General features: G+C 34.9%; 1 protein-coding gene, 2 long non-coding RNA genes, 1 other non-coding gene and 3 pseudogenes across 5 annotated transcripts; 3 read left to right on the top strand and 4 right to left on the bottom strand.

The window, feature by feature from the left end:
* Nucleotides 1-109357: 109357 nt before the first annotated feature.
* Nucleotides 109358-147443, bottom strand: LOC141570617 (uncharacterized). 2 transcript variants are annotated; one of them, XR_012494824.1, is made up of 6 exons: nt 145576-147443; nt 145018-145091; nt 123180-127848; nt 122298-122380; nt 121430-121554; nt 109358-111011 (listed from the first exon to the last, which is right to left on the bottom strand). It is a non-coding gene; the product is annotated as an uncharacterized LOC141570617 (long non-coding RNA). The 2 variants fall into 2 exon arrangements; XR_012494825.1 differs by lacking the exon at nt 121430-121554.
* Nucleotides 147444-148826: 1383 nt separating this feature from the next.
* On the bottom strand, nt 148827-151824 carry FOXG1 (forkhead box G1). The gene has a single exon (XM_019746877.2). The coding sequence runs from the start codon at nt 151198-151200 to the stop codon at nt 149743-149745; it is 1458 nt and encodes a 485-aa protein (XP_019602436.2). The 5' UTR covers nt 151201-151824; the 3' UTR covers nt 148827-149742.
* A 1911-nt stretch (nt 151825-153735) lies between these two features.
* LOC141570618 (uncharacterized) lies at nt 153736-573183 on the top strand. The gene is made up of 9 exons (XR_012494826.1): nt 153736-154035; nt 155882-156025; nt 164068-164140; nt 186404-186484; nt 340923-341013; nt 344448-344499; nt 456794-456872; nt 571097-571177; nt 572743-573183. It is a non-coding gene; the product is annotated as an uncharacterized LOC141570618 (long non-coding RNA).
* On the bottom strand, nt 197178-197649 carry LOC109455344 (large ribosomal subunit protein uL23; annotated as a pseudogene).
* On the top strand, nt 248718-248876 carry LOC141570921 (U1 spliceosomal RNA). Its single transcript, XR_012495363.1, has one exon. It is a non-coding gene; the product is annotated as a U1 spliceosomal RNA (small nuclear RNA).
* Nucleotides 374899-375080, top strand: LOC141570373 (UDP-N-acetylglucosamine transferase subunit ALG13 pseudogene; annotated as a pseudogene).
* On the bottom strand, nt 458960-459791 carry LOC109455345 (non-selective voltage-gated ion channel VDAC2; annotated as a pseudogene).
* Nucleotides 573184-576716: the final 3533 nt, after the last annotated feature.

Raw genomic sequence — 576716 nt, 5'->3', positions numbered from 1 at the left:
CATTTCTATCCCCTTATATAGTTACCATTTGTGTGTGTGTGTGTGTGTGTGTGTGTGTGTGTATAATGAGAGCACCTGAGATCTACTCTCTTAGCAAATTTCCAGTATACAATAGAGTTTTAACTGTATGCTAGATCTCTAGAACTTACCTCCTACATAATTGCAACTTTGTACCCTTTGACCTAAATCTTTTCCTTTTCTCCCACCTCCCTGCACCTGTTAACCACTGTTCTGCTCTCCGTGTCTATGAATTCGGCTTTTTTGATTTCACATATAAGTGAGATGATGCAGTATTTGTATTCCTATGCCTGGCTTATACCTTGTTTTCTCCATAGTGCTGTGGCTGTCTGAAATTATCTTATTTAGTTATTTACTTTTGTTTTGCCTGGTTATCCTACCAGAATGGAAGTTCCTTTGGAAAACAAACCTGTTTGACACTCTCAGTACCTTGCTCTATGCCTGGCACGTGGAGCTCAAAATATACCTGCTGGTTGAATGAATCAATACCTAACTAAAAGAATGGCAAGGCTTGAAAATACATGTGTATAGGAGAGAAATACAAAGTGTGTTGTTCGTAGGGTAATCTTGACACACGAGTTTGAGCGGTATAGGTTTCCAAACCTGGTAGTCAGGTATGGAAAAAATATTCCCTCTTTGTTGTCAGTCATGTATGTGCATGATTATTCTAAAGCATTAGTTAAATTCAACTTATCTGATTTGAGTTAATAGAGAATCAAAAGGATTAAAGAATATTTGTAAAATGATACTGACTTTAATTTACATAATTTCTACCCACTAAATTTACATTCATGTATTTTTGGTAACATTTCCTGCTGTCCAGCTGAGTTGGATGGATCATCCACCAATTACAAATTCGTGAGCACGATGCAGCACGATTACATATTCATAAGTAGGCTGACGAATGCAAACACCACTGAGTAATGTTCTCTATATTATCCATCAACCAATGGTGTGACACTTTCCTGTGCACCCCTAAAAATATATTCTAATTTACCCGAACTATGCCACCAAAAAGATAAGAGGATTATTTACTATTACGGTATATACTAGAACTTAATGTTTTTTTAATAGGAGGGAAGGATATGTTCAGTGAAATTCATGTTCCGTGTACTGTTTCTTAATTTAATTTTTAACGTTTCATCAATGTGGACTTTGAGAGAGAAAAAAACTCTAACGGGTCCAAATCAGAGCAAGTAGTCAAAATTATTGAAATCACTCTCTACACATTTTCTTTGCATGCATTTAATTTAACATGAATCTCAGCAATAGCTTCAAAAAGTGAGTACCTCTGAAGAGATTTTAGTTACTTTTAGAACCACTCTCTGGGTTCTTGTAGCTACTGTAAAATTAAGGTGGCTTAGGGAAGAAACCCTACCATTCCTGAAAAGAAGCTTTTTAAGTAAAAATCTTTTTTTCTTTCTTTTCTTAATTTTATTCTTCCAGCTATTTCCTTTAATGTAGTTACTGATATAATGCAGGATAATGTTGCTCATAAGTTCTGAACATGTAGTTATGGACTGATAATTTCATAGGTTAGAACATTCGGTCAGAACACTCATTAGATTACCATGTACTCTATCCTATTCTATAATTTTTCATATATCCATATGTCTATCCATACACAAAAGACAATGGCTGCTCTCTACTGAGAGACGAAACGGAAATCTCCATTACAATACATTGTCTCCTGCACGAATGCTATACTTTTTCAGCTGTCTTCAATGTATTAACCGATGTCATCTTGTGGATTTTTAGCCTTGTCCAAAGTGCTCTTGCAATGACACTAATAATGAAAAAATACACCACGAGGAGCAGTGATTAATATATAGCACTAATTACATAAAACATTGTTTTGTCTAGTACTAATATATTACATGAAAAACTGTCCTATCATGTTCATTTAATGTCAACATAGTCTATGCATGGAGAATATATTTTGAAAAGTAAGTCGGTTAACTCTTTTTAAAATCTTATGAAAAGTGGTTTGAAATTATTATATGTCTCCAACCAAGCCATTACCTAAATTTGCTTTTGTGAATGAAGATCAATCTGAGAAGAAAAAAATTAATAATACAAAACGAATGTGAATTATTCAAAAAGGGGCAGGCATTTAATGTTTTCCTTTAGTGAAATGTTAATAATAAAAGTGGAAATGTCTTACCAATTTGGAGCTTTTTGCAATCTTGTACTTCCCACTCACATGACTGTAACAAAATGCTCTGTAATATAGAAAGAGCATGGAAATCACCATATTGAAATGTACTAAATCAATACATGCCATCTGCAAACTCTTTGCAGTCAAGAAATAGATTAGAAAGGGAGATAGCAGAACCAAATTTTATTAATCAATAAATAAATAGTAGAACGTGAAGTGTTTAAAGGTGTGTGAGGGACCCCAGTAAAATGTGCAAAATAACCATAGCCATAAGAAACCAGTGTTTTAGTAAGCCCAGTCCACTCTAGTGAGGTCACAGAGGGACTGTGAAAGAAGGCACTCCAGCTTGGGGGCACCGGAATTCCTTTACACTGTCTCCCACTCCTCTGTCCCACTATTTCTCACTGTTGGTTTTCCTGGTTTCTCCACCCTGCAGTTCTTTCAAGGTTAGATCTCAGTCCCTGCCTACCCTCCTGATTTGGGAATGCGGTTTCAATTAGTTATCCTAACGGATATCAGTACCCTGAAAGGCGTAATTTCCAGTCTCTGCCTGGTGACTGTATGAATCTACTCATAGGCAAGAGGAAAGGTTGTATCCCTCCTCATCCTTTTACTTCCTCCTCATCGGCTCTCACCACACTAGCTCAGTGGTTCCACAAGTTGGTCCTACCTTGGTCCTTCCTGGTATGATAGAGAGGAACAAACCAGTGCGTGTAGCTCTCAGAGTGGTAGAGTCCTCTGTAGAGGGTTGTGATTAAAGCACAGGGCTGTCTCAGGCGCCTGTCAGAGTATGTGTTGGGTACTTGATTAGAACCTGAGGAACTTTTAGTGATTCAAACACATACTTTACTGATAGAGAGGAAATGCGTCATCACCATCTGCAAATGTCAGATGACGCAAGTGGGCAAAAGTTCTGCAGAAAAAAAGGGGCAACCAACAGGACTTCCATTTCCGTAAAAATGCTATTTATGATATGTTTTAGATTAAATGTATCTTTAAGTCTAGAGCAAAGGATAAACATCTATCTCAGGTTGTATCTGAATAGAAAGAAGAATCGAATAAACACTGAGGAACTTTGAGTATAGACAACTTTATACGTCTAGTTCTTAGCACTGACCTGGGATAGGAAGAGAACCTAAAAAGTCAACAAATGCTACATGAAAAATAAATGAATGAAAACAAGGTGACAATCTAAGAAGAAAACTGTAATTTCAACAAATAGAATCTTTGAAGAAAATGTTTTTCATATAAAAAATAAAGACATCGCATAAGAAATAATTCAGATAATAAGAAAATAACCTGTGTAGGTATCAATAAAGGCAAGCATAGTTTTAAAATCAAGGAGGCAAAATATATAACTGGTTATGAAAATGAATGTGGCATAATGATTTTTTCAATCCTGTGAGTAGATTAATGAAAACTTCATTTTATTCTGTGTACTCTTAAAGACTGAGAATTGAGGAGGTAGAGTCAGTTAGAACAACAACAACAAAAAACATCCAAAATGTGAGATGGATCTTGACTGGCCTAAGAATGTGTGTCTCAGAAATACACTACAAAGCATAAGCCCTTCAAAAGAAATAACAATTACACTGCCCACCTGCCTCAAAGGCGATATAGCCTGCAATAAATTTTTAAAATTCAAAGAATATCTTCAAGGAACTAAAGAAAATTATAACTGTATCAGTCTGATAAATTCTCTGTGAGGACTGATTCATTTACTATTTATTGTATTAGTTCATTTGCTATTCATTGCTATTTGTACTTTTATCATCATAACTTAGCATTAATTACCACAGCATTAAAATAAAATGCCATTTTAATTCTATATTCAAGGCATAAATGTCTCAAAGTGATGCCCATGCTTAGCAATTTATCTACCAACAGAAGTTCATTTATAGTTTGAAGACCTTTCCTATAAATCAGTATATTGATTAGTTATCTAATTTAAAAAGATATTAAAGGATCTGTGCACTTTTAAATATTGATAAAGATTCACCATTCTATCATTGAACAAGAACCAAAATTTCATCACTAATTGAATCTTCATCTCATAAGTGAGGAGGGAGAGAATAATTTGCTTTTGGGACCAAGCATTATGTTTTTCTCACTGTAATACATTTAGTTCATTCTATTCCCTATCTAAACAAGAATAAATTATCTCCTCCGGGGATTTTCAACATGATTTAGAGGTGTTCTTAAAATTAAGTCCTATGAAATTCATCTGCATGTCATGATGACCTATTAAATATGTTACTGGATTCTAATTTCTACCATTTACTATAAGCACTCTTCTTCCTAATCCATTCTGTATGTTGGCCTCTATTTTCTTTGCATTTTAACATATTGTTTACCTTTTGTCTGACTCTAATCTTAATTCAACAATATAGCCCAATTATCAGATATAGGGGTCTGTGTCACAATAAGACTCCCTCATTGAAGCTCCTAAGTGTTAGTGATCCCTGTTACTCCATGACCCCGGACAGGCCCAACCAAAGAGCACTGTGCCATTAATGAGCATTAGTGAGGCCAAGGGCCCAGAGCCAAGAGAGTTTGACTAGCAAACTCTGCAACTTCAAGTTGATCTCCACTCACTATCTAAAAACACTCTTTTGTGTAAATATTAACCACCTCTCATTTTTCTGTTAGCAATTATCAAATGCGGAGTATGAAAGACTCATCAAGTTCCACTGCCAGAAGTTCTGAAGCATAAGTCTGTGGGTAAAATCCAGGAGCTGTGTTGTTACCAATGACTCATGTAATGCCAATGCAGATGATTAATGCTCAGCACATCGAGAACTGTCCTAAAACTCAGAAAGCTAAAGGGTTTTTACCAGAATGTATCCATTTCATGAAGATGTGCAAATGAATCATAATTTGTTCATCTCCTTGTGAGACTAAGCTGTAGTTTGATCACATTGTGCAAGGATCAGAACAGGCTCATAGTAAGAGCTGCAGAAAAGCATGTGACCACAAGGTGAGAACCAGAACCTCTGTACCTGAAGGGAAGCATAGATGTCAGAAAAGTTCTCCTAAGAGACCTGTCCCTCCTCCATCTACTAAGTTATTTGGGCCTGTCTGAAAGTAGTTTTAAAACCCAAGGATGGGCCAAGACTCTTAAGACGTGACTGTTGTCTGTGACTCTAAACTCTTTCAAGTAATTTTGAAGAAATGAAATATGTTTAAAGCTTTAAGTATAAGTGATATTAATTGACAAATATTACAGCTCTCTATAGAACGTAGTGTGAAGACTTACACCAAATGTGTGTGAATGCATGCATCAGTCCTGTCACCTCAGTTTTAAGATGTGTTACCTGCTACGATTTATACGTACAAGGATCTAAAAAAGAAAAAAATCCATCACCACTTAACATTACGAGATGGTCCAATTATACCCTGTTACCTGTATTGGTAATTGACAATTGCAGAGATATAATGGTATGGCTCTACAGTTCTATGTTGTTAATTGATTTATGTGTGAATATGCTAATACAATCCTGATCTTGTTTTAGGATTTCTAATGAAATCGAACTTGAATACTTGTTTATGATCTAAAGTATTTTAAAATAAGTTTAAAAATCTACAGCTACTATTCTACTTTTCCTAAAACATAAACAGTGTTTAGTTGTAGGCTAAATGTGTTTCTTGGCAGAAGTTAAAAATAAATTTTCTTACAATCCAGAGAAGTTAAATTAATAAATACGACTGAGAAGTAAGAAAAATCTGTTTATTAAGCACATAATTATTTATTTAACTTCTGAAAGAAGAGAGTTACTGGCAATTTCTCCTGTTAAGAAGTGTATAAATGTGGGTAGCACTTAAGGAATTGACTACTGTATTCTAAAGCATTTTCCCCAAATGAACTACACATATTAATTCATATGTATGAGTGGCTACATAAATGTATAAATATAATATATCTGTATATATGTGTATAGCTATATAGGTATGCAGATATAAAATATATGTTATATATAGCATATCAATCATATTCTGGATTATACAGACCACTAACAGTTTATTTCTTTTTTTCTTTTTTTAATTAAATTTATTGAGGTGACAATTATTAGTAAAATTACATAGATTTCAGGTGTACAATTCTGTATTACATCATCTATAAATCCCATTGTGTGTTCATCACCCAGAGTCAGTTCTCCTTCCATCACCATATATTCGATCCCCCTTACCCTCATCTCCCACCCCCCACCCCCCACCCCCCTTACCCTCTGGCAACCACCAAACCATTGTCTGTGTCTATGAGTTTCTGTTTCTCGTTTGTTTGTCTTGTTCTTTTGTCGCTTTTGGTTTATATACCACATATCAGTGAAATCACATGGTTCTCTGCTTTTTCTGTCTGACTGATTTCACTCAGCATTACACTCTCAAGATCCATCCATGTTGTCACAAATGTTCCTATATCATCTTTTCTTACCGCCGAATAGTATTCCATTGTGTATATATACCACAACTTCTTTATCCATTCATCTATCGAAGGACATTTTGGTTGTTTCCATGTCTTGGCCACCGTAAACAAAGCTGCAATGAACATTGGAGCACACGTGTCTTTATCTCTAAATGTTTTCAGATTTTTTGCGTAGATACCCAGGAGAGGGATTGCTGGGTCATATGGCAATTCTATTCGTAATTTTTTGAGAAACCTCCATACCGCCTTCCATAACGGCTGCACCAGTCTGCATTCCCACCAACAGTGTATGAGGGTTCCTTTTTCTCCACAGCCTCTCCAACATTTGTTACTATTTGTCTTGTTGATGATCGCCATTCTGACTGGGGTGAGGTGATATCTCATTGTGGTTTTGATTTGCATTTCTCTGATGATTAGTGATGTTGAGCATTTTTTCATATGTCTATTTGCCATTTGTATGTCCTCTTTGGAGAAATGTCTCTTCAAGTCCTCTGCCCATTTTTCAATTGGGTTGTTTGTTTTTTTGTTGTTGAGTTGCATGAGTTCCTTGTATATTCTGGATACTAGCCCCTTATCGGAGGCACTGTTTGCAAAAATCTTCTCCCATTCAGTTGGTGGCCTCTTTATTTTGTCAATGGTTTCTTTTGCTGTGAAGAAGCTTTTAAGTTTCATATAGTCCCATTCGTTTATTTCTTAAAATCTTGAAGCAATTTCCCCAAACACCAACCAAGACATAAAGAAAACACTTGTATGCAAAAAAAAAAATTTCATTCAATTATTTGGGAATAGATATTACGAGGTATTTTAAAAGCAGCGTTAGGAAAGATGTAATATTATGATGTTTTTCTGTTCCTTTTATGAAGGGATTTGACTTCTTGAAGCCTGGTAAGCAGGAAGGAGAAATAAAAGAATCAATTACTGACTATATGCTCTTTAAAAAAAAAAAATCCTTAAAACACTACTTGTTCCTTTATGGGATAATCCTTGAATTCAAAAGACCTGAACAATGAAATTGTACACATAAAGTATAATAATGTTGTTAGTAGCTGATATTTTAAAAATACCTACCTATTTAGTATTTATTTCCGTTTACAAAGTTGAATGCTATGATGGCAAAGTAAAAAATATTTGAACTTTATTTCTTTAAATTTAGGTCTCAACCTTCAGTGTGATATAGAACTGTAAATATGTGACTTAGAGTTATGTAAAAAAAGAGGGGGAGTTATATACACATACTTATATGAAGGAGATGAGATTAATATAAATGAAATATTCAACAGTAAAATTCTCAAGAATATTAATAATATATACTAATTAGAACTAAATATATATATTGAAAATTTAAGTAAAAATAATTAGAAATGCAGAGTGTTGTCCATTAGGATAGGTAGCCAAACTCTCAGAGAGTAGCCATGTGAACACTTAATTTGGGTTGTTATTAAAGAGAGAAAGCATAGTTTTTAGCAGAGAGCAATTTGGATATGCAAGAGGCTGTGGGCGTAAAATAACATAGGTGACCTGTTGCAGATGTAATAATGATGTGGAAGTCTTGGTTATCAAATGGAGAAATTCAAATCTGACAGAGAGGTTAGTCTGGCAACAGCAATATTAAGACCTAGAGCAAAGCAAGAAATAAAGGCAGTTGAATAATTGGGGAACAAATTGAGGGAAAAGAAGGATTTTATGCCATTTTGAAGAATAGCAAGCAGTAAAACAATTAATCATTTTTGGCTTGTAGAAGTGGACAACTCATGACCTGAATTAAAATGAATGTTGCAATGGTAAAATGAGATGGTGTGGTAGATAAGATGGATTGACATTCAATGCCCGTTCCTCCTGCCTTCTAATGTGTGATATTTCCCAAACTCCCTTTCATCTAGGGTCTAGATACAATCTGGGTTCCAACAGTCAGAGGCACTCACATGAGATCTGTAGGCAGAAGCAAGATGGAACTATGCTTCCATTGTTTCTGCTGTTTCTGCTGGCAAACACAGCCATGATGACATTGGACTTTCCTGTGATAGCATTAGCAGAGGTCCCAGTCTTGAGTTGTCAGATTCATAGGTCTAGAGAGGTAAGATGTAGGGCATTCATTTTGTTGCATTTTCTTCTATAATGAGAATATATAATCTGAAGTTGGAAGGCGAGTTTCCTTGCAAAAATTCCCTTACTCCTCTCACAATTTTGAGCTCTGCTCGTTTATAGGCTGTAGTATCCAAGAAAGCAATACTTCCACTAGATGATACATTGGTTCCTAGAACTGGAAGTTGACAAGCCATTTGGGAGCTCCTTATGACCTTAAAGTAGCAAAGAATAAAAGGGATTTCTCTATTGGATAGGAAGATTAATGTTGATTTTTTAGGGGACATAGGGCTGTTATTAAAATGTGTGTTGTGGAGGAGTATGTATCTGGAAGAGATATTTTGGGGTGTGTCCTCATATTACGATGTCCCAAGGTTAAAGTTCGTATACAAGTTCCAGTAATCCAAGACAGGCATGACCATGAATGGCTTAGGCCCACAGGAGTGAAATTTTGTTCAACCCACCCACCATTTAACCTTAAACAGCTGAGGTCCATGGGAGCATGAATTTCAGAGTAGAAGAAGGATGCTATATAAACCACATATGATCTTATGACCATTTGGAGAAACGAAGGCAAGAGTAGCCTCTTGTTCTTTATATGTAGTATCTCTATATAAACATACTTCCTTTTTTCTACTCCATTTCCCCATTTTATATTACATATTTTTCTTTGATCACTTTGTAGGAAATGTAAATGGGAAGGTTAGTGAATTAGAAGGGGAAGGAGTATCACCTAGAGAAGGATTCTATGACTGACAGAGGTTTGGGTTTCTTCTCTTGGGGACAGTGTCTGTTTTTATTTGTATGGAGTAATAATTTCATTGTATTCGGTAGAAATCAGTTGCTGCTACTGTCGTTTGGAAATTTATGGGAAGAGAAGTGTGAATGGTCAGGGAACACACAGGTGCACAGTGGGAGTTAACGTGCATTGTTGCTCAATATCTACTCACCCTCTTTCTGGTGTGCTTCTCTACACTTCTGAGGCTGAGAAGCTAAAATCTACATTTCAAAGTCTCTTTTTCATACAGAGCTCAGAATGTGGTTTCAGTTGGGACACTTCATCACATTCATGTGGTATTTGGAAGGGGGAGTAATGTGGAGACCATTGGTCTACCGTTTCCGTTGTTCATCATAGTCAGAGAGGTGCTGGATTTTTCTGCGACAACATTTGTGGAGATCACAGTGCCCCATAATTAGTTTGTGAATATTGAGAGCGCTCATGGCATCCATTGTGCCAATATGTAGGTGTAATGTAGCTCTGGAGTCAACAGTACAGTTTTCTAATCTATGGATTTCAACAGCTAAAATAATGGTTGCAATAACAGTGCCCTAGATCCTTAATTATAACAGAGCCAGAGAGTCTCCTGGTGGGTTATTTCTATTGTACTAGAGCTGCCCTCCAGCCTTTCTAATAAGTTTTGTACAAACTTAATTTTTTGTATTATATCCTTTTCTGCTTAAAATAGCCAGAGTACTTTCAGTTATATTCAACTTAACCCTGACTCAAACAGGTGGTATATTGAGAAAGAAACACAATTAACCAAATTAAACTATTCTATGTGATGAAAATGCATTCTTCCTGAGTGTAACATGAACTAGGAACAATCATGGGTTGGAAACAGAGATAATTTCAGTATGAAGGATGTTGACTGATTTATCAAGAAACCAAAAGTAGTTTATAATTTTCAATAGGTTTTTGCTTTTTTTTCTTATTGTCTTTATTCATAGCTAGCCAAAATGACTTTACAAATCGAACCAATACATTGCTAATTTGAACCTGGCTATCAGCTTTATTTATTAGACAACACATGTATTTTTATTTGAATTTCATATTAGTTTAATAGTCACAGTTGGTTATTTGCCACTTACATGCTTCTTATAAACTATATATTTATCAACAAATTTTGACACCTGGAAAGCAATGATGTATATCCATATGGATGTTTTCATAGTATAGAGATGAAAAAATGTATGTCATACAGATGATAAAATCTAACAGTTTAAGGGAAACGTCCTTATCTGTAAACAGAAAGAAAACTCATAATTAGGTTGAGCTAAGATCAAGCATTGAATATTTATATACTGATTGAATTTTTGTTGTAATCTCTAATTCTTTATCAAATCAGACTGAGATATTTAAAGAAACAGAGAGACACAGAGACACAGTCATGGGTCATACACATTTCTGAAATAGTGGCTGATTACAGAGGTCCTATCTGAAGATGGCTGGGGTAAGTCACTCACAGTTTACTCAAGAGATGTAATGTCTGATCAATCCAGGACTAATTATGTAGTATAGATTTTGTATGGATCTCCTGCTTCTGCTGCTTTCCTTCTCACGGATGCCAAAAAGTTGGAATTTTACAATTTTCATACACTGCGAAGGTGTATTTTGAGCAATTTAGTTGGGGTGAGCATATATTAACTTTATTGAGCTTTCAAACCTGACCTGTATCAAAATTGGCTTTCAGAACTAAATAGGAATAAAAGTAAACATGAGGCTTCAGTTGCAATTCAGAATCTATTTTCCACAGATTCTGAAGACATATATTCCTGGTAATGTTAGAATAGAAACAATCTGGTCAGCATAAATTATGCATTTTAAGACAGTTCACCAACATCATAACTGCAGGATATTTTCCATCTTTCCCATATAATATATAATACCCATGCTGTGTCCTCTATGCTTATTTGGCTTACTTCCTTTTTCTGTCTTTGGGAAGGATAGACATACATAGATTTGTGAGACAGCAGTTTCTTTTATATTTAATTATAGGTACAAACCTGTCCTCTTTGAGCCAGGCAAAACATTTGTGAAAGATGAAAGTTTTGATACATTATTTATCAAGTTGATTTCCTATATTTTATATATTGCTAAAAGCATAACATAAGAAAAATGCTATAATTTAAAAAAAAGGTGAAAAGCCATCAGAATATTTCTTGGAAATAAAAAAAATATATATTTTTGTACGAACAGAAGTCAAAAATTTCCCCCCAAAAAGCCAGCCCCAGACATGAAATAATTAGAGGTTCAATAAATAACGACTACATCATTAGAAGAGGATTTAGACATGATAGATCCAGGGACTATTCCTCTGCCCAAACCTTTGTTTTCTTTTAGAAATTTCTGGCAGCTTACAGGATAGAAATAAATTTTATGATTAAAATTACTTGTAAATATTTTGAAGCAAATAGTACTTACCGTGACTTCATGTTTCCTCATCCCTCTGTGTCCACAGACAGCAGAGAACCCTCTTGTTGACTAAGACAGTGTTTGATAATAACCTTTCTCTCCTTGTTATATTGCGTGGAGTGCTCATCATTTGAGACATGTAATGTGTTGGGAATCTCCTACAGTCCACTTCAATTGCCAGGCACCATATCTTCCATATTCTCTCTGCACACCGTTTTTTAAAATCCAGCTTTCCAGCCAAGTAGATTGAGGCATACACTATTTTCTGAGTGTCCCATGAATTTCTTGCCCACGTATGCAATTGGCAAGAAAATGTGTGCTGACCTTTCCACCCTCTCTCCCTACCCCGTATATAGCCAAACAGGAAAAACTTTTTACAGTTAATATTTTCCCTCTTTATCCATAGTACCTCCAAACACTTCAGAAAGTCAAATAATATATTTGAAAGAGAAAACAAAATTGAAGCTAAAAGACAAATTAAATCACATAACTCCCAGAAAGACCAATATATTTTAATATGAGATTTTAAATAACGTTAGGAATAAATAAATAGCAAAATGCCTTGGAGTTGTGGGCATTTAAATTTTGGCACTAAATGCAGTGTAATGATCTGAAGAGTTATGTGCAATTAGTTTCTGATTAGCTGGTCAAAAGTGTAAAGCTGTTGGAAGAGATCTATCTAGGCTGTTTTGTAATAGGGTAACAAAGTATAATTTTGAATTAGATCCTGAAACCAAGATACAGCTACTAGATGGCATCTCTAAATTAACACACAACTGTTTGTTCATAAATCTTGTGGGGAAAAAAGCAAGATTTCATCCTGAATTTTTACTCCGTTGCACAGAACATACATAAAAATACATACACATATGCACATATTAACACACAGAAACACATATGCATACATTTGACCATACTCAAACATGTACACATGTACACACACACACACACACACACACACACACACACACACTTTCCCTCTCTCAGAAGAATATATAGCAGTGTATTGGCCTACCCCTAGGTTTATGTCTTTCTATGAAACATTTATTTTTCCCCTCCACCCTTTCTAGATTTTCCACAGCACTAAGATCAGGGGGAGCAAACCAGCCGATGGGCCGAATCTCGTCTACCACCTGTTTTTATATGACCTGAGAGCTCAGAATAGTGTTTACATTTTTAAATGGTTTGGAATAAAAAAAAATTTTTAAAGAATAATATTTTATGATATGTGAAAATTATATGAAATTCATATTTCAGTGTCACAAATAGAGTTTTTTTGGAATATAACCATACTCATTTATCTCTTATTATCTAAAGTTGTTTGGGCTTCAACAGCAGAGTTGAGTGGTTGCTACAAAGACTATAGGTGGCTCTCTCATTGCCTCACTCTGCTGCTCTAGACACTACCAATGACAGTGATGCAGTTATAAATTTTCAATGTTTCAAGTGCCACACACATCTCCATCCCATGACCTTTTACTATTATTTTTATTACCAGTGCAAACACATTATGTTGAAACAGAAAAAGAAAATTAGACTTCTTATGTTGTATTTTTAAGACACAATAGAGTGTGGATTATTTTGTCATTGAATTAGATCAATAAATGAGAAATTAAAAAAACAAGGTATCAACATCATGCTGGAAGTCCTAACAAGAATACAATGCAAGAAAAAGAAATAAAAGACATACAGATTGGAAAGGAAGGGAAAAAAATGGTCCTTATTTGCAGATGATATGATTGCGTAGAAAATCTTATGGAAGCTGCAAAAATCTTCTGAAATTAATAAGTAAATTTAGGAAGTTCACAGACTACAGATCAACATGAAATGTCAGTTTTATTCTTATATGTTAGCAGGGAACTATTAGAATCTCAAACATAAAATCCAATAACCATTTAAAATAGTAAGCAGCTCCATAACTGAAATACTTAAGTATAAATCTGCTATACAGAAAATTACAAAACACTGTTAAAAGAAACCACAGAATATCTAAATAAATAGATATTCCATGTGCAGATTAGAAGACTCAATATTGTTAAGATGTTAACTTTCCCCATTCTTCTGTAAAAATTCAATGCAATCCCAATCAAAATCCCAGCAAGCTTTTTTTGTTGGTATCAGCAAACTGATTCTAAAACTCATATGAAAAGACAAAACCAAAATAGCCAATACAAATCTGAAAAAGAACAAAATTGTAACACATTACCTGACTTCAACACTTATAAAGCTACATTAATATAAAGTGTGGTATTGGCAAAAGAATAAACACATAGATTAATGCAACAGAATAAAGAGTCCACACATATAAAGTCAACTGATTTTTGGCAAAGGGTAAAAGTTAATTCAATGGAGAAAGGATTACTTTTCAACAAATGTTGCTGGAAAAATTAGATGTGAATATACAAAAATACATAGACACATACTTAAAACCATAAATAAAAATTAACTCAAAATAAATCATAGAACTAAGTTAAAATGTAAAATTATGAAATTTCTAGAAGATATTGGGAAAATTCTGCATGACCTTGAGTTAGATGAGGGGTTTTTAGATAAAACACCAAAAGGACAATCCATGAAAGGAAAATAATTGATTGAATTTAAAAAAGAATCTCACTTTTTCTTGGACTTTATCAAGCTTAAATATTTTTGCTCTGTGAAAGACTGATAAGAGAATGAAAAAACAAATCACAAACTGAGAGAACATGTTTGCAAATGAAATATCTGATAAATGACTTGCATCCAGAATATACAAAGAGCTCTTAAAATTCAATAATAAAAAATTAATTTAAAAATGACAAAATATCTGAACAGACACTTCACTGAAAATAGCATATGAATGGCAAATAAACACATAACAAAATGCTCAACCTCATCTGCCATTATAAAAATGCTAATTAAAACCTCCACGAGATACCACTACCACATATAAGAATGGCTAAAATCCAAAGAAAATTGACAACAAATGCTGACCAGGATGTGGAGCAATAGGAACTCGCATTCTTACCTGGTGAGAAAGAAAAGTAGCACAGTCACTTTAGAAGGCCATTTGGCAATTTCTTATAAATTAAACATAGATTTCCCACACCGCCCACAAATTGCACTCTGAGGTATTTACCCAAGTGTTTTGTAAACTTAGGTCCACAAATTACTTTTATGTGCATGTTTATAGCAGTTCCATGGCTTAGCAGTGGTAAAGTTTTATCGTGACTTTTTTTTTTTTAAGCTCAGGGTCAAGACTGAATTTTTTCAAAGTGAGAAGAACCTCAACTAATGTTATTGAATACTAAATGACTTTGGAAATTAGCTTTTGATGCAGATTTGGTAATGTTTATAAATGAATTCAACCTAAAGTTACAAAGTAAACAGTGCTTTTACATGAGAAACATATAATATAGTAAGGTTCATTTGAGGACAAGTGCGGGGACAGAGAGCCAGAGAGCAGTTTCCAGGCTCCCGGCCTCACGTGGAAAGGTGCTGGCTCTGTTATTAGATAGCCATCAGCTGTCATCAGATGGCCATCTGCTGTGCCTGGGTGGCCATCAGCTGTTACTGGTTAGCCATTAGCCACTAATATAATTGCTGTGGCTACGCTAGGGAGTTGGCTGGCTGGTTGGCAGAGAAGCCAATGGCGGATTGCGGCTAGCAAGTGAAGTTAGCAAGTGTGGATGGCAGATTGAGGATCGTGTGGATCCTACTTCCTGTGTCTTGCCCGGCCGCCAGCGAGACTAGCGTGAAGGAAGACCCCCTGTTGGGGTACTGGTGGATGTTTGCTTTTGTCTCTCGACCAGCTGCCATGGAGAATATAGTGATATGACTCCCCTATCTATGGTTCCGTTGTTGTTCCTTTTTGGCCTCACCATATCCTGTGTTCTTGTGCGGGAGCGGGAGCTGAGACCCTGCATGACACATGGCACAGCGAGCAGGGTGTGGTGCCGACCAAAGGCCCCCAAGGGTGGTGGAGCAGTTTGTGCCTATGAACACTCAGTCTCAGGAAGCCCGTGAGGAGTGGTGCAGGGAGCAGGAAACGTGATCTGCCTGGGAGAAACATGACCCCTCAGTGAATTGGTGGTCGTCTCGAGGCTCTAGATGGCACACCCATAGGACGCATCACCTGACTTTTGGTAGTATGCTGCTGTCCTAGGCTCCTGGAGTTGTGGACGTCTTGCATTGGGGCCACCACCCACTCGGACACCTGGCTTGGCAAGCGGGATTCTAGCCAGGTAGGAATGGTGTCTGACTCTGGGCAGGAGGATATGTGGCGCCCACACAGTGTGTGGCACCTGGTGGCCACTATTCTCAGGAGTTGGACCCCCGTAGAGGGGTGGAAAGATATGGACGGTTCTCTAATCAGCATAGGCCAGAGAAAGTGAAGGTCGTTGAGCTGGACCCCCATGGAGGAGTGGGAGAATGCAGACGGTTCTCCGACCAGTGTAGCAAGAGCAGTGCAGCTGCCAGAGAGCTGGAGCCCCATGGAGGGGTGGGAAGACATGGATGGTTCTCCAACCACAGTAGGCCAGAGAAAGCGAAGGTCGTTGCGGCCCTGTGGGCTGGGATGTGCTTGCTGAGGCGGCCCAGGTGTGTGATTTATAGTCCCAGGAAGAAACACTTGGTGAATCCCCGGTGGAGGATGCAGGTGAGGACAAGGTCATCCCTCACCTCCAAGTTGGGGAGGACTTGGAGCCCTCGCCCTGCGGGCACACATAGTGAGGCCAATGCACAACCCTGGCAAATGACTGTAGACTATGGGGAATTGCCTTCCATTCCTCATTTGATGGACTACTTGACTGTTTTCTTGGGAATGTACCACCATGTAGTGGAACGGGCAGATGTTTGCTTCCTGTGCCTCGCCTGACCGCCTGTGAGACTGTGGTGCAGGAAGACCCCTTGTTGGGGTGCAGGTGGATGTTTGCTTCCTGTGTCTCGCCTGGCCGCCTGAGAGACTGTGGGGCAGAAAGACCCCTTGTTGGGTTCAAGCGGATGTTTACTTCCTGTGTCTTTACCAGCCGCCATCGAGAATATGTAAGCACCTTGGCTGTGAGCCACTATTGTTCCAGCATGGTGCCCTGAGGGACCCTGACTGTGCCCAGAAAGACTGGCGGTGCCCTGAGAAACCCTAGCTGTGCCCAGAAAGTAGGTGGACATCAAGGGACACCCCTGGGAAATTACTTGAACTGGACTGAGACTTTTTCTCGTGAGCTGGGTTACTGGCACAGGGCCCCTTGTGGAAGACACTTGTTGCGTAGATTGTGAAGAGAGACCCTGGAGTGGTGGAGTGGGGGGCCAGGGCCCAGAGAGCAGTTTCCAGGCTCTCCGTCTCACATGGAAAGGTGCTGGCATGGTTATTAGATGGCCATCAGCTGTAATCAGATGGCCATCTGCTGTGGCTGGGTGGCCATCAGCTATTACTGGTTAGCCATCAGCCACTAATATAACTGCTGTAGCTATGCTAGGGAATTGGTTGGTTGGTTGGTTGGCAGAGAAGCCAATGGCGGATTGCAGCTAGCAAGTGAGGTTCGCAAGCGTGGATGGCAGATTGCGGATCGTGTGAATCCTACTTCCTGTGTCTTGCCCGGCCGCCAGCAAGACTAGGGTGCAGGAAGACCCCCTGTTGGGGTACTGGTGGATGTTTGCTTTTGTCTCTCGACCAGCCGCCATGGAGAATATAGTGACATGACTCCCCTACCTATGGCTCCGTTGTTGTTCCTTTTTGGCCTCACCATATCCTGTGTTCTTGTGCGGGGAGCGGGAGAGTCCCTGAATGACAACAAGTAACATTATTTGGATTATAATAAAGCTGCTTTATACATTTCCCACAATATCAAGTTAAAACAAGATGTGAGATATACCTTTTCACAAAATATTTTAGTGGTTGTATTTATGAACTCAAACTACAGTTTCAGTAGCATTTTCAGACCTCAATGCAAGTGCCAAAGGAATTTCTATATTTCAAAATCCATTTAACTGTGCAATTGAGGAGCTTCCATCTAACTTTCTATTGGAAATGACTAGTTTGCATGGTAATGGCATGGTAAATGGCAAATGTCAAAAGAATAATATAATAGGATTCTATTAATGCCTTCCAAGTGAAAATATGTTTAACTTGAGATCATAACTCATGGATTGCTATCAATATCTAGAAATACGTATCTGTGAAAAGATATTTTTAAAGATGAAATGTGTAAGATCTCCTTATAGATTACTTTTAACAGATGAATATTTGCAATTGATTTTGGTGATAGAACATACTAGCTGAATCTAAATTAAGCAAAATATATTCTAAAACAGAATTCTGTTCTCATTAGTAAACCTGAATTACAAAAAAGTGCTCAATTATTATTATATTTTTAATTTGTCAATAAAGAATGTGGAAGTTTGTTTCCTCTCTTATTTATAAGTACCTACGTAACAGCCTCAATTTTGCCTCTTGGCCCACAGAGCCAAGATATTTACTATCTTGCCTTTTACATAAAAAAGCTTGCCAGCCTGTGCCCTAGAATATTTAAAACCTTTGCCCTCCGAACCACAACTGTTACTACTCTCCAGGGACAAGAAGAGAATCTAATTGTACTTTCTGGATGAGAGTTCAGGGTATATGGAATGGGTTATCTTTTCTCAATGCCATATATTTTTAACATCAAAGTTGAAATTTGGAATATGCTTTCCCATAAAATTACTGGGATTAGTTTCTTTGAAATAGGTGTGTTACTACCTATGGTTCCAAGTCCATTAAACAGCAAATGTGCTTTGGTGGACCTGAGTACCTAAACAGCATTTTAAGTAAATTTCCCAAGAAAATGAATACTGGGTTCCTAAAAAATGACTAGTAATCACACTTTTAGAAGAGAACTCTATTGCAATTCAAAAACTACCTATGTATAACTTTTTATGGTTCCTTTAAAGCATCATGGACAGTTTACACTAGTCCTCATCCAGTTTCTAATTCCAGTGCAGTCTTCTAATTTTCCTAACTTTTATGGTCAAAAAGCACCGTTTTCAAAATCATATTAACTGGATACCCAGATCAGCCAATAACATCGTTATATAGAAATCAATTAATGTTGATAAAATACACTGAGACTTATGAGCATGATGTTATGTTTTCTATATTATTATTATCTCCAGGTAGAATTGAACTGCTGGGGTGAAATAATGCTACTCTAAATTCTGGTACCCAGATTGACTCCTAGGCAGGAAACCACCTCATTCCCTTAGGGTGGATAAGGGCACACTGAACCCCACACGAGTCTCATTAATGAGCTGGTCAAGGTAATAAACAGGACCCACAACATTCTTACTAGCCTAATACACTGCACTTGGGGTAAAAGTAGTTCCACATTGAGTAAACCTGATAATCAAGAGTCTTAAGTTAGGCAAAGCGTTAGGATGGGTATAAGGAAGAAAAATGTAAAACTAAAGATAGAAAACTAAGCATACATGCCATAGAAATTACTCATTTATTCATCTACTCATTCACATATCTAATTATTTTATAGAAGTTTCTCTTATTTCTTGTCAATATAAGTCAACATCCATTTTGTACATTCATTTTCCATTTTATAATCATTTGTTCATTCATTTGACAAATATTTATTAATTTTACTAGGTTCTAGGCAAATTGTTAAGAAATATAACTATATCCTCAATATCCAATAGGGGAAACAGGTAACACTGTATTTTGCCCTGTATGATGTGCTCCTGAGTATCATGCACACCCATGTTTTTGGCCCAAGCTTTCAGGGGAAAAAATCTTTTGTTTTAATTTTTTAATTCAAATTTTTATTTGTTTATATTTAGGTACTTGTTTTTTGTATTATAAAGGAATTTTAGCATTTATTTATTACACTTTTAATTCATAAGCATAAATAAAATAATGAAAAACGTTTATATAGATGTGGAATTAATACGTCTCATGTATAATGCCCATCCTTATTTTTCCCTCACAAATTTGGGCAAAAAAGTATACATTATACACAGCAAAATGATAAATGACTTATTATGAAAATATACAAATGGATGATAATTCATTTCTTACAATTACAGTTAATTTCTTACTTTTACAATGAAAAGTTATTTTTCCTACACTGTATCTTTTGTGATCCATAACAACCCTTTTGTATAAGGAAGAATTATTATCTCCATGTTACACTTGAGAAAATTGATAAGTTAAATGACTTGCGAAAGGTTCTATAGTAACCGCAAATCTTTTGATCCAAGATCTAGACCGTTTTACACTATATCAAATCTATCTTATTCTTTATGATAATACTGATTTTGAATAGCCTGCTGTCTCTTCAACCTCAACATTTGAATAAAAACAACTTTATTAAATTTTCCTCACTATTTGAAGTACCATAGTTTCCTTGTTTTGGCACTTTCACAGCATCTTTGAAATCAACTCTAGCAACTGCTGTTACTTTTGTTATTATCTTATGTTGAAATCATTCTTCTCATCCTTCAAAGAATTGCTCTCCTCCACATTTTTACTTCCTGACTTTACTACCATTTGGTAACACTCTTTCTCAAAACTCAGCCTGAAACACTTGTGGACTAAACACATTTTCCCTTGCAAAACATCTTTTTTTATGGTAGAAAAAACACTGGTCTTGGAATAAAATACTTGATCTTCAACAATTATGAATTTCTCCTTTCAATGGGTCTCCAAATTTTTAAGATGTAAAGAAATGGCAGTGATTGTAGACTGCTGTGGAGCCGTCACATTAATTTTTGCTAATGACATTTGTGGGAAAGAGTGCTAATAAAACAACAATGTCTAATATTCGATAAGTGTGTACTATGTGCCAGGCATCGCGTTAATCAGTTTATGTGTATTATCACTTGTAATCCTCAATAAACCCCTTTAAGGCAAATATTCTCACTCTCAAGTTATAGAGGTGGCCCCAAAATACTGTGGTTAATAGCATGAACTCTATAGCCAGACTATCAGGGTGTGAATTTTACTTCCATCCCCTTCTAGCTTTCACCTATGAAAATCCAGACTTTAATTCTTTTGGACTTTTGCCAGGTATTCTTCTGAAAGAGGACAGGGGTATGTGTGTGTATTTTTATTTATACATGTGCAAGCATATATGTGTGTGTATGTGTGTATAAATATGTTTGTGTGTGTTTACATGTGTGTACTGGTGTGTATATGTTTTATGTACATGCATGAGTGTTTATGTGTGATTGGCTGAGCATGCAGGAACAAGTGTCACCTTTCTCCCACAAAGCCACAAAGTGTATGTACAGATGGTGAGTTGTGTGCTAATAATTTGGAGATGCCTGTCCATTAGCTATATCTTGGCTTCAGGTTCTAGTTGAAAAGTACATCATATAAATCTACCATAAATTTGAAATGAGTGGGGGAAAAAATAGAGTTACCATCTTCCAGTATCTCTACCTTCAGACTCTGTTTGTTTTCATGTAAACCATAATATTTAACTGTTTTTAGAGGTTTTTGTTATTTTAGCATTTTATTGCCTTGGATAATTTTTGGCTGATTTTCTTGTGTTTGGGTATGTAATAACTTTATTTACAGAAATATATATATATATATATATATATATATATTTTTTTTTTTTTTTTTTTTTTTTTTCTCTCCTACATGTGTATCCTAATTATTTTCCTATTAGAATAGCTATGGCTCAGTATGTTGTGGTCTATTATTAAATAATAACAGTTAGTACAGAGTACATTCTTATCTTATTCCTGTTTTTAAAAAGAATAACCATAATGTTTCTCCATTAAGTATGATGTTAGCCCCAAGTCTTAAATATGCACACTTTATCATGCTAAAAAGAAATACTCCAAACATAATGTTTAGCATTTTAATCAAGCATAGATGTAGAATTTCTACATTCCTTCTCATCACTATTGAGATAATTTTGTTTGTTTGTTTTACTATCTTTCCTAATAATATGAATTATATTAATAATCTCTCTGGTACTATACCAGAATTTCTGGCTGTGCTAAATCTTGGTCAGTCATGGTGGAAATACATGTTTTAATTTAAATGTTTTATTTTAACATTGAGCTAAAATGTTACTTACAATTTCACTATCTCTACTTACAAGTGAAGTTACCTGTCACTTTCTTTGATTTGTTTGGTCTTCTTATGTGATTTAATATTTTTATTCCAAATGTAACATTCTCCTCCATAAGAATATATTAAAAGTTATTTTTCACATGTGTTAGGATAAAGACAAGTATATTAATATTATATATTTAAAATTTTTTCTTTGACCTAAAAGTTTATATATTTTTATAAATTTTTTTTAAATTAAAATAATGTTCATAGACCCCTAAAAGTACGTGGGCCCTGGGTCCCGTCCCTACTGTGGCTGATAGGTACATTGGCCCAACATAATGAATCAGACTGTTCAGGTGTAGGAGCTAGAAATGTGCATTTGAACAAACAGCTTCTGTGGTTCATGTGCCCAGTGGTCTAGTGGCTGAGAGAACTGGGTCCACTGAAGACCGATTCAACCTTTGCCACTGGCTGATAACTAATAGCAGCATGGGGCTAGTCTCTTGACCTCTTTAGGCTTGAATGGTTTCGTGGGTAATATCTCCAAATTCCTCTGGCTACAAACTTTCATGAGTAGATACTTTATTGAGAACTGATGAATTTCTTCTCTTCTTATGTATTCTTTCATTCAACAGCTGGACAAATGGATACATCAGATACTGTGCCATGTAGAGTATGAGGCACTCCCTACATAGCAGTCCCTGAATATTTGGTCCACAACACCTTTGGGCTTACCCTATAATGGGAAAATAGACAATAAGTAAATAGAATTGTGAGGATATTAAAATATGGGATCAGTGTATATGGGATAAGAAAGTGTGGGATTATAAGGAGTTTTAACGTAGTCTGGAAAGCCAAACAGTATCTACTTGTGGATGAATGGGATTTAGCAGATCAGGAATGGTGTTGAGTATTATAGATGGAGAAAAATTATTTGTGAATGCATTAAGACAAGGCAGTATGGTGAATTTGAAGATTTAAAAGAGCAGGATGGCTGGAACAGAAAGGTAAAGGATTATAATTGCACTTGATGTGGATGAAATTCATTTTCCAGTGTTTGTTTTATTTCATTCCAAAAAGAATCAAAGATGACCTGTTTATCTATTTATATTATGCCCAAAGCTGTTTATTTAGGCAGTATTTATTCAGAGCTTATCATGTTGCACACACTGCCACAATAAATATCCTAATGGGCCTTACAATCTATGGTAAGACAAGACTTTACACAAATAATTAGGCAAATAATTATGTAATTAAGCTTGTACTAAGTGCTGTAGAAGAAAAACAGTGTGTGTTATAAGAACATGTAAAAAAGAAAAACTGAGTCCGCTTGAATGCTAAAACCTGAAAGGTGAGTCCGGAGACAGGGTAGTAAAGAAACACAAAAAGGGCTTTCTAGGAGAGTGAAGACATGGTAAAAATCCGAAGTAGAGAGAGCTTAGCAAGTTCCGGTTGTATTTTGCAAATTTTCGACAATTTTGTCTTTCTTTTCAGATTAATAAATAGCTGAGACATATTATATTGTGGAAATAAAATCTGATCAATAGTCACAGAACTACTCTTGAGAATGCAAACAATTAGTAAATTAATTAATATCTCTTCACCTATAAACTGTGTATATTGGATTAGCTATTTCAAAGCCTATTATAAATTTAGCATCTTCTTTGTGCCACTTTTTATACTAATTTCATTTATTCCTTCAGCAACCTACTGAAATAGGCATTACTGGGGGGAGGTTGTGGCAAAATATATATTACATGAAACTTACCATTTTAACTAATATTAAGTGTACAGATAGATCCGTTGCAATAAATACATTCACATGGTTGTACAATTGTACAACCATTACCACTATCCATCTCCAAAACTTCTTTTATCTTCCCAAACTGAAACTTTGTAACTCAAAAGCAGTAACTCCCTATACCCCCTCCCAGCCCTTGGCAACCACCATTCTACTTTCTGTCCCTATGAATGGACTACTCTAGGTAAGTTGTATAAATAATATCATATCATAAAGTATTCACCCTTTTGTTGCCGGCTTATTGAGCATGTGTCAAAATTTCCTTCCTTTTGTAAGGCTGAATGGTAAATATTTCATTGCATATATAAGCCACATTTTGTTTATCCATTCATCTACTGATGGACACGTGGATTACTCCACCTTTTGGCTATTGTGAATAATGCCACTATGAACATAGGTGTATAAATATAAGTTCAAGTGTCTACTTTAAATCTTTAATATATATTTCCTGAAGTGAAATTGCTGGATCATATGATAATTCTATTTTTAATTTTTTGTGGAGCCATTATACTGTTTTTCATAGAAGCTACACTTTTTACATTTCTGCCAGCCTTGCATAAGGGTTCCATTTTCTCCACATCCTTGTTAACACAAGTCATTTTTTTGGTTTTGATAACAGCTATTCTCATGGGTGTGAAGTAGTATCTCATTGTGCTTTTGATTTGCATTTCCCTAGTGGTTAGTGATGTTGAGCATCTTTTCATGTAGTTTTAGGCCATTTGTACATCTTCTTTGAAGAAATGTCTATTTAAATCCTTTCTTTGCCCATTTTTAATGAGTTCTTTTTGTTGTTGTTGTTGAGTTTTAGGAGTTGCTACATATTAATCCCTTATCAAATATGATTTGAAAATAGTATTTTCTCTGATTTTGTAAATTGCCTTTTCATTTTGTTCATAGTGTTCTTTAATGCACAAAGTTTTTAATTTTGATGTAGTCCAATTCATCTGTTTTTTCTTTTGCTCTTGTGCTTATGATGTCAAATCCAAGAAATTATTCTCAAATCCAATGTCATGAAGATTTTCTCCTCTTTTCTTCTAAGAGATTATATGTTAGTCTTACGTTTAGATCTTTGATCCACCTGAGTTAATATTTATCTATGGTATAAAGTAAGGATCCAACTTCATTTTCTTGCCATTTGTTGGAAAGACTATCTTTTTGCCCTTGAATGATTTTGACACCCTTGCAGAAAATCATTTGACCATATATGTAAAGTTTATGTGGGAGCTCTCTAATCTATTCCGTGGGTCTATATGCCTGTCTTTACGCCAGTACAACACTATTTTGATTATTAGAGCTCTGTAGCATGTGTTGAAATCAAAAAGTGGATGTATTACACAACTGTACACCTGAAATCTGTGTAACTTTATTAACAATTGTCACCCCAATAAACTTTAATTTAAAAAAAAGTGTGAGACCTTTGACTTTGTTATTCTGTTTCATGATTGTTTTGCTCTGCGAGATCCCTTGAGATTGTATATACATTTTAGAATGGAATTTTCTATTTCTGAAAAACAAAACAATAACAACAACAAAAACGCATTGTTGGTATTTTGATAGGGATAGGTATTTAGTATCACACACTTTTTTAATTAAAATTTTTTGGGTGACAATGGTTAGTAAAATTACATAGGTTTCAAGTGTACAATTCTGTAATACGTCATTTATATATCACGTTGTAGGCTCAGCACCCAGAGTCAGTTCTCCTTCCATCACCATATATTTGATCCCCCTTTTTCCTCTTCTGCCATCCCCTTCCCCTCTTACCCTCTGGTAACCATTAAACTGTTGTCTGTGTCTATGAGTTTTTGTTTCTTTATTTGTCTGTCTTATTCCTTTGTTGCTTTCAGTTTTATGTCCCACACATCAGTATCCTTCGATAGATGATTGGATAAAGAAGATGTGGTATATATACACAATGGAATACTATTCTGCCATAAGAAAAGATGAAATACTGCCATTTGTGACAACATGATAGATCTTTTAATTATTATGCTAAGTAAAATAAGTCAGACAGAAAAAGTCGAGAACCATAGGACTTCATTGATATGTGGGATATTATCATACATTTTTTTTCAGTGATCAAAAAACTTAAGCATGGAGAGGATAAGTAAATTGCCCAACCTCAACCAACTCAACCATTTCATTCTATTTTGCATTTATTGTCACTAAATAAACCAGTTTGTCATTTTTGTCATCCAAAGGAGAACATATTGGTGTTAAGATGTTTCTCTCTTCCTCCTCCTCCTCTTTATTTCTCCTCCTCTTCTTCCTTCTTCCTACCAACACTTCTTGTTTCATGTCTTAATTATTGCTATTTCTATTTTCCTCTTTGGTGGTAACATTAAAACCTTAAAATATATATTATTATTCTCACTGAATAGTCCTTTAGCAATGTAGTCCTTCCTTGCAAATGCTCTGGTTTCTTCCCATGTTTTGGCTTATTTTCCATTATTTGCTTTTATTTTTCTTGCTTGCTGTCCTCTATAATTTTTTCTTTTTACTGATGTTTACATCTATATAAACTGTCATTCTGATTTTGGATTAAAGATCTCAAAAATTATATTTCTGTTTCCTCCTAATATTTTTTTTCCTTCTTCCTTTTACATTTTTTGTCAGTGTTATCTGGAACATATGGTTCAGTATTGCTATGTTTTCATTATTTGGTGCTGTATTATATGGTCAACTTGTTGACTTCTTTTAATGTTCAAAATAATGAAATTTACCATACCATGTATCATTATAGTAACCTCTATTTTTATGGGGGAAATACATTAGATGATTATAAAATATTTTGCCCATTTATTTTTAGTAATATCCCTTAAAGGTCAAAAATTTGTTAGAATCTGTTTGCACGTCAATCTCTTTTCCGAGAGAACTGTTTGTTTATATTTAGTGGGATAATTGACACATTTATGTCACTTCTCTCAGCTTTTTTGTTGTGTTATCCTTTTACTTTGCTTTTTATTTATATAGTTTCTGTGGTTTGTGTGGTGAAATTTGCTTCTATATTTTGTTTTTAAATCTATCATTTTTCTTTTTTTTAATTAAAGTTTATTGGGGTGACAATGTTTAGTATAGTTACATAGATTTCAGGTGTACAGTTCTGTAATACATCATCTGTATATTACCTGGTGTGCTCACCACCCAGCGTCAGTTCTCTTTGCATCACTATATATTTGATCCCCTTTACCCTCATCTACCACCCTTCTTCCCCCTTACCCTTTGGTAACCACTAATTGTCTGTCTCTATGAGTTTTTGTTTCTTCATTTGTTTGTCTTGTTCTTTTGTTGTTTTCCATTTTATATACCACATATCAGTGAAATCATATGGTTCTCAACTTTTTCTATCTGACTTATTTCACTTAGCATAATAATCTCAAGATCCACCCATGTTGTCACAAATGGTACTATTTCATCTTCTCTTATGGCAGAATAGTATTCCATTGAGTATATATACCACATCTTCTTTATCCAGTCATCTATCAAAGGACACTTTGGTTGTTTTCATGTCTTGGCCACCATAAATAAAGCTACAATGAACATTGGAGCACATATATCTTTACTGATAAATGTTTTCAGATTTTTTGGGTAGATACCCAAAAGGGTATCTGAGAGAGATACCCTTGGGAGAGGGATTGCTGGGACATATGGTAATTCTATTCTTAATTTTTTGAGGAACCTCCACACTGCCTTCCATAGCAGCTGTACCAGTCTGCATTCCCACCAGCAGTGTATAAGGGTTTCTTTTTCTCCATAGACTTTCCAACACTTGTTATTATTTGTCTTGTTGATAAAGAATGAAACTAGACTGCTACCTTTCACCATGTACCAAAATTAACTCAAAATAGATCAAAGACCTAAACATATGTTAGACCTGAAACTGGTCTAAAGGTCTTTCATCTCAAGAAAATTTTCATTATTATTATTATTATTATATTATTATTATTAAATTGCTAGCCTTTATATTTTTTAAGAAAGTTGTCATTATTTTTCTAGTTCTGTCATTTTCTCTAAAATTACTGTCATCTGTTATTTTACTGTAATATAGGATCCTGAAATTATAGCACAGTTTTTTTGCTCTACACAATTAGAGGTTGTTTTTACTTTTTTTTTTTTACCATGTGGCGTATACAAGATATTTAACAAAATTCTTCGGAATGCCACTTTTATTTAGGGGTAGTAATTATTTTTTTAATTTTTTTATGAAAATGGTTATTACCATAGCTAGGATCATTTATTTTCCTGTTCAGATGATTTGTAGCAGCCATCTTTGCAAATGACTTCTTCAGCGTATTAGAAACTTCATTTTCCCCTTTATGATGCAGTAATTGTAGTTGGACCTGAGTTGTTTTTCAGACTTTCTGATTGTTAAGGTAATTTTCTGGGGTTGGGTTATAATTTTCTTTGTTTTAGACATTTTAAGAATTTGTCGTATGGGAGAGTGAGTCTTAGAGGAAGAAAATTGCATTGTCAAACACTGCCATTTTTCTGGAAAATTATTTCTTGCTTATTGCTTTTAGAGTATGTAAAGTAATATTTTATATTCACATCAGTAGTAGTAAACAAATGGCTGATGATATTGATGTCTTATTCCTAAATACTCTTGCATATTCAATTTAATTTGTCAGAGCTAAAGAGAACTGAAATTATTCATTGAAGCTTTTTAATGTATAACTTTCCATTGCTTTTACCCAAATTGAAGAAATGAATACAATGAATTCCACTTACTTAGCACTTGCTAAAAAAAGTTATAGCTGAAAGACTAGTTTCACCATCCCACAAAAATCTCCTAAAAATTAAACAGAGAAACTAAGTCAAATGTATTTTTCCAATATTAAAATTAATGTAAAGTTTCCTGTTTAAATTTCATTGACTCTCACAGGTTCTTGTTATTCATAACTAATCTTTCAATCCCTGCAATAATTTCTAACTACCTCTGTCTTCAAATTATGATTGAGAAGTTGTTACCACCACAAATTTTTCTTAGATATCATGTTGTTATAAATTGTTGACTAAATCTTCATTTTGTTTTATTTTTAAAATTTGTTTACAAATACCATAAAAATATGCTATTTTTATTGTAAGTTATCTCATGAAACATAGTCTTTTCTTCTAAAGCCATTTCTAAAGACAAAATAATCAGGAGGTTTGTCACTTGTAAAAATAAGGAAGTTAATGCAGATAGAGCAAGTGTCTTTAGCTAGTAAAACTAGTAAAATTTTAACTGCAGTCCAAGGATTTCAACTTCCAATACACTGTTGATTTTTTTTTTATTGGAGTAATCTGCCTCCCATCTTAACAAAGTATGATCACTGGTCTCATTCCAACAAGACTTTGCTAGGTCAGGTCAACCATATATTCAGAGTTATGTATGCACCATGTAAATTTGTTGTACATTCTCATTGTAAATTCCAAGAGTACAAGTGGAAAAAAAAACAAAAAAAAACAGAAAATCAGTAAGTCAAGTAAGTGATGGGTGGATCTCTTGAATGTGTTGGGCAGTGAGTTTTCTTCTTCAACTTAAATATATCTTAGGTTCTATTTTTGGCCCAAAATAATGTAGCTATAAAAATTCAGAACTAAGTTACTTAGAATCTCAAAGCTTTAAATTTTGTAAAATGTCATGACATCTATCTCCTAAATCTTTTGAGAGAATTCTTCTCAGGAAATTTAAATACATTTTTTAAATCATGTGTATTGAAATAAATTTGAAGTTAAAATTAAGTTAAAACAACTGAGCTGTACGTCCAATAACCAGTGGGATCTTCAACAAAATCTGGCCACTGTTTTCTTCAGCAAAATTTGGGATCATTTTTCATAATCACAAACCAGAAACAAAAATTATATATACTCGTGTGTGTGTGTGTGTGTGTGTGTATCTCACATTTTCTTATTTATTTATTTAATGTATTAAATTTATTGGCGTGGCATTGTTTAGTAAGATTATATAGGTTTCAAGTATACATTTCTATAATACATCATCTATATATTGCATTGTGTGTTCACCACCCAGAATCAGTTCTCCTTCTATCACTATGTATTTGACCCCTTTTTCCCTCTTCTACCTCCCCTCATTCCCCTTTACCCTCTGGTAACCACTGAACTATTGTCTGTGACTATGAGTTTTTGTTTCTTTACTTGTGTGTTTTGTCCCTTTGTTGCTTTCAGTTTTATATCCCATATATGAGTGAAGTCATATGGTTCTTGACTTTTTCTGTGTGATTTATTTCACTGAGAATGATAATGCATCCATATTGTCGCAAACGGCAGTATTTTATCTTTTCTTATGGCCAAGTAATATATCATTGTGTATATGTACCACATCTTTTTTATCCAATCAACTATTGAAGGACACTGTTTTTTTCCATGTCTTGGCCAACGTAAGTAATGCTGCAATGAACATAAAGGTACATATATCTTTACAGATAAGTGTTTTCAGAATTTTTGTGTAGATACCCCAAAGAGGGATTGCTGGGTTGTATGGTAATTCTATTCTTAATTTTTTGAGGAACCTCCTCACTGTTTTCCATAGTGGCTGTACCAATATGCATTTCCAACACTTGTTATTACTTGTTGATGATAGACATTCTAACAGGTATGAGTGGTATCTCATTGTAGTTTTGATTTGCATTTCCCTAATAGCTAGTGAAGTTGACCACTTTTTCATGTATCCATTGGCCATTTGTATGTCTTGTTGGGAGAAGCGTCTGCCCATTTTTTAATCGTGTTTTTTAATGAATTCTCATTAGTAATGAGGCACTAAACATGCTACTTAATACAATATAGAGGAGAAGATTAATAGGCTTTTTTGTGTGTTTTTTTTTAGTTCCTGGTGTACAAAACAATATAACAGAAGCTGAATAATATTGGATTATTTTGTTGTTGTTGTTGAGTTATATGAGTTCTTTATATATTTTAGATATTAGCCCCTTATCGGAGGTGTTGTTTGCAAATGTCTTCTATCTTCTCCCATTTGGTGGGTTGCCTCTTTGTTTTGTTGGTTTCTTTTGCTGTGCAGAAGCTTTTTAGTTTGATATAGTCCCATTCATTTATTTTTACTTTTACTTCCCTTGTCTTTGAAGTCAAATTCATAAAATCCTCTGTGAACCCAAGGTCCATAAGATTAGTACCCATGCTTTCTTCTATGCAGTTTATTGTTTCAGGTCTTATGTTTAGGTCTTTGATTCATTTTGAGTTAATTTTGGTACATGGTAAACGATAGCAATCTAGTTTCATTGTTTTGCACATGGCTTTCCAATTATCCCAGCACCATTTATTGAAAAATCTTTCTTTTCTCCATTGTATGTGTTTTACTCCTCTGTTGAAAATTATCTGCCCATGTATGTGTGGGTTTATTTATGGATTTTTTATTCTATTCCATTCGTCTGTGTGTCTGTTTTTCTGCCAATACCATGCTGTTTTGATTATTGTCACTTTGTATTATAGTATCAGTTCAAGTCAGGGAGTGTGATACCTTGGGTCTTAGGATTGCTTTGGCTATTTGGGGTCTTTTGTGATTCCATAGAAATCTGAAGATTTTCTTGTTCTATTTCTTGAAAAAATGCTATTGTGATTTTGATGGGGATTGCATTAAACCTATATATTGCTTTGGATAGTATGGTCATTTTAACTGTTGATTCTTCCAATCCATGAATACGGAATATCTTTCCTTTTCTTTGTATCTTCTTCAATTTCTTTTAATAATGTCTTATAGTTTTCAGTGTGTAGTTTTAACTACATGTTTATATCCAGGATTTTTTAATGGAAAGGATAATGGGTGTTGATGTATTTTTGACAGCATTCCCATTGATAAGAGGGAAAGAATGAATAAAGTTATGAATAAAGTTAGAACAGCAAATTAGGAGAAAAATACATGTTTGTATACCCTACATAATTACATTAAATTTTTCTATAAGAGATTAAAAAGTACTATGTCAGATGCTTTGTGGGATGCAAACTTGGGTAAGTAAGCTCCTTTTCTAGATTCTAGGTATCACAAGTCCAGAAGGTGAATTTTGAACACAAATAGCCAAAATACCAGTAAAATTCAACAAGTGAAGCTGATAACTTCTCTTCACTTAAATCTTGAGATTTAACCATTGTGCATAGGTCACAAACAAAAATATGGTAAGAAAACATTGAGAGTTCAAAGACCGGGAGTATCCCATCCTGCTCAGGAAGAATTAAAGGTAGGAGGTACATGAGTTCACCCATAAAAAGCCATACACTAACGTGTATTACGGAAAGCAGAAGACGCAGGAGCAAATACAAGGTAAAGAAAAAATCTTGTTTAGGGGAAAGCAAATTTTAAATTTAAGTGTTAAATTTAACTAATAGTGTCAAATCTGTGAAAGGACTACTTACTGTGAAATTCAAGTTATAGGCAGATAATGGAAGGCCTTACTGCTTTAGTAAATTGAAGGTTTTTAAACAAATATGTAATACATTCAGCAAAGAGCTGCAGAGTGCCATCTGGCATTTAGACCTGGAGATAGTGATCTGGAGATGATACACATAGGAATAATAGATATCCATAAAAGTAATACATAGAGAAGCAAGAAAACTTTGAAAGAAAAGAGAGGAGGGCCGAGAACAAATTCACGGCAAATGCCTATTTTAAAGGACAAGAACAGAAGAAGACAGAAGAGTAATTATCAGAGAGGTTGAAGGAGACGGTTTTGGAGACCCAAAGAAAGATTCAGCATGGAAAAGCACTGGTTGGCAGAGGATCAGATACTCCAGAGAGGTCATTAGTCACTTTTAAGAAAGTAGATTCTGAAGAGCGATGGGAAAAGAAAGGCCATTCTGTGCGAAAAAGACAAAGCTCCAAATGGAAAGTAGTCTCCCTGATACTTTGGTAGTGAAACCAATAGATGGAAATAGAAAAAACAGGAGTATTTTTAGGCTGGAAGACTCCTTAGTCTGTTTGCAGACAAAGGGAGATGATCTGATGGAGATTGATTTATGCAGGGAAATGTAATAATTCACAAGGAATATAAGAAGGTATGTAATAAAAGCTCAGGGAGGTGGTCAAGCTCATAAAGGCGAAGGAAGTCCTTTACTGCGGAGGAAGAATGTGAAATAGAAATCAGTTAAATACACAGATGTATTTAATAAATGGATGGTAGAATAGAGCAGAATATACTTCAGATGTTTTTTATTTTAAAAATAGGTAGTAAGATACTTTGTTATTTATGTATGATGAGAACTTAGGTAAGTTTGGCTTTTTAAGGTTATGCAAATTTCTGAACTCGCTGTGGTGGAAAATTGAGTGGGAATACAAAGCTTTATGAGAAATAAAACTATAATTATTCTAATGTGTATCAAAATGAAGTTAGCTAATATGCATGTAGAGTGGACTGTATACATATGGTTAATGCTCTTAAATACAGATATCCAGCTTGGGCATGGCGTGTAACACATGGAAGGTGAAGATAATTTGAGGTAATGTTGGTGATAATAATAGGTCTGGAGATATTAAATAGGTCAAAGAGATAATAGATTCTATAATGCTAAGAGTTTTCATTGAATGCTTGATTATGATAAAGATACCAGTTAAGCAAATGAGAGCAACAGATTGTGCGAGTAGAAAGGCTGAAGTTCATAATGAGTATGAGAGGCAGGTTGGACAACAGTGAAAGAAATGGAAGATTGAGATATCAAGTAATAAGTTAGAAAAAGTTAATCCTCTTGTCCTTCTGTGCACTGCATACGAGAGCTAGTTTAAAAGTAAGCAAAGGGACAATAATGTGGGATAAAAATTAATCACATTAAAACACAAGATAGAAAAATGACTTATGATGTCCCAGGAGATAGAACTGGCTGGGGTGTTGTGACATAGAGGATGTATAAAATCTGGAATGTCTCATATCCTTCCTGCTAGGTTCTACATGTCCTTAGAATACGGTTAAGTTATGGTGGATGTATTGATTCATTTCTTGGGTGAATGATTTTGTGGAGATTTGACTGCCAAATAGACATTCCCAGGTATCAAAACGGAGACTAGGTAAACATAAGGAGATTGTTCAACTTAAAATTTATTTCCAAATCAAAGCTCATTTGAAGGAGTATAAAATTGCTTTCAGTTAGCCTGCTAACTGTGAATCCCAGCTTAGATCTTAGTATAGCTGGTGGAAGGGAGGAAGCAAAGCCGTCCTGCAAAAAAAAATTAGAAAAAGTTGTTGCTCTCTGTCTGTTTGAAATAATAGATAGAGCTTGATGAATGTGAAATATTGCATTGCATGGAAACATTTTGTTTTGGAGTAGTTTGATACAAATTACATGGGAAAACAGTATGTATTTTGGAAAATGTGTCAAAGCAATAAAATCCTAATAACAGAAACTGGAAATTGCCTGACAAAGTGAAACATTTTGGTGATGTGAACTTTTCTGAAGCAGAACCTAGTCATTGTTAAAATCGAGACAATTTATCTTTTAATTCAGTAATAGTTCTAGTCCATTTTAAGCTTAACATTCTTTCATAATTCTAACAACAAAAGGTAGTTTGCGGAATTAATATTACTTTAAAAGAATATTTCTTTATCTTTTTTCTATGGCATTTTTACAGCAAAGAACATTTAACACAGTTATCTTTGGTGAATTATACAAAATTAGTATTTTACCATTCCAGAAGTCACACACATTTTGGTCTCCATTCAAGATACTTGAGAGCAGCATGAAATTAAATTCTTAGTAATAGAAGACTACTTCAAAATGGTGGGGAATCCAGGGGAAAAAAATAGGCTTGAGCAAAGTGCATGAAATAACAACTTAGAACAAATTAAATAAAATAATTTAATAAACAACCAGCATGATATTTTGATGATGTAATCTTGGAAAAAGTAATTTCAGTAGGGAGAAAGAAGACACACACAGCAAAGCTTAGTTAGGTCTAATAAACTCACTGAGGACTTAGATTCAGAAGTTCATTTATGAAAATTGGATTCCACCCCCAACATTGAGCAAGTGAATCTATAGATATGCAAACATGAAATTAAGCAGAAGAACTAAAATGTTGATAGAAATTCACTCTCAAATTCAAGCATCTATATTCATTTAATCATATAACAAGTATTTGTCTAGTGTCTGCATACCATGGTGTCTGGAAGCTACAGAAGTTGGCAATCCATGAATTCTACCTTCAGTTGCTCAAAGTTTAGTGATGGAGAGAGACAAATAATAATAATAATAAGTGTAATTTATTCTGTTTAGATTTCTGTTTATTTTTATTATACTTATGTGTATATGTAAAATATAGTACACCATGAAAATAAAATACTAGATATGTATGGCACAACACAGTCTAGAAATTTACATTAAAAAAAATTATCACTACCAATTACTAAGGTCTAGCAAGATCTGTCTCCTGCCTAGTTTCTAAACTTATTTGTCCCTTACTAAGCTTCAGGCACACGGGCTGTCTGAGTTTTGTGAAACAGGCAAGAGCTTTCCCTGCCCAGAGATCCTCTGCCTGGAATTTTTTGTGTACAACCTTCTCCACAGTAGCTGTTTCTCTGTCTACATGAGTCTATTGAAAACATACCTATTCAGAGTAAACTTCTGGAACCATTTTATTTTAAGTATATCTACCACTTCCTAGTTATTCTCTCTCAGAATACCCTGTTCTTTTGATTCACAGTAAGCTCTGTACTTAAGACCATATCTGCCTTTTTTAAACCACTAAGATTCTATGCCACCCAATTAATAACACATTAATTCTTTCATTGTACAAATATTTAATGAACAGCTTCCATATGCTCAGCACAAAGTTACATGATGTGATCTGTATTTCAGGGGGATTGTTAGAGCAAATATGTAGAGATGAATTGCGAAAGGGCAAGAGTGGAAGCAGGAGGACTTGCTAGTACATAACGCCAGGGAAGAAGTGATGGTCCCTTTGACTGGGCTGATTGCAATGGTGCTGTAGAGAAATGGATGGGTTTAATGAACTATTTACTAGGGTAGAATAAAGGGGAGTTGCTGGCAGAATGCATGTGGAAATAAGAGAAAGTAAAGAATGAAGAAGAATTACTCCAAGGTTTTTTACTTGAGCAAGCCAATTGATAGTAGTGTCTGTCAAGCAGGGAGTGAAATTGGTTTGACAGAAAGATATCTAAATTTCCATTTTATACATGTACAATTTGACATGCCATTAGACGTACAAGAGGAAATATCAAATTGGAAGTTAAAAATATTTGTTGTAAATCCATGTGCAATGTTTATAATAAATATAAATTCAGTTGTTGTCAACATGGGGATAGTGTAAAATCCATGGCATTAGAGAAAATATTCTGAGAAGAAAGTGTGATGATAAGCATTACCAACACTCACAAAGCACTTAGCAAGTGCCAGGTACTGTTCTAAGCATTTTGTTTATATTCTTTCATTTAATACAATGATTCTAGGCAGTAGATACTATTATTTACCCCCATTTTACAGAGGATAAAACTGAAACACAAAAATGATAAGAGACTTGCCCTAAGTCACACAGCTAGTAAGTAGTAAGTCTGGGATTTGAACACATGATGTCTGTCTCCAAAGTCCATGAAGGAATAAGAGGAGTCCCAGGACGGAGCTGTCAGGTGGCTGAGGAGTCGACGTCACCAAAAGATGAAAAAGAGGTGGAGGAGCAGATAAAAGAGAATGAGAAGAGTGGACAAAAGGAAAATCTGGACAAAGTGCTGTCACAATAGGGATGGATTGTTTTTCAAAGGAGGGCGAAGTCATCCACACTGAATTCTGCTGAGAGATAAAATAAGATACAGACTGAAAAGTGTCCCCCTGAATTTGGCAATAAGGAGACTGTGGCACTGCAGTTTCAGTAGAGCGGTGGGCATAGAGAGTGCCTAGAAGGTGAGTATTTGAAGAAAAGATTACTGCATAGGCACTTCCTTTGTAATAGTAAGGCATGTGACAATGCAGGAAGAATAAAAGAATAAATAAATATAAGAATGGAGTTTAATAATATCGGAGCACACAGAGACAGCATGAAAAATGAAGTTAGAGAGGTATTAAGTACCACATCACCAAGGTCCTTACATTTCTGGATCTCTCCATGAAAATAATTGCAGTAATTACTATTTTACAAGCAAATGTCTCAATTTATTATTTCAGGATGACATATGCTACAAGGAAATCAGACCATCATTTGTAAAGAGTTTGATGGGAATATGCAATAAATGATAATATTTGGAAATTTTAACTCCTCATTTTTGCATATAGAATTTTAGCTAAGAGTAGAGAATTGTTAAATCTTCATGGGTGATTTCTTTTAAGTTGAAGTTAAATTTACATATAGTGAAATGCATGAATGTTAACTGTTTCATCTTTAGCTTCTCATTTATTATGTATCTTATTGTGTCAGAAATGCTAAGTAATACAGACTGTGGTCAATCTAATGCCTATTCAAAATTATTTCTCAACTATGAATCTCACTCTCAGACCCCTCCACAAAAATAAAAAGAAAATCATCAAAGTTGGAAATAGGTTGATTAACACTTTCAAACCTGCAAATGTTACACAAATATAAGATATTAAAATAAGATAATATATGTTCCAGAATAACTTTCATAGTAAACCTTCCTCCTATGAAATAATGCAAAAAATGGTGTTAAAGTGGATACATGCGTGTAAAAGTTTTATGAAAGTGTCTAAAAGTGGTAAGTATCACAATAGGAAAAAATAGCTAAACATCCCGAGGACAAAAGAAAACTGTTATTCACTGATGCTTTCTAAAGAAAGTTTAGGAGCTTCTTACTATTGAATCATTTTTAAAGGTCTTCTTGCTAGATCATTACTCTGCTAATACTCCTCTCTTTGAACATAAATAGTGGACTATGAAAGTGACATGTTTCCAGTGACCTCACCCCTGTTCTGCAATGATTAATCATCATGAACACAAGTTAAGATCAAGCCATGGGAAACTTGTCTTCTCCCATCTAATTTGATTAATGAGTTTTATGGATGAGATGCATTGTGAAGAAAAAGTTAAAAGTACCTGAGAAGTACAATTGTGATACATCTCACATTTTTAGGGAAATAGAAACAATCCTGAACATAAAAATTCCAGTTACAAAGTGACAAGATCATCTAACCAAGGTGACTATATGTGATCACAGAAGATTTAAATGTTCTCTATACTCTAAAAATAAATAATAAATCCTCCACTATGTATTTTCTTGCTGATAGCTATTCACCAATGAGAGACCGATGCTTCTTTAAATTGGTTTCTTTACAAGCCCAATAGCATCAATCTTTTAGAAGTAATTAGGGTCATTCAAATATTGACATTGTCATTCAGAAAACAGTATAGTTCTTTACTTAAGTAAGAACAGAATTACATTTATGACATTTAATTAAAGAATGGCCCATGGCAGCTTTTCTGGACTTTAATGATTCAGTGAAAAATAGAATAATCTCTTTAAAAAGTAAATTGAAAGTAAAGAGCAGCTTCAGTAATTTTTAAAATGTCAATACAGAGCTACAAATAAGGTAAATTATTTTTGTGACATTATGGACAAAATATTAGCATGAGGACTTACTTTACCCACTTTCCTGACCTAAATTTACAGATTTTTTCCTAAAGTTTTCTTTAATGTTTGAATATTAAAGCTCTTTTGACATTTACTCTTGAAACAAATTTTCTTCTTCAAACATCCTTACTTCCCAATTTCCTGTCTAATTGACTTGTGTGTGTATGAAAATTCAACATTTTAATCTCATTATTCTAAACACAGATCTTTTATGATCTCACTTAAATAGAAACAAAATGGAGAACATAAAATATGATTACTCGCTGATACGTTATCTCTTAGGCTTTGGACTGTAATATAGTTCTACCTAGAAATAATGATCATTGTATTAGTTTCCTATGTCTGCCATAACAAATTACCACAAACTTAGATGGCTCAAAGCAACAGATATTGTCTCACAATTCTAGAGGCTAGAAGTCCAAAATCAAGGTGTTGACAGGGTCATGCCCTCTCCGAAGGCTTAGAAGAGAATCCTTCCTTGCCTCTTCCTAGCTTCTGGTGGTTGCAATCCTTGGCATTCCTTGGCTTGTGGGTGTATCACTTCTGTTTCTACCTCTGAAGTCACATGGTTATGTCCAAATTTCCTGTGTCTGTGTCCATATTTCTCTCGCCTTATAAGGATTCCAGTCATGAAGTTAGGGCCCACTGCAATCTATTATAATCCCACCCTAAGTTGATTACATCTGTAATTACCCTATTTCCTAATAAGGTCAAATTCACAAGTACTGGGATGCAGGGGTGACCCAATTCAATCTACAACAACCACCTATAATCACTAGTCCTAAAACCTAATTATTTTCAATCACTGCCAATCATTACTTTAAAAAGTATTAATAAGTTGATTTTCATATTTTCCTCATAAAATATTACTTTTTATTTAAAAATAAATAAAATACACATTTATTTCTGATAACAAGATTTGAGAAATAGTTCTTCTGTTGGTGGTGATAAACTTGAAAGAGAATGATCCAATGAAAAACAACCATAATTTTTCTTTAGGTGTTAATTATAACATTAAAGTAATACCTTTTATGGGAAACTTTTTAAATAATTGCCTCCAATTCAGGTCACAGTGGCCAAAAGACTGCAATCCAATAGAAATCTTTCTTAAGGACTGATATAATCCAAAGATAAAATTTAAAGTATCTAGAAGTGATAGAAAGTGTTAAATATTTAACACTAAATTTTCAAACATTTCATCACAAAACTAAGCTTTAAATAAGTTTTGAAATGCAGGTAATTAAATTCTACCTTACAAATTAAAGGCAGTCTATATGGCTTCACATTACACCATTTTTATCAAAGTTGAAAAGACATAATCAAATTATGAAGATATACAATTGAATAACAGGCCACTGTACAAATGGACAGGAGAAAGATAATCAGTACAGAAACTGTGCAAGTGATATAAACAGGAAATTCACAGGTGTAAACATGAATGTTGAATAAACATTTGAAAGATGATCAAACTAACAGTAAACAGAGAAATACAAGTGAAAACCATAAAGAGAAGGTATATTAACCCATCATCAGGTTAGCAAGAATTTAAAAGTGATGTAACTTTATTAATAATTGTCACCCCAATAAACTTTAATAAAAAAAAGAAAGAAAAAGTTGGTACTATCCAGTAAGTCTAATACATGGGGGGAAATGAGTACTTTGTAGAGTATAAATTGGTAGGTCAATTTGGTAAAATCTGTATAAATTAGTAAACTTTTTTAAATCACCCTACATAAAAAGCCACACATACACAGAAGAGGACAAATATGAGGATGCTCATTGCACTATTGTCTGTAGCACAATATTCCACATAACCTAAATGTCTATCAATGGAGATATGACAAATTATCACCTATCCATTCTATGAAACTCTGTGCAGCAGTTAAAATGAAGAAGAACTATGTGCACTAATAAAAGATTTTAAAGATATATTTTTTGAGTAAAAATAGCAGGTTGGTGGCACTAAAGGTATTTTTTTCTGGAAATAAATGCAGAGTGGGAGCAGTTTGTACATCAGAGCTCTGCAAATCTGTATATACAGCATATAGATGAATGTGTATCTTTCTGTCTTTCCTAGTAGAGAGTCATTTATCCAACTCATACAAAATTAAGTCATATGATTTAAACTAAAGTCAAGGAATGACAGAACACAAAACTGGTTCACCCCACTAGAACGTCTGCCTTTAAGCTGCTTGCCAGCACTTACTCACGTATGAGTAAAAAGTTTTATATACTTGTGAGCATTCATAGCTAAAGGTTCATGTCGCAATCTTATAGGTTATCCCAAAGGCACTTCCAGTTCATAGACTCAAAAGGTAAACAAAGGTGTGAACAAACTGATATTGTACCAATGGATTTATCCACAGATGACAGAATATAAAAAGTATCAATAATAGGATAACTGTGCCAAAAGCCTACCGATGGCTGGTTATAACATATAAATGCCTGAGGAACCCAGGCTATAAATGACAGACTTTTTTTTTTAATGAAAATTGATTGGGATGACAATTGTTAATGACAGACTTTTGAGATGAAAAATCTAAAAAGCTACTGTGAGAGGAATGTAATCTTTCTCTTTCGAATGAATTTGCTAAACAGAGAGGAAGATTGTCAGCAGAAAAGCACGTTAGTCTTCAGTGGATCCATACTAATGAGAGAAAAAGGAGAATGAGGCCCTATCTCTAGGACCATAATCAGGGATGTCATACTGCTTTACTATTTCCTGAGGAGCTTTGGTAATGAAATTTATGTTACCACCCCCCTCCTGCCATCTTATATGAAGTTAGTTAGGAAAATGCTCTTGTGTCATTTTTACCAACAGAGGGTTTGGGGAGAACTATCACAGTGAACACATATGATATCATAACACCAAGCGGCACAGCTGTGACTAAAACAGTATGTAGAAACACAGACTTCCCCACCAGAGTTAAAGACATACAAAGTAAAATAAGAAATTGCAGGAATAAAATAAAAGACAAGTTTTTATTATTATTAAATTTATTGGGGTGACATTGGTTAATATAAGTTTCAAGGGTACAACTCTGTAATACATCATCTGTATATTGCAGTGCGTGCTCAGCACCCAAAATTTAGGCTCCTTTTGTCCCATATATTTGACCCCCTTTGCCCTATTCAACTTCCCCCCACACACCTTTCCCCTCTGGTAACCACCATATTATTGAAACACAAAGTTTTTAAATGTGAAATATGATAGCTATTTAATAAATTACATGTTTCATAAAATTTATGAAATTAGAACTCTTCAAAATTTGCCTTTAAGATTTTCAACCAAAGGACCAATATTTGTTTCCATTCTTATCACAGGAGTCTTTCCAATTAAGGAGTCCCATCAGAGGTCCCCTCAAGTGGAAATAACTCAGATGTAAACATCTGTGGTCTAAAAGCATTCCTCTGGCATATCTTTGTGACAACATCTTCCAGATCAGTAATGAGTGCACCTTTTGAGAAGGTAGAGAATTTCACTGCTACAGGCCTATTAATCAATTAATTCATGCTGCATAACATCTACTGACCAAATGGATCCAAAGATATCCAGATGCCCTGATATCTAATCTTTAAGGAAAAATATCAAACAAGGGGCACATTTTAAAGTACAAGTTGAAGGTTTCACCTTACTGTCATCCAAAATATAGGCATATCTGGGAGATATTGCGGGTTCAATTCCAGAGCACCACAGTGAAGAGAATATCACAATAAGTGAGTTGTAATTATTCTGCTAGTAGAGGGTCTCACCTTCAATTTGTAAAAAATGTAACATCTGTGAAGTGCAATAAAACATGGCACAATAAAACAGGTACGTATGCCTCTACTACCCACATCAGTAGGTTTTATTCATTTTTACATTTCCTTTGACCATGTTGAATGAAATAGGTATCAAAGAGGAAAAATAATTGCTTCAGTAAAATAAAAGTAAAACCATGTTAAAGTTTGAGAGTATGGTTTCCTTTCTAATTGTGCACAACTCCCATTAATGAGTGGAGTTAATATAAGTGATTTTCACAGAAACTGTCCAAATCAAGGAGAAAACTGAGGACATTTTGAAGAACTGAGATAATTCTGTATTGGTAGAGCAAACAGAAAAATGTGGATAATGATGGAGGTGCGACAGTAATAGCATACACAGAAGCTATAATTTATCCAGGTCTTCGTGCCTGACACTGTGCAAAGGTACTTTCTATAGATTTACTCTTCATAACAACCCTGAGAAGTAGATTTTACTTTCTTCATTTTGTATAGTAGGAAACTGAAGCTTAGCAATATTAAAAGGCTGGCCGAAGTTCACAAAGCTAAAACTCTTGGTATCAAGACTCACACCCAACTCACTTGACCCTAAAGCTCATGTTCTTTAACAAACATAGAGTTGTTAAGAGTGGTTTTGAATCAAGAGCCTCTGAAGGACAATTCATTTCAAACTGTTCTTGTAAACGCTTTCAGAAATTCATAATACAAATGTGTATTGCTTACATACTCTCTGCCAGCCCATTCTAGGTAATCAGTATACAACACTAGCCATATGTGTGTGTGTGTGTGTGTGTGTGTGTGTGTGTGTGTGTGTGTTTAAACATCCAATTCGGGTCACAAAACAAGTCCCATATGAACACTGTTCCTACAGTTAAAGATATTGCTGACTTTTATTTTAAAAAACCTGAAAAATGTTAGCCATATGAAGCAGGTATACGGAACACTATGATCGCTCTGTAACCTGCACCACAATTAATGTTTCGTGGTTTAAGGAAAATATATCCGCTTAAAATGATACAGCATTCCAATCAAGAAGCAGAATTAAGTTAAAACAGAAAAAGCATAATAAATATTGTCATTTCCTGAAGTTTAGAAGAACTTTGCTATTTTTTTCAGTTTCACTTTTTAATCCTGAAGGCATTACTTCAGTGTGTATACATTTATGCTAATCATATACCACAGCCATGGGTTCTTTTATCAATATGAAATGTTTTGTACTTGCTGTTTTTGTGCATCTTGTATTGTTATGTGCAATATACAAAATAATGTGTCTAACTATGCCATTTATGCTTTTGAAAGAAAAAGCAAATTACTTACTGAAGAGAATGGCATTTGCATGCATGTGTGTCAGCTTTCAAGCCATTTCCTTCTACAAAATATTGCTTTCTACACTTAGAAAATGCATCCATCCATCAGTTACAAACCATTTCAAAGCACTTTATGAATCTACAGAGCAAAATGTACTTATCTTACATTGGCAGTGTCCCAGCTGTTACAAAATTGCTATTGTCCTAATACTTACAAGGCAATTTTAGCATCAGTTAATAATTTTACAGGATAGATAACTTCTAAAGCATTATAAAATGACAGACATTAAACAATAGCAACTTAGCATTTTTTGAAACAGTTCATGACAGCTTAAAAACTAAAGTGATTTTAATGTATAGTCTATGCAGTTTTAGTTTCTCATTGACAATTCCTTTAGAAGATAAAAATGTGAAAATCCTTTTAAATAGTGGGTAAAGGAATAAAACATATTTATCTCTTAAAAGATATTCAGTAAAAATCTCAATTAGAAATAATGTCTCAAATCTTCCCATACAGATAGTAGGTGACAAGAATTTGAATTTATTTAGGCAGAGAAAAAAAAAAACAAAAAAAACGAAGGTATCATTTAATGGTAGGGTTCCACAAAATAAAAAAGGCATATCTATTCATTAAAGCTAATACAAAAAGAAAAATACAACGAATAGCATTTTATATAAATCAGTATGCATTATTTCTTTCTAAACACTGTTTTCTATCAATCTTAGTTTAAAAGCTTAAAGGAAAAATCTGGGTAAATGTAACACATGTGTTCTCCCTTACACTCTTTGTTTAAGTTGTTAGGATAACCATACAATCCATTTTGGGCTGGATATTTTACCATTCACCTTTGATAGCTAAGGCCTTGATGGTACAGAAAGAAAAATAGCTCTAAACAAATTACATTAATTGGTAGTTTGATGCTATACACATGCAATCTCTTCAAGGAAAAAATGCCTTTGATAACCACCAATATCCAACATTGGCTATTTTCAAAAATGGACTTAAGTAAAACCAATTATTCCATGAATGTTTACAAAGGCCAAGTAATTGATCACATTATCAAAATACAACTTAAATCCCTTTTGTACACAATTACCATCTTTTTCTCTATCACTGAGCATATTGATATTACATGGGCACATTGTTCACCAGCTACTTCACAAAATCAAGTACAAGTTGAATTTTCAAATGATGAAAATTATGTTCACACATTTAGTTTTCTATAGAATGTTACATGTATTAATTAAATGCTGCTATTGTCTCAAAAACATAAAAGGGGAAGTTTGCATAATTTCAACCCTTTTCACATTATCAAAGTACATAAAGAAAAGTGTAATTAAAAGAGTCTCAAACACTTTTTCAATATGCCATACATGCTATTTATTAAATAGTTGTGTATTATAAGACATACAAATCCTTATTTTATTCCTAAGGAAGGAATGCATGTGGTAAAGTAGATCAAATAGCCAGCAATCTATATTGCCAGTTCCACAGAGGTAGGGGCCCTATCTCTCACAAATTACTCCATTCCTATTCATCATACACAGTGCCTGGAACATAGTATGTGCACTACAGGTGTTTGTTGATTGACTGATTGATTGACTTGGTCTTATTCAATTGAGATTAACTATTTCAATCTTACATTAGCTATTTTATTTACATTTTAAATTTAAAACTTTTCTGAGTGTTCATATAGAGAATAGTTCTCGAAAATAATCCACTGGACTCTGATTTAGAAAATCAAATAGCCACTTCTTGCCAAAAATTAATTGAGAAATATAAATATTTCTATTTAAAAACATTCTACCATATACTTACATGTCACATACAAACCTTATGATATTTGTAATAAATTATTCAGGATAATATGAAACTGATTCATATCTACAATTAAAATACAGAAAATAAAGGTAATACTAGGTATTTCTTTCCTTTTGTCATCAAATATCATCAAGCTAATAATCTATTTAAATTATCAAATATTTATTTACTGTTGCCTTTGCTAACATGTTTATTATTAATTAGTATTGACTATAGCAGGTTTCATACAACATAACTAAGTAAAAAATATAAATCTTGGTAATGAGACACTAACATGTCAATTAAAGTTGTAATGTTAAAATGTAATTAAATTCAATCATTTTTGAATCTCAGTCTGAAAATATAAGTCCATCTCTTCAGTTTTTGGCAAGAATGTATTTAAAGACAATGGTAATAAATTTCTACTTATAAGAACAAACAAAATGTATTTATTTTGGGGGAGTGCCACAGAAGTGGGTGGAATTTGGCAAGCCCCAGGTTTACCAAACAAGGCAGTAACTGCTTAAAACTTCCCATCATCTTTTATTACTGCACTTTAAGATATTTAACAATTGTCACCCCAATAAATTTAATAAAAAAAAGATATTTAGACAATCTAGCATGCAGTCTTTAAAGTATGTTTGTAATATCTCTTTTTTTAATTTTTTTTATTTTTCAATTACAGTTGACATACAATATTATATTAGTTTCAGGTGTACACATAGTGATCAGACATTTATATAACTAACGAGGTGATCACCCTGATAAATCTAGTACTTATCTGACATTGTACACAGTTATTACAATATTATTGACTATATTCTTTATGCTATAATTTACATCCCCATAACTCTTTTGAAACTACCAATTTGTACTTCTTAAACCCTTCCACTTTTTCACCAATCCCCACAATCCCTCTCCCACGTGTTCTCTATATTTATGATTTTCTTCCTGTATTGTTTGTTTGTTTATTGTTCTTTAGATTTCACATATAAGTGAAATCATGTGGCATCTGTTTCTCTCTGTCTGACTTACTCCACTCAGCACAGTACCCTCCAGGTCCATCCATGTTGCTGCAGAGGGCACAATTTCATTGTTTTTTATGGCTGAGTAATATTCCGTTATACATATGTACCATCTCATCTTTATCCATTCATCCATTGATAGATACCCAAGTTGCCTCCATATCTTGTAAGTAATGCTACAATGAACATATGGATGCACATGTCCCTTCAAAGTAGTGTTTTGGGTTTCTTCAGATGAGTACCTATGAGTGTGATTACTGGGTCCTTTTTGTTTCTTGTTATAGCCCTTGTACTAAAGTTTATTTTGTCCAGTATAAATATTGAGACCCCAACTTTTTTTTGTTTGTTTTTTCCTATTTTCATGAATCACCTTTTTCCATCTCTTTACTTTTGGTTGGTGTGTGTCTTTCTTTTTTTTTTTAATTAAAGTTTATTGGGGTGACAATTGTTAGTAAAGTTACATAGGTTTCAGGTGTGTGTCTTTCAATCTGAAGTGAGTCTCTACTAGATAGCATATGTAAGGGTCTTATTTTCTTATCCATTCAGTCACCTCATGTCTTTTGATTGGAGCATTTAATCCATTTACATTGAAAGTAATTATTGATAGATATGTAGTTATTGTCATTTTTTATTCATATTTTTATCTTTTTTTCTTTTTCTTCTCTTAATGCAGTCCCTCTAACATTTCTTGTAATACTGGTTTGGTGGTGATGAACTCCTTTAGCTTTTTCTTGTCTGGGAAACTCTTTATCTGTCCTTTGATTCTAAATAATAGCTTTGCTGGGTAGAGTAATCTTGGTTATAGGTCCTTGCTTTTCAACACTTTGAGAATGTCATATCAATTCCTTCTGGCCTGTAAAGTTTTTGTTGAAAAATCATCTGACAGTCTTATGGGATCTCCTTTGTAAGTAACTAACTGCATTTCTCTTGCTACTTTTAAGATTCTCACTTTGTCTGTAACCTTTGGCATTTTAATTATGATGTGTCTTGGTGTGGGCCTCTTTGGGTCTATCTTGTTTTGGACTCTCCGCACTTTCTGGGCTTGTATGTCTATTTCCTTTGCGAAGTTAGGGAAGTTTTCTATCATTATTTCTTCAAATAGGTTCTCAATCACTTGTTTCTCTCTCTTCTTCTGGTACCCCTATGATGTCAATGTTGTTACCCTTGATTTTGTCCCAAAAACTACCCTCATTTTGGGGGGGATTCTTTTTTCTTTTTACTTCTCTGATTCAGTGTTTTCTGCTACCTTATCTTCCAAATCACTGATTCGATTCTCTGTTTCAGCTAATATATTGATTTCCTCTAATGTATTCTTTATTTCAGTACTGTATTCTTCATTTCTGACTGGTTCTTCTTTATGTTTTCTATCTCCATTTTTATGTTTTCTATCTCTTTCTTGAAATTTTCACTGAGAAACCTTATAACCAGAGTTTTGATAGAAACCTGGTAGATTGCTTGTTTCCATTTCATTTAGTTCTTCTGGAGTTTAGTTCTATTCTTTCATTTGGGATATGTTTCTTTGTCTCCCCATTTGGGCTGTCTACCTGTGTGTGTGTGTCTATGAGGTAGAGCTGCTATGGCTCCCGGTCTTAGTAGAGTGGCCTTATGTAGTAGGTACACTACGGGGTCCAGTGGCAGTTTCCTTGGTCACCTGAGCTAGAGGTGGAAAGGGCCAACAGAGAAACAGGCTTCTGCTAGCAATTCTGTCTGGGAGAAAGCTGTCCCTCCAGCTTTTCTCCTGAAGTCAGACAATTAATTTCTTCTCTGTATGTCCCTGTTGCCTTTAGATCTGTTGCCCCAGTGCTTCAATTCAGAGTGAGGGAGTCTATCAGTGAGTAAATCTGTGTGTGGGCCCTTTAAGTGGAAACCATGGGACTCCACCCTCCCTCTGTCTCAAACCACAATCTCTGCTGGTTTTCATAGCCAGAAGTTGTGAGGACTTCTCTTCCTGGCACTGGAACCCTGACCTAAGGAGTCTGTTCTGGGGCTGGAACACCCTACTCCTTAGGGGGGATCTCTGTAGCCAAAATATCCCTCCTGATTTTTAACTGCCACACATGGGTATGGGGGCCAGCTCATTCTACATCTCTGCTCCTCCTACCAGTCTTGAGGTGGCTTCTTTGGTATATCCTTAATTGTAGGACTTGTGTTGAGCTAGACTTCAGGCGATTCTTAATGATGGTTGGTCTGTAGTTTAGTTATAATTTTGATGTGGTTGTGAGAGGATGCAAGCACAGCATTTACTTACTCTGCCCTCTTGACGAGAAATACCTGTAATATCTCTTTCCTGAATAGGTTTACACTTTCTTGCTCACATTACGTGGCCATGCTCCATTACTACCATCTATGTTTCCTCAAATGTGAAGACTACTTCTAATCCTACTCTCAAAAGAAATCAGACACTTGGCCTGCAGGAAAATAACCCTGAATTTGTATCCTAAATTAAACCTGGATCCAGTATTTGTAGATTAGACTACCTTACTGGAGGATTCTACCGTAGATTTTTAAGCATATAACTGAGAACTTTCAATGGATATTTATCATATTGTTGAATCCCAGAATCTAAAAATTTGTTGCTAACTTAGTTTTTGCTAATTTATCATAAACAGGTGCATTGCATAAATTATTAATGTAAACAAATTACATTTTGAAGATGTTTGTATCATTTAGATACACATCAACTAGTTTCAGGCAAGAAACCCAGAGAGTAAAATATGACAATTTAAACAGGGAAATTACTTAAAGGAGGCACTAGCATGATGTTATATATTTTGACTACAACTCTAGATACCATACTATTTCTATGAAATTGGTCCATGAGTAGCATATCTGAATTATCCAACTAAGATTTCCCATTGCTTTGTTTGGTCTAGTCTAAAGCAGGCAGACCCAAATATAAGGAAGAATGCAAACTATTCTGACTTCTGGGATATACTATACACTAAAGTCAACATGATTCTGCACGTCTGGGGCTTGCCAGTTGTCACTCTGCCCAGGGTATCCCAGACCCATTTCACTGAAACTGCCATTTTGAACACATGCCCTAAAGCTGTTGTCTACTGATGGGAAAAGTATCTCTATTTGGTTTGAATGCAATTTTTAGAAATAAATGATCAACCCTGTTAGAATCTACCCACAGCTTTAAGTTACCCTTCACACCACAGCAATACAAACTGAGACTTTCTGTAGATAATCTCATCTGAGCCGTAGAATGACTTTAATCTTGCATACATTTAATAAGGTCTTAATATTTCAGTATGCAATCTACAGTTAGAATGTTTGGATTTAAATCCTGCTTTAGCATTTTTTACTATGTGCAACCTTGGGAAAATCAGTAGAAAGTTTATATAAAAATCATCATTGAAGGAAGTATACAAATTCTTAAAATTTGAGACAGGATGAGTAAATCTTTTTGAAAATAAAGGTTTCAGAAATGTAAAGCACCAAACTTTGTTCTATTATTGAAAATGAGGTTATTGATGCTATTATTTCTGGTTTAGCCATTAAACTTTGATTCAGTGTTTTCATAAGCTGGGTAGAGACTTATTTACTTTGAACGTGTGATTTCATGTACTTTTTTCCCTCAAAATTTTGATCTAATAGTAAATCCAGCATATTGTTTTATTTATGTTTGAATGATAAAAATAGATATTCCAATCATAAATGCTTATGCTGATATTATTTTAGAGAAATTAGTTTTTAGACTACAAAGATTAATTCAATCTTGAACAGGTTCATTAAAGATCAAAACCTAATTCTCAAATACAGAGTAGATAACTAAAAAAATAAATAAATAAAAGAAATACACTGAAAAAAATGTACTTATGACTGCTTATGTTAATGGTGAAAAAATCATGAAACAAATGAGTTTATTTCAAAGAAATCATTGAAAGTAGCTTTTATTTTATATCTGTACTATATAAAATATTAGATAAGAAAATGTATGAAATGGACTTAACATAATGTCTAGCCCTTAGTGTATGTTAGCTATCATTCATCATCATCATTATCACGTTATGTAAACAATGTTATCTTTTCATTATCTGTTTCCATTTTGAGTGTCTACTCCTTGATCAACTGACACATGAGTACACTTTTCTGTGTGCTAGGAATATGTGAATAATTTATTATTTTTCAGACTGTGCTTCCACCCAAACATGATTCCTTGTTGTTTAATCTTAACTGTACTATATATCGGTACTTCAGCATGGTGAGTAACAATCCATCTCTTCCTAAAGTTTAAGTCTATAAGCATAGTAATGCACAAATTTTTCTTCATTACAAGTAATGATGTTTATAATGTTAAATGTTGCTATTGTAAATTTAACAAGAAAAAAAACATTTAATGAATATTTGCCTAGTTACCACAGATAAAACAACAGAGGAACTGTGTCTCTCAGTTGAAGGAGCACCCAATAATGGTTCTGGGATTGACGTTGCTGATCTCATACATAGACTATACTGATTAGTGCCAAAATATGTTGTTGTTAGTTTTCAAATTAACACTCATAATTGGGCAAAAGAATTTCACAATAAATTAACAATTATTTTATCTTTTAAGATATAATAAATATCCAAAGTGAAATTATTCACCCTAAATTAAATTGTCTAAGGCTGTATTTTTACAGTAACCTGCAACATTTTTTTAAAACCACTATTGCCCAACTATGATGTCATCTTGAAAAAAGGACAGAAAAATTTTTCTAAAAACAGCAATAATTCAAGAGTGCTTGTAAAAGCAACAGATACCTTCAAGATGAGATGTCCTATTTTTTTCCAATGAATTAAATCAGTTTGTCACTTTTTTCCAGTATGGATATAAAACTTTCAATAAGATTGAAAAATATAATCCTGTAATAAAAAATACAAGTCCATTCTTAGTGTCTCAGCACAAACACACAAAAACACAGAGTTTAAAAGTTATGATTAAATGCACATAAGAATCAGAAAATTAAATCATGATATTTTCAAAGTAAACAACATTTTCAGAATTTTCTCTTTTCTATACCTGCCAAAATGCTTATACATTTAACTCTTTCATTCTTGGTAAAATCTAATATGAGTTATGCTCTGCTATTAAATCTTCACATGTATTTATTATTCTATTTGTCTATGCTCATCTTTTGATCCCATCTTAAATTTAAATATATTTTTTAATTGCTCACATTTGTGAGGATAGAACTAAGATTCTTATGATAGGAATAGTATTTTCTTCAAGAATTTTTTGAAGCATCAAAGTTCAGGTTATGAATGGCGTTTCAAAACATATGCCCTCAAATTACAACATATTTCGTTTGTCATATTCCCGTAGAAGATCCTGAAATTATTTATAATATATTTGATCTTTAAATAGAGAGAATGTCTGATGATTTTCCATAGCTGAAAGCATTTATGGTACAGAAAAGCATTGTGGCAAACGTTAAGACAGATTATGAGCAAACTTTTGTGAAGGATTGACAAACCTTTCAAAAATAAGCAGTAAGGAGAATCATGGACAGCTCTTCATAGATCTCTCCTCCACATTTCTTTTAATACTGTACTCAAAGTGATTTGTGATTAATCTACTTCAAACAATAAACAACATATGCACTGATAAGTTGACATTTGTTACATTCTGTGGAGATAATAAATGTGTAAGATCAACTTGGCCCTCAAAGATATTACAGTGTAACCCAGAAGATGAAGTTAAACTTTGGGAAACTAACTTGGGGGATAATAAGGTATTAAAATGTATAGAGCTGTCTATAATTATGCCAGAGGTAATATTTTTAAGTACCTGTCAGTGCATCTTGAGAGGTACTCATATATGAGTTTCTTTCCCTGCAACAGTTTTGCCACTTTGTCCCAGTAATGAATAAAGTGAATGCCACCTAAGGAAGGAGGATCCAGGCAGTTTCTGTCAGATGGGAAATTAAAAGGCCTTCAATCCCTAGGGGAGGAAGTCAAGAAAAAACAGAATGAAGGAATAGGCATGAAGTCAATCATGAACTTCCTTTTTTGCCATTCCCCATTCCCCAGAGAGAGGAGCCAGGAGTGGTACATTATGGGTGTGTGTGTGTGTGTGCGTGTGTGTGTGTGTGTGTGTGTGTGTGTGTGTGTGTGTGTTGAGTCACATAGAGTATTTATTTGGCCAGAACACTAGTTTAAATTGTGATGGTCTGAAATCATTGTTGACTTCAGTTGACATATTGTTTTTCAGACCATTGGAACTGACTAACCTTGATGCACATTGAAAGTACTCTCTCAAAATATTTGGATTATCTTAGCTGAGGCAAATTCACCAGGGTTTGACTTTTGCCAAGATTTTTTAAACATTTTTTTAAAAAATAAATGTAGACTTATAGAAAAGTTACACAAGTAGTACAAAGAATTCTTGTATACTCTTCACCCAGCTTCCCATAATGCTAACATCTTATATAACCATAGTTCAATTATTAAAACCAAGAAATTAACAATGACACAATATCATTAATTAATATACAGATATTAAAAATTGGCCAGGTGTTCCACCAATATCCTTTTTTCTGGGTAAAGACCCAATCCAAGGTCCCATATTTCATTTAGTTGTCATGTTTCTTTAGGGTTCTTCAATCTGTGGCAGTTCCTCAGCATTTCAAGTTCTTTACACTTTTGAAGTATGCATGCTAGTTATTTTTTATAATATCACTCAATTTATGTTTTTCTGATGCTTTCTCATCATTAGATTGAAGTTACACTTTTTTGGCAAAAATAAAACAGAGTGATGTTATGTCCTTCTCAGTACATCATATAATGGGGTATATGATGGTATTATATCTTATTAGGGGTATTGTTAACTCTGATCTCATGGCTAAATGTTGTCTGCAAAGTGTCTCCTTGGCAATGTGTATATTTTCCTTTTGTAGTTAGTATTTTGTGAGCAAATACCTTAAAACTATATAAATATCCTATTTCTCATTAGTTACTAATTTTAGCATCCACTGATGGTTTGAATAATATATATACAGATAAATAGATACAACAAATATTCCAGTGGTGTTTGTTTAATGGTGAATTTCTATTTCCCTTACTCCTTGTAGATTTATATATTTACATTCTACTATAAAGGAGAGTACTCTTATATTTACTTTTCCATTTATATCTGTATGGAGTCATTGATAATTATTATAATCTAAAGGTAATAATTCATCTAGTATTATTTGGATTGTTTTCTAATTGGCCCAACTTTGGCCATTGGAAGATCCTTAAACTTGATTTTTGTGTTTTGTTTTGTTTTGTTTTGTCATGTTTTGTTTTGGATGCCTCCATTTTGTGAATACTTCTATACTGTTACCTTAACATGTTCCAGTCTCATCTTATACTTTCCTTGCCCTAGTCCTTCCAAGGAGCCCTGAGCTGGTTCCTTTAGGAAAATGATATTTAGATGCCAAGATCTAAGTGCTAAAATGTGTTCGTGACTACTGGGTGTCATTGTTTCTAGGCCGTCTCAGAGAACAGAGTTAGGACATATACATATGTATAATAACACATAAATATGCATTCTTACTTATTTCTGTATATATCCATCTGGGGGTGTGTATATATATATATATATATATATATATATATATATATATATATATATATATATTAAAAACTATAAGTTCATACTAATACCTTTGATTCCAATTTAACATGACAGGGTTCATTTGTATCTTTACTATTTTCATGTGTAAGTTCTTTCTCTGATAGTGAGAAACATGCTCTCTTTATTAATAATATATTTACTTATTCTTTCAAACCTTGTATGAACATAAAGTAGTTCAGGATTGCTAACTTATACCCATGTTAGAATCAAATTTACTAAACAGAGTATAACATTGGTGAAAATATTGTGGGGTTTTTTCCGTTTTTCTTTGTACTTACTATATTAACTCAAAATACTACTTTCTAAAGTTACTTACTACATTAGTTATTTTATCCTCACCCTCATTAATGTGGTTATCAGGTTACTACTATTGGTTTCCATTTGGGGTGCTCCTCACATCCTTGTTTATTTAATCATTTATTTATTTATTTGGGAGGTATGTGAAACAATATCGTGATTCTAAGAGCTACAGAAAATGTGTATTCACTAAAGTATTGCTTCTCCATCCATCAACCTTATATTATGTTCCTATTGCATCCATATTTCCACCCCTTTCCCACTCGTCCCTGTATATAATCAATCTCTCTAGTTTATGTTTTATCCTTCCTAATTTCTTTCCTACAGATGAGCTGATACATTTATATTCTTCTATGCTTCCTTCTGGCTTAAATGGTCAGATACTATAGAAAATTTTTGCACGTTGCTTTTTTTCACAGAACAATATATCCTAAAATGACCTTTCTCATTCTTATTTACAGATGCGTAATACTCCATTGTGTAATATGCCATAGTTATTCAACTACTTGCCTATGTATGGGCATTTAGGCTATTTCCAATTTTTCACAAGTATAATAAAGAAAAATTTAAGAGCTATCCCTTGAAAGAATATGTTCCTATATCATCAGGATATAGCCTAGAAAAACTTCAAAAATCTTAGACAAACTCCACAACAGGGCACTGAATGTACAGAGCATCAAGAGCTGCAGGTTAGGAACAATCTGTGATGGTAAAGCATCTGGTTCTTCAGGGCCCATACCTGATATGTGGGCATTCAAAGTTTCCACATGCTCAGTTGCTGAAAGTACAAGTACATCAAAGGAGGTCTTGGGGGTCAGTGGAAAGACTGTAAGGCACAAGTATTTTATGCCGAGAAGTGATGACCAAGTTCACAATCAGAAGGGATAGATTCCAGAATATTCCAGTAGGACCAGTCCCTCCATGAACTCCATTAGGGAAAACAAAAACAAAAAAGAGTATCCAGGTAGAATGAGGGTCTTCTCAGCAGATGGAACAGGGCCTACAGTGGTAAGCTTTCCTCTAGAAACCTTCCATCTTGGAAGGGAAGTGGGGGAAAGATCCTTTGAGGAATTTGGAAAAAGGTAATCCTATCAGAGAGTTTGAATGTAAAATTGACTGAATGTTATCTTACAGAAACTAAATTATGTATTGCTGTGTAACAAATCACACCAAAACTTAGTGACTCAAAACAACAAAAATTATTATCTAAAAATATCTATAGCTCAGTAACTCAAGAATGCTTACATTCTCACATAAGATTGCAAACAAAATGTCAGCCAGGGCTTCCGTCATTCGAAGCCTTGATTGGAACTTCAGGGTCTGCTTCCAAGCTCATTCACATAGTCGTTGGCAGATGGCCTCACTTCCTCACTGGCTATTGGCTAGAGGCCTCAGTTCCTTGTCACATGGTTCTCTACATGGGCTTTTTTTATGTCCTCATGACGTGGCACTTGGCTTCCCCTAGAGTGAGTGACACCAAAGAAAGAGCAAAGAGGAAACTACAATGCCTTTGTGTCCTAATATCAGAAATGACACATTGTCAAGTCCACCATATTCTTTTCTTCAGAAGAAAGTCACTAGGTCCATGTTCAAGGGGAGGGGAATTAGGCTCCACCTTTTGAAGGGAGAAGTCTCAAAGAATATGTGGACATATTTTATAACCACGAAAACTATTTATAAAATATGGAAGACATGAGCTACCTATAAGTTATGAACAAACATTTCTTTCTTTTATCAATAGGGCCTAAGCTCCAGAAAAAGCTCAGTACATAATAAAGGAAAGGTTTATATATTATGCGTAGATTGTGACCCCTGCTACAGGGTAAAGATAGATCATTGTGAGCTGAAGTGCTAAAAAAGACCATATACATTCTCAAATAACTTTTTAAAAGACTAAATCTATACTACCTCTGTGAAGTCACTAATAGCATAACCTCTTAAAGAAGAGGTTATCTTTATCACCAATAAGATTGGAAAAGGTTTAAATTCCCATTTTCATAATCCTTGAGTTCTACAATATAAAACACTTTAGGTTTAGTAATAATAAACCTTGGGAGAATGAAGTAGGCTGAGATATACCTTGGTTGGGAGCTCATTTCTAGTTACTAGTTTTGTGTGAAAGTTTCTTTATGCCTCAGTCCTCTTATGTGCAAAATAGGGTAGTATTACCTTCTGCATAGTATTGGTGTAGCACTAATGCACCTGGCACAATAGCAAGAACATAGTAGGTACTCAAAAAATGGCACTATCCATACTACATAAGGATAATTACATTGATACAGTTTTAGGATTGAATTTCCTAACCCTCATTCTGTTTACAACTCTGCAAAATGTTATATGTCAATATAAGCATCAGGATATACAATCCATCGATGTCAGTAGATAAGCTTTGCCATCTTCATCAAATGTAATGTGCATAGTAAATAGAACTAACAAAATGTATTCATTAGTACCTAGGATTAAAATACAGCTTTTGAAATATCAAAGGAAGATTTCTGAGACTTAAGAGTTCTGATACTGGAATCAAATAGCCTGGGTTAAAATATTAGTTCCACACTCACTAGAAGTGTGACATTGGGCAAATCAGTAACTACTCTGGGCCTCAGTTTCATTATCTATACAATGCATCTATATAATAGAGATAAAAATACCTTCAGCTTAGGGTTGTTGGGAGGATTGAATGAGTTAATACATTAAAGTAATTAAATGAAAACCCGGAATATAGTAAGTACAAAATAAATATTAGCTCTTGTAATTAATATAATTGTGATTATTACTATTATTATTATTACATTCATTTTGCTTTTGTTCTTTAGGGGAAGGAAGAGTTTTGAAAGTTAAAAACAGAAGAAAATACCATTATTAATACCAGGTGGTATTTTAAAATAATTTCCTGTCAGGTTTTTTTTTGGTGAATTATTTTAGGAATAATAAGGAAAGGTTTTCTTTTTAACCCCTAGCCACTTGAAAGGGAGAAGAATCTCAGAAAGAGGCCAAATGTTGAATGTGGATAAATTTCAGAGCTAGAAATGTCAAACACTGCTTTAATATTTCTGAATCTAGACAAAGATGTATTAACTGTTTATCATTTTTGAAGTCAATCTGAACAGAATGTCATGAGGGGAAAAGCTCACAGCTACTTCTGTGGTCATGTCCCTGAGTGATCATGCTCCCTGCCTGTCCAGCCCTCTGCCCTCCACGTTCCCCCGCCCCCTACAGTCTCTTCCAGTCTCACTCCAAAAGTGCCAATCACTGACCTGAAAGCTAAGAACATTCTTTACCCAATCACTTAGATCCAGTGAAATATTTCATACCCTTCCACAAAATTTGAAGTTCCTGTGTTTGAGAGAACTCGCCAAGGACATAAGTGGCACTGTGTAGCCAAGAAAGCTACTGTAAACTCTAGGAAAATAACACTTAACTTTTCTCCATATGATATATTTTAGAAAGCATGGTTCATCTGAGATCTGTACACAACAACAACAAAATCAGCTTTAAATAATGCACTCATTTTTTGGTGGAATAATATAGAACTGAGTCAGGGAAACGTTAAAAGTCATAACTTTTATACAACGTAGTGGTAGCCTCTCCTGGTCAATAGATGTCTAGTAATCTAAGTGACTATCACCCACTCCAACTTTACCTACTGGGAAAAATTAAGACAAAATCTATACGTCACTTTACCTGCCAGCAACTATGAGAATGGCCACATTTACAAAAACACTCAAATTGTTGCTAGGTCTTAATGCATACATTTTATTATTCACTTCATCTTTTCCTCAAGATTCCCCTTCTGACATTCTCAAGGAAGAGTTTCACTTGTGTCCAGAAACAAGTTTCAGCTCTCTAATCTCTACTGGCTTCACAGAAGTAAGGAAATCAGAAGACATTTGAGGGAGGTGGCGCACCACCATTATGGTGGCCTTTCTCCGCCATCCCCGCCCCACACACACACACCGCCAACATGCTGGCTGTTGTCCCTTAGAATGTGAATTTTGCACACAAGTCTGTAGCTGACTGGGGCGTCAGAGATAGCCCTCCTCCAGACTCCATGTGGAATTTTGGTAGTATTATACTTTAAACTAATTTGTACTAAATGCTAATGACTTCCATATAATGTTTTCATTGTAAATGAAGTAATTTAGTACCTTAGTTTAATAGAAGAATAATGAGATTGTTTTCACTGAAAAAATGCTCTAAGAGATTGTAGGGATGGTATAGCCTTATGGTGCCTTTCCAAATGGAGAATTGACCTTATTGTTATAGAAGTGATGAAGTCTTAGTATAATTCTTGGCAGAGAAAAAGGGAGTGAAAAAGGAAAATTAAAAATAGGAGAAGTGAAGATTCATGTTTGTCTCTTTTAGTATTAGATATTCTTTTGAGTGAGTCCATAAGCTCAAGATTTTGTTTTATTCTAAACATTAAAATGAGCTTATCAGTCTTTACCTATATTTGATAATAGATAATAATAACTCCAAATAATGGGTATAAAGTACACTTTATTTTTCACAAAGCAAGTTTGACTTCTTGCTGAAATTTACTTTAGCAATTGAGTAAATACCATGTATTTATTTGCCTTTAGTTCCTACACAAGAAAGAAAATACACCTTGAACTATAATTTCCTATTCCTCTGGAAAGTTGTCATTGAACTAATATAAAGCTCCTTGACTCTCACCTCTGCTCTGTGGTAACCAAAGGAATTACTTTGCTTTCAGGAATAATTCTTTAAACTCCGAAGTAAGTACTGTCTATCGTGCTCTAAGTTTGAATCTATTGAATAAAAAAGAGTTTCGATGAATTCAAAAGCAAAATCTATCAAATCTGAATCCTTAATATTCAAAAGAAAAAGAAGAGTCACAATTTTCATTCCATTGAAAATATGGATTTTCCTTGATTTCAAATGATGTTAACTTAGCATGTGATTCAAGTTAGTTCCTTGTTGGATAGGGAACAAATGATATTATTCAGGGAAATAAATGAAACAGAGGTCTCTTAGTGCAACACTAGCTGACAACAGGAAAGTGACAGTCACACAGGTGACTAATAATAGAGGCTAATTTCAAAAATAAGATAGAATTAGAGATAAAGACATTAGCCTAGTGAATATAAGTTATTTTTGTGAAAATGATTGATTTTCATAAAATAAAGCTTTAATGTAATTCCTAGCTTATTAATTTTAATACACTGTAGCTGCAAAAATATTTTTTGCAGCATAGTCTAGAGAGGGTTCTTTATGAAGAGAGCAAAATGTTCCCAATTCATTTCTTGCCCTTCTTGTGTGCACCACTCATCACAGAAGAAGATGTTCTCACTCTGAGATCTTTCTGTTTAAGAAAAAGAATAGTTTCTCAAAAGACCCCCTCTAGGAATTGTGCCATCTAGACATAAGTCATTGTATGTGACTTTGTAGGTTTTTTAAAAGGCAATTTGGATTATCTTTGAACTGAAATGAAGAGGAGGGAGGAACCTGGTGACGTTGTTGTCTGAAACCAAAAACATCAGTTTGGAGTATTTCAAAATTTAAATAAGAAAATAGAAAAATAGCAGACCTCTGTGGTTGGTGAGATGTGGCCAAGATGTGTGTGCTGAAATCTTCTTACTATCAACTTATCCTTTTAACAAACCTCAGCTAGTTCAGAGTCTACTGAAAATATCAAAACAATCTATGTCACAATGTTCTATAAAATAGTGAGGTTGTCTTGCTAAATAGTTCATTTTATGTAATATGTCTGTCTATAAAGTGAAAACTTAGATTTCATTTATGATAATTCATATCATTGGAAATATTCTTTTTTTAAAATTAAAGTTTGTTGGGGTGACAATTGTTAGCAAAGTTACATAGATTTCAGGTGTACAATTCTGTATTACATCATCTATAAATCACATTGTGTGTTTACCACCCAGAGTCAGCTCTCTTTCCATTACCATATATTTGATCCCCTTTACCCTCATCTACCCCCTTATCCTCTGGTAACCACTAAACTATTATCTGTGTCTATGGGAAATATTCATTCTAAGGATTTTCATTTTTCAAAAGATACATCCCTTTCAGAAAAAAATTAAGATTTGGTATCAAATGATTTTGAAAATACAATGCCTTTGACTGTTTAAAGAGACTGAAATTTTATTAGTAGGCTTTTAATCATTTAAAATAATAGAGTATCTTCTATTCATTTTCAGTAGAACAAGGCAGTATTAAAACAAGACCATTCCATCAGAGAAGGTTGATTATTTCCTCAGTGTTTTAAATTATGCATGTGATTGGTGACACAAATACATGTTTAAGTGGTTGCAAATTTAAAAAATCAATATTCTCAAAGAACTAAAATTATGCCCAATCATAAATAACAAATTAATTCACCTGCATATTTTGATCTACAACTTACTCTATGAACATGAACATTTTATAAAAGAGAAATATCTTTTCACATCAACTTGTGTTCATTATATTTCATACAAATATAGTTCAAATCAAACACAAGCCTTGTCAAAGAGAAAAAAAAGTAGAACTGTTCACTGTTCTTTTTCCCCCAGATGATCTAGTGTAAGATGTGGGCTGCCATGTTGTACCAAACCTACAGCAGCCAGGACCCATTGTTCTCAAGGGAAACATAGGCTATGTGGAAATGCAATGGTGTGCTCTGCAAGGAACATGGAAAATAGCATATGTCACTACTGTACAGTACACAACAGACAATTATGATTCAACTGTCCAAATTATAATCAGTTTGACAAATGTCCACAAGCGTCTTCATTCTATTTGATATTTTCCCTAAGACAAGGCAATCACACAACCAGACAATTCCATCAGGGAAGCTTGTTAGCTGCTTAGTCTGTTAAACCCTGGTTGCCATAGCATCTAGAGTTGAAAAAGCTGCAGATTGGCATGAAAAAGCATGTCGACAATTGCCCTGTCACAGCATGCAAGCCAGGTCTGCTCAAAGGCAGCACACTACAAGTTTTCTTTCCCAGTTTGCACTACCCCATGCTGTTTAATAATATCCATTTACTGGTATTGGGATTGATCTAGCCCAGTGTAAAATTCACATCTAGTGAGACTTTGCTTTTTACATGGAGTGAAATTCTTTAACAAATGGGAGTATGGCAATTAATTTAGAAATGTAATATTGTATATACTATGAGAAGTATATTTAGATTTAATAGAGAAACTGTCCAAAATTTTAACACACAGTTCTTTAACGAGTCAAACAGTTTTACTTGGCAATTTTTCAGTTAACTTTCTAGTCATTTCTGAACCTAACTAGTCATACTTTGGAGATGACAGACAGCACTCAAAATTCAGTACTACATTTTTAAACATGTTTTAATCATGCCATAGTCATTTCTCTTTTATATGCATGCTATAATTTAATTAAGGACATACATTTTTAAATAGCTATAATTTAATTGAAGATTAATATCATGAAAGCTGAAATTATAGAGAGCAGTGTGCATCATTTTTTTTTGAGAGGGATCATATTACTAATGGTGATAAATTACCATGTGTTAATAAGAAAAAGTGGGTTTCTAATAAAGAGTATTCAAATATCAGATAACTCTCAGATTTATATAGTGTATAGATTTTAAATAAAGTAAAGCATGTTTACAAACAACCATTGTTAACTTGTTGAAACTACAAAAATATGAAATATCTACATAAAATGTGAGATTTATAAAATAATTTTTGTTCAGAAATTTATATCTGAGTTATTTAGTCTTTCCTTCTTCCATTCTAATCCATCACTTCAATTAAGTTTTCTTTCAATGCCACAGAGAAAGAAAAATCTTAAAACACATACTCAAGAGCACAATTAACCTATCAAACCAATAAGTATTTCAAATATAGGTATTTTTCTACATTTTCTTGACTACTTGTTCTTTCCATTGGTATCCACTGCTGTGCTCTCCTAATAGCACAAAACTATATTTAATTAAGTAGAAATTATCTCATTCTTTGATGTTACATGTGGAAACAGTTAATAAATAGTTTATCAGAATACAAGGAAGGGAAGTTTATAGTTATTCTAAAATAGAGATATTGAAGTAATGATTATTTTTCATATTCCTGAACTATGGAAGACCTCTTTTTCCTAAACAAAATTGTCAAAGTTTTTGTTAAATAGAATAATCAAAGCATAACAGTTATATATATATATGAAATCAGTATGAAAATAATGTCACTGAGTAAGCCTCTTCAGACTATAAATTTAAATCTCTCATTTTCTAGGAATTCTCAAAAATCTCGAAATCTTGGGATGAAACTTGGTTCACATATGGTGTCCATGAATGTGTTTTCTTATACCACATCTTCCAGTTAAAAAAGAGAGAGAGAGAAAAAAGCTGTTTACTTGTTAAAGGTCTCCTTATAAGCTTTGATGACTCAAAAACACCTTCATTTTAACACATGGAATTTGGCAAAGAAGTTAACCATGTTACCATTTGAAAGATTTTGATATTTTGAAAAGAGAATTAAAAACAACAGAGATTGAAAATTAAGTTGGCTTTGTGTATAGAACATAATTTTCTCAAGTATATTTTTTAGCATAAGGACTTACTACTGAAATTTATCTGCCATATATAATACTGTGACATATCAAACCTACAGTTATCCTGAATGAACAATGGTTAGTAGAGTCACAAACTTTATCCTGGCATATCAGGTTAAAAAAATATCTTGGTATAGCATTACAGTAATCTAAATAAATAGATATATATATGTCAAATAAAAAGTTTAACAAAAGGTTGAAACAAAATTTCTGTATATTTTTCCAGAAAGATTGTATTTAAGCTTTTGTTTGTTTGTTTCTCATCTCCTTAATTCACATGCAATACAATGAGTGCAATTCTTCAACTTGGATTAAAGGAGGTACCACCTTTTAACCAGGCTTTAGGATATGCGTATTTTCCTACAGTCTTCGAAGTATTCAGTTTGCAAAGCCCAAGAACTGGGTAACATGGAAATGACAGTTATGCTTTTACTCAGAGTACCTTTGCTTTTAGTCAGGTTACTTCAGATCTTCCTTGTAACTCAAATGCTGTCTTTGTCTGCAATTTACAAACAAATGTTGCTCTTTACCAACTGTACTGTGTTAATATTATCTATTCCCACTACATTTAAAAAACAATTAGTTATGTATGAACTGCATTTCCATTTTATACCTGATTTATTTCATGTTCCTTCTTCTACTCTGAAATTGGAAATTAAATTATTCTTTCTGAATTACTTAGAATTTTTTTTGTATATCATTATTACTTTTGGACATCATCTACAAATCATCTACCTTTGAGTCATTTTAACTATTGTCAAATTGAAATTATACAAGAAAATGCTGGTAAACCTAATCTTCCAAAAAAGAACTTGACTTGTGGTAGCGAATAGGTGGTATCTTCCAATGCCATTAGTTCTTTTTTTCATAATACAAAGTATAAACATCATAAGAAAGATACTGTACTGCTTTACTTTGTAAAATAAACACATCCTATTTATTTCCCAAGTGAAATACTACCTTACACAAAATGTAGCTTTCTTATAAACACATACGTTCTTGTGTAAAGTAGTTCTCATTTTTCTGGGTGATTTTGCCTTATTCTGAAATTTTCTTCACCTGACTGAAAGCACATTAACTGCTAGATAGGCATCACACTGATGTCTCCATGCTGTAGCATACAGCCGTGAATTTGCTACGATCTGTTTAATCAGCAGTGTATTGATTTTCCGCAGCTTTCCTTCATTTTAGCCCCATAGCAGGCTTCTGTAATTTCCTTTGGACAAAGTGTAACCAAACTGTGCTAAGTGATGTTGATTTGCAGGCAAAAGTAAAGGGGTAAATATAAATTAACAAGCTATAAACATTTTACAAGTGGGGAGTCAATAAAAACAGTGTCTGCAGTTTCTTTTAAAAAAATGATTTGAAGCAGATTGTTAACAAACGTGTCCAAAGAAACTGACATGAGTCTGAGAATAATTTTTGCGCTTTGTGATTAAGAATTGATCAGTCTAAAAGCCTCGGATGCAACTGAATCACCCATAAGCTGCTGGCCTGAAAAGGCTCAGCAGGGGCTGGTATTTGTTTGTTAAACTCCCATGATTCCAAGTAGATAATTGGTCTGTGAAGTTCATGGCAGAATCTGAATTTGCTTTCTTGCTTCCCAGCTGGCTGAGCACTGGTTTATAGACTTCTGTGTACAAATTTAGCCAGCAGCAAACCTCACATCTTTAATATAAAAGGTGTTTTGTTGTGTTTTTCAGGTGCTGAGTGGAAAGCCCACACTCCAGAAGCTCATTAAAAGGGCCAAGTTACAGTACAGGTTTATTTCTGTCACAGCGTTTCTGAAAACAGTGACAAGGATTAATATGTTTCTTTAGTACTGGAAAAAGCCTGACACAGTCCCTTGTGAATTTGATCATCTGTTTCATTGCCTGTATAAGACTCAATCTCCTATTATATCCTGAAGTTACAGCTGTAAATTAATGCCGGTAAAAATTTACAACCTATTGCAGAAGCCTGGGGCAAAACTAATTGTTTTATTCAACATTCATTTATTTATTATTTATTTCATACCTCTCTCCTATCATCTTTTTCCACAGTTCCTCCTCAAAGACAAGATCATCTTGGCTCTTTGTCTGAATGCACAGAGCAAATAGAGAGACATGGTGAGTTCACATTTCCAGAAGCTTTCAAAAAGTTTCTACAGGTCAGTGTATTGTAGAAATGTGGTCTGTCCTAAATTTTTTATAAAACCTTTCTTACTTTCTTTTCCTTGACATGGAAATTCCTTGTTAAAAAGCAGTATCTGCACGAGCATTATAACCTTTGTGTTCCGTATAATCATGTGACAATAGGCTTTATCTGCTAGTGGTTGCTATGTTTCTGGGACATGATTTGACATGTGGTACATGCAAATCCTAGTACATTACAAACTATATCATAAATGATTCTGTTTTATATCAAATTAGATGGGCAAAGCACTATTTACTATTTTCAAAACTAAATGTTATAACATGCTACATGGATACCATTAAATGGATAATCTTTTAAATTGAGAAATCTCTCTCTCTTTCTCTCTCTCTCTCTCTCTCTCTCTCTCTCTCTCTCTCTCTCTCTCTCTCTCTCTCTCTCTCTCTCTCTCTCTCTCCCTCTCTCCTTCTCTCCCATTACCTACAGAGGAATACATATTCCTTACCTACCTTAGTTATTATGGTAAATTATATGCTACATTTGAATTGTAGATTCAAAAATATATATTCAAAATTTCAAACTTTATGCAAGTACAAAATACAACACAAACAGAAGGAGTTCTAATAATCCATTTGTGAGTGCTTTTTAAGAGTTGATGGAAATTATTGCAAGATTGGACTGAAGAAGTTCATTCACGCAATGTTTGAAATTAGACAGTAAGCTTCCATTATTCTTAACAGAAGTTGTGTACCTAATTCCCTATGCACCACAGACATTTTAACCCATAATAACTGATTGTAAATACAGTATGAAACTAGCTGGAGCCTTATTTACACCTGCCAATTTGATGCCCTCCAGCACTAAAAACAAAAACAAAATGGTAGCAAAAGAACTGCCAAGCAAAACACACTTTGCCCCTCATGTACCCGCCTTTCTATTGCCACAAACAGAACCTTTTGCTTCTTGTTTTTCATCAACAAATTCAACTTTGGAATTTAGAATAAAGTTAAGAAAAAAGACATTTGCGTGACATGACAGTAACAAAATAATTATTAAAAAGGTCATCTCCTTCAAATGTGTCCCCTTAAAACATCGTTTAAGTACTGTAAGTGCTTCATTGCACTTTTAATTGAGAAGTAACACATGTGCCATACAATGCATATTTTGCAATGACAGCCACTTATTTTTACTGAATAGCTACAGAATTTGCACTCAATTTTGTTTATACAATAAAAGCCCATGTGATTCATTAAAAAGAAATACATCATTGATACATATTTTGGTTGATGAAGTTGCATTCTCTCTTGTTTTTTTACCCCCTGTGCTTTTTTTTTAATCACATCCCATTTACATAAATATAGCAGCCCAATTATTTCTGCTTTTATTTTTTTAGAAGCTTAAAGCATTTGTCAACATTTTAGTTAGGTTTTCCTTACTACCTTGATTCAGTGAAAATAACTACTAAATGTTAGACCATGTTTTACCCTTCTATTATGGATAGCAATAATTTGCATTGTTGTTGCATGTATTACTTGCATATATTAAAATAGTAACATAAGGTATATAATAATGACTTGCATAATAATGATATGAATAATTTGTATATCAATAGCATTTTTTAATGAGCTCAATATGTTATTTGATATTGAACTCTATCCTTTTTTATTTTTCAGTTACAATTGACAAACAATATTACATTATTTTCAGGAGTGCACCATAGTGATTAGACATTTATATAACTTACAGAGTGATCCCCCCAATAGTCTAGTACCCATCTGACACCATACATAGTTATTAAAATGTTATTGACAATATTTGCTAGGCTGGACTTACATCCCAGTGACTATTTTTATAACTGGCAATTTGTACTTTGTAACCATTCACCTTTTTCACTCATCCCCTCAACCCTCCCTAATGGCAGCCATCAGTTTGTTCTCTGTATCTATGAGTTTCTGTTTTGTTGGTGTATCTATGTTATTTTTTAGATTCCACATATAAGTGAAATCATATGGTATTTGTCTTTATCTGTCTGACTTCTTTCACTTAACATAATACCCTTTAGGTCCATCCATGTTGTAGCAGATGGTAAGATTTCATTCTTTTTATGGCTCAGTAATATTCCGTTTTATATATGTACCACTTTTTCTTTACTCATCTATCGATGGACACCTAGGGTGCTTCCATATCTTGACTATTGTAAATAATGATGCAATGAACATAGGGCTGAATATATCTTTTCAAGTTAGTGTTTTGGATTTCTTTAGAAAAATACCCAGAAGTGGAATTGCTGGGGCATAAGATAGTTCTATTTTCAATTTTTTAAGGAACCTCCATACCATTTTACATGGTGGGTGCTCCAATTTGCAATCCCACCAATAATTAACGAGGGATCCCTTTTCTCCATATCCCCACCATCACTTGTTGTTTGCTGATTTATTGATGATGTCCATTCTGACAGGTGTGAGGTAATATGTCATTGTGGTCTTAATTTGCATTTCACTGATGATTAGTGATGTTAATCATCTTTTCATATGTCTATCGGCCATCTGTATGTCCTGTTAGGAGAAATGTCTATTTAGGTCCTCTGCCCATTTTTGAATCAGATTGTTTGGTTTTGGGGTGTTCAGTTGTATGTGTTCCTTATATATTTTGGAAATTAACCACTTATGGGATGTACCCTTGGCCAATATCTTCTCCCACTCAGTGGGCTGTCTTTTCATTTTGTTGATAGTTTCCTTTGCTATTCAAAAATTTTTAGTTTGATATATTATAGTCCCATTTGTTTATTTTTGCTTTTGTTTCCCTTGCCCAAGGAGACATCCATAAAAAATATCACTAAGAGAAGTGTCTGAGAGTTTACTGCCTATGTTTTCTTCCAGGAGTTTCATGTTTTCTGGTTTTACATGTAAGTCTTTAATCCATTTTGAGCTTATTTTTATATATGATATATTCATATATATGGTATGTATATGGTGTTCTTATATATGGTATATATTCTTATATATATGTAGTTTCATTTTTTTCATTATCTGTCCAGTTTTCCCGACACCATTTATTGAAGAGACTGTCTTTACCCCATTGTATATTCTTGCCTCCTTTATCATAGGTCAATTGGCCATATAGTCATGGATTTATTTCTGGGCTCTTCATTCTATTCCATTGATCTATGTGTCTGTTTTTATACCAGTATCATGATGTTTTGATTACTATAGCCTTGCAGTATAATATGATATCAGGTAGTGTGATACCTCCAACTTTGTTCTTCTTTCTCAAGTTTGCTTTGGCTATTGGGGGTCTTTTGTGGTTCCATGTAAATTTTAGGACTTTTTAACTCTATCCTTAAACGTTCAACACATTGAGAACCAAAAAAACTCATATATTTTTATTAATTTTTAAAGTTGTTGAGAACACATATTGTTTTTTATCACATAGAAGAAAATTAAGGATTACTCCATGGACAAAAAAATTGATGGCTAAGCCAAAATTAGAACTCAATACCCTTTAGCCCTTATATAACATCATAATTTTTATGCCAAAGATTTATGATTTTCAGGGCTGGTAAACACAGATGTGGAGATCTACGTTTTATTGGCTAGACAGTAGGATCCTGAAGACAGGATGTCTCATTGACGTTTTAATCAACACTAAACATGTATTTCGTATTCGGTAAATACTCATTAAATTGAATAAACTGAGGCTTTCAAGACATAAATTGACCAAATATGGTATCTTAACAGATCATACCAATTCTTGTCACTTGTGGCAATGATGTTGATCAGTTTTTCAGGTCAATATATCACAGCTAGAAATTTTTGCACAAACTGTATTTTGTGTGCCTTCTAGTAGGAAATGAGATGAATAGGAATAAAAATCAAAACAGAAAACAATGTCTGTCAGGCTATATTTGAATGTTGCATTACTTTTATAAGTAAAAGGAAATTAGGTATTTTGGGAGAGAAAAGGGTGAAATTTCAAGAATTGCCTTTTTCTTTTTTGGTAAGCCTGTAAAGTATAGAATCCTATGAAACATAAGTAAACATGAAAATAAGTACAAGAATGTTATAAAAGGCATGATTACTGTATATTTATGAGAAAATACTAATCAACCCATATCATTCATTAGAAATTTCATGTAAAAAATACAAGGTTTCACTTTTGTGACTGTTTGATTTGAGCAAGTAAGCAGGATAGCCTTATATTTACCATGGATTCTAAGATACATTATGTTAAAACAAACTTTGAAACCAATTATATGAAACAACTCTATGTACCTTTAATCAGTTAAAAATATCCAAATATTTCAGATTGCTAGGAACCTTTTAATTGACAAAAGAACAAAAATGTTTCGTATTCAAACTAGAAGAATGTCCACAAAACATTCCCTTGGCTACTTTGGTCTCTTCTTAAATTTAGAAATTTTTGTCTACAATATCTGTTCTCAGACATTAAATCTTAGAGTGGTCAGACATTAAATTAACTTATGTAGGTGTATGATACAAATCCGAGGCATATTTCTAAGAACAAAATTTATGCCAACAGTGTCAATCACACACTTTAAAAGTACTGTTTATTTAGGATGATTAATGACTATCTAATGTCTTTGTTGACTTCTCTTTGCAGTTAAGTGGTGGTCTCAAGTTTATTTTGGTAATAAAGCACTGTTCTGGGAAATGAATTCAAATCTTCAGTTGTCATCTATTTAACCTTTAGGTTTTTGTTAAGTGGAAAGTATGCTTTGTTCCTTCAGTTTTCTTTATTCTGCATTATAGTACAGCTTTTCATTCAAAAATGTTCAAACCAGTGAATTAGATACATACTGGAATGTACTGAAATCTGTAGCTACCCTTAGTTCAAGTAACTTCATAAAGTTAGAATAAGTTAATAATTAATTGTCTGTGAATAAAGAGTATTGCAATTTATACTGTATTTGTGCCCACACTAAACAAAATGAATGATTTGTACTTTTTTAGCTTGTTCTTATTCATCCAGTAATATTTTGTTAATTCGTTTATTCCTGAATATTAAGCACATGACTCTATTCAGTTATTTTAGTTTCCATGCAAAGAATATACATTCCAATTAACATAGGTGACCCCAGTATAGGTGATGTATTCCTAGGGAATTCTATAATTAAAATTACAAAATAATAATAAATATTTACATAGAGCATACATATACGTTGATCTCATTGTAACCAACAATAATACCATAGATATGGCACTTGGAATGAAACTACTTTATTCCCACATCATAGACTGTCATTTTTTTGTTGACCTATTTGTTTAGAAATTTGAAATATGCTTATCTCATTAATTCTTCTTACAGGAAGTTAGTCCTTTGGGGGGCGATTATAATATCAGGTAGAAGATCAGCTCAAGTGAATTTCCAAGTTTCATCAACAATTTTTATTAGGTTCTTCCTTTTTAACAGAATACAATATGACATTTTGTACGGGAAGAGTCTAAAGAGGAGGGTACGGTTTGGTATTCCTGCCCACAGAGCATTTTAGCATAAATTGGAAAACTAGGACATACATCACGAAGGCTCAGATGGACACATTTATTAATGAGAGTTACATAAGTACCAAGAGAATGCCAAGTGGAGGCATAATCACAGGCAGGTGGGATTAATCATGGAAAACTTTCCGGAGGAAGTTAGTTTTAAGCCAGGTTTTGAAGTAATTAAGAACTGTTTAATAGAAAGGAGAGGGACCAAACAAGCTCACAAGAGGGGAATTAAATATCATTCAACAAATATTGAAGGCCTTCTGTGTGCAAGGTACTATGCTCAGAACTTGGTTGATACGCAAAAGACTCAACCACTCTGTCTGCCCTCATGATCTCTCCATCTAGTGATAGAGACGTAGAGGCAAAAAATAATGGCAATTGCCAAGGCTCAGGGGCAGACACATACAGAAAATGTTCAGAAATTAGAAAGACTTTTGTTTGCCTGCACCAAAGATTTCATAGAGAAGAATAAAAATTAATTAGTTATGAAAAGAGCAGAAGTGGGTCATCAGTTGGCAGATGATCTTGAAAGCATATGCATCAGCTAGAAACAGTTTTAGTGCTGAGAACTGTGAATCAGCAACTCCAAAATGTCATCAGTGTCCCAGGTTCCCTCTTTCTTTCTGATCCATGAGTTATAGTGTGAAACTCTAGAAGTCACAATCACAATATATCTTCAGCCAACAGATGTTAGGACTGTATTCCAGGCCAAAAGAAAGAAGAAGAGAAAGAAGTGACTGACCGTGCCATTTCTGCTTTTCCTTTTGGGGATTTTATGAAAAATTTATCCTGTGACTTGCAGTTATATCTTTTTGGACAATACTGTGCCCCTAACTATAAGGGAGGCTACTCTTGTAGTTTTTCACTAGTCTTATGACCACTCCCAACAAATCAGAGTTATGTTGTGAAGAAAATGAGAATGAATGTGGGATGGGCAACCAGTAGTCTTTACCAGAATAGGGTTGAGAAGTTCTTGTTTAGAAAGCACTAAACATGAACAGGAAAGTGCTGAAGAAACATTATGAAAACAATCAACAGAGATTATGTTAATGATTGCATGTAAAATAAGTTTGTTTTTTTTTAAAGATTGGATACAAGATTATTTTTAGACTGTTGAATTAAAGAGCTGAGATATCTTCAATTCAAATAGTTGCATATAAACTCTAGAAATGGTAAACCTAAGAGAGAACGTGAGGAAATAATCCTCAACATTTAATAATGAAAAATGTAAAAGTGTCAAAGGATGGTGTGTGTGTGTGTGTGTGTGTGTGTGTGTGTGTATAGAGAGAGAGAGAGAATGAATCTAGATTTGAATTTAGTTAATCATTCAGTTGTTTAAATCACAAAGACTATAATAGAATTGCAAAAAATGGGGAAATCACAAATCTTTGGAACAGGAAGAAGACAAAGATGCTTAAGAGGGTAAGACACATGGATAGTACTTTCTTTTTTATATATATAAACACACGAGGTGTGATCAAAACATATGGTGAATGCTGCTGCCGAATGCCATCCAATGGAAAGGCAGGGATCTTCAATATGGGAAGAGGCACCTTGAACCTTAGTAACAGTGTGTGATGAGTTTCAATTTCTTCGGTGCAGTCAGGTGTGAGCTACAGTTGAGAGAAGGTGTGTTTTAAAGTGTGTGGCAAATCATCTTCCATCATGCAATGCTCCATGTCACACATCGCTTCCGGTACGGCAATTTCTGTCAAATAAAAACATTATGGTGTGTCTTCATCCACCTTATTCACCGGATCTGGCACCGTATGTCTTCTGGCTCTTTCCCAAATCAGAATGATTCAGGACATCAAGGCAGCCATGACAGCGCAACTAAAGACACTCATGAAAGAGCAATTCCAGAACTGCTTCAGAAAGCGGCAAAAACGATGGGATAGTCGAAGCAGGGGACGGGGGTATTTTGAGGGGAATAAAAATTTTTTATTTAAACATTCACCGTATTTTGTGATCACATCTCATATATATGTATAGTAAGTTTTGTAACAGAGTAGAATGGGTACAACTCCTCTAATACTACAGACATGGGTGCAAAAGTGAAAATGTAATGGGCCTGGACTTCCCTCTAGCATGTACACGTGTACACACACACACACACACACACACACACACACACACACTTTCCCCATCTTGGTTAACTGGCACCCCATTCACCCAAACTAAATATGTAGAACTTGTCTTTTCTTCCTTTCCTCACCACTTGTATCTAATTGGTAGCAATTCTTGCAAGCATTATACGTGTATTTGAAATAACTTGTTGAATTTTGCCATTTGTTGCCATCTCCACTACTACCACACTAATTCAGACTTCCAACATCTCCTACTGGGGTTACTACAATAGTATTTCACGTGTTCTCCCTGAACTCTTATTTCTCACAGTGTCATCTCTTCCTGACAACCAGAGTGATCTTTTAAAGAATACAAATCATATATATTGATATATGGTGATGGATGGAGAACTGACTCTGGGTGGTGAACACACAATGCAATACATAGATGGTGTATTAGAGAATTGTACACTTAAAACCTATCTAATTTTACTATCCAATGTCACCCCAATAAATTTAATAAAAGTTAAAAATAAACAAATACAATAAAACAAGGGGGGAAAGAATACAAATCACATTATGTCACTCACATGTTTAAAACTGTTGAATAGCTTTCTACTGCAATTGGAATTAAAACCTCAGATTCTGTATCAAGGCCTGCCATAAATGATCTGACCACTCAGCACTCTTCCACTCATTCTGTCCACATTGACACACTTCTTATTTCTGTAGTACATTAATTAAGACCATTCTTACTAGTGTGCATTTACACTGTGTCTCCTTCCTGCTCCCTCTAGATGAGTACATCCAGATATCTGGCCCCTTATCTTTCCAGTCTCAGACCCTTTAGAGTCCAAGCCTATCTAAAGTGGTCTCCTTTTACCCAGGTACCATCCTTGTTTTATTTTCTTCATTGTAAACTTTTGCTATCTAAAATATGTATCTTATTGTTTATTGTCTATTGTGTCTGTCCAGTAGAATATAAGTTCTATAAGACAGGCACATTATCATGTGAACTATTGTTTCCCTGCACTTAGAACAGCTCTTGCTTCAAAATAAGCAATCAGTAAAGACTCGTGGAATGAATAAAGGATTAGAATGGCTATTGGAAGCTGTCCACAGCATTATCATTGAAAAGAGGCAAGTTTTGGACTAGCTGATGAGCACCAAAGAGAAATATCAATACTCTGTTGCCGTAGCAGAAGTGATGCTGTAGCAGGAAAACAAAAAACTAGTTATAGACTTTTCTGGGACTTTCTTCTACAGTATACAGCAGACAGAGGAATAGGGCTATTCAGGTTTGGAACTTAACAAACCTGGATGACAGGATCGGGACTGTAGAGTGTCGTAGAGTGACTATACAACCAAATTTACTCAGGACAGTCCCATTTTACATCTGTTGTCCCAACTTAACTACGCCCCCTTTCACTCTCAAAAGTGTTCCTTGGATGAAAAATTATATGATCAATGATGCTATCCATGGAGTTCCTACAAGCCAGTGAAGAATAAATGGAGATTCCCAGGTAGTTTTGTACCATGTTACTTGCTCCTTTAAAATGCAAAACAACACAGAATGTTTTCCAAAGGCACAGGTCTCAAAAGGATCGACGTGGACTTTTCTACCAGCTGCTTCAATGACTCTGCAATAAGCAACCATCCAGGGAACTCAGTCTGAGCTCCTGTGAAAGTATTTGGCATAAAGGAATTAACACTGATACTTCTGATACAAGAACAGCATGTACTTCACTGAATCATCAAGTCAAACCAAAGATGGAAGGAGTCCCAGAATCCCAGCTGGGCTAAGTTCCTGCTTTCGGAAGATAAATACAAAAACTTAATCTGGGATCTAAGGGCATTTTTTTAACATATAGGTAAAATAGGCCACGTGAAGACATTACATGAACAAACCACCTACTGTCTGACATCTTTTCTATTGGATTTGTAGAGATGGGCCTAATAATTTTTTACTCAGTTTTATGTAGATTTCTTCCAGCTCTGAGTTTAGAGAGAAATTTTTTAAAATAGATTTCACAGGTTTTCTCTGATAAACTCTATTATGCTTTTTGTCATTAGCAGGGTTTGTATGGTAATTAACAAGCACAGGAACTTGCTTGGTGCTTTACATATATCAATTAATCCCTATAAATAGTCGAGGAAGTGGATTCTATTATTATTCCTATTTTATATATGAGGAACATGGATCCTAGTGAGGTTAAGCAACTACCTAAAATTACCTAAATAGTGGAATTGAAGTGGAATTCAAACCTAGTCCTGCAAACTACAAAGTTGGTACTGAATCATTGTGCTCTACTCTTAAGAACTATGATAACAGAAATACATAGACAAAGAAAATTTTTCGCCTATGAAATCTAAAATAAAATTTTGAATTCCAAAGCATGTTTGAAAACTATTTTCAAGTTTTAAAGTAGTTTTGAAACCATGACTTTAAGAGGAAGAGGTTTTTCTTTTTTTCTTTTTCTATGTAACCTCTTGACTTTTCAATTGACAGGTCTGGCAGTTTGGCCACAGAGTTTAAGGGACAAGGAGACTATGAATAAATCTGTCCTTTCTGTCAAAAGCAAAAAGACAAAGCAAGACAGAGGAGGTAGTCAGACGTGTGTCTTCCTCTTTCCTATTTGGGCAAGAGTTCCAGTATTAGATGAACTGAGAAAAGCATGTTAAATTTTTAAAAAATGTTATACCTTCTGTAATGTCATCATATAAAATACTGAAATATAGGTTCTATGGATGTTATTAGCCATCCAACCTCTCTGGAGTTTGTACCCAACATTGCATTTGGGAAGAAGTGGAATTAAAGTCTGTCCTCATACCAATATGGTGATACCCATATTGGGTATGAAGGAAAAAAAAAAAAAAAACTTGGTAGACTGCATGGAAATAGAGAATAACCCTCAGCTGCTGCATAACATGAAAAGTATGCAGGACTGCCCATAACTTTTTGATGGGGAAAAGTAATTTTTAGTTTAGATACCTACAAGTGGGCCTACATGGTGAGATTCAAAATAACCCCACAACCTTGGCTATGATATGGCCATCATAGACCAGGAGCTGAATGGAGGATGTGACACAAAATTGTAGTGGTCTATAAGATTAAAAAAGCTGACCTGAGACTTGGTTCAGCCAGGAAAAAATAGTATGTCCTGATCAAACCAAGAGACCAGATCACGAGTTATGCCAGTGGCAGAATTTAGTGATACAAGCTGAAGAAATGCCCAGAAATGGCACCACATAAGTCTCAGCAGATCCTAGTCCAGAGACAGGCTTAGACTAACAATTCCCAGCCAATCCATAGAAGATTCAGAGAATTCCAAGTCAAAAGAGCCTGGCTACACCAGTTCTAATAACCCTAAACTCCATCATAAGGAGAAAAGTCTGTCTGCAGGATCTCAGTAAAAAATTAGCATCAACTTGAATAACAAATCAGAAATAAAGCATATATGTAATGAAACTAATTAAATTATTGGAATAGAGTAAGCTCATAGAATTGAATAGAATAAAAGATTTTTTTTTATTCAATACCCAGCAAAGATTGGACAACACGGAAAAATAAAATCAGCTTTAAAAAGGAAAAAAATGTTCAAAGACTCTACATTTCTCAGCATATATGAGTGCAGTAAAATTAAATTTAAATTTTAATTGAAAATACTGCTTAGGGGTTTCTAGTCAACGTGGTGGAGAGTAGGTAAATGCTATGCTTGCCTCCTCTCATAACCACATCAAAATTTATATTAAACTACAGAACAACCATCATTGACAATAGTCTGAAGTCTAGCTGAACAGAAATCCTACAGCTAAGACATATAGAATATGAAGCCACACCTAGATGGGTAGGAGGGACAGAAATGCTGAATGGGCTGGTCCCACACCCACGTGTGGTGATTAAAAATCAGGAGGAATAACTTGGCTGCAGAGGTCCCCCCTGAGTAGCAAGGGGTACCAGTCCCACTCAGGCTCCCCAGTTCATGGTTCCAGTGCCAGGAAGAGAAGTCCCCACAACTCCTCACTGTGAAAACCAATGGAGATTGTGACTGAGTGAGACAGAAGGAGACTGATGACCCAAGCATCCCTTGTAAATGGTCCACATATGGACTTATTCGCTGACAGACTCACTCGTACTGAAATCCAGCACTGACTAAGCTGCTGGAAAGGTGCCAGGGACATATGGGAAGAAACTGAATTGTTTGGCTTCAGAGCAAAGGCTGGAGGGGCAGATTTCCTCCAGACAGAAATGCTGACAGAAGGCACTGTTCCTTTGTTGAGCCCTCCCCTCTCCCAGCATGCAGACTTAGGCAAGTGCCATATCTATATCTCCATCAATCTGCTGACACCATTCGCCCCAGCCTAGTGATTCTCTGAGAACCACCCCACCCAAATTGCAGGCCCACCCAAGCCATTTCTAGTGTCTTTTCCATACAAACACCCTGCCGGCTCCTGCTACAGGTTTTTAAAAAATTTCTCAAAGGCTCATAAGCCCCAAACAAGCAGCATCTAGCCACAGCATGCCCCATAACTCTTGCTTAGCAGTCCCAAGCTTGGCACCAGTGGCAGCCAGCATTGGTTCACAGCTTAGCCTCTCCCAGGCACCTCCAAGCCAATTGCAGTTGGAAGAACATCTGTGGATTGCTTTGTGGCTCATTCCAGGTGACCCTGGGTGGCACAGGTGGAAGTTGAATTTGGCCTGTGGCAGGGCCCCTTTCAGGAAGCCCTGGGCCAGTATGCCTACTGGCCCACTTCTGACCAAGCCACAGCACCACCCACCTGCCTCGATGGACAGACTCGGCAAGCATGAGAGCCCTGCTACAGTAAATCCTGCCCTATAGGCTCAGCTCCTGCACAACAACTCCTCCACTGTAGTCATGGCCAGTCCTTACAACCAATGAGCCTGAGGGTCAGTCCCACCCATTTAGATGCAAAGAGCAACCAGCCCGAACTACAACAAGTTAGCTCACACAACCCACACAAGGGACACACCTGGAGCATCCAGCTCAGGTAACCAGGAAGACTATACCACTGGGCCCCACAGGACACCTACTATGTAGGGCAACTCTACTAAGACCAAAAGATATAGTAACTCTATGTAATACATCGACACAGACACAGGGAGACAAATTTAGAAGAGAAAGAAAAATGTCCCAAATGAAAGAACAGAACAAAACTCTAGAAAAAGAACTAAACAAAATGGAGACAAGCTATCTACTGGATGCAGAGTTCAAAACCCTAGTTAGAAAGATGCTCAGTGATCTCAGAGCGAACTTCAACAAAGAGATAGGTAATATAAAAATGGAGATAGAAAACGTTAAACAGAACCAGTCAGAAGTAAAGAATATGATAACTGAAATAAAGAATACATTAGAGGGCATCAACAGTAGATTAGATGAAGCAGAGGATTGAATCGGCAATTTGGAAGATAAGGTAGCAGAAAACACCCAATCAAAACAGCAAAAAGAATTCCAAAAAATGAGAACAGTTTAAGGGGCCTCTGGGACATTAAGCATACCAACATTTGTATATAGGGATACCAAAAGGAGAAGAGAGAAAGCAAGAAAGTGAAAACCTATTTGAAGAAATAATGATAGAAAACTTTCGTAACCTGGTGAAAGAAATGGATATTCAAGCCCAGACAGCTCAGAGAGTCCCAAACAAGGTGAACTCAAAGAGGCCCACACCAAGCAGCATAGTTTAAAGACTAAGAGAGAATCTTAAAAGCAGCAAGAGAAAAGCACTTAGTTATCTACAAAGGAGCTCCCATAAAACCTCCAATGACTTTTCAACAGAAATTTTACAGGCCAGAAGGGATTGGCATGATATAGTCAAAGTGATGAAAAGCAAGGATCTACAACCAAGATTACTCTACCCAGCAAAGCTATCATTTAGAATCAAAGGACAGGTAAAGAGCTTCCCAGACAGAGTAAAGCTAAAGGAATTCATTATCACCTAATGAGTATTACAAGAAATGTAGAGGGACAGACTACTTTAAGAAGAAAAAAAAGAAAAAAGATAAAAAATATGAATAATAAAAATGGCAATAGCTACATATATATCAACGATTACTTTCAATGTGAATGGATTAAGTGCTCCAATTGAAAGACATAGGGTCGCTGAATGGATAAGAAAATAAGACCCTTACATATGCTGTCTATAAAAGATTCATTGCAGATCAAAAGGCATACACAGAATTGAAAGTAAAGGGATGAAAAAAAGATATTTCATGAAAATGGAAACCAAAAAATAATGGACAGAATAAACTTTGAAACAAAGGCTATAACAAGAGACAGTAAAGGACCCAGTAATCACATGTCTAGTATTTATCCAAAGAAACCCAAAACACTACTTTGAAGGGACATGTGTATCCATATGTGCATTATTTACAATAGCCAAGATTGGGAGGCAACTTGGGTGTCCATCAATGGATGAATGGGTAAAGAAGAGGTGGAATGGAATATTAACCATAAAACAGAATGAAATTTTGCCATTTGCAACAACGTGGGTGGACCTAGAGGTTATTATGCTGAATTGAGTAAGTCAGACAGAGAAAGACAAATGCCAAATGCTTTCACTTATATGTGGATTCTAAAGAATGAAACAAACAAACTCATAGATATAGAGAATATTTTGAGAGTTGCCAGATGGGAGGTGGGTTCGGAGGATAGGTGAAAATGGGAAGGAATTAAGAAATAAAAATTGATAGTTACAAGATAGTCATGGTAATGTAAAATAAAGCATAAGGAATATAATCAATAATATTGTAATAACTCCATATGGTGTTAGATGTATATTGGATTTATCAAAGTGATCATCTCATAAGTTATATAAATGTCTTATCACTATGTTGTATACCTGAAACTAATATTATATGTCAACGGTAATTGAAAAAAAATTTAATTATTGAAAAAAAAAGAAAATACATCTTGGCAAAATTTATGGAATGCAGCCAAAGCAGAGCTTAGAGGAAAATTTATAGTGCTGAGTGCATGCTTTAGAAGTTAATAAAATCAATTATCTAAGCTTCCATCTAAGGAAACTAGAAAAAAAAGAGCAAAAAAATCCAAAGCAAGTAGAATAAAATATTGAAAATTAGAGCATAAATCAGTGAAACTGAAAACAGGAAATTAATGCAGAAAATCAATAGAATAAAAGACCGGTACTTCGAAAAGTCTGAATATCGTGTAACTTCCTCAGCTTGATAAACACTACAAATAACATGATACTTAATGGTAAGAAACTAGCTGCTTTCTTCCAAAGATAGGGAACATGAAAAGGATGTCCTTTCTCGTGATTCATACCCAATATCGTACTGGAAGTTCAAAGTAATGCAATAAAATACGAAAAGGAAATGAGAGGTATACATGTTGGAAAGGAAGAAATAAAACTGTCTTTGTTTACAGGTAACATGATTGTCTATGTAAAATATTTCAAAATCAACAACAAAAAACACTATTGCTACTGATAAGAAATGATAGCAAAGTTGCAGGATACAAAGTTAATATATGAAAGTCAGTTGCTTTTCCATATACTATCAATGACCAATTGGATCTTAAAATTTAAAATACACATCATTTTTATTAACACACACACACACAAAAACACACAGGTATGAAACTTTTAAAAAGCTGTAAGATCTATATGAAGAATACTACAAAGTGCTGTTGAAAGAAGTTTTAAAAAGATCTAAATAAATTGAGATATATTTCATCTTCATGCATAGGAAGACTCAATACTGTCAGTTCTTCCAAACTTGACCTATAAATTGAACATAAGCCCAATGAAAAATCCAGCAAATTATTTTGTGGATATCAGCAACTATTTCTAAAGTTTATATAGAAAGGCAAAAGACCTAGAATAGCCAGTTCAATACTGAAGAACAAAGTCAAAGGATAGGCACTGTCTGACTTCAAGATTTACTATAAAGCTACAGTGATCAACACAACATAGTTTTGGTCAAAGAACAAACAAATAGATCAGTGCAATATAGTAGAGAGCACGGAAATAGATCCACACAAATATAATCAATAAATGTTTGACAAAGGAGCAAAGGCAATTCAATCAAAACAGGATGCGCTGGGTGATCTCTTCATAAGTTATATATAAATGTTAATCACTATGTTAATGTTGCACATTGAAACTAATGTCATATTGAATGTCAACTATCATTGAAAAAAATTTTAATTAAAAAAAGGATGCTGTTTTCCATAAATGATGCTGGAACAACTAGATATTCATATTTTCTTTTAAAAAATGAATCTAGACTCAGACCTCACAACTTTTACAAAAATTAACTCAAAATGGATCATAAATGCAAGTGTAAAATGTAAAATTATAAAACTCCTAAAAGAAAACACAGGAGAACATATAGGTGACTTTAGATTCAGTGATAACTTGTTAGATACAACACCAGAAGCATGACCATGAAGAAAAAATGATAAGCAAGTTCATTAAAATTAAAAAGTCCTGCTCTGCAAAAGATACTGCTGAGCAAATGAAAAGCCAAGCCACAGACTGAGAGAAAAATTCTTTGCAAAAGATAAATATAACTGACAACTTGTATCTAAAGTATAGAAAGAATGCTTAAACCTGAACAGGAAGAAAATAAACAACTAAATAAAATAGGCAAAAGATCTGAGCAGACACCTCACCAGTAAAGACATGCAGAGACCAAATAAGCATATAAAAGATGTTTAACATCATATGTCATTAGGGAATTGTAAATTAAAACAATGAGATACCACTACACACCTATTGGAATGACCGAAATCCAAAACACTGAGAAAACCAAATGCTGGTGAGGATGTGGAACTATCAGAACTCTCATTCAATGCTGGTACTAGTGCAGATGCAGAATGATACAGCCACTTTGGAGACAGTTTGGTAGTTTCTTAGAAAATTAAACATATGCTTACCAACCATATGATCCAAATCATGCTTCTAAGTCTTTACACAAATGATTTGAAAACTTGTATCTATATAAAAGTCTGCCATATATATATAATTTATGCATAATTTCCAAAAACTGGAAGCAACAAATATGTCCTTCAATAGGTGAATGGATAATTATGACTTATCCAGACAATGGAAAGAAATGAGCTATCAAGCCACAAAAAGGCAAGGAGGAATCTTAAATGAACATTACTAAGTGAAAGAAGCCATTCTGAAAAACCTACATACGTGACTCCTACTATATGACATTTTGGAAAAGATACAACTATGGAGACAATAAAAAGATCAATGGTTGCCAGGAGATCAAAGAAAAGTAGGGAGGGATGAGTAAGTGAAGCACAGAGCATTTTTTTAGAGCAACGAAACTATTTAATATAAGACTGTAATGGTGGATACATGATGTAATTCATTTTTAAAACCCATAGAACTGTGCAACACAAAGAGTAAACCCTAATGCAAACTATGGATATTAGTCAATAATAATGTAGTGTTACTGGTTCATCAGTTTTAACAAGCGTGCCTCACTAATGCAAGATGTTAAGAGGAAACTGGGAGTGAGGGTTGGGCAGGGATGATGGGGTATATGGGACTCTCTATGCTTTCTGTGCAACTTTACTATAAGCTTAAAAAATGCTCTTTAAAGTAGATATGCGCCTGCCTATGTATGTTTATAAGAATTTCTATGGTGGCTGAGAGTGAATATAAAAGTAATCCTATTTCAGAATTTGTCGGGAATATAACGAAGATCTCAGGTGCTTTGAACTTGTACAACTCACTATATACAAATAGAGATAGAGATATTGATATATATAGAGAGAAAGACAGAGACAGACAGAGGAAAAGGATTATAAAATCCTCCCCAAGAAAATGAAAGCCCAATAAACTTTAATTAAAAAAATAAATAATGAAATCATGACATATGAAATGTTAAACATCGGCCAAGCACACGACTACCTCTACAAGAACTTTTGTGTATGACCTTGGAATCTTTTTGTGTATAATGAGTCACCAAGTCCTGTCAATTCTAACTTGGTTTGCCTCTCCTCTTGATTCTCACTGCCACTTTCCTCATCAAATCTCACATAGACTAAAGCCTTTTCAGCTCAGTGGTTCACAACCTTTGTAGCACAATAGAATCATTTATTCAGGGGTGTTCCCACACATCACATCAGTATTCTTTTAAGGTCCCAAGGTAATTATAACATGAAGCCAGAGTTGAGAAACATTGTTCTAATTGACCTCACTGCCTCTGGTCTCTATCTTCCTTAAACCTTCTTCCACAGTATTTATTAATTTTTCTAGCACACAGATTTTTAAATATAATTATTCTGTTTAAAACACTTCCATCGCTTTTCATAGCCAGAAAAATTCCAAACTCTTTATGAATTGCACTTAAAATCCTTCCAGCCTCTGAATCGAATCAACATTTTCATGTGTTTTCTTACACAATCTGGAACACTCACCATTGCTAGAACGTGCCATGCTTTCTCGTGTCTAGTCTATTCCACCGATTCTCATGCTTTGTTGTGCATGAGTATGGGATCGGGCGTATTAAACATGCACATTCCAAGTCCACATGCTGCAGTATGAGCCAAAGGACCTTCCTGCTACAAAACAATCACATACTTGTGAGAACTTCATTTTCTATGCGTTGCTGAGGTCACAGGAAATGTGGGATTACTAAGGGTACCCCCTATGGGGGCAAATACCTGTTTGCTGAACCTGGAGTGGAGTCAGCAAGCAGCATGCAAATGAGAACGAAAAAGCTTCCCTGAAGGTGAATGCCAGTATTAGCACTGCCATCAGGAAGGTCTCGAGCAAGCCTCAAGGAAGAAGAGTTGGATCCTAAGCTCTTGTATTAGCCAGTGGCTCTTGAAAGATGCTTAAGTAGTTTCAGGTTGATAGTCTCCTTGCCATCAGAAGCTAACTTCAAGGAAGGGGACCTGAAACCTAGACTCTCATATTAGAAAGGGACTCTAGGAAAAACCTGAAGTGATTTCAGGTTGGTAATCCCCTCCTCGAAAATTAAATGATTATGTAGTGAGGGAGAGAAGACAGAATTGGTACTATGAAGAAACTTAGCCTTCAAGAGTACAAAGAAATACAATCTGCTCTAATAGAAGCTGAATGCTCACAACATGTTATAGTTGCACAGAGGTATCCAAGATTCACACAAATTAAGATCAAACAAACATGAGCACTTAATCAAAGATCCCCAAGCATGCAAGAAAACAAGCCATCATGTGTGAATGAGTAGAAACAATAAACAACAGATTTATTCCTGAGGATTTCTGATATTGACATTCTCAGGATCAAAATACAGAATTGCTACAAATGAAATATTTAATAAAATGCAGTCACAGTGTTATCAACTGCTTTTTCATTTAACCTTTTTTTCATGATCATTTTCCTATGCCATTAAGCACGCTTTTAAAATATTATTTTAATGGCTTTATATGTCGGTATCAGAAATTATATAACCATTTCTCTATTGTTCAATATATAAGTTAATTTCATTTTTCAGTATTCTAAACAGCATTGTATTAAGTTTTGTTTTTATACATGAATTTCTGAATTTCTTTCTATTTATTTAGAAAACTTAGAATTGGAATTAGTTATAGCATTTTATTAGTTTGCTAAGGGTGCCATTACAAAACACCACAGACTAGATGGCTTAAAAACAGAAGTATTGTCTCACAGTTGAGGAGGCTAGAAGTCTGAGATCAAAGTGTTGGCAGGGTTGGTTCCTTCTGAGGGCTGAGAAGGAAGGATGTGTTCTAGAATTCTCTCCTTGGTTTGTAGATAGATGGCCATCTTCTCCCTGTGTCTTCACAGCGTCTTCCCTATGTAGGTTTCTGTGTCCAAATTTCCTTTTCTTCTAAGGACATAAGGCAAATTGGATCAGCGCCCATCCTAATGTTCTCAGTTATTGCCATATACGGTCACATTCGGAGATACTGGAAGTTAGGATTTCAACATATGCATCTTCAAGGGTACACAAGTCATCCATAACAAATGACTATGAACATTTTTAAAGCTGTGAATACATTCAGTCAAATAGCCCTCTATAGATTGTATTCTATCCAGACTCAGAACAGTCATTTCCAAAAATGTGGGGAGGACTCAAATAAAGAAAAGTTATTCCTATAGTATTTCCTTTTAAATGAATACATGCAAAGTAATTCCAAGAAATTTCACTGCTTTGAAAATGGAAAAGAGATCTATATCAGACACCTGCTCACTGTCTTGAGCATATTTGAGGACAGAATTTATTTATTGTACATGTAATTTTGTAAGAACTCTTGCAGAAACACTGCCTGGATTATTTCTCTCTTCTGAGGGACATGGGTTATAATCGCATTACCCAAATGTTTATTATTAATTTGTCTTAAAATAAAATATATGTACAATATACTTTACCAGAATGTTATGGCTTTTTACAGATGAGACATTCTCAAATGTTCCTTATGCCATCTTTTGAAATGCTACTTGCAATCAGGCAATAAACTGAAAGGCAACTAAAGAAGTCCAACACAGCTGCTAGAATAATCTTCCATAAACGTTGTTTGGATAACATCATTCCCTCTCTTAGAAAGCTACAGTGACTTTCAACTCCCTTTTGTTCCAACATGAACTTCTAAATATTTGCTACAAAGTTTGAAAAAATTTAAACCCACCTACCAAGACTATTTTTTTTTTTCTTTATCTGATGATTCACAGTCAGATTTTCCATTCTATCAAGTAACTGCTAAATAACTTACAGGGCATGTGTGTCTCATTCTTTTGGTTGACTTTTGGCTCAGCTATTGCTACCAACCAGAACCTCTTTTCCATAAGCTGAAATCCCTTCTTTCCACTAAATTTTTTGTATAAAACTTGCCTACATCACAATGTCGTTTTTCTAAACAACAAAAAAAACAAATATGTTTCATCAAAACACTCCAACAAATCCCAGCATTACCGTGTTTCCCTGAAAATAAGACCTAGCCAGACCAACAGCTCTAATGCGTCTTTTGGAGCAAAAATTAATATGCAACCCGGTCTTATTTTACTATAATCTAAGACCAGGTTTTATAGTATAATGTAACATAACATAATATAAAATACCAGGTCTTACATTAATTTTTGTTCCAAAAGACGCATTAGAGCTGATGGTCCGGCTAGGTTTTATTTTCAGAGAAACACTGTAGGTACATTTTAAGACGTGCTAGTAGAAACATTTGCCCAGGTCTCATCGGCCTTTTCAAAAATGTAATCCTTATGGTTCAAGTTGCTAGCTAGCTTGCTTTTGTTAGCAAATTTCTGAAACATTTTCTAGTGTTCAAAATATTTTCTATTAACTAAAATTATTGTGGTGTACCCACCATATGTAGTTCAATATTTTTATTTTTTAAAATGATAAAATATTGCATATTTTCACTTTTGCTAGAGTATAAATTTGTGCAACATTTTTGAGAGAAATTCTGCTATACTTATCAAAAAAATTTTATAGCACTTATACTTCAGTGCAGCAAGTGAATTCCACTGAATACAGTAAATATGTGTACATGCATACAAAGGTATATGTTTAAGGGTGTTGGTAGCAGTGATGCTTAATGAAAAAAAGTTATATGATAGAAAATTGATGGAACTTTTTGCAACTATTTTTTTTAAATTAGCTATTTAGAGCCATAGTGACCTGATGCAGTGTACTAGATATAGTGAAACAAGTAAAGCTCATTGCAGAAAACTGTATATAGAGAATAAGGCATTTATTCAAAATAAGGTTAGGAGTCCTTGCTTCTGGGAAATAAGGAACTTTGAATTCCCCCTTTTCAAATAGATTTGAGCATCTGTTATGCTTATAGTATGAAATATAGAAAATGGTTTGGCCTGCTGCTCTGAGGTAAGGCTGAATGGGTGTAGAGGGAGTATTGGGCAGAAGAGAAGATGGAGGAGGAAAACGAGCAGGAGGAGGAAGAGAAAGCAGAAGAGGTAGGGGAAGAGGAGAACAACAACAACAACCAAAAAGCAAAAACAGTAAGACTCACGAAAAAGAAGAAAGAACAGAAGAGGAGTCGAGGAGTTCAAGACACAAGCAGAGGAAGCTGCATTTGGCAGAATGAGCCCTGCTCAAATCCAGCAGCTTCTGTCCAAATTGTGCCATTTGTTCTATTAAGACTCTCTTGGATAATGTGGAATTGCATAGAAAATTATGAGGCTTATCAGTCTCTATAAAGCTAAAAGACAAGAATATTTAGATTCAAAAATGTCACAAGAAAACCTTTGGAGGTGATAGATATGTTGATTACCTTGATTGTGGCGATGGTGTCATGAGTGCCTACCCATGTTAAAACTTACTAAATCAACCACATTAAATACATTCAATGTATTGTATATCAGTTATAATTCAATAAAGCTGTTGCTAAAATCATTTTTAAAGAAATGAATCTCCTTACCTGCATGGGTAGGTGTTGCATGGACTTTTGGCACAGGATGGAATAAACAATGTGCATCAAGTTATGCTTCATACAGTATGTAACAGAAATTGCAGTTGTTATTAGAACATATGCAACAGACAAAGAGGCAAAAATATCCATTCCGCAGGTAAGTATTTATCCGTTTGAGAATTACTCTGTCAAGATACTTCCTACTATCCTGAGTAAAACACCGAGTTCCTTTATGCTCCATCAACACACCCAGTGTGAAGACTGCTGGTGTGTTGATGGGGCATAAAGGAAGGGAGCAAAGCTTCTGCTTGTTCCAAAGAGATTGCTTTTTCTCTGAAGATCCCAGGACTCAGAGTGTTTTTTTTCAATCATTAGGAAGCAGGGCTGCTCAGGATAAGTAAATTCTTGCTATTTGAGTAAGAATAATACCAAACAACAACAACAACAAACTTGCATGGGCATCCATTGAAAGGGGAATTCTAGGATTCAGGAAAGTCTATTACCGTCCATGGTGATGGTGAAACCATCACACCAGATGGAGCCTCTGAAGCATGCCTTACAATTTTTGAAATCATGTAGAAAGAAGCTAATGAGACTGAACTAGCTGAAAAAATTTCTCTGAAAATGTTAGCCTACAGTTTCTTGGGTAGAAGACATAGAGGAAGAAAGTTAAAGAAAATAAAACATGGTCTGGGGACTAAGATAACCTCACTGCTTCAGGATTTGGACATTATAATGCTGAAAAATATAACTTTGAAGAGCATAGTTGAGGTCTACAGCAATGATAAGACAGAGATTATTAAGGAGCTGCATAAAACCTTTGGAAATTATATGCTGTCTGTAATCAGCAAGCCAATCTGACCTCAATGTTGAACCTCGTGCACTTGGTATCTTTTCAAGGAGATGTCCGTGCTGCCTTCAAATCTGTGCCTGGAGGATCCTCACCCACACCCCCAACCTCTACTTTGCCATCTGCTCCCAAAACGTCTCCATTCCATACCTCTCATCAGGTCAGCCCATTTCTTCATGATCATTATTGTCCAGAGCAAGATCTATGAATCTCTTGACCTCACCTGGACTGTTGGAGACATGATGGAGAAAATGGATCAAACACGTAAAATTTTATGAGGTTTGCTGGGCCTTCCATCAAGATTGTTCCAACAGAAAGTCTGGATGTCAGAGAGAAGATGGTCATCATCACCAGTCCACCTGTTCAAAGGCCAAGGACATATCTTTAAGAAATTCAAAGAAGAAAATGTATTTAACCCAAGAAAAGGTGAATTTCAAAGCCCGCATCAGAGTGGCCTTGTAAGCCAGCAAGGACAGCAAAACCATGATTGAACTGTAAAGTTTAAACAGTGCAGAAGTCATCAGGCCCTGGGATCCATCTCGGATGAGAAGTAAGGAATGGTGGTCCTAATTAGTGAGCATTTCTTTACCAGCCAAACTGCACAACACAAGATCAGGAAAACTGTAGTACTGCTAAAGCAGAAGCAGAACTATTCTCAGGAAGTCGTCTCACATCGCAGCAATTGAGGCTCCCAGAAGCACCAGGAAAACAACAGATGAATGTTGTGTTTCTAATACTGGTAGAGTCGAGTCAAACACAGCCAAAGAGAACAGAGAACCAACGAAAGACCTTCCTGAGCAATAAAAAGTTGGCCAGCAGCACATAGGAGCTTTAACAGAGGCCCTAAGGATATTAGGCACTGAGAAGGGAGGAAGAGAGTCAGACCAGCTTCAGCAGACCAACACAGCACCAGGCAACCAGGCAGAGGTCTCCCCAGCCACATGCCTCCCACTAGATTCCAAAAGCTTCCAGCCAGGTAGTGTCTACTCTACAGTACCCACATAACTCCCATGACACCATCTTATTTAGTTGGACTATGTAGTTGACTATATTCAAAAGCAAAATTCACACCCTTTTTTGATGGAAGACAGTCTCTGTACATGTGTGTAAGTACTAAAGGGAGAAATATGTTTAGATGTGCCGCCTGAATTATACACAGAGTATCTAAAGCATTAATATGTTTTAAGAATAATGTGGCCTATAATTTGAGTAACTTCAATTTTTAATCTTTTTTTGTTTTTGTTTTTTTTGTTTAATTAAAGTTTATTGGGGTGTCTGTGGTATATATACACAATGGAATACTATTCGGTGGTAAGAAAAGATGAAATCTTTTTTTTCTTTTAACACTTTAAACGGTAAGCACTTAAAAGATCAAGTTATTTTGGGGCAGCCTAATGGTATACAAAGAAACTTTAAAGAATTTACATATCATATAATTTGACTAAATTAAATTTTTAATTATTTGTATTTATTTCTTTTAGCACTTTAAAGGATAAATACTTTAATGGATAAAGGCATCTGGGGCAGCCAGATAGTTTAGAAAGAAACTTCAAAGTCATCCACAAAAAGTCATGGTAGGGGAAGGGAGGGGATCTGGGATGGGACTTGTATTCAAGTGGATACTCACAGCCATTTTGGATAACCTGTATATGTGTATCTTGAGAAAGATAAATTGTCTCTCTTCATCTCTAACTCACATACCCACTATTCTTTGCTTCACAAATTTTAAACTAGTTTTTGCAAGTTGCATATAATTATCACTGCTTGTTGTGTTGAAAGATAACATTGCCCTGACTTATGTGAACCTACCATTATCCCAACAGACTATAGTATCCGTTTTCTCTATTGCAAGCAAAAATCTTATGATTTGAAGTTATTGCTTCCATTTTAAAGAAGTTGTGAACCATAGAAGGCAAAGTGGTTAATCTTGTGAATACTTATAAAATAATTAAGGTTTATAAGATAAATAAGTATCGGGGGTGTAATGTACAATGTGATGACTATAGTTATCACTTAGGTTGCTGTATGGTATATTTGAAAGTTGCTGAAAGAGTTCTCATCACAAGAAAAAAAAATTTGTAACTATATGAGGTGATGGATGTTAAGTAAACGTATTGTGGTAATCATTTCACAATGTATGTATGTCAAATCATTATACTGTACACCTTAAGCTTATAGTGTAAGTCATACAGCAGTGTTAACTATAGTCATCATGTCATGTGTTACATCCTTAATACTTATTTATCTTATAACTGGAACTTTATGGCTTCTCACCACCTTCCTCCAATTCCCCTTCCCCCACACCACACTCCTGGTACACGAATCTGGCCTCTTTCTCTACTAGTTGGTGTTTTGTTTTTGTTTTTGTTTTAGACTCCACATGTAAGTGAGATCATACAGTATTTGTCTTTCTATGTCTGACTTATTTCACTTGGCATAATGCCTTCAAGGTCTTTCCATGTTGTCACAAATAGGATTTCCTCATTTTTTAATGGCTGAAATATATATATATATATATATATATATATATATATATATATATATTTCAAGAAACATATATGCAAGAAAATGTATACACATTCTAAGAAAGGAAAACTGTATTAAAATTATACTCAATATATATTGATAACAAAAGATGAATACAAGTCACTTTTGACTTCTGCAATTACAGGAGGTGCTCAAAGTGGTTACCATCAGTATCTAGACCCTTCTGATTACCTCAAACTACTGCTTGAGTGACATTGACCAAAGTATCCACTTGTATACATTTTTTTGGCACCCCCGGTATATTACGTCTTCTTCATTCATTCATCCATCAATGGATATTTAGGTTGCTTCCATGTCTTAGCTATTGTAAACAATATAGCTAAGAATATAGAGTGCAAATATATTTTTGAGTTAATGTTTTTATTTCCTTTGGAAAAGTTTTAAAATTGTATTACATATATATGTATAATCTTATAGACATGAGAATGATTATAAGAATTCAAAACTTTGTATATGTAACATTATATTGGAACACATATATTATTCAGTATACCATTTAGTTCAATTATATCTATGAAAATGTATTTAGGTTGCCAAAGCTCTGCTGATAAAATTAGAGTATTCCAAACACAAGGGTCAATTATTTTTTCCCCTACGCTTTAAATTGCTCAAAATCATAATATATTTTAGTTTGTATCTTTAGCTGCATCTTTAGAAAATTGCTTCTTGCTGAACATATTTCTTTCCAGAGCTTCCTGAAGGCTCCAATTCATTTTCTCTTTTTCCTTCTTAATTGGCAAAAGAAACATATGTCTTTTCATTATTACTAAAATCATCCAGACCTTTGCATTCATATTATTTGGTGTAGTGCGTTTTTTTGAAGATACTGTTTTCCTACCCCAGTTTATCCCAGTTTGGACTGATTGTTTTATTGGCTTAATGGATAGTTGTCAAACAATGATTTCTTTTCATTACGTTTCTGGAATAGGCCAACTATTTCTTGCATCTTTTCTTTTTCTTTTTTCTTGCATTGGTTTGTTTTCCTCAGTAAGCCCTCTGGCTTTCGGTCCTATATAGGACCTAAAGCCTGTATAGCACTGAGCTTTCTAAGTTATCACCTGTTAGAAAATACCTATTGTGACATGTGATTAGTAGTTTAGTTTTACTTCTTCGCCATAGTCCTCAGCAAAAAAGAAAAACATGGAAGTTCTGGAAATCACTGAACAGGTTGTAAGATTTGCATTATCTTCGAGGTGAACCTGTAAGCAACTAAACCCAGGTGACAGGCCCCTGGAAGATGTCAGTGCCCTGATTCCTACAACCTGTGAATATGTTAGATTATATGCAAAAGGCTTTTTCAGGTGTAATTAAGGTTACTGATCTTGAAATAGGGAAACTATCCTAGATTATTCGAGTGGGCCCAATCTGGTCCCTTGAGTTCTTAAAAGCAGAGAACTTTCCATAGACACAGACAATGGTTTGGTGGTTGCCAGAGGGTAAGGGGGTGGGGGGCAGGGGGTGGGAGATGAGGGTAAGGGGGATCAAATATATGGTGATGGAAGGAGAACTGACTCTGGGTGATAAACACACAGTGGGATTTATAGATGATGTAATACAGAATTGTACACCTGAAATCTATGTAATTTTACTAACAATTGTCACCCCAATAAATTTAATAAAATAAAATTAAAAAAATAAAAATAAAAAGCAGAGAACTTTCTCAGACTGAAGTCTGAAAAGATGCAGCAGAAGTCAAAAATACAAGAAGGACTAAATGTGCTCTTGTTGGTTTAAAACAGAGAAGCAATGTGATGAATAACGTGAGTGGACTTAAGGAGTTGACAGCCATCAAGGAAGCAAAACCTGAGCCCTACAACCACAAAGAACTGAATTCTGCCAACAACCTGAATGAGCTTGGAAGTGGATACTTCCCTAGAGCCTCCAAATGAAAGCCCAGGCCTGCTGACACCTTTGATTTTGGCCTTGTGAGACCTGAAGCAAAGAAAGTGGTTGAGCCCCATCAGACTTCTCACATATAGAACTATGAGATAATAAAGGTACATTGTTTTAACCCACTAAGTGTATGGCAATTAGGATGCCAGCAGTCTAAAACTAATACATGAAGCCTTCATCAAAAGATTGTTTGGAAACTTCTAGAATCCAGAGCAGCAGCAGAGAATTTACAAAAACCAAAAAGAAGATATAACATCCAGGGAAATGGAAAACAGTTCACGGGGATATATGCTATGCTAACTCTGTCAGTTAACACTTTTCTCTCTAAAGGCGTGTTACAAGTTGTTACTCTGCAAAGAAATGAAGATGAGTGTTCAGGAAGTTTCTTGAGAGTGCTCGTGGCATCCACACTGCAGAAGGGAAGAGAAGGAAGAAGGATTGGGCCATGGGAGAAACTGAGCTCTAATGACGTCTGAGTGAAGGCCTTAGCTAATCCTGCAGGGAGTTCTAAAGGTGGAGGGCCCTTCAGAATTATTCCAAGACAGAGTGAATGGTTCGGGTCTTTACACCCATACTTCAAATAGTCTCTGGGTAAGGTAGCACCAGTAAAATTATGACCTTAAGCAAGGATAGTCTCTGTAGCTAAAGCAAGCCCTCCATTAAGGTAGCTAACAGTTGAGCGCTTGGTGCTAGCCGCATTTATAGCAGCAGAGAGAGTATGGCCTTCTCCCTCTCGAGAAGGGGGATCTTAGCAGCAGCAGAGAATTTACAAAAACCAAAAAGAAGATATAACATCACAGCATCCACTACATGGCCACTATTACCAATTCACCCACAGTTTATACTGAAACACAACACACTGTGTCTTGTGGCCAGGAGGTTCTTTAACATAACCTAGATCCATCATCTATCCCTGCACAAATTAACTCCATCAACAGATTCTTGTTACATACCAGAATGTCCTAGATAGTATGCTTACTTACATAGTTACTTATTTATATACTTTGTAAGATTTTGATCCCTTTCAGTTTATTTAGATTTCTTTTTTATATCCAAGCATTTGATCTATCTTGATGAACATATTCTGTGCAGTTGTAAAATGTGTATTTCACCTTTGTTGGATATCAATTAGGTCAAGGCAATTGATAATGTTGTTCAAATCTCCTAGATCTTTACTGATTTTTTTCTAGTTGTTCTGTCAGTTGCTGAGAGACAGTTGTTAAAATCTCTATGATTATGGAATGGAATTGTCTCTTTCTCTTTTTAATTCTGTCAACTTTTGCTTGGAATCTGTCCTGTGTATGGATCAGCCAAAGATTTAGATAAATTTTACATCCAGAATTTGTGGATACCCTCTCTGGTTGTCTGCTTTCCAGGGTATTATCTCTTTATTTTCCAGTGGCTGTGGTTGCCCTGAACTCTGTCCTCTAGTTATTTAAACACGTAAACTTGTGAGTTTTCTAAAGGAATGCTTTTTGCTGGTCCCATCGGAAAAGGCTTAAAGGAAGATTTACAGTGTATATTTACAGCAATGGTGACAGAGCCTTGCTCAAGGTCACCTGGCTTCCATTTCAATCAAGGGCCTTGGGCCTGTGAACAACCTTATATCTTGAAATTGCATGAGAGACTGATTATTCATGTCAGGTTTTTGGATACCAGACTTAGAGTTTTTCCCATTGTATAGATGAAGAAATAATCTATTAGGCTGCCTATCTATCTCATTTCTAAAGACTCTGTGATCAATTAGCCACTTCCAAAGATCTCTATGAGAAAATACGTTCTTATTTATGGTAAGTCTTTGCTGGCCTTGACTAGTTGACATGATCACCTTGTCTTTGACAATTAAGAGTGGCCACTTAGCCTCTGCTATTCTGGCGTCACATCATCCCCATTGAAATTACAGAACCCATCTCAGTGTTGGCATTCCCAATAGTCATCTATGGACTACAAAAGAGACCAACCATAGAGTTTCCCAAGGATGCAGGTACTCTTCTCATTAATATTAATGTCTTAGTGAAGTAAGTGTCCTCTAGGATTTCTCATGAAATATATTAGAAGGTGGATATATGGATTGCACATGATAAATCCAGTCCAACTTTCCTGCCTCAGAAACCTTTGGAATCCCTCCTACATACCGTGTCAGAGAGGCCCTGGCATCTTAATCTCATTAAATGTAGGCCACTACTGAGTCCAAGTTTCAGTCAACCCAGATAAGCTGCTAGAGCCACCTCCAGCTGCTTGAGCTAGCACATTAAAATTTGAATCTCTTGTAAATACTATCAATAAATTTGGTGTTAGATTCTGTCTTCCTTGGTCTAACTCCTTAGAATCCATTCTCGTACACGTTCCCAAGGCTTTTACTGATTTATAAACATGTTTTGCAATTGCTTTGATAGGTAAGCGATTTCCTCCTAGCTCATAGTGTGTTACTGTTTGCCCTAGAGTGGTGATTCTCAACTGGTGGTGATTTCCCCCTCTCCCCCACCAGGGACATTTGGAATTGCTGGAGACATTTTTGAGTGTACAGTTGGGGGAGGAAAGATCTCCTGATATCTAGTGGGTAGAGACCAGGGATGTTACTAAATATCCTGCAATGCACAGGACAGCCCCCACAAAAAAAACACCTATCCAGTTCAAAATGTCAGTAGTGCTGAGGATGAGAAAACCCACCTTAAAGAATGCTGAGATTTGATGTTTTGGAATTTTCTCACTACGAGGTGGTTGGGGTAGATTTTAAGGAGAATAAGCACTGCTTCCAGGGCATCTGTCCAAGTGTGATTGTCATAAGGTTTTTCAAGCAGAAAAGGCTAGCCTCTTTGGACATTGGAGCACAAGCTACTTACACTGATAAGAGAGGCTCAGAATAGCATGTGGGTTCAAGACTGTCAGTTTCTTTTAGGTCCAACCAGTTGCAAGTTTCAGAATTGCATTCTTTTCTACTTTCACATGAGAAACTTAGCAAGAGTTTGGATGTGCCTGTCATTGTAGTTCAGCAACTCACACAATTACATTTTGCATTTGATTTTCACCACTATCAGTCCTGTGGTTACAAGAAATAAGGCATTTTTAGGAATGTTGTAGAAACTCTGGTTATGAAATTGTAAGTTACGTTTAGAAATAATGGAGTTAAGATTGTTATATTCTCTCTATAGGTGCTCAAGTGTATACAATATTTCATCCCACATTCCATTCACTATAGAATTCTTTATTTTCATCTGGTCAAGTGTAACAGCCATTTGAGTTCCCCCCCTAAAATGTGTTCAGTTGGCACTTTATCACAATCAACCACAGTTGGTAGCTTAATTAATTATGATGCTACTACAAGCCATGCGTTACTAGCACCCATTTCCTGTTAACGAGGAGCTCAGTACTGTGCTCAAGCTGAAGGGCATGGTCAAACAACCTTAAAATCCCATCTTTAAGGGTCTATCTCCTGTGACCCACCCCACATCTGGTAGCAATTTTGAATCAATCTGGGTGGGTCCACTCAGGAGAGAGAAACAACATCGTGATTTAAACGGGAGAAGTTTAATGTAAAGAATTACTAAACTAAAATTAAAGACTAACTATAAGCTGTAAGAGAATTCCATAAGTCTCCGAAGAGCTATGGGGGAGTACCTAAAGAAGGAAAAACTCTGAATTCATTGGAAAAGACACAGATGCAGAGCTGGTATTTAAGGGTGAACTTGGAGCTGGAAGGCAGTAACATTGATATCAGGTACATCTGTTATTTTTTACTGTAGCCTTTTTCCAATCCATTTATTCATTCTTTTATTGGACCCAAATTATTGAGTACTGACCAGGTACTCTTTTCAGTTCTGGAGATAATACACTGGGCAAAACACAGCCTCTGCCTTTATGTCATTCTATTAGAGAAGATAATAAACAAGCAAATAAATCCAATAATATTTCTCAGATTGTGATATAAATATCTCTTCAGAGTTATAAATATGAGTACATGAACAAATTAAAAGAGTTCCCTGAAGAGTGAGCAAAGGGATAGTCCATGTATAATATATTCTACTTCTAGATTCCACAGTCCTATTTAAAATAATGTTCCATGAAATCTCAAATTTTAATTTGATTGGAAGACTTAGATTCACACCATTCTGTGGAAACAACTGGCAACTAATCAGAAACAACATGTACTCATTAATAAAAGTCCAGTCCTTCCATCTACAATAAACATAAGTGCATGTACAAAGTCGTAGGGCTATGTATGCTGAGCAATAGCTGTGATTCTAATTGTATCCTATTCTTAGCTGCTAGACTTTAGGTTTACAGCCTATGAGTAGCACCTTAACAAATTTCAATGAACAAAAATATGAGTGGGTAGGGAGATATTTTTCCCAAATTCCCAGGTTCAGGTGAATTTCAGATGAAGAACATACTTTGTCTTATGCTAAATTTATTACTGTGGAAATACCGTGAATGCAAAGCCATGTTTTAAAGAGAAATTTTCTTTTAATGCTATTTACAAAAAATGACCTGGAGCTGTATAAAAGCAATTCCACTGGACTTGCTTTTTTAAGAAATCTACATTCTACCCAAAGCATCTGTAGGCTACGGAATATTATCAGACAACTAATACATCCCAATCAGACTGAATTTATTTATAGACAACGTTCTTTTTGCAATGTTAGATGCCTCATTAACTTGATTCAGCTTGTGCATAGCAAAAATATTCCCTCCCTCTTCAGATTTTTGATAGAGTGAATTATAATTTCTTCTCTCACTCATTATAAACCTTTAGTTTGGAGGACATTTCAGAAATGTGTAGTGCCACTTATGTGAGTCCTAGATTACTTGTCCTGGATTAATTATGTGCTTGTTTATTTTTCTTTGGGAGGAATATGAAGTGGTATAGTGACCATTCTTACTTTTTATGAAAAATAAGTTTAAATTTAATTTTGCTATGAACCTCCTCCTAGGCAAAAATGAAATGTCAATCTGTATTTGAATAAATTCCACTATACACATTATTTTCAAGTTAGTAGGATGTGGGTGAGATAGGTTTTAAAACTCCTTAAGCCTTAATAATTCAACTTACTCTTTAGATATGTTCATCTCAGATCAAAACTAAGGCGAATACTATGATGAAAATCCAGCACATAGAATTCCCATATTATATTACACATCTTCAAATTTTGAAATTTCATTTTGAGTATCACTATGCAACTTTTGGTTGTATGCTCTTTTAATTTGGCTTGCATTTCTATAAGCGTGGGGGGAAAAGGATTTTTCTTTCCAAATCTTCCGGTACAACTATTTCAGATTCATTGTTTTCTAAACCAGATTTAACAGGTTAAATTGAGCTCAGAAAAAAGATGATAATTTAAAAGCTGACTTCTATTTCTCTTAAATTCAACATTACATACTTTCAACAAATGTTTACAGAAATAAAAATATTTAGTGTTTGTTGTAAAATGGCCACTAATTATACTGGGAAATTTTTCACATTTTGTTTTAAATAAAATGGTGATTTTATGAAAAAGAAGCAATTTTTCTTAAATTACAGCCTGCAATGTTTTATATCTACCTTATATGATCTTGTTAACCTGTTCTATACACTGGACTATAACAAATATAAAATATCCAACATGTATTTTTTCATTGTCTGCCAGATGATAGAGAACAACTTATTATCTTACATATCTGGTACTATCACAATTATTGTAATCAAAGTGATCATGTAACAACAACAAAAAAGGTGGTTTCATTGCTGTGTCTTAGCCCTTGAAAATGTGTAGCAGAAATGTGAACACCTTAAGCAAGTTTCAGAACTTGTTTTTAGTCAAGCATAAATGCAGGCATTCTGTCCACTCTGCAAAACAAACTTTTTAAAGTCTTTTATTATGTATATACTAAGAAAGCTTCTGTTCAGAAGAAAGGATGAAAAGGAAATCTCTAAATATGAAATCTCTATGGGATTGGGGGAAAAAAATACAATATGTTTTTTCTTTTTTAAATTATTTTTACTGGGGAATATTGAGGAACAGTGTGTTTTTCCTGGACCCATCAGCTCCATGTCAAGTCGTTGTTGTTTTTTTCAATCTAGTTGTGGGGGGCGCAGCCCACTGGGCCATATGGGACTACAACCAGCGATCTTGGTGTTATGAGCGCCACGCTCTGACCTCTGAGCCAACCGGCCCAGCCACCCACTGGTGCCTGAGCTCCAAGTTCAAGCCATTGTTTACAATCTAGTTTTGGAGTGCGCAGTTCACTGGCTCATGTGGGAATCAAACCGGCAACCTTGTTGTTAAGAGCTCATGCTCTAACCAACTGAACCATCCAGCCGGCTCCACAATAAAACGTTTTTAAAATGTGAGTTAACTTGAATTCACAGGACCCATTTTCTCATCTGTCAGATTGTGGGTGTGTCCTAGTCTGATCTGTCTGCTCTAACAGAATACTATAGACTGGGTGGTATATAAACAAACATGTATTGCTCATAGTTCTGGAAGCTAAAAGTTCAAGAGCAGGGTGCCAGTATGGTCTGGTTCTGGTGAGGGCGCTGTTTCTGGTTCATAGCTGGCTGTCTTCTCACTGTCTCTTCACATGGCAGAAGGGACAATGTGTTTTTTAAAGCACCACTTACCCAGTGTTTTGTCATCAAAGACCATGAAATTAACTAAAAACATTTTCCCCTGTTTAGACCACAAACAGTTCTGGATACTGAACTGTTCATAAAAATTATAAACAGTTTGATAAACTGATAAAAATTTTGATTCTCACAAGTGAACGGGAATTTATGCAGAACACTGACCTACGTTCATCAGTGGAGTACTCTTCTTTGTAATGGGAATAGTAATGGAAATTTGAAAGGTTTTTGTTTTTTTTAAAGATTGTTATTAAAAATATAGCTAACATAGAATATTATGCCAGTTTCAGGAGTACAACATAGTTATTCAACAATTATATACCTAAAGAAGTGATCACCATGATAAGTCCAACAACTATCTGACACTGTACCACGCTATCACAATACTATTACCTATATTCCCTATGCTGTACGTTACATCCCCATGACTTAATTGTTTCATACCTGGAAACTTGGACCTCTTATTCCCCTTCACCTTTCCCCTTTTTAAAATTTTTCAATTACATTTGAAATTCAATATTATTTTATATCAATTTCAGGTGTGCAACATAGTGGTTAGACATTTGTATAATTTAAGAAGTGATCCCCCTGACTACTCTAGTATCCACATTACACTATACATAGTTATTACTATATCACTGACTGTATTCCCTATGCTTTACTTTACATCCCCATGACTATTTTGTAACTACCAGTTTGCACTTCTTAATCCCTTTAATTTTTTCACCCTGCCCCCAACACCCCTCCTAAGTGTCACCCCAACAAGTCTAATACCCATCTAATACCATACATAGTTACTATAATATTATTGACAATATTCCTAATGCTATACCCTACATCCCCATAACTACTTTGTAACGACAAATTTGTACTTAATCCCTTCTCCTTTTTTCACCCACACTCCCAATACCCATGCCATCTGGCAACCATCAAAATATTCTCTGTATCAATGAGTTTGTTTCTGTTTTGTTCTTAGATTCCACATATAAGTGAAATCATACTATGTCTGGTTTTCGCTGTCTGACGTACCCCACTCAGCACAATACCTTCCAGGTCCATCTTGCTGCTGCAGATGGGAAGAATCCATTCCCTTCCATAGCTAAGCAATATTCCATTTTATATATGTGCCACCTCCTCTTTATCCATTATTCCATTGACAGACACCCAGGCTGCCTCCACATCTTGGCCATTGTAAATAATGCTGAAATGAACATATGGATGGATGCATACATCCTCTTGAAGTAGCATTGTAGTTTCTTCAGATAAATACCCTGAAGTGGGATTACTGGGTCATTCATTGTCTCTTCTTATAGCCTTTGTTTAAAAGTCTATTTTGTAAATGGTGCTGGGAGAATTGGATAGCCATGTGCAAAAGAATGAAACTGGACTGCTATCTGTCACCATGTACCAAAATTAATTCAAAATGGATCAAAGACTTAAGCATAAGACCTGACACAATAAACTGCATAGAAGAAAACATAGGTACTAAATTTATGGACCTTGGGTTCAAAGAGCATTTTATGAATTTGACTCCAAAGGCAATGGAAGTAAAAGCTAAGATAAACAAATGGGACTATGTGAAATTTAAAAGCTTCTGCACAGCAAAAGAAACCATCAACAAAATAAAGAGGCAACCAACTGAATGGGAGAAGATTTTTGCAAACAGTGCCTCCGATAAGGGGCTAATATCCAAAATATACAAGGAACTCATGAAACTCAACAACAAAAAAACAAACAACCCAATTGAAAAATGGGCAGAGGACCTGAAGAGACATTTCTCCAAAGGACATACAAATGGCAAATAGACATATGAAAAAATGCTCGACATCACTAATCATCAGAGAAATGGAAATAAAAACCACAATGAGATATCACCTCACCCCAGTCAGAATGGCTATCATCAACAAGACAAATAGTAACAAGTGTTGGAGAGGCTGTGGAGAAAAAGGAACACTCATACACTGTTGGTGGGAATGCAGACTGGTGCAGCCGTTATGGAAGGCAGTGTGGAGGTTCCTCAAAAAATTACGAATAGAATTGCCATATGACCCAGCAATCCCTCTCCTGGGTATCTACCCAAAAAATCTGAAAACATTTATACATAAAGACACGTGTGCTCCAATGTTCACGGCAGTTTTGTTTATGGTGGCCAAGACATGGAAACAACCAAAATGTCCTTCGATAAATGAATGGATAGAGAAGTTGTGGTACATATACACAATGGAATACTATTCGGCGGTAAGAAAAGATGATATAGGAACATTTGTGACAACATGGATGGATCTTGAGATTATAATGCTGAGCGAAATAAGTCAGACAGAAAAAGCAGAGAACCATATGATTTCACTGATATGTGGTATATAAACCAAAAACAACAAAAGAACAAGACAAATGAGAAACAAAAACTCATAGACACAGACAATAGTTTAGTGATTACCAGAGAGTAAGGTAGACGGGGGGTGGGAGATGAGGGTAAGGGGGATCAAATACGTGGTGATGGAAGAAGAACTGACTCTGGGTGGTGAACACACATGGGATTCATAGATGATGTAACACAGAATTGTACACCTGAAATCTATGTAATTTTACTAACAATTGTCACCCCAATAAATTTAAAAAATAAATAAATAAAGTCTATTTTGTCTGATACAAGTATTGCTACCCCAGATTTTTTGTTTTTTTCATTCCATTTTCATGAAATGTCTTTTTTAATCCTTTTACTTTGTCTGTGTGTGTCTTTCAATCTGAAGTAAGTCTCTTATAGGCAGCATATGTAATGGTTTTGTTTTCTTATCCATTCAGCCACCTTATGTTTTTGATTGGAGCATTTAATCCATTTACATTGAAAGTAATTGTTGATAGATGATAGATATGTAACTATTGCCATTTTATTATTCATAATTTTGATTTTTATTTTTTTTTTGGTCTAAAAGAAGTCCCTCTAGCATTCCTTTTTTTTTTTTTTTTTGCTGTTCCAATTGGCTGTTTTTTGCTGCCTTGTCTTCCAAGTTACTGATTTGATCCTCTGCTTCATCTAGTCTGCTGATAATTCCTTTTAGTGCAGTCTTCATTTCAGTTATTGTATTCTTCACTTCTGAGTGGTTCTTTTTTATAGTTTCTGTGTCCTTTTTTGTGCTTGCAATCTCTTTGTTGAAATTCTCACTAAGTTCCTTGAGTATCCTTATAACTATTGTTTTGACTCTGTCTCTGGCAAGTTGCTTACCTCCATTTCGTTTATTTCTTTTTTTCCTTCTGTTCTTTTATATCAGACACATTTCTTTGTTACTTCATTTTGGCTGCCTCTTTGTGTTTGCTGCTATGTAGATCTGCTATGTCTCCCAGTCTTGGCCAAGTAACCTTATTTAGTAGGTGTCCTGTGGGACCCAGTGGCATAGTCTCCCTGATCACATGAGCTGGGTGCTCCAGGAGTATCTCTTGTGTATGCCCTCCTGTTATAATTGAGCCTGGATTGCTGCTGGCGTGTCAGTGGGTGGGATTGACCCTCAGGCTGACTGGCTATGGAGTTTGATCACGTTCACAGCTTATAAACTGCTGTGCAGGAGGTTTACCTCCACTGAGTGGGATTTGCCCCAGTGGGCTCTGGTGCCTGTTGAGACCACCCTTTGGGTGTGCTGCTTGTGGGACTAATTGGGCGGTGCTCTGCTGTGGTGTGAAGCCAACTTCCAAGTATGTTGGTTCTGGGGCCTCTTGGGATGGGCTTTGGTGCAGGCCTCGGTCAGCCACGGCTTGTGACTGGCTGGGGACTACCTGGTAGGAGCTACAAAGCAATTCACTGTTGTTCGTTGCCTGTGCTAAACCTGGAGGCGCATGGGAGAGGCCACACTGTGAACCAAGGACAGCTGCCACCAGTACCAGGCCTGGGCTAACTCCACAAAAAGCCAGAACATCCGGAGGACTGCTGCCACCTGCCGGGTGCCTTAAAGTTCAGCCACTGATAAAGTCTTATACCGTATTGAGTTGGGTGAGGCAGGGAGTCACTAAAGTGAGAAGAGTTTTGGTCAGTAGGTTAATGTGGATTCTGGTTTGATGCCAGTGCTGAGCCCGGGGCAACTCAGCAAAAGTCTCAGTTACTGCCTGCCTGAGGCCAGTTACTGCCTACCTGAGGCTTGTGGACTCCGACATTTTTCCAAGAAAAAGTTCAATGCAGGAGGGGCTGGCTGCTCAAGGAGAAAGTGCCTCAGGTGGTGGGAGAGTGGGGTGAGGTGTGGTCCCAGCTGAGTTAGCAGGGCGGAGCAGCAGAGCTCACTTGGCCAATCAGATTCAGATTTGGCCTGTGGAGGTGGGATCAACATAGGAAAGATGGCACTCACCTGCTGGCTGCCCCGAAGGAAGACCTTTCACTGGGAAAATGTCAACAGTGCTCTAGTCCTCCCCCTGTAGCCACACACCTCAGTCTGTGCCCGGTATGTCTCTGAGGCCTCCCGAGTCACCATCCCAACGCTGGAGCCCAAGGTGAGTACCTGCGAGTTAGTGCGTCTGTGCATGGGCCGTAAAAGAGGATGTTGTATTTATTTACCACAGTCTTCCATCCCATTCCACCCAAATGGTTAGATCCCCACTGTTTAATACAGCCAGATGTTGTGGTGGCTCCTCCTCCCGGCACCAGTGCTGTGGGCTGTGGAGCCTGATGTGGAGGGTTGGGGTGCCTCATTCCAGAGGGAACTTCTGCAGCTGAAATACCCCTCCTACTTCTCAACCGCTCCATGGAGGTTTGGGGCCCGTTCCGCATCTCCACCTCTCCTACCAGTCATGATGTGTCATCTTCTTTATAGTTTTAGTTATAAGACTTCTGTTCAGCTAGACTTCAGATGATTCTCCAGGTTGACTGTTCTATAATTTAGTTGTAATTTTAATGTGTTCACAGAAGGACGCAGGCACAGCATTAATCCACTCCACCATCTTAGATCTCTCTGAAAGGATTTTAAATTAAGATGGAATTCCTAAACTTGTAAAGTCAGTCTGTTTTGCCAAATGGTATGGAACATGGTTTAAGCATCTATGAGTGTCCTGTTGATACATAAATGAAAAGTTATTTGTAAGCCAATTTTTTTGGTCCTAAAGAAATTCTTAATTTACCTGATGACCAGGCGTTGAGGCTTCAGGGTACATATGGTAAGCCCAAACTAGCGACCATCCTTTATTCTAATCACAGTTAAAGTCAACTGTGGGAGGCTGCCACCCTTGAGTGGTTTATAATCAGCTTGAGACATGAAACTGACTCATTTCTGGAATTGTGGGGGCTGTTCTTTCACTCTTTTCAGTACATGAATGCCACTGTAAAATAAGATTAAATGCTGTGGGGTTTCCCTACTGCTTCCCTTCCCTATTTGTTAACTTTTCATGGTATGTGGGCTCTGAATGTATTTATGTTTTCTCAGCTTCAAATATCTCACAATTTTGCAATGGACAGCCTGCTTTGCTATACTTCTAAAATAGGTCATTGTTTCTATTATGCTACATTTTATTACATTATTTAACAGAGATGAATACTCTAAATATAAATAGATAAAATATTTAAACTCATTAAAGTTATAATATCTTTCTTGGTATCCCACTCCAGTCAGTGTCACCTCTTGGGAGATTACTTGTGAGCCTCTTTCACATTGTCTAAAGCAGGGGTATCCAAACTTTTTTCAACATTTTTCACCAAGGGCCATATGTGGTAAAATACACCAACAGCCGGGCCACTCACTCAAGGTGAAGTACATATTGCCTCACCTGGTTTATTTAAGTAAACTAAATATATTTTTGGACTTTGCTGCGGGCCAATTAAAAATGGATCGTGGGCCGCAGTTGGCCCACGGGCTGCAGTTTGGACACCCCTGGTCTAAAGGTACCTGTAAACTTGTCCTCTAAAATACTATTACTAGGGAATCACACTGCAGTCATAGACTTTCCTCCTGAATCTTCTAAACTTCAATCTACACTGTTTTCTTTCCTTCTTTTAAAAGCTTTGATCTCCTAAATTATAGACACATACCTCTCAGGATCTGATAGACATTTCCCTTACTTAAGTTATTGTTCTCTTGAATTTTGAAAAACTCTTATCAAGTTTTAAAGGAGAAAAGAGCTTAATATACTCAATCAACTCTCAAATAAGTTAGAAAAATAAGTTATATATATACATATATAATTATATATACATAGTATATATGCATATATATATATATATATACATATATATATACAGAGAGAGAGATGAAAGACGTGACAGAGCAAATGTTAAATATAAAAATCAGTAAATCTAAGGAAAAATAGAAATTTTCTGTACGATTTTTGCAACATTTCTGTAAATTTGAAGTTATTTCAAAATGAAAACATTTTTAAATGTTGGTTTAAGTATGTTATTTACAAGTATATAGCAAATAATCTAATAGTTAATGTAGCAAATAATACTATGATGATAATATAATAAAGCGAAAAAAAATAACATGAAGTGAGACAATAATTGTTAGTTGCCTTCACCAAAAAATCTTTAATATTTTTTAGATTCTAGTTTGTTATAAAAGTAGCCATAGATTACTGGGAATTAGCTCATTTGTAATAAACGTTTATCTTATTCTGAGCATGCATGTAGTTCATGCTTTTGTGGAAAATGTTTTACCTTTTACTTTGTCAATTTTTAATGAAAAGAGTTCCTTTCACCCTTTGTCTGAAACACAGTCAATATGTTCTAAAAGATGAAACAAAATCCTAAGGGTTTTTACAACAGCTTTATAAAATACAGGATCTGAAAGACTATTGTAGTTGCTTCTTTACATATTTATAACCTCATGAGAGCCTACCTATCTTACCATGGATACCCATGCCCAGCACATATATAGCGCATAACAGGAACCCAGTGACCACTTCTGAAAAAGATATCAATCCCAGTTATCTTAATTAAAATAACCTATGCACAGTTTTTATTCTGAACATTTTCTGATTTTCAAGTTTTTAATTAGAAAAATATGGGAAGGTAACTAAAACCTTGAGATTCAACACAATATCTGTTGTATACGCATATTTATGATATAATGTATTCACCTACTAACTAGCTCTATAGAGCCATATACACAAAGGGGGTTTTGCATACACATGATGAATATTTCATTTGCCTATACATTGAAAATGTAAACAATTTTTGTAATAGCTTAGATTTCCTCTTTTAAATTGCTACAGGAAATTTTGAATAAGGGATTATACATTTTTATGTCTAAAAGAAAAAATCTTCACAAATTTTATTTTCTACAATTTGGAATATGTTGTTCCTAAAGGCAAACAAGGTCAAGCTTATAATTTTCATAAATGTAATTTTGCAAATTTCATAAAAGCTAAACTTCTTTTACTTAATGTAATGAACAGGTGATGGTGCTATGCATAATGCAATTTTCACAAAATGAAGGTAAATGTTAGTTCATATTTCTATATTCAAGAAAAATATGAACTAACTCAATAGAGATGAGCAATATTAACCTTAAGGAGTTAATCATCAGAGTGAATGAGGGAAAATAGTATAATTAGCAATATATGAAGGTAGTCATTAAGGTGAACTAAGGCACATAATATAGTTTGCAATATAATGTAAACAAAAGCCAAAGTTCCCATAGCAACACAAACTTTTCTTCAATATACACATACTGTATTTTGGATTACCAGTTCCAAACTTCTAGTTTCTTATGTGTGTAATAATGATATGTCAACATGGTTCTGAGAACAATAGATTTATATATTCAAATTCAAATGTGTTTAAATTTGCAAGCTATGCACTTAATTTCCTGCATAGTTAGTGTCCCCTAAAATTATGCTGACATTTCAGGACAAATAAATTACATTTACCTCATTTGTGGTAATGTTTCCAAGTAAGTACCTTTACTGTGTAATCTTGTATGTATATGATGTTCATATTATATGGGTTGTGAAGTTCAATTTTTAAAACTTTGATGATTAAATCTAGTAGTGTTAAAAATACATGGTTAAATAAATATTAGGAAGTCTAATAGCCAGCCCTACATTATTTCACATAAGCAATAAAATAATAGACAACATTAAATGATATTCTTAGCTTAGATGAACAATTGCATTGAATCACTCTTTTCAAAGGGAAAATTTTTTTTCCTGTAATTGTTAACTCAAATAATCCACCCCATTTTATAGCTATATCTTTACTTTGTTTTTCTTCTTCAAAATAAAACAGGGCTATTTAAACATTTACAAAGTGCTTTACAATCATCTGTATACTAATCCTCACAAAATTTTTGTGAATGAGCCAGGTGGGTGATAACTGCAACTACTTGTATTTTACATATGGAAAAAGAGGCAAACACCCAAGGTCACACAACAAAAACAAGTTGGCAATACAATAGTTATCATACCAACTTTAAGTCCTACATTATTTATATTGGTGGAAAAAAGCTAAGAAAAATCTATTTTATTTCACATTCACGTATTATTTATCGAGATATAAATCCTTATTCATTTTTATTAAGAATCAATAATCAAATGTTTACAATAGTCTGGAGAATCCTGGAATATTCTAGAGAAGTTTACCTTTTCAAGGTTTAAATTAACAGATTTTGCTCATTGTAAAATGGAATTTAAAAGAGGTTGTAGTTTTACTAATCTATGTATCCCCAATTCAAATGCCCTCAAATATTTGTCTTTTGAATTATATTATGATAGGTAAAGAAGGACCAGTATTTAAGTGAAGATTAAAGTCTCAAAAATAAACCATTTTGGAAATGAAACTCTCAACGGCACATAACTGAACATCTGACATATGGGAGATAATATTTTCTTATAATTTGAATAAACAGCATAAAAATATAAAAATCTCACCAACCTTTCCAGAAAATATAGATTTGCATTAGTTAAAATATATTTATTTGATAAATACATACATAAGAAGTCAGAGAAGATGAAAATAAGGATAAAGATTAAAAATTCCTCTTCAATTAAAAATGAAATGAAATAAATAGTGTGAAGGAGCATAGATGACATTAATATTTTAACATTTTCTAGCACCTAGAGATGTTCTCATTGTGGTATGAATAAAAATGATTTCATTCATGTTGTCAGGATATAAATTTTAAAACAATGATGTCCGATTTCAGGGGGAAAAATTATCCCTTTTGAAGATAATGATAAATATTCAAGTTTTCCTCCATGAAGGTAATATTTTTTGTCTAACTCAACATACTTTACCATTTTTAAACTTTTCTCATCATATCTTTGACAGCAGGTTTTCCAATTTTGACAGCTCTTTAAAAGTAATTTTAACAGCCGAGTGATTTCTCTTCTAAGCAAAGTCAGATTATGTGAAATGTCAATGTAAAAACTATACACAATGACACACAATCATTTTTAGTTAAATTTACTTATTAATTTTGCTTGCTATTACTAATAAAACATAAGTGCTTAGCTAATTGTATTGCTTTTTGAAATGTTTTAAAGGTATTAAAACTGTATCCTTTTTACTACAAAATGTCTCACTTTATCACAATTAGTTATCCTTCCCAAAATGTAGAGGAGGGAGGAGTAGCAGTGCTAGGTAGATAAAAGGCAATTGAGAGACTGAATAAAGTGGCTACTGTGAAGTGAAAATACAAGCCTGCATTGGTTAATCCACTATGGAGGTATATCTGAATCCCCTGGGAACCTCTTGCAAATATATGCATGTCCCTCTCCCCTAACCCACACAGTCCTATCCCCCCAACTCACATTGCTGAGATTCTGATACACTCCCAGGGCAGGAGGGTAGTAATTATCTTTTCACCTGCCATCCTCCCACCTGATTGAAAACCCCTGAAAACAATTTAAATAAAAACTGACAATTTGCTTGACTGAATTAATCCAGTTAATTTCCTTAATCCTTTATTTCATAATCAAATTGTTATAGGAGGTGAAGTAATTATCTGGTAAACATAAACAAATGGGTTGTCAGTTCAAAAATTATCTTCTCTCTATAGTATTTGCTCTTGGCTCCTATTTCCTGATCTCTTTACTTTGACAGTTGAAAGTTTGTTTCCCCATGGAATGAATCTCTCATAATTGTAAAAAACTAAAAGTTTTACAGGAGAGGATTTCATTGTAGTCAGTGATCCACCACTACGTATTAACTACCACCTGACCACTATTCTAAGTGGAATTAAAATGTCATTAGAAGAATAGTTTTATTAGATAAATTCATTGAGGAATATATATTGTCTAGATTGTTAAACTGGATTCCAAACTAGCCTGCATTCCCCATCATTGTAGTAATGTTCCACTTTACATTGAATGAATAGACTGGCCTTTGAAAAATTAGGAGCATTAATTACATTTAATGTATAAACAAGTAAACGAAAAGTAAAGATTACAAAGAAGATTAAAAAATTCAATAGCATTACTCAATAGAAAGTGGAAAACATTGGAGGAATGACTTAAAATTCTGAGGGAAAATTATTTCCGACCAATTCATATTCAATTATATTCTCAAGTGTGAGAATAGAATATAGTCTTTTTAGGTATCATAAAATAATTTACCTTCTAGGTAGCCTTTCTCAGTAAGCTATTAAAGGATATACTCCACCAACTCAAAGAAGTAAATCAATGAAATGAAATCCAGAAATTCAGCAAACAGAGAATCAAACTCAGGAAAGAGAAAAGTGATTTCCAAGATGATAAAAAAATTTTAAGGAAAATAGCTAGGTAGTAGGCCTGAACCGCTGATAGTGCAGTCTCATTAGAAGAATAGACATATCCAAGAAATAAAAGGAAAAGAAAAGAGTATGTTGCCTAATGTGTTTGAATATACAAAAACAAGTTTTATAATTCTGGTATAAAATTGGCTCTGAAATAATAATGGTCACATAAAAAAATAATAAACAAATATAAAGTAATGTAACTATGAACCAAACTGTAGGAAAAAGAAAAAGTTTTATAAGAAAGTTAATGTAATTAAAGGAAAGAAACACCTACGCTATGAACAATATTTACAATGCAATGTTTTTAAAAAGAGCTTTATTGAGATATTCACAAACCATAAAATTCATCCTACCCAAGTATACAATTCAGTGTTTTTATATATTCACAGAATTGTGCAGTTATCACTACTATCTAAATTTAGATGGAAACCAATTAGCAGTCACACCTTATTCCCTTCTCCACCAACCCCTGACAGCCAATAACCTACTTAGTATCGCTATAGATTTACCTATTCTGGATGGTTCTTATAAATGGAATCATACAATATGTGGCTTTTGAGACCGGCTTTTTTAACTTATTGTAATGCTTTCAATATTCATTCATGTTGTAGCATGTATCAGGACTTCATTTATTTTTATTGCCAAATATTATATTTTGTATGAATATCAAACATTTTGTTTACCATCCACCTGTAGATGGAAATTGGAGTTGTTTCTACCTTTTGGCTACTATAGGTAATGCTGCTATGAATATTTGTATACAAAGTTTTGAGTGAACATATGATTTTATTTCTTAGGGGTTTATCTGAGGAGTAGAATTGCTGGGTCATCTGGTAACTCTGTGTTTAACATTGTGAGGAATTGCCAAACTGATTTACAAAGTGGCTGGACCATTTTACAATCCCACCAGCAGTGTATGAGAGCTCCAATTTCTCCACATCCTTGTGAACACTGGTTATTGTCCATATTTTTATTTTAGCCATCCTTGTGGGTGTGAAGTGGTATCTTGTAGTTTTGATTTGCATTTGTCTAATGACTGATACTGTTGGACATCTTTTTGTGTGATTATTGGTCATTTGAATATCTCTTTTAGAGAAACATCTACTCAAATCTTTTGTTCATTTTTAAATTTGATTATTTTTTATTATTCTGTTCTAAGAGTTCTTTATATATTCTAGATACATGTCCTTTATTATATATGTGATTTACAGATATTGCCTCCCAATCTGTGGGTCACAATATTCTTTTAACCTAAAAAATTTAACTACATTTTTAGAATAGAGCTATGAAAAGTGCTTGTGTGTATGTGTGTGTCTGTGTGTGTGTATATGTGTGTGTTTGTATAGTTTTGGAAGTTAATTCACCTGGAAATTATCTTGCACTTGAGCATAGAACAATAGCACATTCAATTAATGCAATTGAGTAATATGCTTTTTTCATGTTATGCAAATAATACAAAGTTGGTTAAAAGAAGTTTTGAGTGCCCCTCAGTTTCTCCGCATTCTCTACTCTGTCTCTTCCACTTTCCTCCCCTTAGTGTGCATATTCAAATAAAAGCTGAGATAGAGAGAAATTGGACATTGATTTAAATGCTATTATAAATGACAAAATAAAAGTGCCTACTAACACTGGAAAGGTAAAAGAAACAAACTTGATAAATCATCCTTTTGCAAATTGGCTTTTGGGAAAAGAGTCTTCCTCAAAATGTCCTAGAGGACTACAACTTTGTCATGAAAGATGTTCTCAGGATTTTAGAAGAAAAGTAGAATCTGAAAAAGAAACAAAGATTTTTATAAACATAGGCGTGCATATATCTTTTTGAATTCGTGTTTTGGATTTGCTGGGAGTGGGACTGCTGAGTTACAAGGTAGTTTTATTTTATTTATTTATTTTTTTGAGGAACTTTCATACTGTTTTCCACGGTGGCTGCACCAATTTTCAATCCCACCAACAGTGAACAATGATTTCCTTTTCTCCACATCCTTGCCAAAACTTGTTGTTTGTTGATTTATTGATGATGGCCATTCTGATAAGTGTGAGGTGGTATCTCATTGTCGTTTTTACTTGCATTTTTCTGATGATTAGTGATGGTGAGCATCTTTTCATATGTCTGTTGGCCATCTGTATGTCCTCTTTGGAGAAATACCCAGGTCCTCTGCCCATTTTTTGAATTTATATTGGGGTGACAATGTAAAATTACATAGGTTTCAAGTGTACAATTCTGTACATCATCATCTATATATCACATTGTGCATTCAACACCCAGAGTCAGTTCTCCTTCCATCATCATGTATTTAACCCCATTTACCTTTCTACTACCCCTCTCTCCTCTTACCCTCTGTGTGCCCCTTTGTTAATTGGATTGTTTGGGTTTTATTTTTTGTTTTGGGTTTGTTTTTTTTATGTTGAGTTATATGAATTTTTATAAATTTTGGATATTAAGTCCTTACCAGATGTATCATTGGAAAATATCTTCTCCCATTCAATGGGTGTCTTTTCATTTTGTTGATGGTTTCCTTTGCTGTGCAAAAATATTTTAGTTTGATATAGTCCTGTTTGTTTCTTTTTTCTTTTGTTTCTCTTGTCCGAGAAGATATATCACTAAAAATACTATTAAGGGTAATGTCGGAGAGTTTACTTCCTATGTTTTCTTCTAGGAGTTTTATGGTTTCAGGTCTTACATTTAAGTGTGTAATCCATTTTGAGTTTATTCTTGCATGTCTCATAAGAAGGTAATCCAGTTTCATTTTTTGTATGTATCTGTCCAGTTTTCCCAGCACCATTTGTTAAATAGACTCTCTTTATCTCAATGTATATTCTTGCTCCCTATCTCATAGATTAGATGACCTTATAGTTGTGGGTTTATTTCTGGGCTGTTTATTCTGTTCCATTGATCTATGTGTCTGTCTGTTTTTATGCCAATACCATGCCGTTTTGATTACTATGGTCTTGTATAGTTTGATATCAGATGGCGTGATACCTCCAGCTTTGTTCTTTCTCAGGACTGCCATGACTATTTGGGGTATTTTGTGGTTTCGTATAAATTTTAGGATTATTTGTTCTAGTTCTGTGAAAAATGCTCTTGGTATTTTGATAGGGATTGTATTGAATTCATAGATTGCTTTGGGTAGTATGGACATTTTAACTATATTAATTCTTCCTATCCATGAGCATGGTATATATTTCCATTTATTTGTATCTAATTTCTCTCTTCAATGTCTTAAAATTTTCTGAGAACAGGTCTTCACTTCCTTGGTTAAATTTATTCCTATGTTGTTGTTTTTTACAATTGTAAATGGGATTGTTTTCTTAATCTCTCTTTCTGCTAGTTTGTTATTAGTGCATAAAAATGTAACTGATTTCTGAATACTAATTTGGTATCCTGCTACTTTACTAAATTAATTTATCAGTTCTAACAGGTGTTTGGTGGGATCTTTGGGGTTCTCTATATATAGTATTATGTCATCTGCAAATAATGACAGTTTTACCTCTTCCTTTCCAATTTGGATACCTTTTATTTCTTTTTCTTGTCTGATTGCTGTGACTAGGATTTCCAGTACTATGCTGAATAAAAGTGGTGAAAGTGGACATCCTTGCATTGTTCCTGATCTTCAGGCGAATGCTTTTAGCTTTTCCCCATTTAGTATGATGTTAGCTGTGAGTTTGTCATATGTGGCCTTTATTATGTTGAGGTATGTTTCCTCTAATCCCACTTTGCTGAGAGATTTTATCATAAGTGGATTTTGCCAAACACTTTTTCTGCATCTATTGATATGACTGCATGAATTTTACTTTTCATTTTGTGTATGTGGTATATACGTTTACTGATTTGTGGATATTGAACCAACCTCGCATAGCAGGAATTAATCTCACTTGATCATCTGTATGATCTTTTTAATATACTGCTGAATTTGGTTTGCTAATGTTTCATGCTATTTACAGTAGCCAAGACATGAAAACAACTGAAATGCCCATCAACAGACAATTGGATAAAGAAAGTGTGGTACATATATACAATGGAATATTACTCTGCCGTTAAAAAGAATGAAATCTTACCATTTGCACCAACATGGGTGGATATAGAGGGTATTATGCTAAGTGAAATAAGTCAGAGTGAGAAAAACAAATACCATCTGATCTCACCTATATGTCATATCTAAAGAACAGAATAAACAAACAAGCAAAACAAACAGACTCAGAGATACAGAGAAAAAAATGATAGTAACTAGACGGGAGGGTGTTCGGAAGATAGGTGAGAATGGAGAGAGACTAGGAAGTACAAATTGGTAGTTGCAAAACAGTCATGGGGATGTGAAATACAGTATGGAGAATATAGTCAATAATATTGCAAAAACTAGTGTCAGATGGGTACTAGATTTATTGGACGATCACTTTATACATTATATAAATGTCTAACCACTATGCTGTACACCTGAAACTAATATAAAATAATATTGAATGTCAATTATAATTTTTAAAAAAATATGAGGTTTGATGAATAAGTTCTCAAACTCGTTGCAGCGATGTTGCTAACCTTTTTTGATATGAAAGAGATTATTCATTATGAATTTGTACCAACTGGACAAATAGTTAACCAAGTTTACTATTTGGAAGTGCTGATGAGGCTACTTGAAAAAGTTAGGCAACCTGAACTTTTCACCAACAATTCATGGTTCTTTCATCATGACAATGCAACAGCTCACACAGCACTGTCTGTGAGGGAATTTTTAGCCTGTAAACAAATAACTGTATTGCAACACCCTCCCTACTCACCTGATCTGGCCCCCAATGACTTCTTTCTTTACCAAAAGTTAAAGAACATATTGAAAGGAAGACATTTTGATGACATTCAGAACATCAAGGGTAATACGACAACAGTTCTGATGGCCATTCCAGAAAAAGGGTTCCAAAATTGCTTTGAAGGTTGGACTAGATGCTGGCATCAGTGCATAGTTTCCCAAGGGGAGTACTTTGAAGGTGATCATAGTGATATTCAGCAATGAAGTATGTAGCACTTTTTCTAGGATGAGTTCACGAACTCAATAGCCAGACCTTCATATATAGTCATGGATGTAAAGTACAGCACATACTCAATGGTATTGTAATTGCTATATATGGTGTCAGGGTTATTACTATGCTGTTTTGTTACACCTGAAAGTAATAATAAAAAAGTATGCTTAAAGTAATCTAAAATTAGTGAGAAGATTATGCTAGAATAAAAGGGACATAATCAAATATATACATGAATTATTTTGAGAAATATAAGAGAAAAGTTATTTGGGGGACATTAAAGAAAATTTGAATATGAACTGGATATGAACTGGATTAATCATTTATATTCTGTTGTATTAATGATATTGTGACTATGTGGGAGAATGTTCTTATTTATAGGAAATGGATATCGAAATATGTAGGGTTGAGATGCCTTGATGAATGCAATTTACTTTAAAATATTTCTGCAAAAACACATGTACATATATATATATATATATATACACACACACACACACATGAAAATATACACATATACACATATGTACGTAGATAGACAAGGCAAATATGGCAAAGTATTTATGATTATCAACTCTAGGTGGAAGATATATAGGTATTTATTGTATTTATCTTTCAACTTTTGCATGTGTTTGAAAATTTTTATAACCAAGAAATGCATTACGTAGCATTGTCTACAAAAACAAAAAATATGTCATAATGCTTCTGTGATTATATTGAGATGGTAGATTTATGGATAATTGTTATTTTCTTCTTCATACGTGGATGTATTTTATATAATGGACACATTTTATTTTTATTATCAATGATTAAAGCTACATTGTATTGAGGGGATAAAAGATTTTTGTTAAGGAAACTACCAATAACATAGGTTATTGTGATATGGTTGTTCTATGTTAACCGAATGCACTTATCAGGTGATAGTTCTCAAACTCCTCTTGAGTCTTACCATTACAAACAGTGAGAAGCAATGATAAATGTGTATGTGCCTATATTTGTTCTTAATTTTACAGTGAAAAATTGCATTTACTTAACACCCATGTATTAAATACCTATTATTCACAGACACTAAATGTAACAATGAACAAAGTAGACACAGCCCCTGTTTTATTCTCTCAAGAGTCTCAATTTAACTGATTAAGTCTCATCTCTGCAGGGTAGAAGTATCTAGCATAATAGACCCTTACCAAATGTTTGTTCATGTCTTGGTCACTGAACTATATGATAGTATACAAAACAAAGTAACACAAAAGTTTTGCCTTCAATAAGTTTAAAGTCTATTATCAGAGACTGAAAAATAAACAGATATTTTCATCAATGTGTGGTGTCATGATAGAGGTAAGTATGGCACTTAACCCACTCTGCAGAGATGGAAATGAATAAAAGAAGGCTTTATCAAGGAACTGACATCTAAGCTCAGACTTCAGGGACAGAGGCTGAGGAGTTGAAAATGGAGTAAACGTATACTGGACCAAGGTAAAAGTAGATACAAGGTCCAGAGGGCAAAGAGATCATCACATACTCCTTCAGATTTTAATTTAAAACATTCCAGAATAGGTAATTTTAAATTACTCTCATTCATCCATAATGAATTTTGTAAATAGGCACTGAATAGCATCTTCTTCAATTGGGAAATCTAGGCTATATAAGAAGATTAAATTATTACAAGCCTGATATCAGAACTTTTTTGATTAGTACATGGCAGAGTTGATAGAACAAATCAGAGAAATCAAAGAAGAAAAATACATTATTGATGACTATATTCTCAATTCATCAAACACCATACAATTTGTAAATTTTTTAAAAAATTAAAATTTTATAAAATACTTTCTTTACACAGTGTTCCCAAATTTTTATTCACTCATTCATCCATCTATTCATTAAACAGATATGTAATTTATCACAAGCCATGTTATAAGCCCTGGAGATTTAACATGGACAAAATCAGATGAAAAACATAAAATTCCTGACATGGAGCTTGCGTTCTAGTGGGAAAGACAAACAATAAACAAGATAAATAATTAAAATGTATAGTACATTAGTTAAATGCTAAGGAGAAAAATAAAGCAGGGAAGAGTCAATAGGAAGCATGGAGGAAGGGTTGAAAGTTTTGATAGTATAGTCTGGGAAGGACTCATCAAATCTGTGTAAAGGAAGTGAGGAGTGGGCCATTTGTTATAAAAAGTGTGATACAAAAAATACAGTGAATGTTTAAATTTTTAAAAATGTATTACAGTAAAATACACATTGCTATTAATCCCCTTCAAAATACTCCCCCTTGCTTCGAACACACTTATTCCATTATTCTTGCCAATTTCTGCAGCAGTTCTGGACGTCCTCTTTCGTGAGTGTCTTTAGTTGCGCTGTCATGGCTGTCTTGATGTCCTGAATCACTTCAAAATGTTTACCTTTCATGATCATTTTGACTTTGGGGAAGAACCAGAAGTCACATGGTGCCAGATCCAGTGAATAAGGAGGATGAGAATAGACCGTCATGTTTTTATTTGACAGAAATTGCCATATACCAGAAGTGATATCTGACATGGAGTGTTGTCATGATGGAGGATGAAGTAAAGACACTCACAAAAGAGGACTTCCAGAACTACTTCATAAGGTGGCAAGAACGATGGGATAAGTGTGTTTGAAGCAACGGGGAGTATTTTGAGGGAGATTAATGACAATGTGTCTTTTAGTTTAATAGTTTTTTTGTTTAAACATTCACTGTATTGTTTGATCACACCTCATATATGTGTGGCTGGGGGAGAAGAAGCAAAGATCCTGTGACAGGAGCAGTTTGGGTGTCTTTGAGAAACACGAGGCTGGAGTGGCCAGAGAGAGTGATGGAGGAAGAGAGTAAATTGATATGTCAGAAGATAAGGAAGAGTACAGGTCATATAGGGCCTTGTATACCTTTTTAAGGATATTACTTTTTAGCCTTACTAAAATAAGAAAACAGAAACAGTGGAACAGAAAAATAAGATTACCTGAGTTATTAGGTTGGTACAAAAGTAACTGTGGTTTTGCAGTTTTTAACTTTTTAAACCACAATTACTTTTGCACCAACCTAATAGATTTGAGCATTTCCTTGCTACTGATTGCATAAAAACTAAAGAGAGACAAGGGCAGAAGCAAAGGCTAGTGTAATAACCCAGGTGAGATGTGATGAATGGCTTGGAACTGAATTGTGGCAGTGAGGGTGACGAGTAGATGAATTTTGGATACATTTTGAAAATAGCACCAACATAAATTACTAACAAATTGGATGTTGTATGGAAAGAAAGGTAAATGCCAAAAACAGTTCTAAAGAATTTTCGTTTGTGTAATTGGGAGAATAGAGTTGCCTTTCCCTGAAAATAAAAAGACTGGATGAAGAGCAAGTTGTGGGAGAATACCAGAAGGTTACTTTTGGACATGTTGAACTTAAGATGTCTATTTGCTATCTAAGTGGAGATATCCTGTGGGTAGCTATAAATAATGGAAAGAAATCTAAACTGACCATTTATATCTATCTATATATGTTTATAGGCTTATATAGTAATGTGTTTTACATGTAAATATATTTTATATTAAATATATACTTACATACATATTATGTCAATATATCAATGGCAATTAGAGCCTTGAGAGTAGATGAGTTCAACAAAGTAATTATTAAGGATAGAAAATAGAATTGATGTGGGTACTGAGCCTAGAGGCACTGCAATATTTAGAAGTCAGGGAAATTGGGAAGAAATAACAAAAATTTTGAGATGAAACATCCAGGGAGAGGAAAATAAAGCAAACATAAAACACAACAATAAAGTGTTTTTAGGAGATAGTGAATAATTTTGTCAAATGTTAATGAGATGAAGGCTGAGAATTGATCACTAGATTTAGCAGCAAGGAGTTCATGGATGACCTTGACAAAGACAGTTCAGTGGAATTCTAGTGCTAAAAATCTGCTTGGAATGGATTAAAGAATAGGAGGAAGAAATTGGAAACTGCGTGTAGAAACACCTTTTTCAAGGAGTTTTGTTTCAAGAGGAAAGGTTTTAAAGGGAATGAGCCAGAAGGGGAAGCGGAGTCAAAAGTGAGTTTTTTAGAAATGCAAGAAATAGCGTGTGTGTGTGTGTGTGTGTGTGTGCTGATGTGAAGCATCCAGTATTGAGGAAACACACAAATGTGTGATGCAGGAAAGAGAAGAGACAATCTCTAGACCCACATCATAGAGTAGGTGAGAGAAAGATAGAATCTACTGCACCAACAGAGGGCTAGCCTTCTCTAAGAGTAAGGTAATCAAAGTTCAAGTCAATTTTGCACAAATATAGTTAGGTCAGTGGATGTAGAGATAGGAGCTCATGGAAAGTCTCTTCTTTTTCTGTCCATTTTCTCAGTGGAGGAGAAATCATGGTTAACAGCTTAAGGTGAGGATGAAAAAAGTAGTGTTGGAGATTTGATGAGAGAAGATGTAAAATAATCATTGAAGGCTTCTGAATAAACTAGGAAAATGTAGTAGGATTGCTAGACAGTATTAAGGATCCGCTTGAGAAAAGTGATCCCAAATTTAAAGTGAGATCAGTCAGCATTGTTTTGTTGTTTTTTTCTACAGCCACATTCCATTGCAAGTGAGCAAATGTTGAGTAGATTAAGGGTTTGATTTAACAAAGGTGGTGCTTTATCCAACTAAGCATAATAAAAGAAGACTGGGGCAAAGGAGTGGATGATGTTTGCAGGTGAGTGATTATCACTGATACAAGGTCTTTAGAAAGTTATACTAGATTAAAGCCAAGACATATTTTAAGCATTTTTGGATTTCATCTATTGCTAAGTATCATGGTATTCCTTGACAGCACAAAAAGAACATTAAGTTTTATGTGAATATTTTCATTTTCGTGGTTCTAAAAAAGTTGCTTTTGTTCTCTGCTAGTCTTTAAACTGTATCATTTGAAAAGCAGAGTCCTCCATTATCAGTATAAATTTTAGGATGTGGGCTGCTCTGGAACAGCAAAAAGTCGGGGGGGGGGGACAAAAAACCCTTAAAATAAAATAAAAAAACAGTAATGTTAAATTATCCCTGAGTGCACATTATTTAGTTCCTTGTTAACTTAATTGTTTTCCAGTAAAAAGTGAAATGTGCAATATGCAAATTAAATAATATTACGTGTCAGAGTTTGAAAGAAATATTCATTTAACATTGGAAGAGGTTTTTTTTCCCCCAGGAAATCTTGTTCATTTATTTTATGAGAATTTTTGTTTGTCGCTATTTGTTCAAAACATAATACAATTGTGAGACCCAGTGCCTGCTGGCAAAGTTGGAATAGCTGTCAGCAGGATATGGCAAACTAATAATAAGTGCTGGTAAAATATTTATATTATAGTTTACTGGGAGGCTGAATGTAGTTTTGTATTTCATTATTGCTTGAGGCAGTACATAGTAACATAGTTGTGCTCCTAAATAAGTGGATAGAATTCTAAATACTATAGTAACTTATCTTTCAACTATCTGCTGGAAAAACAGAATTAATAATAATAAAGCCTTTTACAAATTGAAATTTAAGAAATTTTAAACGAGGTCCATAGGGCAGTAATTAGTAGCATCTCACGTTCAGTGTTATTGGACACTCAGCTATTGGATCAACCACTTCTGTATGAGGCCTAGTAATTTAGCTCTGCTTCATAATTTTCAATAACAGAGCTATTCAAGAGGGAGGGGTGGTCCTAAACCACCAGAGGACTCAGAAGTATGGTGATGTTCAAGTACAACACTGTGTTTATGTACTCCCCAAAGTGTATCAAAGCTCAGATCCAGAGAAATAAAAGAAAAGTCAAACAAAACAAGCATTAGACTGCGTAAAATAAGGTATGGACAAGGCAAACAGGTGAGGCATTGTTTAGGTGGCTAAGGTAGATCAATATCTATTCTTGCAAGCCAGGAATCCTGCCTGCTTTCCTCTGGTGCTCTGCAGATCATCTTACGGCTTGCAGACAGACTGTCGCCTGAACCCAACTGACAGACAACCTATTTCACCCCTGTAAAAATCATACCCATCTTCTTTCTTTGTGGTTCACTGAGAGGAGAAAAAAATATAACTGCAAAAATAAAATAAGACCGGATTTGGTTTTATCACAGTTTAACATCCCTTTTCATGAACTTAATTATAAAAGTCTAGTTCCTAATTTCTCTTTCATATATAATTTTAATCTATTCAATAAATGTTAAGTATATTGTGAGCATAATAATGTGGGTGTGTGTGTGTATGTGTGTATGGAGAGGTGACCAAATTTATCCAAATAGGAAACATATGTAAAGTATCTTGTACATAATAATCACTCAATAAATACTAGCTAATATCAATCTTCCTGCCGTAACAATTATTAAAAACTAACAGAAGGATGTACAAAGAATCAATTAGAAACTGAGGAAATAGATGTTTATATTTACCTGTAATTCACAGAATAAAGAGGCAATATTTCAGTTTTTTTAAAAATATTTAACAAGCTCACTATAAACAAACTTTGAGTAAATAACAGAAAATCAGATTGTTTATGTTTTATGACATACTACTATTAATTTGCTTTGTTCTGATAAAGTTCATGCATAACAATTAGTAATTTTTTAGTTTTTTCATGTTGTCATTTTGATGGGAAAATCAAAACCAGAAATGTTTTCTCAAAAATAAGTATTATACTTTAGTTATATCAAAAATAACCAAAATATAAAACCTGTCTTCTAGTTCCATAGAACTTTAGAAAATTATACAGACTTCCTTGCAAATTGAGAATTACATAAATTTTGTACTTTATGTATATAATTTTATTGAGTTTTTTTTTTTACTTCATAAGTTTAACTAAAAAGTTAGGAGAATACATTTTACTACAGTAAATTCAGTGGTAATTGCTGTACAAGACAAGCTCTGTATATAGGAAAAACTACAAAGGCTACTTAAAATATGAACAATAAAAATGTCCACAATCCTAATTCTGCTTTGGCAAATGGGAGACATTTTCAATGTTTTGAGATAGTATTTACCGAGACATAATTTTTCATGTGTACAATGACCTATAGATTTTGTTTTATCCAGATTTTCATATCTAAATCCATCATGGTATTTTTTACCCTCTGAGTTGACTAATAAAAGGAATGATAATTTTAATTAATATAATATTTAAAATATTAAAAGTCAAGACAAATCCTTACTTTAGTGGTTGTAGAGACTCTTAATCTTGAAAGTGAAAAGGTCATATTTTGTCGACTGATGCATATCATACCTCTGAATAATAAGAATATGTCTTTTCATCACTGCTACAGTTTTCTGCTTACCTCTTTATGGTAGAAGAAACGTAATTTACTTGTCACATTGAAATGTTTGATATATATCCTTATCCTATCTTTTGAACTAGCATTTCTGAAACACTAGATTGTAAACAAATGGCATGTTTAATTAAACAACTACTTTACTACTAACTGAACAAGAGAGTATGATTATATTAATTTAATAGTAAGCCATGTGACTAGAATTTCAAGAAGACATTTTTGATTCAGCAAGAAAGTATGATTATACTAATTTAAAATCAAGACATGATTGGAATGTAAACAAAATATTTTAAATTCCTGCTTTCAGTATATAGTTTAAGTTCCCATCTTTAGGATATCAAAATAGTTTTCTTAAGAGTTAAAAGTAATGTAATTTATAAAATATTAATTTACATTAAAATTTCTTCTTTAATTTACTAATCGTCATACAAAGCTAAATTTATAAGTCAATTAACAGTTTACTATGATGCTGAAAATTTATTTTAAATATAAACAATTACGATTTTCCAAGGGATTCATTTTACTTTGGTGTGTGACTGCTTTTTCTCAGCTACAAGTTAGCAATTCTGAAATACATTAGCTCTATTCTAATAAGAATGAAAATATAGTGAGGTAAATTTAGCTGCATAATTAGGCATACAGTAATGTACATGATTATATATGTGTGCGTGTGTGTGTTTATGTATATATGTATTTAAATGTATATTTAAGAGTATTATATATATGATCAAAAGCCAAGGATTAAGTTTACCTTCAAATTTCAAAATATGAAATAATAGATTTGCTGTAATCACTCAAAAGCATTTGATGTTGAAGGTCAATCCATTTTTACTCCTTTGTGGGAACAAAGAAAAACAAAAAAAACATTAGGTTCTGACCTAACCAAAGTCATAAGTTGTTTCTTAAAACATGCATTGTTAGGATCTTAATTAGCTTATTTATGTTTGTTTAGATAGATACACAGATAAAACATTTCTGATCCAGATGTGACGATCTCAGCACTGTCATTTACCTTTCAAGGATCATAGAATTTTTGCTTTTAACACATTCCCTCGAGTACCTACATGTTTTCATTATAAACCAGTAGTTGAAAAAACATGTCAGATGCTAAATTCAAATCCACCATGCAGGTAACATGGGAAAATATAACAACTGTTTTGGAAGAAAATGTCTTGAAGTCAGTCAACTTATATAAAATCTTAAATGATTTGCCAATGAATGATAATTAGCATTTATGTTACAAGTACAAATGTTAAACAATTTCTGTTTAACTACTATAGGACTGAAATTATTTTTGTCAAATATGCATAAAAATCTTAAGCTAAAATGTCTGTTTTATAACTAAACTAAAAGTGTAGTGATATAAACGTAGAATTTGTAATTTCTACAGTTTAAATTATGAAACAAAAAGAACAAAATAGTTTAAACTCTAGAGCACTTAAACCCTTTTAATACTTAATACATTATATGAAATCTCAAAGAATTTTCAGCACTCAAGGTAATAATTTCTTATATGAATATTCCATAACTTATATGTCCAAGTAGACTGACAACAGAAATATTTCTAGAGGTTCACATTCACTAGAGTAAATGAAAATGTAAGTATGCTTGTGTAAAAGTTAAAATAACTCACATTATTTTCCTAGTAAATGCTTCCTAGTCTTCATCAATCATTATTCTAAAATATAAAGAATTATTTATATAATGCAAACAATATAATCAATGAAAGAATATATGCAGATAATGCAAGATAACTGAGCTTATAATACATAACACCTAAAATACTTAATCGTTTTTATGACTACATACTTAATAATTTATTTCTACTTCATAAAATAGTAAAAATGCCATTTTCTACTTTTTAAAATGCACAGTTACAAACATTTTTCTCTCACATAATTGTTCATTAAATAATATGCATTTGCAATTAAAAAACTAATGTATTTATACATATTCATTTTTCTACATTTATTTATTGAATAAAGTTTAGAGTTGGTTAGGCCAGCATGGAAACAAAGTTCATGATGTTATTTTGAACTCTATAAACTCTTTTAATTTGCAAACAGGTAATTAGATGAAAAAACTGGAATGCACTAAAAAAGTATCTGGAAAACAATAAATACTTTATGCAAGAAATATTAGTGTTATAATCACTAAAAGCAGAAGTATGCACATATATAATCATCTAAAGAATGTCGGTCTCTAACTTCAGTTAATTACTAAATGGTCATTTTAAAATGTTTCTTAATGAGATTACAAATATATCTTTTGGTTAAACATGAATAATAAGGAATAGTTTGATTTTTAATAAAAATATCAAAATATAAGACTAACTTCATATATGCATATTAATTATGAGAAAATAATTAAAACATGCATACCTTCCAAAACAGTATCAATATAATTAAAAATACTCTTAGTGGAAATGAAACCATTAATATACATAGCCAGTCTGCAACAGATTATTGGTATTATGAAAATGTGAGTGTTGAGTGCTAGTAGCTGTTATTTGCCATTTGTTGGGTAAAGTGTAAAATAAGCAGGACGTTTGAATCTATTTCCTTAACCATGGTGAATAAACACCATCATGAAAACATTAAAAGTTTGCCTTTTGGAGAGTGCCTTGGAATTCATGTACTAAATGGGTTTTAATATAAAGAACCATCTCATCAGTAAAATGGAACTTCAGAAAGTCATATTTTGGAGTATCATAGCAAAGTGTGCACTGTATGTAAAGTTTACCATCACAGCAATTCTTCATAGAAAAGAAATTCTTAAATCTGAGGTTATCAATCTGATGTGTTTGAGTATTGTACTCATTTAGAAATAGCAGTTAACAATGAAAGAAAACTCTTAAAAAGCATTGACTTTTATACTTCATTCTAACAAAACAATTCGCTATTTACGTATTTCACAGTTAATCTCCATGCTAAATCTGAAAGTATGTTCTCAATAACAACTATAATAAAAAAGTGTTGGGATAATGACACAAGATGATAAAAGCACGGGAAATGCTTATTTGAGGATATAATCTCTTTCACATATATGAGCTTTAAGTAGAAATGAAGTAGGATAAATGTTCCACGAAAAGTTACCAAGAGGATTTCTGTAGAATATAAACATATCAAAACGTGATAGAAAATCTTCCTAGCCTCCAATCCCTGTTGACAATGTCTTTGTGATGTGAGATATATAGATCTATAAAATTATGTGCAAATAAATTTTATAAGAGTTCCTCACCATCTTTAGCTAATTAATTTACTTAGTTTTGTTGGTGGAAGTTTGTTGGTAAGGCAGAGATAATGCTCTGTGTTCAGCAATACGTTATTTTTCCGAAACACACAGCTAAATTACATTCCCAAACCTCTTCTGCAGTTAGGTTGGTCCATATGACTTCTGGCCAATGGAATAAGGTATTTTTTCAGAATCCTCAGCAAGTTTTCTTTCCTCCCTACCCAATGCAGAGTATCCAGTGGAGGACTCTAGGGTGCTAAAAGATGGCAGAGCCACTTCTGGGTCCTGAAGAACTGAACAGAACTAAATGGAACAAAGACTCACTCCCACTTTCTACCTGATATGACATAAATAGTAGTAAATCTTGATAATATTAAGCCACTGAGACTTGGGAAAGACTAGAAGATTATTTATTCATTAATTTATTCCTCAAATATTATGAATAATAAAGAATTATAGTGGACAAAAATAAAATTTTGCACTTCAGAGGAAGGCAAAGTGGTAATTGTACTGGTTCTAATTATTAGAGTAGGAATAGTTTTTAGAAACTATATGATCTCAAGTATTCTGCAGTTGGTCCCTGTTAAAGTCTTACTTCCCTAATCCTACACTGAATTTATGTCATCTTTATTAATATTATATTATTATTACTCTTAGTGATAAATGCTTAAAGCATTAGTTACCATTCATTTCTTGCCATACCTTGGATAGAGCTAAGCACTTCACGTGATTTATTTAATTTCAAAGAGACCATATGAATTGTTTTTGGCAATATAGTCATTTTACAGGAAAACTGATGTCTATAAGAGTTAAGATGATCTCATACCATGTTTCCCCGAAAATGAGACCTAGCCGGACAATCAGCTCTAATGTGTGTTTTGGAGCAAAAATTAATATAAGACCCGGTCTTATTTTACTATAATATTAAGACCCAGTATAATATTATATCATACCATATAATACCGGGTCTTATATTAATTTTTGCTCCAAACGACGCATTAAAGCTGATTATCCGGCTAGGTCTTACTTTTGGGGAAACACGGTAGTAAATGGTGAATCCAGAACTTAAGAGGTCTTGTTTGAGCAATGGTAATTTAACTAATCTCCTACCCACAAACAGAAACATACAGGTGTATGTTCATTTTGTAGATCACAGAAAAGGCTGACAGGAAGGGTTTACCTTTGCAAATATCGGGCATGCCAAAAATATGTATACCAGTGGGTACTTTGGTCATGGTAGCTCAAGCAGTAGTTTGCCGTAATCAGAAGTATCTGGACACTTTGAGCACCTCTTGTAATTGCAGAAGTCAAACGTGACCTTATATTCATATTTTGTTATTGGTATATATTATTACAATTTTAATACAGTTTTACTTTCTTAAATGTGTATACATTTTCTTGCACCCTCTGTATATTATAATCCTTGATCTGCCTCTCATAGTGGAAAGCTTACACCCTTATTTTATCAACATGCCAAAAATTGATCCGTCTATCAAAGGTAGATGCACAGTAATCACTAATCTTTTTACCCAGAAATCAAATTAATTACTTATAATGAATAATTTAAATGAAAAAAACTTCACTGTAGGCCTGGAATATAATACTTATTCAACTAAAGGTAACTACCATTATAGACAATATATTTGATATTCATAATAGATAAGTATATATTCTAGAAGCAGAGATGTTAGGTTGGTGCAAAAGTAATTGCAGTTATTTTTTTGCAGTTCTTGCAGTTATTTTCAACCCTTTGCTTAATAGCATCAGGTTGAAATAGCCTGATATTCATTTACAGTAGGAATGGCCTTGTCACTGGGATAAAGTCCACTCCCTCATCTCTGAACCATTTGGATAGGCTCTGCAGTACTTTTAACTTTCTTTTATCTGCTCTCATGGCTAAAATACTTTCTGTGGTTATGTCAATACCTTCAACCCTGCTGCTCAGGAATTTATCTGTTCTTTTAACATAACTTTGCACATCCTTGTGCCGATCTTATCTGTGTCGATCGATCGTAAAGTTTAACAATCAAAAGACAAGTTCATCTTGCATTCTTTATTTCAAATTTCTTGCCAACACCTGTCTCATTATAATCTATAAAAACAAACCAAAAACATGACAAAAATGGAAAAAATTAATTCCAGAATAAGATAATGCTTACTGAAAATCCTCGATATTGCTGAGAAATGAGTGAGGTAAATAATAACAGCTGTCCTCTTTTTCTTTCACTTGGGCTAGAAGCAGTGTATGGACAAGATTCAGTGAATCAACTTAATACACATCTTGATTGTTAGGGTAAAGCTCTCCAAACTCCTCCTACAAGAGGCACCATCTTTCTCTTTATAATGATACTGAATCCCATACTCAGCTAGAACTGTTGCTCTGGAAGGAGGTATGGCCCAGAATAAATCAAAGCTGACATACAATGTCAGGGAATGATGGTGCTATGCCAGGTGCACCCCATCAATGAAAAAAACTAAGCTTGTTCAAGCTTTATGCTGCCATAGCACCGTGCGCTTCAAGAGCAAAGTGTAATGCTGCAGTCCTAGTGTTCCTTTTTCCAACTAGGCAAAAGCCAAGAGGAACATTTTCCCACAAACAAGTGTGTGGGAGATAGTAAATGCAATAATAAGGCTAATTAACCCATCAGGGTGCTTCAAGACTGGAATGATTCAGTCAGACAGAAACAAACGATTTTTATTCCTTTATTATTATTTCTTCTTTATCTGTGGAGCCAGAGGGTGAGAAGAGGACCAAGAATTCAGACATGGGAAAGATGAATGAACTTAGGAACCTATTTAGTAGTTTCCAGTCCGCAGGATACTATAGAGAAAAGTATCCCCTCTCCCCCAAAAAAACAATGCTGAAGCAACTTTCTCTGGAGACATATCATTCATACTTAGGGAGTTCCCAGACACCTTTCTGCCTGGATCCAGATACTTTTCATTGAGTTGGAGAACATATATTTGGAAACCTCTGATTGTTAACAGCACACCGATGAACAGTTATCCTTTGGTGCGAGGTGGACCATCATGCCATCAACCTTCATTGTACTGCCAATGAAAAACCTCTGAAAATAATATGAAAAGGACAAGAAAATAGATGATCAGTACAGAAAAGGCAAAACATCTTAGTAACAGAGAAACAAAGATAAAAATTAAGTTATAAAAACAAAAAACTGTTTTAAACTTTATTGATGTATTTGTAATGTTTTAAATTGTTGCGGTGTTATAGTATGTGGTTAAGCTTACCAAATTTTATTTTTATTAGTAGAATTAATTTAGTTGATAATAAAAGGATGGAAATTTCATTATCTATGGTGTAGAAATTTGGTAAGATCTAAATACTCGAGCTATTTCAGTAAAGCAAAAAAGAACACGTGAAAACTTGTGTGTAATTGAGTATAGGCAAAGTCATTCTCCCAAAAAATGAGTAAAGAAAGTGAGAGAATTTAAAAGAAAAAATGCCGAGAGTTAATTTTGAAAAAAAATTTGTTGCAGATCCTAAAACCCTAATTAACTTATTCTATTCAATTCTTAGCAACAGTAAAAGATAAGACATAGAACACCAGACTCAACCAACTATCACATGGTTTCACTTGATTCCGCTTAATAACAGTGTCCTATAGTCAACAACAAGCTGAACCATATAAATGGAGAGAAATCAGGAGAAACATAAAATTCTAAAATAAAATATTCCAAAGAAAAAAACTAAAGAAATATCTAAATAAAACCCCTGAAATGAGATAATTACTCTCTGGCAGAACTAACGAATGGGGGGAAAAAATCAAAGTTGAATGAAAGCTTTATTACATTTCCACTACTACTGAAGAATAGCTTGAGGTATTTTGTCCAAAAGTGGTTTTTTGAACAATTACTTTTTGGTTTGTGGGATTTTTCCCCCCCAAACATTAAAGCTTAATAATATGTGCATAACAGAAAAATAATGAGCTATTAAACTTTACCTAAGACTCGTAAAGATTACTTTCAAGAAAGAATCTCATACTCAATTGTAATGTTGGAGGAAACTTCCATTTTTCAGAATAACATGTTAGTCCTAGGAAGTTATGTTCTGGGAGGCAGGATTTGACTTTCAAGTTCTAAAAAGTCATTATCATAAGGCTCTGCTTTAGTCGTGTAACTACAAATTGGATCTGGGTTTCCCTTTCTAAAAATGGGAAATCAAAAGGAATAAAGTACTAACCATATTTATAATCTTTAAATTTATGGGAAACATGATGACTATCACTCATTATTGAGTAGGGCTTTAGTTTGTCTTGTCTACAACAATTAAATGGGGTAATATACAAAGAGGAAGGCACATTCAACCACATACATTTTTTAATCAGAAAAAGAAAATGCTCAGATCCTGTGAATTACCTGTCCTGTTTCATAGGTAGCACCTGTAGTGCTACCACACATCTGTAGAAGCACAGTATCAGCCAACTGTTAATCAAGGATCACTTCCCTTCAAAGTGACTGATGATCCACCGTTAAAACAACTTATAAAAATAACTTCTGCATGGAAAAGGTGCTTCAGGGTTTCCAGACACATCTCACCATTCCTGCTAGCTTAATACAAGTTTGAAAGTTGATTTCTCATTAATATTTAAAGAAGAAATGACTTCAGAACAAATTTTAAATGATCCATTACATTTTAGAAATAAAATGTTATTGGCATTATTTTCATCTCAATTACAAGGAATAATAATGTCCAAGATTGGCTTTTAAAACTGTTAATGAGCCCTGGCAATGTGAAAAAGATATGGATTAGGTAGATGTAATGAGATATGATTAAAGGGTGCAAGCACTGAAGGGTGTTGGAGAAATTCTTTTCAGAAAGAGTATAATTAGTGTCTGATAAAAGTACTTAGTAGATAAGATTTTTGAAGAAGAAAGGTTAAGATAAACACATACTTTATGACAAACCTGCTTAATTTTTCCCCTTTGGTTCTCTTACATACTCAATATTATGTTGAAGTTTCATACATAAATAATGTTTGTCGAATACTTGATGCAATTCTACCAGACAATTAGAGTGGTTTAATTGCCAGGCACAGAGAGCAGAAAATGTGTTGAAACATCTTATTCCATTTTCAGTGTACATTTCTTTGTTGATTTATGTAATGTAGCTAATAATATGCAACCTACCCTAGTTTTAAACAAACAAATGAACTTCTAAAAAGCAAGCTTCCCATAAGTTGCTAAGCAACTCCAAAGGCACATTTTATTAATTGAATAAATAACGTTTAGATGACAAATCCTTAAGGAAGATTTCTTTTCTAACTCCATTTTATGAAAAGTAGAAAATCCAAGCAGGTATCCTTCTGCTTTTCCTGTTTCTAAGGCCTCAGGGCTAGGAAGAGACACTGCCATTTTCAAAGCTACATTTGACTCACTAAACAAATAAAACATTTCTTCAACTGACACTGTTACTATAACAGAAGTTAGGTTCTGGGACTCATTTGTGTAGCTCTCCAGAGTTAGAACTCATGCTTCATTCCCGTAATTGAAGGTTTCTCAACCTGGGCATTACTGATATTTTGGACCTGAAAATTCCTTGTTGTGAGGGGTTCTCCTGTACATTGTAAGATGTTTAGCAATATCTAGCCCTGGCCTCTAATGACTAGATGCCAGGAGGGGCTCCATAGTTGTTAACAGCTAAAAATGTCTCCAGACATTGCCAAATGTGCCCCTTGTGGGGGAAGGGATGTTCAAAATCACACCCAGTTCAGAACTACTGCAACTGAATAATGAGTAAATATGAATGATGGGTAAATGACTAACTTCAAGTCACCATCAGTCACCTAATATTCCCTAGCACCACCAGCAATGAAAAACAAAGGGGTAGTACTGATTGCAGTGGCAGTGTGGCTCTTGTCCTATCCAAGGCTCATCACTAACTTTATCATTTCAATGTAATTTCCATTATATAAAAATTGGGGAGAATTCAGGCATACAATTCTGAAATCTATGTAACTTTACTAACAATTGTCACCCCGATAAACTTTAAAAAAAAATGGGGAGAAAGGTCCTAATGATGGCTCAGTCTATAGCTACTCTGTAATAATATCTCATTCTAGAACTGTACCCAAATCTTTTCTCTTACTGTTTCTTCCTCAGTTTTCACTACACTCAGTGGCTGGATAGAATTATTTTGAATATAAATCTCAATTTTAATCATGCCATCCTCTGCTCATAGGGCATCGGTCTCTATCACATCTAGCAAATACACACTCCTCTGGTCTTTAAAGTTTCCTACAAATTACCACCAAATTCCACCTCATCAAACATCTGTCTCATTCTCCATGAATGCCACCTTTACCCACCCCCAACAGAGCTTCCATATTCCAGTCTTCTTATGTGACACATAAACGACAAATTCATTTCCACCATGAAAGTTTTCCTAATTAATCCTTTATTTCTTATCAGTATCATATTTCTGTTAAAAGAATGACATGACTGCCAATTAATCTGAGGCAATTATTTACTGAATGTTTGCAATATGCCAGATACTGAGTATTCCTTAGTAGCTGTTTCCATCAATTCACATTTATATTATTTATGCACAACTAGATTGTAAGTTCCCAGAGGACAAGAATGAATCTTATTTGTATCCCTCTGCTGCTTCTTAATAATGATGCTAATAAATACACTTTAAATTTGATTAGCAATTATAACTTTCAAATTACTTTCATGGTTGTTACCTTATTGCTTATATATTTTCACTGTTTTACAGTCAATGAACGTGGAACATTAATGCTCTAGGGACTGGTCTACAGGTTACACAACTAATGCTCTGTAGAATATGCATTTAATATATGTTGACTGACTGAATCCAGTCTCACCAATTCACAACGATAAAATTTCTCTCCTGGTTCCAAAAAGTTCTTACGGCATTTAAAAACAAATATTATTGTAAAGAACAAGAACAGCTGAATGATACAGAAGACACAACATAGACGTGAATTAGGGTTGGCAAGGGTTAAACTATAACGTAGCTTGAAAGCAAAAGAGAAATCTCTTAGTTTTTGCCTCAAATTGGCTACAAGAGATTAACTTCATCAGGTCTTGACCTCTTACCACAGAAAGTAAAACTTTGAAAACAAAACAAAATGGAAAAGCCATAGAAGAGGTAATAAACCCCCAAATTCTAAAAATCACAGCATTTTACCCCATATATAAGAAGTTCAAGAAAACATTTTCAACAACTCTAAGAGATTTCCTCCCAGTTTTTGAATGTCCCTAAAAAAACATCAAAATACCTATAAAAATCATTTATTAACCTTTCAACTGACTTCAACCAAACACCAGAAGTCAGAGGTCAGCCCATGTCTAAGGATACCCACTAACCCTAAGGACCACGGCCCCTAAGAAGCAACATCATTTATTCAGTACTTCTTTCAACATTTATTGCATGCCTACTAAGTGCAGGTACTGGCTTAGCCCTAGGAGTTAAAAAGGCCTACATCTCAGTTGTTCATGTGAATTTATGCAGAGAATTCAGAAAGAGCAGGTGATCTGAAAAGACCAAAAAAAAAATGCACCTTAACTCTCAACCTCTGGCCCCCCTCCACTCCACTCTACCCCCTAACCCTACCCTGTCAAGTTTGATGAAGTGAAGAAATCAGAGGAAATTCAAAATAAAATGAAGGGAACTGGTAAAGGTCCCATCAGCCACCTGAAAGATGCACAAAACAGTTCTCAACCATATCTTTCAGCCACGTGAGTGGACGGAAGTGCAGGAGCCCACGAGGCGGAAGTGCTAGGGGTAGGGCAGGTACAGGGCCCCCCAGGGACCGGAAATGCGGACCTGGAGTGCGCGGGACAAATAGCCCTCGGCAGGGCTTCACTCCAGAGCAGAGGCCTTTCAGGGTTTTTTGTGACCACAAGGCCCTGTCATATCACAGCAGGCTTTCGGCAAAATAGGGATTTTTGAGCTTTTCCGAAGAGGTTCCTAAATGTGGCGGTAAGCTTGACGTGAGTGCTTCAGGGAAAGGTCTGTGCTCCTCACCCCGAGTTTTCCTAGGCGATTCTGCGCGCCCCACACGGTGCGGGGCGGGGCACCCACACCTAGCTGGCCTCGAGGGGTGCTGACGTGCCCGGCGTGTGCCGAGCGGCGCCGTCTGCCTGAGGGGGGAAGACTGAAGTGCGAAGCGGGAGGGTCCCGGGCGGCCAGGGTGTTAGAAGGCGGGCACTGTCGGGCGCCGGCGCTCCGATGACAGCACAGAAAGTGTGTCTGTGGAGGGAGCTCGTAGAGGGGTCGGGGGTCTTTGTTCTCGCCGCTCACCTTCCGCGAAGCCCGCCGGGCTCCGGGTAGTGAATGTGGTAGAGCTCGGGCTCCAGCCGCTGCGGAAGCCGGGGCTCAGGCGGCGGCGCTTTGGGAGCCTCGGAGGGGACTGGGGGGGTTGGGGCGTCACCGGGCTCTTCTGTTATTAAATAGCTAAGAATCAGGTTGCCTCCAGGATTTTTATCCAGGGTATATAAAGGAAGATAGAAAGTCGGAGTTGGTTTCAGTTTGTCTCCCCCCCCCCCCCCGCCCCCGAATTAATTCTGAAGCGCTGAGCCTGGCGTGCAAATGCGGGAGCCTTTGGAGAAGGAGCGCCTCTTTTCCTCTCTCTCAATCTCTCTCTCTTTCTCCCTCCCTCTCCCCATGGATAGAGTCGCCCCCACCCGCACCTTCATCCCACTCACATCATTGGACCATTTCAGGAGTCCCTTCCTTACATATTCAACAAAACGCAAAACGACCATAGCACTCCACTCGCTCTCAGCATCAGGCAACCAACTTACAGCCGACTAGGCGAGCTAGAGAGTTTCTTGCTGGTCTTAATTTAAATGCACCAGCCCTGTTTGTTCCCAAGGATGTAGAGGGGAAGTGTTTGGACCCGGCGCTAAAGGTCAATAGATCTTCACAGCATGTTTATAAGATCACTTTTAAGCGTTCCTCAACCTAATGGTCACTGGGAATTAGGTTGTGAGAGGAAATAGCTTTCAAACGTATGACACCTCACTCTCTACTCTCTTTGAATGTCCAAAGATGGAATGGAAACTCTTATGTTAATTTCCAGAGGATCCCTAACTCCCCCTTCCCTGCACTGCTTGCCCCCTACCATCCTGGGAATGGGGAGAAACCCTGGGAATGGGGATCAGTGGCCTCAGAACTGAGCACCCTAACAACTTCTGATTATAGAGAGGAGGAGGAAGTATGGAGAAAAGAAATGGGAAGGGGAAAAAAAAACATTTGTGTTCATTTACACATTTCCTGTGCAGAACAAAAAAGTCCCACCATCAGCAAAAGAAGTCTCTTCCTCCAAAATAGCAGCCAAAGAGGGAAAATTAGAATATGCATAAATTCCTTCATTTTCTTTCGCAGAGAACACGATTTCCGGCAGATTTGTATTTAAACTGCTCGATTAATCACAATCTCTAAACAGCATTTTACTTAGCATCTTCCTAAAACTCACCTAAGGAGTATTGCTCTCCTCCCACTATTCTGTTTTGAAGCCTCCCTCTTCCCTATTCTCCAACTGCGAATGAGAATTTCTTTGATAAGACTGTATTTTTCCTGTTCATTGTTTTCTTTTCAATACTAGACTGATGCATTGGACTATAATACAAGCTGGCTGCTGTCTGTGAAGCCATAACTGCAAGTGAGAGCCTAGTGGAAAGGATACGTTTTTGAAATGTGTTGTTAAAAGAACAAACATGATAGGACCAGTAGGCTTTTGCAGTTCCTCTCATGGCATGGCATCCTTTCCAATTCTACACAAACCATATCCTTTCACCATTAGCAATAGATAGGATGCTTGGACATGTCCACCCTCCAGATCATCCTCCTTCCCATTTTTAAGGAGCATGATAGACAATTACACAACCCTATTCAAAGGAGTATTATTCTTCATAAATATTCGGAGTGCCAGTCCCTTAAATCCCCCCACAGTCCATCTCTAAAATATTTGCTTTGCCACTTAATGCAACAGATCTGGCTATGTCTGCATTGAAAAATCTTTGTTGGAAATGTTATTGAGCATCGCTTGAAGCCATTCCCTTTCTGAAATAGCATTGCTTGACTTGGGCTTACCTCTCCTGTCTTTGAAACTGTATATATTTCTTTTATTTAATAGTAGGATGTTAATGTTTAAAAAATGAAATTACATCTTGGTTTACTGAAAATGTATATAAATCTTAATTCCACTCACCCCTAAATTCCTTACTCTTTTTGCACACCCCAAGATAGAAAGAAATCTATATGTGCTTCATAATAAAAATCTAAACAAAATGTAATGGTTCTGGCTTTCTTTCAGTGTTTACAGATCACAAATAAACCCCAATTATTGGTGGTTAAAAAGTCAGAAATGCTAATATTTGTTTAGTTCTTAGTTTCTACAAAATAAACATACATATTTGAACTATGCAGCATGGTGTATATGATACATATGTATAAGCATTTAAATATCTGGGTTATGTTGGCTAAAGGTTTTTTAAGATATTGGAATATAGAAGCCTATTAATTTTGTTAAATGGGTGCATAAATTGAGTGCACATGAATTCTGCATAATTTTTACTACTTTGTGAAATAACAGTTTCTTTACTTTCTATCAAATATTCCCACTACAAAAGTATAAAAACTTTTTTTTTTTTTAGTTAGGCATGTCTCCAATGACTGAGAGGTTCTCAGTTATATACAATTAAAATCAAAGGGTTTGAAAATAAATTCTTAACAGCCATATTTAGGGGGTTGTATATAACAGGATTGAGGGGCACTTTTACTGGCGTTGACTTTTTTTAAATTATCTTATTGAAACAAATTATAGTTTTCTCTTAACCAGAGAAACAATTCAAACATAAAAAAAAACACAATAACTGAGAATATTGTCCCTAAAGTATTATTTAATTAGAATTGGATTTTATATGTAAAACTCCAGTTTGAGTTCAGGTTGCAGAGCTATACTTCTGGAAGAGTTGAAATGAACTTAGTTATTAATTATTATTAGTGCAGGGGAAAAGCCTGGGCTACCATTGAAGAGCAGAGCAATATACAGTTGCAGCCAAAGCCGCCTTTCTCCCGTTGCAGACTAAGCATCACCTCAGTGAATTTATCCCTAGAAATGAAAGCTCCTTGTTCTTTGCTAATCTTTAGTGAAATCATATTCTCATGAACTGGAATATTTTCATACTTTTTTTAAGTGAACAGAATAGACGGAAATGAAAAAGAATTGTTCAGCCTCCCTGCTGTGAAAGGTGAAGAGGTGGATGCATGTACAACCAGCAGGGAAGTTGCGTCCTTTTTTTCCCTCCCTTTCATCCTTTAACTACTGTTTGGTTTTGGTTATGGATTGTGTGTGTGTGTGTGTGTGTGTGTGTGTGTGAGAGAGAGAGAGAGAGAGAGAGAGAGAGAGAGAGAGAGAGAGAGAGTTTGAAGACAGTATCTAAAGGAAAAAAGTTTTCTAGAGGACAAAACTGGGCATTGATATAGTTATGCCTTTCTTTTTGTAATTTATTTCTTAACAAGCACGCAGATGTTGTTTTCTCATAAATTTTCAGGGCTACATTAATTTACAGAAAAACAGAACAAAGCAAAAATATTTAACAGTTACCCTTCCTTGTTCCCAAACTGCCCTTCTATATAGCTAATGTCCTTTTCCATTTGGCCCTAGCTGCTGGGCTGCCAGGGAATTTCTATCTCAGTCTTCACTCTCTTCTCCTATAAACCGCCCTTCCTCTCCTAATCAGCTTTTTTTCCCCTCTACAAATGAAGGCAGTTATCAAACAACCTGCTTTAACCCCAGCATCTTCCTGACAAACATTGAGTCTAATTCCCTCCCCACCCACTTTTTATTTTCTTTCGTTTCTTTTTTTCTTTGGTGGGGATACAAGGGGCTCGAGAGATGGGGAAAACATTGGACTGAGAAGAGAGTTAGATTTCTGCAGATACATACTCACTGGCAGATTCTTTCCAGCCTAGCCTCAGAAACTGGTGGCTGTTCTCGCACCTAGAATAATAAACCTTGGCAGGTTTACAATTGACAAAAGCACCTCTCTCTCCTCGTAAGGAGACGAGCTTAGCTTTTCTAGCTACACCACCACCAGTTAAATCTTCAACCTCATCTCCTCTCTCCACTTCTACTCCCTTCACTGTATTGTCCCGTTTCTATTCCTCCAGCCCTAAATGACAAAATAATTCATCCAAGGGGACCTAATTCCTAATTTTTATGTCTTGCACCATGATCTGATTTTCTCAAGGCCACTGTTCTCTTTGGACTCACAGGAACCTCATAACTGAGGAACTTTGCCCATCTCAAACTCTTCAGTTCCGGAAACATGATTCCCACATATGACAAGTTACCCATTCACCAGCAGAGCTCCAGCCAGAGCCACCAGGTCCGTCTACTCAAGAATCCCTTCACATTTATGCCTCTGCTCCAGTCTCCTTCCCAGGTTGATTTACTTCTGAATGGTGTCCAAGGGGGACATGCCCATAGCAGTGAAGAAGAATGGCTACAAAAGTACTCAGTGCCATTAAAATGACCTACCATATTAAATCAAGGAAGTTTATTAGACTTCCCTGAGTTGGGCTGGAAGGATCAGCCATCTAACCAGCGAAACAAGAAATCAGAGGAACGCCCCACTACAGTTCTGAAACACAAATTTCGTCTTCATCCTGTCAGCCAGAGAAATTATTTTAAAATTGTTTCCACTATTATTGTTTGCATTATTATTATTAACATTTTATTTTTGTCATTATTGCTGCAGATTTTATTTTATTTGTGTTGTTGCATCTATTATACTATTCAACAGAAGTTTAGGAACATTAGTCAGATTAATTAGTTTATCAGTAATTTAATGCTGAAAACTACTAATTAAGCCAAAAACTAAAAATGATCAGGGATGATTCATACCAATGTAGGATTTGGGAGGAAGGGAATCTAAATTTTGGATATAAAATTTGGCAGCTATGAAAAAAACAGGACTTGGGGATCATAAATATGATAATTGAAATATTCTTAGTCTCTCAACCTCTCCCCCTCCTCCAGATTCAGCCAAGATCATTCTGTGATTTGCTTGGTAGAGGAAAAAATATATATTTGTTTTTGTTGACGGAGAACAAAGACCCCATGCGTGTTCTCCATGTCATTTGCATCTGCACGTGGATTCACTCTGCTTAGGATCACTCAGATAGATAAGATCACTCCCCTCCAAGTTTGCCTCCTTCATCTCTTTGCTCTTGTTATGCACCTCACTGAAGAGGTGCATCATATAAGACAGTACACAATTTCAGCCCTCTCCACAGACAGGTTCCATGGAATATAACTTCAGTAATGCAGTTGTCTCCACAGCAAGCTCTCTGCTCTCTTTCAAACATAATTAATATTTCATAGTATAGTTCATATATATGTATATGTGTATATATATACATATATAAGTATATGTACATATATATATACATATATATGTCATAAACACACACAGACTCACCCTCTAGCTTTGCTGTTTGTGCACCTAAAACAGAAATGGATGTGGCTCTTTCACTGACTCCTAACTCAGCCCACAGAAAAGAAAACTGTTTAGGGAACAACTTCATAGTCTGTTGTGTGCCCCAAAATATTAAAACAATAAAAAAATGCAAGCCCCTACTTTTTGATAGTCATTTCTGTCAAATTTCCTAGAAAATAAAGGCTACTCTGAATTGATATTCTGATACATTCACTAGATAACAGTTAAAATCAACAAAATCACTGCCCTAAACTAGTTGTTGTCTCTTCCAAGTTTTGATGATGGAAACTGAATTTGAATACTTTCCATTTTAAGTCAGTTTGGGTTAAACTGACACATATATAAAAATTAGCACCCATAATAACAAAACTGTGACTTCCACAAGAAATTGCTTATTCTGTCAAATACCTCAGTTTTATGTTTTAGGTGGATTAATTCATTTAGTTGCAATCAGTTGTATATTGACATACATGTGTAAAATAGATGGTCAAAAAGACTGACAGATACATAGATGACAGTATGGCCAGTAGGAACTGAGGGATCAAATGCTGCTGAGCTTCCATATCCCTAATACTTCATTTGTACAAGCTGATTACAATTACTAGAGGACAGATAACCTTTCAGACTGTAGGACATAACACGTTTTCCATGTTTAATAAAGAAGATACATAGTCTATAGTACTTAATCTAATGAAAATATAAACCTTACTCTTCCTATTTTGTTTTTGAGTTAAAGAAGCTAGTTATTTGGAATACACTGATTTCCAAGCATCTTGGCCATTTTGTTTGTGAATGTATATAAGGTGTTGGCAGGGGAAACATTTTACACATCTCCACAAAATTTGTAGAACGGATATGTAAAAGGGGTTTTTTAAAAATCTTTTGAGGTTTTATTTTCTTCATGTGGTTTGTGATGTTTGTAACTATGAAAGATTTTAAAATGAACAAGGAAAGGAGCACATGCAGCTGATTTCAAGTAGATCTTTTAACTGGATGGGAAAGACGCAGAATATTTCCCTAGTGTGGTTGTGCAAAAAAAAAAGGGGGGGAGCGGGGAGACTGGTTTGTGAAGAACTCACTTGTGCTTTTTGTTATTGTTTTAGATGGTAGCCTATCAGGGTTCCTTTCCCATTACTTTCTTCCGAACTGTCTTCCTTGAAAGCATAAATGTGGGAACTACTTAGCCATTCATTTCCTCACAGGTTAACATATAAACAGCAAGTATTTTAGTTAAATTTTCAATAGAAAAAAATCTTTACAAGTTCAGAGGTTATCTTAGTACAAGACCAAGTTACCATTCCCAGTTGATTAGATACAGTTAACTTGGTATTTGCCTCTACTGAGCTATATAAAACATATAAAGGTAAGATTTTTACAGTATTGACGAGCAATGATGTGTAAGCTATCAAAAAGAAATTCTTGGACTTTTTATATTTTTCTTCCTTGTTTTCCTTTTCTTTTGATTTGTTTTTGAGGCAGTGATACGACTATTTCTCTGGTTCTCCAATGAAGTTTTGTTTGGCTCAGATTAACATTAAAGAAGATCACATATACGGTTGGAAAATATTGTTATTTTTCTTTAATGGGGAAAATTGGACGCCCACGTGTCAGATCTGTGGTTTTCCGAGGGGTAGTGGAAATGGTACTGACATCACTTTGCACTTTGACAATCGGATTTGGTTAGGGTACAAGTTGTTTGTTTAACCCGACAGCTCGGTGCACCCCGTCGCACGCTTTGCACACTCATTAAAACGATTATTCACGACCTGTCGAGTGTTTTCGGGTTCATTCATAGGAAAGGCTTGGAGCGAGCAAGAGCAATTCAAGTCAACACTGTCCACTACGGTGATACACGTGAGGACGAGCTGGTGCGTGCGTAAAAAGACGGAGGGAGGGGTGGGTGAGCACACCCTAGCTCTAAATCCTGTTCATCCGATGCTCTGGAATCTCAATCTCGAAAGAATGCCAAGAGTGCTTGGTCCTAAAGGGCCATGTTCCTGTGTTAGCTTCAAGGGCTTGGCACAGGACAGAAAAATAAAATAAACAAACTCAAAGCTCTCCCTCGGCTCCTCCTTTCAACCTTCTGCAAAGCTTGAGGTCCCTGGGCTCGCCCACCTTCTGTCTGCAGCCGCCGGACTGCGAGGCTCCACCTCTCACAGCGCAGATGCTGAGGTTAAGTAGTTTCAGGAAACCTCGCCAGGGTGAGGAGATTAATTCCTTTTCCATCTCCCAAGGCCCTTTCGTCCTCAAGAAAGAATTCGGTTAATTTTCCTCCCTATATTCCTCGCAAATACTGGAGGGAGACGGGGAGCTCAAGAGAGAAAGAATAGGAGTGTAAACTGTATTTGGTAGATGTATTCCAAATAATTAGCAAGGAAAGATTTATCCTTCAAACAGCAAGAAAAGCCCTATAAAACGAGGAATAAATAGCCCTCGATAAATTAACGCTACTTTTATTTTTTAATTTCCAAGTCATCTTTCAGGATTTTGTAATGACAATAAGAGAAGCACAAACTCGAAAGCATCCTAGTCTCCCACTATAGCTTTATATGTATAAGATACACCCCGTGGTCTTTCGTTATCTTATTTGTTCCAATGAGCCCTGGTGCATAACATTCACTAGTGAGCTAATAGTTAAAGAGAAATGCGTATCTTTATAAGGTATAATGGTACACATACGCTAAATAATAGCATAGATGAGTGTAGGTATTTGGTATGTACTGAAGAACTCTGTAGTATCCTGTTCAGCATAAGTATCCCTGGCATAATTTAGAGTCAATAAATGATTTAAAACAAGGCCATTTCTATATTCAAATCTTTCTGCTCCTTGATTTTTCATCTACAGCATTAGTAAACCCAGCAGCCACCTTATTATCAGGGTAACCTAGTCATGCCAACAGAAAACAGACGACAAGCCTTATTCATCAGTTTTATTCTATCATATCTGATATCATAAAATTGTCTGTTTTTCTGTTTTATTGAAACACCTCAATGCAAGAGAAGAATGGAAGTTTCCAAATAGCATGAGGTTTTAATCAGAAACAGGTTCCTAATGGCTGAAAAGCAAGTACGAATAATTTCATAAACTCTTTGGGTTGCCATAATTCACTATCAGGTTTACTTAAAATTGATCTGTCAAGTGTGTTTCCTATAAAAGTGCTTTCATTAAAACCAACCTGTGATAATAATCAAGAGGCAGATGCTGAAATATGTAAGTAAATAACCGAAAGCCTCTGCATAAATATACACAAATCAATGCAGTAATAGACAACACTATCGATGTAGGAATGATCGATTTTAGTTTTCCAACCTGCAATCAGAGCTCAAAATGTATAATTAAAAGTATATTTTCCAACTCTGCTAATACTATCTCCACTACCAAAATAAATAAATAAATAATAACAAGCCCTGCTGCCAGTTCTACCTGATTTTACTTCATTCTGTTTGAAGTACTTTGGATGAAATGGGAGGAGTACTCTACGTTTTCTAAAAAAGCTTTGCCAACTTTAAAACTACATCACTAATTATAAAAATTATAAAAGTATTAAATAATAAAATTATCACCTTATCCTTGTTCTGAATTTTTCAACCTTCATCATAGCCTCTAATTATTCATTCAGCACATTTTAATAGGAAAAACACACAATAGTGCTTATTATTTTTAAAGATTTTTTTTCAACTACCTAATACCTTTGGGTTTAAAGATTCTTTGGGCCTTTTGTTAAAACAAATAAGAAAAATGTCATTTCCTTAATATATCCTGGAAGCTCTCATGCCTAAGCCTGCATATGCAAGCAATCTGAAACAAGGGGCGGGGAGGAGCATCTGCGCTATTCCAAAATTGTTTCATATAATGATTGCAAAACAAACAAGTGTCTGACTCAAAGAAATAAATATACTTTGGATTTCTAGAAATTCATATCTAAAACAACATTTCAGATTTTGCTTAAAGTTAAGTTTCCTTTTTGAGAATATTTATCCCTGGAGGACAGAATTAATTTAGATTAGCAAGCACCGGTGTATGATAAGTCTGAGTATTTAGGTTTTGTAGAGTAATGAAAATATGGTGTTCATATTTTTTTCTTAATCAACAAAGATGTTTATTTACATTCATCCTTGAATTAGTGTGGTCCTTCTGAAACACGGGCCTCTAAAAGTATTTATGAAATTCAGCTTCTTTGAAAGTGATTTCTCTTACATAATATCACCAGCACATAAATATTGATTTTTATTATCTTCACATTTTCATATGATCAAGCATTTTCTTTGACTCCTCTCCTTCCCATCTAGGGAAAAGAATTCAAGGGCAACCAGACCCAACTAGAAAATATCATCAGTTATTATTTAGGGCTAATTTAACAGGTAATTTAACTTCAAACAACAATGATCAGGTCACTATTTCAGAGCAGTGAGAAAAATGAAAGAACTGAGAGAAGATTCTCCCCAACCCCACTACAGTTTCTAGTCTTCCTGCTCAATCAATGGAATCAACAATGCCTGGCCATCCAGACCTGGAGGAAGATGTTTGCATCTTCAATGCATTCTAATCAAAGAATGAGACAACAAGAGGGGAAGAAAGAGGAGAATGAAACTGAAGACGACGACACTAATTCAGGGAGTGCTACCTGGGTAGGAAAATTAAACCTAAGGCAAAAATGAATATCCAAACATGTCTGGCAACTCAACACTTTTCATTCGGACACGAATCTCCAAATCTGGTAATGTGCAATGTGCTTTCCTCCAGTGCAGCTCTTCCGAAAGGCCTAAGACCAGGGGAGAGGATTATACCTTAGGCAACAGACCATGAAAAGGATGTAGGACATTTTATGTCCCCTCCCACCCCCACAAACATGATCTTGAGAGTTATTTGTTATTATGTTAAAGGTCTTTTAAATGCCTTTCCTGATTACAACAATTTCAGAATTCCTGCCTACCTCAAGTTTTGATAGAGGGCCACGTGAGGATGATTGAAGCATCGAAATTGGGTCTTATGTGGGGTGGGAGAACAGTCGGAAGTGGATGAGCTCTATTCTGCAACGTCCTTTCCTTCCCGTTGTCTGTCCAAGGCTGAAGATCACCGCTTGAGAATCTCCCACACACGCCGCGGGATGCTGTGCCCACCAAACCCCTGCCTCCCTCTCCCCAACCTAGGGCCACCCTTAGTGTTAAGGGAGTTTCTATCCCAAGGCTACCTATTTTTCTGTAAGAACCCTTCACCTTGGACCACAGGGTTGGGCAGAAAAGGAAAATAGGGTAGAAAGCGAAATGGAAGAGGAGGCACCAGTGGAAAGTAGAAAAGATGTCTATTACAGAGAAAACAGTTTTATCAACTAGCAGATAAGTGCTGAGATCTGAAACTGTACCAAGTAAACAAAAGAAACAACTTTTATGGGGGAAAGGGTAGAGGAGAGAACACAGATGAACAAGGAGAAAGGAAAACGGTGGGGAAGCGCGCCAGCCAAGGTTCTGGAGTCAGTTTTCCTGGCATCAGCCAGTGTGAGCTACCGACTCACAGCTCGGCGTGTCCTGGGCAAGAGCGCCCTCACGTTGCGGCTCCCTGTGCAGCGCCCGGCTTCCCCTCGGCCGGAAAGTCTGCAGCCAAGTCCCACAGCACTTCTCCCCGGCTGCGGCGCCTCCAACGCTGCAGGGACACTGCAGCCGAAGTCACTTTTCTACACGATTCCAACCCCCCCCCCCCAAAACAAAATAAAACAAAACAAAACAAAAACACGCTGGCGGGTCCCTGCCCCAAGGATTTCAAGTCCCGCTTCCGTGCGTCTCACCCAGGAGTCCCTGATGCGCCGGGAAGGCTAATAAGAAACCGCGGCGAGAGCCCCAAATTCGCTTTGGGCCGAGCCAGCCCGTGTCTGGCGTGTTCGCAGACACTCTCGGGACAGCCAGGCTCTCGAGCTTACACCGACGTCCCCTAAGTGTGCATTAAGAATCAATTATTTGCATGAGATTCCCAAAGCCGGGAACTGGGCTATTCCCAGCAGGGACGAAGTCAAGCCCAGAACAGTGCTCATTTTCCTAGTCCTTCGAACAAGCAGAAGAGAAGCCTTCTTGCCCCGACCCGCGCCGCACTACCTGGAGCAGTTCTGCTAAATCCTTCGGGCCCCTCTTCCTGACCCAGGCCACCGAGCTTCAGGCGGAGGGCCAGCTCTGGGGGTGGTTGGCAATGTTAGTGTGAAACTGGGGAGGAGGGGCGTTCTACCGACCCCCAATAAAAAAGATAGAAAAGAAAAAAGAACTTTAGAATGAGGCAAGTCCTCGGCTCGGGAGCAAAGAGCGTTTGCCCAAATAGGAAGAGCAAATAAATACCTATGGGTTTGAACGTTAGGAAAGCCCATTTAGGACATTCTCGCAGCTGCAGTAAGTAAGACGCAGAAACCGTATTTCCACGAAATAAATTACTTTGCACTTTGGGACCTACTTCAGTCTCCTACTACCCCTTCTCCATATAAATTCGTCTCATTTCCCCTCATCAATCTTTCCAGGTCCCTCTTTGTCCTGCCTACATCCTCTTTTCTTAGGGATCCACTGTGACTTTCTGCTGACGTGGGAAAAGCATGCACTCGTTCAGCTACTGCGGCTGATAGGACGCCCGGCTAAGGAAATTTTTCAAAAATAAAAAATAAAAACTGGGGAGCACTTTAGCCCTGGACCTCAAAGTCGCGGTTTAAGCCTCAATCAAAAGCAGTCAGGAGTAGCCCCCCTCCCTTCCGAAAACCACTTTCACTTACCGATCTTGGGGTAAGAGCGCTCCCAGTCCTTAAGTCTTTTTCCTCCGCATCTTTCGGACAACCTCGCGCAGAGTCTCGGGTGGAGGGAAAAAACAGAAATCGGAAGGGAGAAAACAGACTCAGAACATAACACTACATCACACATTCCCCGGAGCCACCTTGGCCTACATCCTCAGGACAAGGTCCCGGTAAACTCACCGCTACAGTGGGGAAAAGGTTGGTTTGGGGGCCGAAAACCAAGAGGTGGATTATTTCAGCTGCTGGTTGGTGGGGGGTGGGAGGGGAGGGAGGCCCTGGAGAGGGGGTAGGGAAGGGGGAATGATTGGGATGAGAAAAGAAAGACTTAAAAAAAAACGCAAAAGAAAATCGAGAATGAAGTACTGTGAAAGATAGCGCCTTTGAACTCTTACAGGTAGGTAGCTCTAAGAACGCAGAGACGTGTGTATGCGCGAAAGAAGGATCTAGATGACCCCTATTCTTTCCGTATCTCCAGGATCTGGCTTCAAGAAGGAAAAAAAACGGGGGGTGGGGGAGAATTTTAATTCAAGTTTCACCTACCCTGCTTGTTGGAATGGCTGCGCAGATTTTCATATTGGAGAGTTCCATCTGTCTGGCAGAAGCTGGAGTGGTGTTGGGGGCAGGTTATCTGGTGAAGTAGGAATGTACAGGAACCCCGCCCTCTAGGCACAGTTACACAACCCCAGCAACCCGTCTCAGCCAGCTCTAAAACCTCTAATGATCTTCACCTTCACCCTTTGTTAGCCTATTTCTCCAACAGGCATTTAGTCCCAAACACAACCAGCCACTTTATCTATTCATAAAATTAATTTCTCAAAAGCAAAATTACTTCAATGCATTCGAATTCTTCAACAATGTTGTAAATAACACTTTTAAAAACACATTTGTATTAGTTCTAAATATATTCAATTTATCCACCTATTTGGGTGAAATATCCACCAATTTAAATATATATAATCAATCAATACAAGACTCATTTTTTTGCCTCTCTACCTTTAATTTTATGCAAGTCATAGAAACCACATGAAATCTTAAAAGATCATAAAGATATCTGTATTAAATCTTATTTCCAGACTCTTATGTTCACTTGATTCCCAATTTTGTAACAAGTTGAAGAAACATATTTGAAGAATCCGTTCACTGTTCTAGTTTAACTGAATCATTTTCTCAATGTTTTATTTATAATTTGTATTAACTTTATACCAGACAAATTCAAGTAAAATACTTTAAACCTGGAAATAAACCGTAATTTGGGGTTTCAAATTTTAAGTTGTGATCACTTTCAGTTCCAAACTTTCAAAAAGAGCAAACTTAATCTCATTAAAAACAGTTATAAGTATGAAAGAAAAAAGCTTCAAAGTTTTGAAATGTTTTTCTGGCATGAGCAAACTTTAACTGGCAAAGGTTGATGACAACAAATATCAACACAACATTACAACCAATTTGTTGCAAAAAAAAAATCTTATTAAATGCCATGCTAGACTGTTGTGTGTTTTTGAAGAAGATAATTTAAGGGATGATAGGACAGATTGAGATAAATGAAATATTCATATTGGGCTGCTGGAGGCCTTCACAAAGTTCTCTCTCTCTCTCTCTCCCCCTCCACCCTCTTGTATCCAGTATGCCTATTAAACAAGCTATTCTTACTTCTAATCACATCCATTATATATGTAATTTGGACATGTATCCAAGTAGTATTTCCAATCCAGTCCTTAGTTCCTATGAATCCAAAGAAGTAAATTTTACTCTTGTCCTCAAAGTTTGATGTTTGCCATTGAAATTCTATTTCTCAACCAGGCAAATAAACACTTATCACAAATAAACATAGCTATTTAATACATCCAGAAAAAAATTCTCAAGGGGGAAATTTTTCTTCTATATCTATCTCCCTTTACCTCAATATAGGAGTTCAACTTTCAACTTTTGATAGGCAAAAGACTGTATTTCTTCTGTGCCAGTACATTCTCATTCCACAAATAAAATCCGTGGTAAAAGCAAACAATACATCATCACCTTTTTCAGTCTAAACACATGCTTTTCTTTGAGCTATTTTGGTTCACAAATGTGTAATGGGGATCTCCTTTGCCTAAGCTCATTCATTTGGACTCTATCACTATTTTCAATATATCAACCATAAATTTGGCTTCCAAACCAATTTAATTTATTTGTGGAATTTTCTTTCATGCTTCATTCTGAAAAACTGCTAAATTTCCAGGAACTTGGACCTTTTGTGAAATTGCTCGCATAGGAAGAAAATAAAATCAAGTCCAGTCTGTTTAAAGGACATAATTAAGCTAGTTGTCTTAAGTCTATTTTGGTCTATTCCATATTTGTGTATATTTGGTTCCAGGTCTTTTAATTTTCCTGACCCTTATATCTTTCTGTCTTTCTTAGATATCTCTCTCTCTCTCTCTGCTCTTTTTGGTATTGGGGGATTTTTTTTTTTTTTTTTTTACTTTAAAGATCCGATTTCTCTCTCCTCTCCCTCTCCCTCACTCTCTTCCTTTATCTTCCCTTCACAACCCACCCACCCTCATGTCCCAATATTAACTATTCTGTATTTCTATTTCAAATCTATTTGAGTCACCTTGCTTCTCTCCTAGGCTTTTTTTTTCCCCTGAGCAACTCTCTAAGTGTTTGCGATAACATCTTGGGGACAGATTATTTTTCATTGGGCCCTTTGTAAGAAGTAGCCAGCTTATTGCATTACTGCAGAACACATTTCAGACTATACAATTGTAACAAATGAACAACTTGTCCTCCACGGACTCACCACAGGATCCAATTAGTTACTAAACCTTTTACTTAGGTTTTCTAATTATTTTCTGGAGTCATAGCAATTGGGCTGCTGAAACAATTCAAAATTGTTTTCATTTTGTTTCAGATTTATATATATATATATATATATATATATATATATATATATATATATATGCATATATAAATGCATATGTAAACTGCAAGTTAAAATTATGACTGTAAGCAAAAGGAACAAATCTCTAGGTTATACAGACATTTAGGAGGGAATCAAATACCTCTATATTGTAAAAATGAAAGAAAATGAGAGAGAGGCATTTTACTTCTGAACATCTAGAATTTTAAATTGTTATAATTAAAAAATAAAATATAAACATTGATCTGCAATTCATTACAACAGGTGATCACTTCAGCAAAATCTATATTGCAACTTCAGTACATCTTTATTAGAACTCTTTCATTGTGGATAAACAGCCACAAAAATAAATGCTGACTTAGAAAGTATAAATACAAATATTTAAACAAAAATATTTGCAGCATTCATAGCGCAAATTGTACCTGAACTGAAGGGCTCTGTGTGTCTATATATATTACATATGTGTGTATTATATTCACGTCTATCTAACCATATACATATATTTATTTATAATTTTCCAAGTGCTATAAACAAGATACCTGAAACAAAATATATAAAAAGTAAGCATTCTATTAACTGATTTGAAAATAAACACAAGGTAAATAGCTATGCACATAAAATTATCTCTTTATGCTGTATATCTACAGAAACTTAAAGATATCAGTTGAAAAGCCTATACTTTGTTTAAAGCTAGTGTTTATTAAATAGCCCGCTCCTTATAAAATTTGCTTCCACAATGGAAAAAATACTATTTTCATTTTTAAAGTGCCAATTCAAATGAAAGGAGCAGTCTTAAATTTTAGTGGGCTGAAAAAGCCTTTGAATTCCCTAGAACTTTAATGATCTTTTAAAAATTAGCTCTACTTAATAAAAAGAGACGAAAGTATCAAGATATATATGAATTTAGCCTATTTTTTTATTTCTGTGTGTTCATAGTAAACATTTTTGTAAGTGACAAACACGGGCATATGACCACAGTATCACAATCAAGAAATTTTAAGACAACATTAACAATCACTCAAATTTATGCGGCATTTGCGCAACACAGGTTACATATTTGCAAGGTTTACCTATAAGTACAATAGGTATTAACATTTCACTACATTTAGAAAAAATAAAAGTGACCTGTTAGTGACCACATACATCAAAATATACACAACACAAACTGAAGGCAATCATTAATTTTGTCCCCTTCCAATTCATTTGAACGGGCAGTGCTGCCAACTGAAACAACTTTCCTTTTTCTGTTTGTTTTTTAATACTTAGTATACCGAGTGCATTTTCTAAAACCCAATCTTTGGTCTAAAAGTAAACAAAAGAAAAAAAAAGTTTTTGAAAGAAAAGGACAAAACAATAAATGGCCAAAATAATTTCTTGGGCACCTTTACTAGGAATGCTTCTTAAATACAAATTACAGTTTAACATTTAAAAACTCTCCCCATAATTTAGGTTGTTCTCAAGGTCTGCGTCCACCATATTGATCCATGATAACTTATAATACTGCACACATGGAAATCTGGCGGCTTTTAGAGATAGACTTGTCAGGTTTGAATGAAATGGCAAAGCAGTCACTATTTAGATACACATTCTACTATAATTTTGACTTCCAAACCTTATATTCTACAATGTATTCTCCCCACATTGCACCTCGCTGACACTCCACACCTTGTTAGAATAATAAACAACCCTAAAGACTGAACAAACGTACAGAAATGGGGGGGGGCTTAATAAAAAATACCTGGACTTATTTTTTAATTATCATTTACAATGCAAATGTGTGTAAAACGTTCACTTACAGTCTGGTCCCAGGGATGTTAATGTATTAAAGGGTTGGAAGAAGACCCCTGATTTTGATGTGTGAAATAATCAGACAGTCCCCCGGACAGTCCCGTCGTGAAACTTGGCAAAGAGGGTCTTAAAGACTCACAGGGCAGGGTCGAGGGGGCCTGCGGAGACGTGGAGGAGGACGCTGCCCGGGCGCTCATGGACGTGCTGCTCTGCGAAGTCATTGACGGGTGCGGGACGTGGGGGAAAAAGTAACTGGTCTGTCCCGCAAGCAGGTTGACCGAGCAGGGGTTGAGGGAGTAGGTCCCGGAGCAGGGCACCGACAGGCCGCAGGGCACGGAGGCGGCGAGCGCGGCAGCCGTAAGGTGGTGCGTGGCGTATGGGATCTCCCCGTTGACCAGCCGGTCCACGCTCAGGCCGTTGGCCGTGGAGAAGGAGTGGTTGTTGCCCAACGAGTTCTGAGTCAACACGGAGCTGTAGGGCATGGGGTGGCTGGGGTAGGCCGACGTGGTGCCGTTGTAACTCAAAGTGCTGCTGGCGCGGGGGTGGTGCAGGGACAGGAAGGGCGACATGGGCCAGTAGAGGGAGCCGGCGCGGTCCATGAAGGTGAGGCCGGTGGAGGTGAGGCGCGCCCCGCGCTTGAAGGCCAGCTTGGCCCGCGATGTGGTGGAGCGGCGCCGCAGCTTGCCCGTCGTGCCGCCGATGAACACGTCGTCGCTCGACGGGTCCAGCATCCAGTAGTTGCCCTTGCCCGGGTCGTCGTAGTGGCGTGGCACCTTCACGAAGCACTTGTTGAGGGACAGGTTGTGGCGGATGGAGTTCTGCCAGCCCTGCTTGTTCTCGCGGTAGTAGGGGAAGTTCTTCATGATGAACTCGTAAATGCCGTTGAGCGTGAGCCGCTTCTCGGGGCTCTGCCGGATGGCCATCATGATGAGCGCGTTGTAGCTGAACGGCGGCTTCTCGTACTTGCCGTTCTTCTTCTCGCCCTCCTTGCCCCCCTCCCCGTCCTTGCCGCCCTCGCCCGCCCCCTTCTTCTCCTCCCCCCCGGCGCCCTTCTCCTTCTCGTCCGGCCCGACGGGCGCCAGCTCTCCCGCCCCGTTGCCCGGCTCGCCCTTGCCGCCCAGCCCGTCCGCTTTGGCCCCGTCCAGGGCGGCGGCCGGTGGCGGCGGAGGCGGCGGCGGCGGGAGCAGCAGCTGCTGAGGGCCCTTGTCGTCGTCGGCGGCCGGGGCGCCCCGAGCCTGGGGGGGCTGCGGAGCCTGGGGCGGCGGCGGCTGCTGCTGCGGTGGCGGCGGCGGTTGCGGGGCGGGCGGCGGTGGGTGGTGGTGGTGGTGGTGGTGATGGTGGTGGTGCTGGGGGTGATGGCTGTTGTGGTGGCCGTGACTCGCGTGGTGGTTGTCGTTCTGGACCGCCTCTGGCACCAGGCTGTTAATGCTGAACGAGGACTTGGGGATCATTTTCACCTCTTTCCTATCTCCCATGTCCAGCATCACCCAGTCGTCGAGGGGAAGCGGCGGCGGCGCGGGAGCTGGGCAGCAGCGCGGCGGGCGGCGGCGACCGGTGGGTGCCGAGCGGGGCGCGGGCGGCGGCAGCGGCACTGAGCGCTCCGGCAGAAGCGCAGTTGGACCGCAGGCTCCGGCGCTGGCAAGTCATGTAGCAAAAGCAGCAACCACCCCTCAGGAATTAGAAAGGAAAAAAAAAAGGAAAAGAAAAAAAGAAAGAAAGAGAAAAAAGAAACAACCACCGCCCCGGGGGTGAAGCTCCCTCGCTCCCAACTCTACTTCTTGGTCTCCCCCCCACCCCCCGCTCCCCCCCCCTGCTGCTTCCTCCTCCTCCTCCTCCTCTCGCAGCAGCAGTCACAGCAGCAGCAGCAGCAGCCCAAAGGGGGGGAGAGCCGGGCGGCGGGCGGGCGCGTCCCGGAGCGGCCGCGGCGAGGCTGGGGAGACAGCGATCGAGGCGGCTATAGCCACAATTAATTTTCCGAGCTACAGGCGCACACTAGGGCTGTAAAAAAATTTTTGGTTTAACCTTTCCTACCGCTGGGCCAATCAGAGCCGGCGGCGTGCGGGAGCGTCTCTCGTGCCGTCGACCAATCGGCGGGTCCGGGCCCACCCACCCCCACCCCGCCCGCCGGCTCCCGCCCCCTCGGGTGCTCGCCTCCCCCTCTCTGCGGGTCTCGGCCTCGCGGCCGCGCGGAGCCGCGTAGGGATACGCCGGCGGGAGCACACTGCTCAGCGGCCCTTCGCTGCACCCCCTCCACCCCCCGGGGCTTCTCAACCGAAATCCCCTTCTTAGGGCAAATATTTCGCATTTCAGCCTCCCCTCTGCCTGTATTGGGTCATTTTCGTTTGAGCGTCAGTACTTGTCCTTATTGATTAAAGTTTGTATCCAATTTTATTTTTAAAAGCGGGGGCGGCGGCGGTGGTGGAGGAGAGGACAGTGGGAGTGCAAGGAGAGGGCAGGAAATGGAGGAGGAGGCGAGGCACTACTTTGCCGAGTCGGCCCTGCAGGCCGGGTCCGGCTTTTCGGGGCCCGAAGGAAAATCGTGCCCTTCGTAGGTACTTGCCGCGACGCTCTGGCCGAATAAGGCGGGAAGGCCCACCCCTGGCGTGGGGAGGGGGTGCCCTGTACCTTGGGGGAGGAGGGTCTGGGAGAGGTTTGGAAAGGACGGGGTGAGGAGGAGGAAGTGGTGGCGAGCGCGGGGCCAAACAGGGGTTACTTACTCGGTTCCTGCGGCCTGGGCGGCGGCGAGCTCGGGGCTCGGGCGCCGCCGGGAAGCCGGGCCCGGGGCTCGCGGCGCTGCGGCGGCGGGCGGGGGCGGCTTAGTGGTGGGCGCCTATGGTGGCGTTCCGAAATGAGGGGTGCACAGAGAGAAAACAGTACCAAACAATCTCGAAATAAACCAGGTAACACATGCTATATATGTGTGTCTCTTCCTTCCCCTTCTCTCCTGCTTCAGACCGTCGCTCACGCGTTGTCGTTTTTCTCCTCGCCGCTCCAGCGTCTCGGTTTCTAATCCGAATTGGAAGCGAGTAGCCGCGAGCGGTCACCCTGGAAATGTTTTCATTTTGCTTGTTGACATTGGAGGGAAAATAAGGGTGGGCGTCTATTTCTTTCCGGTTTTTAAAAGCCTTTCTATTCTCTTTCCGTTTCTGAAATGTTTTTTAATTTGTGCGGGCCTTAATGCTGAAATAACCGCATCCTGAAGCCGGCCCTTTCCCACCCTGAATGCAGGAAGGTGAGACCTTGGAGCGTTGGGAACGTGGGTCCCACTATCTCAGCTTCCTGGGCTTTAGGACTGGGAAGGTTCGGATGAGAGCTGAAGTGAGTGGGGAGATTGTGATTCGGGGGCTTTAAAAGGATCCCGTGGCCAGGGGCAGGGCTAAGGCCCAGCATTTCCCAGGGATTGGAATTTGGTGCGGAGCACACTGATCAAAGGCTGTTTCATCCCACATGGGCACGAAACATACCACATTTTACGGAGGATGTACCCCGAGAGAAGAGGGAGGTGGAGGAGAAGCATAAATGAAAAGCACCCTTTTCCTCCTCTGTAAGGTAAATAATCATAAAGTGTAAAAATTTCTTCACTTTGATAAATTCTCACTTAAATTATCTGGCAGACTTGGTATTTAAGGAAACGAAGGAAGAAAAACTCGTGCCTTTATGTGATGTTAAATTTCAATTCTAATATAAAGAATGCAATTGAGGAATCCTCGGGTTAATACGGAGTCCCTACCCCTACCTTGAAATTCTGAGGGAGAATAAACTCAAGAGAAAAACAGACTACAAGTAGCTAGTGATTTTAAATTAGTCTATTAGGAATGCCATAAAGGAGCTTTGAACATTGGCCTAACCTCAACTATCCTTCTACTGTATATATTTTCCCCCTATTTCTTATTTTCTTACTTTAAAACAAACTATATTTACATATGGGAAAATTCAAGGGTTTCAGCTATCAACGTTGGTCGTGACGTGGCCCCCAACATAGACGTCTAAGCTCCGGGTTTCTTACAGAGCAGGGTGAGCTAATGGGCTTTTCGGATGAGGCTGGAAAGATCTGTGGGCCTTCCTCTTCCTGCTCACTTTTCCTCCTCCCACTCTTATCCCCTCCTCAAGCCTGTTATTCCTACTTTTCCTCAACTCGCTTTGCTCCCTCCTCCCTTCTTCCTTCTACCTACCCCTCACCCCCACCCCTTCTCCTCCCTCTGTTCCTCTCCCTCACTCTATTCCTCCACCTACTCCTCCCCATTTCTGCCCCCCACAACCCCCCTTCTCATCACCACTTATAATGGCACACAAGGGCTCCCTCTGAGGTGGACGGCCCGGTACGTTTTCGTAGTCGGTCTAGCGTGAAATGATTCGGTGTAACCGGATTCTTGGGAAAGGACAGGTTACGTAAACATTTACTGATGTGGAGTAACTATACTATTTGTACTCTGATATGCAGGAAGGAAAGTGTTGATTAACACAGAAGAAAAAAAAGCGAAATTAGCTGATTGCATGCTCATAAGTGCAAGCTGTCATTGAACTGCTTTTAAAATAGACACAGCTGGGTGTTTGTGTTGAAAAATTTCTTGTGTTTTTGCTAATACTGAAATAAGCATGATTTTGTATACCAAACATTTTCAGATCATTAAAATTTGTAATCTGTGCTGGTTTTAAACACAAAGAAAAGAAACAGAATCATTTCGATGTAAAATTTGCTGATATTATATTAACTCAATCAGGTCTGTACAAATTGTGCATTGTGCCTCGTAAAATCTGTTTGATCAATTTAATACACAAAGTGCCAAACGTGGGTATTGTTTGTTAACATTGGGCATTTTATTCAAATCCAAGCTCAGCAGCAAACTGGAGGAGCAGTTCCTTGAACACAACACCAGCACTGACTGATGAATTTTTAATGTTTTAAGGTGTTTCTTAGGTCAAAGATGAGTGTGCATTGTTTTGTAATCCTGCATAAAATTTTAGCAGGTGAAAGTAAGTTTTTCTTCTGTTTACTTTCAAATAGCAAAAACTAAGGTCTGTTAATGAGAGCTGTAATGATCTGCTTTTATGTGCCAAGAGCTTATATTGACTGGAGAATGTTTTGCATGCAAATTAAGAATGTGTTATATTATTTTAAGGATTGCATAAATGCAAGTCTCTCAAAATAGGATATTTGTGTAGAAATAAATAGAGTATAGTTTAATATAATCATATTACAGACCTAGTCTCCCTAATGAAAAAGGTCATTTGCACTTTGGGGGGAAGTGAGTTTGAATTCCTGTTAATTTTAATTGGACTTTGTGGTGAGATAGAGTGCTGTATATAGGTGTGGGGGTAGGCTTGTTCAACAAAACATGCACTGTTTACTCAGCAGCCCACATTTGTCTCAGCAATAGCTTCTTTTTGGAACTGCTACTAGATGAAATGGAGGGGGAGGGGGTTCTTGGACAGAGTATTGTGCAAGTTGAAAGTCCTTGGATGGAGCTTTGTATATCCTACCGGCCAATTTGGGTACAAATTGGATTTGAAGGACTGCCCACGTCCACTTTGGGCCTCTTTCCTAAACACATGAAGCCCTAACTCTGTGTTTCCACCTCACTCAATCTCAGTGATTACCTTCAGAAAACGCATTCTGTATCATTCCAATATTTTCTCATCAGCAGCTTAGTATTGATCTCTCTCTCTCTCTCTCTCTCTCTCTCTCTCTCTCTCTCTCTCTCACACACACACACACACACACACATCTATAAATGTACACTGTTAAGGAATCAAAGCATAAGTCAGAGCAAATGTAATTTTCTGATATACATAGTGGTGAACTTCTTTCCTCCTCTGCCTGCCATCTCTCCCCTCAACCCCAAAAAGGACAGGCCTTGTAAAGAGTGAGCAGTTCCAACGGAAGAATTGCTTGGAAATGAATTAGATTATTCCGTGTTTAGTTGTAATTAACAACTAAGGCTCCACAGCCTATTGCATCAGAGCAGCACACTTACTTTTTCCATTTGGCCGTGTTACATGAAGCCTTCCTTAGAGTCTATTTCCCTTCTTTTTCCCTTGTTACCTGTTGGTTCAAGGAGGGCGGGCCCTTTCTACCTAAAATCCACCCTGCAGTCGGCTTCCTGGACAGGTTATCCTGAAAGCGGCGCCGGGCTCCAAGCTGTGGCTAAAGCTCTTTTCCTGCAGATGCACAGGGAGTCCCTGACCTCGTGACGTTTGGGAGCCAGTGGAACTCATGCAGAGGCATCCAGGTTATTTCCAGAGATCCTGTAACTAGCGAGGACCGCCCTCGCTTGAGCTAACTCGTCTATAATCCCTTCCTAACAGCAGGTAATGGTGCTAGCATTTAGTGATTATAAATTACTCTTTAACGTGTTGTATCCTTGTTCTGTGAGTTTTGGTTACAGGTTATATGATTAGGTTTGCAAGAACAGTAGTGAACTAAACTTCTCAGTAAGAGGTCTTCACACCAGGGAAGTGTTACTTTTCTGCTGCAGCCCTGCCTCGTCACTCATTAGGGAGCTGCAGGTTGTCAAGCGGCTGCTCTCTGCGTGCGCGCACCCTCAGTATCCCCGAGGGCGCGCACATGTGTGTGTGTGTGTGTGTGTGTGTGTGTGTGTGGTGTGTATGCGCGCGCATACACCACACACACACACACACACACACACCGCACTAAAACTAAATTAAGAAGCCGATGATTAAGACAAGCATCTACTAGGCCTGTCATTTCAGCATCCTTCCATCATAACATTGTGGCAACGGCAATTTCGCTTGAGAACCTCAAGGAAAAAAATCTATGAGAGAGCCTCGTATTTGAGAGTCGAAATGTTTAACTTGTATAAGCTAGGGAACCACTTGGGAAGCAAGAAAGTCCAAGGTGAAAAAAAGGAAGGAAGGAAGGAAGGAAGGAAGGAAGGAAGGAAGGAAGGAAAGAAGGAAGGAAGGAAAGAAAAAGAAAGAAGGCGGCCTTGATAAAGACCCCTGGGACTCCCCAGGTAGGTTTCTGTGACGCTACCAGGGGTTCCAAACTCTCTGAAGACAAGTACATACTCATCCAAAGGAACCATCCTGAGACCCGCAACACAATACAAACAAAATACACTCGAGAGAAGCTTCTTCCCAATATTACTCTACGGAGAGCCGGGTGCGGAGAGATCCACGATGAAATATTACTACCCCACAGCCGAACAACCTTTAAAAAGTCTCTCTGAATAACCTCTCAGTCTAATACTCTGCACATCTCTCTTGTAAATATAAAATGTCCACTATCCTTTTGTTTTCCGTTATTTGCAAGTGCGCCCAGAACCTCGAGGGTGGACAATTTGAGGAAAGAGTTGAGTCCCTGACAGTGAGACGGTAGGCCATTTCCATTTCTTGACCCCATCCAATTGGGAGAAATGGTCCCACACCGTTTTGGCAAGCACACGGTCTGAGAGGGCAATTTCTTTTTTCCCTCTAGTTGACCAAGGAAATGGAGAAGCCCATCCTTCAAAGAGTCAGGTATGCTAAAGAACAAGACAAAGAGTAGGAGGGGTGATGGTAAAGGTGAATGAGAGGTGCTAGGGCTCAGATCCTTAGCTTTTTCAGATAGAGTCTATCTGAAAAGGGAGGAAGTGAGACTTGGCAGAAGTCAGCACACAAGACAACGGGCTACCTTGGCTTTTCCATCAGTGACACACCAAAAGAGAGAGAGAAAAAAAAAGACTTCATAAACATGTATCAAGTTGAAAGAAATGCTTACAGGCCCTAAAATGTTCAGCTCCTAAGAGTTGGAGCTCCTAACTCTCCCATCACTGTTCTCCCTAATTAGTTGGAGCTTCAATTTCATTTCTCGCAGGAGCCTGAATAATCTACTTTGGAAAGTGTTACAGCACTCTTCGGATAATGTGGGGGCATCGAGTTGCCCTTGTTTTTAAGCACGCCTCCAAAAGGTCCCCCAAAGTCCTGTCCTGAGGAAAGATGGAACGGTGTGACTCAGTCCCGATTATTAGGTAGTCAGCTCTGAACCAGCCACCTTCTCAATAGTTAAAAGTATAGGAAGAGCACTGAACAGCCCGAGGTCCCTATAGGAGATTGATGAGTATGTTTTAGAAAATACTCGCACCCACCGAGGGTCTGTGAAGGGATGAGTAGAGAGAAAGCTGCATGGGGTGAGCAGGCCAGGAGGCACACACGTCGCCCTTCACATGGGGAAAGTCATAGGAGAAAAAGTAAACTATTTACTAATCAAATACATTTGCTTCCTTTCTAAAAACCCAGGTGCACAAACCAGTGAGCCAGCTTATACTTTGTACCTATCTCACACTCACCTGCCTCCACGCTCTTGAAACGCGGTTCCTGGAGGTCTTCCCCTCCCCCTCCAAATCGACGCGGTAGAAAATCTGTGGGAGCAGCATTTGCCGAAAGGTCCGCTCTCCCTCCCCACCGCTCACCCCTCGAGACTGTAACCGCGACGGTTCCCGGCGAGGAGCGTCGCCGAGTCCCGGCTCCTCCTGGCGCACACCCGCGCGCTTGCCCCGCGCTCCTTTGTCCCCCGCGCCTGCCGAGCGCAATCAAGCTAGAGGACTTGCTTTTAGGTTTCATTTCCGGATTTTCCCCCCTTAAAGTTACCTTTTCAGCCAAGAAGTCTCGTGTTTGCACATCACACCGGAAGCATGCACACAGATCAATATTTTTGGGCTAAGAGGTCATTTGCCACAGTGAACACGGTAAAAAAATAGAGCCCAGTTAAAGGTTTTTAGCTTATTTGTACAAGCACAGCTCAGAGTTAATAGACTGGGGTGAATGCAGGTGAAGTTAATTCGAATATTCAATTACATATAAGGGGCATTGAACCCAGGGGGGAGAGCAGTTATACCCCTATTTCTCTGCTGCCGTTTGGAAGGAGCCGCATGCAGGGAGAAGAGCGGCCAGGATAAGCTAGATGCAGAATGGCGTCAGGAACAAGTTACCGTTATGATGTGAAGAAAAAACAAAACAAAACAAAAAACCGTTTCAGAATCTACAACAAAGGTAGTGGGGTGCCACTTTTGTTTTTTGTTTTTTATTTTTTAAAAAACCCCTAAACAGATTCTCGTCTACCAATTTTAGTATCCTCCTTTTGGGTTTGTACTAAGGCACGCAGGAGAGAAAGTAACGTTCAAGAAGAAAGCAAGTTTGGCTCCCGTGCATGTGAACTATGAATCACTACGATGAAGAGGTTTCCTTTTATTCTCACCCTTTTCTTTTCTTCTGGAGCGTGAACTTGTTAGATAAGATAGCAGAGGCCAGGCGGAAATGGAAACGCTGAAAAAGCCGGGCTTCTTTGGAGAGCGGCCTGGGAGGATGGCAGGCTGCGGCTGCGCGCTGTCTTGGAGCTGAGGGGCGCCGGACGAGTTCCGGAGCTGTTCCCACTCACGCCTCCGCGGCCGCCCGCGGGGACAGATGCCGCGCTCGGATCGCTGCCCAGGCAGCCTACCCTTTGGCCTGAGAGTAAACACCCCAGAAGACGAGAGAACAGCCCCTAATTGAACTATCTTCTCTCCAGCTGGGAACACACTAATAGGGGCCCCGCAAGTTTTCCTGGAGGAAGTTGTAAGTCCCGACTACAAAACAATCGGGGTGTGAGACACTAGATTTTAAAGAAATCTGGAATCTCACATGAAACATTGTCCTCATCAATTAGAAGTAATTCTCTTTCCGTACATATTTCTATATCTCTATCTAGATATAGAGATATAGAGAGATATATGCTATTGATTAGACGCCCGGATTTACTTGAAGAATTGCTTAGAGTATCTTAAGCACACACTCTTCATTCTTTGTCCCTCGAACATTTTTAGCTAATAGTGTGGCTGGTTGCGATCAATTAGCACTGGATTTTGCCCCAGGATCGCTCCCCAGGGCGGACAAATGGAGCCAACTCATCTCCAGCGACTTTTTTCTGCCCACGTGCGTATCCACGCCAGGGCTTTAGAAACAGTTCAAAATCCCGAGCCTTGGTTTCACTTGATTTTGTTGTTGTTGTTGTTATTGATAAATATTGGGTCATACACAAGCCACTTGTCAGAGCCTTTGGCTCCATCTCGCAGCTGCAGCTCCTAGCGGGGAGTTTGAATCGTGTCCTAGGAACTGGAGGGATTCGTTAGGAAAAGAATTGCACCATCTCGCTCTTTCAGTTGCCGAGATGGTCCATTAAAATCCTACGTCCTGTCTGTCTGCTGTCAAGATTATTTCTTAATTTGCTCAGAAATGTGAACACTGGATAGATATGTGAGACTTTTTCCCGGTATATTTTGGTTGAAATTGTCTTTTTAGAAAAGGGAGAAACTATTGATCCCAGTTGTCTATGTATATCCGAAACCGAAAAGAATAGGCGAGTAGACAGATAATTGTTGTAATTGCGGGGGGTGGGTGGGTAGGTAGGACGTCTGGGGGTTGTGTAATTGGAGTAATATATACAGTTTATCTTTTGGCTGCTCTGTGTATACTCTTTCCCTTGATACATATTGCACATGAACTGAACCCATGGTCGGCTTGTCTTGGCATGTTTGAAGCCCCAGACACCCAACAGTATCATTACAGGAAAGCGACAAAACCCTAAAGACTCGAGGCAGGGAGGCGGCTGCCTTTGGGGTGAAGGGAGAGTTTGTCTTGGCGTGGGACTTCTTCGGTAAGCGCACCCAGTGGCTCACGCTACCTGGCAGGGCAGAGTTCAGGTCTTCCCCGCATTTAAGTGCAGGGGTGGGGTGGGGAAAGAAACAGCTGATTTTCGACATTTCTAAGGGAATCTTTCTATTTATCACTGTTACCGAAGTGTACGTTACTGGAGAAACAACAAAACAAGCATAGAGCTGCAATTTTCAAGAAAATAGGATCCCCAAATATAAAAATAAAAAAGTAGCAGATAAGATGTATAATTCAATCAAATTACACAAAATTGCTTCAAAATCCAGAACAGTAGCGATCCATTATGCTTCTGTTTTATTAGTGACAAGTACAATTACTCTAAAATAAAGAACACTGTTGAATATATAATTGGCTGTAATCATGTTAGTGTTTGAATAAAAATGACGGGAACATTTAACACTCTGACAACAAAATGTTCAGAAATAACTTATTTATTCAAACAGTTTTTATTTTCCACCAAGTGAAGGAGAAACACAGTTTGCTTAGGAAAATCAATGACTTTTCCCTGAAATAAATAAATATCCAAAAGGGGAAAAAACAGCCCCACACCTCTATATTATTGCTATTATTATTTTTAACCAGCAAGAAGCTTAATCCTGTGTTTGCAGTCAGCACCCGCCTAACGTTTGTTGGTACCAACGTCCGCCACCTAGAGGAAGAGCTCTGCAGCTCACCCAACGCCAACACGGTTTCCGGCGGTGACCTCCGGAATCAAAGTTAATATTCCTTTGCAAATTGCTCTCCAAACTAACACCCTCCTCCTCCACCCCCTCACGTCCCCATCCGCCCTACAACAGCGTCACAATATTTTCTTAGTAATTGCTCTGTGCAGTTGACAGAAGCGCTGAGTCTCTGGCAACGCCGTGCTCTCAGCAAAGCACCAGAGCGCGTTGGGGGAGCAGGTCAGGGGATATTTGGGTCTGGAGAGATAATCCACTTTCCTCTAAAATTTGTCTAGAGCAGCCTGAATTCGGGTCTATAAAGCAACGGGTGAGGCCGGAACCACCACATTCCAGTGCTTTTCATTGCTTTCTTAGAGAAAACACAGCCCAGGTCCTTCTGTGGAACAGTTGCTGACCGGGGCTTTTCCCGACTTCATCTCTCCAATCCAAACTCCACTCCCCTCACCATCGCAACACGACCATCTGTGATCCTGGCTCTTGCTACTCAATTCGTCGACCCCAACGGGTCGTTTGATTTTCTTAAATGGGTTGCTTGAAGTACTGAGGTAAAGGCATTAAGGGGGAGGCCGTGTTTCGACGGGTCACCCCTGTCACGGCCCCGGACACCTACCCAGGAGAAATCCGAGGTCTTTGCACTGAAGCCTGAGTTTCCAAGAAACTTACATAGTGTGTGTGTGTGTGTGGGGGGGGGAATTTGGGGCTAGGCCCGAAGGGACTAGTGGTGGGCTTTTCTCATTTTAGTCTTGTGTATCACATTGGCGCTTCACGCAGAAAAAGCCATTCTCACTCCCCGGTCTTGCATGGCCGCTCTCAAACAAATCTTGGGGACAGGAGATGCTAAGCGAGGGTGAAGAGGTCATGGAAAGTGAAGTAACGAGGGTACTCGGTGCTCTCAGTGTCTGGTGGATGCCGGCGTAGCTGACGGTCCACATCCGCGCGCCGGCCCACCAGCATTTCTCCCCGCCCCACCCGTCCAAAGTTTTGCTTTAAAGTACCTAGAACACTGTTCAAGCTGAGAGGTTGCTAGAAAATCGAGGAAGGAGCAAGCAAGTTGAATTTGGGTGGGTGTGTGTGTGTGGGGTGGGGGAAACTAACCTGATAAATAGTTGGATTTCAAATTGGGTTTTATTCCTGCAGTTTTCACTACCCTCTCTTCCTCCTGCTTCCCTTTCTTCCTTTCCTTCCTCAATTTCTCTTTCCCCTCGCGCTTTCCTCTTCTCTTTTCTGCTCTCCTCTACCCCATCTCTGTCCCTATCTTTATCTCTTTCTCTCCCTAAGTGTAAGAGAAAAGAAGCAGAAGAAGGGGTGTGGAAGTGACCATTTTTATGCTGAGATTCGCAGCCTCCTTATTTGTGAGTTCTCAGTCCCAATGCAGGAGTTTAAAGACATTCTGGAGATTCGTTCTTCCCAGAGGCAGCCTCAAAACCATGGACTAAGAAGCTCTTTTCATACTGTAGAAATTATTTTTCAAGATGATCGAAATACACACACACACACACCCACACCACGGGTGCCAAAAAAATGTATGCACGTGAACGCTGGTCAACATCGCTCCTGCAGTAGCTCGCTGTTGTCAGAAGTGTCTGGACGCTGATGGTAACCCCTCTCTCTGAGCACCTCTTGTAATTGCAGAAGTCAAGCGTGACTTGTATTCATCTTTTGTTATTGGTATATATTGAATGTTACAATTTAAATATTTTTTTCCTTTCTTAAAATGTGTATACATTTTTTTGGCACCTTCTATATGCATAAAACAAGCCCCTAAAACTGCTGTCCCAGCACATGCCCATCTGCCTACCTTTGGAGAGAGGCATGCCCCAAACTCACCCCACCTAACCCCCTAAGAACTTAAGTCCTCAGAAATGTTTCGTTTTGTTTTATGTAAAACTAGCACTTCCACTCTCAACCCCCAGGTCTATCATTCCTCTCCCGCATTATATTAACAGGCGATGTTAGCCTTTCACTACGTGTTTAGGCTGCTAATGCGGGCCACTTAACGCAACAAAAATGCTCATCTGTGGAGATTTTCCCAAGGCTAGCCTCAGTGCTGGCTCCCTTTTCCTTTCTTTTCAGGGCACGTCTGTTCCTCCCTCCCCTTTTTTTTCTTGAGGCGGGGGCTGAAAAAGGGGTCTGACAACTTTGAGCGAGTGTGTGAGAGCTCCCTCCTCTATCTCCTGTCTGCCAACCCACCCAAGATGGAGTGGATTTTTGGTTTTCCCTTGGGAGCAGGAATATCTGGAAGCTTCAGCCGTGACACTTGATTGCCAGTGTCAGTGAACGTGCCTTCATCTTTCCTTCAGTCATCCCTTTTCTTTCTCCTCACCTCAGCCTGTGAAAGCAGTTCAGGGTTCCGCTCACAGCCTCCTCTGCCTCTTTCTTAGCTCTAGCCTTGTGAAGAAAACTGCTGGGTTTCTTTTCTGTTGGCAAGAAAGCTGGGTTGGAGATGCTTTCTGTAGAGAATTGTTTGTGTGTTGTGTATGTTTGTCTAGTTTTAATAAGTTTACAGAGGAGATTCTCCTGGGTTTGTTATCTGCCCCCCCACCCCACCCCTTGGAGGAGACTCTCTGGAGGAAGGAATCACTTGAACCAAATGGCCTTTTGTCAGATGCTCTTACTCTTTAAAGTCTGGCCTGGGAAAGTCATGCATCCTCATGATTCATATGTATCCAGTTTCCAAGAAGGCCATCAGGAAGAAAGCAAAATAAAACTAACTTAATATGTAATAAGTATTATTCAGTGGGTTTTGGATTAAAAAGATGACTGCCTTCATTGCTTCCATCTGGAACACTTTTGCTTTTAAAAAGCCTATAAAGTATAAACATGAGAATGGAGTTTTCCAACTCTGGCTTTCTTCCTATGGATCCTTAGGAAAGTTACTTCACCTTTGTTCATCTGAAAAATAAGTGATTGGCACTCATTAATATATACAATACCATCAACTCACCAAAATCCCAACAACAATAAAAGACAATTCCCAAAACCATAAGAATCTTTTTTTTTCTTTCTCTTTTTTTTTTGTAGAAGCGGAAGAAAATCTCATTTAAACGGCAGCAGCGACATCTAGTGACCATAATGCCCAATAGCAGCGACAAAGGTGAGGGATAGTTTACCCAGGTTTTCAGAAAGATATCTTGGTTTTTCTAATAAATCTTGATTGTTTGTCTGGCAAACAGTAGTCTTTTGATATCAAAGGGTATTTTACTGAGCTAATAATATAGATAAAGGAAAATATGCTTAACTACCTTAAGTCTGAACATGGCAATTAAAATTTGTAAGAACATTCTAATAGTTTAAATTCCATGTGAAGAGACTAAAACATAATTTTGAGGGTTGTGCTTTATTTCAGTAATTTTCCTCATTAAAACTAAATGTATCACCGCATAAACACTTAAAATTGGGAAAAGTAGAAATTTCTGAGATTTCCTTTGTCTGAAACAAACATTTAGTTGATTTGAGATTGCTTGTAGTCAGTATCAGGAAGCATACTAACCATAGCCCTTCTGTCATTTCACCTTTGCTTGAAATACTTTGAAGTTCAAAGAAATGGTATTCCCATTTCTGGATGGACTCTAGCTCCTCTTTTTATAGCAAAAATTAAATGGAATATCTCGACACAGATTAAGTCTTGGCCATGGAGGAGAGACATATAGCCCAAGAGTTTTCAGAGTAATGATTTTAGCATTTTCTTGGCATTTTACACTTTCGACAGAGGTAAAGAAGAATTCATCTCATTTTCTGTGAGGATAAGCTGGTCATGTGCGTGGGTGTAGTTTGTACATGAACTTGCTGAAGCCTAACTGATTCATTTCCTAATAGCAAAGCAGTTGATGACTACTGGAATACAAGGACCTTAGTAACTTTAAAGGAAGCCTATATTGTTTATTCTATTTTATTTTTGACTAATACTTTCTGTGCTTTTACTATGGATTTAGCTACTGATTGGAATGCTAGCTAGTTTAGCCAGGTAGTATTCTAGAGTAATAAGATAACTGGACTCGTTTTTAACAATGGGAGAATTTGAGCTAGTCATACCACTTGCTTTAACCTTAGTTTCCTTATATACAAAACGAGGTGGTTGAATGTCTCCACCGTCCCTTATAGCTCAAAATATTTAAAATTCATCAACCCTCATTTGGGAAGACCCTCTTCTGGTGCCTCTGTTGTCATTTGTGACTCTTCAATATCAATTCTGAATTCTCCAGTTGGGCATCTCATCAGAGATAAGAATTGAAGGAATTGACAAGTCCTTCTTCTTTATGTTGCACCCATCTCCCCCTTTGTCTGATTTTAAAAAGGACAAAAATCTTAACTTTTTAGTGCATACTTACTGACTCATCGGCATTCCCTCAGCTCTCTCTTACTGTCCATCCAGAAAAATGACAGAGTGGGAATAGGACTAAACTGAACACAAAGCTGAGGCAGCCGTATTCAAGTTTCTCTAACATGTTCCCATATCCTCATGGTAATGATTATTTATTTATTGTTATTATTATTATTATTATTGTTAAGCAGAGTCAAAGTATTCTGGCTGCAAACAGCCCATATTTCCTCCTTGCTTCTGTGGCCCTATGAATAAATTCCTTCAGGAGGGGCCAGTAAAATGTCTTCCACTTCTATATCTGGCTTGGAACATCACTACACACATTTAGCAAGAAGAAGACTATTCACAGGAGGTAAATGATGCAAATATGCTCAGCATTTAATGTAGGCCCCAGTGAGGCTGAAGACATATACAAAGAGAATCAGAACTATACTAACCTGGATTGATAGATAAACAAGCTTCATTACAAAGAAAATTCTGAATCTGTCAAGTGTTTATTTTTTAGATGATTTTCTGCTGTTCCCTAGATGTCTTCCTGCTCTTCCCACTACCAGACTTGTAATAAAAATACCCTATATTTTTGTATAAAATTAACAAGGCATATTTTCTCTTGTGAATTCCTCTCATACTCAAGAGAGATAGGCATTATTTTATTGTAGAAGTGAGGAAACTGACCTAGAGAGGCTAAATGCCTCACTTGAGCTCATAACACTAGGAAGCCATAGAGAAGGAGCTTGAATCCTATTCTTGGCTAGGCTATGTCTCACTCCTGATCGTCCTCAGGATTGGGGCCTGCCCTCACACTGGATACCTGGGTTACCATCTGACCCTATTACTGTTCATTAGGCCTCTCACCAAGATTCCATCACACATATTTGAGAAGTCTCAACTTTTAGAGGATTCTAGGGACCCTTTATGTCATGGTAGAGCCAGTGGTTGCTACTCTTCATTTGTGTATGATTTTCTCCTCTTACTGCTAACAATTTTATATTCTTTCTACAGGAGAGATAATCTTTGCAAAAAGAGTGTACTCAAAACATGTTTGTTAATGATCTTGGGATTCAAAATTATGATTCAGCAGCTCTAGAGAGAGATTACTGTCTGATTCAATGGCTTCTGAGAACTGTGCTGAATCAGAGAGTGTCTGGATTATTCTGAATATTCTAGCGTTGTTTCCTGCTATCTCCCTTGCTTCTTGGCTTCATACATTAATGTGTTTGGGAACTCAATTCTTGTTGGCTACCCTGTGGGCTGGTTTTTCCAAATGGGCTGCCTCTTCGTTAGCACACTGTAGATCTATATCTGACTAAAGACTATTTACTCTATGCTGGGAGCTAAGTCTTGGAGTGTATTTTCTCTCAAGTGGCTCTCTGCTGCCCTCTACTGGGCATTCAGCCACCAGCGCTATCTAGCCAGCATCTGCGCTAACCCATTGCATCCCACGCTCCAAAAGAGATGGGAGCATAATTAACAACATTATGTATTATTTTTATAGCGTGGAAAAATACAACCCAGCTCCACTTATACCCCATGTTCTCACTTCCTATGAGTCTGTGGTTAGGCCGTGAAGGAATGTAGCTGACTTTCACTTTTTTCAAGTATTTGTGCTAGAGTATTTGGAAGTGCATACTTGAAAATGTAAACCTTCCATTTAATTATCATGTTGAAATACACTTCAGCCGACATAAAACTAGGCCACAAATTTATGAACTTGCTGTACTTATTCAGTCTTAGGGAATATTAAACATTTTATCTTTAATGTTATAAAGATATAGTGAATTATATGAAATTCCTAAATTATTATATGTATACTTTTTCATTTATTCAGTGAAATATGTATCAGGCGCATGTTATATGCCAGGAATGATACTTGGTGCTAAGAATACAGCATTGGATAAAGGAGACAAAAACAAACAAACAAACAAACAAAACCCCTCTACCTTTATTGAGTTTGTTTCCCAGGTTGGAAAGATAAACATTAAACAAATTAATAAGCAAAATGCCCTTTAAGGCATTATAGCATTACCGTATCTATTTCCTACCACAAATACACTGTAGTGAGTCTGTGTCTTTTTTAAGAATGTCAGTATTAAGGTTAAGAGAGGAATAACTAGAGGTTAGATAGGGACTGCATACACTATAAATATTCAATGTGTTATTCATCCATTTATAAATGTACTGTGACTATAGTATGGATCTATAAAAGCAATCAACGCAGATGAATGTATAAATCCCTCAGCTGCAAGATGTAGTAGTTACCTTGTGGGGCCCAGTGACACAGTCTCCCTGGCTCCTCACCAGAGCCAGGTGCTCCAGGTGTGTCCCTTCTGTGGGTTGTGTGTGCCCTCCTGTTGTAGTTGAGCCTTGGTTGCTGTTGGCATATCAATGGGAGGGACTGATAGTCAGGTTGATTGGTTATGAGATCTAAACATGACCACAGTGGAGGAGCTGTGGTTCACGAGCTGACACTACAGAGCAGAGTTTGCTTTAGCAGGGATTTGGTGCCTGCCCAGTCTGCCCTTTGGGTATGTTGTCCTTGGAGGAGGCTGGATGATGCTCTGGCTGAGTCTGAAGCTATCACTGGGCATGCCAGCCCCAGAACCTCCTGGGAGGGGAACCACGGCAGATCAATTTCGTCCTCAGCTTGGGCCCTGCCTAGGGCCACTCGACATGAACCACAGAGCAATTCATACATGACTGCTGCCAGCACTGTACTTGGAGGTACCTCAAGAGACCATGCCAGGAACCAAGGCTGGCTGTAGCTGGTGCCAGGTTTAGGGCTGCTCAGCCAGAGGCTCGGGATATGCTGAAGCCAGATGCTGCTTGTTTGGGTTTTGTGAACCTTTGAGAGATTTTTAGGAAAGTCTGTGGCATGAACCAAGGCAGGCAGTTTGTATGGAAAAGCCGCCAGAGGCTGCTTGGGTGTGCATGAAAGTTGGGTGAGATGAGGTCTCAGAATCTCTAGGGCAGGGCATATGAAAGGCATCAGATTGATGGAGACTCAGATACGGAGGCTGCCTACCTGTGCATGCTGGGAAGGGGGAGGGCTCAAGAAAGAAACAATAGCTTCCGCCAGCTCCTCTATCTGGGAGAAAGCTGCCCCTCCAGCCCTCTCCATGAAGCAGACAACTCAGTTCCTCCCTGTATGTCCCTGTCGCCTTTTGACCTGCTGCCGCAGTGCTGGAGTTCAGAGCCAGTAAGTCTGTCAATGAGTAAGTCTGTGTGGGGAACTTTTAAGAGGAACACCTGGGATATTAGCTACCCTCTGGCTCATTTAGCTACAATCTCCACTGGTTTTCACAACCAGAAATTATGGGGATTTCTCTCCCCAGCACTGGAACCCTGGGCTGGGGAGGGGTTGGGACCCCTCATTCCTCCAGGAGGGTCCTCCATATCTGCTATATTCCTCCCGATTTTAAATGGTCACACACGTGTGTGGGACCAGCCTGTTCACGTCTCTGCCCCTTCTACTAGTCGTGAGATGGTTTCTTCTGTATGTTGATAATTGTAGGGCTTTGGTCCAGCTAGACTTCAGGCAATTCTCAATGATGGGTGTTCTGTAGTTTGGTTGTAATTTTGATGTGGTTGTGAGAGGAGGTAAGCCCAGCAGTTACCTACTCTGCCATCTTGACCAGAAAATAGAAAAGCTTTAATTCTTAATAGGAATTCTGAGAAAACTCAGGATTTCTAAGTAATATGTTTGTATTAAAAGAAAAAAAAAAAAACAACAGCCCATATTTTAGAAAAAGCTCCATAATATTAAACTAATTCTGGGTTGTTGGATAAGAAACTTCATCCTTCCCTTGGAGGATTTTTCTGAGTGGAACTTTCTAGTTTTGTTTTTATGGTGTAGTCTCATGATATGGTCTTCTACGAGGCAGGCATGCCACCATCTTAATGCAGCAGGTTGGTCAGGGCAACAGGTAAGAATCAGAAGACCCATCTATTCTTATACATGAGTCAGAAGTGTATGTTTTCATTAATAAATTATAAAATATTTTTAATTTTTGCTTTCTTTTGATTTCAATTTAACACAGACTTCCTGGAAAATTTTTTCCAGTATATTATAAAGAAGAAAATAAACATAAATCACCTATTGAAAGAAAACTCAGAGATACCTTCAGTCAACATTTTGCATAATTTAAAAAAAAACGGGTCTTTTTTCTATGCATAAATATAAACATACTATATATACATTTTAAATAATTTGGATGGTGCTGTGATTATGCTTTGTGCTTTGCCTCTTTTCATTCAGTATTTTACCATGAACATTTCCTCATCACTATTTTGATTTTTGAAAACTACTGTTACAAGTATCTATATTAATTTTTGGATTAACAATGAACAATATAACCATTGTCCATTATTGCTCCACATTTAGGTTGTTTCTAATTTTTTATCATTAAAAGGACTTGAAATGTGCATTTTGCACATAGATATATTACCCCATCTCTGATTACTTCCTTTCAATAGATATGTTTAGGGAAAGAATTTTTGGGGCCCCAAGTATGAATTTTTAAAACACAGTTGCCACATATTGTTGAACTGTATTTCATTGAGATTGTACTAATATATACTTACACCGGCAATCTATGAAAATGTCTGTCTGATTGAATACTCGCCAAATATTAAATTTTCTTTTGCCAGTGTAAAAGGGAAAAAGTAATATCTAAAACTGGCTTTAATGTATATTTCTTTATCTACTCACAAGATTGAATACATTTTTTCAAGTATTATTCACATTTCTAATTTCTTTTTCTGTGATCCATTTGTTGTGTCTTTTACCATTTTTAAATTAGAATTGTGCTTTTTAAATTAATTTTTAAGGGCTTTTTTATGTAACAATATTAACTTTTTGTTATACGGCTCAAATATACTTGACATTTTTTCCTTGTGTCTGGATTTGAATCTGATTCCATCACCTTCTAGCTACATAACTTTGGATAAATTATTAAACCTCTATGTGCTTTAGTTTCACTAAGTCTTAAATTGGAATAATAATGGTAACTATCTCATAATGTTTTCATGAGGATAAAATGATTTCACCTTGTAAGAAAGACACTTAAAGTATAATAGGGAAATATTAAACCGAAAATAAAGATTTATCACATCTAGTATTGCTTACTGTATTCAAATTTATTAATTTTAAAGTTTTTCATTGCTTTTAATAATAAAAAATAATACTTAAATATTTAGAGATAAATACTAACATGTTGTATTAACTAAACTTCAAATTTAGCTAAGATTTTGGATACGTAGTCTTATAAATTAAAAAATGATTTAATTATTCTGATGGGAATATTATTATTTCTTTTTATTCATTTATCTAACACTGATTTCGTTCATTTAACAGATATTTATTGAACTATTACTATATGCCAGGAACTATAGTTAAACAAACAGTGAACAAGACAGATAAAAATCTTTGCTCTTGTGGAACAACCCTTCCATTTGGGAAGAGACAATAAACAAAATAAATTAGTGACATGAAAAAATATAATAGAAGAAATGAAAGGGAATAAAGAGTGCAAAAGAGAGTGGTTACAATTTCCAATAGGCTAGCCAGTAGACACCACTGATTGCATTAGTTTTCTACTGCTGGCAAAAAAAATTACCATAAACTTAGAGGTTTAAAGTAACACAAGTTTATTATTTTACTTTTTCTGTAGGTCAGGTCAAGAGTCCAGGCAAAGACTAGCTGCTCATAGCCTCACAAGACTGAAATCAAAGTGTTGGTTGTACTCTTGTTCTCATTGTTCTCATGTAGAGCTCAGGGTCATCTTCCAAAGTCATTCAGGTTGTTGGTAGAATTGAGTTCCTTGTGGTTGTAGGAATTAGGTCCTTGTTTTCTTGCTAGCTTTTGGCTGAGGTCACTCTCAGTCCCTACAAGCCACCTGCTTTTCACCAGCATGTGACCCCCCATAGGCAATTCACAATGTAGTGGTGTGTGTCTTCTTTGAGGTAAGTCTCTGACACTTCACCTTCCTTAAAAGGCTTCTCCAATTAGGGCAAGACCACCCATCATAATCTGAATAATCACCCTTTTGATTAACTGACAGTCAACTAACTATTTAGTAACTTAAACACAAGTGATAGTTCAATACATTCACAAGTTCACTCACACTCAACGGAAAGGAATTATATACAGTGTGTGTCCACCAGGCGGCAGCCTTCTTAGAATCCTGCCTGTAACAGAAAAAATAGTATTTGAACAGATATCAAAGAATTGAGAGCGTGAGCCATGTGAGTATTTGAGTGCAGAGCATTCCAAGCAGAAGGAACAGCCCTTGCAAGGCCATGACATTATAGTATTTGGCTTGTTTAAATAACAGGAAGATTGGGGAGGGGGACTGTAAAGCTGAACAGAAACACTGAGGGGATCGGAGACGTAATGGAAGGCAGGGTATTACGCGGCTCTTGTAGGTCATTGTAAGAACTTCGACTTTAATGTGAGTGTATGAATGGGGCCATTGTGGACTATTTTGAGCAGATGAGTAATAAAATCTAACACTTTAAAATAATTTCTCCTGCTACCCTGCTGAGAATAGGCTATTGAGGGTCAGAGTGGTTAGCTAGTAGACAAGTTAGAATGCGATTGCACAAATTCAGGTGAGAGATTATGGGCATCTTGGATTAGGTCATTAGCAGTGGGGGTGGTAAGAAAAGGTTGTATTTTGTAGGTATTTTGAAGGTAGAGCCTATAGCTCTGCCTGATGAAATAAACATGAGATGTGAAAGAGAGGAGTCAACATCGACTAGAACATTTTGGCCTGAACAATGGGAAAACCAGCGTTTCAGTTCACTGAGAAGGGGGAGACTTCTGGCGGACCAGGTTTGGACATGACCTCAGAACAATGGCTTTGATTAGGTTAAGATATCTGGTTGACATCCAAGTGGAAATGTCAAGTGGACAGTTGGGTATGTGAGTCTGGAGTTCAGAAGATACGTCTGGGCTAGAATTATACATTTGTGAGTTATCAGCACACATAGAAGATATGTAAAGCCAGTAAAGCCGGATGAGATCACAAAGAGAGTAGTATATAGAGAAGAGGATAAGGACTGAGTCCAGTGGATTCCAATGACTGGAAGTTGGGGAGAAATGGAGGAATAAACAAGGAGATTGAGCAGAAGCAGCAACTGAGGTTAGAGGAAAACCAAGGGTGTATGATGATCTGGAAGCCAAGAAAAGAAGGGTTGGTAATCAATTGTGTCAAAGGCTGCTATGGGCCAAGTAAGATGAAAACAGAATATTGATTGGAGTTAGCAATATGGATGTCATTGGTGACCATGAGGAGAACAGTTTCATTAGAATAATGGAGATGAAAGTCTCTTGGGTGATAGTCAACATGAATGGGAAGAGAAGAATTTGAGATAGAGAGTATTGACAATTTATTGAGCAGTTTTGCTAAAAAGAAGTGATAAAAAAGGCATTAGCTAGAGAGAGGTGGAGGCAAAAGAGGTTTGCGTTTTTTTTTAAATGGGAGAGAAACTGTTTAGTTGGTGATGAAAATGATCCAGTAGAGCGGGAAAATTTGAAGATGTAGGAGAGAAAGAAAAGATTTGCTGAAGGCATGTCCTTGAGTGGGGAAGTAAGATCAGATCAAAAGCACAAGATGGGAGGCATTGGGCTTAGGTGGAAGTACCAATAGCCATCATTCACTACAGGGGAGACACCAAGTACATGGGTATCGAAAGATATTCTCTTTGAATTGCTTTAATTTTCTCAGTGGACTAGGGAGCAAGGTCAGTTAAGACTGAGGATGATGATGGAAGTGACTGAAGTGGGAGGAGGAAGAATAAAGAGAGCTTATTGAGGAGAGCTGGAGACAGACAAATGTAACATAATTGCCAAGCAGCATTAGGGACCTACCAAACATTCATGTTCATGAATTTAAATGAGACTAATTTACATATTGTATGTTTTCTTCAGCCATGTTAGTTGCAGAGGTTCCAGAACTAGAAAGGCGGAAAAGCATATATGAGTAAAACCAATATTGTGATTCAGCCAAAATGAATATGAAGTGAGAGAGGCAAGGGAAGGTAAAAAAGGAGTGAGTGTAATAATTGGTCATAGAATTTAAACTAGTAAGAAGGGAAATGAGTACATCAGGGAGGCGAGAAAAGCTATACTTCAATATACTATGAAAAACATAGTATATTGAAGATCAGTCATGTACTGTGGTAAATTCTCAGAATAATTGATATAAGCCTTTCTTTAAAACTGACATTTTGATGATCCCAAGGCTATACAGTATAAAATGCTGGGTGGAGGTCAAGTGATTCTAATCTCCAGCTCCTTGGACTGAAGGTGACTCTCATACAATGATTTATATTGATAAACTGAAAGCACTTTCACAATTCTTATATTCTGGTACACTTATGAAGGAAGAAAGGGCCCGAATATCTTTATTTTATATCTAGATATCTAGAGGTAGGTATAGAGGGAGGGTCCATGACAAAGTTGTAAAACAAAGATGAAATTTATTGTTCACTCCACTATTTCTTTCTTTCTTTTTTTTTTTTGGTTTTGTTTCTTGTTTTTCTTTTCTTTTTTTAAATTAAAGTTTATTGGAGTAACAATTTTTAGTAAAGTTACATAGATTTCAGGTGTACAATTCTGTAATACATCATCTATATCTCACATTGTGTGTTCACCACCCAGTCAGTTCTGCTTCCATCACCATATATTTGACCCCATTTACCCTCGTCTACCACCTCCTTCCCCCCTTACCCTCTGGTAACCACTCAACTATTGTCTGTGTCTATGAGTTTCTGTTTCTTCATTTGTTTGTCTTGTTCTTTTGTTGTTTTCAGTTTTATATCCCACATACCAGTGAAATCATTTTGTTGTTGACTTTTTATGTCTGACTTATTTTGCTTAGCATAATTGTGACATCCATGTAATAATTTGTAACATCCATGTTGTCACAAATGGTATGATTTCATCTTTCCTTATGGCAGAGTAGTATTCCATTTTGTATATATACCACAACTTCTTTATCCAATCATCTATCGAAGGACACTTTCTTTGTGAGACTTTTAGCTTCCTTTGTTCAGCTCACCACCCTGTCTGCCTCATGGTTGGTCCATGTTCCCCACTCGCTGCAGCCTCCTTCCCAAGTTCACAGGCAGCACCATGTTCTATAAGTTGCTCTTCACTGAGGCTTCCTTTATTAAAAACTGAATGTTAGATGTTCAGTTCTACTGGGTAACCCATTAACTGCTTTGGTAAACTAACTCCAACTTGGGTTAAGTTCTCAATGTTATTATCACATTTAGAGTGATGGTTTTCAGAATGCTTTTGCCTCAACCTACAGTAAGAAACATAATTTACACCATGAACCAGATTATAAATACATATATCTACATACACACATTTGCAATCAAAACAGAACCTTTATGAAATTATACCCTTACTATTTTGTGATGCACGCTGATACTTTTGATTCTATTGTATTCTATTTAAAATTCAGCAGTTGGGATCCACTTTATGATGTACCAACTACTAAAGGGTTGATGAACTGCAGCTTGACAACAAGAGGGCTTTTGATGCTCACAATGCTGGTAAGGTATAGTCATGGAGGAGATTAAGGGTGTTGCAGTAGGGGGCATTTTTGAAAAGAAAGGCCTATTGGTTCTCCTTAAATTATACATATTTATGATAATACAAAAAGTGATTTTAGGTAATATGCTAATGAAATAGACTGATATACTTAGGAGAAATAGATTGTGGTCCTAGTTCTACCAAAACAATGGAAAAGATACTAAAGAATAAATATGTTTACTCATATAAATATATAAATATATTTATATTAAATATATCAATAAAGATACTAAAGTATTAATATGTCACATGTGCCTAACCTTTAAAAATAAATTTATGAAGTATTCTAAATAAGAATAACAATTAAGAACATATTCACTAATTTTGATGACTAATATCTCTTCTCCAAGATACCAATATTCTTACTTATTTGCTAATTAAAGACAGTAAGTACCAGTCACACTTCTAAGAGCTTTAAAAGCAATTCACTCCAGCCTCAAAACAATTCCATGTTGTTGTTGTTGTTGTTTTATAGTTCTTATTCAAGATGAGTTCTTATTCTAGATAGATGAGGAAACGGACGTACAGAGAGTAAATAATGTGCCCTGGGTGCCCTGGGTGCCCTGGTAAGGAAAAGTGTCAGGCAGTTTGATTCTCAAGTTCATGCTCTGAAACAACTACCATGTGACTTTTTTTTTTTTTTTGGCTTTTTCCTCAATGTTTATTAAAATATATACAAAAGGCCTTTATTGTATCTACAAGTGCCCAAGTATAATAGGTACCATAATATAATAGTAATTACTTGCAATACATTTTTAGAAAAAAGTACAATATTCAGATTAAATGCAGACCAGAAAACATCACATTTTAAAAACTTGATATTTCCATTGACTCTTCATGTTCTGCAATTGGAAGGTAATTTCATGTGTTTAGTTTTCTATCTATTGAGGGACACATATGACTACTACCATTACTTGGGGAGGGGCTAAGTCAGTGTTTTGTCCTTTTCCTGGGTTTCTTGTGTCATATGTCCTAGCTTTCTTATTAAACTATGAGGGACTCAACAGTTTCCTGCTATATTAATAATGTTAATAGCTGCTTTTTATTGAGTACACTATGCTAATGAACTATTTTATTATCTTTTTTGAAACCTGTGGCACCCATAAATAAATGCCTTTATTACGTCCTTTATCATCTTTCTGCTAGACCACAGGTGAGAAAACAGACTATGTACTCAAATAATCTGAAGAAGATCAAGCAGCTCATGGATGGTGGAGCTAGGTGTCAAACCAGGATATTCCCTGATTACTCCCATCTTGATCCTTTATCCTCCCACCTTCTCTCTGGAACACTGTATTTACAATGTAATTTCTGGATTCTGTCTGTTGAGAAACACTGGCTGCCTTTCAATCACCTTTGCTCTCCTTTGCTTTCTGTTCTAAACCTTTCACCATTCACCCTGACTTTCCACTGCCGCTGCTATTCTACCACTGACCTTACACTTCTGTGTGGCTAGTGTCTGTACTGAGGCTGTCACATTGTCTGCTTTTTAATGATTACGTAGCTTGTTCTTTTGAAACTGTCTTTTGACATGATTGAAGGGGCTATTTATTTCCACTAGGAAACTTCGTTGTTATGGGTCAGAAGTCTTGGTTTCCTATCAAAGTGCTACCAGCAAGACCTTTACTCTGGGAAAAAGGAACACACTTTTCCTGTGATGGTTCCTATTTTTCTGTGATAAACCATCCCCCAGATGCAGAAGATCTCTGTTTTTATTGCTCACCATGCGTGGATTATGCTTTTATGTTTTTGGAATGCCTTAATGGATCTGAAGTATTAATATGAAAGCCCACTGTGATGAGAACACACAGTCCAAGTGTCTGCCTGCTTGGTGGCATGGGTTACGTGGATTTTATGGTACCTGAAATTCTTGGATCAAAGATACTAGGTAACTTACAACTCAGTCAGGAATACTGACTTTGTTTTGTTTTGTTCTAGCGTTCCTAGGATCTAGTTAGAGAAAAAATGTTTTAGGGGAAAATAAAATATATTCTTTTGAAGAGATGTACTATACCTAAGTCAAATAAATACAAACCAAAGGTATATATATATATATATATATATATATATATATATATATATATATCATATATCTATATAACTGTGTGTTACATTTGTGTTTGCTCAGATTGTTCAAAAAGATCATTTTAACATAAGGATATAGTAAGCAGCCTTTTAAATGTAGCTCATAAAAATATGTGCTTCTTAAATTTCTTTTATAACCTATTAGAATTCACTGCCACTCCTAACTACTGTATTGGGCAAGTGTAGAATACTGCTGTAGGTTTCATATGAAGCTTCTATCATTTCTACCATTTACTCTACTTGTGAGTAGCCATTTGTTGGGATGGAGAAGTGGGAGAGGCTTTAAAAATTAGTTTGGAAATGGCTCATCACAGGTTTTGGTATTTTATAAAATAACTCATAATTGAGATCTGATAGGATATGTATGTTTTAGTAGCTGAAAATGACCGGAAACCAGAATTTACTGGAAAGGCCATTGAACATCAGAAGACTCAAATCCTAGACTCCATTCTACCGCGTAATAACTGTGTGATGCAGGGCTTCTCATTCTAATCTCTCATCTTCCTTCTGTCTAAAATGGTATTCAAAACACCTGCCAGGGCTAACTCTAAAACTTATTCTCAAGAGCAAGTGAGATGTAAGTAAGTGAGGGAGGTTTATAAATAGCAAAATGTAATATTCTGATTTTATTTGTGGATTTGATTTATGTTGGGACCCTGAAATTCACACAAACCCTCCAAAAGATAAGAATATTCATTGTCACCAACTACTTACCCTTGATTCATTGTCATATATTCTACAAGTATGTTGAATTGTTTGCATATGATACTGTTCCTTAAGTATTTAAAATAAATATCACCAGAAAATATCTGCAATTAAAAAAAATTATATACTTGACGTGATATCTAAAACTTTTTTATGTATTTTGATAAAAATGAGTTGTATTTCTTTTTTTATATAAGGCTTTGGTATAAATCCACACATCAACTTGGAAGGCATAATTTTAATGCAGCTGCTGTGCACTTTCTTCACAGCTTATTTGTAATGTCATTAGTCATTGTTAGGTCTATTAGTCAGAAGTTTCAAATCTACAAAGTGGTTGTCAATTTTAGTAATTATTTTTAGAAATGCTGACATACAATTTAGTGTGTTGAAATTCAGCTTTATTCACAGATTTCTCCTTCTGTTCTTTTGTAAATCAATGTGGATAATCTCAAAATTACAGTGCCTCTCTACACTCTAAGCATTTTAGATGTGTCATCATATTAATTTTTTTGCCCTTTACTATTTCCATTAATTAATTTTGCCCTTTAACTTTTGCTGATCAATGTGGATTAAATTGTAATTGCAACATTTCTATGAAATAATACCAAATTAGGCTGATAGTGACATGCTGTGAGTTAGTGAGGAATATTAACATTTTGAACTTGGTAAATTGATTTAAAACCAGATAGAATTGTGATTTATGTTTAAATTCTATGTATGAAGAATTTTGAATATGACATCATGGTTAAAATTTCCTTGCAGTGTCTGCTAAATACTGGTGGCTTGGAAACATGTAGCTTTACATTATCTCTATCCCATTCTATTGTCATTGGAAGGTTAAAATATGCAATGATGTAAGAAAGGAATTAAATATCTCATGAATATCTATATTAATTCCCATAAATTGATCGAACTATTGACTTTAATAAAGATTACCCAATATGGTTGACTGTTTATTCACTAAGTGAACATATAGTCATTACCTACTCTGCACCAGATAATGTGCCAGATGCTAAGGGTAGAGTGATGAATAAAATTTAGTTCCTACTCCAAAAGAACTCAGATTCTGGTGGGTGAGATGAACATATATATATGTGTACAATAAACTTAGTGTCATGCTGGAGGTATGTATTGGTACCATGAAAGCACAGAGAAAAGCCACTTGGATCTTCAGGTTTAGGAAAGACTTTTTGGAAAAACATGCCACCTAAGCTCTCTCTTCAAAAAATTTTTTAAAAAATTATAAATGGAATGCATGGACATGTGATGATAATAAAATAATTTAGAAGAATTTGTGATCAAAATAATGGAACCATTTCTGTTCAACAGCGATTTGGCTTCCTAGAGGCAAACTCTTTTAAATAGTTTTGTTTGCAGTTCTTTTAGTGGTTCCTCCACAATACTAAATTATGCGATTATACCACCTATGTGTGTTGTAGAGTTATTTATCATTTTCTTACTTCTACAGGTTATTTTTGTGATAATAAATAATATCCTGCTGCATTCTTAAGAGATGACACTATCACTGCTACTGTTTCCTCCACATTTTTACCTTCACCACTCTCCAACATTTATCATCCACTCTATTATTTTTATTTTGTTAAGACTGCTATCATTTGTAATTTGATATGAAACAGGAACCAAGTTTTTCACCTTCTCCATAAATTGACTCTGAAAGTTTATATTTTTATGACTATGCTGGGTCAGGTACTATGCTATGGATAGAATGAATTCCCTTTTCTTACTATCAATTGCTTGAAATTATGCCAAAAATTTATTTTCTCTACATTTGAATCATGGTTTTTTATACAACTTTGTTTTTTCCCCTCCTTTGGGTTAGCTATTGGGTTTTCTCTCTTGTCTTAAAAATATAACATGCATATTACAGTTTCACGTATTTTCTGCATATATAAAGGGAGCCAAACAATGTACACACTTTTAAGAAAGGAAAAAGCTGTATTAAAATTGTAATACTCAATATATACTGATAACAAAAGATGAATACAAGTCACATTTGACTTCTGCAATTACAAGAGGTGCTCAAAGTGGTTACCATCAGTGTAATTTTAATACAGTTTTTTCTGTTCTTAAAATGTGCACACATTTTTTGGCATCCTCGGTATTCTGAAACTGAGATCTCCCAGGTGCCTTCCTCCTGACACCACTGATCCTCCTGTTCTAACCTGAAATCTATACAGGACTACTATACAGCCTACTATACAGAAATCTAGGACTACTATACAGCCTCTCTCTAGGAATTTTCTTCATTGCTTTCCTGGGTGGGATCCATATTTTCTAAGTCCCATCTCTCTTCTTTTTCTTTCTCTGTCTCTTATTTTGCTAGCATGCCCCATAAAGTTACTGTTTAAGAAAAGACGTGGTAAAAACATATCATATTGGCAAATGCCTTTATTCTGTTCTCTCTCTCTCTCTCTCTCTCTCTCTCTCTCTCTCTCTCTCATTGAACTGAGTATAGCATTCTAGAGTCAGAACATTTCTCCATAAACTGGAAGGCATCAATCTACTTTTTTAGTGTTGGTGATAAGTCTAAGTAAATTCATTCTCATTCTTTTTTAGATAACTTGTTTTTAATCTTGGAAGATTTTATGATCGTCTCTAGGTGTGGCTCTTAATTACAATCACTCCACTTGCCACTTTGCACTTTAAATGTTCATATATTTCAAATCTGCGGAATTTGATTTATTATTTCCATGTTAATTTCTTCTTCATTTTCTGCATTCATTCTTTTTTGAAATTCTCATTTGCAGATGTTGGACCTCTAAACTGCTCTCCTGTGACTCTTAGCTTTTCCCTCATGCTTTCTGACTCTTTGCATTTCTGCCTTACACTCTAGAAGAGTTCCTTGACTTTATTTCCTAGGCTTCTATTTTGTAATTCAATTTAGTTAATTGTATATTTTGCATTTTCCAGCCTTTAACAATATGATAATATCTCTCATTTGCTGATCATTTCTCTCCTACAGTCTTCTCAGTTATGTATTCTATTTTTATGGATTTCTGTTTTATTTTAATGGAATCTCAGGTGAGATAAAAAGTAAAGGTGTGTCACTGAGACCTAGTATGACATGGGGGAACTAAAAGCAGTAACAGGTTGTTTAAGGTTGGAGTAGTAAACTAGGACTAGTCGGGCACATGACTGAAATCATTGCTAGGCAACATATCATGATGGCCTTGTAGATATACTCTACTCAGGATTTTAGACTTGATCTTATAGGTACTGAGTGTTTTAATCATAAAAGTAGTATGATTATATAAGGAAGATATATTTAAAGACTAGAGGCAGGAAGGAAAGTTAGTTGAAAGAATTCACATTATTCCTCTTATGTGTGTTTTAGAGTAAGTTGTTATTTTCTTGGTAATGAGGAACTGCTCTAAGGCAGAAAGATCAGAGCAAAATGAGACAGAAGTAATAAAGAAGAGATTTCCAAGACTGATTAAGACTATCAAGTCAAGAAGTGCTCAGAACCCCAAAAAAGGATAAATGTAAAGAAAACCACTAGGCAAATCATGATAAAACTTCTGAAAAACCAAAGACAAAAAGAAAACCTTAAAAGCAGATAGAAAAAAAAAAAGGCACGTTACCGTCCAAGGAACTAATAAAAGCAAAATAAGAATGTCAGTTATCTTCGCAAAATAAACAGAAAATCCAGAAAATAATGGAATAATCTTTAAAATGCTAAAATAAGATATATCAGGTTATCATTAAAGTCTAGTCTACTTCTACTTTTGTCTGATTTTCTATGCAATAAGGAATGCCACTGATCATTAAGACAATGTTTTCCTGGGATGATGTCCAGTTCTACAGAATTATAAGAGAAGAAAAATTTCCATGGAAAAAATAATGAATGGAGTTCAGGAGATTTGGAGATCACTGTGAAAAAGCATAATTTAAATAGTTAATTTTGTAAGATGATGGTCTAGGTAGAGTAAGAGATTTAAATGCTCACCATTTAATATGTTCCAGATGGTTAAAAGTCATAGGTAATCTAGACGCAAAAGAGTCAACTTATTTTTTTTAACTCCCTTCAGCTCTAGTATTTAGTAATTTCTAAACCTCTTTTTCATTACACTTATCATAATAAAGCTGACTCTTAGATTAACTGTGGCAATATTTGACAAACATATTAAGGCCGATAATAAAATGAAAATTATAAATAGAAGGCTGTGTACAATATAGGGTTTATAAAGATATAGGTCAGGATGGATCGTTTTAAGAACTGTTAGGTAGTAAATATGAAAATGGAACTATACAATTTTATGTCCAGACAGATATTATGAAAATAAAATTGAAATGCAGTATAATGTAGTGATTAAAGGCACGAGCTGTGAAGCTCGATTTCCTAAGTGAAAACTCCAGCTCTTCAAATTACTAGCTGTGTGACTTTCAGATGTTTTTTTTTTTTTTTTTACCTGATCTGAATTTCAGTTTCTACTTTTATAAAACCTTTTAAAGATTGTGGCATAAAATTGTAAGCATTCTTCAGATTAGCCATTATTATTATAATGAAGAGTTGGCAAAGCAAGGTTAGTACATTCATAGTAATTGTGTAATAAGTTTTGCTGGATTCTGGTGCTTGGCTTAGGCAAAGGAAATACCCAAGGAACTATGCATTTTTACATAATAATGAAAGAGTAAAAAGAAGAGAAAAAAATATTTAATTCTCCTGAACAATAGGAATTTTGTTAGCAATCCACATGTATAATTTTCTGTAACTAATGTAGCTATTATTTTTTATAATTTTTTAGATGACGTAACTGGCTTAGAGATGTTAAGTATCCTAGATTATTTTTAACTGAACAATATAATTTAATTTATCAATAAGGGGTAAATTTCAGGACAGAAGACTGATTTCCTTATATGAATCCTGGAAAAAACTAGTAGGTGGTTAACTGCTAACATATAAAACTGATTCCTACCTACTGATGTGATAACACATTTGTTAATAATGTGTCCTTCCCTTCTCTGGCTGATTATTTAGTTTATTTATTGATTGATTCCTTGTCTTTTTCCTATCATTTCATTTGCAGTAGAGTCAATCAATTCCAGACAAAGTTGAAAAGTAGGTGAATTATATCTTTTCATCCTAAGAAACACCTCTCATTTCTACTTTCATGTATCCTGTCCAATAAAAATTGTTTTTGGACAAAGTCTGAAATCAGTAATTTATAACTGGACATTAATTTAAATTGTTTCCCCTTCTCAGAAGATCATCTCAAATCTTAACTTCTTTTTAATGGACATTTTACTCTATTAAAGGAAAGCCATAGACATTTTTGAGTAAGCAAGAGAGACTTGGGAAGTTGAAAAGTGATCTTTTCAGGAATTCCTGAAATATCATAAGTTAGTCTGGGTGTAATTTACCTATATGTTATACAAACCTTAAAATAAAAAAAACTAAAAAAAAACTAAACTAATTATTATAATCTGCTTGTTGAAAGATTTAAATAATTTTTTAAAAACTGACAAACGTCATTTACTGGTCTCCAGACTATGACCTAAAATTTATTTGGAAGTTTTAGGTTTTTATATAAAGTCGAATCATAAAACTTGATTATGTGCAGTGGTTGAATTTGGGTATCATTACTATGTTTAGATTATAATGGTACGGGTAGCTCTTAGCTATACATTTTCAAAGATTGCTTATGCTTTTAAAGATATGTGAAAGTTTGGCCACTCTCAATTGGTTAGGCCTATATTGATCAAGAATAACGAAAGGAAGTACTGATGATGATATTTCTCGGACAGCTTCAGTGAGCAGGAAATATTTGTCTCTCTTAGTTAGGATAAGAATAGGATGCTATAACCAAGAAAACAATGATTCAGAAAATTAAAGAAAATAGAAGTTGATTTCTCCTTTATGTAACAGTCCCAACTGAGTGGTTCAACCCTTCTCCGTGAGGTTATTCAGAGAGCTAGGTTTTTCCATTGGTTTCCCTATGATCCCTTAGGGCTGTCATCCTCTGCATGGTGGTGAAAGGATGTCTGTGAGTCCCAGCTGCCGACGGGAAAGACAACGTGGTGGAGTCATACTCATAGCCCTAGGACTTAGATCCATAAGGGGCACATATCACATTCCATTCCATGGAGAAAAACAGTCACTTGAGTCCATTATGAAAAGGAGGCTGAAAAATTCCATTTAGTTTTGAGTCTAGGAATAAGGAAGAATACATTTTGGTAGACAACTAGCAGTCTTCACTTTATGGTCTGTGCTGTTTCTCTCGATCATGTTGAGGTTTCCTGATGATGTGCAGTTTTTCTCCTGAAAATGGTGAGGATTGGTACCGTTTCTGTATGGACCCTTAAACTGGAGAAATTATACCACCTTTATTTTTCTGCAGACTGTGTACATTATTGCATCCTGCCTATAATGGTGAGAAGTTACCATCTTTCTTTGAATAAGATCCTTATTCAAAGGATCAAAACTATACAAAGGCCCAAAATTGATTGAGTCTCAGGAAGAGGAAGCAATATTAAAGCTCTTGTGATTTACCTATGTCTTGTGAATCTGCTTCTACTCCCTTTTATTTAGAGGGAAAAAAGCCAGCTCTACAGCTAACTCCCCAATGAAAAATAAGTGCTTGGTAGATCAAAACACATTTTAATCTTTCTTCCTGATGCAAGGTTTAAGCATTGCTGAATAGATACCTTGAAGTGTGTTCACTTTTAAAATAATCTAGTGTACAGGTAACTTCTAAGGGGAGGCTCACCAGGGAAATGAAACAGAAATCTTTCTTTATTGTTAATAACTCATTCTTTAGCTGACACTGAATATTTTTAATAGATACTCTATAGTTCAAAAGAAGAGAGAATGGTTTCCGTTCTATAGGCTAGTGATTATTCTCTAATTTTCTAATATGACCAAATTTATGTTTTGATGCAATATGAAGTTTTGTATTAATAAGACTCCAATAGACCCAAGCCCCTTATCACCCATTATCATCTCTGCTTACTAGCAGATGCCAAAATTCCTATAAGAAATTCTTGTTTTTCTCTGGCTAAGCATTAAGTAATGAGTTTTTTTTTTCTTCAAGATGTTTTTTCTCCCTAAGCCTTTTCTCATGTCACTCTTTATTGTCCATTCAACAGCCCATCTGAATGAATTTCACTACTTCCTTGGCTTCAGTTGCCATCAATTTTTTAAGGAATCCCAAATCTTTATCGTTAGCCCAACGTGTTTTTGAACTTCAGATGTGAATATTCAACTGCTTACTGAATATCGTCACCTAGATGTTCCACCTGGCAAAAACCGAACTCATCAACTCCTCATCCCTTCTTCTCAAACTTCTCTTGTTCACTATCCACTAAGGTGCTGAAGTCAAAACCTGAGTTTTAAGAGAAAAAATCTGGCCTAAGACCACAGCTCCCATTGTTTATATATGTTCACTAAAATAGGATCCTGTCTATAGATGATAACTGAAACGTTTGAGGCCTTCGTAACCTTGCGTATGTACTATGATACCAGAACATTTATGTTGTATGAAGCAACAATGCACATAAATAGTGAAGAACATTTTATAGTGTATCTGATATTTGGGATATGCTAAGAAAACTTGGATTCAGAGCTTTTCTATCTTTTGTTTGTTTTTTCTGCTCAAGCCTGTTGAAGATTGTAGCTATATACATTCATCCAAATTTTAATCAGAAGGATGTCAAGGAGCCATAGAGAGTTAGCTTGTCTGCATATTTCTTAATGCTTTGGTACCTTTAGCAGGAGTAAAACCCAGTAGTTTTTCTAGTTGGCACATAACGCCTTTCTTCTATCCGTAGATTTGTCAAGAACAGACATTATTCTATATTAACCATGTGTCCAGTGCCACATGAATACTCAAAATCTTGATTGGTAAGGGGGTGGGGGGTGGGAGATGAAGGTAAGGGGGATCAAATATATGGTGATGGAAGGAGAACTGACTCTGGGTGGTGAACACACAATGGGATCTATAGATGATGTAATACAGAATTGTACATCTGAAATCTATGTAATTTTACTAACAATTGTCACCCCAATAAATTTAAAAAATAAATTATAAAATAAAATCTTGATATTTTAAGTCACATTTAATCAACTGCTTTGTACCTAATTATTTACTATTTCCTAATGCCACTTTTCTTCATATTGGTTTTATTGGCATTTTAGTATATTTTTTGGTAATTTATGGTGCTGTGATCTTTAACCCCTGGAAGTAGTTTTAAACTACCAGCAAATATTTCTGTGGCTTAAATTTGGGAAGCACTCTGCCTGTTGAAGATTTACCATATATGCTTATACTCTGAAAAGTAAAAGCTTGTAGCAAAATTATACTTGTTTAATCCAGTGGTTGCCATGGAAATAAAAAAAACAGTGCATAACATTTGTCATGCTATTTACTCTTTCCTTTGAAAGACTCAGAACTTTAAAATTGATACTCACTTTAGTTAACTTCATGAATGCCTTTTCTACTGCATGGACTAAGTGAGAGGGGAAATCTTTCATTTATATACTTTCCACTTGGGTCGACTACACAAGAGGTATTTTTTTATCTTTATTTTAAATTAAAGTATACCCAAAAAAATCTGAAAACATTTATCTGTAAAGATATATGTGCTCCAATGTTCATTGTAGTTATTTTCTCTTTCTTAAACAGCTTCCCTATTTGTTTGCTATTGCTTCAGATGACCTCTGAAATTTCTTGACCATCAGTCTTAGGTGGCCTTGCCTTGTGCAGGTAAGATTGTCTCCTTTCACTGACTCCATTCTTACACTGCTAAATCTGTTGTGCTGTTTCTTTTGACTCTGCCTTCTTCCTTTTCTTTCTTACTCTGCAGTCTTTGTCTTGACAAATCTCTTTCAGCTTTATAGAATATTATTATTTTTGTGCTCCCACATTGACTTTGTAAGAAAATGTATCCTTTAGAGGATAGCTGTATAACTTAGAATGTTTCATTTAACCAATTATTTTGTAGGGGTTTCCTTTAGCCTGAAATCTTTTCTGTAGCTCAGATGGATTCTAAATATCCTTGACTTTCCAGAAACATATCAATTGTATAAAATGAAGTGTATCTGTAACATGTAATAGCACTAAAGGAATAATAGTGTTTTGGCAGAGAAATATTTAATTGGTTGCTGTAGTAAAAACAGCTACAACTCTATCTTCTACTCAGCATAGAAAATGCACTTCAGTCTTTAGGTAATCTCACATCAGACAATTAACTGGTAGGAAAGTCAGCCCTTTTCCCTCTTCTCTGCAAGGATACAATGATATCAAGGAAGTGTTAGAATAACTTAAAGTTCCCTAATGAGCTTCAGGGATTTAATGAGAAGATTTTCTATTCTAGTGTGATTAATATTGCTCTGTGATAGAAAGAGGACTTTTTTTTCTGAAGGAAATTCAGAGCAAAAGAGTTTAAGGTAAATGATTAAGAGGAAGTTAAGAAGTGGTTAATCCCTTATAGACCACGGGGATTAATTATTGATGACCAGTAACTGCCACCAGCATGAGTAGTCTCTCCAAATAATCACTACAGCATACAATGAAGTAGTGAAAAACTGTTTTTAAACTACCCAGCATTTTAACCATTTATTTTTTGAATTCTATCAACCAAGTAATCCGTGCAGACTGTATATAGTTGTATGAAACTGTGAACCTATATCGTGTATTTAGAGACACTATTATTATTTATAATTGGTTTTATATTTTTTCTCCATAAATAAATCGTAATTGTAAATTACTAAGTCAAAATGGACAAACTGGCTCTGTGTGTGTGAGTGTGTGAAGGTGTGTGTGTGTGTTTGTGTGTGTGTGCATTTATGTGTGTGTAATAGGTATACAGCTTTGTGTGTGGGTAAATTTGGAAAGTCAGTAAGTTAGAATAAATAGAATGAAGAAGAAAGAATAAGAAAAAGAGATAGTATAAAATAGTCACTGATACTAAGTAAAATATTGGGATTTGTGGGCGTACGTACTCAGTGGCTTTTTTGCACAAACACAATTTTTTTTTGAATTACTGTTTTTCACCATCACTTATCCACTAAGCAAGATGTCAAGGAGAAGTAGTGAGAATTTACTGAGAAATAAAAAGTGACTAGAAATAGTTAGATGTGGAAGTGACTAGTAGAAGTAGTGAAATTTAGAAGTTGTGAGAAGTAGTGAGTATGTCAAGGAGAAGTTTGTGAGAGAAGTAAAGTACAGGTAGATGGTCATTCCATTTAAGTAGAGGTTAGCCATGCACGTTGAGTAAAAACTGGATAGAAGGTTGATGGAACTTAGGAGACAGGGATTGCTTTTTAAATTTTAATTGGGGAAACAGTAGCCATAGAGAAAAAGAAGTAAGAGCAAATGTCAGAGGATAAAGGAGAAAATTATTTTGTTATTGGCATTGTCAACTCTCTCTGAATATGTGCTTAGGAGGTTTTAATTTCAGCAGGAGACATCACATGTATTTATTTAAAAAGGCAGTTAAGTTGATAATGTTATGATTCATTTATGCTTGAAGTTTTTTAGGAAAGACAGTCTCCTGCACACAGTCTATCAACCCCAGTCCAGCCACATAAGAATGGGCCTTGGGCCTGGAATACTTCCCTTAGCAAGAGATAGGGAGCCTACACAGCCTTGCATGGGAATATCTTTCACTGTTTCAGACTCAATGTGTTTTGCTTGAGGGCATGCATCAATGGCCCTCAGAAACACCCCCAGCTTTCTGTATTTCAGCCCCCATGGGGAAGGGGCTGGGGCCCTTATACTGCAGCAAGAAGTGGGGTGCATGCAGACACACTGCCTATGATGGCTACAGAATGGATCTGTTGGCCATGGGGGTCCCATGCATTGCATGGGGCTGGATCTTGTGTACACTCTCTCTCCAATCTTGCTTTAAGTAAACGCTGTACCACTTGAGTCTGGTGTGCATATTATCTGTTCTCAGCAACTGTGAATATTGCACTGGTCTCTGCTGGGTGTCATTTACCTGCTGTTTAAGCTTGACCTCACTTCTGTTATATTGTATTCTGTGGCACAGCCTGACCACCCAGTGGATGGTGAAACAAAGCTTCTCTTTCCCAAGCTTCAGTGAAGATTATGCCATGGTTTGCAGTTGGGAGGAGAATGACAAACCATTAATCATCCATCAATACTGATTATTATTGAGAATTGCTACTTCAGGTCTATCAGCTTCTTGCTGCTTCTGTGTCCTTCATAGGTCACAGGACATTTGTCAACCCAGCAATCAGCTCAGATTGGCTGATTTGTGCCTTTGGTCCAAACTTCTTAGATGGATCACACAGCCGTTTCTCTCTTAGGTCTCATGGTCTTCCTTTCAGGAATTCTTTCAGGGATAAAGGATGAGTTTCCTCACTGCTCTGGATTCCCAGACTTTTCTTCTTTCACATTCAGGGGAATCTCTACTTCACGTCCTGTCTTAAACTGTACTTTCCCTCTTTTTTTTTCACATGTGACATTGATTACCATTAAAACTAGAATCTGAATCATTACCAACAAAGATATTATTTATCTTTCCTTGAACCAGAGGGCATTAATCTTTAAAACATTCCATGAGGGAAGGGATGGTATACCATTTGTCTAGTATGGCAAAGAAAGGGGAGAGAAACAACAGTTAAGTGTCCTTATTAAGATTATTTGAACATTCATATTCTGCCAATTTGTATTTAAATTTGCATATAACTTTCAATAATTAGAGTTATACAAATGATCTTAAGAAATAACAAAAAGCCAATTTTTCAAAATGGAGTCAAGAAGGTATGAAAATTCTTTCCATTTTAAGTGCTCTTTAATTATTGGCCTTTCTGTGGTTGAATTTATATCAACAAAGAGAATTGGAGATTAAGGCAATTAATCACAAAATTCAGTTTAAAAATAGCAATACAAAAATAAGTGAAATTTCTTACAGAATTCTAAGGTTTGGTATTTACACAGATAAGATTCATTAGGTAGATGCTTAACTCTCTTCTGTACTCTTACAAAAAGATTATTCTTTAATTGTCACTGTGTATAAAGTAAAATGAAGATGGATTGTTCAAATATTCTGATTGATTAAAAGATTAAAATTATGCATCTTCCAAGAAATATGTCTGGGTCCAAGAATACATTATTGCAGTTTAGTTTATTTTCTACTGTAAATAAAGGATAAACCAACATCTTCTAATAATTCACAACTGCATTTTTGCTTGTTAGAACATGTCATCCAACACTTTTTGATGAGATGTTCTCAAATGATACCTGGGGCAGATTGATCAAAGGAGAGCAATTTCTTTAATTAGGATAACATAATGATTTCATCACAGACTTTAGTTACATAAGGCTATGGATATCACCATTTTTTGTGTGTGTGTCTATTAATAGCACCATATCTTTAGTGGAATTTAAAATAGGACCTTTTCTGTAGGTCTCAGTACAACTTTATAAAAGGTCATAACAAAGCCTTTAGAATCAAGTTCACTTGCTGTTCTACAGAGAAGCAAGTTTTCTAGTAAATTTGCCATAACTTGAGGACAGGGACCCAGTAAACACTAAGCAGTGGGACGTGGTGAACAGAAATCTGAATTTTCTGCTTGGCTAAAGCCAGTGACTTTGGCTTCTCTCTACTGTTGAGTCATTTTGTGGGCATTGGTTTCTTCACCTATGAAAAGAGGGGGTTGAAAGAAACTTGTTTGAAGAGTGGACCCAAGATGGCAGAGTAGATAAACACTGTGCCTGCCTCATCCTATGAACACATCAAAATTACAACTAAATTATGGAACAGTCAACCTTGAGAACCCTCTGAAGTCTATCTGAACAGAAGTTTTGTAACTAAGGCTATAAAGAAGAAGACATGTCAAGACTGATAGGAAGGGCAGAGGCGTGAAATGGGTTAGCCCCAAACCTCCATGTGGTGATTGAAAACCCGGAGGGATATCTTAGCCACAGAGGTTCCCCACAGAGGAGCGACAGATGCGAAGACCACACCTGGCTGCCCAGCACAGAATACTGGTACTGGGAAGAGGAGCCCCCAGAACATCTGGCTGTGAAAAACAGTGGAGATTCTGACCAGCCATATGGAATGGAAAGCTGTGGGAAACCCAGACATCCTCTTAAAAGGCCTGGGCAGACTCACTCACTTGCAGGCACTCACGCTGGGCTCCAGTGGAGGGACAGTGACTTGGGGGGCATTGGAGCCATACGGGGGAGGGGGCCAATTGAAGTGTGTGGTTCTGGAGTGAGGGCTGGAGGACGTTGCCATTTTCTCTGTGTGGGATCTTCCTCTCATGCAGCCAGCAGGTGGATGCCATCTTTACTGTGTTGAGCCCTTCCCCCACACCCAAGGCCAAATATGAATCTGAATTGGTCTGGTGAGCTTTGCTTGCCCCGCCCTGTGATACTCTGAGACCCCCACCACACACAACGCTGTACTACATGAGGCTTTATCAGTGGCTGAACCTTACGGGAGCCAGCAGCTGGCAGAAGACCTCCGAGTTTCCTGGCTTATTGCAGAGCTACCCCAGACCCAGTACTGGTGGCAGCCATCCTTGGTTCACAGTGTGGCCTCCCCCATGGTCCAGCACAGGCAGCAACCAACCATGGATTGCTTTGTAGCTCCTACCAGATGGCTCCTGGCCAGTCACAAGCAGTGGCTGGCCTGGACCTAAACTTGAGACCCTCCCGAGAGGCCCCAGAACCAACACACTTGGAAGTTGGCTTCAGACCACATCAGAGCACCAACCAATAAGTGCCACAAACGGCACAACAAAAGGGTGATCTCAACAAGTACCAGAACCCACTGGAGTGAATCCTGCTCTATGGTGTAAGCCCCTGCACAACAGCCCATAAATTGTGGACATGGCCCAACCCCATAGCCAGTCAGCTTGAGGGTCAATCACATCCACTGACATGCCAATAGCAATCAAGGCTTAAATATAACAGGAGGGCACACTCCTGGATAACCCAGTGCAAGTAACCAGGGAGACTATGTCACTGGGCCCAACAGAGCACTTAATACATAAGGCTACCCAGCAAGACTGGGAGTCATAGCAGCCCTACCTAATACATAGAAACAAACACAAAGAGGCAGCCAGAATGAGGAAATAAATAACTCCCAAATGAAAGAACAGGATAAAACTCCAGAAAAAGAACTGAATAAAATGGAGGCAAGCAACCCACATAGACAGAGTTCAAAACACTGGTTATAAGAATGCTCAAGGAACTTTGTGAGAACGTCAACAAAGAGATAGCAAACATTAAAAAGGACATAGAAACCATAAAAAAGAACCAGTGAGAAGTGAAGAATACAATAACTGAAGAATGCACTAGAAGGAATCACCAGCAGACTAGATGAAGCAGAGGATTGAATCAGTGATTTAGAGGACAAGGTAGCATACAACACCCAATCAGGACAGCAAAAAGAAAAAAGAATTTAAAAGAAAATAAGGATAGTTTGAGACCTCTGGGACAACATCAAGCATAATAACATTCTCATCACTGGGATACCAGAAGGAGAAGAGAGACAGAAGGGATTGAGGACCTATTTGAAGAAATAATGACTGAAAAATTTCCTAACCTGGTGAAGGAAATACAAGCCCAAGAAGTGCAGAGTCCCAAACAAAATGAACCCAAAGAGGCCCACACCAAGACACATTATAATTAAAATGGCAAAGGTTAGAGACAGAGGATCCCAAAAACAGCAAGAGAAAGGCAACTAGTAACGTATAAGGGAGCTCCCATAAGATTGTGAGCTGATTTCTCAACAGAAACTTTGCAGGCCAGAAGGGATTGGCATGAAATATTTAAAGTGATGAAAAACAAGGACCTACAATGAAGACTACTTGACCCAGCAAGGCTATCATTTAAAATATGAATAATAAAATGGCAATAGCTATATATCTATTAACAGTTACTTTCAATGTAATTAAATGCTCCAATCAGAAGATATAGGAGGGCTGAATGTATAAGAAAACAAAACCCTTATATATGCTGCCTATAAGAGACTAACTTCAGCTTGAGAGACACACCAAGACTGAAAGTAAAGGGATGGAAAAAGTTATTTCATGAAAATGGAAATAAAACAAAACAACAAAGCTAGGGTAGCAATACTTGTACCAGACAAAATAGACCTTAAAACAAAGGCTATTACAAGAGACAAAAAGGACCCAATAATCCTATTTCTGGGTATTTATTTGAAGAAACCCAAAACGCTACTTCAAGGTGACATATGCATTCATATATTCACTGCAGCATTATTTACAATGGCCAAGATGTGGAGGCAGCCTAGGTGTCCATTGATAGATGATGGATAAAGAGGAGGTGGTACATATATACAATGAAATACTGCTCAGCCATGGAAGGGAATGGATTCTTGCTATCTGTGGTGGCATGGATGGACCTGGAGGGCATTGTTCTGAGTGGAATGTCAGACAAAGAAAGACAGATGCAGTGTGATTTCATTCATATGTGGAATCTAAAGAACAAAATAAACAAAACAAAAACAAACTCATAGATACAGAGAACATTTTGATCATTGCCAGATAGGTGGACGGTTGAGGAAGAGGGTGAAAAAGGGGAAGTGATTAAGAAGTACAAATTAGTTGTTACAAAGTAGTCATGGGGATAAAGGGTATAGCATAAGGAATACAGTCAGTATTGTAATAACTATGTGTGGTGTCAGATGGGTACTGGATTTATCAGGGTGATAGATGGGAGGGGAATTGGGGGACAGGGTGAAAAAGGTGAAGGGATTAAGAAGTACAAATTGATAGTTACATAATTGTCATGGGGATGTGAAGTAAAGTGTAGAGAATATAGTCAATTATGTGGCAATAACTATGTATAGTGCCAGGTGGATACTAGACTAGTTAGAAGTGTCACTTAAATTATATAAATGTCTAACCACTATGCTGTACACCTGAAATTAATATAAAATAATGTTGCATGTCAACTGTAATTGAAAAATTAAAAAGGGGGAGAAAAAGGTGAAGGGCAATAAGTGGCCCGAATTTCTAGGTATAAAGCAAATGAGTCATGGGCATGTAACGTACAGCATGGGAATATAGTCCATAATATTGTGATTGAGTGGTACGGGATGGTTGCTGGACTTATGGTGATCACTTCTTTAGGTATATAAATATTGAACAACTACATGTACACCAGAAATATATATAATGTTGTATGCTAGCTCTATTTTTTAAATAAAAATCTTAAAGAAAAAGAAAAGAGGGGGTTGTACAACACGTTCTGAGGTTCTTCCAGTTCTAAAGTTTTTTGGATAATTTACCTGGAGCCCAAGAGATACCCTGAATCTGGCTGGTATTTAATAAGTATTTGGTGATTATGAAAAAATGTTTGACTTCCAAATGGAAAGTAGCACATGTTATTTGGATATATTGTGGAATCTCAGCACTTGTGATATTGGGAGCAGCATCAATGTGATTAAATCATGCGAAAGAGTCCTTGTTTACTTAGGTCAAAGAGAACTAGTTGTTTAAAAACAATTTGAGCTAGGTGAAAAAAAATACCCTATCTATTAGTTGAAAATATCTGGTAAATACTATTATTTTTATCTTTGATAAAGTGCCAAATAAGAGGTTTGAATATATTTAGTGTAATGAATGCATTTTGTAAAAAAGGCTTTTTTGCTAGTTGAGCTATTTATATTTTGTGACTGTAACCAGTGTATTTATTATTAAAAAATACATAGCAGGAGAAATCAATATTTAGACAGGCAAGAAAATAAACTGCAGGTTTAAAATGTACTTTTAATAAGTCTGTCTAATAGCATCATATATTATTCTGTATTTGTATGACCATTAAAAGTTGAAAGAGAAAAACAGACAGCGTGCTTTTCATTGATATTGCATACACATGTAGAGTGACTTGACAATTTGGAATCAGTAATAACAGTTTACATTGTTCAGTACATGCACTGTTTTACATACTTACCTATATTTACTCTTGAGTCCTTGTAACAACTCTGACCTATTTACTGTTATTATCATCAACCCCTCTTGCAAGTGAGGATACTGAGGTCCAGAGAAGTTCATTAATTTACCTAAAGGCACACAGTCATTAAGTAGCAGAGCCAAGTTTTAAAACCTAGCCATCTGGTTTTCTGCTCTTAACCAACTGTAATATTGGCATCTTATCATGATGATTTGTGAAAGCACTACTAAGTTATGCAAAATGTATTACTATGTTCTAATTTATTTACAGGTTTACTAAAGAGAGAATTGACTTTTCCTTGTGTTAAAAAAATGCATCATTTTCTCTTTCATTGACATCTGCAATTTCTATTTATTTACCCTTTGTAAAATGGAAAAGCTGTAACATCGAATTTTTCTTTTGTTTTAATCTGAGACTGCAATTCAATTATATGATTTTCTAGCACATGTGCCAGAATATATCAATGCTTTCTATCTTTTGCTTTTAATATATAGGGAATCAATTTCTGATGAATTGTTATGAGCTGAGAAGTACTATGTTCTCTATGAAGATATAAGTAGCCTATATGTGCCTTTTTTTATTTTTTTCAGGAGGCCTTTTTCAGTTCTGGTAGCATTATCTCAGCCCAGAATGTGTTCCATTTAGAAATCATTGGATCATCTGTTTTACTCAAACAGCTGATATTCAATCACGTGTTAATATTACTTTACTTCTTGTTCAGATGTCTCAAACATACATCTCTTTCACTATCTTTCAAAACCTTAAAAAAATGGGACTGGCAATTATAATGATGTGTCTTGTGATACAAAGTGTAATAGACTGTAAATAAGTCATGAATAGTAATAACATAAAAGAAAGAAGGGTAAGGAAAAAAACAGTCAAAAAGTATACAATAGTTTCTTCTTTCAGTCAGGGAAATAAATGCTTGTTTGCAATGGAAGCAAACTATTCTAAGACACTTTAAGACAATTTCCAGTGCAAAGTGAGAATATTGAATTTCCATTGACTAATGCAGCACTCACTTCTGGTCTCTGGAAAGTTATAAACTTCCAGGATTCTTCTTGTGGAAAAGATAAGCGTAATAATACAAAACAACAACAACGACCAAAAAGCCTTAAGAAAGTATGTCTGTAGACACATCTTAGCAGGGAAACAGTTTCCTAATGCTGGACAAATAGGCATCTGTCATTTATTTAATGGCTGTATTTCTGTACTCAGTTGAACCTCAGAGGGTCACCTTGATACAATATTAGATGAGAAATTACACAGAGTCCAGTGAATTTTTATTGAAATCAATGCTTTAAAAATTAAAATATTTTGATTTGATCTATCTGATACTTAAGTTGTATCATTTTAGTCCTATCCAAACTCACTCAGGATATATATTAAATTGTTTCATGAAAATTTGATACTTTTGTAAAAATTTTGCTTTGCATAGTTATAAATAGCCTTTCTGAACTCTAAAAATCATATTGCTCAATGTTTTTGTAAGTAGTGTAGAGTGTTATTTAGGAATACATATCAGTTAGGATACTTTGTGAAACAAGCGATTGAAAAATGGACGTAAGCCAGTTTAAAAGTAAGAAAATTTATTACCTTCAAGGGATGGCATCAAGGTGGCTTGATTCAGCAGCTCAAACTTGTCATCAAGGATTGAAGTTCTTTCAACTTTTCTCTGCTGCTGATAATATCAGCCTCACACACAGGCTGGTTTCCATTATGATTGTGAGGTGGTTGCTATAAGTTTTTTTGTTTGTGTGTGTGTGTGTGTGTGTGTGTGTGTGTGTGTGTGAAAGAGAGAGAGACAGAGAGAGAGAGAGAGAGAGAGAGAGAATCTCTATATGAATATTTGAATTAAATTGGGATTATTTAGGAAAGAGGAGAGCAGCAGAGAGGAACAGAGGATGTTGAGTGAACATCAGTGCCCAACACCAAGAAGCAATGTAAAAAAATAGATCCATATCACTATATTTTATTAATTTTTGTGCATGGAATGTTCTAGTAAAGTCTTACTCCATTGAACTACTATCGCATTGTACTATATTTAAAGCCATATTGAAAAAATGTCAAATATTCTCTATTACCATTTTCCCCTGAAAATAAGACCTAGCCGGACAATCAGCTCTAATGCGTCTTTTGGAGCAAAAATTAATATAAGACCCAGTCTTATTTTATTATAATATAAGACTGGGTCTTTAATATAATATAATATAATATAATATAATATAATATAATATAATATAATATAATATAATATATATAATATAATATATATAATATATATAACATAATATATAATAAACATAACATAATATAATATTAGGTCTTATATTAATTTTTGCTCCAAAAGGCACATTAGAGCTGATAGTATGGCTAGGTCTTTTTTTCAGGGAAACAGGGTACTTCCTCTTTGGAATTCAGTTATGATCATTTAGAGGCTCTAAAGTCTTAATTTTTTAAAGTGAAAAAATATGTGTAGAATTAGCCAGCTGGACTCAGTTTAGATGCTCCCAATTTTGTTGTCAACATCTGAAGCGTCATAGTCAGGAGCCAGGGGAACATATGCCTGCTTCTCTCCATCAGGCCTGACCGGGGTGCTGACCTTGTGCCGTCCACGTCATGGAGCTTCTTCACAGCCCGTTTGACCTGGTGCTTGTTGACCCTGACATCCACAGTGAACACAAGTGTGTTGTCTTCCACCTTCTTCATGGCTGACTCAGTCGTCAGGGGGAATTTGATGACGGCGCAGTGGCCAAGCTTGTTTCTCCTGGGGGCGCTCCTCTGTGGATAAGTGGGCTGCCTTTGGAGCCGCACGGTCTTGGGCCTTCAGAAGGTGGGTGACGTGTGAATCTTCTTTTTTGTGTGGCTGTGGACACCTTTCAGCGCTGCTTTCTTTGCCTTCAAAGCCTGTGCTTTGGCTTCAACTTTGGGAGGGGTGGGACTTCCTGCTTCGCTTTAGGCAACATCTTCATGAAAAAAGCAAGGCTGTCAATTCTTAATTATACAGCTGCAAATTGAAAATTTTAAATGGAAAGTAATTTTACAAAATTGTGAGCTCTTATATTATTCACTTCTTAGGGCAGAGATAGCTACTTATCGTCACAAGTTTCAGTTGGGCCACAGTTGCTCAGAATAAAGACTGCTTGGCAGCTCCCTTTCAGCTAGGTTCACAGTAGCTGTATGATCAAGGTCTTCCCCTGACATGTGAGTGGAAGTGATATGTGCAACTTCCAAGTTATGCTTTTAAACTAAAAGTGTGACACTTTTTGGGTGGGAGAAATAACAAGAAAAAGCCCGGACACCTGGTGACTTTAAACAGATGATCTGATGTATCAGCCTAGAAACTTATGTCTATCTTGTATATGCCATTTTTAATTTAGACTGAACTTACATCCTAATACAGTAGATAGCCAATATCAATAAACTACCTAGAAATTAGGTGTGATTCCTTAAGACTAGACACTGGATTACAATCTTTATGGATACAATATAAAGTACATTGCTTGTTTTTGAATATTTTTAGGAAGGAGTAGCGTGATACGGAGCTCCCAGTATTTTCACTTTAAAATTGTAGTTTTAAAAATTCACACAGCATTTAACTGTTTTGAATAAATTTACTCATTTTAAGCAATTAGCAACTAATTACTTAAAATAATCAAACCATTGTGTGTGTGTGTGTGTGTGTGTGTGTGTAATATATATTATATATATACCGGGGGTGCCAAAAATATATACATATGACTTGTATTCATCTTTTGCTGTTGGTATGTATCAAGTATTACAATTTTAATAGTTTTTTCCTTTCTTAAAATGTGTATACATTTTTTGGCACCATATATATATATATATATATATATATATATATATGGCATACATCTTCACTATTTACTGTCTCAGGGCATTTTTAACAAGCTATTGAGCTTGTAGAATTAATTAGATCTGAAAACTGGTAATTAAAACAATAAAAACTATACAATGCATTAAAACAGAATACAAAAATAATAGAATCTAAGGTTTCTAAAGTTGTATTTGACTAGTCAAACCTTAATATCTGAATGGATTGGAATACATTGTTTGTTATAATATTAAAGGAATGTAATGAAATAAAAATTGAGGCAATAGAGAATTTAGTATGTGCAATTATTTTAAGTTTAAAATCTTCCCCATAATGAACATAGCTAAAAACATAAAAGGCAAATGATAGAAAAATTAGAAGCAATTATCAAAGGAATTCTTAGCAGAAATTTCTGGTTTAAATTAAAGGCTGTGATTAAAAATGTCCTGCCTCTTTGTCCTTCTCCACTCTTCCCACAATCCACTATTGCTGCAGCACCTGTAACTTCATTTTTTTTCTCTCAAAGATTGTCATGCCATGTTTGATCCATCACAAGAATCAACATAACTTAAAGCCTTTCTGTTTCCTCTTTCTATATGTGCTAATGCTTACTTTTTAAATTAACCAAATTCAAAAGGCTTTTGAATCGTGGCCATGAGAAGTAAAATTATTTTTCACTTACATGACTCTGTTAATTTTGTAAATGTAAAAAAGGACCTTTTCAATTTTATAAAATTGAGGTTTGAAATATGGCACAATATATTTTGGGGCCTGCGGCTAAATTACAACTATTTAGATGCCCTAAGCATTAAAAAGATTACAGTGCATCATCTCCAGATGTGATTCATTTATTAATTCAATCAAAAACTGTTTTTGAGCATCTGATCAGGTATCGTTCTAGGTTCTGGAGACACAAGAGTAAGCTAAATAGTTCTTATTATGTTCACATTCCGGTGATTAAAATCAATACTACACCATCAAACAAATATGGGGCAATTCAACAAAGTTCTGCTGTTTTATGAAACCTATTTTGCTTCTTTGGGAAATATCAAATTCTTTTAAAAATTGTGTTCTTCTAATACTAAAATGTGTTCTTTTGTGCATGTACTTAAACTTCATATTGGCTGTTACACACTGATAATATTTATTTGCTGAATATATCTTTTGTCGTTTTTCAGAAGTCTTTGGTAATTAGCTTTTTAAAAAATTGTACTTGAAAACCCTTCATCTAATATATTTGTTTTCCCCTTTTGAAGGAATTATAGCTTTATAAGGTCCAAAATAACCAACTCATTAAAAACTAGAGAAACTTGAAGTGGTTTTAAAGTTGAAATCATTAATTGTGTTTTGTTGGAGAATGCTGCTAATTAATTTTGTTTGGGATTCTGCATTCTTATATTTACATAATTCAGTACATACTTTAGGGGTTCATATCTTCAGTAATTTTTCAATAAAACATCTGATACATACAAAATAATCTATGTAATATGTAGTCAGATCATCAATCATAGTAAAAGAAACACCAAGAATGTAACATCCTACTTAAAAATTACACTATTGTAAGTACTATTTTTTTAATGATTTAAAGAAAAAATAATCTTTTCTTTTGAAGATTTTTTTTTAGTTCATGTCCCCCTTATATTTTAACTGCTACCTATAGAATATTATTAATGTTATCTTAAGAAATATTTAGTTTTCTCCTTTTTTAAATGCTAAAGATAACTTTTATTTTGAAATAATTCCAAATGTATGAAAATATGGCAAGATCAGTATAAATAACTTTTTATTTGATCCCTATGAAAGTGAGTTATCACATGATGCCTCATCATCTCCAAATGCTTTAATGTGTAATCTCTACAGTGATGTTGTAAAGATCCCATCTAATCACAGTTGATCAAAATCAGATCAAAATCAGAATATTAACACTGAAACATCACTACTATCTAATTTGTAGTGTCAATTATTTTTTTGCCAATGCCAATACTAAAAAGAGTCAGTCCAAGTTATGTGTTTCATTTAGCTGTCACTTTAAAAAAAATTACAATAGACTTTAGGTTTCAGAGCAGTTTAGATTCACAGCAAAATTGAGCAAAAGAGTTTCATATGCTCTCACACCCATAGCCTCCCCCATTATTAACATCTCACAGCAGAGTAGTACATTTTTATAATTGATAAACCTATAGCAACATATCACTACCACCAGAAGTCCATAGGTTTCCTTAAGTTGAACTCTTGGTCTTGCACATTCTTGCTTCTTGACAAATGTATAATGGCATGTATAGTTTCACTGCCCTAAGAATCCTATGTGCTGTGCCTCCTCTCCCTCGAACTTCTGGGAATCTCTGAACCTTTTACTATTTTCATAAACTTGCCTTTTTCAGAATGTCATTTAGTTGGAACCACACAGTACTGTGTTTCCCCAAAAATAAAACCTAACTGGAAAATAAGTCCTAGCATGATTTTTCAGGATGGCATCCCCTGAACATAAGCCTTAATGCATCTTTTGGAGCAAAAATTAATATAAGACCCGGTCTTATTTTCAGGGAAACACAGTATGTAGCCTTTTCATATAGGCTTCTTTCACTTTGCAGTGTGCTTTCTAAGGTTCCCGCATGTCTTTTCATGGCTTGATAGCTCTTTTTTTCTTTTTTTGTACTGAGTAATATTCCATTTTCTGGATGTGCCACAGTTTATTTATCTAGTCACTTACTGAAGGACATGTTGGTTGCTTCCAAGTTTTGGCAAGTATGAATGGAGTGTCTATAAACATCCATATGCAGGTTTTTGTGTGGACAAATACTCCCAAACTCTTTCAATCAGCCTCACTGCCAATCCCAGCCTCTGGTAACTACTGACTAATTTACTGTCCCTATGGTTTTGTCTTTTCCAGAATGTCTTATCAAGGTATGCAGCCTTTTTGACTCTGTCTTCTTTCACTTAGCATACTGCATGTGAGATGTATCCATATTGCTGCAAGTATCACTGATTTGTTCCCTTTTGTTGCTCAGCGGTATGCCATTATGTGGATGTACTGTAGTTTCTTTATCTGTTTCCTGTTTGAGAAGCATTTACTTGTTTAGAGGCAATTTTGAATAGAACTGTTATAAACATTCATGTACAGGTTTTATGTGAGGGCTAATTTTCACATCTCTAGGATAGAACATGGGGTTGCTGGATCATATAGCAAGTGTATGTTTAACTTTATAAGACTTTTAACTTTCTAAGACGTTGACAAGCAATCTTTCAGAGTGGCTGTACAATTTTGCATTTTCACCAGCAATGTATGATAATTCCAGTTGTTAGCACTTAGTATTGTTAGTATTTTTTCTTTTTCTCATTCTAATAGGTGTGTAGGTATGGGTTTAATATGCATTTGCCTGATGACTGATATTGAACATTTTTCTTGTGCTTGTTTGCTGTCTGTTTGTTCAAATCTTTTGCTCATTTAAAAAAATATTGATTTGTTCATGATTTGTTACTTGCTTTTGAGAATTCCTTATATATCCAAGATATACAATTTTTTATCAGATAAGGGATTTACAGATATTTTCTCTCATTTAAAGGTTTATCCTTCAAAGAACGAAAGTTCTTAACTTTTCAAAGAACGAAAGTTCTAATTTTGTGTGAGTTAAATGTGTCTTTTTTTGTTTTATAAGGACAGTGCTCTGGGTATCATAGCTAAGAAATATATGCCTAACCCAAGGTCAAAGATTTTATCTTATATTTTCTTATAGATGTTTTAAATTTTACTATTACAACTATGAACCAATAACTTTTGTACATTGTGTGAGGTAGGGATTGAAGTATATTCTTTGTCATATGGCTATCAAGTTTTTCCATATTCTTTGTTGAAAAGATTATCATTTCTTTCTAGGATAGCATTTGTAATTTAGTAAAAAAATCTGTGGGCTATATATGCATGGGTCTTTTTCTGACTCTCTATTCTATTCCACTGATTTAAATGAATATCCTTTCTTCAATACCATCCTGTCTTGATTTTGCAGCTTTATAGTAAGTCTGGAAACTGGGTAGTGTATGTCTTCCAACATTATTTTTGGCCACCTTGCTTTAGATGATTAAATGTTGTTACCTTGCCTCTGCTTTTCCAAAATCCTATATTCTTTTTGACTCTACAGAGCCCAGTTTCATAGCAGACACCCCTATAATTAATACTGGCATACAAGGACAGCTACACCCATGAATTTCTCTTCTCTAGCACATTTCTTATAGTTTTAATGAAAAGTGTCTTTTGGGCTGTTCTGGGAATGTAGTCTGCTGGTGGATTATCTGGTTTTATATATTACATTCACTTCCAAATGTCCACCTCTCTGAGCCTTTTTATCATTCTGCAGTATGTTGCCAAGACAGCTTTAGCATCTAAACTTCATATATCCTTAGTCATTTTCCCCCCCAAGCATCAAGAAGCTATCCCAGCTGTGTATTGGGATCTGCTTCAGCTGTGTTTGCCTGGACATTTATCTGAGTTCACAGGACAGTGCCAACATATTAATAAACCCTGTCTATGTTCTCCCCCTCACTTTTTGCAGGACTCTTCAGATCGATTTCCAGCGATGTTATCTCAGTTTCTGGTAATATTTTTTAGCCATGCCCTTCAGATTTTTGGAAAGAATCCCTTTCTTTCTACAGCAGGGACAGTACTTCATCTTTTGGTCATGCTGAGACATGTCCCTAGTTACTGGCCAGAAGCGAAGTGGGGAAGGTAGGGCATATTTTGAGAGAGGAGAGCATAATCTTTCCAGACATCCTCAGCCAAGGTGAGGCCACTTTCCTCCAGCCAAGAGGAAGAGCCACTTCTTGATTATACAGTCCAAGGCAAGGTGCTCAAGGTTCTCAAGTACATACACCTAACTATTTCCACCTTGGTTCTCAGAGTCTCACTCCTTTTTATTAGCTCTTTCCTCTCTTTCTCTGCCAGGGCCCGGACTTTCGCCTAAGACACTTGCTTTAGCTCTGAATTCTTTGTAACTACAATCAATTCTTAGGTTGGATTTTCAGCACTGTCAGCTTTCTGGCTATAGGAGATAAGGGTCTCTTTAAGTGCTGGCATGAAGGCCGTTAGACTTGCACACTGTGTCCTGAGTTGATGAATAGCTGATCTGAGCTTGTCATTTTCTTCTTTCTGCATTTCCATCACAGTTAATAACAGCCAGTCAATTTCACAATCATTATAAATACCATTGCTCTCATCTTGTATCTCATTCAAATTCAACATAAGTGTAACTTTTAGGAATATTAATTCTATAACTCACCATCAGTCACCACCACCCAGCTTTCTGTTGGCAATGGAATCCTTGTAACCACCTGACGAGTGCAGTGGAATTGGAATTCAATTTCCAGAATTCCATTCACAGGATCCAGCTGTCTGGTATTAAGGGTCTTAGACTGGGTTTTCCCAAAATTAGACAACAAAATAAGAAATAGGAATCTGCATGTAAATAGGTTATTTGGGAATTGATCCCAGGAAGCAGTGATAGCAAAGAGAGGAAATGAGAGAGGGAAGGAGTGGAAACTAATAAAGGGTGTGGCATGAAGCAGGTTACCACTGTGGGCAGCTCAGAATCAATTCTGCTGAGAATTCTGGGAACCGGTACATAATATACCTCAGAGCTACCACACTAGAGGAGTGTGGAAGCTAGGTTATTTACATTCCAAATGTCGTCCATCATTTTCTGAGTTTCAGGAGTATGATTCTCCCGGCCTTTCAGGCTATGTTATAGATGGGCATTTGGAAGTCTCCAGCATGTACTGGAACAGCAAACCTTGATGAAACCTGGGAGGAGCACTAGCAGTGTCTACCATAATTCTATTCTATAAATGGTTGTTTTCAGTGTTTAGAAAATACACTAAAGTTATTTATTTATAGTTTTCTCATAAATGACTACTTTACTTTTCTGCTTGATTCTTTTGGCAGAAACTAAAAAATCCACAAATAATGATTATTGAAACTTTCTCTCCTACATTATAAAAATACTTCTTATTTAAGCTGTTATTTCTACATCAACTAGGTCCTCAAGAAAACTTTGAATAGTATTGATGATTATGGCCTGCTGATGTTGATTCTTTAGATAGAAACCCTCATGTGTTTTAAGACCAATGCTTATTCTTTACTTTTATATATTTTAAAAATAGTAAGGCAATTTCATTCTGCCCCTGATTTGTTAAAGATATTTTAAATATTAATACTACCTGTTAAGTTTGTAAAATGTATTTTCAGCATCTGTGTCCACAACTGTGTAACGTTTCTCCTATATTCTTTTCACATAGTGCATTTCCTTTCCTTGATAAACTCATGCAATTCACCTGTAAAACCACCTGTACCTGGTTCACTTTAAGGGGCTTTATATTTTAGAAATTCTTCAATTACACTTATGTAAATTTTTCTCTTTTTTGATATTTTAGTCACTTGAATTTTATCCTTAAAAGCATCTCTTTTCAAATATTGGCATAGAATTTCAGTTAAAATTTATCACATTATCATTACAATTTTAAAAACATCTCCATTGCTGTAGTTGTGTATTTACCTGCTCCCTTATCTTTCTTCATCAGATTTGACAGATGTTTGTGTCTTTTCTGGATTTCTGAAAAACATAAGATCCTGATTTTTATTTTCCAGTTTTATTGCTTTATTCCATTCTAATTACTTTAGCATATATTTTAAAATTTCATCAAGTTTTTCCTCTTGGCTTATTAATTTTTTAAGCCTTTTGTGTTAAATATTAAGTTATTTTGTTTGTACTATTTGTTTTCTTTAACTACACACTTGAAAGCTGTCCTGTCAATTTCACACATATTTACTGCATGGCTCCTATGAACACATTACCATGCTACATTGTTATACAGGGAATAATAATTCTGAGTTTCCGGCATACTTGGGACTGTCAACAATTCTGTATAGAGGAAGGTTACTTTGGAATTCAACTTCGGATTCAGACTTTAGAAGAACCAGCTCACCAAGTGAAAAGCACGACAAGCATTTAAAGAGAAGAAAACCCCACACAATTACCAGAATTACCAAGTTTTATTAGGTTGTTTATGGTGAAATATAAAATAAATTTATTATATGATTATCATTTCTACATAGATAATTATATATCTGCAGATGCCAGCATTACGAAGTCAGGGATGTGGTTATTCTCATTGGGAGTCAGTTTCTTATAGGCAGTGGTGACAATCCCATTTATTTTGAGGAACTAGTTAGTTTACTTGTTATTTTTGATTTATCTTAAAGTGCAAAGTATCTTTTTCCTGTTACTTGTGGGATGCATATTTTTTCATAGAGGCAGCAAGTGTCAGTATTACTGCCACAGAGAACACGGATGATGTTTTAATTACCTCCAAGTGCTTTAAAGTCCTATTGCTTTGTGTATTGCAGTCTCTTAATGACTATCTGTTGTATTTGAGGCATAGTCTGAGAAAAAGTTATAGTGAAACTTTGCCACATTTGAACCTCTATACTTGTGCAAGTCCTACAAATTTCTGATGATAAAGTTTTAAAAACTTAATGAATGTACTTAGGGTATATAAAATATGTTATCGAATATGCATTTACTATAGCTGAAGAAGTATAAAGATGCTTATCTTACTTTCAAGATAATTATGTGAAAAAAGTTGCATTCAAAGGTATAAGAATCTCTTTTCCACATTTGCAGTATATAATTAACAAAGTTCTCCACATTTATTCAGAAAAGAAAGTAATAAACCACTTGTAAATAATGGCAGTCTTGCATTCTGTATGCTGAAATGTCAATAATCTGAACATAATTTTTCTACTGTTCTTAGTTACACAAGTATGCTTTTGAGATAATGCAGAGACAGTTATCATTACCATTGCAGCAGTTCCATTTTCTATAGATGTAAATGTATTAATGTAAAATATGGAGGATAAATGAAGAGTTCCACTACTATTGAAAACGATAGTGCATGGAAATTAAATCAATATGTGGCTTTCAAAAACACAACATGGTGACAGCAGAGAAGTGAAATCTGACTGCATTCCAGGAAAGAGGCAAAAGTAGTAGGTGTCTATTAAAATAACAATCACAGGTAGAAGAAATAAGAACATATCCTTTCCATGTTTTGATTGCTTGATGTTCTGCCCTTTGATTTCTCAGGATTAATAACTCCTGAGAAAGTAAGGAGGAGGCTTTTGTAAAAATGTATGAATAAGGACAGATTTTAAGAATATATAGAGAATATTTTTTCTCCATTATTTGAAGTAGAATTGGTTTTACCTTGTAAATTTCTGAGCAATTGGAGTAATATGTTCATATGGCACCCAGGTTAATTTAGTGCTCAATAACTAATGCCAATAACAACTTCCTTTTGAGGACAATTCAGGTATTTAATGATGCCACAGACAAACCATGAAACAAAACACATATCCAGGCATTAAATAGGAAGAAGTACACTCAGCCCTCAGGTGTTATCAGTAGTTATCTTAGCAACAAATCCCAACAATCAATTCATGGGCTGTGGTAGAAGATGAAAGAGTGAGAAATAAATGTCAGAGAATAATATTACTACTGGTAAAAGGCAAAGGATAATAGTAAAAACTAATAGCAAAGTATAATTCATCTAAATATAGTTTTCAACAGAACTGTATTCTTAGCAGTACTGATTTAAGGTGTGTGTCAATATAAAGGGAGATCTATAGGATCCTTCTAATAAAAAAATTTGGTCAGATGTTATACACGATTAATATTAATATAAGTATATTAATACAGTTAATATACTAGTATATGGAGTAAGTTTATATACATGTTTTATGCACACTAAGGTATAAGTTAGTTCCCAAATTACATTTGGTAATATTCTGAAAATCTGATGTTAAATGGGTTGTTTGAAACTTACAATATACTTTTTTTCAAATAAACAGTGTTATAATTGAGATACTGTCTTTCAGCTCAATTCAGAAAATAATTTAGTCCATAATGTAGCTTAAATCTGGTCAAATAGAAAATAGGTGAAAATAATTCAGTTGCAGAAGTATACATTAAAACTGAAAACTGAGCTCTAATAAGGAATCATTTCTTATTTACTTTACATTTAAATTAAGTGGAGAAATCTATATAGCTTCTGAAAGGAATTTCTGGGATTTTTATAGACTTTATGTACTGAAGACAGTTATGGTTTCTTTACGAATATTGTTAAAGAGAAAAACCCCAAGCCCAAAATGGCCCATGATACCAAACCTAGATTTAATACCTGACCTATTTCTCTTTCAACCACTTCCAGAAATATAATCATAATCAGCTAGTCTGGAATTTTCTGGTCAACACCAATTAAGTAATCTGTCAAGTGGGCCCTCTCAGTCTCCCCCTCCTCCCAGAGAGAAGAAGCAATCAATCTGCATGATAAAACCTTTGCCATTCTCTTCCACAGCAAAAAAAGATGACCTGGTCTAAAAATAATCCTTCCTTCTCCTTTGTTAATAGCCCTTGTCCCACTCTTCTTCGTATAACAACCTTCCATTTTGTGCAACTCCTTGGAGAGCCCTTCCAGGTGCTAGATGGAATGCTATCTGAGTCTTGAATTACTTAATAAAGCCAATTAAATCTTCAAATTTACTCAGTTGAAGTATTTTTAACAGCATATTATGTCATTTCCTAACTTATAATTGTCATATTCCTTAAAACATGTGGATTGCTAGAACTCTTCTATCCTATACTATGTAATATGCTAGGGCTACCATAACAAAATATTATAGGTTGAGTGGCTTATACAACAGAAATTAATTTTCTCACAGTTCTAGAGCCACACAATCCAAGAGCAAGGCTTGATTTCTTCTGAGACCTTTCTTTTTGGCTTTTAGATCGATGCCTTCTCACTGTGTCCTAACACAGCCTTTGCCCTGCACATGGAAATCCCTGTTGTCTCTCCATGTGCTCAGATACCCTCTTTTATAAAGACAGATAAATTTTGGGGGCAGGGAATATAAAATTCAGCCCATTATATAGCCCTAATAGAATTTTGGTTAATTTGGATTGCTAAAATTCTTTTAGCCTGAATTGAATTGTTTGGAGAAGAAACAGTTGAGAAAAAAATGGAGGTGGGAGGAACCTAGAGAAGGAAGCTATTTTTAGGTTAATTGACTGAGAACGGAAAAATATTGAGAAATAAAGAGTGTACATGCGTGGAATTATTATTTATTTTCTTAATTTTTTTAAAATTGAGGTATAATTGACATACAGCATTATATTAGTTGTGTTATGTGTAACATAATGATTTGATATTTGTATATATTGAAAAATAATCACTGCAATAGTCCAATTAAATTAGTCACCATACAGTTATAAAAATTTTTCTTCTTTTGTACAGAACTTTTAAGATCCACTCTCCTAGGTACTTTTAAATATTCAATAGAGTATTACTAACTCTAGTCACTATTATGTACATTATATCCCCATGACTTATTTATTTTATAACTGGAAAATTATACCTTTTGACTCCCTTCACCCATTTCACTCACTCACTACCCCATTACCTCAGGCAACCACCAATCTGTTCTCTGTATCCATGAGCTCAGTTTTCTGTTTGCTTTCTGGTTTTATTTATTTATTTATTTATTTATTTATTTATTTATTTATTATTTATTTATTTTAGAGTCCATATATATTTGAAATCAGACAGTATTAATCTTTTTCTGGCTGACTTAGTATAATCTAGGATGATCTCATCTGAAGATCTTCAACTTAATTACTTCTGCAAAATGCTTTTTCCAAATAAGGTCACTTTCACAGGTTTCAGTTCGACTTATCTTTTGGGAGGCTACCACTTAACCTAGTACAATAGAGAAATAATATAATTTAATGAAAATTTGAGGATAATTTAGCTAATACTATATATTTAATGAATATTTTAGAAATAATTTTCTTAGCTCATTTAAGATTTGATATTTAAAATAAAGCTTAAAATAAAATCAATAAAGGTAAATTTTTGTTTTTTCAAACATGAATAAGTTAGGGGAATTAGATATTAATTTAGATAAGAATTATAATATGTGGAATCCCACTACCAATGGGAGAAAGAATTGGGATAATAACTAGTGATAATTAATGATGCTACTATTTATGAGGTGTGATCAGAAACTATGGTGAAAGTTTAAATAAAAAAAATTATTATAGTAGAAGACACGTTGCCATTAATCCCCCTTAAAATACTCTCCCTTGCTTCGGACACACTTATCCCATTGTTCTTGCCACTTTCTGAAGCAGTTCTAGAAGTCCTCTTTTGTGAGTGTCTTTATTGCATCCTCCATCCAGGCAGCCATGACAGCTCAACTAAAGACACTCATGACAGAGAACTTCAAGAACTGCCTCAGAAAGTGGCAAGAATGATTGGATAAGTGTGTTCAAAGCAAGGTGAGGAGGATTAATGGCAATGTGTCTTTTATGTAATAATTTTTTTTTAAATTAAACATTCACTGTATGTTTTGATCACACCTCATAGTGTTTACTACAAACTTAATGAACATTTCTTAAAATGTACTTCTATTTCATGGAATCCTCATAAAAGCGACAGGGTTCATAATAGTGAGCCCAAAATAGCTACACAAGGCTTCCATATTTAGAAAGTGGTAATGACGTTGGCAAGTTGACCAAATTTGGGATAAGTCATACATATCTTAAATTGAAATTTTGTTGAATAGGTAACAAAGGCTTAATTAAGACTTGTTTATAACTATGGTAGGCCAACTGAGTTTTAATCACTGGGAGAAAATAACAAGGTGGTTTTGTTTTGAAGGAAGTTTGGGTTGGACCTAGTTGCTTAAACATAAAGGCAATAAATTAGGATGAAGGCATGCTCCTTCATTATTTAATAAGAGCACTCTTGGAAAACATGGGATTTCTTCTGGGTGTTGGTGTTGAGAAAAGCTGAGCACTTGACAAAATAGTGGCACATGCATTGTTCCTTGTTCAGTACCTCATGAATGTGATGAAACTATTATCTGAGGGAAATATACTCTGAAAGGATAATGCTATTATTTTTAGTGCCAAATAAAATGGCTGTAATATATTTTAACGTATTGAAAGCCCTATTCTCCTTAAGAAGAAATGTCTTCTCTTTGGGAGATGGGAGAAATTATGGTCCTGTGATAAACACTCAGTCTTAGAAGTGATGGTAGTGGTGGGGCTTGGCATAATTAAAGCCTGTAGAGGTGGTAGGAGTTGGTGATTGGTAGCACAGTGCTAATTAATAGCAGCAATATTGAGAGCCAAACTGGGGAATGATGTTAATTAGACAAATTGTGATTTTGTACTGCCCTCTTTATATATGGAGAAAATTGTCACTTGCAGATTGTAGAACTGATCTTGGCAGAAAACTATGTGTCTATTGGAGCCAAAAATCTTTTGATGTTATAAACTTTTGAAAAAGGACCAGTAGAAATAAAGGCTTTAGGAGGATTATTTTTTTCATTCAAAATACGCTTTTTTCACGAAGACTTGAAATTGGAATTCCTAAAATATTCATGACATCGTATTATTAAAATAAGTTAAAAATCGTCATGTGGAATGGTCAAAATTGGTAGAAAACATGATCTTTGTCATTTGATTTGTCTTACAACTTATTTGCAAATTTACAGAGTATTACTTTCATCATAACATAAAACCTGTTAGTAAATGAAGATATACTTCATTGGGATTATGTCCCAATGAAGTCTTTGGGATATAATCTCTCTTTTTCCTCTTATCCAAAATATATTAAATTTTTAAATTAGAAAAAAAAATCATTATGATTCTATTTGGAAAATTTGGATCCGAATCAAAAATGGAAGGTAACAGAAATAGCACAACAAATATCCATTTGGAAATTTAAAAGAAAGCTTTACTTGTTCTTACACATTTATTGCATTATAAAACAATTTGTCATTAAGATTTATAACAGGGAACTGTTGTAAAGGATAATTGTTGACTAGCTATTTCAGGATAGAATAAATGATTGCTGACCCTAACATGAATTTGTTTTTAATTTCAGTGTTTAAGTGCTCTGTAGGAAATATTAAAATACCTACAAATCCTTTTGTAGTTTGCTAGGAAAAACAATAAATAAGAAAATTCATAGTTATATAATGCACTAATTGGTTTTCTTCCATTTATGTTTCCCAGGTTACCTCTGAATCACATTGAATGCTGCTAATTCCCAATCCATGTGTAAATATAGAAGAGGGATATATATGGGAAAGGGTATTTCTTGAATTCAAATTTGGAATCTTTAAATTTCTATCTGGGGATCTAACAGGAAAGCCCGATATTAGGAAAGTGGATATCTTCATTATAAATCTGAGATATTTTATGTAAATTTCTTCAGGAAAACAGGATTTATGTGAAGTGAGTGGCCATTATCTTGGGATAAATGTTTTTTCTTTCTGAAATTGCCAGTGTCTTCCTCTCTTTTCCCTTTTCTTTAGCAAAGTGCCACCATAATCTTGACATGACTGATCCAGAGTATTAAAGGAACTTCTTGTTTATGACATCTACATACCTATGAACATAAATTGTGTGGTGGTAGCTGCAAGCTTGTAGAATGGGCCATGCATAGCCCTTCAAAGTTTCCTGTATGAACCTTGAAATAAGTATGAAGAACAATAACTGATTTGGAAATTATTTCGATATTTTGCTTCTATGACTGATGACTTTGCAGTTGTAATTTCAATCTATGCATATCCTTCTTAACCGTAAATCTCTTTCTATGCTTCTGCTAGCTTGCGTTTGTCTCTCTATCTGGTGACTATGCTCTGCTAAGAAAACAAAACTGAAATCTTTGTGACTGAACACATAAAAGTTCATTTCTCTCTCATATAAAGTCTGCAGTTTCATGGGACAGCTCCCTTCTACATGTAGTCTTAGACATAAAAATCTAAGCTATTTTAATCTTGTGGCTTTGCCAAATCGATAGGTGAATTCTACTGTTGCCACAGCATGTGAAGGGAGAGCAGGGACTTTATATAATGGCATTTAAACGCTTCAGTCCAAAATGGACACACATTATTTCTATGCACAGTCTGTTGGCCAGAACTAGTCCAATGGCACTGCCAAACTGCAGGAGAACTCTGAAATATGGGTGAGCACATGGACAGACAGTGTGTAGTAAACGCTTCTGTCATATACTAAATGAGCCTAAGTGAAACAGCACAATTGATACAGATTATAATCAGCACATACTGTACAATATGGAGATAGATTATAGTCCTTTGTTAATTGTGTTGATAGATTCTGGCTGCTATATTTGATCAGATTGAGTGTTCTTATAAGGATTTCATCCCTTCGTCTAGTTGTTCTTTGAGAAAAGAAAGATTGTGAATTTGGGAAAGCAATTTGTTCTTATGTAATAACATGAGCAGAGTTCTAGTAATGGACGTGGAATGAATAGTTAACACAAAACAAATTACTTAGGTAAGGATAAATCTTATAAATTTCACTGTGTATTTACTTATAACTTTAGATACTTTCTCTATTAGAAACATACCAGTAAAACATTATAATTTCATACTCAATGCATTTGTATATTTGTGTCCTGTTTATTTTTTCACAGAGGAATTGAGGTGTTTTAATTAAAATTGCTATCTTAAATATTTTATTCATTGGATGTGCATAGTTGATCTATATAAAAACATAAAAAGTTTAAAGTAGTTAGATGAATTTGTTGAAAGATGCAATATATAAGTGAATGTTTCAAATTATTTTTATAAAACCAGGCTTTTGGGTTGTGAAAACTTACTGACACTGTTCCAAGCACTTTATATGTATATCTCTTTTAATTTTACACTAATCATTCTGGGTAGGTTAGTTAATATTTTAAAGATAAGGAATTGAGGCACAGCTATATTAAGTGTAACTTAATGCGTATTTTATGTCTGAAAGGGAATTAAATTTACCTGTCCACCTCACCACCTTTCCCCTTATTGATAAGATCCAAATTTGCTTAGGTTCCCAAAATAGAAATCCAAAGGTATGACATAGGTCTCCTAACTCTTAGATCAGGTTAAAAAAGTCATGCTTTAGAGCCAAACAGCTATTATTTAATCTGCACAAAATGTTTAAATTGCCCGTTCAGTTCTTTGAACATAAAAAAAAAAATATTTTCTGGATTATAGTATTGCTATGGAGTGGGATTAGGTAGTGTAAGGTGGTTGGCTTTCATGAGGGGTGAGTACTAGAGGCAGATTGTCAGCCAAGCAGAATGCTAGCTCTAGTGCAGCATTTCATTTTCAAATATGAGAGGAGGAAGAGAAATCCGTCACTCCTTTAGATCTTTGTGTAGGCATATACTTTTAAAAGATGAAACAATATCTCAAGTTTTGCTTTAATTGGCTCTCTAGGAAAATGCTTTCGTACCCTACAGAGTACTGCAAATAAATACATGCTAAATGTAAATAACGGATTAACATAAGTGCTGTAACAGTGTTGGTGTAGATGAACTTGTTGAATAGTCCATCACTCACCCATATTCCTTAAGGCAATACTTTGGAAATATATTAGTTGGTACTATTAGCTGGTAATTTGGTTCAGTATGCCAAACAATCCTGTGTTATAGCCCTATCTATTTTTGATATTATCTTAGCCATATTTCAAAAAGTTACATAAACACTAAAATAGCTGGGAAAAATATAACCCATGCTTATGTACTATTAATAAGGAATAACAAAAGTTGATATTTCCACGTTTTCTCTCACTGCATAAATCTTCATTTTTTAATTTTTTCTAAACTTAAATTTATTGGGGTGACAATGGTTAGTAAAATTACATAGGTTTCAAGTGTACATTTCTATAATACATCATCTATATGTCACATTGTGTGTTCACCATCCAGAGTCAGTTCTCCTTCCATCACCATAATTTGACCCCCTTTGCCCTCATCTACCATCCTGCCTCCCCCCTTGCCCTCTGGTAACCACTAAACTATCATCTGTGTCTATGAGTTTTTGTTTCTTTGTTTGTCTTGTTCCTTTATTGCTTTCAGTTTTATATCCCACATATGAATAACTGCATACAACTTTCTGGAGAGATAGGAAGTCCCCTTTCTACTTCTTCCCACTACTATATTCTCCTTATGCCTTCCCCAGAGTCAATCTCTATCATGAATTTGAAATACGTTCTTCCACTTTATCATATTAAATTTTAGCTTCTGCTGTTTATGCATAAACAAATGCATTTTAAAAATGATATAAATGGTAACATACCAAATATCTTTCTTCAACTTGCTTTTCTCCCATTTACTGTTATATTTTAAATCTATCTGTTTTAATACATTTAGATCTGTACATTCATTTTAATTGACCTTTCCTTATATATTGCCCCCTGAAAGGAATGGAATTACTGGGCTGTATGTTTGGACTTTTTAAAACTTCATTAGATAATACTGAATTGTTCTCCAAAGTGGCCGTAGTAATTTATTCTCCCACCAGAATGTAGAGGGTTCCCATGATTTTACAAATCTTTGACAATATTTGGTAATAATAGATTTAAAAATTTGCTTTTTCCCTTAATTTTTAATTGTTTCAATTTTTAAAATTGAATTAATTAATATCTTTAATGTTCTTGGAAACCATATAACATTGGTTACTTTTTACCGGGCAGCATTTTATTACAGTAGATGAGTATCAGATTTTTAAAAAAAAAAAACATGAGAGATGAATTTCCCAGATTGTAATGTTAGGTTTCCTTGTTAATTTACAGTAAGTGAATTTTGTATCCTACATAAGGGGAATGATATCTAATTAAATTGCTAAAGTACCATCAGAAAACAAAACAAAACAAAGCAAAACAACTATTTCTAAACATGTTATACTCTCAAGTAATAGAATTAAACTTGAAAACTGTTTTATAAATAAAACTTCCATATCTGTTTAGATTAACTTATTAAAATTAATTCAATGATCTGCATTCAGGCCAAGCTACAGTCTAAATAAATTACATAATTGTGTATTATAAATACACACGTATATAATATATATTATCTATGGCTATAAAATCCAATCAATCAATCAATCCATGATTTATAATAAACAACATAAGCAGGTCCAACCTCCAGAGTATCTGTTTTGTCTTGCTTGTTTATTTTGCCTCCTATTGCTGCCCTTTAAATCATTGCAGTTTGCCTTGAAGATAAATTCACAGTTTGAACTTTACATTTAGCTAATTGGTACTTGTTTTTGCCATTGAGTTGTTCTCATTCAACTGGGTAATGAAACTGGAAATTGCTTCCTCTCAGAATCTCATTTAAATGAAGACGAACCATAAATGTGGTAGTACTTTGCTTAGAAGTCACATGGAGGTAATATAGCTCTTGACCTTAGATCAAAAACTCATGCCTGAGTTGGAACTTTTGGTATGGCATCACAGGAAGGTCTGTTAATTCTTTCCTCAAAGAACAACGATAAAACTGGACATTGTCAAAAACAACCATTTGAGAGCTCTGGAAATCTACCAAAGGCATGCAACAAAGTGAGAAGTGTTAATTCATGAAAAATTACTGAACTCCAAGATCAGTGAGAATCAGTGGCATTCTTGCCTAGGGCTATTTCCAGTTTGGATAGTGCAGTTATTCTATGGGGATAGGGAAGGCTAGGAAAACCAGAAGCTTTACTTTGGGAAGAGTCTCCCTTGATTTGAAGTGGAGGTGAAAAACCTCTTATCAGTGTCATCAGTAAAAATAGTAATCTTGATGAGAAGCCACCAGAGAATGCCAACAGCTCAGCCAGTCTGAGGTTGTCATTCTGACTGCAGTAAACAGCCGAAAATAACCTATACAGAAATTTAACAAGGACATCCAGGAAATGAGATAGCCCTAGAAGGGCTTGATAAGTTTGTTACATATCCTTGACTAACTGGAAGTCTACGTAAGTGTTCATGGGATACTGAACAGAATCCAAACTATTCACATATCATAGGTAGTCTGGAAAGCTGTGTTCATGCACAGGTAAGACACAAGAGGGCCCTATGGAAAGTAAAACCTGGAGCATACCTGAAAGATGCTGAACTTTCAATGTGCTTCCCAACCTGCACACACACCGTTGGGCAGAGGGTGGAAGTCTTGCTTGGATTAGGGTTTGAGCAGAATGATAGTGCTTTGCCTGATAGAGCAATCAGAGGATGCCTGGCTTTTAGTCCATTTCAGGAGTAAACAAATTCTTACACAAGACAAAAGTGTTCCTATGATACAGATCTGGAGTACCATTATCATTGCCTTTATCTACAGATAATATTCAATGCAGTAGTATAGTAGTCAAATTAGATTTGTTCTGTTATGCATCTATACAGAACACTATTTGTCATAAGTAGTCATACTGATAAGCTCCACAAGTGATTAGAAGGTCAATGGCTAGCAAATAACTGTGCATGCTTTAGCCTAGTTGTATCAGTACACGGGGCAAAACCATGCATTGCTAAATTTGGATATATATTACAGAGGTGAAATCTGTTATATATGACCAACTGAAAACAGTTAAAAACAATCAGAATAAATAAAAACAAAACAAATCAAAATCCTGATGCCCAAGACTTGTAGAGGTGTACATGTATTATAAAGGTGGTATAGACTGAATATTTGTACTCCTGTCTCCTATTCATGTGTTAAATTCTAACACTCAGCGCGATGGTATTTGTAAATGGGGCCTTTGGGAGTTGATTAAACTATGGTGTGGAGTCCTCATAAGTAGAATTAGTGCCCTTATAAAGACGCCATACTTTGGAAGAAGCACCCCTGTAACTCACGAGTGAGGTGTCATAAATGACCAGAGCCTGAGAACTACCCCATGGCATAATTTGAACTTGAGAACCTCTTTTTCATGCTGCTGACAAAGGCCATTCTTCCTGCTTATAAAACCAAACCCCTTATTACACTAAATGGACTCTCATCTACCCATTAATTTTTTTCCTTTTTATTATTAGTTTCAGTTGTACAAAACAATGTAATAGTTAGACATTAATACCCCTCACAAAGTGATAACACCCCTCCCCCAATCTACGACCCCTCTGACATCGTATACAGCTATTACCGTTCCACTAACTCTACTCCTTATGCTGTACTACACATCCTGTGAAATAATTATGATTGACATTCATTATTATTCAGCTTCAGCTTCAGGTGTACAGTGCAGTGGTCAGGCACCTACCTACACCGTCCATGAAGTGGTCTCCCTAATAAGACAAGTATCCATTGGATACCCTATAAAATCTTTACATCATTATTGATTATATATACCCATTAGTTTTTGTGAGGTACACATAGCCTGCATGAAGGATCCAAAAAGATGCTGAACTGCAGAGCTGAGGCCCAGAGGAAGTATACGCAACACTGCCATCCCTCTGTGAAGTCCCTCGTAGACATCTCTGTATGCAGCTCACAGAGTGGCCTGTGGCCTGCTGCCTGCGGGGGAAGATGGCTCCTTCAGACTTAATTACACCCATGTACGGTGAGTGAACCTTGGGGAGCGAGGGTTGCAGTGCCCTGACACGGACATGCACCCTGCTGAGAGCAGCAATGTTTGTGCCCCTCAGCCCTCAAGGGAGCAGTGCCTTGTGCTGGAGTCAGATGCCTTGTTCCTGGCCCTGGCTCTGCCACAGTCCGGTTGTGTTATTTTAGCCAAGTTGTTTCCCTATTCTGAACCTCACTTTTCCCATTTATAAAATGAGAGGATGGGATGACTGACCCAATGAGCTCTAAAGGACCTTACAATGCTGACTTTCTCCAGCTCTAAAAGGAAGAAAAGGCAGGAAGACGATTTGCCTAAAGAGATGAGTGACCAAGTTGGACAGGTGCTCTAGATTGTTCAACTTTTGAAATTTTGTCACTTTGCAAGTGCCAGCTTCATGACCTACCTTTACAAAGAAATAAACCAGTAACAGTTTAGCTAACAGCCAGTGATGTTGCCTAGACATAGCCTTTCTCCTCTGAGAAGAGTCTAGGTTTTGAGGCAGAGAAGCTTGGGTTCAAAACCCAGCTTACTCGTTGAACACTTGGGTGACCTTGGGCAAATCCCAATTTCTCTGGGCCTCAGTTTCTTCGTGTGTGAAATGGGAATATCTATCTTATAGGATTGTCATTTCTTTGTTTCCTTCATTTCTGCCTTTAACTCAAAAAATAATGATGATAATATTAGTATTAGTCAGAGTTGATATTTGGGTTCTGAGGTCATGCCAGGTGTTGAAATATTGAAATGATTCCACAACCCTGAGCTCTCCGACTGCTGCCTGCCCCCTCCCTAGAGACCCTCCCTCCCTCAGGGAGCCTGTGGGACTCAGCTTTCATCTCATTGGCCAATGTGTGGAGCCAGTTGTTAATTTTTTCAATTAACAGACTTTATTTTTTTAAAGCAGTTTTAGATTTCTAGAAAAATTGAGCAGAAAATACAGAGCACTCGTATGCCCACCGCTCCGCCGGATCTTGTTTCTCCTTTTATTAACATCTTACGTTAGTGTGATACGCTTGCTGCAATTGATGAACCAATGCTCAAACTTCAACACCTTCGTGTTAACTAAAGTCCCTTCATTTACATTAAGGCTCACTGTTTGTGCTGTACCGTTGCTAACAGTTTTTACTATGACCCTCAAAAATGGCCGATGCTTCTTGAGCGTCTATGTGCCAGACACACACTGTTCTAGGTGCTTTCTGCACATCCTCATTTAATTCCCACATGTTTTAGACTTCAGTCAAAAAGAACATGAAAATTTTGTTTGTTTGACAAGTCTGCTGCCTCGAATGTCTTAGCTGAATATTAGGATCATCTGGGCAGCTTTTTTTTTTTTTTTGAAAAAAGGCAATGCCCAGGCCCCAACCCAGACTATTAAAGCAGAACTTTTTTGGGGATAGGGGCAGGGCGCGCAAGCATGACTCTTAAAGCCTCCAGGTCATTTGTTAGAGTCAAGACCATTGCTCCCAGCCCTGCCCTTCAGATGCAGGTCTAGGGTCTAGCAGTAGCACTGGAGCTTGGTAGAAATGCAGACCTTTAGGCCCGACCCCAGACCCAGCGAACCAGAACCTTCATAGTAACAAGGCCCAGGGTGACGTGCGAGTGTTTGGATGTTGGAGATGTGAATATCTAAAGGCAGAGTTCTTCGTCTTCTGTCGGTCAGGGCTCCCGTGCGAATATGATGAGTAATATATGAATTCTTCCTACCATTTCAGACCTTCCCATTCCTTGTAGCCCATCCATATGACAGGGAATGGCCCCCACTCTAGGCCCATATATTTGGACATTAAAAAATTGTCCAGGGTTTACAGGAAAAAAAAAGAAATGTGTTGTGATATTGTCTCTGTATGTCACTACATGCATATGTACATAGAAGTTGGGAGTAGATTTTCTCTTTACTTTTCATATTTCTGAATTTAAAAAGTTATTTAAAAAAAGTAAATAAAAGAAGACACCAGAGAACTCCCTTGCCCCTTCCATTATGTGAGAACACAGCAGAAGTGGGCTCTCACCAGACACAAATGGACTGAGACACAAAGTATATAGGGAATTTAAAGATTGTTATTTGGATAATTTGGTAACTAGTTGGATGCAGAAGATACAGTAAAATAATATTTTATATAATACTATTTGTGATTTGGAGAATTCAAAAATGGCCCCTTAAGAGTCTGAGCCTGGAGCACACATACCTATTCCCAGTTAGTCAATCAAGCAGTAATCTAGGCGCTTCTGAGAAGGGATTTTTGCCAATACAATAAAGTTCCAAATCAGTTGACCCTGGGAAGAAGAGATAATCCAGGTGGGCCAGATTTGATCAAATGAGCTCTTTAAAAGCAGAGATTTTTCTCTGGCTGGTCACAGAAGATCAAATCAGAGATATAAAGCATGAAAAAGATTTGACGTGCTGTTTTTGAATTGAAGATGTAGAAGGCTCCATGGCAAGGAATGTGGGCAGCCAATAGGAGCGAAGAGTGGTCCTAGCTGACTGCAAGCAAGGAAACAGGACCCAGGTCTACCACAGCAAGAAGGTGAATTCTGCCTACTCCAAGAATGAGTGTGGAATTTGTTTTTTTCCCAGATGCCCCACACAAGAAATCAGCTGGGCCTATACCTTGATATCAGCTGTGGGACAGAGCCCCAGAGAGCAGTTTCCAGGCTCTTGGCCTCATGTGGAAAGGTGCTGGCTCGTGTAGTAGATAGCTGTCAGCTGTAACCATTGAGCCATTGGCCACTAATATACCTGCTGTGGCTACGCTAGCAGAAAATGGGGGCTAACAAGAAGATGGTGGCCGAGCTAGCAAGAGCAGATTGCAGAGAGGCGGATGCCGCCAGCTGAGTGGGAGCTGAGACCCTGCAGGCCGCCCTGCACGACAAATGGCGCAGCAAGCAGGGTACGGTGCCGGCCAAAGCTCTCCGAAGGATGGTGGAGCAGTTTGTGTGTATGAACACTCAGTCTCAGGAAGACCAGGAGGAGCAGCTGCCGGAGAGCTGGACCCCTGTGGAGGGGTGGGAAGACGTGGACGGTTCTCCAACCACCATAGGCCAGAGAAAGTGAAGGTTGTTGTGGCCCTGTGGACTGGGAAGTGCTTGCTGAGTTAGCCTGGATGCGGGACTTGTTCCAGGCTTTCTGAGTACTCCGTGGGAGATGTGGGTGAGGTCAAGGTCGTCCCTCACCCCCAGCATAGCCCTGGCGAATGACTATGGACTATGGGGAATTGCCTTCTATTCCTAATTTAATGGACAACTTGACTGTTTGTTTGGGAACATACCACCATGTAGTGAAACTGGCGGATGTTTGCTTTTGTGTCTTGACCGGCCACCATTCAGAATATGTAAGCACCTTGACTGTGAGCCGCTGTTGTTCCAGCAGGGTACCGAGAGGCCCAGGAGAGTGTCAGTGCCCTGAGAATGCTGGCTGAGCCCAGGAAGTCTGGCTGCGCCCAGAGAGAGTGGCAGTGCCCTGAGAGGCCCTGGCTGTGCCTGGGGAGACTAGTGGTACCCTAAGAAGCCCAGGAAGTCTGGCTGTGTCCAGAAGTACTGGTGGTGCCCTGAGAAACCCTGGCTGTGTCTAGAGAGCCTGACTGTGTCCAGGATAATGCATTCACCTCCAGGCTCCTCGCACAGGGCCCCTCGCAGAAGACACTTGTCGCACAGATTGTAAGGCGAGACCCTGTAGGGGTGGAATGTGGGGACAGAGCCAGGAGTGCAGTTTCCAGACTCTCGGCTTCATGTAGAAAGTTGCTGGCTCAGGTAGTAAATGGCCATCAACTGTGATTGCATGGCCATCCGCTGTGGCTAGTTGGCCGTCAGCTGTAACCAGTGAGCCATTGGCCAATCACATAACTGCTGTGGCTAGGCTAGTAGAAAAATGGGCGGGCTAGCAAGAAGATGGTGGCTGAACCTGCAAGCGGTGCAGTTAGGATTGCGAACAGTGTGGCTCCTGCTTCCTGTTTCTCCAACCCAGCCACCAGAGAGAATATAGTGGTATGACTCCCCTCCCTATGGCTCCGTGGGTGTTCCTTTTTGGCCTCACCATGTCCTGCCTTCTTACGTGGGGAGCGGGACCAGAGACCCCGCAGGCCTCCCTGGACTACATCAGCCTTGTGCTATTCTCAGCAGAAAACCTGGTCACTCTGTCCTGGAATCCCGACCTGCAGAACTGTAAGTTAATAAGTGGGTGCTGTTGTAAGCCTTTTAGTTTGTGGTAATTCATTACACAGCAATAAAAAGTAATATCATCTATTTGGAAAACGGAAACTACCATTTCACTTCCCCTTTTCAGGCCCCGATATGAAATATGTCATGATATTTATGAGCCTTTATGAAAGTTTAAATGAAAATGCTCTATACTCTAGTTTACTAATTAAGGGCAAATGGGGAAATATAACTACACTTTATACCTCAACACTTTCTTCAGGGCAATACATTGGCATTGGCGTTTTGTTTCACTGGGAAATATAATGAAATAATCTTGGTACCAATCCTGAAATATGTGTGTATATATTTTAGTCAGAACTTAATATACAGGTTCCAAATATTTGATTATTTATTCATTAGAGAAGGATTATAGATATGAAAACAGGAAATAGTTGTCTCCCTATCTGCTCTAAAAATAATTGTAAAAATTTCACTATGTTCATGGATATGATCACATCAATCTCATTAACTAGGGTGAAACTTACCCCACTAGTGTGCATAACAGCACTGATTATTCAGCCAGCATATATGTTGGTGACATTGACAGACATTTCTCATGATGACTCATAGGAGTCATAATGCTCTGACTGATGGCCAGAAAGTTTCTGAATGGATCCATAGAGCCTTATAGCTATTGCCAAACACATTTTTTATTCAAATCTGGAGGTGATTCATTTGAGTTAGTGCATAACAGTGACCCTCAGAGAAGAAAACACTAGTTTGGAAAAATACGGGCCTGTCTATAATTTTGACTTAGTCTCAATTTAAGCAACAGTTCGAGGTTAGCCTGAATCAAGGCAACCTCCGATTATTAGAACTCATTTTCAGGACCACGAAATTTTGGTTTCCTGGGCTGGTATTTACAGCAAATTGCTTTGTGACCTTGAACAAGTTTTGTCTCTTTTCATATCTGAAGCTCTCTCCTGAGGTTATGGAATTATTTTTTTTAAAACAGCATCAAGAGACTCAGGATGGGACAGAAAACCAAATCATCACAAAAAACAAGATTAATAGCTCACCAAATGTTTTTCACTCATAGTGTTAAATCAGTCCCCTCCCCACAATTCTTGGCAATAAATGGTGAAGATATTTTTCACAGTGACTAGAATGAAGGTACTAAAATACCAAGAGAGTAGCCTGATAGGAATTTTATCGTCCATTTTAAAATTTTGAAAGCTTTTTGTTATAAAAATTTCAAGCTTAAAATTTTCAAGTAGAGGAATAATATAATGAACTTCAAGCAACTCATAAACCAGCTTCAATAATTATCTGCTCCTTTCACATCGTGTTGGGCTAATGTCATCATCCCAGACTATTTTGAAGAAAATCCCTATATCATACTATTTTATCTCAGAGGCCAAATATTCAGAGAAAACAATGAATTCAAATGTATAGGTTAGTGCAAAAGTAATTGCGGTTTTTGCAATTATTTTGAACCTTTTAAACCACAATTACTTTTGCACCAACCTAACATTTCCAAATGGGGTTCAAACTAAACAAAATTATTGTATTTATTAATCATTAGGCACTTGAACAAATAAAAATAAATTAAAAAGCCGTAAATTGGTAAAGAAAAGAAGAGTACAGAGCTAAGAGATTCTTTTGAAATGGAGGAAATAAGTAGGCAGTACCAAGGTTTTATTTATCATATTACAATACAGAATTATGTAAGGAACACTACTAAAGAAACAACAAAATCTTTCAAGGCAAGAAATAACCTCTATTCCAACTATTGCAGGAAAAAAAATGCAATGCTTTTAGTAAATTTTAACTAATGAGACTTTTAACTACTTAAAATTTTAGTTTTAGTATCTGCTTCCTGGATCACATACCTATTTGCTTGCTTATGAATGTTCCTTACCTAATTTTAGCAACTCTAACATAGCACTTTTCATCATAGTCTTAAATGCATCCCATGTATGTAGACAGTAGGAGCCGCCCACTTTCCATATTGCATTGAAAATGTTTTCCTAGCCCATTTGTAGGGTGACTTTTCTATCCTTAATGGAACGTACTTGACAATGATTTTTAATTTGAAACATTAGTTATCAAAGTTTTACGTGCTTAAACACGCTCTTGAAGTCAGTTTAAATCTCCTTTCCACATGTGAGGATTTTCAAAATACGAACTCAAATTGAAGTGATAGGAAATAATTAAAATTTTTATGGAAAGAAGACTAATATAGGGGAGCTTGCCATCTTATGAAATAAATGCCAACGTAGCCATTAAAGTAGAAGATAGATCATGGTCAAAAGTGAACTGGTAAACACAGACGATGGGAATCAAATCGACATAGGTGCAGGAATAAAATTTCTTTTTCTCTTCTACAACAGTTTCACTTACTGCATGGGAGGGAGTTAAAACAGCTGACCTGCAATGTATACGGCATGGGTGCCCAGAGGGAGATCTTTTGGGGAAGTGAAAAGAATCAGGCAACCTGACCTAATCTCAAATTATAGAGAAAGTGGAACCCAGGGGTGAGGGTGTGTCTTCCTGGAAAATGTCACAAAGGCTTTTCAAAACTCTGAAGTGTAAATTAGACAAGTTTTATAATCAAATACTTTCTTCTGTGTGAGGAAGTCCCCGAATCCATGTCAGGCCAGTGGTGCATGTTTTCGACAGGAAGGAAAGACTTGGTGAGCTGCCTTTGATGATTCAGACTTCTCTTTGCTTTACCTGAGCCTCCTGATTTCCTGTGTCCTTGAAATTACTTAATAAAGTGTGCTACTGGGGTATGATCTCTGATTAGTGTGGGTTTGATGTGACGACTCAATAGTTTATGTTAGTTCATTTCTCTCAGAGGTGTGAAAGAATTCAACTTATCCATCTAAGTCACTTAGTGACTTAAAATGCAGTCACTTTTAGGTTAATCAATTTTTCCAGTAAATACTCAGCCTTTTGGGTATCCTTCTCTTCCTAGTTCTTCCTGGAGAGAGCTCCTGCCCCTGGTTCTTACAGCCTCCCCTGAATTATGTGTTCTGCTTAGTCTTCCAGGTTTTGCTTACCTGCCTGTGCCTGGTTTAACTCATGTTCTGCTCTCTTTTCATGGCCAAGAAATGGTGATGTCCCTTACTCCCCTCCAACCATAGGAATTTGGTTCATAACAGGAAAGTAGGAAGAATTTTAAGGCCATTGTAGTATATGATATGTGTAGATGCCGGGCTGCTTCCTATGCAAAGGATTCAATCTTAAAAGTAAGTATAACAATGCATGAGTACCACCTGGTGATGAACTAGAGATCATGGTCAAACTCTTGGCATGTGCTTAGTAAGGAAGGGACAGAATAATCCTGTCATTTTCGTATATGAAAGTTAGAAATGTATGCTAAGAGACCATCACATGACATGTGCGTTTCATGTTGCCATCCTTTTTCAGAATGCCTATCAGATAGTTACACTTTTCCCATTCTTTTTTCTCTAAGGCTAGAGCTGCAACCATATATGTTCACTATTACCTGAGCATCAGTCCAGGTAAAAAGATGTTTGGTGGAGCATAGCCAGATTCCAACATTTCTTTAAATCATACTGATTCTTCAAAAATATTAAAACAATATAATTGACATTTCAAAAATGAATAGTATGAGATAAAATTATGCTCAGAATTATTTAGTATATAGGTTAGACATTTGAATTGGTGTATATACCTTACAAAAGTGACTTTAGTTTCACCATCTAATCCCACCTCACTTAAGTTTTGGTTATCAGATGTTGCTGGATCAAAGTTTTATTTCTGTTCTTTCTGCCCTCAATGTTTTGATCCCTTTAGTTTCTTCCTGGGGATTGCAGGGGATTAACAGGCTAATCCACCCATTGCTTGAGATTTAGATAAACAATTACTAAGGCTGTACTGGCCTTTGTACACACGTTTGTTTGTTTACACTTTATATTATTGGGGTGACATTGATTAATAAAATTATATAGGTTTCAAGTGTACAATTCTCCAATACATCATCTGTATATTGCATCGTGTACAATGTGCATCCTAGGGATGGAGAATTATTATGGACTCTTTCTTGCAGAGTACACTTCAGGTATTGCACTATTCTGCATTCTCATCTCTTCCTTGCTCTTTTTGCCCTTTCTGCCAAACACACCTCATATTATTGCGCTTTATTGCCATTGGACTTTTCCTTTCTCTTTGTGTTGCTGTCCTCTGCTCTAAGGTTTTACTGTTTGGTTTTATTATTCTACAGCTGGTGCCTGACAGCCTTTCAGAATAAGAGAGAATCAATTTTTTTGACAAATGATCTAAGAAAACCACAATCCCTGGCTTTTTAGCTTTTTGCTTTTAATCTTTTTCTGCCAGTCTGAAATGAGTTATACAAACTCACATTCTTTAAAACGTCATGGATTCAATTGGAGGAAGCCACCCCTTGCGATCAGATTTTGTTTTCAGGTCATTCGTGAACAGTACGATCTGCCTTTCTATTGTCCTTTTAGCCTCCAGTTCTATCCTCATCAATCGGGATGCTGCTAGATGGATATTTCTAAGACTCAGATGGTGATTTTCATTTTCACACTCAGAAACAGAGCAGCTGACTCCCCACTGAGAGAATAAAATCCATCCCCCATGGCTTGACATTCAGGGTCCTATCTTCCCCTTGCATTGACCTTCACCATAACCTGCCTTCCCAGTGTTACTGCTCCCTTTGCTCTTTCAGGTACCTTGTCAGTAACACTCTGCTTCCCTTGCTCTTTGTATTCACCATGTGTTCTCCCAGGGACTTAGAGTATGTTGTGGCGTTGACCTAGGCTCTCAATTCTTTTCATTTTTTAATGATCTATGTCTTCTTTATTTTTCATGATTTATTTTCAATTAAACTGTCTCACTAAGCCTGGAATGCTCATGGCTACTCTCTCCAGCTTTGAAAGAACCTATCATCATTCTAAAAATCTGCAGCAGTTTTTACATTTTATCTTGAGCTTTGTCACTCATGTTGATTTGTTAAAACTTGAAAATCTGACTTGGCCAGACACAATTTTAGGCTCTTGTGATCCAGCAGTGAACAAAGCAGACAAAAATCTCTTTCTTCATGGAGCTTATCTTGTAGTGTTATAGCTGCTTAGGGGAGTTTTAAAATGTTGATTTATAATTACTCCTACTAATAGGTGAAGAGAGATCAAATGTCAACAGATTTAAGTAGTACTCTTAATGTTCCATGAAAGCAAAAATAAGTTGGTTCTCATTAAGAAATGCTGCCTAGTGATTAAAAAAAATGTGATAGTTCTTGATGTCACTATTTTTTACACTAAAAAATATAGTTGCACTTGGGGAAATGAGTGATAGTGGTAATTTATGAGAGCTGGATTAGCGAAACATAAGCTCTCATTTGTGAAGACAGGAACAAGAGAAAACAACATACAAAGACTGCCAAGGTCACTAGAAGACCTACTCTGTCTGGTTGTGCATCCTGCTGTTTCAGGTTCTTCTATGAGACTTCATTCAACTCCTCACCTTTCCCTGGACATGCAGTGGAGGCGACGACCCAGCTATGTTTTTACTATGACCCAAGAGGAGTCATGACATCATTTTTTATTGGCAAACCACTTCTCTTCCTGCCCTGGTACCAAAGGAGGGGTTGGTGAATGGTGCTACTTTTCCCTCTTTTTTAATAGCAAGCTCAACAAACAAACGTCTTTCTCAGAAACATGGTTGAGGGTTGGGATAAATGTGTCCCCCTTCTGCTTTTTCCTTACTGAGTTTATCAGGATCATCTACTTCTTTGGGTCTTACTATGGGCTTCTATTAATAACAATACTCAAGATTTCACTTGGCTCACAGAGGGTCTATTCCTGTTTCAAAAGACTCTTGTCTCCAAATATGTCATTTCTGGAGTTCCTGATGAATGTATCATATGTTTTCATTGAAAGGTTAGTTAGGTGACCACATGTTACGTAGTGGGCTATCTTGTTGCTTCTATGGAATTATACTCTACCTTCTGGGCTCTCCTAGGAGCCACTTTTATTTCTTCTGGATGCCGTAGTGCCTAAGAGGTGTTGCATCTTTGGTTATCACTGCACACTGCAGGCTCCATGTCCCTGTCAGGCCCTGCTGTTCTTTCCCACCAGGCACCAAAGACTCAATGTCACCATTTTTGTCATTTCTAATTAGGCACCACACTAATAAAATGGATTTTTCTTGGAAACAAAACTGCTCTGTAGTCTATGGAAAAGTGAGGAGAGAAATATTGTTTCCCCTTTCTGTGTTTTATTCTGTTGCAGGTGAGAAGCAAGAGCAAGCCTTCTGCTATGTAGTATACATTTCCAGAATAATATAATCATACTCATCTTTTTCTTCTTCTTCTCCCCCCTTTTTTCTCCTTACCCTTCTTCTCCCTTCCCTTTCTGTTCCCTTCCCTCCCCTTCTCATCCCATCTCTTCTCCCCTTTCTCTTCCCTCCCTCCCTCCCTTCGTTTCTCTCCTTTGTTTTTCTTCTTCTTCTTTTTTTTTTTATATATATTCTCTTTTCCTAAGATAGGGCATTAGTCCCTGTGTAAATGGACAGAACTTTTTTGAGTATCCTTCCTCTTCTTATAATGTAAATTGTTTTCCAGAATCTTCTAAATCTTTCAAGTAAAAGACATCATGGAAGTGAAGCTCAATTGATTTAAAAGGATATGCTGTGGTAGGTTCTATAATATAGTAAGGACTCAAAAATAATGGAATGAATGAGTAAAGTATGGAATATCAATTTAGTACAGTCTGAAATCACTGTACAGAATTATTTTGGTGAGTATTTTTTCCCCCCTAAAATTCTTAGAAGGGTAGGCTTTCATTCAACTTTGCACTTATTCTAAAGCTCTATGCTTAGTAGTTTGCGTGTAATGGTCTAAACATAATTTTGAGGTAATGAATGTTTCCTTTATAATTGCACTAAAAATACATAGGTATGAGGTGTATCACACAGTAAAATATGGCTGATAACTGGTATGTAGTCCAAAGTTCACATTTGGGTAGCCTTAGTATTGCTTGCATATTATAATGTAATTTAATTTTTGCTAAATGGTTATCTTTAATCTTAAGGGGTAAGTGTTTGTCCTCCGTAGTCTTCTAATTTTAAAATTTCTATTTTATCTAATTGTTAGCATTAGACATTTTGTGAACATTCTTTTTATATGATTCCTATCAGAATGAATGACTAAAAAAAAAAATGAGAACACAATTAGATGCTTTTGTAAAAGTCAATATAACACAAAGCTACAATCACAAAATGTTATTAATGTTTTAAGAGAAAATAAATTTGTTTGGGGTCTTATACTAAGCATTATTTATGCCCTTTGTTTATTATGATTATTTACAGGCTAGAAAGATGTATTTCTTCTTATAGCAGTAGGTCATTATTTTGCATAATATTTCATCTAATAATGCATGCATGCTGTTAATGTGGGCTGTGGGAACAGCAGTACAGATAGCCTAAAGGAAAGTGCCCACTTCGTGACAGGAGACGCTGAAAGATTTTCAAAATTTGTGGAAGGAAATAAATACAAAAATAGGCTGAGTTGTTTACCTGAAGCTGAAATTATGCTGATAATTTAGGGTGGGAAAATTTGAGGTGAGATAGGTGTAACAATATTAGCATGATTCTTTATAGTTATAATTTAAATTACATTATGATGTTACTAGACAACTGGAGTGCCTTTGTCAGTCTTGTGTATCTAAACAGGAGATTCATGTTAATTTTGAGATCAAGGATGTGCCATTGACCCTTGAACGATGTGAAGTTTAGAGCCAAATTACATGCAAGGAAATAATACAATGAATGACTGACTTCTCATCAGAAACAAGAGTCCAGAAGATATTGAATGATATGTTCAAACTATTGAACTGTCCACCAAGAATTTTATGTCCAATAAATCTAGCATACCTGCTCTAAAATTCCTAAAGGAAGTTCTTTAGGATGAAGGGAAAGGATACAGAGGGTAACTCAGATCTGTAAGAAGAAATGAAGTACACAGGAAAAGATAGCTATGTTGGTAAATATAAAAGATTACATTTTTCTATCTTAAATTTTAAAGGCATATGGTGGCTCAGAGCAAAAATTATAAAAAAAAATTATAAAAATACTGAGTTATTGGGTTTATTATATATAGATGCGATATATATGGCAACAATAACACAAGGGATGGGGATAACTGTAGACATACTGCTTCAAGTTTCCAATATTTTAAATTAAATAATTAAACATTAACTCTAAGGAGACTGTGATAAATTAGAGATGGCAAACACTAAAATGAAATGCCGTGAGAGAGAGCTAGAAGCCAGGTGAGGAATTAAAATGGAAAACTAAAAATAATTTGAATTAACATAGAATAAGGAAGGAAAGGAAGAAGAAAAGATACAGAATACATAAGAAATAGAACAAACATCAAAATGGCAGCCCTGAATACAACCATCTCAATAGTTACCTTCAAGTAAAATGGGCAAAACACTCCAATCAAAAAACAGTTTTTCAGAGAACCAGAAGCAGCTGTATGTTGTCTAGAAGAGGTACAGTTAGACACAGAGACATAAATAGTATATTTTTTCTACCTCTTGTATTCATCCTATGTAAATAATAAGACTAGGAAAACTGGAGTGGCTATATTAATATAAGAAATGACTTGAAAACAAGAAAGTTTACAAGAGACAAAGAGAGACATTGCCTAATAATAATTGGGTTAATACTTTAAGGAACTATAATAATTTATAAATGTATATGCTCCATAACAGAACTTCAAAATACCTGAAGCAAAAATTGACAATGGAGAAATTGATAAATACACAACTATTGGTGATTTTAACATGTCTCTCTCAGGTATTGAGAGAACAATTTGACAACCAAGGATCAGCAAGACTAGAGATTATTTGACTTATTCTACCAGGCACCATAAAGTTTTATAGTTTTAGGTTTTTATTTAGGTCTATGATCCATTTTGGGTGGTTTTTTTTTTTTTTTTTTTTGTATTGAGTGAGAGGTATGAAGAGAGATTCAATCTTTTCTGTATGCTGGAAGTGCATGTGAAAAGAAAACTCTTTCTGTGTTTAATTGACTTTGAATCTTTGTGGAAATTAACTATGCTCGTATATGTATGGAACTATTACTGGACTTTTTATTATGCTTCCTTGATGAATCTGTCTATTTTTCCCCAAAACCACACACTCTCACCTATTTTATGGTATGTATAGAAATCAGGTTGTGTATGTCATCCAAATTTGTTCTTTTTCAGAATTTTTTTGGCTATTCTAGTTCCTTTGTCTTTACATATAAATTTTAGAAACAGCTTTTAAATTTCTTTTAAAAATATCCAAACCATTGAAATTTTTATCAGAATTGCATTCTACACGAGTTTGGGGGAGAATTTACATCTTAACATACTGAGTTTTTCAAATAAAAACATGGTATATATTGCGCCTTCATTTAGGCCTGATTTGACTTATTTTTTATTAACGTTTTATAATTTTTATGTATAATGATCTTGCACATATTTTGCAAGATTTATACCTGTGTTATAAGGTATTTGGTGCCACTGCAAATTACAATTTTTATTTTAATTTCTTATTATTCATTGCTACTATATAGAACAAAATGGATATTTTCACATCGTCCTTGTAGCCTACAACTTTGATAAACTTACTTTTTAGTTCTAGTTGCTTTTTGTTTTTGTTTTAGAGTCTCTGGGATTTTCTAGGTAGAAAATCTTGTTTTCTGAGAATAGTTTTTATTTCTTCCTTTCTAATCTGTATGTCTTTTTTTTTTTTTTTTTTGTCTTGTGTTATTGCACTGAGTAGGACAGCCAATAAGATGTTGACTAGGCAAGTCGTATACTGATGAAGTACTATCTAGTGTTCCTAAGTGTTCTGAATTACAGAAAAACTATATGTTAGATAAGCTTCGTTTAGGCATGACTTACAGTGCTTTTGGTTGCTTATTCTAGTGTTCATGGATCAACAATCTAAATTACATAAGATGTCTTAAAACAGAAACATAGAACAAGGTCATTAATCAGTTGATGAAAATTCACCAAAAAACCTGTCTGGGCCTGCAATTGCTTTTCTGGAGAGTTTTAAAGAATAAATTCATTTTTAAAGACAGATTCAGAAATACTTAGTTTATCTATTCTCCAGTGAGTGTGGGGAGTTTGGGTCTTTCAAAGAACTTTACTGTTTCATCTAAGCAGTTTGATGGGTATAGAATTTTTTTTATAGTTTTCTCTTATTAACCTGTCATGATATTACCTCTTTGATTTCTGACATTTTTAATTTCTACATTTTCTTTTTCTTTCTTGATTCACCTGGCTAGAGACTTGCCAATTTTACTGACTTTTTCAAGGAACAAGTGTTTGGTTTTATTTTTCTCTGTTTTGTGTTGTTCTCAACTTCATTGATTTCTGCTTTTATTTTTATTATTTTCTTCTACTTGCTTTGGATTTCATATTCTCTTTTATTCTCAAGTTTCTTAAAGTGGAAACTTTAGAGTACTGATTTAAGATATTTTCTCTCATCTAATATAAGCATTTAATGTACCAATTTGCCTCTAAGCAGTGCTTTAACTCCCTGCATCACCCAAATTTTAATGTTATGTTTTAATTTTTATTCAATTCAAAATATTTTAAACTTTCCCATATGTCCTCTTTAACTCTCATGACCCATAGGAATTGTATTAATTTCAAATAAACGGGGTATTTTCCACCTATTTTTTGCCATTATATCCTAATTTCAATCTATTATTGTTAGAGCACCTACTTTACATAAATCAATTCTTTAATTTTGTTGAGGCTTTTGGCCCAGAATGTGGTTTATCTGGGAAAGTGTTTCCTATGCACTTGAAAAATATATATATTCTGTTGTTTGTTATGTAGCGGTGTTCTATAAATGGCATATAAGTCAAGTTGATTAATGATATTGCTCAGGGCTTCTATGTAGTTACTAAATTTCTGATACTTGTTCTATCAATTACTAAAAGGAGTGTCGAAATCTTCAACTGTCACTGTAGATTTTCTACTTCTTTCAGTTTTAACAGTTTTTCCTCATGGATTGTGAAGGTCTGTTGTTAGATCCATACACATTTGGGACTATTATTTCTTCTTGGATATTTGACTTTATCTTATGTAAATATAACCACTCTATCTTTATTTTGATGTGTTTTGCACAATATATCTTTTCCCATACTTTTTTAAAAATGTATTAGGTTGGTGCAAAGGTAATTGAGGTTTAAAGTTTGAAAAAAAATTGTGAAAACCTCAATTACTTTTGCACCAACCTAGTATTATTGATGTGGTTAGATGAAAATTCTTTCAACAGTTTTCTATTAGTTTTATCTTATATTTGTTTTTTCCTCTTTTTCTGGCTTATTTTGAATCAAGCACTTTTTATGATTCCATTTTGACTGCATTATTGTCTCATTTTTATATCTTTTTTACATTTTTCCAGAGGTTGACTTCAAGTTAATATGAATCTTTAATTGATCAGATTGTATCTTGAAATAATAGTAAACCAGTTCATATGCAGTATAAAGACAACAAAAAAGGATACTTTAAATTCATTCCTCTGCTCTTTTGTGCTGCTATTATAGGAACTTGTACTTATGCTATAATGCACAATAAATACACTGCTCCTATTTTTGCTTTGGTTAGTAATTTATCTTTCAGAACAATTAAAAACAATAAAAAGTGATTTTTTGTGTTTACCTTTATTTATGACATTTCCAGTGTTTTTTATTTCTTGATGTAGATCCAAGTTCCTCTCTGGTATCACATTTCTTCTGCCTGAAACATTTCCTTTAACCTGTGTTATAATGCAGATTAGCTGGCAATAAATTCTCAAAGTTTTTCTTTGTCGGATAAAGTCTTTTGTTTTATTGTGAAATTTTCAGAGTATAGAATACTTAGTTAACAGTTTTTTTTTTCTCTCAGCACTTTAAAGACGTCACTATATTGTTTTCTGGCTTGCATTGTTTATGATGAAACGTTTGCTATAATTTTCACCTTTTTTTCCTCTACCTGCTATGTGCCTTTTATCTTTGGCTTTTTCAAGATATTCTTTTTTTCCCATTTGAGGAATTTGAATTGTGTGTGTGTGTGTGTGTGTTTTATATTTATCCTGCCTAATGTATGAGATTCTTGGATCTGTTTTGAAAAATTGTTGGCAATTAACTCTTCAAATATTTATACAAGTTTCCTTTCTATATTCTTTTAGGATTCTAATGACATATATGTTAGGCTGTTGCTATTGTCTCACAGCTCTTGGATGCTCTGTTTTTTTTTCTTTCTTTCCTATACTTTTAAGTTTGTGTTTCGGTGTTGGTTATTTCTATTAATCTGTTTTCAATTTCAGTGATTCTTTCCTCTGCTGAGTTTAGTCTACTGGTGAATCTCTCAAAGGCGTTCTTCATTTGTGTTCCAAGGTTTTTCATTTCAAGTATATCCATTTAATTCTTTATTTTCCTCTTTCCGTTGAAATTTCCATTCATTTATAAATATTTTCTACCTTTTTGCCTGGAGCCTTTAACGTATTAATCAGTTATTTTAAATTCCTGTTTTATAGTTCTTATATTTAGGTAGTCTTGTTTTGCTGATATTTTTGCCTCTTGAGAGGGATTTTCTTTGTTGTTGCTTCCTTTTATGCTTTCAATTTTTTTGTTGAAAGCTGAGATTTGTGTAGAATAATAGAGACTGAGGTAAATAGATTTTACGCCTGGAAATGGGTACACATTTTCTTTTGCTAGGCCTGTGAGTGGAGGGTTGAGTCAATTATTCAGTAATTAAAGTGGGTTTGGTCTGTTGTTATAATTAACCTCTGTGCACTACAGACTTTAAATTCCTCTCATATTATCTTATGTTTAAGGTAGGGGCTGCTTTGCCACATAGCTTATCTCAATATTTGCCTTTCCTCCTCTTTTGTTCTTCCCTTTGAAGTTGTGTATCAGAGAGGGTCTTTCTTTACCTTCTTTCTTCTATCCTTTCTGAGCAGAAGACTGCTGTCCCATGATGCTGTTACTGGTGGTGAGGGTAGGAAGAGGATGACATTCTCCATTGTTCTGGTTCAGCATCAATCTTAGGTAGGGACTGTGTCCCAGGATTCTGGTTGGGGGGAGGGCTTTCTCAGTGATCCTCAGTGATTCTTGCCCCAGTTGTAGGTTTCAGCCCAGAATTAATTTTCCTCCTCCCTCAGGGGTAGAGGGATTTTTCTGTTTCTTTCCTTCAGATACACCCGTGCCCTAAAGAGAACATCTTTACTAGGGCCCTAAAGGGTAACAGTATTTGCTGCTCTTCACTCAGTATTTTATGACTTTTGTTCTGTAGGGAGATGGAGAAGAACCTGGGCAGAGTGTTGTGCCTTTTTTTCAGTACTTTTGCTCATTTCAAACGTTTGTATCTGTCTTCTTTTACTCAACGGTTATTTGAAATGCTTCCATGTTTCTTGTATCGTAGTTTGTTTATTATTATTGCTGAAGAGAATATTGTTTATCAATATACAATTTATTCATTCTACTGTTAATGGATATTTGGGATGTTTCCAGTCTGGGTCTATTATGGATAGAGCTGCTGTATATATACTTGTACATGAGTTTTGTTTATGTTGAGTATATTTATTTCTATGAGATAAAGTGCTGAATCATAAGCTATGCATATAATTAGCTTTGGGACACCCTGCTTAACGATTTTCAGAGTCATTATATAAATTCCCACTAGGGATGTAAGCAAGTTTTTCTCCAAATCCTTTCTAGCCTTGGAATTTTCTCTCCTTTTCATGTAGACATTCTCTAGAATATTAAGCTGTTTTAATTTTTATTTCCCTCATGACTAATGAAGTTGGCCACCTATTCACATATTGACCATTTGGTTAGCCTCTTTTTTGAATTGCTTGATCAAATCCTTTATTCATATTTCCACAACTCATATTTTGTTCATAGAGATTAGCAATGGACTACATATATATGTCAACTGATTCAGGGTTCTTCAGTATAGTGGGGAGTGCATTTTCAATAAATGTGGGTGGTAGGATTATGGATGATTTTATTTTAATTCCTATCTGTATCTTCTTTATTTTTTTCTAAATGTTCTACAGTGAAATACATACATACATGTATATGTGTGTGTGTGTGTGTGTGTGTATATATATATATATATATATAACTTTAATCAGTGAAAAGATTCCAAACTAAAAATTGAGTCTTGTTATGACATAAATACTGTTTGCAGATATGTATTGATTGTACACTATAATTTTGATCCATTAATTCACCCAATCACCAAAACGGTAAAATCTGGCTAGAGATTTAGAATTTTTAAAATGGCAAGAGGAGAACTTATGTATGTTTTATTCAGTACTCTTTCTACAGTGTTTATGCAATATGAATAAATGAATGAAAGTGTTAATAGATGACCCAGAAACCCCCTTTTGTGATTAATGAAAAATCTATATACTTACTAACCATAAGTGCTATAAAATTTTTTATTTTTGTTTTACTGCTAAACTGTTAGCCTCAAAAAACTGCATTGGCTTATTTATAAAGGCTAATATATAGGTTATGTAATGTTTGAGGATATTAACTGAAATGGTAGTTGTTTTCTTGGAAAGAAATGATATTCTTAGTGAGACATTAAGTTGTGTAACATTTTGAATAGAGAAGAGTATGACTTACAAGTTCTACCTGGTGGCTTTTCATTTTTATTATCTTTGTGATCTCATTATTTCCCTATTCAAGGTGTATTTTTGCCTTATTTGGAATAGAATTTACTAAGATTTGTGTTAGATGTTATGTAGAGTTTAAAAATACTAAACTTTACATGTCATTTTACAAAATATAAAACTCCTTTACAACGTTATTATTAAGGGCAGGACTTTTACACCTTTATGTAGAGCATAATATGTATAATATGAGTATTATACAATTTTTAATCATATAGTTGATATATAATAAACAACGTGTTTACTGTAATGTTTCTCCCAAAGTCAATTAAAAAATGCTCAGTTTTTATATTACAATATGAAAGGTCATGAAAAAGGTTGGATTTATTACTTATCAGTTATCTAAATGGAACACATATATACCATCCTACCAAAACAATTTCATCCGATTTAGTCAGTTAGTATAGCTTCAAATATAAGTCCTAAATAATATGTCTGCAAACCCGCCGATTGCAGACATTGTCCTGTGCAAAATGTAAAGCTAACAGTAACTAATGCTTTTCGGAGGTATAGTCTCCTTTGCAAATTGTTTGGAATTAATTTGTTTTTAGTAAACGAAAATTAGTCTGTTAAATGAAGCTTATAAGGAAAAGGATTACAAAGGGGCAGGAGACCATCTCACCAGGATTGCTTAAAACCCACACATTATATGAGTCAGAAGAAGTTCTGTCCTTTAAAAATGATCTTATTCTTTCCCGTTGCCTGGGCTTTGTGCCTCCCGATGTGGTCTGGAGATCTGGCAAAGTAGAAACATATTTAGAATCTTACTCATTAGAATACTGAACTCATCTGTCAGCAGGATTGACAAGGTCTTAGACAAAACATTTGGCCTGGCATACAACCTGGACTGAGATTTTCCTGTGGCTATAAAATAATGTAGCGCACCTGACAGATGTCTGAGTCATTTAACACAGCAGGAGGTGCTCATAAACACCACAGCCTGGCATTCAACGTGATCGGGATTATTTTTCTTTTGTCTGCCTGAAGTTATATGGCCTATAATCAACAAAGGATTTAGACATAACTAGCTAAAACATAGGGTGTGATATCCGTTATATGCAGTATTTCTTTTGTGTATAAAGCTTGCAGAATGTCCCAGAAGCTGATACTTTTTGACATGGGTGAAACACATTTTACACATTTTCCTTTTTTATAGTCAAAACTGCTTTAGAAAAGAAAAGCATCAAAGGTATTATTTGCTCCTGAAGTTAAAGATAATATGTCACCCATTTATTTTCTTGATGGTTCCTTAAAGATGTAATGGTCTTTCCTAAATCCATGTTCATTTTCAAATTCAACATGGTGGTGATGAAGTAGAACTGCAAGGACACTATTTAAAATATTCCCAATAACAGTGTGTCTGAATCAGAAAAAGAAAGGCAGAAATAAATGAACGCTATCTGTAATTTAAAAAATATTATACTCTATGTCCTAAGGGATGGAGATAGTAGGTGCTATTAATTTAAATGCTATGTTTGCATAGAATGAAGCACAGAAAATTTAAATTTGCCTTTATTAAAGGTTCTTTTTTTAGCTCAAGTTTCTCACTTGGTAATTAGCAATTGAAGGAAATGCTCATTGACAAAGTTTGTTTAGGTTCTTTGGGGAGCAGTAGTAGGCAGGGGGCCACAATACTTTCAAAATAGCATTGTATTGCATTTATAAATTATTACAGAATCAAAATCATCTTACAGTCTACAACTATATAAGGACTTTAAAAACAGGAAAATTAACAGTACCTTAAAGGAACAAATAAATACCACAAAGGAACCATGGAGCCCCCCCTGGCTTATATATCACTTTTTATTTATTTATTTTTTTGGTAAGAGTAAATTTGTTTGAAGAAGATTCAAGTTTTGCTTTGCATAGGTCATGGCTTTTTTCAGTTTGCTTTAGGGTTCAGTGATTTCCTGGCTACAGCTGCATGCCCAGATGCAGAAACTGTTTTGTCCTGGGAAATAACTCTAGTTTAGTATTTATGTGTCAAGGTAAATCAGAAGTTAATAAAAACACTCTTTAAGGCTATGCCCAAGCACAGGGAATAGTTGGAATTCAGAAAAGACACACAGATGTCAGAAAGGTTGAAATTAGTCAAACAATTTATCTTTCCAATGTTTTATTTACTCCTGTTGGTAGCTCCAGTGTACTAATTGCTTTCCTAACACGTGCTCTAACACCTACATTTCCAGGCTGATAACCCATCCTGACATTTGATTTTTGGTCCATTGATGGTGATATTTTGACCGAGATTCTTGTTAGCTAGCTTCTGGATTAGATATTCTGCCCTGCTAACTAGTTTGGAAAGGAGCTTCTTAAGTCCAGTGAGACCTATATGTGTGTATCTGTGGTTCAGCTTTCATTTTAAACAAATGCATGCAGCAGGGGAGAGATCAGAGCTTTAGAAATGATATAAATGGGATCTACACTATAGGTACTGAATATATGCTACTCCCTTAATGGGAAAGATTTTCCTTCGGATTTAAGCTCAGTTTCCGTTTCTTTAGGGAAGACTTACCTGACCTTTGTGACTAGCTCAAGTGCCCCTGTTAAGTGCTTTAAAGCACCCTGTAACACTTCTTTTTAATGAGTGTCATCATTGCAATTTCACATTTATTTTTGGTTATTTGATTAACATTTGTCTTGCTCACTAAATTCCAAGCTCTGTAACTATAGGGGTTGGGCCTGTTTTTCTCATCCTTATAATCTTGGTGCCTAGCATACGGTGGGGACTCCATAAGTGGTTGTCAAATGAATGCATTATTATTTATATAATTTTGTAATGCTTAATTATAATTTTGAAACCTTCTTAAACCATCATTAGTGTTCTAGCATTTTGTTCTGTGTATATGATAATAACAGCCTCTCCCTCCTAGTGGAACCAATGAGAGATGGATTGTCTCTCAAGAGTGAGGCATGGAGTGTAGGACATGGCTTAAATGTATGCTCATAACGCTGTTAGTAATCATTATCTTTACTCATTTCAACCTTACTCACCAGTCACAGTCAGGTCCCTACGTGGGAGCGAAGTAGAGTAAAAATGACCTTCGATCAAAGGACACCTGAGAAGTGGGAAACACCTCAAAGGGGAAAATGCTGGAAAAGGGTTTACAGATATCTCAGGAGATTTTGAAGACAGAGGAAGTAAATGGGGTGAGAAGATTAAGCCTCAGCAGTCGTTTCCTGTCTTTTTACCTAGAGATTAAAAAACAAGGACCAATGAGCAAGAAGAGAAACTCTTCAGATTCCTGCTCCATCTCCTTATGTTCAGGCATGAAGTGAAAAAGACTGAACTATCCGTGAATTTTAAGAAAATGTGTCATCTGGAAAAGTGAAATACACTTTCCTGAACTTTGAAATTTTAACCTTAAAAGTTTCAGGTACAGTCTTTACTCTTTCAGGATTACAGCAGATCACCAACCTGTTCTCTATTTTAGCCCATCCCCTCTCATGACATTAAAGTTATAATTATAAACGAGCAATATATATACCAAGCACAGTGCTAAATCTTTTACATGTGTAATCTCATTTTAGCAGGGAGGATATTATGAGTGGTGTAGTGTAGAGATTAAGATACTGGTTAAATCAACAAATGCAGAAGATAAACAAACAAAAACTCATAGGCACAGACAACAGTTTAGTGGTTACCAGAGGGTAAGGGGGGAGGAGGGTGGTAGATGAGGGTAAAGGGGGTCAAACACATGGTGATGGAAGGAGAACTGACTGGATTGTGAACATACAATGTGATATATAGATGATGTATTATAGAAATGTACACTTGAAACCTATGTAATTTTACTAACCAATGTCACACCAATAAATTTAATAAAATTTTAAAAATCCTGGTTAAATGATATATAACATACATAATGTATTTAATAGTGTAGTACCTGATCACATGGTCAATACTGTATAAAGTGTTGGTTGTTAATGATGATTGTTACTATAGTAGAGTGGAATTTCCCATTGTTCAGTTTACTCAAGTACCGTTCAGTGCGGGGGTTTTCTGTTCTACAACACACCCCTCTTCTGGGTGTGGAGAACCTCCTCTTTATCTTTTTGGAACCCTGGAATATTCTGGACCTTCAAAAGAAAGTGCACATGAACACAGGCAGTCTGCGTGGAGCTCAGCAAAGTCTCATGAAGGGATCGCTTGACTGGAGGCCCACACTCTTCAGTGAGGAGATGAACAGCTAGTGTGGCTTCTCTGTGTAAATGTGTGTGGCTTGGCTTCCACACAGCTCTGAGGTTTAGGCGCCTGCAAGAGATTGCGTGTCTGTATGCTCACCCCACTCCTCTCCACCTGGTCCTCTCACATTCAGGTCCTTCTATTCCCATCTGTGACTTCCACTAAAGTCACACCCCATCTACCATTTCTCCTATCTATTCCCCATAAGTTCAGGTGACTCACCTCTATTTCATCAAAGAGGTATAGGTGGAATGATCTAGTTCTTCTTCTAGTCTCTCCAAATTGATTACTTTGACTGTGAAAAGCTCCTCTTTCTCCTCCTCCTTCCTTATTTTCCTTCCCCTTCTTTATTCCAAAAAGCCTTGCTGGAAGTAAAAATATGTAACAAACCAAACACTGATTATATCTCCATCCTTTCCAACTCCCCCCTTCACCATAGCAATCATTCTTCTCCCCTAAAGTAATGGTGAAAACTTTACCTACTGGGGAGGAATTCATATATAAAGATGTGGGAAAACTAAAATGGGAAAAATAAAGTAACATCCAAGATAGTATTTTGCTACATTATTTTACAATAACACTATCAAATAAACCCACTTACCACCATTGCATCAACAAACAACTAGTATACCGACAATGCAAGTGTCTTGCTCACGGTCTAAGGTATAGGTGTCTGCAATGGAACTAGGCCAAACAACTCTGGCTCCAAAGCTCATAAGAGTTCCTTTTAGAGGAGTTATCATGTGTGAGGCAGGATGCAAAAGGATCAGCTTGCAGATGTCAGATCTAAGAATTTCTCACCTTCCATAACTGCATGACCAATTCTGTATACTAAATATTCTGTTCCCTCCCCCTCATTCCTCGATCCTCTCTCCCTCTCCCTTTCTGAATCCTGTTGGATCTGTTTCTCTGGAGAACCCTGACAATATCTTCAAATATTTCAGAAAAGAGGCTCTGCAGCTCCACAGAAGCTTCTTTTCTCTTTTGAATATTTGCACCCTGATGAAATACCTCATTTTGGTGTTGTGTATCTATCATCTTATCATTTGGTCAAAATACTCATTTTAACATTTTTTTACCCATTGATTAATATTTTTCTTCAAATTTTTAGAGTTGGATTTATATTCTTTTCAGAAGAGTTGCCATGCATAAGGCAGGGTGCAAAAGGACCGGTCTTATTAGACATTGTGAGGACATTATTTATTTTCACAAAGGAATCATTTTAAGGGACGAAAAAACTTCTAAGGCAAAGCTAGAAGTCAGTGCTTTCAGGATCGTTATGTAACTTTTCGAAGCATAATCTTACCTTACAGCTCAAAAGGTTCCTGTTTTTACTTTTGTTCTGCCTGAGATCATGAAGTTGATGACAGAAGTGTGTAATTAAAATAATTTTTTAGTTAGTTTATGAATTTCTGTGTAAATATTTTTTCAAATAAATCAGTACATTGGAATATGTGTTCCCTAAATATTTTTCAACTTGACTATTAATGGGGTTGAAATTTAAATTTAATAGGTATAGAGAACATATCATTTCTTTGTAAAACAACCAGAATGGCTTTGTGAGAATCCTTTAAAAAAATAGTTTACGGGGAGTATGTTAAAAAATTTTGAAGAATCTGAAAATACTAAATTCTGTAATCTCCATGTTTGTCACAAGATGGCAGCAAATTCCTTTGTTTAGTTTTTTTAAATTGCTATCCATTTCCCAGGTTAAAAAATTTAAATCCATTCGTGTTTCTTGAACCTTGCTGCAATGGATATGAGCTAGATGGAGATTGCAAATTCAGATTTAACATTCCTTCCTCCAGACAGAATTACCTCCTTTATTGTCATTTGTATCAATAACCTCACAGTTACCCATATAGTGGAAATGGGGAACATTATTCCTTTTCCTTCTTTTTCCAGATGTGTCTCTAATCCTTACCATCAAGCAAATTCTTTGTGTTTTTTGTTGTTGTTTGTTTTTAATGTCAAACAGATTAATCTTCCTCTCTCCTCTGCCCCTTACACAGAAATTGCTTTTAATTAGGCTTCCGTGGTTTCCTGATTATTATAGCAACTACCTGGTTTCTAGACTGCAAAATACATTCAAAATGTAACTAGGAAAGCACTATTACTTAGCAGTAAAGGATTAAGGACTACTATAATTGTATCACTGTCTTGATTCAACTTCGTACTGTCTCTAAAATCAAGGCCTTCCATCCTTTTGTTTTTCTCCAAGCAATAGTCTCAACTCATTCTCCCCATCTCAATTAAGGTAAGTCTTATTACTGTTATCAGTGTGCAGCTCATTTATTCTCACGACCACCTTCACGTGTGTAATTTTTAGTATGCCATGCATTTCTATCACCTCTTTGCCTTTTCATCTGTTTCTTACGAGTTTATTGAAAACTTGACTGTACTTGAAAGTATGCCTTACCCCAAAGTCGTTCAGTGACACCTTACTGTCTGGTTCAGCCTCTCTAGAACTAGTTTATGTGCATATATTTCTCTCTATACATATAGATTTATATCATATTTTATGCTTTTTTGAAAATGCTCTTTAATGTTTTTCATATTTTTTAATTAGTGTGATTTTCATTTTTCAGAGACATTAGAGAATAAAGTTTAAGATTCTATTGACTTCTACTTAATTTGTTCCCCAATTGCATCTTTAGTGTATAATGTAGGTTACTCAATACTTATTTTGTTCTATTTATATGTATCAAAATATAGCACAATAATCTTTGTATAACATTCCAACATCTTAATGATTAAAGGTTCAAAAGAACTTCTATGGTTTTACTTTCTATGTTATACAGGCCTAAATATAATCCAACTTTTTTCGTAAAACCAAGCTAATTATGTGACCTATAGATATTTGATATGAATTAGACCATTAATATCATAGGGATACATAGGACTTTGAAAGATGAGCTAATGAATCTACTGCAGAAAATCACATCCAAACTTTTCACAAAAGAAATAAGATGCCTTCATTAGTTTCTATGCAGATCATAGAGAAAATTCTACAGTATCCTTCAGTTATTATTTCTTTACCTCCTTCAACAGTTGTTGGCTAGATGTTTTTTGTTTTTGCCCCAGGCAGATGCTTCAGCTTATAATAGTCTGTGAGAATTTACCTGGGGCTAGATGTGGTTTCGGCTTCTTATAATACTGTATTTGATCCAATACCTTGACAATTGGTCTGTTTTAATCCTAGGGACATTTTGATTCATGTCGTGGATAATGTTTCCCTTTTTGCTTTTTCTCCTTTTGCAATAGCACATTTGGTTCGCCTCTAGTAACTGTGCAGTACAATACAGTATTTTGGTATGCTAATTTTATCCTTGCATTTATTATTTTCTTACTGAATTCTCCCTGTCTTTCTTTTCCTAATCATTCTCAATTATTTTTACTGTTCCCTCACATGTATATATATTTTTTCTACTGGAATTTTTTAATTTTAATTTTTTATTGAGGTGTAATTGATACATAATATTGTGTTAGTTCCAGGTATATGACATAAGGATGTGATGTTCATATGTTTTGTGATATGGTCATCGTAACTGGAGTTAACATCTAGCATCACACATAATTACAACCTTTTTTTCTTGTGATGAGAACTTTTAAGATCTACTTTCTTAGGAACTTTTAAATATACAATACAGTATTATTAACGATGGTTATCATGCTGTATATTACATCTCCATGACTTATTTATTTTATAATGGGAAGTTTGTATATTTTGACCACCTTCACGTATTTCACCCTGACCCCTCTCTTCCTGCCTCTGGCAACCACCAATCTGTTCTCTGGGTCTATGAATTTCTATCTTTTTCCTTTTTATTTTTAGATTCCACATATAAGTGATATCATACAATATTTGTCTTTCTCTGTCTAACTTATTTCATTTATGAATAATGACATGTGAAAAATGAAATGAATAATGAAATGATGCCCTCAAGGTTTATCCATGTTGTTGCAAATGGCACGATGTGTTCCCTTTTTATGGCTGAACAATATTTCATTGTATATGACAATTAAGTTTGCGAATTTGTTGCAACAATGTTGCTAACCTTTTTTGATATCAGAGGGATTATTCATTATGAATTTGTACCAACTGGACAAACAGTTAACCAAGTTTACTATTTGGAAGTACTGAAAAGCCTGCGTGAAAAAGTGAGATGACCTGAACTTTTCACCAACTCATGGCTCTTGCATCACGACAATGCACCAGTTTGGCAGTGTCTGTGAGACTGTTTTTATCCAGTAAACAAATACCTGTATTGGAACACCCTCCCTACTCACCTGATCTGGCCCCCAATGACTTCTTTCTTTACCCAAAGATCAAAGAAATATTGAAAAGACATCAAGGATAATATGACAACAGCTCTGATGGCCATTCCAGAAAAGAGTTCCAAAACTGCTTTGAAGGGTGGACTAGGTGCTGGCGTTGGTGCATAGCTTCCCAAGGAGAGTAACTTGGAAAGTGACCATAGTGATATTCAGCAATGAGGTATGTAGCACTTTTTCTTTTTTCTTTTAAATTTATTGGGGTGACAATTGTTAGTGAAATTACATAGATATCAGGTGTACAATTCTGTAATACATCATCTATAAATCTCATTGTGTGTTCACCACCCAGAGTCAGTTCTCCTTCCATCACCATATATTTGAATATGTAGCACTTTTTCTAGGATGAGTTTGCGAACTTAATGGTCAGACCTTAAATAAAGAAAATGTGTATACACATGCACACACAAACATGCACAACACATTTTCTTTATCCATTCATCCATTGATGGACACTTAGGTTGCTTTCATGTCTTGGCTGTTGTGAATAATATTGCAGTGAATATGGAGGTGCATATATCTTTTTGAATTAGTGTTTTTGTTTCCTTTGGGTAAATACTTAGAAGTGGAAATGCTGGATCATTAAAAATATGGTAGCTCTATTTTTAATTTTTTGAAGAACCTCTATACTGATTTCCATAATGGCTGCACCAATTTACATTCCCACCAACTGTATACAAAGGTCCCTTTTTTCCACATCTTCGTCAACTTGCTGCTGCTTGTCTTTTCGATAATAGCTATTCTAACAGGTGTGAGGTACTATCTCATTGTGGTTTTGATTTGCATTTCCCTGATGGTTAGTGATGTTGGGTATCTTTTCATGTACCTGTTGGCCATCTGCATATTTTCTTTGGAATAATGTCTATTCAGATCCTCTGTCCATTTTTAATTGTTGCTTTTTTTTTTTTGCTATTGAATTGTATCAGTTCTTTATATTTTTGGGATATTAACCCTTTATCAGATATACAATTTGCTAATATTTTCTCCCACTCAGTAGGTTGCCTTTTCATTTTATTGATAGTTTCCTTTGCTGTGCAGAAGCTTTTAAGTTTGATGTAGTTGCCCATGTTTATTTTTGCTTTTGTTGCCTTTGCTTTTGGTGTCAATCAGATCCAAGAAAATCTCTGTGGAGCCTGATGTCAAGGAGCTTTCTGCTTATGTTTTCTTGTAGGAGTTTTATGGTTTGGGGCTGTACATTTAATTCTTTAATCCATTATGAGTTAATTTTTGTGTATGGTGTAGTTTCACTCTTTTACATGTGACTGTCCAGTTTTCCCTATACTGTTTATTGAAGAGATCATTCTTTCCCAACTGTATAGTCTTGGTTTATTTGTCATAAATGGATTGACCATGTATGGATAGGTTTATCTCTGGGTACTATATTCCACTGATATTGATCTATAAGTCTGTTTTATGCCAATGCTGCACTCTCTTGGTTACTATAGCTTTGTAATATAGTTTGAAATCAGGGAGTGTGATACCTTAAGCTTAGTTCTTCATTCTCAAGATTGCTTTGGTTATTCAAGGTCTTTTGTGATTTTGTAATAAATTTTAGGTTTTTTTCTTTTTCTATTTCTGTGAAAAATGGCATTGGAGGGGTAGTAGGTATTTTAACAGTATTCTTCCCATCCATGAGCACAGAATACCTTTTCATTTGTGTTTCCTTCAATTTCTTTAATCATCATCTTATAGTTCTCAATGTACAGGTTTTCACGTCCTTGGTTACATTTATTCCTAGGTGTTTTATTCTTTTTGATGCAATTGAAAATGAGATTGTTCTCTTATTTTTACTATCTGATCATTTGTTATTAGTGTATAGAAACACAACAGATATTTGGATATTGATTTTGGACCCTGCAACTTTACTGAACTCATTCATAAAAAATTACTCATATTTTATAAGTAATTTTAAGTCTTTTGTCTAATGAGATAAGTCATGAATAGATAACTTTTTGACATCTAGACATGACATTCTATGGTGCTAGGGAGGACTGTCCAGGTCCCAGAGTATAAGGTGCTTTATAGACATAATGATAGACACACTGAAGAGCCATGAGAATCAGGATCATCTGTAATCTACACTAAAATAGAGCTATTTCCCTGCATGAAGACACCATTGATAAATAATGCACCCCTGAGACTTGCATTTACTGAGCTAATGTTGCTCTTTTTGCTTAGTAATTTTCATATAAAATTTAGGCCCTTCTCCCTGAGCTACAACAGGTAAATGAACACCCATCCTCAGATTTTGTTTCTAGCAATGTGATTGACTACATAGTCTGAAATGTCCTGCTACAATACATTTAAAAACTGTATAATTTAGATTGCAAAAAGTAAAGGATCATAAGGGCTCAAAGTAAAGAAAGAATACCACGTATCAGTGAAATCATATGGTTCTCTGCTTTTTCTGTCTGACTTATTTCGCTTAGAATTATACTCTCAAGATCCATCCATGTTGTCACAAATGTTCCTATATCATCTTACTGCCAAATAGTATTCCATTGTGTATATATACCACAACTTCTTTGTCCATTCATCTATCGAAGGACATTTTGGTTGTTTCCATGTCTTGGCCACCGTAAACAAAGCTGCAATGACCATTGGAGCAACCGTGTCTTTATCTCTAAATGTTTTCAGATTTTTTGGGTAGATACCCAGGAGAGGGTTTGCTGGGTCATATGGTAATTCTATTCGTAATTTTTTGAGGAACTGCCACACTGCCTTCCATAACGGATGCACCAGACTGCATTCCCACCAACAATTGTCACCCCAATAAATTAAAAAAAAAAAGAATAGGAAAAAAAATGCTGTTCTCCCATTAAAAGTAAAGAACAGGAAACCAAAATAATAAGCTGTCCCTAGTACATAGATTTTCTTGTGAGTATTGCCAATCCCAGAAGGATTGGGTTTTGGTTGCTGCATTTGAAAGAGGAGCTAAGAACTTCAGATTTAATAAGGTGACACTTGGATCGAGCTTCTTGAATAAAGCTAGTGCCCTCAAAGGGCTAAATTCTAGCCAAAAATCTGGTCAGATTAAAAAAAAAAAATTCACCTTATGGGAAAAGAAATCTTTATGTTTGGAAATAACACAGTTTTATATAACAGAGAAGCAATCATAATGGAAATCAGACCATCTCACTGAAAAACAAAGAAAACACAATTTATCAAAAGTTGTGGGATATGGCTAAAACAATGCTCAGAAAGAAATTTATTATAAAAAAAGATGAAAAATGTGAGTTTAGTGTTCAGCTTAAGAAGTTAGAAAGAGAACACCAGAATAAATCCAAAGTAAACATAAAGAAGCAAGAATGACAGAGAGGGCAAAAATAAATAAATAACCAAGGTGACATAATCACATATAAAATGGACATTAAAAAAATATGACGATACTTACCTGGAAGGTGAGATGCCACGATCATGAAGGTGGTTTTCCCAGGGCGAAGCTTATCCTTTGCACTCCGGATGTGCTGACCTCTGCGATTTCCTCAAATGTGGGAAACTCGACTGCATAATTTGTGGTAGTGGGGGACTGCATTCATGCTAAAAAACAAAAAAAGAAAGAAAAAAGTCCATCCTATTGCTAATAATTTTTAAAACTTGGGTGAAAGGCATAATTTATTAGGAAAATATAAGTTGTAAAAAATCTGACTTAAGAAAAAGAAATTAAAAAAAATCCTACTTAAGAAATAGAAAACATGAAAAGATCCCTAACTATTTAATAAACTGAAGCAGTGTTTAAAACATCTATCATTAATTAACTCTACCCCTGTGCCTTTCTACCCTTTACATCTACCAAGCAAACCGGTTTTATAGGCAAGTTCTATCAGATATTCAAGTAACATACTCAAGTGTTGTCATATACTGACTGATACAGAGACTAGAGGAAAAAGAAGAATGCTCAACTTTTTAAATAAAACAGTTTAACCAAAGTCAGATAAGTAAATGAAAAATTACAAGGCAGGTTATTGGATCAATTTAGATGCAAACAATCCTAAACCAATTAATCAACAACGAAAACGTAAAATGTCTGAAAAGTGCATCATATTCACATGGGTTTTATCCGAGGAATGCAAGGATGATATGCCATTGGAATTTTGAAATTCATCAAAACACATTAATGAAGAAAAATCACAGGCTTATGTCAATAAAAAAAGAAAATTCAACAAAGTTCAATTTTCTTTTATGATAAAACTTAGAAAAGTAGAAATAGAGGAAAACTTTCTTAATCCACCAAATCTCACTCATAGTGATGAAACATTAGGAGCATTCCTTTTGAAACCAGACATGAGGAAAACATGTCCTATTTTGTATTGTACTGACCAGCCTAGGAAGCCCCAAAATTAAAATAAGTAAATACAAGGATTGAAAAGGAAGAAACAATGCTCTCTGTATTGGAGAGTAATAGAAAACGCAAGAGAATTTACAACTACCTTGTTAAAAATAATCAGATCTCAACAGTTTTATTACATATAACATCCACCAAAAATATTGAAAATGTAATTTTAAAAGGATAACATTTACAATAGCAACTAAAATGCAAAGGAGTAGGAATAAATCTAACAACATATGTGAAAGATTTTCATGGAGAAAATTATAAAACTTTCTGAAAGTCATTAAAGAACAAAACAAATGGAAAGAGATAGTGTGTATAATAGAGTCAAAATACTAAAGATGTAAATTATCTCCAAATTTGTGCATACATTTAAAACAATATTCCAATAATCTCACCAGCATTTTCATGGAACTTGTGAAGATGATACTAATATTCATTTAAATGAGCATAGGGAAAAGAAACTGAGATAGCTATGAAAAGGAACAAGTTGGGGAGACATCTTCGCAATATATCAAGACTTTTGAAAGTGTAATAGTGATTAAGAAAAGGCAGTATTGACATGGGTGTAGATTAATGGACCAATGCAAACAAATGGAAAGCCGAAAGACAGAAAACTGTGTGTGAGTATATATATAAAGTTGATATATGAGAGAGGAGGCTCTACAAATCAGTGGGGAAGAATGGACTTTCTATAAATTACTCTTAAAAAAAAACCCAGGATCATTATCTTTCATTATAAAGAACAACAACAAAAATTCCCTGCTGAATAAAATCCTGAATAAAACAAAACTTTAAGACCTTGTGAGGAAAACAAAGGACGATCTCTATTTTGGAGTAATGAAGAACTTTTTAAACAAGGAACACAAGCCTAAACATATAGGACGTAGTTGGTAAAATGGACTGGGGCAAAATTGAACACTTCTGTTTATTGAAAGACTTTGTGAAAAAGAAAAAGGCAAGTGAACAGATTAGATGAAGATATTTTTGATGTATAATGCTGAGAAGGATTACTACTGAGAATATGTCAATACTTTCTATGAATCGATAGTAAAACAGTCAAACACTCCAATAGGAAATGGGAAAAGGATATAAGAAACAAGAAGGTGACATCTCACTGACGAGTAAATACATGAAATGCTAAGCAATTTAATTAATAATCAAAAAACACTGATCATAACCACAATAAGGGGCATGTTATGGCTTAGCCTGAATTTTCAAGTCTCATGTGCTGACAAGGATCTGGAGCAAAGGAAAGTTGTACACAGTACTATAAGTGTAAATTCTAAATAATTTGAGAGAGAACAGTTGGTTATTATCTAATAAACTTGACAATGAACATACATTCAACCTAGAAATTCCTAGATATGTATCCTACAGATAATATTGTACATGTACACAAAGAGATACGTACCAGAATTTTCATAGCTCATTGTTTGAAACAGGATCAAGTATCTGAGATAAGTAGGTAACCATTATCAGTAGCATGAATAAGTAAATTATGGAAGTCATATGGTGGAATACATTAAAGTAATGCAAATGAATGAACTAGACTAGAACCATTTGTGTCATTATGGGTAAATCTTCCAAATGTAATGCTGTGGAAAGGACTTCTTGGAAAAGAATATACACGGTATTATTCCAAGTATTTAATTTTAAGAATATAAGTTGTGACAATAAGAAGGTAGACATGGAAATGATAAACATTTAATTTAGAATGATATTTACTTCTGAGGTGGAGGGAGAGAACTAGGATTTGGAAGAGGGACACAGGACATTTCAACTGGATTTATATTTTACTCCGTAAACTGCATTTTGGGTTCATAAGAGTTTATTTGCTATTTTTTCATTTTTGGGTATGTCTGAATTATTTCATGTAAAAAAGTCCTTAAAACAAAAACAATTAAGATTGGCTGCAGTTACAAAGTGCCTATTAAGTATATGGAGTTATTCTGAATGGTGCTTATTTTTAATAACTATCTATCAATACCAGATTACATTAAAATTAGGTATTTAGAGAAAGACAAATGCCCTAGACTCATGAATGCCAACTGTCTTTGTGATGGGAAATTTAATACTAATAAGTTCTCTTGAAGCAAAGCAGAGGCTACAGATGTGTGTGTGTGAGTGTGTGTGTGTGTGTGTGTGTGTGTGAGCGCATGCACATTTGTGTGGAAAGAGACAGAGAATGAGCTATGAACTGATGAACACCATGATTATAGTCAGCTTTCATTTATATAAGACTTGAAATTGCCCACAAATACAACATTTACATTACATTTCCACCTGGTCTTTCTCTTCCTCCTTTGTTCCTTCTCAGCTCAAGTAATAATTTCAAATATCTAGCCAAGGCTTTTGCACGTCAGAAATTATTGCGAGAGCCTGTGATGCTCAAGGAAAATGCTGCAATTCCTCCTTTCATTAACTCTTTAAATTAAATACTATATAAGTATAAACATAAAATGACATATTACTAGGAACACAAATGACTACTCTGCAATTTACAAATTTCTCTTTATTGCCAGATCCATTATTTTTTTTCCTCAGTGCCTCCTCTAATGTAGATTTAAAAAAAATCCATTTATTGAACAAAAAACCCATACAGCAAAAACTTGTCTTTTTTTTTTTTTTTTAAAGGATAGAGCTGATTGTAATTCAGCTAGGAACCTTTGTGAAGATTAGCTCTATTCCTGAAGCTACAATTTTCATAGCAAGTGCTTTCTTATTCTTAAGAATAATTTATTCAACTTCTGTTATAAATATATTTCTTATATGTGTACCAAGGGCTTAACAATAGCTTTTATTATCAGTTATTTTATATAGATTCAAAGCTTTTAAAGGAATGCTTGATACTAATTAGTTTGTATGAGACTCCCCATATACTAAACTAGGTATTCTGTGTAAACATTTTTATCTTAGTGAAGGTTAGAAAGCTAAAGTGATTACAATCCTGTATTGATATCTTGTAACTTATTAGAATTATTTACCAAGTGCTAATTTCACTGTATCGTTTAAGTATAATGGCTCTTTTGTAATTATATATTAATGATGATGACATTATGGCCAAATAAATCTTTTTAGGTTTATTATTAACCACTCAGGGGAAAGTAAACACAAAGCTCACTGAGAAGGCAAATTTGCCTCTGCATTTTCACTTTCACAACTGTACAGGACATGTCCTTGCAGAATTTTCCAGTTCACCCACTGGTGGAATGTTTAAGAATTCACGGTGTGCATCAAAATCTGCTTGTTCAGTGACTGTATGGGTCCTTCCTCCTGAGCACCCTAAAACAAACACATGGAATGATCTCCCTTTCTTTTCAAGCTATGTGAACAGGTGGGGACTTCAGACTTGTGATTTGGGGCTGCCATTCTCCCACATCCCTTTCCTCCCAAACTGTTGTAGGGAGCATTGGACACCCTCCCTCCCCTCTTTGGTAGCATCACTTCAGCGATTTGGCAAACCCGTCAAAGTTGTCTTGAAACTACAGCCCAAGATGGACACTTCCTTCTCAGCCCTCTTGGCATTATCTATAAAGTAGTTTCACTGCAACCAAGAGTTAGTCATAACTTATAGCTGAGAATTTAGTTTACCCATCCTCTCTGCTGGTAACCAATGAATCCCTGTTGCCTTTCCAATAAACTGATTTCCTGACTCTTGCAGCTGTTAGTAAGTGGACTAGTGGTGTAAATATATTTTCAAATTTGTTACTCACATGTTCAGTCTGCTCCAGGAACTGTCTAAAATCGATGACGATTGAAATATACACCTTGAACAAAATTCTGTCACATTCTGTTGATTACAACACAGAGTTGTAGGTCATTTTAAGCTTTCTGGGTTTGGCAATTCTACATTGTCAGAAGGAAAAGAAGTCTGGAAATCATCCTGTCAAACACAACCAAACAAAAAAGAATGACTAAGCAACCTAATTTAGGTATATGTAAAAAGAAATCAAGAAAATAATGAGCCAGTAACCAACATACACACAATAGATAGTGACACTGTGACTAAAATGTCCAGCAACTAGTGATTCCAAAACTGGCATCACAGTAAAGAGCAAATTTCTCTCTGATTTAATTTCCTCTTCAGTAACTATGGGTTCATTCTATGAAAACATTGTTTTAAATTCCTGCCAAGTCTTAATTTTGTACCATGTGCACTGACTACTAAAAAACGAAATAAAAAGTAAATGCCACATGGTTCATACATTGTTCTTTTTAAGGACTAGAACCAGAAGAAATAAGTTATAATTGTGTAGAAAGAAAGCATTTTAGCCCACAAACTCAGGCAAGCCAGAACAGTAATACATCGTTTTCTTTAAATCAACTTAGACGTTTTCTGAGGGCCATTTAACCTCAGTTGATATTGAGATTCCCATGCAAAGTTGTACAAATTTCCTGGTTTCTATGAAATACTTAAACATGATAGAAGAAGAATCTCCTTTAGCTGTAGTTCTCTGTTGATTACTTCTGAGATGCTGGTGGTGGCACTCTGCAAGACCCCTTCAGATCGCCCAACATTACTGCTCGGTGCCACACAATAGCAGCGGAATTTTGTTATGTGAACCACACAGCGTTCGCCTTGTGAAAACTGTCATCTCCCTGAAGCACTGGCACAGGCTTTCCAGGCGACTATACATGTCTTACCATTTCCTAATATCAGGACCATCTTTTTTCCTTTCTTGTGGCCCTCAGAAGAATCAATTTTTTCCCCTTCCCTGTCTGGCACACTTGGGGTAATCTCTTCAAGGAGTTTAGACTTTTACAAAAGGCAGTGAGAAATGTGTATTCTCAGAAAAGCTTCCACTTTCAGCCAGCAAATGTCTCTCTAAGAGAAAAAGCAACATCACTGAGCAACCTTTTAAACATAATTGAAAAGGGTGAAAGGAAATATATAAGAATATCAACTATTTAATAAACTAAACTGCTAGAAGTATATCTAAAACACTTAATTACATTCTGTGAAATTCCCTAATCAACTTGTTTTGTGAAACACAGCCAAATAGTTATCAAAAGTGGTGATGGTTGTAATGTGTTGGCGTGAATCTTCTTGAGGTGGGTGTATGTATTAACATCCCTTGAAGCCTATAAAACTACAGGAATGGATTCAAGTTTCCACTTATCTCCTGTTAAGAGTGTAAAGTCTTTAAAGGTAGGGTCCGAGAAAGGTCAGTGCTACTATTTACTGCAGGTACCAGCTCAATGCCTGAGACAGAGCAGGCCTTTTATAAACCTTTGTTGAAAGAATGAGTGAGTTAACACAGCTAAATACGGTAACCTACCAATACTGGTTCTCAGTGCACACCCAGCTATAATGGTTCTCCTAAGCACATTCAAGATGGTGGAGCACAGTCAAAGACAGTTTCAACTATGAACAGTTTGTCATAGATCGCATATGCACTGTATTTAATTCTAATTCCTTAATGTGGGTAATTTGATATTTGATGGAGTTTTATGAAATTTTGCCAGAAAATTGTGACTTAACTATGCTCTTTGAATGGGGCTGGCATCCACAAATGTTTGAGATTCACCCTCAGTAGGATTGAAAATACTAAAACGAAGGGACATTGGCATTTACAGCAGCTGTTTGGTATCAACATTTTTTTTTAAAGGTTAGTTTAAATCTTATGATTAGCAATGAATTGGCTTCTGCGTAATCACCAAAGGTCATAATAGTTAACTTGTGGGCAGCCGGTTGGCTCAGTGGCTAGAGAGCCGTGCTCTAACCACATGGACCAGTGAGCTGCACTCTTCACAGCTAGCTTGAAAACAATGACTTGACTTGGAACTGAGCTGAGACTCCCATAACTAGATTGAAAGCAACAACTTGACATGGAGCTGATGGATCATGGAAAAACACATTGTTCCCCAATATTCCTCAGTTAAAAAAAAATAGTTAACTTGAATTTTCCAGATGGTCCAAAAGAAAGACTCTTTACAAGAAGAAAAAGGTTTAGGATATTTATTAACTCCTCTGCCTGTTTTCCAGAACGCCTTGCAGAAGGTCTATGCCCACTCTATACGCTTGTTCCCAAAACCATGAAAGGTCTTTTAATTATGAAATTATCTACTCCTTTTTAACTGTATGCATAATTTGTTATATAACATAGTTTCATATACTCCCAATCAATAGCATTCTTTGTACTATTCATTATATGATGGATTGGACTCAGTTAGCTTCTAGATTGTGTTGACATGCTTTTAAATAAATTTAATTCCCTGAGCAGAACACTTGTACTTTATGTGGATAATTATTATTTTTAGATGTCAGTCTTGTTTACCATAATGCCGTTAAATATAGACAGCATATGGATGATGGGTTCATTGGAGTCATTTAAGAATCCGTGATGTCTTTTGGTTTCTTTGAAGGTGTGGGTTATAAATCTGGGTCATCTGTTTTCATTCCTGATTTTCTTTCAGAAATTATCTAATTTGAATGTGATATGTGTCTTCCACCACGCCTACATGTGAAGCAGTGTTTAGTATTCCAGGCATGCGTTTCCACTAGCGAATGTGAAAACATCCTAAGTGAAAGGTGGGGCTTTTCTATACAGTTTGGTTTTTGTGAACATTAATGTACTCTTGTTTTCAGATCATGTTTACACATTAGAAAAATATTTAGATTTAAAATATTTATCAAACATGTAAATATTATACAAATCAAAACCTGGGTATCCTCAAACTTTTAAAAGTGTGATTCTAATTCTTGACTGAGTGTCTGTTAATTACTCTCCATATTTAGAGGACACTATTTTGAAAAGAACATTTGATAAAAACTACAGCTTTTTAATTATATACATTTAAAAAGAGAGAGAGATTGAATAGCAGGCTCCTTTTTGTTTTGTACTCTTGTTAATCAAATTATAGTACTCTGTCTTTTATCACCTGTGCACGACTGCGAAGAAATATAGTTACACAGCTCAAAACAAGGATTAGGCCGGGGCCTTGATGAGTGGCGTGGGTGCCACTGCTGTACGTAACGCGCTACTTCCTACGCATTAGGAGATGGAAAGTATTGCCATTCTGTGGCATCACTCAGCAAGTGCAAATGAAGTATGAAATGAAAAATCCCAGCCCACACAATGCGCAGAGAAAATGCAGATAGCACTTTGTAGTCACTGCTGTGCCGGGCTATTTACTGTCATAGACAACTCGGCTCCAGCTAGGCAAGTGCCCCAATCTTTCCGCCTCTGACACCTGCCAGAGGAATTGCGTTTCACTCTGTGCCACTTTGGTTATGTTGATTCCCCTCCAGGAGTCCCTGTCCTTTCAGAAAAATAACCAGGTTAAGTGTTTAGTAGCCGATTACTTTCTTAACAGAGAAGAAAGATGTGAGGCTGAGGGCAGGTGCTAGTTGGAAATGTGGGTGGTTCTCAAAATGGATACGATGATTCTAAAATTAGGTTGCGCATGGAAGTATCATACCTTTATTGTAACGTGTGAGAAAATATCATAGCCAATATTTTTGCTTGTTCCATTGTTTAAAAGTGTGTAGGGAACCCAGCACTCATCACTGTTGATATCTGAAGTAGGATGAATACAATATTTGGATAATAAAATGATCCTAATTCAGATAAATTAATATCACCATGTTTTTAGAATATTTTTTGTATATCTATCTCTCTGCCTAATTGATCTTAGTTTATCCAATAGTATCAGTAAGAACTAATAATTGGTTAATAATTTAAAAAATACGAATATTAGTGCCTTTCTGGGGTCAAGCCTACATCTTTGTTACAGTATATTGAGAGTAATGTCTCTGCTTATTTGGAGTCTATATTCTATGAAATTTGAATAGTGGATATTAAGACCATGAGTAGCATGGTAAAATATATAAATATAAATATACATATTATAGTAAATTTGACTGATTTTAATAATGAGGAGGAAATAAAGGAGACAATTAAGAAATTAGAAGTTAAAATAATAGAATAAATGCAGAAACAAAACAAAAATAGACTCAGAGATATAGAGAAAAAACTGAGTTGCTAGATGGGAGAAGGGTGTGGATGGAGGAGAAGGTGAAGGGATTAGAAAGTACAAATCGGTAGTCACAATACAGTCATGGGATATGAAATACAGTGGGGAATATAATCAATAATGTCACAAAATTTATGTAGGGTACCAGATGGGTACTGGACTTAACAGGGGGATCACTTCATAGACTGTGTAAATGTCTAACCGGTGCACTGTACACCTGAAGCTGAAGTAGAATAATATTGAATATCAACTATAATTAAATATATGTATATATACATGGGATGTAAAATACAGCATAGGGAATAGTATATAACAGCTATACACGATGTCAGAGGAGTAGTAGAATCAGGGGGATGGGGGGTGTCACTTTGTGAGGGATGTAAATGTCTAACTATTACATTGCTTTGTACATCTGAAACTTATTTAAAAAACAAACAAAAAAACCCCCAAAAAAACAGTTCGATGAGTTTTTGGCAAGTATACACACTAATTTAACCAATACCACAATCAAGATATAGAATATTTTCATAATCTATGCAAGCTTTTACCTGAATTGACTTCTATCATTCTAACTTAGATTTGCTTATTTTTGGTTCACATAAATGGCATCATACAGTAGGTATATTTTTATATTTGGCTTGCTTCAGTCAAAAAAAGTCTATGAGATTTATTGATACTATTTCATGTATTTATAATTTCTTTTTATTGTTGAGTGTTGTTCCATTTTATGAATATACCACAATTTGTTTATTCATTCTCTCATTGAAAATCACTTGGATTGTTCTAGGTTGGGCTATTATAAATAAAGCTGCTATGAATATTCTTAAAAAGAAAGAAATTAAAAGTCTGTTTTAAGCAAAATAATAACTATAGGTAGTTTGAAAAATCAGTGTTCTTTTATTAAATGACTAAATGAAAATGCCAATATAAAGTGAGTTAGATAAATGAAATCTCAAAATAGATATGAGCAATGTTGTAGATGCAGAATTGCTACGACTTCACATTGAATAAATATTGAGGGAAGCTCTGGTTTTCTCTCTGAGCCTGTTTCCTCATCTTTATGAGAGAATAATAGTAATAAAACAGTAGTTGTCTGACAAGGTTTTGTAGGAATTAAGGAAAATGACTCATGTGTAACAAAGTGCCTGAAACAATAGCAGCAACTGGGTCCACTTATTGGTAAGCTCTAAAGAAGTATCAGAGAAAATACATAAGTTTAAAATTTACAGTTTACATTTGGCCACAATTATACATTATAAATCCGAATAAGTTAGCATTTACAGATTTTATGTCTATACAAGTCTAATTGGAAAAACTTATCTGGAATAAGATCTTTAAAAGTCTAAAACAGGAATTATGCTAATATTATTTGGTTCTTATATACCAAATGAAATAAAATCAAGTTTTCTCATTTTATATAACTTTAGGGACTACCAAATTTCTTTCTTAGCTAATGTACAATGCTCCAGAACTGTAGTTTATGCTCATTGCATGCACTATAGTCTAGAACCTGAATTCATTAATTAATTCAAGATTTTCTCTTGGTGACTCCTTTTCTGCCAAACCCAGTGGCTTCTTGTTACACAATGTTTAATGCTTTTCATGATGGCTTTCTTGGTATCTAAGATGGTGGTTCTTACATTTTGAGTGGGTGAGCATAAATAGCCTGTATTCAGTCAAATGTATGAAATACTCAGGCAGTCTAATCAACTAGTTTTGAGACTGGTTAGAAGTATAGAGGGAGAAGGAAGTAGGATTGTAGACTGACTCCCAAGTTTTTAGTTCTGCTTCCTGAGGAGGGGGTAGTCCATTTGTTGAGATAAAGCATATAGGAGGAAGAAACAAATTGGTAGAAAATTTGATGAGTTCAGTTTGGAAATACTATTTTTGAGGCAACTCTGGGACATACATCTAATAGACATTGAAAAAATGGATCTACAGATCAGATCTAGGTTATAGTAATAGTTTAGAATTATGAGTGTGGGTTTATTTTTTGCATGGTGACTGTATACCATGTCCTTGGTAACTGTTAAGAACATAGATAAGACAGGTTGTAGATTTATGTGCAATTTCTGGACAGCAGCTTTGACTTCTTTCCTAATTTGGAAATTTTTCCATGACACATATTCGTGTTTTGGACACCACAGTGTCATTCAGAAAGAACTTTTTAAAGTAATAAGAAGCATAACTCTGGTAATTACCAATATTAAAGAACAAGTAGAAAAAGATAAATTGGCAAAGGGAACTAAGTAGGAACTGCCAGAGATGGAGGAGAACCAGGAGAGAGTGGCATCACAGAAGCCAAGTGAAATAGAATTGTAAGAAGAGTGTACTTAACTGTCAAATACCACTGTAAGGTCAAGAAAGCTAAGTGAAAGACACATATTTTTGTTTTAATCTAAAAAACTGGTGATTTTTTTCAGCAGTTTTATGAAACTGTTGTGGATGGAACCTCACTGCAGTGGGTTGAAGAGCAATGGGGAATTAGTAATCAGGAATTAGATACAGCTATCCTAGAATGTTCTAGAGAGGAGTGGTGCTATGGCAATAATAAAAGCTGGATGGAAGAAAGTTGGGAGGAGAAACTGTTTTAAGAGGAGAAAGACTTGGCATATTTTAACCTCTGTAGAAGGACCCAGGAAAGAGTGAAAGAGGCTGTAAATAGTGGGGAGGGCGAGGCTAAGAAGTCTTACAGAACATAATGAGCACATGTGAGGAACATGAGGAATTAACCTTGATTAAGAGGAAAGAAAGACTTTTTTCTTTATGAGGGAAGTAGGTGAAAATGTGACTAATATAATAAAGTGGGAACTTGAGAGGATTTGCATCTGATAGCACTGATCTTTGACGTATAGACAGATGTAACATGTCTTGAAAAGGAGGCGGTATAAAAAAATGATATGAATTTTACTCTTGACTGGCTAATAGGAAAGACAGACATGATGGAAACATACAAATAAATAAACAAAATAGGTTCTATGAAGGAAAAGAATGGAGTATAGACTGTCAAAGAGAATAAAGTTACACGTAACTCAGATTGAGGGTTAGGGAAGGATTTCAATTCAACTGATACCTAAAGAATAAGCAGGGATTAAGAAAAAATGAGGAGAGGAGCACATCCCATTACTAGAAGACATTGTGACACTGGACCGTCAATTATTTTACTGGCATTCACGTTCTTCTATATTAGGGGGGTTGGGACAAACTCTTATTTGTTTTTTGCACCTTCAGAATCTAGAACCATTAGGTTTAATGAAGAGGAAATACATATCTAAACCTCACTTCGAAATTGATGCTATTAGATTCACTTTACACGAAGACTGAAGTTCAGTAAGCTCCCTTCTCCAGAATCTCAGTACTAGGCAGTGTTAGGTTTCAACACCCAGGTCTGTGTGATGCTACAGCCTGTGATCCTGGTTCCTAGGCTGCCTCACAAATACCTTGTTCTAGGGCACACTTATTTGAATGATTGCTATGACACAATTCCACAGGCTGAGTGACTTATAAATGGCAGAAATTGATTTTTTACAGTGCTGGAGGCTAGACATGTAAGATCAGGCTGCTGGCATGGTCAAGTTCTGATGAGGGACCCCTTCTGGGTTGCAGACTGTCAACTTCTTGTATCTTCAGAGTGCAGATGTGGGGTGAGGGGGGGCGGAATCCAGCTCTCTAATAACTCCTATAAGGATACTCATCCTATTCTTGGGGGCTCTACCTCCACAACCTCATCAATTCCTGATGATCTCCCAAAGGTCCCACCTCCCAATACTATCACATTAGTGGGTAGGGTTTCAACATATACATTTTGGGGGGGGATACAAACAGTCATAACAGGTAATTCCTTCCCTTTCTCATGTTTTCCTTTTTTTTTTTACCTTTCTTGGTTTCCAATTCTAAGTCTGGGTGTCACTGAGACCTCTGTCTATGGATTTATTCTCTTTCCTCATTTTACTTAACTCCTTTGATGACATCGTCCATGCCTACAGCTTTGATTGTCACATCAAGACTTGTGGTTCCTACCTTTATGTCTTCAGCTCTGAGCCATTCTTCAATCCTATTTTTTCTCAACGTTCTCAGAGAAAAATACAAGTAAATGATTTGAAATCACCTGCAATTCCTTGTGTTCCCAATTGAATTTGACATGTCTGCGTATGCCCAAATTGCTCTCTTAATTTGTCATCAGGTTATACATCTTGAAACCATTTGGGTTTCTTTCCTCCTTTTTTTTTTTTTTTTGAAAAAAAATCTGTCATAAAATTTCTCAGTGAAATGGAAATTACATTTCCTTTTCTTTTATACACTAGCTCTGGCTGAAAGAATTACATGCTGTGACAACTCTCTGCTTTCTGTGCTCTGTAGAGTTGTCATTATCAAATACAAAATTCTTTGGCTTTCAAGGCAATTCATCATGTTGGTGCCTTCCTTGCACTTGTTTTTTTAATATTTTTTTTTGCCACAGAAGTCTTTCATATAAATTGGGTAGTCACATCAAGAGCTTACATAATAGATTTTCTATACAGTCTATGTAGGTGGTATTCTTTGTCTATAATTATCCCATGCCCTTGCTGAGGTTTCCCTGTGGGTAAAGCATACTTTCTCATCCCATTGACTTTAAGCTTGGCCACATGCAACACTTCGTCCAATGAAATATGGGGCCAAGTTCAGTGTGCTGGTGCTGAGTGGACTTGAAGAAGCATTATGTGCTTCTGCTCATTATCCTGTGCTTCTGTCTGGCATCATGAGAAAGAGCAAGGCCCTAGGTAGTTGTGTTCCTTTGGTCAGGCCCTTGGGGTGAGAGACCCTTGGAGAAGACCCGGACTGGACCTCTTAGTAGAAGCAGAGACGCTCCAGGAAATCTGAGAGACATGAGCATGGCACACATCCTTGCTGTTTGTGATCTCCTGAGGTTTTAAGTTTGTTGAAGATCATCATCATAGAAAAAGCTGACTAATATGTAACCATTCTTAATCAAATCCATAATTATAAACCCAATCATAACTCTGAGTTGTTTTTTTTTCCCTTAGCTATTGAGCTCCGGGCTAAATGTTTTGAAGAAGTGTTTGATCATAGTTATAAAGGCTTGTTGTATGTGTTGGAAAAGCTGGAAATGTTTAATTAAATATCAAAACACTCTCAGTTTTGGAGGCATATATTACAATTCTTATTAGAATTTAAGTTAGTAGGAATAAACTATTAGAAATGAAATCTTTTAATAGTAGCAATTAAGTAGAAATTAATTTGATAGAAATTAAGTCTTCTCTGAAAAGTCTTTCTGATCAAGTCTTTTCTAAATAGGCTTTTGGGAGACCCATCTTGAGAAGTGTAGAAATTTCTTGCTCACTCTAAAAATTGGTTCTTTAGTGTTGACCTTTAAAATATGAGGAATAGATTACACTGGGGTCCTTAATCAACTCTCTTGAGTCTGTGAAAGCCATATTTATATTTTCATAGAACTTCATTCTGTATAAGATGAACTTAATTTGTTCCTTCAACACTTTTCAAAAACGGCTATTTTTAGAAGACTTTTCAGAAGGAACTATTTCTTGTCTCTCTTCTGTTGTAGTTCTAGCAACCTTTTGATGACCTGATTACCAGTCCCCTAGACTAGACATGAACACATTTTTACGTGCCCCTTCAAAGATCCACGAAATAGTGTCACTTTTTATCTTTAACGTGTGACTATAATTTTCTAGCGAATCTTGCCAGGTGATTGCTCTCCTATGTAATTCTTTTGAGCCAGTTGAGTTTCTGCAGATATGGAACTTTCAGCTATCACGATCTCCACTGGGAAAAGAGACAGATGAAAGCCAAGGTTGCATGTTTGTCAATTCATATTTGTATTATTTATTTTCAAAGTGTATCGAGCAGCCACAAAGTTGTAAACTACATACCAGAGAATGGACCAAGTCTGATAAATGGACTTAAAGTTGGAAAGCACTGAGGACCCTGTTGAGGCAATATCATTAATTGTGAAATGCTGATGAGATCAGTTGAAAGAGAAAGAAGGTGGACATATTAGACTTTCAAAGAAGCATGTGAAGTAGATTAAAGAAATGAACGGGAAATCGGTAATCCCGAGGGCTTTCAGTAGGGACAAATAGGAATTATTTCAGAAATCTTTTGAAGCCTGGTGTGAAACATTGTGTCAAAAAAGGTAAACTGGAACATCAGAGGTAGAGAGCATATTAGGACACTGTTAAAAATGTCACATCCTGTCCCCATTTGTTCAAATGCGAAAAACTTTATAACTGATAGAGCAATTTTATTGGTGTGAAATTAATACCTGTTTTTTTTTTGTTTTTTTTTTCATTTGTAGGGAGTCTAAGTGGAAAGAGCCTCATTTCTTTTGATCTTCTAGCCTGCAGGCCAAATCCACTGGCTGCCTGTTTTTGTACAAAATATTTTATGGGAACCAAGCTACACCTGTTTGTTCATGTATTGTCTATGGCTGCTTTCATGCTAGAAAAACAGAGTTGAGTTGTTGCAACAAAGATCATGTAAGCCCCACAAAACATAACATTTTTACTATCTGGGTTTTTACAAAAAAAGTTTGCTGACCTTTGTTTAAATCCCATGGCTTTCACACATTTTTTATTATGTCCTAAGGTAATAAATCTACATCCCTACCGATATACATGAGTATTCACAGACAGCAATGTATCTCGCAAAATACTTTATGTAATAATTTTTCTTGATACACTTATTTTTCTACTGTATCTGATTCTCTTTCAGCTTCTCAAAAATGCTGTTTCAATCTTAACTGCTTAACATACCTACGTTCATACTCAGGACTATGAAAATATTTTCTGCAAATATCAATACCACCAATCTGTTCAGAGTATTGAGTTTAGTTTAACAATACATTTAATGTAAAATAGAAATTTTATTACCTTTGTTAATATTAGCAAGCAAAAAACAAAAACAAACAAAAAACAAATGTCAGCCACTTGTCATGCTACCATAGACGGAAAGATTGGAAGAGACAACATGTAATGTGGGAACATTAGGCTGCTACTAACTTAATGACTTACAAGTCTTCCTCAAGAACTTAATTTCAAATGGGCATCTTACATGCCTGACACATTGGTTCAATTCCATTTGTTACTGTTAAAGTTTTCATTTGTTGAGTGGAGCATGAGCTTAGCATATAATACATAAAGACAGGAATCCGATTAAGATATAAACTTGAATCACTGTCAAACAAATTTTTTTTTTCATTTGTTCTCTAATTCACTCCCTTATTGAACACCTGTCCATTACCATTTTTTAAATTCCAGACATGGTGTTGGCATTCACGATAGAATGTTATCTTTATGAAGCCTATTGCTAATATGAGAGACAGAAATTAATGCAATAATCACATAAAACTGCATTTGTGATAAAGGCTATGAAGTTGAGATACATGTGCCATTTATCTCCTCAGGGAGGTCAATGGAGACTTCCATGAGGAAATAATGATTAAGCGGATATGAGAAGGAATTCATGAGCTGAACAGGGCAGGGATGAGCAGCCCCTCACAGTATTACAGTGTCTGCACAGAAATATACTCTGGCTCCTTCCTTGACAAGTGCTGATGTCCCATTTCTTCTAGCTTTAGTTCAGGACTTATTTTAAATTTGTTGTTTATCTTTTTGACCACTGCCTTTTTGTCTATAAAACAGAGAACATAGCTTAAAAACTCTATTATGTGTTTATTCATGTGTTTCCAGGTAAGATACATTTACATTTCTGGAAATTGTTCTTGTTCATTTGGATTAAGTCCTAGACAGTTTTCTTAAATAGCTCTATAAATTGTTATGCAGACCTGACCTTGGTTATCAATCAGCCTATATTTATGGCTTGGAAATGCTTCCCTGTGAAGCTGATAGGTTCAGAGTCACTGGCCATGGATTTATGGTTGTATTTATTATGACAGGCTTGGACTCTAGAATGATGGCAAGGGAAAGCCACTGAAAGAATGGATATATATATATATATATATATATATATATATATATATATTTTTTTTGAGATCTAAAACCTTCTGTGTGTTTTTTTTTTCTTTTTTTTTCCAGCTATAGAAGTTTCCTTTGGAAAAGCAACTGAAAAACAAATAACTTTTTTTTTTTTAAACACTATACTTAGCAGTACTCTCAGTGCAGAACTGACTAATAGGCAGTATTATAAAATACCAAAAAAAAAAAAAGATGTACTAGTGCCAGTTAAGATTGCATTCTGTTTTCTATGTAAAGTGGTAACATTCTAATATTTTGATTATTTTATTAGTTTCTTAGATTAAATAATTTGTGACAAATAGGTTCCAGGTGTGAGGGCTATTAATATCCACTTACATAAGGAGGAAATTCAGTATGTGTTGTTCCTTCCTCTTGTACCCCGATTGCCTGCTCTTTAAAGGAAATGCAGAGAACTGTAGTTAAGTAAATGTAACTTCCAAATAGCTGAACAGGATTAGAATAAATCCAGTGATCTAGAAATGTACTTTTTCTTGATATCATTACACTTAGTGTGTTATCTTCCTCAAATATGAAGTGATTGTTCAAAAACTTTTTGACATATAAGTCAAGACTGATCTATGCTCGTAAAAAGAACACAAGAAAGCAGTACTGTGCTTGAATTCCTCTCCGAATTACATGCTGCCCAGACTGTCATGGAGGCCTAAAACCAGCAGATGGCGCTCGGCTTCCGTCTCACAAAAGAAGGGATTCGCTTATACTTCAGCCTTTGCTTATTACCATTCATTTTAAGGGGTGAAAAGCAGTGTTCAGAGAAAAATCTTTGTTAGCACAAAGCCTCTGTATTTGTGAGAGACCAAATTACATTTCTAGTTCATTCATACTAGCTGTTAATCTCTGAATTTTGCAAGTAAATTTTGTAAGTCAACTTTCAAGCACATGGGGGAAAAACTACATTTATTGGTTAACTAGGTAAACTCATTTGCTTTATATCAGTCCATTGATGTTTTTACATGGGAGCATGGAAAAGGAAGCTGATATTTTCATACATTTTGAGGGAATAATAAAATGGCTGGTTCTCTCTGCCTTGCTTGTTCGCAGATTTTGTAAGCGGAGGAAATGGATACTACGGTTGTTTGTAAAACCGGATCCAAACAAAGGAAAAAAGACAGCATGCTTTCCTATAACATTGACACATGTACCACATTAGAAAAAGGATGAGGTTGCAAAAGAAGGTTTTAGCTTAGCATTTCAATTCTAAAATGGATGGCCCTATTTAATTTTCCACACACAATATCTTTCCTCACCAAAGAATAGATTAATATTACTAATCTCACTTATGTAGCAGCTTTAAAAGGCTGCAGCAACAACAAGGATATTTCTAAAGCAGATTGTAGTCATTGCTGCCGGTATAGAAAATTTCCTACCCACACCAAAAGTAATTGTGTTGGTAATCTCACACTATTGCTTTAGTGGGAGCCTGCGTCATTCTTTGCTCCACGTGAGCTGTAGACAGGCATAATGGATGGAGTGATGAGAAAGTGCAGTGATGAATTAATATCCCACAGGTCCCGAAACTAATAACAATAAAGGCTTTTCTGTGGCCAGTGGATTCTTGGAGTTACGTTATGAAATGTGATTCTGGAGTTGTCTGCTGACTGGTTGCCTTGAAGAAGGTTAGAAGGAACAGTTCCCTCAGTAGCAGGATTAAAAGAACAAGAAAAAAAAGACATACATTAGCTTGTACTATAATGAAATGAAGTCATGAACCAAATATATACTAGATTTCTACGCAGATAAAGTGAATATTTTTCCCCCCCTCAAACATTGTACTGTATAAAACATTACTGGTTGCAGCTTAGTATTTACTTTTGGTTTGCATTTTGTTATAGAAAGAGTATACATATTCATGCCATATTAAGATGCTGTTTCCAACATGTATGGATTAAGCATCAGAGATGGCCTGAAAAATTGCTTTTCTATTTTTTGCAATTCTTGGAGGTGTTACTGAGGAAAATAGACATGATGCACAAATGTTAATCTTCATTATACTTTATGCTGCTTGTTGTTTCATCCATTTTCAAACTCTCACTGAGTGCCACTTTACACAAGACAGAATACGGGGCATCAAGCATAGCAATAGTGAGTACATGGCGGTTCCTTCTCACAGAGAGGCAGATCTCACAAAGAGCTAACACAAACATGAATATTCCTAGTAGTAGTGCAATCTGAGATTTACTGTAATCGAACTGGAATGAAGGTCCTTAGGTCAATATAGTTATTAACCCAGGGGATTTGAATTGAAAGATACAAAATTAAAAGATTCAATTTACAAACTTATGTAAAAGGCATTTCCTCTACGGGGAAGGTATAAGCCAAGAAAAGTGCCAGCTTAGAAAACAAGATGACGAGTGTCTCTCTTTTGTGCAAGAGGTGATTCCACGTCTGGGCAGCACGGGGACGAGGAAGGAACTGCAGTAGGAGAGTGTACAGAGAAGCTGAGCAGTGTGCTGCTCGTCTCATGTCGTGTCTTTAAAATATGTTTTTAAAATTCAGTTTGACTAATTCTGTCTATGTAGAATGCAAATATTTTCACATTCCAAAATGAAAATGTATTTAAAAGTTTTAAGGAAAATATCAATACTTAAAACATTTATCAGTTTCAACAACCCATGTACCTTCTTTTCTCCATTCAGTCAGCTATTGGAGGTTTCACTGTATATTACAACTGGTTTTCACTCCCCAACTCCTGACACAAAATCATACATATCTTTAACGAAATTTAAAGGACTTCAAAGGACAAAATGCACCTTTGAATATAAAAAATGGGGTCATGTATATATGTGGGGTCTTTACAATGGGTAAGTAACCAAATGCTATAATTTTGACACATTAACATAAATAGGCCTTCATTTTTTAAAAATGAGAATGTGTGTTAGTTTAGTTCATGACTTAGTTTGAAATTTGCTCCATGATTCTGAGTCACTTGTATCTGCTCCTGTGTGAGACATTTTCAGTAACCCTTATTGGTAAAGCACTTGGAGATCATTGGTTGAAAATGCATTTGGTTGTGAGTTCAGGCTTCAGAGCCTTACAATTAAGAGGCATCATAAATTTTATCTTCGCTGGCGTAACTACAGAGATTATTTTTGTGCAGAGATTGGCTTTTTCATTTTGTAAACACTAAGCCGGGTGCTCCAGTAATGAATCTTAGATCAGTAGAAGAATTATTTGCAATAATAGCATATATACCAGTCAGTATTTTCATGCTCTTATTGTTTTCTTTACTGCCCTGGAATTAGAAAACACAAATATTTTGAAATAATTCTTTATGTATTATCTTCTATATTTATGGCAGATTACAGGAGATAAAATCATGCAGGTTTATTTTAGGAGGAAAAATGGTATTACTTTTAGAGCTCTTCCCTAATAACACAGATTTCTATTAACTTGTTAATGTTAAAAAGGTATTCTGGGATGATACTAAATTTATCAGTCACAGAAAGAGGAGCTTTATAGTTGCTGGGAATGTTGTTTCATCACCCATCAGCCAGAAAGAAAAGAAATCCTACAGGAAAAAAAAAAAGTAGAAGTAAATTAAACTTTCCTCAGTATCAGCTTAACTTTTCTAATCAGAGGAAGTTCTCTGAGCAGGTGGAGAAAAGACACTGAAGGAATTGGAAGCTGAAGAAAGAACACCGATGAAAAATACATCACAAATGACTAACAAACTGTAAATGAAAATTGGGTGACTTTCAGGTGGGAGCCGCTAACAGCCTCTGAGACAGCGTTTGACCTCTTTTAATGAAAGTTTTAAGAGAGGACTGGAGGTGATGAAGGGTCATTCAGCCAATGTCAGTGAGTTCTGAGTAGTACTCCTGAGGGGCGAGTAGGATCGTGTTGAAGGATGGAGTAGAAGGTGCATCCATCAGCAGGGCAGGAGTCAACTCCCTAGCCAGTCTTTTTCTGTAGCAGTACAGAAAGTGCACAGTGTACAGGAAGTCAGATCCTTTATTTTACTTGTGTTTTTATTAAGATATGATAATAACTTACATTTGTTTAGTGCATTATATTTTAAAGCTATCGGCCACATTAATCTATTATGAATATCCAAGTAAAATGTTTCCATCTTAAAGTATACTTCTATGCTTGATGTGATAAAGAATTCACTTAAAGTCACCTGGGATAAGAGCAATAATAAAACCAATCTTTTGCAAATATAGTTTGCTCTAATGTATAGGAAAAGTTGGAGGGAATAAAAGCCATTAAGGCTGTGTATGAAAGATATATTAGAGTTACATTTATATCATTGATTACACTGTTTCTCAATTATATAGTTTGAAAAAAAACATAAGCAATTAATCATGGTAGATTACACTCATTTTGTATTTGGCCAGGAGTAGCATGTAGTTATTAAGTCTGAGTTCCAATTGTTTCTCTAAATAATACTTTGTAATATCTTTTGCTTATGTGATTTCTGTAATACCCTTTGGTAAATGTGATTATTTATACCTAGAAATGATTTTAAAATAGCTCTGATTCCCTTCTTATAATTATACTTTTAAATAGATTTTTAATATATTTATATTCTTAATTTGATGCCATTACCAGCTCTGCCATTTGTCTTGTTTAATCTGAATATGCATAAGTATAAACCACACCAATTACTATGACTATACATACAATATCAACTGGGTAAACGTTTGTAAAATGTTTAAAAATAGGATTCAAATATTCAGATAAAATAGTCACACCCCTAGTTTATTTCAAACAATAACAAATAAGAACTGGAAATTATTAAAAATTTTATTTTACAGACAAGTGTTAGTTATATATAAACGATAGAATTCAGTGTCAGTAAAGAGGAAATATTCTATAAGCAACTTAGTTCCTCAGATGAAGTTTTCTTTAGCAATGGGAAGTATTAAAAAGGATAACTTATTTGAGATATTGGGAGGGTATATAATATTTATGTGACCTACTTATAAGTTTGAAATGGCCCATTGACAGCAAAAGAAGATATAATGTTATGGCTTTTTAAATAATTTTAAATACTAATACCTTATTATCTATTTGAATTCAACAGAAAATAAGAAATTAAGAGATAATTAGCTAGGTCAGAATTTATTTTAGATAAAGCAATTATAAATGAATATTTTATCTTAGAAACTATAAACCATTGACGTATGGCTTTAAACGACTGGATTCATAATGAAATGTTTTCATCCATGTCTATCACATTTAGGAAAAAAAATTTAGCCATACATTTTTGCACTATGAACCTCATCAAACTGTAGTCCTTTGGGTAGTATCCTGATTTGTCTAGCCTTCTTTTAGTGTTGCTTGTGCTATCTGATAATGTAAATAGTATTCAAGAAAAATGGGATACTCAGCAATAGACTGAGCGCCTCATAGTTACTTTGTATTTCTGTAACTTACCATACTGCCCAACATATGTAGTAGGTTCTGAATACATGTTGATTGAATGATTGTATTTAAATTTATTAAAATAATTCTACTCAAATTCAAATAGCTAAAGAAACAGGTTGAGAGTGATAATAAAAGTTACTAACAATTACTCTAATCAGAGAAGAGACTTGAAATGATACAGGAATGGGAACAGGAAGAGGGAGGGAGAACAAAAGAAGAGAGGAGAAAAGAACAAAGACAGGTAAGCAGGCTGACTGGGAGACGTTGGGCATATCTTTTGCGAATAAGTGAAAATGCAGTGTATTCTGATGACGACCAGTGGTCAGGCTAAAATTGGTGAGGTGGGTGCTTGAATGTTTCTACAATGAATTCATGGAGTATTTAGTGGGTACTCACAGAAGAGAAACTGCCTTAATTAATGGAAGGCATTCAATAAATTTGTTGTTGAGTTTTAATTTGTGATGAGCAAATTACACTTGCCTTGGAAAGTCCTTGGCTTGTATTCATTCATATTTCATGTCTGTGTACTTAAACAAACCAAAACAGAGATCTTGAGTGCTAGGACACATTGAGAATCTCCATAAATAATCAGGTCAAGAAAAAAAGACAACGGTTAACATTTTAGAAAAAATAAGAATTTTATTTTCATTGAGTTTCCTTATTTTCATCTGCTCATTTCAATTTTTCTCTGTCTTGGAAGCATGGAACAGTGCAAACCAACACAGTGAGAATTCATTAGGATTCATTCGCTTGCTACTTGATTCATTCTTTCTGCTTTTGCTGCTGAACATTGGTATTTTTTGAAGCTTAGTCCAAGCGCTTACCCTCTCATCTCTCTTTATACTTTCCCTTCTCACAGCACCAGTGTCAATGCAATGCAGGTGATTTCCAAATCTACATTTCAAAACCAGTCTTCCTATTTCTATATTTAAAAAGTACTTGCTCTAAATTTACAGATTGATATTATAAGGATAAAAAATTAAACATTTATGAATGGAATTCATTTTTGTAACCCAAATCTCTCATTTCTAATTTTTCTAATTTCATCATTTTATCGGCTTACACTCAAACTTCAGATTCAAGTTTCACTCACTTCTTTTGAAATCTACCATTTTTTTTATTTTCTTAGTCACTACGTGGTGCCTGGTTCATAAAAACAATCTCAACTTGTATCCTTACTTCTTTAAGTATCATTTTGTGTATAGTAGATAATTAGTTCTCTTAAAACTTTCATCAGGGCATTCAGGGTTGTTCTTCACTTTGACTCCAACATATTTTTCTTGTCGTAAAATATATTTTAAATTCTTTGCTCCTGAAAGAGCAGCCCATTTACTTAATCTCTGCATTTCACCTCCATATTTCTATTTTTTTTTTTTTTTGGTGCATCATTCCTTCTAATTATCATGATACCCTTCTCTGCTTCTATTAACACTGATGATTTTTAGAAGTCTCGTCCATTTTTAACTCTTTCTTGAATTTTCTCTGTTTCAACATGGAGTTATGCATCTTCTATATTTTGACACTTTTGACATTAGGCAGTTTGGGGTACTTGCTGTTCTTTAACTATTTGTTGTATAAGTAAGTCTCCCTAAGTTTCCTAAGCTCTTCTCCCTCCTGTCTTTATGTTTTCTCTAATTTACCAAGTTTTAAGGTCTTACACAAAGCACTCTGGTCTAGACTTAAGTTACTTGGTCTCAGAGATTCTGTCTTATTTATCTTTAGACCTCTAGCAATTAGTATAGTTTCTTGCATATGAAAGGTGCTTAATAAATATTTATAAAATAAATGAACAAATCGACCTTCATAAAAAAACCTTTCAGAATACTCCCAATCAATACTGTTTCCTCCCATCCCAAGCATCATTATATTTTCACCAATTACATGACTCCTTTAGCTTTCAACATATATAACCATATAGGATTAGTTCTTTTTTTGTTTACATATTATTTTTTGACTAAATTGAAGGAACTGGGGGATTATTTTATAGGCTCCATAGTGCATGCTTTGCACAGAGTAGGCTCACAAAATAAGTTTTGGAAATGTTAGTTTTTTCATGATCTGGGTCATTTTGTATATTACACATTTTAGGCATATATGAAGACTTTAATATGTCTAGAACTTTGGAGACACAATTATCTAGATTTATTTATTTTAAAGCTAATTCATGAAAATTACTAAGGTATCTTTAAAGGAAAAATAAGATACTTTGTTTAAAAATTATTTTAAAAATTGAAGAAATCAGAAGCAATTAAAAAAAAAGTAGGAGAAAATATAGAATGAGTACAGTATTTGAAATCTGTTTAGCTTTGGTTCACCAAGTAAGGTAAAAGGAGAAAACTAGAGGGTATGTAGTTATTTTATTCTGATAAAGCAACTTTATAGATGTTTTACCCAATAAAATAAAGCATCCATGTTCTTCTGGGTATTTAGTTTTTTAAATCTGTTATTGAATTCTGGGAGGTATTTATTTCATGTATCTTTATAAAGGCAAAATGGGTAACCTAATAGGTAATGTCATTTTCAACTGTGGCTTGCCAAAAGATACGTGTTTAAATGGAGATCTCTTGGGTTGATCCACTAGGAAACTTGAGGGCTATTACAAATTTGTGAAAAAAACCTCACTGGAAGAATTGGGGGAAAGGTACTGACCTAAGTAACTGTGGAGATGAGTGGATGCTATAGGACTCTTGGCAAAAGCACTCTAAACATTTTATAAGCACCATATTCTAGTTGATAAAGTTGTTTTCCATGGGGTTATGAGTTTAAAATTCTGAAAACACTATACATGTATACTGGAATTTAAGAATTAAGTAATGGATGGCTGGAGGTGGAGCCAGGTTTCTCACTGTTGGAGTGGGAAATTATAGACATGAGGAGAAGGCTAGAATGGTCTATGAGGTAATGGATTAGAATTGGAGACATCAATAAGAACTCGTGTTTAGCTTGTATAGTTGCAAATTGATATATATGTATATATATGTATGTATTTATATATGTATATATATATACACATATACATATACATATACATATACATATACATATACATATATATATATATATGATATATGCTGTTTAGGATACACCCAAATTTTCTTGCTCTGGCAGCTGAGTAGCAACAAGCATTCCAGGGCCAAGATATATTAGTTTTTAATATCATCCTTCAATAAAAGGAACCAGGACTTCTTAGAGTAATGGTTGATCCTGAGACAACGAATATATATGATAAGCCTGGAGTATCTTGTAGTGCTAGAAGTTAAGGAAGTGCTCAAGTACACACATATATACACACACATCCTCACACAGTGATGGAGGTATGTCAGAGGGACACATGATCCTATGAAAGAACTCTCAGTGGCCAAAGGTGGAACAATTAGAGTTAGAAAATAAATGAAGTATTATTGAATCATATCCCAGAGTATAAAATATCTATGAGTTCATCCTGATATAAATGATTGAATAAATTAATGGGGAAGAATAGACAAATATTCTCTGGCAGAAGAATCCCAAATAATTTATTTAGATACTGTGCTCTTAAGAAGGTGGAATATAACTTTATGTTTCTTACATATGGATTGCACAGAAGTGACTTCCTTCCTAAGAATATGGTAAGGGGACAGGTGGCAGAGTAACTTCATAGTGGAGAACCCTGATAAACACAACCTCAGCTGGGTGATCAAGGTCAAAACATCCACAGTGATAAGTCATGCTTATAGTACGTATCTGTTATATGATATGATAAGAAAGGCACTTCACTTCTGTGGTCTTTCTCTCCAATACCCATATCCTTAGTCTAATCATAAGGAAAACATCAGACAAGTCCCAGTTGAGTGATATTCTAGAAAATACCTTACCAGCATGCCTAAAAATTGCCAGTCTTCCAAAACAAAGGAATTGTGAGAAACTAACAGACAAGAGGAGCTAAGGAGTCACGATGACTAAATATAATATGGTTTCCTAATGGGATCCTGAAACAGAAGAAGAACATTAGGTAAAAACTAAGGAAATCTGCACAGCAAAAGAAACTGTCAAAACAAAGAGGCAACCAGCTGAATAGGAGAAGATATTTGCAAACAACACCTCTGATAAGGGGCTAATATCCAAAAATATATAAAGAACTCATACAACTCAACAACAAAAAAACAAATAATATAATTAAAAAATGGGCAGAGGACCTGAACAGACACTTCTCCCAAGAAGACATACAAATTGAACAGACACTTCTCCGAAGAAGACATATAAATGGCCAACAGATATATGAAAAAATGCTCAACTTCACTAGCTATTAGGAAAATGCAAATCAAAACCACAATGAGATATCACCTCAAACCTGTTAGAATGGTTATTAGTAACAAGACAAGTAATAACAAGTGTTGGAGAGGTTGTGGAGAAAAAGGAACCCTCATACACTGTTGGTGGGAATGTAAATTGTTACAACCACTATGGAAAACAGTATGGAGGTTTTTCAAAAAAATAAGAAAAGAAGTACCATATGACTCAGCAATCCATCTTCTGGGTATCTACCCCAAATATATGATAACATTTATCTGCAAATATGTATGAGTATGCATCCCTATATTCATTGCAGCATTATTCACGGTGGCCAAGGCATGGAAACAACCAAAGTGTACTTCGATAAATGATTGGATAAAGATGTGGTACATACCTACATTGGAATATTCTTGGCCATAAGAAAATATGAAATACTGCCATTTGTGTGACAATATGAATGGATCTTGAGATTATCATGCTAAGCAAAATAAATCGGACAGAAAAAGTTGAGAACCAAATGATTTCACTCATATGTGGGATATAAAGCTGAAAGCAACAAATGAACAAGACAAATAAAAACTCATAGCCACAGACAACAGTTTAGTGGTTACCAGAGGGAAAGGGAGGAAGGGGCTGATAGAAGATGGTAAAGGGGTTCAAATATATGGTGATGGAAGGAGAACTGACTGTGGGTGGTGAACACACAATGTGATATATGTATGATGTATTGTAGAATTGAAACCTATATTTTACTAACTGATGTCACCCCACTAAATTTAATAAATATTATTTAAAAAACTAAGAAAATCTGAATAAAATATGTACCTTAATAAAAATAATTTGTCAATATTGATTCATTAATTATGACAAATGTAACACACTAATGTAAGATGTGAACAAAAGGGAAGCTGAGTGTGAGGTATGTGGAAACTCTCTGTAGTATCTTTGTAACATTTCCTTAATTCTAAAGCTATTTTAAAATAAATGATTAAAAACAAACCTTAAAGCTTAAAAACTCAAAAAATTTTAAAGCATAGATCTCAAGAAATCTGAGCAATATTGGGTTATATTTCAGGTTTGCTATTTTATAATTATATTATTACAGTGTATCATAAGAAATAAATGGATATTAAGCACACTCAAATAGTACAGGCATTAAATGTTTTATTTGTCCAGGGCTGGGTTTCAGTCATTTCACGGTAAATTTCACTGCTGAATTTCCCCAAAGACCGTCTGTTCTACATTGATGTAAAAATCTATAAAGGATGAGCTAGATATATTTGATTATGTTGAAATTTTTTAAAAGTCAAATAATATAAACAAAATGGTAGTGCAATGGGAGAACTAGTAGGACAAATGAGAACATGTGAGAGATGAGAACAATTAAAATGCTTACTTTGTGGAATGTTCCTAAGATTAATATGTAGATTCTGTTAGTAAATCAAGTGAGGAATATAATCAGATAATTCATAAAAAACATAATCAGATAATTCATAAAACCATAAATATAAACAGCCCCAAACCATAAAAATATATTTAACTTTGCCAGGAATTTAATAAATATAAATAAGAAAACAAAAATACAATTGTTTGTATTCAAATAAAGATTAATACTCAGCACTGATGAATATACATTGACATGTAAACTCTTATCATTCTAGATAGTTCTAGGAAGCCTGCAATTGATGCCATAACCAGAACAACTCGTACACTACTGTTACTAGTACTGCCAGTACTCGCCTAAGTACCATAATCCTTTTCTTGCCCTACCTTTAAAGTGTTTAGAGGCACACACAGCCCTTTGGTATTTTCACTGTGTAGTTAGGGAAATTTAATTCTCTTGTTAGGCTTTTTGATATGGAATCTAGACTCCCCTACACTCTCATAAGTACTTTTTAATTTGGATGTGAGTTTCATATTTTTCTGAATGTTTGTAGGCATGTTGGTGGGAAGCTGAATAGGTTGCCTTAGGTACTGCTAGCCAGATGCTGTTATGGATTGGATGGTTCTGCTACATAGTTTTATTTGATTATGGATGCTTCTCCCTACAATCTACCCAAAATACTTGATAGAGGAAATCTAACTCCAAATTCCCCCTCTGTATTCTTGCCAAATATTTAAAAAACATAACATCTTTAAGTTCCAGACTGTATTTCCCTTATTGTGAGTTGACCCTAACTTCACCTTAATACTCACTCTTTTGGCATCTCTCCCAGACCTATATTCCTTTTGCCAGTTTGGCTTGCCATAGATCTTGACTTTATAATCTACTCCAAGAACTATTCCATCAGTCTTTGAAAGTTGCTCAGTCTGCACTTTTCCCCAAGCCTGTTCCATCGCATGTTCCCAGCAGGCTGTGCTTTCCGTCCATCTTATGGGAAAAGCCTATTGAATTAAATAGGAAATGTCATTTGCAAGGATTTAAGCCTCTCTGAGGTACATATAGTCTCCCTTCCCCATGCTATTTTGCTACAGTGCCAAGAACAGGAAATGAGTGGAAGGTCATAGATGTATTAAAACTCATTGACAATCTTTTTTTATATCCAAAAATAATACTCTGACAACTAATTTCCAAAACATTCTACTAGTTTCTTCTGCTAACTTATCTCTTTAGCACTGCACTAAAAGAAAACTAAAAGATGTTGTTGTTTTTTTAAAATCATTTTGGGAAATGCCAGGTCTATGGCTTCTTGCTGGAGACCCCTTAAACTTTTTTCTCTGAATACTTAAAAATATAAATAATAGAGATAAAATAAATATTTCAACTAACTACAGTATCTTCTGACCCCAAAGAAGAAGATTGAATTCTATAGCAAAATATCTTGATGGTTTGTGTTGCAAAAGATAAGATCCCATGAATTATCTGTAAGGTCACTGCAAACAATGAGAAAGGTAAATTGACTGCTTAGAAAACAAATTGGATAGTTGGGGATTTTGAAGTTTACAAGAGCACTAATGTGAGAAAACGTGTTTTTTTTTTTTTTAATTTTTATTGGGGAATATTGGGGAACACTGTGTTTCTCCAGGGCCCATCAGCTCCCAGTCGTCCTTCAGTCTAGTTGTGAAGGCATCCATGCGGGAATTGAGGGAATTAAATTGGCAACCTTGTTGTTGAGGGCTCAGGTTCTAACCAACTGAGCTATCCGGCGGCCCCCTGTGTGAAAACTTTTGAAGGATAAACAGGCCATAGAAGATTGGAGAACATCAGGAGAGAAGTAGGCTAGTGAGAAAATGTCCACATTGGCTATAGCTGACAGGATTTTGTTTTGAGACCAAGAGTGTGTAATATTCCATCTTAACTTGTCCTCTGTGCTGTGTAGTGATTCATTCTACCACTGAAGCTGAAGGAAAGCTGTACTAAACATGCTGCTTTGTGTGAATGTTGTGGGGAATTTAGAATAAAAGGTGACTATCATAATATAAGCCCACAGAAGTTTTCAGAAATATTGTAGAGGATATGAAAAAAAAATTTATTCACATTGTAAAGGACAGAAATGAGCCTGAAGACTCCTCCAAAGGCCAAAGCTGGATAAGTTTTAGCAACAAAATAAATATTGATTATAATCTAAAGACTATAAAAGATATCCATAAGGGGTATGGGGTGGTAGATGAGGGTAAACGGGATCAAATATATGGTGATGGAAGAACTGACTCTGGGTGGTGAACACACAATGTGATATATAGATGATGTAATACAGAATTGTACACATGAAACCTATGTAACTTTATTAGCGATTGTCACCCCAATAAACTTTACTTAAGAAAAAGATATCCATGAGTTCATACTTATGTAAATAATTAATAAATAGGGAGGACGAGCTCATCTACCTTAGATAAGTATTCTAAATAATATATGTAGATACTCATATTCAGAAGGTGGAGCTTAATTTCCCCTCTGAGGGTGGGCTAGACCTAATATATTGTTTACACAGCATAGAGTAAGGTCATCATCAACACATCATTTTTGCTCAGTTTTACTGAGGTACAATTGACCAGTAAAATTGTAAGATATTTAAAGTGTACAACATGAATGACCTGGTATACATAAACATTGTGAAAGACTTTCCCCATTGAGTGAATTAATAAATCATCTTTATAAAAATTAAAAAACCAAGACAGATGATCTAAAATTGTCTGATCTAAAATTTTGCATTTGATCCAGACAAGAAACTCTAAACAACTTTAATCCAGGGACAGAGGGGGAGAGAAAGAGAACGAGACAGAGAGAAAGAGTGAGAGAGTGCGAGAGAGAGAGATTTAATATCATACATCTGTTCAATTTGCAGTATATCAAAAAGTAGATAAACACAATTTACTAGACATTTTTGGCTAATGCCCTAATTCTTGTTAAAATTAGCTGCTAAGATCAGATATTAAAATAACCTTATTTCTTTTTAGACTGAAACCAAAATAAATACTGGGGAATTATATTAATTATGAAACACAAAATTCCATAGTTTCAGAAATTAGCAAGAAGAAAACAAATAGAAATTCATTATTTTTTTTAGTAAATTTGAGGTCAGCAAAATTTAAGTTCTTTTATTATGGTTTGATAAAACAATTTGATCTTACACATTCCAATAATAACTTGGTTGGCATGTAAAAAAAAATTAGGATGAAATCTCAAGTTGAAATCTCAAGTTACCTTTTCAAGAACATTATGTACTTCTCTAATTTTTCCTTTGCCTTTAAAAACCTATATGAAATTCATTGCCTAGGTATTAAAGAAAATGTTAGTGTATTAATAAGTAAAATTTTCTCCTGATTGATGATATCAGCAATGGAATAATATAGTATAATTATGACTTAAATACTGAACTATGGGCCAGGAGGGCATATGGATGAGCAGAAACTAACTTGTGAATATTCAATGCTATAGAAATGTCTGTGCTTATCATTGGCTTTTTGATAAGAATTTTTATGCTAATAAAATGTATTTGGGTTGCTACTTAACTGATTTTGAGTTAACATTTTTTTAGTTATAGAATGAATTGGAAAAGCAAATACTTTTGTGTTCTATTTTCAAATGTGATACATCAAAATAAGGAGTGTTTTGACAGAAAAAAGAAATCGTGTTCAACTCTTGTCAGCATCACTCAATTCTATCATTTATAGAACTTGAGAAATGTTTAGTGAAATGCTGACAAATGGACTTCAGAGCATATCTAATTAGGACTTTTTTTCTTCTTCCTGGGGTGTTTGGAGAAGGGAAGGTAATTAGAAACCCAAAGTTTAGTCCTCAAATTGAAGCCCAGCTTAAATGTAGTTTAAAGACTTTATCCCTTTAAAGCCCACCTCTCTTTCTGCCTTTTGATTTTGTGGTGGTTCATCCATATTAATGTATCTAATGACAGACACCCTGAAAAGGTGAGAATGAATGCTTTTCCTCTGACAGATCAGCAAAGAATGATGGTATAGAGTGTATCTTTCAATGTGTGTCTGCATGGACTCTAGGTCTGAGAGAATGATATATACTTCTGCTTTATGCCTGCAAGATTCTAAAGGCCTTTTCAAATATTCATGTCCTTTTTTCCCCTCCCTTTTTATTTCCTACCGGTATATGTTATGTGATGAGAAGAATGTCAGAATCTCTGGAGTTTTATTTTTTATTTTTTGTCTTGCCTGGTGGTGGCGGGGAGAATGTATTGAAAATTTGTTGGTCAAGTTGTTCATTCTTTCCTATAACATGTTTAATAATTGCAAAGTAGTTTGTTGAAATAATTTTGGGAGGCCTTGCGTAGTTACCATGATAGACTCTGAGGTAAGTTATTAGACAGTGTCTAGTATTCAGTTGGTAACACCTGAGGTTAACTTTCCCTTTGTGTTACTTATTATACTAAGGAGAATCAAAGGAGGCACAGAGATGAGGTTTTGTTTTTTGTTGTTGTTTTTTGTTTTAGCTGAATTCTGATCATTCTTCCCTGATCTTGTTTCCATTTGGGTTATGGCTTTCTCACATCTAATGTATCAAGTTAGTAGGATTTGTATTGCCATGAGTACTGTTGCCATTTCATATGCTGCAGCAGGCAAGTGGAGATGCTGACTAGAAATATATCTCAATAAAGTAGTTTTAAATAAATAAGTAGGCTTGCCAAGTCTAGAAACATGGTAGTGTAACCATCTCTACCTACTAAACCAAACCTTGGAGTGAAAGGGCAATATATTTGTGGTTTTATTATTGTACCCATAGGTTGTTGCTATTGTTTGTTGTTTTTATTTTCTATGGATTGAGAACTGGAAATATACATTCACATTTTAATATATCATTTAGTCCTCTTCTCCCATCAGACTTCTGGATCCATTTATTTTTTTAAGACTTTGTTTTCAATTTTTATCAACTTTTGAGCCTCATTTTTCTCCATCACACACCAGGAAAAAAATAAAAAGAATAAAATCACTAGCTGGTGGGAAAGTTGTTTGGAGGGTGTTAGCTAGATTAACCTTTACATAATGATTATGAATTAATAACTTTCCCCCCCTCAATAAAATCTATGTAGTTAGGTTCAGGGGACATAGAAGAGGAAAGAGAAATAAAATCACAGTGAAATGATTCATCATGTTATAATAAAACAGAGCATTGGCTTCAAGAACTCATAGTCTTTAAATGCTATGCAACACAAAAGGGAAGGGGGAATTAAAACTGTAATTTCCTATGTATTAAAAATATAAGCTACATTCAGAATGAAGTAAATAACTTGTCAAACCCTCCTTTATTATGGGAACAACCACACTGGGATATAACATGTGTTGGAAAAAGTGATTAAAAATGATCCAAACCAGTGCACTAAAATTTTAAACAAGATTTCACTATTGACACAGAAAGAGCATTCGTTGGGAATAGCAATAACATCCACTTATGCAAAAATGTCTTTTGACATGCAATGAAAACATAACCTCTGGATACACATTCCCTCTTTTAGGTTTTCAGTGGGAATTGTGCCTAAGTGATTAGGGCAGGATATGGTCCAATAAATAAACTGAAAATTTTGTAACAAGTGGTAAAGTAATACATATTAATTCTGAACAGATTGACAGTGTAATTTGGGATAAAAACCATAATGATTACAGAACGCAGCCAGTGTAAGTCGAGTCTGATGGACTGGAACAGATGTGTCCACCTGTTTAGAGCCCAGCTCTGCCTCACTTGGGATGCATAATGTAACTGAGGTGCATACTGTTAGCTATTTGGAGAGGTATACAGGTTAAGAAAAAGGAGAAATGTCAAATTCTGGATCATTCCTTTGTTCTCCTATGTAACTGTTGAGGTAAAAAAGACACTAGAGCACACTAAGGTCTAAAATAAAAGGGAAAGTCTATATGAGATATAAACATTGTTGCATTCCTCTTATTGGAGAGAATTTGGAAAGCTTCTTAAAGGGTATTTCAAGGACAGGAGGATAGAATAGATTCAAACAGTTTTTGGTTTCCTAAAGTCAATAAATTCTGTATAAATTAACTGAGAAGATGGAAAAAGACTCTAACATTACAATGTTCATACCTAGGGCATTTCATATACTGATACCAAGTAAGATGGGGCTTTTGCAAATATTTATCATTTGAAATCATAGAAAAAATATTTTTTTGACAGAATATGCTAGATCTAAAGATTGCACTGCATGGCGTTAGTGGGTAACTTGATTTTTTTCTTAAGGTAGAAGGACATATCTCTACTACGATAATAAGTGTCTTTATTATAAGAAAGTTTTAATGTGTGGTCATAAATATCATTCCTTTTAAAGACTAAATGTTACAGATGTTACTATTACAAATATTTTTCCTTTCTGTATTATTCAATCTTTCTCATTTAATTTTATCATTTAAATTTATCAACAAAATTGAATACCTTTCTTTCTTTTCTTTGTCCCCTCTGGGTATTTAACCAATCCTAAACCTATAGAGCCCTTATCTTTATAAAGATAAAATACCGTTTTGTTGTATTTTAATATATACAAACTGGTCTAGCTCATTTATAAGCATCAACTGTGTTTGTTGAAGATGTTTTCTATTAAGAAATTTGACTCTCAGTATCATGATTTTTCTTGGAATGAGGTATTCAAATTTCATAACATGAATGACACAAGTCTGTTTTGGAAACTGAAGATATGTTCTTGGCAAAAAGCTATCAACTGGGTAAAAACCCATCAGAAACACCCAAGAATCTTTAAAAATTTTACCTTCCTTGCCTGCCCCTTCCCATACATGGAAGAATTAGAGAAAGATCTATTCAATGCAGTCTGTATGCATTACCATACTTAACAGAAACTTTAACAACTCAAAGATCCCACTGGCTAAATGTCATGGAGGGATAGAAAATTTAGTGGGTGTACAAAAAGAATATATAACTAATATGAATGGATAAGACATACACAAATATTCCATTTCAAGGGGCAACAGTGTGGTCAATTTGGGGGTAATTAAGTATTTTCTAGATATTCTACTTTAAGGTCAAGAAGTTAAAAGTATTCAGAGAATTGATGTATTTTATACAATTCTGCACATAGTATGTTTTATTATTTTATAAAAAGTGTTACTGTCTGATTTTATAATATTTAAGAAGTAAGTATGTAGAAATAAACACTGTAAATTATGACCTAATAATAAGTACTATTAAATTATACACGCAACTTATTTTAATGAAAGCTGACCAAGGCCTTTTGTGTCTAAATCAATAATTTTCAATTCTGTCTGTTTGTCTGTTATGATTTTAAAACAATGCTGATTTCTTAGTTGCCAGCTCCCTTCTGAGATTGTGATATAATTGACCTGAGTTTGGTATTGAATTTTGAAGATTCGCCAGGTCATTTTATTGTGCAGTCAGTGTTGAGAAACACTAATCTTGATTTATCTGTTTTAAAATCAATGAGTTCTTGTGAGAAAAAAAAAGGAACTAAAATAGTACCTTCACATTTGTGTAACATTTTACAGCTGTCAGAAAGAGTTTAAAATCTAATGGTGGCCTACTGATTAATTAAGGATTAAAATAGAAGTAAACAAAATTTTGGTGGGATTATTTTCCCTCTTATTTATCATTAGAGGTAAATAAGATTTGGGGGGGGGTTATTTAAAGATCTCTTCAGAATTGGGATGCATAATTTTGGGGCTATCAAATAATGCTTCTTGGGGAAAGGGACTTCAAATCTTTGGAATAAAATACAGTAGGCTTTTAAGCTTCATCTATGTTGCGGTTTGTATCAGTACTTTATTCCTTTTTATGCCCAAATAATATTCCATGGTGTGGATATACCACAGGAAGCCAGTAACCAAAGACCACATATTACATAATCCCACTTGGATGGACTATCCAGAATAGGCAAATCTATAGAGATAGAAAGTAGATCAGTGGTTGCTTAGGACTGGGTTGGGCGGGTCTGAGGCGAGTGGTAAGAAAGGGTACAAGGTTTTACATTGTGGTGATAAAAAATATTCTAAAATTGATGGTGGTGAGGATTGCAATTATTTGTGACTATATTAAAACCCTTTAAATTACCCAGTTTAAATGGATGAATTGTATGGCATATGAAATATATCTCAATAAAGTAGTTTTAAATAAATAAATAGGCTTGCCAAGTCAAATGGATGAGAGCATTTTCTCTAGAGGAAGGTATGGCAGAGAGCATGGAGAGCTTGCTAAATTGCAGTAGCTAATGAAAGGTGGAACTCATGTAAGGTGCAGGGAAGGGTCCCAGAGGAGGTTAGAACTGAAGTTGGAGAGATAAGCTGTGGAAGATCACGAAGGATGTGGTAAACCTTTAAATTTTTTTTCTTTTTAATTGTGGTGAAATAAACGTAACATAAATTTATTATCTTAACCATTTTAAGTTTATAGTTTAGTGTTAAATATATTCACATTGTTGTGCAACTGATTTCTAGAACCTTTTCATCTAGCAAAACTGCAACTCTATATTCATTAAAAATTCCCCATTTCTCACTCATTCCTAGCCCCTGACAACCACCATTCTACTTCCTAGTTCTGTGAGTTTAACTCTAGATAGCCCATGAGTTGAATCATGCAGTATTTGTCTTTTTGTGACTGGCTTATTTGACTTAGCATAATGTCTCCAAGGCTTATCCATATTGTAGTGTGTGTCAGAATTATATTTCATTGTAAGGCTGAAAAATTTTCCATAGTATGTATATAACACATTTCATTTATCCATTCTTCTGTATGATGAACACTCGAGTTGCTTTCACCTGTTGGCTAATATGGAAAATGCTTCTATGAACATGGTTGTACAGATACCTTCTTAAGTCCCTGTTCTCAATTCTTTGGGGTATATAACCAGAAGTGGAATTAGTAAGCCTTTTTTAAGGAGTTTAAAATGTATCCTGAAAGGAATTAACAGCAACTAATAATTTTTAAAAGCAGGAAAGTCACACAGTTGGAGAACACTAGAGAAGGAAAAATTATGGAGATATTTTAATATGATAGACATGCAAGTTAAGATTCAAGAAAACTACATTCTTGTTTCCTAGTATTGTGTGAGATAATAGAGAGAACTAAAAACAGACAGATAAGAGTCTTCCTGGGATCTCAGTCAACTGTGGGGATTTGGAAAGCTGTATGCATGTGCTAGGCTGTGCCCAACCAGAAGAAATCAGAGAACTTGAGGGCAGACTTGAAAGCATTCTCCAGGCTGCAAAACGATCCATTAACATAGGGTAGAAGCCTCACTGGCCCAGTGAGCTTAAGCACAACATCTGTCCAAACACTCACTGAACGAAAAGCTACTCTGACCTAAGGGAAATTCATAATAAGTCAGGCTTAAAAATAATATCAGTGTCATCCCTAGGAATCAGAAAGACTCTGTGTATGCCGAAAGCTGTGCCCTCTCAGGAGTGATCAGAGAGGGAAAGTCCAAGGTCCTAGTTCTTATGTGAACTTGAGGCAAAAAAAGTAGACTGTCTGTACTGTAGTAGCAGTCTCCAAGTGACACACTTTCCCAAAGGTACAGGGTGAAAATATAACTGGCTAAGTTGGCTTAAGCACCAACACTGACCGATAAGTAGCTTATGTGGACCCATGGTTAATCGCTAGGTAGCCAGGAAAAAATTCTGAGTAGACACAGCAGAAGTGCATACTATTGGAGAAATAGATTTTGCAGAATTAGTTCAGACAATTAACAAGTAAACAATTTACCAAGCAAACAAAAACATCCTCCAGGGGGGAGGAAATCAGTATCTGGAGTTGTTACAATGTGTTATCTAAAATAATCCAGTTATCAACAAAGTAATTATGAGACATGGAAAGAAACAGAAAATGTGACCAATCCACAGGGAAACATAGCACATAATAGAAACTGCTTTTGAAGTGATCAGGATGATAGACTTAGCAAAAACTTCAAAGCAGCTAATATAAATGTGTTCAAAGAACTAAAGGAAGCCATGCTCAGATGAATACAGGGAAGTGTGATGACCATATATCATCAAATAGAGAATGTGAAAAAAAGATAGAAATTATTTAAATGAACCCAATGGAAATTTTGGAGTTGATAAGCATAGAAACAGTGATGAAAAACAAACAAACAAATAAACAAAAACATTAGATAGGCTCAAAAGTAGCTAGCACAAGAAAGAATCCGTGAATTGAAGATGCATCATTAGAGATTATGCAATGTGAATATCAGAGAAAAGAATGAAACATTTGAACAGATTCAAAGAAGTGTGGGAAACCATTAAATGCATAAATATATGTGTGGAATACCAAAAACAGAAAGAAAGGGATAGAAAAAATACTCAAAGAAATATTGGCTAAAAACTTCCCAAATGGAAATCAAACCATAAGCTATACATCCAAGAAGGTAAAACACTCCAAGTAGAACAAATGCAAAGAAATCCACATCCAGACATATCATAGTCAAAATACTGAAAACCAAAGAAAAAGAGAATATCTTGAAAACTGTAAGAAAACAACAACTCATCACGTACAACAAAAATCACAGTAAGATTAACAGCCAACTTCTCATCAAAGCAATGAAGCCCAGAAAGCAGTGAGATGACCAAAAGTGCTTAAGGTAAAAAACTGTCTGCCAAAATCTTGAAGCAAAAAAAAATATCTTTCAAAAATGAAGGTGAAAAAAAGACATTCCAAGATTAAAAAAAGAATTTGTTGCTAGAAGATATGCTTTATAGAAATACAATGCTATGTTTATCAGGCTGAAAGCAAGAGACACGAGGCAGTAATTGGAATCCACATGCAAAAACATAATTATCTTATTTAAAAAGTAATTATGTAGGTAATTTAAAATGACAGTATAATTGCATATTTCTTTTCCATTTTTGCCTTGATTGAACATAAGGAGAGACCTAAAAGAAGTAAAGAGATCAAAACAGTAATTTTTAAACTTCTCACAAAGAAAAGTCAAAGCCCAGATAGCTTCATTGGTGAATTTTACTAAACATTTAAAGAGTTAATACTACTCCTTCACATACTCTTCCAAATTATAAGAAATAGGGAACATTTCCTAATTCATCATACAATGCTGTTTTTAACAATATACCAAAACCAGACATCGCAAATAAAGGAAACTACGGGCAAATATCCCTTATGAATATTAAGATACACTCAAAACTCCACAACAAAAATATTATCAAACTCAATCCAGCAACATATAAAAATAGTTTTATGCCATGACCAAATGGAATTTATTTTAGAAATGCAAGGTTTGTTTAACATCTGACAATCAGAGTTCTACACCATTTTAATTGATAAAGGATAAAACCCATATTATCACCTAAAAATATGCAGAAAATATTTTTAAAAGTTCAACATATTTCATGATAAAACTGCTCAACAAACTAGGAATAAAAGAGACTTTCCTCAACCATCTACAAAAAATCTACAGGTAACATTGTACTTAACGACGGAAGGCTGAATGTTTTATTTGTAAGGTCGGGAACATGACAGGAAGTCTGTTCTCACCACTTCTATTTAACATTGGACAGAACACCCTAGCTAGGGTAATTAGGCAAGATAAAGAAAGAAAAGGCATACAGATTGTGAAGTAAAACTACTTTTATTCCAGATGACATGATCTTGTATATGGACTATCCCAAGGAATACACACACACACACTATTGGAACTGATAAACAAGTTTAGCAAGGCTATAGTACATAGATATACACACAAAAATCAATTGTATTTCTATAAAATAGCAATGTTCTGGAAACAAAGGAAAATGATTCCATTTACAATAGCATCAAAAAGTATAAAATACTTAAGTATAAATTTAACAGAAGAATTGTAAAACTTGTACATTGAAAATAACAAAACATAACCAGAAATTAAAGCACTAAATAAATCATAAGACATCTCATATTTAAGGAGTGGAAGACAATACTTATGAGATGGCAATACTTCCCAAACTGAAATACCAATTCAATGCAATCCCAATCAAAACCCCACCTGTCATTTTTTTTTACAGAAATTAATTTTTCAAATCTGATAATCAAGAATACAGAAGGAACTCCTTATGTATCAACAATAAAAAGGCAAATAACCCAATTAAAAATGAGCAAATGATTGAATAGGCCTTTCTCCCAAGAAGATATATAAGTGGCCAATAAGCATATGAGAAGATGCTGAAAATCATTAGTCATTAGAGGAATAAAAATAAAAACTATAAAGAGATCCCATTTCTTATCTGATAGGATGACAGTAATCAAAGACATATAATAAATGTTGGCAAAGACGTGGCAAAATTGGGAACCTTATACATTGCCAATGGAAATGTTAAATAGTGTAGCCACTTTGGAAAACAGTTTGGCAAATACTCAAAAATTAAACACAGAGTTACCTTATTACCCAGCAATTCCATTTCTACACAAGAGGAATGAAAACCCATCCACATGAAAGCTTATACACAAATGTTCCTCACAGCATTATTCATAATAGTTAAAAAGGTAGAAACAACCAAAAGTTCAAAAATAATATATAACGTATTCATGCAATTCCAGCAATTCCATTTCTACACAAGAGAAATGAAAACACATTCACATGAAAGCTTATACACAAATGTTCCTCACAGCATTATTCATAATAGTTAAAAAGGTAGAAACACCAACTGCTCAAAAATAATATGTAACATATTCATGCAGTTGAATACTACTTAGCAATAAAAAGAAAGGAAATACTGATGCACACTATAGCACAGATACACTTGAAAACATTATGCTAAATGAAAGAAGCTAGTCACAAAACACTATGTATTGTATGCTTCCATTTTTATGAAATGTCCGGAATAGGTGAATCTATAAAGACAGAAAATGACTTGCTTAGGGCTCAGGAGAGGGATGGAAGGTGACAGCTAATGGGTGTGGGTTTCTTTTAGGAGGCACTAAATGTTCTAAAATTGGATAGTTGTGATGGGGACATAACCATTTGAGCACACTAAAAATATTAAATTGAAAACTTTAAAGGGGTTAATGGTATGGTATGTGAATTATATCTCAATAAAATTGTTAAAATGCTAATTGTTTACACAAACAATATGATAGTATAAAATGTGTATAAGTATAATGTGAGAAAACAATAGCAAAAAAGACCAGGAAGAAATATATTATCATAAGGTTTTTATACTACCAGCTGACAAAGGATGAAAAATACTTAGATAATCCGTAAGTTGTCAGATAAATAGACAAATGGAAACAAAGAACAGATGGTACAAAGAGATAATAAATAGCAAGATCTACTACTTGATTTCCGGACTTACTATAAAGCTCAGTAATCACAACAGTATGATATTGGCATTAATATAGAGAAATGTATCAGTTGAGCAGAATAGAGAGTTCAGAAATAGACCTACACAAACTTGTACAGCTGATTTTTACAAAGCTTTAAAACAATACTGTGGGGAGATGATAGTTTAAAACAAAGAGTAGTGTAGGGAAATGAGTATAACTATGCAAAAACAAACAAACAAACAAAACCCACAACTGATCAATGCCTTGCATCACATTTATGCAAAAAGTAGCGCAAAAATGGATCACAGACATAAATATAAAAGCTAATATTATAAAGCTGCTAGAAGATATCGTAGTAGGAAATCTTTGTGATCTTGTATATGGGACAGATTTCTGAGACACCACAATCAAAAAGCACAATCAATAAAAACTTCAAAATTTAAAAGCACTTCTATTTGAAAGAGACTATGAGGAAACTAGAAAGATAAGCTACAGACTACAGAGAAATATTTGCAAAGGATATATCTGATAGCTTTTATTCAGAATATATAAAGATCTCTCAAAACTCAATAATAATGAAACAAACAAGTGAATAAAAAGTGGATAAAATATTGCCACAAAGATACATAGATGGCAATAAACAAAAAGGATGGCGTACATCATTAGTGATTGGGAAAATGCAAATTAAAATTACGAGATACCACTCCACACCTATTAGAGTTGCTAAAATTACAAAGACTAATCTTTTAACAAATGTCGGCAAGAATGTGGAGAAACTGAAAATTCCTACACTGCTTGGATAGAATACAAAAATGGTACAACCTTTCTGGAAAAGTTTGGCAATGTCTTAAAATGTTAAACATAGATCTCACATATGATCTAGGCATTTCACTCCCAGTCATTTATCCCAGAGGAATGAATGCCTATGTTCATGACAAACTTACGTGTCAATGTTTATAATATTTTTATAGCATTTTTTATAGCAGTTTTTATATAAATAGCTAATGGGAAAATTCAAATGTCCTTCAATAGATACATTAACAAACAAGTTGTGAGTTATCCATACAGTGCTACTCATAACAAAGAAAAATGAACTATTATATGAAACAACATAGATGAATCTCAAAATTATTTTGCTGAGTGATAAAAGCAAGAAAAAAAAGCAATAATCAGGATATGCTCATTTAACAGCAATAAGTTAAACTCAGTACTTTATGAATTAATGTAAAGTATTAAATGAGAATGACTATACCCTCACTATGATATACTGATGTTTTGCTATTTCATTACGTACACTTTAACTTAATTTTTGAAAGTTCATTTATCTTTTTTTCATGTATATGAAAACCTTGCAAATATTGGAATAGTTTCTTTTCAAGGCAAATCTTTCAGTAGGTGTATAAAGTGTGTTAGTCAGAAACCATCTGTCCTCAGTAATAAAAATGAAGTTGAGTTAAATGAAGAGAAGCAAAAAAAAAAAAAAAAAAAAAAAAATTCTATTCATGTTTCAGAAGTTATAAGACCAAAATTAAGAGGCAGAAATAAGTGTGGAAAGAACAAAATAGACCAGCAGATTCTCATGAATAATTTAGAGAAATAGAATTACCACAATTCCTGCAGACTCTGTGCACTTGGGGATACTCATTGCCTGTTTTTTTGGCAATCTTAAAGAACATACTGTAGTGGTGTAGTGGAAGCAGTATTCCACTAGCTACTTCTGGCTTGGGAGACAGGATGGAATTGTGTGAAGAGGAAGGAATAGTCCTGAGATTAAAAAAAAAAAAAAAAAAGGAAGCAACTATGGCAGGAAACAGAAAGCAAAGGGAAAAGATGGCGTGATTTCAAAGAAGTATTGTTGTAGTCTCCATATCCCCTTGCAAAGTGTATGAGACAACTTGAAATAGAGAATTGAGTTATTTTGAATTTACTCTTTGACATTAAAACTATGCTTCTTTAGTGTAACACAGTCTCAATGGGATTCTTCCCCTTTGAATCACAAACAGGAAATGATTTGTATGACTATTTTCCCAGTCTTCCCAAAGATAGTGCATATCAAATGTCATTCTAGATGCATAAAAGAAAGAAGTTAATTCATACATAAAAATGGAGGCCTTAGTGCATTGATTAGGGCTTAATTCTTTTATGATTGTGGCTAAATCACGGTTGAGAATGGTCTAGAATGAATCACAAGCTTTATACAGGGGAATTACACAGAACCCTGGGGCAGAAGGATAACCAGGCTTTTGGAATCTGACGTTTCCTGGCAAAAGAATCAGATTAATCAAGTTTTAATCAGGCTTATTTCCAAGAATTGGTGCCATGTAACAAAAACTGGCTACTGGGGCTCACTTTTATGAAAGGAATGGTGGTAAGATCATTGTGAGCCAGTCAGTGTCCCAGAAAGTCACCTAAGAGAGTAGAATATGTGCGTGTGCTTGCTTCCACACATCCCCCCACTTTTGAGAGTGCTGGAAGGCTAGTCTCATTTCTTCTTAAGTTACACGTTTGCTACGCATCCTTTTTATTCGGACATGTTCCATCTTCATTCTTGTCCCATGTGGCGCTGGACTTACATACTACTTACTTTTTTGAAGGCCGTCATTTCAAACTGCTAATGCACCCATAGAAGATTTGTTTTTTCATGGTACTCTGCAAAACCAGAAGTACCAAGTTTGCTTATAATCCAAGGAATAACTTTCTTCGGTTTTTTAGTCCTACAGTCTTCTAATTTCAGCCTTTGATCCCAGGTTTATAGTCCTTTCATTAAAGATTTATTTTCTATTTTAAGTTTATTTTTGAGTCGATAATTCATGGACACAGAAAAAAATTTTAAAGTTGCCAAAAAAATATTTCATGGATTTAAGTTTTTTCCCTTATCCCTATTTCCCAACTACTCAGTCATCTTTCCTAGAGGTAATCAGCATTACTAATTTCTTACGTAATCTTTCAGATATTTTATTTATGTGAAGGTACATTTTTCCATTTATAATCTTCTTTAGATCTGTTTTATTTTAAAAAATGTTAGCTACTATGAATAATACTTTGTACACTGCTTTTTTCTCCATAGTACAGAGTACTTTAATCTTCCTTTCTGCAATAAAATTAATTTCCTCAGTGAAATATAAAGTAAAAAATGAGAAAACATGATTTCTTTGACACTTAAATATCTTCCCTGGTTTCCACATGTTTTAGCTTAAACAAAAAAGGAAAATGTATATATCTAGGTAATCTGACAGCCTCTTATATTAATTAAATATACTGACTGGAGGAGATAATTCATTATATAAGTTGAAATAGCTTCTTGACAAAATATTTAAATACATCTTTTTTGGTTTTAAATTTTGTCATGTAGACAAGACTTTAGAGTAGTACTAAACTTTATTAAGGGATAAGATATATTTAGTAAGAGACTAGTTCAAGTACACTTTATTTGCAGAGTTCATATGATAAATAACTCATTTTTTTCCAGCTGAAGAGTTTTAGCACTTTTTAGGGTAGTGATCATTTGTAAACTTTCTTGGTTTTAGTTGGTGATTTTGGTTTTTACTAATTTGTCATTTATGTCACAATTTGAAAACATAAAACCACTCATTTGCTAATTTGAACATAGTTCTGAATTAAAAACTGCCCTTATCTTGCAATATTAACTCTTACAATTAATAAAATAAGGCCTTTATATTACTTTGGGAAAAAAGTTGTAAGCTGTAAAAAGCATAGTTATTCTTATCTTGGCCTGTTGGGGTCTGACATCTATTTGTTTGTAAGGAAAAACCTGGGAAAGATGGCTTTATAGGACTGGCACTTGCAAAATAGGGTATATAATTAGCTTGAGAGGTAGTAAGTGCTTTTGTTTTTTCCATAAAGCCAACATTATACCAAATAACAATAACTCTCAGGAACATTTCTAAGTCATTTCATTTTATTTTTAGTTTTATAATATTTACTTGTAAATTAAATTTTACTTCTTAAATGAAATAGTTTTCTAAATGAGAAGAAAACACCTCCTGTGGTTGTTTCTAATTTCATTTTCTGCTAACATAGCTGTTGGCACTAGAAATGTAGAACAATTTTCAGAGAGTACTGTCAACCATGTAATTTCCTGGCAAATATATGACAATTACTTTCCATGTAATTATAGTGTCATTCCATGGGATTCTACAGCTTAGTCAAGAAGAGATTTACCAGGTCATCTTGTCCATCACTCTACTTGTGGTTGTTTTACTTATGTCAGTGTCCTGGTCACACCATAAATGGTGACTCCAGTTAGTATTGCAGGCAGTTCAAAGCCATGGAATTCGGTACAGGATTTTCCTGTGCTACTAGATCATTCCTTTGCGTTAAGACTAAGGTCTACTTTTGGGTTTCATTTTAGTAGTCATTAACACTTCAGGGGCATGTACTAATGAGTGTTGAGTACTATCTGCAAGAATCAAATAGAAGTTTTAAACCAAAATATTAACGTAAAAAAATTAAAGAATTGAAGACAAAGGCATTAAAAACTGGTAACCATTTTTAGAACACAGTTATATTTGACAGTGAAAACTCTTCCAAATTTAAAGTACTTTTTTTCAATTTTTTTTTATTTAAAATGTGTCTGAAAACCCATCACCCAATTTTTCAAAAGGAACTACAAAAAGGAAATACATAGTTCTTCATACTCACAAGTTAGAATCAATTTTATATAACAGAAGCAGAAAAATATGTTGACATTTTCAGTTTAATAAAAAACTGTTTTGGACTTAGGTTTGGATAAAATTAATGTTGAAATTTTTGAATGAAAACAATGTTATAAAAAGAAGTTTTGCAAGTTGAAATAGAATTTCATATAATTTTCAGATGCTTTTCCTTATAAATAGAAATTACATTGATGTTAATAACTTCCTGGGAGTGGGGGGCTGGGTCTATATGACCCACTCATTCTTTATAGATATTCAGATTTACTTAAGTGATTTAAGTATTATAGAAAACATTTTAATTATGATGATGGAAGTAATACAGAGATTTGATGGATTGACTGTATTTGGATATATTGGCAAATATTACATAATATATATAATATGAACAAAAATGAGGGATAATAGGGAAATTTCAACTAATATATGGATATTTTTAGTCAGCATTTGTTGAACCATCTGATTAATCATGAAAGTCTCATTCCACCCCCCTCCGAAGAAGGTAAACAGGGTCAAATATATGGTGATGGAAAGAGAACTGACTCTGGGTGAAAACACAATGTGATATATAGATGATGTATTACAGAATTGTACACCTGAATCTATGTAACTTTGCTAACCATTGTCACCCCAATAAACTTTTATTAAAAAATAATTAGAAATTATGAAAGTCTCTGCTTAATTTTGCCAGAATGCAGAACCTAAAGGAAAAAGTCTTCAATTTTTAAAAATAACCACTGCTTAGAATATAAATTGCTATTTTATCTTAAAATGCTATTTGTTTATACTACTAAATGATTATCAGCAAGCAGTTTTCAGAGATTAAATATGTCAAAAATCAGGAAATTATTTTACCAAGATGTGTGCATATTAACCCCATTCTAGTTAGTTTATAAGTATTATTATGTAAATGGGTGTGTTCATTTCTTCACCTGGATTTTCTGAGCACCTATTTGGTACCACCATAGTACAAGTGTTAAGGAGGAGGCAGAGCACAGATATGAACAGGACGCAAAGAGCATAGAGGCAATGGTGGTCATGTGCTGAAGCCAGCTCGTTCTCGCTTCACGACAGCCCGCCGTGAGCAGCTCTTCTGAAAGCTACGTGCAGTGACATCCTGTTTCTATTTTAAAATTGGCAGTTGTGGAAGTGTAAGCCTGGTGAAAATGGGCATTTGTTAAAGAAGATAATTTTTCTCTCTCTTGTTTTCTTTTTCTCCCCTTCTTCTCAGAGGAGGCAGGAGCCAGTTTTCTAGGACACCAGTGGGTCAAGGTTACAGGCTCTGCAATCGGGTAGACCTGATCAGTCTTGTTTTATGCAGCGCATTCTTAGATAATTTACTTCACCTCACTTAGACTGTTTCCTCACCTGTAAAGTGCAATTCATATCCTCACTAACATCATGTGTTTGTTGTGAGGATTAACTGAGGCAATAACTGAAAGTGCTTAGTGTGTCTTAGTTCATGAAAACTGTTTCATTTCGTTTTAGGCATGGACCTTGCCCTGAAAGCAAGCATGTTATCATACAATAGATGTTATAACAAAGTAGGCTGAATAGAAGTGTGATTGAAATACCTTACAATAGTTATGGAGAAAGTGTTGAGGTCATGTGGGGGAAGGAGATGCTTAATTCTACCAAGGAAGATGAGACTGGAACAGAGAAGAGGTGAAGTATGGATGCGATTGTGATAGATACACCAGCGTTTACTAAGCAAAGAAAGTAGATGGTGTGAGGAGAATCCTAGGCAATAGGAAAAGTGTGTGACTGGCAAAGACGTTGTACACAAGTCTATTTGAGAAAATGGATAGAATCTTCAGAGGCACATGCGTGTGGTTTGATTCTAAGTATGTAAACGATGGGCAACGTGAATATCTTTTGAGAAATGTTGCTGTCAGCAAATGTCATCTCCCACGTAATTTTGCCTGACACATGATTAGCTCTTTAGCTTTCTCTCTGCTCCATCCTGCCTAGAATTAAGAGAGTGAAAGATTTCCCATTGGACACTGACCACCAACCTAATATGTACAATTATAAACTGAATCACTAAATAAATTAGGTCTTTAAAGTGATTTATAAACATTAACTAATCCACTAATTGATATGTCAGGCTGAGTAATTAAGCATTTTTATTACCTTTTATACTTGGGAACTCTGGAAAAAAAAAAAGCACTACACACTCACTTAAATTCAAAAGCCAATACATTCAAACTTATCAGAATTAGTCTTTTATCAGATCAAGAGATTTGGATAAGATATGAGTTATGAATTTAGACTGTAAGCAAAGGGATTTGTATTGATATAAACAAGTGAATCAATAAGCGTATTTAGCAAACACAGCCTATTCCTAAATTGAGTATTTCATTAGCTAGAGCTGAGGAAATAATATCATTTAAATATTACATTTATTGTATTTTTATCTTCATTTATTGTTATTTTCAATATTTAAAAATTCTGAAGTTACAGTGTGATTTTATCCTGGTCATAATAAATTCATAATTCATAACGCCATTGTTAGACATTGTTCAGAATTCCCTGGTACATTCTAATAGGTTATTCCAACCTCTTCTTCCATATTATTAATTTTGGAAATAATAATTATCTTAAGAGAGAGTGAAAAATAAATAAATGCTAGCACAACAGTCAATCACATGTTTTTAATGCTTGAAGTTCTTGCTAAACTATTCTGGGGGTGATCTTCCCTTGGACTATTCTCTCTCAAAAAACCAGTGCTTTGTTATGAGAAATTCATTCTTTAGTACTAAAATGCAACGTACTAGAGTAGTATTTAATGTACTATAAGGTATTTAAAGGCTATTGACCATAGATATAAAGCAATTGTATTATGATATAGCCTTTTGCACTGATTACTGATGCTGTGGGTTAAAAAGTACATGGGTCATGGGTTTCAAGCTACATATTAGGAAAGGTTTGGTGGTTTATTTTTACTGTGAGCTCCAGTCCCTGAGTATCTGGTCGTGGTTGGTGTGCTAAGTCCTTGCATACGCGGAACATGATTAGATTCCTCTGCCCCTTCTATCCTGGCTACTCTCAGTAAAAATAAGGTCTGTATCTAACTGGTCCACTGAGAAGGATGATCCAATTATCCTTCCAGGACACTAGACCAACAGGGTATGTCCCAAACCCATAACATACATACTTTGATACACAGCAAAGAGTACAGCCTCTATTTTGATTGGCTTCCCTCTTGTGTGGTTCAGCAAGCTCTCCTTGGGGTGGGAGTTGGGGTGAAAACTGAGACCCTTAACTCCTCTCTTCACTTCGGGGAGCCTTTTTTTTTTTTTTTTTTAATCCCTGCAGCGTGTTATTTTATAGATTTATGTCTCTCAATGAAGGAACACTTATCTACTGGAAAAGAATGGGATCCAGCTCAAGTTCTGGAATCAGAATCAGTCTTTTATCAGATCAAGAGATTTGGATAACATATGAGTTGTGAATTTAGACTCTAAGCGAAAGGATTTGCATTGATGTAAACAAGGGAACCAATAAGGGAATTCGAGATTTACAGCCAAAAAAAAAAAAATAAAATAAAAAAAATTAAAAGTCACTTTAATTTCACATACCAGAATCCAAATCATGAAAACGTTTCAAAGTAAAATCAAGGCTATTCCAAAACTGAACGAAGACAATAGAAGTAATTTGTCAAAATCAAACACTGCGAAAGTTATACAGAAAGTACTCCAAGTTCTGACCCTTAGGACCTGTCATTACTATGAGAGGCTGTAAAAAAAGGTTTGGGGAAAAAGGTATTAAAGGAGTAGAAGTTGATAAGGTAGAAGTCTCCGCAGCTGTTATAAAAGTAAATCTTCCTAAACCAGAGCCAACTGTAAAAGAGAAAGATTTACTGCTGCTTGTCTCTGTCTCTGCTGCTGTAATGGGCACCATTAGCTATATGTTGTGAATGCAGCCACTCGGGTAGATGGGAGACATTACTTTTTAGATTGATTCTGGAATCCTCAGGGCTATTGTTCTACATTCTTGAGAAAAGTTTCATGGAAAGAGCAGACAGCTTTAGACTTAGCTTTTGTGATTTCATCATTGAGGTTGTATAGTGTGGTGGTCTTTGGTTTCAGATGTATGTAGATTTGAATGCCAATTCTACTAGTTATGAATTGTGTGTTCTTGGGGAGTTTGCATTACATCACAAATTGCAATTTCATAATTGTGAATATGATACTAATGATGACGATGATGATGATAGCAAATACTTATATTATTGTGAGGATTAGCATATTAGCATATAACATCCTGAAACTCTTAGTGAAGTGCTTAGCATATATTTTACAATAAACATTAGTTTATAATACAAGGAGTCAGACCATGGACTCTCACTGCTGACCATACTAATTGGCTGTTCTATTGTCATTTTGTAAAGAAATCAACCTAATTTTATATACATTTGAAAAATGATTAGTCTGTGAGATAACAAACATACTAAATGCAAAAGGACAATAACAAAAATCTTCTTTAGCTCTTCATGGTATTTAAAAATCATCCCAAAGCATTCAATGCAGTGAGCCTTCAATAGATATTATTCACTAACTATGCACAAAGAAACAGAAACTTAAATAGAAACGGAAACTTAGTTTTGATCAAGGAAAGAGAGATTCAAAGAGGAAGATGAGAACAAGTTGGAAACAAACAAAAAAGCAAACAAATAACAACAACAAAAAAACCACCAAAAGTTTATCCATACAATTAGACTTCTTATGATTGCAGCAATATGAGTCAGTGTCTGAATGAAAGAAGCGGAAAATGAAGTATCAGATTCTGGGCTGTGCCCTTTACATGCATTATCTCATTTAATTTATACAATAATCTAATGAGGGAAAGATTACTTTCTAATTTTACTAACAAGAAAACAAATCCAGGAATGTTCATGTAGCAGAGATGAGATAGATTTAACTGGTTTTCTGACATTCTTCTTTGGCTTTTATGAGAATAATTTCAGTCAAGCCCAGCTTTGGTTGAAGCTGAAGTAAAGGAGGAAGCCTATCTAGAAATGATCACTTTTTCTTTCTGTAAGAGCCCAGGCAAACTCAGTGAGGCCTTCCTCTCTTGGACTCAGGTGTGGCTTCAAGGAGTTGGCCAGCCAATTAGGCTGCAAGAAGATACAATACCATACAATAGCATTTTCCAAACTCTTTCTGACCCTTAAAGTGTCAAGTAGTGTGTGTGTGTGTGTGTGTGTGTGTGTGTGAGAGAGAGAGAGAGAGAGAGAGAGAGAGAGAGAGAGAGAGAGAGAGAGAGGAGGAGACAGAGAAAGAGAATGAGAGTAGGAGATGAGGGGAGTATTCTCTTTCATCTATTATGGAGGTATATAGGCAGCTTTGTACTATAGATTTTTGTTAGGTTATAGTTGTGCTAGGTGTCTAGGGTATGGATCTCTTGTACTCAGGAACATCTTCCAGTCACAAGGCTAAACACTTTTAGTGTTTTTGGGCCAGAATATGATTATCAGCTTATCATGTTACAATGATTCATCTCACAACAATTCACATTACAGAGAAAAAATATTACAGCTGCCTCTGTGGCAGAAGATGATGTGCTTCTTGCTACTGTATGTACTAGAAAAATAACATCTTGAATGATCAGTTCTGAGCTTAACAAAATTAATATGAAAATGTATTTTAAATAGTAAGCTCAAGACATTTGTGGTTATTATTCTTGTTCAATGGGGACTTTTCCTCATAATAACCATTATAATGGACACTTTTTTGTAGCTTTCCTTTATCTCTCAATGTTCTTCCTGTATTTAGAAAATTTCCCAGTTTTAGAGTCTGAGTTTCTCTCTTGAAACTCAGAAAAAAATTTCTCAGCCTCCCCTAGAGCTAGAGCATTTTCGTGTGATCTAGGTTCCACCAATCAGAAGCACCCGATTCAGACGCGACCAAAAGAGGCAGATTCTGCACACAGTGCATTCTGGCAAGACTGGCAAATGGTATATCCAGTTTCCAGGGTTAACAGTGATGGAAATTCCAAGAACGTGTTCAGTGCTTAGAATCAGTAGAGTTTGGCTGTAACACAGACTGTACCTAATGGTGGCCATTATGTTAGCTCTTCTTGATATTTTTAAGTTCATTGGGTTTTAATAAATTTAGAGACTTGAAGAAAAATACAAATGGATACTTCATGTATAGGTTATACATTACGATGACTATGTGGCCATACAGAAACACCCATTCTCTGACTATGACAAACAACAGCTCTTTGAGCCTAAGAGCCTTCAGTCTTCCATAGAATTCTATAGTAAATGGGTTATTTGTTTTTCAGCCAGTGATCATTTCTTTTGATATTTTTATCTTTTAGTTTTATTAATAGACTTATAATATTATATCAAGAGTATATACTACTAACATAGTTTCTGACTGTTGATATTGACCTTGATTACCTCACTGAAATAGAGTTTGTTAGATTTCTCCTATACTGTACACTTTGGAATTTTCTTTGAAAGAAAGTCACTATGCACAATATACATTTAAGGAATGGGAACTCATGCTTTCCTTTCATTAGGGTGGAATATCTACATAATTTTTTGGAATTCCTTTGCATGGGATATTTGTCTCACCCTCCTTCCCCATTCTTTAGTTTGCTCAGTCATTTATATCAGTATAGGCTCATGAATATTTATTTTTTACTTTAGATATTAATCTAATTTGAACAACAAAATAAAGATGATAAAAGACAAGATTGGTCTTAGGATCAAATATCCCCCAAACAATGAGGCTTTCATACTGCCTGAAGACACTGGTTAGCATGATTGTGTTCTTATGCTAACAAAATATTTCTCTATCCTCTCTACTTTTAATTTAGTTAAAATAAAAAACAAAAATAGTTCATCAATTTCTTCCATGACCCCAATCCCTACCTCTTGATGATAACCAATCTTTTCTCTGTATTAGGAGCTTGTGGGTGTGTGTTTGTGTGTGTGTACAGACACACACACACACACACACTCTACATATAAGAGAAACCAAATGGTATCTGTCTTTATCTGATTTATTTTGCATAGCATAATGCTCTTAAGGTCCAACCATGTTGTTGCAAATGGCAACATTTTGTTCTTTTTTATGGCTAAATAACAGTCCATTTTACACACACACACACACACACACGCACACACACGCACACACACACAGAGTGGATGCCAAAATAATGTATACACATTTTGAGAAAAGAAAGTTGTATTAAAATTGTAATACTCAATATATACCGATAACAAAAGATGAATACAAGTTATGTTTGACTTCTGCAATTACAAGAGGAGCTCAAAGTGGTTACCATCAGTGTCCAGATATTTCTGATTATGGTGAACTATGCTTGAGCAATGTTGACCAAAGTGTCCACTTGTATACATTTTTTGGCATACCCAGTATAGTATATATATCGCACAATATTTTTTATCTATTCATCCATTGATGGATACTTAGGTTGTTGCCATATCTTGGCTATGGTAAATAATGCTGCAATGAACATGGGGGTACATATATCTTTTCAAATTAGTGTTTTCATTTTCTTTGGATAAATATACAGAAGTGGAATTACTGAGTCATATCTACATCATTATCTGTTAATACTTGCTTACCTTCTGCATCAGTTGAAGTCTGACACTGAATTTAATATTCCCTGTTTCACATCTTTCTCCCTCAGTAGATTGATCTAGTTAGTGAATAGTGGATCAAAGAGACCTTTTGCATCTTATGGTTCTAACTTCTAAGGTATAAATATACAAAGATTTTAATCATGGAGTCCAAAGAACATTGGGCAAACCAAGGTTGAGTTCCTTAAAGGAGATGGAGCCCGAATAGTTACCTGAAAGGCAGTTTGTATGAGACTGCAGCCATTGCATAGCTTGATGATTTAGGAATATTTATAGCACTCTACGTTTCTCACTTCAGTCCTTACATGCGTTATTATAGAGAGATCTTGAGATCAAATGACCATTTTTCAAGGGAAATCACATTGAGAAAAGAAATTTGTACTGAAACTGTCTCTAAGGAGTCCATATAGCAGGTCTTTTCTTTCAGACTGTCGTTTCAAAGATGACTTCCATGAGGGGATGCTCTTAAATCAATAAAACAGGTGTATATTAAGAACTTTTTTTGGTGTTATTATAAGGAACAAAACTCTAATTACAAATACACTATTTTTTTAAAAAAGATTGTTTAAAATAATATTCCCATACCTGCTGTGGCATTACTAACACCTACAGTTAAAATTATTAGTCTAATGTTCTTTTTTGAAGAACAAATAGAAATAAACTTGTCTTGTTATGGTAAATGGAATCTGTTGTTAATATGACCCCCCGTGGCTATAAACACCCTAGATAGCACTTAATTTCTTTAGGAAGTATGTAGTGTGATGTCACCAGTTTACTAAGATACAATAAAACCATTCCTCTAAGCCCTGAGGTAGGCAAGATCAAGCATATTTGGTACTACGACATTTTGCTTCAGTTAATTACTGAGAAATTTTCATAAGCCCCAGAAGTTGGGGTGAGATGAGGGATGTGGGAGCTCTTTTCCATGAAAGAGTTTAGCATTAGTTTTTTAGCATTCATAATTCTATGAATTATGTCAGAAAAATTTTGGAAGTGCAAGACCATCATAGCAATGTTAGTGTTAAATAACGTTGCGTAAAGAAATCGACGTCTACAGGATGCACCACCAGAGGGTAATAGGGTTAAAATCGCCTTTAATATGTATCACATTCCCTTCCTAAAGCTTGCTCATTATTCAGGCTGCGGAGGTGGAAACTGCACTGTTAAAAGCTTGCTCTTGCTTACAAAAATTAACAACTCTATTTTAAGTTCAAAAGTTTCTAAAAACACAGTTACTGTGTATGAGTAAAGAGTTGTTATTACTTTCATTTGGTAACTTGGAACTTTAATCAGTGCCAGATATCAAGATTTAGTTTGTACACCTAGATTCTCATGCAGACAAGATTAGGGTATCATCTACTTAATTAATTAGGAAGTCCTGTTTTACTCCTCTGTTTAATTTGCTCCTAAATTTTTGGCCTCATCCACACAGTTCTGCAAACTAGTTCTGCGGGTGTTACCCACTGCAGACTCATCAATAAGACAAATGCACCATTTCAATTTTTCACTCCAAAAATGTCAATATTTCCTCTCAAGGAACAAAAAAAAAGTGCACACTGATAACAATAATTAGGAAGACAGAGTAGAAAAAGCGTGGTTGAGAAAAAAAAAAACTGTTATTAGACCCCAAGTCTGATTTAAGTGCTGTGGGTAGCATTTTACTCTCAGCTCATTTCAGGACCCTGATGGAGAATAGTACAAGAGGTTGTTAAAAGGAGGTAGTTAAAAGTATCAGGTCGTTAGGATTTATATCAGCACTGCTCTGAGAGGAAGGCATTTTTTCCCCCCAAGTCTGAAGTGTTGTTTTGGCCCATTGTCAGCTGGAAAACAGATGTCTTGTAGGTGAGATGTTTGTTGCACTATATCACCTAGTGGAAGATGGTGCTTCATTCTACCTAGGGGAATGGAGAATTGTATGTCTCAAATTTAGCCATCTATGGCTGACTTTTTTTTTTTTTTTTTTACAATTTATTGTACACCAGCTGCTTCTTCAGGATATAGGCTCAACTGAGTGCAGTGTCAAGTAACTTAAATTCATAGGACTGGTTGGCTTTAGAGGTACAAAATCCTAAAAATGTAGCAATATTTATCCATTGAGGCAATTGATACCTCATGCTTAATAATTTGTTTTTTACGAATGCCAACTAAAAACTCTTCATCACCCCCAGAAGTTGGGGTGAGATGAGGATTGTGAGAGCTCTTACATGAAAGAAATTCATTTTAAAAATTCTGTATTTTCATAATCTTTGTATTTTAGGCAATTTCTTTTATGTGTTTTGCCCTGACATTACGAGTCAGAGGTGACTTTTCATTATAATTCTTTAGTCTTTTTCTAGGAGTTATTAATACTTTAGATTTTAGATAGTGAAAAAACATTTAACCTAGTGCACAGGTTCTAACAGATGGCCATAAAACCACTATTTGAAAATATCTTAAAACAGCATGTTCATTATATTACCATGAATTTTAACTTAAAAATACGTAGCTTCTTGTTTTGCACTCAAGAAAAAAATGAGGACATCTGCAAAAGGGAATCTATTTTTCAGCCTAAGAAAACTGGTGATCAACAAGTTCTGGTAACAACCATCATGCTTAAGATGAAGTAAAACAAACACCAATTCACTTTATTTTTAATCATTAGCTGGAATCATTCTGCATATTTTAAATGGGGGAGGTGAATGCACAAGATGGAATCTAGTAGTAGTAGTTGGCAAAGAAATTATAAACTAACAGAAGACAAGCACAATTTTTCAGTGTAATAATAACGTCTTCAATTTACTCCCGTCTGTGATGCCTGAGTGCTAGGACTAATATCAGTGAAGATAAATATGAGAAAATTAAGTGATTGGTAAATATCTTTATTAATGTGAACAATCCACTTCGTATTTTTTCTTTAATTTTGTGGCAGTTAAATTTATTTCAAATACTTTGAACTAAAAGAAGATACTGATTAATTTTACTAGCATCACGCACATTTGTGAACTTTAAAAGGCCATGTTTCAATTAAAACAAAAAATTATGGTCCTTGTATTTGGAAAACTTATTATTGTATTTCAGTTCCTTAATGAACTGAAACTTATAGGCCTTTGCAAGAATTTAATGTCAACCTGAATAACCGAAAGAGCTTTCTCAAGAAACAGTCTTATTCTTTGATCATAAAACAATACAAGCGTCAGATAAAAGGGGATTTAAAAATTACAATAACATTATTCTTTTCTAAATCTATGGATTACCCGAAAAATAGTTTTCTTTGCTAATTTTTCATTGTAGTTATGAGTTAACTTTGGAGAATTAATTTTATCTGATTTTGATAAAAGAAAACTGCCTCTAAGAAGAGTTGTCATTGTAAGTAAATTTAGAACTCTACAAACTTCCCAGGTTTGTGTAATTCAAATATATATGTATTTACTGGCTTCAACAACTTACCCAAAATCCAATGTGCACTTTTGATTACTGGTGAGTGAGAGTAGTAGCAAAAGCTTACCACAAAATTCTGTTTGTAAATTGAAAAAAAACAAAATCAACATGCTGGAACAAAAGTCTTAATGATTTTGCAGTTTTACACAGAAGATGATGAAGAATATTTTTATAATATCGACTTACTGACAAGTTGGAAAGCTTAGGAACTACTATAATGAAAAATAGTCATTCCATACAGAATGTGGATTGCTGGCTTGAAAGACAATGGAGATTTAATGGTGAGCTGCATTTACATTTCTCGATTGCTGAACACTCTAGTTTCCACTTAAAAAAAAATTAATTACAAAAGAAAAAACTTTACTCTGAAATCAGTATGCTGGTTTCTTTGACTATGTGATTTGTTTGTCATTAGTTGTTTAAAGATAGGAAACAGCCCACAATCTTGACTTTCTAGAATACATTGCTATAAACTTAAGTATTACTAATGAATGGTTCTCCAAGAGTAAGACAATAATTTTTAAAGATGCTAAATAGGTATTAATGCCTTATCGAAATTTTGGATCTGTTCTGTTAAATTATAAAACGAAGAACAAACATTCTGATTATAGGATTAAGTCAGAAAATTAAATTCATCCTTCCTTATGTAGGAATTAAAGACTTTATGAAAGACACAGAAAAGATGTTGCATTTATGCATTTGTATTAATGATTAATCTTGAAAGTAGAAATGATTATCCTGCTTGCTCAGTTTCCATCCTTTAAACATTTTCGAAAGGCAATTGTTAATGATTCTTGCAATACTGCTACTGGTCCAAAAAATTCAATGACGAACAAATATCCATTGTTTATTTGAAAATGTATTAAAAAGACAACAGGTGACTGTACACCATCAGAAAAATTGATTATCCTTCCATGGCTTTGCATCTCAGTTGTCTTTTATCATGTGTATCCCCTCCGCTGATAGCACACCATCTTGAATACTTCCTTTCTAGAACTATCTTCATTTTATCATTTGCTGCCAATGAACCTGCTTGATACATAGATTTCTCCTGTAAAAAATCGATCTTATAATACGTGTTTGTCATACATTAAGTTTCCCATTGCTTTGAATCTATTGATTGGCAGTCCTTAAGAACTTACTGCTTTAGCAACATCACACGTTTGCCAAATTTCTCAAGGAGCCTTTCATATCCTGTGCTAGGAAAAGACTGTAATATTTTCATTTTCCTTATAAAATAGGGTTTAGTATTAATTCAGAATATGCTCAAGCTTGTTTACGTTTCCTCTGCCACAAACCCTGAATCCAGTCTATTGTGCAGTTTCTTTGCCTTGGTGTTCTTACTTCTCTTCAATACTGTATCAATCTATAATGTACAACAAATTCAATCATCCTGAGCACATGAAGTCTGATTAGGTAGTTGTCATATTCACATACAGCCTACACACAGTTTGATTTTTTACACAGGAATTTTACATTTGCAGATATGTCTCTAGAATGGAAAGATTAAGACAACTTGCCTGAAGCATAACTGGACTGTAATTATATTTTCAGAGAAGGTCCAGGTATGGCTTTGAAGATAAAATACTTTCACTCTGGGAAAATTTTATTTTATATTTTCACTGAAGGTATCATAAAAAGTGTTGACAAGAAACAACATGAGAAGACTCTAGAGCTGCAATTTAAACCATAGTATCATAGTATCCAGTAATCAGGGAGCAAAACATGGAGAGAGAGCTAGTTTACACAATGTAATTTGTAGACTCTAGAACATTTAAAATTTGCTTTATCTAAGTCAAAAAGTTTGGATATCATTTTTGAAGTTTTAATGGCCATAGAATGTTTATTTAGGGTCATATTAATTGTTGCCCTTTCAACATCATTTTGGATTCTTTAACTGTATATGCATTTGGGACTTCCCTGAATCTATAACATAGGGAATGTTTTGGAGTTTATTTTGGCTGTTAAATGATCCAAATGCTCTCCATTTATAAAATACCCTTTTTTCCCCTACTAGGATACAATCTTCTTAACTAAATTTGTTTTCCCTTTTTTGAAAAGCTTTTTGAATATGTCCTCTCTTTCCATAAGCCCCCAATACATACATTTTACTCATATCTCTAAAAAAAACCGGGTTTTCTAATGTTGCCTTAGGTAAGACTAGGAGCTATTCAGATATGATGGCTTCTATACTTATTAACATATATTTCATAAAATGTTGCCTTTATATTCACATGAAAAGGACAGATGATTTGCAATGTGAAAATAGTCTATTTTTGTTTTCTTTCTTAGCATATGAATTTGGATTAATATATAACATTTTCCCTATTTCTAGACATGAATCTTTTTTTTCTTTAATTAAATTTATTGGGGGACAATTGTTAGTAAAATTACATAGATTTCAGGTGTACAATTCTGTATTACATCATCTATAAATCCCATTGTTAACTTACATAAAAAGCTAGTAAGTAGCGTTTTCTTTTGTTTTTTTCCCTGGTGTCTAGAGGAATGAGCAGTCTGAGAAGGGAGGTATCACTCTACATTCCATGGTTGTTGCCTCCTCCCACACAACACTCATGTCGAAAGTGCAAGCAGAACCTTGCAAGAGAGGAGGCAACTTAGTTCTACGCCTCTCAGGTTGCCAATGAAATCATCAAAGAACATGGGGGTAAATCTATACTCAACCTTGAATCTAGGAGAGAGAAAGTGATAAGATGAAGACAATGTAACACCTCCACAATAATTTCTCAGGATTAAGAGGATGTTTTATTTGTTAGGTGCACACTGTGCATTGACAGTAGGGAAAATATTGACTTTATAATTTATAATTAACCAAAAATTTGTTTTTTTTTATATCTAGAAAGTTCATATTACTTTTAGTTGCATTGTCTGCTTCTATAGCCTTTGAGCATAGAGTATTGGAACAAGAAATACTAGTATTTAAAATTTTTGATATATGTATCTCATATAATAAGAAATTGATAAATAATTGGGTGGGTTGTTTGACTTCCATCATATTTTCAATCTGGTGTTCTGACCTTTCAATGTTTTTAAATTTATTTGAATTAAGTTCAATGAAAGGTCAATTTTAAACATATTCTACAATTCAAATACTGAACACTTCTTTTTTTTCCCTTGTGATAGGATACTGTTGTTTTTTTTTAAGGAGGGCACAGCACACAGTGGCCCATGCAGTGATTGAACTGGCAACCTTGGTGCTACCAGCACCACGCTCTAACCAACTGAGCTAACTGGCCACCCCAGGACTTACTTGTAACTGTCATATAGACCATACAACAGTGTTAGCTATAGCCATCATGTTGTATAGGATATCCCTAATAGTTATTTATCTTATAACTGAAAATTTGTATCTTTTGACCACCTTCATTCAATTTCCCCTCCAAATACCTCTGCCTCTGGTAACCACAATCTGATCTATTATTCTATGAATTTGTTTTTTTCTTTTTTCTTTTTTTTAGATTCCGCACATAAGTGAGATAATGAGGTATTTATCTTTCTCTGACTTATTTCACTTAGTATAATTCCCTCAAGGTCCAATCCTTGCAAATGGCAGGATTTTCTTCTTTTTTATGGTTGAATAATATTTCATTGTAATGTATATGTAATTCAGTAACATATATAATTTAATCACGCACATGCATATGTGTGTGTGTATATATATATATATATCTATATATATATCTATATATCACAATTTTTTATCCATTCATCTGTTGATGGACACTTAGATTGTTGCCTATTATAAATAATGCTGCTTATAAACATCGGGGTACAAGATACCTCTTCAACATTTTGTTTTTCTTTAGATATATTCCAGAAATGAAATTCCTGGATCATATGGTGCTTTAATTTTTAATTTTTTGAGGAACCTCCATATTGTTTTCCATAGTGGTTGTACAATCCCACCAACTGTGCACAAGTTTCCCTTTTCCCCACATTCTTACCAGCATTTGTAATACTTAAGTACTAATTCATGGATTACTGTTCTACTTACATATTGAACTTGTCTTTAGGAGAATACAGTTAGCTTTCTAATGAGAAATTAAGATCAGAATACGTCCACAGTGACATGGAATACCATCAAGTTTGTGGAAAGAGAACCAATGCAGCAGAGAAAAAAAACGCTTGAGTCTTGATTTTAAATCGACTTGGATAAGGATGCCACATATGTAACTTTGCAAGTTCATTCACATTTCTGAATTTATTGCATTCAACTTTGTTATATGGTACATTGCTTAGTATAGCACCCAGAATATAGGTGGGACTTAAATAGCAGTTATTGTAATTTTGTTGTTGTTGATTTTTCTAATAAAACTAGCTTTCTTCAATTATTCCTTTGTTTCTTGTGGCATATTACCTATGACATTCCTCCATTGGTTAAACTGTTTAGCAAACTTGTAAAAATTGTTCCGTTGAGCTTTGTCTATCAATTGTAGCAATCTAGAGAATCAATGGCAAGAACAAAGTCTTCTCTCTTTCCTGATTCTATATATCCGATTGCAGTTCTTAGTAGGAACTGACATTCAAGGACAGCTGCCCCCATTAGGCCCTTAAAATACTGAGCCTGTGGCTTGTAGTAACCCGTACTAGTTTATTACTAATTAAATGCATGCATTAATGACTCATTTTATTAATCCCTGCTAGAAATATTCATTTTCTTCTTTCAGTAGCAAATCTGTCCCAAGGGCCCTGCATATCATGTGTCCTATTCTGGGCTGTGAAGCCAGGGATCTGGATCATGGGAGGGTTGTGTGTGTGCTTCTGACCTGAGTGTCTTTGCCCAGAGGAGCTGACGTAGACAAACAGCCCCCTACGCCTCTTTTCTGCTGACGTGGCTGAGGCAGGAGGGCTCTTCAGTTTTGACTCAGTTTAGGGTCCAGAGAGCTGGGCAATGGGGGATTGGAGGAGAACTTTCTCAGGACTGTAGGTTTATTGTCACAGTTTATTTCTGTTTTCCCACCATAATCACTAATGGCCCTTTTAATATCAAGATTGTACCAGTTTTCATGAGACATTATAGGGTCAGCCTTTACATTTGAGTTCCTTCTGGTCTCCTGTACCTGCAGTCCCACTTTTACCCTCTTTTGGAGTTTTATAATCCCACTTACTTGATTTCTTTCTTGTTTTAGCTTACTGTTGGTCTCTCAGCTATTTTCTCTATTCTCACTGTCGAATGTGCACCCATCAAACAAAACATTCTCTTAATCCTGAGGAATTGTTGTGAAGGTGTTTTTCAGAGTCTTCATTTTATCATGCAGAAATGTTCTACATGTTGTGAGGAAAACATTTCCTTTAAAAAAAGTAATTGTCTTATGACTTTAATAACAGCTTACTTTTTAACTCACTCGGTAATAACCACTTGAAATTCTTATTACAGCATTGAATGTTTAGAGTGAAGCTTCATTTCTGTCAAGCCCCGAGTCTAATTTTACAGGTCATTATTGATCATTGTGAGTGCTGACATTTTCACGACATCTGTAAGACTATTTCCTAGTGAATCTTTCCAAAGTTCTAGATTATTTCCATTAGTGAATTACTCCTTATGTGTGTTCTACCTCCATCACAGGTACCATTAAGGTTGTTTCAGGTTGTTTCTGTGTTGACAAGACATTTACAATAAATGGCAAATTTACGTTGTTTCCATTCGTAAACAAAATGAATAAATAACATGAGAGATCATATTCCATTATCAAGTGCATTAAATTTAATTTGATTAACATAGCACTATATAATGGTTAATGTTCTGTACTACTGTGTTACCCTGAAAATAAGACCTAGCTGGACCATCAGCTCTAATGCGTCTTTTGGAGCAAAAATTAATATAAGATCTGGTCTTATATAAGACTGGGCCTTATATTAAAATAAGACCTGGTATTATATTATATTATATTAGACTCAGTCTTTATTATATTATATTATATTATATTATATTATATTATATTATATTATATTATATTATATTATATTATACCCAGTCATATATTATATTATATAAGACCTGGTCTTATATTAAAATAAGACCGGGTATTATATTATATTATACCCGGTCTTATTTTAATATAAAACCGGATCTTATATTAATTTTTGCTCCAAAAGATGCATTAGAGCTGACGGTCCTGCTAGGTCTTATTTTCAGGGAAACATAGTATATCATAAATCATATGATGTATGACAGATTTTAGATTCTTAGATTCCTTTTAGGGATTCTAGATGATTTCTTGTAAAGTACATGAGAGACATGACTTTACATATAGTATATGTGCTGCTGAAGCGAGCACGACTTTACATATATGTTGCATGTTTAAGGATGCTACTGATGTAATATTTATGATAATATTTTAGCTTTTATATTCTGCATTTTTTCTCTGTATATTAAGAAGGAAGAGCTGGAATCCATTGCAAGCTAAAGAGGAAATTCAACCCGGACTATCTTTCTTTTTCAAGAAAATTAACAGAGTACCAATGGAGCCCTTTATCTATTGAGTACAGACTTCATTAATTAATCCTTTTTATCTGTGACAGTTAAAGGTAAATCTAGAATATTCGGCCTCCTTGAAATGATTTCTTCTTTTGCTAGCAAAAATACATTCTTTCAGCCATACGTTATCTTTTGTCAACCATGTATAAATTAAATCAAATTGCCTTGGGCTATTTCTTGCTTTGCATTGACTTTTTAAAAAGATAACCATTTAGATAAATACTTTTTCATATTATTAACTTAATATTTTTGAGAGTGACAGAAAGAAAATGGAGTATCTTTCTGTAACTCCTCATTTTCATAATAGTGAAATGTGGAATTCATATGGCATTATAAGTAGAAATTTTCTGCATCACTAAGAACATGGCTTAAAGTATAATGCCTTCTGGACAAGTCAGAAAAGCACTCTAATAAACAATTCTAGTCATATATTATGCACTGTCTGCACAATTTCTCTCCTCTTTCACTAAATGTGCTTTCGATGAAAAAAGAATACTGGTGTTTAATCTGTTTCTTCTACCTATTCCTCATCTCATACCATATATGTATTCTGGTTATTTGCTTTAGAAATAATTATTATTCAAACTTTCAAAGAAGACCATGGAGAGGCAAGACAGAATCTTGAGAACATAGGAGCAGTTTTTCTCTTGAATTTAATGTTTAACTCTTTTTGTTTAAGCACCAGCTGCATTTATTACTGAGGCTTTTTTTTTATTTTTATTTTTTAATGTAGGGCTACACTGTTAGTCTTTTACCTGCCAGGAACCAGTAATGGGAAAACATTCTAGTTACATGGATATTTGCCCATTTATACTCATATTTAACCAAAAGTGACAAGCATGTCACATTTCATCAGGTTGCATCAGATTGTGTCTCAAAAGAACAGAGAACATAAGATAACTCAGTTCAAAACAACATGCTTCATTCAGAAGCACAGAAGAAACATCAACTGCTTAGAATTAGGGAAAGAAAATTGTAACCTATCTATAGATCAAATACACTTCTCTGTGTTAACCACTTACATTTCAGATGACCATTGGCTATAGCTGCAGTTGTTTATCTTTCTGTTTGTATATTAATGTTATGTTATTCTTCTTAGATATAGTATTTGTTTGCTTAGTATAATATATTTAAGTGGCTCTATTAAAACATATTATGATGATGGTTTCTAGCTTTGAGGGAACATGCCATCTGATGGATTATCTAGAACTCTGTTGTCCAATATATTCAGTAGTCATGTGTAACTATTAAATAAAAATTAAATTAAATTTCCTTCAGTTGATTCTCAGTCTAATTAGTCACATTTCGAGTGCTCAGTAGTCACATTTAGTTATTTTATTTTCATCATCATAACATCTAACTGGACTGTGCTAATCTACAACGTACAGGTAAAATGTAGCCCCATAATTTCTCTAATCTCCCCGAACACATTGAAACTATATAAAGTACTCCAAAAAAGGGGTGTCAGTTTAAAACTACCTGTTAGTCAAATACTTGTATCTCTCTCTCTCTCTCTCTCTCTCTCTCTCTCTATATATATATATATATATATATATATAAAACATATATACATTATATATAACATACAAAAATATATATATTATATATAATATACATAAATAAAATATATATATATATATATATATATATATATATATATATATATATATAAAATTTTATTTTGCAAAGATTTGCAAGAGCTCCCCTCACTTACATTTAGCTTCACCTAATGTTATTATCTTACATTACTGTGGTATATTTTTCACCAGTTTTCCAATTAACACCATTTTCCTGTTTTAGGGTGCACCCCAGATACTACATTGCATTTAGTTGTTATGTCTTCCTAATCTCTTATGGTCTGTGAAGGTTTTTCAGTTTTTCTTTGTTTTCTTATGATCTTGACAATTTGAAGGGTACTGATAAGGCATTTTGTAGAATGTTCCTCAGTTTGGGTTTGTCTGACATTTTTCTCCTCTTGAGACTAAGTTTATGAATTATTATAAATAATACTACAGAGGTGTAATGACTTTCATGTCATGTCACATATCACTTTCATGTCATATCCAAGTGATTATTTGATCACTTGGATAAAGTAGTGTCTCCCAGGTTTTTCTAATAGTATAAAGTTACTAGTTTTTCCTGTCCATACTTTGAAAGCAAGTCATGAAGTATAGCTTACATTCAGGGTGAAGGGAATTAAACTCCAATCTCTACAGGGGAAATATCTGCATATATTTTTTCATTCTTCCATAAGGAAAATTTCTATTCTTTTTTCAATTACTTCTGTATATCAGTATGGACTAATACATATTTATTTTATACTGTGAGTTATAACTCAATACTACTATTTTTTATTTTATTAATCAAATTATAAAAGATTTGGCCTTGGGAATACTTTCAGGGCAACTCTTGTGTTTCTTTCACATGCCCCCAACCTTTTATTATTTTAAAGCTCTTGTTTACTTTTTGGTACTACAATATACTTCAGATTTATCTTGTATTTCCCCTACCCCTGCCCTAGAAACAGCCATGTTTCCAAGAAACTGATTACTTTTAATGAAGAATGGTATTTAGAAACCAAGTCCTGAGTGCACTGTGTATACTCATTGCTTCTAGGCTCTCTCAGAGGACAGAGACGGGTAACATGTATGTCAACCAAGCTGTGTAAAAGACATATCTATGCCTTTTTCTGTATCTATCCACTTACATGTATGTTAAGCTAGACTTAAGCTCATAGTAATGTCCTTAAATCTAATCCAGTACCAAAGAGTCCATTCTAACATGCTATTCATGCTTCTCTCTGTTTTCCCCTCTGATGGTGAGAAATTTGCATCCCACCATTTAGTATCCATTTAATTTTTTATACCATATATACATATATACACAAATATATGTGTATACTTATTCATAGTAGTCTTTTATGATCCTATGCATTTCTCCCTTTCTCTTTCTCTTTCTCCCTCTCTCTCTCTCTCTCTCTCTATATATATATATATAGATAGATAGATAGATAGATAGATAGATAGATATAGATATAGATATAGATATAGATATAGATATAGATATATAGATATAGATATATAGATATAGATATAGATAGTTTTAGAATTGTTAACCCATACCCTGTACTTTTGGCTTTTTATTTATTTCTTCCTTTGGCATTATTCAGTAAAATGCATAAAGCGGTTTCAGTAGATTGACTAATTTTCTTTTTTCCCCATTGATTCCTTTGTTATTTGACATGTAACAAATTGTGATTTTAAGGTGTACAACATATTAATTTGATACATTTATATAATGTAATATGATTGTCATTGCAGTTCTAATTAGCCCCTCTATCATGTTACTTAAGTATCTTTTCTTTTTCCTTGTTGGAATAATTAAGTTCTAGTCTCTTAGTGAGTTTGATGATTGTAATACAATATTGTTGTCTGTATTGACTATACTGTGCATTAGATCTCTACGGCTTATTTACTACTCATTGCAAGTTTGTATCCTTAGACAGCTGCCTTGTCCCCGTCCTCTTCCTGTGGTAACCATTTTACTCTCTTTTATAAGTTTGATTTTTTAGATTCGAATGTAAATGAGATCATACAGTACTTGTCTTCCGCTCTCTGACTTATCTCACTTAGCATAATATGCTCAAGGTCCATCCATGTTTCACAAATGATAGGGCGTCTTTCTTTCTCATGGCTGAATAATATCCCACTATATATATATATAACACTATATATATATATAATTTCTTTATCCATTCATCTCTTGATGGGCACTAAGGTTGTTTCCATTTCTTGGCTATTGTGAATAATACTGCAATAAACATGGGAGTGTTTTCATTTCATTTGTGTATATACCCCAAACTGGAAATGCTGGATCATATGGGAGTTCTATTTTAAATTTTTTAAGGAACCTCCATATTGTTTTCTCTAGTTGGTGAACCAATTTAGATTCCCTCTAACAGTGTACAAGGGGTGCCTTTTTTCCACATCCTCACCAATACTTTCTTGTTCTCTCTTGTCTTCTTGATAATAGTCATTCTAACAGGTGTGAGATGATATCTCATTGTGTTTTGATTTTCATTTCCCTGATGATTAATGGTGTTGAACAGCTTTTCATGTACCAGTTGGCCATTTGGATGTCTTTGGGAAAATGTCTATTTAGTTCCTATGCTCATTTTTTAATTGGATTGTTTATTTTTTGTTATTTAGTTATATGAGTTCTTTATATATTTTAGATATTAGCCCTTATATGGTTTGCAAAAATGTTCTCCCATTCTGTAGGTTGTCTTTGCATTGTTATTGTTTCTTTTGCTGTGCAGAAGCTTTTAAGTTTGATTTAGTCTCATTTGTTGATTTTTGCTTTTGTTGGCTTATCCAAAAAATCACTGGTATCAGGGTAATACTGGCCTAGTAGAATGAGTTTTGGACTGTTCCATCCTTTTCAATTTTTTGGGAAATGTTTGAGAAGGATAGTGTTAATTTTTCTTTAAATGCTTGGTAGAATTCTCCACTAAAGCTGTCTGGTCCTGGGGTTTTCTGTATTGGGAGGTTTTGATTGCTGCCTCAATCTCTACTCATTGTTGGTCTGTTCAGATTTTCTATTTCTATTTCTTTCTGATTCAGTTTTGGTAGTTTGTATGTGTCTAGAAATTTATCCATTTTTCTGTTAACTAATTTGTTGGCATATACTTATTTCATAGTAGTCTCTTATGATTCTATGTATTTTTATAGTAACAGATGTAATGTCTCCACTTTTATTTCTAATTTTATTTAAGTCTTCTTTCTTTTTTTTATTTAGTCTAGGTAAATGTTTGTCAATTTTGTTTATCTTTTCTCAAAAACAGCTCTTAGTTTTATCGTTCCTTTCTACTGTTTTACTAGTCTCTATTTTATTTATTTCCACTCTGATGTTTATTATTTTCTTCTGCTAATTCTGTGCTGAATTAGTTCTTTTTCTAATGCCTTGTATATTTAAGATCTTTCTATTTTTTTCATTTTTCATTTATTGCTATAAATTTTCCTTTCAGAACTACTTTAGTTGCATCCCAGAAGTTATATTTTATTGTCACTTGTTTTGAGATAATTTTTATTTCCATTTTGATTTCTTCTGTGACCCATTGGTTTTTCAGAAGTTTGTTGTTCAGTTTTCACATACTTGTAGATTTTCCAGTTTTTCTCTTGTTGTTAATTTCTAGTTTCATATGATTATAGTAACTGGCTAATTTCCTGATTAAACAATTAAACTTTATGGATAGCTTCTGAAATTAGTTGGAAGTACATCTTACAGGGCTGTACATAGAGCTAGCCAAATAGTCAAAATGCTTATGTTTACAAAGTACATCTAGAAAAGACAAATAGGAAAAGAGAGAAAGGAAGAGAGAGTGAGAAAGAGAGAGAGAGAGAGAGAGGGAATAAGAGACTATAATCAATGGTATATATATATATATATATATATATATATATATATATATATATATATGGATTGCAGCCTGTAAGCCTAACATTCGGAAGACTGAAGTCCAAAAGGAAAACACATCCATCAAAAATACCTAGGATTATCTCATAAAATTTTAAAACTATATTCAGAGCAAGACGTGCAAAGGACTTAGGACTGACAGAAAAACATAAATGGAGTGTGGAGAGAAAACTTTCATTTTCTTTTGTTTAAGCCAAGAAGATTGGCAAGAAAACAAAATATTGATCAAATGGAATAGAAGCTCAGGTGAGATGAAGTAATTAGGGACTGCCATCTAGTTCATAGCCTAGGATATGGGGATCTTTCAGGTAAGATCACTAGATAGCAGCTGATAATTTTGTAATAACTGGAGAATGGCATACGTACCAAACATTGGTGAAAGACTGATTGTTTCTCAATACTCAAAAGCATGAAGGAATTAAGTGGGCTTCATAATTTAAAAGCTTCTGAATGTGACATAAATCTTGTGGATGTTTCTAGAATAGAATATGAGATTGAGCTATGTAAATCTAAGTTAAGGAGTGATACTTATGTTTCTAGGCTTACGAGGTATCTAGATAAACAAAACAAAACATGACAGTGTCCAAGTAGAAATTTCATAACCACTTTTGGAGTTGTAGAAAAGATTCATATGTTACACAAGTGCTACAGTAGAAGAATCTAAATTTTCCTGCAATACAGTATTCCACACAAAATTAAGAAGACTTTAAATTTATTAAATAACATGCTTAAGATTGGTAAAAAGTACAATAAAGCTATGTTACTTCTTGATATAAGAAAAAATATTATTTCAGACTTGAGGTACTATGTTATGTTTACTTATGGAATTATTGCTAACATATTTTATATTTCATTATGGAATTCTTTTATTTATTTATTTTTAAACAAATTTTTATTGGGGAATATTGGGGAACAGTGTTTTTCTCCAGGGCCCATCAGCTCCAAGTCATTGTCCTTTAATCTAGTTGTAGAGGTCGCAGCTCAGCTCCAAGTCCAGTTGCCGTTTTCATTCTTAATTGCGGGGGGTGCAGCCCACCATCCCATGTGGGAATTGAAGCGGCAACCTTGTTGAGAGCTCGTGTTCTAACCAACTGAGCCATCTGGCCGCCCCTCGTTATGGAATTCTTGAATTTTATATTACTCCATGTAGTTTTACTTAAATGTAGCATGTTTGTTACTAGGCTGAGGCATGAAACCCATTGTATTTCAAAACTACATGCAAGAAACTAAATATGTATTCAGTGTTTCTTTAAATGTTGTCTTCCTAATGGATTTTACATTAAAATCTATAATTTTATGACTTTTGTACATATGGTTACATAATATAACTTTAAAGCAATGTTTCCATTAACTATTAGGTTGGTGGACAAGTAATTTCAGTTTCAAAGTTTAAAAATAATTGCAAAAACTGCAATTACTTTTCACCAACCTAATAACTTTCAAGTTTCTTATCAGTAGTTATTTTATGTCTTAGTATATTACAATTTAGATTTTATTAAAATATTCTATATTTAACAAATTCAATATGGCTTAAAATTTAACAAATACTGCTGTCTTCTCCAACCGGTCTGTATTCGTGCTACTTTGCAAACTTGCTTCCCTTTTGTTGCTATTATATTGAACGATCGCCCAGGTAGCCTTATTGGTCTCTCCCTCTCTTCCTTAGAGAAAGACATCCTTTATTTATACCTAAATAAATTAAATCCTGGAAAAATTGGAATAATTTCAAGATGTGTGAAAGAAAAAAATGAAAAAAAAAAAAAAAAAGGTTAAAAATCATCCAAAATAAAGGAAAGTATAAATTGGACTTTTTATGCAAGAGCTTAGATGGTTTTATTTTTACTGTTTTTAGGTCTTGACTGTACCAGTGCATTAGAACTTTTTGTCATGTTGCTGTTGTTGACATATAATATGTCTTCTTTCTTTTGTAATAAGTAGAGGTATAGAGGTTCTTAATACTAGTTTTCTTAAGAGTTTTTGACGGTTTGAAAACACAAGCTACCAGAAGGCAACAATCTCCCTAAATTTTCTGAAAACAAACATGCAAACAAACACGCAAACACTCTATGTTACTGGTTTATTCAATGTGCTGTACTTGGTAGGGAACAAATGAAGAACTTTAATTGGGTTCCCATTATCCCTTCAGTCCCTCTCCTGACACTTGTTTTCCTTTCCTTTTGAATAAAAATTTGGGAAAATCCTAAAGATTTCTCATGACTTTGAGATCATATAAAGACTACATCTTGCAGTAATAAAAGTATAGTCCAGTATTGATACAACTCCAGCTTGTATATTATAATATCAAAATGCTGAATACTTAATCCCATAAATCTTTCTTCTCTCACCCAAGCCAGGCTTGATGGAATCTTGGAAGCCTTCAGTGAAGTTTGTCAGGCAGGATCAGCTGCTTTCTCTTTCCTAATTGCACTTCTTTTGTATAAACTAACTGTTTCATTTGGATATTCTAGAGTGAAGCATAAGAGGAAAGAAAGAAAAAAGTGGTGCTGGTGTCACCAGAGGCTCATGGGGATGTCCAAGAGAGGACTCAACCCAGAGCAGCAGTGACCAGGTTCTTGTCTCCATGCAAGAAAGAATTCAAGAGTGACACAAATGCAGGAAAGCACAGGGAGTATATTGGAACAAAAAGTACACACTTAAGAGGGAAGTGCAGGCAAACTCAGAGATTGAGTTGCACTGAGGAAGTCCGGACCAGGGCTATTTATCTCCATTAAGGGCCAGGATTGGTGAATTCCCATTGACTTGGCTGGTCTGTCTCTTCCCTTTTGGCAGGACCCTCCATTTCCTCCTTCCCTATTTGGTTCCTCCAGAACAGTCATGGCATGAGGTGCCTGATGGGAGTCATAGTAACAGCAATGTAAATGAGATTATAATGACATTAAAATTAGCTAAAGGTCAGGCCTGGTCATAAGGATCAGCCAAGCTGGATGAAATTTGTTCTTGTTTTTCTCCAGCTCTTGGTGCAGGTTGCAGTCACTTATTACTTGTACAACCAGGGAGGCACCTCATGTTGTATCCTGGAGTGAGTGGTCAATTTCCAAGGCTACCTATCCTGCCTCACTGGTACTGCTGTAACATGTTTATGACAGAAGCACAATTCTTGGCCTTTCTTATGGGATACTCTTTTTGGTTTCTTGGTTTGTTAATTATCTAAACAGATGGACATTGATTTGTTTCAGGAAATAAGAACTCTGAAGGTAGGTAGTTCAGAAATGAAAACGGCAATTAAATGATGCCATCAAGAATTCAGTTTTTCTCATCTTTCTACTTCTCCGTCTTTATGTATCTTCATGCCTATTTTCTCCTAGTAGCAAGACAGAAGTTGTACCTCCAGGTTTAAGTCTGTCTGATAGAAAATATAAAAGGAAAATCCAGAAAGCCATGGGGCATATTAATTAAATTTGTTCCTTTTTTAATAACAATAATAAAGGATATTTTATAAAGTTTGTGTGATTCTTTAAATAAACTTTTAATTTTAGGATAACTTCAGATTTAAAAAAAATACAAAAATAGTACAGAGAATTCTCATATATTTCACACTCCCCTACTTCGCTTGTTATTTTAGTATGCTACATTTGTTAAAATTAATGAACCAAGATACATTGTTCCTAGATACTTTATTCAGAGTTTTCTAGTAATTTTTAACTCTTTAGTTTTTTTGGTTGCAGTATCCCATTCTGGACTCTGCATTACATTTACTTTGCATGTCTCCTTAGGCTTCTCTTGGCTGTGACAGTTTCTCAGACTTTGATGACCTTGTTTTCAATGACCTTGAAAGTGTTGAGGTGTACTAGTCACGTGTTTTGTAGAATGTCCCTCAGTTGGAATTTGTCTGATGGGTTTCCAAGATTAGGCTGTGGTTAGGTGTTTCGGGGAGGAAGATCAGAAACATAAAGTGCCATTTTTCTCACAGCATAGCCAGTGTGTAGTCTATCAACATGATTTGTGACTATCGATGTTGACCTTAATCACCTGGCTGAAGTAGAGTTTGTCAGGTTTCTCCACTACAGAATGATTTTTCTTCCTTTCTGCCCTGTACTCTTTGGAAGGATGTCATTATGTGCAGTTCTCATTTAAGAAGTGGGAAGTCACACTCCACCTCCCTAAGGTTGGAATACCTACACAAATGAGTTATAATCTTTCTGCATGCGAGATTCATTTCTTTCTCCATATTTATACATTTATGAGGTCATTTATTTACATCAGTATAAACTCTCCATTTATTTTAAACTTTGGATAATAGTATAATACGACTTTATTTTGTTGCTCAAATCACTCCCCCTTTGATCATTAGGAGTGTTTTTAGTTGGATCCTATTTCTCTGACATGCCACCATACTTATGTTACTTTGTTTGTTTGTTTGTTTTAGCATTTTTTTTTTTTTTACTTTCTGCCACTACACTACACCCTAGGGAAGTTTTCTATATTTCCCGCTCAAGTACTAAATCAGAGTTTTCTCCAAGGGCCATTATTCCTTTTGTTGGAGAATGGTATAAGAAACCAAGATTTGTGATATCCCAGTGATGGGTCTGGGAGCCAGGGGAGAAAGAAGATGAATTCTTGCACAATTTCAAAGCAAATCAAGGATGAAAAAGAACTTTCTCATACTAAAGGGCATTCAAGTTTCTATTTCTAGCCAGAGTAGAAGTGGTCGAGACAAGATCATGACCTGGAAACCTAAGTATTGGGCCCTAAAGCACTTAAAAACCTTTCCAGGATTTATTAACATCTCTGAAAAACCTGTATCAAAATTAAATCTAGTTATAATCCATATTATCATTTCTTAAAATGAGCTCTCCTCGCCCACTCCTCAGTATCTTTCTTATCTTGAAGAGTCACTGAAGTCTCTTTTTCCAAGCTCTACTCCCAAATAAATAACTAATGACATTTAAAAAAATATATACCTCAAAAATCTCTCCTACAAACTTAGGTTTAAGGCTCTTTTTTCCCCACTTTCTCTCCACTTTGATTCTGTTATTTATAGTTTAAAATTATTTTTTAGTATTGGGATATATTTCCACTCATCTCTATGAAAAATCCTACATCCCAGCTTAGAAGGTTGTGCACCTCTATCCATTCTATTGATTCTGAATCACACAAGCCCCATAACTAGGCTGGCTGACCAAGACCTCCCTTGAATGATGGACGAATGCATTGAAGTCAAGAGAGAAAAAGCAATTATTTTTAGGAGTTGGCAGTGGAGGGCAGGAAGAATGGATTGCAGACATGTAATTTAATTTTATTTTGCCCTATGATAACTTGAAGTTTGAGAGTTTGCTGTTTCTTAGGTTATATCTGTGACCTAATACATAATTTCTTTAGTTCAAAAATGGTATCAAGTGAACTATTAACTAAAGACCAATGATTCAAAAAGATAATTAATTCCCACAGTGCCTAAAGAGTACAGTGTCTAAAACTACCACTCATGATTAGTTGAGATGCAAACATTCAGTTTCAATGTGATCTGCCACACTTTTTTTAGATATTAATAATGACATAATTAAATGAAAACCTGGCTCCATGTAGTTACACTGTAGAAAATAGTACCCTTCTTTGTGGTGGACAGCATGTTCATTGGGAGTAGAATATTGCTTATAAATCTAATAAAAATCTATTTGTTGTTGAATCTCTGATACAGGTTTTCAGAGTAAGCAAATTTAAGGGGCTGATACTTGAGTCATTATTTTTAAAGAGAAAGGAGGGGATGAAATCTTTTTACATGGCTCTAACATTTTGAAAAATAAATTAATTTTGATAATACTACCTCTAGTTCTATAGGCTTTTTTAAAATATATAACTCCCCTTCATTACCCCTTGACTGTTCATTTCTTATGTGCCTGTGTCTGCCATAATGTTTCCTGTGGGGCATCTGTATCTTAATATTTTAGCAATAGCACAGCCATGTAATTATCTGTAAATAATTTAGCATGTATTTCATGTGGAAATGATCCAGTTATCCAAAGTGAAGAAAAAATAAAAATTTCCAATGAAATGTTAAGCCTCTCAGCAATATGACTTTTATTATTATTATTATTATTATTATTATTATTTTAGTTCTTCGGTGTTAGCTAATTAATAGTATTTTCTATTTCAAATTATCCGCTAAGTTGCTCCAACTAGTTTGAAGCCATTAATACTCATTTTTCTCTTCTTAAAGTGTTTGACACCCAAACAAATCTTTGCCTATAGTTGTTTTGGATTTGTACGAAGCTTAACTAACATTGCTTTAACTGTGGCTATGACTTTCCTTTTGGTAAGTTAATTGGCTCACCCACCTCCCCAGATGTAGACTATATCATTCAACATGAATTTAGATTTTTCCACTTGTCTACTCATCACTAGGGAAATGGTAGGAGGGCAGCAGTTGCAGAGATAATTAAAAGCTGTACATTACCCAGTATTCCCCTTCCAGTAATATTAGTTATGAAGGTCTTAGAATTTACAGGAGGAGAAAAAGGATATGATTTTGGAGACGAGTAGTCTGACTTACACCTGCACGACCTATGGTGATGTATTGCCTATACATAATTTAACATTAACTAAAGTTAAATGAGCAGTCTTCACCTTTTTGTTCTCCCTATGAGTTATAAATAAGTATGATGCTTATAGATTAAATCAATTAAATTCAGTTCTGAAAGGTATCTTATCACTAAGATGTTTAATTTTTTTAAGAAAAAAGAAAGGCCCTACTTCCAAGTTTTATTTATCCTAATGGATTCAGTTGAGTACCAAATGCACAAACAAAACTATCATCAAGATACCCCTTCATTTTAAAGTGGGATTGATTGCACAGCCTTCAGCAAGAGCTCTGGCTCATTTATATACTTCCTACAATGCTCAGCACAATCACTTGTCATGAATGTCATGCTTGATGTACCAGCTAACAGTGTGACATCACTACATCTTTTAGGAAAGTTTTTCTCCAGGTGAAATGTTTTTAAATGCCTATAAAATACTAAATAAGCTAAAGGCTAATAGATGAAAATGTATAGGTTACGTGATAGCTGATTGGAGTTAGTGATATTATAACTTGCTGTTAGTGTTTCACATCATGTTAACACCTTTCCTAATACAGTGGATGCATATGTACCTATATATAAATGATTTGCTCCAAATTAAAATTACTCAATGCTAAATTATTTTGCAAATTAAGACACTAAAAGAGAATGTTTTGTAAACAAAATTGGGGAAAAATGGCATTATCATTGAAAATACATTTAGCTTTTGTCTCTCAAATGTAAATTTTTTTAATAGTTCTCTTTAGTTGAAAATTTGATTGAGATAATTGCAGATTTAAATGCATTTGTGAGAAACAATACAGAGATATCCCATTGTACTCTTCACTCAGTGTCTCATAATGGTAAAATTTTGTAAAACTAGAGCACAACATCACATCAGGATATAGACATTGATACAATCTACTGATCTCATTCAGATTTTCCAGTTTTCTACTCATTTTTAAATGAATGTGTACATTTAGTTCTACATAATTTTGTCGTATGCGTAGATCTGTTCATCTACCATCACAGTCAAGATATTGAAGTCTTATAACTACAAGGATCCCTCATATAGCTTTTACTCTTTTATAATTACACCCACCTCCCTTCCCGGTACCCCTACCCACCATGTTGTCTAATTTCTGGTAACCACTACTCTGTTCTCCATTTTCAAATTTTTGTCATTTCAAATTTTATATAAATGGAATCACACAGCACGTGACCTTTCAGGATTTGCTCTTTTAACTCAGCATACTCGTAATTCTCTGCAGATTCTACAGAGTTGTTGCATATGTCAGTAATTCTTTTTATTGCTGAGTAATATTCCATGGTATGCATAGTTTGTTTAACCATTCACATGTTATTTCCAAATTACATGTTGCAAGATATCTGTTATTTTCAGTATTTGGCCATTTCCAGTTCTTGGTTGTTCAGGTTTTGGCTTTATAAATACAGGCATACTTTGAAGATATTGTGGATTCTTTTCAGACCACCATAATAAAGTGACTATTGCCATAAAGTGAGTCACACAAATTTTTTAGTTTCTCAGTGCATGTAAAATGTTTATGCTATGCCGTAGTCTATTAAGCGTGGATAACGTTATGTCTAAAAGGACAATATATATACCTTCAGTAAAGAATACTCTATTACTAAAAAATGGTAACCGTTATCTGAGCCTTCAGTGCGTCACAATCTTTTTTCTGGTGGAGGGTCTTGCCTCAACGTTGATGATGGCTGCTGACTGATCACAAATCACCATCACAAATATAATAATTATGAAAAAGTTTGAAATATTGTGATGATTACCAAAATGTGCCATAGAGACATGATGCACACAAATGCTATTGGAAAAATGGTGCTGATAGATTTGCTTGCCACAAGTTTTCAATTTGTAAAAAATGCAATACCTGTAAAGAAAAAAGTGAAACACAAGACAGTGAAATATGCCTGTAATACTATATAAATAAAACTTGTATTATGAATAAAAATGCCATATTAATTGACAGTTTTATTTCTCAGGGATAAATACCCTGGAGTATAATTGCTGGACTGTATGGTGATTGTGAAGTTACTTTTATAAGAAACTGTTTCCATTTTGCATTCTCACCATCAATGTAAAAATGGTCAATTTCTCTGACCCTTGGCATTTTCAAACTTTTTGATGTTTTCATGATTTAGTATTTTTATGATAGGTATGTAGTGATATCTCATTATCATTTTTATTTGCATTTTCCTTTTGTTGAACAGCTTTTGTGTGTATTTTCCATTTTTTCAGTATACTGTCTCTTCATATATTTTTTTTAACCAATTTTCTTATCAGGTTATATTTTTTACTGTTGAATTTGAAAAGTTTAAAAATATATTTTAGATACTTGTCCTTTGTTAGATTTGTGGTTTGCACATGTTTTCTCCCAATCTATAGCTTGCTTATTTTTTCATTATCTTCACATGGGATTTTACAAAGCAAAAGTTTTAAATTTTGATGAGATCCAATTTATCAGTTGTTGTCTTTAATGATTATTCTGTTTGGATAAAGCCTAAAAACTTCATGACTAGACTAATATCCCCAAAATTTTCTCCTATATTTTTTTCTAAAAAATGTGTAGTTTTACATTTAGGTCTATGATAATTTTGAATTAATTTTTGCATAAAGTATGAAGTTTAAATGAAAGTTCACATTTTTGCTTATGGATTTCTAATTTTTCCATCACCACTTGTTGAAAAGGCTATCTTTCCTCTATCAAGTTGCTTTTATACTTTTATCAAAAATCAGTGGGTCTATTTCTATGTTCTTTTTTATTCTGTCGTATTGATCTATGTGTCTGGCCTTCCACAAATACCACAATATTTTGACTTTTTACCTATTTAGTAAGCCTTAATACCAAGTAGAATGATTTCTTCTTCATCTACTTCTTCGTCAAGATTATTTTAGTCTAGGGCCTGTACCTTCCCATATAAATTTGAGAATAAACTTGTCCATGTCTACAAAAGAACTTTGCTGGAATTTTGGCTGAAATTTCATTAAATCTGTAGATCAATTTGGGGTGAAATTATACTTTTATTCTTGAGACTTCCCATCCATGAATATGAAATATTGCACTGTTCATTTAGGTCTTTTAAAATTTCTTTCATCAGCATTTTATAATTTTCAAATTACAAGTTCTGTACATATTTTGTTAAGTATATGCCTCAGTATTTAATTTTCTTGGGAGTGATCATAAATAGTATTGTGTTGTGTTTTTTTTTAAAGATTTTATTGGGGAAGGGGAACAGGACTTTATTGGGGAATAGTGTGTACTTCCAGGAGTTTTTTCCAAGTCAAGTTGTTGTCCTTTCAATCTTAGTTGTGAAGGGCGCAGCTCAGCTCCAGGTCCAGTTGCCGTTGCTAATTGCAGGGGGCGCAGCCCACCATCCCTTTTGGGAGTAGAACCGGCAACCTTGTTGTTGAGAGGCTGCGCTCCAACCAACTGAGCCATCCGGAAGGCAGCTCAGCTCAAGGTGCCGTGTTCAATCTTAGTTGCAGGGGGCAGAGCCCACCATCCCTTGCGGGACTTGAGGAGTTGAACCGGCAACCCTGTGGTTGAGAGCACACTGGTTCGTGTTGGAATCGAACTGGCAGCCTTTGGAGTTAGGCGCATGGAGCTCCAACCGCCTGAGCCATCAGACCAGCCCCAATAGTATTGTTTTTAATTTCTGTTTCTTCATTTTCATTGTTGCAGAAATGCAATTGATTTTTCTGTGTTAATCCTATGATACTGCTCACTTACTAGATTTATGAGTTTCTTTTTCTTTCTTTTTTTTTTGGGTTAATTCCTTGGGATTTTCTGTGTACTAGACAATCATGTCTTCTTCATATAGAAGAGTTGTATTTCTTCCTTTCCAATCTGTATCCCTCTTGTTTCTTTTTCTTGCCTATTGAACTCACTGAACTTCCAGTGTTCAGAATAGTGGAAACATACATCCTTGCTTTGTTCCCTTTTTTAGGAAAAATGCATTGTTTTTACTTGTTAGTATGATGTTAGCTATAGGTTTATATAGATGCTCTTTATCAAACTAAGGTAATAAGGTAATTCCCTTCTATCCCTAACTTGCTGAAAATGGGTGTTGGCTTTTATCAAATGCTTTTTTTTCTTTGAGTCAATTGAATGAACATATTTTTCTTTGTTAGCCTGTTGATATGGAGGATTTCTTGGATTGATTGATTTTCCAATGCCAGCCTTGCATATTTGGAATAATTCCTACTTGGTCATAATGACATGTAATGGCTTTAATAATTAGAACATTTTGAAAATACTTTTAAGTGGCTCTGAAATAATTTCAAGTGGCCGTTAGATCTATTTCACAACAGTTTGTGGAAAGGGTCATAAAATTGATAGTACATTTATTTTCATTTAATCTAGAAAAGAAATCATCTACATTTACCCCATATATGACATTTGCAAGAGAAATAATATATGATCATAGAATGGGCTCTTTTTTTATTCATCTGCAAAACATTTGGGAAATTCTGAATTTTTTATAGTAGTTGAGTCCTTTGAGAGGTTTCCTAATTTTAGGATGACAGTGTTGTTTTCATACTTATGCAGCTTTTTAAGTTGTACACAAAATTGAACAAATTGGCTCTGTTGATAAGGAAAGCAAAAGCTTTATGTTTCAGTTCTATACTGTTGAGGCTAACTTCTTTTTATGCTGAGTCTTTCATATAAAGTTTAAATATGTCTAACTTGTCATATGGAGAGACAACAATAAGAAAAATGTTTAATATAAATAAATCCAAATCCATTGGAAATAAATGCTATATAAATATATCAGGAGGTTATTTAAAATTTTAACAGAATCTTTCCACCACATTTAAAAATTAAGTTTTCACAGACTAATAGATACAGAGAACAAAACTGATGGATGCCAGAGGGAAGGGGAGTTGGGGAGTTGGCTGAAAAAGGTGAAAGGATTAAGAAATGCATATTGGTAATTACAAAAAAGTCACAGGGATATAAAGTATAGCATAGAGATTACAGTCAATAATGTTGTAACAACTGTATATGGCGCCAGGTGGATACTAAACTAATTGGGGGAATCACTTCATAAATTATATAAATGTCTAACCACAATGCTGTACACCTGAAACTGATACAAAATGATATTGAATGTCAACTGTAACTGCAAAAGAAATTTAGAAAAAAGAAAAATAATCCATGTTTATCTAGCCAAATGGACTAAATACTTTGAAATAATATGGTAAATACATTAGAAAATAACCTGGAATGTATAAGTGTAATTTGTTTTTGGATGAATTTATTTCCAATGAAAGTAATATATGTGAGACATGATCTGGAAGCGAGATTGTCATAATTTCAAAGCAAATATTTAAGAAAGTCAAATGTGTTCTCCAAGCAGATGTTCTTGTGACCCTAGAAATCCAAACTTGGTGCCTGGAAAGTATAACAAAGTCTTAAAATACTGTTAATTTTCTGAAACCAGAAAGAGTGAGCATTTATTTCTCGAGAGCCAGTTGTAAAACTTTCAGTGCATTAGCAGGCAAGTCAAGTATTAAAAAAAATAAAAATTCAGAAGTATCTTGAGTTGTAACTAATATGATGAGGTTATTTTCAAAATGCTAAGTAATCAGAGACATTTAATATAGGCTTAACAATAAGAAGTTGATACTTTGTGGGGCAAACCATAGTCAAGTCTTGGCAATTTCATATGGTTCATCCATAATACTTTTTCCAATGTGCGTGGCCTGAAAATTTTCTAAATTAATTTTTAGGGAAAGAGGAAATGCAGCACATATATGTATATTACCCTCTGATTGTCTTATATTTCTATGAAGTAATCCTATTGTTGTAATCTTTATTTCATTTCATCATTTGCAAAGTTCTTCCCTTTTAATATGAACTGGGGGATAGAGTTGTGTTTTAATAGGAATATTTATAACAGAATTCTAGATTGAAAGATATTGATTTATTGTACTTACATTTTTAAACCTACTAAAATTGTGCCTTTGGTGTATAGCCTCTTTTTTTTTTTTGTTCTTCTTGAAAGAGGGATACAAATATTCATAAAATAAGAATGTTGTTAAGAAAGAACACATGGGAAAATTGTTTTCTTTTAATCAAAAACAAGTTAAGCTAGAAACATTGATGGATGGATTTTTTTGGTAGCATTGCAAATGAGTTGACAGAACGTACATTCTGAGATAAAATATATTTAGAATTTACTAGAGGCTTTGATACAAGATAATGACATCTTAGCCATAGAATGAATTCACATTGCTTAGATACGAAAAAGGGTATAATGACTGAAAACCAGTCCTGGAATCACAGTAAAGTTAATAGTACCTTCTATTCCACATAGAGCACTTAACTTCTTCAAAACACTTTTACTTGCATTATCTCCTTTGATTCTGAACAGTTTATTTTTAAAAATAAAAATGCCATTTTTAGGTAACTCGTTTACAGTTCTTCAACCTGACACTGTACAAGCAAAACGAATTTACCTATGCATTCCATCCTATCGCAGTGGTTTATGAAAACAATAGACTTAATTTCACCATTTCTTCCTATTTCTCCAGTTCCCCCTTTAATTATGTAGGCAGTTTCCCCAGCCTTCCTTGTATTTAACCTATTTTTACATGCTGCTGTTTTGGTTTATAAGCTACAGAACTTTTTTGCGTGTATGTGTGGATTATGTGATCTTTTCTTGAACTCCTTTGTTTTCAGTTCCTTAATTTTCTATTTCCATTTCTTTTGTTCTTTTTGAAAACAATTAATGGCACCTTAAATTTCTGTGTTGTTCTACTTCATTAATTTTCTTAGCTGTTTCTCTATTCCTCTTAACTAAAGCTGCTTCTAATAGTCATGGCATATAATGATATTTTCTGACGCTGGCCCACGCTTTAACCTGGAGCATTATCAGTCAGTTTCAGTTTTCCACTGCTCTAGTCTCTGAAGAGAAGCATTATCTGTGGAAACTCCGTTTTCCTGTCTGTCCTTCCTCTTAGTCTTCTTATCTTGCACTCCCGCTTAACTGTATTTACTGAGCCAAAGTTAAAAGTCCAGATTTTCCATTGTCAGTTTTACTTCTGGTTTTTCGAGTTAGGTATGGCACTACCCTACCCTCTTGATGTGTTCTTGTTCTTGGACAATTGGCATGAACGTGTTCTGCCTTGTCCCACCCCTGGTTACAGAATGGTAATCCACCGTCAGTATTCTGAACACTTTCTGACTACACACGACATTCTCTGGAGTTCTTAAACCACGGTTTTGGCAAGTCTTCAGCTGTCCCTGACATCAGTTAAAAGTCTTCTCGACCTCTAAATCAAATCATTTGGCAGGCACTTTGCCCTGTGGTCTTATTTCCACAATCGTATTTCTTTCTCTCTCTCACCCACTGCTCCTCCCTCCTCTCCCCTCCTCCTTCCCGCTCCCTTCTGAAATCCAAACAAATCTGCCCCTTTTCCTAAGGCTGTTCCTATCTCACAAGGTCTTTATTACCATGGCGTTGTGTCCTCTGCTTTTGCTGCTTATTTCAGATTTTATTCATGAAATATCTTAACTCACTGGACTTATCAAAAATATTCTAAACAGCTCTAGTTTTTTTTTTTACCCCCTTCCTTGACACACTTTCAAATGTAAATCCAAATGCTCTGATAATGTGGAACTGTTAGCAAAATTCCTTGCTCCTGGGAATTTGAAGTAGGTTAAATATATCCTTTGAGTTCCTCTATTAGGTCCCCACCATCTACTGCTTTTCTCTGTAGATGTTATAATCCCTTGTATATATATATATATATATATATATATATATATATATATATATACATAATCCCCATTATACTTTTTCATATGTACACTACTATTTTCCTCTTAATGTATCTTTTTCCCCCACTTCTATTTGATTCCTCTGCCAAGGTCAGCAGTGATTTCCTAATAACCCAATACAGTGAGTGATAGTCAGTTCCCATTTTACTTGACCTTTGGGTCCTCTTGACCACTCTCTTCAAAAAATTGCCACTCTTCCATTTCTATACTCCCTACTTCTCTGATCATTATTTTCTATTCTTTTTTGTTAGGTTATTTTTCTCAATGGGTCCCTTAAATGATAATATTGACTATGATTTCTTATCTCTTTTCTTCTCACCTTATAATCCTTGGGCTACCTTGCCCCAATGGTTTTAACTATCACCAATGGATTGACACTTTCAAAATATTGATCTCAACCTGCTCCAGACCCAGCCATACAACTCTCGTGTGTATGTGTGTGTGTGTGTGTGTGTATGTGTGTACGTGTACATGTACTTTTCAAGTTCGAAATCTTCACATTTAGAATTGAACTCATATCTCTTTAAATTTTTTTCTCCTCTTTGTACCTTATCTTGGTGAATACCAAAAATTTATCAGCCCATTTATTCCAGGTTAGAGTTTTTTTTGTGTTTTTTTGCCTTTTTTATGTTTATATGTAATAAATAATATTTACCAGTTTCTTTTATTCTACAGCATAAATAGCTCCTTAAAAATGTTTCTTCCTTTTCAACTTCCTGGTTAATTAGTTCCAAGTTTAGTCAGTTCTTTTATGGACTATTGAGATAGTCTTTTTACTGATTTCCCTGATACCTATTATTCTCCTCTAATCCATTGTCCAGTTCCCTTCCTGCAGCAATTCTCAGTAGCTCCTCACTGCTATTTTATGAGTGCCCTAGGCAATACTTATACAGGCAGTTGTAGCAAGGTACACTTAGACAAGTGTTTAAAACCGATTATAAAACTTGTCTACTCAAAATTAACTCTGGTTCTGAAAGTACTGACAACACCTGGGAACTTGTTAGAAACACAGAATCTCACACTTTGCTCCAGACTTCTTAAATCATATTCTGCATTGTAATTAGATCCCCAATTGATGCACAAGCACATTAAAGTTTGAGAAACACTCCGTGGCAATTATGTTCCAAACTGTGCCACTCTGGGTGTATTGTGAGTTATGGAGGTACCTGAGTATTCTTATCTGTTCTGGAAAATCCAGGGAAACCCATTCAGTTTGTCCCCATACTCCCTCTCCTTATCTCACTTGCATTCTAAATTCTTCCTCTGGCTCATTGAGATTGTTTTTCCCAAACAATCTATTGGTCTGCAACAGATTCTTCACTTATTGTAAACTAGAAAAAAACGCTTGCAGCTTTTAAATTATATTTGATTTTTTGTTTTGCTTTTTACTTTTTAGGTTTCAGATAAACGTAGTTTGAGCCTAAGCATAAAGCTCAAAATACAATGTATTTTATTGATATTTATGTTCAACATACTGCCATAAAATTTTCCTATAAAGGACAAATCTTAGGTGAAATTTATTTTTAAATTTCTTAATATAATGAAGCCTGAAATTTTTGTGCATGTGTCGCCATAGTAGTCACTGAATTTGATTCTTCTGATGCATAAGATACTTCCTGATTCTATAAGTGGACTTTCGGACATACTGGTGTGAAACTTTTTTGATGGGGACCCATGCTTTATGTTTTCACAATCCCTCTAGGGGATTTTGCTGCATCATATAGTTTGAGAATCACTAGTTTGTCTAAAACAATTACTTGGGTTCCATTGTCCTTGCTAGTGATTAATTTAGACATAAACATGATATACAGATATTCTTGTTCTTATAAAATAATGAGCCAGAAGGAATAAACCCTTTTTCATGGCTGGGTATTGATATGTTGCAAAAGATTCCATGTGTCTGTCTGTCTGTCTGTCTGTCTGTCTATCTATCTATCTATCTATCTATCTATCTATCTGGCCACCATCAGGCAGAATAACATTTATGCTGAAGCTTATTGAGCTGAAAAATCATAGCTACATAGCTTTTTGATGATGTCATTGAGTCAGTGAATAAACCAGCCCTGGAATGCTACTTGCTCTGCATTTCTTGTTGGAGTAAATAATAAATACTCTTATTATATAAGCCAATTTTAGATGGCTTTTCTGTTATCTACAGTTGAAAATATCTAAACTTATACAATATAAGTTTCTTTTATAGTCAATAATAAAATAATAGATGCTATTTTAAAATCACTGATGCATAAGAACATTTTTATGGAGTTTTTTACCTAGCCTGTCCACACAGATAATATTTGCAGTCAGCCAGTGCACAGCAGTCTGTAGGTTTTATTAAGATAAACACCCTGCAATTTAAACAGTATATCAGGAGCTAAAAATAAAAACACTTACCATAAAGTGAATGAGATTAGCCACCTGTGAAAAGCTTCTTAATCATAAAAAGGCCATAAAATATTTCATATCTGTGATTAGATTAGAGTAGCGGTCCTTCTTTAATCTCATGAGGGACTTAAAATATGTCTGTGAAAAAAAGCCACAATAGAAGTGTAATTAATAAAAATATAACCTATAATGAAAGCATGTCCATTATATGGGAGTGTTTTAATGATAGGAGATTTTGTTAAGTAATAAGCAACATTGGAAATGGATAGTAAGACCTGATCAGCACTCATTCAACACTATATCTGATCAACACTACTGTTAAAAGCTCTAGGCTTTACCATAGATGGGATCAAATAGCAGGCAAAACTGTTAGGCTCCCTTTGTTCTGACTTCACACATGCATAACTAAACTACTTTATAATTCAAATTTGGTTTTTTTCAGGTGTCTTAATTTTGAGATAATAGTGTCATAGAAAACAAATCGATGCATTTTGGTAACTAGAGATAAATATCCCATATTTTCAGTTAAAAAAGTGTAGCATTTGGGTGGATGAATCAGTTTTTGGAGTATGGTTAATGTGACTCACCTCATGGTGATAAAACGTAGCTTCTGTGATGCAAAACTGAGAATCAAACTTAGATTGTATGGTGCCCCAACTGCCACAAACACTTGATGAAGTAGTTTTTCTTTCTCGCTTGCTAATTATTTTAACTACCTGAGTATCATAGCTACTCTATAATTTTATTTCTAGTGGAGGTTCTGTGACTGTATGAGAGCAGGTTCCTAGTTTTTAAAGACAGAAACAAGAAATAATTTCCTTTTGTAAGTAGGGGCATCATACTGCTGCAACTGCTTCTGTGAATTCTTTATACTTTATTTCTCTTTTTGCTCCTTCAGACATCAAGGGATCAAATTATTATAAACAAAAATTTTCAGGTATTTGCTAGACACTTTTTTGATTGGTTGTAATAAAATATGAAAATCAGTATGATGATAAACAGCATCATGCTTTTCAAATAACATGAATAGCAAATAGTTTATACACAATCTAGCTCATTATTCCCCCAAAAGTATTTATATGTAAGATACTGCTGTGAATATGCGAGATATGTTGTAGAGTTTGCCCTGTATTTAAAGGTCTGAAAACTAATATTCCAGTGAACACACATGGAAAGTCTCAGTGACACTGAATGAAACCTTATTTTCTCCTTGTATTCCTATGGACGATTCTGAGAATTGTATGTAAAGTTCAGCTGCCATTTCAATATCAAGGGAAAAAATGTGTTCTTCATATGGGAGAATGGAATTCACTATTCTTTTGCTCACAAAATTCATTGCAGTGTACCTAAAAAAAACTTAAAATCTTAATGGCCATTATGACACTTTTTGATAGACTTTCACTATATTGTGGAGAAGGGAAGATTTTTTTTTTTGACTCTTTTTCTGGAAGTGATTTGATTAAGCAGGGAAAAAGAATGAGAGAGTTTTGACACCTCATCCCCTATTCTATTAACCAAACTACATAATCCTCTCTTTTGCTCAGTTTGATTTTCCTTTATTGAATTTTGCTTTCTGCAATGTTCTCATTTCCTTTATTAGATTAAATCAGATTGTTCTTACCCATCCAACATTATCCCTTTGGGAGAGCAACATTCTGTCTCCCGAGAGAAAAATGTAAAGAAAAATCTACTTAGAGAAGATTACTCAGCTACTGTTATTATGCGTTTCCAATTTCCTTTTTACTTTACAGAGTAAGTCTGACTCATTCCCTGATGGCAAACTTTCCTCCCCTCTCCTGTGTAACAAGGATGAGGACAGGTCATCTATAATACATGACTCCTAATGTAAAGTGCAGAACCTCAGGATGGATATGACATGTTATAGATGATAGGTCACAGAAACTCTTAGGTTATTGCCAGTGCTTGCAGCTACTACTGCAGTTTGAAACCACAACACTGTCTTATTGAACCAAGAATTATTTAGGAAATTCTATTAGACCATTCAAATGACACCCAAGTGATGCTCTGTTGGTGATTATGATGGAACTGACAAAAATCTGTCAGAACAAGGGTGTGAGAACAGAGCAACTTTATCTGTACTGCTTTGCATTCTGTTTCACTTCTGCAGAGATTGAAGAGAAAGCTTAAGATACACAACCTCAGTGGAAATTAGGTTTCTGTTCTTTACAAACTGCCGCTTAAACCTCTACATAGATATTTCCATGGAATTTCTTTTTTTTTAAGTTTTCAAAGTTGCTGAGAAGCAGTTTATTTCTTCATTGTGGTACCAAAAATGTTTTTAAAATGTGTATTCTTGTCCGATGTAGAATAAGTATACGGAGAAACTAATGAATTGTGGATCTAAAGTGTGTGTGTGTGTGTGTGTGTGTGTGTGTGTGTTTTCTAACCCAACATCTTAAATTCTCTTGAGGTCACCCTGTCAGCTTCAGTTCTGTGGCCTGGATTTAGTTGAATCAATCCTAATTGCAATTCTGTACAGGTCTGGTCCTCTGTGGAGATTGCAGATGAATGACAGTGCAGTGGCAGGAAAGATAAATATGCTGGCAAATAAGATCCTGGCTCTCCACAGAGGATGGAATAAATTACTTTACCAATAGAGTGGAGGTAATAGTATGTTGGAGAGAGAAAGTGAAATCGAAGCCAGTTTAATACTAGGTTTGTTAAAGTTTAAAATAAAGCATTTTAAGCTTATGTAAAATACTGATGGTGATTCATATCTGTTTAGAACACATTCCATTGCTCTCTATCATGAAAAATAATGGCATGCACTAATTTTGTTTATGCAGATGACAGCCTGGATAATTTTAATTCATGTAGCATTCTCTGGTAGCTGAAGGATGGTGGTAACTGCGGTGTAGCATATTGATTAGTAATTTGATAAATACACAAAATGGCACATTGAGCTTTAGGTGCTTCATGCAAAATGTATTTAAGTGACCTTGACTAATTAGAGTGCATAGCTGCCAGGCAGTACCATATGAACAAGAGCCCGTTTTTTTGGTCTAGAGATTTATGGTAGGTTTATGACAGAGATTAGGAAGAGATCTGCACACAAACACCAACACTTCCATCAAGAAAGTAGACTTAGAATACATCATCAGGGGAAAAATCCTTGTTTTTCATTGTGAGAATTTTTATCCTTACCCTATAAAATTATTTCAATGATTTTATGTTTGAAGCGTAGTTCACACATTTTTAACTGGCTCCAAGATAATGTATAAACATATGTGTTTTACTGGGATTAAATGATCAGGCAAAGATTTTAAAGCAATCTTACTTTTTTTTATATTATACTTAAAGATGAATATAAAGTTATCATATTAATTATTTACCGCTTTACATTTTACAGCTTCATGAACTGTGAACAAAATAATATGTTATCCTCATAGAGTATATTTCTACAGTTTTCCATCACTGATTATGTTAGGTGTCCTATAATTATATCTTAAATTAAACATTCTAATTAAGCTTTATGGATAAAGTTTAGATTTTCACTGTAGTCTTATGGAGAAGCTAGTAGCTAAAAGTGAAGTGCTCTGAGAATCTATGGATATAACTCAAAAGTTTCTTAAAACAAAAAAGCCTTCCTGTTTCACTTGGCTATACATTTTATGACAACACTGGATAATAAATTAAATAACATATCCTTCACAGGTGGCTCCGTTTTTATCCCCAGCCATATATCTAGGCATATCTTTGAAGCATATTATTCTTGCAAAACATAGTGCAAAGTTTTGGAAGCAAAGTAAGCAAGGATTAAGGATTGAGATTTCTGTATAAATGTTTAAAATCTCTGAATTAAGTTGAGGTCCAAGTGAATTGTCCTTAACAGTATAGGTGCACCTCCAATTGTGTTGGGCTTCTTCAGGATGCATTTCAGTTGCTCTGAAAGAGCTCAAGCACAACTGACCAGTTGTTTTCCATTTCGGTGCCCTACTCATGTATAGGAGAAATTTTGCAGGCACACTTCAATTTGGCGTGGACTATGCACAGCACAAAGAAGAGATGTGTATTAAACCCTTCAGTAATTTAGCTCAAATGCAGTATCTTTTTTCCCCAACTATTAAATGTCAGTTAAATTCGACGATTCACTCAAAGCATCTCTAAATGAATTTAGGTTGTGTCAAATACAAGCTTCTCTGACTCTCCAAAATCACACTTCTCCTCACGTAGTTGCTTAACAACTTCAGAGAGCTGCCAGAGACTATTTCAATTTGCTTTTCATTGTGAGAGGTATGATTTTTGAAAGAATAGATTTCTAAAATGACTTTTCAAAAGCCTTAAGAAAAAATCTTCTAGGAGACTGACATTCTCCTTTTTTCATCCTATTCGCTGTAATAATTATTGAATCTTTTAAAACTAGAAAATACTTAAAATCTCAGTACAGCCTAAATCTCTGGTAATACATGATAAGTTTTGAATATTGATGGGAAAAGATTGCTATTACTCTAAACACTTCACATATATATGCATATATTATATCTATCTGACATGTATTACTATATCTATCTGTTATACAAGTATACACACAAACAGGCATATCTTGTTTTGTTGTGCTTCACTTTATTGCACTTCACAGAGGTTGCATTTTTTACAAATTGAAGGCAAGACCCTCCACTAACAAAAATATTATGACTCGCATTATTGTCATACTAGCTTTATTGAGATAGTCTGGAACCAAACCTGCAGTAGCTGCGAGATATGCATATATACAAGGTGTGGTCAAAAGATATGGTGAATGTTTAAATAAAAAAAATATATTATAGTAAAAGACATATTGCCATTAATTCCCCTCAAAACACTCCCTCTCACTTTGAACACACTTATGCCATTGTTCTTGCCACTTTCTGAAGCAGTTCTGATTACACCTCATATATATATGTGTGTGTATATATATATATATATATATATATATATATATATATATCATCTATAGCAATATCTATATCTATCTACCTCTATCTATATCTGTGAGTATATCTATATCTATAAATATGAACATATATGTATATATTTATATATGCTGTGTAACAACATTTCAATGACAGACCGCATATATGATGGTGGTACCGTAAGTTTATAATGGAGCTGAAATAGTCCTATCTCCTAGTAACACCATAGTCATCATAAGGTGTAGTGCACCATATTACTCATATGTTTGTGGTGATGCTGGTATAGCAAACCTACTACACTATCAGTAGTATAAAATTATATCACATATAGTTATATGCAGCACGTAATACTTGATGATGATAATAAACGACAATGTTACTGGTTTATGTATTTACTATACTACACTTTTTATCATTATTTTAGAGTGTACTCTTTCTATTTATAAAAAAAAAAATTGCTGTAAAGCAATATGCTGTGTTACGTAGGTAGGCAGTAGACTCATACATCTTGTGTTTACCAAGTCTCTTAATTGCATCATTTTCTCTTGTGCTTGATTTAATCTTGTGTTGTTTTATACAGTAACACACTGTACAGGTTTATAGCCTACGACCAATGACCAATAGGCTCTACCATATAACCTAGGTGTGTAGTAGGGTATAACACCTAGGTTTGTGTAATCGCACTCTATGATGTTCATACAAAGAGAAAAATCACCTAACAACGCTTTTCTCAGAATGTATCCCTATCATTAAGCAGAGCATGACTTTATATGTGTGCGTGCATACACACAAATCTTGATTTAAGAAAACACACACACACACACACACACACAAACAAATCTTGATTTAAGAAAACATACAGGAATTATATGCAATAACATTTTTTTGGGACTAATAATTATCCAGGTTTTCTACCATGTTTGTAACTTTAAAATATAGTGTCAGACATATAATCACTTGTGAAAAGCAGTATTGTTTGGGTTAAAAGTAATATCATAACAAAATCATGCAACTGTTGTGATAGTCATGAAAGTGAAAATCTTGAGAAATTTAATTAGCGATTAAAAAAAAAAAAGGTCGTGTAAAGAAAAACTGAGATTGAGTTGTCTATGAAGGTGAAGGTAATTTAGTATCTGCCATAAACAAAGAGCATATCAAGATGATGATGTCCACGTTAAGTCCATCCGTAAAAAGTTCTCAGCTAGAGGCCAAAGTCTCAGTCAGTCTAGCCAAAGTCTCTCCTGCCCCCGATTTAAGCAGAAAAATCTTTGCAGAATTAATGATTAAACAAAATCATCTAGTTAGGTATTCTAGTTACGTCATTGTATACAATGTTAGGCAACCTACGAAGAGTCAATACATCAGTCTTTAATATATTGACTGAGGTCCATCCACTAAATGTATCAGCAGCAAGTACAGCGCTTGTGATAAATGCAGATTCCTGCTTTACGTTAGCCTTCTGACTCAGGATCTCTGGGGGCAGAGCCCCAGAATCTCTATTTCTAAAGAGCACCCTGAGTGAGTCTGATGTACTGTAATATTTGAGATCCACACAATAAATACTTATTATATGAGCAATTTCAATTTAGAAGATAACGTAAAGAACAGATTATCTCTATTGATTCTTTCCAGCACCATCATTTTTGAGGGATCAAGACAGCATTACTGAAAACTGTAAAACGGAAGAGGAATGGCTAACATTTTCCCAAAGCAGTTGAAGAAGGTAAGCTAATATAAAACAATGAAATTTTCTCCAGTAAAAAAAAAAAAAGGATTATATTTTAATTCGTTCTGACAGAAGTCTGTAAAGGTCCACTTCCTTTGAATTTGAGAAAAGTAATAGTTCATATCAATTTTGTACACCATTTTAGTTCCCCCTTTACAAGTTGCTATCACAGAGAACTGGACTTGAAAGGAGGTGCTGGATATAAATGCCTTAATTAAAAGAAAAATGTAAAATACAACTTTCCTGTGGGGACAGAGCCAGAAGTGCAGTTTCCAGGCTCTCGCCCTCACGTGGAAAGGTGCTGGCTCAGGTAGTAAATGGCCATCAACTGTGATTGGATGGCCATCAGCTGTGGCTAGTTGACCGTCAGCTGTAACCAGTGAGCCATTGGCCACTAATATAACTGCTGTGGCTACACTAGCAGCAAATGGAGGCTAGCAAGAAGATGGTGGCTGGCAAGTGCGGATTGTAGTTAGGACGGTGGGTTGAGGACAGTGTGGCTCCTACTTCCTGTGTCTCCAACCCAGCCACCAGCGAGAATATAGTGGTGTGACTCCCCTATCTGTGGCTCCGTGGGTGTTCCTTTTTGGCCTCACCATATCCTGTGTTCTTATGTGGGGAGCGGGAGCTGAGACCCTGCATGACACCTTGCATGACATTCCCATATTGAAATTACCAAAAAGAATCCATTCACATATCTTGTCTTACCTATAAAGAACATGAATTTGGTGGTAGTTATGCTTTAAGCAGACATTAGAAAAAATAATTTAAAAATGACTAATCTGTGCTGGATTTATTCCTGTTTGCTCTGACGTATTTATGACCATATAAAAAGGAATGGAAAGGGAGGAGGCAGAGTACTTTTAGAAATGTCTTTGTTCTCTGATTCTTTCTCTATTCTCTCCTATCAGGACCGTATTCATTTGCATAGCTTCAGCCATAACCTCTATACAGATACTCTCCAATCTACATCTACAATCTCATTCTCTCCTGAGAGATGGTACCATATCCCCAAAGAACATGAGGCATTTCCACTTGACTTTATTTCAAATTCAATATGTCTAAAACAAGACTCATGACCTTCTCTCCCAAAGTGACATCCACTCTTGGCTTGCCTATTTCTCTTAATGACAGCACTATTCTTCAAAGCGTACAACCTCTAAATCTTGGACTAAGCTTTGTGTTTTCTTCTCCTGACCAACCCCCACCAATCCCCAATATAATTAATCACTGCTTCCTGATGATTTTTTCTTAGTTCCTCTAGCATTTGTGTTTTACTCTCAAGGCCTCCATTTCTGACCCTATTTCAGGTCTTCGTCATCTCTTACTTGAACTACTATTATACCTCCCGTATTAAGGTTTTCTTATAGAATTAAGGACTTGATCAGAATTTTGAAGAAAGGAGCATGAATATATTTTAATGAGAAATGTGTATGTTTGTACATACGTAGATATAGGTATACCTAATTAAATACTCCATAGCTATTATACGCGTATGTATGTACCTGTGTGTACATATGTGTTTGTTTGTATATGAGTCAGCCTTGCCTCCCTTTTTCCTTTCACCTGCCAGGTCAGTTCTCTTTGAGTTCCTATAAGTTCATAACTTATTATCCAACATTTTTGCTGTTACCACCCATCTGTATTACCATCTCTCATTTCAACTGCAGTAATATTCTTCTTAATGGTTTTCCATGCTTCCATACTTGCAATTATAATCACATTTCCATATAAGAAACATAATGATTCTATCCTGCATCAAAATCCCATTGGCTTTTAAAATGAAATACATTTTTGTCTTTATCTGCAATTTGCTACATGATTTCCTCTTTTCTCCATCTTGCTTGACCTCATGTCAAGTCTCTCTCCCTTGATCATTTTTATAGCCATACTGGCCTTTTTTTTTTTTTTTTTTTTGGCCTTTTTGAGCCCAGCAGACTCATTTTCACACTAGAAACTGAAAAGACCCTCCAGAGATGTTTGCACGATTTGACTACTTCTTGGTACTCAGTTCTTGCCTCAACTGATGCTTCTTCAAGACATTTTTAATGACCATCTTTTCTAAAATAGTCAATCCTGCCCCTAAAATCACTCTATATTCCATTTCCTGGTTTTATATTTTTGTAGCACTTACCACTGGTGAAAATTAATTACTTTGGGCCTGACCGGTGACTCTGGTGGTTGGAGCGTGGTGCTCCTAACGCAGAGATCTCTGGCTCTATTCCCACATGGGTCAGTGAGCTGCGCCCTCTACAGCTAAGATTGTGAACAACAGCTCTCCCTGGAGCTGGGCTGCCATGAGCAGCTGGAGGTTGGCGTGAGCTGCTGTGTGCTGCATTGGGCTACCCTGTGCTGCCAGGAGCGGCCGGCAGCTCATGAGAGCTGCTCATAAGCTGCTGTGAGCAGCCAACCAATGACCGGTGATCGACTGCATCAGCCCTCAGGGGAGTGCAAGGCTCATAATACCAGCATGGGCCAGGAAGCTGTGTCCTACACAACTAGACTGAGAAACAAAATCTTGAAGCGGAGTGGGGGGGAGGCCAATCAACCCTCTGTGTCTGTGGGATTTGAATCTATGGATTCAACCAACTACAGACTGAAAATATTCAGAGAAAAATAATCCAGAAAGTTCCAAAAAGCGAAACTTGAATTTGCCACCCATTGAGCACTCTTCTCTACACAAAGTGATGTGGAGGCATACTGTGTTATAGTTTATATGCAAATATAGGTTATATGCAAATACTACACCTTTTTATATAAGGGACTTAGGCTTCCATGAATTTTGGTACCCGTGGGCCGTCTGAAACCAACGCCCCTGCAGATACAGAGGAACAACTGTATCATCATCAGCAGCAGCAACATCTGTCTCTCCAAACTTAAATATTTAAGTTCCAAGAAAGGGAGGCATCAGTGCTTAGAGCAACACTTGACATGTACTACTAGGCATGTGAAAGCAGGAGTTTTCATTGAGCAAATTAAAAAGAAGGATGGATATTGTCAGGACTAGTTAGACCTATGAGATCTACTCTTTGTATGAAGAGTCTCCCTGTATTCTTAATGCAATGTTTGATTTTATAAAAGGACTTTTTATGCCTTTTAAATCCAGGTTAGTTAGAGCTGTCTTTATACAAGGTGAATTTCTTGGCTCATGTGGCATAACAAAAACATTCTCCAACTAAAAAAGATGAATAATTTCTAAATGCCATATTAAAAAAGCCTTTCTCTAGAGTAATTATTTCAGGAAATGTAACTAAATATTAAATGTGAACACTTTAATATTCTTATTCAGATAGAGGAGTACATTGTATCTATTAGTAATAACACAATTATATAGTAATATGTGCCAAACATTCTTTTAATAACTTTATGTATATTAACTCATTTGTCTCCATGACTCTTGAGGAAATTACTATGACTCTTTTGTTTTACAGATGAGGAATTGATATACAGAGAAGTTCAGTAACTTGCCCCAGGATACAACTGGTAAGTGCAAATGCTTTTAGAATCTGTATGTTTAGCACATGACTTTCTATTCTTAAACCAAAATAGGGCAAAATTAAAAGAGAACAGGATTAGATTATGAGAAAGAAAAATACCAATAAGACAGAAACTAAAATTTGAGGCAGTAAATAGCAGACTAACAATACACAAATAAACTTGGGAAACATTTCTGGAATACGTAGAAAATGGAGAAAAAAATAGTGGAAAAAATATATTTGAGATAGTAGACAACAGAGAACAAATCATGATGATACCATCATAAATATTAGCTATTATAGTATAAAGAAAGTGAGCATATGAAATAGGAATTATAATTAAAATAATATTAATAGACAAAGACTACAATTAACCATATTCTAAATCTCACAAAGACCATGTAGATTCCAAACAGGGTTCACTGTGTTACAAGGTAACTAAAAGAAAAAGAATACACACAGACACATAATCAAAAATAAAGACTTCTAAAAAATTCTGAATCAAAAAAAATTTACTTAAAGGAAAATAAAGATAGAACTATTTAAAACAATGAATGACAAAGATGAAACACTGTTTTCATAGCTTTAAGTGAAAAATAATTGTGATCTAAGACTTTTTCCCGTCCAGCTCAGCTACCATAAACATACCAGAAGTAAAACATAACATACCAGAAGTTATGTTTTAAAAAAAGTCTCAAAAGATGTTTATGTTGTGACACTGATTGACAAATTAGAATAACTCAAGAATAAAGGTAGCAAAGATGTAAGAAAACTGATGAAATTTGAAATTAATTAAAGAAAATTGAAATTAATTAAAAATATGACTACTTGATTAATACCATTAAGACCTAATTAAAAATATATGGATGCTGATAAGCATAAAACATCTAATACCTTACAAAATATTTAATATAAACACATTTAAAATTACAAACATACTTTGTTTAAATATGTTCAAGCATATTCTCATTTTTGGCTTGGAAATATGATTTCGTCATCTGACCAAATATATCTTCAGTTCTTATGAAATTTACAACAAAATCTGTCTTGCCTTATATTATTCTATAATTATACTTTTTGCACTGTGTACTATTAAAAATATATTTGATCCACAGATATTTTTATGTATTTTAGCGTACTACAAATAACAGGATATCATGACAATATGGTCTAGACAATGATTTATTTTTCCTTGGTGCAAGAAACCAGGAGGTAGTGGTTCTAGAGTAGGGTTAGGGGTTCAATGCCATCAGGACTTAGGATCCTACGGTGTGTAAAAGTATAGGCCTTCATATATTCATAACTTGGCCCCAATTCTATCTAGATGTGTGGACCTGGTCAGATTATTTAACCCCTCTGAACTTCAGTTTCCTCATTTCTATAATTAGGATAATGACAGTACTCCCTTAAGGTTTTTGTAAAGAGGAATGATAAAATGTCTGGTACATAGTAAGCAAGTGAAAAGTGATAGCTGTTACTATTGTCGTTAATATTATTGTTATTACTATGTAAATATATTGCTGAACTGAAGATTCCTAATTAGTGAATGATGTAATAATGACCAAATAAGAAAACAAAACATTTAAATCATTGATTTAAATTTGAGAAATATTGAAAGTTATAGCTTAGTTTCAAATATGTACTATTAGAGATGTATAAGTAAACTGAATGGAACGGTATGAAATAATGAAAATCAGAGTGAACATTGTTATTTAACCCTGTAATTAAATTATAAGTGGAGAGAGAAAACATTTTTTATTAATTATCAGATAAGGTTAATTAAATCAAAATTAATGAAGTCAATTGCTTTAAAGATGCTTAAATGGTGAAGAATAATAAATCACAGTAATGCAGAGAAGTCTAAACCAATGAAGTATAGTACCTGACTTAGCTGCTCGGGGTGATAGCTCACAACCATATTCTTTCCTTTAATGCTACTTGATCAAAGTTTCTCATGTGACTCTTTCAAATCTTGCCATATTTCAACCTTCTAGTAAATAGACATTAGTCCCCCTAGACAGAGCCTTCTTGTTACCTTTAGAATAACAATTCTACTCTTTCTTAGTAATAGAATTCTGACTTATTCTAAGAAGCTGGACAATTTTCCAGCTTCTCTTGTAATTCAAGGGGGACAGTAAAATATGAATAGAAATTATTGGATGATACTCTAATGAAAGCTTACTGAGAGTAGTACCACACAGTTGGCGTATATCTTATTTTATTATCCTCCCCAACCTGTTAGTGCTCAGAATTCAGACAGGATTTCTGGAATTCAGTACTCATCTAAGACTATTATCCTGTATTGAGAAGAAACTTCCTGGGCTAAGAATGACAGAGCATAAAGACAGCAGGAGGTTCTATCTTTGATAACCCATGGAGCCACCATACCTAAACCAAGAATTATCTACTTTTCTTCAGAAGAAAGAGAATTAAAGATTGATCTTGTTCAAGCTGTGCTCTTCATGACATTAATTTTTAGAATTTATTTCACACATTTGAAAGACCTAAAATGTAAAACTAAAGGACAAGATGGTGGATGTTCTACCTCTTTGAAAAGTATTGTGTCTTTATACAATAACAATTTATGCCCATCATCTCTTTCTGATCCTGTTACTACTAGGTTTTTTCTCTTATTAAATTTTTGAATTCTCATCTATTTATCTCTCTTTTTTTTAAGTTTATTGGGATGACAATTGTTAGCAAAATTACATAGATTTCAGGTGCACAATTCTGTATTACATCACCTATAAATCCCATTGTGTGTTCACCACCCAGAGTCAGTTCTCCTTCCATCACCATATATTTGATCCCCCTTACCTTCATCTCCCACCCCCCTCCCCCCTTACCCTCTGGTAACCACTAAACTATTGTCTGTGTCTATGAGTTTCTGTTTCTCATTTGTTTGTCTTGTTCTTTTGTTGTTTTTGGTTTATATACCACATATCACTGAAATCACATGGTTCTCTGCTTTTTCTGTCTGACTTATTTAGCTTAGAATTATACTCTCAAGATCCATCCATGTTGTCACAAATGGTCCTATTTCATCTTTTCTTACTGCCATATAGTATTCCATTGTGTGTATATACCACAACTTCTTTATCCAATCTTCTATCAAAGGACATATTGATTGTTTCCATGTCTTGGCCATGGTAAATAAAGCTGCAATGAACATTGGAGCACACGTGTCTTTATGTATAAATGTTTTCAGATTTTTTGGGTAGATACCCAGGAGAGGGATTGCTGGGTCATATGGTAATTCTATTCGTAATTTTTTGAGGAACCTCCAGACTGCCTTCCATAATGGCTGCACCAGTCTGCATTCCCACCAACAGTGTAAGAGGGTTCCTTTTTCTCCGCAGCCTCTCCAACACTTGTTACTATTTGTCTTGTTGATGATAGCCATTCTGACTGGGGTGAGGTGATATCTCATTGTGGTTTTTATTTGCATTTCTCTGATGATTGCTGATGTTGGGCATTTTTTCATATGTCTATTTGCCATTTGTATGTCTTTTTTGGAAAAATGTCTCTTCAGATCGTCTGCCCATTTTTCAATTGTGCTGTTTGTTCTTTTGTTGTTGAGTTGCGTGAGTTCTTTGTGTACTTTGGATATTAGCCCTTTATCAGAGGGACTGTTTGCAAAAGCCTTCTCCCATTCAGTTGGTTGCCTCTTTATTTTGTCGGTGGTTTGTTTTGCTGTGCAGAAGCTTTTAAGTTTGATATGGTCCCATTCATTGATTTTAGCTTTTACTTCCCTTGCCTTTGGAGTCAAATTCATAAAATGCTCTTTGAACCCAAGGTCCATAAGTTTAGTAACTATGTTTTCTTCTATGCAGTTTATTGTTTCAGGTCTTATGCTTAAGTCTTTGATCCATTTTGAAATAATTTTGGTAAATGGTGACAGATAGCAGTACAGTTTCATTCTTTTGCACGTGGCTATCCAATTCTGCCAGCACCATTTATTGAAGAGGCTGTCTTTTCTCCAGTGTATGCTTTTTGCTTCTTTGTCAAAAAGTATCTGTCCATATTTATGTGATTTTATTTCTGGGCTCTCAATTCTATTCCATTGGTCTATGTGTCTGTTTTTCTGCCAATACCATGCTGTTTTGATTATTGTAGCCCTGTAGTAAAAGCTAAAGTCAGGGAGTGTGATACCTCCAGTATTGTTCTTTTTTCTTAATATTGCTTTGGCTATTCAGGGTCTTTTGTGGTTCCAAACAAATCTGATGATTTTTTTTGTTCTATTTCTTTAAAAAATGCCATTGGGATTTTGATGGGGATTGCATTAAATCTGTATATTGCTTTGGGTAATATGGCCATTTTAACTATGTTGATTCTTCCAATCCATGAGCATGGAATATCTTTCCATTTCTTTGCGTCTTCTTCAATTTCTTTTAAAAATGTCTTATAGTTTTCAGCATAGAGGTCTTTCATATCCTTGGTTAAGTTTATTCATAGGTATTTTATTCTTTTTGCTGCAATTGCAAAAGGAATTGTTTTTTGTGTTTCTTTTTCTGATATTTCATTGTTAGTATATAGGAATGCAATGGACTTTTGTACGTTGATTTTGTAGCCGGCAACTTTATTGTATTCATTGATTGTTTCTAATGGCCTTTTGGTGCAGTCTTTAAGGTTTTCTATATATAGCATCATGTCATCTGCAAAGAGTGATCCTGCTTGAACTCTTCCAAAAAATTGAAGAAGAGACAGTACTCCCCAACTCATTTTATGAGGCCAACATTACCCTGATACCAAAAACTGGTAAAGACAACACAAAAAAAGAAAACTACAGACCAATAACTCTGATGAATACAGATGCAAAAATCCTAAACAAAATTCTAGCAAATCGAATACAGAAATGCATTAAAAAGATTATTCATCACGACCAAGTGGGGTTCATCCCCGGGACACAAGGATGGTTCAATATCCGCAAATCCATCACTGTGATACATCACATAAACAAAATAAAGGACAAAAGTCATATGATTATATCAATTGATGCAGAAAAAACTTTTGACAAGATGCAGCATCCATTTATGATTAAAACACTTAATAAAATAGGTATAGAAGGAAAATACCTTAACATAATGAAGGCCATATATGACAAACCCTCAGCTAATCTCATAATTGATGGTGAAAAACTGCAACCCTTTGTTCTACATTCAGGAACACGACAGGGCTGTCCCCTATCACCTCTGCTTTTCAACATAGTGTTGGAAGTCCTTGCCAGAGCAATCAGCCAAGAGAAAGAAATAAAAGGCATCCAAATTGGGAATGAAGAACTTAAATTATCTCTTTAGTTCATATATATATACACATATACATATACATATATATATATATATATATATATATATATATATATATATGTATATATATGTATATATTACAATATTGTGAGAATGTCATGATGTAATTATGTGTGAAAGTATTTGTAACTATGAAGTTTCCTTGAAAATTTCAAGAATTTTTGATGGTAGTGGTCACAATAACTGTGGGGAAGATAGTGTTCTTAGTCAAGCCATCTTGTTGTAGTTTTCTTTAACCCTAAAACAGTGTCTACCTAAGCTGTTTAAAACTCACCCACTGATGCATAACTAAAATTTGAAATAAAAGGTTAAAAGAAAATGAGGCAGGGAATAAGAAGAAAAGGAAAGGGACATATTTGGCTATCTTCTACAAGATTGTTACTGTGATCCATTCATTTACACATACTTCCTTATTTAATCTTTACAAAACCCCTGAAAGACAGATAGCATTATGCTCATACTGGAAAATTAGCATACTGAATTTCAAATATGTCAGTTAACTTGCCTAAGGTTGTAAAGCTAGGATTTGAAACCAAAGTCCTTCTTTCCATCACATGATTTTTAACCTTAGATCAGTTTGGATATAATTATAAATAACTTCACGTCCTAACTATGTTCATGTTCTAGCTATTTCTGTTTTATCTGGTTACAATGAGTGCTTCACAATAAAAATTTTGTAAAAATAAATTGTCTAGTCACTGTTTTGATCAGTATACTCTGTAAATTAGTGGCTGATATTTGTATTTCACGGAATACTTCTGACCAGTTAATTCTTTATGAGATTTTTACACTGGTCAGAAAAGAGAAAAGGATAAATACTATTGTGTAATATCAAAAATTTTACCAATTTAGAGTTTCCTGGAGAGTAACTTCTATTTACTGTCTGATAAATTGCTATGTAGTTATGGGACTCCACTCAGAGATAGGATTTCCTGAATAAGTTAAATTTTTGTTAACTGGTCATCAGCGTGTCATCATGAGGATCCAAGAACAAAATCTTTCTGTCCAAAAAGGTATGCCAACATATTGAGAATGTTTCATGAAAGGGAACTAAGCAAATTCTATGGCCCACAAAATTGCTATTATAGGAGGAAATATCTTAAAAATATTGAGTTATAATGTACATGGTATTTTATAATTTACAAATGCTATCACATCTAATTATCTCATTTAATTTTCACAGTCCCATGAAATATACGTTATAATTATAGAGATAAAGAAACTAGAATCAGGAAATTTAAGGACTTTTTGAAGATCTCTCAGAGAGTAAGGAACTGACGCACAGCTTGAATCTAAGTCTTTTGACCAGACTAGATCTTGAACATTAAGGTAATGTGGCAGAGCCTCCAGAAACAGTGATACTTCGTCAAACATTTAGTTCTAAAATATTTTATTTTTTATTGATTCATTTTAGAAAGTCACTCCAAGACTCCTCATTTATGCATCCATTCATTGATTCTTCCATCAAGTATTTAATGAGTACCTCTTATGTGCAGATAACTGAGATAGGTGAGCATGGAGAATATAGCAGTGAATAAATGAAACAAAAATTCCTGCCCTTATGGAACATATATTTCAGTGTGGAGGAGACAGAAATATAAAATAAATAAGTAAATGAGTTATATTTGTGTAACATAGCCATTCAAGCTTTATAGTTACACTGTTTGGATTCAAGTCCTAATGGCTCTACCATTGCAAGGTCTATAATTTGCTGGGCTTCATGTTTCCTAATATATAATGGAAATAAAATAGTAATAACCTCTCTATTTTTAAAGAGAAATTAAACTCATTTCTCTTTGAAGATTGAGTGAGATAATGGAAGTAAATTTCTAGAAGAATGGTTTGCTCAAAATTAGCCCTGGAGAAATGTTAGTTACTATTTAATAAGCTTATTGAAGATTTTATTTTGTTTTTTCTTTTGTTCTTTCAGTCATTCATTAAACACATAAAAAAATATCTACAAAGTTGTCTGTAATGTGGTTTCTGCTCTCTACTGTAATCTGGCCAGGGATTAGACAGTCAAACAGCAATGGACTAAGTGTCATAATAGAGGAAATTCGCAAGACCCTATACAGACATGACTCAAGAAACTCCTAACTGCTGAGGACTACTTTTAGTCTCCTAAATTGTTGTAACAAAGACAGCAAAGTACTACAAACTTGGTGTCTTAAAACAACAGACATTTATTGCCTTACAAGTTTTGGAGGCTAGAAGTCCAAGATTAAGATGTCAGGACCATGCTTCCTTTCCAAACTGTAATTGAATCCTTTCTTGCCTCTTCCTAACTTCTGGTGGTTTGCTGGAAATTTTTGATGTTCCTTAGCTGGTAGATGCATCACTCCAATCTGTGCCTTTGCTGTCACATGGCATTTGCCCTGGGTGTGTCTCTCCCCACATGGTGATCTTATTAGGACACCATCTATATTTGATTAGGTGCCTACTCTTTCCAGTATAATGTCATCTAAAATAATTACATCTTCAAAGACCCCATTTTGAGATAAGGTCATAGTCTGAGGTACTGAGGGCTAGGATTTCAGTATCTTTTTTGGAGTAGAAGAAGGAGATACAATTCAACCTATAACTGAGTTCAAGAGTCTTTGTGGGGATGGTGACATTTAATCTGATAAATAGATAAACATGAAATAATGTTGAGCTTTCTCTTTCATATTGGATGATTTAGTATATCTGTATTGTTTCCCAATAGTTAGTTATATTTTCTTTGTCTCTTATGATGATATCTGCACTGGAATGTAAAGGGCTTAAAGAATAATTGTATGTGTGTTTTTGTTAGTTACTAAACTTTATTTTTTAGAGCAGTTTAGGTTCACAGCAGAATTGATCGGAAAGTAGAGTTCCCATATACCCCTTGTCTGCACATGAGCAAACCTGCCCCACTATCAACATCCTGCACCAGAGGGGTGTGTTTGTTACAATTGATGAACCTACGCTAACACATCATTATCACCCAAAGTTCATACTTTACAGTGAGGTTTCACTTTTGGTGTTGCCTATTTGATGGAATTTGAGAAATGTATAATGACTTGTTTCTATCATGGTAGTTTGATATAAAATAGTTTACCCTAAAAATTTTCTGTTTTTCACCTATTCATCCCCCCAACCACTGACAGCCACTTATCTTTTTTTAAATTTTAATTTTTTTAACTAAAGCTTATTGTGGTGACAATTGTTAGTAAATTTACATACCATGTTTCCCCAAAAATAAGACCTAGCCAGACTATCTATCAGCTTTAATGGAGCAAAAATTAAAATAAGACTCAGGTCTTACATTAATATAATATAATATAATATAATATAATATAATATAATATAATACCAGCTCTTATACTAATTTTTGCTGCAAAAGATGCATTAGAGCTGATGGTCTGGCTAGGTCTTATTTTCGGGGAAACATGGTAGGTTTCAGGTGTACAATTCTGTATTACATCATCTATATACCACATTGTGTGTTCACCACCCAGAGTTAGTTCTCCTTCCATCACCATATATTTGATACCTTCTACCCTGTCCTATCACCCTCCTCCCCTCTTACCCTCTGGTGACCACTAAACTATTGTCTGTGTCTATGAGTTTTTGTTTCTTCATTTGTTTGTCATGTACCTTTGTTGTTTTCAGTTTTATATCCCACATATTGGTGAAATCACATGGATATCGACTTTTTCTGTCTGGCTTATTACGCTTAGCATAATAATCTCAAGATCCATCTGTGTTGTCATAAATGGCACTATTTCATCTTTTCTTATGGCCGAATAGTATTCCATTGTGTATATATACCACAAATTCTTTATCCAATCATCTATCGAAGGACCCTTTGTTTCCATGGCTTAGCCACAGTAAATAAAGCTGCAATGAACATTGGAATACATATATCTTTATGGATAAATGTTTGCAGATTTTTTTGATAGATATCCAGGAGAGGGACTGCTGTGTCATATGGTAATTCTATTTTTTATTTTTTGAGGAACCTCCACAGTGCCTTCCAGAATGGCCGCACGAATTTGAATTCCCACCAGCAGTGTATGAGGGTTCCTTTTTCTCCACAGCCTCTCCAACGCTTTTTATTATGTCTTGTTGATGATAGCCATTCTAACTGGTGTGTGGTGATATCTTATTGTGGTTTTTATTTCCATTTCTCTGATTAGTGATGTTGAGCTTTTTTTTCATTTGTCTATTGGTATTTGTATATCCTCTTTGGAGAAATGTCTATTTAGGTCCTCTGCCCATTTTTTTAATTGGATTTTTTTAAGTTTATAAGGGTGACAATTGTTAGTAAAGTTACATAGATTTCAGGTGTACAATTCTGTAATACATCACCTATATATCACATTGTGTGTTCACCACCCAGAGTCAGTTCTCCTTCCATCACCATATATTTGATCCCATTTACCCTCATCTACCACCCCCCACCCCCGTTACCCTCTGGTAACCACTAAACTATTGTCTGTGTCTATGAGTTTTTGTTTCCTCATTTGTTTGTCTTGTTCTTTTGTTGTTTTCAGTTTTCTATACCACATATCAGTGAAATCATACAGTTCTTGACTTGTTCTGTCTCACTTTTTTCACTCAGCATAATAATCTCAAGATCCATCCATGTTGTCGCAAATGGTACTATATCATTTTTCTTGTGGCAGAATAGTATTCCCTTGTGTGTCTATACCACAACTTCTTTATCCAATCATCTATAGAAAGACACTGGTTGTTTCCACGTCTTGGCCACCGTAAACAAAGCTGCAATGAACATTGGAGCACACGTGTCTTTATGTATAAATGTTTTCAGATTTTTTGGGTAGATACCCAGGAGAGGGATTGCTGGGTCATATGGTAATTCTATTCGTAATTTTTTGAGGAACCTCCACACTGCCTTCCATAGCGGCTGCACCAGTCTGTATTCCCACCAACAGTGTATGAGGGTTCCTTTTTCTCCACAGCCTCTCCCACACTTGTTACTATTTGTCTTGTTGATGATAGCCATTCTGACTGGGGTGAGGTGATATCTCATTGTGGTTTTTATTTGCATTTCTCTGATGATTGCTGATGTTGGGCATTTTTTTCATATGTCTATTGGCCATGTGTATGTCTTCATTGGAGAAATGTGTATTCCGGTCCTCTGCCCATATTTTAATTTGATTATTATTTTTTTTCTTGTTGTTGAGTTGTATGAGTTCCTTATATATTTTGGATATTAGCCCCTTACTGGAGGCATTGTTTGCAAAAATCTCCCATTCGGTTGGTTGCCTCTTTATTCTGTTGATGGTTTCTTTTGCTGTGAAGAAGCATTTTAGTTTGATATAATCCCATTCATTTATTTTAGCTTTTACTTCCCTTGCCTTTTAGGTCAAATACATAAAATGATCTTTAAACCCAAGGTCCATAAGTTTAGTACCTACATTTTCTTCTTTGCAGTTTATTGTTTCAGAACTTATGTTTAGGTCTTTGATCCATTTTGAGTTAATTTTGGTACATGGTGACAGATAGCAGTCTAGTCTCATTCTTTTGCACATGGCCTTCCAATTCTTCCAGCACCATTTATTGAAGAGGCTGTCTTTTCTCCATTGTATATTTTTGGCTTCTTCGTTGAAAATTATCTGTCCGTATTAATGTGGGTTTATTTCTGGGTTCTCAATTCTATTCCATTGGTCTGTGTGTCTATTTTTCTGCCGATATCATGCTGTTTTGATTATTGTTGCCCTGTAGTACAAGCTAAACTCAGGGAGTGTGATACCTCCAGCATTGTTCTTTTTCCTTAGGATTGCTTTGGCTATTCGGGGTCTTTTGTGGTTCCATATACATATGATGATTTTTTGTTTTATTTCTTTAAAAAATGCCATTGGGATTTTGATGGGGATTGCATTAAATCTGTATATTGCTTTGGGTAATATGGCCATTTTAACTATGTTGATTCTTCCAATCCATGAACATAGAATGTCTTTCCATTTCTTTGTGTCTTCTTCAGGTTCTTTTAAAAATGTCTTATAGTTTACAGTGTATAGGTCTTTCACATCTTTGGTTAAGTTTATTCCTAGGTATTTTATTCTTTTTGTTGCAACTGCAAAGGGAATTTTTTTTTTAAATTTCTTTTTCTGTGATTTCATTGTTAGTATACAGGAAAGCAATGGACATTTGTACATTTATTTTGTAACTGGTAACTTTACTGTATTCTTTTATTGTTTTTAATAACTTTTTGGTGGAGTGTTAGGGGTTTTCTATATATAGCATCATGTCATCTGCAAAATGTGACAATTTAACTTATTCATTCCCAATTTTGATGCCTTTCATTTCTTTCTCTTGCCTGATTGCTCTGGCTAGGACTTCTAATACAGTGTTGAAAAGCAGAGGTGATAGGGGACAGCCCTGTGTGTTCCTGAATGTAGAGTAAAGGGCTTCAGTTTTTCACTGTTAATTATGATATTAGCTGGGGGTTTGTCATATATGGCCTTTATTATGTTAAGGTATTTTCCTTCTATACCCATTTTATTAAGTGTTTTAATCATAAATGGATGTTGTATCTTGTTAAATGCATTTTCTGCATCTATTAATATTATCATATGATTTTTTTCTTTGTTTATGTGGTGTATCACATTGATGGATTTGCGTATGGTGAACCATCCTTGTGTCCCTGAGATGAACCCCACTTGGTCGTGATATAAAATCTTTTTAATGCATTGTTGCATTTTATTTGCTAGAATTTCGTTTAGGATTTTTGCATCTGTATTCATCATAGATATAGGTATATAATTTTCTTTTTTTGTGTTATCTTTACCAGGTTTTGGTATGAGGGTAATGTTGGCCTCATAAAACGAGTTAGGGCGTATTATGTCTTCTTCAGTTTTTTGGAAGAGTTTGAGTAGGACAGGTATTAGATCCTCTTTGAAGGTTTGGTAGAATTCACTAGTAAAGGCATCTGGTCCCAGACTGGGAAGGATTTGGATGACTGATTCAATTTTGTTACTGGTGATCGGTCTATTTAGATTTTCCAGTTCTTTGTGATTCAGCCTAGGAAGGCTATATGTTTCTAAGAAATGTTCATTTCTTCTAGATTATTGAATTTGGTGGCATATAATCCTTCATAGTATTCTTGGATGATCCTTTGTATTTTTGTGGCATCTGTGGTAACTTCCCCTATTTCATTTCTGAATTTTATTTGTGTCTTTTCTGTTTTTAGCTTGGTGAGTCTAGCCAAGGGTTTGTCAATTTTGTTAATTTTTTCAAAGAACCAGTTCTTTGTTGCATTAATTTTTCTATTGTCATTTTGTTCTCCATTTCATTTAGTTCTACTCTGATTTTTATTATTTCCTTCCTTCTGCTGACTTGGGGTTTCATTTGTTCTTCTTTTTCTAGTTCTTTAAGATGTAACGTGAAATTGTTTATTTGGGATTTTTCTTGTTTTCTGAGATAGGCCTGTAATGATATAAATGTCTCTCTTAAAATTGCTTTTGCTGTATCTCAAAAATTTTGGTGGGATACATTTTCATTGTCGTTTGTTCTGTGTATCTTTTGATTCTCCTCTTATTTCTTCTTTGATCCAGTCATTCTTTAAAAGTATGTTGTTTAATCTCCATGTATTTGTGGTTTCTCCTGCTTTCTTTTTGCAATTGATGTTCAATTTCAAAGCCTTGTGATCAGAGAATATGCTTGGTATGAGTTCAATGTTCTTAAATTTGCTGAGGCTAGTTTAATGCCCCAACATATGGTCTATCCTTGAGAATGTTCCACGTACACTAGAAAAGAGTGTATATTCTGATGTTCTAGGATGAAGTGCTCTATAAATGTCAGTTATGTTCATTTAATGTGTCATTTATGGCTGCTATTTCATTATTTGTTTTCAGTTTGGGTGATCTATCTATAGCTGTCAATGATGTTTTGGTCAATTTCTCCCTTTAGTTCTATTAGTAGTTGCTTTGTGCATTTCGGTGCTCCCTGAATGGTGGCATAAATATTGATGACTGTTATGTCTTCTTGTTGTATATCTCCTTTATCATTGTGAAATGTCCATCTTTGTCTCTTGCTACCTTTTTTATCCTGAAGTCTATTTTATCTGATATCAGTATAGCTATACCTACTTTTCTCTGAATACCATTTGCTTGGAGTATCAGTTTCCACCCTTTTACTCTGAATCTGTATTTGTCTTTGTAGCTGAGATGTGTCTCTTGGAGGCACCATATGGTTGGGTTTAGTTTTTTGATCCAATCTGCTACTCTATCTTTTTATTGGTGAGTTCAGTCCATTTACATTTAGAGTGATTATTGATTTATGAGAATTTCCTATCATTCTGTCATTGTTTTTCTAGTAGCATAGCGTCTCCATTGTTTCTTTGTCTTTTTGTTGCTGTCTATTATTTCAGTTTGGTGGTATTCTATGATTTTTCCCTCTATTTCTTTATATGTTACATATTTCAGTTCTGGATTTTTTTTTTTTTTTTTGAGTGGTTACCATTAAGTTTATGTAAAAGAAACTTTGATATTTAGAGTATTCTATTTTCTCAGCATGCTTCCTTTCTCCATTCCCTCATGCCAGTTGAGACCTTTACTCTCTCCCCTTTTATGTTTTTGTTGTCACAAATTATTCCTATTTATGCTGTGAGTTGAATTCTGTGGTGTAGTAACAAGTTGTCATTTTCTGCCTTTTTAAAGTTATTTTTTTTCCATCTTTACCCTGTATGTTTTGCTTACGTGTATAGTGTCCCATTTGGTATAGGGGTTGCCATTTCCTGCTTCTGTCTGTTCATAATACTACCCATGGTTTTGTATTATTTTGCTTTTTTGTTTCAAGTCAAATAGCCTCCTTCAGTATTTCTTGTAGTGCAGGACGTGTGGTAGAAGATTCCCTCAGCTTCTGTATTTCTGTAAAGGTCTTTATTCCTCCTTATCTAAAGGATATCTTTGCTGGATATATCATTCTTGGCTCATACTTTTTTCTTCTCCAGTATTGTGTTGGCTTTTGTGACTGATTTATATCTCCATATAATCTTTAGAGTCCCTTTGTCAAAATTGCATAAGATAATTTTCTGGGATTTTGATTGGGATTGCATTGGATCAATTGATCAAACTAGAAGAACAGACATCTTAATATTGAGTCTTATTGAATGAATATGAACTGTCATGCCATTTACTTAATTATTCTTTGATTTCTTTCATTAGGATGTTGTAGTTCTCTTATAGAGACCTTGTTCATATTTTGCTATATTTATACTTAAGTATTTCACTTTGAGGTGGTTGTGTTTTTAATTTCAAATTCCACTTGTTCGTTGCTGGTATATAGAAAAGCAATTCCTGCAACTTTGGTATAGAGCTCATAGTTCCTGGAGGTTTTTTGCTTGTTTGTTTATTTTCTTTTGGATTTTCTACACAGAGGATCATGTCATCTATGAACAAAGATACATTGTATTTTTTATTGCTAATAATTGTATGCCTTTTATTTTCTTGTCTTGTTTAACTTCATTAGCTAGAATTTCTAGTACAATGTTTATATCCTTGCCTCATTTCTGATCTTCCTGGGAATTCTTAGTGTTTGTCACCATTCAGCCTGACATTAGCCTAGGGGTTTTTGTTTGTTTGTCCTTTTTTTTTTTTTTTTTTTTTTGCTTTTATTGGGGAATATTGGGGACAATGTGTTTCTCCAGTGTCCATCAGCTCCAAATAGTGTCCTTCAATCTAGTTGTGGAGGGCACAGCTGAACTCTAAGTCCAGTCGCCATTTTCAATCTTAGTTGCAGGGAGTGCAGCCCACCATCTCATGGAAGGAATTGAACTGGCAACCTTGTTGAGAGCTCACGCTCTAACCAACTGAGCCACCCAGCCCCACCTAGCCTAGTTTTATTGTATAATAGACATTCCTTATCAAGTTGCGGAAGTCCCTCTCTATTTCTAGTTTACTGAGAGTTTTTATTATAAACAGGTTTTGTATTTCATTAAATATTTTTTCTGCATGAATAGATATCATGTGGTTTTTCTTTGTTAGCCTGTTTGATACAATGCATTATATTAATTGATTTTTTAATGTGAACCAGCCTTGAATACCTGGGATAAATCCTACTTGATAATGATATGTTATCCTTTTTATATATTGTTGAATTCAATTTTCTAATAGTTTGTTGAGGATATTTACATATATGTTTATGAGGAATATTAGTGTATAGTTTTGTTTTCTAGTGTATAGTTTCCATCTTTGTTTGAGTTTTGGTATTACGGTAATGCTGGTCTCATAGAATGAGTTGGTTAATATTTCCTCTGCTTCTGAATTCTGAATTTTATATAATTGTACAGAATTGGTATAATTTCTTCCTTAAAATCTTGGTAAATTCACCAGTGAGCCATTTTGTACCTGGTGCTTTTTGTTTTGGAAGATTATTAATTTCTTTAATAGATACAGGTCTATTCACATTATCCATTTCTTCACCTGTGAAAATTAGCACATCATGTCTTTTAAGGAAGTGGTACATTTCATATAAGTTATACAATTTATGGGCATAGAGTTGTTCATAGCATTCTTTCATCTTTTTAATGTTTGTGGGATCTACAGTGATGTCCCCTCTTTCCTTATTAATATTAGTAATTTGTACCCTCTTTCTTTTTTTCTTAGTTAACTTGGTTAGAGGCTTATAAATTTTATTGATCTTTTCAAGGGACCAGCTTTTGTTTCGTTTATTTTCTCTATTGATTTCCTGTTTTCAGTTTCAATACTTCTGCTCTAATTTTTTACTATTATTTTCTTAACTTTCTACTGCTTACTTTGGATTTATTTTCTTTTTCTAGTTTTCTAAGACAGAAGATTTGATTATTAATTTTAGATTTTTTTGTTTTGTAATATCTGTATTCAATATTATAAATTTCTCTCTAAGCACTGCTTTCTCTGCATCCCACAAGTTTTATGTTTATTTTCACTTAGTTCAAAATATTTTTAAAAATTTTTCTTGCACTTTCTTCTTTGACTTATGTACTATTTAAAACGTGTTATCTCCAAGTATTTTAGGATTTTCCAAGCTATTTTTCTGTTTTCAATTTTTAGTTTAATTCTATTTCAGTCTGAAAGCAGACATTATATTATTTCTGTTCTTTTGAGTTTGTTAAAATTTTGTATTTGTTTTATGGCCCAGGATGCGGTCTATCTTGGTGAATGTTCCATGTGAGTTTGTGTATTCTGCTGTTGTTGGATAAAGTAGTCTATGGATGTCCACTATATCTAGTCAATAGATGGTATTGTTGGGTTCAAATATGTGCTTATTGATTTTTATGCCTGTTGTATCTGTCCATTTCTTTCTTTAATTTTTCTGATAAAATGGTATTGAATCTTCCACTATAATAGTGGATTCATCTGTGTCTCCTTGCAGCTCTATCAGTTTTTGTCTCAATATTTTGATGCTCTGTTGTTAGTTGTATATGTGTTAGGTATCATATGCCTTCTGAGAGAATTGACTGATTTATCATTATGTAATGTCACTCTTTATTCTTGATAACTTTCTATGGTCTGAAGTGTGCTCAGTCTGAAATGAATGCAGCTGTTCCTTATTTATTTATTTATTTATTTATTTATTTGTTTGTTTGTTTATTTATTTGATTAGTGTTATATGGTATATCTTTCTTAAGCTATTCACTTTCAATCTATATGTGTCTTTATGTTTAAAGTGGATTTCTTAAAGATAGCATGAAGCTGGGTCTTGTTTTTGATCTACTCTGTCAATCTTTATCTTCTAATTGATAATTTAAACCATTAACATTTAAAGTGATTAATATCTACCATATTTATTACTATTTTTTATTTGTCTTCTTCTTTATTCCAATTTTTGTCTTCTACTTTTTCCCTGCCTTTTGTGGTTTTAACTGAGCATCTTATACGATTCTATTTTTCTCTTCTTTCTTCACATATCAGTTGTACTCCCCCCAACCTGATTTTTAGTGGTCACCCTAGAGTTTGCAATACACATCTACAAGTAATTTAAATCTACTTTCAAATAACACTATAGGACTTTATGGGTAGTGTGAGTACCTTATTATCATAATAAAACAATCTTAATTCCTCACATCCCTTGTATCATTGTTCTCATTCATTTCATTTATACATACAAGTATGTAGTGTTGTGTCATAGTTTTAATTTGCAATTTCTAATGACAGGTGAAATTGAATATATTTTCATATGCTTACTTGCCATCTTTATATCCTCTTTTGTAAGGTAACTGTTCAAGTCTTTTGCCCATTAAAAAAATTGCATTGTTCATTTTTTATTGTTGAGTTTTTAGATTTCTCTGTGTATTTTAGATAACAGTCCTTTGTTAGATGTGTTCTTCTCAAATATTTTCTCCTAGACTCTGGTTTGTCTTCTCATTTTTTGATGTGTTTTTCTTGCAATGTATATTATCAAATTTTTCTAAAGTTATGTAATAAATATAAGTTTTTAAAATTTATTTTTGGAGGAAGAATTATTACAATCTAGGAAGTGGCCTGGTAAAATTAGATTTTATCTATTTTCTGATTTTTATGTATCCAAACATTGATTGCATTAGAATAATTATATCTTATAAATTATATTTAAAATTTGATGTTTTGTTTAATCTTGAAAACTACTAAATATTTCAGGTTGAAAGATTTAGAAGTGCTAAGTACTCAAATTATAGGAGCTATTAAAATAGTAATAAAAAAGGAAAGAATTTTTAAATTTAAAATTTATTTAAATTAATTTCCAATGAAGAAAATAAATTATCAATGAAAGTGAGAGACAAAAAGCACTTGAGTAATAAATAGGTATATTTGATAACTTTCAAACCTCCTTTTCCATAGATAATTATTTCCACACTCACCAAAACTTATCAGAGTTTCCAATGAATTACATTACCGTGTTTCCCTGAAAATAAAACCTAACCAGAAAAGAAGCCCAAGCATGATTTTTCAGGATGACATCCCTGAACATAAACCTTAATGTGTCTTTTGGAGCAAAAATTAATATAAGAGCTGGTCTTATATTCAGGAAAATGTAGTAGATAAGCAGCAGTTTTAGTCCTCATCTTGCTTACCTTCTGAAGGCACCAAGTTACAGAAAACTAACAAAGGGAAAGACACTAGATGAAAAAAGGAAGAATACATGTCAGATTATCATAACTCATGTCAGATTATCATAACTCATTGAAGGTTGATTATATGGATAAAACTGTAAAACAGAATATTAACCCAATATATATATATATCTAAAACATTGCGAAATAGGAAATATTTTAATCAAACACTATACTCAGAATAACAATGAGAAATACAGTGTAATCTCCATGCAAGCTCTGAAGTAATAAAATATCAGTTATTCCCGTTAGTATTATCAACATTTCATGAAATGCACCTCTTGATATCCCTTGGAAAAGGTGAAAATCCCCTGATAATACGTTAGCAATGAATAAGTGTAGTCAACCCCTAAGGAATTAGGACGAGAGGTTATAAGAATAGATCTCTTGAACCTAACCGACAAACTAAATTCATTTACTGAGCTGCAATAAGCTTACAGGAATAAGCAAACCAATCTGAAAAGCAGAATAAAGAATCTGGAGACATAAAAGTCAAGGTGACATAGAAATTCTCTGAGCTATGAAATAAATTTCCCACACATTCTGTCATTGACGGGTACAAGACATACCACTTGAAGCAATGTACTAGCTTGTTTACAATGGTGATGTCAAAGTCACTTTTCTATAAGGAGGCTTATCACCAATGATGGGGCAAACATTAAACCTGCTTATTAAAAAAATAACTACACTGAGTTTGCACAAAGATATACTCCTATACTGTGGATTTGTAATCACTACTAAGTGAAATTTACATGTTACGGAAATGTAGAATGCCACATATGTAAAGTTTACACCTTATTACATGCATATGCACATGTTTACATATACATAGTATTGCTTCTCTACTATCAGAAAAGTGAGTTTTCTGGTGTGTTTTTTTTTTTTTCATGAATCTATCCCATGCAAAGGCTGTTTAGTGTTGAAATCCAAGACTGAGACTCTAGAGACAAATAACCCGGGGGTGTGATGGAGAGCTGGTGTAAGAATATCCAGTGGGTTATTCTCTACCACCTAGGGAAGAGGAAGTAATCAAAGAGATTTGTTTGTGAGGAAATTTATAATGTTGATCCTACTGGGGAAAAATCACCCTATTCTCAGCAATGATCTGGTAATACTCAAAATAGTAATATTCTGAATTTGTTGATCAGGCAATGTTTGGAGAAGCAGTAACTGTTCAATAGTAAACTGTTCAATAGTAACAGAACAGTATCTCAAGTTGGAATCCCTTTAATTGTGAAAATTATACAAGCCCAGAGATTTTCTTTGAAATTTAATTTATTTTGTATAGGTTTTTAAAGACTGGGATTCTGTGTGACCAAAGTGTAAAATCAAAAGCAAGTCATATTGTACAACTCACATATTCTTTTTTTTTTAAATTTGTTTCAGGCATACAGAACAACATAGTGATCAGACATTTACATAACTCACAAACTGATAGCCCCAACAAATCTACTGCCCACCTGACACTGTGTATTGTTATTACATTATTGACTATATTCCTCATGCTGCAAGACATATCCCTGTGACTACTTTTTAAAAATCATAATTGACATTTAATATTATTTTGTATTAGTTTCAGATGACAGTGCAGTCATTAGACATTTAATTTATGAAGTAATCCCCCCAAAAAAATCTACTGCCCATCTGGTACTATACATAGTTTTTACCATACTATTGACTATATTCCTCATAATGTATTTTACGTTTCCGTGACTCTCCTATAACTGTCAATTTGTACTTCTTCATTCCTTCACCTTTCTCACCCAGCCCCCCAATGGCCCTCCCATCTACCCTGCTTCCCCGAAAATAAGACCTAGCCAGGCAATCAGCTCTAATGTGTCTTTTGGAGCAAAAATTAATATAAGACCTGGTATTACATTATAATATATTATATTATATTAGACCTGCTCTTATATTATAGTAAAATAAGACCGGGTCTTATATTAATTTTTACTCCAAAAGACGCATTAGATCTGATTGTCCGAAGATCTTATTTTCAGAGAAACATGGTAGTAACCAATAGTTTATTCTCTGTATCTATGGGTCTGTTTGTTTTGTTTGTTTGTTTATTTTGTTCTTTAGATTCCACATATATGTGAAATCATATAGTATTTGTCTTTCTCAGCCTGACTTATTTCACTACCCTCTAGGTCCATCCATGTTGTCACAAATGGTAATATTTCATTCTTTTTTATGGCAGAGTACTATTCCACTGTATATATGTACCACATTTTCTTTATCCAATCGTCTAATTGATGGGCATTTCAGTTTCCAAATATTGGCTGTAGTAAATAACATTGCAGTGAACATAGGTATATATATATACACACACATATATATGTATATATATATATATATACATATATATGTGTATATATATATATATATACATATATATGTATGTATATATATACATATATATGTGTGTGTATATATATATATATATATATATATATATACACCTATATATAGATTATATACATAGGTATGTGTGTGTGTGTGTGTGTGTATGTATATATATATATATTAGTGTATATATATTGGAATTTGTGTTTTGGATTGCTTTGGATAAACACTCAGGAGTGGAATATTGCTGGGTCATAAGATAGCTCGTTTTTATTTTTTTGAAGAACCTCCATACTGTTTTCCATAATAGCTGTTCCAATTTGCAATCCCACCAACAGTGCACAAGGATTTCCTTTGCTCCATCTTTGCCAACACTTGTTGTTTCTTGATTTATTGATGATGGCCATTTTGACAGGTGCAATTCACATATTCTTACAAAATGAATATAAATTGATGTTTTATAAACTAGACCACGGTGTTGTATTTTCAATATATAGGAGTACTTTTACAAAGTGACTTGTCAGACCTTGCTTTTGCTTATGTGTATATGTTCATGAAAGTTTTTTTTAATGTAACTTAGTATGCAAAGTGTTTTGCTGCATAAGCTTCCTTTTTTTCTAAACTTTATTGATTTTTCTAATTATATCTGACGAGCTCATGTAGCATTGCAGTGCCCACAGGACTTTAGCATCATGCATTGAATATAGAAAGAACTCAGGACGGCTTCTTAACTCGAATGATAGGAAGAGCTCCATGAAAAGCACCTGTAATTATAATTTTGTTCATAATAATAATGATAATGATCCTTAATTCCATCCTTTGTAATATACTTCTTAAACCATCTGACTCAGTGGACCTGTTCCACTTTTCAGTATAGCTCCACCAAGTTTTTAGAACCATTAGTCTCAAGAGGTTTTTGAAAAGTTTAGCAATGTGATATTTGGCTTTAAATTTTACACTATAATCATCTGCTTGGACCTCAGGTGTCCATTTTGTATCACACTTCTGGAGTCCTGTATTGTTCTATTTGTTTTTACATCAATTAAAAGTCAATCTAGTGAGCTAAGAATTGAGAACCCTGCCTTGTCTTCTTCAATTCACTGGAGAGGTCACTACACCACTGTCACTTGTGGAGTCAATATTTTATGCATATATCAATGCATATTTGAATACCTAAAAAAGACGTTTTCTTAAATTTTCATCACCTCATATCTGACTCTCCCTTCAGGTTCTTTTTGAGATTCTCTCTGGCCAGATACTTATCTGTTATAATACACCTGGAACACTATGTTTTGCCTTACTAGGCAGATAATCTTGAATTACGACTGAGTTTGTTTGATCAGAGCTTGACTTCCCCAGGAAGTGAGTTTAATTTCAGATTTTTGTATCAGCTAATCTGTCCTTTTCAACTGTAAGTAGGGAGTTATTACTGATTCTATCCGGAGATACCTCCCTCAATCCCAAAATAATTTGGGCCTGGATTAAGGTTACCAGTCATCCATGCCTTGCCACATTTCCTACCTAGAACTTAAAGCCGTCCAGCTAATTCCTGAGTGTAAACTTTGAAGAAGCCAACCATTTGCTAACCAGCACTGCACATCAGACTCTGAAACATCTGTCCCTGAAATAGCTGCCATCTTGCAGCAAGCCTGCTATTATTAGTGGGTTTTCACAGTCCTAGCTTCCCTGGCTCTTATGTGACTCTCACCTTTATTACTCTCAAGTAATCTCAGGAGGTCTCTCCAGGGTCTGTTACCTACCCTGAGGTTCTAGCTCCTTCACTTTATAAAGTAGGCATCGCTTAAGTCTTACCTAAATGCAGTAACTTACTGCTTACACTGTCTTACTGATCACATTCTTCAATATCCCATAAATATTTTATCCATTGTCTAGAAATATGTAGCTAGCAACAGAGTTGAAGGCTCTTGCAAATTTCTGGATTCACAGCTGTAAAGTTATCAGTGTAAACACAGAGCTCTACATCAGTCCTGAATATTTATGCCCTGTTGCTTTGTGTGTGGGAGTGAGAGGTATGCAGCAGAGGTGTAGTAGCTATAGGGAAGAGGAATGGGAGTTCTACATTTTCTTTCTGCCATTTTCTCACTTTCCTCATTAGGGACCATCTTTGTATTGACACCTAGCCATTGCGATGAGGAATCTGGAAAAGATGTGCCTAACTCTGAAATAACGGATCATTAGTGATGAGAACCAGAGGCAAATTTTCCATGAAGGGCTTTATTGTACCTAAGAAGTATAGCAACAAAATTACTGAAGCAATGCGAGGAAGGCACTGACAGCAACTCCAGGCAGCTCCTAAATTTGAAGCATATATATATATATATATATATATTGTTTATCGTTCGTCAGCTGATGGGAACAAAAGAATTACTGTGGGCTCATATCTCTCAAGGTCAAAACAAAACATAAAGAGTCAAAATCACTGAGTGTATTGCCATGACAGGATTTTATAACATTGTGTAACCCTGAAACATTAAGATGGAATTTACCTGGATTAATTAAATCCAGGAAACTATTTCTTAAAGGATGAGCTATTTCCTCTTTTCCTAAATATTAAATATAATAATGAGGCAAAGATAGTAGCTTGAACCCTGCCATCAATGGGGCAAAGGGCTAGAGATTTCGTTGGGTCCTATACACAGCAGGGCCTAATCGACTTTCAATCTTGTTTATCCTTCCAGTCATCATAACAGTAGAATTTGGAGTTGGCCAAAGATGGGTGGCTATAGTGGGGAGCTCTTAATTAATTTGGTGAGTTTGGTGAACTGGTGGACCCTAATGCTGTGGATAATCTGGACATATTTGAAAAACATTCTAGGGGGTATATATGCCTTCAGTTATCTACTATTAATTAATGTCAGGTTTTTAATGTGCTTGTTTCCAATAATAATAGTTTTTGAGGACAAAAAGGGTTCAGTCATTGTATTAATGAAAGTGGAATACTATATTATTGAAAGCCACTAAACAAATGTTAAGTTATATTCTATGTTATCTTTAGAAATCTTTAGGAAAAAAAGTCCTAAATAAACCCTAAATAAGACTAATCATCATCTTTATCTCAATATCCAACCATAAAAGATTCTTTCTGATAATCTAGAAAGCCATTCAAGTATTGGTTATTTTAGTAGTTGTTACAAACTCCCATCTGGTGAAACAGCAGCCCCAAATAGACAGATGCTTTGAATTTTCCATCAGGGAATAATGGCCTTAATATATACCTCATGGCTACTGGGCACGGAGCAAGTGCCTCCTGGGCTGGAATCTGTTATGTCCATCTGCTGGTTTGGCCGGTTGCCTGCTGAAGAGTTGGTCCAATCTTTGCCTTGTGGCATAGGTTTCAACTTTGAGAGCATTTACATGGATAATTTGAATTTGAATAAAAGTGAACATCATCCAAATATTGGACCATTTTTTTATCCACTGGTATAATATGATTTTTTTCATCCTCTATTCTAACTTAGATTTTATGGCTATGTTGTTCTTAATGTATGCTTTTCTTCACATTCAAAGATATAATCAAACAAATTTTTAAATTTAGTATATCTAGATATAGTATTAGTAAAGAAATTAAGAATAGATAGCCTATTTGGAGAGTATTGCTTTCAGTTGGGAAGACATTCACAGAAACTATGTTATGAAATTGACCGGCCTATGAATAAGCAGCACGTAGAGTAATAACTTCTTGTTCCAGATGTCATTAATCTAACATTATTCAAAATCTTGGACATGTTAAATTAACAGGAAACAACACGTCTGAGCTGCCAAGGAAGACTGAATTTCAAAGCTCATGAATTTGGCTCTTATAAGTTTTGAAAATACCATAAAACTTTCATTATGAATCTAATTATTTAAGACACAGTTGGAAGAGGCTTGATTTCTGGTTTTCACTCCAAAATAGATTACAACCAACAAATTAGAAACCCAGAATGGAGGTAAAGCAGAAGAATGGCTGTTTGTTCTTTTGTGTTTAGCACAGAGACTGTGGCAAGGATGTCAACAGAGACTAGAGGCAGATGGACCTGCCAAATATTTGTCTTTCTAGACCTACGTAGCCAGTATCGCTGGTGCTGGCTGGTGGTCTAAACAACTGTATTATGCTTCTGACGACCGAACAAACCTATCTGGTAGCCTTTCTTCTTGGGATTTTTATGGGGGTAACTAAAATTTTGAAAACAATGAAAAAGCATAAATGGGAAAGAAAGAACATTTGGGACTTAAGGCTTTATTCTTACAATGGCAATATAAATTGTAGTGATATTTCTAAGCTAAACTCTGATATAATACATCCTTAGTTATTCAGAATTTGTAGTCGGCATAATATTCTTTCTTTTCAATTTTATTTTCTGGTGAGTTGATGGCTTTCTAGTCAGAAACTCATGTTTTAAATGTTCCAAAATATTCTTAGTCTACTTTTAACCTTAATAAGAGTAATAAGGTGAAGATAATAAAAGAATTGCATAATTTAAAAGCGATTACAGTGTTTTTAGGCGCTCAATTTAAACATCAGTTCTCACTATAATGTCCTGTACATGACAAGGTATATGTGATTCATTTTAGTCTGAACTAAACCTTATGTGGCTCACCTTATTGCTAGATTTTAAATGTATTTTATACCAATTTTTCTTTGCAAAATTTTCAGGTAAGACTTGAAGTTTTATTTAGTTGGATTCTGATTAACTGAGGTGTCACTGAAGTTTTATTAAAAATGTTTTTAAAAGTCTTAAATTTTTAAAAACTAACTTTTTAACATTTCAAAGAATATTTACAACACGAGAATTATGCTTGAATGATCTTAAATAAGTGTCAATACCCAAAGTAGAAAATTATCAAATTGATAGGCTTTGAGAGGCCATATCATATTCATTCTAGTAAAAAAATAATAATAAAATTGAAATTGAATTTTTATAAATATACCTTTTCTAGAATTTTATTTTAAGGCAATATCATTAGGCATTTTAATAATGACAGTATATTACACATTTAACAAGATATTTGAAAAATTCCTTGTGACATTGATGAGAAAATTGTGAGTTGGTAAAATAGAATATTACATACATTTAAAAAAATTTGCCTGCAAGTAACTTAGACACTTTTCTATATAGGAAACGAATTTAATGCTTAAATAAAAGTACATTCTGTAATATATATAGAATGAATATTTTAGTGCTGGATGGGTAATTAGATCTTCTTAAAATTTAATGGAAAAAATTTCCAAGAGAAAAAGCAACAGTGTGGTTCTTAAAGATGAATAAATTATATAAGTTCATGGAACAAATTGCATAGGAAAAAAATTTTGAATTTAAATTGTTTTATATTTCAGCGTCCTTTCTATTGGTTGAAGCACATCCACCTCAGAATAATTAATTTCTTTTTTAAGCAATAATTTTCCAATCCCCACATAATTTCAATTGCTGTTATGAGTATATCTCTCCTACAAATTATGAATTATGCCTCTGGCCATCGTTTGGTCCTTAGTAGACATGTAAAATCTATTTTTACTGTTCTCCTAAAATTACTTAATTAAAATTCCACATTACTGTGCGACCCCTCCACTTTTTCTTCACTCAGCTAAAAATTCTAGTGCTAGTCACTATTATTTTTCATTAATGCAATTTTTATCCTTTCACTGATTTTCCTGTACTGTAATTTCCATCTCTACGTCTCTCTTTGGTTACAAAGTTCAGAACTGGATGCAAATTTTTATTGCTGAGAAAAGGTCATTTTATTATTACTTTGACTCCCAGATATTATTTTGCTGTGTATGTAGTCAGTAAGCTTGAAATTTGTGTACATACTTTTTTTCGGACAAATGATGTAGAGTGGAGAAGGAGAGGGTCATAATGTAAATTTCAGTTTTTAGTAGAGAGAACCATCCGGGACAAATACATGGTAAATGAATGGATGGTACTTTGTAAGGTTTGAATTCATTTTTAAAACTAACATTTTCCATGACATTTCTTTGAATAAAATGATAAAGAAAGAATAAAGCTCAGGAGAAAGATTCAAGCTTTTTCAGAGTACATGAAGCGCTTGTTTGTTGTGGAGGGGAGTGTGTGGATGAATCTCTTTCACTCATTTCATCAGTAGCTAATGTTTAAGAAAGATTAATCTTACTTAAGACACAGGCCAGCAATAATACATTTATGATGAAATAAAAATTTTTTTTTGTTTGAATCCTTGATTTAGCTTAGTTTAGTTTGAGATTGGCAGATGAATAAGCATTCTTTATAGTTCTGCAACATTCATTAAATAAATGTTAATATATTATAAATGTTAATATACATGTACATACATACTTACATATATTTTAATCTTAGCGATACTTTGCATCTTTACTCGTTTCTGTCTTTTATTTGCATTCCAGAAAGCTCAGAGATGACATTTCAGCCCACCTCTAGAAAAACATATAAATTTACAGTATGTCTGTTAATCTTATCTTTCCTATTTAATTTTACAAACACTCCCCCCTCTATTTTATTCAACGTTCTCGTTTATTAACTTAGTTATAGCAAACATAATTTATAAATATATCCAATGAAATACAAAATCAATCAACAAAGGTGTAGCCATAACATAAATAATCTATATGTGCATATTTTTGCTGGTATGCAGCAGGATTTTCTAATAAAGATAATATTAATCTGCGGGTCAGGAGTACTGAATTCTTATAATTATTCTGTTATCTATGTGTATCATAATGTACTTAGGGCTTTGTCTTCATTTATAAAATTTGGCAGATAGTCAAGGAAACTCCCAGTTATCCTTTATCCTTTTAAATTCTCTAAAATTAATGGGTACATGGTTGGATAAATGCAGAAAAGTGCTATCACATAGTTTTTGAAATTTCTATTCCAAAATATATTAGGAAAAAGATGAGAAAATGATAATAAATATCAAATTAGGATATCGAGCTTATTTTTGTATCATGGTAAAATATACATAAAACTGACTATTTTAACCATTTAAAAGTGTATACCTTAATATTAGTACATTTAATATGTTGTGTAACCATCATTACTATCTAGTTCTAGAATATTTCATCACCCAAACGTAAACTCATAGCCATTAAGCAGTCACTCCTCATTCTCTCATCCTTTCCAACCTGTGGCAACCACTGCTTTCTATGTTTACGAATTTTCCTACTCTGGATATTTCATATAAATTAAATCATATAACAATGGACTTGTTTTTTTTTTTTTTTTTAACTAGCATAATGTTTTCAAAGTTCATCTATGTCATAGTCTCTATCAGTACTTTACTGCTTTTTATGAGTGAACAATATTGCATTCTATGGATATACCACATTTTCTTTATCCATTATTAGCTGATGAACATTTAGGTTTTTTTCAATCTTTGGCTATTATAAATAATGCTGCTATGAACATCCATGTACAAGTTTTTACTTGAACATTTGTTTTCAGTTTTGGAGGAGGATACATGTGTGAATGAAATTGTTGAGTCATATGGTAATTCTATGCTCTGTTTCTACACAAACAAATACAGAATGCCAGATATTGTAAATATGTGGATACGTATAAAATAGTTTTTCCTAAATGAAAATCTTTTAAGACTAATTAATTAAAATTTAAATTAATTACAAATTAAAATTAATGAATACTTCAAGCAAAAAAAAAGTGTCTAATTTATATGAAGTAGAAATAAAATATGTGACAATAATAGCACATAATATGGGTGGGGGGAATGGGAGTATATTGTTCTTTACACACGAAGTGAAAAATATTACTTGAAAGTAGATAGTTATTTGTTTAAAATGAATACTATGAAACTTAAACACTAAAAACCATGCGCAAAACAAAATGTAAGAGGTTGTTAGTTCTGACAAAAAAAAAGAGCTAACAATGTACTGAAAAGAGACTTAATATATTAAAAATACAGAAATAAAATTAAAGTAAGATAATAGAATGAAAATATTAAATTCTAATATTAATCAGAAGAAAATGGAATTGGCTTTATTAATATCAAAATAAATTTATGAGCAAAAAATATTGCCAGGAATAATAATAAATTCTTCAAAAAGACTTGAGAATTCAAATGGGTATATATCTAATAAGAGAGCATCAAATGAATAAATAAAAAATGGATAAAACTGCAAAAAGAAACAAACTAAATTATAATTATTATCATCTGGTTCATCATAGGAATAGACTGAAAAAATAAACTGAAACAAAATATATGATCATTCCAATAGATGCAGAGACAGTATGTGGGGAAAAATCAACATCTATTCCTGTAATATCTTTCAGCAAATTTAGAATAGAATGGATTTTCCTCAATCTGAGCAAGAACATCTTTTTAAAAAATTTATAGCTAATATCATACTCAATGCTGAAATACTTAATGTTTTAAACCTAAAATTAGGAATAAGAGTAGGATAATTGTTCTATTCACTTCTATGCAACATTGAACTGGAGGATCTAGCCAGTATAATAAGGTAAAAAAAAATAAAAAAATAAAATCATCCATCCATATTTGAAAACAAGAACTAAATTTCTACTTGAAGAATATTTGATCATCTATGTAGGAAATCCTGCAGACTCTACAGAAAAAAAAAGGTACTAAAATAAATAACTTTAGCAAGGTTTCAAGATACAAGATCAAGACAGAAAAATCCATCTTATCTCTACATTATAGAACAAACATTCAAAACTAGAAATAAAAAATTACTATTTATAACAACATCAGAAATATGATATATCTTAGTATAAATTGGAGGAAAGATATTGAAGATATATACAATGACCACTACAAAATAATCCTGAGAAGTTGGAAAAGACCTAAATAAATGAGAAAAGATATATGTAATACGTTTTCAAAAAATTCAACTAAGTAAATTTTAAACATCTTACTGGTTTTATTAAATGATTCATGAATTTGGCAGCATCCAGTTGGGCAGATAGAAAGGAACTCTGAGGAACAGTATAAATGAAATACTTATAAGCAGAAGGGAGTGGGAACAGGAAGTTTTCCTAAGCAAAAAGAACAGATTGGCTGTGGCAAGGTCAGTTTCCTTTAACGGATGGCAGGGGTCTATCAGGCAAATTGCCTCACTAGTGCTGATCAGATGATTCCTGATTGACTGGTTTAAGATTGCCTTTCTGGGAGAGCTAAAATTGTAATTCTCAGTTTGGTGATGGGGTGGAGGGGTTAGCATAAGCAACTCCGTTATGGGCCTATTTTCTTTCTTTAACCTATCAGAAGACTCAATATTATTAAGATGTTATTTCTCTATAAATTGATCTTTGGCTCAGGCGCCCCACCTCGGGGTGGCCATCTGTTGTCTTCGGGTGGCGTGGTGCCTCCTCAGGACTTGTGGCCCGCTGGAAGGCTGAACCCTGCTGTGAACTGGTCTCCGTCCAAGTTTTCCGTGCCTTTTTCAGAATCTTTGCCTGGTCTCAGATTGCTTGCAGAGTCAGTTTTTCACGACTCTATCATCAAGAGCCTTGGTTACAACCGACTCATCCTACAAATAGGTAGAGGAAAGGTGGTACCTGAACCATTCAGTACTGTCATTTACTCTGGATATTTACAGGTACAAGTGATTCATTGAAAGAAGACCTTGAGAAAGCAGATCTTTTTATTAGTCACGCAGGTACAGGAAGCTGTTTGAGACTCTTGAAAAAGAAAGCCACTTGTCGTGGTTATAAACAAAAAGTCCATGAACAGTCATCAGCTGGAATTGGCGAAGTAACTACACAAAGAGGGACATCTCTTCTGTACCTTCAGCACACTTCCTGGGCTGTTATAGTCAATGGATTTATCAACATCGGAATGTTTTCCTCCTGCTAACCAGAAAACTTTTCTGCATTTTTGGATAAAGTTGTTGGATTACAAAAATAAATACTAAACTCTCAACATTTTAAAAACATCCCCTCTCCGGGATTCAACCTGTGGAATGTGGTTAAATCAAATCAAATTTATAATATATTTGCAGAATAACATAAATTTCTAAACTTCCTACATCTATAAGAATCTTAGAACATTTTATGATGTGAATATTAACATTTGGGTCCAAATCATAGTTGCAATTAAGTAAATTTATTAGATTTTTCCCCCTAATGTTCATATTTCAGTAAAAAATATGTAGTGAGCTCTCACAGGTTGTATCCTAGAATCCCAGATGGAATTGGAATCATGAAAAAAAGAGAATTAAATTTGAATACTTTTGACAGGAATCTCAAATGTAGTCAGTTTGATGTTTCTTAGAATAAGAAAATTAAATAGTAACAAACTTGTAATAAATTTTTGAGTGTCAGTATCTTTAGCTTCATGATCCAAGGAATCAAATTTTTAAAGAAGCAGAAATGATGGATTATATTCTGTGAAATAAAAAGCTCAATAATTACCTGAAAAAGATTAACAAGATTTACTGTCATATTTTGAAAAACTTTTATCCTCAAGAATAGAGGTGTTCACTTTTTTTCCTCTAAAATATAAATAGGCAGTTATACAACAATCTTGCTGAATGTCAAAGCTTTACTGGCTTGAGAAGCGTAAACCAAAAGGACGTAAGCTGATGGGACTTGCTGTTATGTTTTAAGAACCCTCTTACAGTCATATTGAAACACTGTAACAAAATAATTTATAATTTATGTACTTATAAAAATAGTTTTACAAATAAATGAACTGATATGTAGAAATAAAATAAAATAAAATTAATTGACCTATGAATTCAACTCAATCCCAAGCAAAATCACAGGAGGCTTTTTTTTCGGTGGGTGGGTGGGGGGTAGAAATTGACAAATTGAAAATAAAATTTTTGTGAAAATGCAAAGGACCTAGAATAGCTAAAAATAGTTTTGAAAAATAAGGATAAAACTGAAGGACTTATATTACCTGATAATACCTGATTTAAAGGCTTATCATACAGCTTCTGCAATCAAGGTAGCATGGTACTGGTATAGACAGACAAATTTATCAATAAGACAAAACAAATTATGCAAAAATAAATCCATATTTATATTTATTATATACCCCCCCCCCACACACACACACTAAGGTGTAAAGGCAATTCAATGAAGTATGTTTCAGCAAATGCTGGTGGAACAGTTGGACACCTGTATGCAAAACAATAAACCTTGACCTATAATTCACAATTTCTACAAAAAATTAACTCAATATACATCATAGAACTATAAGTAAAAAGTAAAATTATAAAACTCTAGGAGACAACATATGAAAAAATATAATCTTAAGGTAGTCAAATATTTCTTAGATTTCATTAAAACTAAAATATTCACTCTGTGAAAAATGATGTTAAGAAAATATATGCACAAATAACAATAAACAGGCCAAAAATATTCACAAATAATACATCTGATAAAGGACTTATGTCCAGAACATATAAAGAACTTTCAAAATTTAATAGTAATAAATTGAACAACTCAAGAAAATAATTGAGCAAAAGATTTAAGTAGATTCCTTTACAAATAAGATATACACTGATGGTAGGAATGTAAAATGGCAAAACTACTTTGGAAGTAATTTCAGCAGTTTCTAAAAAAGTTAAACATATACCAACCATAGAATCCAGCCATTTTCTCTCCTAGGTATTTAACTGAGAAAATTAAAGCATACATCCATACAAACACTTGTACACAGATTTCAGAGCAGCTTTATTTCTAATAGCCTGAAACTAGAGACAACCCAAAAATCCATCAACAGGATGAATAGATATACAAATTGTCATATAGAAATACAACAGAATGCTATGCAGCAAATAATAATAAACTAGTAATACATGCAACAATATATATGAGTCTAAAAATGGTTATAGTAAGTTAAAGGAACCAGAGAACCTTCCAAATATTACATTCTGAAGGATTGCTTTTATATGAAATTATAGAAAATGCAAAGCTATCTCTAGTAACAGAAGAGAATGCAGACCAATGGTTGCCTAAAGATGGGGTGGAGACTAGTTGAGCTGGGAAGACAACAGGATTACAAAGAGGCATGAGGAAACTTGGGGATGAAGGATATGCTAATTATTGTCATTGTGGTGATAATTCAATGGATGTTTATATATTTCAAACGTAACAAACTGTACACTTTAAATACGAGGTGTGATTAAAAAAAAATAAAAAACAACCTACGGTGAATGCTGCTGCCGAATGCCATCCAACAGAAAGGAAGGGATCTTCAATATGGGAAGCTGTGCATCCAACCTTAGTAACAGTGTGTGACAAGTTTCAGCTTCTTCCGTGCAGTCAGTTGGGTGTGAGCTACGGTTGAGGGAAAGTGTGTTTTTAAGTGTGCCATAAATCATCCTCCATCATGACAACGCTCTGTGTCACACATCGCTTCTGGTATATGGCAATTTCTGTCAGATAAAAACATTACAGTGTGTCCTCATCCACCTTATTCACCAGATCTGGCACCGTGTGATTCTGGCTCTTCCCCGAAGTCAAAATGATTCAGAACACGGAGGCAGCCATAACAGAGCAACTAAAGACATTCACGGAAAAGGACTTCCAGAACAGCTTCAGAAAGGGACAAGGATGATGAGATAAGTGTGTTTGAAGTGAGAGGGAGTATTTTGAGGGTGATTAACGGCAATGTGTCTTTTACTATAATACATTTTTTGAAAATTGAAACATTCACCATATGTTTTGATCATACCTCGCATGTACAGTTTAATATATATCAAATATACTTCAATAAAGCAGATAAAAAACAGCAGATAAGAAAGTCTAATATTCCTTATCAAACATTAAAATTCTTTTCTAAAACTTCAGTTTCTTAAAAAAAATTCTAATACATGCATGAGACAGGAAAATAAAACATAACATTTCAGACAACACTGAAAAACACTAATCATCTTATAATGGTTACATTGTAAATTAGGGATGAGAAATTGTCTGATTGTTAATTGTTTACCCTTAAAAAATAAATTAAAACCTTATCTCATTTCATTCAAAAACAATTTCAAGTAGACTTAAAGGTTAAATGTACATAACTAAGTTGAGAAACATTCTGAGAAAAATTAAGATTAATATTTATCTCTCTTGAAAAAAATAGATGAATATTTATATAAGCTCAGTGGTATGAAAACATTTATATAAGACACCAAAGGCAGAAATGATATATAAAGTAAGTGATTAATAGCTGTGGATATATAAAAAATGGGAATTCATAAAATGTATGATGAGCAAAAACATAATAAGCATTATTAAAAGGCTGAAAATAGATGGAGGAAATTATTTGCAACTGCATATCAGGCATCAACATTCTCAGAATGTAAAGAGATCTAACACTTCAAAAGCAATTAAAAAAGACAAATCTCTTTAGAAAGTGGGCAAAGAATAGTTATAGGCAATTTAGAGAAGATTAAAAGAAAGTAGAGATGACTAACACATGTGAAAAGGACATGTTCTAAAACGTTGACAATCCCTATATCCTAGGATTCCAGTAGAGTATTTGTCTTAGATCTTATAATTGAATCCTGATGCCTAGTGTAGTAATAATGCCTGAGCCAGAGGTGGATTGTGGAGGCACCCAGAATCCTAGCCAGTTCCAACGTGGGTGGATGCTTGGTTTCTTTTCTGGGTTTGGAAAAGTTTCTATGCCAGTCGTCAAATTAAATGTGAATAATTTTCCTTCTAGATACAGACATATCTTTGCCATCTTAGGAAGATTTCTGATACCTGCCTCCATCAGTGATATTTGTATCAGTCCAATTAAGTCATTGCCCTGAGTTGGACTTTTTACTTCCTTCAACATATTAAGTAGCAGAATATAATATGCTTATCAGTGACCAAAGTAAACTGTGTCCTTCAGTGAGTTTTTTTTTTTTCCCTCCTGAAATATAGTTGCTATAGACTGAACATATAGTTTTATCTTTCTTTAAAAAAACAGCCATTGTAGGCTGGTGTTCATTATTCCTTACTTGCCATCCCCCTAGAAAAATGTTCTCTCTTTGCTTTTGAAAGCTGAAATTGCATAGATTCTCCTGTTGTTTGTAGATTAGCTGTAATTTATTCAGTGCCCAAAGGGTAACATAAGAGGATTAGCCAGAGTAGAGCAGGAACAGGGACAGTCCTTCAGGCTTTGTTATGTTACAGCCATTCAGATGAAACTAAAATTAGGCCAAAGTGTCACCTCTTTTTGAGATTAACAATATAACAAGTTTCCAACTTGTTCTTCCTAACTATCTTATTTAATATGATTTCCTAAAACTCAAATCACTCTAAAACATAACTGCCAGCTTAAATTAAAGTTGACTATTTTCTATCAACACTTTTCTAAATGTTTTATTTAAACATATTTCTTGACATGGTGACTATTTCAATAAAATGTTGAACAGAATTGTGCATTGTATGCCTAACAATAGTAATGTCAATTTATTACTTATGAAAGAAACACCGATATTAAAAAACTGTGCTTAGAGAGAGTTGCTGTTTCCTATATGCCCACTGGCTATGCTCCCTAGTCCAGAGCAGGCATTCTATAAAAATGTGTTCAGTGATTACATGATTTAAATGAATGATAGGCTGATTCCTCAGACTATACCATGAAAAATACTGTATTTCAGATTCCTTACAAAATTTAACTTATCGTTTGCAAATTTGATCAGAGTTGTTCATTTGTTCATCACTTCCGTTAAATTGGCACAATTACATATGTTGTACCAATTGAAGGCAGGTGAAATTACCAAATATCTATGAGTAAGTTAAAGAAATTTCAAAGCCACTAGAAGTTGGTGCCTAATTCATGTATGGCATAAGTCAGTCATTAACATGTCACACATCAAGTTATAAAACTGTGCAAATTAAATGGAAGTTGCTTAACCTCCAAAGACTTATATTTCAATAGAAGAAAAAAAAACCTCATACGTTATTAAAATAAAATCCAGAATAAAATTTATAGGATGAATGAAAGAAAAACCACAGAAACAGGTAGGAATACTCTTAAGAAACACTGCATCATCGACGCCCTGTATAGCACAGAAGATATTTTTTTGTGGAAAACACATCAATTTATCTAGATTTAAAAGTAACATGATTTTCATTTGCATCAATGAAAGATTAGGAAATGTGATCCAGTCCTCTTGATAATAAGTAGGAATAGACGATAAGGTGATGACATTTTGGGTACTCACAAACCAACAATTTCCAAAAGAAAAAAATTCCAGAGTTTTGAATCTGCCCTTTGGGTTAGGGTTTCCCTTGGAGGACTCTGCCAGATGACTGAATGTGTGACTAAGAGGCTGGGAAGTGGAGCGAAAGAAAATAAAAAGAGGATATTGAAAAGATATCTAGACTCCCATGTTTACTGCAGCATTCTTCACACTAGCCAAGATATAAAAACAACTTGTCATTCCACAAATAAAAAGATAAAGAAGATATAATATATATTACACACACAATGGAATATTCAGCCACGAGAAAGAAGGAAATACTGCCTTTTGTGACAATATAGATGGACTTTGATCACACTATACTAAGTAAAATAAGTCAGAGAAAGACACTATATGACACCACTTTATATGTGGAATCTAAAAAAGTCAAATTCATAGAAACAGAGTAAAATGATAGTTACCAGGAGCTTGGAGGTGAGGGAATTGGGGAGGTGTTGGTCAAAGCATGCCAACTTGCAGTTAGAAATTGAAAAGAAAATGTTCAGAGAAGGCAAATCTATAGAAATGGGAAGTGGGTTAATGGTTGACTATGGTGGTGATGGTGGGGGTGGGGGGCTAATGGGGATTAATAGTAAATGGCCAGGAAGGATCTTATTGGGGTGATGTGTTCTAAAACTGATTTGTGATAATTGCATGACTTGGGGAATTCATTAAAAATCATCGAACTGTAAAATTAAAAAAAGAAAGAAACTGTCCATGATCAAATGAGTTTGGGAAAAATGGGTTAATAAAAGTAAAGCAAGTTGTATTCTCAAAGAGTTTTTTCCTGAGGACCACTCATACATTAATGTTTGTTATAAATATCTAAAGTATACATTTTTTATTTGTGTGTGTGTGTGAAGCTGGGGCAGGGTGTATGGAAAGTGTTTTAAGGACATATCTTGGCAACAAGGTTATAGAACAGTCTTTTAATACCAATCATTCATTAACAAGTATTTTTGTCTTCAATAGCCAGGCACTGTTCTAAGATACAACAGTGAAAGAGGAGTCAAATATTCTTGCCCTCATTGAGTTACATTCTCATGTGAGAACCCAGACATATTTAAGATAAATAAGCAACATATAAATTATGTTAGATACTGATAAGTGATAATGACAAAAATAAAGTAGAGAAAGTAGACCATAAATGTTGGGGCAAGATGTGATTTTCCATAGGATTATGTGAAAGGCAGAACTGAAAAATTGTCTTTAGAGCAAAGTTCCAAAGGAAGTAAGAGAGGGAGCAAGGTTCTTCCATATCTGTGGTAAAACATTCAAGGTAGGGAGAATGGGACTCTCCCTGAGATGGGGGAATGACTGACATGTTTAGGAAATAAGGAGTCCAGTATGAACAGAGTGAGCAAAGAGAAAATCAGCAGAAGAGGAGACAGCAGTGTGTTCATGTAGGCCATTGTAAAGATGCTGGTTTTAACTTTGAGATTGAGAACAATTGGAGTGTTTGCGGAGAGAAATGGTATGATCTGGTTTATATTCTAACAAGATCACATTTGCTGTTGTGTGGAGAATAAACTATACAAGGGTAAGTATGAAAGCAGGGAGATAAGATTGGGGTGAGAGATGATGGTGACTAGAACAAGGGTCATAGCATTGGAGGTAGTAAGACGTGGTTAGATTGTTGGATATACTCATATTTTGAAGGTAGTGACTAAACAGAATGTCTTGTCAGATAGGATGAGGACTCTAAACGAATACTAGTTCTGTAAGAAAGCTATTGGTGTGATCTCCTTTTAGATCTTGATATTATTTTAAGCCCTTCTGATATGTAATACAAAGTAGTTGGCTTAAAATGGAAGGACATACCACATTAGTTCTGTAATCATGTGTCATGATAAAGAGAAATTGCTCTCCAGATTATTCCATCATTTACTGGAAAAATATTATTAGCTGCCAAGTGATGTATTGTGTAAAAATTTCCTATGTGCATAGAAATTGCTTTCTCCTGCTCAGATTCTGTCTCCTTGACATCTATAATGACTACTGCTATACGTACTAAAACTTTGTACATACCAGGTGGGTAGTAGACTTGTTGGGATTATCACTTTGTGAGAGGTGTACGTCTAACCATTATGTTGTTTTGTACACCTAAAACTAATAAAAAAAAGAATTTTGAACATATCTCTATTTTCAATTATATCATTGTATTATAGCTATTTCTTGACATGCATTTCTCCTCCATCTGACTGTGAATATTATTTCATTCGTTTTCAATATTTCTTGATCCTGACCCAGAGCCTTGCACTAGGTACTGTTCAGTAAATTTTTGACTGACTGAACAAGTTCTTGATACATTTAACATCATGTAATTCATTCCATATACTATTTTAAAACTCAGAATAAAACTCAGAGAAAATCTACTGTGATGATTTTCAATGCCCTAATGCTATTGCTCTCAATATTTAGTTTGTATCAGGTTACTTTGGAAAGCATGCTTGAAGATATATCTGGACCCCATTCACAGAATTTATAATTCAATTGATTAGTGGGTATGGAGTTGATCTTAAGAATATGTACTTCTAATATATTTCCAGGTAATACTGATGTGGCTGTTCCATAAGCCATACTTTGAGCATCACTGAACTAAAAGCTTCCATAGGACTTTTTGTGGAAAAAGTATCAAAGCATGAGCAGGACTATGCCAAATAAAGTATCATCGTTTTCAATTTCCTCATTTAAAGGCACCACTAATAGGTTTTCTGTGTTAAATGGTTTTGATAATGAGATAAAAGAGAATCATACAGGTTATGTTTTTCTTAAGAAAAGAGTTTTTAATAACGGCTTATTACTTGTATAGGTCAAAACAGGAAAGAGATGGAGATTCAGGGCAACTCTAAGAATTGCTCTTTCTTTCTTTCTCTTGCTCTCTCAACCTACTGGTCACTTTTTCACAAACCATTCTGTCTTTTACTTCATTCTTGATTTATTCATTCTCTACCAATTAGCTATTTGTTTTTGTATTCTCCAGTCCAAATACAAAAGCAATATAGTCTAATTAGCTCACCTCACTGTCATCAACTGACTGGAGAAAATGTTTCCATAGGCTACACTGGGATGGGTAAACAGAGCCCTGCTAATTCACTTAGTGGTTACTCACATAAAAGTCAACTGAGCACCGTTTCCCTGAGCTCAGGTCCAGGGGCAGGGCCACACCTGCTAGAAGGTGATGTTGGGTGTACCCTGTGACAGACATGTTCAGCAGAATCTTCCTAAGATTCAGATTTTAGGGAAAAAGAATAGCAAGCAGGAAGCTTCTTGTCTAATTAATGAAAGATGTGGATCTGAAAAGAGATGTCACAGTTCTTGAAAAAGGGATAAGAAAACAAGAGGTATTCAATTTTACAGTATTCGCTAGTCTTGACAGGAACAAGTTTCTTGGACTCTCTTTACAAAGTAGATGATGGAATGCAGTGACAGCATATGGATCTGCCTTTATTGCCTTTTACTTTTGAACTTACGTGAAAGTCACACAAGGAAGCACTAGTAATATGAAGAAAAAAAGAAACTTATGAGGAGCCAGATGCTGTTGGAGGATGTATTTGCCCAGTGGGACCCCAGAATGTGGACCCCAAGCAAATTTGGCTGTAGAATATTAGTTTCTTTTTCTTTCCAAGTTTAAATCATTCTTATGATTCCTTCTGAGAAAAACTGACTATGATTTGTTGATCTGTTTCTTAAAAAACCCCACAAGATTTAGGTACAGAAAATAAGTTTATGCTCTCTTAGTAGGTGGCCTATTGCAGATTCCGTTATACCAAGATCCTGGGAAAGAGAACCTACCATACTCATTACAAATTTTTTTTTTCTATAGGAGCCAGCTGCAAGAGGACAGTGGCAGTCTGCTAAAGGATCTCTAGCATATCTTTCTGTATTTGTTAGAAAGATAACCACTGGTTCTTTTAAAACAGTCTATGTCCTCTTAGGAAAGTCTGTGATCAGACATGAACTTGATGTCATCGACTTGAATAGAACAGGACTTTGATTTTCTTTTTCCTGTCTGAATAGCTTTGATTTAATGTTGAGAATAAAAGACAAATTGAATGAATCTTTCTCCTTCTCTCTCTTGGAATCAATTACCTCTGCTCAAATAACTTCAGGAAGCTTTAGGGCATTCAGTAAATTCATTTACATACTCTCAAGAAATGACTAGCATCCTGGTGGAGTAATAGAGCACAAAGGACTGATTTACCTCACTGTTTCTTATCTTGAGGCTACGTGACCAATCATAAGAGTTCATTTATGTTGAATTGGGTACACTGGTCTCTTGCAGTATGTGGAAAGAGAACTTGCTGAGTTAATGAGCTGTGACTGAGCAGCAAAGAAAATGAGGGTAGCATAATGAATGAAACTAAGGATCTCTGTTCCTCTCTCTAAGTCACCTCTTTACCCTGAGACTGCTCAGACTCATCTAGGCCAAGACCCAGAGAGAGCACACTGCTTCTGTTTAATTAGTATAGGTCAAGCTCATAGCATTTTCTTTTGAACCTGTGGCTCCTCATGAAAAGATGAGCTGACCACAGTGTAGCCATTTGGATATGAAAAAGAGCATAATTATTTCAGATATTCCAAACATGTGCAACTTCTGCTTTGATTTTACACTTGCTTTGTCCTTTTTTCCACTTAATTTTCTAGTACACTGCACAGCTATGCTAATTTGGCACGGATGCTAAATATAAGGTCAGAGCATCTCACTTTGGTCTTTACTTGATTGCTTATCACCTTTTCTGAATGCCATTTCTATTTACTCTATGCATCTGATCTCATGTCGGCACTGCATTGCCTTGGCAGGCTGGTGTTCTTTTTTTTCTCTCTTTCCAAGCAGCTGTTCAATAATTTCACATGACATAATGTAAATGTATTTTCTATTCATGAGGGAAGAAAGTGAGTCCCCATAATCTCAGACCATCTTCCGTCACAGATTTCTTGTATCCAATGATCAGAATAGAATTGGTGTTTTTGCATTTATAATCTTTGATGTATAAAAGCGGTTTTAGGAGAATTATACAAATATTTATATTTTCCTTTTTTTCATCACATAGCACTTTCACAATACATTTTTCAAGTCATTTCAATATTTATTATAAACCAATGGACCCATTCCCTGGCTTCTCATTCATTGACACCTGCAAATAATCAGTGAAGATAATTAGGCACATGAATAGACATAGTGCTAAATAAATTAGTTTGGAAGCATTCTTGTATGGGGTAGATTTGGAAAAATTATGTTTCTATGTGTAACTTTTATGCGAGGGGGAAAAAAAACCCTCTAGGCTCTTAATATAATTATTGGTTTGTGCAGTTGATTAAAAAAATAGAGTAAAAGTCAAATACTAAGATGCTTTGGCTTCAGTTTTTGGCACACAAAGAAATCTCCATGGTCCCAAATGGAGAACAACATTAACCAGCATGCTCTGATTCTGTCTATACAATTTCTAACACTATTTTGACTTGAGGTTTTAAATACCATATGGCAGATTCATAAACACTCTGAGTGAGCAGGTTTCTCTGAGAAATAATATGAGATTACCACCTACCTGGGACTTAGGGAAATCAAAAAAGACATACATTTTCTGGATGCCTGGCTTCTGTTAGTGATTTTTGGAAACTCTGCCAGGAGCTATTTAAGAATTCTCACGTTGGGGGAGAGATCCAAGATGGCGGAGTAAATAAATATTATGCCTGCTTCCCTCCATGAACACATTGAAATTACAACTAAATTATAGAACAATCAACCTGGAGAACCATCTGAAGTGTGGCTGAACAGAAGTTTTATAATTAAGAATATAAAGAAGAAGGTACGTTGAATCTTGTAGGAGGGACAGAAGGACAGAGACGTGAAACATGCTGACCCCAAACTACTGTGTGGCGGTTGAAAATCTGGAGGGATATCTCAGTAGTGGAGGTTCCCCCCCCAGAGGAGCAAGGGACCCCAGCCCCACACCAGGCTTTCCAGCCCAGAGTCCAGGTGCCAAGAAGAGGAGCCCCCACAACATCTGGCTGTGAAAAACACTGGGATTCTGACCATCTAGGTGGGATGAAAAGCTGCAGGAAACCCAGATGTCCTTTTAGAGGGCCCATGCACAGAGTCAGTCACAGACACTCACCCTGGGCTCTGGCAGAGGGGCAGAGACTCAAGGAGTGTCAGAGGGGGGCAGACTGAGGTGTGTGGCTGTGGGGTGAGGGCTGCAGGACAGTCACCATTTTCCCTGTGGTGGGGTTTCCCTCATATGCAGTCAGCAGACTGGTGCCATCTTTTCTGTATTGAGCCTTCCCTCCATGCCCATGGCCAAATCTGAATCTGAATTGGTCTGGTGAGCTCCCATGGGACCCTGCCCCACCCAACTCCCCCAATGATGAAAACACTTTCCTGAGGAGCAGCCAAGCCAGCCTTGCCCACATTACAATCTTTCTTGGAAAACTATCAAAGTCCATCGGCTCCAGCTGGGTGGTGACTGGTCTTGGTGTGCTCTAAGACTTTTGGTGACTAGCTGCAGGTTCAACACTGGCATCAAAACAGACTTTACATTAACTTGGTGACCAAAACTCTTCCCACTCTAGTGACTCCCTGAGACCCTGCATCACCCAACTTGCTTACTATACCAGGCTTTATCAGTAGTTGAACGTTAAGGGAGCTGGCAGGTGGCAGCAGGCCTTGAGGAGTTCTGGCTCTTTGCAGAGCTTCTCCGGACCCAGTACTGGTGGCAGCTATCTGTGATTTGCAGCATGGCCTCTCTCATGAGCCTCCAACTTTAGCACAGGCATTGAACAACCATGGATGGCTTTGTAGCTCCTATCACATAGTCCCTGGCCAGTCACAGGCAGTGGGTGATGTGGGCCTTTCATGGAGCCCTTCCCAAAAGGCCCCAGAAATAACATACTTGGAGATTAGCTTCAGATCAGAGCAATACCCAATTAGCCTCACAAGTAGCACACATAAGAGGCGGTCTCAACAGGCACCAGAGCCCACTGGGGCAAATCCCACTGAGTGGGGTAGGCCCCTGCACAGCAGCCCATAAGCTGTGGATGGGGCCAAACCCCACAGCCCATCAGCAGTTGAGGGACAATCCTACCCACTGATGTGCCAAAAGCAATCAAGGCTCAACTACAACAGGCAGGCAGACACAACCCACACAAGGGACACTCCTGGAGCACCTGGAGAAGGTGACCAGAGAGACTGTGCCAGGGCCCTATAGGATATCTACTACATAAGGCCACCTGGCAAGACTGGGAGATGTAGTAGATCAACCTAATATATAGGTACAAAGACAGAGAGGCAGCCCAAATAAGGAAACAAAAAAACACATTCCAAATGAAAGGACAGGAGAAACCTCCAAAAAAGAACTAAATAAATGGAGGCAAGCAACCTATGAGAGAGACAGAGTTCAAAACACTGGTTATAAGGATGCTCAAGGAACTTAGTGAGAACTTCAACAAAGAGATAGTAAGCATAAAAAAGGACACTGAAACCATATAAAACATCCAGTCAGAAGTGAAGAATACAAAACTAAAATGAAGAATGCAGACTGGATGAAGCAGAGGATCGAATCAGTGACTTGAAAAACAAGATAGCAGACTATACCCAATCAGAACAGCAAAAAGAAAAAAAAGAATCTTAAAAAAGTGAGGATAGTGTAAGAGACCTCTGGAACAACATCAAGAGTAACATTTGCCTCATAGGTGTATCAGAAGGAGAAGAGAGAGAAAGCAAGGGATTGAGAAACTATTTGAAGAAATAATGACTGAAAACTCTTTTAACCTGGTGAGGGAAATAGACATGCAAGTCCAGGAAGCACAGAGAGTCCCAAGAAAGATGAACCCAAACAGGCTCACATCTACACACATTATAATTAAAATGCAAATGTTAAAGACAAAGACAATCCTAAAAGCAATAAGAGAAAGGTAACTAATATAAGGGAACTCATATAAGATTGTCAGCTGATTTCTCAACAGAAACTGCATGCCAGAGAGATGGGCATGAAATATTCAAAGTGATGAAAAGCAAGGACCTACAACAAAGATTACTCTACCTAGCAAAGCTGTCATTTAGAATCGAAGGACAGATAAAGAGCTTCCCAGACTAGAAAACGCTAAAGGAGTTCATCATCACCAAACCAGTATTTCCAGGTTTCCCTGAAAATAAGACCTAGCTGGAGCATCAGCTCTAATGTGTCCTTTGGAGCAAAAATTAATGTAAGACCTGGTCTTATTTTACTATAATATAAGACTGGGTCTTTAATATAATATTATAATATAATATAATATAATATAATATAATATAATATAATATAATATACTATAATATAATATAATAAATACTGGGTCTTATATTAATTTTTGCTCCAAAAGACACATTAGAGCTGGTGGTCTGGCTAGGTCTTATTTTCAGGGAAACACAATATGAGGAATGTTAGAGGTACTTCTTTAAGAAGGAAAAGAAGATCAAAATTATGAATAATAAAATGGCAAAAGCTATATATCTATCAAGAGTTTAAATTAAATGGATTAAATGATCCAATCAAAGTACATTGGAGGCCTGAATGGATAAGAAAATAAACCCTTACATATGCTGCCTACCAGAGGCTCACTACAAGTTGAAAGACACAAACAGACTGAAAGTAAAGAGATGGAAAAAAGATGTTTCATGAAAATGGAAACAGAAAAAATCTGGGATAGCAATACTTATACCAGAAAGAATAGACTTTAAAACAAAGGCTATAATAAAAGTCAAAGAACGACCCTGTGATCTGGCTTCTGGATATTTATTGGAAGAAACCCAAAACGCTAGTTTGAGGGAACATGTGCATCCATATGTTCATTGCGGCATTGTTTACAAGGCCAAGATGGGGAGGCATCCTGGGTGTGCGTCAATGACTGAATGGATAAAGAGGAGGTGTTACATGTTTACAATGGAATATTGATTGGTCATATAACGGAATGGATTCCTGCCATCTGTGGCAACATAGATGGACCTGGAGGGTATTGCTCTGAGTGGAGCATCAGACAAAGACAGATGCAGTGTGATAATGCTTATATGTGGAATCAAAAGAACAAAATAAACAAAACAGAAGCAAACACATAAATAGAGAAAACACTTTGATGTTTGCCAGATGGGAGAGGGTTTGGGGGCATGGGTGAAAAAAGGGGAAAGGATTAAGAAGTACAAATTGGTTGTTATGAAGTGGTCAGAGGGATGTAGGGTAGGGCATAAAGAATATAGTCAATAATATTGTTATAACTATGTATGGTGTCAGATGAGTCCTAGATTTATTCAGGTGATAGATGGGAGGGGGTTGGAGGGCAGGGTGTGAAAGTGAAGGGATTAAGAAGTACAAATTTGTAGTTACAAAATAGTCATGAGGATGTAAAGTAGAGCATAGAGAATATAGTCAATAATATGATAATAACTATGTATAGTGTCAGGTGGGTACTAGACTGGTCAGTGGGATCACTTCTTAAATTATATAAATGTCTAACCACTATGCTATACACCTGAAAGTAATATAAAATAATATTGAATGTCAACTGTAATTGAAAATTTTTAAAAGGAAAAAAAGATGAGGGGGAATAAGAAGTCCACATTTTCCAGGTATAAAACAAATGAGTCTTAGGGATATAATGTACAGCATAGGAATATAGTCAATAATATTGTGGTACAGTGACAGATGGTTGCTGTACTTATCATGGTGATCACTTCTTTAGGTATATAAATGTTGAATAACTATGTAGTACTCCTAAACTGATATAATATTGTATGTTAGCTATATTTTTAATAAAAATCTTTAAGAAAAAAAGAATTCTCACGTTGGTCTCTAGCAAATAAGAACCATACAGAATGTAGGCAATATATGTTTCCCAAAGAAATAACATATAATTATAAGGGTGGATTTGATATTTTATTTATTTATCCTTTTCTATTAAGTTAAAATAAGTATAATATATCCATTGAAATATTAATTGAGTGTACTATTCAGAATTGTCCTTCTAAAACACAAATTAAATCGTATATCCCTGATTAAAACTTAATTCTTTGCAGGCAAAATTCTAATCTCTTTGTTTTGGCATCTAATTATTATGGTCCTGGCCCAAAACCACTTTTGATTCTGTATTTTACTCTTTTTATTGTCATGTATATTATATTACAAATTATTACTTTGTCCTTCAGGTGACTCTCTTCATTATGATTTCTTTTCTCTTTCCTCATTCTATATCTGATATTTATAATTAAATCCCAGCTAAAAATAACAATTGACATATCTACCGTATTTCCCCCAAAATAAGACCTAGCCAGACAATTAGCTCTAATGCGTCTTTTGGAGCAAAAATTAATATAAGACCCGGTATTATATATTATATTATATTATATTATATTATATTATATTATATTATATTATATTATATTATATTATATTATATTATATTATGACCCAGTCTTATGTTATAGTAAAATAAGACCAGGTCTTATATTAAGTTTTGCTCCAAAAGACGCATTAGAGCTGATTGTCCAGCTAGGTCTTATTTTCGCTGAAACAGGGTATGTGTCTCTTATCTACCTCCTAAACTATGAGTTGTACAGATACTTAACTGTCATATCTTTAAATCCATCTATGAGTGTTCTCCAAAGATTCAGGCACGTAGTAGAATCTCAATGTATAGTTGTTTAAAGGAAGAATAATAAATGAATTATAATAATGTATCTATCCCATACTTCTCAGGTAAACATTTCATTTCCAGAGTATAGTTTGTAAAATACTAAATCTTTTCTAAATACAGTAACTTCTGACTTACTCAGAGGTCAGGTTTTGAGTAAACCAGGAACATCTAATATTATGAAATTGCTTTTCACTAGCATTATCTTTTATGGCTCAAAGAAAGATTTTTAACCCAAAGCCAGATTTACTTTTATTAAATATACATGACATAAAAAATTGGGGTATAATTTTTGTAGTTCAAAGTATATATAAAGCCAGCAGACTTGAAAAATAAGGAAGGGATAAATAGAGGGATTAAAAATGACAACTGAGAGTATTAATACAAAATATGCTTTATTATACATTTTAAAGCAGTAATTAAAGTCCATAATGGATATTCTGAGTATCAAGAAAAACCTTGTGTATATCCTCCATTTAAGGAGGAAGAAAAATACATTATTAAAAAGATCATAATAATTGGTGAGGTAAGCAAAGTCTGCCTGCCTGAATTTTAAATTTTAAATGCATTTCTAAATAATTTGTGTGAAATTATCTCATGGTTCTAAGATGCCAGAGATGCTGGGAAAATACAAAGTGGTAGTTGCAAAAATGACTAACCAGATATTGTTGGCATGTTCCAAGCACAGATGCTTTTGAATTTGTGTTGGATTCGTGAAACCATAGGAACTCTGAACTTTTAATGAACATAGGAAACTGAATTAAGGCAGATTTATGAAAGTTTCAGGTCAGAATTGGTTTTGACTACTGAATGAGCTAATAAAGCTCAATACAGAAAAATCTGAGCTCTGGCCATGATATGATAGGAAACACAAACAAGTGAATACAGATGGCCCCATCAATAGGACTATAGCACAAAGCCCTGTAACAGCAAGGCAATGAAAATATCTTTATGAATAACCCAAAATCGTAACTTGAAATGTGCATTTTCTGACTGGATTAGAAGCACACTGAGGGCAGAATTCATGGATAATTTGTTCAGCACAATATATACCTAATGCCAAGCACGGGACCTTGGACATGGTAGGCTCTAAATAAATATTTACTGAGTGAATATATAAATGGATAACTTACACAAATAGATTAAAGTTACACATTGCTTTTTACCATACACCTTTTATCACTGATGATAACTGTGAACCTGAAACACACTGTTCAAAGATAGGTATTTTTATTCCTTTAGACTAATGAGGAATGAGAAGACATAATACATTTATGAGCTTAATTGAAGCTAACATTTGTTTAAGTTATATCAATGAGCGATCTTTTCTTAAAGTAAAATTAAAAAACGAGAATTACCCATTTCATCACCCCCCTTTGTACAATAAAACAAATAACAAAATGCATATTTAGAGATGTTTATAAGGGTATAGAAGTCAAAATGGCAAAAACTGTACGTAATAATTTATTATAATAGAGGAATAATTTACTCTGGGGTTACTATAAGAACTACTGTAGAGCTTCGTGTACATTAGTACTATATTTCCCTGATAAAAACTCTTTTACAGTAGCTGAAATTTTAACGCATTCTGTTAGGAAAGTCCAATTACTTCATTTAAAAGAAAAGCTCACTATATATTTAGAACATTAGTATCTGTGCTTCTCAGAAAAAATTTGGCAGGTGAGAAAAATTGAGAAACGTTACCATAAACCTGCTACTTAAACAATACTATTATAATACCAGGGTGTATTTCCTTTCCTATCTTTATTTTTTTCTATCCATATATAATCATGTGTTCCCTCATTTTTCTGCTTTGTAGTATTTTAAGATTTTTTCCCCCTGCTAGTATATAATCTATTACTTCAAGAGCTGCCTAATAGTGACTTTGCCTCTGGCCAAGATGGAGTAACAGGAACTAGATATACCATCCCATCCAAAACAATAATAAAAAAGAATTGGACAAAATATGTGAAGCAGTGATTTTTAAGACACTGGACGTAGGCAATGAGTGACAGTTACTCTCGAGAGACCAGCAACAAATGAGAAAAATCTCTAAAATTTCTTCACCTTATTACTTTGAGAGAATTTCCAGGCTGTGGTGTATTGAAAGGGATACATGCAGAGCCTGGCTGACTCTTTGAGTTGAGATGGACCACAGAGACTGGGAAGGCCAAATGCAGCTAGAATTCTCAGGGTAAAGTACCAGATAAAAGAGATCTGCAGAGAAGAGGACTGCAGAATGCAAAAAGCTATAGAGGTTCCTCTTCAAATATTTAACTAAGTACTAATCAGTACACATGTGAGGAACTACTGAGCTTAGAGAAAGAACCACCCAAAAGGATTACAGGAGAAAAATCAATCAATTAGAATTGACCCAAAACTCAAACAGATGTTAGAATTAGCAAACAAAGATATTTATACATTTATTATGACTGTATTCCCTATGTTCTAAAAATTAAGTAGACTTATAAAAGATTATATATATCATATATATTTTTAAATATATATGATATATATGATAGATATATATGATATATGAGATATATATAATATATATGATATATATGATATATATGATATATATATCATATATATCATATATATTTACACACGCACTAGGTGAACTTCTAAAAATGAAAATGTCAAAGTCTGAGATGAAAACTACAGTGAATGAATAACAGCAGATTAGACAGAGCAGAAGAAGATATTAGTGAATTTAAAGACAGTAATATAAACCACCCAAAATGAAGCACCAAAAGGAAAAGATTGAATAAAAAAAGAAGACTGATGAGCTGAGATACAACTCTAAGCCATATAATATACATGAAATTGGAGTCCCAGATGAAGGAAAAGAAAAAAGAAATGATAAAAAAAAATGTTAAAAAAAATAATGGCTGAAGAATGTACAAATTTGATTAAAATTCATCCCTAGTTCTAGGAAGGCTAGTGCTTCAAGACCCAGAACTGAGACAGATGTTCATCAGTTACACAGAGCCAACTGTTGAGAGACTAGAGATTCCATTATGACCATCCCCGTAGTTAAGCCCATGACAACTTAAATACAGGTTGTGCTTTACAAGAGTTAAAAACCAACCTGCCCCTGTTCATCTTGCATCTTACTGAAGTTAAAGATAAACTTACCCTTGTTCTCTCTTCCTTCCCCCCATACCCATGAATTTTCTGTGGAAGGAGAAAACACGTATAAACCTTAGCCCGGGGTGGAGGAGGGTCTCTCTCTTCCACTACCAATTAGAGACTGCCATTCTGTCTATGGAGTGGCCTTTGTTTTCATAAGCACTCTCTGCTAAATAAACTTACTTTAAACTCTATATTGGCTCACGTTTGAATTCTTTCCTATGTGAAGCCAAGAACACCCTTCTCTGTAACACTTGTAAGAAGAGGAAGAGAGAGACCAGATCTCTCTCTCTCTCTGTCTCTCTCTGTCTCTCTCTCTCTCAGCAGAGAGGAAAGACCATGTGAGATAGTAATGAGAAAGCAGCTGTTCACAAGTCAGGAAGAGAACCCTCACTAGTGAATTTGCTAGCCCCTTGATCATGGACTTACAACTTCAAGAACTATGAGAACATAAATGTCTATTGTTTAACCCTACCAGTCTGTGGTATTGTGTTATGACAGCCTGAGCAGACAAATACACCCTCTAAAATCAGGAACAATAGTAGAATATCTGTTCTTCCCACTTCCATTCTAGCTTATACTGAAAGTTCTAGCCAGCAAAGTTAGGTAAGAAAAGAAATCAAAGGAATCTGAATTGTAAACGAAGAAACAAAACTATTTCTATTTACAGATGACATGATCTTATAGAAAGAAAACCCTAAAACTATATCAAAACACTTGTTAGAGTTAATAAACAAGTTTAGCTAGGTTACAGAATACGATATCAACAGAGAAAAAAATCAACTGAATTTCTATGCATTTGCAATGAATAATCCTAAAATGAAATTTTAAAAACATTACAATTAATAAAACATATCTAACAGCATCAAAAAGAATAAGATAAACAAAAATTAATTTAACCAAGCAAGCGCAAGATTTGTACCTGAACACTAGAAAACATTATTGGATGGCATTAAAGAAGATTTAAATGAATGGAAATGCATACTGTGCTTTTTATGAATGGGAAGAATGACATTAAGATAACAAAAGCAATGTAAAGCAATCTAAAGATTCAATGCGTGCCTTATCAAAATTCTAGGGGTCCTTTTTCTTGAGACATGAACAAGCTGATTTTAAAATTCATATAAAATTACTAGGAACATAGTTAAAACAATCTTGAAAAAGAAAAACAAAGTTGGAATTGTCAAATTTCCCAATTTTAAACTGTCTACAGAGCTACAGTGATGAACACATAGTGATATTGTTATAGGATAGACATAGAGATTGGTGGAATAGAATTAGAGTAGTAGAACAGAATAAATCCGTAGATAAATGTATGTGTCTCCCCCTTTTTCAGTTTAGGTATTAAGAAGATAATAAATGAAAGGTAATTAACTGGTGTCTGGTTACGCTGTGAAAGTGGAAGAGTGACCATCAAAAGTAAAGAAATAGAGGAGCTTAGAGATTTCAATAACATTTTTATACATTCCACAGAGTATTTAACTATGCAGCATTTCTAAGGGATCCATTTTATTTTATGAGTAGACTATTTCGTGGTAACAGAATGTACAAACCAAAAATCTGTCCTAAAAATGTGGCATGCCTGATGGCTATTGGGACAATTGCATAAAATTGATTTTTCTGTGGTAAAGCAGATATACTTGAAAGCTATCAAAGCAGACAAGCTTTTAATGTGGGTGGGAGGAAGGAGATAAAGTAGTTGGTTTGAGATACTTTCACTCCCTTAACTGGGGGGTAAGCCTCAGAGGAAAGAAAAGAAGATAAGTAGCCTGGCAATTTTTTTCTTGTCAACTGGACTTCTGGGTAAATAGACAAATGATATTTTACAGAAGCAAGAGACCTTATCTCTGAATGCCCTTAGCAACAAATCTTGTAAACAGAACTTATGATCTGTAATGCATAGCTATGTGGAAAATGTTTAAGCTTTGTAACATATTGGGGGTATAAAATGAAAACAGTTTATGGTGCAAATGCTCCCATTGAGTTAGACAATTCCATAGAGATGTGTGTCTGATGCTGGATGGGGGATGTTCTTAATGTTCCAGAGGTTTCTCTATTTTGTCAGTGCCTATGAATTGCCTGTATTCTTGAAATTATTAGTAAAGCTTGATACTGGATAAAAACTGATTCATGTGAGTCTGATATGCCAATTTGATCCTGTGGTAGGTCAGGAGAAAATGACAACAAAAAATGTACAAATTGACTTTTAATTATATGTATTATGGTTTTATTTCTAAGTTCATTTTCTTGTAGTAATATCACAATGGATCATTTGAACTTTGGCAACATTTTTTTATCACTTTTTCCTAAACATTTTTCTTTTTTTCCATTTATTTGCTTATTGATTCTTTAAAAAAAAAATGACGAGTAGCAAGTGACACTAATTTCTTCTTCAAGGATATCATTCATAATCAGTGTGGCACTAGAATAATACACAAAAATATTGCATATTTTTATAAGTTCTTGATTATGATGATAGTATAAACAATTATTTATATTTATTTATCAACTCTTCAGAGGAGTAATCATCAAAAAGAATTGCTTATCTGGTTCTATATCCAATAGGCAATCTTAATTCCTGGAGAAATTAACAATTGGTTCAAAAAAGTGAAAACCAAGATTGCTTTTTAAAAATATTTGTGGATCTATTGATTATAATCACTCTACTTGTGAAATATATTCTTTAAAAAGCTTAAGATTGTCAATGTATTTGACCATGTTGTTATTGGGAAAATAATGTCCAATTCATTTATCTCTTCAACAACTATTTATTGAAGCTGAGTAGTGATTCACTAAATATATGCAGTGATTCATTAAAGAAGATATGATAAATATATTGTACTCAAAGTGTAACTATTATCCTGAGATGTAAAGTTAAAAGATAAAACAGATTGGGGTGGTTTCTGAACTAAAGTTTAACTGTTAAAGGTTAAACGGGGTCAAATATACGGTGATGGAAGGAGAACTGACTGTGGGTGGTGAACACACAATGTGATATATATATAGATGATGTAATATAGAATTGTATACTTGAAACCTGTGTAACTTTACTAACCATTATCACCCCAATAAATTTTAATTTAAAAAAAATAATATTTGTTTTACTTTTAAGTATATGGTATACTATTCAGTTGTATACAATGGAATTATGAAGTGAAAAATATTCATAGGGGTTGGTTCATATTTATGGTACACTTAAATTGTTTTCATTATTAAGAAATATTAATTTCCCCAGGTGTGATTTATAATGAAATAGAAAGCATTTTGTAAGATTATGCTTGAGATTTTTCAAAAATTGTATAGTCCATGTATCTCACTGAGTCCATGGATTAATCATAAATTGTTATATTTCTCTATTAATTTATCTTTTCATTGATTCTTAAATACACCATTCTACTTAGTGTTTTTGAATTTTTATTCCGGATGTCCCTCCCATCTCCATAGTTTCTCCACAGATCCAGAGATCATCTATTCTTTAATGTTGAGGGCATAGATTCCACATGGTTTATGAATACTACTTTGGAAATTCCAGCCCATATTGATTAATTTATATTTTGAACTCCCACTTTTATAGTGAAACTAATAGCCAACTAATAACCCTGTAATAATTTTATGTTAAAAAGTTGGTGACTCAACCAGATTGTAAATTTTAACTTATCCAAAGAGCAGTAAAAAATATTGGTACTTCTAAATATGTATTAATTGACTTATTCCCAAGTCAATTTATACATATTTTCTTTATTAATACTAATAATGATCCTCTGGATGTTTTTACATTCCAAGAAAGAGCACAATTGTTCAAAATATTTTATTTAATTCTTTCTGTTTTATTTTGAAGAATGATAATAAATCTCAGCTTTATTTCTTTAGCAGTGAACAGCAAATGTCTTTAATATATGATTAGTATGACAGGTTTTGAATTGTAGTTTGTGTTAATCCAGCAACATGACTAATGAACCTGTCAACTTCTAGCGTTAAAAGTTTGTGAGCCAGTTGAACTATTGGTGGTTGAATTGAAAGATGATTTAATAAAAACAAAATGTGACAAAGTAAAAAGGAATATAAATGCAAATTCAAAATATAAACTTCACATGTATATGCATTTACATATAGAGTGTAAATATACGGAAACGCACCAAACCAACTGGTTCATTGACACATCATATATGGATAATTTCCAAAGGATTTGTGAATATATTTATCTTTTAATATAAAATTGAATATCTCTGTATTTTTATGTTATGTTAAAAATTCAAAATTGTGTGGCGATCTATATACCACTTATAACAGCACAATCCCTCATGGATCTTTCTGAGAAATACTTCTCAGAAAGTATATTATGTCAGAAAATTTTTTTATTTTATTATATTATAGTGTATCATGGCAATTTATAATTACATTTTTACATATGGATAAATATTCCATATTTATTTTTATAGCATATTAATAATAGTTTATTATTAAAAATCTTGTTCATAATCTATATTGGAAATCCTTTTTTCCCCTCAGGAATCATTATTCATGTAACAGTATAGCAAACATTTATTTAGCATGTAATGCATACAAGAAACTTTGGGGTAAATAGAAATATAAGGAAATTATAAGCTTTGTGGAATAATAAAGAATTCATTTTTGAAAACTAAATAGCACTACAAAATTAATTTAAGAATATAAATACTCCCTAGTTCTATTATCGTATAAAATCTCCAGACTCTTCGATTGAACTGTGGTCCTGTTTCTACCATGTAAATATAAGCTTCCCAAATAAAACAGAAAATGGAAGGTTTTACTATTACATAGTCTCAACGATTTAATACAAATATCTTAATCTAGCTCAAGCAGCTTCTGAAGTCCACCTGATAAACATTATTGACTTCAAAAATTTTTTTCAAAAATTCCACATTCAAAGCATGAAAAACTCACTAATAAAATCAGTGGCTATTAAGCCATAGTGCACATTGGGTGCCTACATTCTTAAATGTTGAATACTGAGTTTGTTATGTTTCGCACCAAGGAATCAGACTTCAGTTGCATTAAATATTTAGACTTCATCTCCACCAAATCATCTGTGAAAGGGAGTGTGGAACTCTAAAACATGGAGTTCTTTAGGACTTCAAAGGTATTTGAAAGTGAAAGAGACATTGAGAACAGCAGTTAAGCAATGAGTACATGATATGCTGTTCCCTGTGGCTCAATCAAATACTGGAGAAAGGCTTAAAAGGCTGAGGTAAGATGTTTACTGCCTGGATTAGAATACTCTGCTATTAAGCCCAATTATCAGCCTCGTTCCATATTTTCTGCCTTCTTGCAAACTTGTGCAGTTCCTTCCAGTCACCATTAATCCTTTTGGAAACTCTGCAGAATCTGCTGAGAAATCCCAAAGAATATAAATTTCTTTGAAAAGATTGACAAAGCCATATCACATTATGATTTAGAGCCAGATGATTTAAGCCTTTGCATTTTCATGAACTTCTAGTGGTTGATGATGACACCCTGAAATGATTGAAGTGTTGTGAGGGCAATAAAATCTTGCAGAGCTAAGGCAGGAGTGATGTATGTATTAACTATTTCTTGGTCCTTACTACTATTGTAAAGATTTGGATCAACTTTAAAAAATAAATAAAGGCAACTGATTTTCTTAGTAGCAGCTCCCCTGATGCTACTGCTACTCTAGAAGTTTAACTGGGCTCCTGATAATTGTGACTATTGGCTCGAGTGGGAGTACACCTTTGACAATTTTTATGGAAATATTTAAGCAATGAATGGTGAAAATCTACATAATTTCATCTAGTCGTTATCCAAGTTGGATAGTTTCTATAAGGCTGCTGTTCTATGTTTCGCTATCGAAAAGAACTGAAGGTGATTAGATGTCTTGCCACCCTGTGGCTATCAGATGACTAAGTATAAAGTAAATTCTTGCCTTTTTCAGTTAACGCCTAAAATCCCTTGGATTACTATAGACTTGGAGTTCAACTACTTTCCTATAAATACAGCACACTGCCTTAAACAATCTTCCTCCCCAAATGTGAATGTACAAGAGACTTAACTATGAGGTTGATTTTCAGTCTTTTGCCTGACATTTATTTAAAATATTTCAATATTGGCACATTAGAGGTATATTCATTAAATTTACTCAAGAAGCATTATTGAGTATTGGCCATATGCCTGTTGGGTGGTAACCTCCTTGGGAGTTTCTTGGGTATAATCTGAAATGAGACCCTGTAGGAGAAAGGCAGGGAAAGACTGAAGAAAAAGGCAGACTACACCAAATTGGTAGGTGGCAGGTTAAATAAACAAGGGAAACTACTTACAAGGCTCCTCTTGGGTGGCTGTAAGAAGAGTAATTTCTGCACCCACCAACCAAATCTTAAAATATTATATAGAGGCCTTAACTGGGATCAGTCATGTACACAGGAGGCCTTGACAATGTTCAGTCATGTACCTCATCCAAATAATCGCATCACCACATTATTATCTCAAGAATGTGACTTTGGGCAGCTTCTGGCACCGGGAAGGAAAGCAGAGTGAACTTTCCAAGCACAGAGAAGGAAATGGGGAGTCTCCAATTGCCTAGGCCTAGCTCACGGGTCAAACCAGGGTCATATCTTCTTGATGACCTTCCTCAACCATGCCATACATTAGGCTAAATACCAGAAATTCAAAGAAAAAGAATATACAGTGATGGCTCTAGAGGATTCTGTCTTATAAGAGAGAGAGATGAAAAATTGTGTAAAGTATGAGAGAAACACTGTGTTAAATGCCAACAAAGGGAGTCAGATAAAGCATCACATAGGGAGGCTACTTGAGTTAAATTGTAAGGAATAATCAGAAATGTATTTGATGAGTTTCAAATGCATTTGCCAAAGCACAGATACAACATATAATTTAGTGTGCTCATTTATACAACATTTAATGACATAGAGAGTCATTCCTGATCCTAGCTACAATTCTTACTGACATATGTCAACACAAGTCATATAATCATTCTAATTTGTCTATGATAATGATAAATTAAGAATCACTTTTCATCTAGATAATATTACTACTAGTTTATTAGCATGTTAAGAAGAATTATTATACAGTTTCAATATGGATTAGGGTCATACATTGGATAATAAATTTGGGAAAAGTAAATGGAAAATGTAGATAGAGATACATTATTTGGAATTTAAATCACTACCTATTATCTATCATTACTGACATATAGTTTTGAAGCAGCATTAAAACCAATATGTTCATATAATTATGCTCATATTTGTGTGTGTGGATAAGTCCACACATACGTATATTTACCATTTCACTATTATTGACTTGAGTATTAAGTTATTTGTTGTGCTTGGCATTAAAATTGAAGATAGATTAATTTTATTTTTGAGACATTTAGGAAAGAACAGTTAAAATGTTTATTGCTTTAATAATACAAGATTAATGACAGAGCTTATTGCAGCATATGCTTGGGTCTATACTTATGCTGGAGTTACTCTGCTTAGGGATCTTCAAAATAAAGTAAAATCTATCTATATTTAAGAATTCCTAGAAGGTACATGTCTGATATCAAATTCTCCACTAAAGTCTGGATGAGCCATGGTAAACAGAGACTCCCTAAGCTTCAAAGCAAACATGGAATTCACATGTTGATCAGAATTTACTGAATATATATTCATATTTCCTATTCTTTTGAGATGCATTCTCATTCTCTCTCTCTCTCTCTCTCTCTCTCTCTCTCTCTCTCTCTCTCTCTCCAATTACCAGTATTTGCATGGAAATAGGTAGGTATATGTTGAACAGCCTGATTTTTATGTGTAATAATGTGGGTCTACTCATTATTTCTTGGAAAGTAGTTCCTGTTAGTACCAGCAGCTCCACATCTGGATAATTTAGCAAATTATAATTGTACAAGGGCAATAGGCCTCCAGTTCTGCATTGCAAGTGAACAAAAGTAAACAAAAAAAGAAAACAACTTATCGTAGCCAAATTTTTCCATTCAGCTCTTTCATTCGTTATGGTAAAAAAACACACATAACATTAGATCTATCTTCTTAACAAACTTTTAAGTACACAGTACAGTATTGCTAACTATATGCACAATGTTGTACAGAAGATCTCTATAATTTCAACTTGCATGATCAAAACTCTGTACCCGTTGAATAGCAAGACCCCATCCCACCCACCTGTGCCTTGCGCCTGTCATTCTACTTCCTGTTTCTGTGTTTGAGTACTTTACATACCCAATATAAGTGAAATCATGCTGTATTAGTCCTTCTGTGATTGGTTAATTTCACTTAGCATAATGTCCTCACAGTTTAACTATTTTGTAGGATTTACTTTATCTTTATTAATGAATAATATTCCATTGTATGTATACACCACATTTTCTTTATCCATTCATTCCTTGATGAACATTTAGGTTGTTTCCATCTCTTGACTAATGTAAATGATGCAGCAATGAATACAGGAGTGCAAATATCTCTTTGAGATCCTGATTACTTTTGTCTAAATACACAAAATGGGATTGTTGAATTACATAGTAATTCATTTTTAATTGTTTAGTTAATTCCATATGGTTTCCTATAGTGACTGCACCATGTTACATTCCCACCTATAGTGCATAAATATTCCAGTTTCTCTACATTCTCATCCACATTCTTTTCTCTTTTAAAATAATATCCACCCTAACAGGTGTGAGGTGACACTTCACTGTGGTTTTGAATTGCATTTCACTTTTGATTGGTGATGTTGACTACCTTTTTTGGATTGTTTTTCGTGTATAAAAATGCAACTGATTGTTACATGTTGATTTTGTATACTGCGACTTTACTGAACTCATTTATTGCTTCTAACAGAGTGTGTGTGTGTGTGTGTGTGTGTGTGTGTGTGTGTGTAATCTTTAGGGTTTTCTACATATAACATCATGGAATCTGCACATAGAGATAGTTTTATTTTTTCCTTTCTAATTTGGATGCCTTTTATTTCTATTTCTTGCCAAATTTCTTTGGCTAGGACTTGCAGTACTATGTTGAATAGAAGTGGTAAGAGTTGGCATCTGTGTCTTGTTTGGATCTTAGAGGAAAAGTTTTAGCTTTGCACTGTTCAGCATAATGTTATCTGTGGGCATGTTATATCTAGCCTTTATTATATTGAGGTTATTTCCTTCTATTACTAGTTTGTTGAGTATTTTTATCATGAATGTGTTGAATTATGTCATTGATATGATCATGTGATTTTTATCCTTTATTCTGTTAATTTGGTGTACCATAACAATTAATTTTTATGTATTGAAACACCTTTCATCCCAGGGATATATCTCACTTGATTATGGTGTAAGATTATGTAATATCCTGTTAAATTCAGTTTGCTAGTGTTTCATTAAAGAGTTTGGAAGTGTTCTCTCTTCTTCAGTATTTTGGAAGAGTTTGAGAAGTATTGGTGTTAATTTTGTAAATTCTTGGTAGAATTTACCTGTTAAGCCATGTGGTCTGGGGTTTTTCTTTGTTGGAGGGTTTTTGATTACTGCTTCAATCTTTTTACTCACTGTTGGTCTGTTTAGATTTTCTATTTTTTCATGATTCAGTCTTGGTAGGGTATGTGGTTCTAGGCATTTTTCCATTTTCTCTATGCTATCTTGTTAATAGTCGTTTATAATCCTTTTTATTTCTGTGGCATCATTTGCAATATCTCATCTTTCATTTCTGATTTTATTTATTTGACCTTACTCTCTTTTTTCTTAGTCTAGCTAACATTTTGTCAATTTTGTTGATCTTTTCAAAACATAACTTTTATTTATTTTTATTTTTTCTATTATTTTGTCTTATCTGTTTTGTTTATTTCTTCTCTACTCTTTGCTACTTTCCACCTTCTAACTTTTGTCATAGTTTTTTTTTTCCTAGTTGCTTGAGGTGTAAAGTTAAGTTTTTTATTTGAGATCTTCCTTCTTTTAGATGTAGGAGTTTATCCCTATAAATCTCCCTTTAAGTATCACTTTTGTTGTATCCCATAAGTTTTGGTATGATATGTTTTTGCCTTTGTTTGTCTCAAGGTATTCTCTATTTTTACTTTGGATTTCTTCTTTGTCCTATTGGATGTTTAAGGGTGTTTTATTTAATATCAGTGTTCTGAATTTTCCAATTATCTTTCTGCCAATAATTTTATGTTTCATTACATTGTTTTTGGAAAATATACTTGGTACGATTTCAGTCTTTTAAAATGCTTTAAGAGTTGTTTTGTGGCATAGCATGTGATTTATACTGGAAAATATTTCCTGTGTGCTTGAGAAGAATGGATATTCTATTGCTGTTCAGTGGAATTATCTGTACATATCTATTAAGTCCATTCAGTCTACAGCGTTGTTTAAGTCTGTTGTTTCCTTATTTATTGTCTATATGAATGTTCTAACCATTATTAAAAGTGAGGTATTAAAACCCTCTACTATTATTGTATTGCTATCATCTAGAACCTATTTCATTTCACTAGTTATCTCCAAAACATCCTTTACAGTGGATTTGTCCAATCCAGCAACATGCATTGTATCTCATTGGTATAGCCTCTTTTAATTTAGAAAAGTCCTTTATTAATGACCCCAATTTACTGTGGAGACCAGTCTTATAGAATGTCCCATTTAAAAAAGAAAAAATTCTATGAAACTTTACCTCTGGCATCATTTAACTTATCCCCAAAACCTCACTATTTCTTGAAAACAAGAAGTTATGTGTAAGACTTGGTATGATTCAAATTAAAATTGTTTAGCAACATTGAATAACTAATGATGTATAGTTCACATAGCATAGTTTACACCAGGATGCTCATCCTATTTGGTTGTCTTACCATCAATAATACTAATGATTAATCAATGATTCCAGATTGGGTTAGCATGATCCTTCCTTTTTTGTTAGGTTTTTCATATGAATGTCCAATTCCACATCAGCCAGTCTCCTAATGATTTTTAATTCCAATTAATAAAACTTGCCTGGGTGAATTGTTGTATTAGTGTTGCATATTGATAATTTTCTAATTTTGTTTCTTACACATTTTTCAGCTAGCTATTTTTCTATTTAAGTCTATTTTCCCCTTAATGGCTTGGAATATTTGGTCATCATGAAACACAACTCCTACTGGAAAGTCAGACAATGTTAAATTTTCTCCTGTTTCTATTTTTCAAAGAATAACTTTAGTATAAACTGTCTTAGGTGATGAGAAAGGGACTTATTCTGACTTTTTCTTTTTGGAGTGTCATTTTAAACTTCTGGATATTCAGAGACTTAAAGTGTTTCAATAAACTACAATTCTTGTTCTTTTTGATGTCTAAATTGTCACAGCTTTTTCCACTATGGGTCCCTTGGAGTTGTCTCATGGGTCCTTTTGCCAGGGCCCTATTAATCTTTAAAAAGTTTCTTCTTTTCTATCCCAATAAGATATCCCAAGCTCTTATTCTTTTCCTTACCAAAACCTACTTACTTTTAGTTGTAAATAGATTTGAAGTCTAAAATGTGACTTTTAAGGAACAAATTATAAGGAAATGTAGTTTCTAAGCCATTTCATTGTTCAGAGAAATAAATATATATATTTAGAAATCATGTTTTAATAACATTTCCTGTTCAGTTTTAGCATACAACATACCTACATTGATTTTCTAATTTTATTTTTCTTTTATTTATATTATTGATCGACAATATTAACTTATTTGTTCTTTTTTAGTGTACAAAACATCAGTACCTACATACCAGTAAACTAAAAATTAAAATGCAGATTGCAATTTAAAATTTTTTGAAAATTATTTTGTCCTTAGAATATATCTTGCTAAACATGCAATTATAGTAAAGAATACTTTTTTTTTGTTTTTCCCCGAAGAGTACTCTCATGGTTTAGTTTCTAATTTGATGCATAGTTAGCCTCATCTGTTTTGGGGAATTATTTTCTATTTAAGAGATTTCTTTATATTTGGATTTTTGCCCATTAAATAGTTGAGAAAAGTTATCTTACTACTTTTAATTTGTATTTCTCATATTACAACTGAATTTGAGCAACTCTTCATATGTTTAATATCATTTCTATTTCTTTCAATCAATTACTGTAAATGTCACTTATGCATTTTGTATGGGGCTACTATTATCTTTTGCATATTTAACTCTTTTTTATTTTGAGGTAATTAGCTTTATATCTGTGATATAAATGGTTGTTTTCCTAATTGTGTGATTGATTGATTGATTGATTTGGATCTACGTGGAATTTATCTTGGTATACAATATGTGGATCAAAATTTTAATTTTTCCAAATGGGCATTCATTAGTGGCAAAATCGTTTATTAAAAAGTTTATTTTTAACCCAATGATTTAAGATGTGTTGACCATGATCTTGACTAGTACTCAATACTGCTGATCACAATGAAGATATAATAGCAGTGAATTTTAATACTTAAAATTAAAAACCATTGCTATTTTAATTCAAGTTTCAAAATCACAACTGCAAATGGACAGATTTCCAATCACAATAGAGGATTTTTTTAAAAATTAAAATTTATTGGAGTGACAATTGTTAGTAAAGTTACATAGGTTTCAAGTGTATAGTTTTGTAATACATCATCTGTATATCACATTGTGTGTTCACCACCCAGAGTCAGCTCTTTTTCCATCACCATATGTTTGACAATAGAAAATTAAAAAATATACATATTATTTTATATTAGTTTCAGGTATACAGCCTAGGGGTTAGACATTTATATAATTTACAGTGTGGTCCCCTGATTGGTCTAGTACCTACCTGACACTATACATAGTTATTATATTATTGATTATATTTTCTATGCTGTACTTTTTATCCCCATTACTATTTAGTACCTACCAATTTGTACTTCTTAATTCCTTCACCTTTTTGACCTAGTCCTCCCAAGCCCCTATCTGGCAACCATCAGTTTGTTCTCTGTATCTATGAGTTTGTTGCTGTTATGTTTGTTCGTTTATTTTATTTTTTAGATTCCACATATAAGCAAATTCATATAGTATTTGTCTTTCTCTGACTTATTTTCTTCATATAATACCCTCTAAGTCTGTCCATATTGTTTCAAATTATACAATTTCATCTTTTTTATAGCCAAGTAATATTCCATTACATATATGTACCATATTTTTATCCAATTGTCTATTGATGGGCACTTAGGTTGCTTCCATATCCTGACCATTGTAAATAATGCTGCAGTGAACATAGGGGTAAATATATGTTCTTTGAATTAGTGTTTTGGATTTTTTCACAACAGAAGATTTTTCACCTACTTCTTTCAGTCCTTAGAAATTCAAGCACACTCACACACACACACACACACACACCCTAACGGACATAACATCTTAAACTACCAAAATTATTTTCTAGAGATGGAACATTTTACATTAATTGTTTTCCTCCTTTTTATACTTTTGAGTACAATTTTATACTTCTTGAAACAGGTATGCATTTATATTTATAATAAGCACAAAGTAAAGCTATTTAAATATAGTTGTCCCTCTGTATCTGAATATTCTGCACCCAGAGATTGAACCAAATGTGGATAGAAAATAGTTTTTAAAAATTGTTATGTTGCTGCTGATGTGTACTATGCAGTAAGACCTACAGTGCTTGTGTTTGTATTCAACATGGGCAAACACTTTTTTTCCTTATCATTATCCCCTAAACAATAAGTATAACAACTATTTGCATGACATTCACATTGTATTAGGTATTATAAGTAATCTAGAGATGATTTAAATTATACAGGAGTATGTTTGTAGGTTTTATGCAAATACTTTGCCATTTTATAAAATGATCTTGTGTATCCACAGATTTTGGTATCCATGGGGAGGTTCAGGAACCAATCACCCAAGGATACTGAGGGGTGGCTTTATGATATTATACATACATAAGAATTTTTAATTATAAATGACTTTAATATAATCTGAAATCCTAGATTAAATCTATAAAGTGTTTCTTCCATGTGAGAATGACTAAATAATTTTAACATTAGACTGGAATCCATGTCATATTTTTGTAAGCCAAAAGCCAAGAAGTTTCATTTCCAGCAAAGTTAGTTGAAAATATTTTAGTTTAAGAATTAAATAAGATTAAAAATAAGATGAATAATGCCCACACTTCATTAACTTGGAATTACACTAAGTTAAATTAATACTTCTGAAAGATTTTATGAAAGTCAATTAATTCTTAGCCACAAGTTGCTTAAATTTGAAAATAAGGCAAATTTTTTAAAACAGGGAACTTGTATTCCTTTAAAATTTTATTAATGAAGGAATAGATGGTCTTGATGTTAAGGTTTTTTTTTTTTTTACTTTTATCAGTCAATATTATATATACTTTTATGGGATAACTATCTTCACTTGGTCCTTCAGGCTTACTATTTATGGTCTTAGAGAAATAGATTTCATTTAGAATATAGTTGTTAACCTGAAAATAAAGGCCAAAGAGAGTTGTAATAAGCATTTATTTGAGATCCAAGAGAATAGCTACTGGGGAAGCTCAGGTTCTGTCAAAACCCCCCAAAATGTTCCAATTAAGACATGAAGGCAAAGGGTATTTATGAGAAAGGAAAGGAGAATTGCTTCCCTTTATATAAATAAAAGGAAGGAATTTCTACGAAGTGTGATCAAAACATATGGTGAATGTTGCTTCCAAGTGCCATGCAATAGGAAGTCACGAATCTTCAATATGGGAAGCGGCATGTCGAACCTTAATAACAGTGTGTGACAAGTTTCAACTTGTTTGGTGCAGTCAGTTGGGTGTAAGCTCCAATTAAGAGACAGTGTGTTTTTGAGGGTGTGGTAACTAATGGATAACAAACAATGCATTAACATGAAACGGGCAAACGGTTTCATCCTCCATCATGACAAAGCTCTGTGTCATACATCGCTTCTGGTATGGCAATTTCTGTCAAATAAAAACATTACGGGCGTGTCCTTATCTACCTTATTCACCAGATCTGGCACCATGCCCCCAAAGTCAAAATGACCATGAAAGGTAAACGTTTTGAATTGATTCAGGTTGTCGAGGCAGCCATGACAGCACAACAAAAGACACTCACGAAAGAGGACTTCCCTGCTTCAGAAAGTGGCAAGAATGATGGGATTCTTGTGAGGGGGGAGTATTTTGAGGAGGATTAATGGCAATGTGTCTTTCACTGTAATATATTTTTTAAATTTAAACATTTACCATATTTGTTGATCACATCTCTATAGCAACAGATAAGCTAACATAGTGATCCTATTTCTAAAGAATATCTTTAATTTTCAGTCTGGCAGTCATAATGTCTATTTCTTGTTATGTTTGTAAACAATTGTTTGGGATATAGTAGTTCTTTAGGCCCAGTCCAAAGGTTATTTTGCCCAGCTTTAACATTCTAAAGGTTTTAGAAGACATAAAAGGCAGTTCATATGGGTTGGCAGCTCTAACTCTGTTTTAAACTGGCACCGTTTATGTTATTTTTCACAATAATCAAGTGGAAATTATATTATTAAGGAATTAGCTCAGAAGGAGTTATAATTTTTTTTTTTTTGAGATTTAATAGAACATGGCCAATTTTCCAAAAGAATTAAGAGAAAACATTAGGATGGCATGTTACAAGCATGCTATGTTTATTTGAGTATTGGGATTATAAGCATAAAGTAACATCTATTTGCAAAAAGATGTATTGGAACAATGCCTCTCTGAATTTTGCATTCGTATTCATATTAAAGTTATTAGTACTAATTGTGAGTTGGAGAACTGATTAAAGAAATAATTAAATCTATCTTTAGCATTTGAACAAGAAGTATTCTGACAAAATCCAATACCCATAGTAGGAGATTGTGGAATCCATAGTGCATACTTATAAGACTTGACTATTTGTTTTCTCTTATATTACTTGAAAAAGTAAACGTGAAATTTTTATCTTTTTAAATATTTAATAAATGAATTGTAAGTTTATGTGAGGTATAGCTCTGTAGGTTTATGAGAGGTACTGTTTATCAATTCAAGTTTTAGAAGGCAAGGCAAAGATATAATGCTTTTTTAAAAATATTTTTTATTATGATGAGTCAAAGGCAAATATTATTATATTTATTGAGTTTTCTGACTTCAAGGCAATTTGTGGCAAAGAGATAAATATGTACATAACTAATTGTAATCCATTGCAGAATAAGAAAAAAACAAAATTGTGACCATAAAAGAAAAAGGAATATTTGATAATTACTGTTGAATATAAGAAACACTTCTTAGAAATGACCTTTTTACTTGGTTTTTGATTCATAAGTTGAATTTCAAAAGGTAAAATTGAGAAACTGTGTGCATTTGTAAAGAGGGGCAAGAGTTGGGTTTCTGCTTCAAGGCTATAGAGCGTTTGTAGAAAAGGGAGCGTGTTTTAATCTGAAAAACAGGTCAAGCAAACACATGAAGATAATGTTACCTATCCAAAGTCCATGGACCCAATGCTTTGAAAGGCAAAAACTCAAAACAGAATTTGGAGTAACAAAGGGTTTATTGATGGAGAAGGTGCCAATCAGTAAGATGAGAGATGTAGCGGTTCCTCAAATCCATCTTACCAAAGTACAGAGGTAAGGATTCTTTTATGACAAGTGAAGGGGAAACAAGCGGGGCTGTTCTGGTAAAACTCAATCTGCAAGCAGAATTCCTCTAATGATTAGCATGTCTCTATGTACGATTAAGCAGGAGCTATTAGACTAAATGCCATGGGAACAAAACAGGCTTGAACTATCATGTTTCCCTGAAAATAAGACCTAGCCAGATCATCAGCTCTAATGCGTCTTTTGGAGCAAAAATTAATATAAGGCCCAATTTTAGTATAATATAAGAGCAGTTCTATATAATATAATGTAATATAATATAATATAATGTAATGTAATGTAATGTAATGTAACGTAACGTAACGTAACGTAACGTAACATAACATAACATAACATAATATAATATAATATAATATAATATAATATAATATAATACTGGTCTTATATCATATAAGACCAGGTATAATATAATATAATACCGCGTCTTATTTTAGTATAAGACTGGGTCTTATATAATATAAAATAAGACTGGGTTTAATATAACATAATATAATATAATATAATATAATACAATACCAGGTCTTATATTAATTATTGCTCCAAAATACACATTAGAGCTGAGGGTCTGGCTAGATCTTAGTTTTGGGAAACATGGTAGGTGGAGTCAGAGAGGCCAAGCATTTCACTCTGTTACAATAGAAAATTGATATAATCCCAATGAGGTATGCTGTACTTGTTCCAACTTCAATACAGAGATGCAGGAAATAATAGAGAATCTTTTAAGAGTAAATATGAGGGACTGGTCTTGAAAGTTGACTTTTATTATATGATTATGGTAAAAAACAACAACAAAATTTAACTGAGTAAATTTAAAGATCTAATTGGCTTTATTAAATGATTCAGGAATCAGGCAAAACTAGAGGGCTCTCCAAGGGGTTGTACAAAACTGAAGATTTTTATAGAAAGAAGGGTGGGGCAAGGGAACTATTAACAAAAGATAAAGGATTATTTTGGGGTCAGAGCATGTTTCTTTGGAGTAAGAGCATGGGAATGGTTTTCATTTATGCAGATTGCCTCTTTTTTCTATGGGGGATGGAGAGGACCCAGGTGACAGATTATTTTACTAGTGCTTGACCAGAAAATTCCAGACTGGTCGATTAAGATTATGTTTCTGGGAAAGGCTGAAACTGTAAGTAGTACAGGTATTAAACCTAGGTTTAGTGTCATGGCTTTTAGCACCAAGTGAAGCCATTTTGGGTCTGTGGTTTTCTCTTTAGCAATATAGAGAGATCTAAGAGTGTATTAGATAGGGTTATCCAGAGAAACAGACCAATAGGATATATAGAGAGATATAGAAAGAGACTAATTATGAGGGATTGGCTCACATGATTATGGAGATTTAGAAGTTCCACAATCTGCTGTGTTCAAACTGGAGGCCCAGGAAAGCTGGTGGTGTAGGTCTAGTCCAAACCCCAAAGCCTGAAAACCAGGGAAGCCAATACCCAAGGGCAGGAGAAAAATTAGTGTCTTAGTTCAAAGGAAAGCTAATTTGCCTTTCTTTTACCCTTTTGTTCTATTCAGGCCCTCAGAGGGTTGGTTTATGCTCACCCACATTGGTTAGGGCAATTCTATTTTCTCAGTCTATAAATTCAAATGCTAATCTCTTCCCAAAAAATATCCTCACAGACACACCTAGACATAATGTTTTACCAGCTATCCAGGCATTCTTTAGCCTAGTCAAGTTGACAAAAAATTAACCATCACACAGAGTTCCATTTTAATTGTCGTAAAAGATGCATAACATAAAATTTATCATTTTTGCCATTTTTAAGTATAAAATTCAGTGGCATTAAGTATATTCATGATACGCAAACATCACACTAGCCATTAGGTAAATAATTAATAATGCTGTTATACATTTTAAATATTATCAATAATCTTTGAAAAACACTTTGGTTATATTTCCTATTCTGTCTCTGCTTATAAAATTTATGTAGCTTTTGGAATGTCCTCACAGATATCTTAAGAGAAAGCAACACCAAATTTATTTTGAAGGCTGGAATCTCGGATGTTCCATATCTTCATATCTTCTGTGAAGTGAAGCATTTTGATTTACCAACCTATGAGCTTTCTAAATGTTCTTTTCAGGCAATATCTTTAAACAGCAATACAGTTATGACAGGTTGGATTACAGCATTTAGCACTTTTCCAGGAGTTTTTTCATTTTACGTGCTTTCTGCCTTTCAGAAAGATCTATGCCAGACATCTCAGATATGAAATAAATATATTTTTATTATGTATTCTGGAGAGTGTGATGTCACCCAAGCATTGACGGGAAATCTATTTCCTCCTAGCAGAAAAACTTGAAGAGTCAAGTGATCTCAAAACATTTAATTCTCTCTAGACATAAACTTTAAAAATAATCAATCTGGGAATATATATTGATTGGCAGCATGTGAGCAAATACATATTCTATATTTTGAAAGTTAGATGGAAAGAAAGCTTATGATAATTCATGTCTCAGAATTTGGTAATTAAAGGAACAATACTAAACTAATGTGCTAATGAGTAAGTAATAGCTTTTGCATGCCTTAGTGAACAGGGAATTATCATGAGTTTCTGCCTGTGATATGAAAGCTGCAGATGGTTAATTACTATTAATACAGAAGGACTTGCTATAATAAACCTATTATTTTTAATTTTACAAACTTCTCCCCAATTGCTATAGTCACAGTGTTTTGAAATGAGTTAGATCTAGGAACATTCACATACATGTTTTTACTAACTCATTTTGTCTTCTGATATTTCCATCATTTTGAGCATTCTCTTGCTTCTCTCTAAGACTACTGGAAACATAGAATAATCTGATATTATTACCTCAACTCTTCAAATTACATCTTCCTCTTTAGAAGGCTTGATCTCTTTAATATTTGCTATCTACCTTAACCATGCTTTTCCCTATGACAAAATGTTCCTTCATTAAATGTTCCTTCTGTAAAAGTTTATTATGCACTGACTATATGCCTTATTTCAAGCTAAGTGTTAGGAAAATAATGTAGTACAATTTAATCATAGACTCTGCTCTCAGGGAGCTTACAAAATCTTTCAAATGAATCTCTCAACATACGTAGATTTTCTGCCTGTTTGAAGACATTGTGCAAAAGCCATGGTAAACGTCCATGTCTTCCAAAAACTATGTGCATGAAATATTAATGTTCTAATGATTTTTACATCAATAAGGATTTGTATTCTCTGAATTTGAGGTCATGTGCAGTATAATAAATAAAATTTTTAGTTGGCTGACTAAAAATAGAATAGGTTCAATATGGAAGAAAACAAGTACCTACTTTGTAATATTTTCAGGTCAGTTACATTTTAAATAACTTCCCACTGTGATGACATTGTCAATTAATGATATAACTACAGTATGACCGAGGCATGTCATAACTTCTCAAGATATGTTATACCTTCTTTTCTAAAAGAATTTAATGGTTGCTGCTGGCCATGTGATCAAAGAAAAATTTCATTGTTTTTATAAAATCAGATAATCTTGCTGATAGTATATTCTCTGAGGATATTAGTAAACAGGACCATTCTTATGTTAACACTTGAATTAATCGTAAACCATTTTCTGCTCATTAGATTCTCCCAACCCTCCTTTCATCATAATCTTATTTTAAGAGAACAAACCCTTTTTATTTAATTTGCTTAGGTAAATTAGAGTATTTTGTTAAATTAATATACTATATATTTTCTAATATAATCATTATAAATTACAAATGTTACACACTAAAAATAGTAAGTATAATTACAATATAATTATACTGAAAATTATATATATAAATGTAATATACACATATATGTACAAAATTATATGTATGTATATATCATACTATTTTCTCAATCTAAATCATTTTAATAGCTACCTCCTAAAAAGGGAAGATCACACATATTTGAAGTTCTTCTCTTTCAGAAACCTCACCAAATGATAGGAAAAGAAAAGTGTTAGCAATAAGAGTCAGAGTAGGAGATAAGGGTGAACACAAGAATTCAACAGTTTAGAAAGGAGAAAGAATGGAGTTCAGTGGTAATTGGTATAGCAAAGTAGAGAAAGGTACAAAGCAAGTGACTGCCAAGAGTTCAGAGGAAAACCTAGGAAACTCACCTTGAAAAATCCCCTAGGAGCTCTACTGAATGTTTCAGGAATGTGAAAGGTCAGGATAGGACAAAGGGCTGAAAACAGAGGAAAAAATGAAATTTCACTATATAGAATAGATTTCTATATTTAAGCCTACTACTTCACAGGATAATAGAGAATTATTGATTTATTGTTTATTTATGAGAAATTTTCCTTACTCAGATACCACAGACATATTGTAATGAAAGAGTGAGTATGTAGACTGAGAACAGGGCCATCAAGTGAAAGTCTGTATATTGAATTATGTGAAACCTCAGCTCTACTTTTCCTTCCTGATTCCATCACACTACTTGCCAAGCATATACGTCATTTTCTCCCACCTCCAATTGAAGTATTAGATGATTCTCTTTTGCAGAAGTAGAATGGCCTCAAAGAAAAGTTATACATATCCCATTATCAAAGAGGGCTTCATTGAAAAAGTACATGATTGCCCTATAAAAATCCTCAGAATTCAAGACCTACCGTGTATTCAGAACTCCCAATCATCTTTTTAGTTCTCAACTACATTGATGGAATTCCCACAAAATTTGTGACAGATAGAAAAGGCTATTGTGAAATAGTCAGAACTCAATTGTATACTATAAATGTGTGTACACACACACACACACACACACACACACACATATATATATATATATATATATATATATATATATATATATATAATTTTACATATCTTTAAAATTTTTATGGGCCCAAGAGTCTAAAAGAATATATGATCCCATCAAGTTAAACAGAAAATTAATTTACATATTTTAGGAAATCATAGCATTCGTGTTTTTTTACAACACTTAAAAAGATTTTGCATAGCTAAATAGCTGAAGAAATAAACAACCTAATAATCAGTCTGGATGAGAACTTCAGATTTCTGAAGCAGAAGAATTAGGTGTATATAAATATAAAAATGCCTAATATATGCAGGAACGCTGATTCTATAAATTTTAAAACCAATCCCTGTTGAAATTTTGAAGTCCCAAACAAAACAACTGTACAATAGTAATTCAATTAATTGAGAACTGTAATCTTCAGCATGTAAAAACATGGTAAAGATACATTTGTTCTAATAAGGAAACTGCGTATTGATATTATTACTACAGCCAATAAGGTTTATTGGAGTAGCTTAGGGGCAGAGAACTCTGTAGCAAAGTGCATGTGATTCTTTGAGTTCTCATTATCCCACAGAAGAGCTTGCCTGAGCCTATCAGAGAAAGGCAATATGGAAGAGAAGCAATAGAGTGGGCCCGTTCCTATGTCCCTGTACATAATCACAAGGGAGCTGGAAAGGAGCAGTAATACTTCGTTGACTTCTTGATGGAGAAAATATCCTTGTTGGGAAGGTGTAGCATCTGGGGAAGCTTGTGTTTTATTCTTGTGCTTTTTTAAACCTGGTGAGTTTTATATTTGCAAAGATGTAGAAAAGAGAAAGAGAATGAGTCTCCAAGGCTATTTGGATTTGTACCTACATTTATGGTTTTATATACACTTGTAATCTTTAAGAAATTTTGTCTATTAGAATGACAGCCTTCTCATTAAATAATTGATTTAGTTATTTGATTTAAAGATGTAATCTTATTAAGCATATATTCAATATTAAACTCTGAGAGAACTTTAGATTAATTATCTTCATAAGTTTACTTTATTAGATTTATGAATAATTTAAATACACAGGAAGGTTTTGTTTGAATCAGACGATTTAACTAATTTAGAAGAAAATTGAATATATTAGATGTATAAATGCAATTTAAAGTTTACAATTAACTTCATTTTAAATTGAACACATGTTAATCAGAGTCCTTCCAAATTTCCATTGATTTATAAAATGTATCTAAAAACAAATTTAAATGATAGCATTAATAAATTGAATATTCTTTAAAAATAAAATATTACTCTTAATAGACTGTTATGAATACAAAATGACTCCGAGGCCATAAAATCCTCACAGCCAGAAACATGGATAACCAAATATTTGAGGGAAATCTCCAACAAGAAAAGACCCCAAACAAGCAATCAAATAGGAATAAAGAAAAGACAGAGAAAATACAAGTAGTAGATTGACACCTTTAAGAAACTACAAATAAATCATCATAAAAAAAATAGGGTATTATGGGAAAGGGAAAAAAAGGAATAGTATAAGAAAAATCTTTTGTAAATTTAAATATGATAGTCATTTTTTTTTTTTTTAACAAAGAATTGAACAATAAAGCAGGCCGATTACACAAAGATGAGAACACGAGAAAAGCAGAAGAAAATCACAGGAGCAATTGTGAAAATACAAAAAGAACATCTTTAAGACTGCTGGCAGATCTGGAGGTTCAGTACAAGCAGGAAGTGAAGGCTAAGGTAGACTTATCAATGGCCTGGCTAAACACTGAAGGGTATTCCAACACAGAATCAATCTCCAAAGACTAGCAGATATATTTTTTTTCCTTTTCAATTTTGACTCCAGGCACTCAAGGACATCTCTCTCAAAACACAAACTGACCACTAAGCTAAAGGAACAGAGACATCAGTGACAACACAGCATGATGACTACAGACTTTACAAAATAGTTTAGAAAAGTCACTAAGGAAAATCCATGATCACAGCAAGCAACAGAAACACACCCTGAGGGATGGAAAGAATCTGATGTCCAGAGTTAGGATATTATAATATTTAAAATGGTCAGTTTTTATCAAAAAATTATGAAACATCCAAAGAAACAAGAACACATGACCAATTTACAGGAGAGACGAACAGAAACTGTTCCTGAGGAAACATAGACGATTTACTATACAAAGACTTTACATGCAGTATTTTAAATATGCTGAAGAGCTAAAAAGAAAAATCACTGATAAAGAGCTAAAGGAAATCAAAAGAATGATGTCTCAAGAAATAGAGAATATTAACCAAGAGAGAGAAATTATAGAAAGGAACCAAACAGAAATTCTGGAGCTAAACAGTGTAATAACTGAAATAAGAAATTTATGATAAGTTTTCCAGTAGCAGATTTGAGTAGACAGAAGAAGAAAATCAGCAAACTTAATAATATGTTCATTTATATTATTCAGTCTGAAGAGTAAAACCAAAAAGAAGAAAGAAAAATAAACAGAGCCTAGGAGACTGTGTGATATCATCAAGTGTAACAACATATGATAATTGGAGTCCCAGAGAAAGAAGACAGGGAACACAGCAGGATATATTTGGGCAAATAATGACTGAAAACTTCTCATATTTGATAAAAGACATCTACATCAAAGATACTCAATAAAATCCAAGGATGAACATGAAGAGAATCACACTAAGACACATTATAACCATAATTTATAAGTGGGATCATGTGTCTTACTGTAAGAAAGTAATCCATAACTTACTTGATTTTTGAGTGCTTTTAAGTCTCCTACTTCTTTCCTCCCCTTTCAGCCACACAAATTAGCCAGCTGATGAGGAAGCTTGGGGACCCTTCCTTCAGTGTCAGATACATAGATTCCAAACATCGAAGCACCTGCCCAAGTACAGGAACCCTCAGCCTGGCCCCAAAGATGAAGCACAATAAAAACCCCAAACAAAGCTCCTTTACTCACTCTCTGAATCATTGGAAAGTCTGTCCTGCTCTACCAAAAGCCTCATTTTGTAAGTAGTAGATAGTTTTATACACAGTTCAGGTGGATGCGAGTGGCATCATCAGTCTTGACATCTGAACAAAATTTTGATTTGGGGGTCTATCCTGCTTCTTATGGATGAACACAATGACTGGTACCATCAGGAGTCTTTGTTTCTTTGCTTTGGTTTGCTCACTAGCTTTGCTGCCTGATGGCACACATGCATTTGATCTGCTGTCGGCTGGCTGCCTTGTGCTGTGGGCTATGCCACTTCGTGCTGCATTTACTGCGTTCTAGTATAGCTCTGTGCCATGGGCTGTATTTGTGTCCCCACTGAATTCATGGGTTGAAATTCCAGTCTCCACTGTGATGGTATTTGGAGGTGGGACCTTTGGGAAGTAATTAGGGTTAGATTACACCATAAGGGTGGGGTCTTTAGGATGAGATTAATGACTCATAAAAAGTGACAGACAGAAGATCTCTCTTTCTGTGCATTACGCGTGAAGGAAGGTCTGGTGAGGACACAACGAGGTAGAAGGCTCTCCCCATCCATACTGGCACCCTGATGTCAGATTTCCAGACTCCAGAACTATGGGAAATAATGTTTGTTTTTGAAGCTACAATCTGTAGTATTTTGTTGTAGCAGCTCAAACTGACTAAGACATTCTATCACAGATTTAACCAAGTTAAGTCAGTTCAATAATTAGTTGGCATTTAAGGACAGAGGTATAGGGTTGGGACACACCTAAAAGGGGCTCTGTCTCCTGTGTCTCAGCCTCTACCTATATGTGTCTTGGAATGGATCATGTGTCTTAATTCCATTGGAAACTGTGACTGACACAGAGGAAAGACTCTTAATCTGGGACCAATTGCTTGTGTGTCTCAACCTAGCACTGGCCCCATCCTATCGAGCATTTAATATAATATAATATTATAATATAATATAATATAATATAATATAATATAATATAATATAATACAATACAATATAAATACCAGGTCTTAATATAAGACTGGCTCTTATATTAATTTTTGCTCCAAAAGATGCATTAGAACTGATGGTCCGGCTAGGTCTTATTTTCAGGGAAACACGGCAGATTTGGCTAACATGTTCTGTTTAGTGACTACTTCAACCATTTTTTAGCCACAATTTGCTTTAACTTTTTTTTTCCTTTGTCCAGCTTTATTGAGATATAATTGACATATAGCATTTTATAAGTTGAAGGTGTATGATGTGATGATTTGATACAGGTATCTACTACAAAATATCTTAACTTCTGAAGGGACACAAATACATATTTTCTGGCAAGATGTTAATTGCATGCAAATTTCTCCAAAAGCTCTGGTATGACACTACCTTGAGAAGATACTCCTGTGAAGAGTTTTAGTTCACACATTCATTCAGAAAATACAGATACAAAGGAGCTTGAAAAAAGGAGATGGGCCATTGACTCACACAGAGTGCAAACCCCTGCCATCTCTGTTAAATTCCTGATAATTATTTAGTAAACTGAGGGCCTCCTCATCTCTCACACCATCAAGAAACAGCTATTGACCCTCTCAGTACCCACAACATCTTTTAAGACTTTCTGGGTTCTGAAGACAACATATTTCACAATTGTTTTACTTTAGTTATCTATGCTGTTACTTGTAAATGAGCGCAGCTTGGATGGGACCCTCAAAAGACTCTAGAATTTTCCAAATTGAAATATCATAGCCACTCCTGATAGTGCCTGAAGGAGTCCCAGATAAGCCTTCATTTTAGAGGCTTAAGCCACCAACTCTCATGTCTCCTATAATCTCTGGACATCCCATTATGGCCATAATTTGTCCATGGTCTTCTGATGCAAGAAAGTATCCACCTTTGCCTCATGCTATGTGCCATTAGAGTGGTAATTACTGTCCATGTACTGGGCTCTCCTAGAAATAGAAGCTCTTGTAGGGTCATAGGACCCTAAGCTTATGACTGTCCTCACCTAGTTGCCCATTATGACTTGGGTTATGGAAGCAGCATACTGTAGACAAAGCATGGCTTCCCAAGCCTCCTCTCTGCATGATGGAGCCAAACCTTGACCCTCTAGCATGTCCTACCTGCAGGAGGGGATGAACTCCCTGTATTCAGTCCTTTACCAAGTGCCACAGTGCTGGGGAGTTCATGCACTTATGGATTTGTATAGTATCATATCATGTGATGGAGCTCAGTAGTGAATTGTTGCTTTTTATCTCTGGGATGTGCCTGACAAAGGATTGGACTCAAGGGTTAGCACAAATAGCCAAATTTCAGGCAGTTGTTTTAGCACTGAATGCCCTGGCCATTATATGCATATTTTTACACATGTGGGACATTGCACATAGTCTAGCTGTTGTGTCCAGCCAAATGCATTAAGAAAGCTCCTGTCTAAGGTTTCCTCCTTTGGGGTGAATACTCTGGGAATCTCTTCCCTCACAGATACTCCAAATATAATCAAGGTCACACATGCCTCTACATATATTAAAGCCACAACACAAGGCCTCACTAAGACACTCCTTATCCCCTTTGGAGTTTCAGACATTAATGATAGTGATGAAGGCATTCATTTCACTTCTCTGAGTACACAATATTTGGCTCTCAAGCAACGCATTCAACATAACTTTCACCTATGTTTTACCAGCTTCAGGCAGCAGGCCTCATAGAGCACCACAATGGCTTAAACAAGTTCAAATTTAATTAAATGAAACATGGTATATCTCGTCACCAGTAAACATCGGGAGTACATTATAATAAAGAATCTGACTCCATAATTTAATATGTGACTGCTGACAGTTTTACTCCTATATCTTCCCATTCTGCACATCTCTGGGCAAGATGATAGGAACACTTTGGGCATCAACAAGAGATTCACGCCATGCAAGTCCCTGCCCACATGTGCCAACACTCACCCTGGCCTCACTCCCTAACGCAATAAAAACCTGAAGCAAATCTCATTTCCTCACTCTTTCAAGCCGTTATGGACCTACTTGGGGAAGCCAGCTCTGATCTCAGAAAGCATCATTATATACGCAATAAACGTTCTATACTCCTGGTCTGTGTGTGGCATCCTAAGTGTTGCATACAATCCAAATTTTGAGTGTGGGTCCATTCTGCTTCTGCAGAGTGGCCCAAACACCTAAGAACTCTAAAGTTGTCATAGTTAAGTCTATGGCATTAGTACCCTGATGAAAAATTAGAGCAAATGAAATAAGAAGAGACCTAGAAACAGACCCCCCCAGTCCCCCCCACACACAAATATCTAATACCTCAGATAGAGAGTGCAGATCAATGTGAAAGTTTTCAACACATTTTTTTATAAATGGGATAAATATATGCAAAAAACTTGCCCCAAATCTCATCATAAATAAAAATCAATTCCAAGTAGATTAAGTGTGAATGCAAAAACTAGAAAGCATTAGACTATCACATGGCTGAATAAACATGTAAGAAGATGCTCAACTCATTTGCAATCAGGTGAATGCAAATTAAAACACAATGAGATAGCATTACATACCCACCAGATGGGCAAAAATTTTTAAAAATCTAAGGAAATTAAGTGTTGGCAAGATTGTGGAACACTGGGTCCTCATAAACTATTGATTTAACCACACCATTAAACAGTTTGGCACTAGCTGGAAAAACTAAAGATTCACATACTCTTATGACCCAGCAATTCCACATATACATAAGAAGAGGTATAAAAATATTATATATAAAATATTGTGTATATAAATATATATTAATATGTATATATGCTATACATAAATCATATATATGTATATACAGTGTTTTCTACATCACTACTTTATATGGAAAAAAGTTAGAAAAACTGAAATTCCATCAATAGTAGACTGGATAAAGAAATTGTGATATAATAAAACATAATAAATAGCAATTAAAATGAACAAATTACAAATGTCCCCTTCAACATGTATAAATCTCTAAAACATAATTTTGAGTGAAAGAATAAAATGTTCAAGTTGAAAAGACCAACATACTTGGTGATTCCATTTTCAAAATGGGATAAAATCCAACTAGAACTATAATGCTTAACCACATACATGGATTGTAAAACTAAAAAAATATCAAGAAACTGATTATCACAAAATTTGATATAATTGTTACTTCTGGGGAGGAAGTATACTGTAATCAGGGAAGGACCCACCAAGGTTTCTGGGGTGCCTGTTGTTGAAAAGAATATATAGGACATGGTTCAGAGTAGAAACTCAGTGAGCATTAAATGAATGAAACTGACTAGAAAGTGAAACTGAGGGATGATTTTTAAAATGAGAAAAAATGTATTCAAAATGAAAATATGGATTATATTTAAGATAGCAAAACAAAATGTGAAAAGATGTTTCAAACCCTGATTTACATTTTTAGAAAAATGTCCTACATTATAGGAGTTCTATTGAGTGTTTCTGCCTATGAATTATAATGACCTAACACAAAGCTAAATTTTGTTCAGTGTACCTTAACTCTAGATAAGAGGTGGTATAATGAAAAAGAATATCCTACATAACACCAAATCACAGTTAAAATTAACTGAGGTTTTATGAGCTTCTTTACCATGGCTGAGCAAAAACGTTTCAAGAGGAGTCATATTTTACCAGGGTCCACTAATTATAGAAAAGATAATGATCAGATATATGGTGATGGAAGGAGAACTGACTCTGGGTGGCGAACACACAATGGGATTTATAGATGATGTCATACAGAATTGTACACCTGACATCTATGTAATTTTACTAACAATTGTCACCCCAATAAATTAAAAAGAAAGAAAGAAAGAAAAGATAATTAGTACTTCTTGTCATACTTCCTAGAGGAGAAAAATAATCTTTGAATAAGACAATAAGCAAAAATAATGCCAAGCAAATATTCATCAAGATATTTTCATAGTATCTTGTTTCCTATCAAAACTGGAAAGTATTTGTTACTACTTGTTCCTTTGCATTGACTAATCAAGATACATGTGTAAATTTGATTTGATAATTTGAAAATAGAATTTGTAGAGTCACATTTTAAAATAGGGAAATACAAATTGGGCTTCATGCCTGATTACAAAACTCTCAAATTACATCGATTATGGCATGTCTTGGCTTTGACAGCTATTTTCAGGTACTCTAACATGTTTGTCCCTAACATTTTTATTCTCTAATAGGATATGCCTACTGTGGTTTTGTTGATAGGATAAATCAATATGTTTTTCCAATGATTGGGAAACGTACAACTTATTATGTATGATTAGTTTATGGTTTTTAGGAGCCCCAATTAAAGGAAACACCTTACATTTGATTGAAAATATAAATATATGTAGGAAGTATGTCCTTTGTAGAAAAGGTAGAAGGGCATTTTATGGTGGAATGAATGCAAAACTCTGACAAACCCTGCATGGCACACTCTGCCTGTGCTGGGCTGTTATTCAAATGCCATTTATCTAGTTGCTAAGGATCATACATGAGAAATCTAAGATTAAATGATAAAAACTCAACATGTGACCTAGCCCATTCCCTTGTATAATCAGATATCTAGTTTTTTCATCTTTTATTTTAATGTCAATATTTTAAAGTGGCAAAGTTCAAGTTATATAACTTTCAAGTATATTAAGAAACTAACATAGACCTGAATTTCATGTAGGAGTTGAAGGAGTTTATATTTTAAATAGAACACAGTCAAATGGTAACAAATATGCAGCATGAATCATCCATTATCTTGTCTTTTTCTTCTCCCATAAAGCTCCCTATCAACTCTAATTCTTTATTGAAGTCCATACTTGAAAACTAAATGCTGTCTTGGACACTAAAAGCCATTAAGTGGAAAAAATGTCTTGGAAGAGTGACGAGGTGATTGGCTACTTTAGATCCACATTTTCGTCCATTAGAATCCTATTTCATCCTTCCTAGACCCTGCAATCTTGTTTCTAAATAAACCTAAATACAGTCTCTATATTTGCAGAATCTTGAAATTTCTGTTATAAGATCTCCTGTGTATGGCAGCTTGCCATGTACCCAGCAATATAAAATGTTGGAAATCTATTTCCTAACATGTTATTGTGATGAAATATAAAATGTAACCAATCAATAGATAACAAATTGAACACATTCTATTCATTTTATAAAATACAAATTCAATCGCAATTGTAAACAGCTTGATGAATAAATCTCCTTAATGCTGCAAATCACAAATATGTCTGTTTTACATTGTGCTTGCCTTTTCTCTTTTTTGGATCTTGGGTTACATACTAAAATCTAACTTCAGGTTTCAACCTATTCTGCATTCAGACTACTATTTTATATAGCTCAGATTTAATAAAAAAATATTAACAATTTAACATGAATTTCTTAAGTGGGAAAAGCTTGTTTCATGTTTTGATTAATTTTATGCCCCTTTTCCCCAACACACACACACACACACACACACACACACACACACACACAGGTTTTTCATTATCTATTGCCTTGTTTTGCCTTTTGCTCTGACTTTTAAAAATTCCATTATTTTGGCTTGCTTTTCTAGCATCTGACATCTGGTGCTGTCAGTATGTCTGGAAATCGCCCAGAAAACATAGCTACTAGAAAAAATAAAATAAAAAATTATATATATATATATATATATATATATATATATATATATATATATGTATATGAGTGTTCTCTCTTTTTTAAAGGTTAGGTTCTGATCTTTTTCAAAGCTAACTAACCTTTCCACTAGTCCACTTTTAATAAAGTTATATTATTGATGAAAATTGAATGAGTCTTTAGGTTCCTGTAACCCTCAAAAAACACTGAAAGTACATGCATTTATTTAATGTTATTAACATTTAAAACATTATATATTGTTATATAAAATCTATCCATATCTGCTAATTTTATATTTAATGTCTGTTAAATTATTCACAACTAGAATATTCATCAATAAGGTCTGACATCAAATTCTACGACACCTGTGATGATAGAAATAGAAGAGTGTAGGGTAATTTCTTGCTATAATGACCCATCCATGACATTTCACTTTCAAATCTCAAAGTACTGAATGAAAAATAGTTCTTTCAGACCTTTCAGAACAGTGGTAAAATATATAATAAATGAAAGTACTTTAAAAAATAAGTCTGTAATTCTGCAAAATCAGCACAGACTCAAGAATTCAACTTGAGAAGCTCTGTAGCTGCCGGGGATCATTTCAGGAATCAGAAAGCATTGCTACCATTTTAAAGAGAAAGTAACATAAAGAACCAAACAATTATAAAATAACTGGAGGAGTGGGATGACGTTCTAGGTCTGTCCTCCAGGAACACTCAGAATTGTATGCTGTATCTACCATAGGAAAGTGGAATCTCAGGCCAGTACTGGACCTGATCAGTTCAAGAAGAGCTAATTACAGCTGCAACCCTTCTAGGTCTTAGAAACCTAACACCACAACAGCTGCAACTTTTTGATACCCACCTAGCCACTACCCACTAGGAGGCTGAATCGTGTCATCACCACTGCTCTAAGTGCCTTCATTACCCATGAAGCTGAAGACCAAAACAATGCAACACCAGTCAAGACGTCCATGAACGATCTTAGTAGCAGCAAAAAATAGGCAAGGTTGCAGGAATTTAGTTCCCAACTTATTTTTACTTTTCAAATGTTGTGTTCAGCAATCTAATTGGTGGGAACTAACTAGAATCCAGCAGTCTACCTGAAGAGGTCTCTGAACTGTATTTCTATGCTTTCTAATGTTGGAACTACAGCAATTCAAACTAGAAGAAACCTGGGACTGAAATGTGTATCTCAGGTTCAATGATGCAAATGACAGCTTCTCAGAGGTTCTTTCTATTGAGCTAATTGATACAAATTTCTTACAACGGCTCCTTACAATTTACCGTGATTCATATAAAAGATCTGGTTATAAAGCATGCCGATTGATTAAAAATACTTTCCATGTTAGATAAACATTGTGAGAACAAAACAAAAATGTGATGTTCAAGCAAACTTGATTAGCCAGCTATTTTAAACACAACTTTCTTTTCTGTACTGAAAAATATGTGTTTTATACCTAGAATGGAAAAAAGTAAATAAGATTTATTAAACCAATTATGTATCAGGATCTGTCGTAGGTGCTTTTACCTAAGTACAGTAAGAAACAAAGCAGATTTCTAAATAACCAAAACAAAGATGCAATTACATTTACTATATGGCAGCTATTAAAGTACAAATATCAGCGTTTAAATAGATTTTTAAGCCACAGGTGTGGAAATAAAAAGTATTTTAGTTAGATGTGGATTTTGGGGGGAGGGGATGATTAGCAATTTAATACTTAACCCCCGCTTTTTAATCATCTGGAATTTAAGAAGCAGGAGTTAGGCAAATAGAGATCAAATGTACCTTTATTACCAAAACTGTTTTTGGTGAACATGATTCAGGTGTGAATTTATTGTTTCCTTTTAACAGCATGGGTGATACCCACAAGCTGGCATGGGGCTTGGTCTGATTGGTGGAGTGTGGTGTTTTCTAGAAAAGCAAACAGACCATACTTTAAGTCCTCCAAGTGTTATAATTATGACTTCAGGTGTGGGGGTGGGGAGTGCGGGTCCTGATAAAGAGACAGGAAGCAGCTGGGTTGGGATGCGCTGAGGGTCAGGGGCGGCTCCGACAGTGCTGGAATCAGGCCTGTGGGGCTACTGCCGAGACCTCTCTTCCCAGAGGAAGCCTGATCTCACAGGATCTTGGAATATCTACCAGGACTGCTGGGGATTCCTGAGATGAGAAACGCTTGGATGCCGCGGTGCTGAAGGTCCCTGTCCCAGACTTGTCTGTAAAGAGTCTGGCTCACACCACCTATCAAGCAACTCTCAGTGCTTGTGGATGCCTGGTCTCCCCCTCCCTGCCGCTGCCACTCAGAGTAACAGTGCAGAGGTGTGGGCAAATGGGCTGTGGCCCAAAAGCTAGGCAGGGGACCAACTGCTTGAGGTCCTGGATCATCTTCACCAAACGGGTTTGCTAGTCTTTCCTGTCCCACAAATTTGGACTTTAAAGCAGCCATCCAAATGGAAAGATTGTGTAAAAGCTTATGGGTATAGCGGAAGAAATGGATCCTGAGCAAATCAAGAACCCAGCACTCAACCTATCAATCAGAAAGCAATAGTGAAATAAATTGAAGGTAAATTCAATTGAGAAGGGCTAAATTAAGTGGCATATGTATTACATGAGTTATGGTTTTTATCCATAAATGTATGAATGGAAAAGAAGGCTGTAGAGCGTAGGAAACAATTACCCAGTAAAATGAGACAGTATGAGTGAATTTTAAATTGTATAGTTTAAACCATGAAATATATAAAATTTCAAAAATGGGAGAAATTAGTAAAAACTATAATACTGGGTGATAATGGAGATAATTTACTGTCTACTATGTTAGATGCTTTCGGTACCTTATTCCTGTCATTAAAACTACAGTATTATTTTTAATTCTCATGATAATTCAGTATGTAAGGAGTTTCCCCCCCCCCATTTTCAGATGAGGTAACAGTGCCAGAAATTAATGAATTGGAACATAATATAAAGTGGCAATTAAGAACTTGTGTGTCGAGTCAGACAGCCTGGGTTCACATCCCAGCTGTGTTATGTATTAATTTTGTCACATTAGAAAAATTAGTTCACTTCTTTAGGCGTCAATTTCCTCATTGGTACAAGGGGGGTGTCATAATCACAATATCTATCTCATGTAAGGATTACATGATACAACCTTTAGCACAGTGCCTGGCAATTAGTTATCCCTCAATAACTTTATTATTATTATTATTCATTATTACCATCATTATTATCATCATCATAGTTCATGCAGCTAATGTGTTGAGGCATGGACTTAAGGCAAAGTTTGTGTCTGCACCACTACTTAGGCCCATATTGCTGTTACACAAGGCTGCTTCAGCATGTGCTACATGGTAGATGATCAATACACGTTCTTTGAACTGAACTAAACTCAGGAGTCCCTGAGAACGTCAGTTGAATGAGTCATTCCATTGCAGCATCTTTCCATACATTGTGAACATAACTGAGGACACCCTCCACATTAGGGTGTCTTGTTCTGATGAGCAGTAGCTCTGCCTGAGTTATATTGTCTGTCACAAAATATATAACCGCATGTATGAGGGCAAAAAGGGCAGAGGGTTGATGTCTGATTAACAGCAAATCTGTGGACTTATTTTCTTCCATCATGAACTCTATTACTTTCTGTGGAGAAGTGTCTGTTATAAAACTTAGTTTTATCCAGTTGTGCATTTTGTGCACTTTTGGGGACTTTTTCTTAAATATGAAGCTATGTTAAGCATGCCTCTCTTTTATCCCTAAGTTTTGCCCTGAGGCAGGTTTAAATTGCAGCTGTCACATTTACTTCCTTAAATGCTGCAGCTCTATTAATATGTCTAGCAGTCTCATTGTCATACTGCCACAGGCTCAGAGAATTTTGATGAAAAATGCCAAAGAAATGCCTTCTGTTTAGACAGTGGCCCTTAGACACTGTCACTCTGTGACTTCAACCATATGTTCTGCCTCCAGCTATTGGTCCTTCTTCATCACCTTGATGTCTTAAGTAGCTCAAGGTCAATACCCTATTGTACTGAATAAAACCATAGATTTATATTTGGTCATATTATTAGTTACTGTGTTTCTTTTACACTAATATCTAGTGAAATTCTTTCTTTTTATTCCTGTTTTAATCCACAGATATTTTTGGAACACCCACCATGTAGAAGATACTGAGTTAGGCTTGGAAAAAGGCATAGATTAATTTAAGACCCTATTCTTGGTCCAACAAAATCATTCAGCAGGGAGTGGCTGAGAAAGATTATTTGATACCTTACTTTGCATCATAAATAGCATGCATGGAACTTTCTCCAGTATTTATTTAATGCTAGCTTTACTGTAAGAAAGACATTAATGTAAGAAACGTATTAAATATTTTCAGTGCATACCAAGAAGTATTTAAAAAGTGTTGTAAAGGGTAACACTTAGAAAGACAAGTTGATACCAAGTTACAAAGCGATATTCTAAAGAGATTGCTACAGGAAAAGAGAGTTGCCAAGAGTTGTCTCAGTAAATTCAAGAAAATAAGAGCAGGTTTATTTATTTATGTTTGAATTCTATAGCAGCAACATTTATTTGTCTCTTCATGCATTTACCATTTCATAAATATTGGATGAGCACCTACTAGGTGATGAGCACTATAATGGTGGATATAATAGACTTGGCTTTGCACTTGTGGAATTTATAATCTAGTGGGAGACAAGAAACAAACAAGATGAAGCAGACCAAATTTATCTCATTTGCAAGCTGAATATCATTTTTGACTCCTTGTCAGCCTTATGAAAAATTTAGGAGCAATGTTTTAATTTTGAGGCCTTGAAATATTATGAGAGTATTTCTTAGTGAAATTCTTCCTGCTAGAGACTGAGAGGTAAGGCTTGGAAGAGTCTGAAGGTTATCGTTAGAAACTTTGAGTTTTGGTCGTGGTGCCTGCTGGTTGGTGTCAGAGAATACTGAGAGTTTAGAATCCTCTGGACAACTGGATGACAGCCCTCTCTCTGTTCACTGCAAGCTTGTTCAGTTGTAGGTATTAAAGACTTTCATCATATAGGTAATTGTAATGCAGGGAGGCCCGCGGGGTCTCTGGTCCCGCTCCCCCCATAAGAACGCAGGACATGGTGAGGCCAAAAGGGAACACCCACGGAGCCATAGGTAGGGGAGTCATACCACTTTATTCTCTCTGGCGGCACTATACTCTCACTGGAGGCTGGATACACACTGTCCACAAACCGCCATCCACACTTGCCAGCCCAGCCGCCATCTTCTTGCTAGCCCCATTCTTTTTTCTCCTTCTCTTTCTCAAACCGCCATCTTTCTTCTCCTCTTCTCAGCGTAGCCACAGCAGTTATATTAGTGGCCAATGGCTCACTGGTTACAGCTGACGGCCAACTAGCCACAGCTGATGGCCATGCAATCACAGTTGGCCATTTACTACCTGAGCCAGCACCTGTCTATGTGAGGCCGAGAGCCTGGAAACTACTTTCTGGGGCTCCGCCCCCACACTCCACCCCTACAGGCTCTCGCCTCACAATCTACGCGACAAGCGTCTTCCGCGAGGGGACCTGTGCGAGGAGCCTGGGGGTGAATGCAATATCCTGGACACAGCCAGGCTCTCTGGGCACAGCCAGGGTTTCTCAGGGCACCACCAGTGCTTCTGGGCACGGCCAGACTTCCTGGACTTCTTAGGGTACCACCTGTCTTCCCGGACACAGCCAGGGTTTCTCAGGGCACCCCCAGTACTCCTGGGCACTGCCAGACTTCCTGGACTTCTTAGGGTACCACCTGTCTTCCCGGACACAGCCAGGGTTTCTCAGGGCACCACCAGTACTCCTGGGCACAGCCAGACTTCCTGGACTTCTTAGGGTACCACCTGTCTTCCCGGACACAGCCAGGGTTTCTCAGGGCACCACCAGTACTCCTGGGCACAGCCAGACTTCCTGGACTTCTTAGGGTACCACTAGTTTCCCCGGGCACAGCTAGGGTTTCTCAGGGCACCACCAGTACTCCTGGGCACTGCCAGACTTCCTGGACTTCTTAGGGTACCACCTGTCTTCCCGGACACAGCCAGGGTTTCTCAGGGCACCACCAGTACTCCTGGGCACAGCCAGACTTCCTGGACTTCTTAGGGTACCACTAGTTTCCCCGGGCACAGCTAGGATTTCTCAGGGCACTGCCACTTTCTCTGGGAACAGCCACACTTCCTGGACACAGCCAGGGCTTCTCAGGGCACCGCCACTCTCTGTGGGCACAGCCACATTTCCTGGACACAGCCAGGGCTCTCAGGGCACCGCCACTCTCTCTGGGAACAGCCCGACTTCCTGGGCACAGCCAGGGTACCTTCAGGGCTCTACTACTCTCTCTGAGAACAGCCCGACTTCCTGGGCACAGCCAGGGTACCTTCAGGGCTCTACTACTCTCTCTGGGAACAGCCCGACTTCCTGGGCACAGCCAGTGTACCTTCAGGGCTCTACTACTCTCTCTGGGAACAGCCCGACTTCCTGGGCACAGCCAGGGTATCTTCAGGGCTCAGCCAGACCTCTCAGCGCACTGCCACTCTCTCTGTGCCTCTCAGGGTACCCTGCTGTAACAACAGCGACTCACAGTCAAGGTGCTTACATATTCTCAATGGCGGCCAGTCAAGAGACAAAAGCAAATATCCCCCAGTTCCACTAACAACAGTTCCCAAACAAACAGTCAAGCGGTCCATTAAATTAGGGATGGAAGGCAATTCCCCATAGTCCATAGTCATTCACCAGGGCTGTCCTGGGGTGAGGGATGACCTTGACCTCACCCTCATCTCCCACGGAGGACTCAGCAAGCGTTACCTCCTGGGACTATAAGTCCTGCATCCGGGCTGCCTGAGCAGGAACTTCCCGGCCCACAGGGCTGGACCTTCGCTTTCTCCGGCCTGTGCTGGTTGGGGAACCGTCCACATCTTTCCACCTCTCCACGGGGCTCCATCTCTCCAGCAGCTGCATGGCTTTTCCTGTGCTGGTGGGAGAACCGTCCACATCTTTCCACCTCTCCACGGGGCTCCATCTCTGCAGCAGCTGCATGGCTTTTCCTGTGCTGGTGGGAGAACTCCACGTCCGGCAGCTGCTCCTCCTGGTCTTCCTCAGACTGAGTGTTCATACACACAAACTGCTCCACCGTCCTTTGGAGAGCTTTGGCCGGCACCATATCCTGCCGACTACGCCATGTGTCATGCGGGAGACCCTGCTCGCTGCGCCATTTGTCGTGCGGGGCGGCCTTGGGGGTCTCTGCTCCCGCTCCCCATACAAGAACGCAGGACATGGTGAGGCCAAAAAGGAACACCCACGGAGCCATAGGTAGGGGAGTCATACCACTTTATTCTCTCTGGCGGCACTATACTCTCACTGGAGGCTGGATACACACTGTCCGCAAACCGCCATCCACACTTGCCAGCCCAGCCGCCATCTTCTTGCTAGCCCCATTCTTTTTTCTCTCCTTCTCTCCTTCTCAAACCGCCATCTTTCTTTTCTCTCTCACCCTCTCCTCCTCGTAGCCACAGCAGTTATATTGTGGCCAATGGCTCACTGGTTACAGCTGACGGCCAACTAGCCACAGCTGATGGCCATGCAATCACAGTTGGCCATTTACTACCTGAGCCAGCACCTGTCTATGTGAGGCCGAGAGCCTGGAAACTACTTTCTGGGGCTCCGCCCCCACAGTAATGTAAACCAAATTCATATTATATTTGGAATGTCATTTGTGCCTGATACGTATTTTGGAATTGGATTTCTCAACCGCAGCAGTATGTTCTATGCAGGCTCCTCGTAGCCAAGTACTTATTCTATTATAGTCCCCTGCTAAGATGGGAGCTGTACCATAAACTTCAGCCGTATTCTAAGACACTGACCACCAGCCACTTCCTTTGCCAGCTAACCTATGGGATTTAATTGTTTCCCTAAATGACTGTGGGGACAGAGCCCCAGAGAGCAGTTTCCCTGCTCTCGGCCTCATGTGGAAAGTGCTGGCTCGGGTAGTAGATGGCCATCAGCTGTGGCTAGTTCGCCATCAGCTGTGGCCCTTGAACCATTGGACACTAATATAACTGCCGCGGCTGCGTTAGGGAGGGGAGTTGAGTGAAGTCCAGGAGAGAGTCAGTCGGTTGGCAGAAAGTGGACAGCAGGTCGCACGTCGTGTGAATCCAGCCTCCAGTGAGACTATAGCGGTATGACTCCCCTACCTATGGCTCCGTGGGTGTTCCTTTTTGGCCTAGCCATATCCTGTGTTCTTATGTGGGGAGCGGGAGCAGAGGCCCCGCAGGCCGCCCTGCACGACAATGACCCATTTGGATGTGTATCTACTTCAAATTGGAAGAATTCCTTTAAACCGAAACAATTGGAGCCCCTTGTGGGTCCTCAACTCCACAGAGATTTTTTGCTACCCATGTCCTCCTCCCACAGATTAGACCCTTTGGATGTGAATTCCACCCCTGGTTATATACTCTACTTGTCTGGATATTGTGATGTGAATGTCCTTGAGGATACAATGTTTCTGGTCAGTGATCCTTGCACCAATTTTCCCAGTTTTCCCTTAATTGCAAATTGAGTTTTTGTGGAGGAATCTGAACATTGAGGAAGCTAAGATTTGTACCAAGGAAACCGGTAGGTCAGGTAATTTGTGGATTGTATATCAACCTTTGAGCCTTCTCAAAACTCTGGAGGAAATAATTAACATTGAATGAGCACCAGGAGTATGCCATTTACTATATGACTAGCTTGCATTACCTCTTTTAATTTACCTTAGATTTGTTTTGAAAGGCAGATAAACAGATGTAAGACAATAAAATCATCACAGGCATTTGAAGCAAATTATGAAGGTCATCTCTTCCTTTTTACTTTACCTTCAAATAGTGTATTATTAAAGCCATTTGAAAAATATATGGGTCTTTTTTTGAATCACTGCAAAGTCTGATGTTTGAATATCAAGTTTAGTAAGCTATTTTAAATCAGTGAACATGTGATGTTTTGACCATGATTCCTCTTTGAAATAACCGCACTTGGTTCATTACCAACGGATTTCAATTGACACTGTTTAAAAATTCAATTTCATATAAGAATATATATAATTCATGGATATTTAATTTTGAAGCTGTTATTTTCTCTGCTCAAGTCTCAAGGTTAAAGCTGCTGTTCCCAAGCAGTCTGATCCAATGAATACTGCTGTGTGAAGTGTATGGTACGCAGTAGACCAATAAAAACAATCTGATTGATCTATCTCGTTATGGACTTGATGGCTTCCAAAGCACTAGCTATAAAATAAGCTAACTGGAAAATCAAAGCTTTAGTGACCTCAGAGGACTCTTCATCACATAGTGCAGTTTAAATCATGTTACTTTAAATTTAGATATCACATGCACAACACATTTTATATAACAAACCAGAGAAAACTTGTAAACAGCATTTTATTTTCCACCTTTCCTGGCTGGAACACTTGCACTAGTGAATAGCTTTCCAAGTACCAATTTCCTTTAAATGTTTAAACTTTAGTTTTGGCTGGATTTTCAGACTCTTGAGCCATTTTTTAGAGCCTCTACTCTTCTTTAAATGCTTCACTGCAAAGGGAACCTCTAGTCCTCTCTACGTAGCTCCCCCTAGTTAATTTATTTAAATATAAAAATCATCAGTTTAATTCCAAGATTTTAATTTGACAAAATGATGAACAGCTTTTTTTTTTTGTTTGTTTTTTCCTATTAGTAGCTGGATATCTATAGGCTTCTGGAACAAAGAAAACAGTTTAGTGTAATGAGATGGCTGTGCCTAGTTGGTTTCATTTCCCAGGAAAGGTAGTTATTATTACAACAACAAAAGGTAGTTATTAAGTTCTTAGACAGTTGAGTCCATTCGATCCTACCGGACAAAATTGAAATTTGCAACATTTCTTAGCATTTGATTTTTAATGTAGCCTTTTTCTTCTTCATAGCATTCTTTTATCCCTCACCTCCAATATCCAGTGTCATAAATGCAACCTCTAGATAGCTAAGAATTGCCCATATATCAATAACTGGGTAGATTCCCTATGCTTAGTGACTATTTAATTCTCTCTTTTCCCCCCAAAAGACCTTTATTATATACCCCATTTTTTAATTTAAGTAAATTTTTAATTTTTCAATTATAATCGACAAAAAATATTATATTAGCTTTGGGTGTACAACATAGTGATTAGACATTTATATAACTTATGAAGTGATCCAGTAACCCATCAGGCACCACACATAGTTACTACAATACTACTATATTCCACCTTCTGTACTCTCCATCTTCTTGACTATTATGTAATTACCCATTATGTCTCTTAATCCCCTCCCCTCTTCAAATGTCCCCCAACCCCTCCCATCTGGCAACCACCAAAATGCTGTCTGTATCTGTGAGCTTGATTCTGTCTTGTTTGTTTATCCTGTTCTCTAGATTCCACATATAAGTGAAATCATATGACATTTGTCTTTTTCTCTGAGACGTAACTCAGCATAACACCCTCTAGGTCCATCCATGTTCTTGCAGATGACAAAATTTCATTCATTTTTATGGCTGAGTAATATTTCATTGTATATATGTGCCACTTCTTTTTTATTCATTCATTCCTTGATGGACACACAGGTTGCCTCTATATCTTAGCTATTGTAAATAATATGCAATGAACATATGGATGCACATATTCCTTCGATGTTGTTTTATGGATTTATTTGGGGAAATACCCAGAAGTGAGTCACTGGGTTCTTCTTTGTCTCTTGTAATAGCCTTTGTTTTATAGTCAATTTTGTTTGGTATAAGTATTGCTACCCAAACTTTTTTGTTTGTTTTCATTTTCATGAAATATCTTTTTTCCATCCTTTTACCTTCAGTTTGTGTGTGCCTTTCATTCTGAGGTGAGTCTCTTGTATACAGAATATGTAAGGGTTTGTTTTCTTATCCATGCAGCCACCCTTTGTCTTTTGATTGGAGCATTTAATTCATTTACATTTAAAGTAATTGCTCATAGATATGTAGGTATTGCCTTTTATTCATATTTTTATCCATCATCTTCTTAACATTTCTTGTAATAGTGGTTTGGTGTGATGAACTTCTTTAGTTTTTCTTGTCTTGGAAGCTCTTTGTTTTTCTTGCAACTCTAAATGATAGCTTTGCTGGGTAGAGTAATCTTGGTTGTAAATCCTTGATTTTATTACTTTCAATATTTTCTGCCAATCCCTTCTGGCCTGCAAAGTTTCTGTTCAGAAATCAGCCGACAGTCTTATAGGAGGAGCTCCCTTGTAGGTAACTGCTTTTCTCTTGCTGCTTTTAAGATTCTCTCTTTGTCTTTTATTCTTTTCTTTAAAGTTTACTGGGGTGACAATTGTTAGTAAAGTTACATACATTTCAGGTGTACAATTCTGTAATACATTATCTAAATCTCTCATAGTGTGTTCACAACCCAGAGTCAGTTCTCTTTCCATTACCATATATTTGATCCCGTTTGCCCTCTTCTAGAGCCCTGCGCTCCCCTCCTACCAATAACATGCTGTTTTAATTACTGTTGCCCTGTAGTACAAGCTAAAGTCAGGGAGTGTGATACTCCAACATTGTTCTTTTTTCTTAAGATTGTTTTGGCTATTTGGGGTCATTTGTGGTCCCATACAAATCTGATGATTTTTTGTTCTATTTCTTTAAAAAAATGCCATTGGGATTTTAATGGGGATTGCATTAAATCTGTATATTGCTTTGGGTAATACGGCCATCTTAACTATGCTGATTCTTTAATCCATGATCATGGAACGTCTTTCCATCTCTTTGTGTTTTCTTCAACTTCTTTTAAAAATGTTTTATAGTTTTCAGCCTATAGGTCTTTCACATCCTTGGTTAAGTTTATTCCTAGGTATTTTATTCCTTTTGTTGCAATTGCAAAAGAAATTTTTAAAAATTTTTTTCTGAGATTTCATTGTTAGTATGTAGGAATGCAATGGACTTTTGTATGTTGATTTTTTTTGCCGTCAACTTCACTGTATTCATTTATTGCTTCTAACAGCTTTTTGGTGGAGTCTTTAGGATTTTCTGTATATAGCATCATGTCATCTGCAAAGAGTGACAATTTAACTTCTTGATTCCCAATTTGGATGCCTTTTTTTTTCTTGGTCTTGCCTGATTGCTCTGGCGAGGACTTCCAACAAATGTTGAAAAGCAGAGTGATATGGGACAGCCCTGTCGTGTTCCTGAATATAGAGCAAAAGGCTTCAGTTTTTCACCATTAATTATGATATTAGCTGATGGTTTGTCATACATGGCCTTTATTATGTGAAGGTATGTTCCTTCTATACCTATTTTATTAAGTGTCTTAAACATAAATGGATGTTGTATCTTGTCAAATGCTTTTTCTGCATCAACTCATATAATCATACGATTTTTGTCCTTTATTTTCTTTGTGTGATGTATTACTTTGATGGATTTGTATATGTTAAACCATCCTTGTGCCTCTGGGATGAACCCCACTTGGTCGTGATGAATAATCTTTTTAATGATTGTTGCATTTGATTTGCTAGAATTTTGTTTAGGATTTTTGCATCTGTATTCATCAGAGATACTGGTCTGTAGTTTTCTTTTTTTGTGTTATCGTTACCAAGTTTTGGTATCAGTGTAATGTTGGCGTCATAAAATGAGTTGTCTCTTCTTCAATTTTTTGAAGAGTTTGAGTAGGAGAGATATTAGATCCTCTTTGAAGGTTTGGTAGAATTCACTAGTGAAGCCGTCTGATCTGGGACTTTTGCTTTTGGGAAGGTTTTGGATGACTGATTCAATTCCCTTACTGGTGATTGTTCTATTTAGATTTTCCAGTTCTTCATGATTCATCCTAGGAAGGCTATATGTTTCTAAGAAATTGTTCATTTCTTCTAGGTTATTGAATTTTGTGGCATATAGTTCTTCATAGTATTCTTGGATGATTCTTTGAATTTCGGTGGCATCTGTGATAACTTCCCCTCTTTCATTTTTTATTTTGTTTATTGGTGTCTTTTCTCTTTTAATCTTATTGAGTCTAGCCAAGGGTTTGTCAATTTTATTAATCCTTTCAAAGAACCAACTCTTTGTCACATTGATTTTTTCTGTTGTCTTTTGTTCTCTATTTCATTTAGTTCTGCTCTGATTTTTATTATTTCCTTTCTTCTGCTGACCTTGGGTTTCATTTGTTCTTCTTTTTCTAATTCTTTAAGGTGTAACGTGAGGTTATTTATTTGGGATTTTTCTTGTTTCTTGGGATAGGCCTGTAATGATATAAATTTCCCTCTTAAACCTGCTTTCGCTGCATCCCAAAAATTTTGGTAGAATCTATTTCCATTCTCATTTGTTTCTATGTATCTTTTGATGTTGCCTCTTATTTCTTCTTTGACCTGGTCGTTCTTTAAAAGCATGTGGTTTAATCCCCACATATTTGTGGTTTTTCCTTCTATCATTATGCATGTTGATATCCAATTTCAAATCATTGTGATCACAGAATATACCTGGCATGATTTCAATCTTCTTAAATTTGCTTAGGCTAGTTTAATGCCCCAATATATGGTGTATACTTGAGAATGTTCCATGTACAATAGAAAAGAATGTATAGTCTGCTGTTCTAGGATGAAGTGCTCCATAAATGTCAATTATGTCCATTTCATCTAATGTGTCATTTAAGGCTGCTATTTCTTTATTTTCTGTTTGGATGATGTATCCATAGCTGTCGATGATGTACTTAGATCCCCTAGTATAATTTTGCTTTGGCCAATTTTTCCCTTTAGTTCTCTTAGTAGTTGTTTGGTATATTTTGGTGCTCCCTGATTGGGGGCATAAATATTGATGACTGTTATGTCTTCTTCTTCTGGTAAGCCCATTATTCTTGTATTGTTCTTTCTGATGGAGTAAGAATGTTCTTGTAGAGTTCTTTCATTTCTTTTAAGTCTCAAGTCTCTTTCTTCTTCCATCTGTGTCATTTCCAGATTTCTATATTTGATGTCACTGATTCTTTCCTCCATCTGGTCAACTCTACTACCTAAGCTGGCTATTTCATTCTTCATTTCTTTTCTTGAGTTCTTAATCTCCAGAAATTCTATTTGGTTCTATTTAAAAATTTCTATCTCTTTGGTAAATGTTCATTTTTTTCTTTGATGGTGTTTCTGAGTTCATTAACTGCCTGTCTGTGTTTCTTGCATCTCATTGTGTTTTTTAAGAACTGCAATCTTGAATTCTCTGTCATTTAAGTCGCATATTTCCATATCTTTAAGTTCCTTTTCTGGAGACTTTTCACTTTCTTTCTGAGCAGTCTTGTTGCCTTGGTTATTCATGGCAATTAATGATTTATTATTTCTCTTCCTAGACATCTACAGGAGTGAGTTCTGTGACAGGTTGATAGAAAGAGGTCTTTCTTTTGTTTTCCAGCAGGTGTTGGTAGAATGTTTTATTTTCTCTCCGACTGCAGCCTTTTATTCTCTCTCACACTGTGGTGTTATGTTTTCTCTACACTATTCCGGCTTCTCACACAATGGGGGGATTCCCTGGAAGGCAGCCTTCTCCTTTGTGAACAGTTCACTTGGGTCATGCAAGGAGGAATAAAGACCCCTCCATGGGGGATGTGGAGAGCTTCTGTAGTTCCAAAGCTCTTCCTGCAGCAGATTCAAAGCCCGTGGGTTTCAGCAGCTCTGTTTACTCCTGCAGGGATCCACTCAGATAGGTGGGGACAGGGGCGGGGTGGGTTGTGAGAGGTGGCCCAGAACAATAGTGGTGACCATCACCACAGCCAGTCTTTCCACAGCTCCCTCCCCTTTGCCAGAACTAGTTGGGCTGGGAGTCTATGTCTGCAGACTGCAGTTCTCAGAACTGCAAATATTCTGTTCTTTTGATCTGACACTATTACTGTTCTGCTTCTAGCACTGGGCAGTTGGGGGTGGAGTGAGCTCTGGGAGGGTAGGGAGGGTGTGGCTACGCTCTGTGCCTGAGGCTTCTGTTCTCTGTTCAGCAGTGAGGGTTTAAATGACCATTTTCAGCCTTCTTACCTCACTCTTTGCTCAGAGGTCTCTGCTGTGAGTGTTGGGTTCAGCCGTGTTATATTCTGTCCCCTCAGCCCTGTGGGCCATAAGCGGAGCCCTAGCAGTCCAAGTTCCTCTCTCTTCCACAGCTGTGATAATTCCAGAATGCAATAAGCTTGGAGCACCAAGCTAGGTCTATATCCAGTGCCTGCGCAGCCCCATCTCTGCACTTCTCCCTTCCCTCCTCCCCTACTTCCACAATTTTCCCACCTTTAAGTGAGTTCAGTAGTGCTCCTCTTAGTCTTGCCTGTCTGCTGTGCAGGGAGTCCTTTGTGGGGTTATAGTTGTTCAATTTGTTGTAAATTCCAGGGAAGGTTTCAAGAGGCTCACCTCCTGCTGCCATTTTTATGGCATCACTCTCTCTTTGTCTTTTACATTTGGCATTTTAATTATGATGTATCTTGGGCTGGACATCTTTGGTTTTACCTTTTTTGAGACTCTGCATTTCTTGGGCAGGTACGAAAGTCTGACAATTAAGTTCACAAACTCCTCCTAGAAAAAGTGCTACATACCACATTGCTGAATATCACTGCAGTCACCTTCGAAGTACTCCCCTTGGGAAGTTATGCACTGATGCCGGTGTCTAGTCCACCCTTCAAAGCAATGTTGGAACTCTATTCTTGAATGACCATCAGAGCTGTCATCGTATTACCCTTGATGTCCTGAATGTCATCAAAATGCCTTCCTTTCAATATTTCCTTTATCTTCGGGTAAATAAAGAAGTCATTGGGGGCCAGATCAGGTGAGTAGGGAGGGTGTTCCAATACAGTGATTTGTTTACTGGCTAAAAACTCCCTCACAGACAGTGCTGTGTGAGCTGGTGCATTGTCATGATGCAAGAGCCACAATTGTTGGCGAGAAGTTCAGATCGTCTAACTTTTTCATGCAGCCTTTTCAGCACTTCCAAATAGTAAACTTGGTTAACTGTTTGTCCAGTTGGTACTAATTCATAATGAATAATCCCTCTGATATCAAAAACAGTTAGCAACATCATTGCTACAGGTTCGTGAACTTAAAATTCACATCTCGTATGTCTACTTCTTTTGCCAGGTCAGGGAAGTTTTCAGTCATTATTTCTTTAAATAGGTTTTCATTTCCTTGCTCTCTCTCTTCTCCTCCTGACACCCCTATGGTGCGAATGTTGGTATGCTTGGTGTTGTCCCAGAGGTCCCTTAAAATATTCCATTTTTTGCATTCTTTTTTATTTTTTCTGTTCTGACTGGGTGTTTTCTGCTACCTTAGCTTCCAAATTGCTGATTTGATCCTCTGCTTCATATAATCTGTTGATTTCGTCTAATATGTTCTTCATTTAAATTATTGTATTCTTTACTTCTGACTAATTCTTTTTTATGTTTTCTATCTCAAGTTTTATCTTTCCTATCTCTTTGTTGAAGTTCTCCCTGAGATCACTAAGCATCCTTATAAGCAGTGTTTTGAACTCTGGATCTGGTAGAATTCTTGTCTCCATTTTGTGTAGTTATTTTTCTAGAGCTTTGGTCTGTTATTTCATTTGGGACATGTTTCTTTGTCTCCCCATTTTGGTTACCTTCCTGTGTTTGCTTCTATGTATTAGGTAGAGCTACTATGTCCCGGTCTTGGTAGAATGGCCTTTTGTAGTAGGTGTCCTGGGGGGCCCAGTGGCATAGTCTTTCTGTACACCTGAGCTGGGTGCTCTAGGTGTGTCCATTGTGTGGGTTGCCCTCATGCCGTAGTTGAGCCTTGGTTGCTGTTTGAACATAAATGGGAGAGATTGACCATCAAATGGATTGGTTTTTAACACTGGCTATGACTACAGCAGAGGAGCTTTTGTGCAGGGGCTGACCCTACAAAACAGCATTTACTTTAGCAGGGCTGTGATGCCTGCCCAGTCTGTCCTTTGGGTGTGTTTTTGGAGGTGGTTAGGTAATGCACTGGTATGATCTGAAGCTGGCCACCAGGTATGTTGGTTCTGGGGCCTCTTGGGAGGGGCTCTGGTACAGGCCAAAGTCAGTTGCTGCCTGTGCCCCTCCCAGGGCCACTTGGTATGAGCTACAAAGTGATCTGCAGATGTTTGTCACTTGTGCTGGGCTTGGAACTGCCTGGGAGAGGCTAAGCTGCAAACTGAGGCCAGCGGCCACTAGAGGTAGGCTTGGGGCTGCTCAGCTAGACATACAGGGTATGCTGAGGTGAGATGCTGCTTATTTGGGGTTTGTGAACCTTTGACCCATTTTAGGAAAGTCTGTAGTATGGGCCAAGAGAGGCCCTTTGTATGGAAAAGCCTCTGAAGTTGCTTGGGTGGGCCTACAAGTTGGGTGGGGCAGGGCTCAGTTAGTCACCAGGGTGGTTGTCAATGGTGTTAGTCAGGGTGATGGAGACTTAGATATGGCGCCTGTAATCTGGTAGGGGGAAGGGCTCAACAAAGAAACAATGGCTTCTGCTAGCACTTCAGTCTGGAAGAAAGCTGTCTCTCTATTTTTCTACCTGAAGCCAAACAATTTGTTTTCTCCCTGTATGTCCCTGGCACCTTTCAAGCTGCTGCCCAGCATTGGAGCTCACAGTGAATGAGTCCATCAGCGAGTTGGTCCATGTGTAGTCCCTTTAATAGGAATGCTTGGGACTCTAGCCGCCTTCCATCTCACTCAGCCACAATCTGTGCTGGTTTTCATAGCCAGAAGTTATTGGGACTTCTCTTTCCAGCACTGGAACCCTGGGCTGTGGAACCTAGTGTGGGGTTGGGACCCCTTGCTCCTCAGGGGGGTACCTCTGCAGTTGAGATATCCCTCCCTATTTTTAACAGTCACGCTCAGGTGTGGGACCAGCTCATACAGCGTCTCATCTCCTCCTACCAGTCTCTATGTGGCTTCTTCTGTATATTCTCAGTTATAGGACTTCTGTTTAGCTGGACTTCAAAAGATTTTCAATGATGGTTGTTCTGTAATTTAGTTGTAATTTTGATGTGGTTGTCAAAGGAGATAAGCACAGCATTTATCTACTCTGCTATCTTGAATGGAACTTTAGGTACACCGTTTTTAAGGACCACTTTCTCTAATAGGTAACCATGAAATTGAGTTGTAATGGTATACCAATAGATGGTGGTGGTATTTATTCATTAATTTATTAAAAATGGTGTATTATGAACCAATCATTATACAGGTACTGTTATATAGAAATATCTCCTTCTCTTAAGGAATTCTTAATTTTAAGTGGAAGGTCAACAAGAAAACATGATGATACAGACAGGGTTAGTTCCTAGAACAGAGGAAGGCACAGACTGATAATGCATTAATTATCAACTGGGAGATTTCCTGGAGGTATATGAAATAGACTTTGACAGTCTTGAAGGACAAAGGAGCTCTAACTGGCTAACAAAAGGAAAGAGAGATATCACAACCAGAGGGACCTCATGAAAATGGCATGGAAGATGAGAGCATGATGTTGTCAAGGGATCTGCAAGATGTTTAATATTAGCTGCAAGTGCAAGAGAAATGTTTGAGAAATGAGGGCTAGGGAGTTTTCAAAGGGCAAACATGCAGAGACTCGTATGTTGTACTAATACGTTTGAATTTAGTCATTGCCAACTCTGGAGTCAGGTTAAGTTGAAATCCTAGTTCTGCCAGTTACTTGCTATTTACCTTTGGGCAAGTTACTCAAGCATTGGTTATCTCATTTGTAAAGTGGAAGTAATAATAATACCTACCTTTTATAGTCAGTATGAGAAATGGGTTAATACATATATAATTCTTAGATCAAGAACTGTCCTATAACAATCACTCAGTAAATCATCAACATCACAATTGTTATTGCTGTTCCTGTTAATAATTTTATTTCAGTAGAGACACATTGAAGAGATCCCCACTTATTCAAATATGTCTAAGACTGAGTCCCTTTTGATCAAATGTGGTTTTAAAGTTCATTCTGGCAGGAGTAAGCAAAATGGACTGTATATGGTAGAGTTGAAACTAGAAACAGAAACATCAGGGGCATTTGTAGTGTATCAGTTGAGAGATCATGCAAACAGAGACTAAACCAATGACATTACAATGCAGGGAGAAGAAATAGAAGAATATGAGTAAAAGAGAGTTTAATGAGAAAATTTTGTGTGATATGGTTATTAAGTATATAGAGTAACCAAGTCTGCCTACATGCTTTCTGACTGGATGGCAGTATCATTCACTAAATCAGGGAATGTAGGAGGAAGAGTTGGTCTAAAGGGTCAGATGATGAGCTGAGTCCAGGCAGATGTATAGTGACATCTAGACAGTGGGTTCGGAGCTCAAAAGAGATTATAGAGAACCATCAATAAATATGTGTTAGATGAAATTATAGGAGTGGATTATCAAAGGAGTGTGTGTACTGTAAGAAGAGTAGATGGTCTGTGATGAAATCCTTAGGATGTACCAACAATTAAGAGAAGGGCAAATAATAAAATAATTATAGCGTCCGACATATTTTCTAAGGGAAAGGTGAAAAGGAAGCACCAATTTCACCATAAAATGTGAATCAGAAAACCCCACTGGCTTTGATCAGAACACTCTAGTAGCTTTCTATTGTGATTGGCCTAAAGTCCAATCTCCTTATGTGATATTGCCTCCACCATGCTACTCCTTGATAACTCCGCTTCAGCCACACCATTCTTCTTTCTCTTCTTCAAACATAGCAAGTTTGCTCAATGCTCAGGGCATTTGAACTTGTTGATCCTTTGACAGGAGTGCCTTCTACCAGACTGTCTGACATTTCTCACTTCAAATAGAACCTTCTTAGAGATGCCTTCTTTGACTTACCTAGCTAAAATAATCCCTACTTTAGAGTCCTGTTTCTCAGGCATTCTCTGTCAAGCTACCTTGTTGTGTTATATTATTTGATAATTTCTGAAACTATCTTGTTTGTTTACCTGTTATTTCTTTGTTGTCTATTTTTCTACACTTGAATGCAACCTTCACGAGAACAAGGATCTACTTTATCTTTTTCAGCACTTGATCTTCTGCCCTTAAAGGTATCTGATGTACAAAATTAGTTCATTAAATATTTGATGACGAAATGGGTGTATGAAATAGTGAGAAGGGTAGGTACTAGGCAAAGAAAAAAAAAAGGAAAAAGTTATATTAAAATACTTAGAAGGAAGACTAATGGTACCAAAACACATAAAAAATAGTTTTTACTGAATTTAGCAAAAGGGGTCACAGATGACACTAGTAGGAGTAATTTCAGTAGAATATTAGTAGCAGAATTAAATACATAGGCTTGAGGAAGAAAAGAAAACAGATGAGTGAAGAAAACAAATAGATTCTAACTATTCAGAAAGTTGAACTGTACAGAAAGGAAGGAGATAAAGAAATATTTGGAAGAGTAGCTCTTGTAAAGAAAATACAAACAAGCAAATAATCCAAAAACAACTACTGTAGTGTTAGAGGTACATTGTGAAAGCTATAAGGTCAGTTTTTGTTTTGTTTGTTTTCTTTTTATTTTGAAACATTTTGAACTTAAAACATTGTGAGAATATTTCAGAGAACTCCCATGTATTGTATGATTGATCTGTGGCTGGGAATCTGCAGATGTGGAGGGCCAATTGTTGTTATACCTGGTTTTCGACTAAATGGGGGCTGGTGCCCGAATCTTAGCCTTGTTCAAGTGTCAACTGTATTCTTCAATTGGAGACCTCATTCAAGTTTCAGCAATTATCCTGTATAGTCTTTACAGCAAAAGGATCCAATCTAGGATTTCATGTAATACACAGTTGTCTTATATTGTAGACTTTTTCATTATGAGACAGTTCCTCAGTCTTTCCTTGACTCTATCACTTTGATATTTCTGAATATTACAGAGTAGTCATTTTGTTGAATGCCCCTCAAATTGGTTTATGTGGTGTTTCTTGATGACTAGACCCAGGCAATACTGTTTGGCTGAAATATACCGAAGTGATGCTCTTTTTTCCTCATTGACTCCTATTGAGTGATATATGATATTGATTTATCTCATTACTGGTGATTTTAACTTTCATCATTTGAATTTGTAATTGTAAAATCACTTTTGTCTCATGTTTAATTAGTAAACGTTCTTTGGGGAGGGATTTTCAAGTTATACAAATTTCTGTTTCTCATCCTACTTTCACCCACTATTTTTAACTTCCATCAGAATTTATTTCTTGAATTAGTCATTACTGCAATTGTTGCCAAATTTTGATTTTTCTAAATCCAATTTGCCTTCCTCATTTGATAGCTATCATTTTATTATAAGGAAGAGCTATATGAACATAAACTCACAAATTGATATTTTATTCATTTGGTTATAACTCCTATTATTTCTTTTGATGCTTAAATTGTCACAGGTTTGCACATTGTGTTTTTTTTAAAATAAATACAGTACGGTAATAATTCTGAATGTTTCGTGTTTTGGGAAAATGAGCCAGTAGAACAGTGATTTTGAATTTTGGCTGCACATCACAATAACTTGAAGAGCTTTTAAATATCCTAATGCACAGGCCATACCTCCCACCAGCTACATGAGAATCTTTGGAAGTGAAACCCAGCAATAATTATTTTTTAAACTCTCCAGATGATTCCTATCTGAAGCCAAGTTTGAGAGCCAGTGCAAGAGAGAGTGGCGTATTAGGAATTCAGGAGAGATAAGAGATAGCTGATACAGGAAATATCCATGAAAATTGGAGAAAATTAAATTCGTATGACAGGAGGAGAAATTTGCTCTGGAAAAGAGGCTTTAAGGATATAAATATAAGAGCAGGCTCCAATTTGTTTTCAGTAGGAGGGGATTAGGAAGTTGAGGGATTTCCCACCTAGAAGTGCTATTATTTTGTGAAGAAGCAGGTAAAGTTGCATGGTGAGATTCAGGATAAATGAGGATGGAAACTGGTGAGATTTGAAATAGCTGTTGTGAGCAATTAAAAAATATGACCACAGAACAGTGAGATCCTATTGAGATATTAGAGAAACTTTCTTGGGCACGAACACGAAATTACTGATACTTTTCCCTTGAATTTGCATTTAATCAAGTTGATGCAGAACAATAAGAGGTCCAGAGACCAAAGGGCAAGGTTGAATTACCATACCTAGTATTCACAGAGAAGTGAACTCGGGGACAGTGCAATTGTGGGAATATGACTAGTGTCAAAGTCGTGAATATCTTCTAAACGTCTTCAACGGGAATGGTTGAATTTTTCAGGCATGTGGCAGCAATTGTATTTTAGGCACAGAGTTATTTTCAGCAGCTTTAAGTCACCTTTTTCTTAAATAGATTGGAAGTGGAAAATAGGTGAATGTTCTTTTTTTGCATACGCGGTGCCCAGGGGCCTGCCATGTTTAGAACATCTGAGGTATATGACAGTCTTTTATCTGGGCTTCTCTCTGTATGGTTTGTGGTTTCTTAGCTTTATCCTTTTATAGTTGCCAATGCCCTAATTCTGGTTCTTCAGATTTATTACCTCAGTGTGTCTTTGTTTTCAGCATGATTATGTATCTGCTACCTAAACCTTTCCTGGTGGGTAAACTTCATGGGTAGGCTATTTTAGGGGAACTACCATGCAACTAGCTCTATTTACAGTTCAGCTGGACCAAAAATATTCTCTTTAGTTTACAGTTGTCTTTTTTTTTTTTTTTTTGTAAATAAGCTTGTTATGGGAAGACTGATTTTTATTTTCTTAAGTAAAAAATAGATATTTCAGTCAAGGTCTGGGCCATAGTCTGATACTTGTAACAGGTATAAGATTTCAAGTGTGAGTACAGACATCATACTAGAGTTTTTAGTTTTTAAATACTTCTTCATTATTTTTATTACTTGTGTCTGTCTTGTAAAAGGATAATAGTTCTATTGTGGCAAATAGAAGAATTGTGTTACGGTGGAAACAAACCCACTTATCATCTACCTTTAAACAATTTTTAGACAATTGGTGAGTAGGAATGGACAATGAATAACCACATAATACAACTTTTTAAATAAAGAATAACTAATTTAAAATAGATGTTGGAGAAAACTTCTTAAGCTCAGTATCTAAGAATGTGATAAAAAAAAAAATACTGTGGCAATGAAGCCACAGTATTCCTACAGTAGGCAGTTATAGTGCTTCTGTATCACACATAGCTCTGGCTGCTTTGACTTGTGTGGGCAATGGTACAAAACATGCTGGACTCTTGAGAGTATATGGAATGGAGAAATGAATAAAGCCATGAACAGCAAGGATAGATGCTGTCCAATGAGTCAGCTTGTGCAACTAAATTAGCTCATTGTCTTACAACAAAGCATCCAGAGAACACAGCAAGCGTATGCATGATTCAAGCAGGAAGCCCAATGTCATGACCAAAGGGAAGAGTTATGGTGAGGTAAACAAATCAGACAAATGTTGAGCCATGGAAGCTCTGACAATTTTTCCACAATTATGTGTCCATTCCCTCATCAGTGAATAGGCAACAGTAGCTTTGGAGAAAGCAAGGATTAGATGCTTGTGTGGTTACCAAGGCCCTAGACTTATTTATTTTTCCAGTGCTCTGAGTGCTGATCATTCCAGTTAAAAACCGTAATGTGGATATCAAAGACCTCAACCTATTCTCAGGAAACTTGAGTTTGTGAGATAATTATGAGTAGCTATATCTCCTATGTTAATGTTTTCAAGAGTGATAGTGGCCTTAGGGTCATATGGAGGCAAAATTAATTCAAACTGCCAACCGTTGAGCTGAATTCAGAATTTTAAGAAGAATGCAGAAACCAATGAATCTTTCAAAAGAATTTCTTTTCTGAATAGGTGTTAAAAATTGGCTACCTGACAAAAATCCAAATTGTGGATGCCTAATGCAATGTACGTTTATATTTGACTATCATTAATGATTGTTGCTCGGAATTGGAGCTTTGTCAGCATGTTATTAATAAACTGAAGTAGAGTTATGAATCACATAAGTTTCACGACTATATGTCATTTTCTGCTGTGAAAAACAATTCTTGTAGGCAGGAATGAAAGACCCACTCCCCTGTAATCATGTACCTCTCTTTCTTCTTCACCACTCACCTTGTGAAAATGCACCCATAAGCACACAAACGTCTTGCTTTGGAACTAGCAAATGCAAAACACAACATGTTCTGATTATTCAATTCTTACAGTACTTCCTTATTTTCTATCAATATTTTCTTTTTCATTACTTAATATTGCATTTAGTTTTAATAGTTATTAACAAGATTGACACCTTTTCAGAGAACTTTTTCAGTCTTAATACTTGATTTTAAATTGGGAGTCAATCTCCAGAAAACAAGGAAATAACATCCTCAGATTATTTGTCTTAATTGATGTGTTACCCTCTAGGATTCTGCCTGAAAACTACAGGATTTTATTGAGATTTACATATCTGTGAGTTTTAGAACTACTTAGATTAATAAAATATGATTGTTAAGGAAAGCTTAATTTCTAGAATACATCTTTTTCTAATAGTATTTTCTTTTTAAAAAAATTAGTTTCAGGTGTGCAAAGTAATGTAATAGTTACACATTTATACCACTCACAAGATGATACCCCCCCAATCTGCTACCTCTTTGACATCATACATAGCTGTTACAATACTATTGACTCTATTCCCTGTGCAATACTTTACATCCTGTGACCATACACACACACACACACACACACACACACACACATATATATATATATATATATATATATATAATTGTAGTTGACATTTAATATTATTCTACTTCTACTTCAGCTTCAGGTGTATAGCACAGTGATCAGGCATCTACACAGTCCATGAAGTGAGCTCCCTAATAAGTCCAGTGCCCATCTGGCACCCTATGTATTCTTTACAACATTACTGATTATATTCCTCAAACTGTATTTCATATCTCTGTGCCTATATTGTACCTACTAATTTGTACTTTCTAATCCTTTTACCTTCTCCTCCAGCCCCACCCCCTCCCATCCAGCAACTATCAGTTTTTTCCCCCTATAGCTCAGTCTATTTCTGTTTTGTTTGTTTGTTTATTCTGTTCTTTAGATTCCACATATAAGTGAGACCATATGGTATTTGTCTTTCTCAGTCTGATTTATTTCACTTAGCATAATATTCTCTAGGTCCATCCATGTTGTTACAAAGGGTAAGATTTCATTTTAAAGAGGACATACAGATGACCAACAGACATATGAAAAAATGCTCAACTTCACTAAACGTTAGAGAAGTGCAAGTGAAAACCACAGTGACACACTACTTCACACCTGTCAGAATGGCCATCATCAATAAATCAACAAACAACAAGTGCTGGTGAGAATGTAGAGAAAAGGGAACCCTTGTGCACTGTTGGTGCAGCCACTATGGAAAACAATATGGAGTTACCTCAAAAAATTGAAAAACTACCTTATGACCCAGCAATTCCACTTCTAGGTATCTATCCAAAGAAATCCAAAGCACTAATTTGAAAAAAATATATATGCACCTCTGTGTTTAATTTCAGCCCTCTTCACAATAGCCAAGATATGGAAACAATCGAAATGCTCATTGATAGACAATTGGATAAAGAAACTGTGGTATATTTATACAGTGAGTACATACTACTTGGCCATATAATACATCTTTGAATATGAACATTCTCTATTGGTAAATTGAAATTCTGACTATTGATCTTTACAATTCTTTTGGAGTGAATTTGTGTGATGTGTATATATGTTATATATATATTATATATATAATTATGTATATATGCAATATATAAATATAAACATATATATATATATATATATGCCACTTTTCTATTCTCCTTACATTTGACTCTTTCTTTGACATTTTGTTTATCAAATATCAATATCACATAGAATTATCTCAGGGAAATTATAACTTCCATTGGTGAAAACTCACCCTCACCAGGTTTTGTAATTTTCTTTTCTGTGCATATCTGGAGTGGTAATTCAGAAGGTTAGAGTGTCGATTATTCTGTAATCATTTTCTGTAATTTGGAAGTTGGCCAATGGATAGTCAAATGTACTCCTATTTTAGCAGAGAACAACAAATAACGAAATCATAAATACTGCCAGGGTATTTTCCCTTGATTGGAATTCCAACCAAATGTAAACAAAGATTTGGGGGGAAATAATCTTGCTCTGTTGCCATATTTTTGCCCTTTATAATTCATCAGTTTAATTAACTTTGTAGAGATGTCTTTATTTTTTAGCCTTTGATCAATAACATCAACAATGGGTAGAAAAATTTTATCTCCTAAAATGTACCAGATTTTACAGCAATTTAACAGTGATACCATTGACTACGTGTTAGGCAATGCTCTAAGTGTTTGATGAATGTTAATTCACTTTGTCCTCACTAGAATCCAATGAAGTATATGCTGCTATTATCTCTAATTTACAATCGAAGAAACTAAAGAATATAGAGGTTAAGTAACTTTCCCATGATCACACCCAGGCCATTCTGTATGAGATTCTGTCAGTGGGCTACACATTGAGTAGGATTAACTGTTAGTGGACAAAGCATCAGCTCATACTTTGATTGTGTGATGTATGAGATGCACTTGGTTTTGATTAATTGTCATTTAATGGCATATAACTTGGACACAGAACTTTGAATTGGTGCTTAAATTATTAACTGACGTATAATATTCAGACTCATTTAATTTTATGCATAACTTTCCTCAAAGCCATTTCCTTCTGTCTCTCCTTCCTTTAATCCAGCTATTGCTATCAACTGTACCCCCCCATCCCAATTAGAACAGATAATAGTTAATTTGAACTCAGCATATGGAGAACAAGCCCTTTTTATAGTATTCAAGATTGGTTCCCACAAAGCATAAAATGTGCAAAACAGCTTCACAATGGTAGAAGACTTTTGAATAAAGAAAGCAGCATGTACAGCTGTAGCTAATTACAAATTTGGGCTTCACTTTTGTTAACAGAAGACTAATGTTTGCATACAAAGTATTTGTTGTAAATAAATAGCTTTAATAAGTGAGGAAAGTAAGCAAAAAAGACAGTAAGCAATACAATGCCGGGGTAGTTACAGCCATGTTTGCAAAAGCCACAAATGCAGTATATAATTATCTTAATATAAAAAATAGAGATTATCTCATGTTAAATTCTTTATTAGGAATAATTCTAACATTTGAATACTCTAGTATTTGAACAGTTGTCTGATTCTGACTTAATTTTCTTGATATGCTACTTATGTAACACCTTGGAATATAAAGTAATATGGCTTCAATGAATAAATCCTTATTTATGAAGTAAGATATTTGAAGGCACACTTGATTATATATTTATAGCTTTTAATTTCATATGATTTACCAACCCAATTAAGGATAATATTGAAAGGCTATTGAGAGAGGGTATGGTTCATTTCAAGTAAGACTACTGACAAACCATCTCCTCCATTATTTTCCCCTCACAAATAAAGGTACCAACACTTTTTATTCTGCCATGATAACAGGAGTATAGAGCTACTGCATTACATTACGAGACCAATAGGGAAAACCAAAAACAACACGATAACTGTGGAGTCAAAGAAAGGGATTCTATAATTGTCTGAATTATTCTCTGTTTTGAGAGGCAAATAAAAATTAATACAGAAGATAATTATACATCGACCATTATATAATAATAATAATAATAATAATAACAACAACAACAACAACATAACCGAATTTGGCATTCTGGTAAAAGAAGGAAAAACAAACAAATCTAAAACTTTGGTTAAAAAGCTTGTGACTGTCCACAGAGAAACCTACACACAAATGTTGATAACAGCTTTATTTATCATTGCCAAAATTCGGAAGCAAGCAAGATATCTCTCAAGAGTGAGTGGAGCAAGAAATTTTGGTACATCCTTACAATGGAACATTATTGAACAATAAAAAGAAATGAGCTCTCTAGCCACAAATAGACCTGGAGGAGCCTTAAATGCATACTGTTCAATCAAAGAACCCAATCTGAAAAGGTTACATACTGTATGATTCCGACCTATATGATATTTTTGAAAAGGCAAAACTGTAGAGACAGAAAGATCAGTGGTTGCCAGGAGGTCAGGGAGAGAGACAGAGAAAGAGAAAGAGAGAGGTGAAGAACAGGAAATTTGTAGGGCAATGAAATTATTCTGCATGTTACTGTAATGTTGGATACATATTCTATATTTGTCAAAACCCTATAGAATGTTCAACACAAAGAGTGAACCCTAATATAAACTATGGATTTTAGTTATTTATGTATCACATTTGGCTCACCAATTGTAACAAATGTACTACACTGATGCAAGATGTTAATAATAGGGAATTCTGGGTGCAGGTGCATGAGTGGGGTGGGTAAGGGAGTATATGGGTACTCTGTATTTCTACTCAATTTTTCGGTAAGCCCAAAATACTTTACAAAATTGTCTGTCAATTAAAAAAAACTGTGATTAATATTAAAAAAATGAAAAGAGAGTTATTTAAAACTCAGTAACAGGAAGTCTGAAGTTACGTAAGTAAGGTAAAATCAATTTAAAGTAATTTCTACTGAGCAGTGTGTAACATTTTCTCATAAACTCATATTGAAATGTTTTTTCTGAAATTACAGAAAAATGTTAATGTTAAAAACACTGAAATTTAGTGCTGACTTCAATCAATACTCTATTGATTCTATTAATACTTTTTTATTGCCAGAAGCTGTTATTACTTTTTGTTAGGTCAGTGGAAATGAGATGAGAAAAAATTATACATTTATTATTTTTGACTATAAGTAGGGAGGTAGAGGAAAGGGGCAGCTAGTGGTAAAAGTAACAGGTATATTTTAAATTAGACACCAAAATCAAATAATATTTTTAAATCCCTCTAAACTACAATAATTATATAAAAGCTAGATAATAAAGAGAAAGTTTATTCTCAGTGAAACAGAAATACCATTAAACTGAACTAAAGATTTGCCTTAATTTTTAATAGGAATATGGTAAAGAAGACTTTCAGTTCAAAAATAGCCTTTGAAACACATATGGTTGCAGTGTTAGGTTGCAAATTAGGATATGGACAGGCTGTTCTGGGCCTAATTAGTTAACTAAATTAAGACAGATTACCTGGGCTGCATGACATCTTTCTTAAGTTTTAAAGGAAATTTTTTGGTTGAAAATATGATATTATTCTTTAAAAAAGCAAGAAACAAAGGGGCTACAGTATACCAATTTGTAGGGCTACCAGATAAAATTTAGGATGCTCAGTGAGATCTAATTTCAGATAAACACCAATATTTTTCTTTTTAATACAAATATGCCCATAAGATATTTGGGGCATATTTATGCTGAAATTTATTCATTCTTAATTAAATTTAAAAATTAGGTGGGTTTAGTTTTATTGGTTAAATCTGGCAACATGACACTTTGCCAATCTTGTACATTTAGAAGCTTGAACAGGGTAAATTTTACCATTTAGTCTCATTTTTACACATATTCATTTTTGGAATTTTCAAGAATAAAAATGATAATGGAATATTTAAGCATTATTTTTTTTTTAAATTTATTGGCGTGACAATTGTTAGTAAAATTACATAGATTTCAGGTGTACAATTCTGTATTACATCATCTATAAATCCCATTGTGTGTTCACCACCCAGAGTCAGTTCTCCTTCTATCACCATATATTTGATCCCCCTTACCCTCATCTCCCACCCCCCACCCCCTTAATTTCTGGAATGCTTACTTCTTGCAACATTATGTGTTAAGCTGTGTTTGTAAATAAAAGTTCTGTCTTCATATACAACATGCAGATGAAGCACAGACAGATGATTATAACAGACCTGACTATTGTTTTTAATTTGATGTAAAAGTGCATATAAAGAGGCAACTATTGCATGTGATTGCTATAGACTTTCAAGAAATCTTCAATAAATGTTCACAGCAAAGGCTATTTAAATAAAAATAGCTGTCAGAAGCTAGTGGGGAATATTTTACAAAGAGGAATCAAATAGAAAAGATAATAGACACTTATGTGGCAGGAACAACATAAGTATCAACAGAGAAATTCAAGAGTTAAGGATTTGACCAATTTCATTTAGCATTTATATGCACTATGTTAGATGGAATGCACAATAAATTCCCAACTTGGATTGAAATGTCACGCTGATGAGGTTGAAAAGGATATTTTTAGGATACTATGAGAGTAGTCATAATATGTGGTAAATGAATTCCAAGTTTAGGTATTGTGGTCTTGGCACCAATGTTGAAATTCATTTGACCAGATATGTAGAAGTTTATTTCTTGGTTCTCTATTCTGTTCCATTATTCTACATGTCTGTTTTTATGCCAACACCATACTGTTTTGATACTGTAGCTGTGTAATATGTTCTAAAATTAGGACGTGTGAGGCCTCCAGCTTTTTTGTTCTTTCTCAATATTGTTTTGGCCATTTTGGATCCTTAGCGGTTCCATACAAATTTTAGGATTTTTATTTTCTATTTCTGTGAAAAATAACATTGGAATTTTGATAGAAACTATATCAAATCTATGGCTCACTTTGAGTAGTTGTGGACATCATAACAGTATTAAGTCTTTCAATCATGAACATTTATTTGTATCTTTTTAGTGTTTCTGTGATGAACGATTTGCAGCTTTTAGTGTATAAGTCTTTCACCTCCTTGGTTAAGTTTTTTTTTTTTTTAAGCAAAATATTAACTTATATTTGCTTTATGATACAAAACTGGAGTAAGGTTAGAAGAAACACTGACATCAGTTAAGTACCTAATTCACTTAAATACTAGTGCTCAACAATTACTGCTTATTTGGCTATCTCTACCACTACTCCCACTGTTAGATTTTTTTTTTTTAATTTTTCTTTTGTCTCTCTCTCTCTCTCTCTCTCTCTCTCTCTCTCTCTCTATTTTAGTTTTAAGCATACAGAACAACACAGTGATCAGACATTTACATAACACACATAGTGATAACCCCAACAAGTCTACTAGTCTACTACCCATCTGACACCGTACAGTTATTAGAACATTATTGCCTATATTCCTGATGGTGTACTACACATCCATGTGACTATTTTTTAAAATTGTAGTTGACATTCAATTTTATTTTATATTAGTTTCATGTGTACAGTGCAGTGGTTAGGCATTTATATAATTTATGAAGTGATCCCCCCAATTAATCTACTACCTACCCATCTGACAATATACATAGTTTTTGCAATACTGTTAACTATATTCCCTATATTGTGCTTTGCATCCCCGTGACTCTCCTGTAATTTTGTACTTCTTAATCCCTTCACCTTTCTCACCTACCCCCACCCCCTCCCACCCTTTCCAATCTAGTAAGTATTAGTTCTTTCTCTGTATCTATTGGTTTATTTCTGTTTTGTTTATTTATTTTGTTCTTTAGATTCCAAATGTAAGTGAGATCATATAGTATTTGTCTTTCCTCCTTTGAGTTATTTCACTAAGCATAATACCTCTAGGTTCATCCATGTTGTCGCAACTCCTTACTTAAGTTTATTCCTGTGTTTTATTCTTTATGATACTATTGTAAGTGAAATTTTCTTCAATTCCTTTTCAGATTGATTTTTGTTAGTTTATAGAAATGCAACTGATTTTTGTATGTTGATTTTATATTTTGCAACTTTACTGAATTCACTTATTCTCACAAGTTTTATTTGTGTGTGTTTGCAATCTTTAGGGTTATCTAAATATAACATGTCATCTGCAAACACAGGTAATTTTAATTCTTCCTTTGGATTTGAATGCCTTTATATCTTTTTCTTGCTTCATTTCCCTGGCTAGGACTTCCAGTACTATGTTGAACAGAAGTGGCAAGAGGGAACATCCTGATCTTAGAGGAAAAGATTTCAGCTTTTCATTGGTGAGTCTGCTGTTACCTATTATGTATGTTACGTATATGGCCTTTATTATGTTGAGGTAATATCCTTGTATTCCTAGTTTGTTGAATTTTTTTTATCATGTATTTAGTTGTTTTCAATTGCTTTTTCTGCATCTATTAAGATGATAATATGATTTTTTATCTTCCATTCTGTTAATATGGTGTATTGCATTGCTTGATTTTCATATGTTGAACCACTTTGCATCCCAGAGCTATGTTTTACTTGATCATGGTGTGTGATCTTTTAATGTGTTGTTGAATTTGGTTTGCTAATATTTTGTTGAGGATTTTTACATCTATATTCTTGAGGCATAGTATTCTCTAATTTTCTTTTCTTCTAGTGTCCTTATCTGGCTTCGATATCAGGGTAATGCTGGTCTCATAAAATTAGTTTGGAAGTGTTCCCTCTTCTTCAAATTTTTACAAGAGTTTGAGAGGTTTGGTGTTTATTTTTTCTTTGAAAGTTGGCAGAATTCACCTGTGGAGGCTTCTGATCCTAGAATTTTTTTTGGGGGGAGGATTTTTTTATTTTTTATTATTGATTCAATCACATTACTAGTTATAGACCTGTTCAGATTTCTATTTCTTAATGATTTAATCTTAGTATGTTTTATGTTTCTTGGAACTTACCCACTTCTTCTATGTTGTCTAATTTGTTGGTGTATAATTGTTCATAATAGTCTTTAATGATTTTAAAATTTTCATGGCATCAATTATAATGTCTCCTACTTAATTTCTGATTTTAATTACCTGTCGTCCTTCCTTTTTCTTAGTCTAGCTAAAGTTTTGTCAATTTTGTTAATCTTTTTTTTTTTTTAAAAAAAAAACCAGCTCCTATTTGGTGTTTTTCTATTCTGTTTGCTTTATTTGTCAACACTGGTCATGGTGCAAGAATATATTGATTATAATTGAAGACTATAAACTCAGGAAACGATACCGTAATCATGGCTGTTTATCAACTCTCAGAATCCAACATTAAAGACAGAAGTGTAGTGGCTCCTTTGGAAACAGGCAATGAAAGAAGAATGACTCTATTTGTAACCCCATAAGACAGTCATCAAATTTGCCCATACACAACCACTTTTTTTTTTTTTTTGCCTTCCTCTCTAGCTAGCCCAGGAAAGTGAAATCTCAATTTTCTATCCTCTCTCATAGCTAGGGCATCTCATATGGTCTGATTCTGGCCAATGAGATTTATGTGGAAGACTGCCAGGTAAGATTGAGGGGACTGAACAGAAGTCTGTACTTAAGAGCTAAAAATGACCAGGCTGTGCCTAGATGATCACTTTGACTGTCTTTACCTGTACAATGAATTGACCAAAAGCATAAGGACTGCAAGGTGGCTATATTTTTGACAGCAGAATTTTTAAAGAAACTCCAGGCTGGGCCAGCTACAACCCCTGATTATTCAGCCCCTAACACAACCACTGTTATCTCTAAGTAACACAGATAGGCGAAAAAGCTGCTGTAGCAATGCAGGTAGCAAGAATGATATCCCCATCCCCTTTGCCTAAGGTGATGCCTTGAAAGCTAATGAAAAAGGAAGATTTTTGTATGGAGGAGACATAAAAGCTTCCAGTAAGTCTAATCAGAAAAAGGATTCCATCCCAGGGCAGGAAATCTAACTAATCCTATCAGGTAGTTCTGATATCTGCTAATTGTGATATGTGATATAGATTGAATAGTGCTTATGTTTCTCATGCTCCCTTTTCCAAATGGGATTTTTTAAAAATTGTAATTACTTGCTTCTCACCACTGTATATTGTGAATTCTGTGAGCAGATAAGTTACCTTTTTTTTCTTTTACAGTTTTCATAAAGGTCTATTTCATTATAGGTGGGTAGTACATTTAACAGTTAAATACATTTAAATAAGTAGATAGATAACCAACTAGAAACCAGCTAACAAGTAACTGTCTAAATATTTAAAATACAGCTCTTGTTTAGATCAGCCTTTGTTTTGATCACCTTCTTAGCTGTGGAAGAGCGGGGGGAAGCTTGCTGGTCACAATGGATATATATGAAGGCCAAATCTTCTGACATCCATTCCCAGAGGTTTCTTTCAGCTGGATTAAGCCAAGTCCAGGGCAAGCTCAAGTTTGTGGCCTCCAGAATTAATGTTCTTCCCATCTATCAGAGCACACAGTGTAAGCTTCACACCGAGCCTCAGAGTCTGAGTGTAGCCCACTCCAATTAAACTAGATTGTTGAGTTTTGCAGAAATAGAAACAGTGGTATACAACTGATATTTAGCTGCTGTTCCAAAGTGAGTACCAGTTGGTACCCGATGTCCAAGCAACATTTACTGATGTGTCAAGATTTTCACATACATTCTGATAAGTTGATCCTCCAGATTCTATCCCATCATTAACATTAGTGTGTTGCTGGAAGTCTCCAGTCCAGTAGCCCACTGCAAAGTTATTCCTGATTTGGCACTGTCAAAGATGATCTGGTACCCACCAAGCCAGCCCTCATAACCAAGGAGAGCTGGACCATGGATTGCGGGTCCAGCAAAATCAAAGTCAACATCGCAACCAAGGTTTATACACTCTCTCTTGTAAGAAGACTTGATTTTACCACTTTTCTTTCCTATGTTTGGTGAAAAGGTGGTATCCGATTTTGAACCTTGACAAATCTGGTCTTCACTGCGATTTCTGTTCCTACTGTGTTATCAGTGTTCCATTTCTCTGTGAAACTCAGACCATCTTCACACCATTTATAATTGGTCTCCAAGGTCCCAGTAACTTTACCAGTGACTGTATTAGATGAACCAGATGTTGAGAATTCCACACCACTGCAAGACTTTGTTTTCATATCCAGTTTCACCAACCCCAAAGCAAATCTTTTGTTGAAAATATCTTTGGCAGCTTTGCCAAGGTCAGCATGTGATGGAGGGATACACATTGGCCTCGTGTAGCTCTGTCCAAAGTCACTGTGGCGAGACTATGGGAAGAGGAGATCTAGGAAACTTGAGGTTGCTTTGGAATCCTAGAAGCGAAGGACATGATTAGTCAGGCTGTTTGCGGGGAGACTCAGGAAAGGCTTTTCAATGGAGGTGATATTGGAGCTGAGTTGTAAAGATCGCATCACAATTTTACTAGATAGAGGAAAGACAGGCACTCTTTGCAGAAAGAGGGCCATTCACATGCATATTCAGTAAATTGTTAGTGTTTCCGTGTAATTAGACCACTAGCTTCAGGGAGGCAGGATAGCGGCAGCAGAGGGACAGAGTACTATAAACTAAATGGAATGACATTTTGAATTCCATTCTAAAAGATTTATATTTTACTGTGTAAAAAATGTGGAACTATGGAAATTTTTTAAAATGAAGAATGGAAAAGGAACATAATGAAATTTGCATCTTAGAAAAATTAGTCTGGTAATGGAGCAAATATTGAACAGAATATGGAAGAAATTTGAAGACTAGATAAGCTATTGCATTGGTTGAGAGAGACATTGCAGAGGTACAGTCGATAAGACTTATTATGATTGAAAACTTGAGGAAAATGAGAAATCCACGATGACCTCAGAAAGAGAAGCGCATTTAGAATAGGGTTGGCAGAAAATGGAACACCTGAATATCTACTGCTCCAGTGATAGATTGTGTGTACAGTTAATTCTTCCTTAGATATAAATTCAGTTACTCATAATGCAATTTGAATGCATTTCTTTTTAAATATTCAGAAAACAACAAATATGGAGGATGATTATTCATACAGAAGAATAAAATATTTCATATGTATTGTCATGTCACAGGTTTTTATAGTACACCTGATGCAAGGACTATCTAGGCTTTTACAGATAAATTTGTATAGTCCATATCAGGATATGCTTTGGAAATTCTGAGGGATGATACATGATCAAACAGAGCAAGTGTGTATAACTGTAGACATTTTGACTAGCTCTTGTTCCACTCTCACACACAACATTCTCCTTGCATATATTTCATGATTTTTATCAATTTAGATATTCAAATGTATATTTCCATTCCACTGGAATTTATTAAAATAAAAAGAAAATATTTACCCTGAACACTTCTAGGATTTTACATTTACAGAATAATATATTCAATTTCTTTATGCTTACTTTTGTATTTCAACTTGAATCGTAATTTATATTTATTGTTAGAGTTTTGAAGGGATCCTATATATAGCACCTCTCTTTCTTACATGAGTTCTGACCCAATTGAAAAATAAGACATATACTTGTGATATCAAAAACAAAATATCAGTTCATGACCCATAAAGACAAATTTAGAGAATGCAACATAGGGTCAAAATTGGCTTGACAACACTTTTCCAGTTGTGACCTTGAAACAATCTTCTAAGGGTGAAATGTCTGTCTATGGAAGAGAAACTCACAGCCAGGTTGCTGTGACCACTGGTCTTGATGCCAAAAAGGGAGGAGAAAGACAAAATCTTCTCATGCTCTGGATCTGTTAGATTAATTCTATCCACTAGAAAACCATGGATTTGTTGCTATATGAAATTAATGAATTGACTAGGAGATTGTTTGCACTTCTGCAAAAATGAAAGGAGTAGCATTGTTTTGGGAAATTACTCATAGAATGAAACAAGTGAGGTAGGAGAACTCCCTCCTAGTGGTTGTCTTGTGGCATTTATTGCTATTTAGAAAAAAATCTTGGCACACTTACGTATATGAAAGCAGTGGTTCAGTAACCTGCTGGATCAACAGTATTACCTGAGGAATAATTACAGGTAACCTACTCCAGACTTAATCAGTCAGAATTTTAAGTGGTATGCTCTTTAAATGCAGCTTCAATTTGGCATAAATAAGAATAGGACTTAACTATATACAAAGCATTTGTGGCAAAGTCTTAGCATATATTGGGAACTAAATAAAGGTTATTTGAATTTGTATCCTGTTAAAAAGTGTGGATAGCAATAGGCAGTATTAATATATTATCAAGTATCAATGATATGGAAATTAACCTTCACATTGGTGACGAGCAGGTTTTAAAATGGCTACTTTCTAGAATGATGAGTGGGTTGATCGCTACCTAAAACTAGCTTTTTCTAGGGTTAGAACATGATAAACTGAGATGTGAGGTGCACCATCAGCAAATGTTCATATGCTTAACAGATACAATCAGAAACCTTGTATTCTGATTTATGTCACCTTACAAGATGAGTTAAATATAGCCAGTGAGATTGCCTTCTAGGAATTCAATTCTGATGTAGCTGCTCATAGTACACAGGAATTAGCTCTTTTTAATAAGGTCAATAGGATATATTTTCTAGAAAATTCATAAAACAGAATGTAGACCGTCACTTTTCTTTATTCACAAACCCAAGTGTCAGCAGAGATTCCACACAGGGAAGGAGCATTTTCTATTCGTGGCCATGGAGTCTGTGACAAAAAGGTCCACTGAGCCACTGGGCCAGTGAATCCTTATCGTCTTGATGAGTTGTCAATGAGTTTCTCCAAGATCAATTACTAGAGAAAGAAGTTAAAAGGTGACCCATGATTCATTTATTTTTCAATTGCTGGGTAGGGTTTGGGGGAAAAATAGGCAGATGGCTAGGTTTATTCTGGTGAATATAATAGGTAGGTCTCTGGGCAAATAGACTAATAAAATTCGCAAGGAGAGGAGTCCTTCTGCATTTACTGCTTTGAGTAGAATGTCCTAGGTTTAGGATTGCTCATGATAAAACACACCAGCAATCTAGGGATTTATGTGACATGGCTCTCATACAATTCTCTGGGGTATAAAATGGTAACATTTCATGACTTCAGTGCTCTCTGCTGTCTGAGGGGAACTCAGGTATCTCTTTTAAAGAACTTGTCTATTATCTTGGGTCAGGGAGAGCATTCCTGGTGCCCCAAGAAAGAATGTGGGAGCTACACATTCTTAGGAGAGGTCCCAGACCTCTCCTTACTTTACCCAGGCCTCTTGAATGCCTATATTCTTTAAATTATTCATAAATCTTGATACTGGGCAATGGGAGACTGATTTGACAAGCTAATCTTTTGTGTTAGTTCAGTTGTCAGGAGTAAAATTCTTAGGGGCAACTCTGAGAGCATAATTTTTATTGATATTTTTACTGATGGAACACTAGGTCTGTTAATAGCCTTAAGAGCTTATTCGGAATCAATAAGGGAACACAAGATTCACAACTAATGATATAGTGTAGTTGGTATTTCTAGACCTGGTATTAGAACATAGAAACAGCCTTGAAGAATCTATATCCCCGTGCTGATTAAAATTCAGTGAGAAGTATATTATGGTTGCAGGATGTATGCCCCTTTAAACTTAGCATTTTAAATTCTTGATGTTGGTTGTTGTCGTACTTTTGAGGAGGAGATAAAATAGTTCAGATTCTCTTACAGGGGGGAAGGCTATCACTCTCCTTATCTCCCCTCCCCCCGAATAACAATGCCAATCTCTGTTTTCAAAAATCTTGTCCATTTTCTTCTTTTTGCTTTCTTGCTCTCGGATTCTACAACTATCAAGAGAGAAATTCTGTGAGTAAAATATTCTGAAATCTGTGTGAACTCGGGCAGCACAAGGTGAGACAGGTGTCAATAGTGCAGGAACTATGCTGTGAGCGGGGATTCTTTTCTGTTTGCCCATCCTCGATTTAAGTCGATCCACACACCACAAGGTCAGCTGGAATTAGATAAGACTGTTCCTAAAAAATGTGGTGATGCTACCCTTCAAAGAAAATCCATAAACTGTTAAGCAATTCTTATTCTGATTTTCAAAGGCATAGACCTCTGAAAGAGTTAGAGAGAAAAGTGAAATAACAACTCTGGCAGTGGAATTTTCAAAATAATTTATACAAAATGATTTGAAACAACGAAAGATTTTTTTTTTTTTTCTGTTTGCAAATGCCAGGTATTTGTACAGCAAATCAAAAGAAACATCTTGGTAAAGGAATAGTGCGTTTTGATGACTAGGCCTCTCACTTGGTCTCAAGAGTCTGCTCAAATGAGGCCTGTGTTAGAAATTCCTTAAAGGGAGAGTCCTTTTGATGTTGGTCTCTCTTCTTAATTCATTTAGAGCAAACCTCTTGGAACTGTAGCAAGTAACAGAATGAATAACTTCATAAATAGACCCTGAAATTGTCTATAGCCTATTGAATAGGTACTCTAAGAAGTTTCCTCAGAAATTTATTTCCTTGGAAAATACTGAAGCACTTAACTGGAGATCTTTGATATTTTATTTTTGTTCTCAGAGTATAGGAAAAGTAACACTGTGTTCATAATTGAATATTCTTTTCTAAACATTTGCTTTAATAATTTTCTAACTATTTATTCTATTTGATATCAGAGTAAGACAGATTTGGTTTGACTCCCAGGTTGACTGTTTGACTTCGAGTAAATTACTATATCTTTCTAAGACTAATTTTTCTCTTCTGAAAATATAGCCAGTTGAAATACTACCTCATAGGTTTGTTTTGGGATTACATGAGATAAATAAATGAAAATAATGTATCAAATACCTTAGCACAGGGTTAGAATTCAGTAAACATTAGCAATTATAATTACCATGAAAAATAGGGTTATAATGCTAATAATCCAGTGCTAATAATTCATTGATTATTTCAGTTACCAATATAGTACAACATGAGTGTATATAAATATAGTGATGTATATAGCATACAGAACAAAAACAATCCTCTATAAATAAAAAACGTTTTTTTTCCTTCTTTGGACTAAAGGATTGTGACCTGATACAAGTACAAACCATGCCTAAAGGGATTTGTTTGGTAGGGAATCTATTTAGACAACCAACTTATTCATTTCTCTTTTCAACTGAATATATTTATACTGCACCTATTGTCAGTTACACATTGGGGCTACAATGAATAGCAAAACGTGGGAATAATTTGTTGAGGATTAAAAAATACCCAAAACATACAGACCATTTTATTATACACATCTAGTATATATTGTATATGCATGCCATGTACATATATAATATAAGAAGCATGGAGGTGTCAAACTAGTTCTTGTATACCCACATAAGGAATTAATAACGCTCATCACCAGTATGTTAGGAAATGGTGTTCTGGACGTCCTATTTGTGTTCTCTTCAGTATCTCTTTTTGTTAAGGCTCAAAGTAATCCAATCTCAATGTGTATATATCCTGCCCTCATTCGCACCTTTAATTCTGATTCCAAAGAATTAGTTTTGTTTGCCAACCAAAACAGGATACATAATTGGGTAGCTCTGACTCTAACCTATGAGTTCTATCTCTTGGCAATTCTGTTCTTTTAGTGGTGGGAATGTTTTGGGGGTCAGAAAACTTCATTATATGATTACAGTAATCTGGATTATGGTTTTAAAGTTATCTTTATTGGGAAGGGATTATTCATTCTTAGAGCTGAAAATAAATTTTACCTTTATGAACTTTTTAAGGTGACTAACAATCCTGATTTGCCCCTGACTAAGGAAGTTCATGTGATGTAGGACTTTCACCTTTAAAACTGGAAAGATTGGGGGCAAAGGGATGATTTCATCACCCAGAATTACTGTGACACGTTTTGTGTTAACTTTAAACATCCTACTGGGTATGACAGAGGTAGGCAAATATATATGCTATGCAGTATGTGATAAGCACTTTTCTGCTATTTTGCATAAACACTTGAAATGACCCTGTGAAGTGGATGTTAGCGTATTTTACAAGTGATAAAACTAAAGCTTTGGGAGGTTTAGTAACTATCTGGGACCTGTCTATATATCTATCTATTATGCTACACACTATATAACGTATACATTATACACAATATCTATTATATACAATATCTATGTAACAAACATTTATTGTTAACATTTGCTTATGCCATCGGACATTTTTAGAATTTGTTATTTATTTTTTTGAATGGCTAGTAAAATTTGACAAACTGTCATGGTAACCATACCCTTCCCCTCATAAGGACAGTTTGCCTGCAAAGGAAGACTCCATCTGCCCCCATGTTTTCTACGAAATTACTAGCCCACAGAAAACCCTATACTTCTAATACTGAATAATTCTTCCTTTTAAAAAAAATCCCAAAACTGCTTGATAGTCCCAATACAACCAACCAGACTGACCAATGTACTTGAAGACCAATTAGCAAGTCTCCCCCACTTCCAAAAGTGAAAGTCCCTCCTTGATAGAATGCGTGCCAGAACTTGGCTTTCCTCTTTTTACTTTAAGACATTTACTCTTTTCTAACACCCCTTGCTGAAATGCAACTGATGGCTGAAAGATTTCCTTGCTGCAAGTTTATGAATAAACAGTCTTTGTTCAATTTGTTTTGAACTTATTTTTGTCTTTAAAAAGTAAAATAGAAATGAAATGATCTTACCTTTTTCCACAGTTTCTAGTGTCTACTCATATTCATATCGCCTGGTTTTCTGACATGGACCCAGTGAGGTACATTAAAACAAACAAACCAAACTAACCCCCTACAGTTCCTTTCTGTTTTCTCTACCAAAGATCGTTAGTCTCCTAATGGTCATAGTAATGGTGGTGTGGAGGGGAGTGATGAAAGAGCACTCTGACTTTCTCCAAAGGGGTATCCACACCATGGAGCAAGGGTTGTGCAGTTTTCAGATTGTTATGGACTTTCGGGAGCAGACCTAATTCTCTGTGTATGACTGGTAACTGCACATAGTTTGCATGTACCTCTGAACAAACCGTATTAGTAACGGACTAGCCGTTTACTTCCTAGTGTTAAAACAAAATGAAACAAACCAAACGAAAAGTAAAATTTGATAAGCAGCAAAAGGTATGAAGCTTCATCCTTCCTTCCCTAAAGTCTGTTAATTGAAATGACGCATTTTCATATTTGTCTGCTGCTTTTTCATAAAGTCATGGTTTTGGGTTTTAAAGGCTCTTCTTGACTAAGTACCTCGGTTAACAGATTAGAAAGTGGTGGCATAGCAATGTTAAGGTATTTATACAGGGTTATTGAATTAGTAAATAGTGTAGCTGGGAACCATAATGTCTTAGCCTAGTTTCCCCAGAAAACAATGCCAGAGAAAGAGGCTGGTGTGAGGATAGTTTATTTGGAAGGTGATTCCAGGGAGGAGAAGTGAGGATTGGGGAGCAAAAATATTAAGGTTGATCCTAGTGAGCCACTACAATAGATGGCTGATTCTTGAGCCTAACTCTACTTAGAGTCAAATGGGACCAGTATTATCCACTGGCCTTTATACCTCAGTGGTTAAATGTGGCCCAAGAATTTAACTTCCTCATACTTATATAATGCATGTCACAGTGCCAAATATTTTCCTACTGGTGTCTCATGCCAGTGAGTCAGAGAGATTCCCACGAGCAATATGAAAAGTAGGAGGCTCAGGCAGAGTGAAACATAGATTTGATTTAGCAGTCAGAAACTCGTTAAAACCTGTGCATATTTGGTGACTGAAAAACCACAGTTTGGAGTATGAGGTAAGGTTGAGAAAATTTTAAATTGTGTACAAGAAATATCTGATCATCATGATGGGTGATTTAATATAAATAAAAATATATATGAGTAATCTACTTGTCAATCAAAATTCCTTTCCAGTGTATCATGCTGCATCTGAGTTCCTCAAAAACATTTTCATTTCTCATATTGATAGTTCAGCCCATTTTTATTTTGCAATTTGCAGTAGATATTGCAGTAGTTTTGATGGAAGTCATGAGATCATGAAATCATAAAATGTTTTGGCATTTTTATTGTGTATTTTTCCGAGATTTCGAAATTTGTATCAAATATGGCTGTACAAACTTTTAGATATCTGGTGAAATAACTTGTTTATTGGTTTAGCTTACACTGCATTTATTTTGCCAATCACCCTAAACATATAATATTTCTTTGTTTCTCACTTACTTCTGCATAGGGTTTTCTTTTGTACAGGAGAGAAACTGCTAAATTAGTACAGACTCGTTAAGTATCAGAAACTGAAGACCTTTATCTGTGCCAGTTACAGATGTTTTATTTGTCTAGAGGTTCAAATGGTTGAAATCAGATAAAGAAAATTTTCTGATCAAATTCTGTATGCAAAAGGTAACCAAAAGCATTATGTTCTACTAGAAATGCAGGTGCTTGACACTATGTAATGGAACACAGTGGTGTTCCCACAACGTCTTGACAACCTGAAGTGTACCTCCTGAATAGACTTGTGCAAGTTTAATTGGATAGGAGACTACTCCACGAGGGACCACTAGCTCTTTAATAGCTTGCTGCAGACCCCTAGTGAGGTTGAATAATTACAATCAAGGAGCTATAGCCGTTTCCATGACTGCACTTATACTTTTGCAGAAAGACCCATTTTCCCCTACATGACAGTTCACTTTGTATTAATTATAGATTACATTGCTTCAGCCCTCTATCATTATGCTAGCATATTCTCATAAAGAATGGTACATTAACCATGAAATACTGTGTTCACTGCATGTATGACTGTTCAGCTCCCTGCGCTGAGTGTGTATATATGGGAAAAAGGGAAGAAGAGGTCACTTTATAAATGTCAATGGCACCAGATGTGCAAATAACAAATAAAAGGGCAGCAAAGGAAAGGCTGGCACACTCTCAAACTAAAATGGAGCTCTCGTGTGTCCTTTACCCTCAATTTCCATTTTCCAACACATATTGGTTCAGAATGCAGGAGGCTTGAAATATAGTTAACATTAGATAATTGAATTATTTCAATTCATTGCAAGTTAAGAATTACCTGCAAACCGACTGCTAACTGTTACTCTTCAAACCTCTTTCTAAACAGTGAGCATGTATCTTGGGGAAGAGAATTCCCAGGGATCATCTTTTGGGTGCCCATCACTGAGGGAAAGGCTGAATCTACATCATTTCATTATGAACAACTCTTTCTAACCAGGAATTGTTATACTCACTATACAGTAAAGGGAAACACATCTAAGTTATTAAACTACATTCTATGCCAGATCATCTAATGGCAACACCTATACCCATTTTACAATGTTTCTCCAAGGATAATAAAACAGGGAAGTAGGGCGATACTGACAAATTTTCTCTTAAGCTAGTAAAATAATCTTTATGCAAGATAAAATTACTTCATGATTTCTAAAAATGGAACTCAGTAGATCAACTGGGTTTTAATACAAATGTTTGACATATACTTCAAATGTACCTTAGCTCTCTCTGTGTAAAAAGTATTAACATTTCCTCAAACTTTAAAAAAAATTTAATACTACTTTCCTCTAATAATATATCATGATGGGGGTTAGGCAGGTTGCTAGGTATTTTCTATCAAGTTTTCTATATCTGTCTTTATCTTTCATATTTCTGAATATTTCCCAGAGAGGTGTCAGATATGGTAGCTTTTGAGCAAAATATAGTTTGGTGGGTCAACTATTATAATTTGTAACAAGGTTTTTTTCTTTTTCATAGCCAAAAATTGCTTTAACTTTTCCAACTAAGAAAAATTTCAAAAGCAGGGAGGACATTTTAGTGTTGATTTTTCCAATTTATCATTTTTACCAGTTTTAAAATGTATTGATTTATTAATATTTGAAACTATCATTATAAATGCATATATTTTACATAGAGACATACGTTAATTCATTGTATCTATGTCTTTAATGGTGCTCAAAATGTTCTAATTTTGTCCTGTGGAAGCTCCTTAAGTTACATCAAAAGCCCCATTCACCATAAAAGTAGCAGTCTCATAACTTCTGGTATAAAAACAGAGTCCAAGCTTGTATTAGAAATTCCTGCCACAGAGAGGGGTGTCAGCCTTTTCCTCCAAGAAGCCCTTGTTCATTTTAATGGAGAATGGTATTTAGAGACCACAACCCTGGCAACAGAGATGATCTTTGCTGGTGGATTTATGATTTCTTGACCTTTTGACTGGACAGCAATAAGAAATCTGTATTTTTTGAAAGAAAATGTGTCATGAGTTCCTACAGATATTTTCAATTCTAACGTACATTTACAGAGATTTAGCTTAATTTCCTTGCTTTTTTCAATTTTCTTTTCCCATATCTGGAAATCTTTGTTTCTAATGACATTAACAGCATTCATTGTCACAATACAATATCATTACCGACACTAGCGATATAAGTACTGAAAAATATATGGAATTTGAATTTTATTAAACTTCAAATATTTCACCATCTTACCACAACTCCTCTGGGTGATTTGTCTAACAACTCTGTATACTATTAAGTTGATTTGCTTCACTTTAATTTTAATGTATTTTGTGTATAGATGTATGTATGCATGTGTGTACATAAATGTCATATATATATATATGAATATGAAATATGTAGACATTTGTAGGTTCCATATGTAAATCTACAATGTAAGTTAAAATTAAACAGAACGTTCACTTTTTATACCTGTCTCCTACACCTATACCTCTTTGTTCCCATCTCTGTAGGTAACTTTTTTTTAATGTTTATTTATCTCCACACTTTCTTAGATAAGTAGTAGCTTACTTTAACATACTAAACGTATTTTCTGCCAACTAGATATTTCTCACTTACATATCCTAAAGGATCTACATAGCAGTAATTAGAAATATTTCTTATTTCTTTTTATAGCTGCAAAATACCCTATTGCATGAATGTTTCCTAGTTTACTCAGTCCCTTTTGGGTTGTTTTTAATCCTTTTCTATAAACAACTAATTATTCCAGAAAATTTTGAATCTCTTGACTCAAAATTCATCCAATTGTTTGTAAAGGAAACATTTCAATGAGGTCATCGCTAGTGGGTTTTTCTAGATAGCTTATTTCATCATGGAATGATGACTGGAGAAATTGAGCAAAGAACATTTCCATAATCCTTGTTTGTTTTTACATTAATATGTTCAGTATATGTGGTGGGTGGGTTATATAGAAATAAAAGCTTCAGCATTTGTTGGGCATTCCTCCTTTATCATGATCAGATTTGCATAGATGGGTGCTATAAGAACGTTTTCTCATTTTTCATTTTCCTAAAGCAGAGGAAAATAATGTTACAAAGGAAAACGATTTTTCCTTGATACTGACAATGTTTCTATTTCCTTATGAAAGAGTGAAAGGCTATTACAAAAGTCAATGCATTCCTCCTTTCTTGAAGGAAGTTTAGGTAAGGTGTTGCTTGCAACAATGGGTAACCAAATACTAGGGAATCTCTTCCTTCTTGAGATGAAGGTTTGCACTAATGAGGTTGCAAACTGCTGGTCTGATAAGCAAATACAGTCTACAAATATAATTCGTGTAGCCAAATCCCATCACCTTTTGGTAGAGACATACTCATCATTTGGTCACAGCCCTTGCCTTTCCATATTGCTTACATTCCTTCTGCTTCACATATTTATTATAAGTATATGGCCTGTAAAGACATTTGACTTTTTACAGTATGCCTGAAAGAATTAGTTTTTTTGCCCCGAAAGTGTGCACTTATGGGATTATAAATTTATTTTCAAGTTCTCAAAACTTGATCCAACTTATTACATAGGATTTAGTGGTGGAATTTAAGGTATAATTGACATATTTCTTCATAGAATTAGATCCTGAGGATGATCCTCATGAAGCATGACGTATGCAAGTTAGAAGATCCTCTGGTTATTTGGTTATTAGAATGACTTGGGAATTTACTTATTAGTTAAATGTTATTTGTGAAATTGATTTTTATAATAATGGCTGACATACAATACTTTTGTATGTCCACCACCATTCTAAGAGCTTTACCTAAAATATTATTCAATTCTTTCAACAACCCTATCAGGTACTATTGTGTTCCTAATTTTGTGGATGAGGAGGATAAAGAAGAGAGATCTTAATTAACTAGCTCTCAGTTGACACAGCTACATAGGAATAGGATTGAAACTCAGGCATGCCCCATCCGGAGTCCATGGTCTTAGCACATCACTATGCTGCTGCTTCATTTATTTCACAGTCTCAGGTTGGAACAATTCTGGTCAATTCTCAAAACATGCCAGTTTTCTTTTTTATGGCTCTGCTTGTGAAAACATTGCTATAGCAACTGTGAGCTACATGACAGTAGAAACCTCACAGATCTGAACTGTTAGTCCCTTCCCTTATGTTCATGGTGTTAACATTTAAAAAATATTTCCATTTAGAACACGTAAGTGTTAGTAAGATCAAAAAATAAGAATTAGTGGCTGCGCTTTCAGGAATTGGGTTATTTTACAGAAACGTATTTTATTATGGCTCTTCTTAGAATGCATTCCAGGATCCTCATTGAATGGATTCAATCCATGGTGCCCACCGTTACTTCCCGACAGGAGACTTCTATCTGGGAAGGCCTGGCTCCTGATTTCCCTCTGGATTACCCTTTGTCACTGTCTCCATGCCATCCACCAACCACTGCCTCAACCTGAAGGGTCCTTTTTCCTCATTTACATGCTTACCAATATCTAAAACCATTTTTAATTCTTTATTGAGGTAAAATTGGTATGTAACGTTATTTTAGTTTCATGTGTACCACATAATAATCCAATCTTTGTACCCATTACAAAGTGAGCACATAATAAGTAGAGTTACCATTAAAACCAGTTTTTGAAGTGTAGAAAAAGTCTAAACTTTATTCTTCTGAAGCCTACACTAATTTTCTCTTCAACATATTAGAATACACATTGTTTTTATTTAATTATTTTGTGTCTACAAATGTGTTTCTTGAATTTTTATTTAACTACTCTATACATGAATGTCTCAACTCCTCAAATAGATTATATGCATATTCAGATGATTAGATATATTTTATGTTTATCTTTTCCTCATGCCCTTACCCCATCACTAGTGTAGTTACTATAATGAGGATGTATTCACTAAAACATTAATTTTAATTGAAAGGAAAATTGTTTCTCAGTGAGTTGAATTAATTCCATTTCCATGCCTTATGTGGGGCAGATAAAAAAATCATGGCCACAAATAGGTGAAAATGTGAATAATACATATTATATATGTAATTACACACACATACATACTCCTTTAGCAAAGGTAATATGAATAGTAATACACTGTGTATACACAGACACACACACACACACACACACTCAAAGAATAATAAAGTAGAATAAGGGATTATGTCAGAACAAAGTGCTGGCAACTGAAAAAAGAGCTTTTATAACCCCTTGTGTTGGCTATCTGAAAGAACTGTCTCTTTCCACTCACAGCTGCATTGCTAATTAAATTGAATGGGTTCAATTTTAGCTGAACATTAATGGTATAATTGCATTGCTGTAAGTAATTAAAACCTTATCCTACTTATCCTGACAGATGGTTTGGTTGAAAGTTTCAACTGCAGAGGATAAAATTTATATAAGTGGATTCTAGAGAATAGAATCGTTTGCTCATATTTTGATTGCCTGGAAAATAATTCCATAGACTTTTATCCCACTGAACTCTGCTATAGGAAGTAGTTAGTGGATTAAAACTCCTCAACCAGTTAAGACTATGAATAATCATTTCTTTCCATAAATTGATTTTACCTATTTTAATTGCTTCACATATTATGATGGCTCAAAAATTAATTTAGTATAACACTAAACTTGAATCTTAGAACTTAGTCTAAGGGAAATGTTCTTAGGTAAAGCAACAAGCATTTTATTTCATGTTACAAAGACCCCTTTGACTCAACTCTTCTTCAAACTTGTCTATAAACATGTTAAATGGATTAAAGGATAATTAGGCCTATATTGTATTTATGAAACATTCCTGTCTCTGTGTAATTTATTCATCAATTGCGCATGGTAACAAATTTCACAACATATTATTAAAGATGTTGTTCTACTCCACCGTACAGTTATTTTACAAAAGTCTCAGATTATTTTTGAATAGGAAACTTATCTTCAATGAGAACAAATAGTTATATTGAAGTATATAAAACTTCAGAATTACTTTATTCAGTGTGTTGTTAGGAACTTATGTATAATAGAAACCAATGGGAACTTTTCCCTTTCTCTCTCTTCCTCTCCTCCCCCATCTCCTGTCTCCTTCCTCTCTTCCATGTCTTTCTCCTTCCCCCTTCCCTCTCTCTCCCTTCATTTTGTTTTGATTTAACTTAATGTACTGTGTCGGTGTAAATGTTAAGAAACAAATCACATCATCCTCCAGAGGTTTCCAGATGTGTCATAGAATTTAAAGTGTGTGAGAAAGGGTCTGTAAAGCAAAGAAGCCTATAGCAGGGATGTGGCCAAGTTAAATAAACACAAAGACTACAGAATTCTCTTCGAGGTAATTTCACTTTTTTTTTTTCCCCAGTGAAATCTCCCTTATACTTTCATCCAGTTTTTTAAATTTGGTAAAATTTTCTTCTTGTTATTGTTTAGATATCTTTTAAGCTCTATTAGAAAAAGATTTGAATAACTGCTGATTTTTAGTCATCACCAGAATTGAGTTCAGAATGACCTATCAAAGAATGGAGTAATTTTAAAAATACATAATATTTCTGTTTTAGTAATCTTATTGTGAGTTTTTTATAATTAACTACCTCAATTTCTATGTAGACAAAACTGCAACATTTTATACTATTTTGTTAGAATTATATGGAATTGATGGGATTTCTAGGGTCTATTTTTATGTCATTGTCATCTGAACATTTGGGGGAAAAAAACAAGAAAAACTAGTAGATATCACCAAGAGCTTTGGAAAAAACTAGTGCATTCTTTCCAAAGTATTTAAAAGATAAACTGTGGAATACTTCCAGTAATGCTAAGAATATCTGACTTATCCATTTGGATTGGGCATAAAATAACTAAATTTAACTTTTTTTTTGTTTTGTTTTTCTGACAACTTGCTGAACAATCCCATGTAACCAGATAGAACTCTGCAGGCAAGACTTTAGTAATGGGGAATAATTCACATCAACCTAACATTCTGTTGATGGTACAAACAAATGTGTAAATTGTCACTGCCATAGTAAAGTATCTCAATTAAGTCCAAGAACAATAATTCAAGCATATTTTTATCATAAAGTTATGCTAACATCTGAAAGGTCTCCAACCACCATATATTATTGCAGTTATACATGAACCATTAAAATAGTCTTTATGACAGGCAGAAATAATATGCATGTGTCTTCTTTTTCTGGAAATTCCACTTTCTTGACTGCCTATCATGACTTGTAGTCTTCTTTGCATGAGCGGGTTTACTGTTTTAGTTGTATCCATTTACTTAAAGCTTAGGCCCTCAAAATTTTTACTTCCAGGTAAATATGAAGGTAAAAAATATCAGCATATTTATGTTTATTCTCTGTTGCAAGTAATTGTGCTATACTTATTATTAAGGGAAAATAGAAACTTTTCTTTTAGTCCTTTATCCTCAAGTTGAATTGCATATATAACAATGACTATACCTTTCTCCAAACATGATTTGTAATAAATGTAAGAATCAGTTTAATGAAATTATTTACAGTTTCATGATTACTTACGTTATCATCCATCATGAAACATAAGTCTTTTTGAGCACCTATTTATGTGAAAACCACTGGTATTTTATTGAGTAAAAGTCAAGGCTAAGACTATTGCTTCTAGAAGAACTATATACTTCATTTGAAACCACTTGATTAAAATTCTATCCCCACATGAATTTCACACATACATAAATGACTGCTTGATAATTTGTGCTTCAAAAATGTGTCATTTGAAATCCATGGTGTACCCACAGAATAAGAAGGTAGTGTCATCACATTACTGCCCATCATGAATTCATTTAACTAATGTTTACTTAACACCTACTATATGTCAGGAACATATCCAGATACCAAGAATAAAATGGGAACAAGACAAGCAAGGTCACTGCCATTATAAAACTTACCTTCTAGTGGAGAAGACAGGTACCAAATAAAAGCAAACAAGGGCCTAAGATATAAAATAATGAGGTAGGAATTCCCTCAGCTATCTGGATAGTAAGAAAAGTATTCTTTCATGGAATTTGGTAAGATGAGTGATATATATGTAAACATGTACTAGTACTCATTTCTGTGGGCAACAGTCTATAAGTGGTTGAAAAAGTTGCATGCTCTGAGAACGCAGTGAATTATAGTTCTAACTTAATTAGAAATTGCCTAATGGAGGACAAATGCTAAAAGTAATGATTAGGAAATGAAGTGGACGTAGGGGAAAGTAATTTGGTAGAGTGTGGAAAGACATTAGAGAGTTTGAAAATTGTTTTCAGAAAGAATATTGATTTGTGTCACAAAGGAAAAGAAAACCAAAATATAACCATGTTTGAGGAATAAATGAATCAAGAAAATGGTGGGACATAAAGGACATCCATGTAAGTGTACAATTTTCCTTCAATAATATAAAAACCTAATCTTTCTTTTTCAGAAATGACTAGCTGGGTAATCCTGTGATTCCTTTCCTAAAAGAGAATCAAGTCACGGATATAAACACCTTTAAAGAAATTTTAATGTCTACAATACCTTATTTGAAAGTTGGGGTAAATTAACATAAATTAGCTTATATATAATAAACCTATTGTAATTGAAGTTGCCCTAAATATCTTGTTCCAAAAATACTTATCTATGCTGACCAATACATTATTTAAAATTGTTTAAATGTAAGCATAATAATCAGAGATGGGATAGAAGAATAATTTGATGGGCAAACTATGAAGAGTCTGTGCATGGAAATTATGATATTTTCTAGATGCATAAAGACAGTTCTCACAGAGGCAGAGTTTGTTATTCAAAATGAAAAGGCAGCAGTAGGATCAGGTAGGCCTATTTTGCATAATACAAGTACATAATGTGACCATGGGAGATCCCAAGAGGAGACAGCACCAAAGCAATTATTATGTGGGTCACCCAAATTAAAAATTGGGCTAGCTAGACTCTCATCATCAGGAAAGCCTGTCTGTAGGTAGTGAGGCTCCAAATACCAGATCAGAAGTCAGAGACAAGCTTTCCATTCCTTAGAGAGAAACTGGGAAGAAAATGTCAGGGGCTCTGATTAAACATTTAGCCCTCAGGAACAGGAAGCCAGGAATAAAACCTAGACTATTAAGTAGAACTATTAACAAAACTAGACAAAGTGCTATGGCGAGTGCCGGAAGTGCTAGTGGTCTCTGAATACCAAATAAAGTTACCAATTAAACCAAAGATAGTTAGCAAATTATTGAGACTTGGATTCAAATTATGGATTAGGTTAACACTTGACCCTAATTCCTAGAATGTGTAGCTAACACATTTTAAACACATGTCTTGTACTTTCAGGTCAGGATTGGTCCTAGGAAGTTGTTGTAAAATATTCATTTCATATATTCTTACCCAGCAACTTCCATCTGCTATTAATATTTTTAGTAATAAGGATACAGATATGAAATAAGTTGGTCTCTACAGACTAATAGCCAATGCATAATAAAACATAGAAAAGTCTATTATGTGCAATAACCATTTTTGTTTTATGTCCCAGCTATTATTTGTCTTAGCTCAGGCTGCTATAAAATACCAATGACTGGAGGGCTAAAATGACAGGCATTTATTTCTCACAGTTCTGGAGACTGGGAAGTCCAAGACCAAGGTGCCTTTAGATTTGGTTCTTGGTGAGGACCCTCTTCCTGATTTGCAGACATCTGCCTTCTCACTATACCCTCACTGACAGATACAAAGCTCTGGTGTTTTTCTTTTCTTATAATGGCACTAATCTCTTCATGGGGGTTCCACTGTCGTGACCTCATCTGAACCTAATTACCTCCCAAAGATCCCTCCTTTTAATAACATCACATTGGGGCTAATGGCTTCAATATATGAATTTTAGGGGGATGCAAGCATTCAGTCCATAATATTATTGGAAACCCATCCAGTATACAAAGACATTATATGTCATAAAAATTCAGTACAAACGGACCAACTCAATGTATAGATAGAAAACATATCCTCTATTTGCTAAATCTCACCATATTTTGTTTAAAAAGTAAGAGTTTGCTTGCTTTAATTACTCAGCCCTGCATTTTGGGGGAGACAGTTTCTACACCTTAGTAACTTGACAAAGTACCTAATGTATTGCTTTGTACTCAGTTGGAACTCTGGAAAATGCCTGAATAAGCATAGTTTTTATTACCTTTGGTTTCCTAGCAAATATATAGCTATGTATCTAATAGTTCCTGAGTAATTTTATAGCTAGCATTTATGGTTTCAAATACTTAGGGAAAACAATCAATGGAAACATTCCCTAGGAGAAGTTCCTCTAAGGAATAATATTTTGTGTCCTGGAAATATGAATGCATTCTCTATCTTAAAACTGGCTTGTGATTTTGTGTAGGGGAAAAAAAAAGAAATACTGGGATTAATGATTCTTTTTCTGCCAATAAGATTTTATAGAGTACAAGGTAATGCTATCACTTTTTTGACTCCTCTGATTCAGTCCACAAAGTGCATTTTTAAAAAGATTTTTATTAAAAACTATAGCTAACGTACATTATATCAGTTTCAGATGTACACCATAGTTATTCAACATTTATATACCTAAAGAAGTGATTATCATAAGTCCAGCAACCATCTGACACCATACCACGCTATCACAATATTATCGACTATATTCCCCATGCTGTACATCACATCCCCATGACTTGTTTTATACCTGGAAACTTGAACCACTTATTGCCCTTCACCTTTCCCCTCCTCTTATTTTTTCAATTACAGTTGACATTCAGTATTCAATATTATTTTATATTAACTTCAGATGTAATTTCACAGTTGTTAGACATTTATGTAATTTAAGAAGTGATCCCCTGACTAATCTAGTACCCACCTGGCACTATGCATAGTTATATTACCATAGTGTTGACTATATTCCTTATGCTTTACTTCACATCCCCATGATTATTTTGTAACTGCCAATTTATACTTCTTAATCTTTTTCACCCTCTCCCCTAACTCTCCTCCCATTTATTACCCCAATAACTCTAGCACCCATCGGACACCATACACAGTTATTACAATATTATTCACTATATTCCTTATGCTATACCCTACATCCCCATGACTACTTTCTAATGAAAAATTTGTATTTCCTAATCGCTTCCCCCTTTTCACCCATCCTGTCCTCTGCACTCCCATCTGGCAACCATCAAAATGTTCTCTGTATCTATGAGTTTGTTTCTGTTTTGTTTTTAGATTCCACATATAAGCAAAATTACATTGTGTCTGTCCTTCTCTGTCTAATATACTCTACTCAGCACAATACCCTCCAGGTCCATCTATGCTACTGCAAATGGCAAGAAACCAGTCCGTTCCATGGCCTAACAATATTTCATTGTATATATTACCACCTCCTCTTTATCCATTCATCCGTCAATGAATACCCATGCTACCTACACATCTTGGCCACTGTAAACAGTGCTGCAACGAACATATGGATGCATGCATCCCCTCCAAGTAGCATTTTGGGCTCTTCAGATAAATACCCAGAAGTGAGATTACTGGGTCCTTCTTTCTTGTTATAGCCTTTGTTTTAAGGTCTATTTTGTCTGGTATAAGTATTGCTACTACATCTTTTTTTTTTTTTTTTTTTTTTTTTCATTTCCATCACATAACTTTTCCCTTCCCTTTACTTTCAGTCTGTGTGTGTCTTTCAATCTGAAATGAGTCTCTTGTAGGCAGCATATGTGAGAGTTTTGTTTTCTTATCCATTCAACTAGCCTGTTTTTGATTAAAGCATTTATTCCATTTATATTGAGAGTAACTGTTGATAGATATGTCATTATTGCCATTTTATCCATATATCCATATATATACACACACACACACACACATAATTTTTTTTTTTTTTTTTTTTTCATCTTAAAGCAGTTCCTCTAACATTCCTTGTAATACTGATTGGTGGTAATGAACTCCTTTAGCTTTTTCTTGTCTGGGAAGCTCTTTATCTGTCCTTTGATTCTAAATCATAGCTTTGCTGGGTAGAGTAATATTGGTTGTAGGTCCTTGCTTTTCATCACTTTGAATATTTTGTGCCTGTCCCTTCTGGCCTGAAAAGTTTCTATTGAGAAATCAGCTGTTAGTCTTATGGGAGCTTTCTTATAAATTGCTAGTTGTCTTTCTCTTGCTGCTTTTAGGATTCTCTCTTTGTCTTTAACCTTTCCATTTTAATTATAATGTGTGAAGGTGTGAGCCTGTTTGGTTTCATCTTTCTTGGGACTCTCTGTGCTTCCTGGACTTGCATGTCTATTGCCTTCACCAGGTTAAAAGAGTTTTCAGTCATTATTTCTTCAAATAGATTCTCAGTCCCTTGCTTTCTCTCTCTTCTCCTTCTGATACACCTATGAGGCAAATGTTGTTACTCTTGATGTTGTTCCAAAAGTCTCTACACTAGCCCCACTTTTTCAGATTCTTTTTTCTTTTTGCTGTTCTGATTGGGTATGTTCTGCTACCTTGTCTTCCAAATCGCTGATTTGATCTTCTGCTTCATCCAGTCTGCATTCTTCATTTTAGTTTTGTATTCTTCACTTCTGACTGGCTGTTTCATATGGTTTCACTGTCCTTTTTTATGCTTACTATCTCTTTGTTGAAGTTCTCACTAAGTTCCTTGAGCATCCTTACAAGCAGTGTTTTGAACTCTATCTCTCGTAGGTTGCTTGCCTCCATTTATTTAGTTCTTTTTCTGGAGGTTTCTCCTGTTCTTTCATTTGGAATGTATTTCTTTGTTTCCTCATTTTGTCTGCCTCTCTGTCTTTATATCTATATATTAGGTTGATCTACTGCATCTCCCCATCTTGCCGGGTGGCCTTATGTAGTAGATGCCCTGTAGGGGCCTAGCACAGTCTCCCTGGTCAACTGTCTCCAGGAGTGTCCCTTGTGTGGGTTGTGTGTACCCTTCTATTTGAGCCTTGATTGCTATTGGCACTCAGCCAATAGGAAGGATTAACCCTCAACACTGATTGGCTGTGGGGTTTGGCTCCACCCATAGCTTATAGGCTGCTGTGGTGGGGAGGTTTCTCCATGGAGCAAGATAAGCCCCAATGAACTCTAGTGCCTGTTGAGACCACCCTTTGTGTGCTACTTGTGGGGCTAATTTGGTAGTGCTCTGCTGTTGTCTGAAGCTATCCTCCAACTATATTGGTTCTAGGCCTCTTGGGAGAGCTCTGGTTGCAGGCCTAGGTCAGCCACTGCCTGTGACTGGCCGGGGACTACCTGGTAGGAGCTACAAAGTGATCCACAGTTGGTTGCTGCCTGTGCTGGACCTGGAGGTATGTGGGAGAGGCCACACTGCAGACTAAGGATGGCTGCCACCAGTACCAGGACTGGGGTTGCTCCACAAAGAGCCAGGATACTGTGAGGCCTGCTGCCAGCTGCTGGCTTCTAACTCCTGTAAGGTTCAGCTGCCAATATAAACTAGTATGGTATGGAGTTGGGTGTCGTGGGGTTTCAGTGAGTTGAGCTTACCAGACCAATTCAGATTCAGATTGGGCCATGGGCAGCGGGGAGGGCTCAGCACAGGAAAGACGGCACCCACATGCAGGCTGCATGGGAAGAGGACCCCACATAAGGAAAATGGGAACTATCTCTGCAGTCCTATCCCTGAGGCCATACAACTCAGTTTTTCCCAGTATTTCTCTGATGCCCCTGAGTCACTGTATCTCTGCTGGTGGAATGAGGAAGAGTGTTTTTGTGAAAACTATGGCTGGATCAATTACTTATTGTTGCAGTGATTCTGCATGACAAACATCAACAAAATTTTGGTGGCATTCAACATTACATACTTATTCCTTAATCACAGTTCTTCTGGTCAGCTAGAGTGACTCTGCCTCATGCTATGGGTTTACAGGTTTGGCTCTTCTTGTTTCATTCTAGAGTATAGACTAAAGCAGAACAGCTACCAAGGACATATTCTTTTCATAGCAGAGGTTGGACTTTCCCAGAAGGGTATGCAAAACATACTCAACTTCTTAGGGCCTAGGCTTCAAATGGACACACTCTCACTTGCATGTATATGGCATCAATCAAAGTAAGTTAATTGCTCAAGTTCAACTTCAAAGAAAATGGAGACATGAATATTTGCTAAGCAATAATCTAATATACAATAATGGCCAGTTGCTATCCTAATTTGAAGGGAAATGTCGTTGTTGGATTTTTCCTGGTAGGTTAGTATACTAGGAAGTATTATTGTTCTTTGGACAAAACACAATAAATAACACACACACACACACACACACACACACACACACATATATATATACACACACACATATATATGTATATATATATTACGTATATATGTGTATATATATACATTATATGTGTATATATGTGTGTGTGTGTATATATATATATATATATATATATATATATATATATTTAACTTACAAGATTTTGTTACACCTTACATGTATTATTTCTAACTTAGAGTTGAATTTAAATTTTTGACATTGTTATCTGAATTCAATTGCCTTGAAGCCATTTTTTTTCTTCTCATTTAAGACTGCCAAGTCAAATATAGGATACCTAGTCAAATTTGAATTTCAGATACACAATAAATAAATTTTTCATATAAGTATATCCTGAATTTGTGTTGTGAATCTGAAGTTCAAATTTAATTGGACATCCAGTAATTTTATTTGGTAAGTCAGGCAACATAGTCTCATTTAATCAATGTATTTGGCCAACATCCTTTGGATTACTTAATAAATTCTATGAGTTGGATACTTCCAAGGATTCCGAGAGTACAATTTTTGACCCTAAGAAGCTTAGTCTAGACTGAGAAATCCATGATTACACTAGTTATGATAAAGTCTGTGAATGGCTTAAATATATTATGCTATTGAAACACATGAAGAGGTGCTTCACCAAGAGTGGTAGGGTTAGGTAAGAGTTTTTTTAGTGTAGGTATTTGATGAAAGTAATAGGATAAATTAAATATCAACTATAACAGGCACATAATCCTAACCAGCAATTCAGCTGCCCATAAAAGGAAAACAGAATGTGATTTCTGCTCTAGAAGGCATCAGTACATGTTTATATGATAAAGATATTTTATTACTAATTGTTATGAAGAGCATTGCTTTGTTACATTATCAAGGTGAAAGAATTTGTTTGAGTTCCAGAAATCTCAATTTCCTCTTCTGCTACTACTTATTTGATATGTCATCTTCTTCTTGTCTTTATTATTTATATTATCATTACCCTTATCCACATTTTACTGAAAGCTAATATTTTAATAATAATTTTATATTATTTAATATAACTATGAATTAACACCTCTGTGAAGAAGAAGAGCAGGTGAGTATTGGTGTAGACATTTTGTATTGAATGAATCAGAAGCCCAGATAATCTAAAAAGCATACTTTTATTCAAAAAGGGCTAATATATCTTAAGCCCTCATTTTAGCTCAAATCACTGATTCAATTTATTTTGTCCTTTGTGTTATATTATAATGTCTCAATTCTCCTTCATCTCACAGTATTATAGTCTTACAGAGAGGAATAATATGAATTTGGAGCTACTAGCAGTATGGAATATGGACCAAATTTCTTTTCTGGAATTGGGTTCCAGATACCAAGCATAGTGTGCAGCATTCATCAAAATAATTGGAATTTTATTATTTTTAGTTGTCAATCTCAAAGTAGCTTAGTTGGAATAAATGTAAGAAAGGAGGGAAAAGTTTTGTGATTTCATCAGTTTTAATTGTTTACTGGGCCAGGAATATTGCATTTTACAATCTTCATTACATTTTTATTCCCTTACTGAATTTTTGTGTAATGTATTTCATGACATTACTATAGAATTGAAATCTAAAGAAATTATCAGAAGACTATTTCTAAAAACCAATTTTGAGCGAATTGTAATCCACTATCTTAAAATTTCATTTTAATTGTTATCTGCTTTTAAAAGAAACTGAGTTCCTCAATTTACAGACGTGAAATCTAGAAATACTATCCAAATGTTTAATATTCAGAATGCATACCCCAATCTAATCAATTGTGAATGCTAGACATTCAAATGAATAAACTGCATATACATAATCAACAATATATCATTTCTAATTGAGTTAAATGTCAAAATGAGTTTGGCTTATTCTGCAATGTTGAGAATGTTTGTAATTTACTTTGAAATGAATTCTTCTTTACCATGGACAGATTTATGATAAACTAGATTTTGTTCAATCGTATGTCATTTCTATATTTTTAGAGTTATTTAGTTAAGTTACAAGAGCTTAAATTTCACAGAACACTGTGTGGTACTCCTGCACGTTAAATTGTTTACCTTACCAATAGCATACATTTTAATTGAGATTATTTAGTCCTGTTACGTTCATTTGGGCTTCACTTTATTTTCTTCCTTCACTCCTCCTCCTCCTCTGCCTTCCCTTCTCTTCCTTTCCCTTCCCTTTCCTCTCCCTTCCCTCTCTCTCTCTCTCTCTCTCTCTCTCTCTCTCTCCCCCCCCTCGCTCCCACCTTTTTGTTTTCAAAATATAGGGTTTAAAACATGAAGTGACAAACCACACATTGTGAGTTAGCTAAGCTTATTACTTCAGTATTTGTTTTATAACTTTTTAGATTACAATATGTCCTTATAAATTCAGCAAAATTAGATGATTGCATAGGTCTCCCTCTTGAGAAAATATAAATGTCTGTCACTATCTACCTTTCTATCATTTGCAATCATTGTCCTCACAATATTGAAGTGAGGCAAATTCGTTTCTGAAACTGTTTACAAAATAGTTATTAACATTATGTTATGAAGAAATGATTCAGTCATGTAAAAAATATTATGAGCTTCTCTCATGTTCAAAGCACAGTGGGGAATATTGTAAGAAACTTAAAAATGAATAGGACACTAAATTCATGAAACTCAAATTCAGTGTTCCAGTAAGGGCTTCTGCAGTTTGAAAAAGAAATGCAAACATGGAAAAAGACCAGTAGTGCCCATGGAAATAATTATTGAGTTAAATAAATGGGGCTTAATGGGAAATAATGCTAATCAGAAAAAAAAATCATTCTGTGAGTTTTGAAATATTGAACCCCATTTTCAAAAAATATTCTAAAATTTCCTTTCAAGAATTTATAAAAGTTTATAGCTGATAATTATATCTGATATTTATAAGTTATTTAGTTTAAAATATATTTGAGTAACATTAACTTCAGCGCTTTGGCTGGTGTAAGAGAGAAATGTCTTTTTAAGACTTGAAACAGTTATATCATTTAAAAATATAGAAAATGAAGAAAAATAAAAAGTAATTTACAATTGAGTTCCAATAAGTATGGTGAAGAAAATTTATCTTTCTCTCTCTTACAATATAGTGAGAAAATTCCTCAGGTTTGCAACATATCCAGATTTGAAAACAAGTTTCATTATATTCACTCATAAAATAGGGCACTTTTGAGGTTAAGGGGCTACACATGCACCTACCCATACACACTTGCACACATTAAATATAAGTTAATAATTATTTAAAAATTTAGGAAGCATAAATATATAAACTTAGCATCATACAATACCAGAGCATTAAAGAACACTGAAATATCTCTATGAGATCAAAATTTTAGAAAAGCCTATCAGTAATAGTAAAATAGGATAAACCCACACATGATATTGAGTTTGATCTCCAGAGTTTGACATTGATAGTTTAAAGTTGACTTTGATGTCCAGATTTATTTTATTGCCCTCTTTCCCATGTGTACCTTTATCCTTTGATCATTCCTTAAATAATCATGGTTCAAGGACTAAAGCCCTTTCTTACTATTCCGTTCACTCTACACACTGCCTTTAGGTAAGATATTTAAAACTGTATCTTCACTAGTGACTTTTCTGCTGTCTGTCAGATCGATATGACCTGAGTTCTTCATATCTCTTTTAGGATGTTCTATGAGCCCATTTATGTTTTTAGAATGAATGAATGATCATCGTTCCTCTCTAAACTATTTTTCTTTCTGTATTCCTATCTTCATAGATTACTCCAATATAGTGGCATTTAGCCTAGTGTTTTTGGATATATTCATGGAACCCGTGAAATAGTACGAGTATCTTTTAGTCATAGGGGTTAATCAGATTTTTAAAGAAGTCCATGACCCCAAAAAGGTTAAGAACAACTGTGTTATAGAAATAAACCCAAAAGATGGAGATAGTCTACTCTATTCCTTATTACTAAATCCCTATATTCTATCAAGTATCAACCTGTACATATTAATATCTGAATCCTCTACTATATTCTCATGGTCATAGCCTTCACTGAAACTATCAATACTACTTCTCATTTGAATTATTGCAAATGTCTTCTGAATAATCTCTCTAATCTGTTCTAATGATGCTGCTGAAATACCCTTTCTAAATTTCATATTTGACTGTCACTTTTCTCCTCAAAATCCATCAATAGGCTCCGTTTGGCTTTCTGAGAGAATTTTAAGAATCAGGTGCTCTGCAGTGTCTGAGATTTCCTCCTTTCTTTCACAGTGTTAATCTGGAATCATTGGCATAAAGAGATGCAGTACTGTTGGAGTATATGTTTTTCAGAAGAGGCATATTGGGCAACAAATAAAAGATGAAGTTACCATGTCATTGGTCTCTTCCAATCTCTCTAGGTTTTTTTTGTTACCATTCAGATTTATGCATTCTTTCATTTACTCACATTGAACTTAGGGAAGTTATTGAAATTGACCATATTTTTTCACTGCTTTTCACTGTGTTGTTACCTCCGTGCCTGTCCTTCCCAACATTATTTATCTACCTAACTTTTAGTAGTTTTTTAAATTTCAGCTACTTTTTACTTCCTTCTCTTGTCCTCCGTATTATTCAGGTGCCCACTTATGTGCTCCAAGAGTATTCTGTGCATCTTGTACCACAGCATTAGTACTGTGTTGTGATCTTGAATTAATATTCTTTGACCTTCAGTAGACTGTAAACTGAACAGAACAGAGGCCTGTTTATCTTCAGTAATGTTAGCACTCAATAATTTTTGTTGAATGAATGAATGAATTTTTGTTCTATCATTCATTAGCTGTATGACCTTGAGTAAAAAATAGCCTACATTCACTCTGTGTTGTGTTATCTTCATCAATGCTATTTTTTTTTTATCCGTCAATGGGAATAATAATCATGTCTGCTTTAAAGAGCTATTGAAAAACAAATTAGATGATGGCAATCTATTATGAGTTGTATTACATCATTACTTTCTAATATTGTTCTAGAATTTGCAAATAACTTTTACTACAAATTAGAGTAGATTCAAGATAATCGTTTGATATTTCCATTCCTGCTTATTCACATATTGTTATTTGGAAAGTGGATGTACTTAAATACTAGATGTCCCTGAAATGTACACCAAAAGAAGCCCCATAGAAATATCATCTATCTCATGCATCACAGCAGGGGATAGTGGTAGCTACTAATCTGCCCTGTGATTTTTCTCCAGAGGAGTGTGTTATTTTCTCTTTCCTTTACAGTCTTATTTCACTGTCTTGAAAAGTGTGATTAGAAACAAAACATGTTAAAGGGTTATTAAGATTTCAGAAGCATATGTCAGGGTAGAATTATATTTGAGAAGTAATTGAAGACTGACGTTTACAATAATGCCTTTCTCAATTCCTAAGTTACATACTTTAAGTTCCAACACTTTGGCCTGGCTAGGAGAGCCTACAAACTGTTTCAGTTACTTCTGAGTATTTGAATCTCCTTGCCTTTTGAAAATCAGCTTCAAGAACAAGGTTCTCTATCCTTAAGTATAGACATAAAGAAAAGACAGATACAATGAAGGAGACGGGTGAAACACAACATGAGACAGGTATAGGAGGAAAAATTTTGTGAGCCTTGTAAAACATTGGTACCTTGACATAGGCCATGGTGGAAGTTTTGTACAACATGAAAATTGGCAAATGCTACAATCAGTAATTTCCCCTCTCTCTCTTCAAAAGCTGGAAAAATGAAAGGAATATTCTGCAGAGATAGCCTTGGCTAACATCTGAAAAATCTGAATTCTAGCAAACTTTGTAATGCCAATAGATACTCTTGGCTCTTTCCACCTAGAGATTTGTTTGTAGAGACTATATGAGCTTCAAAGTCAGGAGTTGGTTGCCTGATGACCATATCCTAACTCAATTAAATCAAAATTGATGCTTTTATCTATATTCATGTAAAATAAAAGCGATTTTTTCTGAAGAGGAAAGGAGAAGAAAACAAATTTGAACAATTTATCCTGACCTATGGTACTAGTAATTACTACTTTTGTAAAAAACCTTATTTTTTAAGAGCAGTTTCAAGTTCACAGCAAAATTGAGCAGGAAGTACAGAGTGTTCCCATATACTCTCTGCCCCCACACAGGCATAACCTCTCCCACTATCAACGTGCTTCACCAGAGCAGTACATTTGTTACAATGGATGGACCTACACATCATTATCACCCAACGTTCATAATTTACCTTAGGGTTCACTCTTGGTGGTGGATTTTCTATGGATTTTGATACATGTATAATGTACATGCCCCATTATAATACACAGAATAGTTTCACTGTCCCCCATTGTCTGGATGTTGTACCACAGTTTATTTATCCATTCACCTACATTTAGCTGCTTCCAAATTTTGGCAATTATAAAGTTGCTATGAACCTGTGTGTGCAGGTTTTTGAGTGGACATATGTTTTCAACTCATTGTGGTAAATACTTAGAAGTTTAATTGCTAAACTGCAAGATAAGACTATGTAGATGGTAGCTTTGTAAAAGCAGCTTAGCTGTCTTCCAAAGTGGCTGTACCATTTTGCATTCCCACCAGCTATGAATGAGAGTTCCTCTTGCTCCACGTTCTTGCCAGCATTTGGGTTGTCAGTGTTTTGAATTTTGGGATAATAGGTGTGTAGTGATATTTTGTTGTTTGAATTTGCATTACCCTAATGATATGATAGTAAGCATTTTTTTCATATGTTTATGTGCTATCTGTATATCTTCTTTGGTTAGGTGTCTGGACAGATTTTTGCTCTTTTTTAAATTGGGTTTTTCATTTTCTTGTTGTTGAGTTTTAAGACTTCTTTGTATATTTTAGAGAGCAATACTTTATCAAACATGTCCTTTGCCAATATTTTCTCCCAGTCTGTAGCTTGCCTTCTCATTCTCTTAATCCCTTCTCATTTACTTAATCCTTAATCTTAATTTTACACTGCTTTCAAGGAATATATATTTTTTCTTGTTACAAATAAAAATATCCAGAGCATAATTTAAAAACAATGTTGAATAACATAGTTTTAAAAAGTATTAGTTTGAACCATATGTAATGGCTCATTTCTTAGGTCAAAAATGATAGAAAGTCTTGATGTTCATGAACTTAATGCTCTAAGGTTTACAGTTTTGGATTTCTTAAATAAATATACTAAATTTTAGGTTTGGATTAAAACATTAAAGAAGATAATATTTTAAAGCAGGATTTATCCCCTTCATCACTATTATTTTTGGACTGGATGATTCTTTTTTGTTGACATTTTTGGACTAGATGATTCTTTTGTATTCAGGGTTTTCCTGCTTTGCAGGAGATTATTTGCATTCCTGACATTTAGACATTAGAAACTGAAAGTTGTAACAACCAAAAATTTTTACAGAAATTTCCAAATATCTCCTGAGGGGTAAAATCATCATCCACTGAAAACAATGTTCTAAAGGACCTATTTTGATAATGACTCATTTTTAGAAACATAATCTTATCTATCACATACTCACAAGGGAATATCTAAATAGTTTCTTTGAGCTCTTCCAGATCTTAAACAGGCGCTCTCAATTGCTAGGAATAAACAAATTAAAACACTTAGCACCTCAGTATTGCCTTTAAATCAGGAGACTAGAGTTGCTATATATAGTGATCTGTTTTTTTTCTCATAATACACATTGTTTTTTCTTTCAGATTTATTGAGGTATAATTGACAAATAAAGTTATAATTTATTTAAAGTGTACAACATGGTGATTTGATACACGCATATATTTTGAAAGGATTCTAACCATCGACCTAATTAACACATCTATGACAGTTTTATCAACCATAGTCACCATGTTATAAATTAGAGCCTCAGACCTTATTTATTTTATAACTGAAAGTTTGTACCCTTTTACTTAGTTTCTCCCTGTTTCCTCCACCCCTGACCCTGGCTACTACCATTTTATTCTTGTTTCTATGTGTTCTATTTTTTTTTTTAAGATTCCACATTCATGTGATCCCATGAACTATTTGTCTTTCTCTGATAGCTTATTTCTCTTAGCATAATGATGCCCTCCAGATTTATACATCTTGTTGCAAATGGCAGAATTTTCTTCTTTTTTAAGGTTAAATAACTTTCCACTACATATATATATATACACACACATGTATATATATATTTATATATCTCTCTATATGTATATATATATCTCTATATATATCTGTATCTATAAATAATATATGTATATATATATATCTGTATCTGTATCTCTATCTATATTTATATCTACATATTTGTCTCTATATGTATCACTTTATTAATTCATACATCAGCAGACATACCTTGGCTTGGCTATTGTGAATAATGCTACAGTGACCGTGGGAGTACAAATATCTTTCGAGATAATGATTTCATTTCTTTTGGATATATATGCAAAAGTGGATTGCTGGATCATATGGTAGTTCTACTTTTAAATTTTGAGGAACATCCATAAGATTTTCCACAGTGCCTGCACCAGTTTACATTCATATCGATATTGTATGAGGATTCCCTTTCTTCACATCCTTTCCAGCATTTGTTATCCCGTCTTCTTCATGGTAGCTGTCGTAACAGGTGTGAGGTAATATCTCATACTGGTTTGATTTGCCTTTCCTTGATGATGAGTGATGTTGAGCACCTTTTCATGTACCTATGGACCATTTGTATGTCTTCTCTGCAAAAAAAAAAAAAAAAAAAAAATGTCCTTTCCTCGTTTTTTAATTGCGTTCATTTTTTTGCTATTGAGTTGTATGAATTCATTGCGTATTTTGGATATTAGTCCCTTAACAATTTGTGGTTTACAAATATTTTCTCCCATTTTATAGGTTGCCTTTTCATTACATTTATGGTTTCCTTTGCTAAGAAGAAAGTTTTCAGTTTATTATAGTCCCACTTGTTTATTGTTGCTTTTGTTTAATCAAAAAATCTTTGCCTGGATATCTAATTTTCATTCTTTTGCACCTGGATATCTAATTTTCCCAACACCACTTATTGAAGAGACTGTCCTTTTCCCATTGTTTATTCTTGGCTCTTTGTTATAAATTAGTTGACTGTATATGCATGGGTATATTTCTGGGCTTTCTATTCTGTTCCACCGATTTATATGTCTGATTTTATAATCATACCAGCTGATTTGATTACATAGTTTTGTAATATAGTTTGACATCAGAGAATGTGATGCCTCTAACTTTGCTTTCCTTACTCAAACTTGCTTTGGCAATTTGGGGTCTTTGTGGTTCCATACAAATTTTAGGGTTTTTTTTGTTGTTGTTTGTTTCTCATGAAACGTGCCGTAGGAATTTTAATAGGGATTGCATTGAATCTATAAATTGCTTTGGGTAGTATGAACGTTAACAATATCAACTCGTCCAATATATGAACATGAAACATCTTTTCATTTATTTGTGTGTTCTTCAATTTCTTCCTTTAGTGTTTTTTCTACCCTATGTATACAGGTCTTTTACTTCCTTGGTTAAATTTACTCCTAGGTATTGTATTGTATTGTTATTTATTTATTTATTTATTTATTTATTTATTTATTTATTTATTTTGTTGCCATTGTAAATAGGATTGTCTTCTTGATTTCTTTTTCCAATAGTTTGTTTTTAGTGTATAGAAACTGATTTTTGTATATTGATACTGTATCCTGCTAATTTACTGAATTCATTTATTAGTTCTAAAAGATTCCTGGCAGAGTTTAGGATTTTTATTATATAATAGTATCTTCCTCAAACAGAGAGTTTTAACTCTTGCTTTCTTTGTGGATGCCTTTTATTTCTTTTTCTTGCCCAATTGCTCTGACTAGGACTTACAGTACTACATTGAAAAAAGTGGTGAGAGTGAACTTTGTCTTGTTCCTTATCTCAGAGGAAAAGCTTTCATCTTTTCACCATGAGTATATATGCTGTGGGCTTGTCATATATGGACTTTACCATGTTGAGGTAATTTTTTCTATTCCTAGTTTGTTTAGCAGTTTTTCTCATGAAAGTATATTTAATTTTTTCAAATGCTTTTTCTGCTTCTGTTGAGATGATCATATGATTTTTTATTAGTTTCAGGCATACAGAACAACATAGTCATCAAAATTTACATAACTAACAGTGATCACTTCAACAAGTCTGCTACCCACCCAACACTGTACGTAGTTATTAAAACATTACTGACTATATTCCCCATGCTGCTCTGCATATACCTGTGACTATTTTTAAATATAGTTGACATTCAATATTATTTTATATTAATTTCAGGTGTACAGTGTAGTGAAGTGATCCCCCCAATAAGTCTACTACCCATCTGACACTATACATAGTTTTTACAATACTATTGACTATATTCTTCATACTGTACTTTATTTCTCCATGACTTTTCTATAACTTTGTACTTCTTAATCCCTTTATCTCTCTCACCCAGCCCCCTAAACTCCCTGCCATCTAGTAAGCATTAGTTTGTTCTCTGTATCTACAGGTCTGTTTCTGTTTTATTTGTTCATTTATTTTGTTCTTTAGATTCCACATGTAAGTAAGATCCTATGGCTGTCATTCTCAGTCTGACTTATTTTACTAAATGTAATACCCTCTAGGTCCATCCATATTGTTGCAAATGGTAATATTTTATTCTTTTTTATTGCAGAGTAATATTCCATTTTATATACGTACCTCAACGTCTTTACCCAATAATCTATTGATGGGCACTTAGGTTGCTTCCATATCTTAGCTTTTGTAACTAGCATTGCAGTGAACATAGGGGTTCATATATCTTTTCAAATTAGTGTTTTGGATTTCTTTGGATAAATACCCAGGAATGGATTTTCTCAGTCATAATATAGCTCTATTTTTTATTTTTTTGGTGAATCCCCATACTCATTTCCACAGTAGCTGCACCAATTTGTATTCCCACCAACAGTGCACAAGAGTTCCCTTTTCTCCACATCCTTGCCAGCACTTGTTGTTTGTTGATTTATTGATGATGGTCATTCTCACAGGTGTGAGGTGATAGCTGATTGTGGGTTTTATTTGCATTTCTCTGATGATTAGTGATGTTGAACATTTTTTTCATGTGTCTGTTGGCCATCTGTATTTCCTCTTTGAAGAAATATGTATTCAGGTCCTCTGCCAATATTTTAATTTAATTGTTTGTTTTTTTTTTGGTGTTTTTTATAGATTTTGGATATTAGCCCATTTTCAGATGTATCATTGGAGGATATCTTCTCTTACTCAGTAGGATGTCTTTTCATTTTGTTGATGGTTTCCTTTGCTGTGCAAAAACTTTTTAGTTTGATGTAGTCCTGTTTATTTATTTTTTCTTTTGTTTCCCTTGCCCAAGGAGATGTACAGTAAAACTATTACTAAATGTAATTCTGAGAATTTATTGCCTATGTTTTCTCCTAGGACTTTTATGGTTTCAGGTCTTTTAAAAAAAATTTTATTGGGGTGACAATTGTTAGTAAAATTACATAGATTTCAGGTGTACACTTCTGCATTATATCATCTATAAATCCCATTGTGTGTTCACCACCCAGAGTCAGTTCTCCTTCCATCACCATATATTTGATCCCCCTTACCCTCATCTCCCACCTCCCACCCCCATTACCCTCTGGTAACCACTAAACTACTGTCGGTTTCTATGAGGTTTTGTTTCTCATTTGTTTGTCTTGTTCTTTTGTTGTTTTTGGTTTATATACCACATATCAGTGAAATCACATGGTTCTCTGCTTTTTCTGTCTGACTTATTTCGCTTAACATTATACTATCAAGATCCATCCATGTTGTCACAAATGTTCCTATATCATCTTTTCTTACTGCCGAATAGTATTCCATTGTGTATACATACCACAACTTCTTTATCCATTCATCTATTGAAGGACATTTTGTTTTTTTCCATGTCTTGGCCACCGTAAACAAAACTGCAATGAACATTGGAGCACACGTGTCTTTATGTATAAATGTTTTCAGATTTTTGGGTAGATACCCAGGAGAGGGATTGCTGGGTCATATGATAATTGTATTCGTAATTTTTTGAGGAACCTCCACACTGCCTTCCATAGCGGCTTCACCAGTCTGCATTCCCACCAACAGTGTATAAGTGTTCCTTTTTCTCCACAGCCTCTCCAACACTTGTTACTATTTGTCTTGTTGATGATAGCCATTCTGACTGGGGTGAGGTGATATCTCATTGTGGTTTTTATTTGCATTTCTCTGATGATTAGTGATGTTGAGCATTTTTTCATATGTCTATTTGCCATTTGTATGTCCTCTTTGGAGAAATGTCTCTTCAGGTCCTCTGCCCATTTTTCAATTGGGTTGTTTGTTTTTTTGTTGTTGAGTTTCATGAGTTCCTTGTATATTTTGGATATTAGCCCTTATCAGAGGCACTGTTTGCAAAAATCTTCTCCCATTCAGTTGGTTGCCTCTTTATTTTGTCGATGGTTTCTTTTGCTGTGCAGAAGCTTTTAAGTTTCATATAGTCCCATTCGTTTATTTTAGCTTTTACTTCCATTGCCTTTGGAGTCAAATTCATAAAATGCTCTTTGAACCCAAGGTCCATAAGTTAGTACCTATATTTTCTTCTGTGCAGTTGATTGTGTCAGGTCTTATGGTTAAGTCTTTGATCCATTTTGAATTAATTTTGGTACATGGTGACAGATAGAAGTCCAGTTTCATTCTTTTGCATGTGGCTATCCAATTCTCCCAGCACCATTTATTGAAGAGGCTGTCTTTCCTCCATTGTATGTTTTCAGCTTCTTTGTCAAAAATTGTCTTTCCATATTTATGTGGTTTTATTTCTGCATTCTCAATTCTATTCTCTTGGTCTATGTGTCTGTTTTTCTGCCAATACCATGTAGTTTTGATTGTTGTAGCTCTGTAGTACAAGCTAACGTCAGGGAGTGTGATACCTCCAGCATTGTTCTTTTTTCTTGAGCTTGCTTTGGCTATTCAGGGTCTTTTGTTGTGCCAAACAAATCTGATGATTTTTTTTTGGTCTATTTCTTTAAAAAATGCCATTGGGACTTTGATGGGGATTGCATTAAATCTGTATATTGCTTTGGGTAATATGGCCATTTTAACTATGTTGATTCTTCCAATCCATGAGCATGGAATGTCTTTCCATTTCTTTGTGTCTTCTTCAATTTCTTTTAAAAATGTCTTATAGTTTTCAGTGTATAGGTCTTTCATGTCCTTGGTTAAGTTTATTCCTAGGTATTTTATTCTTTTGCTGCAATTGCAAAATGAATTGTTTTTGTATTTCTTTTTCTGAGATTTCATTGTTAGTATATAGGAAAGCAATGGACTTTTGTATGTTGATTTTGTAGCTGGCAACTTTACTGTATTCATTGATGGTTTCTAATAGCTTTTTGGTGGAGTTTAGGGTTTTCTGTATATAGCGTCATGACATCTGCAAAGAGTGACAATTTAACTTCTTGATTCCCAATTTGGATGCTTTTATTTATTTTTTTCTTTTGCCTGATTGCTCTGACAAGGACTTCCCACACTATGTTGAAAAGCACAGGTGATAGGGGACAGCCCTGTCGTGTTCCTGAATGTAGAGCAAAGGGCTTCAGTTTTTCACCATTAATTATGAGATTAGCTGAGGGTTTGTCATATATTGCCTTTATTATGTTAAGGTATTTTCCTTCTATACCTATTTTATTAAGTGTTTTAATCATAAATGGATATTGTATCTTGTCAAATGCTTTTTCTGCATCAATTGATATAATCATATGATTTTTGTCCTTTATTTTGTTTATTTGATGTAGCACATTGATGGATTTGCGGATGTTGAACCATTCTTGTGTCCTGGGGATGAACCCCATTTGGTCATGATGAATAATCTTTTTAATGCATTGTTGTATTCGATTTGCTAGAATTTTGTTTAGGAATTTTGCATCTGTATTCATCAGAGATGTTGGTTTGTAGTTTTCTTTTTTGTGCTGTCCTTACCAGGTTTTGGTATCAGGGTAATGTTGTCCTCGTAAAATGAGTTAGGGAGTACTGTCTCTTCTTCAACTTTTTGGAAGAGTTTGAGCAAGACTGGTATTAGATCCTCTTTGAAGGTTTGGTAGAATTCATGAGTGAAGCCATCTGGTCCCGGATTTTTGCTTTTGGGAAGGTTTTGGATGACTGATTCAATTCCGTTACTGGTGATCAGTCTGTTTAGATTTTCCAGTTCTTCATGGTTCAGCCTTGGAAGGCTATATGTTTCTAAGAACTTGTCCATTTCTTCTAGGTTATTGAATTTGGTGGCATATAGTCCTTCATAGTATTCTTGGATGATCCTTTGTATTTCTGTGGCATCCATGATAACTTCCTTTTTTCATTTCTGATTTTGTTTATTAGTGTCTTCTCCCTTTTTTATCTTAGTGAGCCTAGCCAAGGGTTTGTTAATTTTGTTAATCTTTTCAAAGAACCAGCTCTTTGTCACATTAATTTTTTCTATTTTCTTTTTGTTGTCCATTTCATTTAGTTCTGCTCTGATTTTTATTATTTCCTTTCTTCTGCTGACCTTGGGTTTCATTTGTTCTTCTTTTTCTAGTTCTTTAAGGTGTAACATGAGGTTATTTATTTGGGATTTTTCTTGTTTCTTGAGATAGACCTGTAATGATATAAATTTCCCTCTTAAAACTGCTTTCCCTGCATCCTAAAATTTTGGTAGGATGTATTTTCATTGTCATTTGTTTCTATGTATCTTTTGATCTCTCCTCTAATTTCTTCTTTGACCCGGTCATTCTTTAAAAGTATGTTGTTTAATCTCCATGTATTTGGGTTTTTCCTGCTTTCTTTTTGCAGTTGATATCCAATTTCAAAGCCTTGTGATCAGAGAATATGCTTGGTATGATTTCAATCTTCTTAAATTTGCTGAGGCTGATTTTATGTCCCAATATATGGTCTATCCTTGAGAATGTTCCATGTACACTAGAAAAGAATGTATAGTCTGATGTTTTAGGATGAAGTGCTCTATATATGTCAATTATGTCCATTTCATCTAATGTGTCATTTAGGGCTGCTATTTCTTTATTTATTTTCTGTTTGGATGATCTATCCATAGCTGTCAATGATGTATTTAAGTCCCCTAGTATAATTGTGTTTTGGTCAATTTCTCCCTTTAGTTCTGTTAGTAGTTGCTTGGTATATTTCAGTGCTCCCTGATTGGGGGCATAAATATTGATGACTGTTATGTCTTCTTGTTGTATAGTCCCCTTTACCATTATGAAATGTCCATCTTTGTCTCTTGTTATCTTTTTCACCCTGAAGTCTGTTTCATCTGATATCATTATGGCTACACCTGATTTTCTCTGGATACCATTTGCTTGGAGTGTCAATTTCCACCCTTTCACTTTGAGTCTATGCTTGTCCTTGTAGCTGAGATGTGTCTCTTGGAGACAGCATATGGTTGGGTTTAGTTTTTTGATCCAATCTGCTACTCTGTGCCTTTTTATTGGTGAGTTCAGTCCATTTACATTTAGGGTGATTATTGATATGTGAGGATTTCCTGTCATTCTATCCTTAGTTTTCTGGTAAAGCTCTGTCTCCATTGGTTCTTTGCCTTTTTGTTGTTGTCTATTATTTCTGTGTGGTGGTATTCTATGATGTTTCCCTCTGTTTTTTCTTTTATTACAGTATATATTTCAGTTCTGGATTTTTTTTTTTTTTTTATGTTTACTCTTAAGTTTATGTAAAAGAAAGTTTGATATTTAGACTATTCCATTTTCTTCAGCACGCTTACTTTCTCCATTCTCATATTCCGGTCCAGGCCTTTACTCTCCCACTTTTTATGTTTTGGTTGCCACAAATTGTCCCTGTCGATGATGGTCGAATAGCCTCATTTAGTATTTCTTGTAGTGCAGGTCGTGTATTAGAAAATTCCCTCAGCTTCTGTATGTCTGGAAAGGTCTTTATTCCTCCTTCATATCTAAAGGATATCTTTGCTGGAGATATTATTCTTGGCACATAATATCTCTCTTTCCATAGTTTGAATATTTGGTTCCACTCCTCCTGGCTTGTAGAATTTCTGCTGAAAAATCTGATGATAATCTAATGGGTTTTCCTTTGTAGGTTACCGTCTTCTTTTCCCTGGCTGCCTTAAGGATTCTTTCTTTGTCGTTGATTTTATACAGCTTCAATACAGTGTGCCTTGGAGAAGGCCTGTTGAGATTGAGGTAATTAGGTGTTCTATTTGCTTCTTGGATTCGAGGATCCAGTTCTTTCCACAAGTTTGGGAGGTTCTCATCAACTATTTGTTTGAATATACTCTCTGTTCTAGTCTCCCTTTCTTCTTCTTCTGATATACCCATTATTCTTATATGATGGAGTCAGAAAGTTCTTGTAGAGTTTTTTCATTTCTTTTAAGTCTCAAGTCTCTTTCTTCTTCCATCCATGTAATTTACAGGTTTCTATATTTGATGTCACTGATTCTTTCCTCCATCTGGTCAACTCTACTACCTAAGCTGGCTATTTCATTCTTAATTTTGTCTTTGAGTTCTTAATCTCCAGAAATTCTATTTGGTTCTTTTTTAAAGTTTCAATCTGTTTTGCAAAATGGTCATGTTGTTCTTTCGTTTTGTTTCTGAGTTCATTAAACTGCCTTTCTGTGTTTTCTTGCATCTTGTTGAGTTTTTTCAGAACTGCAATCTTGAATTCTCTGTCATTTAAGTCACATATTTCCGTGTCTTTAAATTCCTTTCCTGGAGACTTTTCACTTTCTTTCTTAGCTGTCTTGTTGCCTTGGTTATTCATGGCAATTACTGATTTATCATTTCTCTTCCTAGACATCTACAGGAGCGGCTTCTGCAACAGGTTGATAGGAAGAGGTCTTTCTTTTGTTTTCCAGTACAGTAGAATGTTTTATTTTCTCTTCGACTGCAGCCTTTTTTTCCCTCTCTCGCACGGTAGTGCTGTTTTCTCTGCACTATTCCAGCTTCTCACACAATGGGGGATTCCCTGGGAGATGGGCTTTTCCTCTGTTAATAGTTCCCCCAGGTCACAGGGTGCAGTGTCCATGTGGGTATGCGGAGAGCTTTTGAAGTTCCAAAGCTCTTCCTGCACCAGATTCACAGCCCGTATGTTTCAGCAGTTCTGTTTACTCATGCAGGGATCCTCCCAGATAGGTGGGACCAGGACTGGGGTGAGTTGTGAGAGGTGGCCCAGAGTAATGGCAGTGACCACCACCACAACCGGTCCTGCTTTCACAGCTCCCTCTCCTTTGCTGCAACTAGTTGGGCTGTGAATCTGTGTCTGCGTTCCACAGTTCTCAGAACAGCAAATATTCTGTTCTTTTGATCTGACACTGCTACTGTTCTGCTTCTAGCACCGGCAGGTGGGGGCGAGGTGAGCTCTGAGATGGTAGGTAGGGGGCAGCTAGTCTCAGTGCCTAAGGCTTCCATTCTCTGCGGCAGTGAGGGCTTGATCCACCATTTTCAGCCTTCTTCCCTCAGTCTTTTCTTCGTGGTCTCTGCCATGAGCATTGGGTTCAGCCGTGTTATATGCTGTCCTCTCAGCTCTGTGGGCCATAATTAGAGCCCTAGTAGTCCGATTTCTTCCCTCTCCCACAGCTGTGGTAGTTCTGGGATGCAGCGAGCTTGGAGCCCTGAGCTAGGTCTGCGTCCTGTGCCCTGGTGGCTCCGTCTCTGCACTTCTCCTTTCCCCCCTCCCCCGCTCGCATGATTAGCCCACCTTTATGTGAATTCAATAGTGGGTCTCTTCGTCTTGCCTGTCTGCTATGCAGGGAGTCCTTTGTGGAGTTATCGTTGTTTGATTAATTGTAAATTCCAGGGGAGATTTACAGAGGCTCATCTCATGCCACCATTTTGATGACGTCTCCTGTTTCAGGTCTTACATTTAATTTTTTAATCCATTTTCAGTGTATTCTTGTATATGGAGTGAGGGAATCATCCAGTTTCATTTTTTTGCATGTATCTGTTCAGTTTTCCTAGCACCACTTATTGAATAGACTGTCTTTACTCCATATATTTTCTTGCTTTCTTTTTCATAGATTAAGTGACCATATAGGCATGGATTTATTTCTGGGCTCTCTGGTCTGTTCCATTAATCTATGTGTCTGTTTTTATACCAATACCATGCCATTTGGATTACTATGATCTTGTAATATCGTTTGATATCAGGTAGCGTGATGCCTCCAGCTTTGTTCTTCTTTTTAAAATTCCCATGGGTATTTGGGATCTTTAATGGTTCCATATAAATTTTAGGATTATTTGTTCTAGATCTGTGAAAAATGCCATTGGTATTTTGATAGGGACTGCATTGAATCAATAGATTGCTTTGGGTGGTCTGGACATTTTTTCTATATTAGTTCTTCCTATCCATGAGCATAGTATATGCTTCCATTTATTTGTATTTATTTAATTTCTCTCATCAATGTCTTATAATTTTCTGAGTATTGGTCTTTTACTTCCTTGGTTAAATTTATTCATAGGTATTTTTTTGATGCAATTGTAAATGGATTTGTTTTCTTAATTTCTCTTTCTATTGGTTTGTTATTGGTGTGTAAAAATGCAACCAATTTCTGAATATTAATATTGTATTATGCTACTTGACTAAATTCAGTTATCAGTTCTAACAGTTTTTTGTAGACTCTTTGGGGTTCTCTGTGATCATATGATTTTTATCCTTCTTTTTGTTAATGTGGTTTACTTTATTTATTGAATTATAATGTTGAGCCATTCTTGCATCCTGGTGTTAAATGTCACTTGATCACAGTATGTAATCCTTCAAATGTCCTGCCGAATTTGGTTTGCCAGTATTTTGTTGAGAATTTTTGCATACATGTCCATCAGGGATATTGGCCTGTAATTTCTTTTCTTCCGGTGTTCCTATTAGGCCTTGTTGTCAAGGTAATGCTGGCCTTATAAAATAAGTTTGGAAGTGTTCCCTCCTCTTCTGTTTTCTGGAAGACTTGTGAAGGTTTGATATTATTTTTTTAAATGTTTGATAGAATTCACCCTTGAAGCTATCTGGTCCTGAACTTTTCTTGGTTGATAGGATTTTTGATAACTGATGCAATCTCCTTATTAGTAATTGGTCTGTTCAGATATTTTCTGTGCTAGGCCTTTATATGTAGCCATGGGATCATGCCTCTGTCCCCGTTTAAAAACTGTGTTTTATTTCTGCAGTCCCATGGGATTATTTGTGAATGCTAGTATTCACAAATACTTGCCTGTTGGCTTTTAGAACTTGGTGATTTGGGGGCTCATCCCTCGGGTAGCAATCATAAATGCTAGTGCTCTAGATGTGAGCACATGCTTCTCTTAGGAGGAAACTGACAACTTGTTTTTATCATTGGAGTGAGCCAGAGAGAAGTCACGGAAGATATGCATCTAAGCTTTAGGGTTCTGAGGAGGATCACAGTCAGTACTTAGATGTGTATTAGTTAGAAGCTGAACTCTCAGGCTGCAGCTTGTAAATATGCAGTCAAATCCCTTCCAGGGAAAGACTGGGAGATGGACATGTTTGCCTGCCCACTCTGTGCTGAGCCCTGTAGATAACCAGGTGAGTGCTCATGTTCCCAATAACAACTGCTTCTTGGCTGTGGTCCTGAGGGACCATGAAAACAAGCCCCACCGGCTACCAGATCTAGATGTTCTGGGGGCTCATCCCTCGGCTGGGAGCCTTAAAAGTGAAGGACTAGGTGTGTGGTCCAAACCCTTCACTTCTCAGAGAGAAGCTGGGAGTTCCTTCCAATTGTTTGTGCTATGCTGCTGCTGTGGGGTTTATGGTGAGAGTATGTCTCAGCCTTTCCTACCATTTGGATGTGGATATTTTCTCATTCTGCTGATGTGTAGGAGTTACTCAGGTAGTTTCTGGATTTCTCTCAGGGAAATTTCTCCATGTATAGCTGTACATACAGTCAGTATATCTGCTGGGGGGAGAAAATTCAAGAGCCTTCTGTGTCACCTTCTTGGTCCAGAGTCCTACAGTTTTGATAGTGAGTGTTCAATTCTCATAATAGATAATACTATATTCTTCACCTGGCCTGTTTCCCAATTAGTATTTCTATAGATAATTTTACATGAGTTTAAAGGAGAAAATCAATACACCTAAAGTAAAATTAGAACTTATTACCTTTAAAAAATTTTTTATTAAATTTATAGGGGTGACATTGGTTAATAAAATTATATAGGTTTCAAATGTATAATTCTATAATACATCATCTGTATATTGCATTGTGTGTTCACCATCCAAAATCAGATTTCCTTCTATCACTATATATTTGACCCCCTTTACCCTTTTCTCCCCCCTCACCCCCTTTCCCTCTGGTTAGCACCATACTGTTGTCTATGAGTTTGTTTTTTGTTTTGTCTTGTTTGTTGTTTGCAGTTTTATATTCCACATGTGAGTGAAATCATATGGTTCTTGAGTTTTCCCATTTGACTTATTTCGTTTAGCATGATATTCTCAAGATCCATCTATGTTATCACAAATGATAGTATTTCATCTTTTCTTATGGCAGAATAGCATTCCATTGTGCATATATACCATATCTTCTTTATCCAATCATCTATTGAAGGACATTTTGGTTATTTCCATGTTTTGGCCACCATGAATAATATCACCTTTTAAAACCCCAACATTATAAATATTTATTCTTAGCTTAATGGCAGTCTCAATTCTTCTTTTCCTGTCCTACTATTTGACATATATAAGAAAATTACATGGCCTATTTCCTTATGGTTAGGAGTTCTATACATTGTCATGGTTATTTCAAGTTATGTATAGGTATATACTATAAGACTTGGAATTTTTACTATTTCTTAAAAGCATGTAATATACAAAGTCTTTTAGAGATAAGGATACTGCTGCGTGGTCATTATTTCAGTTCAACTAGGCATTAATTTCCTTAATTCCCTTTACCAAACACAAAAAGATAATGAGAGGTAGGAGAATAATTTAAACGTTCCTGTGGTGCTTGTAGGATGGCAGTGCTGTGCGTCCTTATTTCACTGCAGACAACAATTCTATATACCAAGAGGATAATTTTTTTCAGAAGACTCCAGCAGATAAATTTTTATTGGTGTAAATAATTCAGCAGCTTGTTATAATGAAACCACTTCACATTAAGCATTTCCTTGCTGTGTCTTAAATGCACACAGAGATATTCCACTGGATACTACTAATATCTGATACAAACTGGAAGTTTCCCAGTTTATGATGAGTTGTAGCTCTTTAAGGAACTGAGCCCATTGCTAAGCGAGTTGGTTAAACATTTGCCAGAAAAAGGAAAGCTAAGCACAGTGTAGAGTAAAGGAACAAGGAAAATAATAGAGCTATGCTGGGCATTATGTTGATCCGAGAGATTTCATAGTCACGGCACATCTGGAGGTTAGTTTTCCAGTTGGTCCTTCAGGGATTATGAAGGAGATTAAAATTTATATAGGGCAAATGCAATCCTCAATAAATTTAAGGGGCAGTAACAATTTTTCATATTTGGTAGCTGTCGCTTTAATATATCAACATATAGAATGGAAAATAAGATTATACTAAACCTAAACGCTTTTCTGTTTGAGATATACAGGACAGTTCCTTTAAAATCTGGAAAACAATGATTTTATGGTTCTATAGAGTTCTTCCTGATTTACCAGCTTAATCTGTAAATCTGTTGCTCATAACTTTTTCTTTGAGGAGGGAGCCCACTTGCTGAATGACAAGTTGTTCTTGGTTTGAGGTCTCTCAGTCTCTCCTGGCATCATTCAGGCACAGCTCCTGGAGGATCTATTGCCAAGCTTTCCCCCACAGGCCTGCCCCCTCCTCACTCTCACCACCATTTTTGACTTACAACAGGTTCCTACTGATTCTTGGTATTCAGTAATTTGGATCTTGTTTAATATTTTTGTACTTGTCTAGTATCAAAGGAGGCTCTCAGAATGAATTCCCAAGGGGGATATTTCAGCAAATTCAAATGCAGCTTATACATATTTTATTCAACTTGTGATTTAATGTGATATGAGGCTTGCAACTCCTAATGCCGGCTTCCCCAGCTTCCCATTAGGATACATAAGAGAAAAGAAATCAATGTTCCCAGTGTGAAGACTGACAGTTTATCTAAGGCTAAATAAAATCTGGGAGAATATAAAAAGTACCTTGAATATGGGTAAAGTGAGATTGAGAAAAGCATGTTAAGACCACCTGAGAAAAGACAGAAAGACAGATATCAGAATCCCCCTTTTTTCCCTGTACCCCAACTCAGTGTCTTCAGAAACCAATTTCTGAAGCAGTCTGATTAGTATGACCCTCACTGACCAGTATTTATTTTTAATTATGTTGGTAATAGATAAAATATATTTCTTGTTTTTGAATCCACAGTATACTGGTAAAAGAGAAAGATTTATTTATACTCTACTCATTTGCACTCTTCTCACTGAGATAATCCCTGTTACTAATCTGGTATGACATTGCAGATCATTTTACTATATATTTACATATATAGAAATATATATGCGTATGAGGTCAGACAATTAAGTTCACGAACTCATCCTAGAAAAAGTGCTACATACCTCATTGCTGAATATCACTACTGTCACCTTCAAAGTATGCCCCTTGGGAAGCTATACACGAATGCTAGTGCCTAGTACACCCTTCAAAACAATTTTGGAACTCTCTCTGGAATGACCATCAGAGCTGTCATCGTATTACCCTTGATGTCCTGAATGTCATCAAAATGTCTTCCTTTCAATATTTCCTTTATCTTCGGGTAAAGAAAGAAGTCATAGGGGGCCAGATCAGGTAAGTAGGGAGGGTGTTCAGTACAGTTACTTGTTTACTGGCTAAAAACTATCTCACAGACTGTGCTGTGTGAGCTGGTGCATTGTCGTGATGCAAGAACCATGAATTGTTGGTGAAAAGTTCAGGTCATTTTCATCTAACTTTTTCACACAGCCTTTTCAGCACTTCCAAATAGTAAACTTGGTTAACTGTCTAGTTGGTGCAAAATCATAATGAATAATTCCTCTGATATTAAAAAAAGTTTAGCAACATGGTTGTCAACAAGTTCGCGAACTTAATTGTCACATCTTGTATACAAACATAAAATGTGTCTTGTATTTGTGTGTATATATATATATATATATATACACACAACCATTGTTGTCATAAATAAAATCATGTCATATGTATTACTTGGTGTCTCTTTGTTGTTGTTATTTTATTAATAACATATATATGTGTTGTGGGGAATCTTTTTGTCAATAGAAAAGAACTTAGTAGTTTGTCAATAGAAAAGAACTTCTGCATAGTAGTCCATAATATTGATATCGACTGGTTTTAACTACTTCCTTGTTTACATAGACTAAGGGGTCTTTTTTTTTATTTAAATTACAGAGTTATAGTGCCTAAGTCAAGCATTTGTTCACATGCCTGAATATTTCTGTAGGAAAAATATCTATAAGCTGCTTAACAAACTACTGTCATACCACAAATGGATGAGAGTATCTGTTTATCTATATAGTTGCCAAAATAGAGTCATATGAATGTTTTTTTAACTTCTGGCATTCTGAAAGCAATAATGCCATATTTTGGTTTCTTTCTTTTCTTTTCTTTTCTTTTCTTTTCTTTTCTTTTCTTTTCTTTTCTTTTCTTTTTTTTGGTCAATTTTTACTGAAGTTAAGCATCTTTTCATTTGTCTCCTTTTCTTGTGATTGCCTGTTGATGTTTTCTGTCCATTCTTTTATTAGATTATTTGGCTTTTTTTTTTTTTGGTGCTTTGTTAGGATTACTTTAATATTCTGCTAGTTATCTTTTATGCCAATCAAAAACAGTAGATCCCAGAGAACAATTTAACAGGAAATGGGGATGGGGTGGGGATATTATATTCTGGGAATTTCAGCTTCACAAATGAATCATCACAGGTGGGATTTCACAAGGCACACCGTACCAGTTGTAGTTGAGAATCAAAATGTTTATAAACTCAGTTTATTCAGTGTACGATACAATCAAACAGGAGTGAAGGTGAAGATATACCAGGTAAAACATATTTGCACTTGAGAATTGAATGAGGATATATATATATATATATATATATATAACCATTTTCCCTCTGGTTATTAATCTGAATATAAAAGACAGGTGTTACAAGTCAAAGAGAGTAAAGCAAAGAACAAGCCTTCTAATTTATAGATTGATAAATAGAAAAAATTGTGGGGGTAGGGAATAAAAACATGTGTCAACAGGAATACTGAAAGGATTTGAAGTTTTCATGATTAAAATTGGATTTAATGGAATTAACATATTAGGGACCACTGTTGGCTATATCATAATAGAATTAATGTCATCCATACAGGAAGAAAAGCAGCATTGTTTGAGTCATTTTGTGTGTTTAAGTGACAATGTAGAGAACTGTGTTAAAGACAACGATAGTACAGAATAAGTACCAATGTACGAATGATTGTGGTGGTGGTGAGAGAAAAGGTAAACTATATCTTAAATAAATATAGTCAAAAGAACCAATATCCCTTTTGGCTCCAATAGCTAGAACAGAGGTTCTATTATTAGCCTGTATCAGAGTCACCTTTGAGATAATAAAGAACACAAAGATTCAGGCTTATTGAAATAGGATGGAGGCTGGATCTTTGCATTTTAACAGAGTTCCTCAGTTGATCCCAATACTCACCAAGACTTAAGAACCACTGTACTACGGGGATACAGTTCTTAAATATCACTGGAAAGTCTTCAAGGAATTTGACTCCCACTTTATAAATTTCCCACCCATATTATTTAACCCATGAAGTTTACATAGAGGTGAACATTCTGAAATCTAGAGAAGCCCCACTACAGACATTTGGGGAGTTTGTGTTTCTGTGAAAATAGCAAAACATTTGTGTAAGCAATTCCTTGCCAGCACAGTGCTGAGGAAAAGGACATCTTATGCCTTTCATGAAAGACCTATTCCCATTTGTTCATTATGTGGATGCTGTAGTAAACTGACATCACAGGTGCTGAAACAGATACCTTGGTTAAAATAGTGACATTGTAGGTTAGAGACCTTTAAATTTAAATTGTCCTGTGTAAAAATCAATGGAGAAACTGTTAAAAATGCAGATTTCAAGATTCCATTGCAAAAATTCCTATTTAGTAAACTAGATGGGGCCCCTCTGCCCCCCCACCCTCCAAAATCTACAGATAATTTTATATAGAAGCTCCTATGAATCAGGAACTTCATAAGCCAGAGTTTCAGAAACACTGCAATAGCAATTCATCACTAAAGATGAGCACTCAATGATCATAACGTAACAAAAAGTGATGTCAGCAACTTGCTGTAAAAGCACTTTTGAAAACTGACTTAGGAATTGCAAGCACCAATTCAAGGAAGATTTTGGTTTCTGTTTGTTTGTTTTTTTACATGTGTACCAAAATACCAAGAAAGAAGAAAATATGAAAACCCTGCTTTAGAATATCTCACATTTTTTTGATAGAAGCTCTAGATCTGTACTGCCCAATACAGTAGACAACAATCACATATGACTATTTCAATTTAAATTAGTTAACATTGAATAAAATAAAAAAAGCAGGGACTAGTAGTGCTAGTCACATGTTAAGTATCCAATGCCACATATAGCTACTCTCAATTTTCTTGGAGTATTTTCATTATCACACAAACTTCTGTTGGACAACAGTGCAGAAAGTAATAATTAAATCTGAACAAATAATAAAACAAAATCTTTCTGAGTGGAAGAAAGCATGAGAGTTTCAAATAAAAAAACTCTTCTGCTAGGTCTGATTACTTTAGCAAGATCTACTCTACTTACAGACAGGGTATTTCCTTTTTTTAAAATTAGCATTATTTCTTTTGAAAAAAAATGAATATTAAAGACATAAAAGACTCATATTTATCATTAATAAATATAGGAGATTAATTTTGTGACTGTAGCATTACTCAGTCTTGTAATTATGAAGTAATGAAACAAGGCAACAAGCCACATGAAATTTGGCCAATTGCATTATTTTGTAGTTTTATGTCTATCATTAATTTGCTTTACTCATCACAGCAGACTATGATCAATTTCTAGGAAAACCTGTATTAAATATATGCCATAGAGAAGGTGCATAAATCAAAGTATAAAAAAATCTATGAATTTTTATAAAAAGAACACATCCATGTATCAGCACTGGATCAAAAGACAAGAGTATCAGCAACCAGGATATCACTGTCACCCACTATGTTAATCATTATACACCCAAAAGGCTCACCACTAATATCACTCTAACACCATTAGTTTTGGCTTTTTTATAATTTTATGTAAATGTAGTAATACTTTTTTTTTTTGTCTGTGTGGTTTAATATTACGCTTTTTAGATTCCTCCCTGACATTGCTTATAGTAGTAGTTTATATATTCCCATAGCTTTATAATATTCTATAATATGAATATATCACATTTTATCCATTCTACTATTGATGGATGTGAATGTTTGGATAGTTTTTATTTTTAGCTATTATGGATCATCCTGGTATGAATATTCTGGGTCATGTGTTATAGCTAGGAATGGAATATCTGGGTCATAGGATGTGTATAATTCTAATTTTAATTTTAATAGATAGCTATTATCAGTTTTCCAATGTTTACCCTCCCCATAACAGATTGTTGGAATTATTCCACATTCTTCCCAGTATTTGATATTGTCTTTGTTATTCTTGATCAGTCTTACCAGAGGATAAAAATTGTATTAATCTTTTCAAAGAATCAATTTTTTAAATTGTTAATTTTCTCTAGTGTTTTTTTGATTTCTGTTTTTATTAATCTCTAGTTTTATCTTTATTTCCTCCCCTCTACTTACCTTATTTTTAAACTATTTTCTAATAAAAGCATTTAAAATTATAAATTTATCTTTAAATCCTTCTGTTCTAAAGCCCATGACTTTTTAAGCCTTTTTAAAATTTTTATTAAATTTATTGGAGTGATATAGATTAGTTAAAATTACATAGATTTCAAGTGTAAAATTCTATAATGCATCATCTGTATATTGCATTGTGTGCTCATCACCTGGAGTCAGTTCTCCTTTCATCACCATATATTTGACCTAGTTTACCCTACCTATCCTTATCCTCTGATAACCACTAACTATTGTCTGTATCTATGTGTTTTTGTTTGTTTCTCTTGTTCTTTTGTTATAAAGCCCACAACTTTTGATATGTTTGTCTATTTTCCCTTCAACTGATACATCTCTAAATGTCCAGAGGAATTTTTTCATCCACGGTTTAAAAGAATATTGTTCTATTTTAAGCGTTTTGGGACTTTCTTGATATCTTACTGTTATTGATTTTTTATTTAACTCTGTTGTGATCAGAGACCATTCTTTTTATTATATCAATGGTTTTAATATATTGAGATATGTTTCATGGCCCAGCATTCTTTCTACTTTGATGAAAATCTCATGTACATTTGGGAAACAAAACACACTTTGCAGATATTGGTTATAATGTACTAAATTTAATGTGCTAAAATATCAATTAGTTCTCATTAGTTGATAGTGTTGTTAAATTTTGTCCACCTATATTTAGTTTTGCATATTTCTCCCATCAATTACTAGCAAAGAACTGCCAAAATCTCCAACAATGATTGTGGATTTTCTATTCCTTCTTTTGTTTCTCTCAGCTTTTGCCTCATGTATCTTGAAAGTCATTTTATAGGTGCATGCGAGGTCTGACAATTATATTCCCGAACTCATCCTAGAAAAAGTACTACATACCTCATTGCTGAATATCACTACGGTCACCTTTGAAGTACTCCCCTTGGGAATCTATGCACTGATTCCAGTGTCTAGTCCACCCTTCAAAGCAATTTTGGAACTCTTTTTCTGGAATGCTCATCAGAGCTGTCATCATATTACCCTTGATGTCCTGAATGTCATCAAAATGTCTTCCTTTCAATATTTCCTTTATCTTTGGGTAAAGAAAGAGTCATTGGGGGCCAGATCAGGTGAGTAGGGAGGGTGTTCCAATACAGTTATTTGTTTACTGGCTAAAAACTCCCTCACAGATAGAGCCCTGTGAGCTGGTGCATTGTCCTGATGCAAGAGCCATAAATTGTTGGTGAAAAGTTCAGGTCGTCTAACTTTTCCATGCAGCCTTTTCAGCACTTCCAAATAGTAAACTTGGTTAACTGTTTGTCCAGGTGGTACAAATTCATAATGCATTATCCCTCTGAGATAAAACAAAAGGTTAGTAACATCGTTTTGATACTTGATTTGGACTGACAGAACTTTTTTGGTCATGGAGAATTGACTGGCTTCCATTGTGCACTTTGACGCTTTGTTTCAGGGTTGTATTGGTACACCCATGTTTCATCACTAGTGATAACATGGCCCACAACATCGTCTTGCCTCTCCAAAAGGTCTTGGTGAATTTCAACTTTCTTTTCTTTTTATTCATTGGTGAGCTCCTTTGGGACCATTTTTGCACAAGCCTTTCTCATGCCAAGATTTTCAGTTAAGATTTACCTGTTTCTCTATTGATGTTTACTTGGCCTGCTATGCTTCTCACAGTCACCTGATGATTTTGACGCACAATTTGACAGATTTTTGCAATGTTTTCAGTCAGTTCTCCTTGTTACTGGCCCCCCTGACCTCTCTTTATCAGTGATGTGTTCTCTCCCCTCAGAAAAACATTTAATCCATTTGTACGCTGCTATTTTCTTTATGGCATTATCCCCATAAATTTGGACTAACATGCCCCTGATTTCACTTCCACCCTTGTTAAGTTTAATAAGAAATTTAATGTTTGTTTGTTGCTCTAATTCAAGATCAGACATTCTCGTGATGGCACTCCCACACATCGACATGAAACATCTGTGAGCCACTGATATACCAAAGTTATGAAACCTTACTGAGCTGTTTGTACAGTGCTGCCAATGTAAGCACATGGTAGCAAGTTCACGAACCTAAAGGTTAGACCTCATACATATTTAGATTCCTGTATCTTTATAATGAATTGACTTTTTAATCATTATAACATGCCCTTTGTTATCTTTTATAATACTTTTTTACTTGCCTCAAAATCTACTTTTTCTGATATAAAAGAGTATCTATGTCAGCTTTCTTCTTCTTAACCTTTGCATGCTTTAGCTTTTTCTATCCTTTTACATTCAATGTATATCCGTTATATTTTAAATGCTTCTCTTTTCAACAGTATATAATTTGGCAATGTTTATTTTTTTTGTCTTGTTTTAATTGCAACCTGATAGTCTTTGAATTTAAATAAAAATGTTCAGTCCATTATATTAATGTGTTTATGACTGAGAATAAGACTATTAACCTGCTACTGTTTTCTATTTTTTTCAAAGTAAGTTTTACCCCCGTTCTTAATTTCCGGAATTGTTTTATATTACCCCAACATTATTTAGTATTCTGTTTTATTTTGTCTATTGGATTTTCAGTGATACCTATTTGTACTCTTATTTTTTAGTGGTTGTACTAGAAATTTCCATATGAATTCTCTCACTTAGAATTAATATTGGAATGCTTTACATAAAATGAAGGAACTTACAAAAATACACTTCTATTTTAACCTCATTCTTTTTTGTTATTGTTGTCAAATATTTTTACTTAGACCACTATGAATCTCACAGTACGATATCAATGCTTTAAACAGTCAGTTGTCTGTTGAAGAAATTAACAGAGGGCAATAAAAGCAAAGATAACCTTTCATAGTTATCTATGTATTTACCATGTTTGGAATTTTCAACTCATTTCTGTACATCTAAGTTTGCATCTGGTATTGTTTATCTGTAGTCTAATGAACTTTCTTTTGTGTGTCTGTAGTGTACATCTGCAGGCAATGGATTATATCAGTTTTGCATATTTAAAAAAATATATTTCACCCTAATTTTTTAAAGATTATTTTTAAATTTTATTTTTCAATTATAGTTAGAATACAATATAATATTAGTTTCATGTGTACAATATAATGATTAGACATTTATATAACTTATGAAATGATCACCCCATAAGTGTAGTACCCATCTGACACCATACATATTACAATATTATTGACTATATTCCCTATGCTGTACTTTACATACCCATGACTATTTTTATAACTGGCAATTTGTACTTCTTAATCTCTTTTACATTTTCACCTATCCTCTCAATCCCCCTCTTATCTAGAGACCATCCCTTTGTTCTCCATATCTATGACTTTGTTTCTGTTTTGTTTGTTTATTTTGTTTTCAGATTTTACATATAAGTAAAATCGTACAGTATTTGTTTTCTCTGTTTGACTTCTTTTACTTGGCATACTGTTTAGCTGGCAGGGGTGATACGGTAATTATTTTTGAAGGATTTTTTTTGCTGGCTGTAGAATTCTGCGTGGAAAGATTTTATTTTCCTTTCAGCGCTCTAAATGCTACGTGCTTGCCATTGCTGGCATTGTTTTTCAAGAGAAGTTAGTCATTATATTTAGAGTTGTTTCCCTACATATCGTATGGTATTTTTTCTCTGATTGTTTTTACAATTTTTCCTTTATCTTTTGTTTCCAATGGTTGAACAGTATGTGTATATGATCCTTAATGTTTAGGGTTTACTTCTTGGATCTGCAGATTATTTCTCCCACTTTAAGGAACTTTTCAGTAAATATTGTTTTATCACATATTGCTTTTGTCTAACTGTCTCTCTTTTCTCCTTTGGAAAGTCTGAGTAGCATTTGTTATAATTTTCACTTTATCTCTCATGTCTTTTATGCATTTTTCTGAACGTTGTGATTTTCTGTTTCTTTGCTTCAATTTGTATATTTTCTATTGATCATCTAATAGTTGTATAATCCACTTTTAAACAAATCCAGTCATTTCCTAATTTTATATATAGTGTTTCCTTATGTCGATGTATTCTTTAGTTGAAATTTTAATATGCAGGTATAAAATCTATTGTAACTATTGTAAGTTATTATAATATTGTAAGTTATTAGACCAAAAAGTCACACAGATGAATGTCAGAATGCAACAAAGTTCTCATCAGCAGGATAAATTCTTGAAAAGTAATTTTCTAAGAGATATGAATATGAATGTAGAATTATATATACACTTAATTTTTCTTTGAAGACATATGAAAAACTATTTTAATATGCAAAAGTCCAGAAAAAACATTTGTAAATGTACACTATCTCCAAAGAGAATAAAATTGAGGAAATACTCCAGCTAAATTAATAAAAGGAAAGCATAAAATACTAAAACAGTGTGCTGAAAAGATTAACGAGCTACAAAGCTATCAAAGCATACCATTTTATATAGTGTTTTAATAACATGTGTTAAGCTAAAAGTGAAGGTTAAGAGATCAGTTTTTAATGATTGAAAATGGAAACAATGTTACAAAATTTATGGGACAGAGCAAAAGCTTTTCTAAGGGGGAAGTTTATAGCAATACAGGCCTACCTCAAGAAACAAGAAAAATCTCGGATAATCTATCCTTACAACTAGAGGAACTAGAAAAAGAAGAACAAACAAAGCCCAAAGTTAGTGGAAGGAAGGAAATAATAAAGATCAGAGCAAAAGTATATGAAATTGGAGTTGGAGACCTCACTCTCTTTGATTTCAAGCTATACTTCAAAGCTATAATAATCAAAACAGTGTGGTTCTGTCACAAAAACACGTAATTCAATGGAACAGAATAAAGAGTAATTAGGGTATTCAATGTAATCCCAATAAAGCTATAGTTAAAAAAAAAAATGAAAAAAAAATACATACAATAAAATACAAAAGGCAGAGGGTTTCAGTATAAGAATACAATGGTAAATAAAACAGAAAGACCAAAACATAGTTGAAAATTTGGCGTGTGGGAACAATGGTATTTTGTATCCTTTGGGAAATGTTGGCATTCCCCAAAGTGTGATTTATATAACAGCAAAGGTAAACAAGATTATGTGGTTCAGAGGAGAACAATTTAAATTTTAAAAAACATTTGTCATTTTCACCCACACAATAAACTTACATAATAAGTGCCTTAACTATCCTACATCACCCACATAAAAAAATATGGATATTATAATTTAGGACAAGGATAAATAAAATATTAAATAAATTATGTTGCATATTACATACAGATATGTTAAAATGATGAAAATCTATACAATGATGTAGTTTTAGAATACTTGTAATATTTAATGAAAGATACTATGATAAACAGCTGTCCATTTGGAGAACTGTTCAGTTAGGTACATAATTCAGAGTATATATCAAATAAGTGCCATAAGTAGTTAATTTCAGAATATATTAATAGCATACTGTAAACTAACAAAAAATGTGAGACTCTGTAATCTTGGGAAAAGATGGTATTTTCAGACAGACCTGAAACTCATAAGCCTATAGAAAAAATATTGCCAGATTTTACTCCAGAAACATTTAAATATATTATCTGAGACAAAATATGATGAGCAAAGTCAAAGAAAAAATATAAAACTGGGAAAAAGTAATTGCTACATGTAAACAAAAGAATGACTAATTGCTGTGCTATGTAAAGTGTTCTACAAATGAAGACATAGATAACCGAATGGAAACAGGGACAAAGGCTCTAAAGAGGTTATTCATACAAAAAATACAAATAACAATAATCAACAAAAGACCCTCTGCCACACAAATGATAAAAATGCAAGCCAAAATAAGATACTGTTTTACTAATAATATTAAAAAGTATTACATTCTTAACAAAACACAATATTATAAATGGTATGGAAAACAGTATTTTAATGTGATGTTGATAGGATCGAATACTATGTGCAAAGCAAAAAGTCTTAAATTCATATATGAAATTGCTTTTGGAAGCTGGAGTGGGGATACAGACCCAGGAATTTAACTTTTAATTTCATACATTCTATTTCGAGGTAATGTTGAAAATGAGAATGGATTTTGTAATTAAAAATTTTTAAATCTGACCAAAACAAGGGGGGTAGGGAGGCTTGAAAATGGCTAATATGCAAACAGGCTACTCACAAAAGTTAAACTTGAAAGGGGGCTAAACCTTCTTAAAGATCAATTAAACACAAATTAAAAATCTTAAATATAATTTTCAAGTACCAGTTTCTCAAAGACCTGTAAAATCAAGCATATCCAATATTGTTATCTTGGTGGAATGAAAGTAATTTCATTAAAATGAAAAGGTAAACTAGGTTTCAATTTCAAGAAGACAATTGGCAACATGTATAAAATGAATTTTATTATATTGAATTTTAGGCTACATTTTACTTACACAAAAGTGCTAGAAAAATACAGGGATGTCTAGTGTAGCATTTTGGTTTATTTGTTTTTGAATTATTCGTTTTTGACATAAAAGTTACATAACATAAAATTAACTGTTTTAACCATATTAAAGTGTACAAGTAAGTTTTCGCATATTCAAAATGTACAATCATCATCACCATTTAATTCCAGTACATTGCCATCATGCACAAAAGAAAACTCATATCAGTTAGCAGTCAATCCCAATTTCAACCCCACCCCTCCATTTCCTGGCAGCTACTAATTTACTTTCTGTATCTATAGTTTTGCCTATTTTGTATACTTTTTCTTTTGCTGCTTGTGGTTTTGGTGTAATATTAAAGAAACTTTTCCCTAAGACAAGATCATGAAAATTTACATTTCTAAGAATTTCATGTTTACATCTTCATATTTACATCTTTGATCCATTTTGAATTAATTTTGGTGTCAGGTGTGAGGTAGGTATTCAATTTCATTCTTTTGCATTTGGATATCCAGTTGTTCCAGCATCAGTTTTTGAAAGACTATTCTTTACTTGTTGAATGATCTTGGCAACCTTCTCTAAAATTAATTGACCCTAGGTGTTTGAATTTTTTTCTTTAGATGCTCAGTTCAATATCATTGATCTATATCCTTATACCAGTAACACTGTTTTGATTACTGTAGCTTTGTAGTACATTTTGAAATAAAAAATTGTGAGTCATCCAACATTGTTCTTCATTTCCAAGATTTTTTTGACTATCTGGATACCTTGCATTTGCATTTCATGATCAGAATGTCCATTTCTACCAAAAGGTCGTTGGAATTTTGGTAGAAATTGTATTGAATCTGTAGAACAATGTGGTTTCTCTTTACATCTTAACACTGAGTCTTTTGACCCATGAATATGTTCTGTCGTTGCATTTATTTGTTATTCTTTAATTTCTTTAAACAATACTTTTTAGTTTTAGTGTACAGGTGTTGCACTTTTTTGGTTAATTTATTTTTAAGTATTGTATTATTGTTTATACCATTTTAGAGGCAAATGGTTTCTTTCATTATTAGATTGTATAGTGCTATGCATAAAAATACAACTGATTTTTTTTATTGATCTTGTATCCTGCAACTTTACTGAACTTATTTATTAGCTTTAAGTGTGTGTGTGTGTGTGTGTGTGTGTGTGTGTGTCTGTTTAGAATTTCTACATATAAGATAGTATCATCTGTGAATAGAAATAGTTTTACTTCTTTCTTTCAATCTGGATGATTTTATTTTATTTTAGTGCTTAATTGTCTCAGAACTTTCAGTACAATGTTGAATTGAAGTGACAAGAACAGATATCATGTCTTATTTCTGATCTCGGGGAAATTTTTCTATCTTTTATCATTAAGTATGATGTTAGCTGTGGGTTTTTCATAGATGGTTTTTATCAGGAAGTTCCCTTCTATTCTTTGTTCTTGTTTAGTGTTTCTGTCATGAAATAGCGTTGGGTTTTTGTCAAATGCTTTCCTGAATCTATTGAAATAATTGCTTTTTCTTGTGTATTTTTTTTTCTATTAATATGATGTATTACATTCAATGTTTTTCATATGTTGAATCAACCTTGCAAAGTATTATAAATCCCAGGTCATTAGTGTGTAATCCTCTTAATATACTATAAGGTTCAATTTGCTATTGTTTTAAGGATTTTTGTGTCAATATTCATAAAGGATATTTATCTATAGTAGTAGCTGTTTCTAATTTCTCCTGTGATTTTTTTAAAAAGATATTTATTGGGGAAGGGGAACAGGACTTTATTGGGGAACAGTGTGTATTTCCAGGACTTTTTATTGGGGAACAGTAGTGTGTTTTTCCCAAAACTTATCAGCTCCATCCAAGTCAAGTTGTTATCCTTTCAATCTTAGTTGTGGAGAGTGCAGCTCAGCTCCAGGTCAATCGCCATTGTTAGATCCCTTGCGGGAGTTGAACCGGCAACCTTGTGGTTGAGAGCCTGCGCTCCAAACAGCTGAGCCATCCAAGAGCTCGGAGGCAGCTCAGCTCAAGGTGCCATGTTCAATCTTAGTTGCAGGGGGCTCAACCCACCATCCCTTGTGGGAGTCGAACCGGCAATCTTGTGGTTGAGAGCCCATGCTCCAACCAGCTGAGACATCTGGCCACTCAGGAGCTCAGCGGCAGCTCATTGACTTCATTTTAGTTGCAAAGGGTGCAGCTCGCTGGCCCATGTGGGAATCAAACTGGCAGCCCCGTTGCCCAGAGTTCGTGCTCTAACCAACTGAGCCACCCGTCCACCCCCTGTGATTTATTCTTTGACTCATTCATTACTCAGAAGTGTATTAGGGGATAAAAAATATCTCCCCCCCAAAAAAAACATATGTTGGAATCCTAGCACCTACTATTGCAGAATATGATTTTATTTGGAAATAGGGTTGTTGCAGAGGTAATTCATAAAACTAAGATGAGGTCATACAGGAGTAAGGTGAGCCCCTAATCCAAGATGATCGTGTTCTCATAGAAAGACAGCATGTGAATATAGACACACAGGGAGAATGCCTTGTGACAGTGAGGCACTAACTGGGGTTATGTAGCTTCAATTCAAGAAACACCAAAGATGGCCAGGAAACTACCAACTAGGAAGAGGCAAGGAGGGATTTTCCTGCTGGTTTTACAGAAAATATGGTCTGCCAACACCTTGATTTCATATTTCTAGCCTCAAGAACTCTGAGAAAATAAACTTCTTTTGTTTAAGTTTGTGACATTGTTAGAGCAGCCCTAGAAAACTAATATAGAGTGTGTTGTTTATTTATGTTTACAAATTTTTTGAAGAATAATCAACAAATATAATGGTATATATTTAAAGTACACAATGTGGTGATTTGATAAACTTATATACTGTGGAATAATTACCAAGATCAAGATAATTAACACTGCATCACCTCACATAGTTTACTCTTTTGTGTGTGTGTGTGTGTGTGCATGCATGCACAGTGAGGACATTTAAGATCTACTCTCAGAAACTTTCTAGTATACAATACTGTATTATTAACTATAGTGACCATTCTGTACATTTGATCATCAGAACTTATTCTTATAACTAAAAGTTTGTACTCTTGACCTACATTTCCACATTTCCCCCTCCCCTCAGTTCCTAGCAATGATAATTCTATATTTTTTTTAGATGACACATATAAGTAATAGCGTATATATAGTATTTACCTTTCTCTGGCTTAATTCACTTAGCATAATTCCCTTCAGGTTCATTACATTGTCTCAAATTATTTCATTTTACAACTGCATAATATTTCCTTGCATATATATATATATATATATATATATATATATATATATATATATATATATGTATGTATGTATGTATGTATCTCACTTATTCTTTATCCATTCATCCTTTCAAGGACACTTTGGTTGTTTTCATATCTTGGCTATTGTGATAATGCTGCAATTAACATGGGAGTGCAAATATTTGTTAGAGATTCTGATTTCATTTACTTCAGATATATATCCAGCAGTGGGATTGCTGGATCATAATTTCTACATATTTGTGAATTTTTCAAATTCCTTTTATATTAATTTTTAATTAAATTTGTTTAGAGAACATGCTTTTAATTATTTCAATTTTTAAAAATTTACTGAGATTAGTTTTGTGATCTAGTATACAGTCTGTCCTACCTGCATGTGTATTTTGCTATTGTTGAGTGAAATGTTACATAAATATCTGTTAGAACTAGTTGATCTATAGTGTTATTCAAGCATTCTAATTGCTGTCTGGTCTTCTACCTAATTTTCCTACCACTATTAAAAGTGGAATAGTGATGCATTCAACTATTATTGTTGAATTTGCTGTTTCTCCTCTCAAAATGTCAGTTTTGTTTAATGTGTTTTAGGACCTCTTGTTAGGTGCATATATGTTTAACTTGTTATATATTTTTGATGTAGTCATCCTTTTATCATTATATTCTTCTTTCCTTCTTATAACAATTATTGTTCTAGAATCTCTTTCGTTTTTTATTAGTATAGCTATACCAGATCTCTTTTAGTCACTATTTGCATAAAATATCTTTTCCATCCTTTTGCTTTCAGTCTGTTGTGTCATTGAAAATAAAGTGAATGTTTTGTAAATAGCATATAGTATATTCATCAGTTTGTAGTCAATAAAATCACTTAGGAATATTTTATAATTGAAGTTTATAAATGTATTGTTTGGGGTTAATAAGTATTCATTGCATTTATGGTAGGAAATTTAAAGATATGTCTATTAAAATAAATAGCTTCTAAAACACAGGAGAAGGTGAAAGCAATGTAATATAATACAGATAGCAAATGGTTGCAAACAAAGAGAAATAGTATGGATACAGGGCAAGAATAGCAAAGAAAATGACAGATGTTGAGACCAAGTGTTCACATTAAAGCAGGCATACTCGGCTGTTGACTAATGCCAAGGGGAGCGCTTTGTGGGGGTCTTCAAAAGTAAATTTTTGGAATGTGAATAGATCTGCCACCTGGCCAATAACAGTGAAAACTTACTAGCTACAGTGATTAAAATGATGGGCATATGTGGTCTGTATCTATATTATTATTGGAGTTAAAAAATGAATCATGCATCTGTGTGATTTTTCCATTTCATTTTATAACTGCTAAAGGTCTTAGGGAGATAGGTAAATTTTAGAACTTGTGAAAAATTTGGTATTCTACATGGGGAGTATTGAGCAGACATGAGTTTCTAACATTCTTGCTATGTATTTATGCTATAATAGCAAAATAAACCTTGGTTATTATAGGATCCTTAATGAGAGATCTGAAAGTACATGCATATTGACTCTCTGTCTGGGAAGCCAGATGTTTTGTTCTTTCTGCTACTAGGTTGCATACTTGATCTTATCACTGTTACTTATCACTGATCTTAGCAACTGTCACGTTGTTACAAAGGATGTCTCAGATTAGTTTTTAAGAAAATGTTATCTTTAAATTTATTTCCTGTATGTATTTATTGATGATATTTTCCACTTTAGAAATTAAAGACTAGTGTACCAAAGACATAAATCTGATATGTTTTCTTATCAGATTTCTAAAAATTCCCTGATTTGTCTTATATAATCATTAGGGAACAAAATACGTTATTGACCATTAGGAAAACTTTACAATGGTAAATTTTACTCCTAAAATTTTGGAATACTTGAAATACATAGAAGTTATAAGTAATAATATGGTGAATATCACTGTATCTGATATCCTTGATTAAAATATTATAATCATTAATTTTTTAATTTTATATTTTTTAAATAAAGAAGTAGATCCTTACAGTAAAGATTGAATTTCTCTTTGTTCCTCTCCTCAGGCATTTCTTCTACATCCCTAGAGAAAAACATTCTGATTATACTTGTATGTTCTTATTCAGAATTTATGTTAATTCTAGTTGTTTGTAGTTTTATTCAAGCCTTCTAATTCCTGTCTGATTTTCTATCTAATTTTTCTATGCACTATTGAAAGTGGAATTTTAAAAAATATATTTAAAAATATATATTTATTTTCATAAATGGTGGTATAATATTTTTCAAACTTGATTTTTTTTTACTCAACAATTTCATTTTCAAAATTTCTCCATGGTGTATGCTTACAGTTAAATATGACAGATTAAACACATATATTAATTTCTGTTTCTTTCTTAAACTACAGAAACATTTTGATAAAGCAATAAACCCAAAGGACAAACGGAATGTAGATTGTGGTGATAGCACAGAGAGTGAGACAACAAAACAAAGTTTAAAGCAGATGAATAAATGGTAACTAATGTAGCAAACTGGAGAACTCTAAAATTAAGGCTGCAGGAAATGGAAGACTGGGAAGCGCAAAAAAAGTTCATTTCATGAGGCAAAATCCTAGTACTGTGCGCCTCTGTAAGTAGGGATTTAGACTGAAAATGATGATGGGATGAGGGCCCTGTATACAGTGGGTTAATTTCTTCATCTCATGCTCCATCCAAGGCCTCCAAGAGATTATCATTCCTTCACTACTGTGGGGGTTAGGGACAGGTAAGGGACTGATTACAAAGATGCCTCAAAAAGGGATTTTTAGAGTGATAAAAGTCTTCTACATAATACATATAATCCTATCCATTTTTTAAAACTCATACACTTGTATACCACAAAGAATGGGAAAAAAACAGCAATAATAATAATTTGATTTTAGGGTATATAGGATGGAATGCAGACTGTGACAAATGAGTGTAACAAATATATAATATCTTACTGAAGGGGGTAAACAAAAGCTGACAACAGTAACCTCAGAAAGCAGTGTTTTACTGGATAGTTTATGTTTAAATGCAAAAGATTATACATAAATACTATACTCCCATTGGTACCTATTTTTCTCACATCATTTCTAAAATTGCATGTGTACGAGGATTGAACAAATAAGTAAATAAATTAGAGTTGATGGGAGACAGGTTTCTCACTTTCAGAGAAAGGAGGAAAAGCTAGAATAAACTCTGGGATTCTGACTGGATTAAAGTTGGAGATACCGATGGAACATGAGTTCACCTTGGTACCTATACTCATGCTCACACTGGTATCTGATATACAGACATACAAATAAAGAAATAAATACAGATGTGTATTCCTGGGTTATTGTTTATTATATTATCCCCAGATCTCTGAACTAAGAAGAATCAGTCATTCCTTGTAGAAATGGTTGAGTCTGGTACTATGGAAGGGCAAATACAAAATGCACCTGGGATACATTGTATTGTCAGGAAGTAAGGAAGTGCTGAAAAAAAAAAAAAAAGACACAGAGTCAACCTAAAAGACCTCCACACATGTTGGCCAACGCAACAAATAAAAACAGTGTTATATAATATCCCAAATAATAAAATAATATCCATGAGCGCCTACTGATATAAATCATTGAATAGATAAATGAGGGAGAAGAGAAAAATATTCCTTTCAGAAGAAATCCAAATAGTATATGTAAATAACTTGCACCTCTTCTTAAAATAAAATCCATAACCCTAGTCTATTGTGAAAAACCTTCAGTCAAATCAAACTCAGGGATAGTTTGCCGAATACCTGATCAGTATTTTTCAAAAGTGTCAGGGTCATGAAAAACAGAAAAACTGAGAAATGGTCACAGGAAAGAGAACACCAAGGAGACTAATGTGTGATTGCATGAAGCTTAAATGCAGTGTGGTATCCTGAATTAGATTCTGGACAGTAAAAGACAGTAGTAGAGAAACTGGTGACATTCAAATAAAGGCTGTATTGTGTCACAACAGTACTGTGTCAATGTAATTTAGTTAGTAGAAATGTTACTTTTTCTGTTTGGGGAAATATGCTATGGTTTTATATAATGTTAGCATTAGAAGAAGCTGTGTAAAGGGTATATAAGAAGTCTATATATTACCTCTGCAACATTTTTGTAACTCTAATATTATTCCAAAATAACAGTAATAACATTTAAAGTAGGGGTGGCAGACAAGTAGTGCTGGGAGCTATAGCATGCAATAAGGAAGTTAGGGAAGAACTTACCACCAAGGTGGTGTTTGCCTAAAGGCCTGTTTGAGGAAAAGGAGTGAGTCATGTGGAGATGGGAAGGAGATAAATGTTAGAAGAGCAGCAAGGAGATCTGTGTGTCTGGAGTAAAGTTAGAAAGGAGAGAGCATTGTTCAATTATATTCATGAATACAAGTGGGGAGCAGTGATGGGGAGCAGATCATATAAAGCCATACAGGAAATTGTTATTTCTTTGGATTTTATCATGAGAGATAACAAGTAATTGAAATGTTTTGAGTAGAGGAATATTATGACCAGATTTTATATTTTCACAGTATTCTTCTGACTGCTCTTGTGAGAAAATGGTGTAGAGAGGCAAGAGTGGAGGAAAACCAGTTAGGAGGTTATTACAGTAATCCAGATAAGACATGATGTTGTTTGGGCCATAGTGGTCATGCAGTAAGCGTGAGAAGTGGTCAGATTTTATACATATATTTGAAGGTGGAGCCAACAGAAGTTTTTGGATTGAAGGTGGGTTTCAAAAGAAAATGAGAGGCGAAGATGATACCAATATTTTAGGCTTTAAATAATAGAAAGTAAAGAATCGGCATTCACCAAGATAGAGGTCTGTGACTGGGAAATGAATTTGAAGGAATATTTTTACATTAATTTTGAACATGTTACATCTGAAATTGTTGTTGTACTTGTGATTAGAGATGCAGAGTAGACTGCAATTTATATTTCAGGGGAGAGTTCCAGACTCTAGATCTATATTCTCAAGTTTAAATACACACACACACATGCATACACACACTCTCACACAGCATTTAAAAGGTTGATATCGAATGATTTGACTAACAGAGTGAGAATGAGTAGAGAAGAGGTTATAATACTTAATCCTTGGGTACACTGAAGTTTAGATGACAGGAATATGAAGAAGAACCAGGAGAAGAGACTAAGAAGTAACAGCAAGTCAAGTATGAGGAAATGAAGAGAGAATGAAATGCTCAAGTCCAAGTGAAGAATGTGATTCTAGGAAGAAAGAACTGCACTGCTCAGTAGTTGATGACAGGTTGTATACAGCGATGACCACTAGCTTGGGGAGGTTACTGCTGACCAAGACAAGACTCATTTCTGTGAATTAGTGTGGGATGAAATTCTGATTAAATTGGGTTCAAGAGAAAGTAGAAGAATTAGAGACAGTGAATACAGAAATCTCTACATTTACTATTTACATATTTATATTAACTATAATGCCATATTATCATGATTATGTCTCTCAAAACATAGAAAATGTCTCCAAGTATTTTAAGAGCTTTCTAAAAAATAATGCTCCTGGAATTGGGTTGAAGATAAATGATGTTTCATATTTAACGAAAACACTAATCTAGATTGTGAGTCCAAATTCACTAAATAAAGTAAGATTTGACAAAATCTAAAATTTAAGGTGGATGCTTCACTTTGAAGCCCTATTATAAAAAGCATTTTTATTGAAGTAGATTATAACAAATATGAAGTCTATCTTGGTCCAATTCACAATTTACATATCACTTTGATAGCTTGGCTACTGTAGTAGTGGAAGAAGAATAAAGTGAAAATATATAAACTTGTAACAGTCAAAAATTGCATTCTGCGAATATGGCCAGATACTGATCATATGTGACAATTATGACATTTAATTTCAGTCATATACCTATATTATATACCTCTCAAATCTTTACTTAAATATAGTGACTCAAGAAAAATTAAATGGGTATTTCAAAAATATTTCAAGTGGCTGTTTTAAATTTCTTTATTATATTTTAAAACTTTCCATTAGTTGCTAAGGAGTTGAAGCCATATAGTTCTATATAATCTTCCCAATATTGGTCAAATCAAGGGTATCTCTTTTTCAGATGCAAAATACGACTTTTCTCCCCAGTATCATAGTGCTCATGCATTCTATATAAGTAAAATTGAAAGTTAAAACATTCTGTGAAACATTGAAAACAATAATGCAATTTTAGGACATTAGTAGTATTGGATCTTTAACTCTCACATTCAAAATATATGTAAGTGAAATATATTAACCATATACTAAGAGCTTTGAGTGAACACCTCCTATTGTTAAAACATTATATTTAGACAGGACACATTATAGTGGGTCAAAGATTTATAAACGACTAAGGTATTTAACTGGCTAAGTCTAATAAATACACAATTGTTTTGCATACTTAAACTCTTCTATTTTTATCCTAATGATTCATTTACTTAACTAGAGTTGATTTATAAAATGTGACAGGGACATTTTTTTTATGCTGTTCTGAGAACACTAGCTTCAAATCCTACAAAATAAATTATGAGATAATCCTATATCAAATATACTAACAGAACCATTCTCAAAAATTCTGAAAGCTGGACAGCCCTGTTGAGCTGTGTGTGAGTATTGATGGTGTTTGCTATATGTTGGGAAAGAATAAGCAGATCAGGAGAAAGAATGCTTTAACAGCATATTGACACACAATGAAAATAATATAGCATTTTAATACATACAGAGAAATCCTTAATATTGTAAGCCTTGTTACAAATGTGTTTATAATTCTAGGTGCTGTGTAAAACAATTACCATGGACTTGTTAACATTAAGCTGCATTTTGGAAAAGAAAAATTATTCTGGAAAAGAAAAATTTTAATTTGTGGCTTATTAAAAACCACAATTATGAACAGAAAAATGCATAGCTTTGTAATAAAAATCACACACACACACATACACACACGCAGACACACACACACATACAGACACAGACACACACACACACACACATTTATCCCCCGAAAATTCAAGAAATGATGGAATAACAAAAGCCTATTTCATGAAACACACATTATTTTGGCATCAATGCTTCGGTAATTCCTGATGTTTCTCCTGACAATAACTCAGATTGTTGCAATAAAGACTGTGTGTTTGATTATTTGGATACCTGTCATGCATAACTGGAGGGCGGCTGTAAAAAACAGGATTAATCAAAGTAGGATTATAATTTTCTACAACACCTGTTTCGACCAGCTGCCTCTGATTGTAGATTCTATTCCTCTAGTCCTCCCAAATTACACAATAAAGCAATTTAGAAATCAGCATCACTGTGCCAGTATGGAAGTCAAACATTAGAGCAGAGGAACCTTTGAGCTAACTGATTTAATTTGTTTAGATTATTCCAGTAAGCGAAGAACAAGCAGGTGATATAATATATTGTAATACCCTAAAAAAGTTTTTGCTTTAAAATTTTTATATGACTTGCTTGTGTTTTGTTTGTTGTTAAATTCAATTTGACTTAGGTAACTTGAATTACTTGTGAAATACCGTAAGTATATAAGTGAGGGGTGGGGTAAAATTTCGGTCCTGAAGAAGCTGGTTGTGGTATTGGGGAAACAATAGTTTAATAGATAAATGAAATATTCAAGTTCACATGTACCTAGAAATGTCAGAGAGAACAATGAGTGAAGAGGATAAGTAAGATTTCTTGTGTAAGAGGCACATTGTTTTGTTTGATGGGCCACACTGAAATGGAGACAGTGCCAGAAGGAACGTATCTTTGGCTCCTGGCATGGCATAAGTGAAGGTTCAACTGTCACAATAATTTAATGTATATTAAAATATATTGAAGATTTATGCCATATGTATGTGATCTATGATATATTACATATTATTTATGTTTCTGTATATGTGTATATAAAAAGAGAGATAACATGTATATGAAAGTGGAAGAGGTAATAGTCATATATTTTAATATTAAAAAAATTACCGATATCTATTTAATATGCTTTTAAATACCTTGATGTGTAAATGTCAATCTTCAGTTTATCTTGTTTACTTGTTTCTTAGAGTTTCATATCTTATTTTAATTTGGCAGTAAACAAATATTCTCAGGTGCATAAATCTACTCTTTTGTTTTGAAATGAACCACATTTGTATTCTTCTCTATACCTTGACATATGAAGTAATATAATTCTCTTTTAATATGATAAAAATTCTAATTATCTATTTAACAAAAACAATGATTGGCAAAGATACAGATATATTCAGCCACTGAGCTAAAAAGATTTTCCTGTAGCTCATTACATTAGTATTCAATATAGCTTCTATTAGTATTCAGTATAGCTTCTATTATAAAACTCTTCTTCCTTTTTGTTTATTAGCCTCAAAGGATGAAAATGAAGAGTTGTCCTTAGCATAAATGTCTTTAGAATTCTTATTTGTTCTCTACAGTCACAAGTACTGCAGATAATGGATTCAGTTAGTTGTGAATTGATAACAGAGTTGCAGTTGAAAATATAATTTAGAACAGAATTCAGAAACCTCTATTTTCAGCTTTACTTTATTTTTTAAAAATTAAATTGGTATAATTTAGTCACATAAATTATATCATTCTTTAAATGATTATATCATTCTTTAAATTAGTTCATTCTTTAAATGAACAATTGGGACTCTGTCATGTACAGTAAATCCTCACTTAACATCGTGGGTAGTTTCTTGTAATTGCAGTTAACAAAACCAATTTTACCACAGGCTAACTGATATAAACAAGAGTTAAGTTGCTACAGCATCTCATCAATGTTGCAATGAAACAAGAACCTGCTGCATTTCTAAATTATGGAAACTTCTGTAAATTAATTTTAAATATCAGTGTAAGTCATAAACTATAAGTGAAACTAACTTTCTTCAACTGGGAACCAGCAACATAATGTCTGGACCTGTTTAGGCAGCATATTCTTAGCCTAGTTGTTAATTATGTATCTGCCTTAGCAAAAATCCTGTGTGGAATGGAAAGAGAACAGCACCCAAAGTCTTAAGACCTCTATTCTTGGCTATCTCTTTTCCTTGGTATACCTTCCACAAATATTTGGTGAGTGACTTTTACTTGCAGTGCACTTAGTGAAGGCACTTTTTGTGTGTGTATTCATGTGTGTTAAGTTCTGGTTTGCTCACATGTGGAAGAAAAAAAGAACTGGACTTTAAGCACTTTAAGGTTCCCTATATTATATAAAGTTGAACTCAGAAAATGGTGATCTTTTAATTCTTGCTGACAAATTAAAGCACATTAAAGTATCTAGATGACTATGTTAAATAAGTTACCATTGTAATATATAAATGAAATAAAATGCAGACTAATGTGTTTGTGAGTGTGTGTGGCATAAGAGCACTTTTGGGGTGCATTAAAATTTAAAAGCACATTATCATTTCATTGATATATTTTCTTTTATTCGTATGTTTGCTCACACCCACTGTGTTTGGTATTACTTAGCAGATTGGTGCCAATATATAGAGCTCAAATAGAAGGATCTCACCTGTGATAGACACATTTATCAATTATGAGGTGTGATCACAAAACACGGTGAATATTTACATAAAAAAAAATTATTACGCTAAAAGACACATTGCCATTAATCCCTCTCAAAATCTCAAAATACTCCCTCTTGCTTCAAACACACTTAGACCATCATTCTTGCCACTTTCTGAAGCAGTTCTGGAAGTCCTCTTTCATAAGTGTCTTTGCTTCATCCTCCATCATGACAACTTTCAGTGTCACACATTACTTCTGGTATATGGCAATTTCTGTCAAATAAAAACATTGCTGTGTGTCCTCATCCACCTTATTCACTGGACCTGGCACCATGCGACTTCTGGCTCTTCCCCAAAGTCAAAATGACCATGAAAGGTAAGCATTTTGAATTGATTCAGGACATTGAGGCAGGCATGGCAGCACAACTAAAGACATTCATGGAAGAGGACTTCCAGACCTGCTTCAGAAAGTGGCAAGAACTGTGGGATGAGTGTGTTCAAAGAAAGGGGGAGTATGTTGAGGGGGGTTAATTGCAATGTGTCTTTTACCATAATATTTTTTTATTTAAACATTCCCCATATTTTTTGATCATGCCTTGTATGTCATTCCTATATTTTTCAAAGAGTTAATTCAAAATTTCTCTGCTTTCAGGTTTCTTATCAAAATATTCCATAACGTCCTTTTAGCATTCTCAGCAAGTCACATTTTTTTCCAGTTTCAGTGAAAATTAAGCTCTGTAAGGTAAACATTTAGTCAAATTCTTAGAATTATCGTGCTATGATCATGTAATAATATTTCTATAATTTCCAGGTTTTTTAATTTATTAAAATTAATCTAATATAAAATGTCTTTTTATGTAAAGGTACCCCTGACAATGGAAAAGATCAGTGTTCCTCATCCCTTGAAAATTTTCCATCCTGGTCATGCTCTTTCTTCAACTTTCTTCAACTGGGAACCAGCAACATAATGTCTGGACCTGTTTAGGCAGCATATTCTTAGCCTAGTTGTTAATTATATATCTGCCTTAGCAAAAATCCTGGGTGGAACGTAATTTTTCTTTTTTTATTATTTGTGTGTGTGTTTGTATGTGTTTAATTTCTTGTGGTAAAATATACACAACATTAAATTTTAACCATATAATGATTTTATTTGAAAATCCTGAAAGCTGCAAAAGCAGAACGACCTTTCAGATAAGTGGAAAAACACATTCATATTGCTGAAAAAAAATGAAAAACATTATGAAATTCTATGTTAATAAAGCTATCTTTCAGGAGTGAAGGTGAAATAAAGACATTCTCAGTGAAACAAAGACTGAGAGAATTTGTTACACAGAAACCTGCTTTACAAGAAATATTAGAGTCCCTTCTCCTGAAATATTCTTATTTCAAATATCTGCATGGCTTCCTTTAAGTATTTTCTCAAATGCCACATTCTCAGTGAGTCCATGCCTGGAAAACCAATCTTATAAACTACAATATCCAACCTCTGACAGACCTGATGCTCCTTCCTTACATCATTTATCTCCTGTGCACTGTTACCATCTTGCCTACTATATTTTGAAGAATGTTTCCCCACTCAGAATGTGAACTCCATGAAGATAGGCATGTTTTTCCCCCCACTTATATATATACACAGAAAGGTCTGCTACAAAAGATTTAAAAAATATAGTTGTATATTTTGTGTATCCATGTGTATGACTCATGCACTAGAAACAGAAGACATTCAAAAGGGTTACACTGAAGATAATTTAATAATAAGATTATCTACAGTGGATGAACCATTTAAGAGAACCAGTAAGGAATGGTGAGGCACCCCGATATTAGCAGCAGACGGAAGCAATTACCAACCATAGGGGTAAAGGGACAAAGGGAGGGAATGATATGCCTAGAGCAGTGTGAGAGTCAAAGGTATGGAGGACATGCCTAACTGGAGCTTTCGATACTCCCAGACACCTGATGGAACAGAGTACGGGTGCAGAGAAATCTGCCAGCCTCTTTCTTCTCACTGGTCAGATCTCTAGCTGGTGACTTCCACTGGCAGAACCTAATCAGAAACAATTCTGGTGATACTGTCCTCCTGATTATGGAATAGGCAGAGAAAGACAGAGAATGAATCTGGGGGATGGGGGGGATTTCCAAGAACAGCTTGTCTATCACTATATATTTCCAGGGGCTTAGACTGGGCTTCTTGACCAATTATGAAATTTAAAAATTGTGAGCATCTTGACCTTCTGATGTATGACTACAGTTTTAAAATAAATGTGCCTATTTTTAAAATAAGTGTATTAGAAATTATGCATCTGAGTGAAGATTGATGCCTTCAAAGGAGTTGCCTTTTAAAATTATACACTAATCCAACAGTCATTTACTCACAATTTGTAAAATTTCCTTTTTTGCATTTAAAAATATATGTTTCTATCATTTGAATGTTTTAAAAGCATTGACTTTGAGGATAAAATACATATTTTGTAAATAATCAAAGTTATAACAAAGCTAATAAAGTAGGTTATCATTTTAGGAAATTGTGTTTTTTTTTTCGTCTGTGTGTGTGTGTGTGTGTGTGTGTGTGTGTGTGTGTGTGTGTTAGTGGCAAAAATCAGGGAAACTCTGATAAGTAGACTAATTCTCCAAGCCCATGTATAAGAGGTTATTCTATTTATAACTAAAGTACTTTATGTTATATAGTCATACGACATGAGACAGTAGAGTGTCCAGAAAAATAACGAAATTTTTAATTCACTGAATATTGATATGACAGAGAACTCTAAAGATTTAAAGTATATTTATATTAATGTAAATTTCCAGTTTCCATATTCATGAAATTTTGACCAGTATTCTGATTTGAATATCTCTTGGTGGTAACAAGTAGAAGTACCTTATTAACCTTTTGAAATTCATTAATGAGATAACATAATTAAGCTGTGTTTTGATAATTAATTGAATATGTGTTCTCTCGGTGGCTTTACCAACAACCCTTTAAAAGGTGAAATGTTATATCTCTATTATAAAAAAGCATTATCTTCTTACCACTCCTCCTGAGGTAAGATGTAATGTTGGGCATATGATAAAAACGTTAAAAAAGAAGATGGATTTAGGGTTGAATATTTCTTCCTCTTTATAGCTGTACAAGGTCTGACAATTAAGTTTGCGAACTCATTGTAGAAAAAATGCTACATACCTCTTTGCTGAATATCACTATGGTCACCTTTGAAGTACTCCCCTTGCGAAGCTATTCACCAATGCCAGCAGCTAGTCCACCCTTCAAAGCAATTTTGGAACTCTTTTTCTGGAATGGCCATCAGAGCTGTTGTCATATTACCCTGGATGTCCTAGATGCCATAAAACCTCTTCCTTTCAATATTTCTTTTATCTTCAAGTAAAGAAAGAAGTCATTGGGGCCAGAGCAGGTAAGTAGGGAGGGTGTTCCAATACAGTTGTTTGTTGACTGGCTAAAAACTCCCTCACAGACAGTGCCACATGAGGTCGTGCATTGTCGCAATGCAAGAGCTCCTTTGGGACCATTTCTGCACACATTTTTCTCATGCCAAGATTTTCAGTTAAGATTTTCCTAACTGTTTCTCTATCCATGTTTACTTGGTCTGTTACGCTTCTCACAGCCGACAATTTTGATGCACAATTCGACAAATTTTTGTAATGTTTTTGTCAGTTCTGCTTGTTACTGGCCTCCCTGACCTCTCTTCATCAGTGATGCGTTCTCCTCAGAAAAACATCTAATCCATTTGTACACGGCCATTTTCTTTGTGGTATTATCCCCATAAACTTGGACTAACATGTCCCTGATTTCACTTCCACTCTTGCCAAGTTTAACAAGAAATTTAATGTTGTTTGTTGCTCTAATTCAAGCTCAGACATTCTCACTACAGCACACAAAAACACGCAACAACAATAATGAACACCACTTAGCAAGACACTGCCGTACATCCTCAGGAACACATCTGTGAGACACTGATATACCAAGGATATGAAACCTTACTGAGCTGTTTGTACAGTGCTGCCAATGTAAGCACAGTGGCAAGTTCGTAAACTTAATTGTGATTTTGGTATGTGACTTAACCTTCTCTAAAACTATTTCCATATCTGTAAAATGATGATAAATGAGACTTATGCCTTAGAGTAGGTGGGAATTAAAGTATATACTAAATGTAAAGCTCTTAGCTTACTGAGTTTTTGTCTTCATTATGTGAAAAGGGCAGAATGGTAAATTTTCTCAGATTCTGCAGACTTTGGCCTACATAGTCTAGTTGTAGAAATGCTGACATTTATCTTCTAACTCTTTATTTCATAGTTTTAATTGGATTAAATTTAAATGACTTCTAATTTTTTCCTAGTAGCATAGATTTAATTTGGGAGAATAAGTTTAATTTGAAAATAACATATTCACTTTTTTCATTTTAAGTAAGGGAAGATTACTGTGTTTCCCCGAAAATAAGACCTAGCTGGACTATCAGCTCTAATGTGTCTTTTGGAGCAAAAATTAATATAAGACCCAGTCTTATTTTTAAAAAAATATTTTCACCTGTACAAAGCACTGTAATAGTTAGACATTTATCATTTATACCCCTCACAAAGTGATAACTCCCCACCCCCAATCTACAACCCCTCTGACATCGCATACAGCCATAACATTTCCACGGTCTCTATTCCTTATGCTGTACTCACTTCTTGAGACTATATATATATATATATATATATATATATATATATATATATATATTAAATTATAGTTGACATTCATTATTATTCAGCTTAAGCTTCAGGTGTACAGCACAGTGATCAGGCATCTACATCATCCCGGAAGTGGTCTCCCTAATAAGACAAGTGTCCATCAGATACCCTATAAAATATTTACAACATTATTGATTATATTCCCCCAATTAACTTTCATATCCCTGTGGCAATCTTGTAGTTACCAATTGTGCTTTCTAATCCCCTCACTTTCATCCTTATCCCCATCCCCCCTCCTATCTAGCAGTTGTTCCTCTATGTCTCGGAGACTGTTTCTGGTTAGTTTGTTCATTTATTCTATTTTTTAGATTCAACATATAAGAGAGACCATATGGTATTTGTCTTTCTCTGTCTGACTTATTTCACTTAGCATAATGTTCTCTAGGTCCATCCATATCATTGCAAATGGTAAGATTTCATTCTTCTTTATGGCTGCATAATACTCCATTGTATAAATGTACCACAGTTTCTTTATCCAGTCGTCTACTGATGGGCATTTCAGTTTTTCCCATGTCTTGGTTATTGTAAATAGTGCTGCAATAAACATAGGGATGCATAGATTTTTTTTTTTCGAATTAACATTTTGGAATTCTCTGGATAGATACCCAAGAGTAGAATTGCTGGGTAATAAGGTAGTTCCATTTTCAATTTTTGAGATACCTCCATACTGTTTGCCATAGTGGCTGCACCAATCTGGAATCCCACCAACAGTGCACGAGGGTTCCCTTTTCTCCACATCCTTACCAGCACTTGTTATTTGTTGATTTATTGATGATAACCATTTTGACCAGAGTAAGGTGGTATCTCATTGTGGTTTTTATTTGCATTTCTCTAATGATTAGTGAGTTTGAGCATTTTTTCATATGTCTGTTTGCCATCTGTATGTCCTTTTTAGAAAAATGTCTCTTCATGTCCTCTGCCCATTTTTTAATTGGATTGTTTGTTTTTTGGTGTTGAGTTGACTGAGTTTTTTTAATAAATTTTGGATATTAACCCCTTTTCGGATATATCATTGACAAATATCTTCTCCCATTCAGTAGGCTCCCTTTTTGTTTTATTGATGGTTTCCTTAGCTGTGAAAAATCTTTTTAGTTTGATGTAATCCCGTATGTTTATTTTTTCTCTTACTTCTGTTGCCCAAGGGGATATATCAGTAAAAATATTACTCTAGGTAATGTCTGTAAACTTTCTTCCTATGTTTTCTTCTAGGAGTTTTATGGTTTCAGATCTTACATTTAAGTCTTTAATCCATTTTGAATTTATTCTTGTATATGGTGTAAGGAGGTGGTCCAGCTTCATTTTTTTGCATGTGTCTGTCCAGGTTTCCCAGCACCATTTATTGAATAGGTGGTCTTTACCGTCCCTTAAATTCTTGCTTCTCTTGTCATACATTAAATGACCATATATGCATTGATTTATTTCTGGGCTTTCTACTCTATTCCATTGATCTATGTGTCTGTTTTTATGCCAGTACCATACTGTTTTGATTACTCTAGGCTTGGAGTATAATTTGTTGTCAGGTATAGTGATACCTCCAATTTTGTTCTTATTTCTCAATTGCTAAAGCTATCTGGGGTCTTTTATGGTTCCATTTAAATTTTAGGATTATATGTTCTATTTCTGTGAAAAATGTCCTTAGTAGTTTGATAGGAATTATGTTGAATCTGTATATTGCCTTAAGCAGTATGGACATTTTAATGATATTAATTCTTGCTATCCACGAGCATGGTATGTGTTTCCATCTGTTTGTATCTTCTTTAATTTCTCTCTTCAGTGTCTTATAATTTTCTGAGTACAGGTCTTTTATTCTTTGGTTAAATTTATTCCTAGGTACATTATAATCTTTGAAGCAATTGTAAATGGGACTGTTTTCTTAATTTCTCCTTCTAATGTTTTATTATTGGTATATACAAATGCAACTGATTTCTAAATATTAGTTTTGTATCCTGCTACTTTACTAAATTCATTTATCAGCTCTAATAGTTTCTTGGTGGAGTCTTTAGGGTTCTCTATATATAGTATCATGTCATCTGTATATAATGACAATTTTACTTCCCCCTTACCAATTTGGATGCCTTTTATTTCTTTTTCTTGTCTGATTGCTGTGGCTAGAACTTCCAGCACTATGTTGAATAGAAGTGGAGAAAGTGGGCAACCTTGCCTTTTTCCTGATCTTAAGGGGAATGGTTTTAGCTTTTTCCCATTGAGTATGGTGTTAGCTGTGGGTTTATTATATATGGCCTTTATTATGTAGATATATGGTCCCTCTATTCCCACTTTCTTAAGAATTTTTATCATAAATGGCTGCTGGATTTTGTCAAATGCTTTTTCTGCATCTATTAATATGGTCATATAATTTTTTTTCATTTTGTTAATGTGTTGTATCACAATTGCTTTGTGGACGTTGAACCAACCTTGCATACCAGGAATGAATCCCACTTGATCATGGTGTACGATCTTTTTAATGTATTGCTGAATTCTGTTTGCTAATATTTTGTTGGGGATTTTTGCATCTATGTTCATTAGGGATATAGGCCTATAGTTTTCTTTTTTTGGAATGTCTTTGTCTGATTTTGGGATCAGGGTGATAGTGGCCTCATAAAAAGTGTTTTGGGGCCTTCTCTTCTGGATTTTTTTGAATAGTTTGAGGAGAATAGGTGATAATTCTTTTTTGAATGTTTTCTAAAATTCCACTGTAAAGCTATCTGGCCCAGGGCTTTTGTTTGTTGGGAGCTTGTTGACTAGTGATTCAATTTTCCTGGTAGTAATCAGTATTCAGATTTCCCATTTCTTCTTGAGTTAGCCTTGGAAGGTTGTATGCTTCTAGGAAATTGTCCATTTCTTTCAGATTGTCTAATTTGTTGGCATATAGTTGCTAATAGTAATTTCTTAATTTTTTTTTTTTTTTTTTTTGTATTTCTGTGGTATCTGTTGTCATTTCTCCTCTTTCATTTGTGATTTTATTAATTTCGGTCCTCTCTTTTTTTAAATGAGTCTGGCTAAAGGTTTGTTGATTTTGTTTATCTTCTCGAAAAAACAGCTCTTGGATGAACTGATCTTTTGTATTGTTTTTTTGGTCTTTATTTCATTTATTTCCACTCTGATTTTTATTATCTCCTTCCTTGTACTTCCTTTGGGTTTATTTTGCTGTTCTTTTTCCAGATCCCTTAAGTGTAAGCATAACCTGTTGATTTGTGATTTTTCTTGTTTCGTTAGGTAGGCCTGCATTACTATCAATTTCCCTGTTAGGACTGCTTTTGCTGTGTCCTGTAGTTTTTGGGTTGCTGTGTTTTCATTTTCATTTGTCTCGAGATACCTTTTGATTTTTCCTTGATTTCATTGTTGACCCATTCATTATTTAGTCAGTCTTATGTTAATATAAGACCAAGCCTAATATAATATAATATAATATAATATAATATAATATAATATAATATAATATAATACTGGGTTTTATATAAGACTGGGTCTTTATAATATAATATAATATAATATAATATAATATAATATAATATAATATAATTTCATGTCTCATATTAAGTTTTGCTCCAAAAGATGCATTAGAGCTGATGGTCTGACTAGGTCATATTTTTGGGGAAACACAGTAGGTTGGTTTTATTTAGTTCATCTACTCTTTCTAAACATTTTTTATTTAAAATGTACTTTTCTCAATAAAAATATCTTGATTACAAAATTGAGTTCTCAAAATCAATCATATACCAGCAATATAACATTAAAATAGCCATAGACTAAGAAGCCTCTTGATTTAGACTCTAATTTTAGTTATCCTCCTAGTTGAGTTTAGACAAGTTATAAAACATCCTGAGATTCAGCTTCCTTATCCGTAAAATGGTAAGATAATTTCTAAGGCATGTTTCATGAATAATATCCATAGTAATTAGGAACATGGTCATGGACTAAGAGATGCCAAGATATTCTAGATGTGTTACTAAATTAAGTAACTCACAGCAGGTAACTTATCATACCTGTCTCAGCCCCAGGTTCTTTGTGAAATGTGCTTAATAATATTTCTTATAACATAGGTTTTGAGGTTTAAAAAAATAATGTATATGAAGTATTTAAAGTAATTTGTTTAAATTGAAGTGTTTAAAAATGTTGATTTTGATAAGGACATTATAGTGATTCTAACAGGTGTGACTTTTGATTTTATTTTTTTCTGTCTACAATATAAAATGAATAAAAAAAGAAATACTCATTCTTTCAGATAGCCCAATTGTAAACGAAGTTGGCAAGTTACCTATAGAGTAGATTAGATTAGACAGTTATACATAATTTTTGTAAGTGCGGTATTAATGGCACTCAAATCCTGATTTTTTTTTTTAAGGTGGTAATATTGATAAATGTTAATAAAATGACCACATTTTAATTTCCTATTTTAAATGATTATGTTTTTGAAATTACTTTTAGGTAAATTATTTCCTAAAGAAATGAGGAAAGTGGTGGTAAGAATAACTACCTCCTGTGAAGTTGCATATTCAAGCAAATATCCAGGTTCTCTCATACTGACTGCAGAATAAGTAACTTATTTGGTTCTGTTGAATATATGTTCTAGTGTTCATCTCTCTGTTTATGGAAAATAGTGAAATTAACCACACCAATGTAGGAAAAATAACTTATTTCCATGAAACACATGAAAGTTAACTCTAAATTCTCTAGAAATTTTAGTATTCCTTTTAATTTCAACTACATTAATTATTATTATAAGTCTATAGATACATAATAACCATATGTATGCCACTTTAAAATATGTATGCCACTTTCATCCATCATTCACATCTCTGAAAACATGAATAACGATTAATTAGTTTAGAGATTTGTCATGGTTCTAGAGGAACAGCATATATATATTAATATTTTGATGGCATACATGTATAGACTTAAATATATGCATAACTATATGTATTGCTTTCCTCCCACCATGTCTACTACTGTTATATCTCCTAAATAGAACAGAATCTGTTCAACTTACAAAGAAATTTTTTCGAGATTCACCATTCTTTATAAAAACAAAAATAATTGAATTTTAGAAGTTTGATTCCAAGGAACTGTAAAGTTTCATTAAGTTATGTATTAGATGAGCATTACCTTTATTATGATTCCTATTTATTTTGCTTATCATTCAAATGTAACTTCTGGGAATCAGGATTTCTTTATTTTCTGTCCTCACTTTGCAAATTAATATAAGGTTAATAAAGATGTTCACAAAATCCCAATTCTAATTAGTTATCAGTACCACTGATTTCCTTGGAGGCTACCAAGCTAACTATTTCCTTTCTTTATTTTTTCATTAAATATCATTATAGTTTTTCTAAACTCTAAATTGAATCCTTAACAATATGTAGCACTTCATTTATTATTTCAGGATATTTGGAAGTTATATATAGCATTAAATGATTTATTATCTTATTTTAATACAGTTTCAATAGTTTAGTTAGACGCATAATACCTATATGAATCTAAGAATATCCATATCCTATGAAGATGTTTAACACTTTAATGTAAATTAACATTGTACACTGAGTTTTTTATTGAAAGATTTATGTTGAGGGAAAATTATCCTAATTTGTAAACCCTATTATTATTTGTCACTTCTCCAAAATAACGTAAATGATTGTCATCTAAGAATATATCAATTCCATGCTTCTTGATTATTTATTAATATTGATTAAGTTGGGTAATAAAAGCTAAAACTTCCAGGCTATGTTGTTTCTTCTGATATATAAACAGGGTATATTCCTTCCTTCTTTTGCTAAAAAAAACCTCACAAAAACTTATGTGGTAAAAAGAAACTAATCCTCATAACGATGAAAATTTCATTAAAAAAAAATTTAATTTACAAGCAATTATGTTTTTGTAATACCACAATAAATAATTCAGTTGCAAATATATCTTTTCTAAAAATTTTCAAAAATAACTTCTATAATAACCAAAATATTTCTTTATAGTAATATAGACATTTAAAAATATAAGCTAATAGTTTGAAAATAGTATTTTTAGTTCCTATACTTACACCATGTACGAAACATATGAAATTTTACCAGTTTTTGTAAAATCGGTGGTTGAAAATATAGATAAGGAAATTTCAAGATACCATTATAAATACAGCTATAATTAGATATTTAAGTAAATAATTATCCAAGGGAATTAATTATATTTTTTTATTTAATAATTTTTAAAATTAGTTTTTTTCAGTTACAGTTTACATTCAATATTATTTTATATTAGTTTCAGGTGTATAGTATAGTGGTTACACATTTATACAATTTATACAGTGATCTCCTCGATTAGCCTAGTATCCACCTGGCACTATACGTAGTTGTTACAACATTACTGACTATAATCTCTATGCTGTACTTTACATCCGTGTGACTATTTTGTAACTACCAATTTCTATTTCTTAATCCTTAATTTTTTGTAGATCCATTTTAATACACATACTTTTGCTTTGGTACTCTGTGCTTCCTAATTCTAATAAATACTTATGAATAGAAATCAGTCATTATTAATGACAAATATAAATATTTTTATTCCTTTTTGTCTTTAATGTTTTTTTCTAATTTTTAAATTACAGTTGACATACAATATTATATTATTTTCAGGTGTACAACACAGTGATTACACATTTGTATAACTTACAAAGTGATCACCCTGATAAATCTAGTACCCATCTGACACAATGCAGTTATTACAATATTGGTTACTATATTCCCTATGTTATACTTTAAATTCTCATGACTATTTTGTAACTACCAATTTATATTTCTTAATTCCTTTCCCTTTTACACCCATTCCCCCAAATGGTCTGCAATCATTAAAATATTCTCTATATATATGAGTTTGTTTCTGTTTGTGTTTTCATTTACTGTGTGTTTTTAGATTCCACGTGTAATTGAAATCATATGGTATTTGTCTTTCACTGTATGACTTATTTCACTTAGCATAATACCTTCTGAGTCTATCCAAGTTGTTGCAGATGGCAAGATTTAATTCTTTTTATGACCAAGTAATATTCCATTGTCTATATATACCACTTCTTCATCCATTGATCTATTGTTGATGCACACTAGGATTGCTTCCATAGCTTGGCTATTATAAACAATGCTGCAGTGAACATATGGATGCACATGTCCCTTTGAAGTAGTGTTTTGGGTTTATTTAGATAAATACCCAGAGGTAGAATTACTGGGTCCTTCTTTATCTCTTATTTAGCCTTTGTTTTAAAATTTATTTTATCTGGTGTAAGTATTGCTACCACAGATTTTCAATTTTTTTTTTTCCGTTTTCATGAAATATTTTTTCTTCCCTTTACTTTCAGTCTGTGTGAATCTGAAGTGAATCTCTTGTAGGCAACCTATGTAAGGGTCTTGTTTTTTAATCTATTCAACCACCCTGTGTCTTTTGATTGGAGCATTTAACCCACTTACATTTAAAGTAATTGTTAATAGATATGTAGTTATTGCCATTTTATTATTAATAATTTTTATTGTTTTCTTCTTCTTCTTCTTAAAGAAGTCTTTTTAGCATTTCTTGTAATACTTGTTTGATGTTGATGAACTACAGTTTTTCCTTGTCTGGAAAGCTCTTCATCTGTCCTTTGATTCCAAATGATAGCTTTGGGGTAGGGTAATCTTGGTTGTAGGTCCTTGCTTTTCATCACTTTGAATATTTTCTGCTATTCTTTTCTGGTCTGGTTTCTGTTGAGAAATCAGCTATCAATCTTATAGGAGTTCCCTTGTAGGTAACTAACTGCTTTTCTCTTGCTGCTTTTAAGATTCTCATTGTTACTAAGCTCTGGCATTTTAATTATGATGTGTCTTGGTGTGGGCCTCTTTGAGTTCACTCTCCGTGCTTCCTGGGCTTGTATGACTATTTCCTTTGCCAGGTTATGGAATTTTTCCATCGTTATTTCTTGAAATAGGTTCTCAATCCCTTGCTCTCTCTCTTCTCCTTCCAGTACACCTATCATGCAAATATTGTTACATTTGATGTCCCAGGCCCTTAAACCATCCTCATTTTTTAGGATTCTTTTTTCTTTTTTTTTTTTTAGCTGTTCTCATCGGGTGTTTTCTGCTAACCTAAGCTTCCAAATCACTGATTTGATACTCTGCTTCATCTAATTTATTGTTGGTTTCCTCTAATGTATTGTTCATTTTAGTTATTGTATTCTTCATTTGACTGGTTCTTCTTCATGTTTTCTATCTCCATTTTTGTGTTTAATATCTCTTTGTTGAGGTTCTTACTGAGATCATTGAGCTTCCTCGTAACCAATGTTTTGAACACTGCATCTGGTAGATTGCTTGTCTCTGTTTTGTTTAATTCTTTTTTTTTTTTTTTCTCCTGAGCTTTGTTCTGTTTTTTGTTCATTTGTTTGTTTGTTTTTATTTGGGACATGTTTTTTGGTCTTCCCATTTTGTTTGCCTCCCTATGTTTTTTTGTATGTATTATGTAGGGCTGCTATGCCTTCTGGTCTTTGTAGAGTGTTCTTATGTAGTAGGTGTTTTGTGGGGTCCAGTGGCGCAGTCTCCCTGATAACCTGAGCTCAGTGCTCCAGGTGTGTCCCTTATGTGGGTTGTGTGTGCCCTCCTATTATAGTTGAGCTTTGGTTGCTGTTGGCAAGTCAATGGGAGGGGTTGACCCTCAGGCTGATTGGTTATGATGACTGGTCATGAATCTAGTGGAGGAGGTATTGTGCAGGGAATGACCGTATGGAACAGATTTGGTTTAGCAGGGTTCTGGTGCTTGTCCAGTCTGCCATTTGGGTGTGTTGTTTGTGGAGGTGGTTGGATGGTGCCCTGGTGTGACCTTAAACTGTCTACCAGGTTTGTTGGTTCTGGGGATTCTTCAGAGGGTCTCTGGTACATGCCAAGTTCAGCTGCTGCCTGTGCCCTGCCAGGGGCCACTTGGTATGAGCTACAAAGTGATCTGCAGATGGTTACCACTTGTGCCAGTCTTGGAGGTTACTGGGACTGGCTAAGCTTTGAACCAAGGCCTGCTACCACTAGTGCCAGGTTTTGGTTGCAAAGCAAGAGGTACGGGGCTCACTGAGGTCAGTTGTTCTTGTTTGGGATTGTGAAACTTTGAGAGATGTTAAGAAAGTCTGAAGCATGAGCAAAGACAGGCTGTTTGTATAGAAAATCCATTGGAAGCTGGTTGGGTGTGCCCACTAGTTGGGTGGGGTGGGGTCTCAGGGAATCATCAGGATGGGGTGAATGCTGTTATCTAGGTTGATGGAGACTCAGATATGAAATCCAACTGAGTGTGCAGGCTGGGTGGTGGGAGTGCTAACCGAAGGAACAATGGCTTCTGCCAGCATTTACGTTTGGAAGAAAGCTGTCCCTCCAGCCCTCAACTGAAGCCAAATAATTCAGTTTGTCCATATATGTTCTTGGCACTTTTGTGCTTCTGCTCCAGTGTTGGAACTCAAAATGAGTGAGTCCCTGAGAGAGTAAGTCCATATGGAGCTCTTTAAGAGGGATGCCTGGTCCTCCAGTAGTCCTTTGTCTCACTCGGCCACAATGTCTGCTGGTTTTCACAGCCAGCAGGTATGGGAACTTCCCTTCTTGGCATTGTAACCCTGTGTTGGGAAGCTTGGTGTGGGGCTGGGACCTTATTCTCCCCAATGGGGACTTCCATAGTCTAGATATCCCTCCCAAATTTCAAATGCCACACGTGGGTGTGGACCAATCCGTTCTGAGTCTCTTCTCCTTCTACCAGTCTCCAGGTGGCTTCTGCTGTATAGCCTTAGTTATAGGACTTCTATTCTGCTAGAAATCAGGTGTTTAGTTCTAATGTTCGTGTGGTCTTGGGAGGAGGTGAGCTCAGTGTTTGCCCAGTCTGTCATTTGGACCAGAAACTCCTTTTAGTGCTTTTTAAAAGTCAGGTTAATTGAGGTATAATTCACATACAGCAAAATCTGCCTTTGTAAGGTATACATTTTGATTAGTTTTGATAAAATATGTACAATTGTGAAACCATCATCACAATAAAATGTGTGGAAAAGTTTCATTAAAGCAAAAAGTGCATTTGTGCCACTTTAGAGTCAATATGCGCTCTCAAATCATAGTCCCTGACAAACTTTGATCTCTTTTCCTCCCTTATAGATGTGGTGTCTATAAAATGTTAAATAAGTGGAATCATCCAGTATGTTATCTATTGTGTCTAGATTATTTTGCTTAGCATAAGGCTCTAGGAATACATCCGCACTGTTGCACATATCAGTCCATTCTTTTTTCTGGCTGAGTAGTAAGTCATTTTATGAGGTTCCAAAATTATTTTATTTAAACAACTTGTATTTATGTTTATGATCAATTTGAAGTTAATTTTTATATATGGTGTGATATTGACATTCATTCTTTTCCAAATGATTATCTGTTACAGCACAACTGTTTGAAAAAGACTATAATTTTTTCCCCATAAATTTACACTTTTGACCCCACTATTTGATCGTGAATTTATGGCCTACTTTTGGACTCTGTTCTGGACAATTTGTCTAACATTTATACTCACATCAATGACTCAGTGATTGCTTACTGTACTGAAATTAGAGTGGGCAAGTATGCCAACTTTGTTCTTGTTCAAATTTGTTTGGACTATTCTAGTCCTTTATATTACCTATAAATTCTGTAAACAATGTCAAGTTTTACAAAGTATTTGCTGTTATGTTGATCAGGAGTGTGTTAAATCTGTTGATCAGAATGGGGAGAATTGGAATTTTAATATCGAATATTCAGAGTCTCTTTTTGTTTAGGTCATATTTAATTTTTCTTACCAATGATTTCTAGTTTCCAGTATGCAAGTCTTTCACCTATTTTGTAAAATATTTACTGAAGTATGTTGGAATTTTGTTATTATAAATGCTCATTGTGGCTGTTTAGAAATACAGTTGATATTTGTATATTGACATTGTACAGTGAATTGTACTAAAAATATGTATTAGTATTTTTTTTTAAACTTGTATCCCTTGGGTTTTTCTGTGTTGAAAATATTCTAGTGTATAAGTAAAGAGAGATTTATTTTTTTTTCTTTTTCAATCTGTATGCTTTTAGTTTTCCTTGCCTTTTTGTAATAACTAGGATCCATTGTGCAATGATACATACGAGTAGTAAAAGCAGGCATCCTTGTTTTGTTCTCAGTCTTTGGGGAAAACACTTATCCTTTTTGTGTTTTAAGCATGTTAGCTGTGGGTTGTTTGTACATGTATTGGTTAGGTGTAGGTTGTGTCCTTTAATTCACAGTTTGTTGACAGTCTTCCACTCCTTTAATTAGGAATGTATGTTAATTTTTTAAATGCCTTTTTGGCATCCTTTGAGCTACTCATACTTATAAACATTTTTAGTCAATTGATATGGTAAATTACATTGATATTTAAATGTTGACCGATCCTTACATTCCTAGGGAAAGTCCTATTTTGTCATGCTATTTATGTCCTTTTGAAATGTTGACAAAGGCATTTTTCAAAAACTTTAAGGTTTCTGCATCTGTATTATTAGGAATTTTGCTGTGTAGATAATTTTGTTTTCATTTTTTGTCTTGTTTTAGAATTAAATTAAGTTAGACTCATAAAACATCTTGGGACAGGACCACTGTTATATTTTTGAATGGCTAATGTTTCCCAGAATTCACCAGTGAAGACCCCTGAATCTGGAGTTTTGTCAATGATGTTTAACTATGAATTTAATTTAATTCATACATCTGGGACTATTTAGAGTCTCTCTTCTTGAGTGAGTTGGGAGGGTCTTTAAAAAATCAGTCAATTTAGTCTGTGTTCTTGAATTTATTGTATAAGGTAGCTCATAATTTGTTATCTTTTTAAAGTATCTATACAATCTTAAGTAATGCAACTTCTTCCATTCCTGATATTGTTAATTTGTGTCCACTCTCTTTTTTATTCAAGATAGAGATTTCAGTTTCATTGATTTTTCTCTTTTGTTGTTTTTTCCCCCATTGATTTCTGCTCTTTATTTTTCCTTCTCTTCCTTGGATTTAATTTGCTTTTCCTTTTCTAGCTTCTTAAGTTGGAAGCTTAGATCATTGATATAAAACCTTTTTCACTTTTTCCATTAACACTATTTAAAGCTGTATTTTTCCTTATAAAAAAATGTATCTGCAACCCACCCACTTTTATAAATTCTATTTTAATTTTGATTCAGCTGATAATGTTTCAAATTTCCCTTGTGATTATTTTTCTTTATCTTGTGGGTTATTTAGAAGTATGTTCTGTACCTTTTGAGTATTTGGGTATATATATTATATATACATATATATTATATATATATAATATATATGTATATATATAATATATATGTATATATACGTATTTTTCTTCTTTTGTTAGCATGTAAGAAATTATTTACTGTGCTTTTATTCCATTTGAGGTTGTAGAGATTTGTTTTAAATATGAGAATATCATTTATCTTGATGGATATTCCATGTACACTTAGAAATAATGTATATTCTCTTGTTAGATGACTCCTTCCACAGTTGTCAATATGGTAAAGTTAGTTAATAGTTTGTCTTCTATATTGTTACTGAATTTTTAATCAGCTGTTCTATCAATTACTGAAAGAGGTGCATTGAAATCTACAAGTATAATCAAGTTTTACAAATTTGAACTTCAGTCATTATGTAAATACACATTTACAACTGTTTTATATGTTTGATGATCTCATTCCATTATCATTGTTGACACGGGGTACTTTTTACTTTGAAGTCCACTTAGGTATAAAACTAATCATCTCAGCTCTCTTTGATGAAGGTTTCTATACTTTGCCACAAAATAGAGTTTCTCTCAGTCGTCTCATCATCATCTGGTAGAAGACCACTAACAGAAGCCCATAAATTTTGTTTAGAGGCTCTTCAGTTTTTCACACTGTCATGCTAGCCCATATTCTACTTTTTAAAATTTCTTAAAATTCCAATTGCTTTTGTCTTGCCTGCTTTATGGCTTCATCCTTCTTTTTCCCTGCTCTGACAAAGGTGAAATAATTCTTGGGTCCCATTTCTCCTCAGACGGGCTTATCACCCTTTAGAATTCCATTCATCTGTCTGCCTCACCAGCTTTTGTCTCTAATGAGCTAAAAAAAAGTTATACTTCTGTAGATTATCTGGAATTTTCTTGTTGTTAAGGAAAGAATAATGTTTCTGTGGATTTTTACATCCATAGTGGAAGCAAAGGCACACAAATTTTTAAAAAATAAAATTATACTGAGTATTATATAGTAAATTTTGAGTCAAGTTTATTATCTTAGTAATTTTCTATTTCTTATATATTAAAAGGCTGAAGAAACTAGTAGTAAAAGTCAAGAAATCTGGTATTCAGAAGAATTTTCCCATCACCACCTTTAATCTATTTGTTAATATTAACAGATAACATATCTGATGTACTTACTATTTATGATACACTGTACATATTACATTAATTATATGTATGTTACCTAATTTTATTCAACTGAAGAAATTCCTATTATTATCCTCACTTGATTTATGAGAAATGTGACTTAGGCTTATCAGACCTTTTGTCCATATATAGTCATTAAATGGTAGAGCTAGGATCTGAAACTTGGGAGTCCATCTCTGTACTCTAAATATAAAATAAAAACACTGTGCTGTACAGAAAAAGAATTTGGAAAAGGAGGTGTTTGATTTGCGTTTAAGCAGTATTAATACAGAAACATTTATACAATTAGTTAAGAACTATATGTTTCTCCCAATGTAAGCACTGAGCAATTTAACTTCATATCCCTTCCCCACAGACATCCTAAGCAGTGGTATAATAATGCAGTATGTATTCTTATGAGTAAAGGAAGAAAAGGACTCGTAAGATATCTTACTCTGTAATTAATGTATTGGGACTTTGACTTATTATCATTTGTTTTTGATTCATTAATAGACTACTCAAGTCTTTTAACTACCATATATGGCCAGACATTTTTTTTTTTTTAAAGCAGTGACTTTCAAACTACTTTTGTGTACCACCTTAAGGCATATATTTTTACTCATGATCCATTTCCTCTCTAAACTAGTACATACATATATAATAAAGGCTTCTGGAAATAATAGTTTTCTTTATGTAATGTATTTTTCTGCTCCATTGTAGTTCCTTTTAAAAATACTGATTGCAACCCACTAAATTTATTTTTTATTGAGATATAATTGATCTATAACACTGTAAATTTAAGGTGTATATCATGTTGATTTGATACATTTATGTATTACAATTATGATTGCCACTGTAATGTTAGCTGACACCTCTATCATGTCATATAATTATTTCTTTTTTGTGGTGAGAACAATTAAGGTCTATTGTGTTAAGCAACTTTGAAGTTTATAGTACTGAATTGTTGATAATAATCATTCTACTGTGCATTAGCTCTCTGGGACTTATTCACCTACTCGTTGCAGGTTCGTACCCTTAAACATCATCTTCCAATTTCCTTACCGCCCCCAGTTCCTGGTAACCATCATTCTATTCTGTTTCTGCTAGTTCAGCTTTGTTTTTAAATTTCACATATAAGTAATATCATGCAGTATTGGTCTTTTGCTGTCTGACTTTTCTCACTTAGCATAGTGCTTTCAAGGTCATTCATGGTGTCAGAAATGGCAAGATTTCTTTCTTTCTCATGGCTAAATAATATTCCATTCTGTGTGTGAGTGTTGTGTTTGTTATGTCTGTGTGTAAGTGTGTGTGTGTGTGTGTGTCTGTTTGTCTGTGTGTATCTCATCTTTTTTATCCATTCATCTCTTCATGAACACCAAGGTCATTTCCCTATCTTGGCTGTTGTAAATAATGCTGCAATGAACATGGGAGTGCAGATATCTTTTCAAAATCCCTTTTCATTTTCTTTGGCTATATACCCAGAATTAAGATTGATGAATCATATGGTAGGTATATTTTTAATATTTTTAGGGAACTTCCATACTGTTTTCCATAGTGACTGAACCAATTTACATTCTCACCAATAATGTACAAAGGTTCCCTTTTGTCCATATGTATGACAATGCTTGTTATCTCTGGTCTTCTTGATGATAGCCATCCTAACAAGTGTGAGATGGTATCTCACTATGGTTTCAATTTGTATGACCTGTTGGTTAGTGATGTTGAGAATCTTTTTATGTACCTATTGGCCATTTGAATGTCTTTGGAAAAATGTCTGTGTAGTTCCCCTACCCATTTTTAAATCAGATTATTTGTTTCTGTTATTGATTTATGTGAGCTCTTTATATATTCACCCCCTTATTCAATATGTGGTTTGCTATATTTTCTCCCATTTCACAGGTTGCCTTTTCATTTTGTTGATTGTTTCCTTTGTTGTTTAGAAGCTTTTTAGTTTTAGGTAGTTCCACTTATTTATTTTTGCTTTTGTTGCTTGTGCTTTTGGTGTCACATACAAAAAAATCATACTAAGACCAAATGTGAAGGAGCTTCTTCCCTATGTTTTCTTCTAGTCATTTTATGGTATCAGCTCTTAAGCTTAAGACATTTTGAGTTAATTTTTGTGAGTGGTGTAAGATAGAGGTTTAATTTCCTTTTTCTATACATGCCTGTCTAATATTTCCAGAACCCTTTTTTGAAGAGACTGTCCTTTTTCCATTGAGTATTCTCAGATCCCTTGTCAATTATTAGTTCACCATATATTAGGGGGTGGTGGTGGTGGTGGTTATTTTTGGGCTCTCTACTCTGTTCCATTTTGTTTATATTAGTTACATCATCTTACTATAAAGATGATGTAAAGTACCTCACATGTAGTCCATATAAACTAATTATCTTTCCTCCATTATTTCCTCCTTCCCTCTATTCCTTCCTGTACAAACCATATGTTATTAATATGTTATGCAATTTATGAGCCTGGCTAATATAGGTGCTCTGGCTAGAGAGAGAGGTGCTTTTTTTGCTTAGTTGTTTGTCTATTATTGTATCATTCTCTCCAACATCTTCCCTCTCTCATCTTCTATTCATATTGCTAAACACATAGGAAAAAAATGCTACTGTATTTTTGTGTAAAGTGATGATTCTTTGATGAAAAGTAGTATAAAAAATTTGGTGGCCAACCATGCTTTACCAGTTTTTTTTGTATCACTAAGAAATACACTCTATTATAAAAATTGTTTAATTCCTCAAATGTCTGAGTTATATTTTGCTGAGCTATTCTTAAAGATAAATTTCACAGTATATAGTTTGCTATAACTTTATAGAATTTTGGTGAACCATACTTATGTGTGACCTTCAATAATATGGTAATTTATTTAAATGTGCTTTACTAATTAAGAATATTTAAAATAGGAGTACATTTAAATTACTCTTACCAATTATCTATATAAGAAATTATTGAAATGATCAATTACCATAATCAACAATCATTACTGAAATAAGATAATAAGCATATTCAAAATACTGGCTGCCTAATTTTTTGAATGTTTTTCTTTGGGGATTTACATTTGTTTACTAAGTATTTCTCTTTAGAAGATTTATGGATCATAACGTCTATTCCACAAACCACATATGCTATTAATGTCACTAATTTTTTTTCAGGTAAAAATGATAAATATGTTAGAAAGGAGTACATACATTTTCTATTCCAAGCATGCATTTTATCTTCCTTATGCTCGGACAATAGAAATTGAAAGAATGTCAGGGGATCCTAGTCCTATTCCCTCCCTTCAGGAAATTCTAATAATTAAAGGCAGATTGCTAGGGATTTTTTTCTTGAAGCTCGTCAGGGACCCAAAGTTTATGACCTATATCATTAGCCGCTTAGCTATTTGTTTCTTTGTCAGTGACTTGAGATTTTTTTTTCTGAATATCTAGTGGAATACTTCATTTTCAATGAATCATGTTCTCTTACTCAGTGACTGTCATTACAGTTATCATAATAAGCAATCTTCCGTGCACTCCAGAGCACTGATTATATTGTCAACTAGAGTTCTTTATTCATAGTTAACCAGTATGTCATTTGTTTTTCTATCTTGTCGACTTTACCTATTTACCCAAGGTTCTTTTTCAGTTTTATTTTTTTTTCTAATGTCTTAGTGAGTAAAGTGACTCATATTGAATAGCACATAATTCATGGACAATGCGGAAAACTATTATCATTCTAGATATTTGAAGCAATACAACTATAATAATACAAGGCATTTGGTACTTTCAAAATTGTTGAAAAGAGTGGAAGTCATGGGATATTACTGGAGAATACTGCCTCATAGCTGCAAACCTGAGCTCAAAAGTTTCCACAGCCCCTTTACTACCTACCATTAAAACCATCTCTCAAGAGCACTGCTGCTGAGGCTGGATAGGGATGTTGAGTGTGGCTGCTGCAATTGCCTGTCAACTCTTACATGTCTACAACCTTGGTGGCCACCATCAAGAAAAATAAGATGAGGGCCTCCATTTCGCTTTATCATGCTACATCTCACAAGAGTGCCTCTAATGGGTAAAAGTGAATCTGTAAGTTTTAAGGTTTAAGTCTGCTAATCTGTGAAGATAAGAAAAAATATACAACAGTAGAAAAGAACTAAACTGACAAAGCAGAGTAATGGCCAAATTGAGACAAAAGGAAGTAACTAGAATCAGTGCGCAATGTAGTTAATGGGTATTCCTTTGTGACATACATATTTTAGCTGTGTTGGTACATTCAGCTGCTACTACTTTATATCACGGGACATTAATAAATTGAAAAATTCATGTAATGAACCAGTAAGTCTCCTATATTATATTGACGTCGTTCTCCCATTTGTCGATGGTATTAGCTAATTAATTCATCATAGAAAAACAGATAGTATACAATTAAGATGTTAGTGCAAATTATTGGAAAATTAATGGCTTATTCATTGGTGTTTGAGAAAAAAATAAAACATTTAGGACAATTTAAGTTAAAAAAATGCTTAAGTCACAGGTCAAAATTAATCCCAGAAAGGTAAAATAAAATAATAAAGTATTAGAATAAAGTATAAGCAAATATTTATATAATGTTACAGAAATAGATCTTTCTAAGCATCTCATTAAAACTACAAAACATAAAGACAAACAATGAAATCGACTGTGTTATAATTTCACTTTAATAATTTCTTATTTATTTGAGTCCTTTCTCTTTTGATAAGTCTAGAAAAGGTTTTGTCAATTTTGTTGGTCTTTTCAGAGAACCTGCTCTTAGTTTCAGTGATCTTTTCTGCTGTCTTGGTAGTCTCTATTTTATTTATTTCTGCTCTGTTTGTTATTTCCTCCCTTCTACTAACTTTGGACTTCATTTTTTTCTCCTTTTTCTAGTTCCTGGAGCTGTAAACTTAGATTGCTTATTTGAGATTTGTCTTGTTTCTCAAGGTAGGCATGTATCACTATGAACTCTCCACTTAGGACTGTTCTTGCTGCTTATTATAAGTTTTGGTATGTTGTTTTTTCATTTTCATTTGTCTCAAGGTATTTTTTTATTTCACTTTTGATTTTGTCTTTGACCCTGTAGCTGTTCAGTTGCTAGATGAAAATGTACTTTTAAGCATTTATCCTAAATATATATTTGCCATTGTATGTAAAAAAAAATGTATCTATCAAGGTGTTCATTTTAGTGGGATATTAGTTACAGTGAGAACCTATATAAACAACTGAAATGTCCAAAAAAAATGTACTGGTAAAATAAATGGTGCATTCTTATAATATTTATGAGATGATTTCTTTTATCATGGTAAGATATATATATATATATATATATATATATATATATATATATATATATATATATGTATATATATATCATTATATATATATCATGATATATATATCATGATATATATATCATGATATATATTTAAATAGATCCTTAATATACTATTAAGTGAAAATAAAACGTTGTAAAGTAGGTTCTCCACTTTGTAAATCAAGTAATATTTTTATGTCATTTTTCTGTTAGTGGCTCCCTTTGTTTCTTGTTCTCTCTGCCTACATAGAAATAACACACTAAAAAACAAATATGTGCTCAAAACAAAGATTGAAAAACTATACACCAAATAATTAGTGGTGGTCATTTCTGAAAGATTAAGCAAGCCACTTCCTACTTTTTTCCAATTTCTCTAATGTTTTAACTTTTATTAACTTAATGTGTACTGTCCTTTAGAAGAAATAACTTCCATATAAACAAAAGTATATTCTGAAATGATTGAGTAGAAAATATGTTAATCAATAGGTTTATATACATATAAGCCTATTCTTTGAAGCAATGAGTAGACATTATCAACAACTACAATTAAAGAAAAATAAGAGCAAAAAACAATATCAAAAGTAGGAGAAAGAATATATAACAGATATGACAGAAATTATAAAATAACACATTATTATGGTAATAAAGTAGAAGTACCTATATATTTTTTCCTTAAATTGATTTATTACAACTTAAAAATAACCCTGAGCAATAACTATAAATATTGATACAAAAATTCAGTTAGATACAACAATGGTACAATACATTTATGGGAAATTATTTGAAAAAATGTTATGGACCAGATTACATTTCTTTTCAATACTATAGAAAAAGACTCGCACTATGCAAACTGTTGTATAAACACTGTTAAAACCTGAGCATTGAGCCTGACAAAGTAAGCAAGCACAAAAAATATAGAATGGTAAATGTCATGTTGGAAATAGCATTTTAGGAAAATGGATTTGGGCAAGAGGTATGAAATGAATTTTGTGTGGCAGAGGTTAAAGTGTTTATTATAGAAAATTCTCTCTGACACTTTTCATTGGGGATTTCAGTATCTATACATTTTTCTCTTAGGTCAATGTGCTTCTTCAGAACAGATGTCTCCAATTCCCACTTGGAGGATATAAACTTGACTTCCAGAATTCTTGGAACATGATGGGATGTGTGGCTAATGGTGTTAATATTGAAAAAAAAAAAAGACAGGATGAACTTTAAATTCTTGTATTCTTTGTCTCCAAATTTTAAAGCTAGGCAAATGATGGAATGAAACTACTCATAACAGAAATATGGAAATTAGGGATTAAGGCTAATTTGAGAGCAACAATAATAACCTGTGCTGTTGAATTTGAAATGATGTTGAGAAATCAAGTGAAAATATCGGTCAGTGGGCATATGGGTATATGGGTGTTACTTAAGTAGGACTAAATTTAAAGTTAAGAGGATGTTATATTTATCATTCATTACTTATTGTTATCTTAAACCGTATATGAATATTTTAACAGCTAACAGTACTGTTTTTCAGTACACACTGGTATCATAAAGAGAAAAAAAAGAATGCCTAATTCCTAGCCTATTTCTCCTTTTAAATGCATTTATAATATTCTGATGGTCATTAATAGTATCAAGAGTATTAATATTATCAAGAGTATTACCTTTATCTAAATATACCAAAACAATGAAGACACAAAAAACAAGGTTTAAGATTGTAAAAAACAAAAACAAAATATGCACTGGCAAATTAGTGCAAAGACTGATCCACTGAAGCTATTAATATAAAGACTATGGAGGCTTATTTTCACATGAAATGTTTAGTAGAATCAGAACATCAGGGCGGCATGCGCAGAGGGCATTCTTCCTCAGCAATGAGGATTATCCTCTGTATTTGGCCACTGCTACCGTTTAGATGTTTGCTGTGATGCCATCTGTTAAGGTTGATTGTGCAGTGACCTTAGGCAGTCTGAAACCTGTTCAACTGAGCCCATATTAGAGTTCTGGGTGGAAACCAGGAGGACAGATGGTAGGGTTGGAGATGAGGAACTTGTTTGTTACAGCTGATGAAAATCATTCTTCTTGCCAAAGCCATTAAATGTGATATCCTTGGCACAGCGTTTCTCAACAAATAGGGTGTCCCAATCGGTGGGTTAGCTGCAGGTGAATTGAAGTATTCAACAGTCTCTGACTATTTAGGTTTGCCTAGTTCTTTACTTTTGCATCCCTGAAATCCTAAGATTAAGTCGATGTTCAGCAATAGGACACTGTGTGCTCAGTTAAGTACAGCATTTCACATATGTAGTTTTAAACATATACATGTACAACTGGTAATACAAACTGGACTATAAATCTGCAGCTAATTAAAATATTTTCAATCTAATGTGACCAAATAGAAAAGAAAAACTCCTATAAGGAAACTGAATAAAAATTTTCAAATAAATCAACTAACTTTTAATATCCATATACATGTATTATGAAGACTTCTCAATTCCAATCATTTAATAAAATGTATTAAAATACAATTAAAATTTTATAGGAAATAAATGTGTGTATGAACAGACACCATTATTGTTACAAAGTGGTATTTACAACTTGGGAAGCCAAAAGTCTTGCCCATCCACAGATTTTTTCCCTCTCCAAATCTGACAGCGTTAAAATGTTGCTCTCTTGTAAAATTCATATCTAAGATATGTAAACTAAAGATAATTTAAAAGCATTTTCTTAAGCAAAGGATATTTACAAACAAAATTCAATATGAAAAAAGTGAACAGTATAAATATATCAACTTATATAATTAAAAAAAATGTCTGGGAGAATCTTTCACGAATCAAATCTCTTATGTCTGAGTATACATATCAGATATACATCTTATTTTAAATATAGCTGGGCAAGTAGTATGACATCAGTCTATGGGTAATACATTTCAGTAATCTGTATTTTAAAACACGCATATGTTACCAAAGAAATACATATTTCATTTTATTGTTTGTGTAAATACCTTTCTATTGTTGTGCAACTTTTCCCCCTTTGGTTAATGTATCTCGGAGAGCTTCCTGTCAGCACACTGAGTTTTTCAGTCTTTTGAACTGCATACATGGCATCCATAGGATGAATATCATGTGATTTATTTAGCCAGGTCCATGTGAGTAGACATGTTGGTTGTCATCAGTAATATTTCTTCTTCTTTTGTTTGTTATTGGTCATGTTTCAGAGGCATTCTTATATATACTGATTGTGCCCATATTTGAGTATTTTCTAGAGAACATATATTAAAATGTGATTTTGCTATGAAAGAATAGGTGAACCTTTGACATTAATATTTCCATACCTCCCTCCAAAGTGGCTCTACCAATTTAAACTCCTAGCAGCTGTGTATAAGATTGCTACTATCCTACGAAGTTGAAAATAACTAATCCTAAACAATGTTTTGATTTTTGCTAATTAGATGTTTGATAAATATATATGATTATTGCTTGCATTTGTATTTCTCTATTAAGATGAGTATGTTGCTTTTCCCTCTTTAATCAATTAATGTGAGAGGTTACTCATTTATTCATTGGCACGTCTGTAGAGTCAATAGATATGTATTGACTACTTATTTTTGTATAAGGCACTGATTATATAATGGTGAGTGAAGCTGAGACAATGCCTGACTTCTCAGACCTTATAACACAGTGAAAATGTTACAAATAAATTTTATTGATAATTAGTATTTATAATCGTTTAATCTTCTCCAAGTCTGTGGTTATTTCCATTACTGATTCTGTTACAATTGTGGGTTTGCTATTATTTTGCCCTTGATTTTATTTATTTTGTGTTTGAAATTTATCCATATTATTGTGTATTTCGTCCTTTTTATTGTTGAGTAGTATTCTATTGTACTAATATATTAAAATATGTTCATCTATTTTTGTTGGACATTTGGGTTGTTTTGGTTTTTCTGTTGTGAATTAAGCTGCTATGAACATGCTTTTATAACTTACTTTTGTAGGCATATATTTTTATGTCTCTTGGAAATGTACCAAAAATTGAATTATGTGGTCACAGAGTAGATGCATGTTTAATTTTGTGAGAAATTACAAAACAAACATTTTCAAAGTCATTGTACTCTTTCTTTTACTGTCCTACCATTAATATATGAGATTATTCTATATCCTTACTAAAAATTGTTGATGTTAGTTCTTTTAATGTAGGCATTCTTGAGTGTATGCCGTTTTATGTCTTTATGATCCTAATTTACATTTCTCTAATGGCTAATGGTATTCAGCAACTTTCTATGTGCTTATTGGCCATCCATACATCTTGATTTGTGAACTATCTGTAGCAGTTTTCTTGCTTAGTTTCAATTGGTATTTGCTTTTCATTATTGACTTGTGGGTGTTCTTCGTATATTCTGAAAATAAGTCCTTTTGTCAGATATAGATATAGATATGGATATGGATATAGATCGATATAGATGTAGCTATCGTGTGAATATTTTCTCATTTTATGTGGCTCGAGGTAGCAATTGACATTCTTCTTAATATAAGGATAATAATTATAAGATAATTTTCCATTTGGTGAGGACTTATGTACCAAATGTTTGAACACATAAATTAAACACATTATGTTATAAAATTTTCAAAACGATATCAGAAAAATCTGAGAATTTAGTTGAGATTGTTATTTTTCATTATTAATGTAAATTTAGCATTATATTATTTTATTTATCATTTTATTTTTTTGTATAATACTTTATTCAAAACTTTTTAAGTTTATATTTTTTGAAAGGATAGAATCTTTTATTGAGAATGGTTTCCTCTTTAGGGAATGGTAAGCACATGGAATTTTCATGGTCATAGTAGTTTTTTTATCTTTCTTCTCTATATTCTGAAATAATTTGTGATGCCAATCTTCACTGTTTCCATTAAGTATTGTTGGCATAACTCCATTGAGTTTGTTTCCTCTACAATCACATATTTCATCTATGATTATTTTTCTTTTCTCAGTTTTTCCCCATACTTCTGTTTACATACATGCAATTTCCTTTTGAATCACTGAAAATGTGAAATTTGGGAAATTTTTTTCCGCTTATTTTGGTAAGTTCTTTTCCAAAAGGGACATTTCTTAACACCTCACATATTAGGCCCTTCCTTTAAACTCCTGAATCAGCGTGCTCCTTCTGTTAGGAAGGCATCTGTGATTGTATAGAATTTGGCATTGACAATGGATTTTTGTCAAAGAATCTTAATCTTGCCTAGGCACAAGGAAAATAGGCAATTTTCTAATAATTTTCTAGTTATGGATTCTGTAGCCTGTACTGATAAAGGAGGCTGCATAGGCATAGAAAATACTTCCAAGTTATTTTGTCTTCCAGGATTATTCTAGAAGCCTAAATTAATAATGTGATATTCCCTCTTTAGACAGACAACATTCCCTTAACAGACAACATTTATGGGAAGGCCAAATGTTAACAAGAATGTTGTTTATACTATGTATGTGAGAGATTGTAAGTACAGTGTAGAATGAGGTCCAGGGTCAGTTCAAACCAGTGTGCTTAGAACAATTGTTAAAGATTCAGATACAAAAGATTCCAACAGATCTAATATTTGCATCCCACTCCCTGCCTTCCCTTTCCATCCAGTTCCCCATACCCTGATCTGTAGGTCAAGGGCTCTGTCATTATCTTAGGGAATAGCAGAAAAACCGTCAGACTTAGAAACATATATTCTGGGCAGACATCCCTCTGGCATGATGAGGCTCTGCCCATAAGGCACACAGGTTTGCAGTACCTGGATTTCAAAAACCTAGATTTTGACATCTACTCTGACTTGAGTCAGCACTTTTCTCTAAACTATCCTATAACATACCATTAGTGGGGTCCTTGCATTTTACCCTTCATCCCAACACTCATTTTCAGGCAGGTTTCTTATTCTCTTCACTTGATTGTTCCATATCTCACTCTGGTTTAATTTATATCCAATTTCTTGAAATGTCATATGTGGATGATACTCTCCGATTTATTGCTGGACTATAAGATTTGTCCTCTTAATTGATCATTTATGTGAGTGTCAAATACATGGACTTGTTGGAGAGCAAGAGAGAATCCCCCCACTTTACCCTTGTTTAGTTCTTCTGGCTGGACTAGTCATAAAATAATAAAATCGACACAGACTAGATTAATAGGAAAATAAACAATATAATATGTGCTCATTGGAAAATCACAATATGATGCCCAGCTTATTAAAATGAGGCTCAAAGAAGTGATTGAGCTAGGCACCTTTATATACTTTTTAGACAAAGAAACATTTCTGAGAAACTGACAGGACATAGAAAGCTATAAAGGAATCTAAGCAGGTTTGGGTATTTGTTAGTGAGGAATCTAATCAAGGTTTGGGCTTGGGTAGTAGATTAGACAAGGTTTGTTTACACAGGGTTTTTTGACTGGATTTTATAACTCTTTTGATAAGTTTGTCTCTCAGTCCTTCAGGAGTGGGGAGGGTACCTATCATGGAGATTTATTACCTTTTAGGAGGACAGAAAAATGTCAGAGTGCTCTTCCTGCTCTTGCTGTTGCTCAGGTGATTTTAGTTCAAAATAATCAATATGACATTGTGGGCTATCTTGGGGCAGCCTGCCCTGGGCCCCAACAAGCTCAAACTCTTATTTTGGACAGAAAATACTTTATGCATTTTAGAAAATGTTTTTTTTCATTCTTGCAATAGTTATATTTTAGAAAGATGTTCTTGACTCAGAAAGTTCACCTTCTATTACCTGTCATGTTTTCTCATGAAACTAGTGATTTTTCACCATTAGCGACTCCTTGGAGAAGGAAGGCTATGCTCACCTAATTTGGCATATAGTTAAACAGGAGATTTGTGTAGCTTGAATACCTTGGATCTAAAAGGAAAATAATCCACAATAATTTTGCTTTTTTGTTACTGAGATCTGGAAGCCTGAGAAGAGGTGAAGAGGCAGATGAGACCACAGAAGTGTCTTAGTCTGTTTCCTGGGTTTGGAGCGAGTGCTCACTAAAGAGCAAGGCTTCACAGGATGTGCCCTTTGTTTGGGATAACCCTTGTGGAAGAATCATACCTGGGGTCTTAGACCTCTGGTGGGATCTACATCTTATCAATTTCCAGGGACAAGGAGAATTGTGTGTGTCCACAAGGCATTGTAGCCTAAATTTAACCCTCTTAGTTACGGCACGTCAGCTAATTCCCACCAGATTCTATAACGTTGTAGCTATCCTGCTTTTTCAGGGAAGTGTGGTTGTGCATTAAGCCATCATCTGTTTGAATGTAATTTCAGTGGCACCAAGTGTGCCAAAAATTCCTCAGTTTCTGACTTGTGTTTGTATATTCAGCCACAGTTTCTAGTTCTGGTATAGAGTTAGAAAATACTTGTGTATTTGATTGCATAGGCAATAAAATAGTGATTATACAGCACAAATTCTAAAAGTTGACTATGTTTGAATTCAGTCTCTGCCAGTTATTTAGCTTTGTGGACTTGGACAGGTTGTTAAACCTCTCTCTCTAGGGTTTATTTTCTATATTTGTGAAATGGGGATAATAACTGTTTAATAGAGTTATTGTAAGGGTTAAATGAATTTATTTACATATACATATATGTATATATCTAAATCTATCAGTTGCTAGCACATAGTAAATGTTATATATTTACTATTTTTATCCTTCCCACTCAAATTTGAGTTAATAGTACACGTGGTCCTCCACTTTCACCTCCAACATGTGAAAAGAGCTTGGAATAAATACAACACTCACACACTCACACACCCACACCACTGAGACATATCATTTTAAGACTGCCGGAATCCAGAGACAAAGAAGAAATCCTGAGGGTAGCCAAGGCAAACAATATAAAAGAACAAGAATAAGATTTACATCAGACTTCCCTTCAGAAACCATGCAAGCAAGAAGAGAGTAAAGTGATATGTTTAGTGTTGAAAGTAAAAACAAAACAGAACAAAACCAAACATAGAATTCTGTATATAGTGAAATTATCTTGCAAAAATAAAGGAGAAAGTCTTTCTCTTAAAAACAAAAATTGGAGGAATTAATCACTAACCGGTTTGCCCTATAAGTAATGTTGAAAGAAGTATATTAAGTACAAGGAAAATCATACAAATCAGAAATTTGGATAGATATGCATAAAGGAAGAATGTCAAAGAATAAATAAAGGTAAATAAAATCTTTCATTTTTCCTTTTCTTAATGTTATCTAAATATAACTGTTTAAATCAATAATTGTTGCAATGTATATTGTATTATAGTATACGGATAAGTGCAATGAATGATGGCAATGTCACAAGGGATACTCTGTTTTAAAGTACGTACACTATATGTGAAGTCATAAAGTATATTTGAAGGTGGGTTTAAATAATGTAAAATGCATATTGTAAGCTCAAGAGAAAACAGAAAAAATCATTCAAAAGCATAAATGGCATGCTAAGAGAGCAGATACTATTGAATCATACTAAACTCTTAATTAAAACTGTGTAAGAAAAATTGAAAAAAGAAACAGAATAAATGCAACAAATATAAAACTATTACTAGATGTTAGATATTAATCTGACTATTGTAATAAACACTATAAATATTAGTGAACTAAATATAGCCATTAAAATATATTCTCAGATTGGATAAGCAGGTTTCTATCAGAAGTAAAAAAAATCAATTAAAAACTCAGGTTAAAAGTAAAGGTATTGATAAAGATACCGCATGATAATCCTAATTGAAAGAGGAGAATGTGCTTTTATTGTTATCCAGACTCTACATGTACCCTCCTTCCTATGACATCAGGGAAAAGTTACTGATGTATCTATTATCATCTTTGAAGTTACTCTTCCTCTTATTCTTTTTTAAGTGAAATCATCAGCATTACTCAGTCTGTTCTCTGATCTGCTTCTGAGAAATTTCCACATTAATTTTACTCATTTTTTTTTCTAAAGCCTAAAATTCCTGCCTTCTTGAAGTCGGGTTTAACCACTTTCTGTATGTAAACGAGTCAGAAGTTTAATAACCATGATTTCAATGAGAGTCAACAGTGTTGACATGGCTGTCAAAAGATAGCTAATGCATTATTAGGTTTTATTAATAGAAATGTAGTGTTCAGAATAAAGAGGGAAATAGTTCTATTGTTTTGTGCACTAACCACACCATCTGGTATACTGTTTTCAGTTCTGGGCAGCACATTTAAGAAGACATTGACAAGTGCACAAATACATTCTGAGATGGGTGACCAAGATTTTGAAGCCACTTCAAGTGAGGATATTTTGAAATATTTAAAACTAAAAATATTGTAGGAAAGAAGTATTAAATGTCTAAATAAAATTTGAAGAACTGACGTTCTGGAAAAGCAATTATACACAGGTGGTTGTAGTAAGGGAGATGCTTCATTTCAGAATAAGGAGAAACTTCCTAATAATGTAACTACCCATCTTTGGAATAGACTGTGTTCTGAGATAATTATGAACAACCTGTCATTTGAAGCATCTGGAGAATGGATGTCAATATGCCTGGAATATTGCTATACTGGTTGGGCTCTTTGCAGCATTATAGAATTTGAGCTGGATGACCTCAAAGGTCTCTGCCAACTCTGTGCTTCTATTGAAATGCCTTTGAAATTCTGCTGTCCGTCAGCCAATGAAATGAGTTCTTGTTAGCCTGAAAGGTTTTTTTAAATCCTTTTTCTTTAGGGCCCCCAAAATAGCTATATAACTAAACAAATAAGAAAAATAAATGTCTCCTCACAATTAAGTCAAAACTTATAACACCTAAAAGTAACAATTCAAGTTGTGTGTGTGTGTGGTAAAAGAGATCTCTTGAAGACACTGTATACAATTATAAAGCAATTATTTTTATAATTATAAAAGCATTTCATTCATAAAATACAGATATAGATAGAATAATCCTTTGTAATTCTACCACCCAGTGATGAATGTGGTTAATATATTTTTTAATGTTCTTGTCATATATGGACTTTATTATATTGAGGTACATTCCCTTTATACCCACTTTGATGAGAGCTTTTATCATAAATGGATATTGAATTTTGTCAAATGATTTCTCTGCATCATGAGATGAACATATGGTTTTTATCCTTCATTTTGTTCATGTGTTGTGTTGTATTGATTTATGTATTGATTTGCAGATGTTGGACCATCCTTGCATTCCTTGTTAAATCCCACTTGATTGTGGTATGTGATTCTTCTAATAATGTATAGTCATGTGTCACTTGATGAAGATGTATTCTGAGAAATGTGCTGTTAGCTAATTTTGTTTTTATGCAAACATCATAGAGTGTACTTACACAAACCTAGATGGCATAGCCTATTGCTCTGTAGGGAAAGAAAAAACAATCTTCCCTCTACCCTTCTGGGTTCTTGGCTAAGACATTCCTATATTAAGGACAGATTGACAGATGAAAAACAAACAAAAATATAATAACATGTATACTTCCTGTGTACATGGGAGAGACCCAAGAAAACTGAGTAATTCCCCGAAATGGCTAATGCCACCACCTTAAATACCATCTTCAGCTGAGGATAAAAGAAGATATTGGGCATATAGGGAGTCAGTTATGGTAGGTTATCAGAAAAAGCACAGTAAATGAGGGTAAGGTTGTTACGTAGATTTAAGTCTTTACCTTCTGCATTGATGAGAGTTTCTAGAGATAAGATCATCTCCTTCTTGGTACAGCTAGGGAGAAACCCTTACAAATGAAGATTGCCCTTACAAACATAAATGTTTTTCACAAAGGATAACTTCTATTTGGTTTCCAGAGCTTCTCCCATATCTGCTTTAAAAACAAAACAAAACAAAAAAAAACCTAACCAGCCTAAAATAATCCTTATGCCAAAGAGACATATTTTGGGGGGACAACTTCTGTCCCCTATAGCTCCCAGGCTATGAATCTGTACAGCATGTTACTATACTGAATACTATAGGTAATGGTAACACAATGGTATTTGGGTAATGTTTTATACTACAACACTCTGATGGCAATGAAGTCACTAGGCAATAGGAATTTTCCACCTCTTATAATCTTATGGGATTACTGCCATATATGAAATTCATTGTTGACTGAAACATCATTATGTAGCACTTGACTGTATTATTGAATTAAGTTTGCTAATATCTTGTTAAGGGTTTTTTATCAATGCTTATCAGGAATAATGGCCTATAATTTTCTTTTTTTATGGCATCTTTGTCTGGTATCTGGGTAATGCTGGCCATGTAAAATAAATTTGGAAGTGTTGCCTCCTCTTTTAATTTTTGAAAGAGTTTGAGAAGGATTGGTATTAATTATTCTTTAAATGTTTGGTAGACTTTACCAGTAAAACTGTGTGGCTGGACTTTTGTGTGTTGGGAAGTTTTTGATTACCGATTGAATGTTCTTATTAGTAATCTTGTCTGTGCAGGTTTTCTATTTCTTCAACATTTAGTTTTGGTAGGTTATGTAGCCATTTCTTCCAGTTTGTCCAATTTGTTGGCATATAATTATTCATACTAGTCTCTTATAATCCTTTGTATTTCTGGTATCAATTTCAAGTCATGTTCATTTCTGATTTTATTTGAGTCCATTCTCTTTCTTTTCTTGGCGGGTCTAGCTAAAATTTTGTCATGTTGTTGATCTTTTCAAAGAAACAGCTTTTAGTTTCATTGATCTTTTCTATTGTCTTTTTAGTCTCTATTTTATTTATCTTCATGCTAATATTTGTTACTTACTTCTGTCTACTAATTTTGGGTTTTGTTTGTTCTTTTGTGTCCTACTCCTTGAAGTATAAAGTTAGGTTATTTGTGATTTTTCTTTTCTTGAGGTCAGCATTTATTGCTATGAGCTTCTCTCTTAGAATTGTTTTCGCTGTGTCCCATAAGTTTTGGGGGGTGTGTTTTCATTTGTCTCAAGGTAATTTTTTTATTTCCCCTTTGAGAGCTTCTCTGACCTATTGATTGTTCAGTGGCATGTTATTTAATATCCACATATTTGTGAGTTTTCCAGCTCTTTTTCTTGCAACTGTTTTCTAGTTCATACTACTGTGGTAGTAAAAGATGCTTGATATGATTTCAATCTTCTTAATTTTATTAAGATGCATATTGTGGCCTGGATGTTCTATCCTAGAGAATGTTTACTTGAGAAGAATGTATATTCTGTTGCTTTTTGGGTAGAATGTTCTGTATTTATCTGTGACATCTATCTGATATAATGTGTCATTTAAGGTCAATGTTTCCTTATTTACTTTCCGTCTGGATGTTATATCCATTGATGTAAGTGGGATATTAAACTTCCCTACTATTATTATATTGCTGTTTCTTTCTTACTTTAGGTCTGTTCATATTTGCTGTATATATTTAGCTGTTCCTATCTAGGGTGCATAAGCATTTTAAAATGTTATATTTTCTTGTTGGATTTCATTATATAATGCCCTTTTTTGTCTCTTATTCAATCGTTTTAATGTTTATTTTGTCAGATACAAGCATAGGTACCCTAATTTACTTTTGGTTTACATTTGCATGAAACATCTTTTTCCATTCATTCACATTCAGCTTGTGTGTGTCCGTATATCTGAAATGAGTTTCTTGTAGGCAACATGTAGAAGAGTCTTGCATATTCATTTAGGTTTTCTAATAATAATCTTATTGGTCTGCAAATACTGACAGGTTTACTGTTTTCTTTCAAGTCACTATGCAATAAACAAATGTTTTCCTTGGTACCTGATTATGACCTCAAGCAACGATGAATAGAAGTGTTGTCAGCTAGCATTCTTCTCTTATTCCCAAACTTGGAGGTAACATTTTAACATGTCACTATGTCTAATTTCTAATGTAATTTTTTTACAAACCCTGTTCCAGATAATAAATTTGGAATCTATTTTTGTCAGCCAGTCTACAATTGGATGTAATATATCTTTTATCTAAATAGTTCTAAGAATGTCTTTGCATATTTTGTTGTCCCGGTTTAACTGTGATGCTCCTACATATAATTTTTTGTATTTATCCTGCATGGGGTTCATAATGCTTTAATCCATGGCTAATTTTTTTCAGTTTTAAAAAAAAAAATTAGTCATTGTCTCTTCAAATATTGTCTGTCTTTATTTCCTGTCATTTTTCTTATGGTTCCCTGTGCTCTGCCAAAATTTGCCATCTTGCTTTATAAGTTTTCAGGCATATTAAACATTGTTATTTTAATTTCTAATGTATCCAAAACATATCTAGAATATCCAATGTACTATTTATATAACCTTTGTATAACATATATTCATTTCATATATGTAATTATAACCAATTTCTATTAAAGTCAATTTCTAGTATACTTAGATTTTCTGTGCATGTATTTCTGTTGTTCATCCCCCTTTTTTTCAGTATGCCACAGATTCTTTTCTCCACATCTGCCAAAAATTGCTAAATTTTTGATTCAACTAACATTGCATATAAAAATGTAGATAATTTGATGCTTTGAATCAATGTTAGTTTCTTCCAAAACAATTTCTTAAGTTTTGAATTGCATTAGCCAAAGAAATAGCTATTTTATATTGCCTAATCCAATCTCAGGTGACTTAACCTTGGGGGCTTGTCTATTTTATCTCCTACCTTGCTCCTCTGCTATAGCCTCTCTAGGGTTTCAAGCTGAAAATAAATGGGTATTTTCCCAATTTTTTTTACCCTTAACTTCTAGGATGAAGCTGTTATCTAGGAGTTCTATAACTCACTTTTCCCCTTAGAATGGGTCCCTTTTGCTTCTTTATCAGCATGAGCCAGAAGAAAGGTCTATTTAGTTTCTCAGTCTCTAAGCAGCACTTTATAAACCGGCATTGGGTAAAAGTGGAATCAAAAGTCAGGTTTCTCTCCTTGGACTACATTCTCTTCTAGATTACCCCGCAGAATTCCTCACCTAATTGGTATCTCTCATTTCCCTTCAAACATATTAAAAATAATTTTTCCTCTTTTTTCTAGTTATGTTTACGGTAAATGTTGGTCCAAACCACCACTTCCTCTACCATAGGCAAGTAGGTTATATAATTTTTCAGTTTTTGAAATGTATTTTTCCCATTACAGTTCACATGCAATAATATATGAGTTTCAGGTGTAAAATAAAATTATTAGACATTTATAAAACTTATGAAGTGATCATCCCTTAAGCCTTGTACCCATCTGACATAACACATAGTTATTACACTGTTGCTGACTATATTCCCTATGTGTATTTTACATACCTGTCACTATTTTTATAACTGGCTATTTGTGTTTCTTAATCCTTTCCTCTTTTTCACCCATCCTCCCAATTTCCCTCCCATCTGGAGATCATCCCTTTGTTCTCTGTATGAGTATTTTATGGCTAATAATATTCTATTTTATATATGTACCACTTTTTTCTTTATCCACTTATTTATTGATGGCCACCTAGGTTGCTTTCACATCTATAATGAGCATAGGGGAGCATATGTCTTTAGTATTACTGGTTTGGTTTCCATGGATAAATACTCAGAAGTGGAATTGCTGAAACATGGTAGTTGTATTTTTAGTTTTTGAGGAGCCTCTATACTGTCTGTTTTCCATAGTGGCTTCATCAATTTACAAGCCCACCAACAGTGCACAAGTGTTCCCTTTTCTTTACATCCTCATCAATACTTGTTTGTCGATTTATTGATGATAGCCATTCTGACAGGTGTGAGGTGATTTCATTGTGGACTTAATTTGCATTTCCTTGATGATTAGTGATGTTAAGTGTATTTTCATGTGTACTGGCCATCTCTAGTTCTTCTTTGGAGAAATGTCTATTTGGGTCTTCTGCCCATTTTTTAATTGGATTTTGTTTGTTTGTTTGTTTTGATGTTAAGTTGTATGAGTTCTATAAACCCTTATAGGATGTATCATTGGCAAATATATTCTTCCATTCAGTAGGTTGTCTTTTCGTTTTGTTGATGGTTTCCTTCACTGAGCAAAACTTTAGTTTTATATATTTCCATTTGTTTATTCTTTCTTTTGTTTCACTACCCTGAGGAGACATATCAAAAAAGTATGGCTTAGACTAATGTCAAAGCATTTACCGCCTATGTTTTCTTCAAGGAGTTTTATGGTTTTGTATCTTATATTTAAGTCTTTAGTCCATTTTGAGTTTATTCTTGTATAGATGGTAAGGTGATCCAGTTTCATTCTTTTGCATGTGTCTGTCCAGTTTTCCCAACACCATTTATTGAAGAGACTGTCTTTACCTTTATTCTTGCCTCCTTGTCATAAATTAATTGACCATATAGAGGTGAGTTTATTTCTGGGTTGTCTATCCTGTTCTGTTGATCTACATGTTTGTTTTTATGCTAGTACCATGCTGTTTTGATTACTATAGCCTTGTACTATAGTTGGATATCAGACAGTGTGATTGTCATGCGGGGGATCCTGTTTGCTGCACCAGGTGTCGTGCAGGGTGTCCTGTGGTGTCTCAGCTCCCGCTCCCCACATAAGAATCAGGACACGGTGAGGCCAAAAAGGAACACCCATGAAGCCATAGATAGGGGAGTCATACCACTAGAGTCTCGCTGGCGGCTGGGTTGGAGACACAGGAAGCAAGAGCCACACTGTCTGCAACCTGCCGTCTACTTCTCTGCAATCCGCAACCCACACCCCGCCGTGCTAACTGCAATCTGAGCTTGCTAGCTCAGCCACCATCTTCTTGCTAGCCTCCATTTTTCTGCTAGTGTAGCCACGGCAGTTATATTAGTGGCCAGTGGCTCACTAGTTACAGCTGACGGCCAACTAGCCACAGCTGATGGCCATCCAGTCACAGTTGATGGCCATTTACTACCTGAGCCAGCACCTTTCCACGTGAGTTTGAGGGCCTGGAAACTGCACTCCTGGCTCTGTCCCCACAGTGATACCTCCAACTCTGTTCTTTCTCAAGACTGCTTTAGCTATACAGGATCTTTTGTGGTTCTATATACATTTTAGGATTACTTGTACTAGTTCTGTGAAAAATCTCATTGATAAGGATTGCATTGAATCTGTAGATTGCTTTAGGTAGTATAATCATTTTAATGATATTATTCCTTCCAATCCATGAGAATGGTATATCCTTCCATTTATTTTTATCTTTTTCCATTTCAGTCATCAATGTCTTATATTTTTCCAAGTGCAGGTCTTTTACCTCCTTGGTTAAATTTATTCCGGATATTTTATTCTTTTCATGCAATTATAAATAGGATTGCTTTCCTAATTTCTCTTTCTGACAGCTTATTATTGGTGTATAAAATGCAACTTACTTCTGAATATTAATTTTGTATCTTACTACTTTACTGAATTCACTTGTCAATTCTAATAGTTTTTTGGTGGAATCTTTGGTCATCTCTGTACATAGTATCATGTCATCTGAAAATAGCGACAGTTTTACTTTTTCCTTTCCACTTCAGATACCTTTTATTTCTTTTTCTTGTCTGATTGCTGTGGCTAGGACTTCCAATATTATGTTGAATAAAATTGGTGAAAATGGACAACCCTGTCTTATTCCTGATCTTAAAGAAAATGCTTTTTAGTTTTTATCATTTAAAATGATGTTATCTGTGGTTTTGTCATATATGGCATTTATTTTGTTGAGGTCTGTTCTCTCTATACACACTTTGCTGATTTTGTCATAAATAGATGTTGGAATTATGTCATGAATTTTCTGCATCTATTGATATGACCATATGATTTCTGTTTTTCATTTTGTTTATGTGGTGTATCACATCAATTAATTTGTAGATATTGAACCAGTTTTATATCCTGGGAATAAATCCTACTTGATCATGGTGTATGACCTTTTCAGTGTTTTGTTGAATTCAGTTTGGTAATATTTTGTTGAGGAGTTTTGCATCTATATTCATCAGGGATATTCACCTGTAATTTCTTTTTTGTTTTTTTTTGTGGTGTCTTTATCTTTTTTTGATATCACAATAATTCTGGCTTCATAAAATGAGTTTGGGAAGCTTCTCTCCAAGTTTTTGGAAGAGTTTGAGGTTAGTTATTATTTTTTGAATATTTGTTAAAATTCACCTGTAAAACCAACCAATCCAGGGTTTTTCTTTGTTGGAAGTATTTTGATTACTGATTTGGTTTTATTAGAAGTTACCTGTCTGTTCAGATTTTCTATTTCCTCATGATTCATCCGTGAAAGAATGTATATTTGGAATTGCTCAATTTCTTCCAGGTTACACAACTTATTGGTGTATAATTAATTGTTCATAGTATTTCTGATAATCCCAACTGAAAGAAGTGGCAGTGGTTCTTTCAGTTGGAACTTGTTTCTTGGTTTCCTCACTTTGGCTGACTCCCTATTTCTCTATATTACAGAGATTGAGTACGTCTCCATTCTTGGCAGAGTGTCTTTATGTAGTAGGTGTCCTGTGGGTTGCAGTGGTACTGTCTCCATTGTCAACTGAGTCAGGTGCTTTAAGGGTGTCCCTTATGTGTGTTGTATGTGCCCACCTGTTATCTTTGAGCCTTGATTGCTGTTGGCACATAAGTGGGTGAGATTAATCCTTATGCGGACTCACTATGAGGGCTGGTGGTGACTACAGTGGGTAAGCTATTTTGCGGGAGGTAACCCCATGGAGTGGGAGTTGCTCTGGCAGTGCTCTTTTGTCAGCCAAGTCCACCCTTTGGGTGTATCATTTGTGGAGCTGGTTGGGTGGTTCTCTGGTGGGTCTGAAGACAGCCACTGGGATTGTTGGCTCTGGAGCCTCTTGGAAGGGGCTCCAGTGCAGGTCAAGGTCAGCCACTGTTTGTCCCAGCCTTGGTGCTACCTGCTGGGAGCCACAAAGTGATCTGTGGTTGTTTAACATTTCTGGTGGGCTTGGAGGCACTTCAGAGAGGTTACTCTGTGAATTGTGGCTGGCTGCCACTAGTGCTGAGCTTGGGACCCTTTGGTGGTTACCATAATGTTAGCTGAGGCCAGTTGCCACTGTGCCAGGCTTTTAGCTACTTAGTTGAAACTATATTCCAAGCCAACACTGGCTGAAGCTTATGTTAGACTTGGGGACACCTGATCAGAGTTATAATTCAAGCAGAGAGTGGTCACTGTTTGTACTGGGCTTGGGGCTACTGAGCAAGAGGTACAGGGCACTAAGGCCAGCTGCTACTTGTTTGGGGTTTGTGGAGCTTTGAGAGGTTTTAGGAAAGTCCACAGTATGAGCCAAGGCAGGCTGCTCATGTGGAAAAGCCACTGGAAGTGGTTTGGGTGGGGAATAGGGTAGGGCAAACAGTGTTAGCCCAATTAATGGAAAGCTCATATTTGGTACTGGGAGGCTGGCTGGGAGGAGTACACAACAAAGGAGCAATGATGCCTGCCAGCATTTCTCTCCCCTCCCTGAAGCTAGTCAATTCAGTTTCTCCATGTGTGTCCTTTGTGCTTTTTGAGTTTCTGCCCCTGCACTGGATCCCACAACAAGTGAGTTTGTGAGTGAGGGAGTACATGTTTGGGCCCCTCAAGAAGAATGCCTGGACTCCAGCAGCCCCTTATCTCACTGGATGCAATCCCCACTGTGTTTCACAGCCAGATGTTATGGGGACTCCTCCTACCAGTCTCATTGTGGCTTCTTTATATCCTTAGTTATAGGACTTATGTTCAGCTAGTCTTCAGGTGGTTCTCAAGGGTTGTTGTTCTATAATTTAGTTATAATTTTAATGGGAGGAGACAAGTACAGCATTTACCTACTCTGCCATCTTGTCCAGAATACTGTATAATTTTTTCAGAATACTGTATAATTTTTTATTCAAGTATTTCATTCTCTGAAGACCTAGAGATAAATGTTCACCAGGAAAAAAGACCGAAGTTGGTAATGCCAGGTTTTGGCTAGAAAATCATCATTCATAAGACTAGTACGAAATATGTCTACCCTCTGTTTTGCTTATAGTCTGCTTAGCTTACTCTCACCTAGTTTCCTGGGGAAAAAATGTTGTCCCTGGAGAGATGTTTGATAAAACTAAATATTGTAAAAATTTGAACATGGCGGGGAAGCTTCATGGAAAAAACATCATGCATAAACTTTTGTTCTCATCACTGCTTGGTCCTTCCTCAAGTAGTTAAATAGATGAACAAAGAACAGCAAGCAAGAGTAACAAATTGAGAAGACTATAAAAAACAGATTTGTAAAGAATAAACAGTTCTATATTTTTACTGAATTAAGTTATAAGCAAATGTACTAGTTTGAATGGCCTAGATTTAGCCACAGTAACAAATGACACCCAGGCCCTACGAGTTTATTTTTTGAAATAGGTATATTCCATTAATAGGTATATTCATGTTGCATGCTTAGCATATGTCAGCTCAAGGCTTTCCTCTTAGTCACTTCAAAATTTAGACCGATTACAAATTCATTGTGAATCAGGGGTAAGAGGATTTTAATGTTTCCTTGAGGAAATGGCATACATTATATTTCCTTAATGTCCAATTCAAAATCCCATCATCATGAAGAACCTAGAGCGAGACAGTCCATCTTTCCATATGTTTGCATTACAGCATGATGAAAATATTTAGTGATCAATGGGTGTACTGTGATAGTCATTAATGCTCTGTAACAAATATTTCACTCTCTCTGCTTTCCAGGCACTAAATCGGAACTCAGCCTTTGAAGTTACACACCATGGGTGGCGTCAATCAATGAAAGATGAATGAAAGTGATATTCACCCAGATGTTTAAAGATTCAATAAGCAATTTTATACTTTTTCCTTTTCTGTCTTACAGTGTTCCAGGTCAATCCATCAACTTTGATCTTTGGGGTGAGGATGACAGAGGTTAGAGCCCCAGCCAACATTTAATGGACATGTAAGATGAGTAAGAAATTATTCTTAGTTTTTTAGAGTTACAAAATAAATGCTTTGTGCTGTTATGGCAGAATAATTTGTGTGTCCTAACTGACTCAGCATAGAACATAAAATACCCATGTATGGTACAGAAACCCTCGTTTAACATTGTCGATAGGTTATTGGAAATGTGGTGAAATGACATAAAACCTAATTTAACATAGGCTCATTGATATAAATGAATGTTAAATTCCTACAATATCTCATCAACATTAATGAAATAATGTTGAACAAAATGACATTATTTGAGAATCTGCTGTATTAAGATTTTATTTCAAGTTGACCAAACAGAAAGTGAAAAGTAGAAATGTTATTTATTTAATAATTTCCTTCCTTGATTTGGAAGTGAAAACTGAAATCTTTTTCCCTATACTAAAATGTTAAGTTTAGAACTTGTTTTCAAATTGCATTACATAGTGTGAAAATAAATCCTTTTTCAAGAAGTGTTAGTTTTATCATTAAAACTAGCAATTTATAACAGTGGATACTTGCAAACAGCAATAAGATCTTAGCACAGTGATTTTTTAAAAAAAACTGACTAACTTTGACAAAACTTTTTTTTTTGAGAATCACTATAACTCAATCTTGATTATCATGTTGACCCTGACAGCCTTAATGTTTCCATAAATTTAAACTTTATACAGCCTTACTCCTGACTCTAGGCCCTGAAATGCCTCTTTTTAGGGTATTTTCTTTAGAAAACTTGTAATTATAAACATTTTCTTTGCCCATTTGAGGTCTAGTTACATCTTTTTAAAAGCCCCTTGCCAGTTTTATAACACAGGATTGTCTTTCTCAAAGACCTAGAAGTCATCATTTTAAAATGTAATCATCAAGGAAGATAGCTCCTTCATCTCCCAGCTTCTGTTGGGAGGGTAGGAATCTAACTTCCTTGGGTACCAATTAGTCAACACAGATGGCCTAATCCCAGAGTAAAAAAATATTTGGAAAGTTGGGACTAACTCAATGTGCTTGACCTTATCCCTTAACTTCCTCCCAAATGTCCTCCAATACTTGTTCACTAGTTCATCTCAGCTTTTTTTTTTTTTTTTAAATTTTATTTTATTAAATTTATTGGGGTGACAATTGTTAGTAAAATTACATAGATTTTGGGTGTACAATTCTGTATTACATCATCTATAAATCCCATTGTGTGCTCATCACCCAGAGTCAGTTCTCCTTCCATCACCATATATTCGATCCCCCTTACCCGCATCTCCCACCCCCCACCCCCCACCCCCCTTACCCTCTGGCAACCACCAAACCATTGTCTAGACATCCCAGCTTTTGTAACCCCTCCTACAAGTGGAGTTGGGTTGAGACTGCATTCTGGGACCTCTCTTGTAAGAACCTTGAATAAAGTCTTTGTCTGATGAATTTTTCTCTTTGACAATATATATTCTTTACTAACACACTGTAGCTCAGTAACTTTCAATGATAGCCCTATTTTTACACTGTTGACAGTAATTTAGCAATATATACAGTTTGTCTGGTAAAGATTTCCCTTCTTTCTTTCCTTATTTAAAGCCATTACCAAACAAGAAAAATGAGAAACAAAAACTCCATCATTTATGAAACCGGAAAACACCTACCTATAACTGATAAACTTCAAATATATTAAGAAAAATTTCTAACTGCAATGAATATTTGACTGAAATAAGAAAGGGAACAGAAAAGTTGCCAATTGCTGAATACATAAGGCAAGTACTTTCTGGGGGCAAAACTAGTTTATTTATGTATGTATGACCTAGTATATATTTGTATATCTGCCATACACATAAACCTTGGACTATATCAGACTTTGCTGTGAGTCAAAGACACTGCCATTATTTGGCCTTCAGCAAAATTGATCCACTCTTGCCTACCCCCATTCTCCCTAATATAACGTTAAGTGGAAAATGTAAATAGAACAATGGTCTCTTTGGTGTATGATTTTCACCAATAAAATTAAAGTAGCTATATACTATTAAAGGCAACCTTGAAGTATGTATTTATAATAGCCACTATTCACTATTTAAAGTCTGATTTTGGAACATTATTTCATTTCTGGGAAACAGTGTCACAATTGAAAAATGGGTCAAAGGTTATTGGTAAATGAGATTTTGAAAGTTCAGTCTCATCATTAATAACTATCGAATTTAATTATACATAAATATTTTTGCAAAAAAATGAAAGGATTTATATAAGTTTCAGTGCCATTCAAAAAGTTTAAAAGCTTTTAGTGAATAATTTCAAACATGTCTTCTGCATCACACATTATTAAACCATTTAACCTATGTGTAATGTAGCAGACTACAGTTTGTGAATCTAATTCATCAAGCAAAACTTTGAACTGCCTGTGGTAGTTAATTACTATAACCAGGATGTAGTAATTTTAATGTAAATTAGTTTCCAATGAATGATGCAATTAATATCTTAAGTAAATGTCTTTGCAAAATGTCACCAAATCAGATTTATAAAGGTAATGATATATAATGCAAGAACTTCATCTATAATCAGACTTAGTAAGTTTAAATAGGTGAAAATTTAATGTGTGTCATAACACAAAAAAAAACTAAAAATTTTCATCATTGTCACAAATAGCCTACTTAGTTAACTGTATGCAGTTTATGTCTGGATTGTTTTAAACTGTGAAAGTAAAGAACTTGTGAGTCAATGTTTTTATACAACTTGGTCTTTGCGTTCCTAACCACATCATCAATAAGTTAAGCAACAGTTACATTTATATTTGCACATATGTGTCTGCTCTATTCAAGAGACTGTCTTTCATAGTCATAGTGTAGAAAATATTCTTATGCTAGGACATCATGGTGGAATGAAAAAATCCCTTTGTATCTACTCTAAAATGTACAAGTCAGACAACTATAATTCAACAAAGGATCCTTTGCTCAACACACAAACATATCTGAGAGATCCATATATCAGTACATCTGCAGGTGGGCTTATTGGAATGAGTAGGGGAGGCAGAATGGGGAGACGGACATAGATGGTGGCCACAAATGCGCTATGGAGACTGCTGTGACACTAGCTGACATGGTAGTGGTGGAGGAGTCAAGCTGTGACCCTCACACTGTGGCCCAGAAGGTAGGAGGGGCAGAAGCAAACTCCCTGCCTGGAAAGGTGGTTCCCATTGCAGCAAAACCCAGTGGCAATAGAGGAGATGCAGCACAGCAGTGCATCAGATGCAGACTCACAAACCCACGTCTTTTTACCTACCCATTGCAGCAGAATCTGGTAGAAGCAGTGAAGATACCTCAGCACAGTGTGGAGGATAACCACTACAAAGAGACAGGAACAGGAGCCCCCCCCCACCTGCCACATCCCATCATGGGTGTGGTGCCCTGCGACAGAGACAACTCAAACACAGAGGAGATGCCCATCACCCTGCAGTAAAGGAGCATTTTCTACATCTGAAACAACACTGCCTCACTGAAATCTTGGAGGTGCCAGTAGTACAGGTAAGAGAAAAAAAAGACCAGTACTGACCAACCTGCTGAGTTGTTAAGAGCAAAACAGTATCTGCAAAAGAAAAGAGCTCACTACCTCAAATAAGCAGGCAGAGAAACAAGCCACAAAATACCATGAATGACAAATATAACAAGGTAGCACAGAAAGAAACTGAAGTCTCCAGAAAGCAAACTTAAAGACATGGAAGACTGTGATTTAAGTGACAGAGAATTCAAGATTCGATTGCATTTATGAAGAAAACTAAACGAGACACAAGAAAATTTAGAAAGGCAGTTCAGTGAGCTCAGGAAGAAAATTAATGAACAAAAGGAGTGCTTTACCAAACAGATTGAAACTGTATAAAAAGAACCAAACAGAAATTCTGTAGCTGAAGAATTTAATAAGTGATATAAAGAATGCATTACAGAGCACTGGAAATAGAGCAGACCACCTGGAAGAGAGAATTGGTGAGCTCAAAGAAATAAACCTTACTCAGGTGGAAGAAGAGAGAGGACTAAGAGTTTAAAAAAATGAAAGAACTCTGAGAACTATCTGACTCCATTAGAAAGAACGTGTCAAAATAGATATACCAATAGGTATACCAGAAGGAGAAGGGAACAGAAAACATATTTCAAAGAAATAATCAATGTGAACATCCTAAACCGATGCAAAGAACTGGGCATTTGAATACAAGAAGATAACAGATCACCTATTATCTCAACATCAAGAGAACTCCAAGAAACATTATGTTAAAACTGTCAAGAATTAATGAAAAAGAAATAACTCTCCTGGCAACCAGGAAAAAAAACAAGACTGTAACCTACAAAGGAAACCCCATTAGATTGTCATCAGATTTATCAGTAGAAACCTTACAAGCCAGGAGAGAGTGGAATGAAACATTCAAATTATTGAAAGAAACCATAAGCCAAGAATAATATATCCAGCAAAGATATCTTTTAGATACAAAAGGGAAATAAAGGCTTTTTCCAGACAAACCAAAGCTGAGGGAATTTACCACCACAAGACCTGTATTATAAGAAAACTTGAAAGAAACTCTTCCACTTGAAACAAAAGCTCAAAAATATGAAAACTTTGAGTATGATGACAAACAGAAGCAAGAAAATGTGAGTCTACTTCAGAATAGGGTTTTCAACACTTAACTATAACATAAAGGTTAAAGGGGGAAAACATTTAAAAATAACCATGACTTCTGCAATTTGATAATGAACGCAATATAGATAGGTATAATTTATGACAGCAAAAACAAGAGGGGAGGAGGAAAAGGACTGAACTTGTACAGGTGAATGGAGATAAGGTGCAATCAGAAGAAAAAGGACTATTGTATGTATGAGGAATTTTACACAAACCTAATGGTAACCCAAAACAAAAATCCAGACTGAAACACAAAACATTAAAAAAAGATGTAATGGAGAAAAAAACATAGAAAACTACTAAACTAAAATAACAGACAAATACAAGTGAAAAGAAACAATGGAGACACAGAGCAAACAGAAAACAAAATAGAAAATGGTTTTAATAAGTCCTCATATATCAGTAATCACCCTTAATGTAAATGGACTGAAGTCACCAGTGAAAAGGCAGCATGATGGATTAAAAACAAGTCCCAACTATATGTTGCCTTCAGGAGACTCATCTCAGCTCCATAGCCAAACAGAGGCTGAAAGTGAAGCAAGTGTAAAATGATTCTCCAAGCAAACGGCATCCAGATAAAAGTGGGTGTAGCCATATATATATTAGACAAATAGATTTCAAGACAAAAAAAGGTGACAAAGATGAACATTTTATAATGATAAAGGGCACAGCTCATCAAGAATACATAATACTTGTTAATATATATGTACCCAACCTGAGAGCACCAAAATATACACAACAATTACTAAAAGATCTAAAGGGAGAAACTGACAAAAATACAATTATAGTAGGAGACTTTAATACTGTACTTACAGCAATGGATAGATCATCCACAAAGCAAGTCAAAAAGGAAATAGCCTTAAGTGACACAGTAGATCAAATTAATTGATATTTGTAGAACA

The sequence above is a fragment of the Rhinolophus sinicus genome, linkage group LG03 (genome assembly GCF_036562045.2).
Source record: "Rhinolophus sinicus isolate RSC01 linkage group LG03, ASM3656204v1, whole genome shotgun sequence".
NCBI lineage: Eukaryota > Metazoa > Chordata > Mammalia > Chiroptera > Rhinolophidae > Rhinolophus > Rhinolophus sinicus.
This window is presented reverse-complemented; position numbering and strand designations above follow the sequence as displayed.

Coding starts and splice junctions, on each gene's coding strand:
- FOXG1 (XM_019746877.2), bottom strand. CDS start 151,200: ATGCTGGACATGGGAGATAGGAAAGAGGTGAAAATGATCCCCAAGTCC.